Source organism: Anser cygnoides, chromosome 16 (assembly GCF_040182565.1).
Source record: "Anser cygnoides isolate HZ-2024a breed goose chromosome 16, Taihu_goose_T2T_genome, whole genome shotgun sequence".
Classification (NCBI taxonomy): domain Eukaryota; kingdom Metazoa; phylum Chordata; class Aves; order Anseriformes; family Anatidae; genus Anser; species Anser cygnoides.
Genome location: NC_089888.1, coordinates 1,337,539 through 1,881,829, shown reverse-complemented (window position 1 = coordinate 1,881,829; position 544,291 = coordinate 1,337,539). Strand labels below are relative to the sequence as shown.

General features: G+C 55.3%; 29 protein-coding genes, 3 long non-coding RNA genes and 1 other non-coding gene across 116 annotated transcripts; 15 read left to right on the top strand and 18 right to left on the bottom strand.

Annotated features, from left to right (window-relative positions):
* The first annotated feature begins 4,205 nt into the window (after positions 1 to 4,205).
* Positions 4,206 to 38,227, top strand: ZNF512B (zinc finger protein 512B). Of its 9 annotated transcripts, none has more exons than XM_066978603.1 (17): positions 4,206 to 4,480; positions 9,006 to 9,128; positions 12,646 to 12,725; positions 13,493 to 13,621; positions 13,946 to 14,118; positions 14,291 to 14,544; positions 15,206 to 15,283; positions 16,676 to 16,810; positions 18,089 to 18,213; positions 20,812 to 20,904; positions 21,780 to 21,878; positions 22,598 to 22,768; positions 23,515 to 23,706; positions 29,215 to 29,316; positions 30,386 to 30,448; positions 32,469 to 32,567; positions 32,925 to 38,227. In XM_066978603.1, the coding sequence occupies exons 2-17, from the start codon at positions 9,008 to 9,010 to the stop codon at positions 33,219 to 33,221; spliced, it is 2,211 nt and encodes a 736-aa protein (XP_066834704.1). In that variant the 5' UTR covers positions 4,206 to 4,480; positions 9,006 to 9,007; the 3' UTR covers positions 33,222 to 38,227. The 9 variants fall into 9 exon arrangements, with proteins under 9 accessions (XP_066834704.1, XP_066834705.1, XP_066834700.1 ...); XM_066978599.1 differs by having other exon boundaries at positions 4,207 to 4,480; positions 22,598 to 22,885; XM_066978606.1 differs by having other exon boundaries at positions 4,208 to 4,480; positions 15,212 to 15,283.
* LOC136786525 (uncharacterized) lies at positions 20,898 to 43,399 on the bottom strand. Its single transcript, XR_010825422.1, has 3 exons — positions 43,257 to 43,399; positions 21,493 to 23,098; positions 20,898 to 21,157 (listed from the first exon to the last, which is right to left on the bottom strand). It is a non-coding gene; the product is annotated as an uncharacterized lncRNA (long non-coding RNA).
* On the top strand, positions 39,803 to 59,762 carry UCKL1 (uridine-cytidine kinase 1 like 1). 5 transcript variants are annotated; one of them, XM_066978607.1, is made up of 15 exons: positions 39,803 to 39,925; positions 46,651 to 46,844; positions 47,411 to 47,517; positions 47,696 to 47,866; positions 48,220 to 48,291; positions 49,330 to 49,519; positions 49,958 to 50,019; positions 54,570 to 54,589; positions 56,618 to 56,716; positions 57,121 to 57,214; positions 57,366 to 57,428; positions 57,778 to 57,900; positions 58,301 to 58,408; positions 58,635 to 58,791; positions 59,387 to 59,762. In XM_066978607.1, exons 1-15 carry the CDS (start codon positions 39,876 to 39,878, stop codon positions 59,461 to 59,463), a joined length of 1,587 nt encoding a protein of 528 aa, XP_066834708.1. In that variant the 5' UTR covers positions 39,803 to 39,875; the 3' UTR covers positions 59,464 to 59,762. The 5 variants fall into 5 exon arrangements, 4 of the variants coding, with proteins under 4 accessions (XP_066834708.1, XP_047930664.2, XP_047930665.2 ...); XM_048074707.2 differs by lacking the exon at positions 39,803 to 39,925 and adding an exon at positions 43,472 to 43,726; XM_048074708.2 differs by lacking the exons at positions 39,803 to 39,925; positions 54,570 to 54,589 and adding exons at positions 43,473 to 43,726; positions 51,254 to 51,270.
* An 11,808-nt stretch (positions 59,763 to 71,570) lies between these two features.
* On the top strand, positions 71,571 to 72,893 carry LOC125184079 (corticoliberin-like). The gene is made up of 2 exons (XM_066978120.1): positions 71,571 to 71,681; positions 72,280 to 72,893. Exon 2 carries the CDS (start codon positions 72,318 to 72,320, stop codon positions 72,705 to 72,707), a length of 390 nt encoding a protein of 129 aa, XP_066834221.1. The 5' UTR covers positions 71,571 to 71,681; positions 72,280 to 72,317; the 3' UTR covers positions 72,708 to 72,893.
* A 2,049-nt stretch (positions 72,894 to 74,942) lies between these two features.
* On the bottom strand, positions 74,943 to 106,164 carry DNAJC5 (DnaJ heat shock protein family (Hsp40) member C5). 2 transcript variants are annotated; one of them, XM_066978119.1, is made up of 6 exons: positions 106,004 to 106,164; positions 90,932 to 90,999; positions 87,050 to 87,185; positions 84,563 to 84,776; positions 83,328 to 83,499; positions 74,943 to 81,988 (listed from the first exon to the last, which is right to left on the bottom strand). In XM_066978119.1, exons 3-6 carry the CDS (start codon positions 87,154 to 87,156, stop codon positions 81,885 to 81,887), a joined length of 597 nt encoding a protein of 198 aa, XP_066834220.1. In that variant the 5' UTR covers positions 87,157 to 87,185; positions 90,932 to 90,999; positions 106,004 to 106,164; the 3' UTR covers positions 74,943 to 81,884. The 2 variants fall into 2 exon arrangements, with proteins under 2 accessions (XP_066834220.1, XP_013044381.1); XM_013188927.3 differs by lacking the exon at positions 106,004 to 106,164 and adding an exon at positions 100,717 to 100,921.
* Positions 106,165 to 106,453: 289 nt separating this feature from the next.
* Positions 106,454 to 106,525, bottom strand: TRNAE-CUC (transfer RNA glutamic acid (anticodon CUC)). The gene has a single exon. It is a non-coding gene; the product is annotated as a tRNA-Glu (tRNA).
* A 2,459-nt stretch (positions 106,526 to 108,984) lies between these two features.
* Positions 108,985 to 125,543, bottom strand: TPD52L2 (TPD52 like 2). 11 transcript variants are annotated; one of them, XM_066978178.1, is made up of 10 exons: positions 125,288 to 125,543; positions 124,641 to 124,786; positions 123,375 to 123,523; positions 122,388 to 122,447; positions 120,830 to 120,889; positions 117,137 to 117,238; positions 113,178 to 113,204; positions 112,281 to 112,322; positions 111,030 to 111,078; positions 108,985 to 110,815 (listed from the first exon to the last, which is right to left on the bottom strand). In XM_066978178.1, exons 1-10 carry the CDS (start codon positions 125,526 to 125,528, stop codon positions 110,720 to 110,722), a joined length of 972 nt encoding a protein of 323 aa, XP_066834279.1. In that variant the 5' UTR covers positions 125,529 to 125,543; the 3' UTR covers positions 108,985 to 110,719. The 11 variants fall into 11 exon arrangements, with proteins under 11 accessions (XP_066834279.1, XP_066834281.1, XP_066834280.1 ...); XM_066978180.1 differs by having other exon boundaries at positions 124,641 to 124,759; XM_066978179.1 differs by lacking the exon at positions 113,178 to 113,204.
* A 20,335-nt stretch (positions 125,544 to 145,878) lies between these two features.
* On the bottom strand, positions 145,879 to 148,444 carry LOC106040756 (uncharacterized). The gene is made up of 2 exons (XR_001210062.3): positions 146,791 to 148,444; positions 145,879 to 146,696 (listed from the first exon to the last, which is right to left on the bottom strand). It is a non-coding gene; the product is annotated as an uncharacterized lncRNA (long non-coding RNA).
* A 125-nt stretch (positions 148,445 to 148,569) lies between these two features.
* Positions 148,570 to 205,453, top strand: ZBTB46 (zinc finger and BTB domain containing 46). 6 transcript variants are annotated; one of them, XR_010825371.1, is made up of 13 exons: positions 148,570 to 148,586; positions 149,954 to 150,013; positions 155,852 to 155,979; positions 157,776 to 157,914; positions 159,843 to 159,999; positions 165,596 to 166,565; positions 182,071 to 182,352; positions 188,323 to 188,495; positions 189,624 to 189,675; positions 189,769 to 190,080; positions 196,730 to 196,905; positions 197,085 to 197,210; positions 202,176 to 202,314. XR_010825371.1 is itself a non-coding variant. In XM_066978421.1 (12 exons), exons 5-12 carry the CDS (start codon positions 159,940 to 159,942, stop codon positions 202,560 to 202,562), a joined length of 2,355 nt encoding a protein of 784 aa, XP_066834522.1. In that variant the 5' UTR covers positions 148,570 to 148,586; positions 149,954 to 150,013; positions 155,852 to 155,979; positions 157,776 to 157,914; positions 159,843 to 159,939; the 3' UTR covers positions 202,563 to 205,453. The 6 variants fall into 6 exon arrangements, 5 of the variants coding, with proteins under 5 accessions (XP_066834522.1, XP_066834519.1, XP_066834521.1 ...); XM_066978421.1 differs by lacking the exon at positions 197,085 to 197,210 and having other exon boundaries at positions 189,826 to 190,080; positions 202,176 to 205,453; XM_066978418.1 differs by lacking the exon at positions 197,085 to 197,210 and having other exon boundaries at positions 202,176 to 205,453.
* A 3,444-nt stretch (positions 205,454 to 208,897) lies between these two features.
* On the bottom strand, positions 208,898 to 212,694 carry SLC2A4RG (SLC2A4 regulator). The gene is given in 9 exon segments (XM_066978425.1): positions 208,898 to 209,110; positions 209,237 to 209,313; positions 209,315 to 209,359; positions 209,451 to 209,706; positions 209,822 to 209,922; positions 210,125 to 210,372; positions 210,459 to 210,568; positions 211,359 to 211,519; positions 212,487 to 212,694. Coding segments are annotated over 9 exon segments (1,233 nt in total). The 5' UTR covers positions 212,610 to 212,694; the 3' UTR covers positions 208,898 to 208,998.
* A 4,506-nt stretch (positions 212,695 to 217,200) lies between these two features.
* On the bottom strand, positions 217,201 to 224,577 carry LIME1 (Lck interacting transmembrane adaptor 1). 2 transcript variants are annotated; one of them, XM_066978426.1, is made up of 6 exons: positions 223,692 to 224,577; positions 219,376 to 219,530; positions 218,939 to 218,990; positions 218,763 to 218,850; positions 218,174 to 218,589; positions 217,201 to 217,804 (listed from the first exon to the last, which is right to left on the bottom strand). In XM_066978426.1, exons 2-6 carry the CDS (start codon positions 219,492 to 219,494, stop codon positions 217,409 to 217,411), a joined length of 1,071 nt encoding a protein of 356 aa, XP_066834527.1. In that variant the 5' UTR covers positions 219,495 to 219,530; positions 223,692 to 224,577; the 3' UTR covers positions 217,201 to 217,408. The 2 variants fall into 2 exon arrangements, with proteins under 2 accessions (XP_066834527.1, XP_066834528.1); XM_066978427.1 differs by lacking the exon at positions 223,692 to 224,577 and adding an exon at positions 220,894 to 223,685.
* A 146-nt stretch (positions 224,578 to 224,723) lies between these two features.
* Positions 224,724 to 232,184, bottom strand: ZGPAT (zinc finger CCCH-type and G-patch domain containing). Its single transcript, XM_066978424.1, has 6 exons — positions 231,290 to 232,184; positions 230,207 to 230,340; positions 229,264 to 229,422; positions 228,118 to 228,249; positions 226,875 to 227,292; positions 224,724 to 226,424 (listed from the first exon to the last, which is right to left on the bottom strand). The coding sequence occupies exons 1-6, from the start codon at positions 231,937 to 231,939 to the stop codon at positions 226,286 to 226,288; spliced, it is 1,632 nt and encodes a 543-aa protein (XP_066834525.1). The 5' UTR covers positions 231,940 to 232,184; the 3' UTR covers positions 224,724 to 226,285.
* A 126-nt stretch (positions 232,185 to 232,310) lies between these two features.
* On the top strand, positions 232,311 to 250,890 carry ARFRP1 (ADP ribosylation factor related protein 1). 5 transcript variants are annotated; one of them, XM_066978435.1, is made up of 9 exons: positions 232,311 to 232,467; positions 233,382 to 233,481; positions 233,878 to 233,965; positions 234,463 to 234,545; positions 235,021 to 235,102; positions 235,553 to 235,623; positions 240,746 to 240,846; positions 242,178 to 242,261; positions 250,636 to 250,890. In XM_066978435.1, the coding sequence occupies exons 2-9, from the start codon at positions 233,389 to 233,391 to the stop codon at positions 250,637 to 250,639; spliced, it is 606 nt and encodes a 201-aa protein (XP_066834536.1). In that variant the 5' UTR covers positions 232,311 to 232,467; positions 233,382 to 233,388; the 3' UTR covers positions 250,640 to 250,890. The 5 variants fall into 5 exon arrangements, with proteins under 5 accessions (XP_066834536.1, XP_066834534.1, XP_066834535.1 ...); XM_066978433.1 differs by lacking the exon at positions 250,636 to 250,890 and adding an exon at positions 247,943 to 247,976; XM_066978434.1 differs by lacking the exon at positions 250,636 to 250,890 and adding an exon at positions 246,602 to 246,632.
* Positions 250,891 to 255,456: 4,566 nt separating this feature from the next.
* TNFRSF6B (TNF receptor superfamily member 6b) lies at positions 255,457 to 264,787 on the bottom strand. 4 transcript variants are annotated; one of them, XM_066978428.1, is made up of 5 exons: positions 264,747 to 264,787; positions 261,315 to 261,477; positions 260,436 to 260,814; positions 258,146 to 258,343; positions 255,457 to 256,242 (listed from the first exon to the last, which is right to left on the bottom strand). In XM_066978428.1, exons 1-5 carry the CDS (start codon positions 264,770 to 264,772, stop codon positions 255,950 to 255,952), a joined length of 1,059 nt encoding a protein of 352 aa, XP_066834529.1. In that variant the 5' UTR covers positions 264,773 to 264,787; the 3' UTR covers positions 255,457 to 255,949. The 4 variants fall into 4 exon arrangements, with proteins under 4 accessions (XP_066834529.1, XP_066834531.1, XP_066834530.1 ...); XM_066978430.1 differs by lacking the exon at positions 264,747 to 264,787 and adding an exon at positions 262,557 to 262,775; XM_066978429.1 differs by lacking the exon at positions 264,747 to 264,787 and adding an exon at positions 261,899 to 262,025.
* Positions 264,788 to 268,066: 3,279 nt separating this feature from the next.
* Positions 268,067 to 312,289, bottom strand: RTEL1 (regulator of telomere elongation helicase 1). Of its 6 annotated transcripts, none has more exons than XM_048074579.2 (36): positions 311,864 to 312,289; positions 311,478 to 311,596; positions 310,344 to 310,542; positions 309,881 to 309,974; positions 308,926 to 309,007; positions 308,229 to 308,289; positions 307,696 to 307,771; positions 306,892 to 306,976; positions 306,467 to 306,532; positions 305,534 to 305,687; positions 305,177 to 305,215; positions 304,417 to 304,495; positions 303,527 to 303,624; positions 303,009 to 303,064; positions 301,108 to 301,182; positions 300,021 to 300,099; positions 296,393 to 296,525; positions 296,123 to 296,236; positions 293,808 to 293,848; positions 293,289 to 293,374; positions 292,522 to 292,599; positions 291,100 to 291,177; positions 289,149 to 289,292; positions 288,315 to 288,430; positions 287,521 to 287,644; positions 286,251 to 286,404; positions 285,107 to 285,270; positions 282,163 to 282,258; positions 280,300 to 280,510; positions 277,841 to 277,978; positions 277,244 to 277,363; positions 275,087 to 275,329; positions 273,963 to 274,139; positions 273,397 to 273,585; positions 272,757 to 272,860; positions 268,067 to 269,013 (listed from the first exon to the last, which is right to left on the bottom strand). In XM_048074579.2, exons 2-36 carry the CDS (start codon positions 311,577 to 311,579, stop codon positions 268,942 to 268,944), a joined length of 3,927 nt encoding a protein of 1,308 aa, XP_047930536.2. In that variant the 5' UTR covers positions 311,580 to 311,596; positions 311,864 to 312,289; the 3' UTR covers positions 268,067 to 268,941. The 6 variants fall into 6 exon arrangements, with proteins under 6 accessions (XP_047930536.2, XP_047930538.2, XP_066834517.1 ...); XM_048074581.2 differs by lacking the exon at positions 311,864 to 312,289 and adding an exon at positions 311,045 to 311,141; XM_066978416.1 differs by lacking the exon at positions 272,757 to 272,860 and having other exon boundaries at positions 268,067 to 269,038; positions 311,864 to 312,010.
* Positions 312,290 to 317,069: 4,780 nt separating this feature from the next.
* STMN3 (stathmin 3) lies at positions 317,070 to 331,940 on the top strand. Of its 3 annotated transcripts, none has more exons than XM_048074783.2 (5): positions 317,070 to 317,304; positions 324,460 to 324,555; positions 325,042 to 325,217; positions 326,174 to 326,365; positions 326,727 to 331,940. In XM_048074783.2, exons 1-5 carry the CDS (start codon positions 317,286 to 317,288, stop codon positions 326,784 to 326,786), a joined length of 543 nt encoding a protein of 180 aa, XP_047930740.1. In that variant the 5' UTR covers positions 317,070 to 317,285; the 3' UTR covers positions 326,787 to 331,940. The 3 variants fall into 3 exon arrangements, with proteins under 3 accessions (XP_047930740.1, XP_047930741.1, XP_047930742.1); XM_048074784.2 differs by lacking the exon at positions 317,070 to 317,304 and adding an exon at positions 317,502 to 317,526; XM_048074785.2 differs by lacking the exon at positions 317,070 to 317,304 and adding an exon at positions 319,540 to 319,690.
* Positions 331,941 to 336,037: 4,097 nt separating this feature from the next.
* GMEB2 (glucocorticoid modulatory element binding protein 2) lies at positions 336,038 to 353,644 on the top strand. Of its 6 annotated transcripts, none has more exons than XM_066978116.1 (11): positions 336,038 to 336,188; positions 339,090 to 339,270; positions 343,367 to 343,464; positions 344,227 to 344,357; positions 345,318 to 345,421; positions 347,978 to 348,135; positions 349,808 to 349,879; positions 350,641 to 350,778; positions 351,323 to 351,365; positions 351,438 to 351,580; positions 351,749 to 353,644. In XM_066978116.1, the coding sequence occupies exons 2-11, from the start codon at positions 339,140 to 339,142 to the stop codon at positions 352,384 to 352,386; spliced, it is 1,656 nt and encodes a 551-aa protein (XP_066834217.1). In that variant the 5' UTR covers positions 336,038 to 336,188; positions 339,090 to 339,139; the 3' UTR covers positions 352,387 to 353,644. The 6 variants fall into 6 exon arrangements, with proteins under 6 accessions (XP_066834217.1, XP_066834218.1, XP_066834216.1 ...); XM_066978117.1 differs by lacking the exon at positions 336,038 to 336,188 and adding an exon at positions 337,604 to 337,626; XM_066978115.1 differs by lacking the exon at positions 336,038 to 336,188 and having other exon boundaries at positions 344,230 to 344,357.
* On the bottom strand, positions 339,089 to 340,301 carry LOC136786473 (uncharacterized). The gene is made up of 2 exons (XR_010825215.1): positions 339,564 to 340,301; positions 339,089 to 339,308 (listed from the first exon to the last, which is right to left on the bottom strand). It is a non-coding gene; the product is annotated as an uncharacterized lncRNA (long non-coding RNA).
* Positions 353,645 to 357,625: 3,981 nt separating the features above from the next.
* On the top strand, positions 357,626 to 385,324 carry HELZ2 (helicase with zinc finger 2). Of its 2 annotated transcripts, none has more exons than XM_066978113.1 (20): positions 357,626 to 358,479; positions 364,227 to 365,364; positions 365,447 to 365,630; positions 366,091 to 366,198; positions 366,724 to 367,253; positions 367,625 to 368,257; positions 369,274 to 370,057; positions 370,499 to 370,574; positions 371,876 to 375,386; positions 376,203 to 376,288; positions 376,682 to 376,816; positions 377,052 to 377,219; positions 377,493 to 377,634; positions 378,110 to 378,226; positions 378,795 to 378,987; positions 379,738 to 379,872; positions 380,135 to 380,353; positions 380,655 to 380,811; positions 381,211 to 381,378; positions 381,889 to 385,324. In XM_066978113.1, exons 2-20 carry the CDS (start codon positions 364,364 to 364,366, stop codon positions 382,011 to 382,013), a joined length of 8,472 nt encoding a protein of 2,823 aa, XP_066834214.1. In that variant the 5' UTR covers positions 357,626 to 358,479; positions 364,227 to 364,363; the 3' UTR covers positions 382,014 to 385,324. The 2 variants fall into 2 exon arrangements, with proteins under 2 accessions (XP_066834214.1, XP_066834215.1); XM_066978114.1 differs by lacking the exon at positions 357,626 to 358,479 and adding an exon at positions 359,173 to 359,298.
* A 703-nt stretch (positions 385,325 to 386,027) lies between these two features.
* Positions 386,028 to 389,168, bottom strand: FNDC11 (fibronectin type III domain containing 11). The gene is made up of 3 exons (XM_013188855.3): positions 389,031 to 389,168; positions 387,548 to 387,689; positions 386,028 to 387,064 (listed from the first exon to the last, which is right to left on the bottom strand). The coding sequence occupies exon 3, from the start codon at positions 387,033 to 387,035 to the stop codon at positions 386,118 to 386,120; it is 918 nt and encodes a 305-aa protein (XP_013044309.3). The 5' UTR covers positions 387,036 to 387,064; positions 387,548 to 387,689; positions 389,031 to 389,168; the 3' UTR covers positions 386,028 to 386,117.
* Positions 389,169 to 406,895: 17,727 nt separating this feature from the next.
* On the bottom strand, positions 406,896 to 412,296 carry STK35 (serine/threonine kinase 35). The gene is made up of 2 exons (XM_066978308.1): positions 411,822 to 412,296; positions 406,896 to 407,643 (listed from the first exon to the last, which is right to left on the bottom strand). Exons 1-2 carry the CDS (start codon positions 412,279 to 412,281, stop codon positions 406,931 to 406,933), a joined length of 1,173 nt encoding a protein of 390 aa, XP_066834409.1. The 5' UTR covers positions 412,282 to 412,296; the 3' UTR covers positions 406,896 to 406,930.
* A 4,989-nt stretch (positions 412,297 to 417,285) lies between these two features.
* PDYN (prodynorphin) lies at positions 417,286 to 421,534 on the top strand. 2 transcript variants are annotated; one of them, XM_048074663.2, is made up of 4 exons: positions 417,372 to 417,424; positions 418,623 to 418,701; positions 420,272 to 420,419; positions 420,731 to 421,534. In XM_048074663.2, the coding sequence occupies exons 3-4, from the start codon at positions 420,291 to 420,293 to the stop codon at positions 421,292 to 421,294; spliced, it is 693 nt and encodes a 230-aa protein (XP_047930620.2). In that variant the 5' UTR covers positions 417,372 to 417,424; positions 418,623 to 418,701; positions 420,272 to 420,290; the 3' UTR covers positions 421,295 to 421,534. The 2 variants fall into 2 exon arrangements, with proteins under 2 accessions (XP_047930619.2, XP_047930620.2); XM_048074662.2 differs by lacking the exon at positions 418,623 to 418,701 and having other exon boundaries at positions 417,286 to 417,424.
* Positions 421,535 to 422,767: 1,233 nt separating this feature from the next.
* Positions 422,768 to 437,559, bottom strand: LOC106040831 (tyrosine-protein phosphatase non-receptor type substrate 1-like). 2 transcript variants are annotated; one of them, XM_048074660.2, is made up of 9 exons: positions 437,496 to 437,559; positions 433,611 to 433,696; positions 427,317 to 427,670; positions 426,820 to 427,134; positions 426,372 to 426,713; positions 426,005 to 426,106; positions 425,559 to 425,580; positions 425,022 to 425,061; positions 422,768 to 424,274 (listed from the first exon to the last, which is right to left on the bottom strand). In XM_048074660.2, exons 2-9 carry the CDS (start codon positions 433,681 to 433,683, stop codon positions 424,020 to 424,022), a joined length of 1,503 nt encoding a protein of 500 aa, XP_047930617.2. In that variant the 5' UTR covers positions 433,684 to 433,696; positions 437,496 to 437,559; the 3' UTR covers positions 422,768 to 424,019. The 2 variants fall into 2 exon arrangements, with proteins under 2 accessions (XP_047930617.2, XP_066834616.1); XM_066978515.1 differs by lacking the exon at positions 437,496 to 437,559 and adding an exon at positions 433,993 to 434,132.
* A 7,933-nt stretch (positions 437,560 to 445,492) lies between these two features.
* Positions 445,493 to 449,065, bottom strand: LOC106040832 (uncharacterized). Its single transcript, XM_066978568.1, has 7 exons — positions 449,033 to 449,065; positions 448,744 to 448,933; positions 448,190 to 448,313; positions 447,115 to 447,224; positions 446,789 to 446,984; positions 446,346 to 446,388; positions 445,493 to 446,072 (listed from the first exon to the last, which is right to left on the bottom strand). Exons 1-7 carry the CDS (start codon positions 449,063 to 449,065, stop codon positions 445,944 to 445,946), a joined length of 825 nt encoding a protein of 274 aa, XP_066834669.1. The 3' UTR covers positions 445,493 to 445,943.
* LOC136786513 (signal-regulatory protein beta-1-like) lies at positions 448,907 to 451,573 on the top strand. Its single transcript, XM_066978518.1, is given in 6 exon segments — positions 448,907 to 449,130; positions 449,492 to 449,670; positions 449,672 to 449,843; positions 450,028 to 450,342; positions 450,450 to 450,745; positions 450,783 to 451,573. Coding segments are annotated over 6 exon segments (1,206 nt in total). The 5' UTR covers positions 448,907 to 449,063; the 3' UTR covers positions 450,960 to 451,573.
* A 115-nt stretch (positions 451,574 to 451,688) lies between these two features.
* NSFL1C (NSFL1 cofactor) lies at positions 451,689 to 458,702 on the top strand. The gene is made up of 9 exons (XM_048074683.2): positions 451,689 to 451,849; positions 452,298 to 452,395; positions 453,366 to 453,440; positions 454,595 to 454,760; positions 455,124 to 455,216; positions 455,895 to 456,004; positions 456,458 to 456,595; positions 457,105 to 457,269; positions 458,306 to 458,702. Exons 1-9 carry the CDS (start codon positions 451,748 to 451,750, stop codon positions 458,466 to 458,468), a joined length of 1,110 nt encoding a protein of 369 aa, XP_047930640.1. The 5' UTR covers positions 451,689 to 451,747; the 3' UTR covers positions 458,469 to 458,702.
* A 2,505-nt stretch (positions 458,703 to 461,207) lies between these two features.
* Positions 461,208 to 475,355, top strand: LOC106049374 (sodium-dependent lysophosphatidylcholine symporter 1-like). 22 transcript variants are annotated; one of them, XM_066978509.1, is made up of 15 exons: positions 464,488 to 466,633; positions 468,423 to 468,542; positions 468,854 to 468,978; positions 469,633 to 469,798; positions 470,135 to 470,213; positions 470,645 to 470,802; positions 470,891 to 470,981; positions 471,275 to 471,396; positions 471,499 to 471,582; positions 471,741 to 471,824; positions 472,631 to 472,743; positions 472,925 to 473,068; positions 473,320 to 473,496; positions 473,693 to 473,740; positions 474,967 to 475,107. In XM_066978509.1, exons 1-14 carry the CDS (start codon positions 466,547 to 466,549, stop codon positions 473,733 to 473,735), a joined length of 1,593 nt encoding a protein of 530 aa, XP_066834610.1. In that variant the 5' UTR covers positions 464,488 to 466,546; the 3' UTR covers positions 473,736 to 473,740; positions 474,967 to 475,107. The 22 variants fall into 22 exon arrangements, 20 of the variants coding, with proteins under 20 accessions (XP_066834603.1, XP_066834608.1, XP_066834606.1 ...); XM_066978502.1 differs by lacking the exons at positions 464,488 to 466,633; positions 472,925 to 473,068 and adding an exon at positions 461,208 to 462,440 and having other exon boundaries at positions 469,633 to 469,765; positions 470,896 to 470,981; positions 474,974 to 475,355; XM_066978499.1 differs by lacking the exon at positions 472,925 to 473,068 and having other exon boundaries at positions 468,519 to 468,542; positions 469,633 to 469,765; positions 470,896 to 470,981; positions 474,974 to 475,355.
* Positions 475,356 to 476,343: 988 nt separating this feature from the next.
* FKBP1A (FKBP prolyl isomerase 1A) lies at positions 476,344 to 486,030 on the top strand. Its single transcript, XM_066978517.1, has 5 exons — positions 476,344 to 476,516; positions 476,644 to 476,691; positions 483,436 to 483,548; positions 484,317 to 484,469; positions 484,963 to 486,030. Exons 1-4 carry the CDS (start codon positions 476,480 to 476,482, stop codon positions 484,443 to 484,445), a joined length of 327 nt encoding a protein of 108 aa, XP_066834618.1. The 5' UTR covers positions 476,344 to 476,479; the 3' UTR covers positions 484,446 to 484,469; positions 484,963 to 486,030.
* Positions 486,031 to 488,736: 2,706 nt separating this feature from the next.
* Positions 488,737 to 492,333, top strand: SDCBP2 (syndecan binding protein 2). The gene is made up of 9 exons (XM_048074703.2): positions 488,737 to 488,791; positions 489,466 to 489,540; positions 489,635 to 489,710; positions 490,013 to 490,116; positions 490,335 to 490,496; positions 490,879 to 491,054; positions 491,123 to 491,294; positions 491,632 to 491,723; positions 491,844 to 492,333. Exons 2-9 carry the CDS (start codon positions 489,487 to 489,489, stop codon positions 491,896 to 491,898), a joined length of 891 nt encoding a protein of 296 aa, XP_047930660.1. The 5' UTR covers positions 488,737 to 488,791; positions 489,466 to 489,486; the 3' UTR covers positions 491,899 to 492,333.
* A 552-nt stretch (positions 492,334 to 492,885) lies between these two features.
* SNPH (syntaphilin) lies at positions 492,886 to 506,958 on the bottom strand. Of its 7 annotated transcripts, none has more exons than XM_048074725.2 (6): positions 506,900 to 506,958; positions 506,264 to 506,321; positions 498,230 to 498,307; positions 497,208 to 497,408; positions 495,706 to 495,855; positions 492,886 to 495,034 (listed from the first exon to the last, which is right to left on the bottom strand). In XM_048074725.2, the coding sequence occupies exons 3-6, from the start codon at positions 498,271 to 498,273 to the stop codon at positions 493,903 to 493,905; spliced, it is 1,527 nt and encodes a 508-aa protein (XP_047930682.2). In that variant the 5' UTR covers positions 498,274 to 498,307; positions 506,264 to 506,321; positions 506,900 to 506,958; the 3' UTR covers positions 492,886 to 493,902. The 7 variants fall into 7 exon arrangements, with proteins under 7 accessions (XP_047930682.2, XP_047930681.2, XP_047930685.2 ...); XM_048074724.2 differs by lacking the exon at positions 506,900 to 506,958 and adding an exon at positions 506,447 to 506,529; XM_048074728.2 differs by lacking the exon at positions 506,900 to 506,958 and adding an exon at positions 506,447 to 506,529 and having other exon boundaries at positions 497,208 to 497,309.
* A 2,034-nt stretch (positions 506,959 to 508,992) lies between these two features.
* RAD21L1 (RAD21 cohesin complex component like 1) lies at positions 508,993 to 527,669 on the bottom strand. 6 transcript variants are annotated; one of them, XM_066978510.1, is made up of 15 exons: positions 527,531 to 527,669; positions 525,875 to 526,198; positions 522,290 to 522,660; positions 520,620 to 520,749; positions 519,170 to 519,269; positions 518,611 to 518,717; positions 518,034 to 518,219; positions 517,325 to 517,426; positions 516,401 to 516,505; positions 514,891 to 515,120; positions 513,435 to 513,537; positions 512,979 to 513,118; positions 512,210 to 512,296; positions 511,390 to 511,467; positions 508,993 to 510,117 (listed from the first exon to the last, which is right to left on the bottom strand). In XM_066978510.1, the coding sequence occupies exons 3-15, from the start codon at positions 522,431 to 522,433 to the stop codon at positions 509,929 to 509,931; spliced, it is 1,701 nt and encodes a 566-aa protein (XP_066834611.1). In that variant the 5' UTR covers positions 522,434 to 522,660; positions 525,875 to 526,198; positions 527,531 to 527,669; the 3' UTR covers positions 508,993 to 509,928. The 6 variants fall into 6 exon arrangements, with proteins under 6 accessions (XP_066834611.1, XP_066834613.1, XP_066834614.1 ...); XM_066978512.1 differs by having other exon boundaries at positions 512,210 to 512,293; XM_066978513.1 differs by lacking the exon at positions 518,034 to 518,219.
* TMEM74B (transmembrane protein 74B) lies at positions 526,812 to 528,886 on the top strand. The gene is made up of 2 exons (XM_066978516.1): positions 526,812 to 526,911; positions 527,545 to 528,886. The coding sequence occupies exon 2, from the start codon at positions 527,557 to 527,559 to the stop codon at positions 528,064 to 528,066; it is 510 nt and encodes a 169-aa protein (XP_066834617.1). The 5' UTR covers positions 526,812 to 526,911; positions 527,545 to 527,556; the 3' UTR covers positions 528,067 to 528,886.
* Positions 528,887 to 531,912: 3,026 nt separating this feature from the next.
* PSMF1 (proteasome inhibitor subunit 1) lies at positions 531,913 to 538,942 on the bottom strand. Its single transcript, XM_048074718.2, has 7 exons — positions 538,688 to 538,942; positions 537,770 to 537,922; positions 536,931 to 537,013; positions 536,213 to 536,395; positions 534,985 to 535,038; positions 533,114 to 533,272; positions 531,913 to 532,978 (listed from the first exon to the last, which is right to left on the bottom strand). Exons 1-7 carry the CDS (start codon positions 538,814 to 538,816, stop codon positions 532,927 to 532,929), a joined length of 813 nt encoding a protein of 270 aa, XP_047930675.2. The 5' UTR covers positions 538,817 to 538,942; the 3' UTR covers positions 531,913 to 532,926.
* Positions 538,943 to 544,291: the final 5,349 nt, after the last annotated feature.

Sequence of the window (544,291 nt, the reverse complement as noted above, 5' to 3'; positions counted from 1 at the left end):
CCGGATTTTCTCTCGCTCTTTTTTTTTTTTTTTTTTTTTCCTCTCTCTCCTTTTGCTTATATTTGCTGGATGTATTCAAGCACGGGAGGAGAAAAAAAAAAAAAAAAAAGCTATCAGCATAATTCATAGCTCGCGCAGCCATCTCGGCTCGGGCTCCCGTTTCCAATCAGAGGCCCACGCTGCGCAGCCAGCGCCTTGCAGAAGGAGGCTGGGGATGGCCCGGATGCTGCCTCGCGAGCCACCAGCGATCCTCCCTTTGTTCTGGGATCGCTCTGCTCCAGCCAAAAACCGGCCACGGCACAGCCCGGCCTCTGCTGCGGGTAGCGGAGGGCAGAGAGGAGCTGTGGGGCTTTGCTCCCCCCGGCGAGGAGAGCGGGGAGGGGGGGTTTGCACGCGCTGTGCCCGGCAGCACCAGCCTGGGGACAGCTCTGGCAGACGTGGGTGTCCCCAAAATGCATCCGGACACCGTGGTCGTGCCCTTCCCCTCGCCTGGTCCTGCCCTGCTGCAGCACGCACGGGCAAAATCCAGGCTCCCAGTCCCTCCCAGTCCCTCCCAGTCCCATCCCCGCGCATCCCAGTGCCCCGTCGGAGCTGAGGCTGGTGCGGGCTGGCGGCGTGGGCGCACATCCTGGCACCAGGCTCTTCTCCCCGTGCTGGCAGCTTTCCGCATGCGTTTCGGCCATGCCCCAAGAGCGGCGGCGGATGAAAGCGGCTCCGTAAATCCAGTGCCAACTTCATTCCGCAGATTTAATGGTCTGAAGGGCGCTGCTGCAGCCTGCTGGGTGTCACCAGCCAGCCCCATTGGGGCGCAGGGACAAACAGGTGGCTTCAGGGACAAACAGCGCCCGGTCCCCAACTGCCTCAATGCCCATCTGCGCCTGGGGAGGACCCGCATCCAAAAACCACCGATTACTGGGCTGTTTCCTGCCTTTAATCTGAGAGGGGGGGGGTTGCACATTTTAATCTGCTGGCCAGGTGTCGTTCGGGTCAGATCGGCCCCTGCTGAGCCCCAGGATGGGATTTTTTTGGGGGGGGCCACCCTGCTTGTTGTTTGTTCCCTGCCAGCCACGGGCGGCTCTGGGGACATCCGCCCTGTGCTCCCGGCCCGGCCAGGCGAGCAGTGTGGGAAGTACACGAAGGATGGCAGCAGCTCGCTGCACCGCTGCTCCTGCTGCAGGGCTCGGGAGCCGCCACCGTGCCGGGACCGGGGCTGCTCCAGGGGCATCCGAGCCCCGTGGATTTGTCCCGACGAGGATGCGGCCTCTCGTCGGCGACGTGTGGATGAAATGCGTCGCTGTTCTGGTGTCCCTGCAGCCGTCCCAAGCTGGTGACAGCCGGCCGAGGTCACCGAGCCACGGGGTCACCGGTGGCAGGGGGGCTGTCCTCGTGTCCTGCGCCCCACCGCCTCGTCCAGCCCTGGCTGAGATGTAGAAAATGGAGAGAGGAGGGGACCCACACGTGTCTGAACAAATCCTGCCTCTGAACAAATCCTGCCTCTGACAGAGGATGAGGCCGTGCCCAGCCCCAGCAGGAGCTGCCTGGAGCTTCCCCTGCCCTCCGGAGGGGGCAGAGCCCCCCCAGCCCACCCCGGTGCTGCCGCCCTCACCCTCAGCCCAGCCCCACCAACGGAGCATCCCCACCGGAGCAAGACCTGAAATGAAAAGGCCTCCGCACAAATATTTATCTGATCCTTGCTCTATAATTGCTTTTCCCCCCTCTCCTCTTCCTGGGGTCCGTATCAATTTAATTTCCATGCTTGCCGGCTTTGACTGCTTCATCCCCCACCGCCAAACACCTTCACGGCCGCGGCGCGCACCGGGTGGCCTCTCCTCTGCCTCCTCCTGCCCTGTGGGGTGGAAAAGGAGGCCTGCAGGGCAGAGCACTGGGGAGCTGCAGGTCCCCACGGGTGTCCCCCCCACGCCCCCACACCGTCGGCTGGTCTGTGTGGGTGAGCTCCCCTCCACAAACCACCCCTTTGGCAGCGCCGTAACACAGGAGGAAGCACGGTGCTTTCCCTCCAGCATGCCAAGGATGGCAGTGCTCGTCCTCCTCTCCCGGTCCTCCTGCTCTTCCTCGTCCCCCTCCTCCTTCTCCTTCCCCTCCTCTTCCTCCTCCTCGCCACCCCTGCCCTTCCCAGCCGGGCTCTCCCACACCGCCGCAACCCTGTGCGTGGAAAACAACAACACAAAGCACTTCTCCGCATCTGTTCCGCGTTTGCTGCTCTTTTCAAGTTCATTCCTTGGCCCCCTCCCCTCCTCTCAGCGGGGCCTGAAAATAGTAACTGCGGTCGCCTTTATGCTGCATTATTCAGGAGTTTCTGTACCTCGACCAGCCGCAGCTGGCCGCTCTCCAAGCCCATCCACAACCTCCGAGGCCGCCGGGCTCCCCAGCCTCTCCCTCTCACCCCCACCCCGCACCTTGTGCTGTAAAACCGCGCTTTGCAAACGCAGAAAACGAGCGCAGCCTTCAGCGGGAGCGCCGTGGCAGGACGGGGACAGGACGAGGAGCCCCTTCCAAGCTCACTTCTGATGTCTTTGGGCTCTGGGGCCGCGGCTCTGCACGCTCTCGGCAGGACCACGTGCGGGATGCGCGGGGGCGTTCAAGGGCATCCAGGCACACTTTGAAGCCATACAATAAGGAGATGCTGAACGTGTTCAGGATGCTCCCGGGTCCCCCCGGGCACGTGAAGGCGCTTGCCAGCCCCGCTGCAGGTTAATAGCTCTGCTCGCGGGCAGGCCGCTGGGAAGCGGAGCTCCCTCGGATGTGCCGCGTTTTGTACAAAGGAGGTGGGCTGTGCCTTTCCCTCCCACCCCGCTGCTCACCCTCTGCTCCACTGATAATAATACCTAGCAATTACACAAAGCTTTACATGCTCTCCGCAGACATTAATTAAGCTCTTTCCCCTCAACGGAGACAAAGAGGGGAACCGTGGGGGAACTCCCAGCTTGCGTTTTATTGCTGCGATGGCGCAGCGCGGCCGGACCCCGCTCGCAAAGGCTGTGGCGGTGGCACCGAGGAGCCGCACAGCCGACCCTGGTGGGGCACAGATCCCCTGCAGGACCACGCCACGGTGCCTGCGAGCTGCCAGAGACAGCGGGAGAGTCGTGCTTGGGAGAGGAGCTCAGCTGCAAGACGCTCATCGCCCTCCCCACGCGCTGGCGATGGCATCGTGGGGTCCCCGCTCGGCGCGAGCGGCACTGGGAAATCCCCGTCCCACCGAGCAGAGCGGTGTTCCGCAGCCTTTTTAACCCGGAGACTGCGGCTGCTCGCCCACGTGGCCTTGGGGACAGGGGAAATGGAGCAGGAATGGAGCCAGGAGCCTCGTCATGTGCTGCCGGTTCGTGCCCAGAGCTGTCTCAGTGATGTGTGACGCTCAGAGCGGAGCCACCAGCCGTGAGCGGACAGGCACGGGACGGCTCGGGGCAGCCCTGGAAATGACGGACACTCTGGGCTTCGATCCCACGTGGCGAAATTTGTCGGATTTCCCCTGATTTCTGGGCAGACACTGAGACGGCAGCACTGCCGCAGCGAAGCCTGGATCCTGGCACGTCCAGCTCAAATAACCGGGGACGGCTCCGCCTGTCACACCCGTCCCAGTGCCACCAGCCCTGTGGGGTGACACGGGGGCTGGGGAAAGCAGCAGGAGAGCTTTGTGTGCAGGGGCAGAGCCGTGGCTCGGAGGGGGGAGCCCTGAGGAGCCGGGGGCTGTGTGGGGTGGGCGGTTAAAGCCTCGGGCAGCGGTGACGGTCAGCAGCACCGCTCCCAGAGCCTCAGCCCCGGTTTCTGACTGCCACCAACCCTGCGCTGGGTGCGAGGGCGACGACTCGTCTCGGGCCACCAGCACCGACCTCAGCCAGGGAACCAGGGCCGGGGGAGGCCGTGTCCTCCCGACGGGTCGGTGCCGGAGCTGCTCCCTTCGCCCTCCGCTGCCAGCACCCACCACGGGGCTCGAGGCGCTCCCTCGGGCGCACCCCCGCCACCAACCCCGGGGCACCCGGGGAGGCCTCGGCGGGCCCCGAGGGCGACTTTTACGAGGGACTCTTCCGCCCCGAGGCGACACGGACGGCACCGGGGCCTCCTCCCTGCCCCAACCCCGCTGCCCCGCGTCCCGGGGCCGCTCCCCGGGCCCGCCCTACCGGGGCGGCGCCGCCACCCGCCCGCCCCGCGGCCGCGGCCCGGCAGCGGAGCCACGCGAGAACCGGGCGGCGCTGGGGCCGGTGCGGCCGGCGGCGGCGGGCACGGGGCCGGGCTGGGCCGGGCCGGGCCGGGCTGGGAAGCGCGCATGAGCCGCGGCGGAGCGGCGAGGGGCGGCGGCGGCGGCGGCGGGCGGGGAGCTCGGCAGCGGAGCTCGGCGCCGCGGGTGTCGGCTCGCCGGGGAGCCCCGCACGGCGGCCCGCAGCCGAGGGGGCGGCGGGAGGCAGCGCCTCGCCGCTCGGCGGCCACCCGGCCCTAGCGCCCCGCACGGCGGCCAGCCGCCGAGGTAAGCACCGGGCTCGCTACGGCCCGGCCCGGCCCCCGGCTCGGCCCCGGCGCGGGGACCCCCCGCGCTCCCGCTCCTCCCGCCGCAGCCCGCGTCGCCATTTTGCCTCTCGCTTCCCCTCCCGGGGAGCGCGGCCCGGCGGCGGGACGGGCCCCGGGAGCGGCCCGGCCTCGGGGTCCCCCGCTGCCCCGAGGCCTCGCCGCGGTCCCCGCGGTGGCCCCGCGGGTGGCAGTGGCCCCGGGGGGACGGGGGACAAGGGGGGGGGGGTGTCCGGGCCCGGAGGGTTGGGGGGGGGGTGACGGGGAGGTGGCAGGGCGCGGGGACGTGGTGGGGACACGGGTTGGTGGCGGTGGTGGGGTGGGGACAGGGCTTGAGGTGCCGAGGGGTGACAGGTGTGGAGGTGACGGGACGGCGGGGCGGCCAGGTGGCAGGAGGACGGGGGACAAGGGCCGGTTAGGGGACTGGAGGGTGGCACCGGCCGTGGAGGTGACAGACGGCGGCCCGGAGAGGTGACAGGCGACGGGGCGGCCCAGCGAGGTGACAGCGCCTGTGTCCGCTCACTCCGAGGATGCCCAGAGCACGGGGACGTCCTGGTCACCGCCACGGCCACCCGCCGCCACTCGGTCACCGTGTCCCCACGTCCCCGCTTGTCACCGGTGGCCACAGCGGGGCAGGGTGATGGCTCTGTCCAGGCTCCGAGGCCAAGCAGGATTGGGGACGGGGCCGCTGCCGCTCATTGTCTGCTGTTTTTTTTTTGCGTGTGTGTGTGTGTGCGCTTTCCCCATTTGCTTTTGTGCCTGAGGATGGGCGAGGGGGAGGGACTTGCTAATGTGTTTCAAACAGAAACTTTAAACCATCAAAAAGCTTCACCCACGCCCAGAAATAGTCACTCGGCTGAAATGCGGACGGCTTTCTGCCGTTTTTCCTTGATGGGAGTTCTTTCCTGGAGAAGAGCCCCGCTGGGGGCGTTCGTGGGGGAACCACCGGCCCTTGGGTGCCGCTCGCTGTGGGTGACGGCGCTCCTGCGGTGCAGCAGCTGGGGCTGAAGGACCTCGAGAGGGACGTCCCCCGTAGCTGCTGGGTCCCCAGCTGGGGACGGAGGTCTGTGGAGGCGTCGGGGAGGCAGGGACGTGCGTGGCTCTGTCCCGGGAGCGCCGTTGGCCCCGCGAGGAGCAGGGCGCTGTGCGGCTGTCCTGTCCCGCTGGGGTTTTGTCACCCACGGGGCACCTCCCTCTTGGAAAACCTCTCGTGGTGGTGATTCCCCTCCCTCCCAAGGAAGTGTCTCCCAGCACTTCCTCGTCTTTTCCCCCAGAAAGTTTCTTCAGCTGCAGCTGAAGGTGCAGCCTGGGGTCAGCGAGCTCCCTTTGCTGACCGTCACCTGCGGTGGCCTCTTTGCCTGCCCTGGCGCACCTCTTGCAGCGGGGCACTGCAGGGGCGGGCAGTGCTCTCGCTTTTTTGGCAGGACCTACATCACGCCGGGCCATCCGAAGCCGTCGATAAATTATTCACGATAAGTGGAGCGTATCGACCGGTGACTTCTCCCCCTCGGAGGGGGACGGATGCGCTGGGGCTGGGGGCATCGCAGCGTTCCTCGCTGCGTGTGTGTCCCACTGGCCTGGCCCCAGGTGATGGGCAGGTGTTTTTGCGTGGAGTTACTTCCTCGTCTCCGGTTTGTGCCAAATTTCCCGGCGGCTGGGCTGTGCTCAGCCCGCAAAGCCCAACACCTCTGCGGGAGGAGTCTTAACAGAGGGGAAGCAGCCTGCCAGGGCGGCGAGTGGCGGTGACGCTGCTGGTGGCAGGTTGCTGGCGGCGCAGGACCAGCGCCTCTCGTGGGACAGGTTCCCAAACTTCACTCCTCACCCTCCACAACCACGGGCTTCCTCCCCGTTAGCTCACGAGGCTCTGCAGGTTTGCTCCCTGCGCATCCCGTGCTGGCTCTCGTGTTGGCACTGGCTTTTTTTTCCGGAGCTGGAGTGGGATGCTTAAAAAACGCCGCTGCTGACTTCTGCGCCAGGTACCAAGAGCTGGGAGCTTGATCTGCAGAGGTGCTGCAGCGGCCAGGCCGGTGGCCAGGGTGTCCTCGGCTGTCGTGGGGCCAGCCCCGGCCTTCCCCGTGCGCCCTCGCAGTCAGACCTGCCGGTATCTGTTCTCCCGTCACCAGCTCCCAAAAACCAGAAGGGTTTTCACCAAAACGCAGCGAAAGCGTGGCAAGGCGCACGGCGCAGGCTGTTGTCTGGTTTCAGCGTGGGTTGCTCAAAACCAAGTGAGAAGTTTGGACATCGTAGGAAACAATGGGCTGATTTCTGCTCTCCGGCTCTGGGGCAATTCCTCTGGGATCCCTGGGGTTGTGTCGGTGGCCAGGGAGTGGAGTTTGGCTCTCGCTGAGTGGTTTATTTGCTTTTATTTTTCGTGTAGTCAAAAATAAGAGGGGGGGGGGGTGGAAATCAAAGTAGCATTTGGTGCGGAAAACAAAGAAGTTTAAAACCCCCGAAGCTGGCCAGAAAGGACCTCTTTGAGGGGACAGATGTGCTACAGGGAGGGAGGATCGATCAGCTGTGGGAGCAGGGCACGCAGCGGTAGCTCCTGGAAGGGATGCTCAGCTCCAGCCCCGGCTCCTGGCGCTCGGTGCACGCCGCTGCTGGGTGTTAGCGAGCAGGACGTCAGTGCCCCGGATCACAGCGGGGTCTTCCCCGAGATTTGGACTTCTTCAGCTTCCAGTTAGCTGGGTTCTCTCAAGTCTTTTATTTCTGTGAGCAGCTCGACCGCAGGGATCGCTCGGGGGAGCGGAGGTGTTAGGAGGTGGCAGGGGAGGACGGGGACTGGCACGTTTGTCCCCGGGGAGCGGGCACGGTGGCGGCGCGCACGTGGAGGAGCTGTTTTGGGGAGGGAGCCGCAGCTCCTACCCAGCCCTCCTACCGCCGGGTCCAAATGAGCTGAATAAACGATTCCTGTGCTCAGCACCAAGTGCCAGAGAACCTGTTGCCAAGGCTAGAACTTCTCATTTGATCTGCTTAACCTTTGCGTCCGTGCAAACAACCAAATATTTGTCGCCGGCTGCGCACGTGCCGGGAGGGTTTGGCAGCTCCTCTCGGAGCATCTGGTCCGCACGCGACGCGCGGTTCCCCTTTCCAGAACAGCAGGTCCCCAGGGCGGCCTCTGAAAGGGCGACTGGACCTCAAAAGGACGTCCTGGTGTCCCACACCTGGTGGCAGGGCAGGTGGGGCTTGGGGGTCTGCGAAGCCCTGCCGCACCCGTGCCTTTTCCCCGGGGTGCCGTGGTGCCGCCGGGTGCGCCGGGCGCCTCGGGGCTGCTCGGGCAGGCAGCACGAGGTGGGATGCTCGGAGCGGCCTCTTCGGCTCCGGCTGAGTTAAACGATGCGAGCGGGGCTTTGTGGGAGGGACTGGGGGTGACAAGCCGAACGCGTGTGTTAAAAAACCGTGTGCGCGCGGGGGAGAGAAGCGTTAAGGGAAGGTGAAGAAGGCAGCAGTTGGCGCTCCCCTCGGTCACGCTGCGGCTGTCTGGCTGAGCGCCGGCGTCGGTTCCTCGGCACGTCCCCTCCGGGGTCTCAGGGATGGACGCGGCCTCGGTGGTCAGCGGGGCTCGCTCCGGAGGGCCTGACGCCCTCGTTGCAGAGGTCTGGGGCACTTTTTTCCCCCGTGGCCCAGGGGATGGTCCCCGGAGCGGTGCTGCTCCTCGGCAGCAGGGATCTGTAGACGTCTGGCAGGGAGGAAGCACCGCGGCAGCCGGCACCCATGGGGTGGTGGGCTCAGGGGTGTGAAGATGGGCCCGGGCACTAAAAAACAAGAATGAATGAAGCGGTGTGGGACCGGCGTCTGTCCTTGCTCCGGCTGGAGCCGCGTTGTGCCTTGGGCTCGGCGTCTGGGGGTGCTTGAGATGAGCTCGGGCGAGAAGCGGCCACTCCACGGCCTTCGTCCTGGCACGGCTGGAGCTGAGGGGTGTCCTGCCGTCTGCTGCCGTTGGGAGCAAGATGGGGCCTTCCGCGATAATTTCTGATGTTCATTATTTATAGAGAAGCCAAATTGAATTATTAATACGGAAAATTTAGATAACACGAACAATTCTCGGTTTATAACAGTTTCCCATTAATAAGGAAAATTGGAAATTTATCACTACATCTGCTCATTAAAACTCGCTATTTTTTTTTTCCTTTTGGTGTCTTAAATGAAAGCATAGAAATAAACGAGGAGGAAAAGCCATTTACTCGTTACTTCTCTGGACGGAGCCAGCCCATCATTTTTAATAAAGTCTTTGCCGTTGCATGTGGAGCGGAAACCAGCCGATAACGAAAGCAGGTTTTCATCCATGCCTGTGGCATTGCTCAGCCGTAGGACAAATACTCAGAAACCTGCCCCGCGTCTCCCCTTTGTGGGAACACTTCAGCTGTCGGACGCTTTTCTAATTTCCCTCCCTCCCTCCCAGCAGCTCTGCTCGCTTTCAGCATGTGTCGTCCGCGGCGCGCCGGGGGGCCGCGCGTGAATTCTAACGCATCCCCTGCCTGTTGCAGAGATGGCGGATTCCTATGCCTGTAAAGGTGGAAGGAAAACTGCAGGCTCCAACAAACCCGCTGCCAGCAAAGAAAGCAGGACAGACGCGAGGATAAACCCCCCGGCGGAGCTCCCCAAGCTCGGTAAGGAACCGGCCTTTCTTTCTCCGGAGGCGGTCGGGGCGGAGGGGACGGGCTCTCCCTTTAGAGGTCTCTCCCTTTAGAGGTCTCTCCCTTCAGAGGAACATGTGTCTGCCTAACGAGCTGGGTGTCTCGCCGTCTATTTGTCACATCGGTAGCTAAGTGTTACATGAAAGGCTTTAAACGAGCGCAGACCATCTGCTGCCTCCCGTGTCGCGCCCCCCCAGGATGGAGCTCGCCAGCGCACGAGCCCTGGGGGACCCGCGTGCTGTCGGCGCTGATGGATGGCTGATTTCTCTATCCAGGAATCTCTGAGCCCGAGGAGATTTTTCTCCTGTCTGTTTCTGCTGGGTAAATCTGCTCTGGGACGCAGCGAGGCTCTCGGTGCCTCTGCCGGAGCTCCCGAACGTCGCGGGGTGCCTGCACCCATGGGTCCGGGCAGCCGGGACAGGAGTCGGGGCATTGCCAGAGCCTGGCAATGTGTCTCAGACCAGGCACCCAAACTCAGTGGCCTTGTGGGGAAATGTGCGCCCGAAACGTTTCCCAAATGTTTTTTCTTTGTGCTGGTTGAAGCTGTGACCGCCAGCGGAGGAGCACAACTTATTTATCGCTAAGGGGAGTGAGCTGCAGCGGTCTGTGTTACGAACGTACCTGCCTTTGGGGCATGGTTTTCGCCGGCACCACGTCTTATCAACGCCTTGCGAGGCAGAGCAGCCCTTGTTTCAGCCTTTCCCTCTCGTTTACATGGGCTGAAAGTGCTGCCGTGGGGTGAAGGGCTCTCCGTGGTGAAGACACTCCTTTGCTCTACCTGCGAAGGTGCCGGGGGTGCAACCATCTTCGGGGGTCCCTGTGCCAGGGCGAATTTGGCTCAACGCAGGCTGGGGAGGAAGGAGCCTCTCCTGCGGTTGCTGTGTTGACCCCATGGATGCAGCATGGCCGGGGCAGGGCAGGGGGGACACTTCCCATGCTGTGCTTTCGGTCTTGGTCCAAAGAAACCCTAAATCTCTTGGTGAGCCATCCCCAGTCCCCGTTTTTACAGAGCACGCCGTTCCCACCTTGCTGACACAGCACAGCCCGCTGCACGGGGACACGGCCGCGGTGCCAGCCCTGAAAACACCCGAGGGCAGGTTTGTGCCTCGGACAAGGGCCTGTAAAGGCTGGGGTTCAGCAGCGAGCATGCCGTGGTGCCTGCTGCATGCCGGCACGGCACACCACGGCTCACCGCGGCTCACCACACCGACCGCAGACATCGTGCTGCGAGAGGAGAAGCGTTTTCTGTTCCTCCTGCTTGCTCTCCGTGCCTGTCCTTGCTGACCCCAGCCAGCAGCTGATCGCTGAGGGCATTGGGAGGTGCCTTGACTGGAAGCTCTCCTGCACTTGTCGGACTCGAAGCATCCCCAAAAGTTTTGAAACTTGCGGAAGCTGTAAAGAGGAGAGGAGAGCTGTCGCTAGAGCCTGAGCGAGCTGTGGCCCCAGGCGTGCCAAGCCCCAGGATGGGGATGTGCTCTTCCTGCTGCTCTGGGATCTTTTGAATTCAGGATAGTTTGAAGCATTTAAGAGAGAAAGCGGAAAAAAAAGGGGAGGAATAGCAGGTAGCGGCAGTGTCGTGAGCCGCCTCTTGCAGGCCTTCTGGGCTAGCGGAGTTCCCAGCGGATGCAGGATCTCCAAACGACGCCTTCGTGGCTATCAAAGTGAGGCAAACCAGCTGGCCTGACTTCACAGGGCTGGAAATAAATGAGGAAATTGTCTTGCTTTGCTATTTTACCCCTGGCTGCCGGGGCAGGAGGCGTGAAAAAGGAGAGAGTGTATGTTTTTGGCAGTGCTTCTTTAGGTAACTGGATGGCTTTGTGCTCAATCTCTCTCACTTGTGCAGAAATCCTGCGTTGGCTTCTGAGTGCGGCCAGCGAGAGGCTTGGAGCTGAGCGGCGGTTTCTCGGGAGCTGGGGGGATTGCCGGCTCAGCTTCCAGCCCCTTTTATCTGATTCTCGCCAGGAAAGCCCTCCCAGATCTCGGTCTGAATATTCCGCATGACTCCCAGCATCGCTCAGAGTTCTGGGTTAGCCCTCAACACTCAGCCTGAGGAGCTCTGCAGCAGCTCCTCCGCCGCCGGCTGCCCTCTCCTACGGCCACGCTGCTGCTGTGCGCGCTCGCTGCTTGCACCCAGAGGAGCTGTTCGCAGCGCTTTGATCGCCTGGCAGTTTTCATTCTGCTCGGTTTTTGCTTTTGCTCCCCCCTTTCGAGCTGTGCCAACAAGTGCTTGTGCAGGCGGATTTGTGCGTGCCCGGCACGGACCAGGGTTAACAACGTGGCCCAGGAACCTGTGCCTTTCCCTTGGCCAGGGTGTTGGCTTTGGCACGGCTGCAGCCAAGCTACGAACCAAGCCAAAATGCATGGCAGAAAACTGCCGTTTCTATTCCCTGCGCTCCCATCACCTCAGCTCTGCCGCCTGACCTGTATTTTCAGAAACTGCCCTGATTTGGAGTGTTTCTCCTAGCAATTGTTAGGCTCAAAAACCAGAGCACAGCAGAGGGACCGCGCGGCGCGGAGCACCCACGGTGCCGGCACCACGAGCGCCACCAGGTCCCAAGGGCTGCAAGCAGCACGATGAAAATAACGAAGGCAGCAGATTGCTGAGGGTGGCAGCCCTCTGCAAGCCTCCGGGGAAGGCTGCTTGTGGCCAAGCTGGGCCAGCGGGGACCCGGCGCGGTGGCCGTGATGGCCGGGTGTGCTCGCCGCCCCCAGCACGCCCCGGCGTGGGGCTGCGCCCAAGGGAGCGGATGAAAAACCTGCAAAGCCCAGGCGGCCAGCAGAGCGAGAGCTGCAGGTGAGGCAGGAAGCATTCGGCACCTGCCAGAGCTCTCCTGAGCCTGGTGGGGGTTGTGAGCAGGCTGCCAGGCCTCTGGTGACGGAGACGAACCCGAGCATGTCTCCGGTGTGCCTGGAAATCTTCCCAGCAAACAGATCCCGTGCCCGAAAGCGCTTTCATGCAAAAGCAGCGTGAGTGAACGCAGCGAAAAGGCCCAGCTGCTGCCTCCGAGCAGGCTGTGCCGGGTTCTGCGGGGCCACGTTTCCATCTGTGGGATGCTCCTGCCCTTTGCTGGGGCAGATGGTGCTGGGCGAAGGGAACGGGGTCTCACTGAGGTCTCCAGCCGGCCGGGCAAAAGGGGCTGGGGGGATTTCTGTGCTCAGCAGCTGCCCTGGCGCGCCTGCCCCGCACGGATTTCTTGTGCTAAGGAAGGGTTTCTTCCGACCCGAGTGGAAGCGCGGTTTTCCAAAGCAAGCCCCAGCTGTGCTGAAACTGCTCCGCTTTGCTTCTGCGCACGAAAGGAGAGGGGTCAAAAAAAAAACCACAGGAGAAGCTGGGCGGCGCGCAGCCATCTCCCGTACGGGTGTCCGCAGGTACTCGGGCTGCGCACCGAGCTGTGGGAAGCTGCAATCCCCTTCCCGAAGGGAATCTCCACCCCTGGCAGGGCAGCCTGGGGCCGGGGCAGCGGGTGACGTGCGCTGCGTCTGTTTGCAGGAAATGCGACCAGTGACAAAACCGAGGGCAAGAAGAAAGGACGGCCCAAGGCGGAGAACCAGGCGCTGAAAGACATCCCGGTGAGACCTCGCGCTCCCTGATTCTGGATGCGGCCCCGGCCCCTGCCCTGCTCCCCGCAGCTTGCTGCACCGCTCACCCCAGGCAGCCCCGCTCTGTTAAACCTGCCCTTCGGGTGGTTTAGTCTTCAGAGCAGCATTTTCTTCGGCTCAGCAAGATCTTGGCCCCTGTATCCCCCCCGTGTGGGTGCACAGCATCACTAAGCACCCTACAAAACCCTGGTGGGGATCAGGACCCTCCACAAACCTCCCCTTCCCCGTGTTGCTCCCAGATAAGCTCTTGCAGCCGCGTCAGGTTTGGCTGATGATTAGAGAGCACAAGGGGCTGGTTGATTTATTCCCCCTAGAATTGTGCAGTTTAATTCCAGCGTGCCAGCGTGGACAACACGCAGAGCAGTTTGTCATGAGAGCGTGGGCATGGGGGGTGATTTACCGACCGGCTGAAATGTGGGGTGGTTAAATCACCCAGGCGGCTTCTGGCCTGATTTATTCCCCGGCCTGGCTGGGAGCAGGCTGTACGCCTCGGGAGGCACGGCAAGGTAAAGTCTCCGGAGGAACTAACAGCCTGCAGAGCCCGCGGCGTACAGCTCCGTCCCAGGTCCTGTCGCCAGCCTGCTGAAACGCAGCTCTGGGTGGTGGGGAGGGGGCTGCGGGTGGGCGGGGGTGGGCGGAGGTCCCGCATCCCCCCCCCAGCCCTCAGGACACACCGGTGCCCAGCCAGGGAACGGGACGCTTTTCAGTCAGCCGCGTCTCTCTTCTCTCCTTCCCAGCTCCCCCTGATGAACCAGTGGAAGGACGAATTCAAAGCCCACTCCAGGGTGAAATGCCCCAACTCCGGCTGCTGGCTGGAGTTCCCCAGCATTTATGGCTTGAAGTACCACTATCAGCGCTGCCAAGGGGTAAGGAGACCTGAGGGCTGCGTGTCCCTCCTGGCGGCCAGCTTTTACGTTACTGCCTACAGGTAAAGCTCCTCTCGGGCTGCAAACCCCAGGAGAAACCTGAGATGAAGATGGGGAGGGCACAGACGGGCCGGGGACAGTGCGAGGTGCTTACAGGGGGGACCAAGGTCCCTGCAGCACAGCGGGACCTGTAGGCTGGAGGCAGTGTGGGCCCCTGGGAAGAGTTGGGAGGAGCAGGGTGTTGCACACCACCTGCGTCAGAAACAGCCTGGCCCTTTTGGGGCCTAACATCTCCGCCTGCCTGTCTCTCCTTGCCCTGCCCAGGGTGCGATCTCGGAGAAGCTGACGTACTCGTGCTCGTACTGCGAAGCTGCCTTCACCTCCAAAACCCAGCTAGAAAAGCATCGTCTCTGGAATCACTTGGACCGGCCGGTGCCAACCAGCAAAGCAGAAAACAAAGTGCAGAAGGCCATTGGGAAGAGCGGCGGCAAGAAAAGGTACCAGGCTGCGGCCGGGCTGCGTGGTGGTGGCACACGGCCGGCTGGGAGCCGGGAGGAGGGCAGCGTCCCCACCTCCATTCCCACGATCTGGGCCAGGGAGTGGGGAGAGGTGTCAGGACATCTTGTCTTTCAACCCCTCTTTAAACAAGCCCTCTGTGCTTTGCCCTAGAGCTGCTGAGAGTTCAGCTTGCCCCACCATCCATCCCAAACAGGCAAAGACGGAAAAAGCCGTGGCCCAGGACCATGCCGAGAACGGCGAGTGCCTGGCGGAGAGCCGCGAGAGCAAGGAGTTTCAGATCGCGGCGGCCGAGGCGATCGCGGCTGCGACCCCCACGGCCAAGTCCTCGAGCGGCAAGGACGCCGGGCAGCAGGGGGGCAGCCAGGCCTCGCTGCAGGAGGAAGACCCCGAGAGGATGAAGCACAGTAAGATTAGAGCCTGGGGCTGTGCTGGGTCAGGAGCCCGGGGTGGGGTGTCCCCCGGGAAGGGTTGGGGCTCTGCTCCAGTGAACGCTGCTGAACCTTTCTCTCTGGATGTGCCTGAGCCTTTTTTCCACGTCCTGAGAATTTGCCCCCACGGGTTCTTGCAGCAGTGAGTTCCACTGGGAGTTAAAAAAGGGTTGCAGCTGTGGCAGAGGTATTTCCGTAGGACCCATCAGCTGGAAATGTCTCCGTTAGCACTGCCTGGCCACATTTTCGTTGCCTATGGTTATCCCCGTCACAGCATGGGTTTACACTGCTTGCACCTCCAAAGGGAACCAGCAACAAATACCTTAGCTCGTGAGGCTGGGGAAACCACGAGGCTCTTGGCACTGGGCAGAGCCATGACTACAGTCACTGAATTGGCCGTGGATACCGTTATTTCTTCTAGTTTTGTGGTGTGGGAAGCAGCACCCTGTCAGTGGCTGCTGGGCTGCTTGTTTCGTTCAGCACCCCCTTTATTTCATCGTGGTGAAGGCCGCCTTGGGGCAGTCCCTCTGCCCGTTGCTGACACTGAATGTGCGCGCACCCCTGGCCCCGGGACTGCTGAAATGCACCCGGCAGTATGGGTATTTAACCAAATCTCTCTCTCTGTTTCTCTCTTTTGAGTCAGGAAGGAAACAGAAAACTCCTAAGAAGTTTACGGGGGAGCAGCCATCCATCTCGGGGACGTTTGGACTGAAAGGTAATACGGGATGGCCACGGGCAGCTGTAGGGTTGTAACTTCTCCCTGCCATGCTTCAGGCAAGTCCCTTCCCCAAGAGCCCTCCCTGTGGTGGAGATAACGTGGGGGCCACCTGGGCCACAGGAACATCTCTCTGGAGGATTTGGTGCCTTTGACCATAAAGGTGTCGGAGGGGAACTGCAGGGCAGTAGCACTGCTGGCACTGATCACAACCGCGTCTGCTCTGCTCGGGAGCCCGGTCCTGGAGAACGAGGGAGGAGGGGGAAGGACCTGGTTAAGGCCATAAAACAAAAATAATGAGCTGCTGACACCAGCGAGCCATGAGACAGGCAAACGCTGGCCTGAGATGTCACAGTATTTCCTGTGGAGCTGAGAAGGATTTCTGCTGCTTAGGGAGGCTGGGTGACGCATCCATCCCTCAGACTGCCTCAGTGCCGGTCGCCCACATAACAGAAAATGAATTCAAGGGGGGAGAGACGTGTTCCCGGGATGTTTGCTGAGAGGAGACTCGGGAGCTGGCTGCTTCAGCCTGACGGAGCTGTGTGGGACCGTGGTCATGCTCCATCACTACACCCAGCGGGGTATGGAGGGAGAAAACCTGCAGCACCCCTAGCATGAGAGCAACTGGATTTGTACTGCCTCTGAAATTTGTTCACCTGGGGAAATTAAACGTGGGCTTCCAGGCACTGGAGGAGGCAGCACCTTCCAGTACAAGTCCTGGGGGAGAGGCACTAATGGCTCTGAAGGAATTAAACACGCTCACCAGAGAGCAGACAGGATGTGGGCGCTGCGATCTCCTGTCCTCTGGCTCCTGGGAAGTCTGGGGTCGTTTCCCGTAATTCCCCACAGGGGCACCGCTACGGACTGAAATGTCTGCCGCGGGTTCCTCGTGAATAAGCTGGTCCCCCCGCGACCCGCTGCCTCGAACGGAGTGAGATAGAGCTGGCGTTTGCCTGCGCCCCCTGGTTCAACGTGCAACTCGTAACACCACGAGGCAGTCGCCCCCTGAAGACAAGGGTGCCGCCGGCGTCACGGGATGCTGCCTCTGTGTGCACGGAGAGCCCTGCCTTCAAGTCCCTCTCCCAGCCCGTCACTTCCTAACCGCTCTGCTTTGCAGGCGGCTTGGGAATGGTTGCCAGCAGCCCAGGGGTTTCCTCTTCCCTGGTCGCCTTCCCTCTCCTTCGGTCCTTCCTCACCTTCCCAGCAGCCGGCAGGACGGGGAGAGGCCTGCGTCCGTCGTGACGGCTGTGTACAGAGCCCGGGATGAGACCTCGTGGGATCTAGTGTCTGGGATCCCAGTTTGCCCAGTTTTCTAAGAGGGATCCCTGCTGAATGCAGATTGGTCTGACGGTATTAAATCAAGTGCTGAATAAGCGTCCCTTCTTTCCTCAGGTCTTGTCAAAGCAGAGGACAAGGCAAAAGCCCACCGAGCCAAGAAGCTGGAGGGGAACACCAACATGGAGGAGCTGAAAAAGAAAACTCCAGGAGCGGGTGTGAAGAAGGAAACGGCTGCACATCTCCCAGCAGGTAGGGCTGGAGATGGGAGGCAGCAGCTCTGGGCGCAGCCTCGCTGCTTACTGCCTCGGTCCTGTTCTCTGTGCTGAGCCTGCCCAAGCCCCACTTCCACAGTTTGTGGAAGCAGGAGCCAAAAACAGCAGGCGACAGGGAATAGATGCAAGCAGCTCCTTCCCTTTTGAGGTGCAGCATGCTGACCATAAAACATTGCTGCAGTCACAGCCGACATCCTGAAAGGGGTATCCTAGCTCTGCTTCACCATCAGGACAGATCAGCTTACTGCAAGTGCTGGGAGCTGGCAGCCAAATCCTGGTTCCACCTGGCTTCGGTGTGACCACAGTTTGGACCAGCCTCTGGGATGATGGCATTTTCCTAATGTCATCTCCACAAATGACACTGGTGTGTAATTCTAGCTGACTGTCTCTTTGTGGAGCCTCCGGGGCGCAGCCTACATCCTAGCACAGGTTGCTGACTTTCCCTGGGAGTTCTGACAGCAGGAGGAGCGCAGGATGTACAAGATAAACACAGCTGCAATGCCTTGCACTGGTTTCAAATTCAAATAAATGACTCTCTGATCTCACAGCCATGCAAACGCTTCCAAATAAACAGACTTGGCGGATTTCATTCAGACCGGGCTTCCCTTGCTGGAAACCTAGCGTTGTTCTGCTGAGAACGCGGCATGAACTCTGGACCTGGGAACACGTTTTGGTCACGTGTATCTTTTTTATTTTGGGTGTTTTTTAAGCCGGTCACAGCCATTCAAATAAACACATGCCTGGAAGCCAACGCTCCCCTAGCTGACTGTGTGTCTGCTGGGAAGAGGAATGCCAAGGAAGCTTTCCAGGCACGCGTCCGGATGGAGCCGAGACGCTCACCTTTGTTTCGCTCCCACTAACTGTTTTGTTTGGTGGGGGGGAGTTGTTCCAAGCAGGGCAAGTTCAGGTGGCCGGGGGCATCATAATATTTTAACTATGCAGGATACCAGCAGGGGCTGGAACGGTGAAACACCATGAAATACCATCAGGCCAGGTAACCCCACATAAGTGGCCCAGTGACCATTTGCTCAGGCTGCTGCAGGAACTGTGGGGCAGGCGTGGTTTGTACCAGCATGGTTTGGGTGCAGTTTCGGCTTGGCACATGCCTGTGAGTTTCTCTCTATTTTATAACACTGGGAACTTCCCTGCTTAAAGGACTTTCAGCATAACAAAGGGCTGTTCTCTGCTGAGCAGTCCAGGCGGGTGCTTGTTTCTGACTGGGTGTCATACCTCCCCTCTTCTCTCCTCTCCCCAGCAAATCCCGAGGACCAGTGGCAGCGGGAGATCAGCGAGAAGGGAGAAGTTGCCTGTCCAACCTGCAGCGTGATAACCAGGAAAACTGTCGTTGGGCTCAAAAAGCACATGGACGTCTGCCAGAAAGTAAGGGCTCGCCGTATTCAATCACACACGTTTGGATTTTGGAAGGCAATGGCCACGTGCATGCGCTGCTCATAAATGCATATTGGTACTCCTAAAAGCAGTTCTGGGCTGTGGCTGATAGAGCACTTGCTAGTCGTCTTCAGAGAGCTGCTGCCTCACTTTATTTCAAATATAGAGAGGAATTCGGATACCTAATTCTCATCAATTCTGAATCCCTTTGTGGTCTGGGCCCTTTGTCCCCGTATAACCAGCAGAGTCAGTTATTTCTAGTAGCTAAATGAATACTTTTAAGGCTGGAGAGGTTGTTGGGGTTGTCTCTAATCTGGCCTCCTCCAGAGACCTGGCTGTGGGATTTCATTGCGTGCCATGCCTTGCATCAGGCCAGATAAATTGTGTTTGAATGAGAGCACGTCTCAGAGACACCAAGCTTGGATGTGCTCCGGCAGACTGTCACGATGCAGGAGTTCAGTAATGGCACAGTGAAAAATTGTCCCTCTGCCACACCGCCATCCATCAGAGCACAGGATTACATCTTCATCTGTCACCTGGCATGGTGCAGAGCCATTGCCACAGAAAGCCAACGTGGGATCAATGCCTCCCACTTTGAAAATACATGGCTCAGCTTTGATTCCACATTCATTTTCTGTAAATGCCTCCTCAGCCTTTGCCTCACTATTTATACAGCAGTGAGAGGCTCTTTATCCCTTCCAAACCCGCTATTACATCGATGCCGGGCAGAATCCTGCCTCCGCTAGCGTCCTGGCTTCAGTGGAGTGGAGATCTTGGCCATCAGCTCCCCTATCTCCTGTGCTTTCCGAACGGCTCCCCAGCCAGGCAGGCTCCGCGTGGGCTGCGAGGCCAGCCAGCCCCCCGAGTGCAAATCTGTGAGAGCCGTCAGGCCTGTCTTCCCCTCTATAAATAGGCCTGTGGGTGTTCAGCCAAGCAATCGGGGCTCGCAGAGCCTGCCAAGCTCGCGACAAAGCGGAGTTACCATGGCCTCGAGTCACGCCTGCCCAAGAGGACGTGCCTGCCTCTCCGTCTGCAACAGCAGAGTGCTGGTCCCAGTGGGCACGCAGGCTCCAGCTGTAGGAGCAGGTGTGTTCTTCCCTTTCCCGTGAGGCACAGTCCCTCCCGGGTGGCCGTGCCACTTCGGGAGCTAAAGTGCTTCGCAGAGCAGCCTGTGGCCTGGCAAGGACAGTCCTCAGACTCTGGGTGTGTGACTGCAGGTCCACCCCTCAGCAGCATCTCTGCAGGGAGCCTGCAGGACGGTCTTACCCTCGGGATACTCCCATCAGAAGTGACCCTGGAGCGCAGGCACCCTTAGCTTGCCCTCTGCTTTAATGATTGAAGTATTCCTTAGCTGGACAATGGGAAAAGGAGGTGCAGACTCCAGAAACTCTTGTGAAACGACTGAAGTTGGTTCCTGCTTTCCTTGCTCACGCCTGTTGTCACTGAGCAGTCTGCCCTGTTTCCGTAGGCTGCAGAAAGGAAATAAGGGTTAGGGACGGTTGCAACATGCTTGAGCCCAAAGGAGATGAGGGCAGGTGTATGCTCCCAGCATCCCGGCTGGAAGAGCTTGTCAGGATATGAACGTTTGATGTTCTTCGGTGTTAACCAGAGTAGTAAACCCCACGTTGTCCAGCACTGGCATCTGGTGAGTCGAGGAGCTTTCAGCACCCGCCTTATTAGGACTGGTGCTGGGGTATGGAACAAGATTAACCCATCAGAGCACAGGTACAAGGGGGTCATTCCCAATTAGCTGCTGTGAGTTTATTCTTTGTTTTCCAAGAGCTCCAGTACGAGGAGGGATTCACAGCTCCATCTGCATCCCCTCTCCAGCTTCTAGTCCAGACTTGAGGGAACGGGCAGTGGTGAAAGTGGAGGATCACCCAGGCAGGAAGAGCAGGAACGGCCATGGCCATCCCGGCACCAGCTTTCTGTCGAGACATCCTGTCTCCTGGTGCTCGGAGCATTCACCTCCTGAGTCAATAAATCCTTGCACCAACCCCAACAAAAGCCATCGTCTGCTTGCTCACTTTGCAAGTTCCCCTGGTGCATCGGTGTGTGCATCTCTGCAGTCATGCAAGAGACCGAGCTGGAGGTGGGTCAGACAGCAGAGTAGAGCGAGGCGGGAAGTATTCTGCATGACTGTGTCCAGCAGCATCTCCATTCCAAGCAGTCCAGATGCCCATAAAGCACGTCGTATTCCGGCGTCTGTCCTGGCTAACAGGGCACAGAGCACAGTCTGCTGACAGGTCGGTAGATCAAAGCTGCCTCTCTGTCCTAACCCTCTAACAGGAAGACTAAGACACCAGCTCCAGATGTTTCCAGCCAGTGGGGCTTTAAATCTACATCCAAAATGGAATGTTTTCCAGAAACTGGGGCACGTGGGTTTGATAACGGTATCCAGGCCAATACAGAGAGAACCGGGCGGCAGGCTCAGATGGGGTCGGGGGGACAGGGGTGCTGAGTTGCCTGCTGAGTCCCACCACGGGGCACTGACGCAGCAACAGCTGCCCCTGGGGCTCGCTGACGAGCAGCCCTTGGAAACCTAAAGGTGCAGCAGCCTCCGTGATGACTTGCTTCTGATTCCTCCAGCTGCAGGATGCCTTGAAGTGTCAACACTGCAAAAAGCAGTTCAAGTCCAAAGCTGGGCTGAATTACCACACCATGGCTGAGCACGTCAGCAAGGTAAGAGAGCTGCGAAGCTCTCACCTCACACCTTGTTCCTCCTCTCTCCCCAAAGACGCAGATGCAGAAGACGAAGCAATCGACAGTTCGCTTTCCTTTGTCTTTTCAAAGGAGGGATTCCCACGACCGTCTTTGCAGCGTCTCGCATACTGCTGAGTGCGGGCGGTAGCCTTCCCCTTCCTTGCCGAGCAAAGCCGTGCATCCCCAGGCAGCTAGTTAGCTTTGTGCTCGTCCCTGAGCGTAGAGCAGGGAACTGGAAAAACGAAACAGGATTTCAAATCCCAGAATGGGGGAAGGTTCAGTGAGTGTGGTGAGGCGGCTTTTGAGGGGCAAAGCTCTGTTTCCAAACCTGCGCCCACAAATCCGGGACGGATGGGTGCTGCTTTGCACAAATCTCAAAATCCCACGTGTTGCTCTCCACCACCCACGTGAGAAGTAGCCGCAAAATTTGCCCCGAACAAAATCTGGCAGGCAGCGATTTAGGTGCTGCTCTTAAAAAGCCAGTTGCATATGCCTCTGAGATAGCAGGGCAAGGCATAACCCTATTTCTACATGTCCCGTGTTTACCAGTTGTGACTTGTCTTTTACCTGTGCGTTGATCCTCCCGCTCTTTAGCCTGGCTGGTGAATTCTCTGTGCAGGAGCTGCTCATGGATTTCTCTGTTAGCCCTTTGAGTGCAGACACGGGAAATGCGTGAGCAAAGCTGGCGTTTAGCAGCGAAGCCACCAAGCAGTGGGAGACCCAGCTTGTCTAACGCGAGGTTTGCCGCCCGGCCAGGGCAGCTGCTGCGAGGCAGGGCTTGACCACCCACTCCTGGCACAGAGGACATGAGTAAATGGTTGACTCTGTCGCTTCTGTTACTTCCTTGTTTCCAGCCTGTTCCTGTGGAAACCGCTGGACTTGGTGAACAGGAAGAGCGGGAAAGGCTGAGGAAAGTGCTAAAGCAGATGGGAAAACTGAAATGCCCCAATGAGGTACAAGAACGATTCCTGTTTCTTGTTCTGTGAAAAGGTGGAAGGAGCGAGCCCTGACAGAGGGGATGCGTGCTCTCCAGGCACCCCTCGGTGCGCCCTCGACTTCTCACACCACTCCGCCCTAGCTCAGCACTCCGTGTCCCCGTCCCGCTAACTCTAAGGCCGTCCCAGCAGCAGGGTGGCAGCAGGGCAGGGTGAGGAGGGCCGAAGGCCGAGCTCAGCCTCTCGAACCCAAAAAGGGGCACGGCGCTGCTGGCGGCGCCCCGAGCACAGCGTAAACTAAACCGAACCGCACCGAGACGGTGCCCAGCCGGTTGCAGACAAGTCACGAACAGGTAACGGGGGCGTGTGGCTGAGGTTTGTCTCTGCAGGTGGTTTGCTCGCTGCGTAGTGCGCATGGCAGCGCGTGCCCGCCACTCTCGCTGCTCCCTGCCTGCCGTCTGTCCGTCCGGGGAGCCCTGGCCGTGTGTCAGAGCAGGGCAGGTAGCTCAGGGGGACCAGGGCTGCTCGCTCTGCCTCTCCGTGTCACCGCCGTGGGCACCTGGAAGCCAGGGGGAGTGGGGCTGGCCGGCTGCCTGGCGGTCCCCTGTGTGCCGGAGGGGTTTGCAGAGCAGGATGTGTTCCTGCCGTGCCCGGAGCAACGGCACCGGGACCATTTCAGCACGGGCGCCCGAAACCACAGCCCTCCCTCACCCCTCTCTTCCCCCCTTTCTCCCCAGGGCTGCGCAGCCAACTTCTCCAGCTTGATGGGCTACCAGTACCACCAGAAGCGCTGCGGCAAGCAGCTCGCCGAGGCCGACAAGCCCGTCTTCAGCTGTCCACACTGCGGGAAGAAGTACAAATCCAAGGCTGGCCACGACTACCATGTGCGGTCAGAACACCCGGCCTCGGTGAGCCCCCCGGACACCTCCGCAGCCCGAGGAGCGGGGCCATCCCTCCCTGTGGGGGACTGCAGAGCTGCAGAGCCTGTGGGCAGGACCGAGCCGGGCAGGGCCGGGCCGGGCAAGGCAGGTGCAGACGTCGGACTGATGTTGTTTTCTCCCTTCTCATCACCGCACGCGTGCGTTGTACCTTGCAGCGTAGGTGGGGAGCGGGCGACAGCCCCCTTAGCTCATTCCGAAAAGCAGGGAGCTGTATTTAAGCGAGGGGAGTGGCAGGCGGTGTTCCCCAGCACCCACGGGGCTGCAGGGCTGTGCTCCAGCCGGCCCTGCAGCCGTGGTCTGCAAAAAAAAAAAAAAAATAGAGATCAGATCACTCCCTCGGCAGCCAGCAAGCGCCGGCTGCTTGCCGCTGCTGGGGTGGCAGGATGCGTCCCTGGGGAGCATCCTTTTCTGTGCTGTTGATCCCTCCTGACGGTGCATCTGACTCTAATAACCCCGTAACTCTAATAAACAGGCGTTTATACGCGTGGGAAGTCCGGGAGTACGAAAGGACACGATCAGCCCAACGCTTGGGCTGTGTGGCTGTGGGAGGAGGTGGGTGTGTGCCTGGGGTCCCCGTGCTGCGGTGCTGGTGCCCCTGCAGCCCCACACGTGCACGCAGCAGGTCTGCAAACAGCCCAAACCTGAGTGTCCCCATCCCAGGGCTGGAGAGCTCTCCTCTTCTCCCCTAGTCGTAACTCTTGTCTCTTTTGCAGCCGCCAGAGGAGCCAGAGGTGAAGCCAGAGGCCAGCCCCGTAGAAGATTTTGAAAGGACCCCAAGCGGCCGCATCCGTCGCACGTCGGCTCAGGTGGCCGTCTTCCACCTGCAGGAGATAGCAGAGGATGAGCTCGCCAAGGACTGGACCAAGCGGAGGATGAAGGACGACCTGGTACCCGAAACGAAGCGGGTAAGAGGCTTTTATTCCTCCTCGCTTTGAGCTAGCTGTGCACAGACGTCCTGGCATGGCAGCGAGGCCCCAGCTGGCCGAGGCCTCACGTTCTCATGTTCGGTGCGTGCAGCGAATTAGCGGGAGATGGCAAATTTCTTGCTCAGCGGCCCGCTCAGCGCAGGCTGAGCCCCGGAGCTGCCTCCGTGATCTGGAGGCTCCATAAAAGCAGTGGAGAGATCGGGGTCTGGCCCCGAGGATGTCATGGAGGAAGGTCCGTTGTCTGTGGCAAGGTGCAGGCTGACAAGCGAGGAGCACGTGGAGAGAGAGCAGGTCAGGTCTAAAGCAGTCACCTTGACGGAGAGCAAGGACTCCCCAGGCAGAATTTCGTCCCTTCCATCTCTCCTGCTTAATTTCTGGGAGACTCTTCCCAGGAGGAGAGGTGTTGCGCTCTCTTCTCCCCCTCGGTGTTTTCGTTCCTCTTTTCCTCCTTGTTCTTAACTTCGGGTATTTTGTGTCTGAGCTGAGGGAGGGGCCCGGACAGCAGGCCCATGTGCAAGCCGGCGTACAAAGAGCTCGTAAAGGTTTCAGCCCCTGGCGTAGCAGCTCCATGAACTTCTCTTTGTGTTTTTTATGAGGCGTTTCTTGTGTTCGTGGTCTGGTTGTTTCAGTTCCATGCGTGAGCTCCATCCCAGCGCTAAGAAAACAGAATTGCTGTGAGGTCGGTGGGAGCAGATTGGCCATGAAGATGAGAAGGGGGGAGTTAGCCCGGGTCCCAGGTGGCAGATGAGGCTCTCGGGCTGGAGAACAGGGACCTCGAGCCCTGCGCTGGCCCCAGCTGCACCGGGCTTTGCTGCACAGAGGAATTCAGAGGAGGTCAGAGCGTGGCGAGCGAACGCGTGCGGAGCTGCGAGCGTTTTATCTGTGGGCGCGTCTCGCAGCGGCTGTCACGTTCCCTTGACGACACCCTGAAATCTGCTCGGTCCGTGACGTTTTCTCTCTCGAGGCGAGGCGCTGGCAGGAGGCAGGTTCTGCCCGGGGAGGCAGGGGGAGCACGCTGACTTCAGCACGCCCTGCTGGGCCCCCGCGCTGCTCTGCAGGGTAACGTCTGCATCCCCCGGGACTGCTCCGCAGTTAGGAGCTGCTTCGGTTAAGGATACGGAAAAAACGTCCCAGCTCCGAGGGACTCAAACACGCTGGCAAATACCCGGCTATGAAAATAGCCCCCCAAAATGGCCCTTTCCTCAGAGTCTCAGCCGTGCTGGCAGGACCGCTCCGCGCATCCCTGCGCATCGCCTGGCGCTCCTGCTGAGCACCCACGGTGCTCATCCTTCCGAGGGAGCTGGCAACCCACGGACGCTGGGGCTGCAAAAAGACAAATCCTGCTTAACCGTGACCAGGGCGGGAGGGCGGATGGTTCCCGGAAAAGCTGCCCCCCCCCCAGCACCTTTTCTTCCCACGAAGAAGAAGTTTCCAGACGCTTGGAGCGTGCTGCCGGGCCCGCAGACCCCCTCACTGGCTTGGGCCTCGGGAGAGGTGAGATGTCGGGGGTCAGTGGCAGGTTGCAGCCGCACCTCGCAGCAAGCCCTGGGGATTTGCAGGGCCCCAGAGGGTACCGATGCTTCCAGCTCCGGCCAGTACCGCACTGGGAGCACCCACACCGCTCACCGTTTGCTTCGGAGCAGGACCTGCTCTGTCCCCGAGCTCTCCGGTGACACGCCACCGTCCTAGCAGCCAGCGGGGACGCTGAGGGAGGCGATGAAGAAAGCCACCCCCTGCTCCATCCTTCTCCAAGCACCAAAGCTCTTCCTCGGGGGAGGGCGTGGAGCCCCTCAGCAGCCGGTGGGACGCGGGGGTTGGCAGCATCCTGCCTCTCCCCCATCTCCTCTGGGTGCCCCCCGGCAGGCGCAGCCCCCCTGCGGCCCCCACCACCACCACATTCTGCCCACCGTGGCCGTGCCGCAGCCGGCCCTGGCCGGGCTGGGATGCTGGCTTGGGATCCCGTTGGTGGCCCGTGGTGGGACACGTTCGCCTTCCCCCGGGAGGATGGATTCCTTCTCACCAAAGCAATGGCATCAGAATAAACGATTGCTGCTCAGATCCCAGGCCTTGCAATGCCTCCATTCTGCGCTAACCAAATCCAGCACTTCTAAATATACACTGGAGTCTTATTTTCTCGCTCCGATCTTTATTTGCCTCTGGATAAGCTGAACCAGATGAGGTATTTCACAACGGCCGCTTGCTGAGGATGTCAGATGGGGAAGGGCACACCCCTGCTGCTTTTCTGGGAAAAATCTCCTTTCCAGAAGCTCCGCGAAGATGGTGCCAATCCTCCGACCCTCCTCTGGCCTTTGCTGGAGCCATCCCCTACCTGCAGTAAGGCCCAGCTCTGCCTCCGTGCCTTCAGCCTTTGGGCAGGGGAGTGAGAGGCTGGCAGGTAGGGGGACCCCGTGGTGGAGGTGGCGGTGGGCTCCCGGCTCTGCACGGGGGTGCCCTGACCCATTTTTGGAGGCCGGCGTGGGAGAAACAGCCTCCTAGAGTGGAGGGAAGAGGTGAGCAGGGAGAAAACACCTTGGAAATCCGGCTGTTTGACGGGTTGGTGCCTTCGGTGCTCCCCCGTGGAGCAGCTTGTGCTCCCGGAGGTTTTAGGGAAGGATGTCTCGTGGTGTCACAAACCCAGCTCCAGCGGGCTCTGGCCGGGTACCACGGTCCTTCCTGCTCTCTCCATGACTTTTTAGGGAACGGTTTGCTTTCCTGCCTGCTCCTGGAGAGCGCTGCCTGCCTGCTCCGCTCACGGCGCTTTGGACTGCTGGGCATTTGATTTACGGCAGCTGGAGGCACGCACCCTGTCCCCCATCCCCTGGGGGTCCGCACGGTGCTGGGGGCCCGGCCGCTCTCCTGCAGGAGCAGGGGCAGAGGTGCTGAGCCCGGCAGGGTCGGAGTCGCCCGGCGGGACGGAAGGGGAGCTCGCAGCGAAGCGCTGGCGCGGGCCAGTCAGCAAGCTCGAGGGCAAAAGTCATCCGCGGGCTTGAGTTTTTTTAAGAAAACCCCAGGCTGGAAGCGGAACGCATTCCTAGACCAGAAAAATCTGGCTCGGGTCTGTCCCCCGCCACAATGGCCCTGCGATCCGGGCAGAAGCCGGCGAGTCCTGGAGCCGGGCTGAGCCCCGAGGGCTCGGCTCCGCGGTGGCCGAGCTGGCTCCTAGCAGGGGGCTAAGGTGAGGGCCCCTCGGGGGCCGTTCCTCCTGCCCTGCCCTCGCTCAGGAGCCCTGCCTGGGCCGCAGCTCCCGGCCGTGCTCCGGCTTTGCCTCCCAGGTGAAATCAGCCGCGGTTTGCACGGGGCAGGACCACGGAGAGGTCGCAGCTCCGTGCCCCGCGCTAGGGCCCTCCGTGGTGCAGCGGTTTGGCTCGGACGGGAGGTGTTGGCGTGCGTGGTTCTCGTTTGCTGCGGTGTGTTTTGGGGAAGGGGAGAGCCGTCTAGGGAGCGGAGAGGACTGAAATCGGAAAGTTAAGGAAATAAAAGTGCCAGTCACAGAAAAGAAGCCTTCCCACCCCAGCATCCTTCGACTGTTCCGAGGGGATGGGCCGCGGCCAAAACCAGTTGTAGCTGTTTAATGATTTGGCCCCGAAGATTTTCACTTACAGGCTGTTTGAGGGAAATAAATGGAAGAAAATAAAATATTCCATGCCTGGGGCTCCTTCTTAATAGAGACATAAAGATGGCTTTGACATTCCCAGAACCGCAGCGCCCCAGGAAGACATGGGATTTGCATGTTATTGTGCAGTGCCTGTTGGAGCAGAGCGGGGAGGGATTTTTTTTTATTTTTTTTTCTCCGGAGTGGGAAGCCGGAGCAGCAGAATCCGCATCTCTGAACATCCCCCCCCCCCCCGCCTCCTCCCCGGGGACACGCAGGGGGAGAGGTTGTTGCCGGGGCTGCGTGCGGTTACCATTAATGTTTGCTCATTCATGGGATTGATTGGCTTTTAATTAAGGAGGCCGCTTGGCATCCCAGCTCTCAGTGTCAGTGACAAAAAGAGCCTCCTGTGTTCTCCCCTGGAGGTGGCATTGCCTTCCCGGGGCAGGGGACCGGGGGGGGGCGGTTGGTGGATGCCCCATCCCAGCGCTTCAAAGGGCTCTGCTGGCATCTTGGCAGCCGCAGAGCATGACAGAGCAGCAGCACGCCGGGGCTTGGGGGATTTTTCCACATCCGTCCTCACCGGCGTCCGTTTTGCAAGTCCCTTCGCCCCTGCCCTTCGCGTGGAGCCTCTCCCCTCTCCTCCCTTCTCCGGCTGCGTGCTGGGGGGCGCGGGGGGGGGACCCTCCCTGCTTGGCACGAAAATGAGCGGAGGGTCCGAGGCCAGCCCGCCCCGGCACAAGCCCTGCAGCCTCCGTGGGAGCTCCCCTGGCAGGGAGCAGGAGGTTTGGGAGCAGCCTGCCGGGGGGGGGGAGCCACGTTACCCCGACCCAGCCGGACGAAGGCAAATCCGCAGCTTATCAGCACGTTGGAGAAAAATCACAGCTGGGAAAGAAACGCAGCCAGCGGCCTCCCCGCGGCCTCCGAAGGGCGAGCGCTGAGCCCTCGGGGCACGTTTTGAAGGAACAGCCTGGTTTTCGCACCTCGCCGCGAGTGTGGTTTGAGCCTCCTTCCTCTGCGACGAGCAGGGTTACATCGGTGAGCCGGAGGAGCCCCGGCCCAAAAACCGCCCGGGTCCCTGCACCCACCGAGCGAGCGAGGGCTTGGGGACGCGAGCGGCATCCCCTGGTCCTTGCCAAGCTCCTGCTCGCACGATCGCACGGCCAAGGGCGGCTCCAGCGGAAGGAGGAGCAGCCCCGTGTGCCCTGCGGGACTCGCTGCAGCTGCGCTGGCCCTGCAGGTAGGGCCACGCGCCCCGGCGCCGGGCAGGAGGTGCCCACGGACGCGCTTGCGTGTGCTGAACACGCAGAAACGGAGCTGGAAGGGCCCAGCCCGCTATGCTAACCCTCCAAGTCGCTAATAAAGCGGTAATTAAAAGCACTTGGAAGGCGCGGCGCTGCCAGAAGGAGAGGCAGAGACACAAGAGCCTTGCATTGTTCGATGGGCCGTCCCCGTTAACCGGCGGAAGGCAGCCACGGGGGCTCTTCGGGCTTGGCTCTGTCCCCTCTGCCCAGCGTGCGGGTTACGAAATGCGGCCGAGGGGCTGCTCCGACACGAGGCCTGGCCCCGAGCGGCCGTGGGGAGCGTGCCCCAGGAGCGGGAGCCTTCTCTCGTGTCGCTGCCTGGAGGTGGCCGCGGTTCCTGCCCTGCTCTGCCATCCCCACCGCCCCCCATCCCCGCTGCCCCCTGGCTGGTGGCAGGAGAGCCACCTCCGTGCTGCACAGTGCCCCAGGGGGGGACATCCCTGGGGGAAGCTTCCCAGCTCGTTTTCGGCCCCAATTCACTTCTCCAGGGGGGACGGGAGGGAGTCAAAACCCCGTTTGGAGACCAGGGGCTCCCCCACGGGCAGGACCCCGCCATGCGCCGCTCTGCTAACGGCTTCCCGTTGTTCGCAGCTCAATTACACCCGGCCGGGACTTCCGAAGCTCAACCCGAGGCTGTTGGAAAACTGGAAGAACGAAGTGAAGGAGAAGGGCCACATCAACTGTCCCAACAACGTAAGGACCGCTTCTCCTCCCCGCGCCGGGCTGCTTTCACCCCGCAGGAGGCGGGGGGGGGAATTTCGGGGGCAGAAACCCCCGGTTCTTCTCGGCCCCGGGCACCGAGGCCGCGGCAGTTTTGTTGCTGCTCAGCCCCGGGTTTCAGCTGCTCTCCCCACGCAGCGCGGGCTGGAAGCACGTCCCCTTTCAGTGCTCTCGAGCACGCGGGGGGCTCGGGCATCGCCCCCCCCCCCTGCGCTGGGTGCTGGGGGAAGGCAGGTCAGCTCGCGCCGCCTGCAGCGGGCTCTGGGGCTGCTTTTGGGGAGCTCCCAGCACCAGCGCAGGGCGCAGGCTGCGTGGTCTGTGCCTAAGAGCCCCTTTATGCACAGAACCTGCTTTTCCCAGAGTAAAGCTGGGGCCGGTTTTAAGTCGTTTCGGTTTTTTTTTCTTTTTTTTTTTTTAATCCGTGGTTTTTTTTTAATTTTTAAGCGCTGGGATAGGCAAAGGCCTCCGGGACATGGTGTGTGTGTGCTTCATCTCGCTGTAAAACACAGCCTTGGCCTGAGCTCGCAGGGAGGTGAACTCCACCCTCGTGCTGGGCCATTGATTTATAATGTGAAACAAAGCCTTAGCAATGGGAATTTTGAGCGGGGCTGTTACCGCAAGGCCGGGGGAGACGCACTGGCTAATTAATGTCATACCCAGGCACTTTGAAAAGACGTTGCTCAGAAACTGGTCATGCTGCTGCCCTGGTGATTTCTCTTCTCCGTTAAGCGTCTGCTGTGGCTCCAAGAACTCCTGTAGCCCAGCAGGGCCTCCTGACTGCTCGCAAATGTACGTTTTCCACGGAGACGTTTAGGGGAGACGTTTTTCAGCCCGTTGCAGAGGGATGCGGCCACATGACTCCCATTAGCGCTAATAGGAAACGTGTGACCAGAGCCCTCGGCGTCTCGCACAGCATTAACCTCCTGCTGCTCAGCCTGGACCGGTGGCCTCGCTGGCACAGCAGGCTCCTGGCCACGGGACGGAGGAAGGCCCGGAGGCGAGGGGGGAATGGTGGCCAACCCTCCTCTGTTTCTTTCCGCAGTGCTGCGAAGCCATTTACTCCAGCGTCTCGGGGCTGAAAGCTCACCTGGCCAACTGCACCAAGGTAGGTCCCGCCTGCTGCACCTTCGGCTTGGAGGCAGGTTGTTCTCGTCCTTCTCTCCCCGCGGCTCGTTTGGAAGAAGCAGGCCAAGGGGCAAAAAGGACGTGGGCTAAAGGATCGCGACCGCGTTCCTGTGGCCGCCGTTCGGCGCTGAGAGGAGGCGGAAGGTGCTGCGGCCGCTCCCCGGATCCTGCCCGCGGGGCTCGGCGGCCGCGCACCGGCCTGCGGCGCCCCGGCTGGAGGCAGTGGGGGGAGGCCCGCTGCGAGGGCTGGCCAGGCCATGCCACTGCCACCGAGTTGTCACCGCTCCGCCTGTTGCTCTGGTCCAGCCGCTCGCCCTCGGCACCGTCCTCCTGGGCAGGATCAAACCCCCAGCCCCGGGGCAGCCGAAGGTGGCGAGGCTGCAGCCCAGCGGACGTCGTGGAGAGCTTTTATCTCTCGGAGCTGAGCCCTCGCCTGTACCAACATCTGACCCAAGGACGACCCACAGCAGCCCCTGCACGGCTCCTGCATCCCCTGATTTATCCGCGGCTGTGGCCAGCACCTCTCCCAGCCAGGTGCTGAGCACCGCCGAGAGCCGAGGGCGGCCCGTGCAGAGACCGCAGGGCCGCGGGCAGGCAGAGCGGTGGCACTGCCGAGCGCCGGGGGCTCCGGTGGCCCGCAGCCGCCGCAGGAGGAGGGATCGGGAGCTCGGCGTAGGTCCCTCGCCTTGGAACGGAGTGAGCTCGTAAAGCTTTATGCCCTGAAAGGTTTCCAGCTGCGGCTTCCATTGAATGTAGCTTCCAGGAGGCAGCTCCAACACATACCCCGTGGTTATTAAAAACACAAACTCCCGCACTCCTCCAACACGAGCTGGAACATCAACCCCGTAATGAGATCGTTTAGAAAATGGGCTGCAGAGATCCGGCAGAAGAAGCAGAATTTATACAGGATAAAAGCGCAAACGCAGGAGGCTCCAGCAGTTCCTTTGCTAGCGCGCAGAACCGGGCACCCAACAGCAAATGGTTTCTGAGAGAGAACCAGACGTTTTTCTGGCTGGTTCTGCTGTCACTGCTCTGGTGCCTGTGCACAGAAGGTAGCCAGGGCTTGTAGGATCATTTTCTTTAAATGTGCAGCTGCGTTGCCCAGGAGAGGCAAGCCTGGCATAGCCCACGCTAGAGCAAGGTGCTGGGGGTTGGCTTCGGGGGCTGCAGGTCCCAGACCCGCTGGGTCTGCCCACCCCAGCTGCAGACCGTGCTGGTGGCCTCTGCTGCATCGTGTCCCCCGTGTGCTGCCACCACCAGTTCTGCCCTGATTGAGTTTTGCAACGGGTACAAGCACCGCCAAATCCGGCGTAACCCACAGAGTCCCTCCGTAGCTGGCCTCAGCGATCCCTCAAAGAAAACCCTACAGAGCTGGTTAAAACGCATCGGGCGCTACCAAGGGTGGAAGAGGCTCCCGGGCAGTGCCCCGTCCTCGGTGGGGATCGATGAGCTGAGCTGATTTTCGCACGGGTGTTTACGGAGAGCCAGGCCCGCCCGCGTCCTGCCCGTCTCCAAAACGCAAGAGCTCTCTTACTGCAGATTTACAGCCCAGAGCCAGCCACGGGGAAATTCCCACGGCGCTATGTATGTATTGCCTGAGGGGGCCATCCATAAACCCCTCGTCAATAGAGAACACGTTATCTCCCCCGGGCCGTGCACTGCGGCAGAGCCGGGCCGTCAGTCATCCCCACGGGGGCTCTAATGACAGGAATCCAGCGGGTAGCTGCGGCTCTTTGACAGCGTGAAAGGGAAACGAGGTGAGTGTGTGGGACGTAAATTAGACGAGGGCTCGGTCCCGGTAGATCACAGCTCTGCTGACAGCGAGGGAACGGGGTGTTTGGACACGCGCGGTGCCAGTGCAGTGTGGCAGCCGGTGTGGGTGGTGCGCAGGCACCAAAATTTGGCACTCGCTGCCCTCCGAGCCTGCAGGAGCCGGCACTCGGATGCCTGGGGAGCTTCGGGCTCTGCCCGGGGCTGCCCGCCGATGCTCTGTCTTGCAGGGGGACCACTCGGTGGGCAAGTACCGCTGCCTCCTCTGCCAGAAGGAGTTCAGCTCCGAGAGCGGCGTCAAGTACCACATCATCAAGGCTCACTCGGAGGTAAGAAAGCAGCTGGGGCTGCTCCGGGGCCCTGCTGCCACGCGCCCGCGCTCGGTCTGCCCGTCTCCAGCCACTCTGATCTGCCGGGAGCAGGGCACGGCAGCTCAGCAGTGTGGTGACAGCCTCCGGGCAAGGCGCGGACCTGATGTGCCGGCCTGGCGGGGCCTCACTGCTCCCCTTTGGGTTCCCAAAACCTCCAGGCTGTGTGTCCTGGGGGGGCCATGCCAGCAGGGCATGGGGCAGCTGGGGCTTGGGAAAAGGGGGCGAGAGAGCCCTGGGCTGGTGCGTGCCGTGCCGTGGGGCTGCCCGGGCCGAGGCGGGTCCCTAACCAGCCCCGTTATCACCCCGTGGATGCAGAACTGGTTCCGAACCGCCGCCGAGGCCAGCCGGAAAAAGAAAAGCAGGGACCAGCTTTCTTCCAGCAAGGAGGAGAAAAAGAAAAGCACAAACGGGAAGAAAAGGGGGAGAAAACCCAAGGAGAGGCCTCCGGAAATATCCCCCAAAGGCAGAGAGAGCGTGGCAGCAAAGACTAATCACAAGAAAAGCCCCGAGCGCTGGGAGGGCTCCCGCTGCAGCCCCGCTGGGGACGAGCGCGTCCCCAAGCCCCCGAGCCACCACCGCAAGGGGGGAGCCAGTAAGGTGCCCGAGAAGTGAGAGCTCAGAGACTCGTCTGCGAGGATTCGTTTACAGCCCAGGGTAACAGGGTGGTGGGGAGGGGGGGGGGGGGGCGCTCCCGGTTTTCTGTCCCCCCTCCTTTCCCTTCCTCTCCCCCCACCCTCTGCTCACTCCCCCCTTTTTACAAAAAAAAAAAAAAAGGAAAAAAAAAAAAGGAAAAGAAAACAAAACAAAACAAAAAAAAAAAAAGACCGAAAATACCAATTAACCACTTTAAGCAAATCATGGACCTTGTTTCACACTGGAAAACCAACAGGACCGAGCAAGCTGGACCGTTCTCGCCCCCCCCCCGCCCATGTACATACCCCCCCCCCCCCCGGCCCGACGGGGCCCTGCTGCCGTCCCCCCCCGTCCCCCTGCCTCCCCTTCTAACCCCGTGTGTGAAACTGGTGACGCTTGAGTGAAAGAAAAGTGCAATAGCAGCAGGGCCCCGGTGGCCTCACCCCGAGCCCCCCCTGCCCTTGCTGAAGCCTTTCCGTGGCCGCAGCCCCCCCCAGGGGGGACGTTCCCAAAGACGCTGGACCCAGGGGAGCAGCCGGGGGGGGTGGGAAGGGACGGGGCGGTGGGGGGGACCTGGTGGCACTTTGCCCGCAGCCGGGGGGCCCCGCTCCGTGGTGCCTCAGCTTCGTGGCCGGCTCCGATGGAGCGGTGCAAGGGGTTTTTTTTGTTGTTTTTTTTTGGTTTTTTTTTGTCCCGGCGTGGGGGAAGGAGCAGGGAGGTGGCACGGAGCCGGGAGCCCCTGGGTGCTGCCGTTCCCCACGTCGGGTGCAGGGGGGGGGGCTCCGGAGGTGCTGAGCACGCGCAGACCCCCCGGGTGGCGGCGGGCAGCGGGGTCGCCGGAGGGGTCGTGGGTTTAAGAGAAAGTCGCGGGAGCGCTGCCAGCAGCAAGGGAAGGGCCCAAAGGTGCCCAGCCACGGCGTCGTGTCCCTGCGGGGAGCCGGCACCGGGCGTCTCCAAAGGACTCGCGCGCCGGGCGGCGCGAGCTGCGAACCTCGGGGGGGCCCCATCCTGCCCCCGTCCCGAAGGTGCTGATGGCCCGGGAGAGGGGAGCAGCTGCTGGGGCACCCGGCTCCTTGGCTGGGCCGCGCGGGCGGCCGCAATGGGGACACAGGGTCAGCGTGGAGTGACAATCACGGGTCCTGCCTTCGGGCGAGGCCCAGGCGCGTTGCACCGAGCCCGGCCACGGGGACGGGGAGCGGGAGCCGCCGCGAGGCGCCTCTTCCCCTTCCCTTGCTTTTCTTTTCGTGTCTGTGTTTTCCCGCACCGGTCTCGTCCCAACGCCTCGCTCTGGCCTGGAGGAAAGGGCCCCCGGAGCAAGCGGTGTCCGTCCGCAGACAAAAACCAGGCTACCTCCGTCCTTGGGACACGGGCACGTCCCGCTGCCGCCCCCCAGGGCGCCCGCAGCGCTTTTCTCTTGGCAGTGGGACGGAAAACCTCGGTTCGGGTTTTCCTCCGTTCTCTTCCCCTGCCCGGGACTCGGGAAGGTGGTGGCTGGGGAGGAGAGGTTCTGCTTTTTTTTTTTTTTTTTCTTTTTTTGGTCAGTGAAAATCTCAGCCCTCGGGTTCCTGTGCCGCTCGTCGCAGCCCGGCCTCCACCCGCCACCGTCTCAGCGCCGTTCCCCCCCCACCAGCTCCGAGGAAGCGTTCGGTAATTAACATCCTTCTCTGCTGATGAATCCTTAGAGCCCCGGGGGGATGACGGGGACAGACATCGATGGCCGAGGCCGGGGCGGCTTCTCTGGGAGCCGGCAGCTGGATGCCAACGCCTGCCTGGCCCCGCGGCGCTGCGGCCGTCCCACGGTGAGGGAACCCTGCCGTTGCCTCAGGCTTCGAAGCAATTAGTGAGAAAGCTTAATTAGTCACGGGGGCTCATCCTGTTTGCTGCTTGCGCTTCGTCCCGTCTCTGTTTTGATGGCATCGCCGGTGCAAATCTGATCTCCGCGGGGCTTGCGAGGAGCTGCAGGACCCGGGGTGTCCGAGGCTCGGTCGGCGGGGACGCGGGGACGTGGGGACGTGGGGACGCGGGGACGCGGGGACATGGGGACGCGGGGACGTGGGGACGCTGTCCCACTGTCCCGCGGGTTTTCTCTGCGTTTCAGAGCCTGGTGGGGCTGGGGTTGGGTTTAGCAGTGGCAGGAAAGGGAGAGAGGGCAGAGCTGGGGAGCACACGAGGCTGGCAGGAGCTGGCAGCTCGAGGCACGGAGTTCTGCACCGAGACCCCCGCGTAGGTGCTTCGGGGGGGGGCTCTTCGGGGGGTGTGTGGCTCCAGAAGGGCTGGGAAGCTGGCAGCTTGTGCCGACGTCAGAGCGAGCTGCTGGATCCGAAGATCAGGGCGCTTACTTGGGAGCTAAGCGTGGTTTCCACTTGGCCTGCGACCGTGGGGCCGCTGCGCACCTCGAGGCAGGACGTGCCAAAGCGCGCTCGGGAGCCCAACAAAACCGGAGGGCAGCGCGCGTCCCTGTCCGGGCCCTGCTGAGCCTCGCTTCGGGCAGCCCGTCCCTCCCGGGGGGACTCGGGTGATGCTTTTCCTCCTCGCCCAGGTCACGGCAAAAAGCAAGCAAGCTCCAAACCTTCTCTGGGAGGGCCGTAAAGCGCCGGCGGTGCCGCCTGCTAGCGGTGGGGGCGATGCCTAGGAAAGTCCAAAGACTTCCTCCAGGAGGGATTAATCCCTTCTCGTCAGAAATCCGCCTTCCCCGGAGGGACGCGGCTAAAATTGCTGGGAATTTCTTCAGGTCCCTGCAACTCTCAGGCCGGGAGGTGGCATCGGGACGCTGGAGGAGGCTCCTCCGTGTCCTGGCCAGGGCGGGGGCACCCGCACGGCCCCGGCCGCGCCGGTTCCAGGTTCCCCTTGCAATCCCCACCACCTGCCCCGGGGAATCTCCCCGGGCTCGCCTTCATTAACACGCGATTCATTTGATTCCCATTGATTAAATCGGCACGCGGCGCTTTGCCCAAAGCGAGCCACAGCCCGCAGAGCCTGGGCAGGGGCTGGGCAGGGGGCTGCACTGCGGGGCCGTGCAGGATCCGGCCCGAAGCCTGCCCGGAGGGGGGACAGGAGCTGGGCAGGGGGCTGCAGCCCCCACCGCTGGCCCTGCCCCACCACTTCGGGAAGGAAAACCACCTCCAGAGGTGCAGCTTAGCTTGGCTTGGCGTGCTGGCCACGAGGGATGTTTACGCCTTTCCCCGCACTGCTCCTGCGAGGTGCAGAGGGGAGCCGGGGGATGTAAGACGAGCACTCGGCCAGCCCCGAAATTTGGGGCCGTGGGAGGCGAGCAGGGACAGCATCGGGATGCCAGCATCCCAGCCAGGGACCTGGGGATCTCGGGGCACGCGAGGGGTGCCGCGTGGTGGGGACGGAGGTCCCGGTCCCGGGCTGGCCTCTGCCAGCCTCCGAGCTGGTGGGGAAACTCCTCAAAGCCCCGCATCCGCGTGAAAGCAGCTCCCCGGTCAGAAGGAAATTTTGATGAGGAATTGAACTCTTCAGGGTTGTTGTTTTTTTTTTCCCTTAGAAGGTTTGGTGGTTTTTTCCCCCCACTAGTCATTACTCGGTGAGGAATACGTTCTCCCACTGCTTTCTTCTCCATAAAGAGCTGCGAAAAGCGTTAACAGCCATAAAAGCATAGGGATATATTTCTTCTCAAGCGTGGCCGCGCCGATGCAGCCGGCGGTGAGGACACAACCCGGCCCGGCACCGGGAGCTCCCGGCTGGGGCTCGGACCCCGAGCGAGATGGGGCTGAAGTGGGAGGCGAGGGGCAGAGCATCCGTGGAAGGAGACGGGTTTGTGCGGCAGCCCCCAGCCTGCTGTGTCCAAGTCTTCAAAGCCAAGTGAGCGCACGTCCCTCGTGTCCCGGGTCCCCCGTGTCCCGGGTCCCTCGTGTCCCGGGTCCCTCGTGTCCCGGGTCCACCCGAGCGCCGTCCTCCCACGAGGGCAGAGAGGGCATTTTGCTTTGCTTCGCCGTGGGCGTTTTTCTTTCCCTCCCTGCCCGGGGGAGGCTCCTCGCCCCTCGCTGCCCACCTCCAAAGCAATAACAGGAATCGCGGCACCTGCCTGCCCCAGGGCGCGCGGTGCCGCCGCTTTGTGCTTGCTGGGTGCCTGAAACCGAACGGGTGGGGGGCAGCAGGGCGGTGGGGCGAGGCTGGCGCAGCGCTGAGCTCGGCCTCGGCCATTTCATCCCCTTTCCTGCTGGGATTTGGAGACGTGGTCGGGCCGGGGAGGTGGCCGACCCGCTGCCCTGGTTGCGCACGGTGTCAGTTTGGGGCTGGGGTGGCACCGGCTGCCCAAATTCATCTTCACGCCGCCCGCACCCGCACATCACCAAGGCAAGGGCTAAACCCTCCACGTGCTTGGGGCCGGGCGGGCTCTGACCCATCCCTCGCACGGAGCCGGCCCCAAAAACGGCTCCGGCAGCATCCGGCGCCAGAATTTGCCGTGAAACAAACACGGCGCACCGGCAAGGTCGGCTCCGCACCGGCACGCGCGCCCAGCGCTGCGGGTCCCGGGGTCCCGCCGGGCACCGAGCATCCCCCGGGGCCAGGCCGCCAGCGCACGTGAACGCCGGGACCGTTTTGTTCTTTTCTTTCTCTCCTCGTGACACCCATCCCACGGCATATCCGAATGTTTCTCGTCGATGCCAGTTATTAGTGCATAAGTGTATTTTGGGGAAAAAAGCAAAACGGAAAAAAAAAAAAAAAAAAAAAAGAATTTTCAATTTATCACTTGTAACCATATATATAAATATATAAATATATATATTAAAAAGTGTTTATTTGCAAAAAATAAAATTGTTTTAACAGTAAACTATCTTATAATAAACTCCCGATTTGTGACGATCTGTTCTTTTGTTAATCATTGACAAATCCTCAGTTTGAGAGTACTGTAACAAGCAGCTATTAACCACAGCGCCGCTGAGCACCGAGGAGGGATAACTCTATGTACTGTATGTATTAAAAACAGCTGTATCGAATAAATGTTTATTGATTTTTTATTCTTATTATCATCATCGTTATTTCGCAGTTTGGCGTGAGGGTCTGCTGGAAGCGGGCAAGGCGAGCGCTGCCGTTCCCCTCCTGGGTGATGAAATCCCTAACGGGCACGGAGGTTTGCTTCTGTGAAGGGGCTCCCTTGGTTGAGTTTCCTCTGCGTCCAACACCTTAAAATCACCTTAAAACGTTTGCCCCAGCACCCCAAGCCCCGCAGGAGGGGAATGCCCTGCGCCCAATGCTCCCGGAGCCGCCTCTGGAGCTGCGAGGGGCTGCCATGGGGCAGCTCGGACCCCGCGGGGCAGTGCCAGGACTTGCTGCCCCTGCTCTGAGCCGTGTAGGTGGGGATGCGGCGGGCGATCTCCGAGCTCAGCTCCTGCTTTTCCCCCAGGAGCTTTGTGCTGGTGCTTGGAAGCAGAACGCGTCCAGCTGCGACGTTCCCAGCGGCGCGCTGAGGATCGGCTCCATTTTGTCCTTCCTTCGCGCACGGCCGGCCGAGGAAACCCCCAGGGACAGACGGGTTTTGTGCCACTGGCTCAAGCCCTCTGTGTGGCAGAGCAGGGGCCCAGCGGTGCCCCCCCAAAACCAGGCCGGGGGCGAGGAGCGGCCCCGCAACCGTCACCCCACCACCGTTCCCGGCGTGGGAACAAATCCCCTGCGCTTCCTCATGTCTCTTTTGGCAGCCTCCCAAAGGAACATCAGGAACATCAGACGCAGCCCCTGATTGCTGACCGCTAACCCCGCGTTTCCCAGAGCCCGAGGGACCACCCTGAAGCGTGACGGGGGGGGGAGGGGGGCGCGGGTCCTGAGCTTCCCCTGCGCCCCCCAGGCACCCTAACGTGCACCCCAGGGTGCGGGAATCGCCTGCTGCGCCCCTCGGCTGCGTTCCTGTGCCCCACCGCACCCAACGGAGTCCAACGGCACCCAGGTCTGCCCACAGCACCCACCCGTGCCCAAAGCACCCACACATGCCCTCAGCACCCCCCCGGGCTCCACAGCATTCACTGGAGCCCCACGGCACCCACCTGTGCCCACAGCGCCCATACCAACCTTACAGCACCCACCTGAGTCCCAAAAGCACCCACACGTGCCCTCAGCACCCAGCAGAGCCCCACAGCACCCACCCGTGCCCACAGCACCCACACAAGTCCCACGGAACCCCCCCCCCTCAGCCCTCAGCACCCCCTCGAGCCCCACAGCACCCACTGGAGCCCCTCAGCACCCACACGCCTCCCTCAGCACCCAAAGGAGCCCCACAGCACCCACCAGAGCCTCACAGCACCCCCCCCTTCGAGCCCCTCAGCACCCCTCCAAGCCCCTCAGCACCCACTGGATCCCCACAGCACCCACAGGAGCCCCACAGCACCCCCGAGCCCCTCAGCACCCCCCTCCGAGCCCCTCAGCACCCACAGGAGCCCCACAGCACCCCCAATGGAGCCCACCCGGGAGCTCCCGGGCCCCACAGCACGCACCCGCCCGTGCCCTCGGCACCCATCGCAACCCCTCAGCCCCCCCCGAGCCCCCCGGCACCCCAAGGCCCCTCACGGCCCCGCTCCCCCCGCACTACAAGTCCCGGGGAGCCCCGCGGCAGCTCCGCCCCGCCCGGCCCCGGCCGCGGCCCCGCTCCCGGCCCTGCCTCTCCCCGGTAGCGCCATGGCCGCGGCCCCGGCGGCCGAGGGGGCCCCGGCGGCACCGGACGGCAGGTACCGGGGGGGGGGGGGGGGTTACCGGGGGCCTGGGGAGGGGGGGGGGGGGGGCAGCCCGGGGGCTGGGGGCGGCGGGGAGCGGAGCCGAGGCAGCCCCAGCCCCGCCGGGGCCTCCCGGGGCAGAGCAGCGCCGGGGAACCGGGCACGGGGGGGGGGGGGAGCGGGGGGCTCCGGCCCTAAACCGGGCTCCGGGGGGCTCCGTTCCCGTCCCGGGGGTGTCGAGGGGGCTGCGGGGGGGAGGCCGCGGCCTCGGCAGCGTGCGGGAGGTGCCCGCGGCATGCGGTGCCCCCGGGCCGGGGCGCGGGTGCGGAGCCGTCCGTCCTGCGGGGGTCCCGAATTTATTTTTTTTTTGGGGGGGGGGGGGGTCCAAAGTTTTTGGGGGGCTTCTCCCGGCATCGCTACGGCTGGCCCCGGCCCCATGGCTGGGGAAGAGCGAGGGGTCAGCGCGTGTCGGGGTACGAGTGGTTGCCTGGGTGCGGGGCCGAAGGTGGGGGTGGCGGCGGTGCCCTTCTGGGGGACGGGGTGGGATGGGATGGGGACAGGGATAGGATGGGATGGGATGGATGGAACGGGACGGGATGGGATGGGATGGGATGGGATGGGGACAGAGATGGGGACAGGGATGGGATGGGATGGGATGGATGGAACAGGACGGGACGGGATGGGATGGATGGGATGGACAAGATAGGATGGGATGGATGGGATGGGATGGGGTGGGATGGGGACAGGGATGGGGACAGGGATAGGATGGGATGGGATGGGATAGATGGAACAGGACGGGACGGGATGGGATGGATGGGATGGACGAGATGGGATGGGATGGATGGGATGGGATGGGGTGGAACAGGACAGGATAGGATGGGATGGGATGGGATGGGATGGGACGGGATGTGCGGCACAGGGCACCGCGGGGTTGTGTAAGCCACCAGCACTGACCGCCGGGCTGCGGTGGAGCTGCCTGCACCGGGTGTAAATAGCGGCGAGCTAATGGGATTGGAAGAGGAAGGTGTTCCCCCTGCCCCGCTGGGTAATTGAGGTCCTCCGCGAAGCGCGGGGGGCTGCGTCCGTCCCTGTGCGAGACGTGGGGTGAGGTGGGGGCACCAACTTCGGTGCTGCTCGGGTTTGCAGGGGCACCCCGTGCCCCTGGGGCTGTCTCCGTTCCTCAGCTGCCTCCATCTCCACGCTGCCACCTCTGTCCCGGCACTTTGGGCTTCCCAGCGCCTTTCTTTGCGTGCTCCCTCCAAGAGGTTTGCTCCCCAGCCTGGCAGGCAGGCGGGACCCAGCCCCGCTCAGCGCTCAGACGAGGGGGCCCTGGGGCAGCGCAGCCCCGCGGGGCGCAGGCGAGCGTCCTTGCCGTGTGCCAGGCTGTAGCGACGCCCTGAGGCCGGCACGGCTCCCTGTGGGAAGGATTGGACCCGTCTCAGTCGTCTCAGTGCTTTGCCGTGGCCCTTCCCCAAATCCCAAGGAGCCTCGGAGCCACCCCGTGCCGGCAGGCAGAGCCCAGCAAACTGCACCCAGGGGTGGCACCGGAGCCGATCCATCCTCCCGCGAGCACCGCTCGTCTTCGGCTTGGGCATCCCCTGAGCTCTCCCGGGGACCCGATGGCGACGTTTGGGTTGCGGTGAGCAGCAGGGGAAGAGCCGCCGGCGGCTCTGCTTCATCCCGGCACCCCGGGAGAGGCGAGGTCCCGAGGTCTGCGCCGCCTCTCGTGGAGAACGTCCTCATCTCTGCCCCCCGCAGCAACCTTTACGCATTTGGACCGGCTCGCGCTTGCTCTTTTATTTAAGGTATTTGGTTTTTAGGCTGAACACTTCCTTCAGCCTTCTGTTCCTTCAGCCCTCCCTCGCGGGGCGAAGGGAGCTGGAGTGGCCGCCCCAGCACACCTTCATCCACCATCGCCACGTTGCCTTTTTCTTGCGATGTTAAGTCCAGCTCCCTGAGCCCTGCGATTACAGACTGGATTTGCGCTTGAAAAAATCTTCTAGAAGGAAGGAAAAAGTCCGAAAACATTCGCCCTGCGTGAGAGCTCAGGAACCAGGAAGCGAAGGAGCACGCCCAGGGCCCAGCCCGCAGCGCCCTCGCCGTGCCGGCAGCCGTGGCAGCGCCCGGTGCCCGCGGTCGGACGCCGAGCCCCGGGGGCTTTTGTTTGCTGCTGGGATTAAAAATCGGCGCGGGTAATTCCCCTCCTACCTGGGAGCTGGGCTGGGACGTCGAGTGAGCCGCTGGAAGCATCGGTGCCGCCGCTCGGAGGTTTTAAACAAAGGCAGGAAAAAAAAAAAGGCACCAGGGAGCATGCGATAAGGAGCAGTGACACACGGGCAAGGGCTCCTTCGGTTCCAATTTCTGGTCCCTTTTTTTTTTTTTTTTTTCCTTCTTTTTGAGAAAGAGCAGAAATCGCTGCGGAAGAGGATTTTATTTTTAAACTCCTGAAAGCGCTTTTCCAGAGAAAGGGGAGCTCGCGCTAAAATCGCGGGACGGGAAAGGCTCCTTTGATCCTCGGTCGTTTAATTGGCTTCGTTCGGGGCAGCGGCCGGGGCCGCATCGCCTCTCGTTCCCCTGGGTCAAATCCCGCTCTTTGGGGGCCAGCTCGGTGTTGTAGGGCGAGGAGGCAGCCGCTGAGACCCGGTTCGGGGTCCGGCTCTCCTGTGGCGGTCCCGTTGCCGGCTGGGGAGCACAGGACGCACGGACACCGGCGTCCCCCGCACCTCCGGAGCGCGCCCCCCGGTGCTTCGGGGCCAGAGGAAGGTCCTGGCCCAGCTCCGCGCCTCCCCCTGCTTGGTGCCGGGCGAGCATCGCCCCCGCTGCCCCCGGTCCCCCAAAAAATGTGCCGGCTGCGTGCTGGGCACAGAGGCAGCCGTGACTTTGTGGGCGATTTCTCAGGCGCCGCAGGAAAACGAATCCGCGGGCTGCTGGTGGAGGGGGGGGGACGAAGGGGGGCAGCGGGACGGCTGCGAGTGCAGGCGGCCAGGCCCCCGAGCGGCGGCGGCGGCGGCGTTATTCTTAGCCACCCCGGGGTGTTGAGTTTCGAGGGCTTGTTTACTGCGGTGCTGCCGAGCTCGCGGGGACGGCCAGGGGCAGCTCCCCCCCCTCCACAGCCGGGCACCGCAAAGGGGGGGTCAGATTCAGCCGGCCCCCACCTTGGCGGCTACAGGAGGGTGGCAAACCCGCACCGACAGCCCCGGTACGGGCAGCACCGAGCCTCGTGCAGCCCCGTGGGTGCCTGCTCCATCCCCCGGTGCCCCCCCCAGGGACCTCCCTCGCTGCCCACCGCCCCCCCCCACACACACACCCTGGTGCCCCCCCCCGCCGCCGCCGGCCGCACGCTCACCACCGAGCTGCCGCTGCCCCGGGGCCGCGCGCTGAGTGTCAGAAGCAGCTGAAGGAGCCCCGGACCCAAAGCGAGGACGTTCGTCCGCCGCCGGGGCGGTTCGAGGAGGTGTCACCTCGCCCCCCGCCCCCCCTTCCCCCCCCCCCCCCCCCCCCCAGGCTTTTTCTTTAATCAAGCCAGTGCTATTAATATCAGGTAATGAACGTAATCTCTGGGTTAAGCTATCCTCTTATGCACGCCGACCGCTCCGCGGCTCCCAGCAGAACACCTCCACTCCGGCCCCTTTGCCCCCCCCGGGGTCCTGCTGGGGTCGGCGCCCCCCCCCCAGCCACGCGGGGACGCTCCCTGCATGGCTCGTCCCGAAGCCTCCGAGCCGAAATTCACCCCTCGAGGCTCGCGGCCATGAGCAGCCCCCCGGCTTACGCCAGCGTCCGCATATCGGGCTGCTGGGCCCTGGGGCCCGAAGGCAGGTGAGAGCTCCTCCTCTGCCCCTTTTTGGGGGGGGTTTGGGGTTTTCTTTCTTTTTTTTTTTTTTTCCTGGAGCTGTCCTGGCGAAATCACACGAGGCAGCTGGGGGAAAGATCGGCTTCCCCGGGGGGAGGATTTGGAAGGCCGAAGCTGGCGCCGTGTCTGCAGGGCATGGGACCAAGGAGGAGCTCCCCCCGCGCCGCGGCAAGGTCAGGTTTGGGGTTTTTCCTCGCTGGCTGCAGCAGGGGTGCCGGGACCTGGGCGTACTGCCCTCACCCGTGGGGGGGAGTGGGCACGGGGGGGGTGTCTCCGACCCAGTTGGGCTTCTGGCAAAGCAGCGCCGGTGACGCTGGGGAGGATTCACCTGCAGCGGGGAAGGGAAACGTCCCCGAACCTGGGGCAGGCGGGGGTGGCTGCCCCCAGAAGGGCGCTGCGGGAGGGGGCTCCCGAGCCCGGGAGAGGTTTCTGGCTGTACCTGCCTTGTTCTAGCACAGGGACGTGCTCTCCTCGCACGGCGGGGCTGCAGAGGACGAGGATGAGGACAAGGACGAGGGCTGTGCTCGGCTCCAGCCGTCCTGGCGAGGTCTGGCCGTGCTCGCCGCCGGGCGCACGAAGCAGCCCAGGGGCTCTGGCTATAAATAAGTCGCCTTCCTCCGGGCGCTTCCCTCGTCAGTAGGTGCAGCGAGCGGGCTTTGGCCCCGCTGCGGGGAGCTGTACAAAGCAAAAGAACCGAGCAGGGGAACGAGGGAGCTGAGAGGCGGCCGGGGGCCGCTTGGCCTTCGGAGGGGAGAGCCCTGGCCTGGCAAAGGCAGCCCTGGGGGCCGCGGAGCGAGGACAGAGCTTGAAGTTGGCATTAGGAGAAAAATTGTGACCTTTGCGGGAGTCCGGAGCGGTCACTGCCCCCAGAGCCGTGTTTATCTGAGATAAATCGTGGGGGACGTCGGTTTAAGAGGTGGGGCACGGTTTACGTAAAGGTCCAGAAGCGCTTGGAGGAGAAGAGGTGAAGCGGGCGAGTGCCGGGAACGGGATTAAAGCGCTCCTTGCATCGGGGAGAGCGAGGGCCCCTCTGTTTGTGCCCCCGGTGCCAGCAGCCTGGGTGCACTGCGGGCACCTCGGGGAGAGGAAAACCTTGGCCGCTGCCCGAAATTCTGGGCACGGCCGAAGCCACGGGGGCAGAGCCTCCTCGTCGCCGCCAGGAGCTGAGCTACGCCGATCCGAGGCAGTGCGCCTTGCGGAGCCCGGCCTGCCGCTCTCCGCTCCGCGCGGGCTCCCAAACCAGGAACCTCTTCGGAGGCTGGGTCGAGTCGGTGGCCGCGCCTGGCCTGGGGCTCGTGCTTTCAGCCACAGCATCCTCAGGCTGGGCTTGGTGCTGCGTTACGCCGGGGACGGGAGCCGGCACCTCGCGCCCCTGAGACGCCTGCAGCCCCGGAGGAAAACGGGAGAGGGAAGCGGCCCCCCCGGCGGCACCGCCGCGGCACGGCCCGCGAGCACCCGCGGTCCCGGGAGAGGGGCAGGGATGCGGATGAAAGGAGCGGTTTTATTTTCCGGTAGACAGCCGTGCCTCTGTCACCTCTGCCTTCAGCGAGCCCAAACGATTTTGTTTCTGCGCCAGGTCCTCTGGGGGCTGCTGCAGCGGGTGGGGAGAGCGGGGAGAGGAGAGCGAAGCGCCCCAGCTCCGGGGATGGATGGAGCCCTCTCACCTCGCGCAGAGGGTGATTCCCCCCCAGCAGGTCCCACCCCGGGACCTTGCTTTTATAACGTGACCTCTCCGACGTGCGCGGCTTCTGGGCGAGCTGGAGGCCGGGGGCTCCTACGAGCGGTGGGGGCGACGAGCGAGGCTCCGGAGGTGCTGAGCGAGGCTCCGGAGGTGCTGAGCGAGGCTCCGGATGCGATTTTCACAGCCCTGGCACTTCTGTGGGAGCTCCCGGTGCTGGGGAAGGCGCTGCACGTTGCTGGGAGGATCGCACAGGGCCCCACCACGGCCGTCCCCCCCCCCCGCGAGGTGCCGGCGGCACGCCGGGCGGCTTTGCGCACAGATGGCCGGTCTCAAATTTTGGTCATTATCAGGAATTATCCTAAAAAGGGCTGCGGGAGAGGAGGGGACTGATCTTCGTACCGAAACGGCTTAAAACCGAGCAAAAAAAAAAAAAAAATCTATAAAGCCCTGCGGTTTAAGCCCTTCTGGCCGTTCGGTGCCGGGGCTTCCCGAGCTGGCGGAGTTTTTATCCCCACCCGGCGATTCCTCGAGGCGCCTTGCGGTCGTGCCGGGGGGGGTGGCGTTGGAGGGCAGCCCTCGGCCTCACAGAGCCCCGAGTGTCAGGGGGAAAAAAGCCCCGTTTCCCAGCCGGGATCCGTCCTGCAGCGCTTGCCCGGCTGTGCAGAACTTGGTGCCCCCGGGGGAGCCGCAGCGGGTGGAAATCGTCCTCCCGCTGCGGCTGCAGCTTTATCTCCTGGCCGGCCGCCGCTTTATCGCCTCGCGGCCGCCGCATCCCGCTGCCAAGCGCAGAGCCCCCGGGCTCCCCCCGCTCCCGGCCCTCCCCGCCGCGGGAGGACAGATCGGGGAGAGGCTTTTTACCAGCTCCAGGGCTCCAGCCCTGCCCTGCCCACGCGGCACAGCAGGCACAAAGAGCTTTGCAGCCCCGGGAAGGGTTTTCCTCCCTGCAGCCCCAGTCTGGCTTTGGCGAGCTCGCAGGCCGGTCCCAAGGGGGCTCAGCCCTAAAGGGTGGGAGCTGGGGTGAGGCTGGAGAGCTCCAAGCGGGGAGGAAGAGGGTTTGTGCACGGGGGGTGCGTGGCAGAAGCCGGCTGAGCTCTAGCTCGTGTTTGGCCTCCGTGAAGGGACACCTCGCTGCCCTCTGTAATGGCACTCGGCGCTTTGGAGAGCTCGCGGTGTTTGTTTAACCCCCTTGCTCCCTGTTCCCGTCCCCAGCAACAGCAGCGCCGAGTCCTTGGACCGTCTGTACCCGGCGGTGGGGTCCTCCAAGCCGCCCCGAAAGCGGACCACGAGCCAGTGCAAGTCGGAGCCGCCCCTGCTGCGGACCAGCAAGAGGACCATCTACACGGCGGGCCGGCCGCCCTGGTACAACGAGCACGGCACCCAGTCCAAGGAGGCCTTCGTCATAGGTAGGCAGGGGCAGCGCCTGGCCCGGCACCGTCCCACCTCTGTGCCTCAGCACCCTCGTGTTAGCTTTGGAGCTCAAATTGCTCTGGCAGCGTCGGTGCTGCCCTCCTGGAGACCTTGGGGGGGGGTTTCTGCTTCCCTCCACGCTCCCACAACCTGCTCGGAAGCTGGAGGCTGGCTCCGTCCTGAGCTGCTCAGCCTCAGGGAGAGTCCTCGCGGTTATTCCCAGAGCTTGCAGGTGGGGGGGGGGGTGGATTAGAGCTGGGCAGACCGCAGCCCCTCCTGGCTGTTCTCACAGCTCCCGTACTCGTTGCCTGAGTCGTCACGAGTTCCCAGGGATTTACCCTTGGCTGGGTCTCGTGCCAGCTCTCCCCTTGTTACACAAGCATCACGTGAACGATGCACGTGGCTGGCAGTTACAGCACGCCGGGCGTTTCAAGGATAACCTCTCGTGGCGTCTCCCTCTTGACGTGGCCCCAACCCGGTGCATCAGAGCGGCCCCTGGGCCCTGCCTGGGGTCGGAAGGGAGGTCGTGGCTTCGTTGGCTTCCTCCCTTTCTCTCTGGCAGGCCTGGGAGGAGGCAGCGCCTCTGGGAAGACCACGGTGGCCACCATGATCATCGAGGCTCTCGACGTCCCCTGGGTGGTGCTGCTCTCCATGGACTCCTTCTACAAGGTGAGGCTGCCGGGTTCCTCGGAGCTGCCGTGGCGTTGACCCCCCCCGGTGGGGAAACGCGGCGTGGGTTCAGCGACAGCCTCCTGCTTCCCCTGGCCCCGGGGTGTTTGGGGCAGGAGGAGTAAAGGCTGCCCCAGGGGGGGACGGCCACGCGCCCTGACCTCGTCTCTGGGGACAGGTATTGACCAAGCAGCAGCAGGAGCAGGCGGCCAGCAACGACTTCAACTTCGACCACCCCGACGCCTTCGACTTCGACCTCATCATCGCCACCCTGAAGAAGCTGAAGCAAGGCAAGAGCGTGAAGATCCCCATCTACGACTTCACCACCCACAGCCGGAAGAAGGAATGGGTATGGGACACCGAGGGGCGTGGGACGGGGTTGGGGGGGGGACTGCCAGGGCGAGAGCAGGGTGCTCTTGGCACCCCTGCACCCCACTGCGTGTCCTCGTGGGTCCCTACAGCCTGCTGGCAGAAGCTGGCACGTTGCAAGGGCAGCGGGCTGCGTGGAAGAGGACAGCTGCAGGGATCCTGCCTGCGGCATGTGCAGTATCCCACCAGCAGCTTTTTGGGTACTCCTAGTCACCCCAAAGCCTTGGAAATAGAGAAGGAGCTGGGCGTTCTTCTGTTTTTTTTTTGGTTTTTTGGTTTTTTTTTCTGGAATGGGGTATCTGAACTCTAACCGCGTCAATTCTGCCTCCGCAGAAAACCCTGTACGGCGCCAACGTGATTATTTTTGAAGGCATCATGGCGTTCGCGGACAAGGAGCTCCTGAAGGTGAGCCGTGTTATCACCGCACGTGGCAGGCAGTCCCAGCACCCTGTGTGCTGCTGGGGGGCTCCTGTCCTCCCACGGCTCCTGTCCTCCCTAATGCTGAGCCTCCTGAGGCTCAGCGGCACGGAGGTGGCCTTCTCATCCAGGTGAGCCCAGCTGCCACGTCTTCAGCATGCAGGAGAAATAGGCCTGGGCTCTGGTAGCAGCAGGGAAAGGGCCCCAGGGTTTAAGCAGAGGCCTTGGTCTCTGCCATTCGTGTCCAGGAACGCGGAGCCAAGCGGTGACCTGGTCCCTGGCAGCGACGGCGCGTAAATACGACCCGAAATAGCACACCTCCGCGCCGCACGTCTCAGCTTGCACAGCCAGAAGCAAAGCTGGCTGAGCTTCTGCTCCGCACAGGCTTGTGTTCCCAGGGCGGACTCATCCAGCACTTCAGGCATTCCTGGGAAGTGTTTGGATACATGAAAAATGCTATAGGGGGGGAGTGAGCCGCGCACAAGCTCAGCCAAGCTCAGTCTAGGAAGTTTCCTCCCCTGCCAAGTGAGCGTTTGCGCTGCGCTTTCCTGGAGCAACGATGACCTCCAGTGGACAGCTGGGTAAATCCCCGAGGAGCGTTTCCTCCGAATATCCCTCAGCTCTGTCTCTGGAGGCTCGGGGCAGTGTCACGGATCCCGGCCCCAGAGCTGACCTGCTGTGCCTGGCTCCCTTCCAGCCGCGGCGAGCCCGCGGCTCCCGGGTTAACCCGTTGGTCTCCGTCCTTCCATCCCCTCCTCGCTCTTAAATACCATCCCGCCAAAGCGCTGGGGGTGCTTAGAGACATGCTCTGGAGCAGGACAGGTCCCTGGGGGCAGGCGGCAGTGTCTGCACTGGCAGCGTTCGCAGAGGCAAAGCTCGCTGCAGCCCGGAGCCGTGCAGGGCAGAGCCCAGCTCGGTCGGAGCCATGCTGTGCCTTGGGCTCAGCCTCCTGGCCGTGCCTGCTGGAGGTCAGCTCCTGTTACATGCTCAGCCCGGTGGGATTTCTTCCCTCCCCTCTCGTTCCAGCTCCTGGACCTGAAAATATTCGTCGACACGGACTCGGACATCCGCTTGGTGCGCCGCCTGCGCAGGGACATCAGCGAGCGCGGCCGTGACATCGAGGGCGTCATCAAGCAGTACAACAAGTTCGTCAAGCCCGCCTTCGACCAGTACATCCAGCCCACCATGCGCCTGGCCGACATCGTCGTGCCCCGAGGTACTGCCACGTGCCTGGGTCCTGAGCGGGACCTGGGAGACGCCGTCCCCCTGCCCTCAGCTCTGCCACTGGCGGGCGAGGACAGGAGGGTGGCTGTCCCATGGCAAAGCGAAGGTTTTTGCAGGCGAGCGTCCCCAGACACTGGCCAAAAGCAGGTTCCTGGGGAATTCGTGCTACTTTTCCCTCAACTAGTCCTGCCCTACAAGCACCTGTAGCTTAGCAATTTAAAAAATAGAGGTGACTTCTAGATGTTCAGTAATAGATTACCAAACAGCAATGTAGTAACAGCAGGATTGTCTCCTGCTGGATGATGCTTTGCTAGGGAAATGGGTAGGGTGTGACTTTGAACATAGCGGGGAACTTGGGGAAGAAGCTTGTTTGAGGCACGGTTAGCACTGTGGACCTCACCAGGCCTTCTCTGTTCTGCTTTTGCTTCAGGGAGTGGAAACACAGTGGCCATCGACCTGATCGTCCAGCACGTCCACAGCCAGCTGGAAGAGGTAAGAGCAGCCTGCTGCCCGTGCGGTAGTGCTGGGGCGACCCTCGCTGCGCAGCGGGGCGCTGGGTGCCGAGGTGGGGAACGGGCTGGCTTCCCTCCGTGCTCCTGGGCTGTCCCCATGAACTCCTCTGAGCCCTGCTCCTCCAGGCCGGAGGAGTCTGCCTCGTCCCGGTGCTCTGGTGAGCACAAAGCCACTCTGCACGCTGCGGTCCCGCAGCAGCCTCCATCTCCCCAGGACAGCAAGTCGTCCACGGACAAAGCAGCCATCCTCGAGTGACCCGAGGGATGCGCCCTCCTGCGTCCAGCATCACGCCAAGCCCTGCAGCACTCCTGCTCTCTGGCTCTGGCTTCTCCTCTTGGCCCCCTGCAGCCACCGCTGCACTCTTTCCAATCCACAGCCCGGTTTCCCACTCGTTGGGTGCATCCCATGGGTAGCAAAACCCGAAGTCTTGTCCTGTTTCACCCCCAGCCTGAGCCATGCCCTTCCCCGTCGCTGGCTTTAGCAAGTCATCTTTTCCGTGTCCTGGGCTGGTCCTGACCGGGGGGTTTGAGGCCGGGACCCTCCCATCAAAGGACACTGCTGTGTTGCCATTCCCCGGGCAGCGCAGCCCCCTCCTGCCCCACGGTGCCAGGCTGCTTTGTAGCTTTCATGTTCAAGCTGTGAAGATGCTCGGGGCGATGCTCCGGGAGGTGGAAGCAGCGCAGCCTGGGGACGGAGGCACTCGAAAGCCAAGGGCTCGGTTCCTGCAGGAGCTGTGCAGCCTCTGGTGCCTGTGACAGCACCGTGCCTCCTGTGCCTGCCCAGGGGAGGCTGCTCCGGCACAAAACCACGGTGGAAGGTTCCCCTGGGGACACCCCAGGGCTGAACTCTGGCAGCTCAAGAAGCTGCTTTCTTGCTAAACCCTGCTCCTAGGGCACAGGAGCAAAGCCCAGAGCCCTGGCATCATCGCTGGCGGCAGGTTGAGGGGGGCGTCAGGCCAGGCAGGGGGAACGGAAGTTTTCTTCCAGCCCCCGAGACGTGGCAGGGAGAGCTCCGTAGCCAGCAAATGCTGTCAGCCAGGTGAGGGGTTGGATGGGGGGCTTACGTTTAGCTGGGGAGGGGAAGAAGGGGGAAAAAGCTACATGGGAATGCAGGAAAATATTCCTATTTTTCCTTTTCTTTTGTCTTGAAACGACCGTGTGGTGTTGACAATGCTTAATACCGGTTGCGTTGTGTCTTTGTGTTGCTGCCGCAGCGTGAACTCAGTGTCAGGTAAGAGCCCCTCACTCTGTCCTGTCTGTGCAGCCCGAGGCATTTCCAATGCCAGGCACTGCTTGGCCTAACCCCGACCCGCTGGCGAGACCGACAGCTCACGAAACGCATGGCAAAAGGCCGCCGGTCCCTGCCTTTGGGACCAGCAGGGACGGGGCCGGTCCTCGGGGACGTGTCCGTGCTGCGGGGGTGCCGCCGGCCTGAGCAAACTGGGGCAGGGCAGGTCTGTAGCCGGGACCCTGCAGGAAGGGGGGCTCCGCGTCCCGGCTTTTGCTCTCATTTCCCTTCCTCCTCCAAGACGAGCGGTTTTAGAGCCGCTCTCCCTCCCCAGCCCTGGGGACGAAGCCACGGGAGGGAGGTGACAGCCCCGGGTCCCTCATCGGGTGCGGGCTCTGAGCCCGCCGCAGCCCTCACCGGGGGACTAGGCGGCCAGTTCAGCCGCAGTCCAGCAGGATTGCTCATTTCCCAGTATCAGCAGGTGGATGCCGGAGAGTATAAAGCGATTTACTTAGCCTCTTCAGCGTCTGGATCCAGGTGGGACTGAGGCTCTCTTACTTCCATTAGGCAGCCGGCTAAATTTACGGGTATTTCTGTAGGAAGCGGAGGGGATGCGGTTCTGCAGATGGGTTTCCATTTAGATCTCCATCGTTTTATGGAGACACTTAGCGCAAGTAACCCCAAGATTTACATGTGGCATACAAAAAGCTTTTAAAATACCTTAGATGAACAGGAAAAGGCTCTCCGCTTTACTTATTTCTGCTTAAGCCATTCATTTCCTGGACTAAGCGACTGGACGTTTTATTTTCTCTCTCGTTGTTTGCTTGTTTAACACCACGGGGCCTGACATTTCCATACAAACGCTGCCGTTCCCTGCGTAAGCTTCCCTGGGTGTCTGGAAGTTCAGGTGGGAAGTTGCTCTTTAGCACAGAGAGAAGTCCGTTGCTTAAAAACTTGCAGAGATGACATCAGAGAGCAGGCTAGCGTGTGTGTATATATGCCCATATGTGTATGTGTATATATATATATATAGGATTTCCTTTCTCTCCAGTGATTTTCCTTTTTATCAAATTGGCACTCAGCAGAGGTGATCTCTGAACTTTTTGTGCACCCTATAAACCAAGTATTCAGCAATAGTTGAGGCGATGTGAGGAGTGTAACGATAGCAAATTTGGAAGGATGACTCTGCCCTCTGTGGTAATCAAGGCTGCAGAGATGCGTATGCTCCGTTTCAGGCTCCCGGTTTCCATTTATGCCTTTGCCAGAGGGTCTGGAAGAAAATTCCTGCAAAAAATCAGTTTCTGCTCCCGGCGTCCCGGTGCTTTCGAAGCCGGTGCAGCTCCCGGCGGCCCCGCACAGCCCTGCGCTGGCGAGGGGAGCGAGGTGGATTTAGGGATGGGCACCGGGCTCCGTGCTCTTGGGGTGCCATCGAAAACAATTCCCCGTCCTGAGTGGCTTCGTCCAAATGTCACGCTTGTCGTTCCGATGCCACCGCCCTTTGGTGGCCCTGGGGACGCAGCCGGGCCTTTGTGGCCGGTGGGATAAAAGCTGGGTGCTCCGACCTGGCCTCAGCTCGAGGTGCTGTCCTGGTCCTGAGGGTGGCTGGGCGGGCAGGGGGTGCCTCTCCCTGACCCCAGCAGGTCGAATCCTTCCCTCTGAGCGCGGCGAGGCCCCGGCCCAGGCTGCCCGGAGGAGTTGGGGGTGCCGGGAGGGGTCGTGCCCACGGCAGGGGCAGGAGCTGGGTGGGCTCTAAGGGCCCTGCCAGCCCAAACCGACCTGTGGCTCTGTGAAATGAGTGAATTCTGAGGAGACGAAGAGGATGGTGCAGCCTGCAGGCCTTCCTCGGCCACTGCTGGCTGCCAGGAGCGCCTCCGCCTCCCCGCGCAGCCCCTCAGGGAGCAGGCCGGCTCTTGGTGGCTCTGCAGTCGGGATGCCTCCCGTCTGGCTTCCCTCACGTTTAACCACGGCGGCGCAGGAGGCGCGATTACCTTCACGTGCCCCCTTTCCGCCCACGCCCGGGCGTTTCTCCTCGTGCCCAGCAGCAGCAGCGGGACCCGTGGGTCCCTCGGCCCTGTTTTCTGTCCCTCCTGCCCTACCATTTTAGCAACAAACCCGGCTCTCGGGGCCGGGCGCCGCTCTTTTCAGCTGCCTTTCCCTCGCCGATCGATCCTTCTTCCGCTCCAGGTCTCGATCAGCTTGGCGTGCCCTTTGCCAATTGTTTCTTTAAATATCAGCCCGTGGTGCAGTTTTAATAGCCCTTGTTTGAAATGTCAGCCGTGAAAGCCAGCTGCTGTACGTGTTTGAAATGCCTTGACTGCATCAGCTCCTTTGTAGCTGGATGTCTCTTGTCTGCTTCCTGTTTGATAGCGTGCTCGACAAAGAGCTGATGTTCCCTGAAGCCTTCCTGGGCGATGGTCACCCCCTTTCTCTCTTTCTCTTCGTCTTCTTTTCTTTTTTTTTTTTTTTTTACCTTCAAACCTTTTGTTCTGGGGGGGAAAAAAAAAAAATTAAGTTTCCAAACTGAGACGTTTTCTTGACGTGCTCATGGGCTGCCTGTCTGAATTTTCCGTCGCCGTCCTGCCCCAACGTGGGGGGGGGGCAGGAAGCTCGCAGGCAGGCTGCGGGTGCCGGCTGCGGGGACCGGCCGCCTCCAGCCCCCCCGGGCAGGGCTGAGACCCCCCCAGCAGCCCTGCCCGCGAGCCCCTCTGCGAGGATGGCAGGTCCGGGTGAAGGTCCCGAAGGTCTTCCCGCTGCTGGTGGTGGGTTCAGGGCTGCCTTTCTCCAGTGCTCCCAGTGCTCTCGGCTCTCCGAGGCTGGGGCAGAGCCCCCCGCAGCGTGCTAGGAGCGGGGCAGCCCTGCTGGCGTGCGGGGCGGGTGGGACGAGGCTTGGTTTTATGCACTTGCTTTGGGATTGCGGCGGTTCGAGGAGCCCTGGAGGCGTCGCCCCACAGCTCCAGGAGCTGCGGTACCGGCTGGGACAGGGATGTGGCAGTCCCTGCGGTGGCACGGGGATGGTGACATGGGACAGGGCCGTATCACTTGGAGCCGGGGCGTGGAGAGCGGCGATGACGTGACCTGGCCAGCGAGGAAGGGGCGTTGGAGGCTGTATGGTGCCGGCCCGGGCACTGGGCAGCTCCAAGAGATCACTTAGGGCTTTTTTTTTTTTTTTTTTTTTTTTTTCCCCCCCTTTGACTAATGCCGGTGCTTTCTCCTTTGTTCCATGTCGTGTCTGTCCCTCTCCCCTTAAAACTCTGGTGTTTCCCGTCTTGTCTCCCCGAACGTCCCTCCCACCCGGTGACCAGAGGAAGCTGCGCTGGGATATGTGAGGAGACAAAACCGCTCACGGCGGTGTTCGGGGTGTGCCACTAACCGCGGGGAGCGGGGCGAGGGCTGCGCAGTGGGAGCCGTGGCACTAACCCGGGCGGGGGTCTCCGGCCGGGCTGCACACGGGGTCCCGCTTCGCTGGGGGGCTTCGCGGGCCAAACCGGGGCTTGGTGGGGGGGGGGTGGCGGGGGGGGGTCCCAAGAGTTTTGTTTTTTTTTTTTTCTAACCCCATAAATGAGCCCTGCCGCTCAGCAGCACCGCAGGGAACGGGGTTGCGCGCAGACCTCGTGGCACCCGCACCGAGCACCAGCACCGCGCGGGTGTCGCAGGATGGGTGCGGGAGGCTCGGTGAGAAGCCGCCGACGGCGCTTCCTCGGGCGCAAGCCCCCCCAGCACGGGCTGCGGTGGGCGGCTGCGACCCCAGCACCGGGGCCGCTCCGGTTTGGGGGACGGCGGTTTCCAGCCCAGCAAACCCCGCTGGGGCTGGGAGAGGAGGGTGCGGGTGCCGTGCCGGGGGCTGATCTCTGCCCCCCGCCCCGGGAGCAGGCAGCAGCGCTCACCCCTTGCATCGGTGGCTCACGCCGCGTGGGTCAGCGTTTTTGGGGGCCAGGAGGGGGTCCGGCAGGGCTGGGTGGTGGCCGTGTCCCCAGGACCTGTCCCTGGGCCGGGTCCCGCAGGAGGAAGGGAGGGGGCAGAGCTGCACGGTGCTGCTGGCAGCGCGGTCCCGGCGTGGGGCGTATCCCCGAGAGCGGCTAACCTGAATTTTGGGGACTAACGGAGTGAGCTCGCTTCGCTGACGGCTGGTGTGGGGCCTTGAGGGCTGCTGGTCCCAGAGGGGCGGGGGGGGGGCTCGAGGCAGCGTGCTGGGCTGGGAGCCCCCCGAGCCGGGCTCTCCGGACCCGCAGCGGGGGCACAGCCTGCCCCGTGTGCTCCGCGGTGGCCGCGAGCTGCCTCAGCTCTCAGGAGCGTGCCCCGCGTGGGGGCTCTTGGCTGGCAAAAGCAAGAAGGAGCCCTTAAGTTCCCCCAGGCCTTGGGAATGTCTCGTTTGGCACCGACCGGGAGATGGCTCTGTGGATGGAGGCCTCAAGCCATCGAGCCCTGCCCTCCTCCATTCCTACCCAGTCATCTTCTCTGCCTTCTTCTCCGCTTGTGTGCCTCTGTGTGCGTGTGTGGGCAATTAATCCAGGTTTCTGCTTGATTGGAAATCTTAAATCACCCGGTGCTTTTGTCTGTTTGCTCTCTTCTCCTCCTCCCCGACATCTCTCTGACCGGACGCGGCCGCTGGCACGTTTGTGGTGTGACGTGTGGCTTTGTGACCCCCAGCCCTCCTCCCAGACAAAGTCTCGCTTGCCCATCCCGCCCGGCCTCCTGGAAGCCAAATGGCTGTGACCTTCAGCTCGTTACTGCCGCTCTCAAACCGAGAGGTGACTAATGGGGCTCCATTGTGCGCTTCCCCGTGAATGGTGTTCCCTTGATCCCAGAATAGCTCCCGGCCCTATTCGTTATGTGGAGATGAGTCACACGCAGCCGGCTCCTGGCCGGCGGCAGAGCCTTGAAGCTGTTCCCAATTCGGTATCAGCCCGAGCAGCCCTTAGCAGCAGGCCGGATGCGCTCGGAAGCTCCCGGTGCAGCCGGCGCTGCGGCACGGCCCCGAGCGAGCCGGGGCACGGCCCCGCGGGGCTCGCCTGGCCCGCATCCGATGCTTGGCGCTTGTTTTGGTGGGACAGGGACCGCTGCGATGGCTCCTCCTCACCCCGTGGGTCGAGGATCCACCGCCGGGTCCGGCTCCCGAGCAGGAGGGCGTTCGGATTTTGTTTTCTTGGTAAACTCCGAGCACCCAACCCCTGCCCCTCCGCCACCCTGGGGTCCCGGGCAGGGCTGGCCGCTCGTTCGGCTCGGCCAGATGGCCTCGGTGTGCGTTTGCAGGAGATTTGACATCTGGGAGGATGGCTCCGGCCGTGTGCTGTGCACCAGCCCTCGGGCAGCCTCGCCCAGAGCCCTTCTGAACCGGGTGTTTGGTTTTCAGGGCCGCCCTGGCCTCTGCCCACCAGTGCCACCCTCTTCCGCAGACCCTCAGCGTGCTGAAGAGCACCCCTCAGGTGAGGGGCATGCACACCATCATCAGGTAAAGCCCCCCCCCGGGGCAGGATGGGGCTCGGCTGGGGTGGGCTTGGCTCGGTTTGGGCTCCCGAACCCCCAGAGCTCAACCTGTGCCCTGCCCCGGGGCTTGGGGACATGGGACGGGGGAGCTGGGAGGGGGGCCTGGGTGCAGGAGCGTTGCTGGGGGTGCTCTCAGAAGCACTCGCTGGCCGGAAGGCGCTCCCTCATCTTGCCAGCGATTTTTCTGCTTTTTACCTTAGAACTTTTTACCTTAAAATGCCTTAAAACTCAGCCTGCGGGCCCCGTGCAAACAAGAAGCCGACAGCCAGGCGGGGCAGGGGCTGCCCTCCTGCACACAGCCCCTGCCATGTGCTGGGGGGGGGAACGCGTTTCGGTCCCCAGCTTACGTTTCTTTTCCTTCCCCTCCAGAAACAAGGAGACCAGCAGGGACGAGTTCATTTTCTACTCCAAGAGGCTGATGCGGTTGCTGATTGAGCACGCGCTCTCATTTCTCCCTTTCCAGGTGGGCTCAGGGCTGTACCTGGGTGACGATGCCTTGTCCAGTCTTGCTTTCCGAGGGGCCAGACCAGCCCCTGGCTGTCCCCCTGGCACCAGAGCTCCTCTGAGAGCCGCGTCAGTGCCTGTGGTAACACTTTTTGTGTGTTTTTTTGTAGAGTTGCACGGTCCAGACCCCTCAGGGACAGGACTACGAAGGGAGGACATACAGTGGGAAGCAAGTAAGTGGGAGCAAAAGGTACTGTGTACTCGAAGTGCCAGGTGGGGCTACGCTGAAAGCCCTCTGCCCGCAGGGGAAGGACAGGCCTTCCCCTCTCAGCCCGGCCTCTCAGGGCTTCCACCAGGTCTGGGGTTGGTGCCTGCTGCCACGAGTACAGTACCGTGTATCAGCAGTGTCACCGTGCCACCGCTGCCGTCGCGTTTTGGGAGGCAGCCCGAGCCAGGAGCAGCACAGCCCTCTCCGGGAGCGCTTTGGGGTTGCCCGTGAGAGGTCCCCAGTGTCGAGGCCCAGTGGCACACCGTGTGTACCTACAGCATCGCGCCTTCCCGTTCGTCTTTCCCGTGCTGCAGATCACCGGGGTGTCCATCCTGCGGGCGGGCGAGACGATGGAGCCAGCGCTGCGAGCTGTCTGCAAGGACGTGCGCATCGGGACCATTCTCATCCAGACCAACTGCAACACGGGCGAGCCGGAGGTAAGCCCCGGGGGCCTGGGCTGCCGAGACGTCTCCTGTCCGCTGGGGTGCACGCAGGGGCTGGCTTGGGTATTTTCTGAGAGCTCTTCGGGGATCTGAGAGTCGGTCTGCATTGGGGGTGAGCGCTTAGGGAGCGAGTGCTTTGAATGCTGCCCAAGTGGGCTTTGCCAGCACGTTTGTGCACCAAGGGGCTGGTTTGCTGCCCACGTGTCTGCACCAGCACCTGGCCCAAAGCTGGCAGCTTGGGTCCCAGGGACGGAGAGGCACGAAAGATCCTCCCCTCCCCTAAAAGAAGGGCTGGGGTTGCTGCGTTTGCTCCACTCTGCACATCAGGAGAGACCCCTGCGTGAAGCCTGCAGCCCTCCGGAGCTGATCTCGTCTCTCTCTCCCCCCTGCCCAGCTCCACTACCTGCGGCTGCCGAAGGACATCAGCGAAGACCACGTCATCCTGATGGACTGCACGGTCTCCACAGGCGCAGCAGCCATGATGGCAGTGCGGGTGCTGCTGGTACGGGGGGTATCAGGCGGGTGCGGGGCCGGAGGTGGGCTTTGCCCCCAAACAAAGTTCGAAGGGCCAGCTGCAGCCCCTCCGAGGGGTCTTTCACTGAAGCTGTTCCATCCTCGCAAAGGAGGCTGTTGTGGGTTACAGCAAGAGCTGGAGTGACTCTGAAAGCGCCCTGACCCTGGCTCCTCGTCCCACACACCTCTGTGCTCTCTCTGTGCCTCTCCTGTAGGATCACGATGTCCCAGAAGACAAGATCTTCCTCCTCTCCCTGCTTATGGCAGAGATGGGTGTCCACTCAGTCGCCTACGCTTTCCCCCGGGTGAAGATCATCACCACAGCTGTGGACAAGAAGGTGAATGACCTTTTCCGGATAATCCCTGGCATTGGTGAGTACCTGGGGGTAGAAATGAGCAGTTTCAGAGGAACTTTCGGTGTTTCTGGCCCACTCCCCAAAGAGGTGAAGCCCTGCTTGCCAGCAGCAGCTTAGCCTTGCTTTAGTCTGGCCTTGTTTTATTGAGGGCCTCTCCCAGGTCCTGCTGCCGTGCGGGTGGTGGGATCAACGTGCACGCTGAGCACTGTCAGGCAGCCGTAGCCTCGTGAGCAGAGGGAGCTGTTCCACGTGCCACGAGCCTCATCCTGCCCGAGATGGAGAAGCAAGGCTGGGGCAGCTGGGGCAGACCTGTGCCCACCTCGTTTCCTAAGCTGCCACCTGAAACAAGCTTGTCCTGAACAAGCTCACCGTGTTCTGTCTCACCTCTGCTGTGCCAGGAAACAACCCTGCTAAAACAGCCTCTGGGGTGCTAAAACAGCCTCCAGGCTGCTCCAGTTTTGCTGCTGCACAAATTTTAGTGCCATTCAAGCTGTCGGGTAAACCTGCTTTTGTTTCCTCGCCTGCTGGGCGGCCAGCAGCTTGGAGGGGGTTGGTCCAAGGCTCCCCGCAGAGCTGCACCGTGGTTGCAATCTTTCCTCTTCTCCCCACAGGGAATTTTGGCGATCGGTACTTCGGAACGGACGCTCCTCCTGACTGGAGCGATGATGAAGATGCTCTTAGCACTTAGCTGGATGTGGAGGTGCCTCTGGTGACAGGCAGCTTCAGCACCGCACCTTAACCCCTTCTGTCCATTGCAAAGATTTCTCCTTTCTCCTCAGCAAGCATAGATATTTTTTTCAAATCTTACATTGGAGATCTAGGGCATATTTTTTCAAAGATACACAAATCCTAGTTTGACTTTGTGGACAGTTGCGTGTCCCAGCATAGAGTGGAGTTAATTTATTTTAATTTAAATATTTGCCTATATAACTTATTGGAGATATTTTATAAAGAAAAATAATAAATTTTTTCTCTGGTTTTCTTGAACGGAGCCATTGCTTGTCACAGCCCGGGGCCAACAAGAAGTCGTAACCCTTCAGGACTGCCACCCTGGGAGGGGAGATGCTGCAAGTGGCGGTGGATGCTGCTGAGGGACGCTGACCCTGCAGCCATAGAGAGGTTCTTGCAGCTGTGTCTTTTGGCTGTGCTATTTACAGCAGGCTGCTCATTGCATCCCTTCAGCAAGCACGGAAGTCCTTACACCCCTGCAGCCCTGTGGAGCACGTGCCCTCAGTCCTGCTTGCTCTGAGCCTCCTCAGAGCCGGTAGGGACAGAGAGCATTTTGTGGCCTTGCTGCAAGGGTAGGATAACCCCCCTCAAACCAAGGCCTTCCTCCTGAAGCAGAGCTGGGGCGGGAGGAGAACCCACCACCCCCATTCCCCAGCTCCCTCTTCTTGCTGCCTTGCTCCAGGGAAGAAATACTGTGCTCCAGATCCAGGTGAAGGGCTGGTACCAGAGGAACAGCCGTTCCTCCTTTCTGCAAGGAAGCTGAAGTTCAGCTTAGATCACGTCACACTTCAGCTTAAAAGGCACCAAGCCCTTGTTTCAGTTCAGCAGCCAAACTGAAACACAGCTCACGCAAGCACCAGGCTGCTCTTGCTGAATCAGAGCTGCTCGAGATGCGGTGCGGCATGGGTCTCGTAACGGTCTCCAGGAAGCTGTTAGCAGGCCAGAGTAACCTCAGCGGAAGGGAGACAGCCAGCCCCAAGAGGTGGATTTAGTCAGAGCAGGCTGTGACCCTTGTGGCTGAACGCAGAGTATTTTCCCTTCCTGCCTGATTCAAAGTACCAGCGCGACATCCTTGTGCTGGAGGTAAAGGGGCCAAGAGGAGCCAGCCCACCCCTCGTCTGGGCACCCCCAGCTCGGAGCCGGCCCCTCGGGGCTAGGGCAAGGCAAGCAGCCAGGGCAATGGGACCAGGAGGGGGATGATCTGCTGAAACAGAGCCTCCTGGTGCCAGCTCAGTGTGGGCTCAGGTGTGAGGAGCCCAAAATAACTGCCACCGCTCTGTGGCACGTTGTATAAATTCTCAACTAAATTTAAAAGAAAGCACACGCCCAAGTTCCTGCAAGCACTCAGTGAAAGCATGAGCCCTCTTCTTGAAAGCCACGCTCAGAGCCAGCACTGACACTTGATTAGTGCCTGCTAAAAATAGCTCTTTGCGTAGGTGGAAGGAGAGCTCATAAGCACAAACACAGGAGGACAGGCAGACACAGGGCTTTTGGGCTGGGGCACCAGGTGAGCGATGGCACGAGGTGTGGGACAAGGGACTGCAGCTTCACCAGGCCCGTGGAGGAGCGTGGCTGCACCAGCCGTCCTGCCTCCAGGCTGCGCAGGGCCGTGCTGGAGGAGCCCAGTGTCTGCTTGCCACACCATGTGCAACCCCATGAATGAACGCCCCGTCATTCTTCATGCATAAAGCTCCAGCAGAGCTTTGAGCACTGCCCTTGGCCTCCTTGAGGGCGACAAGGCCACGTGTGGGTCCTGAGCAGGGTCTGTTCCCAGGGTCCATCATGGGGGGTGAAGAGCCCGCAACAATTCCCTGCTGGGGAGCAAAGCACCCTTTCTCACTCAGCATCTTTCATCCCAGCTTCCTCAAAACCTCACGGGTGCTGTGGCTCTGGGTCTCTCATCACAGCCCCGAACGAGCAGCACGCAGGAAGCAGCCCATAGAGCTGTGACTGGAGAAGAACTGGGTGCAGTGGGGCTGTGACCCACCATGGGGAGCACCGAAGGGATTCCTGTACCAACGGTCTGGCCCGTGACCTCAGGGAGCCTGTGATGAGCACAGCCAGCACCTGTAGGATGTTCCGCCATGGGAGGGGAAAACAAACCTGGGGTGGAGGGGAGGAGGCATCACCAGAGCCTCGGGCTGCCACATCTTGTTTTGCAGCACTTCCAGGCTGCTGCGTGCCACCCACGCACCCAGGCAGCCCCAGCACCCATGGACGGCAGCTGGCACACCCAAAACAGCACAGCAGAGCACGGCGTGGCGCCCTATGGCCTCAGGGCCAAGCACCCACACCCTGTGTCACAGTCATGGCCACGGGGATCACGCAGACCAAAGGTCCTGGAGACCTTTGCCCCCGGGCAGCTCTCACTTTTATTGCAGTACATCCATAATTTTGTTCTGCACATCTACATTTGTCCTCAGAAGATCCATATTTTTCCTCACCCGATCTGTTTTACCTCACTGGATCCACGTTTTTCCTCAGCACACCCACATTTAGCCCCGTAAACCTGTGTTTTGCCACCACAGAGCTGACTTTTACCTCAGCAAACTGGCGGTGCACCCATGCCACCGCTTCCCCTTTGGGCAGACTGCTCCTGCCACTTGAGAACATGGCGCCTTCCCTCCCCGTCCCTGCCTGTCTTAACCCTGCCCTGCTTGTGGTGGCAATGGTGAATTTAGCAAAAAAAACGCCGTGGCGGGAGGCCTCGATGCCTGGCAGCCCCATCCCTGCTGCCATTGCCCTCGCCACCAGGTTGCGGCGCCATCTTGGATCCCCTCAGCCGCCCACAGCCGCCATCTGGCGAGGCCGCTGGGCCCCCCTCTCCCCGCCTCGCCATTGCCAGCACTTTGAGATTGACTTTCTTCTGTTTGTGACAAACTGCCGGCGGCAAACACACCGCCTCGGAAACACTGCGTGGGCGGCGGCCTGCTCCCCTCCCCACTTCTGCCTTTCTGTCCGCCCGGCCGGCAGGCATGCGCGCTCACCAGGGCGGCCGTGATGGCCGCTCGTGGGCCTGGGCAGTGAGAGCAAGAACAAAACCACCTTTTTTTTTGCCAAGATACTGATCTAACGCTTCTTTAGACAGCCCCAGCCACGAGGCTGCACCTCACTGGGGCGGCTGGTGCTGCCCGCACTGCTGCTGCAGCCCTCAGCAGCGCTGCCCTCCTCGACAGCCCAAAAAGCGCTGCGAAGGTCACAACACCCTTTTATTTTTTTTAGTGGAAGAAAGAGTAAACGTGCTGGTTTGTGCTCTTGGGAGCAATGAGAGGCCCTGAGATGCGGTGTGGTGTCCAGCTGCCATGGCCAAGTGCTCCCCAGACCCTGAAGGCGACAAGCAAGGGCTGTGCTCATGCACGGCTCCAGCTCCAGCTTGCTGCCTCTGTTAGCCAGCCTGGCTGCAGCCATGCAGCACAGGGGGACGCTTTGCAGGGCAGCCACAACCCCTTGGCCTCCTCCTGAAGCATGGAGGTACTGGAGAAAAGGGGGAAAAAATAAACACCACTTTTTTTTCTCATTACACATCACGACAATGCCACACTTCCAGCTCTTCCGTGTGCTAATTAGAGCAGCCAACAAATCTCCTGAAGGAATTTGCTCTGTTGCCACCTCCTGCTGTCTCAAGGTGCTTGGGGAGCCCCCCAGCACTGGATCCCACCCCACCATGGACCCCAGCTCTCTGCAGCGCCTGCAGACCCCCGCGCAGCCCCAGGGGCTGGTTTGGCTTCCGGCCCTGCTCTGGGAGCAACCCAAACGACAGGCGACATGACCAGCAGCAGAGGCTCTTCAACGCTATCCCCTAGGCACTAAAAATAGACCAGAGCGGTTAAAAAAAAAAACAAAAAAACAAAAAAAACAACCACACAAAACCAGAGAACAATAAAAAAAAAAAAAAAGGTCTGCTTGACCATCAAAGAGAAAGCACTCATTTTGAGGCACGAGCGCCTGCAAGGAGAACTTTCAGGTTATATTTCTCTCTTTCTGCAGCAGGCAGGCCTGGGTTTTTCTGAAAGAGGTGGAAATGCTTCACGGCTGCCAGCCTTGGGCTGAGGCATCGCCACAACTGCCCCATTTGCGGGCTTGGTGGGGCTGGAAAGCCAGCAGTGCTCTCTCAGGTCAGAAGAAACGACTAATTTTCCTTTCGAGCTGTCTACCCGTTGGTTTCCTATTTGTACAGAAAGAGGCAGCACTTGTGGGCTGAAGCCCGCGCGCTCCCCCCCGCCGCCCATCCGAAAACTCAGCAGCTCATCGCGTGGCTCCTGCCCGGCGCTGGGGTCCAGCAGCGTGCCGGGGCTCCAGGCCTCAAACCTCATCCAGAAGCAGGGCAGAGCCCCAGCCAATTGCAAAAAAAAAAAAAAAAAGCTCAATTTCTGTGTATTCTAAATGAGGACATTTGTCGCGAACAGCCTCTGGTAGTGCATTAAAAACACCGCTCTGCTCACAGAGGCGTTTTTTCAGACGTCAGCATCAAAACGGCAGTGGAAAATGGGGTGTATTTTGAAGCTGTTGTATGAGGAATGTTTGAGCACAGCGATCAGACAACGTATGTGATACATGATGCAGGAACATCTTTAGCTGGTGCCGATGCAGAGAATCATTGGAAACTTTTCAGTTACACCTTAAGCTGAATTAACGCTGTCTGCCACTGAAAGCAACCCTTGGTCATGTTCACTCACCGCAGAGACATTTATAACAATCAACGACATTTAAAATACTTTATTCAACGTCAACAAACATACGCTGAAGATGCATTTGACCCCAAAGGCCAAAAAAAAAAAAAAAAAAAGAATTGCAGTAAGAAGAAAAAGGGTTGGGCAAGAGTGCAATAAAATGATCCGAAGCTTAAGCAAAACCTGGAGTCCCCCCCAGTGCCCAGGACACAAGCTTTGATCGTTTGGGATTTTACGGTGCTGCATGTTGGGAAGCTTCTCCTTGTTTTGGGACTTCTTCACGATCCCCACAGAAAGTTTCCCAGTCCCGTTTGGAGGAGGGCTGTCCAACTGCCTTGCCGTTATCGGCACGGCCGCGGCGGTCCGGGAGGTGCAGCGTTTAGTTAAAGGCTGCCACGGGGGTCTTGCACACACGCTTTTGGTAGCTTTTAGCAGCTGGTCCAAGCTAATCTGCTTTTTCTTCCAAACCTTATCCTGCAGTGTTTTATGTGGTTCATTAGCCAGTAAAATTGCAATGTGCCTTGAAACGCAGTACAGCATCCCCAAAATGTGGCAGGACTTTTTCAGCTGCTGTTTCGTTTCACCGTGCCGTGTCATCCGTCTTCCTTGCTGCTACAATTGTTTTAATATTAATTATGGAGAAATTATATTTTTACGTTACTGCTAACTAGCAGAGTCTTATGGCTTGAAAACCGTAGCCAGGAAGGCAGGTAGCTCTTGAGAGAGCCGGATAGTTTAGCTGAGGGTTATTTTCCCCTGCAGCACCACAAGCCGTGCCGGGAGGGCAGGTTTAGCGCAGAGCCCCCATCCCTGCAGGCTGCGGCCGTGGGGTTCCCTGTGGGCAGCAGCGAAGGGCACGAGGCTCCTCCTGCACCCCGGATCCGTGGGGTGCATGGCACCAAAGCCAAAACCAGGGCACCGCTTGGAGAAAAAGCATGGGTGTTAACCTGCACACGTTCAGAGCAGAGGAAGAAACCTTGGATCTGGAGCGTTCCTTCTCTGCTTTTTGGGAATGGGAAGAAAAAGCAAAAAAAAACATGCAAATTCCTCCCCCTCCCATCCTTTCTCGTGCCGACAATAGCCGTGATAAGAGAAGACGGGAGCAGCTCGCTGAGCCGCGCCAAGCAGGCCATGCAACCACACGGCCCCTGAGCAGCCCGGGCTGGGGCAACTCGCGCCTCTGCCCCGAAAGGAGACCAAACCCCACGGCCCCTGAAAGGGGGGGCTGCAGGGGCAGGGCGGGCGGGATGCAGCAGGGTGGCGGCCGTGCTACGGGCACTGCAGGTGGTGCCGCAGCGAGTTCCCGGACCTCCAGCGTTGCCCCAGGGCAGCGTGGCATCGCCCCCCCCCCCACCCCGAGCTCGGGGCCCCAGCACCCTGCTGCGGGGTGTCCCGCACGGGGGTGCCGAGGAAACCACGGCCTGTCCAGCGCGGGTCCCTCAGCCCCCGGGGGCCTTCCTGCACCAGTAACGCCGCTCACCATTCAGCCCCGTTGCAGAAAGCAGCGTGGGGGGGGGGGTTTACGTGCTCTAAGGCAGGGCTCAGCGCAGAGCCGGGAGCCAGCTGGGGGCCAAGGGAGAAAGAGGGGCTGGAGCAGACCCGGAGCTATCAGAGTGCAGCAGCCGAGGGGTCGCGGCCCTTTGCAGAGGTGGCAGGACCCCAGCTGCCCGCAGCACTGTGCCCCCCGCATGGCCACGGTGCTGCAGCCCCGCAGGAACCACACCGTGCCCCTCCGGCCAAGGGCTGCTGCTTCGCGGCTGGGGATCTTTGGCGAGCACCGGCGCTTGCACGGCAGGTGGTTTTCCACCTTCCCCTTCGTTTTCCATCCACGGGACGTAAGTTCTACAGCCAAAACTGCTCTTCTGGGCCTGCCGGCGAGCGACGACAGAGAAAAATAAGTCGCTCCCCTTCGTATCTGCACTCGTAAAGCCGCGAGACGCAGGGGCTGCTCCTCGCTCCAGTTTTGGCCCTGTGGAGGAGCTGCTGGCGGAGGGGATGCGGGCGTGTGCCGCAGCCCTCGGTCGGGACGGAGCCTCCCATTGTGCTCTGGCTCCACTCAGAGAGGTGGCAATTAGGACACGCACTTTTTTTTTGGCGGTGGGGATGGAAATGAAGGTCTCCTGCTTGTTGAACCAGGCCCCTCCGCGCCCCCAGGGTCAGGGAGGGGAGCACGGAGCGGCTCTGTGCCCAGGCTGAGCGCGGGCACCGGAGGATGCTCGGCGGCTCCCACAGCTGGGGACCCCCGGGCATCCTCCTCCCCTCCTCGCCGGCAGCGGCTGCGTGCTTTCTCGTTTTCGGGCGAGTCGAGAGAACCACCGAAACACAGGGGCTGCATTTTTTTTTTTATATATATATCTATTTTTTTTTTTCTTCACTTCTCTTTGCCGCCCTGTCTGTCCAGTGTGTGTAATGGAAATTTTACCACAGACGCTTGCGATGAACAAACAGGAAGCCAGCAGAAAGTGTGGCAATTCGCTGTAGCCCGGCTCAACTCCTCCGAGCGGCGAGGAAGGCCATAAAAGCCGGCGTGGGGGCGGCCGGGGGGGGGGGGAAAGCACGCGCGGAGGGGCCGGGAGCCGCAGGCTGGCAGGTAAGGCAGCGCTGCCCGCGCCTTCTTCTCCTGCCTCCTGCCGCGGGGATTTCTCCTCGTTCCTGGGAGCCCTCGCTGCCTTTCTGCTCGGCTCCTTCTTGCGATGGGGGAGGCTGATGGGGGGGTGGGGGGGCGGGGGGCTCTGCTGCTCCGTCGTCGCTCTGTCCCGCAGGATCCCCAGCTTAACCGTGCTGCTGGAAATGAATTCCATTTGGCTTTTTTTTTTTTTTTTTTTTTCCCAAACCCGTAGTGCAAAGCTTAGAAAAGCCCCAAACGTCCGATCACGGGTTTGAAATGGAGTTAATCGGGAAGATAAAGCTGCGCTGTGGCTCTGCAGTCCCCTCAGCTCCCCGCCCGAAAGGTTTTCCTTCCCCTGAGCCCGGGCAAACCCGGAGTCACGCCGCTGCAGTAGCGGGTCCTGGCGTGCGGGGTGCTGGAGGTTCAGCCGGCCCAATCCATACCAGAGAGCACGGGAACGTGTTGGGGCCCAAAGGGAGCGAGAAATCCAGAAAGGGACCAGAACTGGAGCAGTAATTCCTCCGTGCCTTTCCTGACAGCTTCCTAGCCCCTGCTCAGGTTTTACGTGAAGGTTGTCGGTGCCGAAACTTGAAAAATGCTTCCCTTTGATTTTGCTGTTAGCTCATTTTTTTTAATTGTCGGACTTTTAACATTCGTTTGTCCGGTGTCGTGGCAAACCGCTCTGTTGTGAGGCTGCCAGAACAGGCAGCCCCAGATCCCCTTCCCCCAGAGGAGCGGTTTGAAGCACCCCGTTGCGTTAGGAAGCCGAAGTAGAGCTCCCCATTACCCGGCGGAGGCCCTGCGGGGCATCTCCGCGGAGCTGGGACGTGGATTTGGGGGTCACCGAACAGCAGCGAGGCCCGGGGCAGGCCCTGCAGAAGGTCACTGGGACGCTCCCGATGCTCCCTCGGGCGCTGCCGCCTGCACGCCCGGAGCCGCCGCGGCGGGGGAAGGCAACCCGCTGCTCCCCGCCTCGGGAGGGCACGGGCCAAGGGACGGCAGCGAGGGACGATGATTAAACACGAAGGCGATTTTAGGCTAATGAAGCGCTGGAGGGACTTCTTGGGGCGCTCACAAACGCAGCTAAGGCAGCGCCCTGTGCCGGTGCCCTCGCTCAGCACCGCTCCGGGTGATGGCAGCCCCTGCGGGCTCGTGGAGCCGCGGTGCTCAGCACCACCCAGCCGGGCGCAGAGCTCTGCCCGAGCGGGCCCGTGCTCATGCGGTTCCCCTTCCTCCCTGCTCCTGCGGAGGCAAACGCAAATTTTTCCGCCAGCGCCGAGGGCAGGATGAGCCCAGCCCAGGCTGCTCGGAGCACAGAGCGCGGCCCCTGCCGGAGCTGCAGCCCCCCCCCCACACACACCATTTTTTTTGGCCCTGAGCACCCCTGCGGCTCCTTCCCCACCTTCAGTCCATGCAGGCGGCCCCGCTGGAGGCACTTTGGTGCTGGGACCGTCCCTCGTATTCCCCCCCCGGGGCTGCAGAGGGAGCAGCCTCAAAGCCGGGCGCAATCCCTCGCCTCCTGCCTGCACCTTGCAGCTGCGAAAGCCGCGGGGCCACGGCTCCCTGCGGCGGCGGAGGGGCAGCTCCCTGCAGGATTGGACCCTTGGGCAGCGAGCTCGGGATCCGAAGGCGCTGCCCGCGCACTGCAGCGGTTTGGGTTGAGCGGGGGTTTCAGTCCCCGAGAGCTGAGCCAGGACCTGGGCCTGGGCACCGCCACGAGCCAGCCCCGCGGCGTGCAGGGGAGGGAAATTTTGGGCAGCACCGTGGGCACGTGGGCCTTCGGGAAGGGGACGATTTTCCACGGGGCCTGGGGCCAGGCACAGACAGAGGGGAGCTGTGGCAGGGCAGAGCCGAGGGGGCCGCTTCTCTGCTTTCTGCCCCCAATTCCCCCAAAGGCTCGGCGGGTCCGGGCAGGTGCGGGACACGGGGCCGCGGCTGCCCAAGCGGGGGGCACCTCGAGGACTGTCTAACCTGAGAATGGTGAAAGATGAGGGTCAATCTCAGGTTCGTCAGCCCATGAGACGCCTTCTCCAGAGCGGGACGGGCAGCGCCGGCCCCGCGGCCGCCCCTCGTGCTGGGGGGGGACGCGTGGCGGGGAGGGGAACTGCGCCGGGGTTATTCTCACCCCAAAAAAATAAAAATAAAAAAATAATGCACAAGCTCTTTGTGGAGCGGGGACGGGGACGGAGCGGGGCGGGTGCCAGGAGCAAGGCGCAGCAAAATCCCACCCGCGCCTTGGGAGAAGCTGCTGGAAGCTCGGCCACGCTTTAATGCCGCCGCTGTCCCGGTTGGCGAGGCAGGGCCGCCGCTCGCGGCCCCGTGCTCGTCCCGCTGGCGGCTCCGGGTGCCGGCAGCGCCTAATTGGGACCCCCCCTGACCCCCCATCGCTGGCTGCGTGCCGCTGAGCGGAGCTGACGGGCGGATTTGGCGGCCCTAAAAGCATCACCACCACGTCGTTCCCCGCAGTCCTGACGAGAGGAAGACAGCGCCGTCCCTCCCGGCGACGGTAACGAGTCCCCAGGCGCCGCTCAGGGCTGAGCGTGTCGGTAATTTATGATGGGAGCAGAAAAAAGAAAAAAAAAAAGGTGTTGTTTTGGTTTTTTGTTTTTAAATTTTCCAAGTTGAGTCGCTAAATACAACAACCAAGCACAAGATGCACTCACGGTCTCGCTGTCTTTCCCGAAATTAAGCGACTAATCCTAAAGCAAACGGGCAGAAGCAAAACGGCCCCGTGCGTTACCAGCCCAGCGCTGGCCACGGGGAGCCGGTGACGGACGAGCCGAGCCGCCTGTCCCCGTTGGCCGTGCAGCCTCAGCTCTCGTGCCTGAGCCATGGGATCAATCCCCACGGGCAGAGCAGCCCCAAAAGTGCCGAAAAACCCCCCAAAACAGCAGCGCCCCGGTGCCCGTGCGAGGCCGGAGCTGCGGCTGCTCCAGCAGGGAGGGCAGCTGGGCTGTCGGTGCCCAGCTCTGCCCCTCTGATCCCGCACCCTCCGGTGTTTTTGGGTCTAGGGGGTGCCCCGGGAGCAGCAGAGGGACCGGGACGGCCGCGGGCAGCGCCGCCAGGATGGGTCCCGAGGCGCGAGGCAGCCACGGCTGCGCCCAGCCCAACCTTGGTGCGGGGGAAAGGCGAGAACCAAAAATTTCGGCGTTTGTTGGCGATTCGGGGAGGGCACTCGCACGATGCTCCACGCACAAAGCAGGCGGGAGGCGGGTGCCCCCCCCCCCCAGCCCATCAGGCCCCTCTGCTCTGAGCTGTTCTGCAGCTGTGGGGTGCGGGGACCCCCCCCTGCTGCCCCCCAAGCCCCTTTCGCCCTTTTTGGTGCCCCCCCCCCCCGAACCCAGCAGCGTCCCCATTTCTTGCTGGCCCCGCACAGAGTGTGACGGAGGGGGGGGCATCACCATTCGCTCCAGTCCTATTTAACTTTGTTTTTTTTTCTTTCCTCCTCTTGAAACGTTCATTCCTCACGAGGGAATTTTAATTTTAAAGACAGCACCTGTGCGAGGCGCGGTGATGGCTGAGCTCCACGTGCCGAGCGACGGCAGCTGCAGCGGGGAGGGGGGAACAGGGAACGGTGCTGAACCCCCTCAAATGGTGCTGAACCCCCTCAAATGGTGCTGAACGGTGCTGAACCCCTCAAACCCCACCGTGCGCCCCGCGCCTGCGGCTGGCCCGGGAGAAGGAGGCAGCTCCGAACCCCCCCCCCCCCCAGGGCTGGGAGGCTGCTCCCGGGGGCTCTGCGAGCCTCAGAAGGAAACTTTTATCGGGGTGCCAGGCGATGAATCCCTCGCGGAGCCGGGGCGGGCGCTGGGCACTCCCTTCGCCGGGCGATGCCCGAAGGAGCCGCGGGTGCTGCTGCGGAGCCCGGGGGGGGCAGCGGGCACAGGGGGGGGCCTGGTGGAGGCAGCGGGGCCTTGGGGCTCTCGGTGGGAGCCGCGATGGGGAACTGAGCGTGGCGGGGGACAGGGCAGGACGGGGGGGATCGGGGGGTGCTCCCCTCACACCCCCCCCCGTGCCACGTCGCACTCGGCTGTGCTCACACCCGTGTGCACACACACACACACACCCCCCCCGTGTACCCCCCCCCCCACACACACACAGGTGTGCACACCCCAGCACCGCCCACCTCTCCACCCCCCCCCCCATGCACTCCCCCCCCCCCCAGGGACCCCCCCCCAGGGACCCTCACCCCCCCCTTTTGTCCCCATGGACCACCCCCAGGCACCCCTATGTGCCCCCCTTTACCTCCCCAAGTACCCCAACACCCCCATAAGCCCCCCTTTGCCCCCCCCAGTCCCCCCAACACCCCCCACACCCCTTCCCCCCCAACACCCCCCCACACTCCCCTATTCCCTCCCAACACCCCCAACACCCCCATACACCCCCCAACCCCTCTCTTTGCCCCCCCAACACCCCCACACTCCCCTCTTCACCCCCCCCAGCCCCCCCAAGACCCCCCCTCCCCTATTCCCTCCCAAAACCCCCATACACCCCCCCTTTTCCCCCCCCCAGGCACCCCCCACTCCCCCCCCACCCCTTTTCCCCCCCCAACCCCCCCATGTACCCCCCTGCCCCCCCCCCCGGGCCACCCCATGTCCCCACGGTGTCCCCATGCCCCCCCCCAGCCCCCCCAGCCCCCCCAAGAGCCCCCCCGGTCCCATCCCCGTGCCCCCCCCCGGCCGTTCAGCACCGCGGACAGCTCCCCCCCCCCCCGGCTCTCCCCCCCCCCCCAGGCTCCCCCCGCCCCTCCCCGTCACGTGTTTTGGGGGGGGGGGGGGGGGCACCGCCCGGTTATAGCGCGGTCACGCGGCGGCCGCCGCCGCCCCTATATAGCGCGGGGCGGGGGGCGCGGCACCGGCACCGGCACCGGGAGCGGGTCCGGGAGCGGCGGAGGCAGCGGTGAGCGCGGGGAGCGGCCGGCACCGGGCACCGGGACCGGCACCGGGAACCGGTAACCGGGCACCGGGACCGGCACCGGGCACCGGGACCGGGACCGGGACCGGGCACCCGACAGCCTCCGTTAGCGGCTGCCCCGGGAGGAGAGGGGACGGGAAGGGGGGGGGGGGGTGGTCCCAAGCCCCGGAGCGCGGGGGTGGTCCCGGGGGGGTTGTTCCGGGGGTGCCCCGGTCCCGTGTCCCGGCTGGGGGCGTCCCGTGTCCCGTGGGGGTCCCGTGTCCCGTGGGGGTCCCGTGCTGCTGGTCCCGGGTGTCCCGTCTGCAGAGGAAGGGGTCCCGTTTAGGGCGGGCTCGGTCCCGGTCCCCGGGGGGGGAACCGGGGGGGCTCCATCCCCACGAGGGCGCTGCCCCAAGTCCGGGGGGGTCCCACCTGCAGGGCTTTTTTGGGGGGGGGGGTGTCCTCGTGGCGGGGACCCCATCCCCGGGGGTGTCACCCTGAGGGGCAGGGGTCCCCACCCCCCGTGGTGCGGAGCCCGTCGGGTGCCCCCTGACGTTGGGGGGACGCGGGGGGTCTGGGGGAGGGGGGGGGGTCCTTTTTGCAGGCATCCGGCCCCCGCCCCCCCCCCCCGGAGCGGCTGCCATGCGGCTCAGGATGATTTCGGCTGCCTCCGTCCTCGTCCTGCTCTTCCTGCTCTCGGAGACCTGCTCGCCCCTGCAGTGGCCCCGCAGGCTGCCCGTAGCCCCCCAGCCCAGCTGGGAGCCGTGGCCGGGAGCCCCGCGACCCCCGGTGCCCGCCGGCAGCCCCCAGCCCCACGGACAGCCCCGGCTCTGCCAGCCCCGGGGGGCAGCGCCCGCCACGGCCCCCCGAGTCCCCCGGGCGCTGCAGGCGGGCAAGAGGCGAGAGGGGAAACCCAACTCGCTGGACCTCACCTTCCACCTCCTGCGCGAGTTCCTGGAGATGTCCCGCGAGGAGAGACTGGCCCAGAAGGCGCTGAGCAATAAGCTGCTGCTGCAGAGTATAGGGAAGTGACGGGGGGGGGGCTGAAGGGCACCGACCCCATAGCGGGCACCTGAGGGTGGCTGCGGTGGAGCAGAGCGGGGAAGCTGCTGCCCGGCTGGGGGCTGGACCTCCCCCCACCCATGGGACCCCCCCCCCAACGGCCGCGTCCCGCGTGCTGCCCTCGCGGTTGTGCATTAAAGTCGCCCTCGCACTTGCCCCGCTGCCGTGCTCTCGCGTTCCCCCGGCCCTGACGCCTCCCCGTGCTGCGGGGGGGTCCCTGGGTCCGAGCCCTCCCCCGGCGCAGGGGGCTGGCGAGGGGCAGGAGGCGAGGTTGGGACGGGGTTGAAGCATCCCGTCTGTCTGCACACAGGTCCTGAGCTGGGGGGGGGACCAGGAACCCCCTCAAGATGCCCCCCCACGCCCCTCCAGCCACTTTGCAGACAGGGTTTGGGGGGCCGCGACGCCGCACCAGCTGCGGGTACCGGGCGTTTGCCCCCCTCCCAGATCTGCTCCGTCCCTGCAGCCCCCAACCAGGTGCTCCCGGACCCGGTGTGCGCTTTCCGCAGCTCGGTGCTGTCAGCGGAGCTCCCAAATTCCACCCAGAAAGATGAGAAAAAAGAAGAGAAAAAAAAAAAAAAGCGCTGGCACCTTGCAGGTGTTGGAGGAGGGCTCTGGGGATGGAAACGGGAGCGCGGCCCCACGCGCGTTGGTGGCCAGACCCAGTTCCCGGGTGGAAGGCAGCGGGGCCGGGGGCCGCGTCCTCCTGCCGTGTGCCCTGCTGCTGCGATCAATCCCATGGGAGGAGGAGGGGGGGGCCCGGGTGGCAGAGGGGCTGCGGCAGGGTCGGGGCTGCCCCTGGGTGCACCCCGAGGCCGGGTCCTGCCCCAGGCAGATTTGGGGAGCTGACGCTGACCCTGGCTCGCAGTGGCGGCGATGCTCAGCGCGCGCGTCCTCCGGCCGGCGAGCCCAGGGGGTGGTGGGGTGACGGGGGCAGCCCAGAGCTGCAGCGTGGGGGGGACACACGCGGACACACGCAGACACATGCAGACACACGTGTGAACCCCTGCGTGCACACGGAAAGCTGCCGTCAGCACGCCGCGAGGAGCGTGCTCAGGCTGGAGGCTGCGCTCACACGGGATGCTTTGCCTCGCTCTGCTAATGCGCCCCGAGCTGCTAATGCGCCCCGAGCGCGCCGTGGGCTGCTTTTTTTTTTTCCCCGTAAAAATACATTTTCTCCCATTAAAAGGAAAAAGTAAGGAATCCATAAAAGCAGTAATTACCTCAAGGAGAGGGAGGAACAGGTCGTTAAAACAGAGGCAATGACGCAGCCTGAGGCGGGCGGCGCAGCTCGGGAGCGCTGTTAACCCACTCCAGAAAACTTGGGGGGGTCCCGGCTGCAGGTGCGGGGGGGGGGGGAATCGTGCGCCCTCGATGATGCCCCATTCCCTGCCCTGGCAGTGCCTCCAAGGCGCCCTGTTACCGTAGCCTGACGGGTGCACGGCTGCTCTGGGGGCTCCCCAAGGGGTGCAGCGCCGGGGGCAGCAGCTCTGCAGGTGCTTTTCCTTCTCAGGGCGCAGAAGGGCTGCGCCGTTCAGCATCACGCTCCGGTGGGTTGGGGGTGCGCTGCTGCACCGGGGCTGAGCACGGGGACAGGGGGGACCTCTGGGGTCCCGGAGACAAGGAGGGAGTGTGAAATGAGGGCAGAAATCACGGTGAAAGCACAGATACAGGAGGGCACAGAGCATGTGCTGTGCCGGGAGGTGCTCCGAGGAGGAACGTCCTTAACTGCAGCCGCTCTGCTCAGCTTTATTGTGACCCCAGCCCCACCGGGGAGGGGGCACCGAGGTTCTCACGCATCCCCTGGGAGCGGGAGAGGTCTGAGCACCAGCGCACCGCTCACCACCCACGCGCCTTAGGACAGCGAAACCCCAACTTCCGATCCTCAGTAGGACAAACCCTTACCTGAGGCGCTTGTTGGCCCCGCTGCAGCACAACCGGGCCGAGAGCCGAGCAGAGCCGGTAGAAAAGGGGAAACCCGGCACTTCACCACCACGGGGGACAGCGGAACTGATGGCGATCGAAGGGCACCACGGGCAGTGTTAACGTGCAGGAGACCACACACAGGGAACTCACTGAGAACATTTACGGCCCCACGCAGCCGGGCTGTGCTACCTCCTCCTGACTTCGGGAGTCACAGAAGCCTCCCGGTAGCTCTTGGTGACGGATTCGAGCACGCGGGTAAGGAAAGAAGCAGCCCAGACGTAGTTCTGCATTGAAAACATTTATTTTACAACAGTGGTTTCAGATAACTTAGCAATCTTTATTTTAGTTTATATTCAGACGTACGATACACAAATTTACCATGCTAGAACATAAAATAATTCCTTCTGCTGTAACTGCGGGTATGTACAGGAGCTCAGTAGTATCGAGTGTTACAATCCACAAGGTTCGGACAGCCACATCTACTTACATACAATTCAAAGTATGGTCCTTTAGTAACATAACAAAATATATATATGTCTATATTATAATCGCTTCTCAGATGCATTCATACTTCGATTGTGTTTTTTTCTTTTTTTTTTTACACCTTTTTTTTTGTTTTTAAAGACGGGCTCCCCCCACCCCGCCCCGCCCGAGTTGAAGTACAGTGCAAATGCAGAACGCATTCCCTCCTTCCGTCCTCAGCTCCCTCAGGCTTCAGAAAGAGGCCAGTACAACAAAACCCCGTGATGAATTACTTAGCTCAGGGCCCTGCTCACACGCAAAATTAATATAAACCGCCTTGGATGTCAGTGATAACGCAAACCAAACAACCCACGCCCAGCCCAAAAAAGCGGGAGAAGGTGGGGACGAGCAGAGGGAGGAACGACAGCAACTGGCTTAACGTGGCACGCGCCCGAACGAGGACACAGCGAGGGCTTGGGACTTGGCAAGAGTCAGAGTTCCTCTGCCGTGTGGGACACGGACAGACCGACAAACGTGGACGCGATGGGAGGAACCCCCCCGTCTCCGCTGACCGCTGTGCAGTGGGAACCCCCCGCGTCCTGCATCAGCTTCTGGAAGCGCAGGCGCAGCCGCGCGCTCTGCCCAGCACGACCAGCGGTAACTCGGTGGTGCTCCCACGAGCGCTGGCCACAAGCTGCGTGTCCTTACACAGGCCGCCGTCTAACTTCACTTTCGTGACTCGCAATAGCTCCGAGTCTCACGGGTCCAACCCGTGAGCCCTGCAAACTGAACAGCTGGAGCAGGCTGTGCGAAAACACCGTTCAAGTTTAAATTCACTCTAGCAAGGAGGGAAGGCTTTGGGAGTAAAGATTGTTTTCCCCTTTCCGAGCACCACAGCTCTCTGCTTCGTACGCCACCTATTTATTTATACAACAGGATCCTTCTGCTGGTTCCCCAGTCACTCGAGCCAACAGTTGTTGTTTTTCCTGCAGCTGCAAGGAGAAAGCACGATTCTGGCCACACAAAACTCGCACCGTCCACTTGTCTGAGAGTTCACAGCAGCACTTTGAGCCAAATTTCACGTTTTACCACCAAAGAAAAAACAGCAGCAAGTACGAGGTGCACACCTGTTGTATAAATATATACATATGTGCATATATACACACACACGCACACGGTGCTGCAATGCAAAACCTACAGCGCGGGTTTGGACCTCGCTTTGTGAGCTCAGAGACCCACTTGGTAGAGTGCACCGTGCTGAAAACCAGTATAGGGGAAAAACCAACGCTGTGTTCTGTTCACCTCCGGAGATGAGCGTGTCGACCACGTTTAAACCAGCCCCACCTACCAGCCCACGCAAGCCAAACCTATTCCCTTGCCCTCCTTGCGGCTGCTGGGTTTCGTTTTGTTCCCTAAAGCAAGGCCGGAGCAGCAAAGCCCAGCGCCAGCCGAGCGGGCTGAGGCCAAGGGGCACAGGGGGAATTGAAGCAGATCGCCACACTCGGCGGAAGCCATCGCGGCACACAGAGCACGACCACGGGAATACACCCACAGCGCTGGCCCTGGGGGAAAGGGAGCAGAGAAGACGACAGCACTGGAGAATGAACGGCCGTTTTATATACGCGCTTCCTCTATACACATACATACATATATATATAGCCACCAGCACTTCCCAGCATCTACCCTTTGAACAACAAAACGAGCTGTGCACGTAACATTGGCGTCTGATTTCCAAACGAAGGTTTGTCTTCCAGATTTACGGCATTTGGCTTGTGCAGACAGAAAAAAGACCGACAGCTTCCCTCATGCAGTTTCTTCGTGTACAGAGAGCAGCCTCTCGGACTGACACAGGGATTTCCGTCTTGCAGAGTCCCGGACAGCGCTTACACCTCCCAACGCAGGACGTGGAGCAGACCAGAGTTCTTGCAGGACTTGAACACTGACAAATTTCCTGCCACCGAGTTAGCTATCAGTCAGACTTTCCAGATATTTTAAGCAGTTGTTGGTGCAATGGTACGCTACAAACTAGATGATTTCCACAATAACACAGAGAAGCAGCATCAAATGATTAAGCAAGTTAAGTTTATACCAACCTTACACTATAAACACTTGCGTTGGGGGGTTACGATTCAGTGCTCTGATTCTAAGATTAATGCATATTTAAACAGCATCCAGAATTATTAACACGAGGCAGGGGCCGCCAAGTGGCGGTAGCCTCCCTGACTACCTTGCGAGAATCTCCTGTTAAACATTACGCCAATATCCAGTTGCATTGGGCAGGGAAAACTGCAGCACAAAGACGTTTCCTACACTGTCTGGAAACGTCAAGAACACTGAGGGGCACCAGACAGACAAAGGGCACAAACTACTCGGGAGAACGGGGTACCCCTCTGCAGTGCACGCGGTGCAGATGCTCTGAGACGTGCCCCCCGCACAAAAAAAAAAAAAAAAAGCACGCCAGGGTCCCTCTACACCACATAACTGCCTTAATAAACGGGGCAGGAACGTATTTCCTGTCGGGTTCCTGCCCGGGTTATACCTGTAGTGTTTGTAGGCTCTGAGACGAGGGGTTTTTAAAACCGCACTCCCCCCTCGCACGGCACCGCCGCGAGCCCCGGCGTTCCTCAGCTGGGTGCCAACGCCGCCCTCCTGCGCAGGTGCCTCCGGTCAGACCGCGGGCTGCGCGCAGCCCGGCTTCCAAGAGCATCCCGTTTGTAATACCACTATAGGAGCGCTAATATCTAAAGCAGTTTAAAAATATTACAGATCTAAAAATAAAAGACTGAAAAGGTAACATGGCTCTAAAACATCACCGCGTGGGATCGGCAGAAATGTACACCACATCGGACGCCACGGGGGTTTACAAAACCAAAGTTATATACAGATAAATATTTAAGAACTTCCTACATACATCACCAACAAAGCGATACACATCTCACTGGCGCAATGCCCCTTCGTCGGCTTCGAGCGGGGGTACAGCCCTCGTACCCCACCATCTGCAGGGAGCGTAGGGAGTTGGGCACCGCGAGCCCCGCGCCGCCGACAGCCCCCGGCCGCTGCGACGCGCCCAGGGCTCCCCTGACTTACCCGAAGCTACGAAGGGCGCTGTGCACAACGAAACTCGGAGCGAAGCCAGCAGCCGGCCCTCGACACCCGCGGAGTCGGGCTCCGGACGCGCTCCTCCCCGCGAGGAGGAGCCACAAAAGCGCTCAGAGATCGGCCGCTGAGCGGGGACCCAGGAGCTGGGCGGAGGCGGCCACGCTCCTGGAACAGAGGTCTCAGGCAAATCATAAAACAAAAGGCTGCGATGCAACTTTTAAAACCCCCCAAAAAAAAAAATCCGAGCTCAAGTTTTCGTTCTGGCAGGAGGCCGAACAGAGAGAACAGCGCTCAGGCTCAGTTCTGGAAGGAAACATTCTGCACGCAAGCCGGGGACAGGCTCCAGTGCCCGCGAAGCTGCTGCTTCAGCTCCGGCAGGGACAACGCAGCTCCAGCGACTTGAGCTCAGAATTGTGCCAGCCACATTTGTTAACTACTATTTCCAACACGACTTTGCATTTCCTAGGATTAAATTTGGCCATTTTGAAGTGCAACTCCTGTTCGACATTGGGATGCTCTTGTACCTCACAGCAACAGAAAAAAGAAGCGGGCATTGCCCTACCTATCTTCTGATTACACGATTTTAGCTTTTAAAGCAGCAACGTTTAAATAACTTTTTTGTACAGTTCAGGAAGAAAGACATTAACATACAATAATCTTAAATTCAGAGATTACAGAGGAACACGGGCAAACTAAGACTGTTTCAAAAAATAGGAATATTCACCTAAAAAGGCTTTTTCTCCTCATTCCCTGTGACTGGGATCTCAACGTAGCTCCCCTCGGAGCATCTAGCATCTCCTACGGGCATCTAACAGCACACGGACTGATTCACTACTCACACGCCACCCACAGAAAGAGCTGGAAGGAAAGCAGAGCAGCATCTCTCAGACTCACGCCTCGCTAAAAGAGGAACCAAACCAGGCGGTTCCCCTGGATGTCACCTCTCCCAAGCAGCGCAGAACACAGACGAAGGCATCGCCTCTATCCTCCCTTTGCCCCGCACCTCAGACCTGCTGTCACCTCGCCCGCGGGGCTTCCCCGCGCTGCCGCTGCCTCCTCGCCCGACGCCAGCCCCGGCGCGCTCGCTCGCTCTCCCGGCCCCTCGCTGCCTCCCGACAGCTTTTTTTTGGGGTCAGCAGAGATGCCTGGGGGTTAAGGAACAGAACCACAGTCAAAGCTTTTTGCTACCAGTCCCGACGAACGCGTGGAGATGGGAGTGACACACACACAGCGCACGGGGAAACAGCCTTCATCTCGCTCTACCCAGTCAGTCGTATCAACTACGCTCATTTAAAAAGCCAAAAAATCCCCAAGGGCGGTTTTGTTTGTTTAAGCTGACAACATCGACGGATCTGCACGGAGTACAGGGGCCACTCTAACCAGCAAGTTCTCAGGGAAGGGAGCCTGTAGAGAAATTCAAGCATAATCCAGGGTGCAATTCAACATCAAGGACCAGCATCGGGCAAAACCTACAAGGACAGCCAACGTGATGTCATTTTTTTAAGCTTTAAAATTGCTTTTCTTTCCAAAGGGTCAAGCAAAGACTTAATTAATCGAAGACCTTGAGCCAAATCACACACAACGGTCCTCGAGCCCACCCAAGAAAGTTTTTGCTGACATAAATCAGAAGGTTCTTTCACTCACCCACAACATTTCAGGTGTGAAGGGCTATCTACAAGGCAGAAGTTACTTAACAAATGTGCTCCTTACATCTAGTCAGAGGGTTTTTTTAATTTTTGGAACCCGACGTGGTAACAAAAGCATGCTTATTTGCAACAGGCTCACATGCGAGCAATAAACATGTGTTTGTACCAAGAGCGACAGTAAAATCCCATTTTGGACGCGTTCCTCCCTCGGTATTTAGGCTGTGTTGATAACATTTTCTTCTACCCGCTACGTTTAACGTGGTTTCCCGTCAGATTTTATGTGCTCTATCATATTCAGCTCGTGCACAGATGGAGTGAAAATAAATTCAGAAAGATTCCCTGGCAGGAGGGTACCCTTCACTCGCTGGCAGTTCCCACCGCCTGACAGTGCCTTTTTTTTTTTTTTTTTTTAACCCCATTCGTAACGCCTGGACCTCGTAAAAGAGCAGCGTGAGAGACCTCCAAAGCCCACACCGGACGGAAGGCTGTAAACAGCCTCGGGACAGAAATAGGTGACAAATGAAAAGGGGAAGATGGGGGGTACAAAGGACAGGAGAGGCATTGTGATATAAAACCATGAAGAGCAGAATTAACGAGGCTGTAATTAACCGCTAGAAGCGCCGCAGGTAGGCTTACTGGTAGCTGCTCTAGATCCCGGCTCTGTATCACCTAAACCAAGAGGATTAACAACAAAATACACCAGCGATTCAGCAGCGGACTAAAATGCCTCTTTAACAGTTAAACAAATCTCAAATCGACCACAGTTTCAAGAGAAGTATTCAAACATAATTGGCTTCAAAACAGCACAGGAAACCTTTCAATGGTTTCCCCACAGTTGTTCTGAGGAAAAGAAAAACTGGTGTAAACAAGTCTAAACGCAAGACAATGTGCAAATTATACAATATAAATATAAAGTAAGGTGTTTTGTTCTTAAAAAGCCATTTAAGTACTCCACAAAGATGCTCATGAGAAAATTAAAGGGCTAATGGATTATAAAAAGTTTTAAAAAACACGTAATACCCCATTTGTCTATTAGTATCTCCGAATATTAGAGAAAAAGTTAAAAGCCAATTATTATTATTTTTAACATTTACGCTGTTGCCTGCTGTCTGTATTTTATCCACTTGCTCAGTGCAAACCAATGAACCAGTTTCACTTTAAGATTCTCATGCATTCAGAAAAGCTGCACTATTTGGTCTTTAGCATTTCAGGAAAAGTCAAACCAGAGCAGAATTGTGCTCGCAGTTAAAATCCCACCGCCACCACCAAAGAAACCCATTCACAGTTGGATTTGTGACAAACTACAGCTTGTGATTACATTGACACTGAGGATAACCCTTACGCATTAGGAGGTGTTCATCAATTTAACTGTTCAAAGATTGGAAACTCTCCCTTTTTATTTTTCAAGGTAGATTTATTTAAGCTGAAAACCAGCATTAAAGAGAATTCCAGCTCTGCAGGACTGGCATTTTTTTGGCTCTTGGCTTTGTAAACTTGCTGAGACAACAATGCAGGAATAGGAGGAATAAGAGAATTGGCTTGCTGCACCCAAATGAAATTCATGAACTTTTAAAGGTCTTTGACAGCTTGGCTGTGTGAAAAAGTGGTGGCTTTATGAAACTTTTTTCTATTTAAATCTCATTTTTAGGCCAGTACTACTGCTTAAAATGCAGAATGTCTCCCTCACACATATTGTGACAACTCAATACATTACACCACAGACATTTAACATAACTCCATACATGCTATAAAAAAAAAGAGAAAGAAAACATAAAACCGTAGCTAAACTGCTTTAAATACTGCATGCTACAGCACTTCACGTATCATCAAGATACGACACTGAAAGGTGACAAAAGGCTGAAGGGATTACAAAATATTCTCGGCAGGTTGGAAAGCTGCCTTCTTACTCTGGCAGAATTTTTTCCCCCTCCCCATTCTCTACTTCTAATGTTCATGATTCTAGTGTTGAGTTGGCCATGTAATTTTTTATCCATTCTAATTACAGTGTTTCCTTAACTTAATTAAATCCATCAGTGTGGTAGCTGGGGTGAGAGTCAGCTGTGAGCTGGGTCGTCTCTGTGGCTGATGCTGGCTGTATCACAATAGGTGCGTCTGAGGCCTCTGAAAAGCAAAGACAAAAGGTTTAGCACACCAAGCGAAGCAAAAGCAGTGTTCTGTGTTCTGGTAAGCATAACGTACGTCTCCCTGCAACACTCTGATAACACAATTTTACACTCCTCTAGAGCACGATGAGGATTTATTGTCTTTCAGTCTGCACACGCTACCATTAGCCTCGCAATAAATGTTCCATATGTAGGTTTATTTCTCTCTTCATTTAAGAGCAGCTGCTACTCTCCCACCGTTCAGCAGTACCAGTTAAAAACACAATCAGAGCACACACAAGACTCTACACTCTTTTAAAAGTGATCAGTTTAATTACAGAAAAATAGCATTAGAACTTCATAAATTGTATTGCTACGGTTTGTAGGGTAGCATCCTGTTTCCTTTACACCTGATGCAGTCTGCAAACTGCCTCTGCGCTCCCCATCCTCTGGGGCAAAGATTCCCTTCTGGAATCACAAGAGTCTGGCTGGTCCATTGATCCAGTGACATAGAAAAGAAGCTAAATGTTGGTCACCATCCTGGTTTTTGCTGGGATGGAGTTAATTTTCTTCACAGCGGCTGCCATGGTGCTGTGCTTTGCATTTGGGATGAGAATAACGCTGACAACACAACGGTGTTTTAGCTGTTACTGAGCAGTGCTTACACCAAGTCAAGGAGCTTTCAGCTCCTCACAGCTCCTCCTGCCAGTGAGGAGCCTGGGGGTGCCCGAGGAGCTGGGAAGGGACGGAACCAGGGCAGCTGACCCCAACTGGCCAAGGGACGTCCCATCCCACGTGGCGTCATGCAGAACAGTAAAGCTGGGGGGACTTGGCTGGGGGTGGGGGCTGCTGTTGCTCGGGGCACTGGTCAGCAGGTGGTGAGCAATTGCCTCGTGCACTTTGTGCATCACTTGCTTTGACTGTTCTTTTTGTTGTTGTTATTTTCATTTCTTTCACATTTTTTCCCCCTTTCTTATTAAGCTGTCCTTATCTCAACCCACGAGTTTTTACTTTTCTTTTAATTCTCTCCCCCATCCCACTGGGCGGGGAGCGAGCGGATGGCTCCCTGCTCAGCTGCCCGCTAGGTTAAACCACAGCAGACACCCATTTCTCCGAAGCTCAACCCTAGTTCAGCGAAGACCCACGGGGACTTTTCAGCAGCTCTATTCCTGGTGGTGGTGTTACCCGTGTAACCCTTTAAACTCTGGTGCTTCTTCTCCCCCAGAGACCTGTGCTGATCTCTCTACAAAGCAAGCACTGCTCCTTAAATAGCCCACTGAGCACGAGGTCAGAGACCGATACTCTCTGAACATCAAGTCCTCCTAGACTTGTAGAAATCTCACAGCTTTTTTACCTACCCCTTTCATCTGACTGCAACTGTGCCTCCAAGTCCTCTGGAGAGACGTAGTATTCCTGTTCTTCGCCTTCAGGAGGTTTAGGTTTACACTTCCCACAGCAACAATTACAGCAGCAGCACAGACAGCAACAGCAATAGCAGCCTGTGATGAGCCCACAGAACACAAACAAGGCCTGCAGAGGACAGAAGATAAAGAAATGTTCATAATCTATGCCTACCACGCTGTGATCACTGAGTTTGTGAGACTCTGATACGGAAACTAGACACAAAAAAAAATACAGTGATGTAGAGACATAACATATCGGCTACGTTTTTATATTTAACCACCATGATGTATTTAAAATATGTGCAAAACTGGTGACAGCTATGAACATTTTATACTGAGCTGAACACTGTCAGCCTGGTTTACTTGAATAAATTCCTAGAAATTAGGTTTAAGCGGTCTATGTTTCCTGCTACATCTGCAAGATGACACCGAGGTATATCTGTAGTGAAATCCAGAGGCACAATAGTTTAGGACAGACTGTAGTTTGCATAATATCCCTGGAACAGATTTACACTAGCTAGCCGACGTACAGATTGTCATGTACCTACAGCAGGGACTTACCCAAGGCCGTAGGCATGGCTGCAAAGCTCATCACACCGAAGTTAGGAGATTAGATCCCACCACTACCTGAGCAACCCAACACAAAGCCAGCTGAGTCTGTCTGGGCGCCCATCACAGTGAGTCGCAATGAGCAAAATGAAAGTTTTCAGAGAGGTCACTGCCTAACTGTTTGAAAAAATAATTGTACAAGGTAGCAAACCACCACGATTTGGTGACTTCGCTTCCTGCAAGGGAACTGAGATGGAGACAATGCTGGCAACAGGATAAAAATAACCACGCATATTATGCTTAAAAATAATGAGTCCAGTAAAATAACTCCTTGGTGCTGACAGAAGACGGCTATACAATAATTATTTCACCTTTTAAAAAAACCTTTAAAAGTATTGTGAAGAAACATGAGCTTGCTGTGCAATTTGGCATACTGTGAAACTCTTTTCTACCGCACAAGAAACAAAGACGGGCAAGCGAACAAATGATCTGGAGTCTGTGAAGTCACCGTTAAGAGAAGGTTAAATTACAAGGTGTCAGAGATTCAACAAGTTCCAGAAGTAAAAGCAAGCACCATTTTCAAATGGAGTCCTTTAAAGATTTTAAGTGTCAATCCCGAATAACTTTGCACTTTTATTTACCTTTGCCCACCAGCTGGATAGGACGAAATACGTGTTCACATTTTCTTCACCAAACTGCTCTGCTACATACAGACCCAGAGAACCATACTTGTCATAAATGTTTCGCTTTGTCGCATCGGTCAATATTGCATGTGCATTATTGATCTCTTTAAACTTTTCTGCTGCCTCTGGGTTATCAGGGTTTTTATCAGGATGATATTTCAATGCAAGTTTCCTGCAGAAAGCAAAAAGAGTATAGATTAACAAAATGGGATTTGTGTTCCTCATCCCCCCCACCCCATTCCGTAGCCTGCCACTCAAGAGAGATTTTCCAGTTCCCATTGAAAGTATCTAAGCAGCTCCGGTTTCCTTCATTTCTGATTCACTTCCCTGTTGACAACAAAACACTACAGCGCTGTCTAGCTTAATTTGCAGGATTGATTTCAGACTGCTGGATTGGATCCTCAGAAATCCAATGGAAAAAAAATGGGACACTGAAGAAAAGAAGAAAGCACTTTTTACCCCTCAGCCCCAGCAATTTCCACCAGTAGGTTTTCCTCCTGCTGAAGCAAAAACCAAGCTAACAGAAGAGAGACACCACACGTTTATCATATAGTATCAAAGAGTAAATATAAGCAAGCTGCCACAACTCATCTACAGTGGTGGAACACAAAAATAGAACAAACAATCACTTGTGGTTAATTCACCAGTTCCTGTGCAGGTACAAAATACTTTTCAGTTCAAGTCTTGCTAGAATAGAACTGGCTTTCGAGTTTCGAAATATCAGGAAATGATAACGTACCTCCCCATATCATCCTAGATCTTACAACTAAATGACAGCAGTTTACCGCACCCAGAGGTCACTACAGATAGCACAAAATATCCAAAACTTTAAGCACTGATGAATTTGCAGGTTCAGACACAGCCCAAGCAGTGAAAGAAATCAGTACTGGCCAAACACCTCTTTAATGAGCACAGAAAAAACACTGTTTGGCCGTTTGAGCCATTTGTGCTCCAAAACAGAAAGTGATTTGGAATTCTATGCCAATAGCTCACCACCACCAAAAAGGTACTTGTCCTCTGTAGAAAATGACCACAAGAGCCTTGTTACCTAACAAACACATAGAAGCCTGCAGACATTTACACATCACAACTTTGAAGCTGGGCAACATTCAGATAAAAGATTTGTGCAAGAACAGGTTTGGATGCACATACACAACATCAGAGTTCAAATAATAGATCAAGTGTGCGCTTGAAGCATTTTTATACTATGATGGTGTTGCATGGGAAGGTAACACCCAGGGCTGCCAGTAATGCCATAGGCTCGGTGAGGACTGAAACAATCACAGTTTTTATAATTAGAGGGAAGTTATGTAAACTTGAAGAGGACTTAGCTACTATCAGGTTGCAATAGATAAATATTTTTCATTTCCCATGTGTACACAGATTCCATAGCCCACAGGCCAGCAAAGGACATTCCAGATCAAATGGAACGAAAACAAGAGGTGGCCAGTAAAAGGAAAAAAAGTTTGCAGTTTTTACCTCCACGAGCAAAGTCGTTTTCTGGTCACTGAGGCTAGAGGATTACTGCCTCAAACTTCCAGTTAGGTTTTAGAAAGCCATAGCTAATTGTTGATAGTTTGTCTGCCCAATTTATTCATGGATTTCACTCTGCAAGTGCTATCAGTATTAGAAAGTGACTTTGAAAGGGAAAACGGTTTTGGTAAATGTTGAAGACTAAAAGAAAACTTATGAAGCGTATTCTCAAGTAAAGATTTCTACTGACCCCTAGTGTAATGTTAAACACACTGCCACTTGGCAAATAATTAACAAGACCGTATTTAGTTCATGCTTCAGGTAAAAAAGCAATTGCACATAAGCAGGTCTGGGGGGAATGTGGGAAGATAAAGTCCCGTAACCATCCTAAGTTTTCACTTGGTCAACGTGAAGCCATTTCACATGTCCAACTTTAAGAAAAAAAAGTTGGAAAAAATTCTCTTTTAAAAATAACTCCACATAAAGTAAGAAATTTTGAATGTAATTTTAGAAAGAAGTAATTGTCAGCCTCCATCCTTATTTACACCTTCAGTCTGTACCTCGCTGTGTCAGAACTAGGAATGATGGGTGAAGGTGCAGGATTGCCCAGCTGTGTTCTCTAAGCCGGGCACAAAGCTACGTAACGTAAATGAGGAGTTAAACTCTGATCCCACCCTTAAAACTTGGTTCAACTTTTAGATAAAGAACGTTCATAATGATACTGCATATTTGAGAGTTTAACTTGCTATAAATAAAATTTAAGGATCTAACAACACTGGCGCACACAGTCTAGGCACGATTTCCGCACAATTTTTAAAAGAAACCACGTGTTTTCACCTGGTGTCCTCGCAGATTTTTCTTGCAAAGGTTTTAAATAAACCAGCTTGAGCCTATACATAAATACCACATCTGTCAAACACTTAAAAAGCTATTCGTGTTATCGGGCAACAGGTATGAGACTCAAAACTTTACCTGTATGACTTTTTAATATCATCAGAAGTAGCATTCTTGTCCAGTCCTAGCACATGGTATAACGATTCTCCAGAGGTAGACAGCGAACGTTGCCTCTGGTCTGCCATCTTAACCAACCTGAACAGAGGAGTGGTCCCTGGAAAAAAAAAAAAAAAAGATTAAGAAATGTTTAAACTAAAAAGAACAAAGACCTTATTAGACAAATCAGCCTTGAAAAGAGAGGCTTCAGGGTATGGGAACTGTATGTGAAAATTCACCTTCTAGGTTTTAACTGGCATTGAAGAGAAAAAGCTCTTAATAAACGTGTAAGTTTAAAAGTTTCAAAGAACCCAACAGTGAATTATCAGTGAAAACTGCTACATCTCCAGCGCAGCACCAGGTACTGTAGAATCACCGGTGTATATACTCAATTCCACTCTTTAAAAAAATAAAATAAAAATCAACGGCTGAAGCGTAGCTACAGGTATGTACTACATGCACATCCCTAATGCTAGTTTATCTTTTTTCTTAGTCTTAATATTACTTACTCATGACGACGCCTAGAAAAATAACTGGACAACAGCTAGGCTGCTGTTACGCCGAGGCTGCCTTTTTGCACCACAGGTGCACGGGGTAAGCACAAAGCTCCACGTCCATCTCCCCTGTAATAACCAAATCAACCATTTAACTGGTACGCTAGATCGGTCACGCTACTGGAAAGCGACAGCCTCCTGCTCTAAATTCAGATGTGCAGACCCTGGAGGTCTCCCCGGTGACACGCCGCGGACAGATCTGGATACGTCCTCTAACATCCTTAGGAGATTAGCATCTGCCACTCTTTAGCTGCAGAACTGCAGCAAGGATGAGCATCGAAGAGAAGACTATTGGCTATTTTTGGATTATGTCATTACAGCTAGCCCACACCAGATTATGTAGACTTTGAAAAAGATATTTAAAGCACCAGACTTCTCAAATTTAACCCTTTGTCTTATATAACAAAGTTAATAACTTCAGCTTTTAAAATGCTACCTGAAAGAAACACGCTAAGATCTTTCACTGCTTGGGTCTTGATAGGATCTCGTGGTGCTGATACACTTCACAAAACACACCAGGTCTGTTTCCAATGCACAGGTATCGTCATCCTGGCACAAAGGTGACTAAGTGGCATGGATACGGATACAGACATCAGACCTTCCCTGTCTGTCTCAGAGCCTACCTGATAACTGCTCTTCTGCGTTTGGCCTCCCCAGCTTTAACTTAGTTTAACACTGGTAACTGCAGTGCACCTGCTGAACTGGTAAACTCTCATCTAATTTCCTTCAAGAAATCATTGGCAGCTCTGGTGAGTTTAATTAAATGCTACCTAATAAGGACGCGATAAATTAATAATGATGATGATTATAACGGTAGTAATAATAGCAGCAGCTCTAAATTCATAGGCCAAGAATCCAAAATACACTCCAAGTCAGGAAGGAGGATATGTATGTAGGAAGAAAAAAATCTTTTTTTTCTTTTTCCTTTTAAAAAGATAGCGATAAGCTACTGAACCGTTTCCACAGGAGAGTATCAAGGAGGGGAAAAATATCAAGGAGAGGAAAAACCATCAAGAACCACCCCGTCCAAGAGCACAGGAGACAAAACCCTCTCCAGGACGGGCTTTCCACGCCTGCCACCACCAGCCTGCCCCCCCAGCAGTCCCACTGCTGAGGTCAAAGACCGGTGATCCTGCCGCGGAGCCGGTAATCTAGCTAATCGCACAGGCTGCTCCGATGGCTGCGCAGGCTCCTGCGCTCCATTCTCATCAACTGAGACCACCACCTCTTCCTCACGGCCTTCCTGGGAAATTCTCTTGCACTTTCTATCACGCCCACCGGCTGTGAGCAGCATCCTGCCCAGGGACGCTTCTCTGTCACTCCACTACCTGTGTTTAGCAGTCTGTAGCTCCACTTAGGCAAAACGAGCTCCCTTCCAAATCAATCCAACACGCCCCTGGCGCACGGATGCTGCAGATCACAGGTACACACCATGTTCTGCTTAATGAAATCTCTGCTGTTAAACGAGGGCCAATTGGTTTAGTAGAAACAAATTCAATTTGATCCAGGCTGCGTCTATCAGTCTGTAGGCTGATGTCAAGAATAAAGACAGACATAGGAAGAAAATTTCATACTGCTACAATTTGTAATCATTTTCATCTGACAAGTTCAGGGTAGCGGGGTGCTTGCATTTACTTTTTAATACCAGTACAAAGAGGACACGTAGGTACCGGCAGAAGAATGGAGGCCAAGGGGGTAACAGGAATTCACCTGGGAAACTTGTTATTTAAAGGATCAGAGCAGCCTTATGACTATGAATGTAACCTTTGGCTTTTCAAATATGGAACAGAATTACAAATACAATAAAGATGCGAGTTATTTAAGTTTACAGGACTTCATAAAGCAGGGTATTACCTACCCTACTGTTTTTACAAGTGGCTCTAACTCACAGCACTGAAAGCTGCTCTGTTTTTGAAGTGTTGTACCCAGCAGTAACAAGCCATCTGCTGCGTATCCTAAGCAAGCAGGATTCCCTGAAGAGGTTTCGCTCAGAAGGTCCTGAAGAAAGGTAATCCCCTGGATTAAACAGCACAGTTTTTAACCATCTGTGTACCAGAACGTCCTGCATTAGTCAGCTTTAATAGAACAGGCAATTGTTTTCAGCGTGGCCAGATCAGTGTAATTGGTACCAGCTTAACAAAAAGAATTAGATTAAACCTGGACAGTTACATGAAAACTGGTCTTAACATCTTATATACATCAACGGCAAATTGGGTCTTGGACTAATTTTCTTTTTAACTTCCCAAAAGAATCCTATCAAGCTTCATGAAACTGTTGATATGTTATTTTCTGCCAGGTTTGCCGCTTCTTAGACCCTTTTATAACCTGAATTTAACCCATCAAAATGGCAGACTACAATTACAACAAAGAAAAAAGGACAGTTCCCTGCCATTTTTTAGGGACATCCCAGAGAGGATCAGCACCAAGAAGGATGACAGCAGGTCAGGCGGTCGGAAGCAAGGAGGGCTGAAACTTCTCCCTTCTAAACCTTCCCAGCCTCCAAACCCTTCAGCCTGAGGCCTCCTGAGCTAACAGCTAGCTGCCGGCAGCAGGGGCCCTGCCTCCTCCTCTCCCAGCCCCAGCCATGAACTTCCACCACTCCTCCGGCTCTGGCAGCCAGCTGACCCCGCAGCAAGAAGGTGCAGAGACCTGAACTGGAAGAGGGCAGCGAGCGGGGCAGCACCTTTTCCAAGAAACCGCGCTTATTTGTGTGGTAGGAAGGAGGGTGGAGGTTACCTCGGCTATTCACGCAGTCAGCAGGCGCTTTTAACAGCACCGAATCACAGGAGTCACATCTCTGCTGGCAAGAACCACAACCTGGAGCAGCACAGCGCTGGAGGGCTAATTCATCAGACAGTGCCGGCATTATTTCAGTGCCGCCAGCATCCACGAGCTGCCTAACAACAGTAGCTTTCCACTTCACTCCAAGGCTGGGGCATTAAATATTTAGGTGTTAACAAACCTTTGGAAACTATAGCACCAAGTTGCCTAAGATATCACTTTCCACATTTCAAATTATTTTTTTTTTCCATGTAAGCCACAAAGGCACAGCTGCTCACTCAGAACTCCTCACTGGGGGGAAGGCTCAGGGAAAGGCTGCTTGCTAAAGGAGCTGTGGATGTTCAGCACCACCAACAAGTCTGGGAGGGGCAGAGGAAACCAAATAACTTTTAAAATCCTACCACAGAAGAACACTAGGTAAAATATGAGAAAATGAAATGCAAAGCCATGCTGGAAGTGCGGGGCAGGAACCGAAGAGACAGGCTGCCATCCCGCACAGCTGCAAGAAACCACAAAACCCAGCACTCACCTGGAATCTCGTTCGACTATTCTGAGGTAAGCGGTAACTGCTCGCAGGCACCTCTAGAACTGAATCTCCTAAAGAGAAAACAAAAGCAGTAAGTTTTTCACTGACTTACGCTGAGGACTTGTCATCCCATTATTTTGTTGGAACAATCCTTTGCAATGTGCTAAAGATGAGAAGGAAGGGAAATAGAAAAAGTTAACCGTTATCTAATTACGCAGAATTTTCACTTGAAGTAGATAAATATTGAAGCCATCGGGAACACGGAGGCATCCTGCAGCCAGGACACAGTTAACATACACCTTCCTACCGCGTGGCCAGCTGGCATCAGGGAACGTATTTTGAAGGCTGCATCTCAGTATTCCCACCATGCTTTCACTCACACGCTGCCTTGCTGTTAACATCCAAAATAAAACAAGAGTATTTTTATTGCCCAAAATATCCTACACTACAGCAAATCTCCACAATGTAAAATATTATCTTCAGAAACGCTTAGCTGTCAAATGAAGTTAGAAATACTTGAATCTATACTTAAAGGGCTCTGGGCTTCTATCTGCAACTTCAGCCTCTTCTCCCAAGCCTCCTACACGAAGAGGAACACGCAACCAAAATAAGATACCAGGCACACAAATAGCTCTGGGCACACACAAACCATAACAACACTTATCAGTAAGACTTCAGACTTTTTCTTCTTAGGCATTTGTGAAAGATCTGGACTTACAACAAGGGAAGCGTGTTTTTTAAGTCCTGAGAACCTGTAATGTTGTTAGAGAGAGACTGCTAAAGAAGCTTAGCTACCAGGAGGGCTGCAGGAGCAGCAGGCACGCAGCCTCTCCTGCCTCCCTCGCCAGGGAGCAGCCGGCTGCAGGTCCAGGCAAGGCTAACCACAGCTCCGCAACTCCTGCACAGCACAGAGGGTTTAGCAGTGTTCACATCTCAGGTGCCTTCCTGACAAACATGTATATTTCTTTTTATTTTCAATGGAAACAACAGCGCTGTCTGTACTGCACCTTTCTTCACCGTTAGTAGCTGCACTGCCACTCCGATGGCCGAGGCGTGCGAGGAGACGGAGCGGCTGCGCTGCACTCTGCCAATTTCAATGTCATTTTACACCACATCCAGACTGCTCCGTGTGTTTCAGTTGCACAGCAGCATCAGCTCATTTTGCCAGGGCAAATTTCCACCAAGAAAACCTCACTTTTAACCTAAAGGATGGCTCTTACGCCCTTAATAATATGCTTTAACTTCTGGTTAGCCCTGAAGTGGTCGGGCAGTTGGACTTGATGGTCTTTGAAGGCCCCTTCCGACAGAGCTATTCTATTATAATTCCCATTCCCGTGCTCTGAAGCAGATTGCACAAAGGAGAAACAAGTCTCACTTCAGCGTACGAGGAGGAAGAGAACCTGAGGTGATGCAGCAACAGAAAATACTCCTTTTGGTGGTCAAGACAAAGTTACACCGACTGCTGCGGACCATGAAAACAAGAGAACATGAACAAGAGGGACCTTCAGAAAGCTACGTGGTGCTGCGGGAAACCCTAGGGAAAAGCCATCACTGCAATAAATTGGAATTTATTTCTGATTAAGCAGGTACAGAACAAACCTACTCCACGCCAGGAGTCACAAAGTCACTTCTGGTTAGATCAGAGCACAGTCAGCTTCGTCTCCTCCTTCCTATTGCCGCCAGCGGGGCACCAGCCGCAGGGCGCCCTGGGCTCTCCTGCACCGCGGCCGGCAGCTCCCCGGCTCCGTGTCACACCCTGCCTGGAGTTACCCCCGGGTATCTCACTGCACGGCGTTCAGAACAGAACCAAAGGGAGAGAAAACGAAAGGACAAAAATCTGAAAAGAAAAAGGAAGTGTTTTAAAAAAAAAATCAAGATTAATGGATGTCACCTGGTTCCAAACAGCTCAGCAGTATCACAACTACGGCACGAAGGTTTGTAGCGCAGCTGAAGAAACACGCTCGGGACGTCTGCCTGCTCTTTCAACTATTTTGCTCATACCAACACCAGTTCTTCTAGCTTCATTTGTTCTGCAAATCTGCATCCAGTTTATCTAAAATGTACTACATTTTCCACGTACACTGGCTGTAGGTACTGTTCAGCACCTTTTCTTCCTCCAGCCAAGAGATATAAGCCAACTTTTCCTTATAGAAATCAGACGTTCCCAGACCTACCCTTTTTGATAAAACCGTATTTTTCTCCTCCTGTCTGCCCTAACCTCTTCTGACGCGTGCCGGAGAACCATCATTATTCAACAACTGCACAAACAGAACTGTCATCGTCCTGCTCCAGAGGTTGTCAGCAGAAAGCGAAGCATCTTCAGGATGCCTTGCTTCAAAAGCTACGTCACGTACACGAGCTATGCCACACCTACCAAATATTTAAAGAATTAATGCTGCAATTAAGGCAAAAAATACAATTAGTAAACAGAATAGAAACTCCCAGGTTTTTTTATTCTCACGTCCTTATTTGCTCACATCACTTCCAAGATGAACCAGTATCAGAAAGATGATGTGAAAGGCTGAAGGTAAACCACACTGGCGAGTAACTGCGCTCTGACAAGTCCTATTACCTGTTATACTCTTCGTAAACGTTCTCCCAGCTGCCTTGAAATACTGGAGTTTTAGCTAAGACATCTACCCATGAAAACCTTGTTCCAAGAGGCTTTTAAACTACAGAAACTGAGGACACATCCTACAAATCCTATATCCCAGAAGAATCGTTTCTCCTTCATTGTACCACAGAAACAAAACCCTACGTTGAAGCGTTGCACCATAACTCACGCATGCCTTCTACTAAAGTTTGAATCAAAAGTTGGTAAAGTGTAATTGCAGAAAGCTGTTAACAGACCTTTCTGACCTTAATCCTGAAGAGCATGTTGACTCCAGACAGTTTTAACACATAAATACCCATGTAAGGCTGACCTAAGAGCCACGGAATTAATTCCAAACGCACACATCTTTCTCCCACAAAGAAGGCCAAATTCATTTCCCTTTGGAACAGAAGATAGGCGTCCAGCAGTGAAAGTTTTAATAAAATCTCCACTGGATTATCTGAAGTACGCGCTAAAAAACAGTTTTAAAATAAATGAAGTCCCAGGCAACCCAACTTCCCTGTTAATTCAGGTCTAGCCTGAGATAAGGCCCGTCATTACGGCCTGAGCTTGCACTGAAACTTGGAGCAAACTTAACTACAGCGCCGCGAGTGTTGTTGCTCTAACAAGCTTAGCAGATTAAAATGTAGCCATTTAAGTCTGATTGACCAACCTGTTATAAAAACTTGTGACCTTGGACCTTATACTAGAGTAAGATTCAAACCTACTAAAGAATGGCTTCTATATCATGAAAAAAATTAACTATTAGATTTACATTTTCTATCCCCTCAACTAGAAAAATTATTCTTTAAAAGCCTGTTTTAGGATAGATTCCCTACTTAGGATTTCATTTCTCCTACTTAATCCTTTAGCAAAATTAAACTATTGCTTATGGCATTACAGTAGTTTATATGGCAGAGTGCAAATGTCACAAATTATATATGGCTATGGAAATAACTGCATTTGCTCACTCAGCCATTTAAAAATTTAAGAAAAAACAGCAGTTCTGTTGGTTGCCTCATTATTACTCTTAAACGTTTCTCCATAAACATCTACGCGGTGTTTGGATCGCTGACCGCTCATAGCATGAAAGTGCACTAAAACCAATCAGAGAAAACATTCAGTGCTGTGCGTGAGTGATGCTAACGTCACTTATTTCTGCTAAAGAATGAGATCGTGCACTTTTTTAAAAGCGTCTATTCAGAGGTGCAGCTCCTTCCATGCTAGGCGAGTTAAACTATATTATTAAAAAGTCCTACTGCTACTAACTACACCAACGTAGCCAAAGCATTACACTTCAAATACAGACGTGTTAAAGAAACACATGGGTTTACTCGCATAAAAATACAGCTGACACTGCTAAGCCACACTTGTGGGTAAGACGACTGAAGGTGGTGTATTAAATGTCCAAACCCAGGCACCCATGGGGCAGAAGGTTCATCAAACTGGATCGTGCTGTCAAAACAGGAGCACCAAACCTTCACGGACTGCTCCAAGCACCTTGCTGCTTTGGGGGGTCAGGCCGAGCCCCGTGTAGCTGCAGACAAGCCGTGCAGGAAAGCCAGGCAGCTCCAGGTGGGTCACGGAGGCCCGGCCGCCCAGCAGCACCTTCTTGCAGCACAGGCGGTTTTTGGCGAGCCAAAAAGAAGGAACAAAGAAAGGTTACGCAGTACATCTCAGAAAAGCCACGTAAGCAGTCTGAGACACAAAAAAAAAAAGACGGCGTGACATTCCCAAACACGAACCCATCTTTCAAATTACAAACTGTCCACCAAAGGGAAAGAGATTTATTAGAAATTAACTGGGAAGGGCAGGGCGAGATTGCCCCGCGCTCATCTACAGCAGCAAGAGAGGGAGAAAAAAAATCCATCTATCTTCTCTTGCTACCAGCCATGGAGGCAGACAAAAGGTAAGTTCTTCCCCCCCACACCAGAACAGGAATATAGGAGTATGGTTTTACGCAGTGCAAATGGTAGACCTGAATTATTTCACAACTAATCAATTATTGCAATTGTCTGTCATTAAATAAACTCTTGGCCATTTCAATCATGAAGTTTTTGTTAATGACTTAATAGTTTAACGCATAAAAAAGCAAAAACGACCAGGCTGTACCAACAACGGAAGGTACTTTGCACGCGTTCAACCTGATCTAAAACGATCGAGTGGAACGTTTTATTTTGAAAACCTTTACCTCTCTTTTCAGGTCATTAATCTCTGCCATTCAGCTGTCTGTTAATTATCTCTTCCCCAGGCCAGCACACAGATCTCCCTCTTCAAAAGTCAGGAACAAAAACGCAAAAGAAGCAGAACACCAGCAGAATTTCGAAAGCCAAGCTCCCAGACACAGCCACCCACCACTCCAAGCAGGTCAGGAAAAAAAAAGGGCTTAAGTGCCTCTGTCCGACACCAGGAACCAACGTAACTGTCTCTGTTAAGCCACGTCCTCTCTTCCTATTTCACAGGGTAAGTAGGTATTAAAAATCTACAAAATTTCACCTTTTTTTTCCCTTAACCGATCAAGACAGAAAAGAAGAAGCTTCTCTTCTCTGACGTACTTTTACCTCAGGTATCCGATTGGGTCTCCCCAGCCTAGGACGACACGCAAGGATTCGAGCAGCGCTTGTATCCTTCAGCTGTGAAGACTTTCATTCCAAAGACCTGGCCTTTTGCACAGTTTAAAAATTAAGCATCTCTAAAAATCCCTTCTCCTCCTACTTACTCAACTGCATTTCCCCGGTTTTTGTGGAGCGGGGAGGAGACTTCACTGTTTCATCATTTCACTTCCTCACAGAAACTGCCAGAGAAAAGAACATTTTAATTTCCTCCCGTACGAAACAGAAAACCCAAGCTTCTAGCAGGCATTCAAAGGCTTCTTTATCAGACCAGAAAGAAACAAAGGCAAAAAAAAGGCACAACGGATTTGTTTTCTTTTCAGACAAGATTAGACACTAAGAAGGTACGTTTGAAAACAACAACAACAAACTACCAGGCTGTTTTTCCCTTCCTATTCTCCAGGTTGCACCCACACAAGAAGTGAAGCGTCCAAAGGAGTCACCAGGAAGAAGCGGGCCCTAAGCAGGTGGGAGAAACCCCTCCAAACCCTGGTGCTGGGCTGCTGTGAGGGGGAGCGGGCACGAGCAGAGCACCTCCAGGCCCAGGTAAGGATCTGTGAGGACTGAGACCACCTACGGGTGGCTTTTGTGCGGCCAGCGTCACCTCAGCTCCGGACGACGCTGCCCCAGCAAGCGCAGGACCCCAAGGCACACCCCTCACCTCCGCAAGCAGGAGGCAGCTTGAAAAGCCCCACGAGCCCAGAGCAGCAGAACAGAAACAAACAATAACCAGGTGAAAGTCATAACCATGGATTTACTGAGCCAGCTGATACAAACGAGAAAAGGTGGAGATGCGAAACGTTCTTCGGTCGCCTTCATGCTACCGATTCCGTCCCCCTGGGCAGCGCCAAACGCTGCCGAAATCACCTCCACGGGCACGAGGAGCTTCGTAGCTGCCCGTTCAGCTACCCAGCACGCTGGTACCCTGAGCAGAAAAGGAGTTATATTTCCACAACACAATCTGAACCGACCTGCACAGTTTATACAGCTCGGACTGTAGTTTTCTGCAGTTTCCTAAAAGTACCTTGGGGCTGATGACACACATTTGGCGCCTAGCAATTAAAAACGGCTTTCACAGCACCGAATAAAGTCTCTGTGAATGATTTGCTAACGTAACTCTCTCCTTATTACACCCCAACACGTGAAGCAGCATACGATCCCCGTGGTGGAGTCAGTCGGGACTGCGACGTGCTCCGGACCCAAGCCCTCGCTCGTTGTCTCTGCCGGGCTCATTTTGGCTGGAAACATCCAAAATAAAGCCCAGGGGTTGGTAAAGCGTGGCTTCCATTTGAGCTGCCGTTTGCTCACAGGGGATAAACTCCTCGGTATTTCCTAACTACACGGCGTGGTCTCACCAAGCCGAGGTTTACGTTACCCTGCCCTCCCTCCTGCCCTCAGCGTACCGATAGTTATTCCCACTCTTCTCTCTCCCTGCCCACATTTCACCCGCAAGCCGTGCGTTTGTCTCCAGTTCCACCGCTCGCTCTGGCACCACTGTTTCCTGGCTATTTCCAAAAGAAGCAAGCCCGTAATTTAGACATCCTAAGGTAACGGAACGGAGCTGATTTTCCCACTCCTCACCGGTGATTAACAACAAGACACAGCGGGAATTTGAGACCGCGGACCTGGTTTGCAAACCTGGCACTCAGGGAAAAAGGCGCCTTTTAGACTGACTGTAACTGAGTGATTTCAACACGTATGTTTTTTATAAGGTAAGTTTTCTGACTGCAATCACACTTCAGAGGAATCAGGACAAAACCACCGCTATTATACTACCTCGTAATTTAATCGCTGCCATTCCTACTACACGTGGCTTTTAGTTTTGGTGTAAAGCGTAACATTAGCACTTTTAGTCTTTTTTTTTCCACCCAAACAGCTGAGAACGAAGCCAGAAAACCCTATGGTTTTTGTGACTGCTGTTTTCATTCCTCCCTCTGATCCTAACTAACACCAGAGTAAAACATCTCCTTGCTCTGCCCGTGCCCGCGGTGTGATGGTGTGAACGTGAAGCTAAAGCACCGGTATCCTCACGATCTGGGAGTACCTCCTCCTGAAGACCCCCAGAGGACCAGAATTTGTTGCAAAATACCGCTGTTCCCTTACTCAGGGTTACTTTTAAGCAAGTTTATATATCTATATAAGCAGCTTCGTAACGGCAAGGAAGGAAGAGTGGAAGCCACCGCTGAAAGATAATTTTTGACACGCAAGAGGCTTTATGCAGAAGATGTCAGCAGAACAAGTCACGGGAAGAAACGTGGTTTTAAGATAAGATGCAGGAAACCGGGCTCCGAAGTTGCACCTGAGAGGACAGCTACGGGAGACGCTGGGATTTCGTCACGCAAGGTATTTCATCCAACACGTCCCGTTTCAGGGCTGGTAACAAAAAATAAAGTCATGCGGATCGTTGTTCCTGTTATCTGAACCGCTCAGGGAAATGACGACGTGTGCTTGGGAAGCTACAGCCACGCAGCTCCCAAACAACTTCTGATTAATTCAGCTTGCCTGGTTTTCCTAAGCTAATTGTCAACAGCAAACGTTGTGGCAAAGCAACTTTTGTAAGGGCCATGAGGATGAATTAAGTGAGCATGGAAATAAAGAACTAGGTAAGGAAAGGAAAAAACACTGAGGGAGAGAGTCATTAACAAAGAGGAATATTTTCACTGTCATCCAGGTCAAATATTTCTGTTCAACATCCATTTATTTTGCATATTTATTATATAACATGCATTTATTTTGCAATTGATCTATTTAAAGCTCAGTACGGTATTTCCTGGCACTAACTTCAGGACCTCCAAGAAGAACCACCAGCCTGCTTGCCGAACCGAACCCCTGTGATAAGGAAAGCAGCTTTCTAAAGAGCAGACGTGGTTCATCGCCTGCTTTTCTTCCCCCGCTCAGCCCCGTAACGGGAGGCACACGCTGCAGTCACACTCGGTGGAGAAACAGCTTCGCCGTGCGACTGATGGAGTTGGGTGGTTATCACGTGGAAAGCGCTCCTAAAGCTCACGAAGAACGGGAACTCGAAGCGAACCTGGAACTTGAATCAATTCAGTGTTTTTAATAGTCACTGAATGGGGTTTTTCGACTCAATTTAGAGCTGAAAATATCACCAAATATTGCCGGTTACTGCCCATGAGAAACCTCGGCTGTAACTGAGGCACCAAGCAATGCCGTGCTCCCTTCCCTCCCCAGCAATGAGCAGAACAGGAGATGCCAAACGGGGCAAGAAGGAAAAGAAACCCCTGAGGAGGAAAAGAAACAGACAGCTGCCCCACCGACGTCCCCGAGCAGCGAGGTCCCCCGCCTGAAACGCAAGCCCGTCGTGGAGGGTGAGGCGAATCGAGATGGCGCACGGGTGCTCGCTCTGACCTGGCGCCATGTCAGGACAGCACCAGCCCCTGCTGGATCCGAACTAGAGCAAAACTTAAAAAAAAAAATAAAAAAAAAAATAGTAGTTTCAATTCCCTGTGCAAGACAGCGGCTGATTTCACAAGGACCCCGCGTGCCCTTCCCAAGCACATGAACACACGGTGATTTTATTTCACGCCCCTTCTGCCCGCTGCTATCGCAGCCGTCACGTGTCGGAGACGTGCAGCGCGACCCGATCGAGATCTCCACCGCGTCCCGTTCCGCTTCTCATCCCACTTCTCGCATCTCTTAGCAGCAGCAGCAAGAACACCAACTTCCACGCTGCCCTCGTGACTTCAGAGAAGCAAGATTAAGACATTTCTTAGCGTGTTTGTTAAATCCTTTAGCTGCCCGCCAAGCAAGAACAGCTGAAACCTGAAATTATAAATATCTCACGCGGTGCAACCTTGCCTCAGTGGAAGGCATTTCCCACACCTGGCACGTCCCGGATGACTGCAGCCATCATCGCAAGCGACCGCCCACCAAAGCAGCTGGAGTTCGGCCTCCCAAGTCCCCCTTCTCCCAACGTGCAGCTTTAAACCTCCTTATGTTTCTCCGGGAAATGTTCCTAAATCCCCACGCTGTGAAAAGCAGATTCCTAAGGAAATCTCTTTAATGTCTGGCCCAGCCTAGGCCAAGGCCCACACGGCTGTTACACACCCCGCGCTGGAATTGTGGCACAAAAACTGCAAAATATTTCCAAGCATAAATAAGATTGCTAAGGTATTGCCATCACAGGAACAGAAAATCCTGGTAAGACATCAAATAAGCAATGACAGATGGAAAGAAAAAGAATATTTTCCTTTGAAATACAGCCAGAATGTAAAGACTTAAAAGGAGAAAAGCAAACAGACCTGTGCAAGTTTCTCCTTTTTGTAACTTCCTATTTGGCTCCTGTAACATCAGTAAACTCTGGGCTCTTCCTACCCTCACAGCGAAGTATTACCATGCTATAGGTCCGACACGTTCCCCTTTCCTATCCTGGCTGTATTTCTGGCCACGAACGTGCCAGAACATCACCGCTACCAGGTAACGCAGCTGCAGGAAGACCCAGGCGAAGCCAAGTGAGGAAGGCGTGACAAAAGCAAAAGCAGGATGCTGCACATCAGCGTTCCTGGATTGAGCAGTTAGCCACTGCTTCTTCCTATATCCTTCACAGACGTGGAAATACTCACCGTGTGCCGCCTGGAACCAACCTCCTCACGCCTCAATCACCCACCGGGCTTGGTGCAGCGGATAAGGCAAGGCAGGGGCACGCTCTGCTCGGAGGGAGGGGAAGAGCTGAGCCGAGGGCTGCAGCGGGGAAGCACCCGGGTCTGGCTGCGGCTCTTCGGCCAGCTCCTGCCCAGCGCCAGGGCGCCCAGCTGGGTGCAGAGCCCGACCTTCAGAGCCGTCGGGCAGCCGCAGCAGCGCCAGCCCGTGAAAGCAGGCTCAGGACAGCTCACCTCATGTCGCTGCGCTGAGTTTTTAGAACAGAATGACGTATCATGACATAAAACAATGAGCCGGCGAGCAGCGCTTCGGGAAGAGGCGACTAAATGCCACTGGGGTTTTTACTTGCTCCATCATTCACCCAACAGCATGCAGTCGCAGCGCTGAGTTAAGAAGAAATCTTTCATCAAAAACCTGTATTCTCATCACAACAGATTTGAGCGGGTGATGAAAGGGAAGGAAGGGAACAGCTGCTAATTTAGGCTGACCTGGGCTGAGAAGCCTCGCGCTGTTCGCGTGGGTACCGCCATGCCGCTGCACCTCCAGGTCACAAGAAAAACCTGCAGCTTGAAGAAAAAGGCACGGAATTTTAATGCTGCCCTTACAGCGTGCTGGCATTCGAAGTGTTTCGGCCATCTCCGAAGAAGGCAGAGAAGGATTTTAAACAGGCACGTTTTAGTGCAATGCAGATAAAAGTTCAGTGCAATCAGGAGAAGTTGCCAGGACACGAGAAATCTGAACGCGTCCTAAGGCAGGCCCACTCACCCCAGCCCAGGAAAAACCTGCACAGCACCAGTGCACTAAAACCCCGCTACCTAACATCAGGAATTATTATTTAGCTACTGGATGCAGAGAAGAAAATCGTTACTCTTTTTGGTAGCTGTTATCACCTCATTAAAATATTTCAGCGATGTTTTGAAGAATTTACCTTCTGGAATGTAATTCTTTGCTATCAGCTTACGCTGTCTGCGCTAGGAAACAGAGCGCCTCTCGAGCTAAAATGTGTACTTTTGAATAAAAACAGACGAAGCCCAGTTGTGAAGATAACAGTCCGACTGAACTTCCGAGTTAATCTTAAAATATACCACTATTCAAATGCCTGCCTTCCAATAACAAACCCAGTCGCTGGTTAGCAGACCAGCAGCACACGGCGGCCGAGGCAGTAGCAAACCCCTCACAGAAAACACATTAAAATAACAGCAAGAACTCCCATGCAGCTCCCGAGCGGCTGCGAGCATCGGCAACCCGCTGACAGCCACGCACCAACATCGTTCCGCCACTTCCTTTCTACTTCAAGCCTTTTCTTTTGCAAACACCCAGGCACCAAATCTTCCCGAAATCGGAGAAGAGCTTTGTTGGCCAGCGCAGGCAGAGAGTTAAACAGGCAAAGCATTTACAGGGACGCTTCTAAACCCATATTGCTTAATTCACCTGATTTAAGTTACCGGAGCACAAGGGAAACACTTTTTCTATGTTAAAGTAAAGAAGCGCTCCGTTCTGCTCCGGTCCTCAGCATTCGGCGCGCCCCTCGTACCTCCGCCCAGACTTTGCCACGACCCCTCCGCGTCCTGCAGCGCAGGCGGTCACACAACTAATTCCCGAGGCTGCCGCGCGGTCCGCTGCGCTGCTCCGCGCCGTCTGCTTCCAGGTTAGGGGTCCCATGCCAAAGGTGAGGCCACCTGCTGAACAGAGCGCAAACCCGGCTTTGGAAGCGCCTCTTCTTTGGGTGAGGCCTCCCAGGAACGGGTGGCCCTGCTCCTGTGCTGCCCGATTCCCACCCGCTCGGTGGCAAAGAGCTGCAAAGGGGTGCTGGGCTCAGCAGGGGAGCTCAGCTACGAGCGGCGAGGCCAGCCTCCTGGCTGCCCAAACACACCGAAAACACGTTTTGATCCGGATGTCCACGTTATAGAGACTTAAATAAGAGAAAACACCAGGAAACCGAGGGAAGCACAGCATTTATCGCAGGCCGGTGACAGTATTGCTGCATGTTAAGGTATTTAGGTGGACAGAAGGGGTTTGCAGAACCACCTGCCATGCTCAAAGCATGCCCACCTTCCCAGAGAGGACTCTCAGGGAACTGAATTCATAAATTAAAAAAAAAAAAAAAAGCCATATCAGCAACTTTTACATCTGACCTAAACCAAGATGTAAGTAACCCAGCGAGGCTCCCACTAACGTTCACCACCCAAGTCCCCGAATGCAGACAGATCATTTCTTGAAGCTCACAAAGAAGAAATACGAGGATGAACAACGCCCTCACTGACAGCGACCACCCAACACCACAGCTTGCAAGCCCAGCCAAGAGGCTCAGACCCGACCTGCGCAGCACCAGGCCCCCACACCACCTTCTGCGGCCGCTCCGTCCTTCCGAAACACGCGTGTCCAGCCTCACCGCTGCCACGACGGGCGCCTGCCCTCGGCCCCACAGAAAAGCTTACCCGTGGAGCGGAGAAATCTCCCCCGCCGCTCTGATCAGCTGCAAAGCCGGCATCTGCAGGCTCCAACCACCTCGGGTAGCTTCGCAACTGACATTACTGACGGCTTTGCCACCTCGACCACAAACTGCGCCGGCTTGCTCACGCCGTGCTAGGGAAGGAGGCTCACCATCTTGGTGAGGTTTCTTGGCTTTTAGGGCAGCCCGAAAGGGCGTTTATGCTTGTGGGGAGCAATTAATGTGGATGTAAGGGCTACGTGGATACAAAACACACTACAAAGACGCTGCTTTGTGCAGCCATTCCCTGATAAAGGCTGGTTAAATATAGCGGCAGCCGCCCCGTGAAGTTAGGAAGTCTCCACCTGGGTTTTACCACCGCTTCGGTCCTGCAGTTCATCGATAAAACACAACAGAAATCAGGAGGAAAAAGGACGGGCTTGCAGCACCTCCCCTTCATTTAAATGCCACGGACAATCCCCAAGACGAAGTAACGGATGGAGGGAAGAGACATTTATTTATGCTTGCAAACAGCTGTGTGAGTCAAAGCCTCACCTCCAAGCTCGGGGTTACCCACAGCGCAGGCTGCTCAGCCAACATCACGACACGTTTCTCTGAAGTCCTCAGAGCACCACGAGAAAACCGCAGAAAGCTGCTCAATAAAATTAAACTTCTTCGCATTCTGTACTCCGTCAAAATCAATTTCTCTTTCACTCCAGCTTCCGTCGCCCCTCTTTTCCCCCTCCCAAAGCAGGGCGTACTTAAATTATTAGAACTAATTCATTAATGCAAATTAATTTGGTGCCTGTTTCTCAGAACCTCTTAGATTAGGACTCCACCATTTTCTACCAGAGGTAAACAAAAAAGTAAACAGCGATGCTAAGCAGCCTGAAACCGACGGATGCCTTAAAACTTTAAAACACCTCTAATGAAATTGTTGTGAGCGTAATAATTTCCACTTAAACGTGGCTGACACTACGTAAGAAGCTAAATAGGTACAGTCTTGATGTGTTTCAAAAGGAAAATCTCTTGGCTCCGTTCACATCTGGCTACTTGTGAGAGCTTCACCTGCCCAACGAAGCGGGTGAACCACCACCAGGTGAACGTGGCCTGCAAGTTTTTGCCTCGGTAGCAGCAAACTCATACGGTATTTAAACACACAGACAAGGTTTTTATTTCCTAAAGATAAACCAGCACGGGAACATTTGACAGACATTAGCTAGGAGAATTATTTTATACTGCCGCATGATTATGTACCCAATGTACGCAGTTTTCTTCAGCTTTACCGCATGAGAACGGCTGTTAAGCACAGCCAGCTCTACAGCAACGTCTCTCAGCACTCATTACCCCAAAATTAATACCTCCATAAAAACAAACCTTAAAAAAACCATAGCGCCGGCTAGCTTTCCCTTCCGTGTCACCCAGCGACAGGCAGGCACGGAGGGTTTTCGCCTTGCTCTCCAAGGAGGGAAGGGCTCCCCCAGCAATAAAGCCCACGGCAGCGAGGTATCGATAATCAGAAAGGCAGGAGCGTGGCGTTACCAGCGAACTCCCTGTCTCTGCTTCGTCCCGTTACGTTCGACATCACCGGGATTTCCTGCCTGGAATTCTTAATGCGAGAGCCACAAGACGCCGCGCAAATAATTAGAATAATGCTGCCTTCGCAAGTTTCCTATTTTAAAGCTGGATTTACTTCCTGGTAATACGCCGCTCGTTAAGCACGGCATAACCTGAGCACTTCCGAATCATTTTTAAAAAAAATTAAGTAGAACAACGTAAGGAAGGGAAAGCAAAAACCCTCCGAGATCCCTCCAGCGAAAGCCAGTCATGGTGAATCACAGTCCCCGCGGCGCACAAACGGCTTTCATTTAGGATTCACCTTTGCAGGGCCTTTGCTTTGTCTCTTTCTCAATCGTTACAGCCCCGGAGCCTGAGGATCCAAGCCCCTAAAACGCTGTGGGGCGGCGGAGGAATGCGCATGTGGGTGGCAGACGAGGAGGAGGAGGAGGAGGAGGAAGAGGAGAAGGAGGAGGAGGAAGAAGGGGTTCCCACCCCCCCAAGCAGGAGCTTCCCAGGGAAGGCGCCGCAGTGCTTCCCAGCGCCGCAGCACGCAGGGATGGATGCTGGCTCCGAACCCCCCCCCCCCCCCGGGCTCGCCCCGTGCCCCCAGCCCCAGCCGCATGCCCCCAGCCCCTGGTGCCTCCCCCGAGCCCCTCCCGCTGCTCGCCCCCACACCCCCCATGGCCCCCCGGCCCTGCGGCCTCCATTTGGGCCTCGGGGTCCCTCAGGGCCCCTCAGGGCTCAGCCCCCCCCCCCCCCTCACCCCCGCAGCCTCCCAACCTCCCCTCAGCCCCCCTTGAGCCCCCTCAGCCCCCCACCTCCTCCCAGCCCTCTCAGAGCCCCCTCAGCCCCCAACCTCCCCTCGGAGCCCCCTCCGGCCCAGCCTCGCCTCCGTCTCCAACCTCCCCTCAGCCTCCATCCCCCTCAGAGCCTCCGCAGTCCCCTCAGAGCCTCCTCAGCCCCCAACCTTCCCTCAGGCCCTGTCTCCTCAGCCCCCAGCCTCCATCCGCCTCAGAGCCCCCTCAGCGCCTCCTCAGGCCCCTCAGAGCCCCCCTCAGAGCCTCCTCAGCCCCCGTCCCCTCAGCCCCCAGCCTCCATCCGCCTCAGAGCCTCCCCATCCCCCTCAGAGCCTCCTCAGCTCCCCGCATCCCCTCAGCCCCGTCCCCCCTCAGGCCCCTCACGTCCCCCCCACGGCGGGGCCGAGGACCGGGCCCTGCGCTACGAACGAGGCCCAGAGGTTGAGGCCGTGCCGGGCTCACCTGCACCCCGCGGCCGGGGTCGGGGCCGGAGCCGGAGCCGGAGCCGGAGCCGGGCAGCCCCGGGCGGGGCGGGGCGAGGCGGGGGCGGCTCCGGGCGGCGGCGGCGCCCCCTGACCGCTCCTGACGGGACCCGGCGACGCCGACCGCGGGCGGGCGGGCGGGGGAGGGGCCGGCGCCGCGCGCAGCACGCACCGCGCATGCGCCGCTCCCGGTCCTCCGCGCGGGCGCGTGCACGCAGCGCGCCGCCCACGGCGGGGGCGCGCATGTGGGGGGTAGGAGGGGGGGGAGGAGAGGAGGGGGGCGCGTGCGCAGTGCGGGCGTGGAAGGGACGGGAGGGAGCGAATCACGCAGTCACGCGTGGGGGGTGTGGGCGCGTGGGGAGTGTGGGCACGGGGGGGGGGTGGATAAACGCGTGGAGGCCGCGGGCGAAAAGCGGCAGCAAAATGGAACTTCCCTGACCGGGAATCGAACCCGGGCCGCGGCGGTGAGAGCGCCGAATCCTAACCACTAGACCACCAGGGAGGGCTGGGGGCAGCTCCCGCGCGCCGCGCCTCGAGCTCAGCGTCGCCACCGGGGCTGTGGTGACCGAGGCCCGGCTCCCTCAGGGCCCGGCTCCCGCAGGGCCCGGCTCCCGCAGGCCCCTCCCTCAGGGGGGGGGTGCAGCGGCGGTCCCGGGCCTCCTCAGGAGGTGCTCGCCCCCGGCACCGGCCGGGCTCCGTCACCACTACGTAACCCCTCCTCAGCGCCCTCCCCGCACGCCCTTTCCTCCAGGCACCACCTCAGTACCCAGCCTGCGCCCCCCGGGGCTGCCGGCTCTGGCCTGCCCCAGGAGCCAGGTCCTGAGCCAGTTCCTTTTAATGAACGACCCAGGGCTCACAATTAAAAGCGGGTTGTTATCGGAGCTCAGGGTCGGAGCGTTTTTCCCGGTTGCCCAAGTCGCTCCCACCTGCTCCCCGGGGGAACGCTGTGGCTTCCCACCGGCGGGTGAGATCCCGACAGTGCCCTGGGTGGGGGGTCCCGGAGGGGGGTGACCCCGGTGCCGGTGCGGGGACACAGCCGCCGGTTGCTTGCCCCGGCTTCAGCAGGGCCCTGCCAGCTCCTGCCCTCCCCGTGCGGCTCCACCAGCCCTTCCCGGCTGCGCCGCTGACTCACGTTTCAAAGGAACGAACGGAGCCGAATCCCCTCTGCCAAGGGAGCCCCAGCCGCTAATTAAACACCCACCGCGTGCCCTCCTCGCTCCGTGCCCAGCTCCCCACCAGGCTGGCACCGACCCTCCCGGGGAGGCCTGGTCCCTCTCACCACCCCCCCCCAAAATGCAGCATGTCGCACCCTGGGACCCCCAGGCGCAAGCCCACGAGACGGAGAGATGTTGCGGGCGAGCGCTGCGCTCCCCCCGCTGCTCCCCCCCCAGCCCACCGCCAGCAGGACCCAGGGGATCGCGGCCGCTGGAGCCGTCGTGCAACCCCTCCTGCCAGAATAAACATCCCAGCCCTTGAAAACACGCTCGCCTCGCTTTTCGCCGGGAGCGGGAACATTGTGCCTGCAGGGAAGAGGGCTTCCTTTATCTTTTTGCAATCGGTTTGCAGCTTTGCCGTTTATCTGCTTAATCCGGCTTCACGGGAAAGCGATGCAGCCTCGACGAAGCCTCTGCACCTCGTGCTCCTCCCGGAGCCCTCCCATTTTCAGGTGTGGGTGTTCACCGCCTCCTGTGAAGTGACACAAGTTTCCTTCTGAAACCACCTCGGTGTGGTTTTAGCGCCCTGCACCAGACTTTCCCAAATTCTGTCCTTTCCAGCACATGAAGCGAGGGCACAGGACCCACGTCACCTCGTGCTCTGAGGCTCAGGAAGCCCCCAGCAACACAAGACATCCAGGGACAAGGACGCAGGAGCTGCTCTGTCCCGCTGGGGCTGCCACCAGAAGGGACCTCCCCAGTCGGAGCCTCCTCCCCAGTCACAGCAGGGGCTGCCAGGGCCTGGCCCCAAAGGGAAAACGTGGGTTTTTTTCCCCTCAGTGCTGCCAGGAGCGCTCCTAGAAACCAAGAGGTGACAAAAACACCGCCAAGCCCGTAGGCAGGATGCTAGGTGAGGTTTAATTAGCCTTCCTTCCTCCAACCCACACGAGGTCCCTTGCCGGCAGGTCCCTCGCTGCCGCGTCTCCTCCACAAATTGCTCTGCGCCCAGGTGCGACACCAGCCCTTCTGCCCTTAGACCCAGTGGCAGAGATGGAGTTTTACATGCAAAAGTCAAGTGGGAAAAGAAAAAAAAAAAACACATCAAAACAAACCAACAAAACCCCAAACCCCACAAAAACAAAACCCTCGCCACGGAGCGGACGGTTCTGACTTAGCCAAGCAACCTCTCCCTCTGCAAGCACAGCACCACGAGCAGCTAGCGGCTCTGCTGTCCTGCTGCCCCTCTCAACCTGAGAGCAGCTCCCACCCCAAGTCATCCACTCGCTGCTTCCCCTCCACGGCGCTGCTTCACTCGGTAGTGACTGCCAGAGCTTCCAAGAAGCTGATTCCCGGAGGTATCGCGCTGTAAATCTGAGCCAGCACCGCAGCTGCTGCTTTTCCACGTTAGAAGTTTCTCCAGCCTCAGCCCCGAGCGCCAAGGTTACTGACTACAGCCCCACGCCCCAAGCTCGGGAAAGCGGCGCGAGGAAGCCCGAGGCACGTCGGGTCCACCTGCGGCACCAGCGGCGAAGGAGCAACGCGCATCGCCTGGAGGAAACGCACGGGCTTGCCCCTGGCTGAGCACAGCTACGTTTCGGAAACCAGCCGGCGCTCAGCTTCTTGAAAAGGAAAAAATCAGACCACAAACACTACTTAACGTGTCACTTTATGAGAAAGCACCCAGTGACCGATGCACAAACAAGTCAGAGGGACCACTGCAGGTGGCTGGGATTCACCTGACACGCTCGTAACGCACACCTCGGAGCAGAGTTCGGTGCCATGAGACAGAAGGAGTCAGACACATTCACCCGGTTTTCTCCCAAAGGAATGCTTTATTGACAGGTTTCCTCGGTATTTATCTGTAAAGAGAAACAGTTCAAGACCCGCGCCCCAGCAGTCCCCGTTTCACTGGCTCTGCTCCTCGCACGGAGGCCAGTTTTAGTCAAACGAGGAGAGCTGGTAAATGACACACTACACTCCACCTACTGCCTAGCGCATCTGCCTTCTACTGCCTCATCGTGTGTCCCCGGATCAGCAGAGGGAAGGGAGTGGGGATGGGGGAAATGGAGATTAATCAGCAGACAAGTGTCAAAACTTGCTTCTCTAAAGAAGGGTCAAAGATGGTCCAGTCCCTCCAGGGCGATAAACTACTAAAACTACCCAGATATGTACACAGGCAAGTCTAAAGACCTGAGCAAGTCCCACTTGGCCTCTAAGGCACAGAAACACTCACTGCAGGTGTATTTATTTGGAGGCATCTTGCCTAGAAGAAGATCAGGCCTCTGTAAGAAAACTTACAATGTTTCAGCTCCTGAGCAATGAGATCGGACATCGGAAGAGCAAAACATCTATCCGCTTTGGGAACTGGTCGAGCTCTGTGACTCTGCCGGGTTTGTACACCACGATTACAGCCGGGGCTTTCAACTGAACAACCCACGCAGTCCCAGTCAGATGTACCAGACAGAGGAGCCCACAGAGAGCAGAGCAGAGTCCCTCCAGCACAGCGTCCCTGTCGCTAGCAACAGCTTTGTCCTCGTTAAACCTGGCCCTGCTGCTAGCAGCCTTCAGGATTTCTTCCTCCAAGAACGAAGGCATGAGCTGAGAAGGGAGAAGCAAGTTTTATACACTCAGGCAACAGAGTGCACCACTGAAAGTTAACACAAGAACTGGCTTATAAGCATGCTGCTACTACTGAACGATGCAAAACTCCAGTGCTCAATATCCAGCTTTATAACCCTTACAGTCCTCTCTATAGAAAAAAATCATGAACGAGTAAAGCATAAGGTGATGTAAGGCTTGCAATTCAGTTTCAAAGTCCAAGGGAGCATTTCCCTAATATGATGCCGAAGCTTTTTTTTTTTTTTAAGCTTTATTTCTTTAAAGTTCGTTGCATTTAAAAATAAAGATTTTAGTTTTGTTAAAGCTAGAGCATTAGTGTAACAACGAGGCAGCTGCTAAGTGAAGTTTCCCTTTTAGGAGCCCAGAAAAAAAAAAAAAACAACATGTAACTATTTACCCCTTTTAACAGATTTCTCCAAGGAGAGCCAGAGGAAACAGTAACGGGAGAAGCCTGGGAGACCGCTGAGTTGCTACATGGCATGCCCTGAACAGAGAACACAGCCAGAAGCTGAAGCTAAAATGCCCATGCACTCGGCTTCTCCTGTAACTGCCCTCCTCACGCTGCACAGGGCAATTTCTCTGCTCCCAGTTTATGACAGACGTGGGAAAAACTGCTTTTTCTATGCCAGCGGCATTTCTGAGCTACTTTAAGGAAACTCCATCTTAAGTGCTCTCCCAAAAGGACAGCACAGTGATACATTTCATCTACAAAGTTTAGTGTAAAATATTATTTGTGTACAAAACTTTGCATTCTCTTTATTTGACTTAGATCCAGCAGCAGTGTCTATGAATGGATTATGGATCTCTCCAGACTGGTTCTCAGCCCCTTCATGGATTCGCATGTCGTTGCTGTTGTGAAGATTTGGGAGGGAGGAGGCTTGCTCTTGGAGTTGTGCACAGCTGTGCAAAGCCACATCGCAGGTCTAGAAAGGAGCGTTGTCTTGTGGAGGCTTCTCTCCAGCTCCCGAGGGGGAGTGGAGGCCATCAGTGCTGTTTTCCCTGCTGCCCACCACTCTGGACTGAAAGGAGAGAAGCGAGTTAGGATAACAAGAAAGCAGCACTGAGAACACCAAGGCAATTCTCCCTCGTCAAGGTCACCTGCTGTAGCGAAGACTTTGCGTATCTGAGAGGCCATTTGCCCAAATACTAGTCCACAAGAAAAACATCTCAGAAATCAAAGTTTCTGCTTAAAGGCTTCACAATGCGTGTTTCCAAGACAAAGCAGACACTTACCTTTATGGTCCCAACTCTATCTTCAAATGACTTGAAGGTTGCGGAATTCCTTGAAGGATGGGAAGAAGAGAAAAAAAGACAAAAAAATCAAGACAAGTTAGCTCTTAACTGAACCAAACCACACCGTGTGACTGGTCTCCCTCGTCATTCCCATGCAATGCCAGCAGCACTCAGAGCACTTGCAGCTCCTCACCACTCTGGCCTTTGGCATGAATATCTCAGGCACACCAGACAAAACACCACGTACAAAAACTCTGAAGGAAAACATTTCTACCATGTGCAATTGCTCAATTGCTCAAGCTGAAAAGTTGAGGAAAAAAAGTCCTAGTTCACTAGGGAATCAGTGCACGATACGGAGAGAAGAAACCAGTCCTCAGCTTTACAAGGCCTCCAACTAAAAGCATGCTTTCTTAAATAATGGAAAATAAAAGATGAAAAAGGATTAAAAACAAGGCTTCAGTTTCCCATACTGCATCCTGCTGGCAGGAAGGGGAAGGGCCATGTCCCTGAACCTATGGGCAGTTCTGTTACTAGAGCAATGGCCATTTAAGTCAGGAAATGCCCATAAAAACCCTGATGTAATGAATTAGTCAGAGGACTTTGTGTTTGTGGCAAAGAAAGCCAGGTCAGTTGTAAGCACGGGGCTGCTCTCCCTGGGCAACGCTGCCTAAGCACCAGGAGCTGGGCGACGACGAGCCTCATCTCGGTTATCGCTGCGCAGAAAATCACTTTATACCCGCGCCCACAAAATAATCTCTGTCAATCTGGAGTGAGGATGAGCAGAGAGGGGGCATCTGTGGGCCTCGTCCAGCTCTGGCAACCGTTTCTCCTACAAGATCCCCATCTAACGCACCGCAAGGGCATGCCGAGAAGGGCACTTAGCTTCCAAGCTGGAGGCAGAAGGTTCAAGTTAGGATTCCTCTCGGTACGAGCAACGGCTGTGCTGTAAATTGCCAGAGGAGGACTGTAATCCCTCCCCTCCAGGGACCTCTGAAAGCTGCGAATTTCAATTAGACTTTGGTACAGTTGCAACACTGCACTTAGCCTGAAAACAACACAGGTGCTAATGGCCATAAAGAGAGATTGGGTAAAAAAAAAGCCCCAAATTGCTCAAACTGCGGGACTCAATTACCCCACCGCTCCCTGCCGGAGCGAAGCACTTGCACAAATCAGAACCCAAGCCCCGATGGATGACAGTCAGCCACACTTTCCCACCGCACCCCCCAAGGAAGCAGGTCTCTGTGACGTTACCTCATCGCAGGCATACTTATCGAGTGGCGAATGGAGTAACTGCTACTCGGAAGCATTCAGGAGGAGGAGGAAAAAGGTAAGTGGCAATTTTAAACAGACACCACGCAAGAGCAGCGCGCCCCTAGTCCCACACGCTTACTGTCCATACACGGGCAGCTGTGGACTACTGCAGTGATAAAAGCTAGATTTCTTCCCTTATTTAAAAGCCGCAGCCCAGAACCAGTTTTCCAGTCACGGGACTGTAAACACGAGTATTTATTTAACTGCTATTATTTGGAAAATGCAAACAAAACAAGCCACACATCTCATTTAAAAACTTTCCTAAAAACTGGGTGCAGACAGGTTTGCTCCTGTCAGCACACGGAAATCAGTCCCCCCAGTGAGATATTTAGAAAAGGGTTTTCAGCTACACAGGAGGTATCTCACCCGTTATCAAGGACGACATTTAAAAGAAGCAGAGACAACTACAGGGGACAAAAAACGCGCACAACTGGCTTGTCTGTATCGAGTTACACAAACGAGTAAGTTTTACTGGTAAAGGTTTCCTCCAAGCAGTAGTCCCAGAACAAGGCTGACAAGGACACAAAAGGCATGCAGCGAGTGCTCCCAGAAGGTGTGCTGAATTTGTACTTTGAGCTTGGCAAACTGTTAGAAGTACTCAGAGCCACACTGCCCTGCAGTTAAGACTCTTCTAGCTGCAGCTGTATCGTACGTCAAGCTGCGCTGCAAACTGCAGCTGTGATACAGAAGTGAATCCCCGGGCACTGCGCTGAGCTAGGTTTCCCAATCCGTGCCGGAGATGGAGGCATGGCTTAACTAATCAGCTTCCCCTTTAACACCTACGAGGGCCTGGCACAGAAACATCTGCTCTTCGAGCAACCTTGAAGAGTATCTTACCTAAAGGAATGCGAGAAGGGGTGAGCCCTGCGAGCAGCCACGGACAGCAGAGAGAAAAGGGAAGCAACAGTCAGACACTTGTGCACATCCCAACAGCAAGCGCAGGGCAGCTGAGCACGGTCATAGGATCACGGGACAGTAAAGTCACCTAACCATGAGGAAGCCTCTTAAAATAAATTAGAGAAGCAGGCAAAAAAAAAACCAATTGCTTTTCATTAAATCAAATAACCCAAGCTAAGAGGTTTTTCAGAGGACCATACCAGCACCTACTCACCCTTACACATTGCTGTCATTCAATTTTTTTTAGAGCTTGTTTTCCTAAACTGAGATTTTTACCAAGTGCTAGCTAATTTGGCACAAAGACTTCCTTCTCCCCAAGCTCTGACATGAGGACAGCCCTGCCAGGCTTTCTGCTTGAGAACTTCTGTAACAGTAACCTGCAATGGATGCCCGCGCGTTATCTTGCCAAGTGTGCAGATCTCAAAGTCACCGCTCAGAGCAAACATACCTCAGCATAATAAAGATAAGAGTCTCTGTATAAAAGGTGTCGCGCATACCCAACAACCTGGTTGCCCATTTTTTAAGTTTCAAGGCAAATTATCCCCCACCAGGTTGCCAATTTCCGCACCCAATTCTGCAGTGCATCTCAGGGGTCTGAAATGTCGGAAATACCAGCCCAAGCTTTCCTTCTTGCACTAGCGGGATTACCAGGGCGTTCTAACAGGGCTTCTCCTACCAGAAGCAGTGTTTTATTCCACTTAGACACCATTTTTGTCTTGGCAGCAGAGAAGCAGTCATGGCAAGTCGGATCTGAAGTACTTGGCAAGGAGCACAAGGGCTTTTCCTTAGAGCCAGAGCAACAACGTTAGACTTTGTGATTTCATTTCCCCACGCATCCAAGTCAGCTCTTTGGCAAGGCAGACTCCTTGAAACGCTGTCTTTGCCTGTGAAATAAATTAACTTCCTACTGCTTTTTGCTAAAGAACGCAGACAGACATGCCCATGCACCATGCTGTCCTGCATGCAACACCACAAGCACCGACAGACTCATTCAGCACCTTGGCCTGGACCTAGCAGCGACCCTTCTCCTCCAGTCATGAGGATTTAAAGTCGCTATAAATCCCTGAGTTTGCAGCCACCTTCGGGGCTCAGGCTCGCATTTCATAATGAATTTGCTCGTAGTATGATACGCAGCAGCAAACTCCATCAGACAACACAAAATGTATTGGGCTAGAGACAAAACCACAAAGCAAGCGGTCAACTGCCAAAAAGAAAACTCTTTCAATTTGCAGTTTACTGGGGTCAGTAAAATGCAGGAACAGAACGTCTGCAAGCCAACTTGTTTTCTAACTGTAAGTGGAGATAACAGTAAGAGCTTAATTGGCCAAGATTCGCAAAAATCCCACCCATTAATTAAGCTACATTTTCTCTCCTCATGGCAACCTAATAGAGTAACAGCATTAATACACTTAGCGTACGGTTATTGCATTAACTTCACAATCTCTCTTTAAAACACTCCTAAATGTTGAAGCTGTGGATTGCGACCAAAATGCAGCAACCCCGAAGATTTAACCCAGGGACACGTTACTGGTATTACACACCATTTCAGTCCAAGCATTTCTGATGAAATTACGACTACGCCCTCTGTGTGTCCGAGGCGTTTGTCCCATTCATCACGCCTTCCTTGCATTTATCAACCGGTGAAGGCTGACTAAACAAGGAAATCCCTTCTGTTATCTCAACACTTCCAGTACTGGAAAATAAACCTCCGTTACAAGTGAATTTGGAGCGTAAGAGGAAAAAGCAAGTACAGTAACTGAGGTTGCAGCATAGGCCGTGAGGCCTGGAACAGAGATTCTCTAAGGACAGAGATCATCCCCATGCATTCAGGGAAGTGATCACAACAATAAACCAGATTCACTCCTTGTAAGCTCTGATCACATATCAGAACACCATTTACACTTTCACCTGGCAGGGGTAGCAAATGGGATGGTCCCTGCAGAAGCTTATGCTCAAAGCTAAACTTAATTCAGAATCAGAAATATCAAGACTTGAATGCAGCACGGGAGACAGAATTCTGTTTATATATGCACAGAAAAACTAAAAGTTTTCTACAAAAAATAATTATCATTACTGCGTTCCCCCACACAGGGCCACAAATTCAAAGCGAATTCTTCTGAAATAAATTTGGCAGGGATTCCCTCAATTTATAAGACAGAAGCTGCCTCTGTTTTGTGGTATAACCCCCAAGGTATTATCTGTAAGAACGAATACAGGCTTTTAAATTGGTGATTAATGCTGAGCAATACCACTGCTGCAGAGGTCTGACGTGTACGCAGTCAGCCAGGCCAGCATCCACAGCCAGCATTTGCACCAGGACTATGTCGGGCCAGCTCTGCCACCAGGAGTAGCCGTTCAAATTTCGCTTGGCCGTGCATCCCCTCCCTCCATCGGGTGCTCCTGGGATGGCACAAACATTTGTGTAGCCTCGTGGTGAAATGGATTTTGCCAGCAAAGAGAGGACGGGCAGAACCAAGGCTGTCAGAACAGCTGCTTCTGGTGGCGATGCTGGTTCAGGAGGTCCCCACGCGGTCTGAGGAGGACAGCTCCCATCCCTCTGTCACAACAGCCTGAGCAGACTGCAGAATTTAGAGATTTACCACGTTTACTTCAACATTATCAGTTTAGGGAAATCTATTACCACCACATCTTGCGCCAGTGTCTGTCTGCTGTGTCTCAAGTGATTACACATAAGTCTCTTCTTCCAACAGACAATGTCGTTTCCAGGAAAGAAAAATTAAGACTTGAATACTGGAAGGGGTAGGAAGCCAACTAGTCCTCTGCCAAATTCAGAGAAGTGAGCTACTGAAAACACTCACCAATGACTACCCTCCAGAAACACAGCAAATAACTCGATGAGGAGGGATCTAGAATAAATCAGCACTATGTGATCAGAGGCCAACAAGTTCTTACCACTTGGGTACTCCCAGCCACAGCGGAATAGGAAATTCCCTACAAAGAATGACAGCTACCCATTCAATCCAAGATCTGGCACGTTATATTAAATACAAGCTCTAAGGATACTTCCTTAATAATCCAGATAGCTCGTTTATTCAGAATTAGCTCCCAATTCCAAGAAAAGCATAGGCAACGTATTTCGCATGAAAACCTTGCACACCACCATTAATGGGGAAGCAACCTTCAGCTTTCATTTCTAAAGATCAGGAAAATCCCAGTGCTAACCTTCAGCTCTGTACAGATGAAGAACTCCCAGAGCAAGAACCTCAGCCAGCAACTGAGGAACCAGCCCCCGACTTTTCAACTGAGAAAAGTTTAAACTTGCAACTATTTCAGCTGCCATCTAAAGGAATCTAGATAATCACCAACACAAGAAGAAATTTCTGATGTTATCACGATCTGAGCAATTGATGATTCAAGCTATATGACGTAACTGTGCTCAGAAGGCATGTTGTCCTTCATGGAAAACTGACACACAGCGGCTTGGAATTGCATGACAGGCAGCATCCAGACTTTGTCACATTTTGAAGTGTAAGAGAGCACAGCGATGACGACCTCCTTCTAACCTTAACCCATAACACTGAGAAACCACACCTCTGTAACACAACAGTGAACAGAAACGGTGAACTTTAATTCTACTTTCTTATATGTGGTGCAAAAGCTGCAGCGAAACCGTGACGGTAAAAGGGGGAAGGGATGTTCTGTCAGTTCTGCTAAGCTGAATTCAACGCCTTGGAACGGGTTTTACCCATCCACCCGTCTTTAACAAGTGTTTAACCTGTCCTGAACTACGATGGACAAGGTCACACTGAAGGTAGTCCACCAGCTGCAAAGCGCTGCCAACTGAGCAGAAAAATGGAAAAAAGCCTAGTTATTGTCTCAAGTCTCGTTACCGTTTGAAACCGAGATCAAAGCACCACAGCACAAAGCAGAAATCTTACCTCATGTCACCAAGTTTCCTGCTGATAACAGAACCTACATTGGAAAGGGCTGCTGAAGTCTTCTGTCCTGCCTGGGAAAGGGTTTCCTGGGTCTTCTTATAACTAAGTGGGGAAAAAAACAACAACCAATAAGCTGGACTAACAGGGTTAGGGTTGAAAGCAAGAAGCATCCCCCCATTTTGAAAAAGGAACCCAAAGTAAGGAAAGAAGCAGGATTAGTGAGCTGCACTGACCTCACTGAAAGAGCCCCTTCCAGTCTTGCATATATCAAAGACTTGAAGTTTTACGAAGGCAGCAAGTGCAGGACTAACCTTTCCATACACTCACTTGGGTTCTTTTACTATTTTGACTATCCATTCTTAAATCTAACAAACATTTGCCAAAAAAAAGCCAATTTTCCATGTGGAAGCTCTAATACCACACCATTATACCCCACCTGCTCTACGAATCTCTTTTGGAATCTTTGAGAAAACAAGCTTAGGAATTTATTCCATTACACGCCTGTAGTCCTGAAGAAGTTAATAGCGTTTGTTGTAGCGTTAGGGTATGGAGGAAAGAAGCGAGTCTACCATCATTACATAGAAACAGAAACACAAGAAGCAGCACCACCTCTACAATGCAGTTTAGAATGAAATTGATAGAGAAGTTTCCTATCAGTTACCATTAACCACTTCAGTGTTTAAGTCGGTCTGACAGCTTGCATTTGTCAGCTGCTTACATCTGAGTTTATGCAAGAGCTGGCAAAGACAGACACTTGAAGCCTTCTCATTTGACGGAAACCAAAGTTCTAGGTACAAAGACTCTTCAAGCCGTTTTCTTTAACTAAGCTATTCCACAGCTGGTGATTAACATCTAGATTTGTGGCGTTCTTCAAACTGTAAAAAAGACTCGGGATGGAAAACAATTCTAATAATTTAAGCCAAGTTTTCGTATTCCAAATATATAAGCTTACTTTTTTGCTCAACTGTAAAATTTAGAAGGACGTTTATAAACAGAGTAGAATATCCCGAGTTGGAAGGGACCCACAAGGATCCTGGAGTCCAGCTCCTGGACTAACGTTAACAGTCCGTTCTCACCTCTGAGCTCCCGAGGCTACCAGTACCACGATCCGCCCCTGGTGCTGAGCCCTCTCACGGGTCTGGATTTACTGCTGTCTACCAGAGACATCGAAGACCTCGCGCTCACTAAAACGTGTTGTGCTTACTCCACTTCTGCCTGGCACTCAGCTCTCTCAGCTTAGCACTGAGCACCAGAGCAGCGACAAGGAACAGTTTACAGAATCAAACGACACCATCCCACCATGCACGCCCTGAACACTCTGAGCTATGAAGTTGAGCTTCAGGAGATAAGAGACTTTCCAACCGTTTTTTCCCCACGTGACAGCAGTATTCTTCAAACAACTGAAATTTAGCACTCAAGCGCTACTCCTTTTGCCTCAGCGTGCTCCTTCGTGATGCCAGCACAACTGCATGCTGACAGTGATTTAAACAGGGAAACAATCCGGCTGAAATAGAAGCTTGGAATGAAAAATAAATTTAAAAAAAAAAAAAAGATAGCAGCCAGATCGGTTTGCCAGTCTAGTCCTGCATCCACAGCTCCCACACGTACACACGCACCTCCACCACTGCAGCACAGGAGGCAGAGCCAGGAAAGCGCCGCTGAGATGAGAAGCTCGTTAACCCAGAACTGCCATCGACACAGATGTGGAGCTGCATCTGTGACAAGCAGGGACCAGGTTCTACAAGCCTTCAGTGCAACTTACCTACACCCAGCTCCGACCCAGAAGCCACAACTACTCTCCTGCAAGCAACACAGCTAGGTTCACCACCGCCATAAATTCACAGTCACCCGCTTTCCTCCCTTAATGCCAGCGTAAAGCACACTGGAATAATCCAAATCTGGGAGTAATAAATATGAGCTGTCATTAATACCTTGCTTTACGAACAGGCAAGTGGCTGCAGAAGTGATCTCTGCCCTGCGGTACTCAAACCCTTCGCTGCATCCCTCTCCCATAAACCCTGCCAGGGAGGGGCCAGGCCTGCATCCTCAAATCCTTCTTTATCCACTAATGCCAGCCTCCGCTCGCTCTGATCCAGCAGTCCCCGCTCGTACCGTCTAAGTCACCTTGCGTCCTGGTTACAACAAAACTGGAGCAAGAGAGAGAGAGGAGCGGCACCTACTAGGAAATTCAGCAGAGCCCCAAAATGCCATAAAGCAAACTGGGTGCTTCTTAGCTATTATGTAGAGAAGCTCCAAGAAAACAGGAGAGAGGAGGCATTTGCATAACAAGCCCAAAACAACCAACTAAAACCTTATCTTCAGTTTTCTTGAACTCGGCTCCTAGCACTTACTGAGCAATGGAATTGCTGGAAATTGCTGGAAATGAAATTTACTGACAATGGAAACAGAAATTTTGCTCATTTTCTGAAGTGCTGCCGGAATCGTACCCTTAACCCCCCTCGCCTCTCCATTTTAATTGGCACCTACCTCGTTAGCATGAATTGTCACTCTGCCTAGTGCCAAAGCAAGCAGGAAAACTAGCGTGCCACAGCTAGCCAGGCCCTGAGCACTCTACAGAAGAACGTTTCCGCCAGATCCTTCTGGCGCTTGTTAAGCACAAGGAAACAGATATAATGAGAATTCTTCTATTCTAGCAGGCACACCCAGGGAGGAACTCTGATTAACCACCACTGCAGTCAGTCCCAGTGTTGGCAAGCATAAACATAAAGGTCACTCTACTTAGCAAGTGAAATAGTGCGAATTTACATCTTCTTAATCTAGAAAACATCCACAGAACACAGCAAGTAGAACCTGCATACCTGATTTTTTTTTCGATACTCCTACTTTTTATCTACTCTCATATTTCACCCATCTTATGAAGAAGACTTATCCACAAACACTGACAACAAGAAGCCAGCTCGAAGGACTCAATTTCATACATACTCCAGAGAACAGGAAAACCTGGCCTACCCAAGACCTACCTCATCATGGTTGAAATCAATTCAGAAAGCAACGACACGATCTATCTGCTTCCACTGCATTACTGCAAAGGATTCCCCTACGAGCTGTGGAAAACATGCAGCGAGAAGGACAAAGGCCAACTTTCATAATATGCTTCCATAACTTAGTCCAGATGCGAATTTAATTCCAGACACTTAATAAAAACCTGGCTGAGAGACTTTTGCAGCCAGCAAATGGAGTACAACAGCAGTGAGCTTTAAGCTGTTTGCAACCATTTGGAGCCCCAGAATGACAGAACAGCTGCCTTGGACGCTAAAGCTCTATTTGTTCTCATCAGGTACCACAGCAAAAAGAAAGGCTCTTGCTCCCCAAAGAGCACGTTAAGTGGTAAGAAGAGAGCAGCCTGTCTATTCCACAGCTTGTCAGCTGAAGTTATGAAACCTGGCATGCAGCTCTCGGGCAACCAGTGGCTTCAGCCAGTTCTCCTCTGAGAGCAGGCGGGTGGCTGAAGATTATCACTTGGACCGCAGTGAAACCGTTCAGATACTGACCTGAGGAAAAGCTCCCTCTCCCAGAAGAGACAGTTATCAGGTTAAAAAAGTGAAAGCTAGAAAAAAAGAAATGCTTAAATAGATCTAGGCGAAGCAGAGGACTGCGAGCAGGGGCACAGAACATTAGAGGCAGCAGACTGTCATGAAAGCATTTGTTAATGCTGAAGGTTAAGACACTCACGCTTCTGATTGAGTTAATTTTTCATTCCAGTCCTCCAGTGTGCTGCTGGCTGAAAGATATCTACAAACACAACGGAGGTTAGATACAGTGCCAAGATTCATGACAGATGCTTCTTTCGACACTTTCCACATTATTAGTGTCTCTTTCCACTTACAGTATCTTAGGTTTTATTTCTCTGACGATGCCTTTCCACCTTCTCTGTTACAGGAAGGGAGCTGCTGTTTGAGAGGCAGGAAGACACCCAAGCTCTGCTTTCTTTCTTATTTAAGCACCTTCAAACACTTTGCACAAAGAAAGCCTGCAGTTTAGGTGTCAGGAATTGAGAGACTTCAGATCTTCTGTTCCCTTCCTAAATACTGCATGGCAGCTACCTACTAAAAGCTAAAAGCACAGAGCAGTGAATTAAGCAGAGAGCCAAAAAATCTGACTGCTGCACCAAAAGCTGTATTTTATCAATATAGTGTGACCTTGACAAACTGCTAAACTGCACTTCATTTTCTCATCTTTAGAAATCATGCTTTCCTACACCTAAAACAGTATCTTGGGAGTTGCGAGAATAAATACTGCATGTACAGAACAAATAGAAGTACTACAAAGCGTCTGCTAGCTCAGACAACACATAGAAGTGTTCAGAGGACGTAGCATATTGCAGGCAGTTCCTGTCACCCCAGAAATAAAACTATCCCCAATTAGATCAGAACTGTCTTTGCCTACTGATGGGAAACTTCCAACTCACATTTCTGCTTAGCTAAACAACCACCTCCTTAAACACAACATGCCGAAGGGAGAGAATCTTCAGTGTAGAAAACATTCAAGGTCTCCCTTATGTTCAGCTAAAAAACAAGAATCAAAGCGATTCGTGTCTAACGAAAACAGAGGTCTAATACGCTACAGAATATATTCTAGGGTCAAAAATAGCCAGCTGCATTTGTCACCTGCTTGTATGTACTGCCAGACTAAAACCCACTGCTTTCTAGCGTTTGACTGCAGCAGAAAGGTTCACGTGCACCAATCCCCCCAGTCATGGCGTTACAGCTTGCAAAAGCTAATATATTTATATTGGCACAGCCCCTATTTTCAGCTACAGGTTAATGCCTTCAAGCATCTTCTCTCCCCTGTGGCCATACAGAAAGTCAGTAAGCAAACTGATTCCACATCTGACGAGAAGAGAAATAGTTTCATAGCAAATACAGAGGTTTGCTAATAAGACGTCTGATTACAATAAATTAACCTAACAGTGATCAGCTAAACTGAAACTGTGGTTGATTTGTCACGTCATTCTTTAATGAAGTGTGGTCTGGTAACTGATTGGAATTTTTCTTCTGCAATGGCAAGACTAAGAGAGAGATGACAGCAGTAACTTTCACTCATCTCCTCTGCAACTGAGGGATGCTTAGAGCTGGAAGTCAGGCATGCTGCTGCCAACAGTCCTGACTGCAGCTTTACCACGCCTCCAGCTCCCTATCAACCCCTGACGCCTGTGAGAACAAGGAGCAGCACAAATTGGGGAACGCAGCAAGGAGCAAGAAGGTGTTGCTGAGGAGCCCGAGGCACTCACAAGTCAGACTGTGTCACTTTGTCATTCCACTCTCCAAGTTTCTCAGATGTTTTCACATAACTAGAAACAGAAAGTGTTAATGAATATAACTTTTAATATTCATTTTTAGAAGACAATGACGCATTTCAGTTACAAAGGAGTAACAGAAATCGAGTGGGGGGGGGGGTAGGAGGGAAGACGAGGAAGAAAAGAACAAACAGAGATTAACAGCTCAAAGATCTGCCCTGCAGTAGCACTGTCAGTAACTCCAAATTCTAGCTAAGTTACACGTGACTTTTTAGACCAAATGATATCCCTGGGGGTACGAAGGGCCCCTTATACCTGGGCATAACTGCAGGGTTAAACTTACCCCTTTGCCTCTCCTTTTGGCACTGTGACTGTACCTTTAGTACCTGTTGAGGAGCAGTCAGCCTGATTTCAAACGTTCTTTAGGCAGAGATGCCTCTGCATACAGCATTGATGGCACAGTAATACAGATTTTTTTTCTTAGAATACACAGACTTTTTAAATTCGAGCTCTATGGCCCAGAAACCAGATTTCTAAACTAACACACCGTAACACTTTTAAGCTACCTAACCTCAGGAAGTTAGCTCAGTGAACTTTAGCACTTTTTGCACTTCTCTTTGAGCTTGAGTTCAGAACGAGGTAGCAGCAGTCTATGCCTCACAGAAACGGGCAGAAGTACGCAAACCGAACTGTTAAGTGGTGATCTAGGTTTCTAACGTTATACAAAAAAGCACCCAGCAACAATTTATCCAGATCACAGATATTAAAGTTCCATTTGCACTGACACGAGATCAATTAAATTAATATTTTAAAATAAATTAATAATTGAAATTAAATTTTGTTTGTTTTTTAAATGCTCTTTACATATTCATCACAGCAAAAGCCTTCAGACACTTGGAGAAGCCCTGGAACATGCTGCAGGGGAATAATTGCTACAGAGCAACATTTAAATGCGAAACGTGCATCACAAGCAACACTTACGCGTTGGAGACTTGTACATCGTGCCAGCTTTTAGACAGGTTTTGCTTCAACCCATCCAAGGGAGTCAAACCCAGCTTCCTCTTCAACTCTCCACAGTGCCTCTCTTTAGCAGCCAGAACTTGTCTAAGAGTACCAATTTCTTCCTCAACCTTAGAAAGAGATAGACACAGATCTCAATATCACAGTTTAATAAGATTTTGAAAATTAAGTCAGCTTTCCACCTCCCTCAAAACTATTACAGTTTTACCAACGTGAACACAGAGAATTGGTAGAAGCTTCACGTGCACACAAAAAAATTCGATTAAACATGAATGGTGTTGGAGCGGCAGGCCTGTGGCTCAGACTTCAGTTGGAAAAACATCCATAGAAGCCGCCAAACTGGTGACTTAATGGTAGCAAGATTAACAGAACAGCATCATAATTTCAACAGAAAATACCATTTAAAAGAAAAGATCAGTTGCCAAATACTTGCTAACTATGGTTTCAAATTTATGATTCTCTTCCCCTGCTGCCATTAGAACAAAGAGCTTCCCCCTCAGAGATATTTCTTACAAGATTTTCAGAATACTCTGGAGTTGTTTCAGGGCAGAGAGGGTTCATTTCTACTTTTAATTAACTGCAGTTTACCAGCAGCTGCATGACCATGCAAAACAGCGAAGTCCTCCCTTGCTAGAACATATGAATCAGGGAACCACCGTGAGATTCTTAAATGGAAGAACAGACTACATAAGAACAACCAAAATTACCTTCAGCTATATTTCAGATACAAATTATAAGCTGACCTTTAAAACTCAGAAGGTGCCTACGATTTGGGACATTACATTACAAGCTCTCAGCTTTTCAAAAGCATATGGGCACCAAAAACAACTGCCTGTAACGTGTAATAAATATTTAAGAGAAAAGACAGAAGAAGAAAGCACATTAAGTATGCCATTGTCTCGGTTTCATAAGAGAGTTTCATTTGCATACCGCTTGCCTAAAGTGTTTTCTTGCTTCAAGTACAGCTACAAGTCTGGATGAATTTCACTGCATCAAAGGCCCCTCACTTCCTGAGAGCTCTAAATTAAGATGTTCTGGGAAAAAGCGTGCAACATCACGCACTGTTTGAAGTGGCTGCCAGCTTTGTCGATTTTAACAAAGCGCTGGGAGACGCACGGGTAACGCCGCCATAAGAAGCGAAATAAAACCCCCGAGCCCCGCTCCTGTGGCACCCCAAGTTCTTGCCCTTTCCCCCCCCCAGCAGGACGTGGCTGCGGCTCTCCCTACCTTGGCGATCTCGGCTCTCAGCTCCTCTTCCTCGGCGGCCGTCAGCCCCTCAGGTGCCGCGGTCCTGGCGGCGGCCGCGCCGTCCACGGGCACGTCGGTCATGGCGTCGGCCAGCAGACCTTTGTTGGGAGAGTTAAGGTTGATATCTGCCGCAGACGAGAAGCACACACGGTGAGCGGGCGGCAAGCGAGGACGCGTCCCCCAAACCCGCCCGGGGAAGGCCAAGGACGGGAAGAGGAAGGGAAACCGCGCCCGGCCGGCCCCGCGCCGGCTGTCGGACAGCCCGGGGCAGCGGGGAGAACCGGCAGGGCACCGGGACCCCTCCCCTCAGGGCACCGGGGACCCCCCCTCACGGCACCGGGACCCCCATTCACGGGGCTGGGGGGACCCCCCCTCACGGCACCCGGACGCCCCCTCAGGGCACCGGGGACCCCATTCACGGGGCTGGGGGGACCCCCAAACGCCCCGGGGGACCCCTTCACGGCACCGGGGGGACTCCCCTCACGGCACCGGGGCCTGCCTCACGGCCGCCTCTCCCCTCACGGAGCTCCCCCGGGGTTCTCCCCGTTTCTCCCCCAACCCAGGCCGAGGGGTTTAGCCCCGGGGGGATCCGAGCGCAGGCCCCGTCCCGCCGCGGCCGCCCCTACCCTGGCTCGCGCCCTCCATGGCGGCGCCCAGGCCCAGGCCCCGGCCCCGTCCAGCCGCCGCCGCCGCCCCCGTGACGCGCTCAGCGCCGCGCCGCCCGCCCGCTTCCGGGGGGCGCGGGGAGAGCGCGTCACCCGCCGCGTCGCCATGGCAACGGCGCCACCTTCCCCCCCGCCCTCCCTCACGCGTTTGGATGACGTCATAGCGTTGATATGACGTCATATGTGGCTGGGGTTGCGTCATATGGGGTTGGGGTGACGTCATAGGGCTGCCACCCCCCCCCAGTTACCCCCAGAGCCCCCCCCTCAAGCCCATGGTGGCTTCTTTGTCTGCTCCCATCGTTGCCGGCCCCCGTTCAGCCCAGAGCCGCTGCAGGGAGGCCAAAAGGGGAGGGCTCGGCCTCCCCTGGGCCTCCCCCATGGCCTCGCTCCCCAGCGCCCTGCAGCGGCTCCGGGTGCCCCTTCCCCAAACGCGGGGGCTGCGGCAGGGCACCCACCGGCTGCCTGCACCCTCACTGAGACGAGGAGGCGATGGCGGGGCCGAGGAGCTCACCCCGCAGCCGGCGGCGGCACCTCATGGCACCTCACGGCACCTCACGGCACCTCATGGCACCTCACGGCACCTCACGGCAGCTCACGGCAGCTCACGGCACCTCACGGCACCTCATGGCACCTCATGGCACCTCACGGCACCTCATGGCACCTCACGGCACCTCATGGTACCTCACGACACCTCATGCCACCTCACGGCACCTCACAGCACCTCACGGCACCTCATGGCACCTCACAGCACCTCATGGCAGCTCATGGCACCTCACGGCACCTCACGGCACCTCACGGCACCTCACGGCACCTCACAGCATCTCACAGCACCTCACGGCACTCATCATGGCACCTCACGGCACCTCACGGCAGCTCACGGCAGCTCACGGCACCTCACGGCACCTCATGGCAGCTCATGGCACCTCACGGCACCTCATGGCACCTCACGGCACCTCATGGTACCACCTCACGACACCTCATGCCACCTCACGGCACCTCACGGCACCTCACGGCACCTCATGGCACCTCACAGCACCTCATGGCAGCTCATCATGGCACCTCATGCCACCTCACAGCACCTCACAGGCACCTCATGGCAGCTCACGGCTCCTCATGGCACCTCATGGCACCTCACGGCACCTCATGGCACTCTCACAGGCACCTCACACCCTCCTGCCTCTTCTCCTCCATCTCTGGGCAGCCCCAGCGGTTCCCGGGGGATGCTCGCAGCCCTGGTGCTGAGCCTCGGCCAAACCCCCCCCGGCTGTGACGCCCCGGCTCCTGCCACGTTTCTGGGAAGCGCTCGGCAGCCATCACAAGGGCACCGGGGAAGCCCTGGGCAGCTGATGGAGAACGTGCAACCCGTCCCGCTGAAAGCCCCGCGGCGCGGTTACACCGTCGTTGCCAGCCACTTTCATTTTCAGGGCCGTTTCCACCTGGTCTATTTTCATTGCCCAAGACGAGCCTGAAAAGGGAAGCGAATATAAATGGGGAAATGTGCATTAATTTTTCAGAGCCGTTTTCCAGCGGCGCTCGGTGGGCACTGAGCAGAGGGGCCGCGCCCGGGGCTCGCGAGAAAATAAAAAGCTGCTGGAAAAAATAAAAGCTGCTGGAAATACCCTGCCAGGAGCTGCGCATGTCGCCTCGGAGGAGGGCCCCGTCTTCCCGAGGTCACACAGCCGCACTGCCCGTCCTGGATGTTCCCTTTTGAAAAAGACGGGGAGCATTTTAAGAGCTCGACTTTTTATTATTGGTTTTATCGGGGGCGGGGGTTGTTTTGAAGTTCGGGCCCTTGGCACAAGGTTGGGCTCAGTGGAAAGCCAGGGAGCAGCCGAGAGCTGAGCCCGAGGGGAGATGCAGGCAGGGCCTGGGCTCCCGGCAGCCCCGGCCCCGAGAGATGGAGGCAGCAGGAGGCGCTGGGAGGTTCTGGCTCGCAGGGAGCCGCCGCGGCCTCCGACAGCTCCGCCAGGCACAAAAACCCGATTCAGCGTCCAGCAGCGCCGGGCTGCCAGCGAGCAGGGTGTGCCTCGTCGGCAGGCGGAGGATCGCCCTCCGAACGCCTGCTGCTCCCACCGCCGATTTTGCCGCACCTTCGAGCACTGGGTTTTAATTAAACATATCCCAGCGCCCGCTCGCATATTCCCTCTCTCAGCCCATGGATGTGCGTTGGGTCGGGGAAGTGGCAATGCTGCATTTGGGGCGGAGAAATATCCTCCATGTGCCAGGATGGTGCTGCTGCTCGGAACGGTTCTGGCTCTGCCGGGGCCGGGCAAGTACCGGGGGCAGAGGAGGCGGCCGGGGCAGGGGCAGCACGCCGGGCTTCCCGCAGCACCCCCGGGCCGCCCCCTCCGCCTCCGCCAAGGCTTTCGGCCACAGCTCCGTGCCCTTCACGCTGCCCCCCAGTTCTCCTTTTGCTGCTGCCGGGCTTTTCGCTGCGATGGGGCTTTTCTGGTGAAATGTCAGGCCCGGGGTCGGTTCCCGTCGCTGGTGCCCTCCCAGGTGCTTCGTCACCCACACGGAGGTGGGAGGGGAGGGATGGGGACAGCTCTGATGTCCCTGGGGGGGGGGCAGCAGCATCTCCCCTGTGCTGGGCATCTCTCCGTGCCCCCAGCGATGACACGTCCCCGGGCAGAGTTACAAAACGTGGCTGTTTCCCAGCAAAGCCAGGAATTGCGTGAGCAGCCCTGCCGTGGGGACCGGTGTCCCGAGGCACCATCTGCTCCCGCTCGCTCTGATCCCAGCTCCCCCCGGCACTGGCGGCTCCGGGCCGGGGATGCTTCAGGAGGGCCGGGACATTTCCCGGCTGCCGTTCCCTGCCCGGCAAGGCGCTGCGGCGGCTCTGCTGCTTCACTTGGAAGCCGACACAAGCTGGGCTCCGTGCCCCTTTTAAAGAAAGCCCTGACCTAGATTTCGCTGCCCGCTGCAAAGCCGCCCGGCTCTGCTCTCCTCGTCACTCCTTCCTGCAGCTGGAAAGGGCCCAGCAGAGGAGTCCTGGCTCCTGCCCGTTAACCCGGTGGCTGTTAGCACCACCGGGAGCCTGCGCAGGCTGATGGGCCCCTATTTTGCCCACTGTTACCCGGGCACAAGGCGCTACCGGACCACCCCTGCAGGTGGGGGCCCTGACGCACCACCGATTGCCCACGGCCAGCCCTCGGCCCCACCTGCTCTCCCCACAGCCACATCCCCGTCGCCAATGGGCCCCTGAAATATCCCACCCCTCGACACCGATGGGCAGAGCTTCTGCACCAGGCCCTGTGAAACACCTCTGCATCCGTCCATCCTTCCATCCACCCATCCCTCCACCCATCCATCCATCCATCCCCCCACCCATCCCCCATCCCACATCCATCCATCCACCCTTCCACCCATCCATCCCTCCACCCACCCACCAACCCACCCACCCACCCACATGTCCATCTGCCCACCCACTGATGTGTTCACCACCCCTCCATCTACCTGCACGCCAGCAGCTGGTGCAGCCCCCCCGTGTCCCCGTGCCACCCCTGCTGTCCCCGCCACCCCCCCCCCCAGCTCCCTGGCTCGCCGTCCCGCTCAGCCCCCAGCACTTCCTCGGGCAGCAGGCTGCCGGGCAGGGCGGCGTTTACACGGGCTGCGGTGGCGAAAACCACCCTAACGAGTGAAAAGTCACCGAGAACTGCTTGCATCAATGCTGCCCCCGCTCTGTGCCCCGCGGTCTCCGGACACCAGCGGGCGGGAAGGCGGCGGGTGGGCGCAGGGAGCGTCGGGGTGTCCCTGCGCAGGCGCCACTTCCCCAGCATCGCCCCGCCGCAGCGGCGGGGCTGCCCGAGCCGCCCCCGTGCACCCCAAAAAACCCCGCTGTGCTTCAGGTGGGACGGATCCGCTTTCTTCAGCCCTGTGACCGGGCGGGAGCGGGGGGGGGGGTGTGGGCTGGTGGTGACGGCGATGTTCCTCTTTTCCAGCCCGCCTGCCACCCCCTGCGTGCTGCGGGGCTTTGCCCACCCGCCTGCCAGCCCTGCTGTCACCTCAGGCAGCCTTCCTCTTTTCTCAAAACCCAAAATAAGCCCCAGGCTGCAGCTGGGGGGGACGGGGGGACGACAGAGGTGATGCTTCCTCTTTCTGAGACATCTCTGGGAAGGGACGGGGAGTCTCAAACGGGGCCACGGGGGATGAGGGCGCAGCTGCTGGGGCCAGGGGACAGACGTCAAGCATGGGGCCTGGGGGCTGCGTCCTGAGCAGCCCCTGCGGGATGCCCAGCTGGTCCCCAGCAGGATCCCGCTGCAACCCAACACCCCCCCGTGGTGCCACCCCGCAGCAGGACAGACAGCTGGCTCCGGACACACGGCGCAGGTGGCACCGAGACATCAAACAGCCTGGGTGGGCTGGGGTCCCCCGAGGGGTCCCCGTACCCACGGCGGGGCTTGAGCCAGCTTGTAGCTTCTCTCTCTTCCTTCGGGGCCACTTACAGTCTTTGCACGCCTCTGCCTGGAAATGGGGCCCTCATTTCTGCCCCATTATCTCACCTCATTCGACCGCTCTCAGCCCTAAACAGCCCCCGGGGCTTCTCGGGGATTGCCTGAGCGCAGTGTCCCCGCCGGGGGTTTTCTCTCTCATCCCCACCATGTCACGTCTCAACCAGTTTGCATCATTCATCCCCACCCCGGGCGCCGGGAATTCCCCCAGCAGACTTTGGGGTGATGTTGATGTTGCAGCGGGGGCAGCGGGGATGCGAGAGCTGTGGGGGGGGGGGGGGGATTGCCCCGCTCCAGCCCCACGCAGCCATTTCTGTGCCCCCCGTGGTCCCCGCGCACTCGCGGGTCGATGTGCGCACCTGGCACCATGCGCACCCACGGGGCAGCGTGCGCCCAGGGGCACGGGGACGTGCACCCAAAGGACCAAACGTGCTCCTGCAGCCGCATTGCACGCCCAGGACCCTGATCTGCGGGGGGAGCACAGGGCTGGGGCTCTGCAGCCCAGCTCGGGCATGAGAGCTGCGTCCCCAGGGGGTGCCAGGAGCCCCTCGGCCATGGGCGTCTGCGCGGGGCGCCCTGCCTGGCACCCGGCATCGTCGGAGCCAAAGTGAGGGTGCGGCCGCGGCCCTCCTGGTGCCTCCTATCCAGAAACGGGCTGGCCGAAAATCCACCTCCTCCCCATTTCTGCCTGATTTCCCCTGCTCTGCCTGGGGCTGCGCGCAGGCCTGCTTCCCATCCTGCTAACCTCGCCCTGGGACCCATCCAGCACCATCTGCTGCCTGCAAAACCCCCGCTCCCTAAGCCGCCCTAATCCCCCCGAATCCCATCCGTGTCCCGGCGCGAGCTGGCGGCTGCGGGCATCTCCCCCGGGTTTTAGGGGCAAGCTCCCCGGGGCCGTGGGGCTTGGTGGGGCTCAGCGGGGCTCAGCGGGGCTTGCCATGGCTCCGCGGTGTCTCCCTGCTGATGGGGACATGGAGCCCGCAGCGGGCCTGGTGCTGTGCCAGGGCCTGGCCTCGGCTGCAGGAAAATGCAAAACGCAGAATTGATGCAGTGGTTCCTCGGGGTATTTTGAGAGAAGAGGGGAAAAAAAGCAATAAAATGCGTCCGACGCTTCCACCTCCATGCCCCGCTCTCCGCCCGGGGACTGGGGCGAGCTCCGTGGCTACGGCAAGCAGCGGGGCCAGGGGCTGGCTTGCAGGGTCCGGCCCCGCAACCCCCTGGAACAGGGCAGGACGGCTTGGCGAGAGAAGAAAGGGGCTGGGGGAGAGGTGTGGGGGGGCTGCCCCGCTGGGGGGATCTTCCTGGAGGGCGCGGGGCGAGAGGAAGCGCGGCAGACGGCTGCACAACATCTGGCAGCGGCGCGGCCCCCCCGGGACCCCGAGGCCGCCGAGCGCAGGGGTCCGAGCCAGCGATCCGCTTCCTGCCACCCCCCCATCCCCGCGGCCAGATGTGCCCCCCGCTGCCCCCCGCTGTCCCCCCCCGGGCCACCCGCGGGTCCCACCCTTCCCTCCGGGCCGTGCCCAACACCTGCTTCCAGCTCAGCCCGGTTCTCCCAGGCCCCCGTGGCCCCACAACGCCCAGGGGAAAGGCGGCCCCGTCACCTCTGGCATCCCCATCCTCTGCCGGCTGCCGGCCGGGCTGGATGCAGGCTGTCAGCTCTTGGCCCTCGGCAGCCCGGAAAATCCACCCAAAAGGGGCACGGCCCCCCCCCCCGCGGCACCGCGGCGCCGGTTACGGCCAAAGGGTTTGGCCATCGCCCCACGCCAGAGCTGCCTGGGGTCGGGGGAGCACCGAGAACCCCCACACACCACCACCAGCAGCAGCACCCCAAATCCTGGTGGGTGCCACCCACCGCGCCCGGGCACGTCGCTGGGTGAGCTCGCAAGGAAAGGATTTAGCCCCAGGCAACAAAAATAGGCTCCCTCCTTAAAAATAGCTTCCTGGGGTTTAAAAATAGACAGAGTTCCCAAAGGCGATGCTCAAGGAGACTGGGCCACCCGCCGCCTCCCTGCCCGGGGACCGTTCCGGGGGGCTTTGGGCTCCTCGGAGCCACCTGGCCACGGGCAGAGCCCCTCGGTGCCACCCTCGGGAGGCTGCTGCGGGATCAGGCCCCCCCAGATGGGGGTAACCCCGTTACTCCTTTTCCCCCGGCGGAGTTTTGCCCGTGTTCAGGATCAGGCCCCGGCGCGGTGGAGCCCAGCCTGGCGTGTTTGTGGGTTTCCACGGCCAGGCGCTGCGGCGGGGCGAGCTCCCGGGTGCTTCCCTACAGTTCGGGGCCGTCCCCGGTGCCGGCACCCCACGGAAAACCCCGGCACGGGGGCGACGCTTGGGCGGGGGGCACGGCGCCGGGGTCACGCAGGAGCTCCCAGCGCTGCCTCGCGGCCCCCGGCTGTGCCCCCGGGAGCTCGGGGAGCCTTGCCAGCAAGAGAGAAAAGAAAAAGAGGCAGGAAGAGAGTTTGGGCTGAGCCAGAGCAAAACTCGGCGGTAAACAATTAAAACCGGAGGAGAAAGCACCTCCAGTCCCCGGGATGCAGCAGGGGGAGAAGAAAAGCTCCGTGGCCGCGCGTCTCCCCAGGCGCGATCCCCGCAGGATTTGTCTGCGGACAAATTGCGCCTCGTGCTCGCTGTCAGTGCCGGGCTGAGCTGTTAATCCAGGCAGAGGGGAGAGGGGAAGGGGCAGCGGGCGCGGGGCTTTCTCCACGCCCCAAACCTGCCTCCGGGTCCCTCCGGCCACGGAGCTCCACGTGCCCCAGCCCCCGGCACCCCAGCTCGTCCCCGCTCTCACTGAACCCCCCCCCTCGCTGCTCCCCGCTGCCCTCACTCCGGCCCCGTAGGGGTGACGGGGTCTGGGTCACGGCGCTGAGCCTCGGGGACAGAGGGGGACAGCAGGGAGGACAGCACGTGGCCGGGAGAGGCCTCAGCAGCGGGGTCAGGGGCGAGCGAGCAGACGTGGCCGCAGCAGAGGGGCTCAGCTGGAGCCGTGACGGGCTGGGACACCCTGGGGATGTGCCCCCCCTCCCCGTGCCCCCCCCTCCCCGGGGCCACGCTCCCGGCGCCCTGGGACCGGCGCAGGGGCTCGCTCCCACGGCCGGGAAGCGGCGGCGGCTCGGCCTCCGGAGGCAGGAAATCAGCACGCGGGGGCTGCGGGGACATGGGGACACGGGGACATGGGGACACGGGGACAGCGGGGCGCCCCAGTGAGCCGCAGGGATGCTGCTTGCACCTCCCAGGGGGTCCGGCGGGACGTGGGGCAAACCCGGAGGGCTCACGGGCAGGGTTTGTGCCCCCAGGGGGCTGCAGTTGGTGGGCGCTGTGGGCCCCCCGCCCGTGCCAGGACCCCTCCCAGCAGGATTCGTCCCCGTTTCCACCTTGCCCCCGCTGGGGCGAGGAGCGCGGCTCCTCCCAGCGCCGCAGGAAAGCGGCATCAAAGGCTGCTGGCGGGGCTGGGAACGTGGGGCTCGTGTTTTCCCAGCAGCTCCAACACCGGTGCGGGTGCCAACAGCCGGCAGCGGCTCCGTTTTGGAAGCGGGTGCTGGGGGTGACGGCAGCCTTGGCGACAAGGGGACAGGGCCGGTGTCCCCAGCACAGCACAGGGGGGGCGGCAGCGGGGCCGCGGCGCTGCTGGGTTTGACATTTCCACCTCCTGCTCTCCGCTCCCCTCCCACTCAGTGCTCGGGAGCAGCTTTTCTTTCCCTCCCCGCTTTTCTCCCCGCATTGCCATTCGTCACGGCAGCAGCACCGGGCTTTGCGCAAGGGCTGCGAGCAGGGCGAGGAGACCTCTGCCTCCTCCTCCTCCTCCTCCTCTCGCTGCCTCTCCTCCTCCTCGTCCTCCTCGTCCTCCTCGTCCTCCTCCTCCTCCTCGTCCTCCTCCTCCTCCTCATCCTCCTTGTCCTCCTCCTCCTGCTGTGCGGGGACAGGAGGCCCAGCAGGCGACAACATTTTAGCAGCACCCTTGCGAAGGACAAAACTTGGCTTCTCCCCTAAACCCCCAGCTCCTGGAGTCGTGTCGGGGTGCGAGGTGCCCCCATCAAATTACCTCCACACCCATCCTGCGCTCAGCACCCCCCAGCCCCAAATACGAGGCCCCCGTGTCCCGGCCGCCATGTCAGGGACTTGCATCCAACGCGCACGTGTGCCACCCACCCTGGCAGCCTCACGAACCCCCCCCTCCCCACGGGAGCCTTGCACACGTGTGTGCACGGACACGGTGCCGCCCGGCCCACCCCACGTGCACCCGCGAGCGCGCACGCAGCACAGGCGTGCACGCAGCACGTGCCACACGTGTGCCAGCTCCCCGCTGCCGGGGGACACCGTGGCACCGAGCGGGGACAGCCAGACTGGGGGGGGGGACCTCTCCGTGCCTCCCGTTATCAGCGGCTCCATCCCGGCCCCCCCCCTGCCCCGGCCGGGCATTACCCAGCTGATCCCGCTCGCAGCCTCCCTAAATCCCTTCGAGGGGTTAAAGGCGGCGCCTGTCCCAGCCCTGACCCCAGGGGACCTCTCAGCACCGTCCCCAGCTCCCCCAGGGAGCTCAGGGGGTGCACGGATCGGGGGGCTCCGTCCCCCCGCCGTACAAAGCAGGGTGAAACCGCAGCCCCCCCCCCCGCGCCCCCCGCACCAGCACCCCCTGCTCGCCCCTCTCTGCCTTCCCCGAGCCCCCCGGCCGAGGGCAGGGAGATGAAAGCGGGGCTGGCGGCCTCCCACATCCTTCCCCGCGAATTCCTCTCCCTCCTTCATCTCTCCGGGGGTGCCCGGCTGCACTTAGCGCCGCAGCGGAGCGGGCCGGAGGAGACCTTCGCGTTTTCCCCTCCGTTAAAAATAGCACGAGATTTATTTTCTGGCAGCGCGGAAAGCCCCCGGGGGCGTAAGAGAGGAAGCAGACGGGCTTCTGCAGGCCGAGGGAGGGTGGTGGGGGGCGGGCAGCGGGGGGAGAGCGAAAAGGGCAGGAAATAACCCCCCGGCAGCGGCAGCAGCAGCCCTGTGGAGGGGGAAAATGCTCAAATGCAAACAGTGTGTGGTTAATGTGGAAACTCCCAGGGCAGAGACAGGCTGCCCTGTGTCCCGCTGTCCGGCCAAACAGCCTCTTCCTGCTGCCAGCGGCCAGGCTCCCGCAGCACGGCCCCCCCCCTGCCCGAGATTCCCCCCCCCGCACCCCTCTTGGCCACCCTCAGCCCCTCGCCCCCAGCCCTGGCACCCCCCCCCCCCCAATCCTCCACCTGGGGGTGACGGAGGAGGACGGGCACCCCTGGCCCTGCTTCGTGGAGGGGGAGATGGGGATGCACACAGGGCCCCCCCCGCCCCAAGGCTGGGACCTTCCAGGCTGGGCAGTCCCTGGGTTTTGTCCCCGTCCCCCTCGCGACGGCCGAGCGGGGCTGGCAGCTGCCAGGGCGTAAATCACCGCTGCCCGGCTCCCCCGCCGGGGGTTTTCTCCTCCGCTCAGCCTCCTGCTGTCCCAAAACAGAGCTGGAAGGGGTTGGGGCTGCCGGCGTCCCCGTGCCACCCCCAGCACCCCCCTGCCCCTCACGGGGGGCACCCGGTGCCCTGGGGAACAGGCGGCCCCGGGTCCCCCCCCCCCCGTGCGTCCCCTGTGCCACCAGCCAGCCCCGGTGACCTTCCTCTGCCGCCGGGGGGGGGGTTTGTTCCTATTTCCTGGGGACATTTTGTTGCTTTTCCTCGCGGCAGACTTTCCCCCCTTCTCCAGCCCCCTACGTTATCAGTCTCGCGATTATTTCCTCCCTGTCCACCCACCTGCTTATTTTAGCCGCTTCTTCCTTCCTCCCAGCTGCTCCCGGCCTCCAGCCCCGCTCCCCCTCCCGCAGCCCCGTGCCCCCCGGCCCCTCCACGTCCCCGTCCCCGTCCCCGTCCCCCCGTGGCCCTCAGCCCCCCGGGATCCGCCGGGTGCCACGCCGCTGCCCGCCGTGCCCTGCCCGCGCGGCGGCCGGGAGCGGAGGCTCTATTTAGGGCAGGATCCTCGGGCTAATTGAAGCCTGCGGCTGCCGTTTCGAGCCTCCTTGGCTCGCCGTCCCGCTCCTCTCCTCCGTGCCGAGCCTCCCTCCCGGGCTGCCTGTCCTCTGCCTGAACCCTGCCGCCTGCCGCGGCTGCCTGCGCCCCTGCCCGTGCCCCCCACGTCCCCCCATGTCCCCCCCATGTCCCCCCACAAATTCCTCGCTCGCCTCTCGGAGGCTCGGTGCCGTGAGGCCCCTTCCCGCGGGGACGGCCCCGTGCCCCTCATCCCCTGCTGCCAGCGCGGGGAGGGAGGGTGGCCGGGGGGGGGGCCGCCAAGCAGAGCCGGGAGATGCCGGCCTCGGGTGATTTATGGAAAGCAGCATCCCCGTGTCCTTCAGGAGCGCGTTTGGAGCCGCCGCCGCCTCCCACGGCCCTTCCTTTCCCCCTCCATCTCCCCCCCCCGGTGCTGGGCTCTGCGATGTCCCCATCCCCATGAGGCGGGGGGGACACAGCCCCCACTGCGGCCACCTCTCGCCCTCTCCGTGACATTGGCCATGGCACGGGGCCTGGGGGGGGGACATGCTTCCCGGCGTCCTCCCCACGTCCCCGGTGGTACGCAGGGGACACCGTTGGTGTCACCACCCAGGGAGCGCCACGGGGCTGGGCTCGGGGTGCCTCGCGCGTGGTGGCCGGGCCGTGTGGCAGGGCCGTGTGGCAGGGCCGTGTGGCTCGGGCGCAGTTTCCAAGGTAACCCCGGCTGAGCGCGGCCTCCGCATCCCTCCGTGCCCCCGCGCACGTGGACGAGCCTCCGGGGGCCTCGCTGCCGCGGGGGCTCGGTGGGGGCAGCGGCAGGTTGAGGCAGGGACGGGGACAGGGAGAGGGACAGGGAGAGGACGGGGACGGGGACGGGGACGGGGACGGGGACGGGGACGGGGACGGGGACGGGGACGGGGACGGGGACGGGGACGGGGACGGGGACGGGGACGGGGACGGGGACGGGGACGGGGAGGGGACAGGGACAGGAAAAGAGATGGGAACAGAAATGGAGATGGGGACAGGGACAGGGACAGGGAGAGGACAGGGACAGGGACAGGGACAGGGACAGAGATTGGCATGGGGATGGGAATGGGGAAGGAGATGGGGAAGGGGATGGAGAAGGGGGACAGGAATGTGCTATGGGGACAGGAATGGGGACGGGGACAGGGACGGGGACAGGGACAGGGACAGGGACAGGGACAGGGACAGGGACAGGGAGGGGACAGGGACGGGGACAGAGATGGGGACAGAAATGGGGATGGGGACAGGGACAGGGACAGGGATGGGGACGGGGACAGGGATGGGGACGGGGATGGCGATGGAGATGGGGTTGGGGATGGAGATGGGGATGGGGAAGGTGACAGGAATGTGTTACGGGGACAGGAATGGAGACGGGGACAGGGATGTGGAAAGGAATGGGGTCGGTACTGAGCCTGGGGAGGAGGGATGGGGACGGGGAGCGGTGCAGGACATCCCTGCCCCCCTCCCCGGTTCCCAGCACAGCCGTCCCCCGGGCACGGGTGTGTGCGGCACGTCCCGGAGATGGGACCTCGGGGACCTCGGGGAGCGGGTCAGGGTGTTCCCGTCCTCCCCAGGGCCGGAGCCTGCGGCACCTCCCATGGAGAGCACCAGAAATAGGAGCTGTGGGTCCCCACCCAGCCGCGGGCACGGGGCCAGGGCCGCGGGTGGGAGCGCGGGGAACGAGCCCGTGGGGAGCGTCCCCGAGGCCCAGGTTTGGGCCGTTTGCCCCGGGGGACGCCCTCGTTGGAGCCCGTCCCCGAGCCTCCTGTGTCCTGCGGGACGGGACGAGCCGTGCCAGCGGCACCAGGCCTGGCCCCAGCACGGAGCCGTGGGGCCGGCTCCAACGCTGCCGCCCAGCCCCGGGTTCCCCGGGGTTGGAGCAGACCGGGGCAGGGCAGGGCAGGATGCTCGGCCCAGCACCGGTTTGTCCCCAGGGCAAAGAGGAAACTGGTCCCAGTATGAGCATCGCAGCGCTCCCGTCCCCTCCGTCCCATCCCCGTGCCCTCCCGCGCCGGGGAGAGCCCGCGGCCCGCTGGCAGCAGCTCTGTCTTATTACGATATGTTCCGCTCTGCCGCCTCCAAGATCTGCATCCCTGGGACCCGTGTGACTAGGAATTAGATTCCTCCCCGCTAACGAGTTTACGCCAGGAAAGGGCTCTGAAGATGTAAAGCCCCGCCTGGGAGCCGAGCGTTATCTTGGCCGTTGATTCCATTGCACGGCCCCGGGGATGGGGTGACGCTGCCTGGGGACTCCTGTCCCCGGGGTGAAACCTTCCGAGCCCCGGGCAGGTAGCGGGGAGGGATGCAGAGAGCAAGAGGTCCCCGCTGGGAGGACGCACGGCTCCTTAATGCGCCAGGTCCTCATGCTTCCAGGAGCAAAACAGCTCCGCGGGCAGCTCGCCGGGAGGGCAGGCTCCCCGTGAACCTGGCCGCCACTGGAAGAGGAGGACGGGGCCGCATCCTGCAGCCAGAACTGCCCCAGCTCCACGCCGCCAGGGGAGCTGGGTGGGAGCCACGTGCCCACGAGCCTTTACTTTAACCGCCCAGCGCCGTCCTCTCTTCACTAAATCTTGTCTGGGTCGGTACCTGTGCGCTCTGAGGAGCTGCTCGTGACAAAAACCCGCCTCGAGGGCCAGGGGAGCGAACGGCTCAGCTCCCAGCAAACAGAGCTCTCACCCCGGCAAACAGCGAGCGCTTAATGACAGCATCCGCCGGCAGGCGACGTTGGGGTAAAATCGCTCCAGGCTTATTGTACGTGGCCAATTCCTCCTTTCGGCAAATAATTGCTGTACTCTAACAGGGCTCCTTTTATTAATTGGATTAATTTATTCCTGGCCTTCTGTAAGACTTCAGAGCCTTCTTTTCTTGAGGAGGGAGTTAACAGCCCCGTGCCGTGCAGGGCACGCTGGGCAGCGCCGGGAGGTGAAGCCACGGCTTTCGATGAAAGCCGGCCCTTCCGTCCTCCTCAGGGTGCTGCGGCCGTGGCTCGCCGTGCTCGGGCTGCCTGCCCTGGGGAATTGGCACCAGCAGAGCGGGGAGCTCCCTGAGCCGCGGAGATCCCCAAATTGTAGAGGTCTCTGAGCCACGGAGGTCTCTGAGCCCTGAAGATCCCCAAATCGTGCAGGCCCCTGAGCCGTGGAGGTCCCCAAATTGTGGAGGTCCCTGAGCCACAGAGGTCCCCCAAATGTGGAGGTCCCCGAGACATGGAGGTCGCCAAATCGTGCAGGTCCCTGAGCCGTGGAGGTCCCCAAATCATGGAGGTCCCTGAGCCACAGAGGTCCCCAAATTGTGGAGGCCCCTAAGCCCTGGAGGTCCCCAAATCATGGAGGCCCTTGAGCCATGGAGGTCCCTGAGCCCTGGAGGTCCCTGAACCACGGAGGTCCCCAAATCGTGGAGGCCCCTGAACCCTGGAGGTCCCCAAGCCACAGAGGACGGGGCCAGGGTGGTGCCGCAGGCCTGGCCGCCATCCCCTCGCCCGGGAGCCGCAGGAAGGGCGGCCGGAGCCTTTTGTTCCCCTCCGCTGGCGGCGGCTGCGGAGCGTCCTTGAGGGGCTCCGTGCCCGTGCCCCGGCCCCGCGTTGGCGGCAGACCCCAACCCGCCCTGGCCTGGTGCCGGCTGCGCCGCCTCGTTCGCCCACGCTGCGCCAGCCTGGGGGGGATTTGGGGGATTTTCTGCCTGTGAAGGGCACCGCTGCCCCTCGGCACGACCCCTCCCGACCCCACATTTTCGGGAAACACCTCCCCGATCCCACCCCGGTTTCCGGCACCGGGATCTTCCCCCCCGCCGCCCCCCGAGCAGCGCCGGAGGCACGGCACGGCCGAGGGCTGAGCAGGACGGGGCCTGGCCGGCGAGCGGCTGGGAAGGAAATCGGGAGGGAGGGAGATGCTGGGCCGGGGCCGGAGGGTGGGGAGAGGAACTGTGCAATTCCCAGCCCGCGGCTGACTCAGCCCTGGGAACGGCCACCCCAGCCCCTCGCCGCCAAAGGCGCCCACCGTGCGCGCCCCCCGGCCCCGCTGCCCCCCGCCTGAAGCCGGTGTTCACCCCAGCTGAGCCAGCACCGGGTGCTCAGCACTGCTTTGTACCTCCCCGATGTCCTCGTGGGGAGGAAACGGCGTTGTTTTCCCCAAACTCAGCCCTTGCCTCGCCTGCTCCCAGTAATGGGAGGAATCCGGCGGGGCCGTATCCTGATCAGCACGGCGCTGCTGCGAGGGCGGCACGTTCCCTCCAAGCTTTACTCTGCGCCTTCCCCCAGAGCTCCAAGGGCTGGGGCTGGTGGGGGTCAGGATGAGGCCCCAGGCCACGAGCAGGGCTCTGAGCCAGCCCCAGCACCGCTGCGTGCAGTGGGGGACCGGGGAGGGGGGGCTCAGCAGCCGCCTCCTTCTGCTCTGCCCCCGGTTCCCGCAGCGGGGCACCAGCTCTGCCAGCCGGGTGCCCACGGCGTGCCAGGGCAGTGGCCGCAGACCCGACGCCCTCCCAGTAAACCACTGGTTTTCCCGCTGTGCTCTGACCCTCAGCATCCGTCCCCAGGGGGCTGCAGAGCCCCAGCGGCCGTGGGAAGGGGGGGCGCGGGGTGGGACGGGGCGAGCGTGGCAACCTGGCAGCCGCTTCAGGAAACGGCTAAAAAATGCAGGTTAAAAAAAAAAAAAAAAAAAAACAGAAAAACACGCCAAAGCCCCGTTTTTGGTTCCTGTTTCAGGGTCTCCAGCAGCCCCAGCCCCGAGCCTGAAGGATTCGGCTTGGCGCGAGAGGCGAGCGGCCCTCGGTGCCGGGGGTGCTGCCGTGCGCGCGGCGGTCGGGACGGGGCTGCCCGCTGTTTGCTCGGCGTCCGGGGGATTTTCGGCGGGCCTCCCACGGGTCCTTTCTCACGGGTTCGCCGCCGCGGCACGGGAGGAGCCCTGCTGGCCCCTGCACGGCGTGAGGCAGGAAGGGGCACCGGGAAAGAAGGGGCACGGGTCGAGGCCGGGGCGCTGCGCTCCCCACGCGGCCCTTCCCCACCGCTGCCCTGCTCTGAGCCGTTTATCAAGGTCGCGGCGCTGGGCAGCGCGCAGCAGAGGTGCTGAGGCTATTTCTGTGTGCTAGGGGAACTTCACTGGCCTGATTCCCATAAATAAAGCACGCAGGGAACAGCCCCTGCTCTGTCCTAGTAATTCTGGACCCCAGGGGCCCTGCCGGGAGTGCACTCAGCAGAGCGGCGGCGCCTGCTCCGCTCCTCTCCGCCGCGCCTGGCCGTGCTCAGAGAGGCTTGAAAGGCCTCGGTTTCCGTAAAATGCCAAGTGCGAGTGTTTCGAGGGCGTTTTAGTGAAAATTCATCGGTTTTTGGAGACGCAGGGCCGGCTGGGGAGGCTGGTCGTGTGCTGGGTCGGGGCAGAGCCCGGGGGGCTCAGAGCAAGGCAGGAGCCCGGCTGGCTGCAGCCCCAGCCCCAGCCCCAGCCCCGATCTCCATTTTTTGGACCCGGAGCTGCTCCCACCCCTCACCCTTCCCCACCCCGGTGCCCCCAGCGCTTCCCGGCTCCTTTCGGAGGCAGATGAGCCCAAGCAGGTCGGCTCCTGCAGCCCATCCCCAAGGCGTGAGCAGGGCACGGCGGTGTAATTATCTGGGTTTTCTTCCAGGAGGGCATGGACCTGGCTCTCTGTTGGATTTATCTGTTGCCGCCAGGCTTCATCTCATGCTTTCAATTCTTCTGTGATGGTGTTTGCTGCACCCGGGGCACCGTGTCCGCGTCCCCCTGCGCTCCCGATGGACGCAGGCACCAGACGGCTCCTGCGCCGCCTCCGGCTGGGGGTCCTGTCCATCCCCGCTGCCATCCCGCCCTCGTCCCGCACCACCCTGGGTGCTCGCCTTGGATTTGCGTCCATTAATGACCGCGGTGCCAATTAACAGCCAGCGCGTCCCCGTGGCTGTGGAGCAAGAGCTGGGGAGCAGCCAGCAGCGGGGGCACGTCCCTTGCGCACGTCCGTGGCCCCACCAGCCTTACCCAGAGAAGAAGGGCCCCCATTTTCAAGTGACTCAGACTCACCCTTCCTTCCTCAGGAAAACCTGCGATCAGATAAAGCCATCAAACTATCTGGTAAGAATAAACAAGCTCGCATCTGCACGGATGCAGGCCATACCCCTTCTAACCCCTAGCAGAGAGGAGGCAGCCTGCCTTCACCCTGCCCTTATCAGCGGTGGCTCCGGCCCCGGGCAGACACGTGTTTGCTCGCGCTTGTGCAAGGCTGTGCACTGCGCTCCCGCTGCGTCTGCCCTTGCTGGAGGTCGGCCGAGTCAAATCCCGGCTGGCACCGACGCCGGCACCGGCACCGCATCTCTGCATCCTGCCCTGTGCCCGTGTCGGTGCTGCGCCCGCGGTAAACGCCCGGAGAAATGCAAGGTGCCCCTTAGGGTCAGCAGAGGGGGAGCAGAGGCGGCTGCGCAGGCACTTGGAGGAGGAGGAGGAGGAGGGAGGGAGGAAAATGTTTAAAAACTGCAACTGCTGACAGATGGGCACCTGCCCCCACGGAGGTGACGCGCTGCCAGGCTGCCGAGGAAAAGAGCAAAGGAGGGTGTGAAGATTTCCCTGCAGATTAAACCGAAAACACATGGCGTGTGCTGCTCTCCAGCCCAGGCTTGGGTGTGGGGGGGAAGGCAGAGAGGGTTTGGGGGGGTTCACAGCAGCGGCTCCACGCCGAGTGGCTCCGGGCACCCTCGGGCACCCCTGGCACCCATCACCAGGGCTCCCCGGGTGCGGTGACCCCCGGGTACCACCTGCGGGGACGGTCGGCATCAACCTGCTCCGTGCGGGGCTGTGCCCCGCTCCTTCCCCAGCCCCTGCCTGCAGAGGAGATTTTTCTTCTTTCCCCTCTTCTCTTGCAGCGTGGCGGCTCTGATGCTGCTTTCACCGGGGAAAGAAAAGATGAAGCGCGGTCTCGGCCGGGTGCGCAGCGATCCAGCGGGAACAGAGAGCAGAGGCTCTGCGGGGCTGTTTGAACCGGTGTCAGATGCAACAATCGAGGGCAGGAATTAAAGCTCGGGAAGGGTCGGGCGCTGGAGGGGCTCGTGCAGGGATGCTTTGTGCTGAGAGTAGTTAATGCAGCACCGAGTCCTCCAGAGCAGACTCACCAGAGGAGTAATGAGAGCAAGTAGGTTAGGCTCAGAGAGCAGCGGAGAAGAGAGCGTGGACATTTTTTAAGGGGGGGTGGGACAACTGAATCCGGGGGGAAAGAAAATGAAGACGTCCCCAGCACAGCCCCTCTGCTGCTGTGATTGCCTGCGGCCTCTGTGCTGTGTCCCTGGTGATTGCAGGAGTGGCTTTTGTCCCCCTGCTTGTCCCTGTCCCTGTCCCCATCCCTGCCCCCGTCTCCACCAGCACAGATCCTGCTCGGGACTTACCAAGGTGGTGGCTGTTTTCCCACGTGATGGTGTAAATCGGGTCAGACCCCGTTTTGTTGCAGGGTGTTCACCCTCCAGAGACCCGAATCTAGGGTCCAGAGACCCGAATCTATCACTCGCAGCGTGACCGGTGAACGCTGAACACCAACTGCCTTCAAACAGCCTCTGATACGAACGAGTTTATCGACAGCCACATCGCTGCTCTTGACAAGCAATTGAATAATTCAGATATCATGCAGAACGCTTCTTATTTACTTAATAACAGTTCGGGATGTCTTGCCAGGGTTCTCATTTATTGGGTTTCAAATTGGGAAGCAGCCACATCGAGCTGCTGCTACCCCGCGGCTCCGTTCCAGGCACCGCCGGCCCCCGGGGCCCCGAACAAATCCGGGACCGTGGGGATGAAACACGGAGCTGGGGCTGAGCCCCGGCTGCTCGGGCAGGGCACAGAGGGGCTGCGGGAGGGAGATGGCTCCAGCCCCTCGGAGCATCTCCCATCTCCCATCTCCCTTCTCCCCATCTCCCTTCTCCCTTCTCCCATCTCCCATCTCCCATCTCCCTTCTCCCTTCTCCCATCTCCCTTCTCCCATCTCCCCTTCACCGGTCCTGCCCGTCAGGGGCAGCCAGGGCTCTGCGCAAACGAGAGCGAAATCTGGCTTACCGTATTTAACCTAGATAAACTTCAAATGTGGCCTAAATTGTTAGGCGAGCTACCAGTTGTCGGACTGAACCCAAAACCACACTCGCCAGCCTTCGGCAGTTATATATATTTCAACTGTTGCTTCTGCGTTTTTCAAGCGTGGCTCCATCACGCACTATTTATATAGCCTGCATCAAACAGCGGGCACGGACACAGGCCTGCAATTCGTTTGGGTTCTAGGGAAAACAAAATCTTTGCGAGCAGAAGAATAAACTTCGGCTGAACCTCTCTTAACCATCAAGTAGTTTGAGATACTGCAGCAAAAGGAGAACCAAGGCAGGCTTGTAAGGACGAGCGCATCGTCAGGGGTCCGTCCCCGGCCGGGGCTCGAGATGGGTCCCCTGGAAGAAGGGGATGTGCCCACTTCCAAAGGGGCTGCAGCACGAGGGGAGCTGGAGGAGGAAGAATCCAGCTTTACTCCAAACCCGCCTGCGTGGCACCTGGGGCAGTGGCACGCCACCAGCACCGGGTTCCTCTGGGTGCGCGGAGGCGAAGCTGAGCAGGACCCGTGGAAGGAAAAGCTCTGGCTAAGGAGCGCACTGCCTGTCCGCCCGGCAATTCCATCAGTAGCTGGCAAAGGAAGGAGCCTGCTAAAGGAACAAACACGGCTCAGGTGTAAAATGCAGCGGGGAGAAACCCTGGTGGAGGTGGGCGGCATCCACGGGGCAGAGCACCGCCTGCTTGGGCTTGGCCCCCGGGGGACGAGGGGTGGCTCTGGTGGGAGCCGAAATGGCCCCGGGGTAGCCCCAGGCTCCCCGATGGGACCGGAGGATCCAAACGCTGCTCTGGGCGCCCCTGCGCACCCTGTCCCCGTGCCACCCGCAGCAGGACCCGGACCCGCGATGCTCCACCAGCCCCGGGGAGCCGTGCTCGGCCCTGCCTGGACGCTTCCCCGCTGCGGGGCTGGAAGGGGAGGGCGTTTCTGGAGCATTAAAGATCAACTGTTTGCGAGTCCGGCCAATCCCCGTCGTCGTGAGCAGCACCAAAGGAGGTCAGCGGGATGCGGCTGGTCAAATGCTTTGCGCATGAACATCATCTCTCACCCCCTCGAGTATTTGCAGACCTGGGAGCGTTTCCTGCTGCTCCCCGGTGCCGCCGCCCGCGCGGGATCCCCGCACCCTTCGGGGCAGGGCACAAGCCCCCAGCAGCGCGGCGCGCTCGGCCGTGCAAACGGGAATGGATTCGTCCGGCCAGCAGTCAAAGAGCGGCGCGAGATAATGAGAAAGCGCAGGCGGGGGTGGTGGTGGTGGGGAGCTGGGTGGGAAGGGGGACTTTTATTCTCCAGGGTTTGTTGGTTGTTGGTTTTTTTTTTTGCAGTCTCCATTCACCATATTTAGTAGGCTTGTGACTTGCCCTCGCTAGCTCATGGAGAATTCCCCCAAGTGTTTACTCCCACAACCTAGCAAATGCCTCAATACACATCATGGAAAAAATACAATCGACATGCTCACTCCCACTAGAGCAGGAATTCCAACTCGCCAAGCACCGGCTGGGAGTATGAGCATGCGAGAGAGAGAGACAAACACAGCTTCATTAGCTCGCCTCAGATGTGGTTCACTCCTAAAATGACCTGGTCAGGGTTGCACACCACCTCCCTCCCTTCCTTCGTGGTAAAAAAAAACCCGCTGACCTTTGGTCCTGAGCAATAGGGACAGGAATGTGGGTCCTTTAACCCTTTCTTTCAGCCGCCGGGAGCTGCCCCGGGCTTGGCTGATGGTCCTCGGGCGTTCAGGGCTCGGGGGCTGAAGCGCGGGGCAGGAGCAGAGCCCTGCGAAATCGCTTCCTTCCTGCACGGGTTAGAAAAGAGCAGGCTTTGGAGATGGAGATTCACATCTCCAGCACGCAGGGCAGCCACGTGGAAACAAAAAGGGGATCTTTGCAAGCAAAGCTTGCAGACCACTGATCTCTCAGGATTTTTTTGCACCTCTGTTTCCTCTAGAAAATTTGGTAGGGAGACCAAAGAAAAAACAAAACAAAAACAAATTAGGCAAGTTGGCTTTTTCAGCACGCTTCCAAACCAACCACATGAAAAAGACACAAGTAATCATCTTTATTTATTAAATGCAAAATCTCCTACAACCGAGACCAGGGTAAGACAGAGCAGTGCCGAACAGAGGACCTGCAATCAGAGCCCTGCGGCGCAGCGCGCGGCGTGTGAGCGGGATGCAGCTCTCCCCCAGCACCGCTCCCGACCCCAGGGAGCGCGCCTGGGCTGTCTGTGACCACTGCTGCGTTCCTTGGGGTTTTCTCCTGAAAGATCCCAGCCACGGGCACACAGCAGCCGGCAGAATCCACCAACACGCGTGCGTGCCCCTGCGCGCTTACTTTGCGCGGCCGATTCCCGTGATCAGCCACCAAGCATTCGCATGCGGCTTCGCCTTGGCTGTAGCTTGCAGCATTCACATGCTCCTTGTAAAGCAACGGAAATGTGCTGGGGCCATTCCAGGATCTCTTGTGCTACGGGAACATGATTTCTACCTGCTGCCCCTGGGGCTAGAAGCTGGGGCAGCACAAGGAAAGTCCTTGAGGAGATTGGTGACATGGTGGCTTGGGAAGGGTGGCACATAAAGGGCCTCGATTCAGCCCGGACACGCGGAGTCTGCAGTCTCTGACACTCCTCCGAAGGGCTGCATCGCTGTGCTCCTCGCCTCTCCTCTCACATCTTGTTTATGGCGATTTGCACACCAAAACCACATGAACCACGCTGATTTTTCCTCCAGCCTCTCTTTTTTCCTTTTCTCTTCTTTTTTTTTTTTTTTTTTTTCCTCCCCCATGTGCATTCTTTCCTTCTTAATGAGGAGAAACCACCTCTCTTCTAAGGACAGGCTGAGTAATTGCGGTATTTACCTAAAACACAATACACACTTCTCATTAAGGAGGGGAGGGAGCTACACGCGGCGGCAAAAGAATATGAAACCTTCACGGCAAAAGAATACGAAACCTTCCCAAGCTGTTTGAAGCCCGTGGGGAGAGCGGCCCCAGGGGAGAGTGGCTCCGGGCACAACACCACCCTGCCCTCCGGGAGGGTTCCCAGCGCCATGTCCCAGCTGCTGCTGGATAACACAGTGAGATCCATCGGCACTTTCTGCCAGCAAAGATCCGAGGAAGAAACACGGGGCAGGAAGAGAACCGAGGGGACACGGGCAGAGCCCCGTCGGTTCTGGGGCAGCGGGGTGGGCTCGGGCTCACACTGCGGGGCAGGGGCTGGAAGGGAGCTTATAGCAGCAACCACGTGTGACAGATTTTATGCGTAAAAGATAAATTTGCCTAAAGGTGTAGCTCTGATTTCCATCAGTCCCTGTATCGGTACTTCACGTTTCGGTGCGGAGCCTTGAAGAGGCATACGAGGATCCGACACCTGCAGGGCGCAGAGGGCCCGTTTTGCGTGGAAACCGGCGCGAGCATTTCAAGTGAAACAGGGATTTTGGTCGTTCGGCTTGGTGCTTTTCAGCCGCTGGTTACAGGACTGGAAAATGCGTGTGGGGTGACGTGAACGCTCGAGGCTTGGGCGCGCAGAGAGGGCGGGTGGCCGCGGGGAACTCCAGGGGCGAGCCTGCGAAGCTGCGCGGTGCAACGGCTGCGGGGCGCCCGCTGCGCTGCGCCGGGACTCTTTCGAGGAAGGCGCTGGTCGGGCTCCGCGGCAATATGAACCAAAAAGGTAATTAAAAACTTGCTGGAGTTACGAGGCGTTTCGTTTTCATCGATCGGGCCCGTTCGCGTTCTCTTCTAGATTCAAGGTATTTAGGGTACGTGGGAGGAAACGGCGAGGAAAGCACGTGACGGAACGTCTGTTTATTTAAGTCGCAGATAAAAAAAAGTGGAAAACACGCTCCGTGCGAGGGGGCATCCTCGAGATAAGAAGCACCTCGTGGAGGCGGATCGAAATAGAAGAGCACTTCCCACGGCGGCACCGGGGCTCGCTCGGGATGAGGGGAGGGAAACCATGAGGGGAACCGCGAGCCCCGGGGCAGTTTTTTGAGCCGGGGCTGATTTCACACGCTCGGCCAGCCCTCGGGCGTTTATTTCCACGCTTTTGGGGCACGCTCGTGACCGGCAACCGTTGGTAAAGCAGCCTGGAGGCCCAGCAGCTTCCTGACCGCCTCCTGCTTCGGCAGGACCACAGGGGCGACGGGCGCAGGCCCCTCGCTTGCCCACAGCCACGGCGGGGCCCGGGGCGACCGGGGCCGGAGGCGGACCGGGGGGGGGGGGACCCTTGGAGGACCCGGCCCCCCCGCTCCCCTCAGGCCCCGGCCCCGCGCCGTCCCGTCGTGCCCCGCGCGGCGCAGCCCCGGGCGCGCGCCCCCCCCCCCCCCGTCTCCTCTGCTCTCTCCCTCACTTCCGGTGTCCGGCAGTGCCACAGCCGGCGGCGGCGCCCCCGCTCCCCCGGCGCAAGGGTGGGAGGGGGGAGGAGGAGAGGGGGGCGGAGCCAAGGGCGGGGCTTCTCGGCGTCCCGCGCCCCGCGCCAGCCAATCAGCGCCCGCCCTCGGGGCACGAGGGGGCGGGGAAGGCGGCGGCACGCGCCGGGCGGCCCCGCCCCCTTGCCCGCCGCGGGCCCGCGCCCCGCGCGCCCGAGGGAGCGGCGGGAGCGCGCCCGGGTGCCCCCCCCCTCCCCCTTTCTTCCCCCCCCCCCCTCCCTCCCTCCCCATCCGCCGCTCCCCCCCCCCCCCCCCCTCCCGCCCCCTCCCGCCCCCGGTGACCGACGGCGCCCGCGCGCTCCGGCCGCTCCGCGGGGCCCAGGTAAGCGGGGCCGCCCCGGGGGCCGCGCCCCCCCCCCTCCCCGTTACCACCTCCTCCCCCCGTTACCCCCCCCCCTCCCCCGTTAACCCCCCCCCCCCCCTCCCCTCGCCGTGCCCGCACCCCGCCCACGTCGCCGCCCCGTTGGTTACCGCGGCCGTGATCGCCGGCGGCGGCGGGGGTATTGTCACCGGGCGGGCGGCGCTCCGCCCGAGGGGGGGGCACGGGGCGTGTGTAGCCCCCCCCCCCCCCGACCCCCCTCCTCCCCGGTGTGCGTGACCCCTCCGGTGTGTACGATCCCCCCCCCCGGTGTGTGTCCCGGTACCCCCCCGGTGTACCCCCCCCCCCCCCCGGTCCATCCCCCCCCGGTGTCGTCCCGTGTCCCCCCCCCCCCCCCCGTGTGTGTGTGTTTGTGTCCCCGTGTGCCCCCCCCCCGGTGTCCCTTTCCCGGTGCCTGTCCCCTCCTCCGGTGTCCCCCCCCCCCCCCCCCGGTGAACCCCCCCGGTGTGTTGCCCCCCCCCCCATCCCCGGTGTGTGTCCCCTTGTCCCTCCCCGCCCCCCCCCCCCCCCGCACTGTTTGTGCCCCCCCCCCGGTGTGTGTCCCCCCCCCCCGTGCGTCTGTGTCACCCCGTTTGTGCCCCCCCCCCCCCCCCCCGGTGCCTGCCCCAGGGCTCGTGGGGGGGGGTTGGAAGAAGAAGAAGAAGAAGAAGCGGAGGAGGAGGAGGAGGAGGAGGAGGGGGGGGGCGGCCCCCCCCCCGGCAGGGTTTAACCCCCCCCGGTCCCTCCCCTCCGCCCGCCCCCCCCCCCCCAGGCCCCGTATCCCCCCCCCCCCCCCCCGGCCCCTCCGAAAGGGGAATTTTCCAGCCGGTAATTTCTGCTGCGTCAACACCCGGGCGGCCGCCGGAGCTCCGCGACCGCCCCGAGCCCCCCCCCCCCCCCCCAGCTGCGAGACCCCGGGGGGGGGGGGCTCCGGAGCCGCCTCTTCCCCGGCCCCCACCCCGCAACTCGCGGCGGGACCTCGCGGGGAGCCCGGCCCCGGGGCTGCGGGAGGGGGGCGGGGGGGGGGGGGAGCCCGGCCGGGCCATGGCACTGGTGAGGCGCGCCGCGATCCGCTGCCTTCCCTTCCCTTCTTTCCCCTCTTTATTTTTATTTATTTAATTTTTTTTTTTTTAATTTTTTTTTATTTTTTATTTTTTTTTTCCCCTTTCGAGCCAGGCCTGTTTTGGGTTATTGTCTCCCCCTAAAGCCAGCCGCAGCCCGCCCGGCCTCGCCTCCATTTTAATTGCGGGCTGAGATGGGGGAAGTGACCCTCTGATTATTTAATTTATTATTAATTTTTTTTTTTTAATTTTTTTTTTTTTTTTAAACAGCGAGGAAAAAAAAAAAAAAACCCTCGGAAAAACCGGCGCAGCTCCTCCGGGCGGATGGAGGTGGGTTCGGGGGGGGGGCCGTGACAAGTGCACGGGTGCCCGGGGGGGACGCTCGGTGCCTTACGGGGCGGGGGGCACCCGCTGAGCCCCGGTGTTGGCGGCGGGGGGCTCGGGGCTGCGGGGTCCCGCCGCCGCGGTGCCCCCACGGGTGACCGTGGCGCCTCCCCGAGCCCCTCCGCCAAGTGCCCGGGAAGTGAGCGCTGGGTGCCGGGCGGCGGACGGGAGCCGCTTTCGGGACGGGGGCGCTGGGAGGGCGCCGAGCACCCCTCGCCGCCCCGCTGTGATTTATTTCTGCACCTGAGCGGGTGAGGATAAACAAAGGGGACCCGGAGCGGTTCTTTAATGAATCCTTCCCCCCCCCCCAACACGCACACGCTCCGCTTTCGCTTTTTGCGATCTCAATGATTCGCTCGGCCCAGCCGTGGTGCGGGGAGCGGGCTCGTTAGGGGCACCGTTGGGAGCTTTGCTAATTGGGCAGCGCGGTCCGCGGCCAGCGGCGGTGCAGGCACCTGTACCCAAGTTCTCGCGTGCGCTTTGGCGCCGGCATCGCTTCCAGCGTTCGGGCGCCGTAACCCAGGGCTGGGTCCCGGCTCTTGAACTCGATAAAGTATTTATCGCGAGCGAGCGCAGCTCCTCTGCGTACCCAGGTTTAACGCCTCGGCAGCGGAGCTGCTCTATTTTCTGGGCGAGGAGAGGATTTTTCCCTTTTCTTTCTTTTTTTTTTTTTAATGTTTTTTTTTTTTTTCCTCGGGGATTGAAAGGAAAAGCTCAGGTTACCCCCAGAAGAGTGAGAAAAAGGTAATTGCGAGGAAGAAGCTTGCTGCGCCTGGGTAGCTCTCCCACTTCTGCCCGTACCTTGCTCACGTTTTTATTTTTTTACAGCACTTTTTAATTGGAAGTAGGATCTGCCTTCGCTGCTCTAAATTCTGCCTGTCTCGCTGCTCGTCAAGTTTTGTATTTTGAAATCCTCGGTGATGGGGGGAAAAAAAAAAATGGGTGGAGTGTATTATTAGTCACAATATTTTCGGCGTGTGGCAAGGAATTGTTGCTTTAAGGTGGTTTTTTTTTTTTGGGGGGGGGGGGGGAAGTGGCAAGAAACGGGCACGGGGCTGGCAGCGAGCTGCGGCAGCGTGGGGGCGCCGAGCGCGGTGCTCCCGTGGGATTTTGTGGGGTTTGGTGCACGGGTGGGATGGGGTGGGATGGGATGGGGTGGGGTGGGGTGGGGTGGGATTGCTGCGACCGAAACAGGAAAAAAAAAAAACCAGCTTAGGGTTTGATACGGCTTGTCCAGGAGGGGGAAACGCGCTTGCAGCTAAACTCGCAGCTGTAATCGAGGCGGTTTTAGGTACCGGAGAAACGGGATCTTGTACCCATTGTAATGATTCCCACGTCGAGCAGTCGTTTGTAGGCTTTAATCGCTGCTGCGTTCGCAAGCGTGCGCGGCCGAGCCTTCGGAAACCTGACCTGGACGCGGGGTTCTGGGAGGCTGAGGAAAATGGGCCACTTTCTCCCCGTGGTCTTTGTTTTCTGGGACAGTTGTACAACAGTGGATACGTTCTTCGCCAGAGGTTTTCTTTTTTTTTTTTCTTTATAACTGGAAGTGCTTAGAGGGAAACCAGTTTAGCAACACCCCCCCCCCCTGCCCCCCCCCCCCGGGTCCTCTGCTGGGAGGAAAAATGAAGGATCTGTTATTTGCTGCTAATACGCCTCCTCCTCCTCCGGTGCCGTGTTGGGTTGCTGCGAGGCTGGGCATATTCTTAACATGAATCTTTTCGCCTTCCCTATCCACTTGCGTGGACTTTTTTTTTTTTTTTTTTAAGATTCGTGTTTTTGAAGTCTCTCAGCGGAGTTTCCTGTCCTCCCAGCAGCGCGGCAGCAGGCTGACACCCAATCCAAACTGTTCCTGCCTGCTTTCAGGGCAGAATTATTTCATAAACAGCTCAGCCTTCCCCGGGACTTTTTCCCCTGGATGTTCCTGCCGGCTCTGCTGGCTGCTCTAGAGCTCTGTCGCGCTCTCTGGGCTCCCCCAAAATCGGTAAAAAAAAAAAAAACATTCCTGTTTTTTTTTTCTTGCTCCTGCAGTTGCCGTGGGTATCCCGTACACGCGTTACAATTCCCAGAGCCGGCAGCTTGTGTCCGTAACTGGCTGGGGGCATTGCACTAGGAAATTCTGGCACTTAGCGCAGAAGGATTAATACCGCGTTTCTATTTTGCTTTCGCCTTGCTACCGCCTGGGATATTTTTAAGCACGTGGCTTACCTGTGTTTTGCGCCTGTGATATTTGAACCTCGCAGTGCTGAGGAGCCGGGGGAGGCGTCCCGGGGGGAGCCGGGGGCGCGCTGGGCGAGGGCGAAGAGGGAGGCGCTCTGCCTGCCCGCAGCACTGCGGCCGGGGGGCTTCCACCAGCTTTTTCCCGGTGTTCGGCCAAGGACAGCGGCGCTGTCAGAGCTCCGTGTTCAAATCTCGCTTTGTCGCCTCAAAACTTGCATTTATTCCTTCCCCTTTGCTTCTCTAGGCGATACGTTTGTGCTGCAGCCCCCTTACCCTAGAAGACCGCTGGGGGCTGTGGGTTTTTCTCGCCTCCCACCAGACCCTTGGTGGATGGGGAATACAAGCACACGTATTTCTCGTTGCAGGGTTTCTTAGGCTCGAGCTGCAAGAGGCCAGCATCTCGCCTTCCCTGACACCTTTCCGTGCCCTGCCTCGGTGCGCTTGGATGCACAGCAGCGCCCGGCTTGCAGGACAGCTGCTCGGGATTCGGTTCCCGTCCTGCGTCCGTCGCTGGGACGTGCCGGGGCCACGCTGCTCCCCGTCAGATTCCCCTGCACGGGTGCCAGCGTTTAGTCACCTCTTCTAAATAGTCACCTCTGTACTGGACAGCGTAGCGGTGAAACGTCAGAGCTGTGCTCAGCGTGCTCGCTCTTAGTAAACGCGAGCTGGCCCCCGGTCCTCCCCGAATTTCCCACGAGATTTTTGGGGGTTTTCTGTCCCTGCAGAGAGAGCCGCCTGCAGTTATTTCCCGAACAGTTGCTTGAGATTTCCTTCACGCCCGTATATTTAAGAAGCATCGGTTTTTTGTTTCGGCTGGTACCGAGGCGCTGGGTTTGAACGCCTTCCGAGTGCTTTGCAGGCACAGGGTGAGCTCCGTGGCCGTAACTCCGGCCAGCTGCAGCCGTGCTCCCCGTCGCTGCATTCCCTCGCGCGCAGGTACGGGCGCACCCGTGCGTTATTTCGAGCGGTGTGGCTGCAGGGGGTGCAGCGGCTTTGCGGGTACCTAACAGGTCCCGAACCCGACCTTTTTTGCCCGGCTTTTTGGCATGTGGCTGGCTTTCCTTCCAGCCCAGGCGGCTGTGATCCTTCCTGTCCCGTTGCTTTGGGTGCGCGTGCATACAGGAAGGAAAACATTCTGCAAATGCTGGAAGCTGCCTCGTGTTGGCTCTGTAGGAGACCCCAACTCCGTTTTTCTATAACGAGGCACCGAGGCCTCAGAAATATTCTACAAACGCAGCTACCAGCTTGTGTATGGATTAAAATAAACTTAGTAACAAGAATGTCGGAGCGTGTGCCAAGAACTTGGCTGCTTAAGAACCCTACTTAGAAAAGTGAGTAGGGTTTTACATATTAAGGAATATGTTTATACCTGTGAGCACTTAAATTCCTGGTTACGTTTCATATTTTTTTTCCTCTTCGTGTATTGAACAAACTGCTTATTCCATCTGAGCTACTTTTCTTCCTGGTATTTCCCTACGTGTGCGGAAGATTTCTGCTGAAAGCGAGCTGATATTCCAGGCCGTTAGCTGGCCCTTTGACGAAAGGATCGCCAAAACCTGCACCTTTTGCACTAATACACCCTTGGAGGAAATACCTTTCTGCCTAGCACTCAGATCACGCTCTGCAGCAGGGGGATCGATGGTCTGTGTTAGCCATTAGGCGCTTAAAATACCCAGACCTGACACCGACTAATTTAAGTACTGATAAACGAAGTCATCAGGATGCAGCGCTCCTAAAAGTCCTGTAGCGGAGAATGAGGTGGTGGCTAAAGGCAAAATTAGCCGATTGACTTCCTTCTTACTACCTGTGTATCCTCCTTGGCTTCCTTCTGCTTCTCGGTTTGGTCGACTATGACAGGGAAGGGAAAAAAAGAAAAGATTGATACTAAAAAGTACGAAGGGGATGCTCACCCAGGGCACGAAGTGCTTGCAGTAGGAATTACGGAAACAAATACAGATTGCTCACAGAGCCCCTTGACCGTCGTCTTCGGTTTTGCCCTGCTTGATTTTACTCTTGGGTCATTCCTGATGCCTTAGGTCCCTCTTCTGCCTTTAGGTGCCCTTCTCGGCTCCTCCTGGCACGGTACTTCTCTTTCAAAATTACGTCTCGATGCTTCCTCCTTCTTAGACTCCCGCTGTTTTTACACCCCGGGCTTGGGAACTTCACCAAAGATCCCCTAGCGAAAAAGCCGACGAGAGCGTTATTTTGGGGGAAGCGCTCTTCAGGGCAATTCCCAGCGCGGCGTGCCTGCTGTTCACTTGCTTTTCCTAAGGTGCTTTTGAAGTTGGTTTTTGGCTGACAGATACGCAAGTGTGAGGTCTTTTGCATGGGTTATTTTTGTGGCTCCTTTCTTTTAAGTGGCAGCTGAGACCTCACGGGCGTTAGCATCGCTCGGACAGGTAAGCTTCGTGCTGGCCACAGGCAGCCGGCGTTTTTCAGGGTGCCTTTAATCCCTGCTGCTAGCGTAGCAGATAGGCGTGTAGCTGCGTTCTTCTATTTTTTGCTATCACCGGATTTAAACCTCATACCCTGGAAGAAGCTTGGCTTTTAAACTTTAGTGGGCTTTTCCACCTTCCTGCTCCGCTCGGCGGTGCTGGGTCTGTTCCTCCCCTGCTGCGCCAGGCTGGGGATGGATGGGGAGAGCAGGGCTCAGACCCCGGGCAGCGAAACCAGCGGCTGTGGTGGAGGGATGGGCACGTGGACGGGGCTGGAAGTTACGGGGAAATGAATCGGTGAAAAGCAGAGGGGGGCGCAGGGTGCGAATACGGCACACGGGAGCGTTGAGGACTGGCGGTGCGCGCGTGGCGCCCCGCGGGGAAGGTGCCTCCTGCTCTGTCGCCGTCACGGCGTGGCACGTAGAAGTCCTGCCTTCTCCTGGGCGCTCGTGGCTTTTCGTACGTCTTGGTGGGTTTTCTTTAGAATTCATAAATATTCACAAAGAGGAACGAGCGGCACGCACGCAGGTACGGCGAACGGCTGCGCTTTAAAGCGAGCACGGCTCCGGCTTTGCAGGCGGTGATTTGGTAGAGTTGGAGGGGGATGGAGCTAAAATTTGTTAGTTCTGTACAGTGCAGACACTTGGTTTTTCTGTAACCTTGGGCAAATGCTTTGTTTTTTTGCGGTGGCGGTGGGGATCATCGTAACCGCGAGGTTAGGTTAATGTTAACCCCATGTGAAGTGTGCGGATTGCAGGTGTCATGTAAACATTAATGAGGTCTTTGTGATGCTAATTAGAACGTACACCATTGTTATAATATATCTTCACGCAATTTTAACAAGTACTGTTTATTGCCGAGACTTCCTCAGAGCACTGTGGTTTGGGTGCATAGTTTTTTCATTGTGCTAAATTTTCGTGTTAAACTCTTCCTTCAACTTACTACAAGGTCTAAGTCCCTTTCTGTTTGCTCAGTTACAGAAGTATTTCAGAATATGTACTGTTTGGGATGGGAAACAGTATTGTAAACGTTCAGTTATTTGAACTGTTGCTTCTCATTAAGTGACAATGAAGTTTTTGTATGAGTGTAGATTTTCATTTTTCCCCCCTGTTCTTTCTGTTCCCAAACACAGGGCATCTGAAGAAACTCTTGGAGCTTGTTACCAGAGACCATGTTCCTCTGATCACTAAATCATGCGCTGTTCAGCTGTGAAACATCGTGGCATGTCTTTTTGCTAACAGAAAACGTTGTCAAATATTGGTAAGTTCTGAGCACCTAAAGATATTTTTCTGAAGTGGTAATGGTAAGAGAGAGAGTCGCTAGCGATTACATTGTCATTAAGGCTTCCAGTTTTTTAATACAATTTGACTTACCATTGATTACAAAGGCTTGTTTAGAAATGTTACCCCACTGTAAAAGTTGAAGAAATGCCTGTGGGCTATTCTCCTGCTCCTACCTTATGGCAAGGGTGCCTCCGTTAATGACAATCACTTGGTTTTTGTCCATTTGATGAGACACAGGGAAAGAAGGTGCAGAACTCAGAGCAGGAAAAATTGAAGAGCGGTACAAAATAGGGTAGGTCTCAACTTTCCTGGTCTCACCAGGCTGTTCTGGCTTATTCTGCGACTCTGGGACAAGGGTGTAAATGAGAGTCTTAACAGTAACAGTTCCAAGACTGTATGAAAGTACATATTAATTTTACACTTTTCTAACCAAATAATTTCCCATGTATTTGTGTTGGTCATGCCCCTCCGACCCCCCTTCCTTTTATTTTTTTTTAAACTGTCTAAATAATAGGACTAAAAAGAGCTAGCCAACACAATCACTATAGAGAAGCAATCAGAATTAGAGAAAGGCAAGACTTGGCAGTCTGAAATAGAAATTGAGAACAAAGTCGATGTTATTTGCTTGAATTGGGTTGTATTTGTTTTCAAGATTTTCACAGTTAAGCTTGTTGCCATAAAAACCCTTGGATTTTCATTTTTACTTCATTTGTTTATTAGATATGCTATTTCACCATTTATAATGATATTAGTTTATATTGGAAAAGCTTCCTAATTTGTATCTTTTGATGTTTTCTTTCACAATCTGTTATTACAGGGGGTCAGTCATGAAGTCAACACTATTGATTTATAACATATTTTCACTAAAAGAGCCAGGCTGTATCTATTGAAGATACATCTAAAATACAGAGATGGAAAATACTTTGCTCTAATAGCTAACAGTATATAAGCAGTATAAAGTTTGGAATAAACCAGAGTCAAAAGTTTTAGCTGAAGTTAAATGCTGCAGGTGTAGTGAGTGTATTCTGCAGCCGATCCAGTCTCTTTTGTGTAAGAAAAAAGGTGTGTAAGAACATACAGTGGGTGCATCCTCACCAGACAAAGCCTTTGTGTAGGTGAATTATTCCTGGTTCCTTTGCCTTGTAATCACAAATGTTAATGTTTCATTTCAGAAGTCTCTGAATGTGCCTCAGTACACCTACACTCATATTTTACACAGGAAAAAATCTTGGGATTGTGTAGTCTCTTAACCTATTATGGCATTGGCCAGTAGAAACTGGCAATTTAATGCCTCAAGAGGAAATTCTCTTGAATATTCCGTTGCAAATGTAATTTTTCTAAAGAAATTGTACCGGTAGTTTTTTAGCCTCAGTGTTATATAGGTCAGATAAGGTGAATTAGTGTCCTTCAGGCCACAAATGTCTCTTTAAAAAGTCATTAAAGCGAGAATGTTTTGAAAAGCTACCAAACAGGAAACACTGTTGTTTCAAGGATCTGTTTGAAGTTTTTGTATCCAAAATTAGACTTTTTTTTTTTTTTGCTGTACTTTGAAGAAGTAACTCTTGATGATGCTCTTATAAAAAGGTAATCTGGCTTTAATTACCTGTAGTGTATTGATATGCCTTGAGTCTACATCTTTTTTGTTCGTTAGGTCATAAATAGATGTGTTATATCTGTGAGTTGGGAGGGAAGGGACTTCATAACGTATTGTTCTGCTGTTCAGAAATCTTGTTGTTTAATGTTAATAACTTCTGTTTTTGTCTCTTATCGTAGTTCTGCCTTTCTCCTACAAGAGTTTCTACCAGTGCTGTCAGAAGGTCAAGAAAAGTGCACTACCTGTGCTGCCCTAGGACTGTTGATGTCCTCAGCTGTTGTAGGAAAAGCACCAGACCTGGAACCCAGTTTGTTACTGGTAAGAAGTAATCGTCTTTTTTCTTTTTTTGTTTTTTAAATTGAAGTTTGCATGTTTTCTGTAACAAGATCACTACAAATCTTAGTCACATGGTCTAAACTTTTGGGCAGACCTGTGCAGTGCCAGGAGTTGGACTTGATGATCCTTATGGGTCCCTTCGAACTCGGGATATTCTATGATTCTATGATTCTATGAAATCTTTTCACTAATTATTACTCTAAGAATACTCCAGCAAAAACTGCATTTCTGGTGCTTTCGTTCGTTCGTTTTTCTCTACTAATTCTGATTTCTAATTGTTCTCCTTCCAAACTGTGGAGGCTAACAGTTTTCCCCTAGATTTCACTTTCAGACCTGGTTTTCTTGTGAAATTCTTCATGCGCTGCCAGTTAATGATGATTAATATCTGAATTTTTCTAAAATACCTTCAGAAGAAGTCCCGTCATCTTGCTACGTTTTTGTAGTTTGCAGCTTCAGCAGGCTGTATCTGGCCCAGTAGCTTCAGGTGGATGGTTCAGCAGCCCAAAGCCAAGTCACTGGCTGAAAGTTGTGAAGCAGCGTGCGAAATGCTTAATGATAGCTCTGTTATTTTACGTTCTGCTTATGGGCATTAGGTTTTGCTTGTGGTCCTGGTTTAGGTTGCAGAAGCAAAGCTTTAGCAGCAGGGTGAAAGACTGGAAGCATGCAGGCTTTTGAGTGTCCTTATTCTTCTTGCTGAAATTGCCCTTCCTTTAGTTCCTAATTGCATTTTGATCTATGTATTTTCACGGTGGAAGCAATTACAACCTGATAATATGGTCGTAGACTTACTGTATTTCCTGACTAAATCTGATCGGGACCGATGGGGGTGAAATCCCTTTCACCCTGCCGATAATCAGCGTTGAAGTGAGCTCTGCCAGCGTTACGACTACTGGAGGTGTAATGCTTCCCTGCTGCTGCTTCCTGGAGAGTAACTGCTACAGGGATGCTGAGTGGAAACGCTGTTGTGCTGTTGTCGGTGGGTGGCGTGGCATTGGCTTGAAATTAGAGACATTTTAGTGAACCCCCTTCAGGCAGATGTTAATTAAATATTGGTAGGAAGGTGGTTTATTTTTTTTAATTATTTTTTTTTTGGTCCTACAGTCAATGAGAATTGAGGGTCCCTCTCAAATCTGTTAATAAAAATGCAGCTAGGTGCGTGGGGTGTGTTTTTGGTTTTTGTTTTTAAGTTCACTGAAAACCGTATGCCTCAAATTCTTGCATTTGCTCTAATTCTGCAGTATTTCTCAAACTGAATGATGGGACTTATTTTCTTCATGTGATTCCTAACCCGTAAGGATGAACGTTCACTGCTTGGCTATAATTAAATGTTGTTAACCCCATTCATAAGGGAAAAGTGATACGCTCTTTTCATGAAGCCAGGAGTTGTGAGTAACCTCTTTGGGCCAGCGGCCTGGTTTGGTCTGTGTACAAACATCTGTCTATTTCTCTTTGAATTCAGAGTTGTGGCTCCAACGACCAACTTAAACAATGAAAGACTGGCTTCTTGAATTGAAATAGAGTAGGAGAATTTGTTTTGTGGCAACTGTTCATAAGCTGTTAATACTTGGAATAAAACACAAATGCAGTTTTGGGGTATCCAGCGTAAAGAAATTAACACTCCTCCAGAATTGTGTGCCCTTCTTCCACAAATCCACTGGTGAGAAAACAGTTTAGTTGTGGAGATATGTATTTGAAAAGCCTCGTGAGTGGCGTCTTTGCGGGGAGTTGACATCCATTAATATCCCGATTCTTCTGCTTTCTCTCTCATTTAGGAGAATAATCTAAGTATAGGTACTGTCCTTTTCAGTTGCTAAGGTTACGTTGTGGTTTTCTTCTTTTTTCTTTTTTCCCCTCCAGCACAGGGCACATACAGAGGAGGAATCCTTCCTATTTCTGTTGTCTTTAACTAGGTAAAAGTGAAACCCGTACACGTTCTGTGCCTTGTGGAAGGAGGAGCTCCAAGCCCAATCTCACCTTACAGAGCGCCTTTGTAGAGGAATTTAAAAAATGCTGGAATGTCTTGGGAGTGGAGACATGGAAAGGACATGGGGGAAGCAGAGAAATGGGGTGTGTTTGTGTTTTGTTTGTTTTCTTTTTTGGTATAATGAACTGTTGGAGTGAATTTAAGTTCTTCCTTAATCTGTTTTTCCTTTTCTCTGGAGGGAGATGGGGGAGGAAGCAACACATTTTTGGTTAAATTCCAGTTGGCCTCTTTTCTCCAGGGAGCGCAGCGTGGCTGATGGAGCAGCACACTGCTGGGAGTGCTGGTGCTGGCTCGCGGGAGGCCTTAGCATTAAGTGCACCAACTTAAGCTTAGAAGATTACGACAAAATAAGCGTCACGTAGTTTAGTTTTTCGGTTAGCTTATGCTTTGCGAGAGAGCAAAAAGTGTTTTTCTCTTGTACAGGACTTCCAATTGATGAGAAAAACTGTAGTCCAGTTTTTGCAGTTGCAGCTTTCTTTCTGAGCGAAGGGAATGAAGCACTTTGGAGTTTATTTTTGTCCCCACGATTTCCCAAGGGGCGGTACGGCAGAGGCTTACATCTGTGTACTGCATTTCTTGGCTGTGGCTTTTTGTCAGAATTCAAATAATTTACTGAGTTTAGGTGCAACTGATTTGAACCCCTTAATTTTACTGGTGTTGAGATTTTGGCCAGAGGACTTATTATGGGTATGCGTGCTGAGAAATTGGCTCTGTAAGTATTACTGGTTCTTCTTTGCTCCATAGGCGGAATTCACATTAGGTGAATATCTTGTTTATTTAGACTGCTATGATGCCATCAGGTGATATTTTCACGTTCAAACAACTGCACTGATAGTGTAAAATAAACAGTTTTCATAAATGATATATTTGTAGAGCTAGGTTCGTTCTAGCTGGGGTTAAAGTTTATATAAATTATTAATGCTTACTTTAAGACCACGGTTTTGACAGCACGGAAAAACAAAAAGCTGCACTGTAGCTTGACACAAGTTTGCATGAAGGTGATGATTAAATCTGCTCATGTTTTGTTCTTTTTTTTTTTTGCTGTTGTGTGCACATGTTGTTTGTTTAGGGATTTTTTTTTTGAAGTAATGAAATTACTGTACTATCTATGAACTAATTTATGGAGAAAACCTGGTGTCCTACAGTTTGTGGAAAATCTACAGATGAGCTTTTATGGTTCATTGACTTCTTGGAGAACTGTGTTGTGGCCATGTGCTGTCATCAGAGGCCAAGGCCAAAAGAATTTTAGTAGGTGTTCAGCTTTGAAATCCTTCAGAGTATGGAAAAGACCTCAGTGATAAATATTGTTAACAGGAAAAAGGGGACGGGGGCGGGGGGGGGAACAACACCTGACAACAGGCCACAAAACAGCATGTAAAACTGGAACACAAGAGCACAGGGTTTTGAAGCTTCCTGAATTTTTAACTACTAGCAAATTGCCTTAAATTTAACTTGGATTAGTTCCCTAGAGATCTTTGACATTAAACGGGTGTTCTGGTTTGACATGGGTAGACAGAAAACTAATTAATTCCTCTGAATTTGAGGCATATTTAATTTTCTCCCCCAAAGACCTCTCATTTAAAGGGTACAACGCAGTGACAAATGTCGAATGTGGAACGATGTGTATAAGGTGGCAGACCTTTAGGCGGGGGAAGATCAAGACATCTGCAGTAACGATTGCTGGCTTGGTAGATGTTAACTTATTGATTAGCTTGGAGACACGAGTATCCCTTTCTTTGCACGCTGGAAAATGCTGTGACGTGGCCACCTGTCAGGGGAAGGGATGCTGCTCTTTGTAGTGGCCGTCTTTGTTCACCTCCCTCTCTCTTTTTATACTTACATTTTACGTCCTTTTGAAGGAAGATAAGTTGTCTTCCCTTTGGAAGAAGGATAAGTTGCCTTCCCTTTGCACAGAGGAACGTACGCTCTCATTATTTTTACTTCTTTTATTATATTCATTCTATTTTAGAATGTCGGGTGGTTTTGCTTTCTTGTCCAGAAGGCACCGACCCACCTTCTGCGCCTGTCCCCCGTGCCCTTGGAAGCGTGGGCAGGTAGGGCACGGGGTCTGTGCGATGCTGCCGCAGTGACACGCTTCTGTCTGCTCCTGGCGTGCCTGGAGGGTGTCTTCTGTCAAGAGCCCGGTGGGCGGGAGGGAAGCCAGTAAGGAATCTTGCACAGATTTAAAAACCTCTTGATAGGAAATTAAGTCAGAGAGAAGCGATTTCATAAACAGCCTAGCAAGTGCTTCGTCCATAAGAAGCACCGGGTTAGTCTCTGTCTGCTTCTCAGACTGGTCCAGTATGAACCAAAGGTAGAAAGAGACGAATACTGTAATCCAGATTTTTGGCATAGGCATCCTAAACAAAGAGTGAGGTGTATCTAGAGTAGGCTGTTATCAACACTAAGGGGAACCCAACCATGCACTGAACTAAGCTGAATAAATATACAAAATAGTAAATAAATGAAGTCTCAAGGACTCAACGTAATTTCTAGCTGAAAGACATTTGAGAAGGAATCCAGGAAAAGCTGCTGTTGCATAAACGCACAAAAGCAGATGACCACATTGACGAATACTCCTGACGCTAATCTGTATTAAATTGAGGAAGGGAAAATCATCCTTGCAGGAAACAATTCTTTTTTTCAACCAATTCCAGGGAGATGCTGCCTCGGAGCATGGATTTTGATACCTGTAAAGGAAGAGCAGAAGGAACTGCCAGATCTGAAATCTTCCGATCATTTCTTAATTGTATGCTGTGAGATTTCTTGTATCTTCCCCTGAATCGTGTGGATACAGCAGCTGTTGAAGACAGAACTGATGATGGACAACTCACTTTATCCTGTGTGGCAATTCGTGTTTCCTGAGGGGACGAAGCTGACTCTTCAGCTCCTAAAAGTAGATGCAGTAGTGGTTTCTGGAATAAGGACAAAACTGAACTGTCACTCGGCCTTAATAGGTGGTTCTCTCAAAACTAAAGATGCTGGGAGGCGGTGGCAGCCACCTTCAGAGCGTGGATTAGGGAGTTTCTGTTCTGGCTGGGTCTAAGAGGATCTTTTCAGGCCTTTCCAAAGGCCATTTCAAATATCAATTCTGGTTCTTGCTCCCCAACTGTTTCTTGCTTGGCTATTTTTATTTATTGAGGTGGAGGTGGCTTCTGTGTGAGACCTTGACTGAGGTCCCCAGATGGATTTCAGCATTACATGGGTAGTGTTACTCAGCGTAGAGCTGCGCTGCTATTGACCTCTTCCCCTTCAAATAAAAAGGGTAAGCTTCTTTGTGCCTTTTGTGCTTAATCCTGTAGAAAAGCTGCACAGAACTGAAATACATAAACACCAGCTCAGCCTGTTTGCGTTGCAGGAAGGAAGATGGTCCTTCCTCTTTGGGGGAAGCGAATGTTTTTCAATGGTTAGGGCCCAGCTGCTATGGCAGATCAGCATTTCTGACACTGCCGAGGAGACAGCTCGGTTCGTGCAGGCCGAGGAAGCCTGTGCAGGCAGTAGTTGTGTAATCATCAGGTGGGTCCTCTGGAGGAGAGGTCCTGGGTGCCGTATGTTCTGTGGGCCGAGGGGCGGCTCTCCAGCCAACGGTGTCGGCGAAGCTGTAGCTGTTCCGCTTCTGCGGGGGGTATTAATAGCGCAGAGTAGGGAAGGGGGCACGGGCGTTACGTATCTGTGCCCCACGGCACTGGGAACCCGCTTGCACGTGTCAGGAAGCTCGGAGTCGCGGCTGTCCTAGGACGGCCCTCTGCTGCGAGGCGACTCGAACAGATGGGCCCGAACGTGTGTCTGAACTCGATGCATGCTCAGAAGTTGCTTCGAGCTAACAGCAGCCTCCTTACTGACAGTGCTTATATTTAACCGTGTGCGCTTATATTTAACCGTGTGCGCTTATATTTAACCGTGTGCGCTTTAAGCCTGTAAGACCTCAGCGTTTTGTTCTCACAGTGATTTTGTTTTTATCAGTAACCACCAGGGTCCTGAATCCAGGCCTCTGATGCGTGTGCCTGCCCATAATTGCACTCCAAATCTGGTCTTGTCAGCACATACCGATTTTACCGTTGTATCTTGAGATGTAGACCCCCGTATCAACTTTACAGTTGGAACTCCTTTTGTTGGAACAAATTTAAGCTTTTGAAAGGAAGAAGTAGTTATAGTTATCCTTCACGCCGTATGGCAGCTTGGCACTCTTAATTAGTTGGACAGTTAAAACCACTGTGACGTGGGTTATAAATCTTGACGACAAGCTCCAAGGAGCTGGTATAAGCGAGGTGAAATGCCAGAAATCAGGCAAAGGAATTTGTGAAGTTGTGGCAGGAAAGGCGAGCATGGCATTGGTGCGGTGGGGACTTGATGAGGTTGTTTGGCGCTGGCAGCCTCCTCCCTTGGCCAACGCGTGGATGCTGTGAGCCGGGGGGCTGCGCTGGCACGCTGGGTGTCAGCCGAGCACTACCCTGGGAGAAGAAGGACGAGGAGCCCCTGAGAGATGCTGAACGGGGAACCGACCAAACTGCATCATAGGAGACGTAAAGCTGTGCCAAACACCCGTGCGCACTAGTCCGTGTTGATGTATCGCTTCTCTTACTTCTGCTTTGCAGGGAGAATAAAATTCAGTCTGAAAATACAGTGCTATTGATCACTGTTAACGTATCCAGATTTAAGACCTCTTTTTTTCCCTGGTTTGAAATATCAAAGGTAGATAACTTTGGATGTAACTTACACGACACAAATGTCTGTCATGCTGCTAGCACTAACTAGTCATTTTTTCGGAGCACGCTGTCAAACGTTATGGAAGGTGATCAAAAGTCCTAAGAATTCTTATCAGCGTGATGGATGCCTTGTTATTCTGGGCATAAAAGCATCCTTGCTAAAAATGACCGTTTAGGTGATTTATTAGAATTCTTTACCCAGTGCTTTAGGGTGGCTGTGGGGTAAACTTGGAGATAAAAAGCCAAGGAAATAACATGTTTTATTGCAAAGTTAAAAATGTTGTGCCTATAAGTAGTTAAGCTTCAAATAACATTAATTTCGTAGTTCTGATCCGTTGCCAGTTAGTTTGGGTGGGGACTTGAAATTTTGTGATCTGTGGTCTTGGATTTGTCTATTGCTCTTCTGACTTGAAAACAGTATTTATAGCCCCTCAACGGCAATATAGCAAGGGAAATAGCTGGTTTCAATTGGCTTCTGCTGTTTGAGGATTTCAGCTATTCAGTGTGCTACGCATAATGCTTTTTCCCTTGAGGAAATTGTGTTTCAGAGTGCTCTTCAATAGTTTGTATCCATCAGCGTGGTTTCAAGTGTAGTACTTCTATCAAAACCAAACTTTACTGAACCCAAACAGTAAAAACTGGCAGCTGTTTTACCCGAGCAACTCCAGACAGGTTTTCTTACAAGTCTGCGGCGATTTAAAGAAACATTTCTCTGGGATGCTATGAGATGCTGGAGGACTGAGCTTCAAATCTAGTCTCTCTTAATGTAAATTATTCGAATTCAGGTAAAAATATGCTGCGTTGTGTAATAAATGTAGAGTCTTTCTAGGCAGTTGTATTTCGTGGGATTCTTTCAAGAGGAACCTGTTATTTAATTTGGTACAATTTGGGGGTGGTCTCATTGAGTCTTAGAAAAGCAAGTCTGTGAGTTTGTTTCGGGTGTTGTAATACAGTCGTTTCCTTCCCCATACAGGACTTGTGGAAGAGGAAACACAAAGATTTCCAAATGAATAACCGAAAGGAAGATATGGAGATTGCTTCCCACTACCGGCATCTGCTTCGTGAGCTCAATGAGCAGAGACAGCACGGCATCCTCTGTGATGTTTGCATTATAGTGGAGGGGAAGATATTTAAGGCTCACAAAAACGTTCTGCTCGGGAGTAGTCGCTACTTCAAAACGCTGTACTGCCAGGTACAGAAAACCTCCGACCAGGCCACGGTCACCCACTTAGACATTGTAACTGCACAGGGCTTTAAAGCAATCATTGACTTCATGTACTCGGCACACCTCGCGCTGACCAGCAGGAACGTCATCGAGGTGATGTCAGCTGCCAGCTATCTGCAGATGACGGATATCGTACAAGCCTGTCACAACTTCATCAAAGCAGCTCTTGACATAAGCATAAAGTCCGATGCCTCGGACGACCTCATCGATTACGAACTCGGAGCCCCTTCCAGCAGCAGCACGGATGCTTTGATTTCGGCGGTGGCGGCTGGCAGGAGTATATCGCCCTGGTTAGCCCGACGAACGAGTCCAGCCAACTCTTCTGGAGACTCAGCTATCGCCAGCTGCCACGAAGGAGGGAGTAGTTACGGAAAAGAGGATCAAGAACCAAAAACAGACAGCCATGAAGACATTTCATCCCAGTCCCTTTGGTCTAGTGACATGGGCTATGGGTCTTTACGTATCAAAGAGGAACAGGTTTCGCCGTCACATTACGGAGGGAGCGAACTCCATTCTGCCAAGGATAGTGCAATACAGAACACTTTCTCGGAACAAGGAGTAGGGGATGGCTGGCAGCCCACTGGGCGCAGAAAGAACAGGAAAAATAAAGAAACTGTGCGTCACATTACGCAGCAAGTGGAGGATGACAGCAGGGCGAGTTCCCCAATGCCGTCTTTTTTACCTGCCTCAGGATGGCCGTACAGCAGTCGAGACCCAAGTAAGTCATTCTTCCGCTTCCGTTGCTGACATGGGAAATGTCGAGTTAATTATATCTGTTTATGGTATGATCTTATCAGTCTCTGAGATATATTAGCTTATCGGAGTGTGAGAAATGCAGAAACCTGCGTTGCCAGCAATTCTCAGGCACCGCGCGCTGTGCAGCTCAGCTGGGAGCCCGTGTTGCAGCAGTGCTGGTCCTTCTGTGAAAGGAGGTGGTAATTCTTTTTTGGTCTTGAACGTAGATCGGCCTACATCGCCCCAAGAACCCCATTGTAATCATGGGAATTAATGAGATGGAAGGGTAGAATTTATTTTGGCAGGTCTGTAAAGCTCATCACTTCATGTCGACGTTGAGGAATTTTCCTTGCAGATATATTGATGTTGTAATTAGCCGCACGGAGGTGTGATTTAGTGAGTCTTAATGGCACGAGTTTCAGTACTCTTTGATACTCAGGTGTCACTCTGATGTGTAGGGAAGCCACCAGAGCTTGTTGCTGTAGTAGCAGGACAGGTGGCTGGTAACTTTCAGGATACTGTTTTTTGAGGTATTTCCAAAGCTTAAAAATGTATTTTGATGTGTGATTATTTGTAGTCTGAGTGGCTGCTTTTTAAAAAATTATAGCCAGGGAGGAAAATGTTTTCTTGACTTCTTCTGAACCTTTGGTAGTTATTTTTGTCTCCAAATGAAGATGACTGTGCTTTTTGATTCACTAATCATGTGCAATAAATAGATCCAGGAACGCTGGTGATGTAGGGGGGTTTGGTGTGTATTTTTTTTTCCTAAGGACTTGAAGAGAGCGTGGTGTGGTACTCCCTCAGGCTGACTTGAAGAATTTAGTCTGATGTGAGTTAGCCTCCTTCATTGCATACCAGAATCCGAGCCAGCCAGGAGAAGGGTGTGTGAGATTCTGTTGTCAGATTCAGATGAAATAAGTGTATAAGCAATACTGAAAGTCTGAGGAGTCTTTATGGGCTGAAAAAGGATGTTTAAGTTGCTTGCAGACTGACGTTTAAATGTGGCTTTCATTGGTATTTAAATGGATGGGTAACTCGACAAATATCTTTAGATGCATTACATTTTACAGTTATCTACTGCAGTCGGCTTGCGTGTAATTATTCTAATTGGCTGATGATAAAATCTAAACAACTTCAGTTAGAAGAAAAAATGTGAGATAACTTAAGATAATAGTGATTTATGATGAATCTTGGCTTTACAGTGCTTGTGCTCTAGAATTGCTTTGAGTGAAGACTCACCATGGGCTGCTTAGGATGCTATTGGCACACGTTTTTCATAACATCCCATAAAAACAACTCAAACGCTTGTGCTGTCTACGAGGTGTGCGGGTTTTGGACAGGTATATGAGGCAAACCACACGTGTTGCAGTGACTACAGAGGCAGAAATGCAGCACTGATCTTAGCCAACTGCCTATAAATAGAAGGTCTTTATGCTTTTGAAAAGAGTGCCAAATGTAAGAGATTGTATTACGGGAGGCTGAATGGTGGCTACATCTCTTAATTCCTAAGTGTTAAGGAATTAAGTAGAGGTGGCCCTTTTCTTTACAACTGCTTGCAGATGAGAAGATGGCTTCTGGTGTCGACTCAGTGCGGCAGATGCAATCACGTTATTTATTGCAAATCTTGTCTTAAACACAGTTCCCAATAAAAGAGGTGTTCCTAATGAATGGTGGAGGCTGGGTGAGGTGTTTTCGTATTCCACCGCTCCTAGCAGAGCAAAAAGAAGAACTGAACAGCAGCGCTTGTGGTGCTCCGACACCCCTGCGGTGCAGGGGGAGCCTTGTGTGTGGCTCGGGTTGATTTCCCTGATTTTGGGGGGGAGACTTACGGGGTGTGATGTAGGTGGATCTCAGATCCGTGCACGTTCAGTTTTAGTTTGCACTTGGAGGTTGGGAGCAGCGAGCCTTGTGTGCTTGTGTCCCTAGGTGTGTGGTTTTGTGAGGTCACGGTGGGCCGCGCAGGTGGGGTCGCTTCTCTTCCAGTGCACAGAGAAGAAGAGAAGCATCCCTGCTGCCCCAGACCATCGGTCTCTCTCCACAAGCAGTGGGGTCTTTTGGTCTCGCATTAATGTTTCCCATCTCCAGCAGGTGGAAGCAACCCTCTTGCGAAGTGCTCGCCCTCCAGCTGTGAAGCTGCAGGGTTCTGCTTGGGTTACGTAGGGGTGCCCCAGGTGCTTCCCTTTCCTGATGGAGGTCAGGAGGAGTCGGGGGGTACCGCAAACTTAGCTCCAACACACGAAGAAGAAACGTTGATTCTCTTGCGTAAAAGAGAATGCATTTTGTAGTGAGTTTTTGGGATGTGGTTGAGCGCTCCTTACGTTTCAGCTTAAAGTTGTCTTTGAATTGGGTAGTGTCAGGCTTTGTTCTTTAAAACAAACTTCATGGTCTGGGCTTTTTGTTCCTCCCCTCATGTAGAAGTGTCCCTAGCCGTATGTTCGTGGCCGAGATGAAAAGGTGCCCTCTGAGGAAATGGCTGAATGTTCCTTCATGAATATGCTGAGAGGAAAAAAAGTTACCTAGAACTCTGTTCTTTGAAACTCATTAACTTTTCTGATCTAATCGGTTATTTTAAGATGCTGCTTGCGAAGTCTGAAAGCCCTGATTATGGGATAGTTTGGGTACCGTTGGCAAATGCTTCTATTCACCCGATACAAAGCTGATTTAGGAGAGCCCATCCTAAAACTTCAGCGTTAGTGTCCTCCTGAAACTGCTGCAGGTAATCATTTGGCCTTTTTTGCATGCAGCGTTTTGGAAGGCGTATCTTGAAATAACTGTGGCATCAACTTCTTAATTCAATGATTCTTTGAGGAAAGGCAGTTACATGGGAACACTTAATCCGTTGTATTTCAAGGAAGCTCACTGGTCATTGGACCGAAACAACTGACAGCTCGTTTTCACCTTGTGGTCGTGCTTCTTTCAGTGGGAAACTCTTGGTTCAAGAAGGGTGCGTTGGGCTGTGCGCATGACATGGTGCAGCGGGGCCTAAAACAGGCACAAATTTTCTTTTTTTAACTAAAAGGACAGTAAAATTCTTTTCAAATCAGGTGATTCTCTTCCAGTTGCTGGTGGGATGATGCTTAAAGGCTTTGGATTTGATTACACTAAAGATTAACAGAAAAAGGAGTGCCTGGAGTAATCCCATAAACGGTAATCTAGCATCATGGAAGGAGCTACTGAAGCAAGATTCCTGATGTCTGTCACGAAGAGCGTATCTTCTTTCTCCGCGACAGAACGATCAAACAAGATTTGCAAAAGAATCCAAACTAAGTCAGGATGCTGGATGGAGAATGTGATTTAAGCTTTCGGTTTCTGCCGGGTGGTGTCAGTCAGTCACGCAGCTTGATGAGGGCCATCTTTTCACGCTCCTGCCAATTTGGTAATTTGGGTTCTCTGTTGAGTCACAGAGCACATTAGGCTTTTTCTTTCTCATCCTGTTTGGGTTGTTCAGGATGTCGCTCTGTCATTCCTTATACGAAACATTCAGATGTATGTCTTCCTCGCCAAGCCGCATTAACTTGGAACAGCAGTTCTCCAAAGTAAACGCGAGGATGGGCTTTTATAAATAATAACTTTCTTCATAACTGAGCCAAGAAGAATTTCCTCCGCAGACTTGCGAAAATAACAGGTCTGCATTTTATTCTAACCTTTTTTTTCTGGACCTTCGTAGAGCTTCTAAAGAAACCTATTGCTATTTATTAGTTGTAATACCAAAGGTTTTAATGAAATTCTGAAGTAGTCTCGTGTCTTGAGCACCTTCATTTTCCCTGGGTTGCTGTTCAGTTAACGCTTGTGGATGAAGCTCGTGCAGGATTGTAGATCTTGAGGGCCTTGCCTGCAGGATGGGGTGATATTTTAAAGGCTCTCGCCAAAGAGGGTGATTATCTTCACTGCAAGAGCTGTTACGCTAGCAAAATATTGCTGGTTTTGCTTCTCCATATAATGGAGAACCCTGTCACATGGGGGGTGTCTTTTGAAGAATTTATTGATGGTTTTATTAATGCGTTAGTTCAAGCATAGTAGTCGTGATTCAGGAATTTATTTCTAAGGAAATACTCCCACACGTCTTCTGAGTGTTTGCACCCGAAAGCTGCAAGCAATCTTTTTTTTTTTTTTTGATGCCAATTGACTGTGAAATGAAGCTAATTATTTTCAAAACAGAACAGTCATTTATAAAGACATTATAGTTTAGGATCTTTTGCCTTTACTTTGGTGACACGTAGTGAAATTGTTGTATTCTGCAAGAAGAGCTTCAGGATTTACGTTAGCCCGGAGTAGTAATCCTCACGGGAAGGACGGACAGGACTGCACTGTGTCCTCCTTTGCAGAGTTCCAAGTTACCTCAATATTTCCCTTCAAAACCTTTTGCTTTGCACAGGTTTCCTCCCTCTTGGTGAGGAGAATTTCAGGCTTGTTTTTGGATGACGCAGTCTGATTGCAGCGCCGTGAGTCGTGCTACTGGCTCTCCGCGCAGATTGGAGACAGCTGGTGGCGTAAGCTTTTTCCCATCCCTTTTTCCTGTCTTGGTTCCTTGGGAGTGAGTTACGATTGCGGGAGCTGTTGGCGAGCCCAGATGCTGAGCGGTCGGATCGTGTACATCGGAAGCGTTTCGGAAAGCTTCGGAGAGAGGAGAAAGAGCCCCGTGCAGGTGGGCTCAGCCAACTTGGTGCAGGTGAGGCCTCAGCACCTGTCTGAATGCGTAGGGGGTCTCCTATGGAATTATTTATGCTTGCCAAAAAAATATCTTTTTCTCAGCAAGCTGCTGGGTAACTAATCTTTTCCGTGCAAATCTTCAAATCCTGATCTTGTCACGTCATCTTCAGAGATGAAACACAGATTTTTGTCAACATCAGTGGAAGACGTCTGCTGTAGCGAGGACCAGGAATTCCTTCTATTGCTTTAGGACATCAGGGGATACTCAAACAAGACAGGAAGCTGTTTGCCTGCCAAAAATGTGTAGACATGCTAATGGGGCAGTGATGACAGCCGAAGCAGAACTGGGTAATTATTTTTGCTTTTGCTGTATTCAGAATGACGCTGCGCTTCGAGTCCTGGCTACAGGTTTGTGTGCATTGTAAGCATCTGTGTATTTATCACATTCTTTTCATGATCCAAACACTTTAAAAAAAAAAAAAAAACACAAAAAAACCCAAACCAAAACAAAAAAAAACAAACACAAAAACTCCACCAAATCACTTTCTTGAGCTGGGGTGTTGGTTGTGGGTTGGTGTGCGGTACGTATGTTTGCAAGCCTCTTCCTGGAGAGAGAAGGGCAGACCTCTGTAGGAGAGGACAGTGGTGACTAGAGCATGCAAACTGCTTGGTGATGACTGCCAAATGTGAGAGACAAGCCGTGTGTACGTAGCCGTATAGCCAGCAGATGCAGCCAGTCCAGCGTTTGGGGAATCATCAGCTGTTTGGTGGTTTCTGTAGATGCAGCTACTGCACAGTAAAATCTGGTTTCAATAGATACTGTTCAGGAAACTTAAGTTGCTGCAAATCCATTTCTTAACCCCAGTCTCCTCGTTTTCTTGCTTTTTATTTATTTATTTTTAAAACATTGGAAATTGCATTGTTTTTATTGTGGTATTTGGCAAGCGTTTTAGTCCATGTGGTGGAATAAAGGTCTTAAATATTGAGAAGAGGAGGAAAAAACTGAACATAGTGTTTGTATTCAGGATTTGGATGTTTAAGGAACTCTTAAGGTTTTTGTTTTGCAAAAACGGAATAGTTGTGGCTTTACGTGTTACTTTATAAATAATCAAATCGCTGTCCTCAAGAGCTGGTATTAGAAGGAGGAAGAAAGAAGATGCACAGGCTAGCACTGAATGTTAATGAAGACATAAGGGAAAAAATATGAATTCAGACAGATGGGGGCTTTGCAGTCTGGGACAGAGCTCTTTGGCATGAAGGAGTGTGCTGACACAGAACGGAGATAGAGAAGGGGAAGGAGCGGTAGCATTTGTATGAGAAGAAGGAATAAGGAGCAGGAAGAAGGGGCAACAGAGGATGGAGAACAAGTTCTGAGAAGGAAAAGCTTGCATTTGGTGTAGTAAGGGACAACCCAGCGAACATCCGTGGTAGCATCTGAGAGCGGCTGAAGTGACGAGGGAGCAAGATTAGACGAGACCATGTCTGTGTCGGGAATACCTGCTGAACGTTGAGGCACAGTGCATGAATTTATTTCCAATTTCCTACCCTACTATTTCTGCTAGAGATCGATAAACCTTACGTAACTGAACTCCCTCCTGTCCAGGCATTCGCCATTCTTACCTTTCGCAGACTGACATTAGAAAGCAATGCCCCGCTCACATCCGTAACGTTTCTTGAGATCCTTTAGATCTTACCTAAAACAAGATTTTATTGGTGAGTTGTAGATTTTTTGGGGGGACAAAAGCAAATACATTGTTACAGCAATGAATGACAACTAGGGTGGTTAACGTTTCAGTTGTCAAATTAATATGTTTAAAAATGGGCTTGAACTTTAATAGGTTCCTTCTGTTAGTTCATTATTTAGATCATTGTTTGGTGCTCGGTTTTGGAAAGATTGCCTTCCAGTTTGGATAGGTGTTTTGAGTCAAAATGTTCAGATTATTGTAGAAGCGTTGAGTATTTTTGAGGATAAGCACGAGTAAATTCCAAATATCTTGCCACCTTGGAAAACAAAGTTACTGCATTTTTCCACCTGCTTTACAAGAAGTTGTAGTTACGGTGCAAGATATTCTACCTTGCTGCTCTTGAGAGGGTTTTAATGATGTTCGTAATCACGGAGCAATTCCGCGCCGTACGCCGTGGCAGTCGGTGATGCCAGGCTCCCTGTCGCAGCCAGGCCTGCAGGGGTTACGGATTTCTGCCCTAATTTCTGCCACCCCCAGAATTCCTTCTTAGTGCCGAAATCAGCTTAGCCCCTGTTCTGCATTCCGCTGCCTTACGGAGCTGCCCAGGTTTCCAGACTGTCTTCGGTGCCGTCTGCCGGCACGTAAAGCCAGCAGTTTGCCTTCTGGAAGCAGCTGCTGGTTGCAGCAAAATGCAGAAACAAAGCAACCAAACCTCCGTGCCCGTGTGCTGGGTTTTGCAGAAGGGTCGTGGAGGGTGCTCCGTGAAGAATTCAGGTTATCCGTATCACCGCAGTAACAGGCTAATGAAATTATTAGGATGCAGTCTTCGCAGGAATAACTATATTGAGTTCCTGTTATTAAAGGGTTAGGTCAGGTTATTTTCGAGGCTGGAAACGAAAATCATTGCTTTTAAACCCAGACACTTAGCCATGGCTACACCCTGGCTTTAAAACGGTTCCACCCTAACCCAGCTTTAGCTCAAAGCTCTGTGTCCGTTTCCTTTCCCCCCCCTGCATTCCGTTTTCCCCAGGCTCCAAAGCCGCCCTCCTCCTCCTCCTCCTCTTCCTCCTCCCTATGGTAACGGCCCCAGCTCTGCTAATCTGCTTTAACCCTGGAGATCAGAGGCACTTCCCCTCTCTGCAGTGCCCTTCTCCCCATGTTTTGTGCCTTGTGCCAGGCACAGCTTGATAGATGCAGGCTCAGCTTGATAGACATCTCTTATCCAAAAAAAAAATTTTTTTTTTTTTACTCTTGTTTCTTTACTGAAATTGAAAGCAGTAAGAAATCAAGCTTTTAGGATTTTAGCACTTTGTAATCATCTCTGTTCAGGACTTTCACTTTCGCATTTGAAGCGATGCTTTTGCATTCGCACACAGTAGGAATTCGTTGTTTGGATGCAGTGTCAGAACGAAACGAAAACTTACTTTGCTGTATTGATCTCAGATTTTACTTTTTTTTTTTTGACATTTCATGGATACTACCATTCATGTTTAATGTGGCACTTGAGTGTTGTACTTCTGTCTCTTCAAGTCTGTGTTGTCAGGCAGAGACTGCGCTTCACTACTTCTCTGTACTGAAGAGCAACAGAAAATAGTATCAGACGTACTAAGTTCTGACTCTTGAAAAAAGAGGTTAAGCTTGCAGTCAGGCATAGTAGTTTTGAAGTGATAGTCTGTGTGAAGTTAGCGCACAATTCTCCGCATATTTTGGGGAAACAACAGTAGTTCAAGATATTTCTGCGTTGGCCATTCCCTCCTGCTCAGACCACTTTAATATTACAACAGTTTCAAAAAGAAGTGACTCGTCCAATTTAACCATTTCTGTCATCTTTGGGGGTGGGTGTTCTGTCGTGTCTTGGTGCTTCGGTCAGTTCACCGGCCAGGCTGACCTCGCGGCCCTACAGACAGTTGAGTCGAGGTCACCTGCAGGCGGTGACAGCGACACCAAGCAGCTGCCTTTGGGGCCAGGAGCTCCTTTTGTTGACACAGCCCACAGAAAAAAAAAAAATCTGCGGAATTTGATTTGGTGATAGGAAAAGTGAATATTGCAGGAACAAAATTTAAAAAAAATAATAAATTTCAGATACCTGGAGGAGTAGAGAGAATTTTCCAGTTGACCTTTGTACGCTGCCTATTGTTCTGAGGAAAACAACGATGCTTCTGCTTTTGGTATACCACTGTGGAAATATCAGTATAAAAACAGGTTGTACCCATGTAGAAATAAAACATCTTGTTTTATTTCTTCTAGACGTATTGGGGGAAGTTTCCATTGCTATTGATACACGGTGAATCCCTGATGGTTGTAGGCTAAGACCTGTAGGTTAAGGTTTGCCTGCGGGGGTCACAGGGCCGGCCCGTCGAACCCCACGGTTTCCCCCAGGTCTTCCAGAAGCAGCTAACAGCACCCGAAACCTGCTGCTTTATGCAGGAGGTGCTCCTCAGTGCCTCAAATCCAACAACACACGACAACGTCCCGGGTCCCAGGTTTGTATCACGGTCGAGGAGCTGAAGGAGGGCACGAAGCTGGAGGAAGAGGAAGGTGAGGGAGCGCGGCCCGAAGCAGATTTCATTTTCGGCTCCACGACGATCTACTTAAGGCGTCTGTTGTTAACCTAAAGGCGGTTTGTAATGATCGTGTATGTCGCGGCTAAACATCCATAGTCTCCTGAATTTGGGGTTTGGAACTTACTTTGAATGTGCCGCGGATTATATCCATGTGTACGCCATCATGTTAGTAAAAACGTTGCTAATCAAAACCACTGTAGTTCATGGCTTCGATTCTCTGTGTAAATACTACAGTGTGTGAGAATGCTGGGTTTTGTTTGACAAATATTAAGTTTTGAAACACTTTTTCGTAGAAACGGGGTATCTAAAATACAAACTTCAGGGATGTTTTTGGCAGCTGGTAAAAGAAGTCATTTTGTCTATCAACCTGGGTACCCCTTTTTTCTTTACTGACAAGAGAAAACGCTAGGAAATGAAAGCTTTTCCTTCCCGTTGGTTTACTTTAAGCCTTTTGCACGTAAGGACATCTAGCTGAATCTTCCTAAGTTTATAGAAGAAACATCATACGTGATGTTTTAGATGAAATCCACTCATGGAGATCTGTGTGGGTACTCCGCACAAACAGTTAGAAGAACCTCAGAAAACTGTCTTTGATTTTACCCGTTCCACCCAAAACAGTTCGGTTCAGGTCAGAATTGGGCACTGTCCTTGAAAGAAAAGCGTAGTTGAAGTGGCTCCCACTTTCCCCTGGTACTTTATTTCCACCCCCACGCTCTATTCAGTTGTTCCGGTGACAATGTTTGTGCAACCCTGTCGTGAATCAGATTGGGGAACTGATCTGGGTTTAAAAATAAACTTTTTTTTTTTTTAATAACCTAGTTTATTTTTAACATATATTAGTTCCTGTCTCAGTTTCACTTCACAACTACGCAAACAGCTGGATGCAACTGAGGGGGGCTGCAGGAATGAGCATTTGGGGCGGCAGCAGAAGTTGGTATCGTTGGTACCTCTTCCCTCGCATCTCTCTGCCCTTTCTGCTTGTCGGGTTGTATACAAGAAAGTTCAATTTGCCACCATGCTGGAAGTTGTCCAGCTAGCGTGTTGGAGGCCCTAAAGAGCTACCCTGGTGGCTGTTACTGCAGCCAGTGAGCGAGAAAGCAGCTCTGCAGAAAATGCACTGTGGTGAGCAGGGGGCTGTGCCCTGGCCCCGGGGGGGGCTGGATGTGCCCGGGCTGTGTTGCAAAGAGCACGTAAGGGAAGCGAGACCACGGCTGGAGTATGAGATCCAGGTTGGTAATCTCAGTACAAGAAGGAGTTTGAGCTTGAGCAAGCCCAGCAGAGACTGACAGGATGGGCTAGAGGGTGCTGCATACGAGGAGGGGCTCAGCTTGGTTTAGCTGTGAAGAATAGAAAGGGGATGGGAGGTTGTCCAGAGCCAGACCCTGCCCAGATGTGTACAGCGAAAGGATACGAAGAAATGGATGTGAGTTACAGGAAGGGAAATTCTCACGGGATAAAGGGAGGAAATTCTTTACAGAGTGGTCATATGATGGAGCAAAGTCCCCGAGAAGTTGTGGTGTCTCTCTCCCTGCAAATATTCGAAACTTGACTGTACAAAGCCATGAGCAACCGGATGAACTCTAAAAGCATCCCTGAAGTCACCTCCAACCTAAGTGATTCTCTGATTCTTAAAAATGGAGCCGTATAAGAATACAGCAGTCACACAGCCACAAGTCAGGACTGCTGCTCGCTGCTGACACCGCTGGAGTTGTAACATCAGTCGCTTGCCTTGATGCTTGCCTTTCTGCTTCCGACAGTGGGACTCGTGTGCGTGAAAGCTTGTCTTTACTTCTCTTCATCTTCCCACCCTAATTTATATATTGAGAGAATGTTCTCTCCCTTGCAAACTATTTATTTGCAGTATTCATACTCAATATAAAGAATTGGACAACTTGTATTGTTGTAGCTGAAATACTCTGTATAAAAGATTCTTGCATAGTATTTTTTTTTCTGAGTGCTGTTTCACCTTGAACAACCTTTATTTCACTTTAAGAGAAGATGGCTTAGAACGTTGCATGCAGTGACCTTGGCCAGAGAAGCCACGTGCACCGTTTGGTTCGTGTAGCTCAGAGGCTATACTAAGCTGCACTTGCTGGAAGGTATCACTTAACTGGTTTGTTGTTAGCAGTAGCAAAAGTCTGTTACCTATACGTTGTCCAAATGCAGTGATAATAAATACATAGGTGGATTATTCTACCTCTTCATTGAGTAAACTGCGTCAGCTTCTGAAGAATAAAAGCCATAATTTTGGGGGCGTGGGGGTGTCCGCCTGTTCATGATTGTAAAGTGTGCTTTCTGAGTTAGTGGAATGTAAGATTAGCCGGTGTTTCTTTAATTAGCTCCAGATAGTTGCTGTTACCCCTACCTTTGGCAAGTGTCCACAAAACACAAGCGTCCAGAGGCTGGCTGGGTTTAGCAGATGGCGTTACTGATGTTGGGGAAGCCAGCGGGACGATGCTGATAAAGGTTTAACTCTGCCAAAGCAGGTAGCGGAGCTGTGCAAGCGGGTGAGCTGTGCAGAATGGGTAAAGGGTGTGTTTTATGGTCAGGAGGTGCTGTGAATTGCTGCTGTCTGGGGAGGTTGGAGGGATGGAGGGCGGCTTGTGGGGCTGCGGTGTGTTCCCCAGGTGCCACACGGCGATAACCTTCGGCTCACGGCGTGGTCCTGGAGGGAGGGCTCGCTCTGCGTGACGAAGCACTGGCGGCGAGGAGAGCTGAGGACGGGTTGGAAGGCATCCTAAAAGCTTCCTGATGTTTGCCAGGGTGATAAAGAAAGCTTTGAGAAACTGGCTGAAGGCTTTGGCTGCGAACGATAAGCTAAATGCTGCTGTCCTCGTCTCACGGAGCGCTGCATTTGCGGCTGGGCGGCCGATGGGCCGTGCAGCCAGCGGGCCGGGAGCTCAGCGGGAGGCTGGGGCCCTGAAGGAGGAGAGGGCAGCCTCGTGGGATCCCCTCTTACCTGGAGATGGGGATGAAAAGAAGAATATTTAGGAATAGCAATCTGGCAAAATGCTCGCTTGAGCGCCTGGGGAGCTGCTTCTTCCAGCAGGAGATGTGATCTTGTATGGCTTTCATTCGCACCTCTCTTCCATGCGATAAATGGGGTTGGACATCTAAGTGCAGACTTCCAGAAGATATTCATCTATGTACGTGAGAGAGCAAGAGTAAAAGTTGGAAGAAGAGATGACTGCAAAGCAAATAATAAAAGAGAAGGATAGCACCGGGAGTCTGGGAAACAGCAGAAGGTGCCGGGGACGTGCTGAGAAGGTAAAACCACTACAGCCAGGAAACGAGCGGTGAGGGGGAGCTGGCTGAGGAGCGGGTCCGCAGCGAGTAAACGGCGGAGGTCGGCTGCAACAAGGGAAAATGAGCGAAGCAGGGAGAAGACTTACAGCAAAAAAATCTTTGTGCATCAAATAGTAATTAAGGTACTCAAATGGGTTACTCCTTTAATGTGGAGAAGCTTTTCCTTGGTCTTTCTGAGGCAGCACATGTATTTTTCAGTTGTTGGACCAGATACAATGCTTCTTGCTGTCGGTTTTGCTGTCACTTTTCTCCCAGATGTAGAAAAACAGTTCGTTGCGTTAATGTTTTGTTTGGATGCTTCGGTAAGTTGCATCACCTTCATTTCTGCTATAGCCCTTCCCAAGGAGCTGGCAGGCACGGGTAGTGCCGCTTCGTCTTTGAATAGTGCTGTCTGAGCTAAAAAGTGCCTAGGGCTGTATTTCTTACCGGTGACAACCTCGATGCTGATACCCTGCAGCAGGTAGCTTCCTGCCTTTGTTTTGGGTTCCCGATGCCTGGATTCGTGACAAGATCTGAGCTTATTCGACTTTGACATAAAACCTTTTCTTTTTCAAGTGTTAGCAGTGGCAAGCCTGCCGATGAATGGGATTTCTGGTCTGGGTTTGCCCTTCTCACGCTGTAGCCACGTCGCTGCCTCCCGTCACGGAGCAGGCGCCCGCTCGGTTTGTTGTGCCGAGGGGATGCGTGGTCCGTGCAGGTAGCCAGGCTCTCAGCGCTCCTCTGTGTCGGGCTTCTGTGTACAGATAAGAAATTTCCTGGCCAGTCTTTGCTTTCGGACTTTCAGGGATGCATCATTGCAGAAACTATAAAAAAAAAAATAGGCCCTGCGTTTCGTTTCTAAACGCAACTGAATGCAAAGTGCTTGTCCAAGTCAACAAGCTAATAAAGCGTTCCTAAGGCTTCCGCGTTTTGGAAAGTAGCCTTGGTGTAATAGAATAACTGCAAAATAATTAATTGTTGAGGAGACTAATGAGCTCAGTTTTTGGAGCGGCGCTAATCCCGTGTTTAACTTGCTGCACTGAGCGGGATTTCCTGCTCGTGGCTCCCGCAACCCCTGCACCAGAGGGGCGGCGCACACAGCGCGTGGCGTAGGAGCCGGCCGGGGATCCGGGGCTGCCCGTGACCCGTTGTCTTAAGTCATTACAAAACAGAAGCTCATCTAGTAAAGCTTGGTTTACGTACTTCTGAAGAACTTCAGTAAACAGTTTAGATTACTGGGCAGTGACGGATGCTTCCGATTCGTGTAGTTCTTTGGCTAAATCTCGTTAAATGAAGCTGTGTCCTGGAGAGAAGAGAGAAGTGGTTTTGGAGGCTCCGTGAAGAGGATCTTCGTGCATTTTTGGGTTTTGGTGTACTGAGAGTATTTTAGTACTTACGTGACTAAGTGGATATTTATTTTGCCTTAATGTGTATTTGATTAGCTATAAATACTCGACGCTCTAAAGCCTCTATTTCACTGTCTGTCTCTAATCTTGGCTTTTGAGGAACGTTTAATGTGTCGTTGTGGTTACAATTAATCTGCGTGTGTTTTAGCAATTAGCGTTTATGTGCGGCAGGCAGTAGCAGACTCTGGCAACTGTCAATCAGCGTCTGCAATGGGCCATGGAAAGGGAAGGGAGAAGACGGCAGGTGAGTTACTGCCCAGGGACTTGGCAGCAGGGCCTTGGTGGCGGGCACCCCTTGTGGCCCGAGGGGTTTCTGCCGCTTGCGGTGGCGAGGAGCACAGGAACAGCAGGATTATCGTTATCGTGGTGTCTGATAAAGCCGGCTGGTAAGTTCCCGTGTTAATGGGGCAGAATTTACTGTTTTCACCATCTCTTGTAACAGCTGTTGATTTTTAAGTTCTTGTAACCTCTCTTTATGCGGAAATTGTTTGCTTTAAAAACAAACTACGTGATCTTCCAGGGAAAATGCATATACCTGTTACCTGAGGCAACAGTGTACCAACGGTTAACACAACAGTTAACCTTAAATACATAAATAAAAATCAAAGCAACGAGTTCTTCAGCCTGGCTAGGGGTTAATCTCGCTTTATCTGTTCTATTGTACAGACAGCAGCAGATGGAGGAGGAAAACAATTTCTTTAAAGAGAGAGCACCTCTGGCAGCGTGCGGGGTTGCTCCGTTCGGAGGCCCCAGCCCTGAGCACTCCTCACACCGCCCGAGCGCAGGATTGCTCTGCTAAAGATTGCTTTTCCCTCGTTGTTTGCTTTGAGGCTTTCTGCTTTTTAAAGGAGATGGAAAAAGTTAACAGCGAGAGGGAGTGGCGGCATAGTGAAGTGAATCGGGACCAGGGGAGGATCTGACGTGCCCGGGGCTGCCGCTGGCTCCTTGAGCAAGGCGCTGCGTCCCCCGGCCGCTGCCACCTGAATGCAGATGGGAGCGATGGTCCCTGCCGTGCCGGAGGTTACGGGAGGAAGGCGTTGTGCTGGGGTCCCCGTCGGCGTGCTTTAATAAGGCCGTGCAAATGGACGTCTTGGCCTGGTGCTGGAGCAGAGCATTGGCACGCTGCTCCTCCTCCTGCCCCGTAAGCCCTGTGCTGCCCTGCAGCCCTCTGCAGGAACAGGACTTACCACCGCGCTCTGTGGGGACAGCGCCCGAATGCCCCATTTACCTGGATTTGCCTTTTTACAACCTTTTCGTTTTCGTTTGGGTTTAGTAACTGATGTTTTTGTTAATAGTCCGTTGTGACTTTATACAGTTCCTTGGTAGCTAGCCCTCCTAAGGCAGCTGGCTGATCTGTTTTGTGGCTTTGTGTTTTGTTTTGTTGACTGCTTCACTTCTGTGTGAAACCTACCCTGTGATATAAGCTGGAAACCACTGATCACTGTTTATTTTTCAAGTCAATGACCCCTTGGAATTTATATTAATTAGCACTCCTCTGTTATAGGCTGTTTATCCCTTTCAAAACCTTCGCCGTGGGGAGCGGAATGAAGGAAGGACGGAGGCTAGCAGGGCTGGGTGCCATCGGGCTCCTGGGCAGGGGGACAGGGCCCACAGGGACCTCTGTGGCGTGTGGGGCGACTCGCTAGTGTACCTGTGGGGACGGGGATGGCTGCAGGCAGAAGGCTTGAAGTCCCCTGGCCATGGGGGCCTGTGGGCGGCCAAGTTCATCTTTGGGCTCTTGGAAGAGGAGAGGGGAGAACGGCGCTCTCATCTGAAAGGCGAAAACGGGCCATGAGCTGGCTCTCGGTAGTTCAGACCCACGCCCGCCACGCACGCACGCCTTGTCACGTCTCGCCTCAGGAATCAGTGGCTCTCTGACGGTGTCTTTCTTCCCACAGGTGCCGACGTGGCCGTGACGGAGCCCAGCAGCTCCGACAGCCGAGTGGAGCGCTCGGACCCCTACGCCAACGTGGACGAGGCGCTGGTGGGCGGCGAGGCCAGCTACCTGTCGCAGCCCCTGACGCCGGACAAGGAGGACGCGCTTCAGGCCGCCACCGTCGCCAACCTGCGGGCCGCCCTGATGAGTAAGAACAGCTTGCTGTCCCTGAAAGCCGACATGCTGGGAGAGGACAGTTCGCTGCTGTTCGAGTACTTACCCAAAGGCACGCACTCTCTCTCTCGTAAGTTTGTGTTTTCGTATTTTTTTTGTTTGTTTGTTTACTGGTGCTTTAAGTGGAGTCGTTAGTGAGGAGAGAAGAAAACGCAGGTCGCTGTCTCGTTTAGTACTGCCGATGTGTTTGCATCCGGTTGTAAGTTCTGCTCAGTCACGCTTGCCATGAAATTTGGAAACGTGTTTCTGGTGCCGATCCAACTTAGTTAGCTGGATCTAACAACTAGTTAGCAGCGCTAACTGCTGAAGCTGTGGAAGGAAAGCGCGTGGTGTGTGCGCGTAGCTCTTGGTGTCAAACGCCTGGTTTACATGTTTGCAAAAGGAATTTACAAACGGAATACAAGTGTTTGAGTCCTTCTGTAGCCACAAATGTTTTGAATCCAAAACTGACTGATGTTGAAACTGAAAAGGGGGAAACTTGAACGTTCATAGAAACAGTTATGATGTTGTAGATGGTGCGATCTTTACTTTCTGCTGTTCCTGGCAGGATCTCTAAGTAACAGGCAGCTATTAAATTGTTTTCTTACGCTTGTGCATGGAAATGAGTGTTTCTCCGTGGGTGATCTGTCGGATGCAGCTGATTCGCACCAGCCTGTGTGGACAGCCTCTCTCTCAGCACATTTTCTTCATTGCTGTTGTAAAATACTTGGATTCTCTAGCACACAAAGAAAGAAAAATTATTAATGCTGCATTTTAGTAATACTCTCAAAAGATGGGGATATCTTCTGTGACATAGTATAGAGCAAGCAGTGAGTTGTAGTACTGTGTGTTCGTTTTCAGCAGAAAAATAGTATTTTCATTTATACTGAGAAAATTGACCAATTAAATAGAATGAAAGTTCACTTAAGATATCTATTACATTTTTATTTTCCTCAATGGCAAAAAAGAGAACTTGTAATGGTCACCTGGGTTGCATGAAAAAGGGAAATAACTGTACGACATAATGTCAGTCTTGGAGCCTCTTTTCCCTTTACATGTCTGAACAGAAGAATTTATATTTATTTATTTTAATCTGTCTACATTTAGAGAGAAAATAAAGGTTTTGTGTCTTATTCTGCAGCTTATAGGTCTGGGTGGAATTGCTAATGCAACATTCTTGTTATTCCCACAGTAGTTCACTTACTGAATGATCTCCAATTAAATCAGATTTAGAAGGTTCCAGCTAGGCTGCTGTGTTGAAAATCCCTTCGTTGCGGTGATCCAGCAAAGGTCCTCTGCAGCAGGCGGCGTGCAGTGAGAAGAGTGCCCTCAGCTGGCACCGGGGTGGGGTGGGAGCACAGATCACTGTACGGCTGCGAGAGAGATTTATGCACTGTGTGTTAGAATCTGTGATTCATGACGGATGAAATCAGTGGTTTTGTCTCTGTCATGATAAAGTGGAACAATGATGGGACTGCACTCCATCCATCATCTCCTTGGTTGGAGGATTTTAGATTTTCCTTAAAAGCTGATGGACCACTTGGCTTAAAGACAAATGAGTATAAAGCAGCCATAAATTTGGGCTGGAAACTACAGATTGCCTACCCAGCTGAGAAGTGGAGTTCCCAAACAGGCATGGTATAGGCAGAAGTCCAGCTGGGTCTGAAATAAAGCCGGAGAGACTGAGAAGTCGGGGTAAGCGTTTGATGGATGCGGTGACTCGGGAGGTGCCCTCCAGTCTATATTTGAGGTACCTGTTTTCCAGCCTTTTTCCTATTACTCGGATTTCATTCAGCTAAGCTTTAATTAGCTCATCTTTCTGGAAGAGAATTGCTTAAGACAAAAAGATAAACTGCTCACTTTGTGTCTAGCTCTCAACAGTAAGTCGATGTGGCTGTGGCTTGTTAAGAGAATTTTTACAGAAGCAGGGAATTAAGGGATGTATTTTTTCTTTTACGTTATTCAGATCACAGCTATCTATTTATTTTAATCACTTGAAGAAGATGTTCTGATATGACTCGCTTGTTTTTAAGTGGTCATTATTGAATACAATAGGACATCAAGTTTAATGAGAATTTTCAGCATAAAAATGACAGCGAAGCAAGTGATGAGAAGAATAAGGAGCTCTGAAAACACAGCCTAGGTTGGTGCTTGCTTTGTTAGGTGTTCTTCACATTTTTCTTCAAACACAATTTGAGGATATTGAGTCATTTTAAGTCCTGGGTTGTACCCAAAAAAAAGGGGGTGGTGGGGAGGGCAGGAACACGGCGAACGAGATCCTTTTTTTAAATACAAAAACCAGCACAGTGTGTGGCAATTCTCACCTGCCCGATTTGAAAAGGAAACCTACCGATCTCAAGAATTTTAAGTGATAAATCTCTGGAGTTTAAAAAATGTAAAATGTATTTCGGATCTTAACTGCTGTCTCTAGATTGTCTGCGTTTTCTTAGGCGCTAATACAGTGAGTAACTGACTCAAGCAGTGGGTTTAACATCTATTTTTCTTTTCTGGAGGAAAAGACTTAGTTGAAGTGGAGAGATCAGAAGAGTATATTATGCATGTTTAGAAACGGCTCATCAGGATTGTAAAGGGGCCATAAATCTCAAAGTTACCACATACATTACAAGTTTTAATTTTTCTTCCACATAGTTCATACTGTTATAAAAGTTAATAGAGGATACCCCAAGGTTTTCATTTTACCTCATGTTCTTTTTTTCCTAATTCAGTATGTATTGTAACGATATATGAGCTGTGAAATTACTTAACACTCAGTTAATGGAAAAGGAAGCACAGGATGTGGGGAGTTGTTGTCTTCTTTTAGAGGAGCATCGCTGCATCACTGCAATACAGTCAAACTTAAATACAGTATTTCTAACGTTAACCGCTTCAAACTAATTTAAAAACTGAGGAGCAAAGTATCTTGCCATCCCGGTGATAGGATTGCCAGATAACCTGCAGCTGAATGGCTTTGAGAATTCATGAAGCTCATGGCATATGGTCAAGATTGACTTTATTACCATGCTAGTCAGAAACCTAAAGAAACTTTTGCAGGAAAAAGTAAGTATCAGATGTTCACGGGTAACACTGATGTCTTCTTGGGTACTGTTAGTTAATGAACCTGCGTAGCTTCTTTTTGGGGATGTCTTCTTTTCAGATGAGACAATGTTGTTGTTCAGTTTTCCTCATCTTTACATGTTTTTATGGGCTGTCTGCTAAAGGTTATTCTTCGCCGATTCCAGCGCCAGCAGTGCCGTTGTACTCCGCTCCTTTGTCTAAGAACGTCTGTTTTATTTCACTGATGGTACTGAACTTTGGTGGCATTGTTATGTGCGGTTCCACCACATCTACAAAACTCTCAAAGGCTTTAGTTGAATGTTCTCAGAAGTTTTTGCCAAGTGTAATCAAGAGGATGAGGATTTTAATACTTACTAGAAAGTGAGTTGGTTACTTTACATCCTTGTGTTCTCATTTAAGAAAAGAAAAGAAGCCTTTCAGATTTTGGGGTGATTGAGTCTGACTGCCATAAAGAGCAACTCTTCCACATTTTCGGAACAGTACATTGCACACTTCTTTATATGTCTAACTTTGGCTTTTCCTGTTTACCCTATTGCAACTGAAACTGTTTATAGAAGCAATTCCTATGGAGCGTGTTGTCCAAGTGATTACATGGTACACAGAGCCCTTTTCTTTTGGGCAGACCAGCTAATACTTTATTTTTAGTTAGCGGTTCATCGGAGCCAATAATTTATCCTCGCGCTAGATGTTAAAGGAATACATTTTACGCAGTGGTCAGCTCTCCCAAGTGGGAGTTAAAGGTATTCACTTTGGCATGAAAATTTTGTACATGGTAAACCAAGATTTAGGGGAGAATGGATGTAATTTTAAATGAGATATAATAACCTTTGCCTTTGTTTGCCACAATAGCTTACTGTCCAGCTGCCAGAGAATACTGTATTCATGTAAATGCTGCTAAACCAGCGCATCATCTTCCATACGCAAAGCTGACTGAAGGAAAGCACTTGTAATTTCTGGTTTAGAAGTTAAATTGCTTTTCAAAATTTGCATTCATTGGATTTTAATGGAGGGAAAAAGGTTTCTCACAGTTCTGGCCAGAGCGGGACAAAACGTGAATTCGGGTGCTGCTCGCGTTCCTGTGTGCGAAGTACGGGTCGCCTTTGTGGGGTTGTCTTCTTGTGTTACTTGCACTAGTCAAAACCAAATAAATATTAATGATTGTTTTAAAAACCACATTTGTACCTTTTTGCTGTGTTGTACGTGTCTGTGGCTCGTTTTGGATGACTGGGTTTGTTTCTCCTTGCTCTGTTTCATTGCTCATTCATTAACTCGCGCTTTGAGAAGTGTGCAGTTTCTTAGGGACCTGTGTAACTCCAAAGGTGCTAATAAGGAATGAATCAAGTCGCCCCCCCCCAGCTAACCTCACTGCATGCCAGGGCACTGCTTTTGAGGGAAGCACAACCCAGCGCCGCCTGTAAGCAGCCTGAAGTCCCGGTGTGCAGCTGCAGCGCAGTCGGGACGGTCTGACTCGGTTTGGGACCTCCACACCCAGGGAAAAATGTGGATGGCTGGGCAGGAATTCTGTGGCCAGCCTGGGGACATATTCCTGGTAATGGTTTCTGGCAGGAGATACTGATAAATTCACTTCCCCCCCCATTTTTTCCCCTATCTTCCCTTTATGGGGTTTTGGCACTCTGGTACCCTGCCCTTAAACTAAAACAGCAACAGATGAGCCCCACCAGAACAAAAACTTGAAGTATTGTTATCACACTTAAACAGAGTTATCTAAGTTGTGAAAGATTTCAATCTGCGATCAAAGCAGAGGAAGGCAAATCAAACATCCAGTTTGTGGCGCTAGAGGAGAATTTCCTTTGATAGCTGATTTAAAAAAAAAATAAAACAAAAGGTTAGGTTTGGGATTGTTCGGATTTAAAAACCTTTGTGCAGTTTCACTTGAATGCTTTATTGGGACCCTGATCGCAGTGTATTGTATTCAGGCAAAGTATAAACTTTGACTTGTTATTCATAGCTGCATTAAAGAGTGTGGGTTTTTATGTGCATAAAAATTTTAGTCATACTCTTTTGTATTACAGATAAAAAGACTTTAGGCCACAGTTTGCTTTAAATATGAATTTGCTTATTTTTTATGAATTTGCTTATTTTTGTGCAATATTTGCTTCTGATTTAGCTCGCGTGCTTTTCAAAAAAAAAACACCCCAACCGGCTCAATACATCATTGCAACACACAGTCAAGGTGTTTGTTAATGTTTGTTCACCTATTTGTGATGTACACCGGTCATGATTATACGGTCTCCGTTTCTATATGGATTTGTCATTGATCGTCAACGTAGTTTTGGGGATAGTATGTACTGTTTGGCTATTGGTACAGTACGGGTGAGCAGGTATGACTGCTTCCATCAGACAAATGATACGTTTTCCTTTAACTACAGCAGGATTTTAGGATGTAACAACTGTTGGGTAGCATTCAATAGCTTTGTACAACTATTTGAACGTCCGTGCTTGCTAGGTACAGAGTCAAAGCAATACATATGTATACTTCTCATCTTTTGTAAAGCACTTTGAGATCAAGGATGAACAGACTGTGTTAAATAAAACACCGAGGTCAAATCTTGAGATCTGAAGCTAAATTTTCAAGGAAGTTGAGTAGCAGAACGTTTGTCGTGTGTACGTTATTCAAAGATTTATATGTACACGTTTGAAGTGGTGCTTCTCGAAGAAGTGTCTTTCAGAAATGTGATTGCTCTGGATATTTGTGCCACACCGTGCTCCTTTCTCCCACCGGACTCCTTAGTGGCCATGCCATGGGATAACTCCACCGCATGCATCTCACGCAGACGAGACGTTTTGGGTGGGGAGGCTGGGTTTAAAAAAAAAAAAAAAGCCTGGCATCACTGTACTGCTGCATTCCCTCCCACTGCCAGAAGATAAGCTGCGAGTGCTCATTCACTGCCTTTTCAAGGCCTTTTTAAAAACCACCAGCTGGTGCTAGTTCACGTGGGTGAGATTCGTTTCCTGTGTTCCCCAGGGCCTGGCACCAACTTGAATCGTTCAAGGGGCGAATGTGATGGCAAAGTGGAAGCACCATCTCCCCCGCTGCCTTCATCACACCTTGCCACTCAGAGCCCCCCTGCGATCTGCTGTTCTGGTGACATGTCACCAGAAGCCATGGCAAAAGGAGAGATGCCTTCCTCAACTCAGGTAAGATCGTGGGGTAAAAAATCCAAAGATACCTGTGTAGTTGAACTATCCCCAGTTAGGAGTACTTCGAAAGGCTGTATTATCTTTTATTTGATCTATTAGCTGTTTTTTAAAAAGATAAGGTAATTTTAAAACTAGAAATCCATTGAGGTTGGGGCTGGCGTAGTCCTTATTTTCCCCTTTCAGCCTTACCTCAACAGAACGTGCACTCAAAAGACTGTATTTATTTTTTTAAAGAAAAGAATGTTTAAGAATATTAATAATGGCATAAAGGTAGCCAAGTGCCCAGCTCTCCACTGCCCATTTCTGGTGTTTTGAATTTTAGTTTCTTGTAACGATCTAGATAAGGTTAGAAGCAGACTGTATTTATTAGGAGTTAGGAGTTTGACATAAAATCCATACCTTTCTGTAGCTTTTCTCAGTTTTCATGTTTTTCAGCGAGACTTTAGTCCCATTAAGCACGTGACGGAAGCACATAATTTCCTTCGCAGTCACAGTAGTGCAAAGCGGGTTGGTGAGATCGGCTGGCAGCCGCCTCCCCGGCCTGCAGCAGACCTGCCCGGGCTGCATCACACAGGGTTGCCATCTGCCGCACGCTGGCATATTGCAAATGGGTTAGGGAAGGAAAAAAAAAAAAATCAGCTTTTATTTATAATGTGGATTAGCAATGCCAGGGAGCGTTGCGTAAAGGGAACCAAGCAGAACGTGTTTGTTTTGCGTGGGCTTTTCTGTGTGGACAGAGAGATTAGCTGCGTGGGGCTAGGGGAAGATTTTCTGCTCCTTTTTATCTGCTAGAAATCTTCTGTCCTTGGCTCTTACTGGCCTGAGTGGGAGCTACAGATGCTATGGGGCACTGGAAACTGAGTAGTGACTCAGTTACTGACTTCAATAGGCATGTTGATTACTGCCTTTAAGCACCAAGTCTTGCAGAATATGGTCTGGTTAATTTAGCTGCTTTGACAAAGCTTTGTAAAGGTGAAAGCTTTGTAAAGGTAAAGCTTTGTAGTGTTGTCAAGCCCCCCTTAAACAAGGGATGAGGGGACTGATAAGATGGGAGGCCAAGCACTTGCTACGAAGATGCCCTCCTGTAAATGCTTGCCTTAACCTCGGTATGCTTTTCGTTTGCAGGCCGCTTACGATGGATTTCTAGCACTTTGGCAGTTTAATAACTCTGACACAGGTAAGTAGAGAGTAAAAGTACTTATTTTTAATTACCATTATTTTACGCCAGAAGACAGTGATTTGTACATGTGTGTGTGTATTTCTGTTTTAGATCCATGTTTTTTGAGGTCCGAAGACATGGACTTAACTAACGATGGCCTGTTCCTAGATTCAGCCCTCTCCAAGAGACTGACCTGTGGCTTCTGCAGGAGGGTTTTTGAGTGTGCCGAGAAGCTGAAGGAGCACATCCACGAGCACGCTTTCTCCATGATCTTCCCGTTCGACTTGGCTGCCTGCGCCTGGCCTGGCCTCGCCGACGGGGTGCCTGCTGGCCAGCTCGCCCGCTTCCAGTGCTCCAAGTGCCCCGCGAGCTTCACGCTGAAGTCGAACATGGATCGGCACGAGAAGACGATCCACTTCAACTGTAAGAAGATGCAGTGTCCTAAGTGTGCCAAGCTGTTTCGCGACAAGACAGACTTGAACAGGCATCTCATGTCTGTGCACTCGAATGAGCGTACCTTTGTGTGTCTCTTTTGTGGCAAGGGCTTTGGTACACAGAAGAACCTCACTAACCACGTGAAGGTGTGCTACCTGGCCTCTGCCCGGCTGGGCGGCCTGGGGCTTTTGGACAGCGTAGAGCAAAATGAGGAGCCTGAGGAGGTGTAGCTGCTGTCGCATATACTAGATGTTTCTTTTAAACTAGGAAAAGCAAACTGTTTCCTCGTTTTCTTGCTGCAAATAAACTTACCGCAGGTGTAACGTAAGAGTAATTCCCCAAAACTGATCAGGTCGATAACGTGCTGGTTCCGGATACTGTGTAACTGCAGCCATGGTGCAATTTTTCTGCAAAGATAACTTTTGTCAGTCTGTACAATGGCACTTTGGATATTTTATTGGTATGATAATATGGTGCACTTAGTATCTTAAACTTTATTTATCAGTAGATCTCAAAGTGCTTTATAAAAGAAATGGTTCTATTTTTTTCTTACATTCCCTACGAAAATAACGTACCTAAACTTGTGAGCATGTGTTAGCAGTAGAATTAATAATAGAATTCAGTCTTCAGTGTTCTGCTCTGGTGCTCTGTCCATTAGAGAATTCAGGCATTTCAGGGTTTTTCAGCTCGTGATGAGCTGTGAAAGCACAGGGTTGCTTAGCACTGTAAGTTGTTTATGAAATCTGTGTTTCTGTCTCATTTAAAAGAGAGGGTGGAAAGCATGCTGCTTGTTCACATGTGCAACAGGGTGTGTCATTTGGGCTTGAAAATTGTCACAAGGTTCGTATAGCTTAGTACTTGATACGTCTGAGCATCTTAGGAGTTCTCAAAAATATAATGAAGTAGGGCTGGGGCTTTCTGGAGTTCTGTAATTTTTTTTGACTAATTTGTTTAATATAGTTACGTTAGCCAAGCTGAATCCACGTTTATGAACTTGAGGATTTTTATAGAAGATCTAACTGTAAGGTATGGTGTACGTACAAAATCAGGAGTGGTTGTTACTGGAAGGTAGAAATCTTACTGTAATTCATATTTTGTTACATGAAATTCATTTATTTTTTAAAAAAGTTAAATATTTACATCTCTTGCTATATATTTACATGCAAAACCAGATTATAGTAACAATTAAATGAAAGTAGCATAATTAAGTGTAGTGCTCTCCAGCTGCACTGTGCAAAGCACAGCTTGTCAGCAGTTTGAGCTTTAGCGTTGCATGTCTTGTAGCCTTGCTTTCCTCAGTGTGCAAGGCATACAACGAAGGAGACTAAAGCAGTTTCTTTAGAGGTCTTCAGAAAAGTTAGTTCTCTCAATACAGTTGCATCTCAGGGAGACAAAAATGCAAAATGGTTGTGCTCAAAGTGGACTGGAGCAGCCTGGAGGTCTCCGGTGGGGAATTTCTTGCAAGGCGTTTTCCTGTGGAGTGGTGGACGAGAAAGACCTGCTGTTCCCTTCTGCCCCATCCCCGCAGAGAGCGGATGGGTTACGCTGGTGTAGGGCTGCTCTGCCTATTCCTGCTGGAAGCCACAGCTTTAGGGATGCAGGTCCATGCTGCACAAAGGCTGGGCTTCTGACAGCTGGGAAGCCAGAGTTTCCCAGCTTGCCTTAGCTCTTACTCTTCATTTAGGAAGGGTGTAGTCAGAGCTGAGAATCCTTTCATGCGTAATCATTGCGATACACTGTACTTTTTTCTTTTTTTTTTTTTGGTCAGCATCTCATTCATTTTTCTTGTGGTTGTTCCCATCAACTTCTTCGGCATCGTGTCTAGTTCATAGTGTGTTAGCTGTTCTTGTTACAGTTGTCATCTTGTTAATTGCCTCGTAATTTACTTTGCTCTTAAGTGATCAGCAAAGCGAGATAGGAGAAAGGTGAGTGGGAAGAGAAAGTTGTTACCAAAATGAGTTTTACCTGGTAATTTGGGAGCAGCATGGTGGGATTTGTCTGAATCAGAAAAGCGAGGAGTCAGCGAAAGTAATTTCAGCAAGTTTTAAAAGGTTTTGTTCATACCGTAAGAGTTTCAAAGACATTTCAAGTTGGTTCACTTTTCTGTGCTGCAAATTTTTATGCCATTATAATATCAGTCAGAAGACTGACTTCTGTAATGTATTCACGGGACAAAAGGGATGGTGTTGGAAACCCAGTCACAGGCATCATCACAGATGCGATGCGACCCGTATGTCCAGCATCGGCACGTGTGCTCGCCCAGTCACATCTCACCATTCTTAATTAAAAATTATGGCAGAATCAACTATTTCAAGGTTGTGACTTATGAACCTCGAACTGTATATGAAAGTGCTCATAGAACTTTTTCGAGAACTTCAATTCAACATGGAATTATTTTCCTGCAGTCAGGCCAACTCATTATCTCTGGCGGAAATAGAGGTTTTCCAGTGTTTACCCTCAGGTTCAGGAGCAGATTTTTTGTTTTTTTAGTAGAATCTTAGGGTATGACCAACAGTGTTTGCATAAAAAGCTTTTTAAAAGGAGGATTTTTGTGTTAGAAAACAGGAAGACGATGGGAATCGAAAATTTGATAAATTGCATATTTCTGTTTAATCTTAGATGTTAGGAGGATTAAGTGAGCAAGAATGGTCTTAAAGTTTTTGAGTTCTTCATAACGCACAAATGAGTGTAGTATTTCAGTGTTTATTAACTTCTTATTGGTTTACACAAAGTAACTCCATCAGGCAGTAAATCATCAGTGCATCGGGGCTACTTCATTTGACAGCCCCGGTGAAATAATTTTTCGAGATGACAATACCAAAGACGTGTGGGTTTTTTTTTTCAAGCACTATTGTGTTGCTTTTACAAATGCGCATCTTCTGTAAACATTCCAGTGAAGTTAAGTACATACACTGTGATCCTATTTGTATTTCCTTCCCTGGTTTGGGTGCTGTTTTTCAGACAGTAGCACCCGGTAGCTCGTCACCTATGGCGCTGCTGTTCATGGTCTCAGTGATCTTGTTAAAGATTAGTTCCTAGGACCTTAATGCTGCTATGAAATACTGTCATTTAGACAAAAGATTATACATATACCAAAGCTGGTATGTTGTTCCTTAAATATATGTGCTTGTAGGTACATATATTTAGCGATACTGTGAAAGTTACAGTTATTTTTCTAACAATGCTGTTATTTTTCAGGTGTTTACTTTTGTAGATACAAAAGCTAAATACATGGCTACTTGGTGAAAAATAGTTTTCAATAAAACTGTAGCTGCAACAAATGTTTGTGACTGTTTTTAAATATAAGCATACTGGAAGCTAAAAACGTTATCCTGTAGTGATTTCAGACGGTACAGGCGAAAGTAAGCATGAGGGATAATGGCATCAGAGCGTTACTAGCGTGATGTTGGGAACACGTTTGGATTCTGACCTAAAGACTGACTTCTCCCACTTGATAAATGGAAGTAAATTGGTACGATGAGTTTGTAATCCTTGTCTGAAAGCGTATGGTTTTGTTGTTCGGGGCAGGTGTGCAATTACGCGTCCTACCGGTGTGAACCCGCTCTGATTGTGCAACCCAAGTGGGGTACACGCGGCGGCGTCTGGGTGGCTCGTCGTGCGCCGAAGTAGCGTGTCAGCGCTGCTGCTGTGCGCCCGAAGGTTTGCAGTTGCCTTTTCAGCTGCTGTAGGAGCTCAGGCATAAACTGAAGAGAGAGATTTGGACAGTAAGGGGCAGAAGGCAGCCAGGCTTCTAGGAAACGACAGGATCAGGTGCATCTGGTGGTGTAGGAAGTGGAGGATTTTGCTGCGTTCCCTTCTCGTAAGCACTTTTCCTTTGTAATCGTGGGCCCTGGTGGTCTCCTTGTCATTATTTTCTGAAGTGAGGGGGTTAGACGTGGTGTGCAGAGCAGCTCCTCTCTGCTAGCTGTCTGCCAGGGGCACTGGGGTGGCCGTGGAGCAGAGGAAGGGGCGTTACGTGACCTCTGTTGGCTTGGCTTGATCAGCTTACAGCTTGCTTACCTCGTCTAGACTGCACGGTAATAGGTTTACAGTGATCCTGGGGAATATAAGTGCTTGTGTGGCCTATCGCTAATGCTCAAGCAGTTACAAGATCAAACTGGAAACATGTTTATCATAAGTAGCTCTGTATCATAAACCTGAAACTTGCTTATGACTTCCAGGTGGGCTCCTTGCCTCTGAACGTGTAGATGAGGGGTGTCAAATCCAAAGGAGAAGACGCAACAGAAAATGTTTTTCCTGTAATTTAAGTTTTCCCAGGAAGGGAGCAAATAAAATTTCATATTCTAGTTGTTTCCAAAAAACAGTCTTGTAAATAGGAAGGCAGGTTTGTGGCAGGAGAAAGGACTGTGTGGGCCAGCTGAGTTGGTGCAGTATCAGCAAGAGCTTGCACAGGGCTCTGGGCATTAGTCGTGTTCATGCGGCTCTTCTCGGAGGTTCCCAAGGCAGCGCAAGTGCATGTGCGTAGGATCACCCGAAACCAGCCTTGTAAAATTCTGCCTGGCTGCAGTGAGTAATCCTTAGTGACAGGTGAATGAAATATTCTTGGCTTTCGCTGTCCCTGTCATCGTCTGTACTGCAGCCATGGCCAGGTGAGTGGCAGGTAGGCTTTTCTTCTTCCTTGGGCTAGAAAGTTCTCGACAGCTTTACAGATGTGCTGTTAGAAAGAAAGGCATCTGTGGGACGGAGAGAAGGAGTTGCTGAGCAGCCTGGCACAGCGAGTGAGGAGCGTAAAAGCGTTGGGTCGAGTTGGGAGCGTTGTTACACAGCGGTGCAGTGCGTGCGTTTTCTTCCAAGCAGTCAAACGCTAGGACAAAACTCGTATCGTGGCAGGCTTCAAGAGCTCGAAGCTTGCGTGTCGTCTGCATTAGAACAACAACAAAAAAATCATGTTGGAATGCTTTTCTAGGATGAGCTTGTGTTGAAGTGTTCGTTTTGATGGCGAAAGGTGGTGGCAGCTTGCTCAGGGATGTCCGAATGTCAGGAGCATCATCCTGTAGTTTTCACTAGTTCTACATGAGCAGGACATGTAGTTAATTACAGTATTGTTTTATCTGTGTTGGAAATACAAGGCAAAGTAAACTGTAAAAAAAAAATAATTTTTTTTTAAAGCCCACAAATTTGGCACTAAAGTAAATAACGCCGAGCACACAGGCCTGCTGAGTTCCTTAAAACAGGCCCTCTCTGTTTCTCAGCACACACTTCAACTCCCTGGGCATTATTTGCGGTATGCCAAGAGCATGCAGTGGACTTTCAGCTAGTAGGGTGTTTGTAGGGGATAACCTTTCAAGAAGCATCCAAAAATATTGCAAAGTACTCAGTATGTTAGAAGCCTGTACAGTAGGTACGGTGTTTCCCTCATTCCCTTAGCTTTCCTGCACAGACTTTCATTTACAAAAGCCCATTAGCATACATGCTAGCGTACTTAAGATGATTAACTAGAATTTGCTTTCTTTTTTTTCTCCTTGTTATGTAAACAATATACTGCTTTGGGAAATTATGATAATTAGGACAAAAGTGGGTGAAAATTAACATATTAATGGAAAGCAATAGAATTATTAGAAGGTAGAGATTAAAAGTCACATCCACGTGGACAGTCATTTCCAAATTCCTGGTGGGTGGATGGCCTCGGGGGATAGCAAATATTCTGTTTTCACCTGCTGTATTTTGCACATTGCGCTCTCGTTTTGTTTGGAGGAGGAAATACCAACACAGCTGCTATGTGCATTCTTCTGACAAATTAGACCCTTGGGCTGTCAGTACTGTGTGTATCCCCCGAGCCTGCTTTCCCCGCGCTTCTAAGGAGATGACAAGAAGAAAAGAACCAACAATGTCAGAATAGCTTAAAAAAAAAAAATCATCATTTTCTAGCTCAGCAAAATACGATTTGGGGAAAAGGAAAAAAAAAAAAAAGACCATCAAAGCCTGTGCAGTTGGCTTGTAAGGAGGCTTACAGGGGTCATGCTGTAATTCAACATGATGCATTCTTCTGTATTTCTGTATCCGTGCCACAGTAGTAATACTAGCGGGAGGTCGGATGATGCAGCATACGTGTGTCATAGCTTCCTGTTTGCTCTGGGTGAAGCTCAGTCTTTGCACCTTCACTGAACTGCTCCTGGAGCACGTGGGGGAGCACTTAATAAATTGAAAAAAAAAAAAAAAGGGCAAATTAAAGCAAAGCGTGCGGCGCTGTCAGGGTGTTGTATCTGGGGTCTGCTGTTCGTGGCTGGCTATTTCTTCCACAAATAAGCGTTGGAATTTCAGATGTTGATATTTACGATGATGATTGCATATATGATGATTGCGTATAGTAAATCAGACTTGCAGCAGGTTGCCAGCCCTCTTTATTTGCTCTTTAACGAGCTTTAGGCAGCGTGGGTCAGGCTGTTGCTAAATGCTTGTGCACTGGCTCGTTCAGAAGCTGCTCAGATGAAGGCACTTGAAGTTCTCAGCTTTAATAGGAGCGTATAAGTACACGGGTTTAGGAGACTGCAGGTGGCGAAGAGGTGAGGATGTGATTTCACAGCGAACTAACCTAACAGTGAAATACTAAGCCAGAAGACTGACCGTTTGGAGACGCCCCGAAAGTAATCCCTCTGTTCTGCTTGCTCTCTTGCAGTCAACGAGTTCACCGTGATCAGGAAGAAATTCAAGTGCCCGTACTGCAGTTTCTCCGCCATGCACCAGTGCATCCTGAAGAGACACATGCGATCCCACACGGGAGAAAGACCTTACCCCTGCGAGATCTGCGGGAAGAAGTTCACGCGCCGGGAGCACATGAAGCGGCACACCTTGGTAAGGAGGCCCCCCCCTGAGGCAGCTCGGGTGGGTGTTGGCTGGAAACGGAGGTGGCTTGCTCAGATTAAAAGATAAGAGGAGCTTCGTCTGATCTAGGTTTGTGTTTTGTTTTCCCCTCTGGGGCTCCTCGAGCCTCTGAAGACTTCTCTAGTATCTTTTCTCCCCACCTTTCGAAGGCCCAGTGTTTTGCTGACTGTTCATCCAGAGCTAACCAACACCTGCTCTCCTAACTCAGCCCGAGGGGTTCCTGAAGAGCAACCCGAAGTAGTCTGCACTTCCCGCTTAGTGCTGCTAGCCCGCAGGTGAGGGATTGAACTAGCATCTCAAACGCGGCCTCGCTTTCTGGTGTGATTTTCTCCTTTCCTCGTGCGCCGCCGACTGCCGCGGAGAGCCTGTGCGTTAGGGCCTGGAGGTAAAGTAGCTCGTGCTGTCGTCTTCAGGATTAAAAGGGAAGTTCCCCCGTGATTCGGTACAGAAAGTTTTTTAAAATATGTCACTCGGCAAGAAAAATTCAAGCCAGCGCCACCGTAGTCTGGCAGTAATTAATTATATAAAAAAAAAAATGCAATGCTTTATTCAGGGCTGCTACTCAAAACCGTCTAGGAGGCTGTTGGCTTTTCACAGCTTCTTCATAAATAAAAATTACAAGCCTTTCTTTTTTTACAGGGAACAATTAATTTGCCATCCAAAAATGGTTTGTCAAAGCTTAGCATAAAGATGATGCTGTGGAAGAGCAAACCCTTTCAGTGTAATTATTCCAGTAATGCACGCCAGCAAGTTCTGTTGGCCCTCTAATTAGGCTTGCAGAGAAATTTTGATATATTTTTTAAATACTGGAGATTGTAGCTGTGAGGCTCTCCTACAATGAGAGATTTAAGAAAAAAAAAATACACGGGATTGACAGTTTTCACTGACTCTGAATTAATTTGCTGAAGTCACTTAAATGACTATTTTTCAATTTTTACATTACCTATTGAATTTTTAATGTAAAGAATATCTTACTAGAGGATGTATGCTTAGGCCAATTAGCATTTTTCTGCTTGGAATTTTCAAAGCCACAAAGAAAGTCATTGCCCTCATCCCAGTCCTGCAAGCACGTGCGTACCCTTGCGTACTTTCTTTCAAAGGCAATTTAATAGTAGTGATGCAGCTTGGTTCAGGTGTAAAAAAAATAAAATAAAATAATAATTTAAATTCCTCTCCAGCTCTACAAAGTAGTTCTATGCTCGTGAAAATCAGCATATCGTTACATACTGTGGCAAAGGCAGGAGAATGCACTATATCCTTCAGGAGTGAAATCGAGGTGATCCACAAATTAATTTTAGTTGTTGGATTTTGCTACTGGAATCATTCTAGGTCACTGATTTGGTGCATTGAGCTCGCAGTTCAACTTCTTTTATTATACACACGGGGAAATGAAGCCAGATATGAATAGATGTGAATAAATGTATGAGAGGATATCGTATCTGAATCTCTCTCGGACTACTTTTGTGTCAGGAGTTAAGCTAGTTGAGAAAATACCAGCTGGATTACCAATTTTTCGTGCCGGGAGAAATTCCTGGAAAAAAAAAAGTGCAGTGCTGATAATACCAATTCATTTCCATTTCAAAGACCACAGATGACTCAGAGGTGTCTTGTAAGAGAGAAAGTAAGGAAAAGTTTCTTGTTTTGTTGTTGTTGGGGAGGGAGGTGTTCCTACAGCTGAAGGAAACTTAATTTTGTTTGGATTTGGCTTTGAAATATTTCCTTGTGAAAGAAGACAGGACGCGGTCCTGCTCCTGGTGGTGGGATCACTTCGGGAACCTGGGAGCCTTGCGTGGGTCGGTGTAAATGAGACCCCGGAAAAACGACAGCTTTGTCATTCAGCTGAAGTTTCTTTTGAAATGAAGCTATGAAAAGGGGCGTTTTGTTATCCCCAAGTGGCGCTGCGGTCTTCGTTTACAGAAGAGGCAGTGCAAGCTTTCTGGGGTGCTCGTGGCGCGATTAACTTCTGAGTTCGTACGCGCTGCTTCTCTGGTAATCTTATTTCCGTTATGCGTAACATTGTAAGGCTTAATTGTCAATCTCGGGTAAATCTGCAGAGATGAATGCTGATACGCATCAAGTGAAAATACGTTACAAAAATAACATGTAGAAAAAGGAAATAGGTTTAGCACAAACAAAAATACATTTTTTTTCTTTCAGTTCCTCAATTGAGAACCAAAGACAAGAGGGACTGTTTTAGTTTTATGTTCAGCTCAAATTAAAAAGAAATTTTTTTTTAGTCTTTACATAAATTTAAATTAAATATAAATGCCTTTTTTTAATTGGGATGTTGAAGTAAATACAGGATTTCGGAGGTGCAAAGACTTCGGGACGAATGATACTTCTGTGTGGTTTTAGAGCACAAACCGAGGTTTCTGGACCCGTTGCAGTGATCAGGTTGTGCCCAAAAGGAAGTCCGTCCCCTCCTGTGATACCTGCAAGGTTTTTGGCTAAAATCCATCAGCACTTTCTCAGTTCTGGTTCGAAGCGACTTGTCTCCGTGTGTACAGGACTTCGTAACTTGGCCTGCTGGCTGCTCAGAGCAGTGAGCCTGGTTCTTATTGCAGGTATTTCGCGGCGTGCCCGGCCTTACTTTTCCCCTGTCCAAAGAAATATTAGCGTTCAGTTAGAATGTGTTTTTCCTAATGACACCTTAAAATACCCAGTGCCAAACGCTGTTTTTGTGTTTAATACTTAATAATTCAGTGACGCAGGAAATGGGCTGCTTTCTGATCAGCACCCGGCACTGTCGTTCACTTTGAACACGATGACTTTACTGTCGGCACTGGAAAAGAGGGAGGGAGATGATCAGGCTTTTTAATAGATGTTTCGATTACGCATCATTATAGCGTCAGTTTTGTAAATTTTTTTTCTGGCTCTTCTAGCCCCTCTTCTGCCCTTTTTCCTGCCTTTTGTAATAGCATTCAGCTTCTGGTTCCTGGAAACCATTCTGCCCTCCGTTAAAAATGAGTGAGCTGTACTGAGCCTGTTAAATGGCTTTGACCAGCCTTACCCAGCTGCTTTTGAAAAAGCCTACGTGTAGGTAAAAAAAATAAAATAATGACTTAGCTTGAAATGGTTGAAGAACGCGACACGGAGACCAGCTCAGAGCAAGGAGAGCCTGAGGTGGGAGAGCATCAGAGGAGCGCCGAGGCTTTGAGCACAGCCGGGGCTGGGGAAGCACAAAGGTTGAGCGAGTGTTCGGCAGCGGTAGGTGCTTGGGGGGGTGAGATCGGTCGATTTGTCTTCTTGCCAGAGATCTCCAGCTCAGCTGGGTTTGCCGTGTGAAGGGCGAGTGCGGGGTTATGTGGGAGCCGGCGGGGAGAGCAGATTATCCTGTACGCGGGGTGGGAGCGAGGAGCCGGCCTCGCTGTCGATTCCCACGTGCTCAGGCCAGAGCTGTGCACGTTTTCCTCTCATCGGCTGCATTTTGCTTAAACAGCCCCCTGCTGAGCCGGGGTCCAGGCAGCCTCACGCTGAGGACAAGTGACAGAGAACAAGGCAGCGGAGCCATCGATGTGCAGACTGGTAAAATCTTACCAGGCGGCTGATTTAAAATAAAAAGGAAGCGCTTTTTTTTTTTTTTTTTCGCACGAGGCATATTTAACCGGCAAAACCTTTCATAGAGGCAATTGTGAGGATAAAAAGAGTAAATGAGTTGAAAAAAGGATTAGACACAGGCGATACGTGCCCAGAGGCTCCGATAGCTGATGGTCTGCACGTAGCAGCTTGCTCGGGATGACCCTAAATCGTGGGCTGCTGAAACTTTGTAGAAGATGGATCGTTCCCTGCTTTTATGCTGTTTCCTCGGGTGCTGAGCACTGGCAGTGGTAGGACTCTAGGCAGTGTGGTGCCTCTAAATGAAGCTTCACCCTGCTCTGGGAGCCTCCACAAGGGCCTGCTACCTGGCCCCTGCTCCCTGCTTTTATTTTTATATATTATATGTATGTGTGTATGTCTAATATATATATACACCTCCATACACGTGTATACTACATATATATAGCTTGCGTATGTGCGTATATATATGAAATTCAGGCATTCTCGCTGTGCCGGTTGGCCATTCCCTCCAAGAGAGGCGCAGGTGAACATTTTGAGCCAATTTCTTGGCTTCCACCCATGGCAAAAGCAGCCAGAGACAGAGTTCACCTTTGATCAGGCGTTCCCGTGCTTCTCAAGGTATGCAGTCTTGCCCGTTGTGCAGCGCTGTTTGGATCTTTAAGCGATTCCTCTTATCCCGCGCAGCGTTTTGCCGCTCACAGCTTACCCTGTAAGTGTGATGGCTCCATATGCCTGTTACTCTCAGAGGTAAAACACAGCATGGTTTTGTGGAGCAGACGTTTGTGACGAACCATTTCTCAGCCAGCAAAGCAGTCAGAAGTAGGATTAAAAGCGTATTCGGCAGCTTTTTTAAGAGACGGGGTGCACTGACAGTGCTGCTGGTCTCTGCTTCTTGGCAGCAGTGGGCTCGGGAGACAGACACCATTAAATTAACGCGGCATTAATACCAGTTCGATCTTAATACCAGTCCGATCGCGCGTTGCTCTGCTCTTGCCTGCAGAGGACCGATGCTTGGGGTGGTGTGGGGTTTTGTTGCTGGGTTTGATTTTTATTTTTTTTTTTTTTTTAAAGATTTTCCTCGTGTTGCTGTAAGGCAGCTGAAATTGCATCCACGTAGTGTTGGTCCACGCAGCGCTGTGCCTCGCCACAGCAAGCCCTGCCGGGCACGGTGCAGCTCCCCCTCCTTACGGTCCCTGGGCGTAGCTGTGCCTCGTAGCCTCGTGGATGAGAAACTCACAGAGGGAGCTACTGCCTCTGGCAGGCCGGCAGAAAACTTCGCGTTTTGGTCTCATTGGTGTAACTTGCAGGCGCGTTTCCTGGCGGCTTGTAACCCTCGCATCGTCGAGGTTATTTTAAATTAGTTTGCCAAAGCTGTACTTGGTGAAATGATTGCACCCCAGGTTTGAAAAGAAATAAAAAAAAGAAAACCGGGGGGATTGGAAGTTCCTCTCAAAACTGCCAGTTTGATCGGAAGGCCTTCTCAGAAGGGTTTCCCGCCGTATCGCAGCATTCGAGTCGAATTAATTGTGATGGGTTGAGGTTCAGCGATGAAGGCTCGCGGGGATCTCGGTTCGCAGCCAGGGGCTGCGGCGTCGTGCCTCGCAGAAAGGGAGCGTGCCCTCCTTGCAGCTCTCGGTCTGTCCTCGTTGGCATTACATCTTCTGATCGTTCTCCTTTCCTAGGTCCACAGCAAGGATAAAAAATACGTCTGCAAAGTGTGCAACCGGGTGTTCATGTCCGCAGCCAGCGTGGGGATCAAGCACGGCTCTCGCCGCCACGGGGTTTGCGCCGATTGCTCGGGCCGGGGCATCGCGGGTCACCTGGACCACAACGGCGGAGAAGGCTCCCCGGACGAGCTGTACCCCGGCGAAGGGCAGTACATGGAAGACCCAGACGACATCAAAGTGGAGGGAGACGAGGAGATGGGAGACGACGACGACATCAAGTGGAAAGACGACGTAGGAATGCCGCAAGATGACGTGATTTTAGATGATGACAAAGACGTCGACTCTCCGCAGGAGCAGGAGAACTCTGGGGAGAACGACAAGGATTTTACCTGGATTTCTTAGGGATTTTTTTTTTTTTCATTTCGTTCTGTTGTTTGTAGGGGGAGGGAGGGCGGGGGAGGAAGGAGTATGTTGGAAAAACTGCGTAGCCTTGTTGTCGTCCATGTGTGCAAAATAATTTCTGTGTTTTCTAAACGAGTCCTTCTCTGTTCCACTCAGATACTGTGTTAGCGGTGTCGCTTCCAGTGACATGACCGACTTCACCTTCCCCCTTCTCCCTTCACGAAGAAACCCGACCGTGTCCGCCTCCCCGGCGGAGCGAGCCAGGCTCGTGCAAGTGACTTACGGTGTCCGCAGGTGTGAGCGCTGAGCGGGGAGGAGCGGGCGGCTCGCAGGCTGCGTGAAGCTTGTTTCCCCTGGACCTCTCCCACCCCGAACCCAACACCGGGGAGATCTTGTGTCCGAAGCAGGTTTTTTGGTGGTGGTTGTTTTGTTTTTTTTTGTTAACACCTTTTCTGTGTTACGAAATCCTAGCGGCGGCGGAATTGCGAACTAACGTTGCGGAAACGAATCGATGTACGTGTTTGAGGGCTTTCCCTGACGATGCGGGCCTTTTTTTGCAAAGTTATTTAAAGAGTTTTTATTATTTTTTACGGAGCCAAATAGATCAAAAGGCAAGTCAGATTGCAGCCTTACGAGTTCTCGTCATACAAGTAGATTCGTAGCTTCCAAAAGAATCACCGTCAGAAAAGATCATGGCATTTCTTGGACCTCCTGGCACCTTACCCGTGTCCCGTCTTCCAGCCTTGCTTGCCGCATTCACCGAAATGAGTGCTGGTGTTTCCACAGAACTCTTTGCTATAAAGGGCACGGGTAATTGTCTACCTGTCATCGTCTCCCACAGATATTTTCACTTTTCTCCCTTTGCTCAGCTGCCTTTTTCACGAATATATGCAAACTGTAGTAAAAAAAAAAAAAACAAAAACGAGGCATTTAGCAAAGTGCAGGACGGACTGTGAAACATAGGAAGCCAAGGTGAGGAAATCCTAGGGCGGTGGAAATCCTGCTGCTCCTGCCCAGCAGGCTTCAGCGGGGCCAGGGTTTCACCTGGGTGCGTTGCTCTTCCTTGCCAAGCTGAAAACTTCGATTCATCCTTGGTAGGCGTAAGGCCTATCAAATTCATAAAGGAAACCTTCAGTTTCAGCTGCACTGGTTTGATGTAAATTTGCAAATAAATTTTATTCTTAACGAGAACCAGGTTTCTCTCCTAGCACGTCTCCTAAAAGGATTTGTGGGTCTGCTCCAGGTAGTTGGATTCTCCTTGTCCATATCGGCCGCTGTTGCCTTCTTCCAACTACAAGGAAATGACAACAACTAAGTGCATTGGAAGTGTCTTGTTCCTGCGAGAAAGCTTTTACCTTTCACCTCTTTGCTTCTGGTGCTTTTTTTTAACAAAAGAAAAGAAAAGAAAAAAAAAAAAGCTGAAGACCTCACTATTTCCTTGCCGTGGAGCAATTTTATACAATGTCTGTGATGACGGTATCTTGAAACCTGCCACAAAAGACAACCTGTTGCCAGAAAGCCAAATGACTAAAAGGTGCTATTTTTTTTTTTCCAGTGCTGGGAAAGGCAATCTCTGTGGGGAGGGAAAAAGTTCTCGCAGGCGTGTTGTTCCTTAATGAAAAGCGTGGTTCCCCCCAGCAAAGAAAATAGAGTTTATTGTACAATAAACCCCGGGAAAGCAAACGGTCTTTCAGGATTTAAGCTGCTGAGCACCAGGGCTTGTTTTTGGGGAGCGTGGCAAGGTGGGAGCCTTGCTTCTGGCCCTGCAGTAGCTGCTTCTCCACTCGTCCCCGCGGCACGAGCCGCGTCCGGGGGTCGTGAGGTTTTTTTTTGAGTCCCTTTCTCCGCAGCCATCTCCCGTTCCCCGCAGAAGCTCGCTGCCTTCAATCTGCGTTTCTTCCCCCTTCGTGCTGACGGTCGCCGTCACGGAGGAGCCTCCAGCACCTCCTGGCTGCCGCCTTTGCAACCCTCTTCTCGAAATATTTAAAGCGTAGAGCGGTAGGGGCACGTAGAAACGTTTTTATTGAACTGTACAAACCTAGTTTTGCATTTTAGCTTCTTGTAAAGCCCTGTTGCTGTATTTAAAAGACGTGAACAGAACCGGTATTTTACGATTGGACCTTTGTATGCTTTTTTTTTTTTTTTCTAAGTACAAAACCATCAGTGGTTGTCTGTTGGGGGGGGTCCCGGGGCGTTACCTTGCACGGGCTCTGTATTTATTGTACCTGTACCTGCGGAGGGGCGGGCTGGGGGTGGCCGACGGCCTCGCAGCCCTCACTTGTTACGTGTAGACAAATACATACAGTACTTAAAAGATATCTGTAGCTTTGCTTTTTATACGTAAGATCTATTTTATTTTATTTTTTTAACCCAAACTGTTCAACCCCCCTGTTTCTGTGACATTCCATCTTGCTCATCTGTTCTGATTCCAGAGTAAGAGTTCGCTACCTTGCCTTCGGAGGAGAGCCAGAAGCGTTGACCCCAGGTTTTCCTTCTCCTCCCTCTCCCTGCCCTAGCACTTAGGTGACTCGATTTCCGTGATCACTTGCGGGGTGCTTAGCTTTACTTCGCTTGGCATTGGGAAATATTTCCTTTTTTTTTTTTTTTTCCCTTCCTTTCCATTTTTTTAAATGGTGGACAGTAAGCCACGCGGCTTTCAGAGACGTTTCCTAGTAGTGCCACTTTGAAGCTCTTTGAGCTGAGAATGCAAAAAAAAAAAAAAAAAAGAAAAAAAAAGAAAAAAAAAAGAGAAAAATCCACAGAAAAGCTAACTTGTTATAATGTTACCATTATAATATAGCACATGCTTCTATATTACTAACATACACTATATATACCAAATAAAATCGTTCTAATATGTGATGTATATTTTAAGTGCTTTGTTTCGCTGGAGGTGTGCAGACGTGGAAACGCAGGTCTTCAAGAACTGGTCCTGACACTTCCGTGCTCCGGAGGGCTCTTCTCGAGGCTCGGTAGTTAAAAAAAGGGCAGTTGGGGTTTTTTTTAATGCTGAAACTTTATACGACGCCACCGGTTGCTGCGAGCGGCCGGTGCTGGGGGCTTCGGGCGCGGGACCTGGGGTGGGATAAGGGGGGATAACGGCTGCAGCCCCCAGCCTGTGGGGTTGTGCCGTGTGCCCGGACACTGCCTATGCAAACTCTGCTGGTCTGGCTGTGCAGAACGCTCGCCCTGCCCTGCCCACCCTACCCACCTAGCTCGGGTGGCCTTCGGCACCGCGTCCTTGTACGTCCCCTCCGGGCTTCGTACGCCTTGCCGGGGTTCCCTTTTTTTAATTTTTTCTAACTGTATATACGTCTGTGTGTGTGCATGTGTGTATATATCAGTATATACGCACATACAGGTCTAGTTTCAAGAAATATCTCCCTTATAGATGAAAAATTGATGCACGTAGTCCGGTGACAATTTTTTTTTTTAAGTATTCATACATACTTGTAAATGTTGCTCCCTGAATTTCTTTATTATTCTCTTTTTTTTTTTTTAAATATAAAAGCGTGCCAGGAATTGGAAGAGCATTTCAAGCAGTACTTTGCGAGCTTCTCGTGCAAGACAGCACCAGGGTGTGTAAGCATCCGTGCGCTGTCCTTGCCTTCAGCAAACGGAGCCGAGGAGCAGAGACATCGCGCGCTAGGCAGGCTTGGTGCAATGTTTAAGGGAATTCTGTAGCGATTAAGGCAAATTACCTTCTTGCATCTCCTCCTATCAATTTATTTCAAAAATAGATTTATTATAAATTTATTTCATAAATTATCTGTTCTCGCGTAGGTTTTTCCCTTGGCCATGAGGCGTGAGGTCACCCTCAGACCTCTCAGCTCGGGGACGGTTCGGTGGGGAGGTGACAAATGGGGTGTGTCTAAGGAAGGATCGCAAAGTGACTCTCTTTTTTTAATCAAAAGTCAGTGTTTTGGACTACAAAAGGAATATTTTTCGTACGAAAGGAAGCCCGCTCTGGCGTTAGGTCCCGTTTTCTTTTGTATCTCGACTTATGCCTTTAACTACTCCGCTTTTCCAAAGTGCAAGCTGCATTCGTTTGGCGTTTTGTACGGATGTTTGGGGACTTAAGGACTGCTGTCAGCCGCTGGCTCCCAGGACGCCGCGATCCCGCGGGGGGCCGAGGGCGCGGGGCCAGGCCCTGCAGCCCCTCTCCCCCCGCTGCTTCCCGTTTTGCACATCGCCCCTTAGGAAAGAAACTCCATGAAAAAAAAAAATGCAAAAACTGGAATTTTTTGCAATATTATGAAAGATAATCTTATTTTAGCTCATTCTGTGACATGTGCGACTCCTAAGAAAGCCATACTTAATGGTTCTTTTTATTTTTAGTTCCTATATTGTGTTTTGAATTTCTGCCTTTTTTTTTTTAGTCCTGCATAGTAAGAGTGCTGTGTGTATGCTTTCATATATATTTATTTTTCAACGTGCTTTAAACCTGTCTACAAAAAGAAAGCTAAACAAACAAACAAAAAAAAAAAAGGACAGCGTTTGAAGATTGTTATTTTTTTTGCTGGGAATATTCTATATTATACTGACTTTATATTAATTATTATAAACCTGTGTTTGTATTGAAGATGTGTTTAATATTTTGGGGGAGGTGAGGCGATTTTAGTAACCAGAAGTCAGTGGGAGAACATGGCTGTGTTGTACTGATTTTCTGTAAATGTAGTTCAGGTAAATATGACCTTATTTTCTAGTTGATCTCACAGTTTCTTGTCTGCCTGGGCACGCCAGAGGTGTGCCTCTTGATTATAATTACTTTGTGATGGGATTTAGCTTAGACATACTTGCAAAAATCAATCAGTTTCAATAAATTGGGAAATTGCTGCTAAAGTTTTGCTCTGGCTCTTTTTTTTATATATCTTTTTTTTCTTTCCTTTTTTAACCCTCCCTCCCGCCCCCGGCCGTGCCGGCGGGGTGCTGCTGCCTTGCCCACCCTGGGCCCACCTAAGTCCCGGTGGCTCAGTCCCGACCCGGCACCAATTTCTTCATCCCTGGGGGCTTCACCTGAAATGAAAACGGTGCCTCGGGCCCTGCTCCCGGCTCTCAGGAGGACAGGGGTGGATCCGTGCAGTCCCCTTGGTGATGGGGAGGTTGCAGGATTGGGGCGAGGGCTGCACCAGGACCCCCCCCTCCCCGTCCTCCCTTACACCGCTCCCTGACAGCAGACCCCCAAAAGCAAGCAGGTAAATGGAATCATTAAAAAAGAGGGGAAAAAAAAGAAAAAAAAAAAGAATCCAAATTTTTTATTTTTCTTCCGGATCTGACACATCCCACGTCGGCGCCACAGCCGGACACGAGCGAGGGCTGAGCCTGGCACGGGCCCGTCCCAGCCCACGGGGCCAAAGCAGCCGGACCCCCTGCTGGGGGAGGGGGCGGGGGGGGCACCCTGCAATGGGAACCCCCCCCACATACAAGGGGGAGCAGCCCTGGAGCGGGACGGAGGGGATGGGGTGGGGGAGAGAGGGGCAAAGGCCATAAAGCCCTGTACAGCCCCAGGCTGGAGACAGCACGACACCACGGCCGGCACGCTCTCGGGCCCGGGGAGGGAGTAGTTTAAAAAATAGGCATTTTTATATATTTTATTTAAAAAATAAAAACACACGAAGGAGGAAAAAAAAAAAAGGAAAAAAAAAAAAAAAAAGAAACGTCTTTGTGCAGTTTGGCTTAGTGCAAATGGGCGCGTTCCTGCAGGCACTTCCCGGAGCACGGCCCCCGGCGGGAGCGTCTGCTCCCCAGTTACAAAAAATAGAGAGAAACGACGATACAAAGAGTAAAAACCCCCCGGGGGGGGGGGGGGGGGAGGAGGGGGGGGGGGGGGGGCACCCACGTCCACCTCGGGCACCCCAGGGTGCCCAGTCTGCCCCAGGTTAGGGCAGGGACACGCGGGTCGGGGGCAGGAACAGGCACCCCGATGAGGCCCCCCCCCGGCCCCAGGCACAGCTTATTTGAGCAGCGGGCAGCCCCCCTGCCCCGGGGGGGGCACCCCATGGGACCCCCAACCCCACACAGGGATGGGGGCTGGGAGCAGCCGGCCGCCCCCCCCCCCGGCCAGCCCCCACCGCTGTGCCAGAAAGGGGGGGGGGGGGTACAGAGAAAGGTTTAGCTTATTTTCAAAGGAAAAGAGAGGGAAAAGCTCTGTGGTGGTGATCGGGGCGGGGGGGGGCTGTGTGCATAAAGCTTCTTTTTGGGGGGGGGGGGGGGGGGGGAGCGCTGGTGGGTCAGGGTCAGGCCCTGGTGCACATGGCCCCCCCCCGAGCCCCACGGGGCCCCCCCATGGCCGCGGCAGCGCGGGGCCGTTCCCTGAGTCCGGCGGGGGGCCCCGGGGTTTGAGAGGGGGGGGGGCGCAAAGGCACCTCAAGTGCAAAATGTGCAAGAAGGGGGGGGGGGGGAAAGGCTGGGGGCGGGGGGAGAGCGGTCGGCGGGCTCAGTCGAGGAAGCGCTGGCAGGCCTTCTTCCAGCGGCACGCCGTGCACCACATCTCCCGGTTCTCCATGCCGTACACCTTGCGGCACTTCTTGGCCTCCCCCCGCGGCTTCCTGAGGGAAGGGGACCGAGACGGGGGGGGGGGGTCACGGAGACGTCACGGGGGTGTGGGGTGGGTGTGGGGTGGGGGGGGGCCACCCATGGGTGCCAAGCACGGGGCCTCGGCGGTGACAACTCACCTGGGGACAGCGGGCGGCTTGGGCAGCACCGGGGCGGGCACCGCCGGCGTCATCGCCACCGGCGGGGGGGGGCACCGGCGGCCGCTTCTCCCCCGCCGTGAGCCGCGGGGGGGCCGGGCAGCCCTGCGGGGAGAGGACAGGACACCCCCCCCAAGTCAGAGCAGCACCCACGGGTGCAGCACCGCGGCCCGGCGGGGGAAGGGGGAGGCCTCACCTGGTACGCGTGGTCGGTGTGGACGTGGCAGAGGCCGCCGGGGGGGGCCGCCGGGGGGCTGAGGGGGGAGGCCAGCGGCAGCTCGGGGCTCAGCAGCGCCGGCGCCTCCGTGCCGGGGAAGGCGGGCGGCACGGAGGAGGTGGGCGAGACGGGCGTGAGGCTGGAGAGCCCGTCCGTCAGCGAGTCCACGTCGACGTCCAGCTCCGTGTAGTAGAAGTCCTCCTCGCCGTCGCTCTGCTCGAGGTCGGCTTTCCGGCTGGAGGGACGGCGGGGTTGGGATAAGGGGGGGGGGGGGCCTAACCCCCTGGTGGGACCCCCCCCACCCAAGGGTGGCCGGGGAGCCCCGGGGTGAGGGGAGCCCCCGCGCTTACCCAAGGTGCACGGTTCGGATGTGCTTCTGCATCCCTGAGGAGCTGCTGAGGACTTTGCCGCAGCTCTTCCACAAGCACTTGAACATCACCTTGGTGGAGTTCTGCAGGCAACAGGGGTCAGCCCCGTCCCCCCAAACTCAGCCCCACCATCGTTCCCGTCCCTATCATCATCCCAAATTTCATCCTACCACCACCTCCAGCCCCCAAGCCCACCCCAAGACCTCAACCCCAACACCAGCCCCATCTCCGCCACCATCCCCAACCTCATCCCCGTCCTCGGCCCCGTCCCTGTCCCCGTCCCACCTTCCTCTTCCGCGGGATGGGCTCTCCGAAGACGAAGTGGGTGCCGTCGGGCTCGTCGGGGCCCTCGTCCGGCGGCGGGGCGGGCAGGAAGGCGCCGGGGACGTGGCTGGAGAGCGGGGGCGAAGGGGTGGAGGGGGTGGAGCGGTCGCTGGGGGGGTCCCAGCTCCAGTCCCCGCTGGTGTTGCTGCTGCTGCTGCAGCTGGAGGACATGGCGGGCGCCTCCAGCCAGGGCTCGCCACCAGGATCTGCTGCAGAGGAGGAGGAGGAAGAGGAGGGTGAGGTCCCACCGTGCCACACGCCCAGGGGGCACGGTGTCCCCAGGGTGTGCTCTTACCTGGGGCGGGGGGCGCCGGCGGGTGGCCGAGCACCAGGGGGCTGGTGGAGAGGCTGGTGAGCACCGCGGCCGCCATCACCTCGTCGATGCCCGCCTTGCCCGGGAGCTTTCTGCCAGCGAGAGCAAACGGGGGCTGCGGTGAGCACGGCCGGGACCCCAGCACCGCAGCGCATCCCCCTCCCTCCCCGTGCCCCCCATCTCCCACCCGCGGTGTCGGGGTGATCCCCCCACCCCCCCCGCCCCGGGCTGAGGCGGCACCGCGAGCCGGGGGCACCGGCACCTGCATCCTGCGCTGCGCGCAGCTGAGAAACGTGGGTTTGCTCAGCTGGGGCCAAACAACTTCCTGAAGTGGAAAAAAAAAAAATTTTTAAAAAAAAAATAGAAAATTTAGAAAAAAAAAAAAAAAAACATGAGCGAGAGGTCAGGAGCGGCAGGAGCCATTTTGCAAGCGCGTCCCAAAGCTCCGGCCCCGCAGGAAGGAGCGGGACGGCCCCGGGGGGGGGGGGGGGGCTGGATGCTGGGGGGGCTCCCGGACGGACAGACGGACGCACGGACGGACAGACACACGGCTCCGCTGTGCCCCCGCGGAAAGCGAATCAGCGAGCGATGAGCAAGCAAAGCGAGATTTATTTTTTTTTTTTCTTTCCCCTTTCCCACCACCCCGAGCGCTTCAAATTCGCGCCTCGCCGCAGCCGCACGGCGCCCGCGCGGCCCCGAGAGCGGGACCCGGGGCTGGGGCGGGGGTGGAACCCGGTGCCCGGTGCCAAGCAGCTGCCGCCGCCGGCTCCGGTTTCAACCCTGGGCACCGGGCCACTGCCGGGCCTCCGGGTCCCCGTGGCGGGTGGGGAAGCCCCCGGGGGGTGTGTGTGGGGGGGGTCCCCGTTGTCCTCGTCCTCCTACCTGTGCCGGGGCAGCGGGAGGCAGGCGGCGTGCAGCGCCAGGCACCGCTCCAGCCCCGCGTCCAGCACCCGCAGCATCGCCTCCTGCTCGGGGGGGTCCAGCCCCAGGGGCTCCCCCAGGCGCCGCAGCCAGCCCCGCGCCCCCCGGCGGGGCAGCGCAGCCTGCGGGGAGAGGGCGGCCGTCAGCTGGGGGGGGGGGGGGGGGGCTCGATCCCGGGAGCCCCCCCCGTTGAGTCGATCCCGCCGCTGATCGGTTCCCCATGGGGGTGTAGGGGGGGGGATATGGGGGGGTATGGGGGGGGGGGGGGGTGGGGGGGATGGGGGGGGGATCTGATGGATCTGGGGTGGGACGGGGGGGCGAGGAGGCAGCGCTGTGCGTGGGGACTGCGGGATCCCACTGGTGTGCCCTGAGTGGATCCCAAGTAGATCCCCCCCCCCTTACAGCTGGGATCTGTCGGGGATCCCCCCGAGCCCCGCAGCGCTCACAGCACCCCCCCCCCCCCGCGGGGCTGCTCCCCACGCCCCCCCCCCCCCCGGTGGATCCCGCACCCAGCGGATCCCCCCGCGGGGCTGCGGGGGGGGGGGGATCCGTCAGGGATCGGGCCCGGCACCCCCCCCCGCTCCGTGGGGCTGCTCCGCCGGCTTGGCACTGCCCCGCTCACCGGGGGGGGCACCCCCGCACCGGGCACCGACGGATCCCGGCCGCTCCCCCCCCGGCGGGGCCGGTGGATCCCCGGTAGATCCCGCGCGGGCGGGGGGGGGGGGGGGGGGGGGGGGCGTGGCCGCCGGGCCGGCCGCCAGCGGATCCCTCCCGGGGGGCGGGGCCCACCGGCAGCGCGCGCTTCCCGGGGGCGGCACCGGCGAACGGGACGGGACCGGGGCTCGGCGGGGCGGGGGGGCCGCGGGGGGGGGCCCGGAGGGTTACCGGGGGGGTACCGGGGGGGGGTCCGCTCCCCCTCCCGCCGCCCCCCGGTCCCCCCCCCCCGGCGCCATCTTAGCGGCGGGGAAAGTTTGGGGCGGGCGCGGCGGAGCCGCTGTCAGCTGCCACCGGTCCCCCGGCCCGGCCCTCCCGGCCCTCCCCCCGCCGCCTCCGCCTCCGCCGCTCTCGCCGCCGCCGCCGCCCCGGTACCTGCGGGGCCCCGTCGGGCTCGGGAGGGAGGCGGCGGCGAGCGCGGCGGCGGCGGGCGGCGGCGGCGGCGGCGGGCGGCGGCAGCAGCAGGGCGCAGGCGGCGGGGGGGCGCTCGGGCTCCATGCGGGGCGGCGGCGGCGGCCGCGGCCGGGGGCCCGGCGGGGAGCGCTCCGCCGCGCGGCCCGGTGTCGGCGGCGGCCACGCCCCCCCCGCCCCGCCGCCTCTCGCGATTGGCTCCGGCGCGCCGGGATGGAACGCGGCCGCCGCCTCCTCGGCTTCCCATTGGCTGCGGCGCGCTGCCACTTGGCCCGCCGCGCCCCGCCCCGCCCCGCCGCGCCCCGCCCCGCCGCCCCGGCCCCGCCGCCGCCATCTTCTCGCCGCCCCGCCCCGGCCCCGCCGCCCGCCGGCACCCCGCGGGTCCCCCCCCCCCCCGCCCCGCCCCCGGCCCCGAAAGTTGACGGAGTGCCCCCAAAAGTACCGTTCCCCCCCCAAATGAGGCGTCTTCCCCCCCCCCCAGAGCTATGGGGCGCCCCCACATTGTGCCCCCCCCAAACCACGGGGTGCCCCCAAGTGATTGCCCCCCCCCCCAAAGTGCCCCGTAACCTAAAATGCTCCCCAAAAAGTTGTGCCCCCCCCAATAAAGCTTCTGCAGACTCAGAGGGAAACCTGCAGGGCCCCCTAAAGGCCAAAGCCCCCCCCCAGAGTTGTAGCTGCCCCCCAAAGTCAAAGCGCTCCCCATAAGCTATAGCATTCCCCAAAAACCTATGCCCCCCCCCCCCAATTATGGGGCTTCCACGAAGTTAGACCCCCCCAAAAAACTCTTTAAGAGTCCCTTCATAGCCGTAGGGCTCCCCCATCAGCTATAGGGCTCCCCATAATTTACAGGGCTCCCCCTGAAGCTATGCCACCCCACACTGTGTTTGTCCAAAGTTACGGGGCTCCCCCCAAATTACACCCCCCCCCAGTTAAGGGGGTTCCCCCAAATTTGTAGGGTTCCCCAAAATCCTGGTAGCCCCCTCAGAAAAGTGATACGGTCCCCCAAAAGTTACGGGGGTGCCCCACTGGCTGCTGGGCTCCCCTGGGAGTTACGGTGCCCTTCGGGGGAGACGCTCGCCTCGAGGGGGAGACGCTGCCAAAAAGCCCCCAGCCCCACCGGGTCCTGGGCTGCCCCCATTGTTGGGGTGCAGGGGTTGCCCCAGGAGCACGGGGTGTTTTGGGGCGCCTCAGCTGTGTGGGGTGTACGGGGTACGGGGGGTGCCTGGGTCCCCAACGCTCTTGGGGTGCTGGGGCTGGCCCCCGCCCGCTCTCTGCTCCTCTCCTGCCCCAAAACCCGCGGGGCCGCGAGCAGGTGCCGGCGCGGGGCTGTTTGATTTTCCGACCCGCAGCCTGAAGGCCGGGACAGAGTCCGTGCGGTCATCCCTGCGTGGCCCCCGCCCGTCCCCCCCCCTTCTCTGCCTGTCCCCCCCCCGGCAGCCCCCTGTGCCCTGTCCAGCTGTCCCCTTGCTGCTGCGGGGCAGGGGCAGGAGCCTGGGGTGCTCGGCCACCCCTCTCCCCCCACATTGTCCCCTATATGTATTTTTGGGGGGGGGCTGAGGCAGGGGTGTCCCCTCTGCCCCACGCTGCGCCTCCTGCTCCCATGGGAACCCGGCCCAGGTGCTTTCACGAGCTTAAAACCAAAAACCAAACCAGGACCCCCCCAGCGTGCCCGGCCAGCTCAGGACCACCCCACAGTGTCACCCCCACGGGGACAGAGGGGGCAGAGCAGCGAAGACAGAGGCCGGCAACCCCACGGCACCCGCGGCGCCCCACGTTGCAGATGGGGGGTGAGCAGCATCCGGGGGGGCTCGGGGACGAGGAGCATCCCCAGCCTGTGGGACCAGCCCGGCCCCACAGACCCCAGAGCCCTCGTTAGCACTTGGGAGTTAACGACCAAGCACCCACCGAGTTATGACAGGATGAGAAGCGCAGGGTTTATGGCAGCGGCAGCGGGGCGGGGGCTCCCGCCGGCCGCCCCCCCGGCCTGGTTTAATCGTTAACGCCGCCGCCGCGCTGCTCCCGCCGCCGACCCCGCGTTGCACAACTCCCGGCGGCGCCTCGGGCACGGCTCCTTGCACAAGGGCCCCGCGTGCCGCGGCCTCGCACACCGGGCTCGGCCCCCTCTGCACGCCGCGGCACCCCCTGCCACGGGGCGTGCGGCTGTATGGGATGTGGGGGGTGTATGGGATGTGGGGGTGTATGGGCACAGACCGTATGGGATAGGGGGCTCTATGGGATATGGGGATGTATGGGATACAGGGCTGTATAGGATATGGGGATGTACGGGATATGGGGCTGTATGGGCACGGTGTATGGGAAATGGGGCTGTATGGGCACAGGCTGTATGGGATATGGGGCTGTATGGGATATGGGGGTGTATGGGCACGAGCCGTATGGGATACAGGGCTGTATTGGAGAGGGCTAAATGGGGTATGGAGCCCTACGGGCTGCGGTGCTGTATGTGGGGTACGGAGCCACTCGGCGGGCACAGCTCCGGGTGTGGGGCTGTTGTGGGTGCAGAGCCCCGGGGCTGCCTGCACCATACAGTCTGTGAAGCCATACGGGCTGCATGGGGCGTGGAGGCACACGGCGTGCCGGGCCATATAGCGTGCGCACCGTGCAGCATGGTGTACAGCACCACAAGATGGATGCACCGTGCAGCGGTGTGCAGCAAAGCGTGCAGCGCTGTGCAGCCCGCAGGGCAGCGTGCAGCACCCTACGGCGTGCAGCTCAGCACCCTACAGCGTGCAGGGCAGCGTGCAACACCCTACAGTGTGCAACACCCCACAGCGTGCAGCACGGCACTGTACAGCGCGCCCCACAGCACCATAAAGCATGCAGCACAGCACCAAACAGCAGGCAGGGCAGCGTGCAACACCCTGCGGTGTGCAGCACAGCACCCTACAGCGTGGAGCGCAGCACCCTACTTCGTGCAGGGCAGCGTGCAGCACCGTCCAGCTCGCTGGGCTCCTGCTCGCTCCCCCTTGTGGGAACAGCACCGACCAGCACCGTCCCCTTGCAGCGGGATGGGGACCCCCAGGCCCAGCAGGGGCTGGAGCAGAGGGGTGGGAGCCTGCAGCCTGCAGGGCCCGGCTGTGCCCGGGCAGGGAGGGTGCTCGGTGCTGCCAGCCCTGCCCGATCCCCCTGACGCCACCCTGGGGACCCCGTCTGTAAGACCCCCAAGGTGATGTTTCAGGATTCTTCATTTGCCACCCCGCTTTGTGAGGCACAATTCCATCGCCCCAAGGACTGGGAAGCTGCTCTTGTATTTCACTGGGAGCACGCCAGGCGGAATGGGACTTACAGGTGACAGCACCCCTGCGAACGGGGCTTTTTTGGCTGCCGTGGTGCTGCTGGGGCAGGGCTGGGAGATGCTTCAGCCCCTGAGCTCATCAGGAGAAATCGAAAACTGTCCTTGGTGTGGTGTATGGAGCCTGCCTCTCCTGGGGAGGCAGCGCAGCGACTCCCATGTCCCAACCACCCCAAACTCGTGGCTCCCATCTTTGCCTGGGAGCAAAGCAGCCCTGGTCCTACTAGGACATGATGCCCGTGTGTGGGGCTGGTGCAGCCCAAACACAGCTCCCAGGGGATTTGGCTGATGTGGAAGAGCTGCGGGATGGGGAAACGGGGATGGAGAAAAAGGGACGGAAAAAAAGGGGACAGGGAAATGACGCAGCCGGCGGGTGAGCCCACGTGTGGCAGCATCGCCACGAGCCATCCTGTGCCCTGTTCTATCGGGGCCCCCATCTCGCAGGGGGATGGGAGCAGCTGCCGGGGCCAACTGCGCTATCTCACAGGCCTGTGGTTTGGCATCTAGCGCAGCCCCAGCACGAACACCCCGCTGCCTCCCCGCCTGCCGCGGGTTTAACGTCCCCAGCCTGCGGCGGGCCTTTTGCTGAGCGCCGTGTTTTCGCTTTTCATCTCCTCGTCTGCTTCAATCGAGGGCAAAGCCGGCGGAGGCGGGCGCACGGCTTCCTTCCTTCCTCCTGTGCCGCGGCGCCCGGCCGGGCATCCCGCCCCGTGCCAGGACCGCAGCCCTCAGGCCGCCGAGGCGCTGCCACCGCGGTGGCAAAAGGAGCGGGCAGAGCCTTGGAGCCGTGGCTTTGGCACGGCCAGGGCAGGATCCGGCCCCGTAGCCATGGGAGCGTTGGTGCAGGATGGGCGCAGCGCTGTGATCCTGGCACCACCGCGGCGCCCGCAGCACCAGCACCGGCCCCACGAGCCAGGGCTTCCGATGGAGTTTTAGGGGTGTTTTCTCCTGAGCAGGATGAACGCAGCCCGGGAGTGACGTGGGGGCAGGATGGTGCTCGGGGAGGCAACATCGTGCGTGTCCGACAGGCAGCGAGGGTGGGTGGAAGGGAGGGTGCCGGGGGCGTGCAGCATCCCGGAGCAGAGCCCGCGGCCACCTCTGCCTCGTACCGCGGTCACGGCCGGAGGCGCCGCGCCTGCCTCCACGAACAGCTCTGGGGGCACCGAGGGATGGAGCAAAGCATCCCGTCCTCACTCACGGCATCGCCCTGCCGCTGCGTGGCCTGATCCTGCAGCCCAGGTCCACCACGGGGCTGGCTCGGAGCCCTGCCAGCACCAGCCCCAAAAGACATCCCCTGCAAATTCCCTGTCGGGGGCATCCCGACATCAACCCGCAGGCACAGGGTGGGACGGGACGAGGACGCTTGAAGAAAAGTAATGTAAAATATATACAGAGAGAGCGTGCAGGGATGCGGCCACCCGCCCGGCACCGCGTTGGTGTGTGCCCGTGCCCACCGAGCCACCGCCGGCCCCGAGCGGGGCTGAGCCCCGCAGAGCCCAGCCTGGGGGACCTGTGCCACGATGGCATCCGTCCGTCCGTCCATCCGTCTGCCCGTCTGTCCATCCGTCTGCCCGCACTATAGGTTGGTGATGTACACCTCCAGCCCGTTGGCAGCCGGCCTGCCGGAGGCTCGCCGGGATTCCCCTGCCCAAATTTCGCCGACGCTTTCGTAGAGGTTCTCGTGGGGACTGGGCTTCCCGGCCTTGTCCCGCTTCGCCGGCTTCTTCCAGGTCACGTCCACGGCCTCGTAGTCCGGGTCGGGGCCGCGGGCGCGGGCAGTCCAGGCCCTCTCGTTGATGGACTCGTAGCAGGGCTCGGGGGGGGCCGCGGACCAGCAGCCAGCCGGGGAGGGCTCCTCTTGGGCTGGGGGCAACTGCCCGGCCCCCCCCTGCCCCGCAGCCCTCGGGGCCGCAGCGGGGCCCTGGCTCTTCTTCTTGGTGGCTTTGCACACCGTCGAGTACATGTCTTCCACCTGCGGAGGGAAGGGGACGGTTTGGGGGGGATGACCCCAGGGTCCCCCCCAGGGCATTCCCATACCCGGCCCCCCCCAGTGCCTGGCACAGCCCCCAGCGGGGTGACGGCACCCATGGGTCCCCCGCTTTGTGCACCACCTGGGAACCTTTTGCAGGGCACGGAGCAGCACCCGGGCATTGCCCCCCTGCATCCCAGCTCCATCCTGCCCCCCCCCGCCCCGGCTCCACCCTGTGCCCCCCACCCCCCAAAAAAGCTGCTGTTAAAACGGAGCAGCCTTTGGCTACCCTTCTCCAGACAGGGGCGTTATGGGGACGGTGTTCTGCGCCCCACCCGCCCCCCACCCAGCGAGCCCCTCACAGCACCGTACCTTCAGCTGGGGGGGGGCATTGCCCGTGCCCTCCCAGCACCGGGGGGCTGCGGCAGGCCCCGCCACGGCCCCCTCCTGCTCCTCGCCGGGCGCCGTCTTCTTCACCTTGCGGACGCAGGCGTAGTCACCAGCCCCGCGCCTGGCCTGCGGTGGGGACACCCGGGTCCCCGTGGGAGCAGGGGGTGCGGGGGCATCGTCCCCCCCCACCGCCAGGCACTCGTAGACCGTGTCCTGTGCCGGGCGTCGCGGCGGGGCGAAGAGCAGGTTGGAGTAGGTCTGGTCGGGGGCCGGGGGCTCGGGGACGGGGATCTGGGGCAGCTCGCGGTGCAGGAGGACGCTGACGCCGGAGCTGTGCAGGGAGTCGGGGCCCGGGGGGGCCGAGGCTGGGGGGAAATCGAGGCTGGCCGGTCGCTGGTCTGCGGGGAGAGCAGAGATGGGGGCACGGGGAACGGAGCAGGCACCGCGGGGTGTGTGCGCCATGCACGGGGTGGCGCGCTCACCGGGATGCACGGGGGCCACGGTTGCCCGAAAAGGGTGGTTCCCCCCCCCGGCCCCTCACCCCAGCACCCTCAGCTCCGGGGGCACTCACTGTCGTCCCTGGCCTTCACCCGGTACAGCTCGTGCAGCTTGGTGTCCGACTTGCTGAGCGAGCGCAGCTGCGTCTGTCTGAGCAGGGACTGCAGGGCGGGGGGGACACGCACGGATCAGGCTGGGGCCGGGATGCCCGGAGCTCCCCGTTCCGAGCCTGCCCCCCCCCCAACTTACCTCGTCCACCAGCTTCACCCCGTCCGGAGGGACCTTCTTCCTCCTGCCCTGGCTGCGGGAGAAGCAGGACTGAGCTGGGGCAGGAGGCTGAGCAGCAGACACCCAGGGCCCCAGCCTGGCATCGCCGTGTGCCCCTCCCCGCAGCAGCACCCCCAAAACCACCCCCCACCCCGCTCCACCTCCAGCCTCCACATCCATCCCAAACCCCGCTGGGCGTGCAGCTCCGGCGCCCCGGGACCCCCAAGCATCGCCCCCAACATCACCTCCCCGTGGGCAGCTCAGCCTCGTAGGCTCCTGTGAGGCCACAGCCTCACCCCCGGACCGGCTCCTTTGGGTGCAGGACCCCCCCCTCATCGGGCAGCCAGAGCCACAGCAGGGTCCAGGGGGGAGGAAGCAGCCCCAAAAAGCACCCCCAGCGCCGGGGGAGAAGCGCGTACCGGCGGCAGGCGGCGCACAGGGCACCCACGTAGACCAGGAGGCCGAGCAGGGCCAGGGCGGCGAGCAGGGCCGGCAGGAGCGGGGGGCCCGGCAGCCCCTCGCCACGGGCTGCAGCCATGGGGGAGCCGCTTCCGAAAGCGCCGTGGGTCAAGCTCTGGGGAGAGAAAACACGAGTGGGGGCCGTGTGGCTGCTCTGTGGCAGGGACACCGCTCCCGCTGCCCTGCCAGCCGGTTCTTGCAGGTCCCCACGGAGCAGCCGGCCCCCCGGAGGCTTCCCGTAATATCTGGGGGGGTCCGGGGGGAGCAGGCACTGGGGACTCCATTTTCCGGCCAGCTGCTGCCTTCCCAGAGGCTCCAGCTCTGCCCAGCATGGTGTAAACACCCCACAGCGGGTGCTCAGCTTCTGGAAAGCAAAGCTCTAGATTTTGGTTCTTTCTAAAAAAGAACCAACGCAGAATTCAAGCTCCCAAGTTGCTCCCGAGATCTTAATTTGGAGACTCGCAGGAGACGCCCCGGAAGCATCACCGGGCTTTCTGCAGACACCAGGGCCGGGCGCTGCCCGTGGCGCTGGGTCAGAAAAGTGGGGAAATATTTGGCAAGGTCACCAAGACACAGGGGACAGCAAGGGCCACCGAGGCTGACTGCGATGGCGTGGGGTGGCCCAGGGGACATGCACAAGGAGAGGACTCGGCTTCCCGGAATGGGGGAGAGCTTCAGCCCTAGGGCTGCCCCCCAAGTCCTACGTCCTGGCAGGGGGGCAAAAAATGGGGAACCCCCTGCTGCAGTGGCTCCGCGCCCACGCCAGCTCCCCGCCATGGGCGCGCGGCAGCGCGGCACGCACGGACCCCGTGCATCCTCCTGCACCAGCACCCTGGTTTGCAGCTGCGGCTGCAAAGGAGCAGAAAACACCCAAGAACAGGAGGTGGGGAGGTGTCGGGGAGCCCGGCACGCAGAGCAGAGGCTCCCCAGCCCTCCGGGAGCCCCCGCCCGTCCCAGCGGGGCTCTCGACCCAGCAGTCACCGCTCACCGAGCACCAGCAACACCCAACGTCCCCGTCCCGGCTCGGCGGTTGGTGTGCTGCAAAAGCCCAGAGCAAAAGCTGCCACCACGTCACCCGCGCCAACGTCACAGCAGGCAGCAGTGGCTGCTTCTTGATCCCTGTGTCCCCAAAGGGCTGGTGAGCTCCTAGGGATGCGCGTGCCGGCATCGGGAAACGCACGGTGCGGAGAGACACGCAGGCAGCTCCCCAGCACTGCGACCACCGCAGAAAGACGTGGTGCAAAGACGATGCCATCAGCGAGGCGGGCGGCACGGTCCCCACAGGGCACCTCCAGGCCTCTTACCTTCTTCCCTTTCTTAATCCTGCCCCCAGCGATCAGAGGAAGCCCCACGAGAAGCCCGGGCCCCCTTTGCAGGAATCCCCAACGCTGATCCAGGCCCAGCCACTCCCCTCAGCCCCGGTCCTGCTCGCTGAGCCCAGCCCACGTGTCCGGCGCCGAGGCGCATCCGCAACGCACCCACAGCTCGGGCTCCTCTCCCCCAGCTGTGCCCCTCGTCCCCCGAGAGCATCACGGGCCAGGGAAGGACCTCGGGAGCCGAGGTTTGCCCCCACCGAGGGGCACATCTCTCCCCCCACGCTCCTGGTGCCACACACGAGCACGTTTGGCGCGTCTTTACCCAGATAAATGGGCAAGTCTTGGCCCTTTTTATCTGAGAACTTCCCACACCTTTGGAAACTTCGCCGGCTGCAGCCTTAACCCCTGGAGAGCAATTATTTCAATGCAGAAACGGAGACAGAGACGTGGAAGGGACTAACCGGGCTGGACAGACTGGCTTAGATCAGAGCTGGGAAGGAAACCCTGCTCCCTCCTCAACGACGTTTTAATTAGACAACACGGCTTTTCTGTCTGAGCATACATTATACGGATTACCTGCAACAGAGGCAGGCGCTTTAGACAATCCTGGCTGAACTCGTTTGGCTTATTACAGCGACAGGATCACAGGCTGTGAGAGCAACTGCACCCAGGGCAGGAGGGAAGAGCAGGCTCTGAAGTTGGGCAGACAAAAATTACAACGAGGCGCGAGGGCCGGAGGCTGCCGGTAAATCGGAATCGAAGCGTGAACTTTTAATGCCGAGGAAAGCACAGGCGGGGACAGCTGATCCCGCAGCGGCTGGGTTTTCCAGCCTTGAATTTTGAAGGTTCAAACGCGAGGATGTTTCCTGAGCTGGAGTTAACGCAGAGAAATTCTTCTGACCTACTTTGCCAATCCTCTCCTTCGTGCAGGAGAGTCCGTGGTTGCTCTTGAGCTGTCGACCTACGAAAACGTCTTTGGCACATTCAGGTTCAGCAGTCACTGGGAGAAGGCACTTCGGGGACAACAGGTCGGTTCCCCCAGGATTAAAAATCGGAGACCCGACGCTGGAAAACCCAGTGCCTGGCTGAGGCTGCTCAGACGAGACCGAGCAGGTCTGCAAGACGAGGATTTCAACAGACCTTCTGAAACGTGCAACTTAATTTCCTGCCAATAAAGTCATGGATCTCCACGTCCCGGGGCCATTCTTTGAGGCAAGAGACTCGGCAGACGGCATTTCGTAACGCGCTGGCTCCACAAGCCAAGATGGCTTTGATGGCAGCAGGTACGTGGGTGCGACGCACACCCGCAGCGCTCCGAGGAGGAACAGCTCCGTTTCACGACACCCGAGCACCGGCACGAAGTCGCTTTGTTACTGCAGGATGTGCGAGTTTTTTTGTCTCCAAAAAAGCCCCTGCTACAAACGGGTCAAGTTTCTTAGCCGGGCTTCGTGACAAAGAAATTAAATTTCCTGTAAAATTAAGTTCTGCTGCTGACAGCGATCCATCCAGCCAGATAAGAGTGCGTGCAATGCTCGGCGCGGCGTCATGGGAGGGAAGTCCATGAAACTACTGCGAGCATATTTGCAGGGAAGCAGGACAAACATTCGGAGCTGATTTCCACCTGTGATGGTGGCCAAGGCTGCAGCTGACACAGCCTTGGTACCCTGGGGACTTGCACTGAAAAAAGGCTCGAGAAGCAGAAGTAGACTTTAGGTGGGTTGTTTTTTTTTTTCCAATTACGAAGTGAAAGCCTCGTAGCAGTTACTCAACGATGCTTAACCTGCCCGAGACCATGGGATGCAATCAGTAAATCCCACGAATATTTCAAAGGAGGAGCAGGCACAAAGTCTCGCTCCCTTCGCTCACGTTTCTGCAGAAGAGGCAGGCTCCGAGGAAGAGATTTCACAGCCGAGCGCCTGCTGAGAAATTTCATTCAGAAAGGGCCGACGGTATTTCTGAACGCCGGACCCAAACATCACAGAACTTGGACGAACTCTTCTAAGTCCCGATCGCTGCCGATACGCTGGACTGGCTTTCGAGAAAACAAAAATAACCTTAAAGCCTTCAGGCAAGTGACCCTTCTGTCCACGCCATGTGGCTTGGGTTGAGGCTGAAATCGTTTCAGCATTCTTCTTCCTTCCCACCCTCGTGCGACTGCTGGAAGGACGCTCGGGCAGAGGAACGGCTTCCGAGCAGCAGCCGGGAGCCGGCCAGACGGATTTTCTGCAGAGCTGAGCCACGGCAGGACTCTGCTCGGCCGCGACCTCGGTGCTGCAGTGGGAGGAAGCCAGGTTCCCGAAGGCAGTACGAGGGCAGGCAGGAGAGGCACGTTTTTTTTTCCAGAATCGCCTGCCTACCTCTGTGGTTTTCTTGCCACAAATTCGGTACAGTTTGACATAATTTCAGATTAACAAAAGGCAGCGTTTCAGTGGCTGCACTCTCTCAAGCCTCTGTAGATCCCCACCTGCAGCCAGGAGCTCAGCATTTCCCCCAAGAGCTCTTCCGGACGCAAGCAAAAGCTCTAAGCCTCCCCCCCTACAAGGTAACTGATTTTTCTTTTCCTTGAAAAAAAATAAAAAAAGCATCCCATAACTTCTGAACTAAACAATTCGTTCAGCATGGAAGTGCTCTGCTCCCCCTCAGCCCCCAGATTCAGGCCCTGGGATCCCAGCAGCACGGCCACGTTCAGGGACCTTTGCTTCCTTTCCGAGCCCAGATGCTACCAGAGCGACAAACCATTACGCTGCACCAAGCCTGCAGAACTCCCTGCAGCTGGCTGAAAGTTTTACCCGGCCAACGCTTCGACTCCGAAGCGTTACAAATACGAAGCCTGCCTGTCCAGTCTAGCTAGCCCCAACAGCACCTCTGCCGAGGCTGCAGCGTGGATTAAAGAGATTTCCAACCCCTGGTTTGGATGCAGGCACCCAAGTTTGCCAGGCGAGAAAGTAACCACCACTTACTTGCAGAAACTCAAAAGCCGGTGAGCGAGAAGAACAGAAATCCAGTCATGTTCTCTTCCTTGCCGGTCAACCCGGAGAACTTCGCTCCCTTTATTCCTCAGAGTTAGTCCCAATTAGCGGCTCCCAAAGATTTCGAGCATCTCGATGCCAGCTCTCCCGCTCCTCTTCAGCTCGCTCTCGAGCAGGCAGCTCTGTGCAGACACCATGCAGCACAATACCACAGCTCGCTTCCTGGCCTGCAGAGGTTGTTGCTTCACCCAGTGGTAGGCTGGGTTTCTCCCCGCCTTGGCTCTGCGAGAGCAGCGCTGCAAACGGGCTCTGCAGGCACCCAGCACGCACGAGCACCCTCTGCCGCTCCCCTGCTCCCACGGAGCTGGTTTTGGAGGCGGCCGTCTATCCCCAGGTGAATATAAGGAAAGAAAGGCTCGCCACACGTGATCGTTACCTTGCAAATGAGCAGCGCCTAACAAGGACAGAGGGAAAAAAAAAAAAAACAACCACACACAAAACTTTATTCACCAGGGACGTGAACTGTCCCGGGCGGGAGGCAGCAGCCACTTGAATGGAAGTCTGACAAGTGAAGCTGCGGGAAATCCGAGGAAGGATGAAAATACAAGGCAGCTGAGCCGCGGGGCTGATGCACCCAGCTGTTACGGAGATGATACCAAACAGTGTTGGAGCACAAAACAAACCCAAGAAATTTCTCCGCCCGGCTCAGCTCATCGGTCACGGGCCACTTCCGCAAGAACCCGTGCCGAGCTGGGCGCGCTGATCCTTGTCACCACTCGAGTGTGGGAAACGAACAGGCACGGGGGAGGGAAGGGCACCGAGCAGCCATTGTTAAACCCCGAGTTAAACCCAGAGCGTGGAGAGCACGAATTCAGAACAATGAAGAGACCACAGCCAATTCGGCCAGAAACCAGTGGATGCCGCTGTGCCCGAGGCGCTCCACGCCACCCTTCGCGTCTGCACGGTGCCCATCACAACAGGACCCGAGATCGTCGAGAGGAAAAGAGACGCTGACAGGCTTCCTGAAGACATTCACCTTGTTTATTTTTGCTGTCGCTCTGTGTTTTCCGAGGTGTGTCTGCAGTAATGCTAAATCACACATGACTTGTGCAGCTCTGATCGTATCTCCTCCAGCCTTAGATTTTCTGGTTAGCTTGGCAGGGAATCAGACAGGTCTGGCCCTACAAGGCGGCGCAGCCCTGCCCAGGCTGACAGCTTCATCATTTTCTTAGAAACAGATTAAAAAGAGGTGGCGTTAAGGGAGCAGAACTTTTTGTGAGAAAAATGACTCACAGAATGAAAGGAAATTGATTTTTTTTTTAATTAAGAAAAAAAAAAGTGTCCTTAAGATACTGAGATACTGGCATGAAATTGCTAACAAGTTTTCTTTTTTTTTTTTTAAAAAAAACACAACACAACTACAATGCACAAGTCCCACCAGAAAGAGAGTCTGAGGAAACCACCATCTCCCCCCGTGGGGAGGGCTGGCTGCTGCTAACCCTGAATACAGCCCTGGGGAGAAGACATCCTCCGTGTCCGAGGACTGTCCGTGGTGCGGGGAAGGGCACTTGGCTTGCGTCCTGCTTCCAGCACAGCCCGAGGCTCTCCCCAGCCCCAGGCAGAGCCGTGCGCTCGGCACACGCAGACCTGATCTTTGTGCTCGTCCAGGGCCCGGTCTGAGCTGGGAGTGGGTCCTGAGGGGCGTTTAATAAAAGGACCCGTGTTCAGAGAGCCACCTGGGACAGAAAAACTCAAGTAACAGCGGCAGAAGCGCAAGGTTCCCCATAGAGGTGTTCCTAACTCAGAGGTCTGAGAACCTGTTGCTCTGCTGCCTTACTCTCCCATCTTTGGCACTCTGCTTGTGGAACCACGCAGCTTTCCAAGCCAAGTCGATGAGCTAGGCTACAGCACGTCCCAGGGATGCTCCTACAGTCAAACCGGAGAAATACGATACGCGAGGCCTCCGGTACCACCTCCGAGCTGCCACTCCTCTGTCTAGGCATTACACCAGGTTTACAAGAAACTGCTCTTAAAAAACAGAGTTCTCAGATAAATCCCACAGCAAAGAACAGGAGGCAGAGCGCAGCTGAAGCAGTTTGCCATCGCTGTTTCGCACCCAGCACGCGCCTTTTCTGCCCTGCCAGAACGTGCCTGGGACCCTGCCTCCACTTGTCTTCATCAGTTGGCTGCAAACACAAGCTGCAGCTGATGGCAGGATGTGGGGCTTTCAAAGCCCCTCCTCGGCTGGCTCGCTGCCGGCAGCGTTATCACCCGAGCAGCTACGCACCCTGGATGGAGGTGCTGCTGCAGTGATAACAGGAAAGAAGTGTGCAAGATAGCAGAGAATCGTGTTCCTTGTAGCTGGTCCTTATACAAGGCTCAGGGCTGGACAGACGCGTGCTTCTCGCCCTCCCAGCAGAGCTCAGAAGCAGCTAGTTTTGGAAACCGCTGCTTTTCAGCCCAATTTTCGGGCTGGGCAGGCAGACCAAGACCCAGAAGAGCAGGGTGGCTCACCCAGGCTCTAAGGCCATGAGCACAGGGGCTGGCCAGAACGATTCACTGCAGTCAACCGCCTTCCTCGGAGACTAGAACTCAGTCATCTTCTTATGAGTGTCTGCTTTCTTCTGCTCCCGCTGCAGACTGGCTTCCTGCGCCTGCAGCTGCCCCAGCTGTTTGTGAGCGTTAGCCAGCTTCTCCTCCAGCTGAGCAGTTGCAATGCTGTGCCTGAAAGCAAAAAGCATTACCGCAACGTCACCCTGCACGGTAAAGTCAGAGGCTCGTCCCCGTCCCAGGAGGGTTTTCCCTTTCCTGTGGGATTAGCCCAAGGAAGAGAGGAAGGCCCCGACGCTCAGCACAACCTGGGCTGGAACGCGTCCTCCTGTGGTGCTCAGCAGCAGCTCCGAAGAGCTGGGCACGGGGAGGAAAAGACTCAGTCCCATCCCTCAGAGAGCTCCTCTTTTCCCCACAGCCTGAATTCCAGGCAAAGGACCCCAGCCACGTCTGTCAGTGCCCAAGCTGGGCTGAAACGCACGTTAAAGGCTCTCCTCTCTGCTTCCCCTCAGCTCTCTTCTAGACATTTGTTCCCCCCTGTGCCTCATTTCGAGCCCATCCCTTCTCGGACACACCAAGAGCCCTCACTTTACCCTGCAGCCCCAACGAGAATTTTTTTCCTACCGTCCAACATTGCGCGCCAGGGCCTGCTGGATTCCTCTGATGTCCTTCTGCGTTTGCTCAATCTTCTCCATTGTCTGGAAGAGGCGGACACTCAGGGCCTTCTTGGTGCTCTTGCTAGCGTGGTAGATCTCCTTGCTGTTCCTCTCGGGCAGCGCCGCACCCCCAGCCTTCTCCCCAGTGCTCTTCCCTCTCAGTTTCTCATTCAAAAAGTCAAACACGTTGCGGGGTGGCTTGCGGCTGCCTGCAGAGGCCCGGCCAGTGTTATTTCCCTTTGCCCGGCATTTCTTCGAGTTGCCGGGGTCCAGCCTCCCCTGCTTCTTCTTCTGAAGCACCTCGGCACACTGGTCGAGGGATTTCCCTCGAGGAAGGACCACGGCCTGCACCGGCTCCACTCGGCCCTCGGAATTCTTCCCCAGCCCTGAAAAGCAAAAGGCCGCGAGGCACCAAGTTAATACCCAAGGAAGGACGTCCCTTCTCCAAGCCACTTCCCACCACAAACCTCACACTGACAAGCTTAGCACAAAACAGGCTTTTGGGGTACAAAATGCTGTAACCACCGTCAGAGGGGGAGCAGCACAAACCGCGGCACGTCGGTGGATGTGACGGCAGGAGCCGTCTCCTGCAGGGGATACACAATAAAAAGCCCGAGGCCATCCATCAGGCCAGTTTCTGTGAAACAAGGTTCAGCCTTACATTCTCAGCTTCTCAAGCCAGGTTCTTTTTGAAACTGGTTTGGTTCCTCCAGGAGAACTGGAGACAAACGCAAGCAGCAGACTGGCCTCCTAAAGCCCCCAAGGCTCAATACCGTTTGTGTAGTAAGAAGCGAGTTCAGCAGGCTTTGAAGTCTGTGTCTAGGGCCGGGAGATGCTTTAACACAGACATCAGAAGCTTCGTAGATCAGTTCCCTTCTTCCTAAAGCCTTTGAACATCTCACACAACAGTTCTCACGGCTTTAATCATGAACTTGACCATGGCTCTAAACGCCTCCAATTTCTGCTATTACCATACAGGCGCACGCATGTGCCTGTACTTTGATTAACTACTTATCCCTCCTCGCCTGCTAACACTTCCACCCGGGGTGATTCATCGCAGAGCTTGAGCCTTATCTAACAGGCAACAGCAAAGAATAGTTGTAGCCTTGTCTAAAATCTTGTTCTTTTTCACTAGCTTTAGGTTCCATCACGAGACCGAGACAGAGAGGCAGCAGGGCCCTCGCGCCACCCCGACCGCCGCCTTCTCTTACCTTTTCCAAACTCATATCCCATCTGAGCAAGCAGTTTGGAGCCAATGCCGCGAGTGTGGGCTTCCCAGCCACCAAAAGAGGAGCTGCACGCAGGAGCCCATTCCCCATTCTCCGGGACCCCCGAATCTATCACTGTGGCACAGAAGAGGCAAACAAGTGAAAAACAGAAACAAAGCTGCTATGCAAAACCTTTACGAGCATGAAACCACCTCGCAGGGCATTACGAGGTACTTCTCCCACCACAGAGTCATTCGGCAGCTCCTCCAGCCTTACCTGGCTCCTACTGAGCCGCCACCTTTACAGACACTGCCTCGCGAGTTACCCAAATGAGAGATCTCACTTGATTTAACGCACGCACCATCTCACAGTTCCAGGCAGAATCATCCTTCTGTTTGTTTCCTTCCTCCTGGGATGGTCACACCAACATATGCCATCCCAGGAAATTTGGCACTGTCGCATGCAATAGTTACTCGTGCCTCCAGCTCACGTCTCCGGTATGAGACTCCTCTAGGCAGCACGCTGGCGACGCGTTATTAGGATCCAATAATCTCTATTAGGCTACATTTAAAGAGCTCTAGGACACGGGTTTGTCCCTGGGACACAACTGGGACCCCAGCACGGGCACGCAGCTGTTTGTGGAAGCTCAGAGGAGCCACCTGGGCTCTGTCAGCTTTCAGCAGTCAAACAGGACACGGCTGTTGCTTGTTGAGGCACTGGAAGGTTCAAACACCCCTGATGACTGCAGCCTTGCACTCCTGTGTCATGCAGCTACACGAAGGTCCCAGAGAGACTTAAAAGTCTCGTTACACTTATTAGCTCAGCCGCCCACATGAAAAAGAGACTCAGAGCTTGAACTCTGCTCTAAAACACGGCGCCCTCTACTTCCACGTGCTGGGAGTTCCCACGGAAACGTCCAACCCTCGTTAAGACACTTAATGGGCAGAAAACAAAGGTTTGGGTTTGCAACTGTAACACAGCAGATACTTAATGGTCTCCATCTTTCAGCAACAGAGAGAAGAGATTCCCACCCTTTCATCAGAAGTCAGACACTTGTAATGAAAGCTTCAGGAGAGCAACTCCAGGTCCCAGGCAGGAAGGCAGACCGAGATCACAGGGCGCTTCTGCTCCCCCCCTCACCGCCCTCACCTTTAGCGTAACCAGAATCATCGACGCTGTCTTCATCGGATTCAGCAGACGAGGCACCGTCGTCACTTCGCAGGGGGGGAATGATGCTGTCCCCTTCCACAACAGCCTCCTTTAGCAGCAGGGAATCGAACTTCACAGTGTAATAACCACTGTCGATATCTGCAGGAGGAAAAGCAAGGAACAAGCGCTCAGGTACATCTCCAACACACACGTGGCAGAGGGCTAAGTTAGCTTCAGGGAACGACAGGAGATGAGGAAGGCCCAAGGAACACACGTTCAGGAAAAAAAAAGAATCTGGTCTTTCCTTTTGCTTCAGATTTCTGCCTAGAAGGGAGACAAAAGCAATGAGAAGCTATTTTCACAATGTCTGCGTTGATACTTTAAGCATTTTTTTTTTAATCAGGATGAAGATAGGCTGCTGACAAACAGCACTAAAGAGAAGCTTGACTTACTCCCTCTGTCCCAACAACAGCCAAAGAAAGGAAGGAAAGACACGGTAAACCCTCACCCTTCCCATCTCAGGACAGAGGGGAGCCTGCATCAACAGCTGATGGGCAACACCAGCTCCTTGCGCCTTTTTTTTTTTTTTAAGCAAGAACAGATTACTGCAATTCTAACCTAATAAGCATGCAAGTTCCTGCAATACCTCTTTCCTTTCAGTGCACTACACGGCTACGTAATCATTTCTGCACATTTCCACACATTCCTGCTCTTTACGTCATGTTTTTGTCCAACACTCTCCTGTTTCCTCCCCTGTTCCCTTCCCAAGCTTTACATAGCTCAGAACTTCTTCTCAGCCACCTCAAGATTCCCAGTTTCGGGCTGGAACCACATAGTCAACTTTTTTCTACTATCAACCAAAATAGCCCGGTTTTACTGACATAAGCATGGGCATTCGTTTTCCACACAGAATCCTGGCAGAACGCATTCACACACGACTCACCAGTTATTTTTGCAGTGTACCATATTCCGTCGCTGTGCTTCGCCAGGCAGGCCGAGCCCACCTCCAGAGCGCTCAGATTGGGCTCCTGAAAGGGCTGAAGCTCCTCCACGGACACCACCTGCCCGTGCGAAAACCTGCCGGAGAGGGCAAAGAGGAATTAGATCTACCTCGTCTGAGCTGGCTTTAAATTCATTGGAACAGGTTGCCCAAGGAGGCGGTGGTGGAATCGCTGTCCCTGGAGGTGTTTAGGGGCAGATGTGGCGCTTAGGGACACACTTAGGGGGTGATAGCGGTGGCGGGGGACGGTTGGACTACAAGACCTTAGAGGTTTTTTTTTCCAACCTCGATGATTCTGTAAATAAAAACGTCTCCTCCCCCCCTTAAAGGGAAGGCAAACAAGTTGTCAGCAGGGGTGAATCTGCGCCAGGAGGTACAGGTTTGTCATGCGTTATTTCAGTGACACAAGTTACTCATTTTTCATCTTAAACATATCGTTTACACCACGTAAAAAAGGAGGTATCCTACCCCAGAGAATTAAGTGTTCTTTGCTAGTGAGAAATCCATTAAAAAAATAAAAATCATGGACCCTTTGAGATGAACAGGATCAGACAGAAATGCGGGTCTCTGGCCCAGCCCCCCGCTCAAAGCATAGCCAGCTTCAGAGGCTGACCGGGTGACTCAAGGCCTCATCGAGTTCAGCTCTGAGGACCTCCAAAGACGGAGCCTCCACAACTTCTCCATGCAACTGGGGCAACTTACGCACCATCGACAACCAGTCTTCGGTGGTTCTGTTTAACCAATTAATACGTTATTAATTTCGCTATTCAAATGATTGGGTAAAACCTCCGCAACCTGCCCATGGGGTTTTCCCTTTCATCTCCGCGTTCGCTGAGGAAAGCAGCCGAATGGTTCGATGCCGCTGCTCACCGCATGCACCACGCTATAAAAACGTGACCAACAAGACAAAATTCCAAGGGTTACAAAACCCAAACGCGGAGCATTCAGAGGAGGCTCCTCCCTTAGAACAAGGCCCTTAGCAACAGCAAGGCCACAAGCCCCCTCCCGCTCCTTCTGCTTCTTTACCGACAGTTCTCTTTAAATCTGCATTTGTCATCCAAGAAGAACGGACACGGCTTCAAAGACTTGTGGGTTGGGTAGAGGTACAGCACTCTGACTCCTGCGCTGCCATCTTCCAGGTATTCTGTCCCCACAATCATGGCGTTATGGTACTCCAGCGTCCCCCAGGAGCTGTAGTACGGGGCTTTAACCTTCATCCCACTCAACTCCTCCTCCTCCTCCTCCTCCCTGTCAGACTCCTCCTCCTCTTCACCGCCCTTCGATTGCCTTTTGTCCTTGCTCTCATCTCCCTTTGAAGGTATCTCGCTGCTTTCCGCTGCGGACTTGTCGTCGGTTCCAAGCTCAGCGATGGCTTCCTTGAAGGCGGCGTACTCCTCATCCTGGGCAGAGCTTTCTGGGTCGGCGCCGTGCTCCAGCAGACCTCCCGGTGACGAGGAAGATGAGGACGCGTTTGTGTCTAGCGTGGCCAGCAGCTTGCTCTTCCTCACGGCCACCAGGCTGGACTCGGTCAGCTCTATCAGCTGCTTCAAATCCTCCCGCAGCTGAACCAGGTCCGACTGCTGCGACGGGTCCAGGCCGGCGCCCAGCGCCAGCTCCACCTGCCTCAGCTGCGCGTTGTAGGCGCAGATCGCGGCCTCCAGGCTCTCCTCGTCCATCCCCGGCACCGTGACGGGGCCTTCGGCCGCCTCCCGCCCGGGCACGCCGGGGGGCAGCGGCTGACTCCCGCTCCCTCCCCCGGCGGCAGCCTGACGGCCCTCTCGGACGCCTCGGAGCCACCGGGGAGCTGCCGCAGCCCGGGTCCGGCGCTCCCCGGTCCCCTCCCGGCCTCCCCGCCCGGCCCGGCCCGGCCCCGCACAGCCCCCGCCGCCCTACGGAGCCGCCGCCATGACACCCCGCCGCCTTCCGCCCTCCCGCACACGTCACTTCCGGCTTATTTTCACCCAGAACCCTGCGCCACTTCACCGGCCAACCCCTCCCTCTGCGCTTGCGCGCTCGGTGTGTGCTGAGGGTGCGCGTGGCGCTGAGCATCCCGGGAGTTGTAGTCCGCCCGGCCTTCTCATCACAGCCCCCGCCGCCCCGTTAGAACTACGTTTCCCAGAGTGCCCCGCGAGGGATGGCGGCGGCGGCCGGTGCCGAGGGGGAGCGAGGTGGCGGCGGGTGACGGGAGGCGGCCTCGGCACCCGGTGAGGGGCCGCGGGCACGGGGACGCCGCTGGGCACGGGGGCGGGGGCTGGGCCCTGAGCCCTGAGGGGTGGCGGGGCCGGGCTGGGCCGGTGGCGGCGGGCAGGGCCCCCCCCCCCCCCGCTCCGGTCTGAAGCTTTATTTTTATTTTGGAGCGTTTATTTTTGTTTTGGCCTCTGGGCGCCTCCGGTAACCGGTTGCAGAGGCCCAGAGCCGGCGTCGAGGCGGGTTCCCGCTGGTGCCTTCCAGCGAGCCTCTGACCCGTGCAAACCCAACAGCAACGCGGTGCCTGCCGGCGTAGGCGTCGCCTTGATTTGTGCTGCGCTTTCGGCGGTGTGAATTAAAGGTCCTTATGGCGCTGTGAGATAACAGCGGTGGGGGTACGGTAACAGGAGGCTGCTAAATCTGAGATACGTGGGGTTTCACAGGCCGCCGAGCCCGGTTTGACTGTTGAGATCCCGCACTGCTGTCGTAGGGGTGAGGAGCAAGGCGTGAGGGCGCTGACCTGCTCCTTCCTGCCCAAAACACTCCTGTCTGCCTGCCTGCCATCGCCTTCCTTCTTTCTGCAGGTCTTTAATGTCCCGTAAACGGCTTTCAGGCTGCCTTTAGCTCTCCTTTAAGCCCCAAAGCAAACAGGGGAGTGTTGAACTGAGAAGGGAGTTCACAGAGGATGCTGTGTGGTGAAACAGAGGTTGAGCTGCCTGGAAAATCATCCCTCACTTGCATGCGTTTGCAAATACGATCTCTCCTGGGTCTGTGATTTTCCAGAGGTTGCCATAAATATAAGATTTACTGGTAAAAAAATAGCATAATTTATTTATTTTGTGTTGGGGAGAAATTAGGTTGTGAAATGAAAGGTTTCTGGAAATGACCTTAATGATCATGTTTGTTAACGATTTCCTGGCATTTGTTGCAGGAGCAGGATGTATACTTTGCTGTCTGGGCTCTATAAATACATGTTCCAGAGGGATGAGTACTGCATCTTGATCCTTGGCTTGGACAATGCTGGTAAAACAGTAAGTGTTTATTACCAATTGCATGGAGATCGCATGCAATTCTAAACATCCCCGTCCTCCAAAGATAAAACTTCCAACAGGCAGGTCGGTCTTTCTTCACCTGGAATGTGAGTTATTTTAGTGACGTTAACCCCAAAGAATCAACTTTTCCCTTGTATTTAAATTCAGCATAAGCTTTCGGGGGGGTGGAGCTCAGGCTTTGATAATCCTGTAATCACTTGTGATCCGTTCTTTCTTTGCTAAAATAGGGAGCAAGAACAGTGGTTTGTTCCAAGGTTAGGTGGGGCAGGATCCCTTGGAATAGGACTATGCAGTAATGAAAAGGTAGGGTTGGGGTAGAATTATCCAAGCTAGTAAAATATTTGAGAGTAAGTACTTTTTCACGTTCCTTTTCAGACATTTCTTGAACAAACTAAAACTCGATTTAACAAGAACTACAAAGGGATGAGTTTATCCAAAATCACAACCACTGTAGGCTTAAACAGTAAGTAAATCTGTCTGGATTTTTTTTCAGCTTTTTCACAGTTAGACAACAGCTGGTTCTTAGATGTTTGAGGTATTTAAAGGTTGACAAGATCAAAATAGTTCCTGGAAATGGAGGTCTTGTCTCCCAGCTTCCCGTGTCTTTTTGTGAGAGAATAAAATTGGCTTGCTTAGCTTCTGAGAAAGAAAACTCAAAGCTTTACAAAAATAAAATAAAAACACGTATCCCACTTGAGTACTAGGCTCAGAGGTTAAGTTAAATTTTGCTGGAGTTCTTTGGCCTGATTCTGATATAATTTGCACCGACACAGTTCCGTCTGATATTAATGGTCATTTTTTGCTAAGGTATTGTTCTGTTGTTGGAAGTAGCACTGTATGTGATTTGTTCCTCAAGAAGACTGTCCCGTGCCAGCACTCTTAGGGGGATGTGCGAGTGTTGGTGCTTTAGAGAACACCTTCAGATTTCATTGGATTGCTTTTTTTCTTCTTTCCCTCTAGTTGGTACTATTGATGTTGGCAAAACTCGGCTAATGTTTTGGGATCTGGGAGGCCAGGAGGAGCTACAGTCTCTTTGGGACAAGGTTGGGATGTGTTTTTTCTTTTATAAACGTTTTTGACTCTTTCTGAATTGCAGAGCTATGATCGTTCAATAATCATACAGGCTTACTGGTAACCTGAGTCTTCAGCATTAACACCTTTTTCGGAGATTCAAGTGTATCTATGCAAGATTAGCAAATTTTGCTTAGTATTTGCATTATCGCTTACAGACAGCAATTACCGACCTGTATATGAGGGTTGTGGTGGCAGAGAGGAGCTTTTCAGTGGTGGGGGGCCAGGTGTGTTTTTTCCCCGTTTCATTCAGTAGGGCTTCAAACAGAACAGGCGATGCGTTTTGTGTGCCACCATTTTCCTCTCCAGACACACGTGATGAAAACAGCTGGCTCTGACTGGTTGATCTCTTCCATGCATATCAAAATTTCACCAGATAAAAAAAAATCTGGAAGAGGAACAAACGGTCCTAGCTGCTACATACACTAATACCTGTTATCCTTTCAGTATTACGCCGAATCTCATGGAGTGATCTATGTCATTGACTCCACTGATGAGGAGAGGCTCTCAGAATCTAAAAGAGCTTTCGGTGAGTACGCCGTATTTCAGCTGTACTGCGATTTCATCATGCGTTGTGGCACAGTTCTCATCGCTATTTTGTCTGCTCCTTGTCCTTGAAGTAAGCTGTGTGGCCTGTTGATGACACGTTGGTAGGACTTCTGTACCTTTGCATAATAAATGATTTTGTTTCTGAGGCAAAAATGTTGGAAATCTGTCTTGTCTGTAACACAAGACTTAGTTTCATCACCTGTAGTGACCTTGAATCACTTTTTGTGCTCATGTTAATTATTTTGGAATTTTTCCTTATTTTGTATTTATCACCTGTTTAATTCTCATTAACATGCTTTGAACATTATGAATGAAACTATAAGACAAGGAGGAGCCACTTGCTTCTTCACGCAAGAGATGTCTTACATTTTTGCAACTTTGTCTTCCAAAACTGGCTGAATGTCTCTGGTTTGGTTTCTGTGCTTTACAGAGAAGATGATTACTAGTGAAGCTCTGGAAGGAGTTCCCATTCTGGTGTTGGCTAACAAGCAGGATGTAGAGGTAAGATTATTGCAGACATACTTCTTAAATGAGTAAATGGGCCTTGAGAAGTTGGGCTCTGTGTTTGTGTTAAGTGTACATGACATTCCTGGACTGATACCTATAGAACTTTCCTGCTGCTGGAAATAATTGCTTTGAGTTTAGTTTTCAGTTGTTCCTTTCTCTTCCAACGCTTTCCAAGTGGCACAGGTAAGCTTGCTACAGAGACATCCATCTCAGCTGCTTTCAGCCTTTTATGAGCAGATGATATAGCCACGGGAGGGCTTTCATGTGCTGTGACTTGGCATCTTGATACGATTTTTCCTGTTTATTCAGCAAAACAATATTTAGTGAACTTTGTTTATGCTGCTCTGCTATTACCTAGTAACAGCATAGCAAATGTATGTGAAGAAATATCGTCCTTGATCAGATAACATCTGCTCAGTGAAACCTTCTCTTTGTTGTAGAGCGTTCCGTCACAGACAGCAGTAAATGGCAATGAATGCTTTTTTCTTGAATATATATATATTTTTTTTTCTAGCATATCCAGAACTGTAAAACTGTACTTGACGAATTTGTGGGTGCTGTGGTGTGACCAGTTAGGTGATGCACCCAGGGCAGTCCCTGTCTTTCCCAGCACTGGGAAAGAGAATTGGGAAAGAGAAAGAGAAGAGAGAGCCTAAAGTGGTCGTGGGATCTCCCATATTTTACTTCCTTTTCCTTCCATGCATTGTACCTGAAATTCCAGTGCTGCAGTTTGAGAGATCAGTCTCTAGGTGGAGCTAGAAACTTTCTGTAGAATTTGGAGCGCCAGCCTTTAGGGCTGGGATCAGTTTCTGTTTCAAAGTATGCCAGTGCTTCCCAGCTTCTTCCCCTGGACTTTACACCTATCTCAGGGAGTGTACTTGTAGGAAGTACTTGAGACTTCCACAGAAATCACTTTGGCTATAAAGGAGGATTTCATTATATTTCAGTTGTACAACACAATAGATCTTTTGGATGATCATAAGGTTATCTAGCCGTAGAAATAAAATAAATGTAATTCCACTTAAGAGACAGCATGAGATTAAGAGCCAGGCCTCCTGATTTATGCTCCTGACGTTGCTGTGAACTCTGGTATCTGGGGAAATTAACGATCTTTTCTGTGTGGAACCTAGAATATTAACTCATGTTTCCACGCAACACTACAGCTTTATAGCAGTGAGCAGCACTCTTACCTTTAGCTTTTGAGAATTAAATTACATGCAGTGACTTGGAAAGCTGTTCAGTTTTCCTTACGGCTGTGTATACATTTCTTGTTATGGGCATTGTACAAGGGTCAGCTCTTCTGGCACCCTAGCTGGGCTAAATGAACAAATGGACTTCTTTACATGACTAGAAAGCGGTATTTGGAACAGGCTCTCAAGATAAAAACCGTGAATGACTCCTTGCCCCCTCTAGAGGCTCCGAGACCAGCGCACGGATTCACTGCCTTTATTCGGTCACAGACCTATGATGAGATCAGCAAAGCTATACTGACTGGAGGTAGATCTGTTTCCAAGAAATACCTAAATCCCATATTTAGGGGTGTACTCCTGAGAATGATCACGTGAACGCAGAGCAAAGGGACACCGATGCTCGTAACAAATATTAAATGGGCTATAGTGTATTATTCCCGAATAATTATTTGGGCTCTCTTAAGCAACGTTTAGAAAACTGGAAGGTCTGTTTCTCTTCCACTGACCTAGCAGAAGTGAAGACCCCTGGAAGGAAATCGCCCATTGCAGGATTATCATTGGCAGAGATTTTTCTGCTCTGGATCTCCAGATGTGTAATTGTGGTAGAGGATTCTCCCCACGATTCCTCTGTTTTAACAGGGATCATAGCGAGGGAAGATAAATGATGTCTTAACCTCACTGGTATTTGTCGATGCAAGATAATTTACGTTGATTGCATCTTTAAAGGCCAGAAGAATACTTGTGGTGAAATGTATCAGAATTCTAACAGAGATTTACATTCCTGACAACAAGCTAAAAAAATTCGGACTCAGTGCCTGAAATCACATAAAGCGTAAGATTTTTTTTGGCTCAGAAGCTAAATTCCTTGTAGAGAAAAATTCCTCTGTTAATAGTCACTATTAGAGTAGATTGCATCCGCGCAGCGCTGCCTGAGTGGTGTTTGGCAGTATCAGTGTTAGAAAAAACTCATATCCTGATAATAACATAGATTAATCTTCTTGTACGAGAAATGTGCTCTGTGTTTAGCAGAGGCTGCAATACTAGATCATTTTGTAATTCATTAAAATACTGAGTCAGATGTGTGTTGTGGGAGGGTTTTGTTTGTTGTATTCTAAGAGAGCTAGAGCTTTGTTGGGGACTCAGATGGCTAATATTTCATGTGGGCTCTCAAGTCAGAACGCCACTTTTGAAAATATTAGGCAGTTTTGCTCTACCTACTATTTACTGCAGAGAAAGCTGCAAAATAAGATTTTTTTTGTTGCCGTTTTGATGTGAATACAGCTGCTTAAAGGTTTTCACAAGCTCTGTATTTCTGAGCTGTGAAATGAACAGTTAAAACTTGGGGACAGAATGGCCAATTTTGGAATACTGTTAAAAATAGTAGGAAAAGTGGGCTAAAAAATAGTCTACGGAAAGAATTAAGTGTTGCATGATGTCTTTGGCAGGAAGCATTGCCTTCCTACTTGTAAGATAAATTTTGGAAATGTAATCTGAAATCCCCACAGTGATGGAAAGACTTGTGTCTTTGGAAAACTGAAGGAGTCATGGTGACTGGCAGCATCTCTCTGAAGTCTCACAGTGTTATCTTCGTGATACAGATGTTAGAAAATAAGCCTTCTGCACGATGGCCATTCTAAATTCCAACTGATGAAATACTACAGCTTCCCTGATAAATTAGTCTTAATTTCAAATAAGCTTGTAAAAAAAAAACACATAGCACAGACAATAGGTCAGGCTAGATAGACTATGCCTTGAAGAGCCTTTGAACTCTAAGTCATCACATCTTTCCACATTCTTTAGGGGAAGTTGAGATGGAAGTGTGACTCTTCGAGTTGTGAGTTTTCCCTGGTGTGGTAGATAACATTGCTCCAGAAAGGTCATCTGTGGATTTTATTATTGTAATCTTATGCTGTTTACGTTATCACAAATCCAGTTTGCCTAGTTTGCTCTTGATTCATGTGGTTTCAGTTGGGAAATGAAACACATCTGTAAACAAATACATTGTAATGGAGATAGGGAGGAGGAGAAGAGGGGAACTTAGAAGCCACAGATGACATTTTCTCCTAAGCACGAGAAGCTCAAATGCTCCTCGTTGAAATGATGGGCAAGCTGTCTCCTCCTCTGCTGTAAGACAAGATTCCAGCCCATGGCTTCCCCTTGAACAGTAACACAAGGCTTCTCTGAATCAGTAGCTCGGTGGCCTTGTCCTCTCTGCTGTGCTGCCGTACTTCATCCCACAGGAAAGAAGATGTGCCTTAGAACACGTGTAGTGTCATGATGCAGTGACATCCTACTACAACAAAAGTAAGTGGTGTCAAGTCTCCAGCAAAACCCTTCCTGAAGGAAATTTCTGTAGAGATCAATGGCTGGACAGCTTCGTGGAGGTTAGAGCAGGCCACCATTGCACCAGGGAGCGAGAAAGGGAAGTGACTGGAATGGATTAAGGTGGAAAGAAAATGGGTACAGCAGCTGTAAGCTACACGTGGACGTCTTAAAGGTGACAAGGCGAAGGAGACAGGTTCGCTGTGCTGCTGGACATGTACAGGTTTCCTGGTGATTTTTGGGAAGTTCATTGCCCGAATGTTTTGCAAACAGAAGTAAAGAACAGTGTTGCAATGTTCTGCACCATTCTTTTCAACCTTTCCTATGCTTTTTCTCAGATTTCCTTTCTAAAAGTTCTGAAATGTATTGTCATCCAGACAAGGAAAAATTACTATGCTATGGCACTAAACTGATACATTAAAGTATATTTCAGGAAATGTTTGTTCAGTTTCAGCTCCCTTGGGGTTTAACCTTCCTGCTGCCAAGTGTCATTTACTGAAAAAAAAAAACAACAAACAACTCCTCCCCAGTTATTGGGTAATTGATTTGTCTGCAACTCTGGCTTTCATCAAGAAGAAGTTTCTTATTTGGCAGTGAATATCGTGTCAAAAGTAAATAGCATCTTTTAGAAACTTGCAGAGAATGATCATTTGTTAGTAATCTCTTGCCCATCTTCCAGACATACCGGTATGAATTCCAGCTCCCAAGTCCAGTCTGACTCCTGAGAAGTCAGTATTTGATATATATCAATCTTTACATTTATTTATAACTATTTATCCTGTGGATGACAGGTCATGTTTTGAATGTCACACTTTTCATTTGGCAGAAGTCTTGAAATAAGTTGTTATGGCTCTGGTGTAAGAAATACATAGTGTTTCTGGATACGGTGTCGAGCTTATTAATTGAAACTGCCAGTTTGAAATGTAACTTAGGTCATAAGAAAGTACAGTCATCAAAAATTGCACAACTAATGGATTCTTCACGAAGGAAAGTCACAAGTCTGGATTGAAGGGCACTGGGTGAATTGGGTGTCATTAAACTCCTCTCAAGCCATTTCTTAAGAACCACTCTTAGTTAAAAGCTCTGAAACGTGCTTGTTTATCACACGGGTCAGCCTCGCAGTAGTTTCCTGTATCTAATTTCTCCAGAACCAGTATTTTGCAAAATGGCAAAATGAATAATTGCTATCATTAATTTCCATCATTCTGCTGAGTTAAGGCCCAGGCTTAGAGCAGACTGAATTTCTGTTTGTATGTAATCTGTACTTCCAAAGCATGCTTCCACGTGGTCTAATCCTTAAGACTCACAAGGATCTGATGTGGCATTTGAGTAAAACGTGTTTGAGCCTCACAGGAATGCCAAAATCTCTTTGCGAAGAGAGGAAGAAAGCTGGGCTCATGGCTAGCTAAAATGCTTAAGTGGCTTGTCCAAGGCTTCTGAGAGCAAGCAAGCCCTGAGATCAGAAAAGGATTTTCTATGTTAGTGCCTAAGGGGGTTTAATACATTGTGCCATCTTGACTGAAGCCGAACTGTGGACGTAGTAGGATTCATTTTGGAAGGTCACTGTCTCTTGTAACGTCGCTCTTCTTTGATTCCCTTTGCAGACTTGTCTGTCAATACCTGACATCAAGACAGCATTTAGCGACTGCATTAACAAAATTGGGAAGAGAGACTGCCTGACACAAGCCTGTTCTGCTCTTACTGGGTGAGTATGAGAATGGATGGTGTTCTGGTTGACTGAACAGCTGCAGGGTGTCATACAAGCAGAACGGTATTACAGGATAATATCCACTGAAAGGGAGCTGCGCTTCCTTTCGAGCAGCAACAGACATTTGGTTGTGAACATTGGATTTGCATCAGGTCAGCAACTTCACGTATAGATTCCTTCTGTTAAACACGATGAAATGTACTAGCCTGGTCTACTCATTGGCTCAGAGCAATGGGACTTGGAGGCATTTGGAGCTGTTGGTTCTTCTCCTTTGTCGTCCCCTCTCCCTACAAAATAATCCTTGCAGTGGTTGGTTTGCAGTTTAAGATGCAGTGACTAGAAAAGACCAAAATTTGGGAGATTGGGATTCTTCATGCCTACACAGCTGCCTACCATGACCTTGACCAAGCCACTAAATTCTCAACACCTTAGCATCGCTATTGCACATTGTGTCTTGCACTACCTTGGTGGTGTTTTTAGTTCTTTGAGTGAAAAATGCTTCTTTGCATTACGTCTAAAGTACTGTTGCAGATGGCTAGAAATACTCCTCTCTGAATTGCTGCCTGTACTGAATCCAGAGCTTTGAGGTTTCTTTTTTTTTAATGTAAAAGCAAAGCTGTAATATAATACAAGCTACTGCAAAGGGGTAAGTAAAGCCTTTTAAACTGTGAGAAAAATCTCTTGTTGTCTGCATTGCTGAGAATCAAATGTCATTAAGCAGATGATGACCACAACAAGAGCAATGGTTAGGCACTGGCTAGAAGAGAAGTAATAGATAATAATCTTATGAAATGTAACCTTTACTATTCTCATGGTTTTTGTACAAACACTTCTAGTTTTGATTGGTGTGGAATTTCCTTTCAAAATTTCATTTTGAGTTTGCAGTAATAAAAAAACTTGCAGAAGTCCTGGCTGGGAAGCTGTACAGGCCAGTGAGTTGCTTGGCAGCCCTGCGCAGCTGATTATAGAAGTTTGGAGCCAGGATCGGAATATGTGATAAAAGTAGCCTGGGACTTGCAGCAAAATAACCTCAAACCAGCTGACTGTCAAGTGGTTTGATGCTTGTTCATCTCAACATTTTCACAGAGTTGATGACTAACTAAACTGGATGTAGACTTGTAGAAACATCTGAAAAATAAAAGATGAAGTTTAAATACCAAATGAAAAAATTAGTTCCCCCTTGTTTGGGTGTATGAGAAACTATTGTAGTAATGACAGTGCATAAGTGCAGGGCAGAACCCTTCGCTTGTTCTTTTAAGTGGTCAGTTAGGGACTACGTGAGCCATGTTTTTGTGTTTTAATCTTGCCTGTGTATCTTATTTCCTTAGCAAAGGAGTGAACGAAGGAATTGAATGGATGGTGAAGTGTGTGGTGAGGAACATTCACCGACCTCCAAGAAAGAAGGATATAACGTAAGAAATTCCACGTCAGCCAAGAAATGGACAGTCTCTTTCCACACAGTTTAGTGTTCTCTTCAAAGAAGGTGGTCCACCAGATTTCTATTACACCTGATTCTTTCCTAAGTTTGGAGACAAACATTCTCTTTCTGTGTCTAAAAAACTTGAGCAAAGAATTCCAACTGGGGTGGAGGGCGAATCTCCTACATCAAATATTAAGTCATTGGCCTAAGATCATAGACTGTGTGGCAATCCACACTTTATTGCAGATGCAAAGGACTTAATTTACTACTGTATTACTTCGTGATTCATGGTTTATTAGTCTAATGGGCTAGAGGCCAGTGACACGGAACTCTCCTCCTTTGAAGGAACTGGGCAGGTGAATATGAAAGGGGAGGGAGCCTAGGGAATGCCTGTCCCTCCTGCCTGAGAAGACACCTTGCTGCTCCAGCCCCATGGTTACTAAAGGTGGTGTTACTGTCCCTGTTATGCTGTTGTTTGTATAATGGGGAGAGACAGTGTTGATTATAACTCAATTTTCAGTTGGCACGTTGATTCCTGACTTTTACCTGTGGTAAATGGAAGCCAGCAACAGCACAGTGGTACACTGTTTAAAAAGGGTGTTCTTAACAGTACGGGAACTCCAGAAGCACTGCCTTGCTTTGACTGCCAGTCTCTCTGCTGTGCGTTCTCTTTAATTGTAAGAATAATTGATCATCTTCTGTAACTGGAACGAATTGAGGCCCTCTTTGTGTAATTTCTAGGCCGAAAGCTGAACCTCTAGGCAGGGAGAAATCAGTATGCAATAAAGTTTCCTGCTCCTTTAAACTTGTCTTTCTGAAACAGCTGATGAGTCTTTTAAGTTCGGAAACAGTAGTACTTAGCCCTCTAGGTGTTTTTTTTGTTTTTTTTAAAGGAAGAAAGAACAGGAAGGCAGCTCTCAAAGTCAGCTGGTGCTCACTTTTCATATAGCCTATTTAGCTGGTAATTCTGCAGACAAATCACTAACGTTTTTCCAAGTACCTCTTTGGAAATATTTGGATGCCTTTTGTGGTGGTTTGGCAGCGGGCATTGCTCTTCGTGTGTTTCCTGGCACTGGTGGCCATTCAAGTGCCATTTGCGCATATGACTAAGGGTACGTTATTCAAGCTCTGAGCAAGTTAGATAGTGGTATTTGTTTAGAGATATGGTATTGGGCATCTGTCAAAGAACTTTGTGCTAAATTTACCACATGAAACTTAGTGCTGTTTTTTTCCGCAAGAGAGCATTAATTCCCTCACATTTAGGTCATAATGTGAAGGGAGCTACAGTACGTCATTAAGCACATGAATCCAGGGGGAGTAACTTCATACTGAAAAACAGAATCTTACTTCTTCATAACATTAAGATAGTAGAAGGCTAGGCAAACTATCAGATGAGATTTTAGTGAAAAGAAAATTGGTACAGAATTGAAGTGATTCCAGTATCTGGTTCAAATTACTTGCAGTTACTTGCTCTTGTTAGAACAGCAGGTACAACACAATACGTGAGTTTGAATTTGTGTGGTGTAAGTGTCACTACCGCATTCCAGAAGAGTTAAACCACAGCAGATCCAACTAGAAACTAAATGAAAATGAAAAGATTTCATTAGGCTTCTGTAGATCCAGTAACCCATCTCAGGTTTCTTACGCACTCTGTGAACATAGAGGATGACTTGAAGATGACTCACCTACTGGAAGAAGTGGCACTTTTTCTAGGCACTGCATGTGTTACAAGGCTGAAAGCTTCAGGTGTACAAGAGAATATTACTCAGTGGCTATTAACTGTAAGGGAAATCTCTCACTCGGCTGTCTCTGAAAGCCCGAGGATTTTCAAGGTACCTGGCTATTGTTTCAGTTGGCAGGGTTGATGCTAACAATTAAACTGAAGATGTGAAACAGTGGCAGGTGGAGAAAAGTGCCTTGCTAAGAGACAAAATGCTTCAGTCAAGTAACAAGCAATGTCTGTTTAATGGGACATCAGGCATTTCCCAAGCTATCCCCATACTCTTCTCATATCTCTTCCTTTCCCTAGGGGACGAGGGAGGAAAAACAGTTCTGAGCTCAAGGACACGGCTGTTCTCACAAGTGTCTAGACACAAAGACTGCTTTGTGGCACCTATCAGTGGGACCTCTTCAAGTAAAGCAAACATTCTGACTTAAAATTACAAAGTTACCATGTGGGAGTGTCTTTCATCCCGAAAGGTGAATGAGCTCTGATGCATAAGTAGGAGCATGGACTGATGCCCACAAAAGTCAGGAAGGATTTCTCCAAAAGTGGTAGTGGAAGCCTCTGTGTCATTCACAGTTAACTTCTAGTGCGGTAACAGCGATTATTTCATAGGGCGCACACACAGCTGCTTGGCTCCGAGGTCTGTTTTAGGAAAGAGCTTAGCCGTCAGGTTTTTCCAGCATTACAGATAAAGTACACCTACCTGATACTGTCAGACAATTTCCTGAGCGCCTGGTGAGCTCAGCAGGCAAGCATGGTCAAACCTATTGTTGAATTGCTTTGGTGTGTCCTCTGTGCTGCAGCATGACTGCATTGGAAGAATTCAGCTTGATCAGCTGACAGGTGCAAGATAAATATCTTGTTGTGCAAGCATGACCTGGACTTGTATCTCCCTGATCGCATACCGTATGCAGTTCCTTTACGTGAAGAGCAAAAGAAATAGAACGCTGCAAAGTCAGCTGGGGTTTTTTGGTCCCATCTGCTCTGTATGGTCATAAATGGCTGCATAAGGACCCTGATGACTTCCTCCTTCAGCTGACTTTATTGCTGCTTTAGGCTGTATAAGCAGGTCTGTACTGCTAGTGATGCATCAGTACAGACCTATGGAATAGGAACAGATTAATTTGAAGAAAGCGTTCTGAAAAGGAGTGGTACTCAATGTATAAGCACTGCTAAAAAAAAATCCCCTTGAGGTAGTCAAGGATGGTGTGCTGATACCAATTTTGTATTCCGATCAGTAATTTAAACAGTAATTCATCGTATTTTAGAATAACGCCTTATTTAAGTCCTTAATGAAGCACAGACTTTTATTTAAAATACTTTTGCATTACAAGTCCCCTCCAAAACCTCCAAGCAATGCCAAGATATTTCTAAGCAGATCGGTTTTTGTAAACAGTTTGTCAGATTTTGGATACTTTTGAGATGGGCCTGATTTGACCATGCCAATTACCAGCAATTTATTTCTCTGAAGAGTTGTTTTATACTCTGAAGGTGAAACAGATTCATCTCAGCAGTCACTTTTTCCTCTAACATGCTTTGTTAAAGGAAATACATACACTGAGATAAAGCTAAGTGGCTAATTACAGTGGTAGTTACTCCACTTGCCTTATTTGAACACTGCAGGAAGGTTAATTTTCTCTCACCCCTCTGGAATTTCCCTACTAAGCAAATATTTACTAGCTGTTAGCAGCAGGACGCAAAAATGTTCCTTTAAAACAAAGAGCAACAAAAAAACCCACAACACTTAATGTTTTTGAGAACTCTGTGAATCATAGCGCTACCCGTGTGGTGACAATTCCATCTCCATTTGGAACTGATGAAAGGTGAGGAATAACGTGAGTTAGAGCTCCTTCTTGCTGGTCCTGTCTAATCCCATCCCAGTGCAAGGCAGCAGCAGCGTGTTAGCCTTGTTTCAGTGGCCTGATGTGTGGTTTACTTCTGGGTTGTGCAGATGTCCGGTCTCACCCCGCTTGCCCTGTCATCCCGTCCTGCAGAACCGGCAGACATACCAGGACGAAGCAGACATAGCTTCAAGCTAAATCCATCATTTTCTTTAAGGCTCTGGCCAGTACCAGCTATTACAGAGCACATTGCAGAAGCAACACAAAGACATTTATGGGGGGTACGTGCCTGGCTATATTTGCTACTCTTTGCTAAGCTGAAATCAGCCTATAATACTGGAGTGGACTTAATATCCTTCCGAGTGCTTCAGAGCTGTTTTATTTCTAATCTAGCTATTGTCTTTTCTTCCTAATGATCTGCTTCTGTACTGCTGACATGTTCTATAACATCACTTGTACATGTCTAGCACGTCCACCAGTTCAGCTAAGGTAAGGATCAGCCTTTACGCATTACAGACAGTGATCTCAAACAAAAGGATTTTTTTTATGAGTCTGGAAGTTTGCTTTTCCTTGGCAATGATGTTTTAGATGGACATGAGACTGCTGGGTTAGTCCTGAGTCCTAGTTAGTTCCAGAGGAATGTGCTTGTAAATAACTATGAGGTTTGTGTAGTTGTTTATAACCCCCCATTGTGGGTTTACAGTTAAAACAGTCCTTGGCGAAAATCCTGGATCAAAGTTCCTAAAAGGTTCTGACTTTGTTTAGGCATTTCACTTGCTGAATCAGGATCATGGGACTTCGCTGCTGGGAAGCATTATTCAAGGAGGGAACTTCTAAAGGGATCTGCTAAGAAAAAGAAAAGAGTGGTACTGTCACTGGTCTTCATCATTGTCCCTTCAAATAATCAGTTAAATAAAAAATCCGATTAATACAGATGGCGTCTGATGGGCAGCCACAGGCAGCAGTGCCCAGGCGTAGAGGGGAACGGGTTCTGCCTCTGCCTGCAGCTGTCCTGTCCAGCTTTTCTCAAAAAAAGCACGGTTTGCCTTCAGTCTTGGGCCCATTTTGAGAGACTGAAAGAAGTGACCCCCGAGTATTTGTCTGCGGGTTTCCCCAAAACAACCTGGAGAAGTGACAATCAAAAAAAATTGGCTGAACTGACCCTGCCACGGAGGCAGGGTGTAGACTGGATGCCCTCCCTAAATCCTTCCTGGCACTGTTTGCTATTAAAATCTGGCTCAAGCCTGTTTCCAGGGAGGTAAGAGGCAGTGGAGAGCTAAAGATAAGAATAAAGGACAAAGAATGCCAGAGAAAATACAGCAGGTGCTTTTTCACACTGGAAACTCGTAATTAACTTACTTGAAGTTGGAAATCCCAAGCGAGGCATTCCTGGTATATAACATCCATGTTGCTTTGTTTGCGGGACCGCAGGCATTTCCTGCAGCATCGCCCCTCAGTTTTGCTTCTTGTGCTTCTCAAATACGTCAGAGTTGTTTCACTGCTCCTCTGGCAAAACCAGCTTCCGTGACAGCTACTGGGGGCTTTCCATTAGTTTCTGTAGACATTCTTAGGCTTTTTTTTTTTTTTTTTTGTATCCAAAACAAGTTCACAAGAACGTAGCCCCAGCTGTCAGTAATGCCTGCTTTCATACCATTTCGTCTGCACAGCTTAAATCTAATTACGAGAGCCTTCACCCATGACACTCCTTACCTCAGAAGCGAATGCAAATTATATTTTCTGATGCAAGCAACTCGATACTAAAGTAACTGGAACCTCATGTAGGAAAATGACTGAGGACTGGCGCACTGAACTTGGACAGACAGCGCAGTTTGCAACGTCACTGGGGAAAAAGTGACCCGCATTTCTTCCGTAAGCTAGGTTCTTATCAGACAAAAATGAGGAGGATTTGCAGTGACTTACTCAATTGTGGAATTCTGCCTGACATTTATTTTGCCTGACATTTATTTTTAAACAAAAAAAAAAACACAAAACACTTTCTGCGCTTAGAAGGAATCTCCTCATTCCTAGTCAGTTATGCTGTCTTTCCTCAAAGCTGAAGGCTGCTGATTGTGAACAAACCCCGCGTTTCCCACATCTTTTTTCAAGGATGTCAGGAGCGCAGTAGGAACCGGCGCCTTTGCAGCAGTCTCCCCTTTCCCACGACCGAGTCTGCACATGCTACCAACAAGTAAGCGTGAAGATGAGGCAGCAGACGTATCTGCTTCAGAAGTCACAGGTCGGAAAAATCCTTTCCTTAAAACAAAATCCTTGCTGGAAGCACATTGTGACCTTACCAACACGCCTAGCTCGTGAGTAATGCCACCGCTTGGTGCATGGCCATAGATGGCACTGGCTTTCCAAAGCCATTCAGGAGCGTAGGGCTTGCACATCTCCCTCCAGCCCCCTCCTGCTGCTTCCTGCGGTTCCTGCAGTTCCTTACAGGCTCGTCTGGTGTCTGATTTTCGGGCAAAGCAAGCAGCTACACGGGTGCTGCAGCGCTGCTGCTCTGCCAGGGGACGTCCCAGCGCTGTGAGCGGAAGCTCCGGCGCGCCAAGCATGCCTCCTTCACCCGGGGGGATGGCAGGCTACATGTTTTACAGAGCCACAGATCGGTTTGGGCTGGCAGGGCCCTTAGAGCCCACCCAGCTCCTGCCCCTGCCGTGGGCACAGCTCCTCGGGGCAGCCTGGGCCGGGGCCTTGCCATCCTCAGAGGGAAGAATCTCTTCCTTGCACCTCATCCAAAGCTGCCCTCTTGGTTTAAAACTGCTACCCCTTGTCGTATCATTACACTCCCCGACAAAAAGCCTTCTCCCAGCCCTCCTGCAGCCCCTTCAGGCCCTGGCAGGCCGCTGTCAGGTCAGCCCGGAGCCTTGCTGCAGAGGGCTCCAGCCCTTTGACCATTTTTTGTGGCCTGCCTTTTGTTTGGAGGCACTAATTCCACTTTGTTCCGGCGTAGCCTTAAGAAGCCTGTTTCAGTATATACTGTAAGGACTGCTCCAAGGACAAACTGCAGTCACCGTAAGTTTCAGTGGGTCCTTCAGCATTTTCCTGAAGCAGAAACCTGCAGCGTTCCCTGTGCTCCGGTTCAGTTCCCGGCCAAGAACTCCTCCAAGTCCTCAGAAGTCAGCTATCCCGGCACTGCTGCTTCTGCAGCTTTCCTTACGCAATATTTTTTGTGTCACACGCTCCCCAAAAAAATGGGTGCTATAAAGGGGAATAAGGAATTTGTCGCCAGGAACAAGAGTTACAAGGAGCACCTCCTTGCTGCCTCCCCGTTTAAGCAGTAGCATTCAGAGGAGCACACCAGCAGCCCCTGTATTTCCCTCTGGGATTTATGAGGTGCCCCTATTTCACGACCGAAGCCCATTGCTCATTGAGATGTGCTTTTGTGCCCGGGGAACAGCCAGGGGTTATCCTGCCCTGGTGAAGGACCGTGCTCCTCCGACACTGAACAAGGCTCGGTTTTAGGTCTCGTATTTGAGGTTGCGTGCAACACCCACGTCCAACAGACATCACGCGTTTGTCAGCAAGCCTTTGCACTGGATTTCACCTCCTGCAGAGGGAGCAAAGGCAGCTGGGCACCTGTGGCAGGGGGAGGACAACAACTGGGCTGAAAGCACCGGGCGCCCACAGCCTCGTCCGCAGCAGGATGAAGCGCTCCCAAGTCCACACCCACCTTGTCAGAGCAGTGGAAATTTTGACAGCTCATCTCTGTGCCATGAGAAGAGGCAGGATGACAAGATATTCCATGCCCCGGCCTGGGAAAGACTTAATAAGTGGATGAGTGCTGCCGCTGTATCAGAGGGCAGGGGATCTCGGAGAAGAGGTGCTGAGTCACGGGCTCGGAGGCTGGTGCGTTGGTGTCGCTCTCAGGGCCCGACGTGAAACCGAGGGGAGGAAGAATTTGTTTTTGGTCTCGTCAGGTCGGCTCTGTTCCTTGAGGCTCAGAGTTGCGAAGTGGGGGATGCACACGGGCTGTTCTTATCTGCTGAGTTCCCCAACTAAACGCTCCTCGGTTTGCTTCTGGGAAGGCCAAGCAAAGTCCAATAACACCTACAAACCTCCCGCGTTGCGGAAGGAAGTAGGGACAGAAATAGAAACCAGCATCGGGGAATCTGCTCGATTCCCTGCTCGCATCACATCAAAGCGTGTCGCTGAGGCTGGGCTGACCTCGCCGAACCTTAACCTACGCTTTGGAGTTGAGAACACCCCGCAGCCCGCGAGCCTGAGAGCAGCAGCACGCCGGCCACCCAGCGCACGTCCCGCTGACCTCATGTGCCTGTAGAGATAGCTGGGAAGTCATCGTTCCCTGCGCTTCCATAGAAAAATGACCAAGTCTCCCGGCTCCGCTCCCCTGGCTCACAGCTAAGTCACAGCACAGCTGGAGCTCCGCTATGGCCACAGCAACTGGAAAAGCCCCAAAGCGAGCCGGGGTCGCGGCTGGCACGGGGTGGGCGCGAGGGCCGGCACCCAGCGGTGCAAGGGACGGCAGCGGGGCGATGCCAGCTCGCTGGCTCGTGGTACCGCTTAGTCATTTAGCAGTGGGCTCCCTGGTGTGGTGTAAGCTGGAAAATGCGAATGTTTTTAAAGGCTAAGCAAATAAATGCTTTGGGAAGACCCCTGTTTTGTGTTGACCTGGAATGTAGTGTATGAAGCGCTTGTGGTTCTAAGCAGCGAGGGTGTTGTGTAAGGATGTTATAGCTGTAGTCATTCCAAGCTTTCTGACCGTGTTTCCCAGAAAACTGATGTAAGCTAAAGGGCATCAGAAGGCTTACTAATGTATTCTGGTTTTATTCAAGCTAAGAGGAGACTGTGCCCAGACCAAGACCTGAGCGTTACGAGCTAAGTACCTTGGGAACAAACAGGGGATCCAAACAACGGCTGAACAAACAAGGAATCTGCTTCAGATGTGACCCTGCTTGCTGGACAAATTCCTGTAAGTGACCTCCTACAAAGCAAGAGGCTCTGTAAAGGACAATTGTCCTCCCAGCACCTGCTTGGAAGCTCGCTGGAAATGAGTGAGAGCTGCAGCACTGCACTCTGTAACCGCTGCAAGAAACCAGACCCAAGGTTTCTTAAAAAAAAAATAAATGTTATGCAAGTATTTCTTTAGCTCCCTTTTTAGCTATTGACTCACTGCTGCAGCACTGTCTGACCAAGTCTGCTGGGTACTAAATACTGAATCCACCTAGGGAGAGCATGGATGAAGCCTGTCACCTGCTCTTGATTTACATGGCAGCAGGCAGCAAAAATTTGCTTTTTGGAACATTTCCTGCAAAGATCCCCAAACAGCTTCAAAATGTGGAAGCTGGGAAGCTTGGTGCATTCTCTAGTGGGGAAAGACGGGGCCTTTGGGGGTGAAGGCAGGTGGCTGGGGGGCGAGGGGAGGTGCTGGGGGAGCGAGCCCCTGATCCCCAGGCCAGACACAGATCCAAAGTGGGGACCCTTCGGCAACACCTGTGAAGTCCTCAGGCTGCCCAAGTGCCTGAGCTTCTTTTTAGGGAGTAATATCAACATACCAAACCGTTTCCTTTTCATTAACTGCTTTCACATTCTCATAAAAAGGATTCCTCAGACGGGTTTCGGTTTTGGTCAACACGAGGCAAAAATTCTCGTTTCATTAAATGAAATATGAGGAAAAGCGAATAGGTGGCGGGGTTCAACCCGGCTCTGGCTGGCTGGGGCTCAGCAGGTATGGGGCTGGCTCCTGCCCTTAACTGGGGGGGCCATAGGGCCTGCTTGGTTCCGTGTGTCCAACCAGCCCAGGCTGGGACCAGCTCACAGCTGCCTTGCCACCTCTCATTCAGTCTTTGAGCCATCCCACTTTCAGGAAGCTCCTTGAACACAGAAAGGAACAGAAATTATACACTGAGAAGGGAACAAAACTGGGGCAGAGGGATGAAGGGCGACCATGTGTGCCCGAGGCTGGCGGCACCGTGACCAAGGTGCTCACCAGTGACATAGGAGGGTTGGTACAAGCAGGGATGATTCTTCTGTCTCTCCTGCTTATTTTGAGACCACCAGCTGAAAGCCTTGGGGGGCTCAGACAGAAGCACGTGCGGGAAGATCTGCACCCATGTCGTGGTCCTCAGGGTCATGTTCTTTGGCACCTCGGTCCAGGTACCCCTGAGGAGCATGGGCTGGTTGGCACTGCAGCCTCCTCTCTCTCTGCTCCTGCTCTTCGACACGGCCAATTCCTCCCCCCGACACACCTGCAGAGCTCGGTCCCACCATCAGGACATGGCTCCGCAGAACCACCAGGCACAGCGAGGGACGGGGCTCGGCAGGGAGAGCGTAGGCGTGCGGCGGGTGATTACCATCAGGAGAAAAAAACCCTACGATCAAAAGAAAAAAAAAAAAAGATGCATACTTTTAATAGAGATAAAATCAGTGCCTCTTTGGAATCGCAGTGGGCAGATTCAGAGGAGCGTGGTATGTGTTCACATTCCTCACGTCCTCTCCCACGGGATCTGGGGGGGCTCAGCGCACCGGACAGAGGCTCCAAGGGCTGAGCACATCCAGCAGGAGGGGATGCAGGGAGCAAGAAGCCACCTCCATCAGAAGCAGAATGTGGGGAAATTGGCAGGCAGGAGAGTGAGGCTTTAACCAACCTGTGATTTGGTTGCAACCCCAGGGCCGGGGCCGGTTGGTGTCTGTTTTGACAAGCAGGATTACGAGATCGCCCCGCTCCCGTTCCAGCTGCACACCTCCAGAAACCGCCCCCGGGTTTCCGCTCGCGCTCCCGGCCACCCTCCCCGCCGATGTCAGGATGGAGGCCAGCAGCGTGTGACCTCACTAGAAAAACTCCCACCGACTCCTTAAGCTAACGTTAATCATTCACCCGGCCCCGTTCCAACCCCCCCGAGCGCCAGGCCGGCACACACAGGGTGCTCCTCTTGCGTTGGAGCCGAGACGTGTTCGAGCCGCTCCTGCGGCGAGCAAGTAGGTTCCTGCAGCGGGGCTGCGGGCTCTGGGCCCCTGAGTCAGTGCCATACCTGCCTGCAGCGGGACCACGAGCCTCAGCACCGTCCCGCGGGACGCGTTGTTTTGTGGTTTTTTTCCCCGTTTTAAGTATTTAACAGTATCGGGGGATAGGGAAGCCCTGCTCAGAGAATGGCACGGCCTCGGGGTTTTTATGGAGTGCTCACGGTGTTGGGGGAAATTGTCTTCTGTGTGCTAAATAGCTGAATTATCGCGGGGGGAGAGCTACGTCCACATTTAAATGTTACCATGTACTCATCCTTGGCCACAGCTTATGAGGAAAACAGTCATTTAAATTACCAGGAAGAAGAGCGCGTGCGCTGCCGACTGTTCCTCTTCTCTCTCTGGGCTTTGGAAACTTCAGTGAAAACCGAAGGGGGGTTTTATCCTCTGCGTTGTTTCACCTTTGTGAGTAATTACATTTAAGGCTAGCACCTGATGGGGTCTGTGCCCGGTGGTGGGCAGCAGGGAGCTGGTGTTACCCGGGCGTGCAGGGAGCGCTGCCCGCTGTGGCACCGCAAAACTCGTGCAGGATCTTACAACAAAACAGATTTCCTGGAAACCGGCCCGCATGCACGTGCTGGTGTGTTTGGACACTGTAGTAAAGGTCAAGATTTACCAGAAAAATCCCACGCCATCACATTATCTGCGAGCCCACACGAGGAGACACTTCATCATGCAGCAGTTCTGACTAAATCAGCATGAGGCTCAGCAGGGAGGGCTCGTGCTTCCCATAAACAGCCTGGAAACGGCCCCGGTGCCTCACACACACTGCCTGCCTGGAAAATATGCGAAGAGACGCTGCAGCCTCCCTGTGCTGGGCTGGCACAGCACCAGCCAGGTCAGGGCACCCCAACGGGGCAAGATCTACAACACCGGGGTGTTCGGAAGGTGGCTGGGACGAACAGGCACCACACTCATGAGCTGCTGCGTGGTGCAGGGCATCCCCTGCCTCTCCCAGCCCCTGGAGCGGGGAGGTGGGAATGGAAGCGTGGATCTCATTTGATGCAGGTGGAGTTGGCACCTGGTGGCTCATCGTCCTCGGCCTGCAGCGACGGAACAGCAGGGAACAGTCCATGGTCTGGGGCCGTGGGGGCCATAGGGGTGAGAGGGATAGCTCTCCTCGTGCACCTGCACACGGGATTTTTGCAAGGTTCCTGAGGTCTTGCAGCCCTCGGGGTGACAGCAAGGCTACATAAGCAACTGCTGCATTTGCTCTATTGGAAAGGACAAAGGGTTTGTGCAGACAGAACAGTCCCGGTGTCCAAAAAAAAAAAACAAACAAAAAACAAAAACCAGACAACCCAGAAAAAAAGCCCAACTCTGCACCAGCATCCAGCAGGAGGGAGCTTCCCTGGGCTCTGCTCCAGCCCAGCGCCGTGCAGCCTGCATGCACCAGGCCCGCTGCTCTCGCATCGCTCCCCGTGTTTCCGCGGGGAGGTGAGGGCCCGGGGCTGGACGCGGCTGGGGCTGAACGCGGCTGGGGCTGAACAGCTCGGCCTTCAAGCTGCTGGCGCCTGCTCCGACCTGGCCTCGCACGGAGCCACGTCACGGCTCTGAGAAGCAGGAGCCCGGGGCCCAAACTGGATGCCCTCTGCGTGGCCGTGCAGCTGATGGAGGCCAGATAACCCTTACCAGCTTATTTTCCCTCAGACGTCAAACGCACGTTTCAGGAGGCCGGGGCGGTGAGGCCAGCACAGGGAGGCAGGGAGGCCGTTCCCTGCCACCTCTGGGTGCTCTGACCTGCCACAAGACCTCCACGCCCCCGCACGGGGAGCCCTGGGTGCCGCCGCGGCCTCCTCGCCTCTCTGCCCAGCGCCTCGACCAAACGCCCGCTGCCAGGGGCTCGGCAGAAGTCACACTTGGTTTCTGCACAGCAGAAGAGCCGCGGCCGTGGGCAGCAGCAGGGAGGCCAAAATCCCCTCCCCATCCCTTAGGGCAGCCTTCCCCTCGTGTGGGAAGCGTGGGGGCAGTTCCTCCCAGCACATGTTTCAGGGCGCTTTGAACTGCTACGGGATGGGGGAAGGATTTTCTGCTTTTGAACCACAAACTACTCGTGGCAAGCACTCAGCTAAAAAGAGCCATGAAAAAGCCAAACTTCTTGGAGGTGGAAGACGAAGGCTCTGCATCATCACCGCTACGGGGTGAGTAGTGCCTGACAGGGTCACCCTTGGTGACTTCCCTAAGTGACATCCCCGAGGCTGAAGGAAGAGCCCTGTGGGCAGCAGGCACGCAGCGAGGCACACATGGGGCACCGTGGGGACAGACCCGGCTGTGTGGTGACACGGCTGCGGTGACCTGAGAGGTGCGCCTGGTCCCGGCCCCGCTGGAGGTGCGAATCCTATTGCAGATGGCCCCGCTGTTCTGTGTGCAGGGTCACTGCCTTTGCATTGCTGTTTTGCATGCAGCGCTGCTTTGCGCACGCGGCTGTTTTATGCGCACAGCTGCTCTGCGGGCAATGCCACGCTGCGTGCAGTGCCTTTTTGTGTACACGGGCACTTTTTGTTAGCTGCTGGTGGTGCATGACCAGGGCGTGAGGCACGGGCAGAGCAAAGCAGAGGCAGAAGGCAGCGGGTGGGCCTCCCAGCACCGCCTCTCCCCTCCAACCGAGGCCAGAAAAGGACTCTGGTGACAGAGAGTCATGTAATAAAATAACTTCTTTGGCTTGTTTCTTTAGAAAACATCTCACATACAGTATAAAACCAGGTAGTTCAGAAATAAATTCAAAGCCAGCTGTACCACAGGCTTCAGGAGTCTCTTCCACCCCCTGCGCCTCAAGCAGCCAACTGCTTTCTCAGAGCGTGACGAAAGCGAGTCCTCTGTGGGAAATACTGTTAAATAATTACATCACAAAACCAAAACCACACACTTTAAAGCTAAGCCAGAGAGTAGCCTAAAAGAGAGGACCAGGCTTCTCCCTCCAGAAACATGACCCTGGTGGCGTTTGTCCTCGGATGAGCTGGGACCCCCCAGGGCACCTCGCAGGGCTGCGGGGCCGCGCTGTGCTCGCCCCTCACTCAGCTCTGTGCTGCATTTCAAGTTAGTTTTTTGAAAGAGTAATAAATTAATGAAGCCACAGTAAAAAAACAACAACAAAAAGGAAGAAATTTTTAAAAAAACCACCCTCAGAGTTCAGTCTGTGTTCTCACTAGGAGAGAGGAAGCGCTTCCGCACCTCCCTCTCTATCGTGTGCAGCTTGGTGGCCCGCAGCGCCTCGAGCAGCTCCTTGGTGACCGCGGGGTTCCCCTCCTTCAGGTGGGTGAGGAAGGCCCTGAACTTCTCCTGGATGAGCGCCTTTTTCTCCGACACCTGCTTCCTAAGCGAGCCCTCCAGGATGTGCTGCAGGCGCTTCAGCTTTTTTGGGGAAATGTTCTGGTACGCCACGAAGTCGATCATGGCTTGCTCGCAGTCCTCGTCTCCTGGAGCTGGGGGGAGAAAACCGCCTGCAGGTTAGGGGGAAGGTCGCCGTGGGGCACCAGGAGAGCTGGTCACAGAGTCCCAGCACGGCTGAGGTGGGAAGGGACCTCTGGGGGTGCTTCTGCTCCCATCCCTGCCCAAGCCAGGCCACCGGGAGCAGGGCACCCAGCACCACGTCCAGGCGGCTGTTGAAGATCTCCGAGCAGGGAGACTCCACAACCTCTCTGGGCAGCCTGTGCCAGGGCTCTGTCACCAGGTCGGAGCAAGGGACAAGCTGGCAGTGCCACCGAGCCTCTCCACGGGTGGCCATCCTGACCTGGGCACCGCTCTGCAGCCCAGAGCCCGGCCAGGGGACCCACTCACGGCCCCATTCCCAGCCCCAGGAGGCTGCTCCAGCAAATGCCCACAGCAGCTGTGCAGGGAGAGCATGACCCAGTTCTGTGCCAGTGCAAACTGGGCACGCTGTCACTGGTTATAGTGGGGCAGGCTGCTCTGCTCAGACACTCCTCCGAACTTGGAAGCTGCGTTTCATTATCCCAGCAACTGCCTTGCAGCAGAGACACGCAAGTGCTCGCATGCCTTCCCTGCCGGGTGAACTCACCCATGGAACGGGAGCTGGAGGCACCACCCCGCTCCCACTGCTCACGACTCTCCTTGCCCTATAAATAGCTCCAAGCCCGGTCCAGACGTGGGTGCCGTTGCTCGAGGCGAGGCAGCGCACGTGCTGCTCACGCAGCTCTCACCTGGCTGCCCCCCTCCCTCCTTCCCTCGCTCGGTGCTCACGCCGATGGTGGAGATTTCCCCTCACTTGCTCCGGCACAAGCCCAGGCACAAGCCCAGGCACTTGCGAGGGTGGCCAGGCGAGAGCTGTGCCAGCTGCCGGGAGGGAGAGAGCTGGAAGAGAGGAGCTCCCCTCCCACGCCGCCCGGGGAACGGCCGCCCTGGCACAGCAGGAGCAGCTCTCGTACCATGGGAAAGGCTCACCGGCACCCGCCTCGACCTCGTCTCCTTGTACGTCAGCTGGGTGTTTGGGATGGGGCGGGTGGGTGGGTGGAAATGGCATCCTGCCACCCCCCACCCACAGTTCCAGACCCCCGAGATAGCTTGCATGTGAAAGGTCACTTAAATGAGGGTGCTCGCTCCCTGTACCCATGGGGTACGTGTTACGGAGCAGCCCCCAAGAGCCAGCCCATCGCTCTCTCCCGCTCCTTTGCTATAACTGAAGGCTCCTGCCCCACCATCAGCCTCCGCTGAGGTTCAGCACCACATCGTGTTATCACCATGACCCAGCCCACACGTGCCTCTCCTCTTTCATGTAACAGGCCAAAATCCAAGCCACGCGGCGGCTCTGCTGAGCCTTGTACGCTTGCTCCGCTCGATACGCACGAGACAAGGGTCAGGCTGCAATAACAGCTTCCTGGAAGCGGCCCGAAAGCCTGGCAGGAGGGCAGGGAGGTCACAGCGGCTCCACCGGCGCACCCTTTGTCCCGTGCCTGCCAACACGGCTGCCAGCAGCCACCGCCAGGCAAATGACCGCCGCAGCTGCCCACGCGCTGCCATCCCCGGGTAGCAAAGTCGCCGTCGGAGCCCAGAGGGTTTCGCTGCCAACCCTTTGTTCCCGGGGAAGAGGAGCCTGCACGTGCGCCAGCTGAGCCGCGGCTGTTGCCTAAGCCCCACGCTCCGTCCTCGCCTGAACCTGACCCGCGGCTCACCCCGACCGGGAGGGAGGACGGGCTGCGTTTCGCGCCCTGCACTTGAATCACAGATCACTCTGTACTTTTACAAAAGGTACTTGGCCTCTACTTTGCACCTGTGTAGGAAAAGAAGCCAGGAAGTTCGCTCCCACCCTGTTCCTGGCATCTCCCCCTCCACCCGCAGAGAACCGGCGCCAGCTCGGCCGGCCGCACTCACCTGGCGCCTGGGTGCTGTTGCTCCTCCCGTGCACCCTGCAGGAGGTGCAGAGGGTGTCGTGGTACTCGTTTCCCTGCACGTTGGTCACCTTCCCCTGCTGCGCGCAGTCCTGGTGCGGCTGGCACGGCTCGGTGCTGGAGCTGGAGGAGAAGAAGCCGCGGGGGCACTTGCGGCACTGGGTGTCCTCGAAGGGGGTACCTGCGGGGGGACACGGGGACGTCAGGAGGCGCCTCCAGACCGCGCATCAGGGCGTGAGATGGAGCAGGCAGAAGCACCTGAAAGCGTGCAGCCAGCTGCAGGGCAAAGAGCAATCAGTGCTCGTCCCAACCATCCCCAGGCAGCGATGCCAAAAGGGTTCGGCAGGTGCTGGGAGGAGACGTTGTCCCGTCCGCCGCTGGAAGGAGCCGCCGGCCTCGTGGGCCACCGCCGCCAGCTGTGGCGGCCGGGAGCTGGCTGCCAAAGCAGCCCTTTGATTCACTGCAGGCTGGGAGGCCGCCGGCCAAGTGAAAGTAAAACTTGCTGAGAGCTCAAAGGCTCCGCTTGGTTTTGCAGCGCTGCAGTTTCCCAGCAAGAGCTCGGGGCCAGAGCCAGCGCCGCATCCCAAGGGTGGCGCCGTGCTCATGGGATTGCGCCCAGGCTGCCTTCGTGCTGCTGGAGGGAACTGCCCGAATGGGGGCAACGTCGGTCCCCGTTTGCACCTCCAATCCATACAGCTAGTCAAGAGCAAGGCTTCTGTCATGTCCCAACCCCTGCTTTGGCTGTTAGAGATGTCCCGGCCAGCTCAGGTGATCCCAGCACGTCAGTCACAATTTGCAAATGGGAAATCCAAGAGAAGCAATGTCCCCAGAGGAACCCTGCCTGGACCACAGAACTCGTCCAGCCCGAAGGCCAGCAAGGTCTGCCCACAGCTCTGGAGCCACCGCTCCGAAGTTGCAGGGTCCACGCTGACGTCCCCCTGCCCTGGGATCCCCGGCCAGGCAGGAGCACTCGCAGCCCCAGCTCTCGGCCTCCCCACGCTGGATGCTCTGTCCTTCCTTCAGAGCCATAACTCCCTCCACAGGAGGCCATTTGCAAACAAATTAATAGTAAATCATTAAAAATATTGCTTCTCCTCGAATGTCCCAGCTTGCTCACATAACTCCTCAGACCCACAGCCGGCCCTCCAGCCCAATTTGATGCATAAGGCAAAGGATTTTCCAGCGTTGTTTGGAGACCTAGGTCATCTTTGCTGAGTCACCGCATTTTGTAACGCTGACGTCCTACAGGGAAAACTGAACCACGAAACTCAACCTTAATCATCGTCAGAAGACCACAGGTATTCCTCATCTAGCAGCTGAGCCCGCAGCTCTCCTGTGTCACACATGGAAGGACTCCAAAAGCCTCAGCTTCGAAGCATGAAGTAAGGCTCCTGCTTTTGCTGATCTTATTATGCTCAGTTGTGGTTTCCAGAGACCAGACACTGGTGACTCATGGGAGAGTGAGAGGAAAACATATGCCTGCACGTAAGTTGTATTTTTAGAAGGCATATACACAAGCAAATTAAGGCAACCAGGGGACCAGACAAACAATGGAAAAATAACTCCCCTGAAACGCTGTGACTCACACCTTGTCAGGGGATAGAATCGGAGACTTGCAAATCTCCCCTAGAAAGAATCGCAGTAAGACTCATGTAAGTGTCCTGGCACCTTTCCCATTTATCTGTTTTGTGTTTTAAATGGAGCCCATCCAAATTACTCAATAAAAACCACAAAGCCCAGCTCCAGAACTACATACGTCCACCAGCCCTGCCATTATATCATAAACAGCCCTTTTTAGTCCAGGTAATTAGCATTTCCAGCTCCTTGGCTGCCCTCCAGCACAGGCCCAGCGATGACAAACCAGCAGCAGCCACCAAAAGCTTTCCACCTGCTCGGAGCCCATGCGCCCGGGCAAGCTGCTGCGAGAGGAACCGTGAATCACTTCCCAGAGCTGGCCGGGTCTGCCTGCGGCGGCAGGTGAATCCGGCAGCTCGGAATCACCACATCCCTCCTAAATATGCTGCTGGGGTGCGCGGAGGCAGCAAGGGAGAGCGGGGTAAAGCCAAGCAAATCTCTCCCCAGAGCTGGCCATGAGCGGTTTCATGCACCTGCAAGGACAGCGCTGCGCTGCTAAGCAAAAGGGGAGTGAGACAGACTGCAGGGAATCACTGGCCGCTGGTTTTCTCCTTGTTTTTTAGCTCCAGCAGCGATCTGGGGATGCGATAGGAGCCCCGCAAGCACGCGCACCGCTGCAGTCATGCGAGGATACGTACCCGGCTTCACGATGCCGGAGCCCGGAGGGCACTCGGAGTGCCTGATGCAGAACTCCATCTCCGAATAGTAGCCCTCCTGGCACTGGCACACTCTGTTGTGGGTGGCGTTGCACTGCTGCACCTCCACCTGCTTCTCCTCGCAGATGACGTTGCAGTACCGGCACTTCTCCAGGTAGTTCCAGTACTGCGTGTAGTGCAGCTCCGGGCAGGGCTCGCACACCGTCTGCCTGTCCCTGGCGCAGTGCTGTGCCACGAAGGTCCCCGGCGGGCACTGCTGGCAGGTGAGCTTCTCGTTCGTCTCAGCATCCCTCCACTGGTAGGTGGGTTGCAAGCCGGCGCCCAGCTCAGCCAGCAGAAGGAGGAGAGGGGCAAGCACCCACTGCAACACAGCGAGGAGCTGTTGGCCTCTGCCCGTCCTCCCGCAGAGGCAGAAGCCGCAGAGGCGCCCGCTGCGTCCCCGCTGCCGCTACCAGCGCCGAAGCGGGGCTCTGCTCTCCCACCTGCCGCTCTCCCCAGCCCCGACGGAAAGCAGCGGCGGGACCCGGAGCCCCCCCCCCACGTACCTGAGCATCCTCCCCAGACACCTCCCGTCCCTCGCCAGCCCCTTGCTGCCTTTCAGCGCCGCCGGCAGCCGCAGCCCTCCCTCCTCCTCCGTTCCCTCCAGGAGGCTCCCACTGCACGGGGCGAGGTCCCGGCTTTCCTCGGCACGTCGGGAAGCAGCGGGGAGCTTCCCCAAACCCCCCTGCGTGCTCCTCGCAAGCCGGGAGCCTTCCCCCAGACCCGGCTCCGAGGGGGAGCACCCGGAGCCCCGCTCGCCCCCCGTCCCCTCCCAAATCCTGTGTCCCCCCCCCCCCCCCCAGTCCCCCGGGGGCGCCTTACCCGGACCGGCCGCCTCAGCCTCGGCGGGTGGGGGGCCAGCATGGCACCGGGGGCTTCCGAGCACCGCGACGAGAAACGGGGCCGTCGGAGGGGCGGGGGGTGGGGGGGGGTCAGCGGCTGCCCGGGGGCTCCTCGGCTCTGCGGCACCGGCCCCGCCGCCCGCCTTTAAAGAGAGAAGAGGCTCGGCTGCGGGCTGCGGGCTGCCGGGACGCCCCCACGCCCCCCGGTCCCCCTCCCACCCCGGTCCTCCCCCGGCTGCGGGCGGGGGGGGGGCCGGCACCGCCCCGGTCCCGTCTCCACCGCCCCCCGGTCCCGGTGCCGGCCCCATCCCTACCGCCCCGCCCGGCTCCGCTGCGGGTGGCGGGCGGCCCCTTGTAGCCGCCCCGCCGGGGAAGACCCCTCTTGGCGCAACGGGAACGGCTGCACGGCCCCTCCGCCCTGCCGGGATCCCGGCACCGGCACCGGTACCGACACCTCCACCGGCACCTGCCTGCCCCCGCTCCCGCTCCCGGTCCCGGTCCCGGTCCGTCCGGCGGCTCTGCGGGTGCCAGCAGCGTCCCCCAGGAGCCCCCAGCCCTATTTACCTGCCCGAGCGAGGAAGCAGGTGGGGTTTGCTCAGCTGCAAAGCTCTCGGCGATAAGTGCAGGCTTTGTTCTGGGTTTGCCGGGGGAACGGCAGGGAATTCCCCCGGGGACGCTCTGTTCCCTAGATGTAAATGCGGGGACGACTTCCCCCCCCCCGCCGCCAGCGCCTCGGCTGCCGCTCCGCTGCGGGCACGGCTCGGTCCCCGCCGGGCTCCGGGTCCCCTCCGGGCTCCGGGTCCCCTCCGGGCTCCGGGTCCCCTCCGGGCTCCGGGTCCCCACCGGGCTCCGGGACCCACCGGGCTCCGGGTCCCCTCCGGGCTCCGGGTCCCCTCCGGGCTCCGGGACCCCACCGGGCTCCGGGTCCCCTCCGGGCTCCGGGTCCCCACCCTCCGGGACCCCACCGGGCTCCGGGTCCCACCGGGCTCCGGGACCCACCGGGCTCCGGGACCCCACCGGGCTCCGGGTCCCCTCCGGGCTCCGGGTCCCCTCCGGGCCCCGGGTCCCCGCCGGGCTCCGGGTCCCCACGGGGCTCCGGGTCCCCACCGGGCTCCGGGACCCCTCCGGGCTCCGGGACCCCACCGGGCTCCGGGTCCCCTCGGGGCTCCGGGTCCCCTCCGGGCTGAGCCCGCTGCCAGCCCCGCTCCGAGCCCGCACTTGCCTGCAGCGGGCTCACAGCTCGGGCTTTCCCCTCCCGGAGCGCTGCGGGTGACAATCCAGCTCCCGGTGCGATGCCCAAACCCAGGCCCTTGCAGGACTGCAGCCCCCAGCAGGAGAGCGGGGCAGCATCTCGGTGTCTCGGGGGTGGCACACCGCCCTAAGTCCCCGACCCCAAGGAGTTGGTGGCTGGCTGAGCGCAGCCTTAGCGGTGCACGGCTCAGCAGAGCCACACACACGGCAGTGCCTTTGCCGGTGCCTGCTGGGCGCTGCTGCTGCTGGAAAACAGCAGAAGCGGTGGACTTTGTCCTCCTGCCCTGCCCGGGAGGCGAGAGCACACCACCACGAGTGCTCCAGGCGCTGACACCGTGGAGAAGAAGCTCCCGGTCCCCCCATTGCTCGAGTCCCCCCGCGCAACAAGCACAGGGGGGAAGCAAAGCGTGGCCTTCGCCTTCTCGGTGCTGTGCACCAAGGGTGCCCCTCGCTGCACCCCCGGAAAGCACAGCACGCTCCGTCCTGGAAGCCTGCCTTCCCCTTTCCCCTCAGACACGTTCTCTCCTACCAGGAAAGGCTGCGAAGAGGAAGGGCAAAGCTGCCAGCGATCGCAGATAGCTGCTTCAGAAAAAGATGAGCTTTTTTCCTCATTTTTAAACTTTGCACCCAATGGAAGCAAACACCCCCCCCTCCCCCCCCAACAAAGCACATCCTAAGGCACAGAGACTCACTGGGAAGTCTGACTTTTCTGCGTTACACCCCTTGCAGTGGCACAGTTGCCCCCTGGCCTGCTCCCCTGGCTGCTGCCTGCTCCCCTGGCTGCCCCTCAGGCCCCTGGCTCTCAGTCGGGACCCCCCAGCCTCCCTGTGGGTGCTGCGGGACCCCCACCTGCAGCCCCCCTGTCCTTCAGGCCGCTGGGGGCTCAGCGGCTTTAACAAACCCCGGGTGGCTCCGAGAGGGGCCCAGCACCGCCCGTACCACCTCCGTGACAGTAACAGGGAGAGCCTCGAGCCACCGGCTGTCTCTCGCTCAAAAGCGTGTACGTAGCGTCTTAAAACACTAAGCAGTCCACAAACACAGTTGCTTAATGCTCAACCATCTCCATGGGGAGACAACGAAGGGGCTAAAACATCCTCCCGGCAGCCGTTTTCTGTGGAATTCCTGTTTACAGACTCGTTGCTCCCAGGTCAGGGCTGAGAGGCCTCGAGCCTCCTCTGCAGCGCTCGGTACCGCGCCTGCCCCACGCTGGGGCTCTGAACCCATTTCCCACCATTGTCTCAGCTGCTGTAAGGAATTCCACTCAGGAATACAGCTTGTTTACAGAAGCAGCCCAAAGTTCTCAAAATAGGCTTCTCCAACATCTGTCACAATCTGTATTTTTCTCAAGCACCTCCCGTTTCCATAGATATCCTCTGCGGTGTCACATAGCCAACGCCACTAAGCATTTCTGAGCGTCGAACACCAGACGTTCCACAGAATTGCAGAAAAAAATAGTTTGGAAAATTTTGTCCTCTGCCTTGTGCTGGGAGGTCCAACGCCACCACGAACGGTGTTCCTTACAGCTTTAGAGTTGCGTTACCCAAATGACGCATACAGGTCTGAAATGCAACCCTACAGAGGAGCATCTGCTTCTTCTGCAAGAACTGGGATCCTTCTGTCCCCGCCTGGACACGTATTTACACACAGACACGTCCGGAAGGTGCACTAAAGAGTCGCTTGTGCTGCATCTAAACCAGGTGCACACGGTTAGAGGAGGGGAGCCAAGAGCTCCTGCCCCAGTCCGCCCCATAACGCCCTCCTCCCCCACCAGTAGCCCAAAGAAAGAAGCAGAATTTGACCCTCAGAGGCTCTCCAAGCAGGCATTCAGCAGTAGTCAAAACCGCATCACGTACGCTGCCCCCCCCAAAAAGCAAACGCGAAGTTGCTGAAACACACCGGGGAGTTAAGGGGTTACAGTGCGGAAGTCGGAGGATGTGGGGGTTTTGTTCCTCAGGAGCCAGCAGCCAAATGCGTTTGCAACCCCATAATTAATGTTTGAGAGAGAGGCAAAAGCTGTCACCGACCTAGCTCTCAGCTCCTGCACTCCTCTCCTGGGTGGGGAAGCCGCTTGGGTTTTGTTCCTAATGCCGCAACAGATCAAACCTACAAGGGCTAACCCACAATCTACGAAGCAAACCAAAACAAACTAGTATTTTATTACCTGGAAAGAGAAGCAAACTCCAACATTCAGAAGGAATCGAAAGCTCCTTCCAGCAGGATCAGCTTCTACCCAGCCCGGCTGCAGGAAAACCCGTGGCCAAGCTTCTAGCCTAACTCTTGCGAGAGTCAGAGGGCTCAAAATTTGGGTCAGGAAGCGCCGTTCAGTGAGAGCACCACGTGCCGTGGGCTGTGCTCGTGTGCAGTCTGCCCAGAACAGCGATGTCCCTGTCATGGGACGTGCTACAGCTGGGTTTGATTTTACTGCGGGTTTATCTCAGGCACGTGTAGTGCCCCAAAGGAATCCCAGTGATTTCTAATGCCATTTGACATAATCTCCGAGCCAAGGGCTATGGGGGCTTTGCTTCATTAGTGTGTACCGTCTCAGCAATGACCTGTATCAATTAATTGCAGATTTCACTAGTTTGGATCAAGCACGGAGTCCCACATTACAGGTTAGCCAGCAGGAGAAGCGAGACCTCCATCTGAGAACAGCCTGGTGTTTCAAAGCGCAGCAGCATTTCCCTCGCGTTCCCTTTTCTGGTGGCCAGAAAGCTGAGCTCGATTTTCCTGCCATGGATTTCGCGCGGTTCCTTGGCTTGCCATCTGCCCTCTTGCTGACACATCTGGACTTTTCCAAGAAACTGCAACAGAAATCAGACCACTTGGACTTTTGCAAACTTATGAGCTGGTTGAAATGATGAACAGTCACACCGCAGCACTGGTAGAAGGATTACTCAAAATAGTTTGAACGGCTTTGTTTCTCATGCTGCCTCCCTCAGCATCCTGCCCAGATTAGAAAACGCCACGTTAACACCCTTTGCCGTGCCCCGGATGATGCAGCAGCGTGATAACCTGCTCGCAGCTGTTATTCGGATGTGAGTGAGTCGCTGGAGGTGGGAGGTCTGGGATGGCACGCTACGGGAGTCCCCGTGTGCCGTGTGATGGATGCAGCACGCCCACAAGCAGCAAGTAAGCCGCTTCTCACCGTACCACGAGGCGGCACTACCAATTCTTTCTGTTCGGAATTTAATAATGGCAAAAACGTGTCAGATTGATTTTCTTAGAGAGGGGAATACCATGTCCAGGGGGCAGAAATGGCTTCTCCAGGCAATCTCTTCCTGCCAGGGGGACGAGAGTTCGGTGAAACAAGGACCTCCAGTTGCTCGTTCTCTGTCCCTTCTTTTGCTTGACCAAGGAACCTCTGAGAAGGGCTCTGTGGGATCACTGCCTGCTCAGGGGAAAGCTCAGCTCTGCTCACCACTGCCTTCCTGACCTGAGGAGGTATTTTAGAAAAGGAATACAGCATCATATTCTCATGGGTTTGGCTTCCATCAGTTGTCACACACGTTTGAGAGCTTCAGGACACACAGAAGCATTGGTTTTTGTAACCACTCTTGCAAAATTGGGTTTCTTGCTAATATTCAGAGAAAAGCCTGAAAAGCAAGGAAATGCCTCACTCTATATAAGCAGCCACTTACTAAAGCAAAAATACAATTCATCTCTTTCCTGATGAGCTGGTTGTTTTGTTTCTGTTCTGAATTCTTTCAGCTTTATTTAGGAAAAAGTGTCTGTGAGGCGGGGGGTTTCAGTGACACACCACTAAAATTGAGGCCAGCTAAACAGTCATAGCGCTGCAAGGCAGGCGCAATAAAGAAATAAATATCTACTTCCTTCGTGATGTGTAACTCTTGTGTCACTTGCTTCCCAAAACCAGAAAGGAGTGCCCAGCATAGGTTTTCCTTTCCACGAACAGTCAGTAGTTCGCATCAGTTCCTCTCACCATATATTAACACGGATATTTTAGTAACCAGTCCTGTTTTCACTTTCTGGACGTTATAAAATAAGGTACTAGCTCTGTCTCTTCTCGTAATTTCAACTTGTTTCAAGATGACAAAGGACTGCTCTCTGCCTCTCGCAGCACATCCTGACAGCTGGTTCCTGGAGACCCTGCTCTACACGGAGTCGGGGGAAGCAGGGATCTCGGGGGAGGAAACGGCACTAAACACGTGTAGGAGGACCACAGTGGGGTCATGGAAGATTCAAACTGACAGAATTGTTAAATTCTGTTGTTAAAACATTAAATAGTGAGCAGATAAACTGCAGGCGAGGACAAGCTTGTGAGGGAGGGCTGCTCTCACATCACCGTTACGCGTGTTACGTTCACCTGTCCTGCTCGCAAGGAGGCAGCGGCACAGAACCAGAGTTCAGAAGCTGGTGCAATGCAATTCCCATGACACAAGAAAGCAGCTGAGTTTCATAGCTCTGGTCTCCACTGAACACTTGCATGCTCTCCTGCGCTGTGGTTTCCCTCCAGTGGCATAAGCAGTAAGTTGCAGTTCTCCCGGAGGTCTTTGTAGAGTAGACAAAGCTCTGAACTATCTTATTTAATAATTTCATACTGGTTGCAGCTCCCAGGCTTCACTCACCTTTTAGACTTCCTAGTCCACTGTTTGCCCAGGCCTAGAGCACATACTGAGACGGGAATCCAAAAAGAAGTTGCCGAGACCTGCTCAGAAGCAGCTGACAGGGTTGCACTGCGTGGAAAAAATCAGATGGCCCCAAAGCTGCTGGGAGCAAAACATTAGCATTGGCCCAGTCTGCTTTTCCTGAGAGCCTTTAACAAAAAACAACACACACACACACACACACACAAAAAACAACAAAAAAACCACCCACACACTTCTGTAATACAATAGTTATTGCTACACTTGTTAAAAACTCTGAGTCTTTTTTAAAGGACAAGAGTTTAACATTAATTATGCCTTCCACCGTATCTCCAAATCTTTTTCTGTTCATTTTTACCACATTATATATGAACACATAGAAATCCTGCAGGTTAATATTTGCTATAATTTTTCCCACTTATATTTGGAGTATCTAGGGCTTTCTCTGCATTATTTGTTCTTGTTTTCAGAGTTTAAAACAGTATAAATAGTGCACTGAAATAATAAACTAAATAAAAGTATTTTGATCATCAAGAGAATGTGATTGTTAAAATTCTTTTATTTTATTTTTAAATAGAGGTAAGTTTAGAAATTTCTCCATGAGGATCAACAGCTCCACAACTGTAGGATTTGAAGTGTCACTGGTTTTGAATTCTATAACTGCAGGAAATAAGAATCTTTGAAATTTTTGTTAAAATATGGCTCACCTTTCAGTTTTAAGATATCAAATATTTATACTAGGTTTCCAAAATTCCACTGGTATGAAATCTGCCTACAGGCTTAGAAAAACTTACTTACAGGGGCCCTGGGACTCTGCTGCCATTGTTCTTCTATGTGGTTAAACAAATTAAAAAAAAAAACAAACAAAACCAACCAAGACATAAAAATGGTTTTATTTATAGTTTAATTAAAAAAAAGCATCAGTATCTTCTTTAAAAGTTAACTACTTATTCCCACTACTCACAGAGAGTGGATGTATCAAGGATTTTTTTTCTCATCCAACTTACTTTGAAGATTAAAGTCAATTAGCTCATTTTTCTTCTTGGAAGGTAAAGATCAAATAACACAGGCACAACATGAGTACCAGTACTAAGCGTAAAACAAAACCTCCATAGAAGGAAGTTCCAAGAATTCCAGCACTATGGAAGGAAGTTGGTCTTTGGGATGCACAGCAGGCACAGGGGAGCATCTCTGTTCACTATCTAACCACTGGAATTTGTTTTAAAACAAAATCTTCCTTTCTGTATTTTCTGCTGTTGGGAGACAGCAGCTGCCGATGAACACCAACAGAATGTGAATCACTTCTTCTAGGAACACCACTGTGGTAAGTCTTGGTAGTCTGGCCTCTGGCCTGGTAATGGAGCCAGCTCAATTCCACTGTAGTACTCTTGTAGGCTTTTTCCAGGAACTGGTATTACCTGAAGGGGCCAACTGATGACAGCCTCCTCCAGGATATAAAATTTGATCTAAGAGAAGACAATAGAATTTACAGGCTAAAATAAGATATTCACCGTTTTCATTCTAGCACAGGACGATACTGCTTTGTCTTCTGCCAGTGGTAAGAGAGACGGAGACCTTCCAGACTTGATCAGATTGTAGGAAAATATTACTCGTTTTGGTGCACAGCCTGTAATCCAGACTCTAGGATCAAACATATTTAAAAGAACCTTCATCCAGCTTGCTTTCAGCTTGAGACTCAGAGTCCAGTCATTTATTTCTGCTGAGAAGTACTTGCCCTTTCTGCTGGTGAGATTATAACCAGAAGAAAGCTTGGGTTAATCGCTTCTTCTTCACATCACTGAAGCATTGCGGGCACCTCTTCATCTATAAAAGTAAATGAACAAAACGCCTAGATTATATATTAACTTTCTCTGTCAAGTTTGCAATTGCCCAATATGAAATACAAGCCATGCTAGTCATCTGATAGTCCTTAAGATACTGTATCTACTATTTTTAAATGCAGTATTACCACTCAGCCACTTATTTAATTGCTAGTAATAAATGGAGGAAAACAAAAAAGCTGCTCAGTGAAGTAGCAACAAATTTTAAAGCAGTTGTCTCAGATTAATTATAGCTGCAATATACCTGGAAAACTGAGATACAGGAATAAGGAAATAGAGAACCTGCAAGAGCTGTTGTGAAGTACTTGTTGCCAGTAAATCCTGTAAGATCGTGCACAAGTTCCTTGAACTCCTGCTTCCTCTGGCACAGATGAAAAGGAAGTGGGCATACTAGGACATCAGTGATACATGGGGTCAAGATTTTTGCAGGCAAACGAAATACATTTATTTCTTCATCCCACCACACACCTTTCTCGTTGAACAGCAGAAGACTGGGTATGTGGCCAACCATTTCTTCACCCAGGTTTCAGTTTCCTTCTACACTAATCTTAAAATTAAAAGTGCCTGGCCTTTAGCCATTTGGCCCATGTTTAAACACGTCGTTTATTTATCGAAACACAGCAATAGGCCTCTGCACAGAAATCTAAAACCAAACGAAGCGTGTACTAGCGCACTTCATGCGATGCTTTCCCTAACACGCTGAAAATGACCTACCTCGCACCAGCACTAATCTCTTAATGCCCCTCCAGCTGTCGTGACTTCTGTCTGCTCATCCAAAAGTTTCGGATATATTCCAAAACTTATTCACTGCACTAAACTGTTTCAGTAACATAAATTGGAAAACAAATTTGCAAAACCCAAGTCATTGCATTTTGAATGACAGCCTGTTAGTCACTTCCTCGCTCAGGCACTGAAGTGAATTTGACCTGAAGAAATATAGTGAGTAACTTGTATAAGATGAGTTTGTAAATCCAGCCCAGTCAGTGTTGACAAACCTCTGATACCATCGGATGAGAGTTCAGACTACAAACACAACCTGTCACAGAACCCAGCCATTGCCATGAATGAAGTCAATTGTCTGTACAATGAACCAGCGTGTGGAAAGAAATGAGGAGGGAAGTATTATGAGAAGGTTCCTCTGTGTTCGGTTTCAGGGGAACATGGACCAGTCTTCCTGTTTGCAACCCTGTGTTCTCCACTGAGCCATCTTTCTCTTTCTTCTACACAACTAGCAGAGAATACACTTTTGCCTGATCACAGTAGAAATATCTGCCTGCGTTGGTCTTAAGGTAATACCCAAGGATATTTGGCTTTTCAGTAACCAAACTACACTTGCGTCATATGAGAAACAAGCTAACATTACTTATACTGGTATATACCACTAAATTATCACTAGAATATTTCATGAGTAACATGAGAAAAAGTGACAAGACCATATAGTTTCACGATTTATACAACAAAGACAACAGATTGTCACTCATGCTGAGCCTTGAGGGGTGCTTGAACTGTAGAACAAAAGGCCTCAGCTGGTGAGAAGATGCTTCTTACATCCCCCCCCCCCGTAACAGTTTGTTGTTCAGAGCAAGAAAAACATTATCAGAAATGCAGATTTTGATTTATGTTGTCTACAGAGGAGGCAGGTGGATCCAACTACTGGTGTATTTAGAGAGACAAAAATTCCCAACGTGCACTTACGAAGGATGGGATATCCACGACGAGTTTTCTTGAGAACTGGAAGAACACTGTGTTTGTCCCTTTTAAACAAGCGGAGCATTAAATTGAACTGACAAGAAGAGGTTCAAAACGACAGTGAAGAAAGGAGATGGTTCTTCACATAACACTTCACTAAGCTGTGGAAGTGTCTGCCATAGGATATGGATGACAGATGTTCATTTGTCTTAAAAAGGAATTGGACACAGTGATAGAAATCCATCAGAAGCTTTTTAATATACAGAAGCTACCTTTGGTTCAGGGAGCTCTTGTGCTGCAAATAGTTTCAGGGCTGAGAGATTACTTGCAAGAATCATCAGCCATGCCATGGTTCTTATATCCTCTCCTAGCCATCCTTTTTTGGCTGCTATCACAGGCAGGATGCCGGGTTGGATGTACCTTTATTCTGACTCAGTATGTCTGCTATTACGCTCTTATGATTTGCTCTAAACTGTCTCTCTTCCTTCTCATCTTCACAAACTCTAAGACTCTATCACTCCAAAGGGCTGTGGTATGCTACCACAAAGCAAAACTCTGATTCATCTTGATAAGGAAAACACAGACGTATTCTTGCCCTGCCACCATCTACTACAAACGTGGGAAGAAGTTTCACTGTAAATAGCAAGACTGTTCAGGTAAATTGCAAATGTGGTAGTCGTAATGAATGACCCATGGGGAATGACTCATTTCCCCTAACAGTTTTGTACTGAATACCTGAAATACAGTTTAATCTAGCAGGTCAGACCGTTTTAATCCCCAGCCTAAGAGGTAATCACAAAAGGGGCGATTAAAAAAACTGAGGCTGAGCAAGTCCTGTGATTTATCTATGAGCTATGAAAATGCGCATCACTTTGGGGATTAAGGAGAAAGCCAGACCTCAGAATTACCAACTTTCTCAAGATGAAAATCATAGTACAGCAGTACAATTGCTTAATATAAAATAGCTCTAGTTCTGTGATTTCTTAAGCTGACAAAATCACAGCTACATCTTACTGGCAGAAGGAGTGAGTTCTTCCAGAGGCGTTTACAAGATAGATTTTTATGGGCTGAGACAGCACAGCAACCTCCCTTCTTATTTCTAAGAATGGGATTATAAACGCTTGCCTAACCTACAAACTCCCCAGGGGTCTCATTCTGCTCCTCCGCCAGCTTGAGTCTTGAGCAGCAGAGATTATAAACACACGCTAGTAAAATCCTTGGCATGACTCTTTCTACAGTTGAAATCTTTTCTGAAGGACAGTATGTTGTTCATGAAGCAGCAGATGCTGATAGTCTTTCTCAGAAAACTGCCATTAGAACATCAATGTACAGTTAGCAAAACCTAGAGAAAGAAAGAAGGGCCAATACTAGAAGTAGTGCTAGCTGTAGAAGTGCCATTAATTGTGAGAAGGGCAGACATAATTTAGGAATTAAAGTAAGCTCATTTCAAAGATTAAGTGCCCTAAGGATGCAGAACTGACACAGCAAACAAAGACCCCTTCTATTCAAATCAAGAAAGAATATGTGAATGCTTCTGAGATCCAAGACAGCGTGGCAGCCCTATTATATGTTGGCAGAAAAGGAACAATTAAACTAAAGGATAACACAGGAGATATTTAAGCATGAATTTGCATCATCTCACAGTAGCGTCTTACAGGAGGTTTTTAGATTGCAAAAAAATATGAAACTAAGCAATAAAATAAAATAATGGTTCAAATGTCAAAAAAAAAAAGTTGACTCCACAGCCTGTTGCCTGCATAACTCTGGAGGGGAAAACATTTGAAGGGAGCTCAGAAGGAGCTGCATCTGTGTCAAAACCACAGCGTAAGGATGAGGTTTGCCTCCACTCACACTGCAGAACATGGAAAAGGAAGATGACAGAGGAAATGCTCAAGTGGTAAAACTTCCATCAGGATTTGGGTGTCCTCTCTGTAAACAGAGGAATTCCGTTTCCACAGCTGTCCATACAGTTCTCTTGAAAAGCGCAAGATTCCCTAGCAGCTTCGGGAAAAAAGTGAAACTAATAAACAAGATAACCTTTAAGAACTGCTCCCAGCATGTTTTGCAGCGAGTGAAGGCACAGAATGGACATTTAAAAGGCACATCATCCTCAGATTTGCAGGCAGAGCACTGGTATCTTCCTAGAGCACAGAGAGACAGAGAGAGAAAGAGAGAGAGAAAAAGAGAGGGGAGAAATGACTAAATTTCAGTAAGCACCTGTGAAATTCTCATGCATGTGTGCTTCCAGTGCGGTCCAGAAGCCAATGACCATGAGTTTTATGAAGAGGTTCCTGAATGTTAATAACGCAATACATGGCCCTATTGCATTATTTCTTTCATATGACCTCATTCTATCTCTCAGTGCCTCAGAACCCCGTTTAGAAACTGAGGTTACATCCTTGCTTTACAAGGAAGTTGTTGAGAAAAATCTCTAAGTTCTCGAGAAACTATTACATCACTGTGATAAAGACAGCAAAGTACTTTGATATAGCAGATGCAAGTAGCAGAAAGTACAAATTCTTCTCAGTAAACCATACAAAACATTATTGCACCTGTGCAAATACAGGCATGAAACAATCCTCATTTAACAGAACATCAACATAATTCTCAGTCCTATAACTTACCCTAATTCCTGAGAATTAGGGAGCTGCGTCTAGGAAATCTCATCTATACTTACCACACTCTGGTTCCATCTCTAGGGGAAAGAGAGGTACAACTCCAGAGCATGTGGGTGCTCTCATGTTACTGGTTTCTTCTGAATCTTCTTCAGTCTTTGGCAATTCAAGTTTATTTTCCTGGTTAAAGCAGAAGGAGGAAATCTCTCTCTGAGTTTTCTCTGGCACCTCACTCTTAGGAACAGCTGCATCTGATCATAAAACAACGGCATACAATACAGTGTAACGCAGAACACAACATACAGACTCTACAAAAACACAATTAGCAGTAAGTTCAGTAAGTTCTCATTGTAGAAGAACAACTTTTTTTTTTCTTGGCTAAACTGATATGCAACAGAAGTTTCTGGTATTACACAACATTACTGAAAAAGACTCTTTACACTGAAATAGTTCTGTGGTAAATTATTCCTAGACACAGTAGATCTTGATTTGGACATGGCCAATTGCTTTGATCTTCCTTTAGATACCTACTGTGAGAAGGCCCGAGCCCATGACTAAGGTTGCTGGACGCTACCCATCATAGTAAGTAAATAAGAATCTAAACTTCAGAGAAATGTTCATGCCCTACCTTGTACATGGCTGTTTTCTGCCTTCGTGCACCAGCTCTCCAAACTCAGAGGGCTCCTTTCACCTTGCACTGTGTGTTGCAATTGCTTCTCTTTCCCACCACAGACCGTTCCAGTCAAATCTTTACACATCTGATTGAACTGCTCTTTGTGATGGGGGCGCACAAACATGTAAAACCCTGTCCAAAAGAAAATACAGTTAACATAAATGCCTGACCGTGGAAGACTTGTTGTTTTGGAGGCAATTCTTTGGAAGCTGAACAATATCATCCATATTCCTCAGAGTATCTTCAGGTTTGTGAAAAACTTCATCTTTTTGATTTTTATTTTTTTTTTAAATAATTTCAGGGTTTTCCTTGCCAGTAGACAGATGAGTATTTGGTATCAAATACAATCTCAACTGACCCAGAAATTTTTCCATTCTCTACAGCTAACCATAAACATCTGATCCAGTCCTTCAGCTGACAACTGATCTAGCAAAAATCAAGCATATGCACGATATCTGAAAAACCTTTCTCAGAAAGGAAATTTCTCATTACTGTTTGGTTGACAAGGATTCAAAACCCACATATAAAAATTCTAAAAAAATCCCAGATATAATTTACTGCCAAGCACACAATTCCACCATAAAGCCCTCTCCAGTCAAAACATCTGTTCAGTAAGGACACTGACTCTCTGTTTGTAAGAATGCTCAGGGGGAGATTATGACTCACAGTGCCACACAGTTCATTTCCCTCTTGCTCTTCACTATGTCAGGAGTGATCTGATTAGTTAACACAACAGAAAAACTTGGTTTTCTAAAAATTTTGAGAGATTAAGACAACAATATCCCACTGACCCTGACGAGAGATTTTGTACAAACAAATTAAACTCTATTAGTGTTTCCCAGAATATGCTGTGTGCTCTATTTCCCACAGAGAAGTTCACAGCAGAGACAGGGAAGAAGGTGAAACTGAGGTGTTACATAGCACAGCAAGAGAGGCCCCCATCAAAGCAATCAAGGCCAGCATACAGTCTATTGTTTGCAAACTAGCTAACGAACAGTGAAAGGTTATTGCTCACATAAGATCACAGCACCTACATGTTATTTTCAACTAAATAATAATGGCTTTAAAATAACCCTTACTTCGTAGGAGATGAAAGTCTTCTGGCCGCTCAGTGGTGAGGGCTGCTATCACTGGTATCATAGCATCGTAGTTATCTGTCTTCTTGTAAGTTAACAGCGCTTCATAGAAATGGCTGAAAGTGCTTTTGTCCAAAGCCTTTTTCACGTCATTGAGATAGGTAGTCCTGAGGACCTGGTGGTGATCTTTCCTAGAGCCTGAAGCTTTCTCAGTGTCTTTACTTGGAGCTTGACCAGCATTATCCCCTGAGAAACAAAGAACACGAGATGAGTAGGGCTTGGGGGAGGAACAGAGGCAAGCAGGTGAGCCTTGATTTCTCTTGTATCAATTTCTCTTTTCATTCCAAGGGGTTTCCTGAATTACTTCAATGTAGTAAAGTCAACACCGCTTGCATAGTCAAATGCCCCCCTCTGACCTGACCTTAGGCAGAGCCAAGACCTGTTCCTGACAACAGCAACTGGGCAAATTAATTCTTGGGAACCCTTTTGGTGTATTTGGGAGTTTCTGGATCTTTGAGATGGAGAAATATGCCAGATAGTCACTTTGGAAGAGAAAAAGGAGACACAGAGGATACTGTGCTTGGAGGTCAGCAACAAACCAGGTTTTGTGCTACACTTCAAAGGAGTAGAAGCATTTTCAACAGATGGCCTGGCACAAGGGCAAGTAAACTTGACAGCAGCTTTAAAGAATAGATTTCTCACCTCCTATTACTAAAAGGAGAAAAGACGTCCTTCCCCCCCCCCCCCCAAACAGGAAAGCATAATGTCAAAATAGAATAATCAATCTAAAATTATAATAAAAGAGATAGCACATAGCAATGTAGGAGTACAAGAGAAGATACGTGCAGCTAAGAACACCCTCCTAAACTCCAAGTGGACTTCTGTTCAAAGTGTCAGTCTTTGGATTCTGATATGTCTTAGTTTTGAAAAAGTTGTGTTTCACATATATACACATGTGTAAAGGCATGTCTTTACAAGGTATGTAAAGACATGTACGTGCCTTACATGTACTTGCCTTACATATAAAGGCATGTACATAGGGATAAAATGTATTATAAGAAACTGATTTAAATTAACCAATCACATCTTCTGGTATTTAGATATTTATTCTTCTCAACAGATAATGAACTTTTAAAAGAACATTTCTGAAAAGGGGAAAAACACGGGTGTGAATTTTATAATCTGTAGCTTCTCACAGGAACATACCCCACTTAGGGAGCAAATCACAGAAATAGGACATACATTTATTACTGTTATTTTCTCAATTACATTTGTGAACACAAATTTCTGGGAAAAATCAATCTCACAGACCTCAGGAAAAAAAAAACACAAAGGCCCTGTTTCATGCAAGTGTTCTTAAAATTCAAAAGCAAAACAAGGAAATAAATCAGAAGAAAAACATGGCTTCATAGATGAAAAGCTTTTAAAGCCTGCCGGGAAACATTGGCTTTTTATTTACTTATTTATTCTAAAAAGAAAGGATTAGACTGATTATTCTTTATTCTCTAAAGACAGACATCTAAGCTGTCCAGCTATCCTACTCATTTCCTCATGAGAAATACAAAAAATTCCCAGCTGTTCTCAGGAAGATCTATAATCAAATCAAAATTGAGCCTTTGACTTCAAAGGTAAATACTGAACAGTACAAGATTAGAGGGATGCATGCAGAGATTATGTGCAATTGTGAGAATATATTTGCTAATCTCCATTTCTGCAGAAAAAAACTGTCCATATGAGGAGTGTACGCATTACTGATAACAAAGCAGGAACTGTTTCTTTCTTCATACCTGGATTCACATTGACCTCATCTAAAATTACATTCCTTAAATGACTATCATTCACAAACTCCGGACAAACAGGAAACCCCCAGCAGTCTCATGCTCAACGCGCCCTTTCCCTCACTCAGGTCAGTCTCTAGTGCAAGCTTCTGGTTTTAGTTGGTTTCTTTCATATTCACCTTAAATTATTAGCTTTTGTGTTTGTTTTGCACAATCCTTGCTGAAAACTCTCAATTACCATCACTTCTACCTACAGACTGAGAGCCACTATACTATGTGAACACAGGAAACATTGGTTCCCAACAGAATTTAAGGTCAATGACAATATAAAACATAAAAATACGACACCAAGGTAATGCATGTTATTTAACATGAAGCATACCTGCACTACTAGTCAGTCCTGTTGTCAAGTGAAATCCTCCCTGGTTCAAGTGCAGTCCAGGGTTCAGCTGTGTGTATGAGTCCTTTGAGGATGTTGTTTTCTGCTGACTCTTTTTTCCTTCTGTTAAATCAAGCGAGTCCGTTAACATGGAATTTAGGGAAGAATGAAAATAGAACAATGTATTTCAAAGAATGTTGCTTTTTGCTGAAAACACTAGGGGATGTTGACGCATTTCTTTGCTAAGAGGAGATGAGCCAACACCCTGCTTTTTTAGCACCTTCATGTTCCAGGATTTCAAAAATTTCACAAAGTTTTGAAACCCACGGACTAGATTCAAGATCTAAACAGATCTGTAAAAAGCCCTTTTGAAATAAGATGGCATTGTTACTAACTATGCAGTAACTAAAGCTCAGGCATCTGCAAATGCTCACAGGAAGGTGGGCAAGAGGATCTTGCAGAGCAGACTTGAGCTCAAATTTTGATTCACCAAAATTGCTTTCCACCCTTGCATATCTACATAGTAGATGCATCTTGCTCTGTAATTGGACAAGGCCCATCAAAGGATACAACTGCACAACACTGAATCAAGCTCCTCACCTATTTTCTTTGCCAGTATCTCTCTCTCTTCCTGCAAGAGGCTGTGTTCAGGTTTGTAGCCACAGCCCGCTCCAGTCAGACTGCAACATGCTTCATGAAACTGTTTTTTATGTTGAGGTCGAACAAACTGGTAAAATTCTTCCATTAGAGAGAGGGAGGGGAAGAAAAAAAAATAAATCCACAACAGGTAACAAATGCTCCAGAAATTGATGACAGTAGGACTTCTGAGTTAGGTACCAAGAAAATAAAGTGTAACTAAATAACTTAAAATCTAAATGCTGTTCTTCAGTGCTTATACAATCAGCACACTTAAAAAGTGCGTAGAGGTCAATTACAGTTCAATCATCTAACAAACTGGTAGGTAATTACTTTTTCCAATGTAAAATGGAAGTAGGTTATTTTTCAATGAAACAGGTAATTGCTGTAAAAGGTTGTGAGCTACCTCATAAGCTGTGGGGTCAAAGCGTCTGCTAGGCAGGTAACAAAGAACAGTTGACATACTGTTCATTTACACGTCACCTTGCTCCACTGTAGAATGCTTACTAGCCAAAAGCTTAAACCTCACTGCAAGTCAAATGAACTTTAGATTTCACGTGCCTAAAACTTTTGAAAGCTTGACTAGTAAGACAGGCAAATTATGAAACAGACTGTGGCCACTATTAGTACTAAGAGCTCGTATTTAGCTTCTCAGTCCTTAACCTTAAAAGTTAGCCTTAAACAATTTACAAGATAAGTAACTAAAGATGAACAAAGTCACAGAAAAACCTGTCCATTTGCTTCTATGCACAGCAAACAATCAATGACACTTTCAGATCTCTCCTCATCGTCCTCTCCTGCTTCCTTGCTAATTACAAGATGAGTAAATAATTTACACTCAAATCTTACTGTGCTGTTATAAGGAAACTTTCTGTAAAGTAGAAGCAGAAGAGCTGGAATCAGATGTTTTATTTTAAAATATTTTTGAAAAACCAAACAAAAAAAGTCCCTACCAACCAAAACAAAACCACAGAAACAAATGCATGAGGGAAAATTCAGGAAAGTTTTGTCAGACTCATTAAGCAAGAGAATGTACAGCAAACTTCCATTATTCCTTTTGACTTTCACAGAGCTGCCTCCATTTCTTTCTGCATTTCCACAGATCGAAATTATTTCTAATGTACTAGCAGAAGAATTCAAATAAGCCAGATAGCTAAATTATCCTGAACATAGCAGAATGACAGATTTCATCACTTATTTTAGGACATAAGCAACACTCAAAGGTGATCCTCAATAAATATGCTAATCTTGTACGGTTGCTAAGACATTGCAGGCCACTAGAAGTAAAGCCTCCTTCAGCTTTTCACTTTCCTATTGCAATATATGCACTATTTTTATGAAGCATCATCTACTGAAAAAGAAACATTAACGGGGTAATTGACTTTCAGTCAATAAAAGCATTGAGTTTCCAGCTTTACTCCATAAAGACTTTCCGTCTCATTTTCTCACAACCTGAACAGCCATGCTCCAGTTCCCTCCTCTATTCAAAAGCTGATCATACTCGCAATTTGATAAAATTGAGAGGGAAAGGAAAATTCACAGAGAAAACATTCTGTTAAACTAGAAGAAATGTTGGTGGAAGTCTAGTTCCTGTCAATGCAGTCATCACGGAAAAGTTCGGGTTGGAAGGGACCTTAAAGATCACCTAATTCCAACCCCCCTACCAAGGACAAGGTCACCTCCCAGATCTGGTTGCTCAAAGCCCCATCCAACCTAGCCTTGAACACTTCCAGAGATGGGGCATCCACATCTGGGCAACTTGTTCCAATACCTCAATGCCCTTGGAGTAAATAATTTCATCCTTATACCTAATCTAAACCTACCCTCTTTTAGTTTAAAGCCATTACTCCTTGTCCTATCACTATAGTCCCTGATAAAGAGCCCCTCCCCAGCTTTCCTGTAAGCCCCCCTTAGGTATTGGAAGGCCAGACATTAAAAGCCAGGAAGATACCAGGTAAACCTGTAAACTATCCGTGCTTGTCCAGATCACTTATACTCGTCATTATTTAATAGAAGATTTCTCTAGATATCCTGACTACTTAATTACTGCTTTAACACTGAACCCTTCTGAATGCGTACAGCCAACTCCTGACAACCTTCAAGACAACACTCTTCATCTTACCTCCTCCTCTTCTAAATCACAGGGATTAAACTATTCTTCTTTTAGGCAAAGTTCAAAATAGCATAAGCTTCCATAGAATATATTTTTTTTATTTCAAGTCTCTCAGTATGCAAACTAAGGTATAATAATTAGATCGAGAACGTATTTTTTGTTTGTTCTGAGAATATAAAGTGATGAATGCTAATGGTTATTGCCCTGATTGATGTGTACTTCAAATGTAAAATGGTTACTCATGAAATGCACAAGTCTATTTGAAAGACAAAGGTCGCGTCATATAAATTTACTAGGTAACTTGTCATACCTCGTAACAAGATATGGTTTTTTTCATCCTCGACAAAAAGGGAACTCATTTGAGCTAACATAGCATTGAAGTCATCTGTCTTCTTGTAGTGCTGAAGAGCCTTAGAGAAGAGATCATAGCTTTGTTGACTTAGGGTCTGCTTCACTGTTGCAATGTACAACATAGCTCTGGCCTTCTTTGGCTCAGTTGGGTCTGCTATCTTATCAGCTTCCTGCAAAGACAGGAAGATTTTTCAATAGACATGATGACAAGAGAAACTACTCTCACACGAATTTAGACAGAAGCAACAGATTTACATTCCACAAGATTCTTTAAACATTTGATACTTTAGGGAGGCACAAGACATCTTAAACATGAAGTAATAACTGTGTGCCTTGGACTACACATAGAACAATGCAATGCTTTCAACTAACATACTACGGTGTCTCATGAAATAATTGTAGTCACCCAAAAAAGCACCTATCCATGTGTCATTTCCTGAAAAAAAAAATATATATAGCTTCAGTGCCACAGAAGAAACATAAATCTAACGGGGCCTGCCTCCTCAAAGAACAGAATTAACCAAAAACCATAAATCTCTCGCTATACAAAGCACGAGATTCAAAGAATGGAAGGTGTTTACTTATTTCTGTTCCTCTAAAAATTTCTTTAAGACACTATAAACACATGCAAGCTAGATTGCTGTCTAGTATTGGGAAACATTTTTGTTCTATAATAACAAGCAGCAGGGACTTGAAAGAGATTCAAAACAAACCCTTCTTTATGAAAGAGACTGCATTATAATATGCTTACGCAGTTTGAACATATACACCCATGACCCTTGACACACATCAGGCCAAAAGAAATGTCACTGGGGCAATCCTCCAAGGCATGAGTGTATTATTTTTCCCAGATGATTACCCTACCTATTTGTAAAACATTAGTCCCTCTAACAATTGTGAACATTCATTCCCTCATGGAAGAAAAGGAATGCTGCTATACACCTACTCCACTGACAAAACTGACTGCTTCAGAGGAATGTTTCCTAGAGAAGGCAGCCAAGACTCATTTCACAATTCTATTCTTAGGAGAAGCCTTATAAAGAGAAACGAGATGTACTGCAACCTTGAGGGCTAGGCTGATTCATCATGACATAGCAACAAACTGCAAACACAATCTTCTGCAAAGGTGTTTCCTTTCTCACACCTTGGATACCATCAGCCTCACGATCTGTGACTACTTTTATGAGTGTTGGATGCCAGGTGACTGATAGCCTCTTTGACAGAGAGAGTGCACCTGGCTAGGACAATACCTTGGACAACTACCAGCATCCACATCACCCACAGGGAATCCTCACGAATTTATCACGACTCTCAGGCAACAAGATGCATAATGAGTTTACTACGGTGTCTCAATCCTCTTTGGAGACAATGCACAATAGTGCACAACTGCAAGCATAATGCACAACAATGACCCACCACAGGTGGTGTTACATTGTTACTTACCCAAACAAAACTGGACAGTTACACTATTTGAAGTTCTACCATCAATCAAAAAGAACAAACTACCCACCACACTGGGTCAATGGGAGGTGACGTTTGCAAGGTAGTCACAGAGCAATTCTTTTCACCTACTAACCCTACCTGAACCTGTGCTTGATTGGACCTGTGACGTCCGGATTTGAGAAAGAGCATGACAGAAACATATTTCAGATGTGTGCTAATGAATATTTACAATTTGGAGAAAAAACGTAATTGTTTTTGCATCAGTGTCAGTCTACATCAGTCATCTGTCTGCCTGGAAATTTGCAGTTCAAATTACAGCATTCTGCAGATCAAAGGGATGGCACAGACACGGATGGCACAGACACGTGAAAATACATACTGGATTGCTGACTAGCTTTATTTTCTTCCTTCCTCCTTTTTGCTCATCTGTTAACCTCTTCTCATACTGTAGGGAGAGTGTTGACAGACGTTGGGCCTGCAAAGATTAAAAGAGAAGAAAGAAAATCCATAAAATTTCTTTTCAAAGTTATTACCCACTTAATTTAGCCATTTCCAGAACTAAAGCTTGTTAACCCAAGTGAAACAAATCAACCTAAATTATTGCAACAGAGCCTGGGGCACTTACCTCTTTCTAGAAAGCAATCAGACACTGGACGCTTCAGAAAGAGGGACCAAAAGAGAGTAAATTAAAAACAAAGTTGGTCTTGAGGGTGCAGATTCCTGATGAAGCAAAGCTGGACTCAGGGCTAGCTGTTTCAGGGTGGGCCTGGCAGTGTACACATAGCTGTGTGTTCCTGATGCCTCACACGCCCCTCCACTTTCCTGCCTGGAAGTACTTCTCTTCTGAAGAAACCCTACGTCAGGGTTCTTGGGATACTAAGAAAAGAAGCCTAAGCAGTCTTGTAGAAAATATCAGGGCAGATGGGATAAGGTAGTATTAGAAACACTTGTGGTTTGACCAATTCTTAGTGCTCCCCATTCCCAGTAACAAATAATTGCACTTGTACTGCAGTGACAAGGAATATTGGTATATACCAAGCTCTAAAAGCTAAGTGAGTGGGCATAAGCAAGAGGAATGGAATTGCTTAATGGCAGTCTCCCCAACACTAGCACAAGCTTGTATCAACCACATTAAAAGCATTCATCTGAGCAACAGATAAAGCTGTGGGATAGCCCCTTACAGCCAGCTGATTTCTACATACCTGTTGAGAAAGCAGGTAATGTCAAGTGATTTATTTCTTTGCTCTTGCCCCACAAAACAATTTCTTAGTGAGTACGTGACTATCAGTGCAGTTACAGAATAGTGTTTGTTGTTCATTTGCGAGAGAAACCAGTGAAACACAACAGTATTCCTATACAACAGTATTCCTGTACTCCACTGCGGCTTCTAAATGTCTATTCAGATCATAAAGCTTTGGAGATAAACTAAATTAAACACACCTAAAACAACGAAAACAAACAAAGCCCCAAGTCAGCCAGCAATCTCAGATTTGACAGTTCGTAGAGCAAGTTGCTGATACTCAGAAATACAGACTTCAGTGCACTCATAATACTGCAAGGATAGTGAATTCCAGACAAATCTGACCAGGGTATGCTCACGTTTAAATATATTTGAAGTGTCATGTAACGGAATGAAGAAGTGGAATGCAAGTTGCAAGTCAACCATGCATGATACATGCAGTAAGTCACAAAAAGCCCCAGAGACATCTTTTTAGTCTCAGACTGCACACAAGCTGCATTGTTAGTAGCATGATGCAGAAGAAATACTGCTTCCACGAAGCATATCTCAGAAGGAAAACTGGTCAAGGGAAATTGTTAAATCATTCTTTGAATGGAGTCAGAGACTATTTCTCGTATTTTGATTTGAGATGACAAAGGCTTGTTTTCTTAGAGGGCGTTTTTCCCCTCCAGGAAATTGTTTCAGAATGACAGCAGCTTGATTTCCATACTTAAGGATACAGGATAACCATTTTTTTCCTTTATCAAGGTAATACAGACCCAACGATGGGCGGTGAATAAAGATATGAAAGAACACCAACCATGTTATCAGTCCAAATCCAGTGGTTAGTAAAATCAGCTCAACACAAGACTTGTAGAATGAAATCTGGCTCCCTCAGAGGCACTGCGTGTCTCAGCACCACACACCCCAGATCTCTGGTGCCAGCGGTCATCAATTTAGGTGCAGCACAGGATGACCCCCCCAGCCTTCTGCAAGTCACAGGTGAGTAGCAATGCAGTATCAGAAAGCAGACACGAGCTGACTCACTGCCAAGCCGTTAGCACCACCAATTTATGTGACTTGAGGAAATCCTGAACTAGACCAAAAGCAGTACAGCAGTGTTAATTTTACATTGTACCTCAGTGACCCTAGATATGTGTCAGGCTTTCCAAAGAATAAGTTCAGGTGTCCATACCTTGTGACGCCTAGGCTGCCCATGGGCGATGGATCTGATTTCTCATCAGCTGCACACAAGTAAATGTTCTCTGTTCCTGTTTGTTTCTCAAAGCTTGTACATTCCCCCTCTGTTTTGAACACATCCCTTAGGGCTTTTTAGATATTCCTTACACCCTACACCTTCCCTTAAGCAAACTGCTTATGTATGCTGTTCTAGACATTTCTGGAGTCTAAAACCAGTCATCAGCCAAACCAAGTGTACAAGGCAGCAATTAACTACCCCTGCTGACAGTAGTCAGGCAATATAGAACTACCACAACAGCTGCAAACAGGGACTTTTGAGAAAGCAAGAACACAGCTCAGTCGGTGATGTATCAGAAACCCCAATCCAAGAGGAAAAAAATTGAACAGTGCAGACGTTTTCTTCATCTTACTTCAGTAATAGATTTCTCATTTTGAAAAGAAACTCCACAAGTCTGCAATACTCATTTTCTGACACAAATAAAAGATCGTCATCTGAAAGTACAAGTACTCGTTCATAAACACACACCCCCTTTTTTTTTTTTCAGTTCAGTATCTGGTCACACACCAAGTACTGACACAGATTTCACCCAGGTGGAACTGCATATTTACCAACCTCTTCTTTGAGGGCTCTTTGCTCTCCAGAGAGCATGGTTAACTTCCAGGAATCTACACGGTCAGCAGTTATGGAGCACAGTACAAGTGTGTACTTGTTGGTCCTTCAGTTGAATGTGGCAAGGAAACTGATTAAGCTTAATTATAAGAACTTACAGCTTCTAGTGCTGATTATATTGAATTTTTCTTAAAAGTGGGTTGAACTGGTACTTACATTAATACCAAATTCATTTTGCTTTAGAGCCCACAATTTTTACTTATAATTATTTTGTTACAGCAGCATGGTCATTACCTCTTCCTCTCCTGGCAAGCCACTTTCCTCCTCTGCAGCTTCACTGCTCTTCTCATGGCACTCCAAGGCATCCAAGAGCCCAAGACGTTGCTTTCTAGGTGAGAACAATTTTTCTTCATATTCCATGCACAGGCTAGATGCTCCATCTCCACTTACTGGCATTACTGCATAACACGGATGACAAATAAACTTTTTCACGTTCTCTCTGACATTTTCTTTGATATAACAATGCCTCAAAATCTTATGTAGCAATTCACAGTTTGGTGTTACAGCTAATCGGTGCAACTGAAAACCCATACTGAAAGAAGGAAAGCAGCTTTTTTCCCCCTTTAACTACAATCACATATTCCAGCTTATATTTTGAGATGGGTCTACCAGTTGTGCGGATGACAGGTAAATTGTTCAGCAAGCTCATCTGACTTGCTCTGCAATTGCACAACAGATGGATTCAACTTAAGGGAAGAAGCATAGGTGCAGTGTTGGATATTGAGGGAGAAAAAAGTGGTGGCCAAGGTGATTCCTTTTCAATGACAATCTGCAGTCATATTTGGCTTGGATGTAATGTGAAATCTCACACTCAATCTCACAGTCATAACTGTTTTGAAACCACAGGTTTAAACACAACTTCATTGTTCTATTCAGAAACAGGGAGCAAAACAGAGTGGAACATTCTGAACGAATATCTGATGTGAGAAAGACTTTATTATTTTTGCATTAGCTTACCACGAATTTTGAAATACTGTTTTCCTTCAAGGCCAACATCCTCTTTCTATTTTCTTAGCCAGATCACTGTGTAAGAGTCATTTAAACAACAGGTTGGAAGGTCATATGAAACTCACTGTTAGTCAGAACAGTTCTCCAGTTTTTATTTTTAAAAGTATCTATGATACTCCAATAAACTCCTTCTCTTCTGCACGATGCCTACTCAGGGCACACCAGCCTCTCTGCTCTGTAGTTGCAATTGGTTCCCCTTTTTCCTAATGCCAAGCTATATCCCTTCTGATCAGATTTATACATTGGTCTTTGAGCCCTCCTTGCTTTGTCTCCCATTCCAGTTTCTAGTCCCTTGCTCCTCCTCTTCTTTTTTCTTCTGTTTGTCTTAAAACAACAACAAAAAAGTGCATTTGTGAGGACCCAAACCTACCTATTCTTTTCCTCTTCAAACTGGGAACATGGTCATCCAAGTTTTTGGCTTTTTCCAGGGAGAGGATCTGCTCTGATGAAGTAGATGGTGCCAGATCATTTTCACTCTGAGCACCAGCAGAGCCAGAAACGCATTGTGGCAGGGGTGGGGGCATCTGCAAGCAGTTTACAAAATGTTACAATAGGCAAAAGCTACTCTTCCACTCCACTTCCTTTGCAACCAAAAATCCCAGCAACAACCTGAAGGCATCCCATTTTTCCCAACAATCTTGCTGTCAAGACTTTTTAAGCATTCTGGTTTTATGTTTTTGATGACAGGATCAAATAACTACAAGGTGATGCACACAGATGAAGTATAGTAAGCAGGCTTAGTGCTAAGTGACTTGTAACAGAAAAGGGGTTGTGCCACTGCTGAAGAACAATTGCTTCTTAACACTACTCCTGTAACACGGCCCCTTCTGGCAACACACATTGGGTTGTAGTTTTTACATACCACGAGACTCCTGTTTATGATTGGAGAAGATCAACTCATCCAAAATCCTTAATCTGTAATTTATTATTTTGAACAACATTTCATTTGCCTAAAGCATCTTCCAGGAAATCATCCAAGTCTGTTGTGAAAATTTAAATGTTTATTTTAGTCTTAGTCTCCATTTGGGGAACAAAGAATTCCCTGTTCCGGCTTCCAGCCCATTTCTGGCTATGCCTTTCTCCAGTGCACTAGAAAGCCTTTTTACAAGGATCACTATTTATGTCAAGGAACTACTACTGAGAAGGAGAGCTTCTTAATGCTAAGAGAGAAATCATAATAGTTAAGATGACCCAATGATGAAGTGTAATAACTGCTGAGTTTGTCTCACTCTTTACACCAGTCAGCTTAGATCTAAATTTAAGGGTTGTCAGACCCTTAATTCTTTCACATATATGCCTTCTCCCAGTAGGTGAGAATTTTTTTTTATGCTAAAATCAGTTTTGGTATTTGTATGCCATTCAGTGAAGGCACTGTTTATTCAGGAGGGACTGGAAAAGGGAGGGTTTTTTTGTGATCTAACTTGATGAGTTGTGCAGCATGACCACATATCCTGTCACAGCTCATTCTTGGAGGAAGATAAGCCATACCTCCTTTCCCGTAAAGCTTCCAATGCAAGATGATGCCCCAAAGAAAGGTTGTTTAGCAGTAACAAGTGACTCCTTCACATATCTCATGTCTTAGAATTCCCAGTTTCCAACAGTAAAAAAAAAATAATGGATTTTTTGGTAAAGATACTTGCAATTTCTTGAGCAACACGGAAGAACATGGAGACACTTCTGACTGCATGCCCAAAGTTGTCATAAACATTCACATAAGGGCGGACCCATGAAGGCAGCTTGCTTCTTACATCGCTGGTTGTGAACCTGTGTAGGATTAGAAAAGGAGAGAATTATTTGCCAGATGGCCTAAATGAATTAAACAAATTCTAGATCATGGTCCAAAAGGACAAGAGAAGAGCAGTTCATATCTTTTGCCCATTAAGTCCTTAACCGTGCAACAGTAGTGCTGAACTGTGACATGCTCAGTATTCCCCGTCAGGCCTCAACATTGAAGGCTATCAATTGAAGAATTGTTGTTTCAGCAATATAATCTTTCCATATTTTCCTCCTCCTCCTCTCCAAAACTGTACTTCTGGTATCTGCCTTCTCAAATGAGAGATGGAGAAAACGTAAAACTTAAGTTGCAATCACATGATTTCCAGTAGCATGGGGTGAAATTCTAACTCTTGCCGTGAGAATTTTGTTTTTTCTTTCAAAAGACTTACAAACATAAATTCAGCAAGTTAGCTTGTTTTGCAGTAATACCATTAAGCTTTCTGCAGCTCCAAGACAGTATATTTTGTGAGCAGAAGATAACAAATAACTGAACTACTTTAAGAAAATAATCATCTTACCCATTAAATAAAATCATTTAATTACTTATGAACTGTAGCCTTCTCCGAAGAGTAACGTCAACACATTTACATACAATATACAAACACAAATTGGGATATAAAGATATTGATGTGTTTATGTTCCAGAGCCAAGATTTCACCTGTGGTCACACAGAAAAATAGCACCATAGTCCTGGCGATGTCTGATGACCCTGCCGATAGCCTGATTAACAGCCCGGGAAGCTTGCTGATTGTACCACTCACGCCCAGATAAATACTGCAATTGGTGGGAAAAAGAATTAACATTATTTACCAGGTGAAACATTCTCCATGATGTACAGTCATTATTTCTTTCTAAATCACTAAAAAAAAATATCAGTAAGATCTTCCCAGCAATCTCTAAAAGCCTAGGAAAGCCAAATACTTTGCCTCAAACATCACACCTGGCTTATGGGACACAGAAGACTCAACTAGTAATATACAACTCAAGGAGCTATTTAGAATATGATGCACTGAGAGCTTTTATACTACAACAGACTGACCATATTATTTAATACTTAAGAGCTATCTTGCAGGATAATATACTAGATTTATAATGCCATTCATTCTTATGCCTGAAGCAATACCAAAAAAATTAACCCACAAACAAACCAGCCAGCACAAGCAATTTTTCTTGCCCATCCTCTTTCTAGGTGAAACAATTCCCTCAGAAAGCTACACGGATGACGTACACGCAAAGACTTCAACTGAAATTTTAATTACACCGTTCTTTGGAGCCTCTGTTTGATTGCAACCGTGTCGGTGGAGACAGAATTTGAAACCCTTATCAGAAAAATGTGAATATGCTTGTGACAGACTCCCAGGGTTGTCTGACTGTTTTGATATTCATGGTTCCACAAGGCTGGGAGTATAAGAAAAGCCAAGTTCCACAGAGGGAGAAAGAAAGACACAACAAACCTACAAGTAGCCAACAGTTAAGAACTGCCCATTATTACCTGTGCACCCACACAGCTTCTTTTCATTTCATCCAGGAACTGCATCTTTAAAACAACTCTGGGCTCCATACAAGGAGGAAATGGAAGCCCAGTAATGATGACTCCTCGCCCATTTATGTCTGCGAAGTCCAAGCCTTCACTGGCCTGAAAAGAGTGTTTTTAATTACCAACGTGATTTGAATTGACATTTCAGAGATGTTCAGCAGTTACAGGCCCTTTCTCTCCATTACATTAAACTCCTAGCCAAGTGCAATGCATTAAGAATAGTTCAACCAGACGTTTTGCTTTTATTACCAGGACTTTAAACTTGGCTTTTTCCTCTAGGAAGCCCTGACAAATTATACCTCAGCCAATACCATTAAGGAATATGTCTTATTCCTGGATAAGCAGAACAGCTATATTCAGAAGATGTCTGAAATGTCACTCAATACATCTATTTAAACATTCCATACCCTGAATTGTTAACAAGATGGAATAAGAACATGGCTAACCTTCTTTGACATTAAAAATGAACAGAATCATTTCAAAGCAGAAATGGAAAGTTACCAGAAATCTGCTCAGAAACCAGCATATTCTAACTTCATATTCACCAGATGTGCTGCTTACATCTGTACAAGAAGTTGTCGTCACTCACGGCCTTGTGCATGCTTATGTCCCATGCTATGCTGGCAAACCAGTGAACAAAATCAGAGAATTGAACAGACAAAAATAATTTTTTGGGAAAAAAAAAGTTTTTTCTTCAGCTGAATCATTTTCCCATCTCATTTACCATGCTGCATAAACAGCTGTAGTAGAGTATAGTATCATGGATGGATGGGGTAGAACGACCAACTCTAGTCTGCTTAAACCAGCACAATCAACAAGAAGAGAAAGCACAGCTCCAGACGGATGACAGTGCATGCTATCAGTTTTACCACATTCCCTAAACTAGTAAAAGAACTAGAGCAACTGTCCTAGAATCTCCTCTTTATAAAAAGGACTGGTTTTCTAGGTTTCTTTCAGGAAAGCGAGAACAGAAAAAGTTAGCTAAAACATACTGTCAACATAGAATCTGAGCAATAACATCAAAGGGAATCTTGAAGCAATGGCTGAGAAGGGAGCTAGTTTTAGGTAGCTTTTGACAACATGGCTCTTTTGGTTTATCTTCTCTGATATTTCCAAGTTTGAAGTCATACTATTAACTCTTTGTCTACAATAAACAAAATAGCCTATCCTTCAATTGTGCACTACTGAAAAGCATGATCTCTCCAAAGACTCCATTCCTCTGAGGGTGACATAGTATTGTTGGAAGGACAACAGAGTCCATTTACTAGAGTCTCAGCCAAAAAGAACAATAGTTTTTCTTAACTGATCCAACAGCTACTTTGACGAAAAGGACTGAAGGTTCAAAAGATGTTGAGTCAAGTTTCTTTTGGTAGACAGCAGGCAGCAGCAAAAAGACTCTGGGAGTAATTTGTGACTTGGCAAATATTTCCACTCGTATCACAGATCAACTTACCAACACTGTTAAATGTAAATGAAAGGTCACCAAATATTCCCTGGGGACCTGAACATACTAAAAATCCCATCTTTAAAATTGAGCAATGCTTTTTAGTTGTCAGCAGTGTTGTTATAACATGATTGACTGCAGTTGTTTCTTCTAATCCTCCTCCTAAACTCCTGTTCTCATCTGATGAGTCAAGTTTTGCTGTGAGCAGCCAACAGGAAGCGTGTCGTGATGCTCATCCCCCTTAAAGAACTCAGAGGTGTATCCCTTTGATAAGAACAGGAAATAAAACATACATATACTTGACAAATTTGGAAAGGCTTCAGGGCATCCCATTTCCCTTCTTTTTTTTTCCCCCACATATAACTACAGTCACATAACGCAAATGTTCTTCTTAAATCCCAAATGATGTCCTGTCCACTACATAATCTGATCTCAGATAAAATAAATTCTCGATTACATTACCTTCCCCCGACATACTGCAAAAAAAGCAGCTCCGTTGGACTTAGGACAGACAATTTTATCATAGTACGCATCCATTACCTAAAAGATAAAGTAGTTTAAGTAAAAATGGTATTAACATTTGCATCTGCATAAATAGAAATCTGTACTAGGTAAACTTGACTTGTCCACCAAGATGTAAAATATGATTAATTTGGCTTAGTACCATTTTGTTTACTTTTACTAATTGCAAATATGAGAAGCCATTTGGTCATCAAAACCTTTATGTTACAGTCAAATCTAGACTACAGATAGGGATGCATAAAAGACTGGTATCGGATACTTCTGATGGGAAGGTAGACTATGGACTGCCCTGTGCTTCTACAAATCCCTGAATAAAATTGGCAGACAACAAATACAATTCAAGGATATTACTTACTCTTAGAGCCAAACAGAGCAGCTATCAATAAACAAGAATAAAGCAGGAAAAGCGTGGAATTTTCAATAATTTAGAAAGTTAGGACAGGATCTCAAATAATATTCAACAGAACATGATTCACTAGCAAGCAGAGACCACAAAAGCAGATAAACATTTTTTCCCTATGAAGAAACTGCATTTTAATAAAGTCAGCCTATAAAATTAATGTTGACCCTGAGGTTAGAGAGGTAAAATCCATAAACTACAGCAATCTAGGTCGAGAATCTCCTTTAACAGTTCACTAACAGGACAAAATACATGAGGTACCCTCAATACTGGTTCAGAGAAAAATCAGAACAAATCCTACCTACCATCTTCTGGTGCTACTCCTATTTTTGCATTATGCTACATTGTTTAGTTGTGTGTCCATCTTTTTAGCAAAGGAAGTTGTCCAGAATGTTTTGTATTCTAGTGTTTCCAAACTAAACCACTTTTATTAAAAATTGTTTCTAAAGGTAAGAATTCAAAGTTAATTTTATGGAGCAAAGAAAATTCTCAGAAATTTGTCCCAACAGTAATAAATATCTGGTCTCTTTCTGTCTTTCTCTGGGGAGAGAGCCCTTGCACAAACATTAGTACCAATCTGGTACTTAAAAGCATCTTTAATCACACAGGTACTGCACAATTCGATAAACATCCAAATCATGACAAGGTGGGAGGAAATGGTCCACAAACCAACGATGCCAGCTACTGAAGTGACAGCTTTCTACTATGTCAATTACTCAATACATGTGCATGTTAGCTGCTGTTACACATCACTGGATTTCAAAGGAAGCCTGTACCCTGCACAATTAGGTGAAAGAGTAAAGGAAAGATGAATAGAAAAATTATAGTCCAAAGAAGCACTTGGAGCATTTTAATTTTATCCTAGGAACATGCAGTTAGCACCTAAGCACATGTTAGAGAAGGTATTTAAATATCATAATAGCTTGTGGAAACGTTACAGGTATGTAATGCAAATTACCAACCTCTGCAAAGCTTCCTTTATGCTTGGGTTCCACAAATATTGGCTTCACTTCCTCTATTCTTTTAGCAAAATCATGCTTCTGTTAAACAGATAATGAACATATTAGAAATGCTCATGTGAAAGGAGACATATACCAGAAACGACCATGGGAAAGGAAATGGTCAGGGGCAGTCATCACAGATGTCTCTCACCATCTGTTCTGCTCTTGCCAAACATATGAGGAGATGGGTGCAGAAACACACAATTCTAATTCCAACTTGCAAGTTCCTAACACTGACTTCTCAGAGACCCACCCTGCGTTATGAATAAAACAATTCACTTTAAAAAAAATTGTTATTATGATACCTTTGTCCCAGCATTCACTTTTAAGGAGAAGGAGCATATAAAGCAGAACTTTTCTGTCAAATCTCACTAGAGACACTCAAGTCATGAACAAAGCTGTTACAAAAATCACAGTTGCAATGGCTACAAATTAAAAATAAAGAAAAAGATTCATCCTGGGATTTTGTTTTTCCTCTCAAAAGCTGAAACACTTGAACAAACTATAATTTGGAGGTTTAGTAAAAAGTAGCGTGGTGAAATTAAATGAACTCTGAGACCAGATCAGACAATGTACTAATGTATTACTCCTCCTTACTCGGACTTTTTACTTTCTGGATTTCATAATTACTTATTAACAAAGAATTTTTAATGAGCATAGTTAGCGTAAATACAAATGGTCTGAAGTGTGCAACTAAGTCACCTATAAACGGACAACAATTAACATACTCTCCAATATTCCAAGCTCTTATCCATGACAGGATATGATGGAAAGAACACCAACAGTCCATGAGGTACAACTCGCACAAGATTACCTGCAACAAGATAGGGAAACGTAGAGTTCAGAGCAGTTTTCTCCTGGAACAGAGAGCATAGGCTGTGCAAGAAAATTAGATCAACAACATGGCTTCTCTCCAAAATCTTTTCTGCTTTCTTGACATTAAATTTGGTGTATTAGAAGTTAATTTAAAAAAAATAATTTCAATAACCTTGTTGTCAAGGTATAAACTTCAGACTTTGTTGTTGCAAAAGTTAGTGTTACAGATTTTCTAAAGTGTAGCGTTAACGGGATAAAACATGTTATGAGTACAACAAAAGCCTAGACAAAGAGATACAACATTCCCTGCTGTATTTTCAAATGCGACAGCAGGACCTATTTTCAGATCTTTAACATTTCAGATACCCTCCAATAATTTTCTAAAAATGCTGTACAACAGTCTGTTTCTGAAATCTACACACCTCACTTACCAATTGTTTTCCCCAGAGAAGATAAATAGTCCTCTGAAAACCTACAAACAAGAATAGTCAAGTACCATCATTGTATTTCCTCCTCTCCATTTTTTTATGCAAATTAACCTCCTGATATTCATCTAAAATAGCACATCCATACTCCCAGTCACCCGTGCCAAACACACAGTATTAGTAATACCAGCTACATGACGCTATTACTATAAATCTTATCATTGGCACTGAAGATGATCTAAGCTTCAATATTATCAACATGTAACAAGCAGAAACATGCAGCCATATGAGTTTTATGATTAATACTAACGTTAGGAGTGAAAGTTCTGCCAGAAAAGTCTGTAGACGCTCTGAAGCCTGACTAACATTACAACTATTAAAAACAATTATTGGTGAACTAGGCGTGGTGAGGCTTGGGGGGCAAAAAGAGTGAATTTGGTTGCTATGGTTGTTGTTTACTGAGTGAATCACTTAATTTGATTGAAAATGTACTGCTCTACAATGAGTAGGATTTATCTGTTTCTTCCAGCGCTGACTAAAATGTCACCTGTTCCCTCATGCCTTTACGTTTCTTTCTTTTTAGTTCCATGTAGATCCGCATACTTTTTTTTTCCCAGGAAACTTAAATATGCAAGGAAAAAAACCCACAGATTTATGTTTGCAAGAGCTGTAAATACCAATAGCACTAGCTGTCAAGACACACCTAACACTGTGCATTCCCCAGCCATTCCTACTCAAGAGACAGTATCTTCAGCAAATTAAATGAAACGTTATGCTAAGATTCTGAAAATGAAAAGGACAGTCTGAGGGTTTTCCAGACTGCTGCTGCTTCTCTGTGAAAATCAGTTACAGTTGTTGAGTCCCTTTCCAATTCTGCGGAACGTTTGGGATTTTTCCCTTTTTTGCAGTAAAAACTTTTTTTAGATTCATTTTTGGATCTCTCTATACTGCTGAAAAAGAGCAAGTCAGGCCTGCAGCTGGCAAAATCACAGAATTCTCAGGCAGAGCTTTAGATATAATGTCGAAACTGAAAGAGATTTAAGAATGTGACAACTTAAAAAAAATAGGAAGAAAATTAAATGATAGAACACGTATATCATATGGAAGGAGCTATCCTCATTTCAAAGTACTATAGAAGGGTGACAACCCTAAACACAGTACTGGCTCAAAGGCCATGCCGCTCTTTAGTAACGTCAGAGCACAGAACCATCTGCTATGTACAACAAAGCACGAAACTACATCTTAAAATGATATGCTGAGATGCCAATGAGATCATCACATTATGGAAGAGAAGTCAATATACAATGAACTTATATGCTCTGGCATTCCTCGCTGGCAGCATTTTTATTTCTTTTATGGAAAAAGCAAAAGCTGCAGAAGAAGAAGCAGTTTATTATGAAGAAAAGAAAGACATGGACAAAGTGATGAAAGACCAGAGAAAAGAAAGAAAAAATGATGAAAAGCTTGACAACGATTTGGATATGTTTTTCTTAAGAAGGCACTGCAGAGGTGGAGACTGATCATGACAACAAACTTTAAATACAAAAATAGCTGTTGCAAAGGCCAGCCATTTTTCAAGTCAATTAAGCTTTCAGCAAATAAATTTAGCATGGGGCTCCATGTCAGCGAGTGTGGGCTGCTCCGCAACAGGAATGAAGGTGGTACCTGAGCATGATACGTAGGCATGCAGGGCAGGGGCCCTGCCAAACTAACAGAGCAAGGCAAGCAGGAAAGACTCAGATGGAGTAGTCAGGCTCAAGTCCAGATCATCAGGCAAAGTCACGGTGATGGGGAAGGTCCAAGGTCAAGCCAGGAATGGAAGTCCGTAAACCAGGATCAGGTCCAATGACATTAAGTGTCACAGTCCAGTGGTGGTGAGGAAGGTCCACAGTGACAAGGACAAGGTCAGGAAGTCGATCAGCAAGTCAGGGTCAGATCAATGGGGCTGACAGCCAGGTGTGGTTATGACAGAGCTGGAGACATACTTCTACAGCAGTGTGGGCATGGACCGAAGGCCTTGGCCTGAACTTAAGTGGAACTCCTGAGCCCACGCTCCACTCCTGATCTGTGGGCGGAGGCCCCTCAAGGCTGAGCAGGGCCATTAAGGACTCTTAGTGCACTCTGTGCCCTGACACTCAATCCCTTCAAGCCTTCCACTTCTAAACTTGCTACAGTAGTGATTAAATGGTGTTGTTATTCAGCACAGTGCTTATCCAAGAAAACAACTACAGAGATCACTAATTTCACTAGAGTCTTCCTTCAAGGACCCAAAATGTAAGAACCATGACCCCAGTGAACTTGTATGTGGAATCCTGCTTTACCTCCTTTCATAAGTAGAAGTGAGCACGGCTCCATCAGGTCCTTTGGGAATGATTCCAACCCAGAGCTGGTGTTTATCAATAACATGAGGATTCTCCAAGCTAACAGGAAAAGGGCTGAAGAAACAGGAGAACAAGACCCAAGTCATACTCACTCTATGATTCCCTACTAGCTACCAGTCCAGAACACTCAGAAATCCTGAGATACAACAAAAAATGAGTTCAAATGATACATTTTCAGTACGGTAACTGTTTACACACCTAGGTACTTACATTTGCATTTCCATTGTAAATGAGGAGAGTGGGGAAAGAGTCCCACTGGTAAGGATAATCGTCCTGACTCCTTGTCGAACAAGATCATGCATGCTATATCCAGGACTGAAACACCAATAGCTTAAGGTCTTTCCTGTATCAAATAAAGAGAAAACACTAAGAAGCAAGCCTGTATAGAGGAAAAATCATGAATATGAATTAGTCATATTATAATTCATGACTAATTCTTAGGATATAGCACACAGCAGCATTTAAACTTCTAAAACTAAAGAGACCAGCATATGAAGCTAAAATTCCAGATGTATGTGTGCTTTGCTTTTGTCTTTTCAAATTTAATTATTATGGCAATTCAAAACAGTTTAAAAGGTCACTGCTCATTCACACCTTAAGTAGATTACATTTTAGTCAGAAGGTTGTTATAGAAAAGACAGAGCATCAGAACTTTCTGTCAGGAAATAACAGGCAGATTGAGTAGATAAAACTACTTCGTCCTCCATCCACTGATCCATTTTCTGCTGTCACTGACAACTGGAAGCAGAAGCATGGTAGAAGAACTGCAGAATACTGGGATAAAGGACAAATGACTGAAGTTACTCAAAAATACTTCCACCCTTGCACTTGGTTGAAAAGAAATCTTTCTCCGTCAGGAATTTCCAAAGGCTAAGAAGTTTTCACACAGTCTTTCCATTTTCTCACACCCAACTGCCAAACCCTTCAACTTTTGCCCAAATCTTTTGTGGGATACGGATATAGAAATATGTGTCACACTGAAAATCTGGCATACTATAAATTATCAACACAAAGGATATAAAGAAAAGCAGGTTAACCACACTACTGATTTCTCTCATTGCTCAGCTTACAGCTGTACAATTGGTGGCCTCGCTGAAAACTTAGCATCAGCTTTTCAGAGACATCCAAAAGAACCAGAAAAGGAAATGATCGCCTATGTCAAGAACAAGAGCAGACAAATGAAACATTAATCACGCAAAACAGAATCCAAAAGCTTAATTCAGTAAGAAATCTAGCATCCACATATCATGTGTGTGTCATTTAGATGTATACATGCTTCATCCAAAGACTCTCTTTCCAACAAGGGGCCGACAGTTTCAGGAAATCCCCAGTAATATGTCCCCAGTGAGTCACTTACTGCTTAGATTTACAAGGGAGAACATTTATTTTAAGCTAAAGCTTTATCCTTCCACCTCATTTGGGCAAATCCAGACAGATGTCTCCTCATTTCCAACCTGAACTTCCCCTGGTGCAACTTGAGGTCATTCCCTCTAGTCCTATCACTGGTTATCTTCCTTTCAGGTAGATGTAGAGAGCAATAAGGTCTCCCCTGAGCCTCCTCTTCTCCAAGCCAAACAACCCCAGTTCCCTCAGCTGCTTCTCCTAAGTCTTGTGTTCCAGACCCTTCACCAGCTTCCTACCTCTTCTCTGGACACGCTCCAGGGCAGGAGCCAGGACAGGCCAGTAAGTATCTACACACAACAGGGTCACTCATGTCAGAAGCATAAGAAATTCCAGCATAAAAGCAACTGGTATGGGATGGCCTAGAAGTGGCACCAACCACTCACATTTGCCTCACCAGCACTCGATTTGAAATATACTTCTCTGCAGCCCTGCACGATGACTGCCAGGCATCAATTCCCCAGTTCTTGGAGAAGCTGGAATTGTAGTACATTTTTCAGCCTGGTGCTCTACTATTATGTCTTCAAGGTTAACAACGTTAAACTGTTTTTAGAAGTCCCAATCACTAGCAGGAAGCTTGGGTGCTACACAAGGTAGATCTCTGCAGCAGCTTGTTCCATTCCTGGTACAAGGACAGTTAATCCAGGGATAAATGGTTTGCTAGTAGTTTACGACATGATGATTTATAGCAAACCAAAAGTAAAAGCATTTTATTTTAACGTACATGCAGCAGTTCAGTGGCATCTATACGCAGGATGGGTAGCTAGGGAAGAAATGTTACCAGCTATCCCAAGCTATGTCGTTTCCCCTCATCAGTCACAATTTATAGAGAATTATGACCAAGTGAATCATTTCTATAAAATCCTTTAAAAAGAGCTGTTCTAAAGAGTTTTGCAGCATTCCTATAGAGTCTGCTACACCACTACAGGGAAACTGGAGATCTGATCAGTCCTCAATGGCCTCTGTACATAATGCAAGTCTCAACACAGCGCTAGCCTGTTGCATATGTATTTGTGAATATTGTTTGGATTTGAAAAGCAGACATATCCATATGTGCTTGCTAGATTACAGAAGAACTGTGTCACTGCTTTGTATCATTTCTGATCGAAAATCCTCCAGATTATGCATTAAGCCTAGTGTTTCTGTTAGCCCTTCCCTGCACACATACTTAGAAAAATCTACTTAAAATTATTCCTGTAACTTGAAACTCTGATTGAGCAATACCTCAGGAAAACAGTATCTGCAGATTACCAAACACCACGTTTCTCTGTTCAGAACAGTGAAGGGAGCACTTACGTTGTGGAAACACTTATGGGGACATTATGTGGAAGAAAAAAAAATCTGGAAAATCATTCTTTGAAAAAAGTCACTTTTGCCCTTAAGAAAGGACTTCTGTGAAATAAATACATACGTTCTCAAGAGCATTTCATTGAATAATTAAGTAGATAGTTATGAGGCAAGGTATTTACAAAGGTCTTTGGAGAGTATTCTGTTAAAGAAGGCTTAGGCAAAAAGATCTGTGTCTCTCTTCTTTAATCAGAAAATATTTATGAAATGGTTTATGAATGTTTTCCAGCCAACTATCTATTAACAAAAAATAAAAATAAATAAATAAATAAATAAACACAAAACAAAACACAAAGCTCTTTGCTACAGAGCTTCAGAATAAGCCAACCAACTATAGCTCTTCCACTATATTTGATCAATTTCAACAGAGAACTTTCAACAATTAAGAACTTTCAGTGAATTTACTCGTATAAAACCTTTGGCACACATTTTCAGTACCATATCTATACATCAATCTTCTTGTAAAAAGGTAGTTACAGCCTTAGCAATACTAATTTTGCATTTAACACAACACAGTAATAGAGAGAAATATAGCTCATATGAGGGTCTCAGAACGTTTCCTAAACTTCAATGTCAATCCTCAAGGATTTCCTATTCTTACGATGGTCTGAAGACCTTCTTTACACCCATACAATCAGCTGTTCTATAATGAAGATGATTTTCTTTCATTGGAATAACTGTACTAGAAGAACTCCAACGCAAAGTGCACACAGCAGCACTGGTAAAAGCATATTTTATATTGAGATTGCTTATGTCACCTTGCCTTTAGAAGTAACCACACAAGTGAAAAGCGCCTCCTAGAGTCATCATATCCACCGCGGAGCTGTACTTAGAAAACTGGAAAGAAACATGCTGAAGCAATTCTAAAACTCTTTAAACTTATCAAAGTCTCAAAGCCTTAAAAATCTACCCTGCTCTAGAGAGAGCTCCAGGACAACACGAATGCCCCATGCCTCCTTCTATTACAGCAAATGACTAAAATGCAGATCGGGATGTCATCAATTGCTTTCCCTTATTTGAATCAAAAGGAGCAGTTGAGTAGAATTCAATGCAGCTTTTGTGTAAGCCTGCCAGAGTACGAGTCCTATACCTTGTTTTTTTGCAGCTGACGAATCCCAGACATTTGTCTTCTGCTTCTTCTGATTACCGTTATCCAGATGAATGTGTACCTGAAGGAAAATAACAGTGACGCTCCTAGAGACTGCTGCAAAAACGAACTTGCACTTCATCCCTCAAAAAAGCTAGGTTACGTTAAGGTAAGGTTAAGTTAAGGTTAGTTAATGTAATTAATGTCATTTTATACTAATAATAAGGTTATATAACTTCCTATCCATCTTTCACGTTTTGTTTCTAGTCTGTCATAATGCACCTTACAAGGAGCAAAGAAGCCTATCACCACTTAAACAGCCATTTTCAGTCAGTTTATGGAAGCAGTATGTCATGGGCTGCCCTGAACAAAAATAAACACCACAATTACTTGGGTATTGTCTACCAGATTGTAACTTGTAAGCTAGAAAAAGTATTATTGCACTAGAAAGACTTCCTTTATCCGACAACAAGAACAGCCTTAAGTCTTCAACTTAATATGAAATTTACTTTTGACTTAAAACAAGATCTGTTCCTAAAACTCATTATAGCACCACAGTTGATGAGTCCCAAACTTTATCTAAATAAGGACTTTGGGTTTGGTTTTTCTGAATGGCTGTACTGTACTTGGTTGGTATTAGGTTAAAGTAAAATAATTTTTCAAACTCTGATTATTTTTATTGAGAGAAGAGGAGGAAATTTCACTCAAGCCTTATGAAGAACTCCTTCACAAATGGTACTGCAAAATATGAGTCAGCCAAGAGATCAGTTTGCTGGCAGAATACACTAATTCTTGCATAATACGCAGAATCAACATTTTAATAATTCACATTTTCTGCACTTTTCTTATTTCATTTTAGATAAAACAAAAAAGTTTATTTAAAAATTGCTGTGTAGATCCCCTTTTTCCATAGGGCCTAAACTAACCACATTTCCTTTGTTGTTTTTTTTTCTGGAAGAACTTGCATATCCCCCTTATAGCCAACACCATAATTTGCAATACTATCCGCATCCTTCTCAGTTTGAATACACTAAGCACAAGCATGAAATGCCACTATGGAAAAATGCAGGAGTCACAAAGCTTTCCATACCTTATAGTATTTGGATATCGACTGAGGTGGCACAAAACTTGTTGTGCCTTCTGGAGGACTGATGTTGAATACTGTCTGGAAAATGGACATAAAGAAACAGAAGTTTTAACAACGGTTGCCAACAAAATCCCTAACATATTTTTGTACCGAGAAGTATCTCCAGAAAAATCACTGTAGGGATAACTGTAACTATATCTCCTTGCTTCTGTTACTTAATAAAAGTGGAAAATGTTGAATACATTTTTACAGGCAATTTCTGCTAACCACTTAACTTTCTCATTACCACAAAAAATACAAGCCAGTATCTAAATATATTCAAACCATACAAATGACAGTATTATTATTCACACTGTACTTGAGTTCTGGCTGTTGATGAACATAACCACATTGCATACTCAAGAGATTACAGAGTCACAACCATGTGTAAAAGAACTTTTAGAATCCCCTCAGTTGAAAATTTCAGTCATGATACCCTACGTTAATCATACTCTGCCTAGAGAAAAATCAAGTTGTAAGCATATTTATTTGTCCATATTTTAAATGAAAAAAAGTCTAACAGAACAGAATTATGCTTGTTATCTTTTCCTGTACATGATGTCTTATGACTAAGGATGATGATCTTTCAAACATACGGCATTTCATGAAAACAGCTGTGTTTCTCAAATATTTATAACTTCTGTTAATTTTTCTAAACAAAATTTCTTCAGACATCTAAAAGGAATTATCCAAGCTCACAAAAATATTAGCTAGTTACAATAAGAATGATGTTTTCCACTAGTCAGAAAAAAAAAAAAAAACAGAATTCCTGGAAAAATAAGCTTCTAAAATATAGCCAAAGACAGTATTTACAATAACAATTTTAGTAAGTATTCTTTTAAAAGAAAAATCATTTTTAAATAAATAAAAAAATAATAATTTTTTAAAAAGCTGGTACTAAGTTAACTGTTGAAGTCAGAGCTCTGTAAGAAGAAAGTGCTGTTTTACCAAGCAAGACACTGACTGTAACCTAGTCATATTTGGTAATTTGTTATCCTGAGATATTTTTATGTGGCAGATAATTTGCAGTAACTGTCCATGTGCATGTTCTCAGCAGTAGATGAAAAGAGATCTTAGCTTTCATCGAAAGACCTCCAGTGACTCAGGCAGCGACAGATTTCAGGCTCTAGAATTACCGAATTGCAGGAATACAGTGAACTGTATCCCAAATGTCAGCAGATTTTCTAATATGTAACGGTATAGCTAAAATGCTATTTGAACATTAAGTTCTTTAAACTTTATTATTCAAGAATGACTCAGAAACATCAGAGCTTTGATCAACTTCAGAGGAAAGCTAGAAATTGAACGTCAGGCCACTGGTCCATTGCACCTTCTCATTTTATGTGAAAAACTGGGCCCATAATTGATATTTTGTAACTGCACAATAGTGAGAGTATTGACAGCACCAGACGTGTACCCGCACGCTTCGAACATTCAGTTCCTGTGGCACTGAAAGGAGTTTTATTTTACTGATCCTTTAATTTAATAATTAAGTGGGAGAAAAAAAAACAATTTTTGTTTGCTTTTTTACCTTAGCCTGTCTTGATCTTTTACAAGATCTCACATTCCCAAACACTGCTGCTCAAGCGTGCGCTGCTCAATAATAGAGCTCCACCTGGTGGTGGCTAAAACCAGATAAATTTAACAACTCCAAAATGGGACATCAAAACTACAAAAAAAAAAAACTGGGTAAAAATCAAAGTAGATCATCTCATTAGGCAGCAACTAAAAACCTGTACACTTCCATCAATGCTCAAGTATATGCATAATCACGAATAAGATTGATCCCTTTAATGGTATCGCACATTTTTTAAACCAACTCCTCCATCTTTCAGGCTTATGTAGCTGCAACGTTAGTTATTTACCTGGATAATATCTGAAAGCTTATGCAGTCCAGATGTATTGACAAATACCCCAGTACCTACAGAGAAGAACACCATGATCACTTTTAACACATAAATATACGGTACGGATATATACAAATGCGTGCATCTAAACAGCACAGCACCCTGTGAACACAACTTGAAAATACTATCTGAAGCAAATAAATTATTTCAAGTTTTTCATCATTATTCCAGATGCAAGAAGAAACATAAAACTGGCATTCCAAAGTAAGTTTCATGTTTCTTCCACATTAGGAAGCTAAACTCGGTTTCTTAAAATTCTGTTGAGTGAACGGACTTAAATTTCCCAAAAAAAAAGGACCTAGCAGCCAAACTTAATAAAATGACAGAGGTCCTCAGAGTCAGATTTTAGTTTTTAAGAGTTTTATAATTTAAATACAATGATGACTTTATCCTCTTCCCCCCAAACAATACAAGCTTCCAATTACTTAAATTAGAGAGAAAAGTCCAAGTGAAATGACTAACAAATTTACACTTACGGCTTGAAAGAAACTGTAAAATCTGCTCTAGTGACTCCAGGAGTGAGGATTTGGTCTGGAATGTTATTTGGGCCTTCGCAAACAGATCAAAGATGTAGCTGCAATTTAGAAAGAAAAAAAGCTCAAATCAGTAAACATCGTAAATAATCACACGGACACAATTACTATTCTTTTACAGCAAGAACAATTTCACCATCTAGTAGCAAAACATGTTCTTGTCTCTCTGTAAAAATGAAAAAAATATGGGAATGTAAATAAGTATTTGGTCATAAAGATAGCAGATAACATGGACGTGACAGAAGGCATACTGATCACATCCTTTACATTTTTCATGATTTATTTACAACACGCGTATTAATTATCTAATTAATTAACTACAATACATTAAATTAGAAAAAGTTTTACATGCAATCTCTATGGTTTCTTTACAGTGTACAACATGCATTAGTTTAGAAGCAGACTTACAGAGCTCTGGGATACCTCAAATTAAACGACTGCAGCATTAGTACCTCAGCTTAAATTATAATGTCAAATTTGAAAGAAACAGTGAGAAGCTTCTTCCAGTTCAGAATACCTAGGGGCACACTCAGCATAGAATTTTCCACTCTTAGAGAAGGGAGTTCCATCACAAACAACTGCTGCAGAAAGATGATTTAAGAAAACCCAGACCCTTAAATATACATTATTCCCAGAAATTAGAATATTACTACCAATCCTAACACCTGCTGATAGACTATTCATATACTCACTGTTTGTCCCATTGCAGGTTTGCCATGTAAATACAAAGAACTAATTTCACAGGCTAGAAGCTCACACTAGACTCAAGTTTCATCTGTGTTTAGAATTTATTGTTCTTTTAACATGCAAACATATTACTGAGATGAAATTACCTTCCATCTTTGGTGACTCCATTTTTATTTGGTGGCAACTCCACTTCATCAATAGCACTTTCCAGCTGAAGAAGAATTTCTTTGAAGGAACCAAAAGAGAAAAAATTTAGGGTTCATAAACTCACTTTGGGGACTCATCTGAACCCCGTTTTTCAATCAGACTTTATTACATAAGTTAGTGGCTCCCTCTACTGAAACAAGTGAGAACTGCCTTAAAGACAGCAATCTAGCTGATTTCTTGATCCTGTAAACAAATCAAGATGATTAAGAACAATTTCCTAGATATCAGGTCTAAATATTTTATAAAACTTTAACAAGTTCCTATGACCTCAACTCTCGGATTGCCTGTGATACTCAGATACAGTTGTAAGCTACATTTTAAATTCTTCTCCATAGATGGGGAAAGTTGTTCGTGGAAATGCTTTGCAAACATTAGATATCTCAAGCCCTCACTATGATTGCTACGTAGCATCACATTCTTACAGCAGAAGAATGCAACTAATATATTGCCAGCACATTGACAAGATTAGAAAATAAGGGAACTTCCGGCAAAGAACGGAGTGATGCCTTCATCTGGCAATGCTCTCACCTTCAAAATGCTCAGAAAAAGAGAGACAACTTAAAACTTACATGAATTTCCCAGTTATGTGCAGACGTCAACAGAAATGCTACATGAACCTGATTTATAGTTGTTGGCCAAATCGCCTTTTGAAATTGTTTCAACAGTTTTTAACAACACACACACAAAAAAGAAACTTACTTTTTATCTTTGCTAGATCTTCAAGTTCCATGTTCAGCCCTGGTGAAGAAATGAAAGATTTCAAAAAGGATGTTTCATGCCTGTTTCAGTCCTAGTTTCTTTTAGCCTTTTCAAAAATGATGGATATGAAGTCTAGGTCTGTGCATACAGAAAGACATCTTCTGTATTCCACTCACTGCTCTCTTTCTCATGAAAGACCCCTTACATCACATTGGTTTAGCCAAAGCTTTACATGTTTTTCTGACATTAGTAATGAACAATAATTTATCTACTACTGAGAGTCAGTTTTCCAGAAAGTTCTAGTTATTTTCTAGTTCTACTTCCCAGTGAAACAGTGTTTTGTTGTTGTCAACACACCTGAATTGTCCACCTCCATACTGAACTCGGCATTTACTTCTTTCTGCTGAATTGCTTTGGCTTGTTCTTCCAGTAGTATATTTAAAGTATCAATTGCTGAAGCCAAATCGTAGGCTGTCAAGTCAAAAGAAGATGACTCTTCACACAACTTCTCCTAAAATATCAAGGAATGGAAGCATTATTTGGAGTGCACAATGTGCTATTTGCTCAGGCAATTTCAAAGATAAATAGATCATAGATGACCAGACTTGACTTCCTTTCTGATCTCCAGCTCAGGCCAGAGGACATTTTCAAAAACCTGAAGACTTTGATTACTACTAGGCATCCTTTTTGCCAAACACTTTTCCCTTTTCTGCATTACCGGTAGTTGGACATCTTCCATCTAGCAGCAAATCAGTGCCATCAAAATCACTTTTAGTTTTAATAGGCCTTTGTGTCCTTAATGTTGCTGCTTATAGATTTTTCTTGACATCCTTTAATGTCAAGTTTTGAGCCAACAAAGAGGAAGGTCTCATAAGGCAGCACTTTTTTTTTTTTGTCTTCAGGACTGAAGACTTGGCAATATGACAAGAGTCATGTTTGTCATCTACTGCACTTGGACAACTGATGTGGTTGAGCTTTAAGAACGAGCTTCCATGTTTTCTTACACCGTCAAGAACTCTTTAAACAAGAAAATGAGCACCCGTATAAATTGGGAGATCTACCCTTCAGGAAAACACTACCACCTTGTAGAAAATCACAGTAGTGTCAAAAGACTGCTAATTAAACTAGAAAGCTGTAACTGTAATGGAAACAAAAAATATTCAAGATAATTGGCGTTAACAACAGAAATAGCTGGGTACGGATTTTACAGACTATTTGTAATACAGCAGTGGTCTGTTTTTCTTTTTTGGATGAAGCTTGAAAAATGGTAACAGAGCAGAAACAACTTACCACATTGTGAGCTTCATCAAGTATTACCACGGTCCCCTTCAGGTCTAAGTTGTGCGCTCTTCGGCTCTGAAGATAAGAAAGAGAATGAAGGAATGGAAATAAAGGCCACAGAGAAATACAGATTTGATCAACTGAGAAAATAGCTCAAGGTATAGATTTGTTTTTTGTTTTGTTTGAGAAAACAGCAAATAATTGCTGTGGCTACCTATTATATAAACCACAGAACCGCTTAATACAGAAATTAAGGTGATAAAATGCATCACAAAAGTTCACAGAGGTTAAAACTGAGATTGTAATAAAGAACAAAACATTTGTGCAATACACTTGCTTGCTATGCATCCATTCTTCACAGTTTATCCACTAAAAGCCAATGTGAAATAAATATATGAAAAAAAATCACATTTTAATACAAAGATATATGTTACCTTTGAGTCTAGTAAATAGTTGTAAGGCATAAAAATAATATCCGCCTGCTGCTTCAGGCTTCGAGAGAGATAATAAGGACAAGCTCTGTTTAAAAAAAAAAAAAAGGAAAAAAAAAGTAGCACAAGTTATTGGGTAATACTTCCAGAAATATTAAAGTGCATCCAACATTCCTGTACTATGTTTCATGCTCTCAGTGATTTCTAATCAGCTTCTACAGGAACTGAAACTGGCATGTTTGATTTTAGGGCACATGATTAGCTCTACTCATACAACATAAGTAAAAAGAAGCATAGAAAATAATGCCTAGTTGTGCATACAGAACTACAAACTCGGAAAAACAAAGAGAATAAAAAGAAATTAAAGGAGAAAGAGTGGCATTCATTACTCCATTATCCTTTCAACCCTTAAAGCTAAAAGTAAATGCTGGACTGGATTATTTTATCTCAACAAGTCAGTCACCCCATCCTCTTAAATCTGAAAGACAATTGCAATATTCATCATATCAGATAATATTGGCAGCCTCTACTCAAACAAGAATTAAAATACTGGTGAGCCTGATGCTGATCTGACTCAGTCTTTACAGAAGTAAGAATTGAAATAAACTGCTGTGTGATGAAAACCGCTCTGATGTAGATAGGATTTTGTTGGAAGCTGTCTCTGTGCAACGTATTTATCCGCTTCACTTTGCTCTTATTGTTGCTCTGCTACTTTAGTGTATGTCCAATTAATACCAAGGTATTTATAAAACTAAGCTGATGAATAGTTTTCACCAATGAGGAGGAAAATCAGAGGGGAACATTTACCTATGCTTGTTTCCATTTTTAATCAAGTCTTCAATATCCATGATCGAATTGACCAGTTCTTTCTCTGTACTCTTTTCTGTGAAAAGTTGTAACATTACGACCACAAACTTCAGTAAAGATCATAGAATATCCTGAGTTGGAAGGGACCCACAAGGATCCACGCAGGCCCACCCAATAAAATAAATAAATAAATAAATAATCATGCCTGAGTGTCCAAACACTTCTTGAACTCCAATAGTCTTGCTGCCATGACCACTTCCCTGGGGAGCCTGTTCCAGTGCCCAACCACCCTCTCAGCGAAGAACCTTTTTCTTTACATGACAATATCACGCAAATATTTGTTGTTACCTGTCACCACACTCATCCGCTTCTTACTATTTGGTTCTGGAAAGACATCAACGCAGAGCAAAACTCACACACATATGCATATCACACACAAATGCAGACTATGCCAGCTCTTTCAAACTTCTCTACCTGTCTAGCAAATAAATCCCTCCCAAAGAATAGCGCTTTATCTCCACACCCAAACTTACCTTCTACATTGTTATAAAAATGACAAGAACGAGTCATCACTTTCATTCGGCACATATAGATCTGTAAAAAATCGCATATTTTATACAACAGTAGCACAGCTTGCCAAGTGTTGAAAAGCAAGTTAAGGGGTGAAGAGTTATTGGTTTTCTGTAATGCCAGCTAATAAATATATGCTAATCACAATTCTTTAGTTTTAAAAACATGAATCCCTCTGTTCCCCTTAAAAGTTACACTCTTTTTTTATGTGGCACAGAACACTCACATGCTTGCATGGAGTTTGGTTATATTTTGCCGCAAATATTTTTCAAGAGAGTAGTTTTTGATATTACTCATAAAAATAACAAGCAAACCAATCACTGAAGAATTATTTTGAAATTGTTATTGCCACTGAAAAACACTTATGTGGTAGACCAGACAGTAAATTGCAAACTATTAATCATCTCTCGTGTTCTATACAATCACATCCTCCTCTGGATGGAAAATGTTACCAAAAATGCAGAATTAAATTTTGCACTAATTAAAATAGATATGGCAAGTTCCTCCAAATACATGAAAAACAACTAGTACCTTTCACTACAGCCTAATAATAAAAATAATGTAATAAAAGAATGTCAAAGTTGTGAATTACACACTTTATGTCAATAAATAAATTAAAAAAGAAAAAATATTGCGTGTTCTTATTATGCTTATTTTCACCTGCACGTGGTTGCTCTCTTGTCGTTTCACTTCACTATTGATGCAAAGCTGCTCTCTGGAACCCAAAACACATATCTTTGGCCTGTTCAAACAGAATACACAAAACTGATGTTAAAAATAAAGCAAGAAAGAAGAACACAGTTGTACATGCCTAGGCTGGGTTTAATATCTCAAATGTGAAAAGTTCACGAGAAATAGATGAGCAATAAAACAAGGGTCAGAATCAGAATCAATAAGAGCATGTTTGTAACAGCTATATATATATTTTTGACTTTATGGTACTATATTTCTCCTGGTAACAGTGGGAGGTAATGAGTAGCAGCTTACATCATCCACTGTAGAATCTGGGTTCTGTTATGACAGTTCAGCCAAACAAGCTGGGGCTGTCACCTATTACAAGCCATTCAAGAGGCAGCAGTCACTGTTATGAAAAGATTATCGCAGGAATTAATGCTCTGTAATCATTCATAACACTTTTTTTTCCTCCTTATTACAAGGTTGTATCTTCACAAGAAGCATATAAACCAATTATTTCTGCAGATCCAAAAGGCTCAGTTGCACGCTGTCACTCATGCCAACAGCTGAATGCTGTGACAGACATCGGTACAACAAAACAAAGTTCTTTGTGGATTTACTTCATTCTTAAGGAGTTCAACTTTGTAATAGCTTCCCACTATCTTAAAAGGGGAAAAAAAAAAAGGAATATTAGAAGCAAATGTGTGAAGAACCGAAACCAGACTGAATTCAGGAAATTCTAGGATTGAATGAGAAAAAAAAAAAAACATATCAAAGAACTCCAGGTTGTACACATGCACATTAAGAGAACTACATTTCAGTGAGTATCTTTTTTTTTAAACATTCATAAATTTATATGCACATAAATTCAACAACAATTAAAACAGGGATTTTCTCCACCTTCTCTTTGAAAAGGAGCATTATCCTAAATTGTAATTACCTGTAGACTGTGTTCTTCAATTCATTAATGACCTGTGTAAGTTGTGAGTGCGTTCTGGATGCATAAATTATTTTAGGAATGTCAGTGTAATAAGCTGCCAAACAGAAGGAAAACAAATCAGAAAAACATTATTAACACACCAAGAAGAACACAAGATACTGTTAGTCTCCTTTCCCAGCCGGTGCTGTGGTAACAATTTGCCTTGTAGAGACAGCAAGAACTTTTGTCATACAACTATCCATACACAGAAAATGAGCTAAATGGATTTCTAGTGCTCTAAGAAAATTAAAAATACACAGAACACCTTTGAAATCTGTAAAACAGTGTGAATCTGCGCGGCAGCTGCTAAACAATGCCTCCATGGCTTTTATAATTCCATACTTTCTAGGAGCGATAGATAAAAGCAAGCGTTCACTAACATTCCTGCATCATTCCCGCTGAGCATAAAAGTCAAAGTACGTACTTGGGACATCAGCATCCGTGGCAGCATTACCCCAGGATGACATGGGTCTGTCAGGAAAGAGCTCGACTCCATTCATACGCTGTGCAATTTTGCGGGCTGAGATAGTGTCTTTAAAGTGCTCCCGCCAGGCCAGGGTGGAACACAGCAGGCAGAGCGTCTTTCCTGTACCTGTAGGGCTCTCCAGAATGCCATTTACCTTCTTTATTGAAGAGAAATAAAATAAAAAAGGAAAAAAAAAAAAAGAAGAGTAACTAGCAACGAGATTCAACTAGAACAGGTCATTGTGCTGAACTACATTTTCCTCAGTAAAAGCGCAATCAGTATCTGGTAAACTATACCACACAGACAAACAATACGTACTTCACACAGAGCTTTTATAAATGCCCGACCTGCAGGGCACTCTAATCAACTTAGTAAAGCCCAACCTATTAACCTCTATTTAGCAGAAGAACTCCCCACTCCTAGAGTAACTAGAACGAATTCTATTTGAGCTAAAAATACATGAAGATATTAGATGTTATTGCAAGACCCCAAAATGGCTCAGATTGCAGACTGCTTATTTCCTTTAGAACGAAGACTACGCCCCACGTCACAGCTTTGGCAGAACTTTTTGCAAGCAGGTCCACTTTTAAACACCTAATCTTACTGAACCTTACAATTTTAAAGCACAAAGCAATCTTACAGTTTACAATACTACTCACTTAGTATTCCTTTATTGTTCCAGGCTAGGCAGAAATATCCTAGCTACGATTACAGTGACCATCATCTGCACATTTCTGAGTATTTAATAACCGCATACTAAAATAAAAGTAGAAGTAAAATAGATTTTAAAAAGGTGGCATGCAGTAGAAGTAAAATAGTCAGAGAGGGCTTTAAAAAGGCAGCATACAGACAACAAAAAGGAAACCTGAATAGTGATGGTTTCTTAGCAGATGAACCAAAGTGCATGAAGGAAGCAAAGTGCCACGGAGCTGCCCTGCGCCACGGGCAGGACCCGAGGCTTGTCACATGGCCTGAATTTTTGGGTTGACCTGCGCGGTGCCAGAAGCTGGGCTCGATGACCCTTGTGGGTCCCTTCCAACTCGGGATATTCTATGGTTCTGTGACTCTATGATTCCTGGGGGGAGAACTCACCTTCTGCAGGCACTCGAGCACCTTGGCCATGTACACCTCCTGGCACTTGTACGGCTGGAAGGGGAAATCCACCGGGACGCCGTTCAGCGTGATCCTGGGCATCCTCACCGAAGGGGGGCCTGCAGCGGAGCGCAGCCTCGTCACTCGCCCCGCCGACGGGCCGCGTACCGCCTCGGGCCCGGCCCCGAGCCCCGGTCCCGCCGCCAGCAGCCGCCGCCGCCTGGCCCGGGGGAGCGCGGGCACACGGGGCCGGGCCGAGCCGGTGCAGCCAACAGCCCCGGGACCCCCCCCCTCTCCCGGCTCCCAGCCCCCATTCCCGGTCCCGGTCCCGGCCCCATCGCTGTTGCCATGATAACGCCCCCGGAAGCGCGGCGCCCGCTGCTCACCCTCCGCTCCGCCGTTCGGAATCCCCGCGCCCGTCTCACGTCCCCGCTTCCGCCCCGTGCGTCTTGCGACACTTCCGGCGGGGCGCCGCCGCCAGGCCTGCGCCGTTGCCAAGGGAACGGGGCCCTGGGAGGGGGGGGGGGCGCCGGCTGGGCCCTGAGGGACCCGGGCCGGGGCCGGCGGCGCTGGGGGCTCGGGGCCTGCCCGTCACCGGGGCCTTCCCGTCCCGCCGGGCTCCGCTCCGGGCCCCTCGGCCTCAGAGAGGCCGTCGAAGGGGTTTCTGTGTGCGTAGGGTGCCAGCAAACCGCGCAGTGTGGGAATAAACGTTGAGGGCGCGGTTCGTCTGTTTCCCCAGGTGTCACAAAAGCACGGTTTTGGGAGGGGGGAGGTGGGAGGCCGATATCCCATGCCCGTCTGTGTTCCTGCAGCTCCCCACACCGTGAGGTGGACACTGCACATGCAGAACGGGAGGCGGCTTGTTGCACTGTAATTTTCCCTATTAAAAAAAAAAAAAAAAAAAAAAAACTATTCCCTGCTAGGGGTAGTGTTTGTATGCAGAAGTGTTCAAATATTTAACCATTAAAGGGAGCAGACCTTAAATGCGAGTGTTATATAATCTGATCTCAAGTTTCTGGTCTATTCTGTGTCTTCCCTGTGTTCAGTTATGGGTTTGCTGGTGTGTTTTGTTTGCCAGCCTTTAAATTCCTTGAGTTGAACTTGCCTGGCTTGTAAATTGTCTTTAATTATGGCTAATGGGCTACAGAGTTCAGAGTTATTCCTTCAGTACTTCTCAGTGCTCCATGCTAAATGTAACAACTGATTTTGTTCATGCTTCTGACTGTGTGAACTCTTTAACTCGACACCCATCGTGCAAGATTAAGCTGCAAATGAAATGACTTCATAAAAACTGTAAAATGCCATGAGAGTGAGTGAGATTTATAATGGGGAATAAAGGCATAAAACTGATCGCAAATATATGGAATATTGTCATTATTTCATTTAAACATAGCTTTACTACGCTGAAGAATAATATCAGTACTGCATAAAATCCGATTATTTTAACTGCTATTTAAGTAATGTTGATTTAAGCAATGTTACCTTTAGAGAGAAGAGCTGGAAGGCTACCAAACCCAAAAAGGAGCGTGAGTCAGCAGATGCGCCAGTGTCCAGGGGCAAATGAGTCAGCACTGGCTAAGTGCTCCTTATCCTTCTGGAGGGTTGTTTCTCTGCACCATTTACCTTACTTGACCAAGTCTGCAGTGCCGGCATCGGCAAGCCTGCCTGTCAGCGCTGCACCCAACCATTCTGAAAACTACGAGCAGAGAAAACAAAACCTTGTAAGCTCAGAGAGAGACCTTTTTTTCTCAATTAAGTTTGCCGAAGAATTGTGAAGGTTTACCAAAACTAGAACATAAAAAAACTAGTTTACTTTGTGACACAGACAGGACAAGTAAAGGCATTGGTTTTATGCCTGGACTGTCACGCTGGTGTCTGGCTCCCTAGGACAAAATCCAAAGCAAGAGTTTGGAGGAGGAGGAAGAGAGAGAAAAGGAAGTTTTTTAAGTAAAAAGAAAGGTCAGAACAGTGATTATATGGCAGGCCTGTCCCAACACCTTTAGCAGTCTCTACATGCTAAGACGAGGAAATACAGGCTTACTGCGGTTCCTCCCTGCTTGCTCAAATTAGTGGATGGTGATCTTGGATGAACTTTTTTTTTCATTTGAAGTTGTGCCTTCAAGGAAAGAAATGTGCAGAAGAAAAACCTTGAAAAAGGTGATCCTCTGTAGGGGAGCGGGTGTATGAGTGACTGAACTGCAGAGAGTCCTGCAGGCTTGTACAGTGGAGGAGTACAAAGTGGATAATCCTCATTTTTGTTCAGAGGCCACCTATGCAGGATTTCCCTTCCCAGACAAGCAAGAATCTTGAGGAATGGGGTAAGAGAGTTTGAAGAGCAGCAGCAACTGACCATAAAACTGCTGCTCTTGGTGGGAAGGATATTTTTCTCCTTTCAGATAGGAGAGGATTGAGTTGCCATGCCTTGTCCTTCTGGGGATATGTGATGGTTCCCGTAGCAACCATCTAAAACTTTAGTTTGGCCACATAATTGTTGGGTTCTTTTGAGTCCAGATAATCGAGAGCCTTGCTGTCTCTCCACTGTTGGAAAACAACAAAACTGCTTTCCTCTTTGACGCTCAAATTTTCACACAATCATCCCGTCATTAGGAAAGTAAGTAAATGCCCGTTTCGCAGATGAAGAAGCTGAAGCAGGTGGGATTAGTGACCTGGTGGAAGCTGTATGGCAATCACTGGGCCAGAGCTCACAGCTTCATGTTTTCAAAATTTCTTCTTTACCATTCGTAGTTGCTCAGCCATCTGCCCTTGCCCTCCTAACTTTTGTACACGCGCTGCCAGTTGTAGCTGAGCGCCCCGGGGTGACCTGAATTCATGGCTTGCTTTACACCTTTATGTGACTGAATTAGCACAACTCTTCTTCCCCGTCCAGACCCTTTGTGTGACTTGGCCTCATTTCTCAAGTGCACACGATAGATACTAAAGAGGAAACTTCAGACTAACCCTGTTGTTTCCCTTGCCTTCAGGGAAACGTTTTCCTGATTTAGTGCTGGTGTTGTCACGGGTTTCTCTCTCTCAATTCTTTTTCTCCTTGTATTATTTAACAGTTTTGGGGGGTTTACTGCTGCCCTATTTGGAATTTTTATTATTTCTTGCCAACTAAGGCAGCTTCTCCCAGCTTGAGGCTGGAAATGGTGCTGGAAGGTCTCATGACTATGGTATTGCCCAGTAAGGTGTTAGTCTCCCGTACTGCAGCCCATGTTCTTCCTTTTAGACCAGTAACTTCCCAAGTGGCTTCATTATTCACTAGGTAAAATTACTCTCCAAATATTTCTCATTGCAAGCCACACTTCTGCCAGGCTGGCAGCCACAAAGAGCAACGTAAAGTGTGCTAGGCCTGTGACCCTCTTGGTGACAACCACAACTTGCAAATCTTCCTCTGAGCCGCCCTAGATGATGGTGTCCTGTAATGAAACAGGAAGGTTGCTACGGGTCCCTCTTTTGGGGGTATTGAAGAGAGATTTTTTTTCTATCAGATTGGAAATTTTTCTTTCCTTTTTTTTTTTTTTTTTCCTTTCTTCAAAGGGCATTCCAGTGCTTCAGAGCTAACAGAAGAGCTTCCTTTAGTGGTTTGCAAAGCTACACTGTTGTAGACTTGCATTTTTTCAGCATTTTTGACAGTGTGAGTTATTGGCAGAAGCCCCTCCTATGTTAAAAAACATCCAGGAAAGTTTGATCGCTTAAAATGCTGAAAACATTCACAATGGAGTAGTGAAAGAAGTACATGCTATAAAATTAACTTCTTTGCTGATTCCCCTTGAAAATCTCTTTTTTCCTGAGAGCCTGCCTGGTTACATGTCAGGTGTGCTGAAGGCAGAGGACGCTTTAGCCAAATAGTCACTAATTTTCCCTAATCCTCATCTTGAAGAACACCCAATGCCTTCAGAAGCTCCCTGGTGAAAACCAGAGGGAACTCAAAAAGACAGTTACCTTTAAAACAAGGAAGAAATATCTCCTGATGTTATAGGTGGATCCAGAATTAATTATATTGAAATTATTTATATGACAGGTTATCTAGAAAGTATGAACAACACCGGACCTGAAGTGTGTGATGTGTTGCATAGCCACATAAATCTAGTTTGCTCACCAGTTCTTGTGTAGCGTACTCCGCTGGGACACATGCCCTGGTACCTTGAAAGTGTTCCTTTTTCTAAATAAAAGGAAGAAAACACCTGTGATCGATGCCTGGAAGCTCCAGGATGTTGCAAAGGGCAGACAGACCCTATCCGATCTCCTAGGTGAATAAAAACCAAAGCTCGTATTGAATAGTGGGAGAATTATTCCAGCGTTCACATGCCTGGGAGAGCTGTCTTCACCTACTGATGGTGAAGCGCGTTTATTGGAACATAGGAAACTTCAGCCTGCTGGCTTCAGGATAGCCTATAAAGTCCTAGAAATTCAGCCCAAAGAGAAAACAGAGGGATTTGCAAAAACAAAATGAGCCTTGTATAGAGCAGGAAGCTGTTAACCGTCCAGTCAGGATTAAAAACAAACAAATAAAAAAAACCTCCTGATCCAAATACATGGTGAAAATGTGTGGATACTGCTAATATTATTCCGATTAGACTTATTTTATATATATATTTTTATTATTATTATTATTTTATATATATATATTTTTCTGTGACAAGGCTTTTCATTTTGCACGCAGTGCTGAGGGAACAGGACACTTAGAGATTAGGGAAAAAAATAGGAAAAAAGGGAGACCTCTGACTTCTTAAGTGAACGTGGTAGGCATAGCAGAGTGCTTCCATCCCTGTCTAAGCCAGAGCGCCTGCAGCTCCTTGAAGAGCCCATGGCTCCCTGCAGCTGCTGGAAGGGTTTGGCAGCGTCTGCATTGCAGCGCGCTGGGAAACTCGGGGTTTGTCAGCCGGGGGGGATGCTGGTGGCTGGGGGATTGCACGGGAGCCTCATGCAAAGGGTGTCCGATGAGAAACGAGGTGGGCTTTGTGGTCGGCGGGGTGACACCGGGGTGCTGCTGCTGCTGTCAGCAGGAAATGGGGGGGCTTCCCTGGTCCTGGAGGTGCTGCCATACGTACTTCAAAAGCACAGAGGTACCGGCCTCTAGCAGCCGCCACAGATGGTGAAATGACAGAGAATGGGACATAAAAGAAAAAGAAAAGATGTCCTGATGCTCAGGTGGAAAAAAATAAATACAGAAAAGTGCCACTGAATCCAGCAGGCTGTGTTCTGCTCTTCCCCATCTACCGTCTCAGCACCATCACCCCCTGCCTGCAGCCCCTGTTGTGCCCCAAAGGACGGAGCCCAAAAGCACCCAGGCTGCCGGGCCCCCTCCTCCCTGCGCCGCCGGGCTGAAAATGCGGCAAGATTTGGGTCTGGGGGCTGCAGCCCTGCCTCGCCGAGCCACAGCCCACCCGCAGCCCCCCGGCCGGCTCCGCCTGGGGAAGCCTTGCTTAAAACAACGATAAAACCCAGAGAACCGGCTCCTTTCTGCTTTCAAGGGACAAGGAAGGAGAAGCAGCCGAGCCCGTCTCGAGCAGACAAGAAAGGGAGGAAGAGGAGGAAAAGCCATCTTCTGCTGGCGTGCGGCTGGGTGTGTCTGCTCGCTCCCCCCCCCCCAGTGGGGCTGCATTTCTGGCAGGCAGTCCGACTGGGAGGGACCGGGCGTCAAAGCCACCCAGGAAAGGAGGCCTGATCCGCTCATTGCCATTCCCAGCCGGTGACCCCTTCCTTCTCCTTCCACCTGCTCCGTGCTGCGGGCGCTCCGACCTCCCCGCCGCGGGTGCCGAGCCCGCTCCCCATCGCCACCGCAGCCCCGCGCCCCACGGCAGCATGGCCAGCACCGTCTCAGGTAGGGCAGGACCTGGTCAGCCCCACGCTGCCTGGATTGATTTTTTTTTTTTCTCCTTATTCTGATTTATATATATTTTTTTTTTCCTCGAGCTTTTTCTTTTCTTTCTTTTTTTTTTTCTCCTTGCGTTTCGGGGGAGTTCTCCGATGAGGCGGCAGCTGCCATGGCAGCATTGTTCCCCTTCCTCCCCCAGGCACACACCCCTCTGATGCAAGATAGCAGGTGGGCTTTTTATTTTAATACGAATACACATGCGATAAACTTGCCGGTTTAAAATATTGCTGTCATTACGTTGCACCATCGGAAGATGCTGCTGCATGCCAATTAATAATTATTTTTGTAGCGTGATGCAGCTTTTTTTTTTTTTTTCTCCTAAGAAAAACGTGCTTGTTGTGTAGCCGGATGCAGAGAAATTAGAAATTGCATTTTGTTGTGTGAAGATGATAGATTGCCTAAATGGATATCGGGAAAAAAAAAAAAGATGCAGACAAGATGCTGATGGTAATGCCCTAAAATATCCCCCCCCACGCCCAACCAGAAAAACCTGGGTGGGTTTCTGTGCATTCTCAGAGCTCCCCAGCCCTGCATTTCTTTCACAGCTCGCTTTTCTCCATTAGGAGATGCTTCAGGGGAGCGGTCCTCTGATGGCGTTGAGTGAAACCAAATGCTGCAAGGGAAGCCCTTCCTCCCCCCTGCAGTAATAATGGGAATAATAGCGTAGCCCGGGGAGCCTGCTGCTGAGGGTCGGCTTTGGCTGCAGCATCCCGGGCTGCAGTGAGGGTGCTTCTCGTGCCAGACTGCTTCCTAAAGACGAGTTTTGCCCCTTTTAGCTGGAGAGTGGGAATTTGAAGGAGTGGGAATTCGAAGGGCTGGGACTGGGAACTCGGGTGAAGGAGAAGAAAATCCCGAAATGATACAATGAGCAGGGGGTGGGGCTGAAGGGTCTTCTTTTCCTTAGAAATAAAATAAGTTTTATCCTGAAACTGCTCTTAATTTTTCAGTGCACAAAGAGGGGCTTGGGTGGGTGAGGCTGAATCCTAGACGTAGGTCTGGATGTAAAGAAAAGACAAAAAGAAGTGGGTAGTGCTTTGTGCCCCCTCCCAGCCGGAGAACCAGCCAGAAGGAGACCAGGCAGCATCCCTTGCTTCTTTCACTGGCCTTTGCCCGTGTCTCCTCCGTGCATTTTCCGTCCCTTTCTCCTTTTAAAAAGCAGCGGAGAAAGGGACAGAAAGATGGGAGGTGCCGCGGCGCGGGTAAGGGTGCAGCTGATCCTGGGGGGGGGGGGGGCTTTGCATTAACTAAAAATGGTGAAGCAGCGCTGTGAAAATGCCTCTTGGTGACAGGCGGCGGTCGTACGAGCGTCGCCGTGCGGGTGGGTGTGCACGCGTGGGGCAGGGCCCATCCTGCTGCCCCCTGTCCCCGCTGGGGGGACGGAGCGGGGCTCCCAGCCACCGAAACCACGGCTGCTTCGGACGTGACGGGGGGCGAGGTGGTGGGATGAGGGACGCGGGGGCGCAAAACGTGGCTCCTTTTGGTGCATCCTCGCCCTCCCAGCCCGCTGGGATGTTCCACCTGCGGGAAGACGCTGCTTTAACGTCAAAGGGGATGGCGAAGCGTGCGCTTCGGAGGCGCCGCGCTTCCCCCTGGCTCCCTCCACGCAGGGAGGCGATGTGAAGGGGGAGGGTGTGAGGGGAGAGGAGGGCTGTGGCAGGGGGAGGCAGAACAGGGCGCTGGGTGCGCGGCGCGGGAGCGATGCTGAGCCTCGCCCAGCTCTGCAGGGAGCTGCCGCCCCTCAGCCGCTGCCTTCAGCCAGGGGCACAGCCTGGAAAGGCAGGAGGAAAAGGCAAGCAGGTGCTTAAATTAACGGAAAAAGCCATGTGTTCTTTATTTTCTTCCTTATCCCCAGCAAAGGCCAATCCGTGCTGAAGGGAGAGCCGCTGTAATTTGCCTGCAGCTGCCGCCCAGGGGCCAATCCCCCCCCCCTTGGGAAGATCTCCCTGGCTTCATTTAACCCGACAGGATCCCCGGGATGAAAAGAGCCGGGGCTTGCATCCCCCCAGCCCAGCAGCCATCGCTGGCTCCCACCTGCCTCCGCAGAGCGTTTCCCCCCCCCCCAGCCTTGGCCGTGGCTGTTTTGTGCGGCGGCACATGCTCAGTGCAGGCTCAGCTGCGGTGCTGGCCGCGCTGCGCGGGCACAGCACGCAGGGCAGAGCCCTCGCGCCTCCTCCCCGCGCCCGCCGGACGAAGCCACGCGTCGTCGGACACCCCGGAAAGGGGAGGCAGCCCAAGGCCCGCAGCCCCAGGGGGCTTCCCCCACCACCCGCGGGTGTCGGGGGCTGAACGCAGAGACGCGAGCGGCGGTTCACCGAGGTTACGAAACGATGCGGTACGGGGAGAGCCTCGTGGGGTTTGCTCGGATGCTGGCGTGGCTGGGAAGGTGGAGGCGGGAGGGAACCCGGGCTGGTGGTTCCCGGCCTCACAGCAGGGGATGGTAGATGTGTCCGGATGGATCCTGGGGTTTTCCCCTCCTGCACTGAGCTGCAGGGGCAGGATGGCTTTCTGTGGGTCAGGGTTACCCCTGCCTCCCTTTTCCGGATGGCTCCGGGGGACACCGCTCAGCGCTGTCCCACACCACTCCTATGGCTGGTGCTGGGCAGAGTCAGACTCCTTTCCACCTAACCTCTCCATCGCCTTGTTCTCAAGAAATCACTATTAATATTCCTTCTCTTCAGTTGTTGATAGAGTACATATGGCCTGACTTAGTCCCTTTATTGGGACTTCAGCTGTACAAGCCAAGAGAACCTGTTTTAGGTATTTTTGTATTCCTACCAACGTATCCAAACAAGGCATCTAAATCCTTGGATTTTTTTTTTTATTATTATTTTCTAAAACATAAACCATATCTTCCTTGATGGCACCGTGTAGATACTGTGATGATCCCTCAGATATCTCAGAAGAGCCCTTTCTTGAAGTACATCGCTGTCGGTTCAGAGCTGGTGGACGCTTTGTTTGTCAGATGAGTGTGTTCTCCTTCTGCAAAGGAAAAACCGAGATTTAGTGCTCTGATGTGGTAATCAGAAGGTTTGCAGGCGAGGCCTTTGGGACAGCAGTGTGGGCAGCAGCGTGGACTGCAACTTCTTGCTGTATTGGGGTGAACGGGGCTGGTGGCTCTTGATGGCAATACATGGAGGGACCTGAAGCTCGCTAAAACTTCTATACCATGTTCTGCTAATTGATTGGCAGCAACAATCCTGCCTCATCCCTTCTCTCCAAGCCTCTTCCTCCCTGCTGCCCTGGTGACATGGGCCTCACTCTTCCAGGCATAAGCCTAAGATAAAAAAAAAAATTAAAAAAAAAATATATATATGATTTAGAAATGCAAAAGAGCTAGATCAAAGACCATGTGTATGCGCTGTAGCACTTAGGCGCACCTCAGATGGTGAAGAGCTGCTCAGCATATTTTCAAACAGTCCTTTTATTCTTTTGAGGTACCTCTACACGTTCAGTGCCGTAATGGAGAATTTTGCATCCTCTGAGGGGTACAAAAATACCTCTGCATAATGGACAAGCGCAATAACCCTCAGTAAACGAAAATGAAACCAAGATCCAAAGAGACCAAATGTCTGCCTGGTGTCACACAGCGTGGCTGTACCTGACGCAGCATGGCACTGATGAACTTCTGCCTTATCCTGTTCCCAGCTCCTTGGCAGCTCTTTGTCTCATCCCAACCTGACCGCACAGATCTGCATTTGCCCCAAACCCACCAACACGCTGGGACAGCCACCTCCGTTTTGGCTCCTTCCTCTGCTTTATCAAGCACCCCAGTCCGTGCTTCTCCCTCCTGGTTACCCATCACCGACCCAGCCCAGGCTGCTGGCTCTCTGCGGCACAGCTCGGCCCCCGCGCTCCTGCTGAGACAGGAGGGGGGAGATTTCCTTGGTTATTTTCCTGCAGGCGCTCCACATGTTCCAGCCCCAGAGCCCGAGCGATTTGCTGATCTATTGGCTGCCTGTAATGTGGGTTGATGGTGCAAATGAAGCCTAGGAGGGCATGAGCCAGGTGGTTGGAAACCCCTGCTGGGGGGTTGGTTCAGCAGATGTCCGGCAGAAGGCAAAGTGAGCCTCACATCTGCCTGTCCTCGTGGACAGCTCCAAAAACGGGCCCACGTTCACTTCTGAGCCTCGCATCTCTGAGACGCTGCCTGGCATCAGCGTGGGGCGCGACCTCTGATCTGCACAACCCCTCCAGTGACTTGCCGGGCTTTGTTTTCCTTTTTCAACACCAGCGGAGCTGCATCGCTCCCATTTTCCCGGATCCCGCTGGTTTCACTGCTTCCCCTTCCTCTTCTGGTTGTGTGAGCTCTTGTGCTGTCCTGGTGGTGGATGTTGTGTGGCAGGAAGGTGGACGCGAGTTGGTCTGAGACAAAGGTCTGGCCGTTATCTTCACGGCAGCGTTCTTACCGGGTGAGAACACCTGCACCCTGTTGTACTCCGAAGGCTCCTCGGGGATTGCGGTTGCATTTATTGTGTATGTGGCACGGCAGGATTTGTGCTGAAGGGCCCCGTTCCCCATCTCTCTAGTTCCTTTACCTTCGGTTTGTGTTTTGGCTACATTTATAATCGGACTTTTCTCATCTTTTCGTGGTATAATATTCTTTATGGAAGCACTTTTTGCTTCTCCAAAGCTATCTTTGCGAAACCAGCGATTTTCTCGTAACAACCTTCCTTTGACCTTGCTACCAGATGTAGCACACTCATTCCCATCCCTTTAATTATCTGGATTCACACAAATGAGCCTCGCTGCGCCTCTGGTTCCTTAGGAATCACCCTGCGTTGGTGTGGTGCCTTACCAGCCCATGTTTTGCCGGGCATCATTAAACAACTACCAAAAAGACGTCTGCTCAGCTTGATTTATCTGGTTAGGAAGCGGAGAACCCAACTTTTTGGGCGGTGATGGGCTGGAGCTGGCAAGCCCTGCTGTCTCACCACCCCACGGGAGGTGGTTCCCTTTGCTCAGCACCGCTCCCATCCCCAGCCGCTGCTCCTTGCCCTGCTCCCAGTCTGTACAGCGCCAGACAGACCCAAACGCAGACAGCCAGGACCCTCCTCTCCTTGCAGGACGCCTGCGCTTATTTAGCCTGCTAACGGTGTGTCGGCCACCTCTTTTTTGTCACTGAAGGTGTCAGATCAAAAAGTGCACGAGGATGGGGGCATCGGGGTGGCAGCTGCTGGCTCTCAGTGCTGGGGGTCGTTCCGGGCTGTCCCTCATGGGCGATTTATTTTTTGGGGTGGGGATCGGGGTCGGTTGTTTCCATGGGGTCAGTTGCTTTTCCCAGGGGTCAGATGTTTTCCCAGGGGTCGGCTCTTTTCCCAGGGGTCATCTCTTTTCCAAGGGGTTGGTGATTTTCCTAGGGTCGGTTATTTTCCAGGGGACAGTTTTTTTTTTTCCCAGGGGCTGGGCTCAGTTTTATCCCAGGGGTTGGGGTCAGGTTTTTTCCCAGGGGTTGGGGTAATTTTTTTTCCCAGGGCTGGGTCCTTTCCACCCCTTGGTCCCCAAGTCCCCGCCATGGCACCAGGCAGGGCTGGGGGCAGTGGTGCTGAAGGGACAGCTCTGCACCGCTGGGACAGGGCCGGATCCTGCCCAGGGCCCTCGCCCTGCTGCCGCTGCCGCCGCCGTTGGGCAGGGAAGGTCCCGGTGGGATTAAGGCAGCCGCTACCAAGTGCAATCCCTACAACAGACCTCCTGGAAGGCAGGGCTGCAGCGTGCACCCATCTGCACAGGGAACCATGAAACCGGCACCAGGGATAGCTGCTGAAGTTCAAGGACTGAAACCCAAAGCGCCGGGGTTTGTAGCAAGTGCTAGGAGACAAACCGGTGGGTCAGGGATGTGGCACATCTGCTTGATGTCTCAGTTCCACCCAGGACCATCTGTAATGGTAAAGAAAGGACCTTGGTGCTTTAGGTTAAGTGCTGATGTCTCCCATTTCAGCCAGGGGACCCCGCTCTGGGCTCCGGCAGCACAGCACCAGGCATCAGCTTCCTGCCGCGCGCCACCAGCCCAGCACAACGCGGCGCTCCCAGAGGCTTTCCAAAGTCCTCGTCACTAGGAACAAAATCGAAATGTCCTGCCCTGTGGCTTGCATCGCTGATTAAACTGCCCCTGTCGGGTACACACATAACCACGGAACTGGGCAGGGCACTGAAACGGGACTGTGGAGCAAACTGAGAAATGCTCAATAAAAATCTGAGCTGCAGGGACCGCTGGTTGGCCGAAGGAGGGTGTTAATTGGGATGAAGTTCTGTGCCTAGGAGGAAAAATAAGTGCAAGGATGAAGCAGGCGCATGGAAACGCTTCTCTTCTGGCAGAGTAGCTAAGGGAAGGCAGAGGAGAAGATCGGAAAGATGTCTCTCAGAAGCTGTGCTACACAGATTTGTACTGCCTCAAAATTGTTCTGCCTCTGATGCTTCTTCACATCGCAAAGGTTTGGGGGGCTCCCTTTCCTGGCCTGCTGGAGGGTCTTGCCGTTGGGGTGGTGTGGTCACTGAGGGTGCTGCAGAGCATCCCCTGGTCACAGGGACGCTGAGCAAACCTGAGGGCTCACAGCAGCAGAGCTCGAAGGGATCGTGCATCTCCCTGCCCTTTGCAGAAGCAGCTGGGGACTGCAGAGCAGCACCAAGCCCTGCCTGCACGATCCCACCACGTCCTCCCTTGCCTGCTTCGGCGGTGAATTGTGAAATACTGGGAACTTGCCGAGGGCTGAGAAGTGCTTCTGGGTGTCCGTGGGCATCCTTTACCTCCCAGTCTGGAGGTGGGACGCAGAAAGTGTCTGGGCAGCAATGGCTGTGGGGTTAATTTCGAGGGCTGAAGCGCGTCAGCTCCATTGGAGGGAAAATCTGAGGAACTCACGCCTCCAGACATGGTAAAATCCTACTGTCTTCCCATGATGTTGCTACGCTGGTCACTAATTTAGTCTACTCTAGAGCAGATCCCCCTTGGTGAACTTCTGGCGACCTGTGGCAGCCTGGAAAAGCCTCCGCAGAGCCTGGTAGCTACAAACAGACCTCCTGGTGCCCACTTGCTTCTTTTCTCCATGAAAAAAAAAGAGCTACCATTGCCATTAGACTCCCTCCTCATTGCTGTTTCTTATTTTTCAGCCTACAAGGAGAAAATGAAGGAGCTGTCCCTGCTCTCCCTCATCTGCTCCTGCTTTCACACCCAGCCGCACCCTAACACCATCTACCAGTATGGAGGTACGTAACCTGCTCGCGTGCAGGCTGCAGAATTGTCTCCAAACGCCCCTGCCGGCACTTCGGTCGATGTGGGAGCTCGCCAGCACCCCCCAGTCCCCTCCTGGGGCAGCAATCCACATCTCGGCCCAGGCCCCTCAGTTCGGTCTCCTTCCCAGCTGATTTTATTAAGACACGGCTCGCATCTTCCAATATCTTTCTGCAGAAGGCTCGCAGAAGCTGCTGGCGGGGCTGTCTGGTTTGTGCTGGGGCGACGCACTGCATTAATGGCAGTGTGGCCTTTCTGCAACCGTACTGGGAATTTAAAATAATTGTATTGGCCTGGGGGGGATGAAGCTGACTCATTAGGAAATTCTGGAGATAGAGCAAAATCGCCCAGGTCAAGACAGGGGGATTAACACATTATTCCCACGTGAAGAGCTCAGTGCCCTCAGGCCAACGCTCTCCCGGGTGTCGCAGTCCACAGAGCTCTTGTTTTCTCCCCCCAAGATATGGAGGTGAAGCAGCTGGACAAGAGGGCATCAGGTCAGAGCTTCGAGGTGATCCTGAAGTCGCCTTCAGATTTATCTCCCGAGAGCCCCATCCTTTCCTCCCCCCCCAAGAAGAAGGACCTGTCCCTGGAGGAGCTGCAGAGGAGGCTGGAGGCTGCAGAGGAGAGGAGGAAGGTAACGAGACGTGGCCTTTCGGTGGCGGGTACCAATCGCGCCAAACCCTAAAGCGGGCTTCTCAGGAGCAATCTAAACCGACCAGCGTTAGTGTTCTTACCCTTAGCGTTACTCAGCTGTAAACAGTCAGGCAAGACGTGGGGATGATGAAGGTTTGCAGCCTGTTTTGGGCAGGAAATCGGGCTCGATGGCCACGGTTGTCCTGTTCCTACAACTGCAGAGCTGTTCGGAGCCCTCTCTGGCCTCGTGGGCATGACCAGGCTATGGCAGAGCTCTTGCTCACCGAGTTCAGCTTCAAACCTCGCTTTTCTAACAGCTGCCTGTGCTACTTCCCAGCTTTTATCGTGAAATATCTTCCAGTGAAAAATACAGAAAAGGAGAAAAACTGCAGAGTAAGGCACAGGATAATTGTTAGGACAAGAGGGAATGGCCTCAAGCCATGCCAGGGGAGGTTTAGGTTGGATATTAGGAAAACATTCTTCACTGAAAGGGTTGGGAGGCATCGGAAGAGGCTGCCTAGGGAAGAGTCACCGTCCCTGGAGGTCTTCAGACGTGTAGGTGGGGTGCTCGGGGACGTGGCTCAGTGCGGGGCTTGGTGCTGGGTTGGACCTGCTGGTTTTTGATGTCTTTTCCACCCTAATGATTTTAGAATGGGTGGTGGGAAGGAGGAGAGAGGTGAAATAATTCAAAGACCGAGGAGGACCCTGGCAGGGGGCTTCTGCGCCCCCCGTGCCTGCCCCCGTGGTGCTGCTGGGCACCTGCCCCCGGCACCCGGCTGAGCCAACGCTGCCCCATCACAGGGAGGAGGCGACCGGTCCAAGCGCCTTCCCGGCGGAATATTATGGGCTGGAGGGAGGTGGAGAGGGGGCTGTTCACCAAACCTCTCGGGGGAGGCTGCGGGGAGGCTGAAAGAGGCTCTCCCACCGGCTCACGCGCCTTTCCCGGCGCCTCGCCAGACCCAGGAGGCGCAGGTGCTGAAGCAGCTGGCGGAGAAGCGGGAGCACGAGCGGGAGGTGCTGCACAAGGCGCTGGAGGAGAACAACAACTTCAGCCGCCTGGCCGAGGAGAAGCTCAACTACAAGATGGAGCTGAGCAGGGAGATCCGCGAGGCGCACCTGGCCGCCTTGAGGGAGCGGCTCCGCGAGAAGGTAAATGCACGGGGCTCCAGGGGAATGTGTGGGGCTCCAGAGAAATATGTGGGGCTCCAGGGAAATGCCTGGGGCTCCAGGTAAATGCACGGGGCTCCAGAGAAATGCACAGGGCTCCAGGTAAATGCCTGGGGCTCCAGCACCCATGGGTGCTGCAGGCTCCAGACCCCGGGGCTGCAATGGGTGTGAAACTGCTCTGATAGCTTTTCTTCTGGCTGGTGCAAACCCTGCGTGCAGGACAGGAGGAAAATAGAGCTTGCAAGAGCAGAAAGTGTCAGCCTGTAGCTGTCGAGAGACACCCTCCGCTCTAGGCTTGCCCTAAAGATTTACCTGCGTGCTGTCCCCTCTCCTGTCTTTGCAGGAACTGCACGCAGCCGAAGTTCGCAGGAACAAGGAACAGCGGGAGGAGATCTCTGGATAAAGGGCTTTTCTACACATCTAGCACCTGATTCCTGTTAACAAACCAACCAACCAACACATTTTATTTTGTTTGTCTAGATGCAGCGTTTGGTTCTCCATCCCCCCCATCCCCTGGTGTTCGTCCCCCAGCTACACGCTTCTCTATCTCTGCATCCTAAATCGTTGGGTACTTGTGGGGATTCACAGATCATAGGGACCTCTAAGCAGAATAGCAACTAGCTCACACGAAATAGAGAATCAGTGGATCAGTCGATCAATCAGCTTCTTTGGAGGGTTTGTCCTTTTTTAAAAAAATATTTCTTAAACTAATGTAAAAATGAAGATACTAATAAATTCAACCAGCAGTGTCACAGAGATACGGATTTCTTATCCGGGGCTTTTAGTACTCTCGGTGTTTGCTCTGAGCCAAATCTCAGTCTCAGAATAACGGGAAGGAAGTGATGATTTCTGTGTGTGTAGTGGAGTAACGAGTAGAGCCGTGTTTGCCAGCGGTAGGAGAGGCGTGGGAGAGGCAGGGGCTGGCTGTGGCAGCGGGGGCGTGCAGCCCCTCGGCTCTTGGCCATTACCCGAGGCCAGCCCAGGCAGGCAGCGACCCAAAAATCCTCGTCTTCTGGTGGTTCTTTGGTAGCCCGTGTGGAAACAGCTGGGGGGCTCTCCCAGAGCTCAGCACCACGTCCGCACCGTCCCCATCCCCGTGGGCGCTGGCTGCTGCCCTGGCAGAAGCCTCGGCCGGGCAGCACGGGAGCGGTGTGGTGATGGGCTCCGTCGTGGGGAGGGGACGCAGGGTCTGCAGCTGCCCGGTGCTCCCGAGACCTCCCTCCGTAGGAAGGCAGCTCCAGCAGGGACAGGGCAGGGTGGTGAGATGGCCTTTTAGCGACCGCGATAACCACCCTGCCCTCTTCCCAGTGACGGATGTGGTTCCTCGGTGCCATCGCAGGATGGATGCTGAGGCCAGGGAGCACCGGGCAGAGCCCCAGCGTGCGGCAGGGACGGGACGTGCCGCCCTTCTGCGTGGTCCTCCCTGCCCGGCTGCTTCGGGTGAGGCAGAGCTGAGCGGGAGCAGCTCTGCAGGAAGGGGGAAGGGATGTTCCCATGCTCGTTTCTTGTCTATCTTTAGCTTTTCGAGGCCTATTTTTAAGCCAACTTCGTCTCTCCGTGGAGGTAGAGATGAGCAGGGAATACGCAAGCGTGGCGTTAGCGGCTGACGGTAACGTCACCTGGCTAGGTGACTGTCACAGCCTTCCTGAGCTGCAATGTCACGGCTACGTGCACCACGGGGGCTGCCGCCCGCAGCGCTGCCCACCTTGCGCCCGCTCCGCTTTTGGCTTGAAAGACTGAAAAAGAGGCAATGTTGCGTCTGACGCCGGTGGGGAATCGCCACCCGATCGCTGTGGGGCCTCGTAGGGTGCGGTGCTGGGCAGTCGGCCCTCGTGTGAGCACGGTCTCGGGGCAGGATTTGGCAGAGGAGATGGACGGTGGAGGCTGCGTTCGTTTGGGGCAGAGGGCGGTGAGAACCCCCCTCTGAGCAGAGCTTAGAAATCGCTGTGGTGGCGCGCTTTGGATAGAGCAGAGCGGCGGTTTTGGGGCACGGCACCGGTGGCATCCCTCCCCTCCTCCCCGGCTGCTGTCTCAGCACAAGGAAAGGGGCGCGCGAGGGCTGGAGACATTTAATTCAGGGCCGTGGTGCCCTCTGCACGGCGTGTGGCCGACGTGTTGTGCCGGGAGGGGGGGAGATGAGAGATGCCTGCGCTGGGTTTTGAGTCCTTGGGGAAGTCGCTGGGGGAGTGGGCACAGGGGCTGGGGCGAGGAATGGCAGCGGGTGAGGATGGCACACCGGGAGCCGCCTCACCCGCCTCTCCCCCCGCTCTTGAAAACCGCGGCCGAGTCTGCTCAGAAGCTGACCTTTTCTGCCTACCCTGTGCTTTACTCGCGCAAAGAATTTGTTACGGCCTGGAGTAAGCATCGGGCAGCCACAGAAACCCAACAGAAAGCCAAAGAGCAGCTGCTGGAAATCAGATCCCTGGGCTCTTTGCTGATCCCCCAGAAGTCCCGGCCAGATTTGGGAGCGACCCCTCTGTGGCCGCAGCACGTTTCGATGTCCGGGGAAGGCTCTGCCCCTGGAAGGAAGGGCTGCCTCCCACCCAGCCCCTTTTCCCCGGGGTTATCGGTGAGCCCCAGCCCCGGCCAGTGACAAAACGTGATTTTGGGCAGAGAGGGAAAAGGAGCGGAAGCTGAGGGTTGAATTTCTTAACCAGTAGCTAACGATCAGTTTATAGTAGCAGCTGTCTTAGATGAGCATCTGTGTAGAGCGCGGCGTCACCGCCAGCATCACCTCATTCATATAGTGACGAGAAATTTTAAAAAGTTTAAAAAAAAAAAAATTTAAAAAGTAATTTAAGCGAAATGTTTGTGTGTAAGAAATGGTTGAAACTGTCTAATGTCTGTGTCCCGCGTTGGCGGGATCTGAGAAGGTATCTGCAAGATATTAACCCTGTCCTGCTCTCTGTGGTGCTGAGTGTTTGCTTGGTGTGTAATTCTGACCTGGAGCTTGTTGTAAATACTGTTTTTAGTACTATGATTATTATGATTATTATTATTATCAGAAATGTACTCATGAGCAGGAGTCTAGAAGGAGAGAAACGACCGTTTTCCCTCTGTCAGCGGGGCGCACAAGCGGCTGGAGGCGGGCAGCAGGGATGGGGGCAGCCGCCCGCACCCAGCCCCGGGGCTGGGGAGCCGGGGGCAGCGCGTCCTGCGGGCGGGCAGCGGGGCCGGGTGCTGCGGGTACCGGGAGGAGAAGGACAGAGGGATGGAACGAAGGTGATGCTTGGGATGCGTGCTGCGTTTCGGTACGGTTAACATAGCGTGAGCTCATGCGCAAGGGTGAGACTTGGGGTACAAAAGCCCCAAGCCCCCGGTGCCGGCCGTGCTGGGTCAGAGCCACCCTCGCCGCGGTGCCTGAGCCTCAGGCTCGGTCCCTGCCCGGGTCTTGCAGCTCGGTCCTTCGTGCCTGCCCTCCTCCACGTAAGGCCAGCCTTGTCCTCGGGTGGAGGCTTGTTCTTGCAGTAGGTTTGCCTGGCGGTCAGTCCCACAGGGAGCTCAGAGGAGAACGACCCAGCAAGGGGGGGAGCCCGGCACGTGGTGCCCACGCAGGTGTGAGCCCTGGGAAACCCATTTTTCTCGCCGTTGTTGGGTTCGTGCCGTGAGGTTCAGTGGATGTGGCCGGAAGATGCGTTGCTGCGGGGGGAAACTCAAGCACCAGAGAAGCAGGGATGCGTTGGGCTGAGCTCTGTGCCGGTGACATCGGGGGACTGGTGCTGTCACCGTTGTGCGATGTCACACAGGGCTGGATGCGCTCGGTGCCACGGAGGTGACTGCGTGAGGGACACGAGGGGACCCGATCCTCACCCCGTGCCATGGGCACTATCGGGGGAACGCGCACAGCGAGCATGGGATCTTCCTGCTCCTGGGGCTGCCGGTGGTTGTGTGCTGCAGCGTCCTTCCTGCCTCAGCTGCGACTAATTAAGTGTCCTCATTAACAGCCTCACAGTCCCATCCTCTGTCAGTCCGGCTGTGATTTCACCGCCATTCCCACACCCCGTGGTCGCAGTCCCCAGGGTGACGGTGCAGGTGGCGGGGCCGGGTTCCTCCCTGCTGCCCGTAGCTGCTCCGTAGCCGGGCTCTGCAGAGGCAAACGCGAGACTTCGTGCTCGGTAGGAGCCTTTCCTCGGGGCGCCCCGCAGCGCTCCTGAGCTGACGGAGGACCCGTGGCTGTGCGAGGGAGGAAAATGAGGCGGTGACAACGTATTGGTGTGCACGCACCTTGCACAGAGCTCTCCTGAAGGGCCTCTGATTCAAGCAAGGCAGGAAAGCTGAAGCTAAATTAGTTCCCGGGTGATCAGTGGGTCTGTGCGGGAGCTGCAACAAAGGGCCTGAAAGCCCCAGTTCCAGCTCTGCTCACAGTCATCCTTCGTGGCAAAGTGCTCAGCTCAGGGTGCATACGGGGGCTTTCAAGGATGCTTGCCACTCAGACTGCTTCTGGGCCGTGCCTTTTCCTTGTCTTGTCAATCGTGAGCCGTGAACCAACCTTGCTGTAAGCGAATGCGGGGTTTCCTCCGAGGTAACCTTTTGGGGACAGCGGCAGTTCATGTAGGCATCCTGCACTGGGGGCAGGCGGTGTCGCTGCCCCTCTTACCAGGCGAACTTCAGCTGGCTTTAGCTTAGCCCAGCTGGCTCCCCGGCCCTGAGCCTGGCCGGTGTGGCTCGTTTCACCCCGTCGGGCTGGGCGCACCACACCAAAACGCAGAGGTGGAGACCATATGTGCACAGACACTCCTCCTACCCCTTGAAATGAGTCAGGGAACGGCTGTTCATGGTGCTAGAGCTTTCTCACCACCCATGCTAGGGACGAGACGACGCAGTAAGGCCAGTAACCTCCACCGCCGCAGGCAGCTGTCTCCTGAGTAGAGCAGAAGTGCGAAGTGCTCCGAGAATGGGAAGCACCAAAGCACGGAGCCGTGTCTCACCCCAGGGAAGGTCGAGGTGGCACGGCGCCATCGGGTGAGCTGTCACCTCCCAGCCATGCTCCTGTCCCCCGGCAGCTGCTGGGGGCTGAGCATCGCCGCCCGCCACGGCTCTGGTGGGACGGGGCTGCGGGGTGGCGAAGGGCTCCCCATCGCTAGCAGAGCCCGGTCTGGTTCCCGTGGCTCTACCGCGTGCATTTCATTGTCAGCTTGAGGTTGTCGTTGTGCAAAAAGAAGTGATTATGAAAAACGAGTTAAAAAAAAAAAAAAAAGAAAAAAACTTGGTATGAAACCATGTGTGTCCATCTCTCCATAAATAGATTGTTTGAGTTCTAAGGCTCCTGTTTGTATTGTGAGAATACCAATAAAATGCATTAAATTGACCTAAAGATTTAACAAAGCAGAATTTAAGCCTCTGTATGTTAAATAAGTACTTTGCACCCAATACAAAAGATGCAGAAACCCATTGTTTATCACTATTCTCAGAGGAAAAAAAAATAATAAAACGCTTGAATGAAGGCACCACTACCAAGCCTTGTGGTTAGAAAGGCGAGGGCATGCAACGTCTTTACAGAGGAGGATCAAAAAAGATATAAGACAACTGCAAATACAATAAATCCAGTTCTGGAAAACTTGTGAGCTTCTTCTTTTTCTTTTAATAGAAACCCAGTGCCTGTGTTCCTGATTTCCCAGCAGCCTTCCCCCTGGGCCGGGTGAGGGTGAGCAGGGTTGGGTTCCCCAGGCACGGCCCCAAGAGGACACTGCCCTGGCCTTGGCCAACGTTTCCCTAGGCCTTGATGCACAAAAACTCCCCAAAAGCTGCAGCGGGAAGGTTTGTGACCCCCACAGACACCTGAAGGGAAGGTGCGTGGCCATTTCCATAGTGGCTGCAGCAGTCGGCCCTACCTGCCTGTGCCCCCAGCCCCGCCGTCCTTGTAGGAATATTTAAAAAGCAGCATCCTTATGGACTGAGGTGCATTTTGTGACCCTACACGGCAGCGCAGGAGAAGCTGACCCACGGGGAGGGCAGGTGGGGTTTTACCCAGCAGGGCCCTTGTCCTGGGCAGGTTTTTGTAGGAGCAGGGAGGGCGATGCTGCGCAGGCACCGCACCGGCACCGATGCTCTTCCCTTGTGCGTGCAGGATGCCGCTGCCTACACAAACAGGAATTCTATTTTTGCAGCATGACCTTCATGGTTTTTAAGATAAGATCCTTTCTGGGAACACAGCATTGCTCGGTTTTCTTCAGAGGTTCGCCATCTGCTGACCCAGGCTTGGGAACTCTTAACAAAGTGATCCTGGTAACCCGAGCCTCTGCATTTGCCTCGCAGCCACAAAAAAACAATTTATATCAGAAAGACCAAGCGTGGCCATCCTCTCCAAGCCAGATCCTTCATCCCGGTGAGATCTGAAGGAGCAAACAGCAGAGGGGTGGGGTGTGATGGTGTGGGGCTGGTGGGGTGCTCCCACTGCACCCACACGCAGCACCAGCACCGTGGCTGCTCACAGGCACGATCCTGAGGTACTGGGCCAGACACATCTCTTGTCCGAACGCTTCTGTAAAGACCAAAACCTGGCCAGTGAATAAAATGCGAGCAACTCTTTGGAGGATCCCTACAAAACGCTCGAGTCGTGCCTGAGCAGGGGGAAGGGAAGAGAACAGCAGCTCTGGCAGATGAATGTAAAACACACCTGGGCAGGCAAGAAAAGAGTTTGCAGAGTTTTGCTACAGGTTTGAAAAGCAGCTGTAGGTGCTGCGGCAGCAGCCTTGTGGGCGCTGATGCGAGCCCAGCGGCTGGGGAAGGAGGCAGAGAGCGGCACCGAGCGAGCCCTTGTGGCCACCGTGGAGGAGCCGGGGGGTTCCTGGTGCCCAGCTCTGGCAAAAAAAGAAAGATTTTGCTTCCTGAGAGGCCACAGAGTGCCGGGAACACTCACGCAGGGAAGCGCTGCTGTGGGTTTGCCCTCTTTTACTGTCTTCGTTACACCTCTGCCATCGGCCACCACAGGGGACTGATAAGGTGGCAGAGGGAGTTTTTATCTGCCCCGGCCAGCCACGCTCAGGTCCCCGTGGTGCAGCTGCCGGAGCAGCAACCTGGGGTGCTGCTGTCCGTGGGTTGGTAGAAATACAGGCAGGATCCTGTGGAAAAGGGATTTGCGATTTCTAGTGAGTGAATTAACATCGCTGGTTGGTTACATTTGGTTATCCGGGAGAAGCAAAAGAAAGATATCTCCTTGTGCAACATCGCCTTAATGAGAATTAGCTTCAGGAAACTGGAAAGCGAGAAGGGACGCGAGGGAAACAGCATTTTGGCAGCCAGTTATCTGGCAGCACTGGTCTGGATGGGGAGGACGGAAAAAGGAAGAGCTTTGGACAAAATAAGCACTAAATAAACCACCACGGAGCTATCAGAGGGGTTCATCAGAAATTCATGTGAAAAACACAGCTCACCAGGCCAAACACGAACGGACAGACAGCCACGCCACCTGAACGCGACAGGGACCGGGAGGCAGAAAATGCCATTTGCCAAGCAGCTGGGAAGAGCTGACAATGAAAACGCACCAAGACCACTTGAAGAAGCGGTTTGTGACTTTTACAGCCTCTGGCGTGGCTTTTTCAGAACACGTCACCCACCCACTAGCAGAAAAACCGAGATGGAGCGAGACTGCAAAAGAGCCCTCCCCGGAAAATCCCTGACTGCTTCTGCAGACCCCCGGCTGTCACATGCCAGGGAGGCCCAGAAATAGCAGAAGTCGCACCAAAACCCTGCGAGCGGCTCAGGGACGGCTCCTGGGCTCTGCCCGTGCCCCGGGCTCGGGGTGGGACGCGACGTGCGGTGCCATCGGGCCCATCAGCCACCACACAGCTCCTGGCACCACGGGCCGCCTCCAGCGAGGCAAACAGCAGAACACTGCCCTGCATCAAGCCCCCCCCGAGCACCATGCAAGCCCCCAGGCCCCCAGGGACCCCCCGGCACAGACATCTTCGAGGGAGGTGTCCCCCGTGGCTGAGGAAAGGCTCAGCTGTGCACAGCGCTCCTGGGCGGCGTGAAAACGGCCATCGAGTCTTAGCACGTCCACAGACACGGCCCCTTTCTCCTCCAGCTGCAAAACACACTTTTCTATCTCCCCTTTTATAATTCGTTGCTGATAAGGACAGTAAAAGCGTCCTCAGAGAACTTCTTTATCTCTTTCAGCTTTCATTGGGCCTTTGAATCGGTGGCACAGCAGCACTGCAGGGCTCTTGCAGGGCTGCTGCGTGCACTGCGAACATCGGTGAAGGAAATTTTGGCCACCAGCTGCCTGCAGCGGGGCCAGCCCCAGCACCCGGACCCTGGGAGGTCACCCATGGCACCTCGGGGACAGCCTCTGGCCCTGTGCAGCAGTGAGGGCAGCAGGCACGGCCTGGCAAAGGGGGGACGCGTGTGCGCCAGGCACAAACACCTCAGGCCGTGCATCGCGTGGGACACCCCGAAATGTGGAGAGGAAAGATGTGGTGTGCCCCCACGGCCAAGGCAGGTGCAGAAAGCCCCCCAAAAATGCAGTGGGGACTGATGTGTCCCAATGCCAAAGCCAGGTGCAGAAAGCCCCACAGAAATGCGGAGGGGACTGCTGTGGTGTGTCCCCATGGCCACGGCAGGTGCAGAAAGCCCCCCAAAAATGTGGAGGGGAATGATGTGATGTGTCCCCATGGCCAAGGCAGGTGCAGAAAGCCCCCCAAAAATGTGATGTGATGTGTCCCAATGCCAAAGCCAGGTGCAGAAAGCCTCCCAGAAATGTGGAGGGGACTGATGTAGTGTGTCCCCATGGCCAAGGCAGGTGCAGAAAGCCCCCCAGAAATGTGGAGGGGACTGATGTGGTGTGTCCCCATGGCCAAGGCAGGTGCAGAAAGCCCCCCGGCCCCGTACCGAATACACGCACAAGCCCCGCAGTGCTGACACGCACACACTGCCCACCCCTGCACAAGCACCCGCATGCGGTGGGGAGGGTCCACACCCCCAGCACCCCGCTGTGCTCGGCTTGCACACTCAGCCCTGGGCGCAGGGGGCTGCAACCCACCCCCAGCACAGTGCCCTGGGGGGGGGGGTCACACAGGAGCTCTGGGTGCACCTGGGGGCCCGTGGGGCACGCACAGCCGGGGTGTGTGTAAGGACCGGCTGTCAAGCGTGGGCCCCCCCGGGTCATGCACAGCCTGGGGGGGGGGCTGCGGGACCCCCCCCGGGAATTGTGGTGTGCCTGGTGTGGGTGTGTGCGTGGGGGGGGACACGAGGGGGCACGGAGGGACACGAGAGGGCATGGAGGGACACAGGGGGGGCACGGAGTGATACGGAAAGGCATAAAAGACAGGGGGGGGCACACGGGGGCCGTACAAAGCCCGTAGGGACCCCCACGAACACGCAGGGCCCTGTGCCGGCACCCGCTCTCCCCCCCCCCCGCCTCACACGCCCCCCCCCGCCTCCTCTCTCCCCCCCCTCCCTTCCCGCCCGCCGCGCATGCGCACTGCCGCAACCCCGGCACCTATTTCACGGGCGGCTCGGGCCCGGCTTCTCCCTCGCGAAATAAGTCCCGGCCGCCCCCCCCACCCCCCCCCCACCCCCCCCCCCACCCCAACCCCCACCCCCACCCCCTCACCGCGCTTGCGCGGAGCCGCCAAAGGGTGGAGGGGAGGGGGGGGCAGAGGGGGGGGCCCGAGAGCCGCGCGCGCGGCGGAGCCCCGCTCTGCCCCCCCTCCCCCCTCCCCACCCCCCCCCTCCCGCACCCACCCGGCGCCCACCCGCACCCAGCGCCCAGCCGCAGCGCCCGGAGCCCGGAGCGGGGCCTCGGGGGGGGGGGGCTCCCCCCGCTCTTCCCCCCCCCCCCCCCTCCCCTCCACGCCGGCGTGAGGTAAGCGGCGAGCCCGGCGCCGCGGGGCCTCCCCTCCCTCCCCTCCCGTACGCGCCGCCCGGCGGGGCCCCGCGGAGCGTCAGGACGTTACGGCGGCGGGGGGGGGGGGGGACGGGACGACGACGGCGGAGGCGCCCGGCCGCTCCCCCCCTCCCCCGGCCTTCCTCCTCCTCCTCCTCCCCCCCCCCCTTCCTCCCCCTCCTGTCCGGCGCTGCCAGCGTGAGAGCGCCCACGCGCCCCCCCCCCCCCCTTTTACCTCAGCGCCCCCCCCCCCCTTCACGTCATTGCGGTGCCCCCCCCCCCGGAGCGGGGGTCCTGTCACAGCCGTGCGCCCCCTGCTCAGAGCGCCGCTTTCTTCATCCTCACCCCCCCCCCGGGCACCCCCTCCTCATCCTCACCCCCCCCCCGGGCACCCCCTCCTCATCCTCACCCCCCCCCCCGGGTACCCCCTCTTCATCCTCACCCCCCCCCGGGCACCCCCTCCTCATCCTCACCCCCCCCCCCCTCACCTCAGCACCCCCCTCACGTCATGGCGGTGCCCCCCTCCTCCCCCCCCCCCCGCAGCAGGGGTCCTGTCACAGCCCCCGTGCTCAGAAAAAGCCCCCTTTTTCGTGTCGTGTGTCCCCCCCCGGTATAATTCTCTCCTCACCCTCAACCCCCCACCCCTCTGGTACCCCCTCCTCATCCTCAGCCCCCTCCCCCGGCACCCCCTTCTCGTCCTCCCCCCCCCCCACCCCGGGCACCCTTTCCTTATCCTCACTCCCCTTCCTCATCCTCACTTGCACCCCCTCATCCCCCCCACCTCTGCAACCCCCCTTTGCTCTGCCCCTGGCTGTGTGACCCCCCCCCCTCAACAGCCCCCTGTCCGCGCCCCCCCCCCGCTGCCATGCCCCCCTCTGTGCCCCCCCCTTTGCTTTCTCCCCCCCATGCTGTGCAAAAGGGCCCCCCAAAACCTCTCCCTCCTCTTCTCCAAGTGGTGCGGTGCCCCCCCCGGCCCTCCCCCCAGACCCTCGCTCTGCTCTGGGGGTGCCGGCTTGTGCCCCCCCCCCCCAGCACTGCCCTGTCCCACCAGGGCCGCCCTGGGGGCGGGGGGGGGGGCACCCAAGGGCCTGCACTGCTGCAGCTGCCCCAAATCCGTGGGTGGCAGGAGAGCAGCCGAGGTCGTGCTGGTGGTCTGGGGGAGAAAACGCACCGAAAAAAAAATAATAATAATTAAAAAATAAATAAATAAACCAGAGGTGGCGTGTGATGGCTGCTGGCATGTTGTGCCCGGCTTCCCCCCCAGCCCACCTCGCCCCCCTGAACCCCCCACCCCCAGACTGCGGGCGGGGGCAGCTGGAGGCTGTGAAGTTGGCGCTGCTCCCTGGGGGTGCAGGGGGGGGTTCACCCCAAAAGGATGGGGCCTAGGGAGAGAGGTCAACCGAAAAAATTGCGGCAGGTAACCGAGGGCTCCGGGAATCCGCGCCGTGCCTTTGCTCCCGGGGGGGGGCACGCGGTGGGGTTTTGATAACAGCTCCCCTTCCCCTCATCCTGCCCGCTGTCCGCTCAGCCCCGCGCGCCCCCGTACCTCGCTGCTGCAAAAATTAATTTCCTTTATTAATTAATTAATCCAACAGAGGCGTTGCGCGGGGCGGCTCTCGTGCGCGGAGCGGGGTAAGGAAGGGCTCTGCGGGGCAGCAGCGGGGTTTCTACTCCTGCTCAAGTCGCACCGAAAGCAAAAAACCCCGGAGCGCAGCGGGAGCTTTGGCTGGGGCTCGCCTCGAGCCCGGGCTGCGGCGCGCTTGGACAAACCCTGGTGGAGGGACGCGGTGCCTGATGCTGCTCCCGGTGCCGGGGGTCGCCAGCAGCGTGGTGACTGGCGCTGGCTGTTGCCCACCGCGAGCCGCCTGGGCGCCCGCGCTGCTCGCGGCCCGGTGGGAGCGCGGGGCCGGAGGTGTGCTCAGAGGCTGATGCGCAGCAGCTCCGGGGCTCCGCGTGCCAACGGTACCGCGCTGTCGCCGGTGATAACGCCGACGGAGGGTGCTTGGGTGTTGCTGAAGGCCGCCTGTGCTTCCATCGCTCGCCTCGCCTCTCCTCTCCTCTCGCACCAGTGCTGTGGGCAGCGAGGGTCGCTCTGCGCTGCGGGTGCGTGGCACCTCCACGGCTTTCCTGTTTATCTGGGGGTTGTCTCCGGGCCGCTTCTCACACCCGTGCAGCGTCGCACGGGGTTTTGGGACGTTCCCAGTGATGCCTCTGGCGAGGCCGGGCGCCAGGGGCTCCTGGGGAGGTCCCTGCCCGTGGCCCGATGGGGACAGCAGCTCCGCGGAGAGGTGCCGGCGCTGAAGCCAGTTGTAAACGCGGTCTTAAATCTATTGCTGGTTTATGAGAAACAGGCGCCTCAAAGAGCTTTCAGATGTCGCTGCGTTTCTGCAGGCTCCAAGGGCGGGTTTGGTTTGCTGTGGTGCTTGTGCGTGACGCCGGGGGCAGCAGCCCTCGTCCCGCTGCCTGCGTGCCCGCAGGGAGGCCCGGCTGGCGGGGCGACGGTGTGGGTGAAGCAGGGGGGAGCTTCCAGGAGCTCCTGGCCTTCTAGCGGATGGTGTGGAATACGTTGGGAAGCACGCCTTCACGTCGCGTCTCTTCACAGAGCCTTTTGATGAACGCCGGGCCAATTGTTTTTTTTTTTTTTTTAATTTATTTTATTTTTATTTTTTTCCTTCCCCTCTGAAGACGCCGCTCTTGCTGCCCGTACCCCGATCCCACCCCACCTCCTCCCGCGCCCTTGGTGGGTTTGCGAAGTTCGTTTGGGCTGGGTGCCGGGGGGGTGCCGCTCCTCTCCTCGCAGCGGGATTTCCTGCAGCCCCTTTGCTCCTGCCCGTAGTGGGAATCGCTCCTCACCTCTCCTTCCCTGCCGTTCCTCCGCAGACCGCCGGTCCCCGAGGGTCCCTGCGCCGCCGGCCGGCCCCGTCCCCGCGATGGCAACGCCGGACGTCAGCGTCCACATGGAGGAGGTGGTGGTGGTGACGACGCCGGACAACGCCGTGGACGGCAGCGGGGTGGAAGAGGTGAAGACGGTGCTGGTGACCACCAACCTGTCCCAGCACGGGTAAGAGACGGGTCCAGCGCACATGCGGCGGAGCCAACCTGTCGGAACAGACACGACTGGGGTCCCAGCAGGACACCAGTAACTAAACCAGTGGGGTTTTTTTCCACGGTTTCTTTCACGGCTGATTCACTGAGCTCCGAGCAGGCTCGGTGCAGTGAGGTTTGGGCTTTGGGGTCAGGCTCATGTGTGCATAAATGGCAGAGATTCCCCTCAAACGCCATGGTGTTGGATGGACGCTGCCAAAAGCAGCGAGCCCGTGTGATTTTTAAAGCGTGCCCATGCCCAGTTCCTACCCTGCTTGTTGGCGTTTGGGCCTGCCCCTTGTTTCAGCCTGCTCTATTCGGAGCAGCTCAGTGAGGTCTGGGGTCCCAGGAAAGCCCACGCAGCAGCGGGCCCTTTGCTTTATGTCTCTCCCATCCTTCTCTGGTCTGTCCCCAGGCGCAGCTTAGTGCTCTGAGAGCTCTTCCAGCAGGTACAAAATCCGAACTCGCCCTTGGAGCTGGCTCTGGGCAGGTTCGCCTCCTTCAGGTGTTCCCAGGCTTGAAAGAAGCAGGCGGCGAGTGGCTCTGTTTTGCTCTCCGCAAAACACGTTTGTGTCCTTTCCTCAAATACGTCCTGCTATTTCTGTGTCACGGCTCCGGGGAGGGGCGTCATGTTTCAGCTTTTAGAACGCAAAACGGCCGCTGCGCTGCGACGGGCGTAAAACTTGAGCAGGCTCAGCTCTGGTGGCAGCGGGGCCGACGCCACGCGCGCCTCCTCTCCGCCACGTCCCTGCTCGGAGAGCCCCTTCCCTCCCTGCTGGGGCCGTGGGGAAGGATGGCTCGGCCCCTCCTGCTTCCCGGCCGCTCCTGCCAGCGGTGACTCTCAGTTTCCCTGGCAGAGCAGCAGCCAGACGTGAAATTTGGGCTGTGGCTCTCTGTGGAGGCAGCGCGGCTGCAGTTTGTCATGTGGCTATGAGTCTTTGCAGCACGACGCTGCCTGCAGCACGAGCCGTGGCAGGGACTGGCTTGGTTGGTTTGGTTTCCTTTCGTTCTTTTTTTTTTTTTTTTTTTTTCCTCCTCCTCCTGTTTTTCTTTAGAAGCCTCTCCTCGCCCCGCAGTGTTCCCTGTGCGGTCGGAGCAGAGGAGCGCTGTACAGCAGGAGGTGATGGCTCTTGTAGCCGTGCCTCCGAGCTCAGCGCATCTCTGCAGGCACCAAGAGATTCCTTGGGGGCTTTTTGAAGCATCCCGAACCCTGGCTCTGTTGTACCCACACCGGGGCGTCGCTGCGGGGCTGTGGGACAGGTTTGGACCTCAGGCTCACACAGCCCAACCCCTGAGCCTCGTGCTGTGTTGGTGGCCAGGCTGTGGTACAGCAGGAGCCGCCCCCGGGCTCCTCGCAGTCAGAGGATTGCCTTTGCTGGGCTCCCGCTCCTCCTGGGGCAGCTCTGCAGCCGGCTTTGGCTTCCTCGCCCTCTTGTTTTCCCTCTCCAGCCCCAGCTGGCGCAGGGAGAGCGGCTGGGGGTTCCTCCACGCCTCTCGGTCGTGGCTGGGGCGCGAGGGAGGCTTTGAGCTGGGCTTTTTGCTCCTCGTTCCTCTTATGTGGTGCTGGGAAGCCCCGAGGCTGCAGGAGCGGCCGAGCCCAGCCCGGCAGAGCTGGGGCTTGCTGCGCTTCTCTAGCGCTCTTCTGGGCCTGCTTTCGCTGCTTGAAAAAGGAGCATGGCCAAGGCTCGGGAGCTTAATTAGCTCCAGCGTTTTAGCATTGACTGGAAAAGGCAGAGGGGGAAACAGAGAAACTAATAATCAGCGGGAAGCTTTGCTTTCAGAGCTGCTCGGAAGAGGTCTGGGCTCCCGTGCCCTGATGCGTTGCTTCTGTTTCTGGTGAGTGTTCCTGCTGCGGCGTTTTGGTGGAGACCTCTCTCTTTCTTTCCCAAGTTTCCAGGGGAGGCAGGAGCAGAGGAGAAAGGGGAGAGGCAAGGCCGTTGCTTATCCCTGCACTTATTCTGCCTTCTCCCCTCTGGTTTATGGATCCTCCCGGGGAGAAGAGGAGCGGAGCCTCCCCGTGGCACGTGAGCGTGGCTGCATCCCACGGCTTCGCCATGGTGACCGGTGTGGTGGGATGCACCGCGGGGGTGCCTCGGGTCTCCTGCTCCTCCTGCGTCTGCCTGAGGCTCTCCAGAACAGGATGGGGGAAGGCAGGGTGGAGAAACTGCCCTGTTCTGTCTTGCTTTTCTCCTTTTTTTTCCCCCGGCTACATCTCCCTAGCTGACACAGGCTCACGTAGTTGCTTGGATTTTTCTTCCAAGCTGCTGAAGTTGGTGGTTTTGTCTCTGAAGGATGGGACTGAGGGTGCGGGCTGGGTTATTTCTCCCAACCAAATAACGCCTTGCGGTCGCTTAGTGGTGTGAGAGCAGTGAAGCCCTGGCGGACGCTCTGTGTTTCAGAAGCTGACTTTCTGCCAGGGTGATTCTGGTGGATAAGGCGGCGGATAAGGCAGTTTTCTACCTGGTTGCAGGCAGAGGAAGGTCAGGATCAGGACTGGGCAGCGCTGGTTTTTGTGTGTCCGGAGTGGCTGCTGCCCTTCTTGCTGCCCCCGAGTGCTGTCGAAGTGCTATTTCTGGCTTTTCCCTGAAGGAGCCTGAAGAAATGCAAAAACCAAGTAGCAAACTGACAAGAAAACAGGTTAAAACTCTTCTCTTTCCTGTGTCAAACTGCTGCTTCTGTAACATTAAGCTGTGTGCAGGCGTGGTAGCTCAGAATTTACCCTTCAGTGCCCTTTTGTGTTATCCGTCACTTCCCAGCGCTCAGAGCCTCGGGTCCCCGTGTGCTGCAGAGGCAGCGGGACCATCCCTGCAGCGCCTCACTTCCTGAACTAGCTCCGTCTCCCACTCCTGATCTCCTACGTGGGCTCCTTATCTCCTGTGCCCCGCTCGCCCCGAGGCTGGAGCGGGGAGCGATGATGCTTTGAAGCCGCAGTCCCGCCCTGAAGCCCTGCACTGGGAGGCCGGGACGGAAAAACCAGTTGCTCTTGAACTGGTCCCCGTGGCACCGCGGGTGGGAAGCGCAGCTGCCGATGAGTCACCGGGGCTATTGTTTTAATTCACCCCAAAGAGGACAGATTTCAGGCTTAGGTTCTCCAGACCGTTTTTCTTGGGAAGTTAACACATGGAAGCATGTGGCAAGAAGCGTTTTTTTTCCACCCTTCTCCCTCCTGCAGGACCCCAGAGACCCAGCGAGCTTCCTGCGGCCATCAGACATCTCCGCTAACAAACGTACCCGTTAAACCCCTCCAGGAGCGCTCCGACGCACGCCGTGCCTGCAGACGTGACCCGTTGGGAAGCCTTGGTGGCGAGGAGCGCGTCCCGTGGCGGGTCCGGGGCTTTTGGCTGTGCTCTGCAGCTGAGTCAGGCGCGTAGGAAGGATGTGGTGTGGTGCGGAACCGGCTTTGAGTCCACCAGCAGAGCTCCGAGTGAAGTCTGAGGGCTCCAGCGTAGGGAAGATGAAAGCGGTCTTCATTGCCGGAAGCAGATCCGGTTTAATTAATATTATATGTATACGGGGTTGTAAGAGGAGAAGAGAGTGGAGCGGTGGGTCTGTAGCTTGCGTTGTGTTATCTCTGTTCGTGGATCTGCTGTCGAGGCTTGATGAGCTCTGGCACGGCGCTCGTGCTGCTCCCTGAGGTCCCGCTCCAGGGAAGCAGCCCGCGCACAGCGGGAGCGCACCTCACACGGGTTTTTCTGGGGAGTTTTCTTAGGCGAAGCTGGCAGAGACTCGTAAGGGAGGGTCTGACCCAAACCCCAGTAGTGGCAGCAGCAGCTCTTTGTCTCCTTCCTTTGCACCCACAGGACTGCGTGGTGTGGGCTGTGTTGGTGTCAGTGCCGTGGGGCCGGGATCACAGAGCTGAGACGGGTGGCTGGGTCCTGGCGGGTGCCGCTCCCGGACTGGTGGCAGCTTCTCGTCCTTGTAAAGGAAAACAGCCGAGCCTCTCAAAACCAGCACCAAGTTTTGTGGGAGAACATAGCAGGAAGGACTTCTGGAGCAGCATCCCCTTGAAACATCAGAATGGAGGTCGCGGTTCCACGTTGCTTAATTTTGCGTATTTTTCTCTTTCTTACCAGCGGTGACATAAACGAAGACACGCTGGAGACGGAAAATGCGGCTGCTGCAGCCGCCGCTGCCTTTACAGCATCTACGCACCTGAAGGAAGCGGTCTTAGGTAGGTTCAGCCCGAGCTGCAGCCCCCTGGCAGCATGGCCAGCCCTGCTCGCTGCAGCGCAGGGCTCAGGGGGGGGGACTGGTGAGAGCAGGGGGGGATCCTGTGGGCACACCTGCATCGCTGCCCTGCGCCTGAGGTGTTCTCCGGGCTGCCCCCCAGCAGGGATGCTCGCCTGGGCTTGGGAAGGAGCCCGGGGCTGGGTGATGGGCAGGGAGCGGGCGCCGCTTGCTGGAGCGTTGCTGCCCTCTCCTGGTGCAGGATGAGACCCGTGTGCCTGGTGTCTGCCCTCACCAGCGCTTGCTTTCGCACCCAGCGCAAGCAGGGATGTTGGTTTCCCGCCTGCTTTGGCTACAAGCAATTAATGAGTTCAGTGAGCAGGGGCTGTAACCCAGGTAGGGCTGGAAGTGCCTTAAAATCAGCTGCATTCTGAAAGCGTGGGTGAATGTGTAATTGCCATACCTACACCATTCCTTTCATTGTTAGCAGGAACTGGATTTTCAGCCCTGGTCACTGATTTCCGTGCATTCGGCTGTGGCTGGATTGCTGTAAATTTTTCTGCACTAATTCACAGGGTAGCTGGGTGCTGTAGGAGAAATGTGCAAGTGAGCTGTGGCCACAAAACCCCATTCCCACCCGTGCCCCACGTGCATTATCAGATGTTTTTTGATGCTGAGCTTTAGCACCGTGTGTACTGCGAGGTGGTTTGTCGGGGCTGCGGCTCACGTTTCTTTTTGATCTGTCCCTTCCTCTGTTCCCTGTGAGAAGTGAAGATGGCTGAAGATGAGGACACTCTGGAGGCAGAGATTGTGTACCCCATCACCTGCGGAGACAGCAAAGCCAACCTCATCTGGAGGAAATTTGTGTGCCCTGGGATCAATGTGAAGTGCGTGCAGGTGAGGGCGATGGGCTGTGACACTGGCACCGTGAGGGGGAACGTCCCTGATGTGCTCCCAGATGGGAGGGACTTGAGCTCTCCTGTGCCAGCATGGCAGCCTTGCATGCCTTGTTCTGGGTTTGGTCTCTCTCAGTAAGCTTTGGTAAGCTTTTTTTGCATCACAACGATGTCATGGTGGGAGAGAGAGAAATTCTGAGTTGATGCCTGGTATGTGTTGGCTTGACCAAACCGAGCAGACCTAGCTGGAGAGATCAGACCTGGCTGGAGAGATGCGGTCTCAATTTAACTGCATTACTGGGGAGTTTGGGTACTTCCCTGTCCGTTCAGTTTGAGAGAAACTGAGGGTTTGTTGAGAAGTTAATAAAACATTAAATGGTTGCCTCTCTCTCCTGGAGGATTCATGGTTAAAACCTGCATGGATCTGGGGAGGAGAGCCAAAGCTTCTCTTCCAGGAACGTGCTGCGTGTGATGCTGTAGTAAGGCATCCGTGGCATTTACACGCTGACTACACAGCACCCTGCTGAGGTAGCATCTGCGCTGGGCTCGGCTGCACGAGGGCTTTCCAGAAGATGTTCCTCCTCCTTCATGGGGGAGATGGTCTCTTCCATCTCCGAAGAAGAGAACATTTACTGGTGCAGATGATTGCTTCTGCTGCTGCCTGAAATCAGCCTTCTCTTTGGGCTGAAGCCCATGCGCTTGCTAAAGAGAAGCAATTTCTTGTGCAGGAATTGTGAATGAGAGTGCTCACGCCAGCATTGATTAACGTGGGCATGGAGAAGAGACCTGCACTTGGGAAACCCTTTCTAAGACTGGTCATAAAGCAATTCTTCAGAGAGCTTCCTGATGCTGGAGGCTGCTTTTAGTTTAGCTCATGGGTTCAGTTCGACCTGGGTGTGTAGGGCAATAAAAAAAAAAAGAGGGACGATTCCCACTGACGTTGCGTTTCTCCCTCCTGCAGTTCAACGATCGCCTCATTAGTCCCAAGGAGTTTGTCCACTTGGCGGGCAAGTCGACCCTGAAGGACTGGAAGCGGGCAATCCGGATGAACGGGATCATGCTCCGGTCAGTCTCTCCATTTGTATGTGCGCAGCAACAGCTGCGATTTCTCTTTTCTGGGGGAGAACGGGGGGGTGGGACAAGAGCCTTCAACGCTTGTTCTGCTGCGGAGAGCGCGAGCGTGCTGCTGAACGCTTGTCTTAACAGCCTGGCCCTGGTGTTATCCATCCCATGGATTTGTGTGTCCTTGTGTGCAGGGAATAATTTGGGGCAGCACGTGTTTCCCTGGGTTCTTAGGACTCAAACCGAGCTGGGTTCCCAGCTGGCGTAAGGTCAGTGAAAATTTTAGTGGCCACTGGTGGTCCAGCTGTGCTGGAGAAGTTCTCGGTGTGAGCTACTCGGTGTCAGTCACCGAACCAACACTCCCATTGCATTATGTCTGCTTTATATCTTTTTTTCCCCTACAGCTTATTTAAAGCTTATTTATGCAAGCATTTATCCCCTCTGCACTTCTACAGCTACTGAATTCTTCTGTGGTTGTCTTTAACACCAGCCTGATGCTGGTTCAATTAAAATCCCTCTCTCAGCCTGTAGGCAGCGCTTCTTTCCCTAGGAATTGTCAGTGTTTTCCTGGTCTCTTCACAGGGTGACGCTGCATTTGCCCGGTTTCTTCTGCTTCAGTGCAGGCGTCCCTCATATTCCTCCTAAGCAGCTTTTGCTCCACGTAGGTTTTTGCATAATAGGCTTATGCCTCGGCAAGGCAGGTCTTTCAAGGGACAAAAAACAATCTTCACGAGGAATGTCTGAAGGCAAGCCAGGCAGCCCGTGGAGACGAATCTCAGGAAGCTCAGGTTGTGCTTGGCCAGCAACTTGCTTCGACTCAGGGCAGTCTAAGGGGAGATGAATGCCAGCAGTGCCGCTTCCTTTGCTTAAACTGAGACATCTAATTTTAGTTTATAAATAGGGTTATGACCCATCTCTTTTTATGTGGTCTCGAGTGAAAAAGGGGAAGGAGCAGGCTTCCTGCTATCTCTGCTCCGAGCTGAGACTTCCTTTCCGCTGGAGGCTGCGGGCGTGCATGCGGTGGGTGCTCACGGGACTGGGCTGGGACCTCTCTTCTCTGTCCTCCCAGTGTGAACCAGGCGTCCGTCAGACCGGCGAGGGTCCCTGGCTAAAACCGCAGATCCCGTGCTGAAAAAATCTGCTCAGAGACGTGGGACCAGCTCCCGGGCAAGCTTGTCTGGAGGCCAAGTGCTGCCCTGCTCCTGGCACGTGGAGGAGCAGTGGGACGGGCGGCTCTGCTTCCCACGGGGGCATGCTCAGGGGTGCGGGTGGGTGCGCTTGGTGAGCTCGTCTGGAGGTGGGGATGTCCTCAGAGCACGGCAGCAGAGCCCGTGGAGCTCTGCGGGGAGGAGGAGGATGCTCAGCATCACAGAGGGATCAAAACTGCTGCGCCAGAGCATTGTCCGGGGAGGCAGGGAAAAGTCTGTCCTTGCTTCACAGCTGTTAGGGGAACGGCAGGGTTTGGGCTCCAAATGTTGTACCCGAAAGCTTCTACAAAGCAGAAGGTCTGCTGGGAGCAGATTTGTCCCGATTCTTCTAAGGGTGGTTTGAGGTTTACAGGAATATATCCTTAGGAAAGAGCTCATGTGCATCTTCAGGCTCTCAGCCCAAGCTGAGTGCTTTATTGGTGAAGAAAATGCTTCCTTGTAGGAGGACACCAGAAATTCGCCCGGCTTTGTCTTCCTGATTTCCTCTTCTGCACGTGAATCTCTGTGTGCAGCTGTGAAAAAGAGGAAGGCCGAGTGGTGTTCTTCTGGGAGGAGTGATTACTTTTTTGGTCTGTCTTCCTCTTTCCTCACTCTAGCTGTTGAGTAAAATTTTCTTTGAAAGTCATCAGCCTGCCAGCAAGCACGTTCCCTTCGCTTTCAGAAGGTCGTGTTTCGCTGAAGCGGTTAATGACCTCCCTGCACGTGCCCCGGTCTTGCTGTTGCTGTAGTCTCTGGGAGGAGCAGCCCCGTGCTCGTCACTCCTCGGGTCTCTTTGTGTCAAAGAAGCTCTGGTGGCAGTTTGGTTGGGCAGGAGGCTCTGAGATGTGGCAGAGGAGGGCTCAGAAACCAAATCGGTGCCGTCTCTGCACCTGAGCTGCGGCATGATGCGTTTGGTGGGGATTTTCCTCACCACCCTGGCCTCCTGAAGGCTTCCCCACCGCCGGAGCACTGAGAAGTAGTTGGATTTGTGCGTGTGACCAGTACGGTGCAGGCTGTAGATGCTGTTGTAAATAACTGTTAATGCTGCCTGTGAGGACAGGGAAACTTGGCAAGGGGCCTCCAGCCCGTTGCCTCTGCCTGCTCCAGCTCGTGCTGGCGTGCCGAGCAAAGCCCCGGAGGTCACTCATCGAGCTGAGTGTCCCCAGGGTAACGCTCCTCCCTGCTTCTCCATCCCGCTGGCAGGCATCGTGTTGGAGGAAGGCAGAAGCCGAGCGGTAGAGCACGGCTGCTGCACCGCCCCGGGGTGCTGAGATGTCTGGGGGGATGCTCCGCGGGCTGCCCCCGGCCAGGAGCTGCTCCTCCAGCTCCTGCTGACGTGAGCGTGTCCCCGTTGCTTGCTCCTCTCTTGCAGGAAGATCATGGACTCGGGGGAGCTGGACTTCTACCAGCACACTAAGGTCTGCTCCAACACGTGCCGGAGCACCAAAATCGACCTGACTGGAGCCAGGGTGTCTTTGACCAGCCAGACCTCAACAGAGTACATTCCTCTCACTCCCGCTTCTGCAGATGGTATGTGCAGCGACCCGAGCACCCTTGCAGCAGGGGCTTTGAAGAATTAAAGCCTAACTAATGCCGCATACCGAACGCCCCTTACGTTGCTTCTGTATTTTTATTTTTTTTTCGCTTTGTGGGTTGTTTTTATTCTCTGCTCTGTCTCCCTGCTCCGTCGCAGGATTCCCCATAGCAGAGCTAGGCAGAGTCGTTGTTAGCGCACCCTTGGCAGAGATGTAAGAACTCACCTGGTTGCTCTGTAACACTGCATGACCCGAAGAGCCGCCCTTCTGCCATCCTGTCTTGCCCCAAACTGTGTAGCTGAAGCAGAAGGCCGCAATTAATCTGTAAGAACACAATAGTCGTTGCTTGACGAAGTCACCCCAGCCGCTGGTTGGCGCCGTGTCCTGCTCGTTGCAGGAGCCGGGGTCGGCGCGGCCCCCGGCTGCACGGTGTGCTGGGGCAGGAGTCCTCCTGCGCCTCTCCCAGCTGTAAGCTGACTTCGGCCTGAATAATTCATGGGCTTTCATTTAACGCTCCCTGGCTGAATTATTTATTGATTTTTGTCTGCTGAAAGATTAAAGAGAAGCAGGGAATACAACAGATTTTTATCTGCCCTTGTGCATGTAGTCTATAAACACGGATGTAAATGATTTTGCGGCTGCGTAGCTTTAGCCCTGAATTTAAGTTGACCTATAGTTACAGGTAACTGTTATGTTGGAAACTTTTCTAATTTCAACCTACTTTTTTGTTTTTTCCTGAACTCTTTTGGCTATCGAGAGTTGAGAAATGCCCCCCCCCAAGGGCTCCTGATGGTGCCCATGGGGCAGGGTGCTGACAGCAGAGAGCCCGTGCCCTGCAGGGAGCCTGCCGTGGCCGAGCCCCGCGCTTTGGTGGCGGCAGCTGGGGAAGCCGATGCTGATTTCAGTGCACGGCGCGGCCCGCCAGGGCTCCAGAGCTGTGGCTTTCTCTGAGCCTTCCTGATATCCAGCGCCATGATTAACAGCTGGCTAACGAGGGGGTGCTTCCTGCGCTGCTGGTCTTGGGTGTGCTGGAATAAACAGAGCCCTGCAGGCTGCGGAGGAAAGGGAGAGTAATTGGATTTGGTGTCAGCAGCTGAGCGCTGCCAGGGCGCCCACGGCCACGTCTCTGGCCCAGATCCCCAATGTCCTGCTCCCGTGCATCGAACGATGCCGGCTGCCAGGCTCCGGGGACACACAGCCCCCGAGGTCTGGTGGGCAGCGAGGGGGGAGCCGGTCCCTGCAAGGCTCTGGAAACCCCACGGGCATGCGGGTCTGGCAGGCGGTGAGCCGCCCGAAAGGGATGCAGAGAAATCGGGCTCGAAATCTGCCTTTCGCTCTAAGCAATAACAGCATGCGGGCAGGGGGGGGAATGGGAGGAGAGCGCGTTTCGTCTTGCGCAAGGATTGCAGAAGTAATCTCTGTGGCATTACGCTCAGGGTGGAAAAATGAGTCCTGCAGGCACAGCTAGCCCCTTGGGCGTCCCTCTCTGCTCGGCTTGGAGAGCAAGGATCGGACGAAAGTGTCCCTGCTGCAATAAAAACGGAGCAGTCGCAGCAGCGCAGCGAGGGAGCGCATCCCTCAGCCAGCCCCTGAGAAGCGCAGAGAGAAATCAGGACTTGTTTTTTTTTTTTTTTTTTTTCCCTTTTCTTTTTTGCTATTGGTTGCAGTCAACGGGTCCCCAGCCACGATCACCATAGAAACGTGCGAGGATGCCAGCGATTGGAGCACCAGCATCGGAGGTACGGCGCGGCTCGGGGCGGCCGGGCGCAGCGCATCCGGGGCAGAGGTCGGAGGCGATGCCGGGAGGAGAGGGGAACGGCAGGGACCAGGAGCTGGAAGCCTCTGGCCGGAGCAGCCCTTGCTCGAACCTCCCCTGGGGTTATTTGTTTGCTGCCCAGCGTGTGGCAGCCTGCCTGCGCGCGGTCTGACCGCGGCGTCAGCTGGAGATGAAATTGTTTCTGAGCGTTAAAATGTCCAAACGTGGTGTGGCTCCAGGGAAGAAAAGGTCAGAGCGGTTGTAAAACGTCTCTTGTGCTCCTCTGGTGTAACGTGAGCCGAGGAAGCAGATGTGGCACCCAGGCAGGAGGGGCTCCTGCTGCGCTGAGAAGGGGCTCCCGAAGGAGCGCTGCCTCTGTCTCTTGCTTGCCCCTACACCCAGGCTGAATCCTGAGCTGGAGGAGGAGCTGGGCTTCGCAGCACCTCTGTCCTGGTTGGCAGAGTTGGCTCTGTGTGCTGCAGAGGGTGGGGAAATGTCCTTTTGAGATGCCACAAGCTTTCTCCTTCCAGCTGCTTTGGGTACATGCTCCAGCTGGGCTTTGTCCCAGCACTGTGTACCTATAGAGCAGGAGGGCTTCACCCTTGTAGGGGACAGAACCCAGAGAGCAAATAGCCCTCACTTGGGGGCTTGTGACGTGCAGCCCCTTTTTCTGAGAGAGCCATTAAAACCCCCATTCCCATCCCTGAGGGTTTTGTGGGTCTCCCTTGCTTTGTCTTTCTCCAGATGACACGTTTGCTTTCTGGCAAGGCCTGAAGGACGTGGGTCTTCTGGACGAGATTATCCATGAGTTCCACCAGGAGCTAGTGGAGACCATGAAGGGCTTGCAGCAGCGAGCGCAGGATCCCCCGCTGCAGCTCGGTGGTAAGGAGCGGGTCTTGGGCTCTTGGCTGTGCCAGGACGAGACATCTGAGCAGAGGGGCTTGTGGATGCTCTCCTTAGAGATACCTGGATGACACTAGAGGGAGGTAGTTTGTCATAATTTAATCAGATTGCGTAGAAATCAAAAGTGAAATAAAAAGGAAATGCGTTTCTTTACCTCTAGCTCATCACCCTCATAAATGCGCGTTGGGAGGGCCTCCTCAGCTCGCTGCAGGTGCAGGAGGGGAGAGCGAGGCTGCCAGCTGCATGGCTCCTGCCACAGCTGCTCGCGTCTGGTGGCTGCGGGCAGGCTCTGAGCCTCGTGGTCAGAATTCCCCCGGCACTCTGGGCCTGGGGTTTCCTATCCGCTGGCTTGAGGTCTCCAGACAAACGTTTGGCTCAGGAACTGAAGTGGGAATTGAGGCCATTGGAATAATAATGCAGCAAGCAGCTACCGTGCCAGATTTCTTATCAATCCCTGCTAAGTAGGAGAGGGCTGCTTATCTGCTCGTGACCTTTCTCGTGTCTTCTGTCATCTCCTCCCCAGCCTCCTGCATTACCCTCACGCAGACGTTGGCTGGCTCCGCTGAGTGCGTTTGCTTTCATTTGGCTTCTTACAAACCCATAAACACTCGGCACTGGGAATTTTGCATTCCTCAAAGACCTGTGTGTTCTTTTCAAGATGCCGTCTTACTCAACAACGTCGTGCAGAACTTTGGCATGCTGGATCTGGTCAAGAAGGTCCTGGCCAGCCACAAGTGCCAGATGGATCGCTCGAGGGAGCAGTACGCACGGGATTTGGCAGGTATATCCCGGGGACGTGCTGGTGCTCCTGAACTTGTTATCTGACCGGGTGTTTTCTTTCTGTGTAAGGAAGTGGGCTTTGTGTTAAAGCTGATGCGCGGGAAGCTGGTGGCGGAGCCCTGGGGCAGCTCGCCCAGGGCGTGCGCCGCTGATCCTCGTCTCCTTGCAGCTTTGGAGCAGCAGTGCGACGAGCACCGCAAGCGGGCGAAGGAGCTGAAGCACAAATCGCAGCACCTCAACAACGTGCTGATGACTCTCACTCCCGTCTCCGTCCCCACGCCTTTAAAACGCCCCCGGCTCACCAGGGCCACCTCCGGACCAGCCGCCATCACCTCTCAGGTCCTGTCCCAGCCGGCGCAGATCGCCGTCGCCCCGGCCGTGCCCGTGTCCCAGCTCGCCAGCCTCCCTCTCGGCAAAGTGGTCTCCACCCTCACGCCCTCAGTGCTGGGGAAGAGCCCGTCCCAGCCGCCCGCCGCCAGCTCCCCGGCCTCCCCCCTGCTGGGCGGCTACACGGTGCTGGCCTCTGCCGGCGCCTCCTTCCCCAGCGCGGTGGAAATCCACCCGGACGCTCCCAACCTGACGGTGCTGAGCACGGCGGCGGCTCAGGACGGCAGCACGGTGGTGAAGGTGGTCAGCCCCTTCCAGCTGCTCACGCTGCCGGGGCTCGGCACCGCCATCCAGAACGTGACGCACGTGGCCGCCGGCGGCAGCGCGGTGCTGACCGTGCCCCCCGAGGGCCCCGGGGCCGAGCACGCCGCTGCCACCATCGAGGTGACGGCGCTGGCCGACGAGGCGGAGCAGAAGTGAAAGGGGGACCTGCCTGGAGGGACGTTTCGTCGCGGCGCTCTGGGTGGAACTGCCTTTTCTCTGTCTGCGCTGCAGGGAGAGGAGCGGTGTAACGAGCGGCACGGGTTAACGAGACTCAGAGCGGCTGGAGCTGGGAACGAGGAGGTGCAGGTCAGGCAGGGGGAGGAAGGGTGCCCGAGGAAGGGAGGCAAAATGCTCTGCCCTGTTTGGAGGAAGGAGGGGAAAAAAAAAAAGGCTTAAGTTTTTTATAAAGCTTTCCTCCCTGCTCTCTTGGAATAGTTATTCCACGCTCGTCAGCCCGGCCACGGCTGGAGCAGCTGTGTCGGAGGAGCAGGGGTGCAGGGCGAGGAGGCGAAGGCGGTAGGAGCAAGATTAAGGAAACACAGAAGTGCTGAGCAGGCACGAATCTGGCTGCCGAGGGCCTGGCGGGAAGCGGTGGGATGAGCAGGGAGCCGGCTGCTTTCCCTGTCCCACCCCTGCGGGAGGGGAGCACGGGCGGGTTTGTCCGTGGGTCACCTGCAGCCGTGAGTTCAGAGCGGGGCCGCCCTCGGTGTGTGGCCGTGAGCCCCAGCCAGACCCTGGCTTCTGCGCGGGACACGGGGTGCGGGCGCTGTGAACAACCGTGCGCCCACAGCGGGCTTCCCAGGGCCTGAGCGGGGAAGGAGAGGGGAGGGACCTGTCCCAGGTTGTGATTCCCCAAGGAAGGGAGAAAAGCAGAGGGCTGGGAAGAGCTGTAGCTTCTGAGGATTTAGGGTCTCTTTCTATTTTTCTTCAAGAAAAGGAAAAAACCCGTTGTTTGGGATTTTTTTTTTTTTTTTTAAACTCGGTGATTTTTAAGCACAGCCCTTCTGGCTGTGAACACGGCACCGCGTTAAGGCAGGAGGGGTGGGGGGGGCGTGCGTCAGAGGAGTTCAGCGACGGCGCTGAGCGGGCTGCAGCCTGGTGCCCAGACCCCGGCATTATCCCCCCGGGTGTCTCTGCCGCCGCTGTCGTTGTGTCCCCCCCCTGCTGGAAGAAGATGCTCTGGGGGCTGCGGGAATGGGGTGTTCGGCTCAGCTCCGCCTTTGAGGGTTCGACTTGCTGCGGGTCTCCCAACTGCTCCCGTGTGCAGGCGTGCGCCGGCTGCGTGCGGCCGTGTTTACACCGTCTCCGGCTGGGAGGAGCTGGGCGCTTGAAGCGCGGGTTTTCTATGAACTCGATCTGGCAGCAGCGATGACAGGTCACTTCAAGGAGCCAATAAATATTTTTTTTGAAAGAGTCTCGCTGGTTTATTGCGTCTGTGTCTGGCTGTCGCAGCTAGGGTTGCAAAGCGGGGCAGCAGCACGGTGAATAAAGTGAAAACCAATACCCCCGTGCGTTTGCTGTGTGCTCACCTGTGCAAAGAGCTGCTCCGGATCCTTTGAGCGTTGCGGGCGCGGGGAGATGTCTGAGGGTTGAAGTGGCTGGCCGGGGTTGTGCTGTGGTTTTCCTCTGGGCATTGAGGGGCTGTGATGCTGGGACAGATGAGGGCTGTGTGGTGTGAGTCTGGCTGTATTTGGTAAAACGCTGAGAGGTGTGAAGCTCGAGGAAAAACCTCAGGGTTCGTTAAAGGAAGGCACGAACAGGGGCTTGGAGCGGGAGAGGGGCTCCTGGTGCTGGGGGGAGGAGAAGCCACCAGTGCGGGCACCCAAGCGGTTGCAGCGGGGTGCTTTCCTGGGGCGTTCGTTTGCACCTCCCGAGTCCCCAACCCAACGTTTGCCGCTGCCCTTTCTGATTCCAGCAGCAAACCTGGCACCGGGCGCCTGCCGCCGCGACAGGAGCCATGCTGCTGCACCAGCAGTGCCCTGCCTGAAGCACCAGCCTTAATTTACAGCAGGCGATAACGCAGCAGGCAGCTGTTACGTTGCTGGGCCGAGCCCATTCTGGTTTCGTTGACCTCGGCGTGTCACGCTGGGACGGGCCACGTCCCACACCGTGCGTGGCACGGCTCCAGCCCTGCTCGGCCCCGCTGCGCCCTGCGTGCTCTCTGCCCGACAGCAGCGAGCTCCGAGCTGTTCGCAGGGGTTAGGGCAGGCGAACGTGAGGAGGAGTTACTCAAGGAGGAGTTACTCATCCCTCCGAGGCATTAGCTTTTGTTTACTTTCAGCTGAGCCTGAAGCCCGGGGCCACAGCTCCAGGAGCTGCTGTTTTTTCACTCCTAATCAGAGGCTTTTCCCTCCCAAGGCTGCCTGTCATTAAGATAGGGCAGTAATTGCCTTCTTGCTATCTTTGTACTTGGGACAGCGTCAGCACGTCACACCGGAGGGAAACGAAGAGGTGCAATAACCCTCGGCTCCTCCTGCCCCTGCGGCACGGGGCCGGGATGAGGGCCCCGCAGCCACTGCTGCCTCGTGCGAGCCCGTGGGTTTTGGGACATGGTTTGGAGGGGCCGGCTGGGGGTGTCAGAGAGGGGACACCTGAGGGGGCAGCGGGCCTTGGGCATCATCCCCCAGCTGAGCCCCTGCAGCGAGAGCAGCCCAGGCCCCGGGGAGCTGCTGGGGGCAGCGGCTCCTTCTCCTGCCCTGGAGGCCTCAGATCTCCGCACCAGCAAAGCGTTCCCGGGGCGGGTGCTTTGACCACAAAGCTGTGCTTCCCGGGGATGTAAGCGGCTCTACCAGCAATAAAACCTCCGCAGGCAGATTTCGGCTGCTGCAATCCCCCGTCCCTTTGCAGCAGCTCCTGGGGTGGCCGGGCAGCTGCCGGGGGGGCTGTGCAGCTGGGCAGGAGAGCAGTCCAAGTCCTTGTTGTCCTCAGCGAGCTGTGTGCCCGTCCTCCAGCAGCAGAGCCCCTTCCCCGAGAGGTCTCACAGCCAGGAGCCCCCCTTGGCATCTCCCTTCCCTGCCAAGAGAGGGGCCGCAGGCATCCAGGAGCTTTGTGCAGCTGAAGCTCGAAACACCGCCTGGGCAGGGCCCTGGTGAGCTGCGACAGGGCCGGGTTTGGGACTTGAGAAGTAGAAGCAAGGGTGCGTCGTCTGTAGCAGTGCACGTAAACACGTAAATAGAAATCGTTGCAGCGTGCGGGTCGTTGGCCTTGGGCTGGCTGCACCGAGGATGCAGCCACTGGGACTTGAGCAGTGCACCCTGGCAGTGGGGAAAACACGGGGGGGGTCTGTTCCTCTCCTGGTTCTTCAGCCCCGTTTGCAGCAGCAGGAGCAAACCGTCGCCCGTGGGAGCGTGTCTTGGGGGCAAGCTACTGCCATTGCACCGCGGGTGCCACCGAGGTCGCCTCCTCCACTGCAGTCCCTGCCTCCTGCCCTCGCCTTTGGGCTCCTTGTCACAGCCAAGTGCAGCTGGGGGGGCTCTGGGGCTGCTCCAGGGGCCTGTGCCCCATAAGCACAGCATGGGGGTGAATGCCGGGGGGGCAGACCGCCCACCCGCTCTGCCAGCCCCATGCTGCCGGTGCTGCGCTCCCCGTCCCTGCGTGGGTGCTCGGTCACGTCCCCTTCCCTGCCTGGGTGGGTCGGGGGGAGCCAGCCCGGGGGCTGCGCTGCTGCAGGAGCGCGGGACTCGCCTCCAGGGCCGACCTCCCCAAGGGCTGCGGGTGACCCACGCACGGTCCCTGTTTCTTTTTCTCCTCCTGGCAGGGATGTGAGCGTGCGGAGCTGAGCCCGCTCCTGCCCAGCTGCTGCAGGGACCCGCGAGCCCCTCCGCAGTCCCCGGGGACCTCCGTGCTCCTGCGGGCGCTGCCAGCGCAGGAGATGCTCCAGCCCCTCAGAAGCCCCCCCAGGGCCAGAGCTTGGCCCCCAGCAGCCACGATGAGCACAAAAGCAGCGAGCCCGGGGCGGGCAGGGGGCTCCCGGCCGAGGGGGGCTGTGGACGGGCCCCTTCCCCCCCCCCCCAGCAGCTTCCCCTGGAAGCGCTGCGGAGCTGCTGAGAAGAACGGAAAGCGAAACTTGGATCTTGCGGCTGGGTTCGTGGGCAGAACGAGAAGCGAAACTCGGATCTTACGGCTGGGTTTGTTTGTCTGAAATGAGCAAACGCTTGGTTTCGCTCTCCCCTCGCCCTCTCCCTGCTGATGCGATGACGCAGCTTCGCCTCCTCCCCGCTCCTGCTCGGAGCCGGGCAGCGCTCCCTCCCCTCCGCCGGGCTGATGTTAGGTAACAGCCGGCGCTGGCTGCTCGTCTGGGGGCTCTGCTGCTTTTCTGGCACCTCTTAATGCACGCCAGGCAGGACCAGAAGCTTTGTCTGAGGCAGCGAAAGCTGCTTTCTCCTTGCCGTGGCTCCCGGAGCTGCGGCTCTGTGGATCTCACCTGTAAAACAAGGTCAAGCGAAAGCTCCGAAGAGCCCACCTGTAACAGAAAGAGCCCTCAGTGCGCAGCCAGCCCTGCCCGGGTGAGCCTGCCACCGTCCGCCCTGGCCGCGGCATCTTGCAGGGGAGGAGTTGTTTGGGTTTTGTTGTGTTTCCTCGCTGGCGATAACGCCTGGGGCAGCACCCGGAGCTCGCCGTGGCTGGGCAGTGACGGCCAAGAGCTGCGGGGAGGCAGCAGGAGTCGTGCCCCACGAGCAAGGCAGCGCCCCTGGGACGGGGACCGATGCTGTCCTCAGCTCCCAGGGCTCTCTGCCGCTGCCACCTGAGCCCTGCTCTTTGCTCAGGATGCACAAACCGCAGCCTGGCCCCGTAGCTGTGGCCCCGCTGCCGGCAGCAATTGCGCCGTGGTCCGGTGGTGACCGGGTTTTGGCACACGGATGAGGCAGCTCCGCTGCCCGCGGGTGGCCAGCTGACCCCAGGACCCGCTGCTTGGGTCAGGATCTGTCCGTTGCCCCCTCCCCGGTGTGAGAGCCTCTTTCCCTCCAGGATCGGGGTGCTGTGGGGTCGGGGCTCCTGGCCAGGCTGGGGCTCCCTCCAAGGCACCCGGGGTGTGATCACACAAGGCCAGAAGGCAGAAAGCACCATTCCTCCTCCTCCTGCTCCTCCTTCTCCTCCTCCTCCTTCCCGTGTTGACAAACACTCTAGAAAACAGCCTCTGCCCCTCCTTCTCCATCTGCTCTGCCGCAAGTGCAGCGGGCTGGCTGTGGGCTCCTTTGCATTTCCAGCTCCTGCTCGTTCTGAGGATGCTCCTCTCTTCCCCTCGCCACGTGAGCTTGCATCTGGGCACCTGCGTGGCATCGGCTGCAGTGCAGGCGCCAGGCACGATGCACAGCCCATGACGGCCGGCGTTAACACCACCGAGCCTCGGCCTCCCGTGCCTGCAATCTTTTGCAGCCCCTCGCATCCGGGGCATGCAAGTTCTGCCCAGCTGCTTTCCAGAACTTGCAGGATGGTGGCATGGAGATCATTTTATTAGGTGGGGAAGCCGAGGCTGGGGCTCGGCCACGTTGTCCTGCGTGCAACAGCCGCTGCGCGTGCCGGTGCTCCCTGAAGCCTCTTGTCCAGGCTGGTGAGGCCGGGGGCTGCCTGTCTCCGGGGCAGCCTCCTGGGGGACCCTCCTTGGCCTTTCCATTGGGTCTGGGTGGTTTTTGGGTGTCAGCAGGGCCAGCAGGGCAGGCTGTGCTCGCCAGCTACCCGTGCACGCTGCTGTTGACTGATGGCAGCACCCAGTGGTGCAGCGGGAGGATGCTGCCCCAGCTGGGTTGGGGCTGTCCTGAACTGCTTTGGCTCGGCTTGGCGAGCTGCGAGGGAGCTGGGAAGGGACAAAGCTGGGACGGGGAAGGCTGGGAGGCCGAGCAGCCCTCACGCTAGGGGTGCTGAGGTCCAGGTGATGGTGCTTGTGCAGCGGCACGGGCTCTTGCTGCCCAGGGTTATCAGACGGAGCCAACGCGCCCGTGCTCAGCTCCGAGCGCTCCAAGCGTGCTCGCTTCTGGGGGTGGCTTCTTTTTTGGCTCGCGTTTGAACTTCCTGTAGCTGGCTGCACCTCTCCAGGCAGGGAAAGGAATGGAAAATGAAACTGCCCTGATGATGAACAGAAAGGAAACGAGCGAGCCCTGCCCCTCCCGGAAGCCCTTTAAAAACAGAGGCCGTCGGGCTCCCTCCTGGCAGCCTTCGCCGGGCTGGGGACCGGGGCCACCCCTGCACGACCCCAGCCTTTCCCCCGCTGTTTGCCGGAGCCGCCGGGGCGCGGAGCGGCTGCTGGCCCCGGTGAGCAGCGGCCGGGGCAGCCGGGGGGGGGGGGGGGGGCGCTGGCGGCAGGGAGCAGCCCCCGGGGTGCGGGAGGAGGGACGGGGGCTTTGACAGGGGGACGGGGACCGGGACCGGGACCGGGACACACAGACGGACAGACACGCAGACACACTAGCAGCCCGGTTCCCGGGGGTGCGGAGGGAGCGGGGCCGGGCCGGGCGCTCCCCTCCTGTTCGCTGCCCCGTGCGGGCAGCGCCTTGCGGTACCCCCCCGGTGCCGGTGCATCCCCCCCCCGGTGCCGGTGCATCCCCCCCCCGGTGCTTGTGCATCCCCCCCCCGGTGCTTGTGCATCCCCCCCCGGTGCCGGTGCATCCCCCCCCGGTGCTTGTGCATCCCCCCCCGGTGCTTGTGCATCCCCCCCCGGTGCTTGTGCATCCCCCCCCGGTGCCGGTGCATCCCCCCCCGGTGCTTGTGCATCCTCCCCCCGGTGCTTGTGCATCCCCCCCGGTGCCGGTGCCGACGCCAGCAGCCCAGCCCAGCCCAACCCAGCCCAGCCCAGCCCCGGTGCCGGCGCATCCCCCCCCCCGGTGCCGCCGGTTCCCCGCGCCCCGCTGCCTCCGGGCGCCGCCGGCTCCCCCCGCGCCGGTGCCGGTGCCGGCTCCCCCCCGGTGCCGGCGGGAGGGGCGGGGCGGGGCGGCCGTGATGCAATTTCCGCGAAGTCCGGCCCCTCTTTGAATGCGGGGAGGCCCCAGAAACGAAACCACCGGCGGCGGCGGGGAGCCCCGAGCGCAGGGCGGCCGCCCCGGGCTCCCCCCACCTTCCCCGGCCTCGGCAGCGGTGAGAGCGACGCTGGGCCGGGGGGAGCGGGGGCTCTGCGGGGCTCCCCGGGGTGCTGCGGGGTGCTGGGGGGCGCCCCGGGGTGCTGGAGGGCGCCCCGGGGTGCTGGGGGTGCCGGGGGGAGTGGGGGGCACGGGGTGCGCTGGGTGCTGCGGGATCCCTCCGGCACGCAGCGCGGGGCTGGGGGCGCGCTGGGGAGATGCCGGGCACGGGGGGGGCCCTGGGGTGCTCTGGGGGTGCTCGGGGGGGGGCGATGCAGGGGGCGCAGCCCCCGCCCCCCCCCCCCGACGGCTCCCCGAGCTCGTAGCATCATCTCCCTGCCCGTGCGGGAGCCCCGAGGGAGAGGAAGGGCTGGCGGTCAAGGTGCGGCTCTTGGGGTGCAAAGTCCTGGCCGGGTGGCAGGGAGCAGCGGGGCTGCCAGGGGCGCGCTGCGTCCCCCCCCACCCCCCCCGGCAGCAGCCCCCGGCTCCTCTCCGCTGGCCCTTCTGAGCTCCGGGGATGTGGTCTGCGGCTCGTGGTGAACTTTTTCCTGTTTGGGTAAGGCAAACGCAGTGGCTGTGGCTGCAGGTGCCCGCGGGCTCCGTGCAGCCGTGTCCCGGCGTGCGAGGGGGCTGTGCACACCCCCGGGGGCTCCCCGCTGCCGCTTGGCAGCAGCACGCCTGGGAGAAGCGTGCCGGCTTTTTGGGATATGGAGAGAATTGGCTTGGTGAAAGCGGCCGGGAAAAGGAGATTGGCAGCTACAGAAGTTGGTTTTGCTCAGGAGGGAAATACAGGGGCGGGGGCACCCCGGTGTCGCTGCGAGGGTAACCGCAGGTGGATGGGGCGGCGGGGGAGCGAGCGGCACGGAGCAGCACCCGTGGGGCAGCACCAGTGCAAGCCCTTCCCGGCGGCCCGGCTGTGCCACCCACTCGTGGGGTGCTCGGGGATGCTGCACCAATCTCGCCCTGCTCCTCGGAGCACCCGCAGCCGTGAGAAGACAAAGTCCTGGGGTGCCCAGACCTGGTGCTTGGCCGGGGCGGAATGACCGGGGTGCGGGACCAGAGTCCCCCGAGGCGCGCACGTCCCTGGGCACGCCACTGGCGGTGGGAAGATGCAGGGGGCAGTCCTGGCACTCTGACCCACCGCGCTTGCTGTGACCGAGGGGCACTTGGCTCACGCCAGTGTGATGCGTTGCCTAATTTCCTGTCAATAATTAATTGAGGCGAGATCTGACAAAAAAGCCGCCCTCCTCCCCAAGCTCCTCTGCAGCGCGGCGGGCTCCGGGTGCGAGCAGGACCAGCGCCGCGGGTACGCTGAGCCTTCCTCCGCTGCAGCCACGCAGGCGGCCGCGCTTCTGCTCGCCATGCCCAGGGAAATGTGATTACCCCGCGCGTCAGCACAGCCCTGCGAGGGAGATGATGCTCAGGCGCAGTGAGCCCCAGCTCGAGGAAATGCTGTTAGCGAGGCGTGCTTCGCTTTGGTTTTCAGAGGTCAGACCAGTGCCGGGCAGAGGGTGCTCGTGGAGCCGAGGGTGCAAGGAATTGGGAGAGAGGCAGATGCTCCCGGTGGAGCCGGGCCCCAGAGCAGGTGTGTACCAGTCCACGCAACACGAGTGGCTCGTTTCGCCCGTCAGCGGGTCGCAAGTGGCTTTAAACCCCAGTTTGTGCTTTTCAGGGCTCATGCGAAGAAGGGGTGTGTGGAAAAAATACAAAATCTGACTTGCAAATTGAGGTCTGTGGCTCGCAGGTATATGTTCCTCCTGATCAGCTGCCACCATCCTCGAGGCCACGTGGATTTTGCCCTGTTGACATCAGAGCTTTATTGTCAGTAGGAAGGCTGGTTTGTGGGGCAGCTTCCTTGAACTTCCTTGTGCCACACATCTCTCCTCCACCTGTGTTTAGATTTCAAAAGCTCCTGTTGCTGTTTTTTTCTTTTCTCCTCCCTGTTCTGCTGTAAGGTGGTTGTGGAGATGAAAAAGCTTTAAATTGGCTTTAATGCTGGTGATCCACGGAGACTTTAAGAGGGGGATGCGCTTCCCTTTCCTCTTCCCTCCTACTTACAGACCCGGACAGGGAGCTTGTTCCGAGAGCTTGCTGAAAATCAAACGCTTTCTTAAAAAAAAAAAACAAACAGCAGCAGAATTGACCCTTTAAAGCCAGAATACTCCCTCGTGGCTTTTTTAAGCTGGGATGTCCTGCCTTTGGCATGAATTCCAGTAACACCCCGGCTGCCCCGTGCGCTCTTTATTAGTAGTTCCTAAACCGCTTCACGGAGCGGGTCGGTGTCGGAGTTGTTGCAGCGCTGCAGGACCTCATCCTGCTCTCTGCTGGGCTCAGCTCCTCCTGCGCTGCCCTGACCGAGCCGAGTGCCAGCGATCGGGTTTCAGCCCCTCGATTTTGTGTTACTGAGCTCTTTGGGAGTTCTCGCCTGCCCGTGACTGAGTCTCCTCCATGCCAGATGTTGCACAAAGCCTGGACGTGAGCGCTTCTCCCCAGAGGACTTGCTCTAAGGAAGAGGCTTCCAGAGGAAGGAAGGTGAAACTGCTATCAGAGGGAAACCAAAGTGTGCCAAAAGCCACGGATGTTAGCCCTGATCCCGACAGGCTCAGGACTGTGCTCCTGACCGCCGGCTTCACAGGAGCTGAAGCTTTCTGACCACGGCACGGGGCTGCCGTGAGCGCGGCGCTCCTGGGTCCCGTTGTGGGGCTTTCGTCTGGCAGTGCAGCAGTGGAAGCCTGGCCCCGTGGACCCGCTCGCTGCTGCTGCTGCTGCCGCTGCCTCTGTCCGCCCCTTGCCCTGCTGGCTGCCAGCTCCCGTGCTCGCCAGACCCTCTGCAAAGTTCCTGCAGTGAGCGGAGCCCGCAGCGGTTGGCTCAGCACCTGCAGCCCCGTGGCAGCGCTGCCCTCGCTGTCTTATTGGGGTTCAGCATCGCTTTGTGCCCCTGGGCAGGACACACAGCTGCCCCACTCAGCCTCCTGCCCCTTTATTGCTTATAGGTGCTCTCCTGTATGTTTATTGTTTCCCAGCTTATTTCATTTCAGTGTGAAACATTTCCTCTGCGTCCCTCAGCAGTCAGGCGGCACCAAAACTTCTGCTGTGGCCTCAACCTTTCTGTGGCAGAAACCAGAGCGAAGAAAGAGCTCTTGAACCCTTCAGTCTTGGGGACTGGGTATCCGCAGGACGCAGTGCACAGGTGGTGCTGTGTGAGCAGGTCCCGTGTGCTCCTTACGGACTCTGCAGGTTTGGTGCGGAGATGAGGCCAGGCAGAGCCGGGGCAGGGCCACGCTGTGGGTCCTGCTGTAAGCTCCCACAGCCTTCTAGGTGGGGGCTCCCAGCCTGCACGGAGCGCTGTCGGTAAAGGCTTTGAAACAACCCGGCAACGATGAGCTGGGAGGGATTTAGCTCCCGGTACAGGGAACTGGTGGCATGACACAGCGAACCAGTCCGTGGGGGGACACAGCCGGTGCTGCCAGGGGGGTCTCTGCTGTGGAGCTTCGCAGCTTAGGGAAGCAGCAAGTGGCAGCGGTGCATGGAGCCAGGCTTGCTGCCAGACCTGGGGAGATAAACAGTGCTCGTGTGTATCCGCCAAGTGTGTGCCCAGCCCGATGCGTGGCGGAGAGGTAGGAGGAGGTGATTTATTCCTGCTGGCATGGGGATGCGATGCCGCTTGCTCCCTGCTGGTGCACGGTGATGCTCCGGCCGCTGCCGTCCCTGCTTGGTGTTTTGCTGCCTGCGGTCCCAGCCCGAGCGGCAGCGCCAGCACCCAGCCGGCTGCGCCTCGGCGTCCCACGTCCCCTTCACCCACAGGGGGGCAAAGAAATCTCAGTGAAAAGGATTTAAGCAGAAGCAGCGCAAAGTTTGAGCCCTGCTTTGCAGTTTGTCGGACCTCGGCCGTAAATACCGTTCTCCCCCTGCTCCTTTGTGGCTGCGGGTCGGGAGCCCGAGGCAGACGCTCAGCATGATGCTGGTGGCTCTGCTCGGCAGCACACCCTGCCCGCGGCGTGCTCCCTGCGCCCCGAGCGTCGCAACCCAGCCAGCCCCAGCGCCTGCACACACCCCAAAACCCCGCAGCAGCATTTCCAGGGATGCTCCCTGCCCCTGGTTACCCAGGAAACTGCTCACGGATGCTCTCACCCATGGCACGGGGATGGCTCGGAGCAGTGAGTCACCGTCCCCACATCTGGAGCCGGAGCGCTCCGAGCCGGATGTTTACGGGACGAGATGCCGGCGGGCTCCCTGCTCCAGCGTGCCCAGCTCCTGGCCTTGGCTGCTGGAGCCGGGGAGGAAGGAGGGCGGTTGCTGTGTTGATTAATCCCAATTAATCTCATGCGCCACGGGGAGGTGGGCTGGGGGCTAGGCCGGGGGTTCTGCCGCTCGGCACGGTGGTGGGGCTGCCCTGCCGTGCCCCAGCACGACCCAGGGGGGAGAGAGCAGGCGAAAAGAAAGAGAAAGCTGGCGGGAGCGAGCGGAGATGGGGGAGGTGCTGGGAGCGGGAAGAGGAAGTCGGATCGCTGGGCTCTGCTCTGGGAGGTCAGTGGCCGCTGCAGGGACCCTTCTCAAGCCGAGCCCTGCCGTGCCGTGCTGTACTGTGCCATCCACCCTCTTGGACAGCCTCTGCCACAGGTGGCTCCCCTGCCCTGGGCAGGACAGGACGAAGGTCTGCAGCCCGCAGCACGCTGAGGATTGTGCTCAGCCTCCTGGTGCCCCACAGCTCGGCAGCGTCCCCTTACAGGACGTGGTCCTCCGGGACCCACTCAGCTGCTGAGCACGTCGGGAGCAGACCCCAAGTGCTTGGGTGCTGAGGACAAGCATGGCTCCGGCTGAGTTTCGCTGCAGGCTGAGGCTCCTGGCTAGTCGCAGGAGGCTTTGTTTTGGTGTCGGAGAACGCGTGCAGCAAAGAGGCCAGCTAATGCTCCCTGCTAAGTCACTCGTTGCTTGTTTCTTTGTCAGGCTCAGGGAACTCGCACCGATGGCCGGCAGGTACGTAGCGAGCTAGGACACAGCGGCTCCATGGCACCTCCTCCGCCCCGCACCGCTCTTTAGAAACTTCCCTGGGGTCACCTCACTCTGCACGGCCACCGCTGACGATGCCCACAGCAAACGGCCCCACGGTGCCGCTGGGCACCCTCCAGCGGCATGTGGAGCTGCTCCTGGTGTGCTCCAAGTGCAGCGTGAAGGAGGACGAGATCACCTACCAGCTGCGGCAGGTGGAGCACAAGTGCATGTACGAGATCCTCCTGGCCCGCTGCCGAAGCCGGCGCAGCACAGCATGGAGGAAGGTGTCGAGGCGGCCGGGCTTCCCCAACCCAGCCCGCTACGCCGTCTGCAGGTACTACGTGGTGGGCTTGGGCTGCAGCAAGCACGGGAACCAGTGCACGTTCGCCTGGAGCCCGGAGGAGGCCATGGTGTGGAACTTCGAGAGGGAGCAGCAGCTGGAGCGGCGGCAGCTGAAGGCGGCGGTGCTGCAGGCGCAGCTGGGGGGCTGCTCCGCCGCTCACCCCCCCGCCACGGCCACAGCCGCCGGCGAGATCCTGAGCGAGTTTGGGGGGCAGTTCCAGGAGATCTGCAAGCGCTGCTTCTTCGGCTGCCCGCAGCGCATCTCGGCAGGCGGCCAGGCGCGGCTCTGCGAGTCCCACCACAGCTGGGACCCGCTGCTGGTGCACGTGGTGTCCGACAGCCGGCTGAAGAAGCAGTACATCGCCATCCGCCCCTGCCCCGAGTTCATGCCGACCCTCAGCTACTGCTGCTTCGTCTCCAAGGGGCAGCCCTGCCGGCACAGCATACAGCGGTGCCAGTACGCGCACAGCGACGTAGAGATGGCCATCTGGCAGGCCGAGAGGGAGCAGGGCCTGCTTCGCTCCGACCTGCTGCCGGCAGCGGGGCTGTGCGCCGAGAACGGCAAGCCGGCGGCGCCCGCGCCGGTGCACTTCTACTGCCGGGTCTGCCTGGTGACCTTCAGCTCGCAGGAGAGCTTCGAGGACCACTGCTCCTCCGCCGAGCACGTGCAGATGCTCTCGGTCGACACCTCCGTCCAGTGGGTCCACCGCGCGCCGCCGCTCGGGCTGAGCGCCTTCACGCTGTGCAGCAGGTAAGGTGCCGCGCTGGCACCAGGGCAGGGCGGCCGCGGGCACCAGGCGCGGGCGGCACCTGGGACGCCTCTCTCCCGACAGAGCGGAGGTGTGCGAAATGGGGAGCAGCTGCACCAAGGCGCACTCCACCGAGGAGCTGCAGGAGTGGATCCAGAGGGTGAAGGTTGCCGTCAAGAAAAAGAAGCAGGCCATGAAGGAAGGGCTTTTGTCCTACCAGGACCGGCTCATCGCTGAGTATCAGAAGTGCTCCAACGAGGTGTTGATTGTAAGTCGTGGGCGGCAGGGTGGGAGCGTTAGTTTGTGGTATCCTGGTGTGTTTTCTGAGCTTGGGAAGGGAGCCCACGGCTTCCAACAGTCTCATCGCCAGAGGTGGGCGAGATGCAGAAAGGGATCATAAAATCATTCAGGTTGGAAAAGACCTCTAGGATCAAGTCCAACCGTTGTAGCATCCCTGCTTCTTCTCCCCTTTTGAGATAGCCGGAGCACCAGGAGCTTGCTCCAGGTACCCGACCGTGCTGCTCTGCCCCGGGACATTTTATTTCCCAAGGGTGCTGCATGGGAACACTGAGCAGCAACGCTGGGGGCTGAGCTGAGGATTTATGGATGGTCCTGCCTGGGGTGCAGGTAGCAGAATGGCAAAGGATGGAGATGGCAACGTGGTGGGCTCTGGAGCCTGTCCCTGAGTTATTGCCTTCATCCCCCCCCTTCTTGTGCCTCTCCTGCAGATGTCTGAGTACGTCGAGGGCGTTACGGTTGTGTGTCAGCAGCCCCTGCATGTGCAGTCGGAGGACAAGCGGTTGAAATACCAGTGGAAGTTCAGGGTCCACTCCCAGGTAAGCCCACCTCTGTGTAATGGGAGGCTGAGAGCCTGCCCGCCCCTGCAGGATGCTCTTGGCTCCAGGACAGGGATCTGGGGGTGTCCAAGAGGGGACACGTGTCTGGTATTTGGCAGTGGCCGTGTGGGGGTGCAGCCACCGTGTCTGCTGCCTTGTCTCATGCAGCGGGGCTGGTGTGCACCTGGCTGCTCTCAGCACCTCCTGCTTATCATCACAAATAACGACCTTCAGTCACGTTCCTGCCCAGAATTTTGTGTGGGCATTGGGAGCAGGAGGCCAGGTCTAATTCCCCTCTGCCAAGCTTACAGCAGACACTCTATAAAACTGCGACCTGAGGTTCTTAAAAGCTTAAAGAAATTGCTGTGGGGTTGCACGAGGAATAAGCTCCTTTCAGGAGAATTTCAGGAACACTGGGTCCAGGGTGGCACTCAGCTCCTGCAGCAGCTTTCGGTAGGAAACGCTGCCGGGAGCACCTTGGGCTCATGCCTTGGGTCGCCCTCACCGTGTCTCCTCACCTGGCAGATGCCCCTGCAGCACGTGGCGCTGCTGAAGCGGGATCCAGGGGCCACCTTCTACCTCTCGGGGAACGGGCTGTCACGGGGCCTCCACTACCTCCGCGGGGAGCACGTGGCCACGCTGCCCACCTCGCCGCCCGTGGCGCTGGTGGAGGTCTCCATGGAGTGCTGCACGCTGGGCGTCTTCGAGCAGTGGGTGGTGTTCGACTTCGGCAGCCGCCCCGTCCTCCTGCAGAAGATCAAGGTGAAGGTGGGCCGGCGGGAGGCCCCCCAGCACGTCCCCGCCACCACCAGCAGGGAGGACGGCCGCGCCGTCAACTTCATGCGGTGGGACCGAGGCAACCGGATCATCGTTCCCAGCGTGCCGAGGACCAGTGAGGACATGGATCTGCTGGCCAAATACAAGCCTGCGGCGCTCTCGCTGGACTACCGGCGCGAGGGCAGTGTGAACGCTGCCATCACCCGGCTCAACTACCGCGAGAGGATGCACAGCTTCCTCTTCTGCGAGGAAGAAGCCGAACAGGCTCTGATTGCCAAGTAAGCGCCCGGTGTGGATGCAAACGGGTTCCTCCTAGCTGTGGACCGTGCACCCATTGCTAGCCCCGTCCTTGGGGCCATGCTGCTGGTGAAGTCTCTGTCTTTTCTGGGTTGGGTCCTCGGGCTCCTGTGAAACCCTCCAAAAAAAAATGGAAAGCAAGAGGGCTTGCTGGGCAGTGTTACGAGGGGAAGGGCTGTGTCATGTCGCGTGGCTGTGGATCGGCTCGAAGCACGGTTCCTGTCCCTGTGCTCAGGTGGCCAGCAGCCCCTCTGGGTGTAGGTGACGATCCCCCCTTTGCGGAGGGGAGGGCAGGTGCTGATGAACTGACGAGTTGGTTCTCTGTGTTAATTCGGGTCTTTCCTCCTTTCAGACTCAACCTGCGGGTCCGCATCTCGCTGAGCAACATGATCGAAAGCCTCTCCATGGGGATGAAGTTTGCCCCGCCTGGTGAGCTGTTTGCTAAAGTGCCTACCCCGTATAACCTCTCGCCGGACACAGATGAGGGGTATCTGCTGAACAGGTCCGTGCCCACCGCTTTCCTGGCACTTGACCCACCTGTAGACAATCGGGTTTACGAGGTTGGCGTGGAGAATAAAGCCACCACAGAGAACACTATCTGGCTACAGATACCAAACAGATGCTGCTCAGAGCTGAACTTGAAGCCAAATACCTCCCTCAACGTGGAGATCCAGTTCCAAATTGACCAGCTGCTGTTCCGGCAGTGGCATCAGGCTGTCGACCGCCTGTTGGATGAGAGGCTGGTCCTACCTGATGTTGCCAGTTGCACTATCCCCTACTGCCTCAGACAACCACAGGAAGGGAACAGCAAACAGAAACTGGCCATCTCCTTCATCACTGGCCAGGTAACCAGCAGCCGGCAGGTCCCACCTCTTCTCATCTACGGGCCTTTCGGCACGGGGAAGACGTTCACGTTGGCCATGGCCACCCTGGAGATCATCAGGCAGCCCAACGCGCGGGTGCTGATCTGCACCCACACCAACAGGTTAGCAGGGGACGAGGGAAAAGGCAGCCGGAGTCGTGGGCCAGGCTCCTGCACTGGGCCAGTGCTTGCCTCGTGTGATGAGAGGGAGCCAGAGTCCACGAGAGGGAGCTGAGCTGGCCTTTTTTGAGTATGCGTTTCAATTACTTGTTTAAATAAATAATTCATTTGCGTTTAATATGTCTTAAACTGCTCTGGCACTCCTGTTAGGAAGAAGCCTGGCACGGGTGGAAGTGTTGGCAGAAGAGGTAGCATATTCCTGCTCCGTTATAAAGTGGGGATGGAGAGAGCGTTATTTCTTTCTAGCCTTGAACGTGTACTGGAAGAAATGGAGTGGAGCCCTTGAAGGCTCTATGCATATGTCATTGTTTTGACTTTTCCATGGGGAGTTTGGGGAAAGGGAAATGCAGATCTGGTCTGACTGCTGTTGAGTCTGCCTCGAGAGAATCCAGGCCAAGCTTGTTAAAATTAGCGCAGTTATGCTGAGAAGTGTCCACGTCCAATCCTGCAGGCTGTTACTGCCGTAGTTTGCAATGTATAATAAATGTATGACTTCTAATCTTAGCCTGTTTCAGGCTGCCTGCTCACACTGAAGCTACTTTTGTGCAGATCTTGCATCATCCGCTTGGGCTGGGGATGCCGGGAGGTCAGCAGAGGAGAGGTGTGCCAGCTCACGGCTGTGTGATTTGGTTCCAGGGAGAAGCAGGGCCACAGATTTAGCTGGGCACGTTGCATTTAAAATGATTTCTCCATACGAGCATGGATTGATGCCCCGGTCTCGAGTATCAAATCATACTTTAAACCATATTCTCAAAATATGCTTGGACTTGGTGGCTGAGTAAACACCGTCTTCTCTGCACGTACATGATTATCTCTTGTGAAGGGTGTGTTGTCAGCCACAACTTGGGGAGGGTTTGGCTGCTGGTGGGTGGATGATAAGAGAAGACTGGGATAATGGCCACAGCACTGGGAGCACCACTTACAGTCCCTTGATAGTTTCCACCTTTGTTCCACTCCAGCGCTGCTGACATCTACATCCGGGAGTATTTCCACAACTACGTGACCGACGGGCATCCGTGGGCTGTTCCCTTGAGGATTATATCCACTGACCGTCCCGTCAGCCTGACCGACCCCACCACTCAGATGTACTGCTGCCTCTCTGAAGACCAGCGCTCCTTCCGGCACCCCACGCAGACAGAGATCAACAGGCACCGCATCATTATTACCACCTCCATGTTATCCAAGAACCTGAAGGTCGCCCCAGGTTACTTCACCCACATCATGATCGACGAGGCCGCTCAGATGCTGGAGTGTGAAGCTTTGATTCCACTCTCGTATGCCACTCTCGAGACCCGGATCGTCCTCGCTGGGGACCACATGCAGATAACCCCAAAGCTGTTCTGTGTTGGGGAGGGGCAGTCCGCAGATCACACCCTCTTGAACCGACTCTTTCAGTTTTACCAGAAAGAGAAGCATGAAGTGGCCAAGAAGAGCAGGATCATCTTCAATGAGAATTATCGTTCTACCGCAGGCATAATTGAGTTCGTCTCCAAGCACTTCTACGTTGGCAAAGGCAATGCTATCCATGCCAGTGGGAACATCCCCCCCCACCCCGAAATCCACCCGCTCATGTTCTGCCATGTGCCTGGTGTGGCTGAAAGGGATATGTCCTTGATTTCGTGGCACAATGCTTCCGAGATAATACAAGTGATTGAGAAAGTGGAGGAGATTTTTCAGAGGTGGCCAGACGAGTGGGGTGTCCGAGATCTGAGGAGGATCTGCGTGGTCTCCCACGGCGTACAGGTATGTAGGAGAACCACGCCTTCCCTAGCTGGAGGGGTGTGTGTGCACTGCTGACTACTCCCTAAACCCTTCCTAATAAATGCTGGGCTCTGTTTACGATAAACCCATCTCTTGTGTTAGCAAAGAGGAGGAACCTGGGGTCTTGCATGCCACCGTTTTTTTCTCGAGGTGCTCTCTGTGTAAAGCAGTATGCAGTGGGTGGCTGCACCAGAGATGCCTCGCGGTGGGGTGCTTTAGTCAAAGATGTCTTTCAGCTTCCTCTAAGCTGGATAACTGTAGGGCAGAGTGGGAGCACTGACTGGAGTCAGCCCAGGACGTGAGATTGCTGTTGAGTAACTTTGTTGGGGAACTGGCAGCTGAGAAGGGTGAGGGACCTTGAAGTTGGGGGGGGCATTCCTGAGCTGAAACTGCGCTCAGTTAGGCCTCTTTCTTCCTTACCAGGTTTCTGCAATACGGCAAGAGCTGAGGAAGAAGCAGCTACCAGAAGTGGTGGTGGAAAACTATGAAAACTTGCCAGGTTCGTGTCCTTCACAATAATTAGTAATGCGTGGTTGTGTTTTGAGGTCTCCTGCGCGCTAGGGAGGACTCTTCCAGTCACATCTGTGGACAGGAGAGTTGATCGCAGCTACTGCCCCTGGGTAATGGGCAGGGAGAAGAGACGCTGGGTGGTCAGAAGAACATCTTAACATTGTCCTCCTTGCTAAAATGCCCAGGGCTGAGCTGATGTAGCAAGTGGTTTTTATGGGCACTTACCCATGGCTGGCGGGCAGGGTGGTTTGCGTTTCCTCGCTGTGCCTGCTGTACAGCATTTGTGTGCATCTCTTACGCCAGATACCCAGGCTCTCTAAAGCTCACTCAGTGAGTGCCCATACATGCATTTCCCTGCAAGATACCCAGGGTGGTCTCACGGCAAAATACCTCTCTGGGAGAGTGCCCGGGGTGCTTTCAGGCAGAGCTCCCTGCTCTTCCCCGTGCGGCCCACATGGCGCTGAGTAGGAGGGAGCGCCTGGAAATCCTCTGGCTGATTGCCATCCCCGTCTGGTTGGTAATTCTTGGAGTTCACCCTTGCCTTCATGAATACGATTTCGCACTGAATTAAATCTGCACCCAACTGTCAAGTCGTTCCAAACATACGGATGTTGCTTGGTGGGAGGGTGGAGACCCTGGAAGTGCAATCTTGGAGACGTCAGCACGTGTGAATTGTGTGAAGGAAGCCCCACGTACCAGCAGGGGAGGCCAGGAGTAGAAGGGAATTGAACGTAACGTGCCCTGTGGGTACCCACTGCAGCAAAAACTGCAGAGCAGTTTGCTGAAGGAGGAGTCCGCTGCCCTGGCTGATGAGAGAGGGATAGGGCTGTTTTTGTTCTCCAGGACTTAGCTTATGACTCATCCATGTTTTTAATATTATTATTTTTTTTACTGTACAGCTGGGACTCCTCGTGGTGAGAATTAACCGACCCCTGGGGTGTGTTTCTGCTCTCCACACCCTTTCTTTACAGTCTCTTCCCAGCTCTGAAATCACCAGGGTGCCTCTCGCTGTTTGTTATTTGCTGTGCCATCAGCCGGCAGCGCTGTCCTTGAGGGTAGAGGGACACTTGTGAAGGGTCACTGTCCTCGTCCCCGCCAGGCCCGCGGGGCTGCTCGGTGGGCACTCGCTGTTTCTGTGCCCTGCCGTTCTCCTGTCTCCCCACTGCCCTTCCCTCCCCGGTATGTGGGTGGCGGTGACTGGCGGCGTCCGTCCCAGCTCGTGCCTGGAGGCCGTCGCGATCCCCGAGAGCGTTCCCACGAGTGACTTGTGCCTTGTCCCCTCCGGTGCAGGGCGGGAGTTCCGGGTCATCATCATCAGCACCGTCCACACCAGCGAGAGCCTGCGCATCTCGGCCTCCCACAACCTCGAGTTCTTCAACGAAGCCCGAGTGCTCAACACCATCATGACCAGGGCCCAGTCGCAGGTCATTGCGGTGGGGGATGCAGTGGCCTTGTGCTCCCACGGCCAGTGCAGCAAGGTGTGGAAGCGCTTCATCCAGGAGTGCATCGAGAAGGGGAGCGCCTCCCCGGAGAACCTGACGATGGCGCAGATCAAGCAGGCCGCGTGTGACAAGGAGAGCTGGAGAAGGAGGAGCCCGCAGCGGAACGACGAGGACAGCGACTCGGATTCCTGGAGCTCTGAGGCCGACAGCCTGAATCCCGACGATCCCATCCTCCAGGAGCTCTTAGACGAGAGCAAGAACATGCTGGTGACGGTGTCCGAAGAAGGGCTGCTGAATGTGAAGCCTGAGACTTCAAACCGGTGGGAAGACAGGCAGGAATACGTCAGCTTCTCCTCTCAGGTGATGCAGGAATATCTGCGTATGCACCCCAAAATGTACAAGAGGTGCGAGCTGGTCAAAGAAAGGTTTGACAGGGCTTCTGCCATCACCCTCAATGACTCTCCTGCCATGAACATTCAGATCAAAGGCAGGGTTCACTGCGGGACGGCCTTTACCGGCGACGAAGTGCTCGTGGAAATCCTGAAGAACAGCACGGATGACAGCAGCGGCCTCCGCCCACAGGGGAAGGTGGTGGGCATCCTGAAGCGTGCGGAGAGGGAACGGACCTTCATCTGCATGATGGACGAGTTTGACCCCCGGGTGATGATACCCATCGATCCCACTGTCACCAAAATATTTGTCCCAGGCCTGAAAGAGAAACCCAACGTCATTCCCATCCGCAGGCTTGTTAATGGGAAGTACAGGGTGGTCAGCTGCGAGAAGATCAGCCAGGACACAAGGAGATGCCAAATCTTCTGTGTCCAGGTTATCTCCTGGCGGGACGGTTTTTACTACCCTTTGGGGATAATAACTGAGATTTTGCGTGTGGCCTTGACTTTGGAAGAAAGCTTAAAGATCCTCAACTTGGAGTATGCCTTAGAGAGGAAATACCCAGCTGCTGTTACCAGGGAGCTTGCCAAATACACCTCCAGCAAACCAAACCTCACCAAGGAGAATCTGAGGGACTGTCAGAGTTACCCAACCTTCACTGTTGACCCTGAAGGTGCCAAGGATTTGGACGATGCTGTCAGCGTCAGGGATCTTGGGCGTCACTACGAGATTGGGATCCACATCGCGGATGTGGCTGGCATCATTCCCAAAGGCAGCGCCTTGGACCTGGAAGCAAAGAGGCGTGGTGTCACCTACTACCCCCCTGAGCAGGAGCCCGTGTGCATGTTCCCACCCCGCATTAGTGAAGACATCTGCAGCCTCCTGCCACAGAAAGAGCGCCGTGCGATCTCCTTGTTCGTCACCATAGAAAAGGAGACTGACATGGTGATAAAGGGAATCTTCACCCTCTCTGTGGTCCAGTCAGACAGGCAGCTGACCTACAGCGAGGCAGAGCTCTGCATTCAGAACTACTACAAGGGAGGCGGGGACGCCCTTTGTTTCGATACCCTGGAGGACTGCATAGCTGTGGCTTATCACTTCTCCAGGATCCACCGAAAGTTTCGGCTGCAGGAGGATTGCTTCTATGACCAGCTGGATGAGGAAAGCTCCCCAGGTAACAGGGGGTCCCATCAGATGATAGAGGAGTTGATGATCATGTTCAATAGTTTCGTGGCTGAGTTCCTCACCAACCAGGAGAACACCAGAAATGTCACTCCTCTCCGGTGTCAGAGCGAGCCAAGCCCTCAGCAGCTTTTAGCCATGAAAGACAAGTACAGCCATATCATCCCTTTGTCCCTCCATCTCTCACACCACCTGGGAGATGTGTCTCCTAATCAAGAGTCCCCTAAAAATGTGGAGTTCAGCCTCCTGGCCCCCATCTGGGAGCATTTACAGTCAGCTGCACATCTCTGTGATCTCCATAAGATGCTAGACCTTATCGTTACTGATGACATCCACCCGAAGCTGGCCCCTGTGGTCCTGGAGTTCAGGAGACTGCTCAGCCGCTCCTATTTCAGTCGCTCCAACTCCACTGTCCTGTCGAAAGTGGGCCACTACTCCCTGCACGTTGACTCGTACACCTGGGCTTCCTCTCCCATCCGCCGGTACATGGATGTCGTGGTGCAGCGGCACCTTCATTCTGTGCTCCGCAAGAAGCCCATCATCTATTCTTCCGATGACATCGAGTTTCTCTGTCATGACTTCAACAAGAAGAATTCCAAGGTGGTGATTTACGAGAAGAGAGCCCGCTCCATGCAGTTGGCCACCCAGCTGAAGAGCCAAGTCCTGCAGAAGATCGCCTTCGTGGTGGATATCGAAGGGATGGAGAGGTACTTTAAAGCCCTGTTTCCACTGAGTAGAGAGAGTCTTCCAGATCCACAGGTAATTAATTACAGGGCCCTTCAGCTGATAGAGCAGCCCATGTTCATCCAGAAGCAGAAGAGCGTTAGGCTGACGTGGAAGAGGAGGATGTATTCTGTGGAGATGATGAAGGAACACAGACTGAAGGCAGGAGCTCTCCACGACCACAGCATCACCCTCTTCCAGACCCAGATATGGCAGGACATGCTCGCGGCCATCAGAAGTGAGAATTTTGAGAGCCTGGCCGCTTTGCTGCAGAAGAGCAAGGAGCTCTACAAGCGGCAGGTGGGCTGGGTAAGGAAGAGCGAGTGCTTGCACTATGTGGAGATCACCCTGGAGCTGAGCGCCGGCGACACGCTGCAGTTCCAGCTCACCACGGACGTCTCCCGGGGCTTCCTGGTGCCCTTCGTGCAGCTGTGGTGCGTGACGCCAGGTTTCGACGTCTGTCTGCAGCACACGGAAAAGCCTATCGACTGCTTCTCTGCGTACGCCACCCTGCCGTCCAAAGACAAGTACAAGCACGCGGCGGAGTATAGCAAGGTGTGGATGCCGATGAGCGCCATGGAGTCTGCTTCGTGTGCAGTGGCTGAGAATGACTCTATTGTCCTCCACGATGTCAAAATCACCTGGGCAAAGCAGAGGACGAGCAAAGGGCAGCTGCAAGGGACTTTCTGCCTAAAGAAAAGCTTTTTGGAGGAGTGCTCCATTGAGGTGGAGTTTAACCACTGTTACCTGTGCATTCGCCTAAGTGGGCTGAAGGTTAGGAGCCTTGAAAGCAACGAGGAATGCCTTAGCCATGGCCTCCAGAACCTGTCTTTGAATAACAAGGACAAATCAGAAAACAAACTTGTGGTCGATCCAGACACATACACCTGGGTGGCTCATGGGATCACCGAGGAGTTCAGCGACGACCAGAAGTCAGACAGGAGTAGTCAGCAGACTTTGAATTTTTACATCAACTATATGTCTATGGAGAACATCCCCGTGGAAATCTCACAGCCTTCTGCCAGCTTCACAGTGGAGCTCATACCCAAGATGCTGCCAGACATGTAAGTGTGCTTCGTGCTCATGCTCTAGTTAGCCTACCAGTGCAGCGTAATGGCTTCCTGAGGGACCCCCTGCTAGACCCAGACAGGCTTTGCTTTGCCCCAAAATCTGTCGTTGCTCAGCTCCGGCTGTGCCCTTGGGCCGTTGCCGTTTGTTGGGGGTGGTGTCATTTCTCCCACCTGTCCTCCAGGTGGTTTCTTGCTGGTGGACCTCGAGGATGGGGCTGGGGAGGTAGAGGAAGGTGCCATGGTGAGGTTTCACTGGACATCTGTTTCTTACGTTCCTGAATTGCTGCAATATGTGTCATAAAAGGCAGCGTGAAGCACTGGATCAGGGTTTGTTGAGCAAACATGTGCTCCCTGATGTTCCAGTCATCCTCCTGTGTTGCTGTGAAGCATGACCTGCACTTACCAAAGCACAGCTGATGTCCCGTTTGCCCTTCTCTGTTCGCAGTGCAGACTGCAAATCGCATCCGTGACTGCTGTAGTTTTTCCAGGGCAGAATGTGCTTCCTTGTTTGTTGTAAATTTTAGGAAAAAATGAAATGCTAATCCAATAAAATGGAGTTGGGAGGTAATAAAATCGAGTTGGGACGGAAGTTGTGCTCCTTGCTCTCAACATCTTTGCAGGCTCAGCTCTTCAGAGAGGCACAAAGAGCAGAATAGGACTTGAATGCAAATTTTTTTAAGTTCTTTGTGAAAGGAGTTAATGCAACACCAAAGGAGAAAGAATAAACGAGACAGTTGTACAAAGCTGTGTTACTGTCTTTGCTACTTTATGCTACACTTCATTCACCCTTTATTTTTCCTTGTCTGACAGACGGAAAGAAAATGCAATTCGGAGACTCCAGCATGCCTCCGAACTTGCTAAAAGCATCGCTTTAGGCCACGAACCTCCAAAAAAAGGTAGGTGCAAATATTCACCTTTGACTACGTGCTTCTGGCCAGGCAGGTGACCTGGCAGCCTCTGTGGGCCCCTTCCATGGGGATTCTGCCGCCGAAGCAGGAGGTTTCCCTGCCAAGGGGAGGGAAGAGCTGCTAGCCCGGTGGTGTGCAGGTGGCGTTGGTACAGGCTGTCCTGCTGGAGCGGGTGCAGCCCAGGTTTTATCCCCAGGACTTGCAGAGAAGCCTCAGGGGCAGAGCCTCTTGGCACAGGACAAGGGTTATGTTTGGGTGGTCTTGTCTCTGGGCTGTAATTGCTTGGTAGTTGCCGCAGTCACTTGGTACCTCCTGTTGAATTGCTTGTGTGCTCTCTTTGGTAACCTTCTCTAAACTTGTTCTCTTGTCTCTTTGCTGTAGCAGTGACAAAGTCCAAAATCCTGCAGCAAAAATCCTTTGATCTCCCTGGCAGCCAGAGGAAGCTCAACGAGAGTCAGAGACAGGCTATTCTAAATGCTTTAAAAAAATCCTTCACGCTCATCCAAGGCCCACCAGGTAGGGCAGTGGGGACAGCACGTGTACACGTGCACCTTGGCGTTGGGACCTTGTCTGTCACTTTCCGTGGGGCCCACAGTGAGACAGGCGAAGGTCGCACAGGTTGGCAGCGCCTAGGGCTGTTCAGGGCAGTCCCCTTGGTCCTTGAATTTTTTCATGGCTGGTCATTTGGATACTGATCTAGAGCAAGGGTGTCCTGGTTAAAGCGTTCTGAGCAGCATTCTTGCCTCTCTAGGTACAGGGAAAACCGTTGTTGGAACTCACATTGTCTACTGGTTCCATAAGCTGAATGAGGAGACCAGCAAGAATGAGCAATTGCCTTCCTCTGATGAAGACGAGCCTGAAAAGAGAAAGTGCATCTTGTACTGTGGCCCATCCAACAAGTCCGTTGATGTTGTTGCTGGTAATTATCTGCTCTAAGCCCTTGAAGTATCTCATACCGGCGGAAGGGAAGGGCTGTGAGCAGGAGGCTAGGAGACAGGAGAGGCAGAAAGTGGGGTCTGGTCCTCACAGAAGACTCCTCACTGCAGGGTGAGGACCAGTGACGATGGGGTTGATGAGCGACGGGTGGGGAGAAGGAAGGGGCTCTGCATGGCGAACGCCGGGCACCGCGCAAGCCACCGGGTTTCTCAGCATCACCTGGCGCTGCCTGAGCAGGCTTGTTCTCCTTCCCCAGAGATGCTGCTGAAGATGAAGGACCTGAAACCACTGAGGGTTTATGGGGAGGCCATAGAGACGCTGGAATACCCGTACCCAGGGAGCAACCGGCACCTCTCCCGCAAAGCCTTGCGGGACGCAAAACCAAAGCCTGAGCTCAGGTAGGACGACATGGCCACCCGGGCTGTGCGAGTGCTGGGGCGTGGTGCTTGCTGCGCCCATAAAGCTGAACAAGCCAGAGCAAACGTGGATTCCACTACACTGCTGCAGAGCAGCACTAATGACCTGCTTTGTACTTATATTTTTTTTTTCAACTAAGGGTTTATAGTCTAACATAGCACCTAATCGAGAAACCCCGGTGATTGAAAACATCCTAGATTTTTCATCTCTCTTTTTTTTTTTGAACAGCCCTAAACGTCTCAGACGTCATTCCTGCTTGCAGCTGTTAACAGGCGGTTGCTATATTTTGTGTCCTCAAGGGTGAACTAAGTGTCAGGTCTATAAAGATGGAGAAGTCTGGCTTTGACTTCTTTAGCTGATGTGGTTTCTCCATGTAGACGTGTGGTGTGCTGCACTGGAGAAGAAATTGCTTGGGTCTCTGTGGGGGAGATATTTATGTATTGTCTCTTTATTCAGCAAGATAATCCTGCATCATCGAATCCGAAGGCGACCCAACCCTTTCTGGCAGTTTATCTGTAACTTTGACACTCGAGTGAAGGAAAGAGAGGAGATAACAGAAGCCGAAGTAAAGAAGTGAGTAGAAAGAGACCTTGGTGAGAGATGTCTGAGTCTGGCCATGTGCCACCACCACCTGAAGTATCACAGTGCAGAAAGCTCTTTCCCTGTGAGAAGAGGTTTGGGCTGTAGTTTCGAGGCCTCAGCTGATGCAAGCTGGTAGAGCTCTGTGAAAGTCAGCAATTTTGTCCTGGCTCATGCAAACTGAGAACAGGTGAAAACATTAAAAAAGGTGAATAAGCTGTGCATTTAGAATGATAATAAAAAGTGATTAGCTCAGGGTTAGTGCTACAGTGCAGAGCCTCAGCATCACTTCTGCTCAGTGCTGTAGGCCTCCTGGTCCGAACGTCACAGTATGTCTGCGACACTTGCGTCCTACACCCTGAGCCTCTGCCCTGTTGAATTCAGAACAAAATGCATTTCCTGCTGTCTGTCCCAAGCCCTTTTCAGGGAACACGAGCTCTTTCTGGGGAGGAAAGTAGAGCCAGAAGCATTTAGGAAAGTATAGACTCTGCCTGGTTCCTGCTTGGGAACCTGGAGATGTTTCTCCTGTACATCACCTGGTATCTTCTGCATTGACCATCAGGTACAAACACATCTTGACAGAAGCTCGTACATACGAACTGAAGCGCCACGATGTCATCCTGTGTACGTGCTCTGCCGCGTCTGCCAACTCCCTGGAGAACCTCAACGTCAAGCAGATACTCATCGACGAGTGTGCCATGTCCACAGAGCCCGAGACCCTCATCCCCTTGGTCAGCCATCCGCATGCCGAGAAGGTAAGTCCCTTCCAAAGAACTGTCTCTAGGACGGCTGCTCAGAGCTCTTGAGTCTCTACACACCTTCCACCTCTTACCACAGTGCTCTTCCAAGTTTGACCAGTTTTTACGGTTGTTCTTGGTAGTATCTGTGGTGGCATACCAGTGTTTCAGCCTTGGGGCAGTCTTTTCCTCTGATGTGCAACTCTGCTAGCTATAATTAAAATCTTGAGGCACAAAGAGGTACATAAAGTACATGAGTATGCTCAGCAGGCACGTGAGCTACGTTATCTGTGTCGCTTAAAGCAGACTCATTAAGACCTGAAAGTTACAGTGGAGAACTATTGCATCTACTTGCTGCTTCTCTGGATCAGCTCAGCTCCCTGTCTTCAGTTACACCCATAAGGTCTCCTCTGAACTTGCACTTGGCTTTCTGTAGGGGAAAATACGTGGTGTGGATGTGGTTTTGGTGCTTCATTGCAGAGTGGGCATCGCTGCCACCAAAATACGTGCTGGCCTGGGTACAAAGTGTCAGTGTGACAAGAAGCATGGAGCAGACTTGCTATGTGACAACTTTCTCCTGCCAGATGGGAACTAGGCTCTGCGGTATCTGGGTCAGGATCGTTATATAACACCCAGCACAGTCCCTGATCGAGGTTGCTGTAACTCTAACATAAATAAATAGCAAGAGATGTCTGAATACAAATAGCCTTACACAGAGCTGATGGCCTTCACCACCCTCCCAGCTGAGGTGTCCGTTCTTTGTTCCAGGTTGTTTTGCTTGGGGATCACAAACAGCTGCGGCCTGTAGTCAACAACGACTTCTGCAAGTCTCTTGGCATGGAGACATCGCTTTTTGAGCGCTACCAGAAACAGGCGTGGATGCTGGATACGCAGTACCGCATGGTGAGCTTTTCCTCAGGTTGACTGTCTTTTTTCAGTAACAGAAAATGTTGCTGTCGGGGTCTGTCTCGAGCCACCGGGAAACATATTCCCCACTTCCCTTCCTAGTAACAAGTAAGGTACTCGCCCAGCGCCAGCTCTAGCACGTTGGCATCACAGATGAAACCTGCCTAAAATGATGCTGCTGGTCGAGAATTTCTTTGTTGTTCTTTGTTTTAATTTGTTCATCTCAGCTTCTCCTTCTTTTTTTTTTTTTTCCTGCCAGCACAAAAACATCTGTGAGTTCCCATCCCAGGAGTTTTATGAACATCGGCTGAAAACATGCCCCCAGCTTCAACACAAACGCAGCGTTTTCTACCACAAAGACAACCACTGCTGCCCGATCATCTTCGGGCACGTAGAGGGGAAGGAGCAGAGCCTCATGATTTCTACCGAGGAAGGAAACGAGAACTCCAAAGCTAACCCAGAAGAAGTGGAGCAGGCGGTGAGCAGGGTGCTGGGGAACTGCTGGAGACGCAGAAGGGAGGATGTTGCGTCGGGGGGAATACGGGGACTGTGGAAGGAAGGTTACATTGAGCGGTGAGACGGGACGGAGATCAGCGGGGTGCAGTTTCTCTTCGGGTCTACGGCGTGCTGGCCGTGCTGCTCCTGGCTGGAGGCAGTTGTGTGGGACCGTGACCCAAGAGCAGGCACGGCCAGGCACCATCGCTGCCCGTGGGACAGCCTCCTGGAGGCCCGCTGCCTCCGGCCGCCTTCCCAGGTGAGCAGGACCCCGTTCTCCCCAGGTGAGGACGGCGAAGCAGCTGACACTAGATGGCACCGTCCTGCCGGAGAGCATCGCCATCCTGAGCCCCTACAACGCCCAGGTGTCCGAGATCAACAAGCGCCTCCTGAAAGAGGGCGTCCGCGGCGTGACCGTCTGCACCATCATGAAGAGCCAAGGTGAGGCTCGGAGGCCGGGTCGCTCCTTTTCTCTCCTGAGGCCCAAAGCAACTTCTCAGAGACAAATCTTACAGCGGGGTCGTTTCGGCCCTGTGGGAAGCATCCCTGGGCCGGGATTCAGAGTGATTTGGGATTACGATAGACCCTGCGGAGTGCCCAGGCAGGGTGAGGCTGATGAAGATGGGAAGGGTTCATGTGGAGGATGCCTGAAGGGGGTGTCAAAGAACTGCCCTAGCAAGTGCTCCGTAGCAAGCAACAGCTGGGAATTGGATGGCCTCCAAAGCTGGAGAAACCCAGACTGTGGCTGACGGTTTTGTGGGTCTTGCTGTAGAGAAATGATTGTCTTATGGGGTGGCCAGATGCTTCCTTCTAAACAGTGTGGTCGTTCGTGCTTTCTAGGAAGCGAATGGAGGTACGTGATCCTGTCGACTGTACGCTCCTGCCCTCGATCTGAGATTGACAGGAAGCCCACGAAGAGCTGGCAGAAGAAGTACCTGGGGTTCGTTACCGACCCAAACCAGGTCAATGTCGGCATCACCCGAGCTCAGGAAGGACTCTGCATTATAGGTGGGTAAGCTGGGAGCGTGCGCCGGCCTGCAGGAGAACGGGGTGCTTTGCAGAAAGGGATGGGGGTCTGCGCTAGTACAACCGATGGGCTTGCTTTATTCTTCTGCCCTTTAGACTGTGATTTTGAAACTGGGGCTATCTGGGCAATCTGCACAAAGCAGAGAGCGTGTGTGGGTCATGCGCAGCATGTATATTCTCTCTTTAGTTTGGACCATGTTGTTGCCATCACTTGCATCCTAGAGCTCTCTCCTGGCAGAATTTTGCTTCTCAGTTTCCTGCTACTTGTGCAGATGTAGGCTGTGATGTATAGGAAAGCTGCTCACTAATGTGGCAGCACTGAAAAGGGAGCTGTGGTTTCACAGAGCTCTGGCTGAACAGAACATCCCTGCAAGTTACCCAGCAACATCAGGCTAGAAATATTAGGCCAAAGTGTCTCTGACCGGTCTGTGATGGTGTCATATGAGCCTCTTCTAGCCGCTAACCTGCTGCCTCCCGCCCCTGTGCCAACAGGGAACCGGTACCTCCTGGAGTGCAACCCTTTGTGGAGGAGACTGCTTCAGCATTACATGCAGCATAACTGCTATACCACAGCCCAGGAGATTGCTGTCAGGAAGACTTCAGCCTCCCGCCGATGAAGATGGGTTTTGTCTTAATACACTCGTCCGTCTCCACCAAAACCGTGCTACGTGTGCCTTGGGAAGGACGCAAATCTTTCCATTATTTGAACATGAACCATTGAGCCAAATGCACTGGGAGAGCCAGCATCTTCCCCTGCACGTTGACAGCTCAGCCTCAGTATGAGCTTCGGTGTCTTTCTTTTTATATTACTGCAACGTTGGACAGGAATTTTCATCTCTAGCAAACCAAAAAGCATTTGGAAGTGGGTAGGTGGGCATGTGACTTTATTGATGATATTTTTTTAGATGAAAGATGCTCAGTGGAGCCACCATCCTATCTGTCAGTGCAGCTGTGCTTTGGGGACCAAATACACGGCCCATTCATTGCAGGTGGAATAACTGCACGCGGCAGATCTGCACAGCCAACTGTGATTTGCCATATGGGACCAAAGCTTCTGAGTAGTATCATTCATTGTAAAATGAAGGCCAGGGAATTTTTAAGGCTTCTTTTTTTTTCTTTTTTTTTCTTCAAAGCAGAAAAACAATATTTTGTTTGTTTTTGTTTTTAAGCGAAGAAAGAAAGCAAAAAGAGAACCATGTACTATGCTGTCTAGCCAAAATGCTGTTCTCTGAGCTTGTAAATACCACAGAGCCAAGGCCAAGGTGATTTTGTAAATAGATTTTACTTATTCTTTGTACAAAGGAGGTTGTCCTCACCTGTATAAAGTTAACGAAAACCAAGGACTGCTCCTACCAGGAAATGTTGGAATTTTTAAACGTATTTTAAACCGTTCTGAGTTTTATTTGAAATCTCCTCCTGTAAAAGTCCCCCCCCCCTTTCCTACTCTCTATTTTTTAAAGCTGCTTCTAATTTATTAACTTCTAAATCTGTGAATTTGTTTCACAGTCTATGGCCTGAGTTTTTAAGAGCAGTGATGGAAACTTGGTAAATGTATCACAACATATATGTGTATGATGTATTTTTTTATTTTAAGTAGCCAAACTGCTGTGAACTGGAAGTTGTAATTTTCCTAGAGAAGGTCGATTTTGCACAGTAACTTATGGCTGATATGGATATATAGTGGTGAAGTGGTGCTCTCTACTGAATCATGGAGCTGCTTTTGAAGCACGTTAGTTTTGAAGGAGAATGTCTTTACTTCATTTCAGTTCTGAATGTATGAAGTGCCTGCCTCAGCTCTCCCTGAGACCACATGCTTGGTTGTCTCTGGATGTTCACATGGGATGGAGCCAAGATGCAATCACAGTGTTTTTGCACCACGTATATATTGTGCTGGGACTCAAATTGTCCTGACGTATGCGAAGGGTCCCCATGACTTCACAGCACGATGGCAGGGATGAATTTTGTCCTGTGATTGCAATTGAAAGCACTGCGTGGCTCTTCCCAGTGTGAAGGAATGTGCAATAAGAAAGCTTTGTGTCTGGCAGTCCTTACTTGGCACTGTGTTACTTCTCATGCTCTGACTCTGTCAGACTTGACTCAAGAACTTACGGAGCAATTCCGTTCCTCTCTTCCTTGTTTTAAACTACCTTCCTGCACTTCCCCATTCTATGGGTTTGATCTGTACATTAGAGACCACCCAGGCTTGCTGTTGTATTCCTGAAGCATAATAACTGACCTGTGGCTGCCAATTGCACCAGGGACAAAAGTCGTAAGGAAGTAACTCCTGCTGGTTCTAAAGATGCTTGATAAAAATTGGTAAGATGTGAAGTCCCATTCCTCAAAGTCATTCCACCCTGGATCTTAATGATTCCACGCCAGCCTGATTTTGCAAATATTGCAATTCCAAAATAAGCTTGTATAGGAACAACTTTGTCAGCTACTGAAATGCATTCGTCTATCTCAAAGATGATTTGGAGAGTTGCAAAAGATGCTGGAACTGTTTGGTGCCAGTATCATTCTAACAAATTCATCTTGGTCGCTTTAGAACCAGTGGGCCTTGTTGTTGTTATCTGATGTAACTGAAGAGTCTCTCCCCTGTTATTTCTGCTGGTTATTTCATTACATCTAACACAAATGAGGAGACTCTCCAAGTGTAGTAGCTTAGTCCAATGCTCTTGTGTGGGGTTTGGCCATGTATTTGTATAGACCAAGAAAATGAAAATGAAATGAAAATGAAATGAAATGAAAATGAAATGAAAACTTCCCTTTGCTCTCACCAGGAGAAAAAAAAAATGGTTTACTGCTACACCTTGGAGGGTAAAGCCTAGACTGAAATGTTTTGTTTAGTCACCTCTGTGTTGCAAGACAATACATAGATTTATTTTATTTTTTTTTCTCTGAAGATGTATTTTGTAACTGGTGTTTAGAAAATGCTCCTGTAAATCACCCAAGCAGCAGTAACAGCCGGCCCAGATGCTTTGGCTGTTTGTGCTGTGAGCAGGTACCTGTAGAGTTGGTCATGTAGCTGTAATAGTCAGGGCTAGCAGAAAGTGCAATTAATCAAACTTTTTGTAGACTGTTAGGTTTAGCTGAATATCATGTTCTTGTCCTTATGCTCATGAATAGAAGGAATCATAGAAATTAGCATAGAAAAAAAGTTCAAAGTGGTCTGGTTTCATTTGCATACAGAGCTTTTAATTTACTTTTGAATTAATTCTATATTCAAGCAAATATTCTTAAAATACTTTTAAAAAAAAAATGAACAAAAACCAAAACAACCCACCTTGCTAATTCCGGTAGGAAACAACTGGCAGCACGGTGCACAGGGTATTTGCTGGATCGCAGGCTCTATATTTTCCATAGCTCCCAGACACAAGAACATTGTTTCAGGACACACGTCCAGCAGGATGACTTAATTTCCCCTGCACTAACTGGGGCTAGAGCCTGATTTCAACAACGGGAACCAGCACACGCAGTAAGCGCTGTGCTGCGAGCGGTCTGTGCGGTTACCGCAATCACCTTGCGTCCTGCTCCAACTGGCAGTGAAATTGCAGATGTGCAGAGCTAGGAAACCTCTCCTTGGCCCCCGCTGGCAAAGGAGAAGCCCCATGGACTGTTTCTGAGGATTTGGACAGATCTGTGTAGAACGGTCAATTTACTGCAATAATTTTATTTTTTTTTAAATAGAAATGAAATGTTAAGTGTCATGAAGTGTAAATTAATGAACTTTAAATGTGGCAGGTTTTTATTTTTTGTATGTCTGTAACTTGCAGAAGATCTCAAATGACTCTTTGGATACAAATATTTTTACCTGCTTATAATGTTTGTAAGAATGAACCTCAACATTCCTTTTTTTTTTGATATTTAAGCCATAATTGTAAAAGTGATTTGAACTTATTTAAATAATAAATTTTATTACTGAAAGGTCTGTTTATGTGACAGTTTGAATAGAATCTGTGTGGGAACACCTATATTTGGACTGAGCCAAATGTTAAAAAAAGAAAACTAGCATTGACTGTGGTGCATGGCAGAAAAGATTGTCTTCTAGATATTGGTCTAGTGGATGTATTACCCTTTCCTGTTTGTTTTATTTGTTAATTTTAAAAATCAGACTGAACTTTTCACGCTCTGTAGGGGGTGAACATGAAATCATGATTAGGTAATTACAAGGCACAGGGGGGAAAGGAGCCAGTGACGGTGACACGGTGCGGAGAGTGATTTGAAGAGCTTGAGATTCAGTTCAGGTATTCTGGAGGAAGGATGCTGGGAAAAATAAATTGGGGAAAACAAACAAACAAATGAACAAGAAAACAACTAAAAAAACCAAAAACACAGCACTGCGAGAAGCCAGCACAGGGCATCTTCAGAGGAAGGCAAGCACTGGATGATAGAGATGTTTCTACCTCCTGTGCTTTGCATCCAAGGTGGCGTGCAAGGCTGCCTATCGGCTTCTAGCTACGTCCACCTGGGAGTTGTGGGCAGTAGGAAGTGAGCATTGAGCACTGAATGGTATTTATGTTATTTTTTCTGAGAAATTTGGAATTGCTTACTGTTAACCTGGAAGGATTTGTGGAAGGCACTTACAAAGTTGCTGATGAAAACAGAAAAAAAAAAATCAGATTTACGCAGTGTTTTATTTTTTTTTTCCTTTATTTATTTTTCTCATTTACCTTTTTCAAGTGGAAAAAATGAGAACTTTTTCTGCTGCCTTATTCTTCTGGTTAACAGGTCCTGCTGTCTTCAGCTGAGTTCACTGTCGTCAGTGTAATGGTGTCATGCCATGTTTCATAGACAAGTGTGTAAGTCTCTGCTCTTCTAATTGTGAATTCGTATGATCTGTCAGGCAGCAGGTCGCAGACTACACATGTGTCGGAGACGACTTCCAGAATCCCCCTTTGTTCCACTTCTGTCTCAGTTCCGTGCGTCAGTAACCTAAAATGCAGCTCATACTGCTCAAAGGGTGACTCCTGATTTTCAGTAAACCATTTGAGATGGGCCCAGTTCTTGTGAGCAACTGATTCTTTTCGATCAAACATCACTGGCATCTTTGTACTGAGAAAAAGCTTAATGTCTGGGATTCTGGTACCTTTGATGTCCGCATGTGACACCAAACGGTGCTTGGCGTGGAGCTTTCCTGGGACTTGCAGGGAAAGGAATTTGTTCATCAGCTCAGAGAGATCTGACAGCTTCTGCACAGCTAATTCCCACTTGGAGAGGAAAGTTACCACGTCGCTTGTCTCTACGTAGCAGGCCAGCTCCTCCCGACCTCGTTGCAGCTGTTCTAACAGGTCAGTTAAAAGTACCAGCTGGATTTCAGTCTGGGTTCTTGCGACCTTCTTCATCCTCTGCAATCTCCAGGGGTCAATTATTTGGAAGATGTCAGTGGAAACCAATACATGGTTCTGGTCTCTCAGGATTACGCGTGAGGGCAGAACCTCAATATAGTAGTAAGACTTCTTCAGAAGCTCAACTTTCTTGTGATGATGCTCAAGGAGCTGGGGGCTCAGGTGAGATTGCAGGAATTGTAGAACATGGCTTTTTCTCTCCATGTACATGTTCAAGATAGCATTGTCTTGTTCCTCTCTGCTGCACACAGTGCTTTCCAAACTGGTTCCAAATTCATTTGGATTCACATTCATGATTCCAAAATTTGCTGTGTAAAAAGTACCTATAAGAAAATTAAGAACCAAAGGAGAAGCGACTGTGAAGGGAGCGTAATCATGGCTGTGACTCTTCTCTCTTAATTAAAGCTTAGCTTATAAATTTATAGATGAGAAAGAACTATTAGACTAGATGTAGTTTTACAGGAATTTTCCTTTATAGTTGTATGGTTTCTAATGTTTTGTACAGCCTACATTTATATATTCTAATCAATTTATCTCCTGCTACCCACCCCTGGAGAGGTTATACCTCTGTATAATAGATTAACTGTCAGGAATTATTCTCCAGTATACTCTACCAAATTGGTTTTCTATCTTTTTATCTTCCCTTTCATTTTAATTAGATGTGTTTGTACTCCTGTAAGCAATTTCTCTCCATTCTTCTACATCTCTGGAGATGTCTATTTTTCTCTTGTAATCTGCTGGGTTATTGAGGTTTGAGAGCCTCTAAACCACATTTTCTAAGCCAGTTCCTAAAGCTACATAATCACCTTGGCGAGTCCTCCACGCGAGCAGGTATGCAGCAAGCAGAACCAGGCAATGCTCTGAGCGCAGCCTCACAACAGCTTTCGAGAGGTAAGCCTGCACTTTTCCTTGCGCCTCGGCTTTAAGCAGCTGCTGGACAGTCGTAACCTGGCAACGTGCACAGTGATGTATTGCTTCCCCTTTCTTTGGTTATAGTTTACATCATCACCCCAGCCCCTCATAGCAACTTGACTTCCCTTGCCTCTAGAGCCACGGTGTTAGTAGTCCACAAGCGATTTATGATAAAAGGACGAAATTTCATGTAAAGCACCTTTGAACAGATAATGGTTCGCCAGTAAGGTGTTTCAGTAGTGGTCTTTTAAAACTCTGTATCTGCTCCCTTAGTCTTAGCAGTTTCATTTACTGACAAAGATGTGTCCTTGGTGGTGCCAGCTGAGTCGAGGTGGGAAGTGTTTCTCTAGTGTGTCTTAGCTGAGGAATCTCTGGCTCATGTATCATAGGCAGAAATTAGCTAAATTCTTATGTTCCCATTGCCACTGATATTGCAATGAGAACCCAACTTGATACCGAGAATGTGGTTTTCCCAAACTGAACATGCTTGATTTGTAAGAGAAATAAATGTGAGAGTCTGAAAGCAAGTTTTTGTGGCCCCAGTCATACTGCAATGATGTGATCTAGCAACTTGCTCTACGTAACTGTCTAGTTTTATATAAATTATTGTAGTACCTAACTGTGATATTTTAATACCTACATGTCTTGTAGAAGCTAGATGGTGTTATCTAGTTGACAAATAGTTTTTTCTTAGCCTCCCTTTCCCTAAATAGATAATGGAACTAATAATACTTCCTCACAACAATTTCAGGAGTTAGTAAACCTTTCAGATGACTGCATTTTATACTAATTCACTCATCCACAGCAACTTTTTTTTTTTTCCAAGAAAGCTGTCAACTTAAAAAACAAGCTGTATTTTCTTTTCACTTTTTCTTTCCACAAAAATACCCTAAACCAAAGCAGTGACAGTTCTTGGCAGCCCAGTATGGAGTGGAACAGGGACAGCAAATGCAACAGGTTACACCACCCCGCTTTCAGAGCAATTTGGCTGTCTAGAGCAGTTTGTTTGCCCACAGACAGAGATGTGATTGTGGTTGTTTTCCTTTCTGTTTTCGTATCCTTTTTTTCTTGCCAGAAATGTCTCTCTTTCAGTAGCACCGCTATGCTTGCAAGCACGGAGGCTGCAGACGCACCAGCCTGGGGCTGTGTGGCCCTGGGCACCCCAAGGAAAAGGCTGGGGGTGGAAAGGGTGAAACAAAGGAAGGTAGAGCCACCCCAACACCTTCCCCACGGCTGAAACCCAGCCCTGGAGAAGCCCTGACCCCTTCAGCAAGGACCAAGGCCCCCTCACCAGCCCAGGAAGGCTGCAGCAGCGGGAGGCTCTTGCTCAGGACAACCCCAAATCACATCGCCCAGCCCGGGGCAGCCCTGGCCCACCTTGCCCAATCTCAGGGATATCCACTCTACCTTGACCAGTCCCAGGGAGTCTCGTCCCACTTCAGCAGCCCCCAGTGCCGCCGTCCCAGCCTGGCCTGCACCCGCGGCCTGGCTGCCCGCAGCAGGCTGTGGCGGTTGCCATGGTGGCGCATTGTGGCATACGGGGGCTGTTCCGGGGCCGAGGCCTGTTCCAGGCCCATGGCTAGGGTTGCGGGGTGAGGATGAGGATTGCAATGGGAGAAGGTTGTTGGCTGTACAGACGTGGCAATAAACAGGGCATGCTCCCAGAGCACTGCTCCGTGCGCTGTCCCCAGGCTGCGGGAAGAGCAATGTCCGCGGCAGGGAACCCACTGGCTGGGTGCAGGAGTTGTGCCCATTCCCTACAGTCGAGTAGCAGCTGGTTTCCGTCTCCAATCTGTGCTGGTGGGGCCAAGTGCATGTGGTCCTGCTACTTCTCTCCCAAGCATCCCCTTTTTACAGAGGTGCTTTTCCTAGCACACGCGCTGGGTTGTGGGTCACACCCTGGCTGTCTCAAGGGATGAAGCATTAGGGATTCCTCTCCTAATCGTCTGAGTCTCTCCTTGTTCAATCAGCAGTGTTTATTTTTACTTTGGAAGCAGTGTCTCAGATTGCTTTAACAAGCCAGGTGCTCAATGGCTGGCTGTGATGGTGTCGCGGTGCACCAGACCTGGGGCTGAGGGACTTGGAGCCAGCTTTGGCTGGGTTTTGCGTGCTTCCTCACCACCGCCAAGGGCTGTGCCAAGGAGTCCTGGGCTGCCAGCGTGGTTTCCTGGAGTGCACTGAAGAAAAGAGCGTGAGAGTGAGGGCAGATCCCTCTGCCCTGCCCCGTAACAAGCAAGTTCTGTTTCCCTACCATTTTGTGCCCTTGCTGTGGGCTATGGGAGTGCTCAGCTGATGGCAGGACTGTGTTCTGAGGAGTCCGGCTGTCGTGGTTTAACCTGGCAGGCAGCTAAGTGCCGCACAGCCTTTCACTCCCTCCCTCCTGCCCCCAGTGGGGGAGAGAATCAGGGAAAAAAAAAAGTAAAACACATGGATTTAGATAAACACAGTTTAATAAGGTAGAAAAGGAAAGAAAAATTATTATTATAAAGGAATATACAAAGCAAATGATGCACAATGCAATTGCACCTGCAATTGCCACCCTCCCCAGCCAACTCCCCCAGCTTTATTGTTCCAGATGACGCCACGTGGGATGGGACATCCCTTTGGCCAGCTGGGGTCAGCTGTCCTCATTCTGTCCCCTCCCAGCTCCTCGGGCACCCCCAGGCTCCTCACTGGCAGGAGGAGCTGTGAGGAGCTGAAAGGTCCTTGACGTGGTGTAAGCACTGCTCAGCAACAGCTAAAACATTGGTGCGTTACCGACGTTATCCTCATCCTAAATCCAAAACACAGCACCGTGGCAGCTATTAGGAAGAAAAATAAGTCTATGCCAGCCGAAACTAGGACACGGCAGCTCAGAGCAGGGTGTAGTACACGCAACGCTGAGCAGAAAAGCTGGCTCCATCCTGGGAAGCCCTAGCTGCTGCCTCCCTGCACCCTGCACGGTGGCCTTGGTGAAGTGCCATGCTGACACACTTGCACTGCAGGCACCTTTCTGGGGCTGTGAATTGCCAAATGGAGGTACATCTTTGTCTGCCTGTGTCTGGTGAATCCTCTCAGCCCCAGCTGCGTGGGCTGGTCCAAAGAACTGCACGTTTCTGGGAGGTTGATTGCGAATGACCGTGCCCTGAATTCCTGAATGTTGGAACACCATCCGCCAGCACCCCACTGCCGCTCTGCTTAACACCTGCTCTGAGCCCAGAGTGGGATTTGGGATACCCACAGACAGGCTTCAGGTCTGCTCTTTGCTGCTCTGTAGATGTTACCGCTCCCCAGGAAAGCACAGGTGATTCGGGGTAACAGTGGGATCCGCTGGGCTTTCTGACACGCTGCGGGGCGGGGCGGTGGGTATTTTCACCTTCCAGTGGTGAATCTGGCAGTTTTACAGCTGTGGCCAAAGATACTGCAGTGTTTTGCTCTCAGCAGGGAGACTGAGGCTGTTCCACAAAGTGTCTAGGAGTTTTGTTAACTTAAACACACAATCCTTATTAGAAAGAGGTGTTGAAATAGGATATAAACCGCTCCATTAAGCAATACAAGCTACCTTTTGGGTAGAAAGGGATTTTCCTGTTCTGCTTTGCTGAGGGACCCGTCTGGCCAGTCACCTCTGTTTTATTGCAGAGGAGAGACAGGCTCGTCTGGTTCATGGCAGTAAGCTCGATACCACGACCGGTGCTTTCATCAGCAAACTGGACAGGCGTCCTGCGTCTGAAGGTGCTTTCATACTCCCCGTGATTAAGTCTTTGGGTCAGGGCTTAGCCTTAATGCTGTCTTGGATGCTTAGCTGGTGCATCTCTGCTAAGCTTTTTTAATTGAATGATAGCCAGGATCCATAACCCCGGCCCTGAGCTTCTGCTCAAGCATTGAGCGAGGACACGATCTGTCATTTTAAGAAATCAATGCATCTTCTCAAGGCAGCCGGAGCTTACCATTTCATTTCACAGCTGCCAAGAGATTAACCATACAATTGTCAGGTGTGATTCTGTAACAGACATGGACGATAACAAATGTAAGTGAAAGAAGGTTGATATCCGTGCTTGGAAGAGGTTAACAGAAATCGCTTCTGTAAAAAGTATGCCAAGTTCCTGCAGGGAATGAATGCGCTGAGCTGCTCATGTCATCGATCCGAAACCTGCCATTTGGGCAACGTGTGCTCAGAACTGGACCCCGGCCTGGGCTGTCTGGGGCCTTGAAGACGTATGAAGAGTTGCACAGGGTCCATCTCACCTCGCCTCCTGCTCTAGGTGCCTGGGGAAGAGTTGAGGACAGGGCTTACGCTTTGTGTGCAATTCCCTCGGCACCCCCCCCCCCCCCGATCCAGTGATTTCTGAATATGTGAGGTTATCTTTGTATTTATGGCTCCCTGGGGACAGCACGCCTGCCTTTGAGGTGAGGGGGTCTATGGTGGGGTCGTACCTCAGAAGTGACCTGAAAAATACGGAGGTATAAGATGAAAGTATAGCACAACTGAGCCAAATGAAGTAGCTGAGCTTTTCAAACAGCAAAGGTGAAGTCCTGGGCTTAGCCAGGACTCTTCCTTTAGGCAGGGGTAGATGCCATCTGAGCACTTCCTATGAGCATGGTATGGTGCGAGATTGAAACTGGGTTTATTGCTGACGTCGTGCAGAGACTTCTACACTCAGTTTGCTTGTGATTCTCATAGTAACAAATGCTAACCTTCATCCCAAATTAGCATGGAGAAATGGAACTCTTTTGGTTGCTCCTATCCTAAACAGCTGGCCAGGTTTCTGTCTTGATGTTAGGAATATGAGCATAAACCTGCCAATAGTCTTCAAGCTGTAATTTTAATATTTTCAGTACCTTTACAGCAGGGATCAATTCAGCTGTAGGATTTTTTAGCACTCCATGAATTTATTTGAATTAATACAAATACAAATGTGTTTGAAGCAATCCCCCTTCTCATCAGCTGAGCTGTCACTGTAGAGGAGCTGACAGCTGTTGTCTGTCACGTTTGTCATTCTGCCCTGTCCTCCTGCCCACAGCATCAAAATAAAGAACTTGTTAGTCCTGTCTTTGAGATCAAGATATGAGCAGACAATTGATTTTCCTCCCTCTTCTCATTAGTGACTTCTGACACTTAATAAAACATATATTTCCACTCTCGGAGCAAGCAAAACACCCAGATAATGCCTGTCAGAGAGACCTGGGAGCTGGAATTCATCTTTATGGAAAATCAATAGCTGGAACAGAGAAATTGGCAGAATCCAAATTAAAAGTCGCCGGCAATTTCTGTCTTCATATTTCACATCTATTGCATTATGAAATAGTAATCTGCTGCAAAGGAAACCTCCGCAGGGACAGAGGGGACGGTGGGCTTCGTGACGAGGAGGTGCACGGTCTTCCTCTCTGCTTTCACACAGGGGTGGCCAGGTCTTGCTGGGTGAAGGTGGATGCCGGGGGCTGCCGGCGGCAATTTGGGCAGCACCTGCTGCGACGTGGCCCCTGTCCTGGGGACAGAGCTCCGATGCCAAGAGCCAAGAGCGTGTCTTTCAGAGCAGAGCTGCCTGCCAGCCGGCTGCTCCCAGCTTCTTCGAATCCCCTTATCACAAGGGTGTGACTGATTTACTCACTGCTCCCCCCCTAGTTTCGCTGGTGCCTCATATACCTGAAATAAATTATACATTCCAGCTATATTATGTCCCCAAATCGAAATCATCACCACGCACCAGCGAACGTGGTTTGCTCATCAGGTGATTCAGAAGGCTCACGGTGAGGAGGAGGAGAGCTGGAACCTGGGGGGAGAACCGCTCCTCGGGGATACAGGAGCCCCAGCTGGGCCAGGCCAGGAAGGAGCTAATTGTGCCCTCGAGGCACCAATTAGCTCCAGCTAATTGCACCCTCTGACAGCCCCTGGGAGGGAGCCCACAGATGTGGGGGAGGCCAATGGCCATGGCCTGTGCTGGAGCTGCGGGGAGCTGCTTGGTGGGTCTGGAGGCTGGTTTGGGGCAAAAATTTCCCTGGTCTGGACCAGCCCCGGCTCAGCGCTCAGCCATGAGATCTGCTGCAGGTAGGGCTGAGAGCCTGGGATTTCCTCGGGTAAGGAAGCCTTTGTCTCCTTGCTCTCATTTCCTCACTTAGTGGGTGGTGGTTGGGCAGGCTGGGCAGCTGTTCAGCTCCGAAGGGGAGTCCAGGGGCACGCAGACCCTCCTTTCTCCAGTTGTTCACTGATTAATGTTTTCTCATTAATCTAAGACCTCAGACACTTGTGGTGGACGTGAGGGATGAATGCTGGTCTGAGCTTCAGGCTACAGCGGAGGGTGGTTTGCAGATGATCTAGCTCGGGGCGATGGAGCGGGGTCATGGAGGCTCATTTGTCTTGCTGGAAGTTCATCAAAACCCCCTTTGGACATCCTTGCGCTGTGCTGCAGCTTGCAGAACAGCCATCCCTGAGCACGAGCTCGAGGCAGGCTGTCGTGTCCCAGATCCCACGGGATGGCCGGCGCTGGCAGGCTCGTGTGAGCCAAGAAGCATGCGTGCCCCTTTTTCCATGAAAATTTCACAAAGAAGCAGGACGTGGTTCTTCTGGAGAGGTGGCGTCCACGGCCCCGTGGAAAGTCCCTGCTTTCCCCAGGGCACGAAGCAGCCCTGCACTCGTCCTGCTGGGAACACGGTGCCCAGCACCTTTAATCCCAGCGGGCAAAGCACGGCGGGCAGAGCTGGAGCCCGTGTCATGAGATTTATCACCTGCCCAGCTTCCCGGGGCTCCCTTCCATCTCTCAGGGCTGGCACGTTAATCTGCAGCCCCGAAGTGCTGCGTAAATCAACCTAAAGCCTCCGCTCCCACAGAGTCCTTCAGGCTTCGCCCAGGGATGCTCACCCCGGGGGCTCATCCAGCCCTGCCGCTGGGCACGGGGACACGGCAGCTGCTTGGCAGCGGCACCGCGCAGCCGGGTCCTTGTGGCCGATCCACGGGGCCGGGGCGTTGCTCTGGGAATGCTGCAGGGCTCCGGCGGCAGGACGGCGGAGGTGAAGTCATGCCCATGTCAGCTCATCCATCTCCGCTGCTCACACGCTGGTCCCTGGGGAAGCGCGGGCTTTGGCAGCTCTAAGTGGGGTTGGAGGCGGATGTAATTCTGGAGAACAAGATTCCCTTGCAAAACCTTAACGACAAAAAAAAAATAAAAAAAATTAAAGTTCTCGGCTGAAAAGCTTGTTTAAAGATCCCTCTCTGGCAGAGGAAATAATGTCTTAATTCGCTCCCTCACTGCTCGCCTCCCAGCGCGTCTCTTTGCGAGTGCTTGGTCCTCAGGGGAGTGCAGGCCATTAATTCTGCCAGGAAACAAACTGCGGATGAGAAGTGGCTTTGTTTGTGGAGCTGAGACCAACCTGAAGTGGCTGCGTGCGAAGTGAAGTTGCTGCATGCAGTGAAGTCGGTGGTGTGGGGACGGGCAGGTGGGGCGGGGGCACCCTGCGCACCTCCACGAGTGTGCAGTGGGATGGGTGCCGGGCAGAAAATGCATTTGGTTTCCTGACCTGGCCATCTTTCTTTTCTGAAGCCTTGGCTTCGATCAGGAGGTGGTTTGGGCGATGTGCTCCCTCCCTGGGGCTGCCACGAGGGGTTTGTGCGGGAGGAAGGATGGGGGGGACGGGGTGGCTGTGGCCATCCCACTCACATCTGGGGCTTTGCTGCTCTTGTCCAAGCTGGTGCTGGGGAAGTGCTGCGGCTGATGGGACCAGAGGTACCTAACGAGGGCTGGTTAATTGCCATCCACAGCCCACCGGGGCTGCTCTGGCCCCGTGCTGAGCCTCCTGCACTTGTCCCGCAGCGGCACCGGAGGGTGCAGGACGAGGAGGCCCCAGCTCCGGGCGAGCTCAGCCATCCTCCTGCCAGAGTGCCCTCGCGTGTCATTGTCACCTCCTCCTGCGTGAAGAGCTCGGCGTGAGTCATCTCCCAGCTAAATGGAGTGTGTGGGCTCGCTGTAGCTTCAGGCTGTTCATCCTCTGCTTCCTGGAGCCTGACACGGGGTAAAGCAGCGATTCATCAGCGCGGGGACGTGGCGAGATGAATGTCCTGTGCCGCAGCACGGGCCTTGCTCCCCTCCTACCCGCGGGGCCAGCTGCTGGCTCTCGCGGCGGAGTGCTCCAGCGAGGAGCGCTGAAGTGCTCGCTGCTGGGGAGCTCAAGAGATCTTGAAAGAAATATGGACCTGTGCTTTGCGCGGCGTGACTTCACGCTCCAGCTCTAAAACAGCGCCAGAGCCTCTGCCGAGAGCAGGCTCTCGGAAAATGTTTCCAGCGCACGTGTCAAAGCGGGTCCGGGGAGAGGGGGAATGGTGGGGGCAGCATCTCGTGGATGAAATCCCTCGGGGGTGAGGTTGGTGCTTGCACAGACAGCATCAGGGGCTGCTGGTGGCCGTGGGGCCGTGGTGGCCGTAGGTTTTTTTACAGGTGCTTGTCCCACCCTGGCCCTGCTGCCTTCCTCCTGGCCGTGACCTTGGCCACGTGCGGCTCCTGCAGACGCACGTGTGCCCGCAGGGGATGGCTGGGGGCCGGGAGCTGCCAGGGTATTTTTTTTTTGTGTGCTATCAAGCAATTGAAGTGTCTTTGTGGAGTTTAGCAGCCCTCTTTTGCATATGAAATAGGTCTCCAGAGAGCAAATCCAGAGTGAAACATCTCTCCTGGTGACTGACACCAAACTCTGCTAATGATGTTAAAAGCTTTTTGGCTGTCGGCGGCGCGGTCGCCTGCTCCTGCAGCGCGGGGGCACACGTGCGGGCTGAGCCGGGCTCCCATCCCCGAGCTCCTGGGGACTTAAAACTTCGTCGCATTCGCAGGGGCTGAGGCATCAGCACCAGGGTGTGCAGGGGCCGTAGGGGACGCCACGGCTCCAGCCCCCAGGCGAGCGCATTGTGCCATGAGCCCCTGCCTGGAGGCTGGCACCATGGAGGGGCGCGGGGGCTGCCCTGCAGCGCTGGTGTCTCCTGGGACCAAAAGTCCCCCATGTGGGGGGCTCTTCTGGTGGGAAATGGGCCAGGTCCTCACTGCGCGAGGGGGGCTGCTTTGCTTAGAGACCGCTTTCACCTGGCACGTGCGGCAGAGAGGCAGAGCGGGCTTTTGTTTCCGATGAACTATTGTTCCAGGAAACAAAACAGCACAAAGCGGGGCCTTTTTGAGAGCTGCGCTCTGAAAGCAGCTGCTGAAGCTGCGCCCCTGGAAGGCCTCGTGCTCCTCGCCCAGCAGAGCTGCCCTTTGCTGCATGTGCACTTTTGTATAAGCAGCTCGCCCAGCGGCACCGGTGCTGTAGGTGGTAACCACTGCCAATGCTCCAGCCCCTTCCCCACGGGCAGGAAGGATGCTCTGGGGCAGGACCGGGGGGGCTCTGAGCACCCAGGGCTGTGCTCGTGGTGGGTGCCACGTGCAGACTGTGTCCTTCAGCCCCACGATTCCCCAGCTCCAGCCCCCCCAGCATCGCTCGGGCTGGGACCAACCAGCCCCACGACGGCCCCGCCAGGCTGAAAGCTTCCATTTTAGGTCCCTGTCGGTAGCAATTACAGAGCACAATGGTGATGGGCGAATGCAGGGAGCCTGTGGCCATGCTGCTGGCAGTGTTTAGGGGGAGCAGGAGGGGAGGACCGGCCCCAAGCACGTCTGGGCTCTGCAGCTGCCCTGGGTCATGCGGGGCCGTTACACAAGGGCTGGCAGGCGATGCTGCGTTGGCCCCGTGTGCTGGGGCACCCTGTGTCCCACATGGGCTCGGGGGTGGCCCCATGTCCTTGGCACTCAGGAAATCGCTGGCTGCCTTCCTCTGCACGAAGGCAGGTTTCTCGTCACCGCAGGACATGGCTCATCCTCCCTGCATCTCAAGTGGCTTGTGCATCTCAAGTGTTTGCACAAAGAGAGGCAGTACCTGTGGCTACTAAACCTCAGTTCTGTGGGGTGTTTTCCCTGTTGGGTTTGGGAGCCCCTTCTGGAGCTGGAGGCAGGCCGGGCAAGCGGCTGCTTGTCCTTTTTGGCTCCTGAGCTGCAGGGAAGCAGAGGGACAGGGGAAGATTTCTGCAGGCAGCGTGCAAGGAGTGGCCGAGCTCACCTGTCCAGCTGATCGCTGTGATGCTCGGTCACTTGGCCTAGTGGTGCCTGCAGTGAGAGCAGAGCTGCTCCCAACGTGGGGGTGAGGATAAATGGCCACAGCTGCCTTGGTTTAGTGCCCTAATCCCCCAGCTGGGACCGCTGGCTGAGCCCTTTGGGATGGAGCCCGTGACACTTCACAGTCCGAGGTGTCACCGTGCCAGGCCCAGCTGGCTTGGAAGGAGTCACCACGGCATCAAGGGGGATGTGTGATGGTGCCTCTGACAGTGCAAATGTTTTTTATACCTTCATGGACACAAGACACACAGGGATTTATTAAAGATCAGGCAGAGAAATGTTAATCCTGCTCTAGAAAAGGGAGAGGAGCACTAAACCTTAACCACTCGCTGTTGTCTTTTCATAGGGCATCAGAAAGCCTGGCTGCTGGCTCAGGAGGTCTCGGTGATCTGGCTAAAGGCACAGGAGATGTGTGCTGTTGTCTCCATACTCGGTTTCTATGCCATGGCGAGAATGCGAGGGGCTAGCTTGACACAGACGAGGACCTTAAAGCACGCTGCTCAGGGACTGAGGACAAACACACAAAACTCGTGTTTCAAGTTGTGTGTGGCTTTTCAACCCCATCAAATAGCTTTATTCACACAAACGTCTCTTAATTTACAAAGCCTCTGCCACTCATACACATCAGGGCATCCACAGTGTTCAAAGAACTTAAATAGAACATCTCATACCAACCCGAGTAAACCAAGTACAAAAAATATTTATATAAAGTTGTTCACACGTAGGTCCTAGATTACCAGCTTCTGTGCAAAAAAAAAAAAAAAAAATACAGATTCATTTGCTAACATCATTATCTTTAGTTGGGAGTCTGGGTTTAAGCCTTGTGCTCTCACCACCTCGGTGCAGGTCTGCAGGGGTCCCAGGGCAGGGCTAGGGCAGGCAGCCCCCACGCCCCCGGTGCACACAGCGCTGCTGGGGCCCCAGCACCTCCCTGGTGTGCCCAGGACCCGACTGCTGCAGAGCAGCTGGGTTCTGCTGGAGGAAGGAGCAGGAGACCCAGGGAGCTGCTGGGGAGGGGGCAGGCACCAGGACGGGGACACCAGGAGCCCCCGTACAGCCCCTGCGTGCTCCCGCGGCAGCTCAGCCTGAAAATCACCCTCGGAGTTCAAAGCCCCGGGGCAGACGGCAGAGAAACGGGCAAATCCGGCAAAATCTGCTTCGTTTCAACGCCAAGGCTGAAGCTGGCTGAAAGGAGGGGAGGCTGCTGGAGCTCTGAGGGGGGGGCTCCAGCAGGACCGGGCACAGCGCTCGCCCCAGACAGCCGCAGCACCAGGCTTTGGCACCGCGTGCCCCGGGTACCGAAGCAGAGCAGCAGCGTGCTTCCCGGCTCTCGCCACCCGTGGAAAGCCCAGGGAGAGGCGGCCCGGCGTGCCCCGTAAGCAACTGCCCCACGGGTTTGGCAGGCTTAAACCCAGACTCGGTACTGCATACAGAGAAGACACACAACGCGCGCGACGGAGGATTTCCACAAGGATGGTAACGCTTGTTTTAAGTCTTATTGCTCCAGAAAGGCTCCGGGAGCCTCTGATATGTGAAGGAGCTGGGTCCTGAGGAGTAAAGGAAGACCACAGGGGTAACTCTTATCTGTCACTAGCACCGCTGAACCTCGAACACAGCAGCACGGGGACAAGGGGGAGCTAATCTAACCCCTCTAGGCTAGAGCCACCGCTGCTCTCTCCTCCCCATGGACCGCAGCTGCCTGGGAGGTCCCACAACACCGGCGCCGTCGGCCTTGCTGCAGGCTGGTGCAGATAACGCGTTTCCCAATCCTCCTGAGGCTTGGCTTATCCCCCCCACCCACCCCTCTTGTAAACAGCAGTCAGAAGTAAACAGTTTCATACAATCACCCCCAGCACGGCTCCGGCTGGGCTCCACAAGCCTTGAGGGTGGTAAAGTTTGGGGAGAGGGCACTCGGCTCCCCCCCCGCCCCCCAAAAAAAGCAGCCCCCCCCCCCCCCCGGATGCTTGAAAGAGATGGAGATGGCCTGGCCCCGAGCTGGGCAACGTGCTGCAGGCTTAGTGTTGCTTTCCTTAGCTTGAGTTTTCCCAGCAGCGCAACCCGGTGCCAAAAGCATCCGCTGCAGGGGGAGCTCAGCCCGCAGGAGCCAGGCAGGAGGCGCCCGCCAGACCCGGCTAGGAAGGGCCGCCTCGACACCCCTCCGGCAGCACGCGCAGGTTTCAGCTGCTCCCAGCACAACCCTTGCTCTGGAGAACAAGAATTCGGTGTGGGCCGACGTACCTGGGAGGAGAGATGCTAGGAGCTGTAAACACAAGGCAGCTTCGTCTATCGTCTGGGGAGTCGAGCACGAACAGCAGCAAAATCATCAGGGAGAAACGCTTTTAGAAGGACAAACTAAACAGGGAAAACAGCCACGTTGGCCAAAGGCTAGCAGCCCTAGGACTCGTCCTCGGAAGTGTTTGCTAAATCCTAAGTAAGGCACTACGGTCTAGCTCACTAATGTCAAGCTGCTTTAAAAACACATCTGCAATGCAAAAGCTGAGGTGGAGACGTGTGGTTGGAAGGTGGCTTGAAGCTGCGAGGGCCAGGAGGGGCGACCTTCCAGAGGCTGCTCCGGGGCCCGCCAGGCCCCCCAGGGAGGAGCAGGGTGCTTGCACCCGGCTCGCAGCAGTGCTCCTGCAGGGCAGCCCCTCGCCTTCCGCCTCCTCCCCCTGCATTTCAGGCTTGCTCCCTGCACACGAGCCTCCTGCTGGGAAGCTCCCTTCTCCCGGCACGTAACGCCCAGCGAAGGGCCCTTCCAGCAGGGAAAAACCAAGACCTGTGAGCAGGGCGAGAGCTGAAGCCCCCCCCATGTCCACCAGCTCAAGCCAGGGTCAGGTTGTAACAGTCAGTAAGGAGCAAAAGCTCTGCTGGGTGGAGGAACGATGGGCCAGCGGGCAGGGCACTAACGCTGTACCTGCGAGCTAGGGGCTTCGGCTCTCGGCGTGGCTGCTGCAGGGTCTGCTGCTGGAGAACCAGGGCACACGGGGCTGGAGCCTGCCGGCGTCGCTTCCCTAAGGAGTTGGCCTCCCCGCAGCAATAGCCTCAGTGCTACGCCCAGTAACAGAGAGATGGAGGAAAAAAACCAGCCCTGTCCTCCTCCTTCCCTACTTAGCTCTGCCTTAGCCCACAGGGAACCGGTTCCTTTTCCGTTTGTTCCCAGGAGGTCAGTAAAACACACCGGTCGCTACACGGAGGTGCCCGCTCCCCAGACGGGTGCCGGCTGATTTAGGCTGCTAGGAAGCATTTTTAGTTGGCTCTGACCCTGCAGGATGGAGAAGAGGTGGTAGAGCTGGTGCTGTACATTGCATTTACAGTGAGCAAAGTCTAAAGACCATCGAGACGGGGTCAGCCCCGGAACGTTATTAGTGTCGCTCTAAACACAGGCAGGGAGATGGAGTGCTGACTGCTCAGCCTGAGGTTCCCATCTCCCTGAGCTGTACTGAACTGTAACCAAGTGACCAGAACTAAACAGCAGCATTGCCTTTACTTTCTGGAGATAGTTACCTCGCATGAAGAAGTGTTCTGCAGGAGGCTAGAATCCAGCCCGCGAGCCATTTAGGCCAAACCTCTTCTCCCAAGCGTTGTTCCTCACAACCGAAGTTTGGCAGTAAATGGTTCAGAGCAGTGGATTGCTTTCTGTTTCTCTCGTAGGCAGACAATGTCCGCCTGAAAACGTACCCGGGGGCTCCCCGTTACCCTCTGTCTAGAAGGACTGTCCACACCAAACGCCAGTGGTGAAATCCAGCTGGAGGAGAACAGGCAGGGCCAGACCTCCCTTCCCGAGCAACTCTCCAGCTCGTTTATGCTACTCTATCCTAACGTCAACTGCCTACAGCCCGAGCAGCGTGAAGCCGCGTGGCTATGACCTCATTTTACTGCTTGCAATACCCAGCTCAAGAGACTCACCTTTCCTAAAGCATTGCAGTCCCAGTGCAAACCCAGCGATTGCCTCACTCCTGCTTCCCGAGGAGGAAGCGAGAGCTTTAAACCCCAAACCGTGCCCAGCTGGGCTCAGTGCTCGTGCCTGGCAGCACGCCTCGCTGCTGGGCTGCTGATTGCCACGTCCTTACGGCACCAGATCTCGATTAACATCTACTGAGTCAAACTGCAGCACGGGGGAACATGGGGAGGGCTGGGCAGGGGCAGCTCTGCTCTCTGGGTCTCGTTCAGGAGTAGTGAGCACGGTAATTGCCCAGCCCGTGCTCTTCTGCAGGCCCCTGCAGCCCTCCCCGCAGCCCCGAAACACCTCTTCCCAACAAAAAGTAACACCCGAAAAATTCACATTGCCAGAGATCCTGCAGACCAGGGATCTTCCGCGTCGTCTTCTTCCCTTATCTTTGACATCCCTCGTTGCACGTAAATAATGGAGATTACGGGTCCCTGGTAAACAAACCTGCAAGAAAAAACAAGAAAGGAGAAAGAGTGACCAGGTGTGTCAGTTTTGGTGACCAGGTACGTCAGCGGTTCTGTCCCAGTCACCGTGTTGTGGCTGAGCACGACGCCCTGCAGCCTGACCCAGGCAGGGACAGGGAGCAGAATCACCAGGAACCAATGACTTTAACAACAAAGCTGCACTGGAGGAAGGTGATGGGATAACTGGGCTGCTGCTGGAGTCACCCAGCTGGGTGGAAGGGCAGAGGGCATCGCTGCTGAGAGCTCCGTGTCTCTTTACCTTGCAGAGCTTTTGTTACTGGTCCAGCCCTGCTGCTGGGGTCAAGCCTCAGTTTGTGGTCATTTTTTCCTCGTTTTTTTTTCTTAGAAGTGACTCAGACAGCCCCGCATGGAGCAGGCATCCCGCTGCCCCGAGATTGGGGGCCAGCACGGCCCCATCCCGTGGGGCTGGTGGTGACAGCCCTGCTGCCACGAGGCCGGGCACTCGGGGTGACAGCGCCCGTCCTTGAGGGCCCACGTGGGGTGCTGCTGAGAAAGGCGGAACACGCCGTGACTTCGGAGCTGCTCTGAGCCTCTCGCCCTGTGCGTCAGCAGCAGCTCGGGCTCTCAAGTGGCTCTGCAAGAGGCCGTCGAAATCCGTTTCAGCGCGACCGAGAGCCGAGCAGGACGGGCACGCAGCGCTGCCCGCCAGGATGCTCGCTGCCTGGGTCTGGGGGAAGCAGCAGGGGACAGAGGGCAGCAGCCGCCTTCCCCCAGTTTAACCCCACAAACCTCAGACCAAGGGGAGCGCAGTGCTTTGCACCACGTGCCGCACACGGGGGTGATTTTCCTGCAGTTCAGGTCCCCGTCCCGTGGGGGACACCAGCGCGGGGGGCACGGCCAGGTCCCCGCCGGCACTGGGACAAACGGAGCAGCAGGAGGGGGCTGCCGAAACAAAACCGCTGCTGCCCAGCAAACTGCTCAAATCCCTCAGTCCTGGGAAATCTGAAAGAAACCCACACCTCAGGGCAGGTTTGTTTTAAAGGACGAGGCTGCCTCCACCGCTCGGAGCAGGGACCAGGGCCATGTGCGCGCTGCTTTTCGGGGGAGGCTGCCTGAAAACGCCACCTCTGTGGGCTGCGGTGAGAAAAAAGCCTTTTCTGCCTAACAAGGCAGGCTTGCGAGCGGCACCGGGACGTCAGGGCAGGGGCGATCGTGCGAGGAATTTTCTGGAAGGTTCCTCCCGGGGTACAGCTTCATCAGCAAGCAGGGCAGCGCTGCTGTTCGTGTTCCCCGGAGCAGCTTCAGGAAGCTCCTTGTCTGAGCAGCCCCGAGCTCGCAGCTCGGCGGCAGGAGAGCTCACCACATTGACGCACGTTGTTTCTGGGGCTTGCTGGAGAGCTTTTAATCCCTCCACTGACGCCACTTGCGGTTTTAATCAGCTCGAACGTTCACCCGGCATCAGCAGGATGTGACCAACAGCCCGGAGTCCTCACCCAGCACCTGACGAGGACGACACTGACCCGCAGATCACGGCGGGCAGGAGGTGGCAACGCGGTCCTCGTGGGAGCGGAGGGCCTCAGCCAAGGGAGAAGAGAGCCCAGCACCTGCAGACGAGACCTCCCCACCGACAGCTCACGGCCGGAGACGTTTGTGGTCTGCCCCACATCCCTGCCCTGCAGACACGGAGCCCTGCAGACGTGCTCAGTGGGGAGAGGAGGCACCGCACGCGGCAGCCTGTTCAGTACCAGCCCAGCTGCACTTTGAAACGTGAATGGGAGAAAAACCACGAGTGCCAACAGTTGCTTCGGCTGACGCTGGAGCGATAAAGGAGGTGGCAGCGGAGCGGGGCAGTTTTGGCTGCCCTTTCCTGCACCTTCCTGCTGAGCACAGCACCTCTGAACCACTCCGCACGCACAGATCCCTGCCTCCCGCCCCAAAATCAGACCTATTTCACCCACGGCGCAAACACCATGCAGTCTGATTTACCACGAGATGCTGCCTCCCACACTGAGCAATGCCACCGCGGCTGGACATCTTATGGGAAGGGAGGGTGGCCAGGGGGCCGTGGGGCCCGAGGAAGGCAACAGAGCCACCAGGCAGAGCAGGACAAGCCGAGATCCGGCTGCTTTACAACTTTCTGACTTAGGGGAAGCCTTCCCGTATCAGCAAGGAGGGTGAAATACTGCTTAAACTGCGCTGGGGCTGGGCTATCACACAGCAATCAAGAGACCATCAGCAGGTACCCAACACAATCCAACCGCTAATTGCACTAGATCGGCACCCTTTGCCCCAAAGGCATGTTTTTGGAACAGCAAAGTCTGGCTTTTACATAACCCCCTGCCGCAGGGGATGGGGAAGCAGTTTGGGTAAGGGAAGAACCGCTTTTCCCCAGGGGATGCTGCCCACCTCTGCAGGACCCGCTGCTCCGGGGCCACGGGGAATTGCTGGCGAGGATGGCACGGTGATAAGCAGGTGATAAGCAGGCTCGTCTCCACCCTGGCATTCAGCTGAAACCACGCCAGAAACACTTTTCCTGGCCGGGAACTGAATTTAATGCCTGCGTTTTGGAAGGGTACCAGAGTACAGAGCCTGCTGACTGGCAGCACCTGTACCAGAAGGAAAAGCAGAGCTGCCGGGACGTGAAGCACAAAGAGGTCAGCGGCATAGCACAGGATAAGCGAAAATCTGATTGCCAGGATCAGGGTTACAGTTTTCCAGGTTATGACGTGAACCGAGCCTGAGCAGGGTCCCGGGGAAGGGGAACTGACTGCACGTCCCTACGCCCCGCGCCCAAGTGTCACAGCCTAGCGGGAGGAGGTTACTTGAGTTTCCCGGTCAGCTTAAATTACCTGGGAGCAGAATTCAGGCCCTGCCCTAAATCCCGATTTTAAGCTTCTCAAGCGGGCTTCCGATTTGAGATTTTGCATGAAATAAAAGCTCCGCGCGGCCAGAGCTAGCCTGCTTCGAGCACACCCGGACACGACGCGTTAAAAAAAGTCCTCCGGGAGAGCACGCTGACTGCTCTGCCGCCCCATGAACGAAGCAGGGGGACGCTCCCCGCCGTGCCGCGTGAGGCCGTGGGTGCGCAGGGCCATACGGCCGGGCCCCTATCTGGGCCACGCTGCGTTGTATAAGCGCGGCATCTCCACTGCAGCTGCGTCACCGGCAGACAATCGGTGCAGGCTCACGGCGGATGGAGGGAGGCGGCGGCGGGGGGGGGGGGGGAGGTTGGATGGCTGGGAAAGCAGCTGGGTTTTATGCAAACAGCCCCGGGGTAGGACTGTCCCCTGCGTGTTTGTTATCCCTGCGTGTCCTATTCTGCAGATAGGCGCAGGATGAGCTCTCCCCGGAGGGCACGGGCTGGTTGCATAACTCAGCATCGTGTCAGCAACGCGCGCGGCGCGCGAGCAGATGGCAGCGGCGAGCCCCAGCCCTGGCCACGCAGCAGCGGCTCCCAGCAGCAAGGAGAAATGCCTCCTCCCTCGCTCCGGGGCACGAGGTGGGGAGCTCTGCCCTGGCCCCGGGGGGTTCTTTACGCCCTCCTGAAGGGCTCACGTTTCCGCAGACTCGCTCCCCAGCCCTGACCCGCAGCCCATGCTCGCCCCAGGACCAGCGCCGAGCCCCAGCCCCTGGCAGAAGTTGTCAGGTCACATCAATTATTTGCGCAGGAGAGCTTAAGGGAGCCAAAGTATTTTGTGCCAGGAATGCGGAGGAGACGGTTCGTGGATCGGTTTGGACAAACCAGCAGTGACAGCACCAGACCTACCCAGTGGGGTTTTCCACTGCTGCGTTCCTGCCTCTTTGGGGGGGGGCGCATCAAACACTTGCTCTGCGCACACAGAGAGTTTGGGAGCCCCCCAGGGTGCCAGGAGCTGGGTAAGTCCCAGGAGCCCCTGTCCCCAAGGGGTACATCCATGAGGCTGGCTTCTGGAGCCCCGCAGGGAGGGCAGGGAGCCACCGAGGGACGCTGGAGACAGCACAGAACCTCTCTGGTCCCTCTGCAGGGCGGTGTGAGCAGGCAGGGCACGACTGGCACAGTGTCCTACATGAGCTGGGGAGCGCTCAGGTGAGCTGCAAGGAGGTTTTTGAGCAGCACCTGCCCAAGGGTCCTTCCCTTCCCCGTTGCACCCCGCAGCGAACGGCACGCGGCCATCGATCTCAAGGCTGCCAGCCAGGGGTTCGCTGGCTACAGCGGCGGTGTTGGCTCTTTGCTCTCTCGTATTTGGGGCTTACTTTGATCCAGTGGGATCTGCTTGGTGTCCGGGTAAGGGCTGGGGAGGTGCCGTGCCAGCACCTGACGCAGGCGGGCTCTTCACAAGTGAGCAGCACTACGCAGCTCCACAGCAGCTCGTGAGAGACCAGGGCTGGAAAAACGTCATCCTCGCCCCTTGTGATCTGTGATTTTTTTTTGATTTCATCGAAGCGTTTGGCCTGGAGAACCCCTAACAACAGCACGTACCCAAAGCTGGTGTCAGGGGGTGCTCACGCGTCTCCCCACCACAAACCTGGCCAGGCCCCATGGAGCAGGGCTCCTGGCAGCCCCCGGGGCTTCGGGCTGCACCGGGACATGCAGCTGCTAATTCTGCTTCCCACCTCTGCTTTATTTCTGCAATAGAATAGGTGGAAAAAGAGCCCTCAGAAACAGCGCTCTGATGAGTCACTGCAGAAATAGCTTTGGGAACATAAAAAGACTCCATTGTGTCACTACAAAGTGCGTTAGCGGGCTGGTACAGCGGACGGAATAACATAAAAACGGCCGATCACTTACCCAGCTGCACAGCACAGCGGTGCCCTGCCCTGAATTTAAGCAGCACACGTAACCTGGTCCATCCTGGTTTCAAGCTCAAAGGCATCAGGTCGATCCTGCGGGTTAGCAGCCAACATGTCTTTCAGGAGCTGCTTGATCCCCTCAGACATGGAAGTCCTGCGTTTCTGAGGGATGTGCAGCTCCATCTTTGGGTTTTCTAGCAGCGCTTCCCCAACGGGCACGATCTCAGTCCCCTGCTTGACGTAGGTCCCCAGCAGCTCCTTCTTGGTCTCAGCATCGATGAAAGTTATCCTCTCGATCATGGCCCAGATGATGATGCCGAGGGCAAAGATGTCAGCCTTGGCCGTGTAGTGTCCCTCCCAGACCTCGGGGGCCATGTAGAAGTCGGAGCCGCAAGCCGAGGACAGCCAGTACTTGTTCACATTCACGTTTTTGTTCTCGTTGCCGCCCTTCTTGCCCCGAGCCGTGAGACCGGCGCACACCTTGCTGAGCCCGAAGTCGGCCACCTTGAGAACCGGGGCGCCGGATTTCTCGGTGATGAGGATGTTGTCCGGCTTCAGGTCCCGATGGACGATGTGGTTCTTGTGCAGGAAGGCGATGGCGCTGGTCAGCTGCAGCATGAAGCTCCTGTTCGTGGCCGGGTCGGGCCGTCGCGACAGCACGTACTGGTTGAGGTCTCCCCCCTCGCAGAACTCCATCACGAACCAGAGGTAGCACGGCTCCTCCGCGTAGCCCAGGATCCTCTCACCTTACCGAAAGGGGAAAAAAAATAAATAAATAAACAAGAGTTGGTTTTTCAGGAACATTACAAAGCACCCAGGCCAGCTCAGCAAGGCACAGGCACGGTTCACGCAGTCAGGGCGCCAGGAACTTGCCATGGGGCGATTCCCTCCGGGCTCCGAAAGCCGAAGCAGCCCAGGAGGAAAGGCACAAGGGGGGGGGGGGGGTTCAGTGGTGAGTCTACGGGAAAACCAGCTCCAGGTGGACGCCAGCTCCACCACCGAGCCCTGCAGCAGCAGGCAGAGGCTGCCCATAGCCTTAAGCTTTATTGGTGAGACTGCCACGGGGCAGTAAATCACCCCCGAGCGCTGCCAGCCAAGCTGTGCTACGCGGAGGCACGCCGGTGTCACGGCCCTGCTGGCAGCTCTCGGGCTGGAAGGGTGACTGGGAGCACTGGGTTTGTGCTCGGGGAGCTCGGCCACCTTATCTGGTGCTGGTTAAGTGTCAGCGAGGCTTTACAGAGGAAACCGGAGGCTCAAGCAGACAACAGTGCTTAAGTGCCATCTCAGCCATGCTTACGGGTACGCCCGCTGCCCTGCTGATCGGTGCCACCACTATTTAGCGCGGCCCCACCAGCTTCTTCCTTCACCAGACCTCTCTCTGAGCCAGCCAGCTGCTGGCGCTGCCATTTCAGATGCAGCCACGGCCTCGCTTTGCTCCAGGAATTGGTTTTCCCTCGAGGACCACGGGGAGAAGCAGGAGGACGCCGCTCGCCTCTGCCACAGCGAGCACAGCCCGGACAAACGTGTCCAGAAGCCAGTTAGCTAACCCCACCCGCCTGACAAAGTGGTGTTGTGGGTTTTTTTCCCTTTTTTTTTTTTTAAGCAAAGCCCTAGAGACGATTTGGGAAAGCCACCTTCCGGCAGCAGGTAAAGCCAAGGACTACCAGGGCCACCAGCCCCGGGCTCTCCGGCACCCGGGCGCGCAGCGGTCAGTGGTGGGAGCGGGTGGGAATCGGGGTTATTTGCACAAACAGTCTGTAGCCATGGCTACTGCCATGGAGATGAAACACGGCACAACACGAGGGGTTGGCTGCACCTCCCTGCCCCTCGGCAGGGCCCAGGGGTAGGGCTGGGGGAGCATCGGGGGGGTGGGGGCGCGGCGCTGGGGCACCTGCAGGCGGTGGGTGAGGAGGCCTGCATGGTGAGGAGCAGCAAAGGACAGCTCGGATGTGCAGGACAGAAATCTGCAGCTCCTCCGGAGCGAGGACATGCCAGCAGGGAGCCGAGGCAGAAGCTGCTCAGCCCAGCTCACGCCCGGGGGCTGCCGAACCCCAGCAGCGGGGCACGGAGCTCAGCCTCCCAGGGGACGAGGCTCCATCACCAGCTCACCAACAGCGGGGGCCCCCCCGGCGCCAACAAGCTGAGGCTTGGCGTTAGAACGAAGGCTCCGAGTTAAAACCTGGCCCCCGACCCTCTGCAGGCGCAGGGAGGACGCCGCTGACCCGGTGGTAGCTGCGAGCACGGCGCGCTTCGCTTTGGGTGGAGCGCTGCTGGGAGAGGCTAAAGCCAAGAGCAATATTTCCTCGTTTTCTTCCTATAATCTGAAAGTGTTTTAGCTGTTAAATCATCTTCCTGCCTTCAAAACAAACAGCCTTAAACGTAAAGAGCCGGCAAGGCGCTTCCGAAAGATGAGATTTTTTTTTTTTTTTTAAGCCACTCAGGCTGCCAAGAGCTAAAGGGATGCAGGAGAGGCCAGACCCGGTCCTCCGAGCACCTCCTCACCAGGCCCTGCGCTGCCGGCCCCAGTCGTGTGCCAACCCCTCCATCCCCGCAGCCCGCCCGGGGAGCTCGTTACCGGCTCGCTGACTTGCCCGGCATCGCCGGGAGCAGCCTAAGGACAGCAGAAGCAGCATCCCACTGCCTCCGAGTCCCCTCTGAGCAAAGAGGCTGCGCTGGGGAGAAGTATCAGCGGCGCGAAGCCGGGTGCTTGGACCCACGGGTGATGCCCGGGCACCCACGAGCACGGCGCTGGGTTGGTGGCTCGGAAAAAAGGGGCGCTAGGAAGCAACCCCCTGCCCCTGCTCCCCGAGAGGGGCAGCTCTGCCCGTCACCACCGTGGGTCAGGAGCGACAAGAGGGGCACGCAGCCACGCACAAGCCCCGGAGGCGCGCACACGTCGGGGCACCGAGCACACCGCTCACGTACACGCCTCCCCTCGAGGCTTCCTTGTGCATCCTGCCCAAAAGGAGATGCAGAATAATAAATTTGAAACGACGACGCCCTGGCACAGCCCGGCGTCCTGGCAGTTATGCTCCCGATTCAGAGTAATCCCCCCCCCCCCCACCTCTCCCCGCGCCTGGCACGGCATCTGTGCAGCCCGTAAATAGCCGCGCTGCGGTCGTGCCGAGCGGCACGGCCACGCGCCGGCACCTCAGGGACGGAGCTCAGCGGCCCACCTAAGCTCTGGTGTTAAAAAAATAAATAAAAAAATAAAAATATTTATCAGCACGGCATCGAACCCGGGGCTGGGGGAGGCAGCAGGGCCAGGGCGGGCAGAGATCTCCGCATGGGAGATCCCTGCGTGGAGCTTTCCCCGCTGCAGCTTGGGCACCCCAAACGCAGGGGGCTGCTCGGCGACGTGGAAAATCAGAAAAATCAGTCCCTGCCCTTCTGCAGGCCGCTGCCTCGAGTGGTTGAGCACAGGGGGGGGAAGGAGGGAGGCCAGCATCGGGGCCGCGTGGGGATGGCCACACAGGTCCAGGCATGTCCCCGTGGGTTCGGGAGCTGCCGATCTGCTCGGGGAACGGCCCTGCAGCCTTCCACAGGGGTCTGGAGGAGAAAGTCTGCGTGGGTGCGGGGCAGGCACGGGGAGACCCAGCTCCCCGAGGGGCGCGGGGCGGGGGGGTCCCGGCACCTCGCGGACCTTTGGGGAGGTGTCGGGGGGAGCTGGCTGTGGCCGGGGGGTGCTCGGAGGAGCCGGAGCTCTGGTGTTTTTCCACATCTCCAGCTCACGTTGGCCAAGCCGGGCCTGACAGGCAGCCAAGGGAGCAGAGGGAGGGAGCGTCTGGGGGATGTCACCAGCACAGCAGCCGTCGGCTGCGGCAGGAGGGGACCCCGACAGCTCCGTGGTGCTGGGAGGGACCCCGGGGGAAGGTGGGGGTGCCAGCCCAGGTCACGGGCACACCTCTGCCCCCGTACTTGCTGGTGGGGGGGGGGAACTGGGGACAGGGGAGCACAAAAAATAGCCTCAAAACTGTAAGAGCCCAAACGGAGCACCCAGAGGGGCTGCAGCCTTGGGGTGCTCGGGGATGGGACCATGCGTAGGGAAGGTCCCCAAGGGTGCGTACAGGCTGTGGGGGGTGTCAGCGCTGCGGGGGGGGCGCAGAGGGCACAGCAGCTGGAGGTGGGGGTGTGATGGAGAAGGCACGCGCAGGACAGGGGCACAGGGAAGGGCTGAGGGCAGCACACGGGGACGTCCCCAGGGTGCACCCGAGCCTGGGGGTAACAACAAGGGGTCCCCTGGGAGGGGGGCACAGGGCTGGGGGGGCTGCAGGGGGAGGGAGAGGGGTCCCTGGGTGCTGCACAAGGAGGAAGGGGGCAGAGGGGAGGGGACAGGGGGGGCAGCAGAGGGGCCAGGAGAGGTGACAGAGGGCTGGGTGCGTGCTGGGTCCCATGGGGGTGATCGGGGAGGGTGTCAGCGGGGGGGGGGGCACAGCTTTTGGGGGGGACTGAGACAAGCAGGGGTGCGCTGGGGTGAGCTGGGGTTATATGGGAAGGGCAGCGAGGTGAATAAAGAGGAGGGGAGCTAAGGGGGGGGGGTTGGGCTGCTCCCTGAGGGGAGAGGGCACGGGGTGGGGGGGATCAGAGCAAGGTCTGGGGCCTCCATGGAGGGGACTGGGGGTCTGGGGGGGGTCCAGGGAGCTCAGAGGTAGGGGGGGCAGGAAGGAAGGAGGCCGGGGGGGGCTGGGGGGACTCGGGGGTGCCCCGGGGGGGCCATGACGGTACCGGGAGTGTGGTGCCGGTACCGGGGTGGTCCGAGGGTGCAGTGTCGGTACCGGGGGTGCCCCGGGGCTGGGGTGCTGCTACCGGGGGGGCCCTGGGGGGGCCGTGCAGGTACCGGGGAGGCCCAGGGGGTGCCGTGCCTGTACCGGGGGGGCCGTGCCGGTACCGGGGGGGGGTCGTGGGGGTCCGGAGCCGGGTGTACCTTTGAGGGAGGTCTCGACGAGGCGCAGGTAGAGCTGGCTGCGCTTGTTGCCGTGGCTCATGCGCTGCCCCAGGCCGTGCCGCTGCAGCACGCACTCCTCGAAGCGCACCACGTTGGGGTGCTGCCGCCGCAGGCTGGTGAGCGCCCAGAACTCGGCCAGCGCCAGCTCCACGTTCTCGGGGGCGTCGCAGCGGATCCGCTTCACGGCCAACCGGGCGCCGCCGCGGCCCGACACCGCCTCGTACACCACGCCGTACGCCCCGCGGCCGATCTCGGCCAGCAGCCGGTACCGCGGGGCCCCACCGCCACCGGCACCACCACCGCCACCGGTACCGGCCCCGGCACCTCCCGGCCCCGGCCCCGCCGCCGTCGCCGCCGCCGCCATGGCCCCGCGCCGAGCCGCCCGCCGCCGCCGCGCCGCCCTTTGTGTCCCTCGGCGGCCACCGTCCGCCGTCTCCATGGCGACGCCGCCGGGTGGGAGGGGGGCGGTGGGGGGGGGGTGCCGCGCGCTCGCCCCCCGCCCGCCCGGGGAGCGCCGCGCGCGCGCTCGGGCGAGGGGGGCACGCGCCGCCGCCGCCGCCGCCGCGACGGAGGGCGGAAAAGCGCGCCCTGCCTGCCCCTTTAAGCGGGCGGCCAATCGGCGCGCCGCGGGGCGAACCACTGCCGGGCCGCGGGGGGGGGCGGGGGGGGAGAGGCTTGGAGAGGGGTCCCCGCCGTAACCGGGAGGGGATCGGTGGGGGAGGTCGGGGTTTGTGGAGGCGGTTAAGGACCGGACGATGTCCCGACGGGGGGGTTTAGGGCGGTGGGAGGGGCAGGGTGGGGGCAGGCCCGCTCGTCCCCCCCCCCCGGAGGGTTGGTACGGGCCGGGCCGGTGTAAACAGAGAGGGAGGGGGCGGGGCTTGGCTGCGGGGAGGGGCGGGGCTGCGCGCCGTGACGTCACCGGCGCGTGCCGCCGGGAGGGGCGGGGCCGGGCACCGGGCACCGGGCACCGGGCACCGGGCACCGGGCACCGGGCACCGGGCACCGGGCACCGGGCACCGGGCACGGCGGCTCCCGGAGCGGCTCCCCCCGGCCCCAGCCCCGGTCCCAGCCCGTTAAGGTCCCTCAGCCGCCGCCCCCCCCCCGTCCCGGTTAACGGAGACCCCCCCCCGGGGCTCCCGGTGCTGCCTCACGGCCCCGCTGCGGCCGGGTCCCCGCTGCGGCCCCCGGTGCGGCCGTGAGGGCGGCTGGGGGGGGGGGCAGCGCCGGGGACCCCCCCCCCCCGGTACCGGGGGGGGGAGGCGGGGAGGGGGCACCGGGGGGGCCCTCACGGTGGGTCCGGTGTGGGCAGCCCGAGAGCGAGCGGCTCCGGTGAGCGGCGTGAGCTCCGGTCGCTGGGAGAGGGGCACGTGGGGTCACCGGGTGCTACGGGACCCCCGGGCTCAACCTCACCGGGCTCCACGGGACCCCCCCGTGCTCACCGGGTGCTACGGGACCTGCCGCCGCCCCCGGCCCCTGCTCTGCTCCCCCCGACGGAACCGTGCCGACACCGGAGCCGTTTGCCCCCGGAGCCTTCGTAGGGGCCCGGAGGCCGCGGGGCTGTGGCGGGGTTTGGGGAGAAGCGGCCGGCCCTCGCCGCAGTGTGGGGCCGCTGGGACGGGCACCGGTGGCCCCTGGGGGGGGGGACGGGGGCTGAGACACGGAGCAGGGGGTGCAGGAGGCGGCAGCCGGTTACCGGCAAGGGCTGGCCCGGTCCCGGTACCGGTCCTGGTTCCTGTCCCGGTTCCTGGCCTGCTCTGGCCTCGTGCACGGGACACGAAGCGGGGCCCCAAACGCCACTCAGTGCCACCCTCCGTCCCCACCCGCCTCCTTGGCCACCACTGCCAACTGGTCCCAACTGGGATGTCACCTCCGCCACTGCCAACTGGTCCCAACTGGGATGTCACCTCCACTACTGCCAACTGGTCCCAAAATTGGGATGTCACCTCCACCACTGCCAACTGGTCCCAACTGGGATGTCACCTCCACCACTGCTAACTGGTCCCAACTGGGATGTCACCTCCAGCACTGCTAACTGGTCCCAACTGGGATGTCACCTCCGCCACTGCCAACTGGTCCCAACTGGGATGTCACCTCCACCACTGCCAACTGGTCCCAACTGGGATGTCACCTCCACCACTGCTAACTGGTCCCAACTGGGATGTCACCTCCACTACTGCCAACTGGTCCCAAAACTGGGATGTCACCTCCACCACTGCTAACTGGTCCCAACTGGGATGTCACCTCTGCCACTGCCAACTGGTCCCAAAATTGGGATGTCACCTCCACTACTGCCAACTGGTCCCAAAATTGGGATGTCACCTCCATCACTGCTAACTGGTCCCAACTGGGATGTCACCTCCGCCACTGCCAACTGGTCCCAAAATCAGGATGTCACCTCCGCCAGTGCCAACTGGTCCCAACTGGGATGTCACCTCCACCACTGCCAACTGGTCCCAAAATTGGGATGTCACCTCCATCACTGCTAACTGGTCCCAACTGGGATATCACCTCCAGCACTGCCAACTGGTCCCAACTGGGATGTCACCTCCACCATGGTCCCAAAGCTGCCATCGCCCCCCGCCACCGTCACCGGCTGCTGTGCGAGGCTGGGCCAGGGGGCTCAGCGGGGCAGGACCCCCGGGGACAGGGGCAGGGGGGAGCAGGCGCCCGGGCAGAGCCCCCCGGTGCCCCGCAGGCGCCGGCTGACGTTATCTGCCAGTGTTATCTGCCACCGCCTCCTCCCACGTGCCGCGAGCGGCGCTGCGCACGCTCGTCCCCCTCCTCTCCGAAGCCGCTTTTAACGGAGGGAGTTGAGAAAACTTCCCTCTTACGGCACATCTCTCACCCAGGTGCTTAATTACCGTTGTCCCAGGGAAACGTCAGCGTGACTCAGAGACGCTTTCCCATTAGGAAGCGACAGATGAATATTAATTAAAGGCGCTGGCGGGTGGGCTCGCAGGCAGCGCCTTTCCCGAGAGGACCCCCGTCGCCCCCCACGCCCGCCCGGGCTGCGACCAGCCCTGGGACCAACCTCTCGCACCCGCGGTGCACGTGGGCGATAACGCGGCCGGGGACGGGAGAAACCCAACGGGGTTGGGTTGCCCAACGGGGCACCTCGCTACCACCCCTCCCGTCTCCGTGCTCGGGGGGCTCCCCAAGCGCCTCTCCCCGCGGTGCAATTACCCCGCCGGCTGCGGTGCTGCAAGCGAGGCGGCTGCACCCCGGTGCCAGCAACGGGGGCGTCGGCGGGGCCAGGGCGGCTCCGTTCCCCTCCTGGGGCTCGGCGGACACCGGGGCTGTGGCGGGGGGCTGCCGCCGGCCAGGGCCGTGATGCGGTGCTGAGCAATAGGCGCTGGGGTCCTGCGCTGGGCTTGCGTCGCTGCAGCCCCCCCGGGTGCTGCTTTTGGTGCTCGCTTTGAGCCCGTTTGGCTCCCAGCGTGTGCCGAGAGCCGGCCCGGCTGCGGGCAGGTCGGATTTTGGGGTGCGGCCGTGGCCGCACCGTTCCCCTCCCCGGTCCCCAGGCGGGCGGTAGCCCTCGGGGCGCTGCTGCTCCCACCCAGAGGGGCTCCGAGCGAGCCGTTTGCCTGCGCGGCAGCGGGGGCGAAGCAGGGAGGCTGGCTTTCGGAGCCGTGCTTGGTGAGTTTGGGAGGGCGAGCCGACAGACGTGGTGGTTTTGGCGTGAGAAAACCCTCCCCGCGGCCGCTGCGGAGCCTCGCGGTGCCCGCAGGGCTGCTCGCTCTGGCGGCGGGGGGTTAAACCTCCCGGGGGCGACCCGCAGCAGCCGCAGGGCTGAGGGTGCCGGCTGCGGTTTGCAGCTGCTTTTTGTTCTCGGCTTTGTTCTCTCCTTCCGTGCCTGCACAGCCCAGCCAACGTGAGCGGCGGGGATGGAGGGGGGCGAGGAAGCCTCTGCCTGTGCCCTCTGGGGACTGAGATGTGTCCCCCCCCTCCCCGCAGAGCTGCTGCCACTTCCCAGCACGGGTCCTGCACGGGATGTCCCCTCCAGTCCCCTCCAGTCCCCTCCAATCCCCTCCAGTCCCCTCCAATCCCCTCCAGTCCCCTCCAGTCCCCTCCGCCAGCCCCGGGGAGAAGCAGGGTGCTCTACCCTTGCTTCCCCTCCTTTTCCCTGCTCCCTCGGTCCCCCCACGCAGGTTCAGCCCCAGCTTGGCTGAGCCAAAACCCACCCCACGAGACCCCATGAGCTTCTGGGTTCAGCGCAGTGCCCCAAACGTGGAGGCCGGTGAGGGTGGCACTGGCGGGACTGGGAACGGCCGGCGCCCGCTGCCTCCTTGCCTGGCTCCGGAGGGTCCCGGCGGTGCCGATGGCCCCCGCGCCCCTCACCGGCACCGGGAGGGCTGAGCACAGGCACCGGGTCCGGCAGCCGGTGCTGAAGCCGGGGAGAAAGTCGGGTTGCTGGGAAACATCCCTCTTGAGCGCCGATAAAAATAGCTCCGTCTTCAAGGCGAGCATGGGCTGCGCTGCGGCCCCTGGAGCTGCTGGGGACGGGGCGGCCGGGCCCTGGGGGGGGGTTTGGTGTTCGGGGGGGGCGTCAGGATGTGGTGCTGGTGGTACGTGGCCTTATGGGGGGTGTCCCAGCGCTGCCCAGCCCCAAAACGGGCTTGGAAATGTGTGAGCAGGGCTCAGAGCCAAGCAGGGGGTGCCGGGGGGGGGGCTCTGCCTTCCCTCAGCCCGCTCCCTCAGCCCCTTCAGGGTTTTTCAGGGTTCCTTTTGGGTTTGTTCCCGGGAGGAGGAGGGCACGAGGGGAGGGCGGTGGGGGAAGCCCGGTGGGTCTGGGCCCTCCCGCAGCGTTGGGGGGGGGGGTCTCTGCAAGGTCTTTGCTGCCTGATTGCAGCCGAGCTGGGTGGGGGGAGCAAGCCCCAAGCGGCTCCTCGGCCTCTCCCGGGGCGCAAAGCCACCCCCTCGCCCTCCCCGGTGCCTTTCGGGTGGGCTCCTTCCTCTCCCCGGCACCGCCACGAGGACGGGGCTTCTCCGGAGCCTGGATAACGGGGCGCAGCGCCGAGGGCTCCCCTAGCCCCCCTGCGTCTCGGGCACGGTTCGCATTAACACCCTGGAGGGATTCACACCCGTGCAGCTGACAGAGACCCCCGCCCGCCGCCCGCCGCGCTGGGGACCCGCATTCCCGTCCCGTCGGGGGTCCCCGGGGTGGGGAAGCAGGGGCTGCGGGACAGGCTGGGGGGGGGGGGGGCTCGCACCCGGTCCCCAGGGCTCTTGGCGAGGCCGTGGCGAGGCGGGAGAGCCTGCTCGGGAGGTGGCGGGGATGCTGCGGGGCTGATTATTCACAGCTTCCCTCACCCCGATTGGCTCCGCGGCGCTGAGCGGAGCCGGGCCCCGCAGCAGGAGGAGACTCGGTGGCCATAAAAGCGGGCTTGGGAGCCGACGGGGCGGCGAGTCCAGCGGGCACCCGCGCGCTCCACGGCCTCCGGCCCAGCCTCGCCGCCGATGCCCGGCTCAGCCTGAGGCGGGAGCGCCGCCAGCGACCCCGGGCGAGGGGGGCTCCGCGTGCCCCCCAGCTCCGCAGGGTTTGGCCAAGGGGGAGAGCTCGGCGGGACGGGGAGCGCCAGCAGGTAGGGCCGGGGCGCACGGCCGCGGATTCGGGGTTCCGGATTCGGGGTTCGGGTCGCCGCCTCGCTCCCCTTCCCTCGCGCCTCGCGCCTCGCCGTCGTCCCCTCGCTGCAGCTGGGCATCGCTCCTGCTCGCCGGAGCGTGGCTCAGGTTGTTTAAAAACATCTCCCCAGCTGCTGCGCCGGGGGCACCTCGCGCTCCTCGCGTTATTGAGGCTCGGAAGCGCGGCTGGGGCTCCCGCCTGGGCGCAGGTGCTCCGCTCGCCCCTCGCTTCGCTGGGGGTTCGTTTCGATGCTGGTGCCGCGGCCACCTGCCCACGCGGAGAGCTCGCAGGGACAGAGCCGAGGGCAGCGAGACGGCACGGGGAGCTGGGGAAATGCCAGCAGGGTGCCTCCAGCTGCGCGCCCTCGGCCAGACCCCGCCGTGCGGCGGCGTTGCTGGGTTTTGCCGCGATTCTGGTCAAAAAGTCATTGGCTTTTTTTTTTGAGAAACGTTGGCCTGAACTTGTCGTCGGGTCATTTTTAAAACGGAGAGGAAAGGAGCTGCTGGAAGGTGGTTCTGCTTCTCCACCACACATCTGTAGGGTCCCAAACTCTCCGGGTTAGACTTCCCTAGGAGAAAGCTGCAAGCCTGGGCGCCCGGAGCGTGCCGGCGCTGCGTGAGGGCTGGGGACGTCTCTGTGCTAGAAATGCTCACAGTTACGGGGGGGGGGGGTGTGGCTGGGAGCAAAGCCTCCCCCTGGCCGTGCTGCCGATCTCTGTCACCTGCTGCCTGCCTGGTGCCGGTTCCCCGTCCCTCCGGTGCCGGTACAGCCGAGGTCGTAATCCAGCCCCGTGGTACATGGGTGCACTCGGGGCTTTTCCGCGTGAGCAAAGCCTGGGTGGGCATCAAAACCCCGAGCAGAAAAGGGGCAGGAACGGAGGGGCCGTGCACGTGGGACACAGGTTGGGTGTGCTGAGGGCAGACGCAGGAGCCCAGAGCCACCAGGGGCACTTCCAGCGGTGGCTGAGGTCGTGTGGACGGGACGTGGCTCCAGGACACGAGCCCGAGCAGACATGCCCAGCCTCGGGGTGCCCCCAGGTACCCCAGCGTCACGCTCTAACCCCGCTGTTCTTCCTCCCTTTGTCTCTGCCCGTTGCGTGTTCCTTCTTTTCACTTTTGCCTTAAGCTCTGCGTTTTCCCCCCCTTTCCCTGCCCCGGTACTGCCAGCCTCTCCTCCCTCCCGCAGCAGGAGCACAGCAGAGCGCCGTGGGGACCTTGGTGGCAGTGCGGGGACAAGGTAGGTTCACGGCGGGCTGGCCGCGGTGCCGGGGGGGGGCTGCAGCTTGTTCCCTGCTGCCGGACAGCCGTGGGGCGATCTCCTTGGGCTGCGCAGGGAGTGATGATGAGCAGGGTCCCAGCAGCAGCGCTGCCGTGCAGCCGACGGGTGTAATTAGTGAGCTTCGTTTCCCTCGGTATCGCAGCTCGCGCTTACCTTGGTGGCTGGGGACTCCTCTCTCAGTGCCGTCTCGGTGGCAGGGAGGTGAGAAGGGACTGCCCGTGGGGTCTCGGCGGTGTGGGGCAGGGCAGCCCGTCCTGCCGTGCCCCTGTCCGTGCCCGTGCCCACCTTGGGGGCCGCCTGCCCCGTGCCCACCGCTCTGCCGGGGCGAGTCGTGGCGGTGCTCGGGGCCGCGCGGAGCCAGCGTGCGGTGGGTGCAGCCGAGGAATGCAGCTAGCTTGACACACGATGGTGCAGATAATTCAAATTAAAATTTAATTTAGCATGAATTAATACCGTGGCATTAACATTTCTTCATCAGTGCCAATTACAGTACATTAGCAGACGCTGCCAGAGAATACAATAGTCTCTGACATGCGTCATTAACGTGTAACAGATCCCTCTGGGTCATGCCTTTCCACCCCAGATAAAAGCAGCCGTGGAGGCAGGAGGGTGCTTGCTGCCAGCACGCCCCTTTGGGGTCAGCTCTCCCTCCCAGGGCCGTTGTGGGCCCAGAGTCACCACCGTTCCCAGGTGCTGCCACCGGTGCTGGCCACCGGCCCCTCCAGCATCTCCGGGGGGTTCAGGGGTGGCACCAGGCGCTGCCACCGGCACAGCCCCTCTCCGAGCCGTAGCACGGCACGTCCAGCCCTCCTGGGCACATCCACGGAGGCAAGATGCCCCGGCAGGGCTCTCAGTAGGCCGGCGGATGGCAATCGTGGCTGGCAGGTAGGATTCATCCCGAAATAAGCTTTTTTCCCCTCCCTCCCTCCCACTGTACTCCCCATACAGAAGCAGCGCGGCAGGGAGGGGAGCGGGGGAAGCAGCCGGGGCATAGCAGTGGGCTGAGGCCGTACCGACAGCCCAGCACCCAGTCCTGCCCACGTCGCCCCCAGCCCCTTCGGCTGGTGGCTCTGCAGCTCGGCGTTGTGCTTCCCCAAGGCCAAGGGGAGAGCCGCTGATTCATCCCCTCCACGCCGCGCAAACGCGCGCTCGCAATGTTGCAGAGAAATGCGACGCTAAAAGAAAAAGGGACTGTCCTTGCGGACAACACACAAGAGGTGATGGGGGGCTCGGGATGGGGCTTTGGTCCTCGAGGCTTGTGCAAAGGGCCAGGCTGCAGGCGGGGTCCGCGTCCTGCGGTGTCCCCGCGGGTCACTCCTGTCCCCCTTGGTGCCCAGGAGCAGCTCCCAGAGGTGAGTGGTAATGGTGCCGGCACGGGTCCTGGCACGCGTCCCCAGGAGCGGGTGGAAGCAGTAGGTGGCCTGCTCCACCCCACGGGGTGGCGAGGGGCTCCGGGCACGGTGGGGTGAGGGCTCTGGGTGCTGGACACGGGTAGGTGACGGTCCCTGTGCTGTCTCGCCCTCCCCAGGCAGCGGCTGCAGGGCAGGATGGCGCGGCGGGCGCTGGTGCTGGTGCTCTGCCTCTCCCTGGCTGCGGCAGCCTCCGCCGACTGCGCGACCCAGTGCTCCCTGTGCGCCAGCCAGGGACGGGGCACCGAGAGCAGCGTGCGGCCCCTGGTGAGTGCTGGTCCCGAGCAGCCCCTGGAATTTAGCGAGGAGGTAAAATAGCGAGGGTTGGGGGGTTGCGGGGACACGCTTGGGGACGTCGCAGGGTGACGGCGTGTGGTCGGCAGAGCTGGGCGCTCGCGGGCTCGTATGGGTGGTCGCAGGCACCCAAGGGTGCTGGGGGTGCACAAGCTTTGGCTCCTTGCTGAGCTTGGCAGCGTGGCAGGCGCGGATCCAGGGGCTGGGGTGGTGGCACCCCCTGGCAGGGTGAGCGCCCCGCGTGCCAGGTGATGCCAGCGGGCGCCGCGGCTGCTGTCTTGCAGATGTGCCTGCGGGAGTGCCAGGGCTCCTCGCCGCCTGGTGCCGAGTGGGAGACCTGCAGGAAGGCGCTGGCGCTGCTGGCCCCGCTGGTGGCCCTGGCCGAAGGGACGGACCCGTCCCCTTCGGATGCAGAGGACGAGGAAGAGCCGGAGCAGGATCCCAACCCCGGGGAGCTGCCGCTGGCACCGGCCAAGCGCTACGGGGGCTTCATGAAGAAGCTGGCCAAGGGGAAGCTGCTGTCCCTGCTGCGCGAGAACGCCCACAGCAAGGGCAGCCTCAGCAAGAAGTTCGGGGGCTTCGGCCGCAAACCGGGGGAGCGGGCGGCCCCCGAGGACTACCCGGGGCCGGGGGACGTGGGCAGCGAGGAGCCCGCGGGGACGGGGGCCGAGGGGCAGGAGCTGGCGGAGCTGCACAAGCGCTACGGCGGCTTCATGCGCCGGATCCGGCCCAAGCTCAAGTGGGACAATCAGAAGCGCTACGGGGGCTTCCTGCGGCGGCAGTTCAAGGTGACCACGCGGTCGGACGAGGACCCCAGTGCCTACTCAGCGGAGGTCTTAGACCTATAGAGCCCAGCATGGGACAGGCGGCCCCGCAGGTCCCCACGCCGACAGCCCAGATGATGCCGTCGCCCCTAACCCTGTCCCCTGCCCAGCCCTGCGTGGCTGGCATCGTCCCCACCTCGTCCCCACCACGGGGCACGGGCTGGGCTCTGCCACCCCCAGCCTCAGCCCAGCACACCCTACGGAGGCGGCCCCGGCTCTGCCCCCAGTTGTTCCTCTCCTGCTCACCCGCCCACCCCTCCAGGACCCCGTGCACCCAGGGGACGTTGTCACTCCTCCGGCTGCTGGTGGCGCAGCTGCTGGGCCAGCCCCCGTGCTCCCCAGGTAGTGTGGGGGCAAATCCATTGGGGATGCATCCCCTGCCCTCCCGTGGCTGCAGAAGCGCAGCAGGGTCTGGAAACCATCACAGCTGACGCATAAGGCAACAGCTCCTGAGGCCTGGGAAGGATGAGCCGGAGCAGGATCAGGCCCTGCAGGCTGGGATACGGCCCGTGCAACCAGCAGGTCCCGTGGGGGCTTCCGCCAGCCATGGGGAGAGGCAGCTGGGCAGGGCTCACACCACATCCCTGCCATCGGGGCAGGCTGCTGTGCTTGGCCGAGCACCCCGTCCCCTCCTGGAGCTGCTCGTTGTGTCCCGCTCATCCCAGCACCCACCCAGCCCCACCACCTTCCCCGTTCCGAGAACACCCTCGCGGTTTGCTCACCCGGGAGCGGGGTCGGACCTGCTTCCCCGGCCCCCTGCTCCCCCCCGCAGCCAATAAAAGGCAGATGCCAACGAAGTCGTGCCTGGTGCCGAGCGTCTGCTTCCTCCACGTGGATCCGGCCCTTGGCACGAGGCGATCGTGCACCCCAAACCTGGGGGGCTACGAGTGCCAGCTTTGATGCCTGGCGTACTCCACGCACTGTGGGTGCCCCCAAACCCCGCTGCTTCTGCCCCTGGAGCCGTGCCCTGCCTGGGAAGCCCAGCAGCTGCCCAGGCTGTGCCAAGCCCTCCCCTTGCTGCTTGTGCTTCCAGGACAGCATGACCCCGCTGGCAGCAGCTCCGTGCCAGGAAAGCCAAAGTCAGGCAGCAAACACCCTTTCGAACGTCTCCAAAGCCTCAGCCCCCGTTCCAAGCAAGACACACCAGCACCAGCCAAGCCCCCAAGTTCCAGGGGGGGGGGAAGGCCCTGGGGCAGCAGCTCACCCACAGCACAGAAACACCCCACACCCAGCTGGGGCTGCTCCATGTCCATGTCTCCTCCTGGGGCTGCAGAGCACCTAAAGATATCGGGGGGCCACATGCAGGGCTGACCCCTCCTCACGGTGCCCAGGGCTCAGCCTCACCTCCAGGCTCCTCTCCTCTTCCCCTCATGGGGCTGGATGAGGCCTCTCCCCCCATGGCAGGCCCGCTGGCCCCCAGCCCACCATGTACCCCCCCCAGCATGGGACATGGTGACCCCCCCCCCCAAGCACAGAGGCCTGCTGCTACGCAGGAGCGGCGCAGGACTTTTCACTTTTATTATAAAAATATCTCGCAAGCAAAAAGAAAAACAAGTCGTGGTCAGTACAAGCAGTCACACAGATCCCGAAGCAGCGCCGAGGCTCCCCAAGGCCCCACATGGGCCCCGTGCTGGGAGGCCACGGGGGTACCGTGGGGGCCAACGTGGGGGGGTGGCCCCATGTGTCCTGGGGTGGGGGGACACAAAGACATGTGTCCCCCCATCCCTGGCTGCAGGGAGCTGGCTGGCCCCCCAGCCAAGCTTGGGGGTGGAAGGGGGCAGGTGAGACGCTCAAGCTCTACAGGGTTTAGGGTGTTTTGTTTTTTTTACGTAGGCCTCGTTCTTAATTTTGCACATCTTATTCTAGTGCTACATACACAGCAGTACACCCACGTACAACACAAGAAACATTGGGTTTTAAGCTCTAAAAATTAAGAGTTACATGTCAAACAGTCAAAACATGTTAAACATCGCCTGGGGGAACTGTGCCCGGGGGAGCGGGGCCTTGCTGCGGCCCCGAAGCCCGGCCGGGGCTGCGCGGCTGCGGAGGGAGCTGCACGCTTTGTACAGGCCCGGGGGAGCACGGCTCGGGTCCTGGAGCACGGCAAGGCTGTGCCGAGGAAGAGGAGGAGGAGGAGGAAGATGCTCGGTGCCGGGGAACTGCACTGCCCCAGCGGCTGTGCCCTGGACAGCACAATATGGGAAAGCCAGCACAGCCATGGCTCGCCTCACACACCTCGCACACCTCCCCAGCCTCGGTGGCCGTGGTGTGAGAGCCCGCAGAAGAGACACTTGGGAAGAGAGAGGCTCACGTCCTTCCTTTAAAGCCAGAGTTTTTCCAGGCAGGAGAGCCCCCAAAGGCAGCGTGGGGGCCCCAGCTGCGGGAAGCTGTGGCAGCAGCATCCCCACAGCACTTGGCTCAGAGGCACTGTCCTGGTCCCCCCCAGCCCGGCCAGGGTTTCCTGACGAGCTGCAGCGCTCTCCAGCAATGCATCCTCGGGTTTTGCAAGCAAATCCAACGCGCCACAGCTCAGGGGCCCTCTCGGCCAAGGGGGAGTCCCACAGGCAAGGAGTCCCCACGCTGCCCCAAAAATCAAGTCTCTGCGGACAGAAGTCAGCCCCCAGGAGCAGCCACAGGACCAAAGGCTGCACTTCCATCCCAAACCGCAGGTACCGTAGCAATCGGTGCTGCCGAGGAAGCCCCCCAGGGAGGACCTGGACCCCGCGAGCCCCAGCCGGTGCAGCCCCGCTCACTGCTGCTGGATCTGGACGCTGGCGTACTCGGAGGTGGTCTCCTCGGGGCACGGGGCGGGCCGCCGGGGCGCCTTGCTGAGGTGCACCATGTCCAGGTCTGCATAGGTGAGGTTGTCGTTGCTGGCGGGTGCCTGGCTGCTCTGGATGCAGGCGTACTCCGACTGCTGGCTCACCTCGATGATCCGCTGGATGTTCTTCTTCTCTTTGGTGAAGTTCAGGTCAGCGTAGGTCAGGTTGTTGGGGTCGGACTCCTGCGTGAGATACCAAAAGGTTTTCTTCTGGGCACAAGCAAGGACCCCCCGTGCCCACCCCACACGCCAACGAGTCAGTCCCACTGCTGCTTGCCCCAGGACAGCTCGGCCTCTGCTCATGCAGCAGGAGCTACGCCAGCAGCCGGGTGGGACGATCTTGCAGCATTTACACTTCACACCGTGTCTTCAAACTAGTGGCCACTGACACGGCTCAGAGCCAGCAGGAGCCGAGAGCCACCACCGGGCCTTGCAGAGGTGTCTCCCGGGGGGTCCCCTGCTGCTGCCATCCCCATCTCCTCCATCCTGATCCGGGCTGCACGCAGCAGCCCCCAACCCGTCCAGTGTCACCAGCTGCACGCTGCCCACATGGGAGCCAGCACAGGCTGGGTGGGACGGACAGATTGCTGCTGATCACGACATCGCACCCAACCGCGTCACCAAACGCAGAACTCCTCCACAAAGAGCCTCTGCTACCGCACAGCTGGTTCCAGTCATCATAACCCAAACCTTCCTGGGAGGAGGACGAGAGGAGGCAAAGGCAGAAGAGATGCTGGGAAGTGAGTATCCATCTCCAGGGCAGCTTCTCCTCCCTCCCCCTCTTTGGCCACAGTGTGGAGACACTGAGGTGCTTCACATGGGAGACACTGAGGTGCTTCACGCAGGAGCCACCACCACCACCCTACACTCCCACATCTGCTGGCTCCTGGCTGTTGGCCCTTCCCCGGGTCCCACAGGTACAGGACACACCTGGGTGGTTGTTCCGCTGCTCTTCTCTGGCTCATGTAACCTGAAAGGGGAAAAGGAGACAGGTCAGACCGACCGAGCACCCCGTTGCCTCTTCTCTAGTGATGGAGCAGATGCAAAACAAGGTCCTCGCAGCAGCGCCCGTCAGGATGCGTTCTCACCGGCGAGCATTTGCTCACATGCTGGTCACCTTCATGCCAGCTACACCTCTGCAGGCTGCCGACCTGGCCCCCATCAGCTTGTTCAGCCTCACCAAGAGCCAAGCATTTGGGTACCAGATCACCACGTGAGCAGCGGTGGCAGAACAGCACCCAGAGCGGCCAGTGGCAGCGGCGACCTTCCCTTTCACTCTGAGCTTTTGTGGGCACCTGTCTGTCCCCCCAACCCTTGCCCCAGCACACGGTGTGCCCCCAGCACCTGCAGAGGTGCCAGGGAAGCACCACTGGGGGCTGTCCTGAACCCAGCGCATCCCGTCTGCGGCTGGAGGCATCCAGCTCAGCGCGCCTGCAGGTGACTCAGTGAGGGGAGATCTGCACTTACCTAGCAGATGGCGAGCTTTTACCTGCCAGAAGAGAAATAGGTTAGGAAAGAAATAGTTCAGGAAACAAAGTAACCCCCACTTCCCAAAGAATGCTAGCCCACATGCACAAAAAAAAAAATCAAGAACAGATGCACATTTTCCTAGAGACAAGCAGCCGCATTTCTCAGAAGTTTGACTTCATCTGGTGCAGGACTTTTCCTGGTGGAGAGCAGGAGATGCGGGGTGGCATCAGGTGTTTTGGGCACAAGGAGTAATGAGCACATTTGATTCTGCACCACGCAGAGGTTTCCCTGCGGCCTGCAAACACCCTGAGAGTTCTGCTCTGTCCTCCCCTTTCTGCAGGAGCTGCAGCCCTGCAGCTGTGAATTTCAGCATCAAAGCTCTGATGCTCGAGAAGAAGGGGCTGGAGGCAGCTGCTTCCCTGCCACGCACTTGGTTTCCTTACCCTTGCTCTGCTTTGCCCGGATGAGGAAGAGAATTGCAACCACCAGCAGTGCCAGCACAGTGCAGACCACTCCCACCGCAACGTAGATGAAGAGCGAACTGCCTAAAACGTGAACCACAGGTCAAAAATATCACCATGGGCCCAAGGGCAATGGTAGCAACACCAGCCCCTGCAGCCTTGCAGCTGGGGTCAGTGCAGAGACGCTCTAAGCAGTAAGGACAACATTTGGGTTCCCAGCAGCATCCCCCCAGGGACACCAAGACCTCACGTCCTTGGAGTGTATTCTGGTGGGACCTCGAGCTCTCCCAGGGGGGTGACATCCCACACCCTTCCCCTCAGGGGCCACATCGCACTGGCTCTCACGCACCGTTTGTGTTGGGGGAGTTGGATTCCTTCTGGTCTAAGGCAGCGACACGCAGCGTGGCCCTGCCGCTGATGGGGTCCCGGCCCTCGTGCACCACCCGGCAGCTGAACACGGAGCCGTTCTTCTCCTGCACGGCTTGCACTGCCACCGTGCTCCTCAGCTCGAAGAAGCCCTCGGGGGTCTCCGTCGGCCGGGGGGGGCTCCCCGTGTTCATCTCCGTCCCGTTCTCCAGCCAGGTCACGGTCACGCTTCCCGGGTAGAACCCCTGCACGTCGCAGGTGAAGTTCACCGTCTTGTTCAGCCCCACGGGGTCCGGAAACTGAGCCACGAGCACGCTGGGGGGAACTGGGAAGAGAAGCAGCGGCTGGAGCCGGCGTCCCCCAGCCCCGTGCCCGCGGGGGCCCTGTCCCAGCCCCGGGGCCGTGAGCACCGGTCCCCACCGAGCCCTCACCTCGCAGGATCTGGCTCAGATGGTAACTCCTGTTCAGCGGGGCCGTCAGCGTGGCGTGCTGCACCTCGCAGGTGAGCTCTGAGCGGATGTCGTCCTTCTGCAGCGTCACCGTCACGGTGCTGGACATGTTGTAGGTGAAGTTCGATGGCCCAGGGGTGATGCGGATCGGCTGAGCCTGAATTGGGGCCCTGTCCTTGAACCACTTCACACGGATGTCACTGGGGAAGAACCCCCCGGTCTTGCAGGTGAAGGACGCCGTCTTCCCCGGCTCCGCTCGGTGGCTGGGCCCGGACACAGTCGGGTTGGAGGGTCTGGCTGTGGGAGAAGCGCGGGTCCATCAGCCAGGCTCTGCCCCCCTGACCCCGGACCCTCTCCTTGGGCCGGCTCCTGAGCCCCTGCCCCAGCCCCGCTCGCCCCAGAGCAGAGCCCACGGGACGGGACGGGGCTGACCCGGCAGGGCTGGCTCCTGCTGGGAGCCGCACCAGAGCCCCACTCACCCCGCACCGACACCACCGTGCCCTCGCCATGCCGATACAACTCATCACCGGTGTGCGTTTTGCGAAACTTCACACAGTAATAGGTGCCGGCATCCTCGGGGCGAACGTCCCTGATGAGGATGGTGAAGTCTGTGTTGGAGCCATTCACTGCCCTCATCCCACGGTGTGAGGAGTGTTCTTTTTGGTCATAAATGGTCTCATTGCCACTGCCCCAGCCCTTCAGCCACCTCACGGGGCCAATGGGACCCCCTTCAGTCACGGTGCAGGTCAGGGTCAGCGTCTCCCCTGCGATCACCGACATCTCCTTCTCGGGCTGTCGCAGCTCAAAGCCCTGACCCGCCTGGGCATCCGCACCTGGGGACAAACCAAACTCCGTTAGGTCCCTCCGAACTGCAGAAATGGCCCCGTGGCTCCCAGCCCAGTCCCTGTCCCCCGTCAGCAGCTGGCAGCCCAGTGCTGCCCAGGCTCTGTGCCTGTCCCCACGGCACAGGACTCACGGGCAGCTCTGCATCAGCACCCCAAGGCTGCGGGGCAGCGGGCCCGGAGCAGGCACCGTGCAGATCTCAGCTGAGGAGCCGACCAGAGCCCAGCTGCACGAACGCACATCGCGCTCTGCAGAGCCCAAACGCCGAGCTGAGCCCCGCTGCCTCCCCCTCCTGGCGCGCCTCGCTGCCATCAGCCAAGAGGAGACAAGGGCACGCAATGCCAAACGCCGAGCAGCCATCTCCCCTCGCCGATGGGGATCTACCACCACATTCTGCACTGAACACCTCCTCCGTGTGCACTGAATTCCAGCCCCGACTCGCCCCAGCAGAGCCCAGCTATTAGCTGAAGCCCGTGCCCCTGGGGCAGACGCTGTTCCTCCTCGTCACCGGCAGAGGAAACCCGTCGCCTTCGAAGCGGCTCCGCACCGCGGCGCCCTGACGCAGCGGACCCCGCACAGTGCCGCCGTGCCCGGCCGCGTGCCCCTTCCCGCACGCACCCTCGGCAGGGCAAAATCCCCCAGGTCTCCAGAGGAAGGGCAGAAGCTCTGCTCTCCCCGCTGCCAGGCAGTAACCGCAGCAGGCACGGCTCAGCCCCGCAGGAGCCGGCCATGCCCCTGCTCCCCGCGGGGCGAAGGAGCCGCAGCACCGCAGGCAGAGCCCCCGGAGCTCCTCCACATATTAATTTCGGCAACGCTTGCCGTACTGCTATAGTTACTGCAGCTGAACGAGTGCCTGAAGGAAGGTTTTTAAGCAGCGCAGAGGTGGGAGCACTGCCTGAATTCCCCTGCCGATAAGTGACGGCCGGGATGCTGCTGACCACGCCGTAACCCCGGGGCTGGTGAGCGGCGCGCAGGAGCGGTGCCACGGCTGCGCGAAGGCTGCCGGGCTTGGGCAGGTAGCTCCTGCTGCAGCTGCCAGCACTGGGAGCACAGGGATGAAGGCCACGGGCCTCCGGAAAGGACTTTGTACGAGCTGTGGTGCAACCAGCCCAGCCTGCTCGTCAGCTCCGTTGGGGCGCAGCCGCAACCCAAACTCTCTCGAACCAGAAAATCCCTGGGCAGGGGCTCCCAACGAGGCTGCCCACGCACCCCACAGCCCCACGCACCCCGCTCCCACTCGGGGGCAGCTCCATGCCAAGCCACAGGAAGAGACAAAAGCCCTGGAGAAGAACCACTGAGGAAAGAGCTGCTCTGACCCCTCCAGGCCACAGCCGCTCCCACGCCGCGAGGGGACGGGGTTTCGGCAGCTGCCGATCCCTCCTGACCTCCGGCCCCGCTGATGCAGCCACGGATGTTCTCACTCTCTGCACCATCGCTCTGTCTGGCCGGAGGTGCCAAGACCGCGGGCTCTACAGGCACGGAGATCTCAGCTTTGAGGCTTTCTGGCCAGGGCAGCAGCTTGCTGCGGCCCTACACGGGCTGATGCTCGCAGCCAAAAGCTTCAGGCCTCAGCGTTTCCCTTTGGAGCCACAGCAAGGCTAGCGTGGTAGCAGCACGCGATGCCAAAACAAGCTTGTGCCAAAAGACAAACGTGGAAAGGTGGAAAACAGGTTTGCGTCACACCTGAGCGCGCCGTTCAGGCTGAGCCTCCATTTCCTGCCTGGGCACAACGGTCTGGGCTTCTGCAAGCAGAGCCTGAGATTTTGGGGTGATGCGTGGCTGGGGGGGGGAGCAGCACCGGAGCAGAGATCCTGCCCCCAGGGAGGGCCAATACACGGCACAGCTGCCTGTCCTGGTGGAGCTTCTCCTGAGCTTCTCCCAAGAGCAGCTGAGCAATGCACAGAAGTTGGAAAGCGTCACCTGCCTCACGTGGAGCGGGGACGGAGCACAGACAGGGACAGGGACCGCCACCCCCAGCACAAACCCCCGGCCCCTTTGCAGACCCAGGGCAGCCGCCTCGCTCCAGAACGCGTGCTGCTATCTGCTCCCTGCCCGATCTGGCCAACGACGCCCACGTTGCCCCATGGCTCATCAGCACGGGGCGCTGCAACGCAGCGAGGGCCGGGCACCCGTGGGCGGCTGTGGGAAGCGGGGACCGGAGCTGGGGCCCCTCCGTGCCGCGTGACAAACGCTTCGCTCACTGCTCCCCGCTGCAATCCTGCCTAAAAGCAGCTGAGCAGTGGGGCAGGGCTTCCCCATCCTCATCCCCATCGGCGCCCGGAGGGCCCCGTGCGCTGCAGGAGCTGCCCAGCTCTAGGGGACCAGCACAGCCCGCGCGGAGCCACGCGCTCCCTCTGCATCCTCCCTCTCTCCATCTGTCGAGCTCTCGGCGAGGCACGCGCCGTGCCCGGAGGGGAGGAAGGCGGCGGGGGAAGAACGCCCGCTTTGGGGTCTGAGAGGGGTTTCAGAGCGGGGTCAGGGCACAGGCATGGCTCAGCTGCAGAGCGCATTGCTCGGTTCTGCCTCCTCGCTGGGCAGCGAGGCGAGGGGCTGCTGCTGGCCCTGGCACCCGAGAGCAGCCAGGGAGCACGGAGCTCTGCGCTGCCTCGGGTGCTGGCAGCTTTCGGTCTTGGTCGTTACATAAAACGTTTCACGGCTCCAAATAGCCCCTCCGGTAGGACTGAGATGAGGCTTTTCGGCTATTTTTCCCCCATGAGTTCTGTTGTAAGGCACTATGCTAATTTAGAGATTTTCACGCAGCTCCGCTCGGCTGGCGCTGCTCGGATCGCCACATTCGGGATTCGCAGGAGATTTATTATACATGAGCTTCAGCCATGATACGTCGTGTTAACACCACGCCGCCCTAACGAGACGCTGGGAGCCCCCGGCAGCCCCTCGAGGCGCCATGCAGGCTTCCCCACATCCCCTGCCCCCCGCCCCACAGCCCCTGGCCAGGCACCAACAGCTCCCAACATCGGCAGCACCCCGCAAAGCCATGCCCCCACCCCCCTGTGATGGGAAATCACAAAGGGGAAGTTGATTGAAAACCCCAGAACATGCAAGTTTGAAAATGCAAAGTTTCCACCGAGGCTCCTTCTCTCCCTCCCCCTGAGGGCAGCTTCCCCTCGCACCACGGACGAGATTTCAGATTTTCAGATCTCTCCTTCCTCGTTCCGGAGCCGAGCTCAGCCCTCTCCCAGCAGGTACCCGCTCGCAGCACGTGCCACCCCGTGCCCTTACTTCTTCCCACCACGTTTTGCTCCACAACGAGCAGCAGCTCAGCACAGCCTGCTTCCTACCCGCCACATCCCGCAGCGCCACCCGATAAAGCCCTTTTCTTAGAAGACAGACAAGCCGGATCCCAAACCTCCTGGAGAGGGAGCGCAGCCCTCCCCTCTTGCCACCAAGGTCGAGGGGAGTTCAGGTGCTCTGCCCTTGTCACCTGCTCCGTCCTAAACTCCTGAATTACCAAAGGGTTTTTGCAGGCCCAAGGAGAGGGGCAGAAGCACAGGCACCGTGCTGCCTGGGCTCCTGGAGCCCTCGTCCTTTATTTGATTTCAGTCGAGAGGACAACAATCCCTCGCTCTCCCGCTGCGGTAAAAGTTTTCCATCTCGGTGACACATTTTCCTCTAACTCCACCTTTTGAAGTATTTGATACCGAACAGATTGTAAGAGGCCAGGGTTTAATTCAAGCGAGAGCGCTCGAATGAGTCCTGGTAAAAATAGATTTTCTTCAGAAGGCGCCGGGTAAGGAGTTTTGGGATGGCGAGGGGAGGGCCACGCGCCGAGAGGCACCGTGCAGCTGGCCGCCGGCATCCGGGCGCCGCGCACTGATGGGCAGAGGCACCCCCAAAATAATCCTCCTGGAATTTCACCTGCAGCAGGGAGGCTGCCGGGGAAAATAACAGGTGCCGGCTATAAAAAGAGCCTGGAAGCTGCAGTTTGGGGGAAGACAAGAAAAGAGACCGAGATAGTCACCCAGCACCGCGCAGATCCCAGACGGGCTCGGGGAGGGCTGTAGTAGGGCTATATTTTACATAATGACATCAGAGGAAGCCTCGGATCACGCACAGCCGTCATTTGTGAGCCTCCCTCCTACAGCGTTAACAGAAATTCAGATTTCAAGCCAGAGCCCCGCGACCGAACAGATTTCCTCTCCTTGGAGGAGCCTCCAGGAAGCGCCGCCGAAGCCCTTCGTTGAGCACAGCCTGCACAGAAGGGTTGCGCGCAGCTGAGGTTTCGCAAGGGGGCTTTGCAGTTGGGCTTTCCAGCATTTTGCTCCCCTCTGCCCTACAGAAAGGCATCCTGCAGCACCATCCCTTTTCCCCTTTGCTCGGCGATGGCTTCCTGCAGCAGCAGGAGCCGGTGCCAGCTCCTCGAGTTCAGGCTCGGTTTGACCACGGGGGCAGGACAGTTCCCTGCAGCGTCTCCACCGAACCCACGTGGAAAGAGATTTGCATGCCTGCACCCCAAACCATTCACACAAACCACCGCTCTCACCAGCTGGCAACCCAGCACTTTTTGCCCCGTCGGGAGGCCAGGGCAGGTTTTTTTCCTACCACTGCCTTGGAAAAAGGGGTTCTCCCTCCGGGTTAACATTTGATTAAGCTCGACAGCTTTGCTTGAGCCATTCATTTGTGGCAGGAAATCGCAGCGGTTCACTGGAGCGGAGCTCACAGCCAAAAGCCTCGCCGGCTTTCAGCAACCAGGAGTTTCCAGCTTAGGGCCAACACTCCTCAGTTGCGATCAGGCAATTGAGAAAACAAGCAGTGCTGTGTCAAAAGCATTTGCTTTCCGTTCAAGTTTGCACTCAACTCTCTGCCGAAGCGAAGCTCCGACAGCAAACGTCTCCGACGGGCCCTGGGGAGCTCCCCCCGCACAGCACCGAGGCGTTTCAGCCGAGCTGGGGGTGGGCAATTCACAGGGGGCTCCAGCTGAGGGGTGCAAAATTTGGACGGAGCAGGCAAAACGCCCACTGGGGAGATGCTCCTGAACACGGCGCGCTGCTTTCGCCCCACGAGGTTCGCATAAAACTCCCTGTTCCTCCCCAGAGGTGCAGAAAACCCCAGGCCAGGAGAGCGATTCCTCAGCAGTGTCGCTCGAGATGAACGGCACCGAAGTTAAATATTCTAGAAATGAAACATCCTTGAAAGCAGCATCCACCACAGGGCTTCCTTCTGGCAGGACGAGAAACTTCCCACCCGTGTGAGGGAAGGGAAACAGCGAGGGAGCGGTGCAAGCTCTGCTCCGCTGGCCCTTCCCATGCTGCAACCCCGAGCTTCTCCCAGGGACCGGCGGAGCCGCGAGCCCTGGGGAGGGCAGAGGCACCCCCGGCAGGCGGCAGGAGCCCGAAGGCACCCGGAGGTGGCCCAGGCAGGAGGGCTGGGAGGTGTGGGGTGCCCGGCATGGTGCAAACCTGCCGCCCCGGTGCTCAACACTCGGGCAGAGCGCACGCTGTCACGGGGGGGGGGGGAGCACGGGGGGCAGCAGGGGAAACGAGCTCCTCGTAGGGCGAGCCGGCAGCCCCCAGCGGAGCCTCCCCATCACCTCCTCTGCCGCTCGGGGCGGCCTGGGAGCAGCAGCGCCGGCTGCTCGCCGAGATTTGCTCGCCGAGATTTGCCTCTCCCACGGCTGGCAGCGGGTGCTGGCAAACGGGTGGGAACGACGTGCCCCTTCCCGGCCCTGCCTGCTCCCCGCATCTGCCCGGGAAGGGGAACCAAGCACCGTCTCCCCCCGCACGCCTGCTCGCGGAGGAGCCATCGGCGCGCTCTAGGTCACCCAACGGAAAGGTCAAAGCCGGCGCGGGGAGCGCGTGGCGGGGCCGCGGACGGAGAGGCCGAGGACCGAGGGGATGGGAGCAGGCGGCGCGGTGCGGCAGCACCCGGGAGGACGCCGGGGAAGGCAGCGGGGCGCAGGCCGAGCACCTTACCTGGCCACGCGCGCAGGCTGAGCAGCACCAGGCAGGTCAGCGGCCAGGCGGGGCGGCGGGGCAGGAGCTCCATGGCCGGGCTCTTCCTGGGGGAACAGACACCAGAAGGCTTCAGAGAGCGCCCCGGGGCTTGGCTTTGTTGGTTTTTTTTTTTTTTTTGGTTTTTTTTTTTCTTCCCTTTTTTTTTTTCCCCCCTCCCTTTAAAACGCAGAATTGCAGATGGAGAAGGAAATTGCACTTCTCAGCCCCAAAATGAGGAAGGATGGCCGTGCGCCCCCCCCCCCTCCCCCCTTGCTGCAGGCGCACGGCCGGCTCGCACCCACGCAGCCCCCCCCCCCCCGGTACCCCCCCCCCCCCCCCCCCCCAAGCCCCGGGCACCGACCTGGCCGAGCCCCCTCCCCTCTCCCCCCCCCCGGGCGCGGGGCGGCCCCGGGCCGTGCCGTTCCGTGCCGAGCCGCTCCGAGCCGCGCCGAGCCCGTTCCGCCCCTGCCCCGCCGCGGCGCCGCCTCCGTTGCTTGGCACCGGGACTGGGGCCGGCCCCGGTGGCGGGGGGGGGGGGGCTCCGAGCAGCCCGGCCCCGCCTGGCTCCCGGAGAAGTTGCGGGGGGCAGCCCGGCCGCACGCCGCCCTCTTAAGGTGGGCTGCGGAAGGATCCGGCCCCCCCCCCGGAGCCCCCGGGCTTGTCCGGAGCCCCCCCCCCGGCCAGGGTGCACGGGCAGCACCGGGGGTGCTCGTCCAGGACCAGGGGTGGGTGGCTGGAGCCCACCCCCCAACGCGCAGCCCCCAGCAGAATCGGGGGGCAAGCCCGTGGGGGCTGCGCGAGGGGTCTGGGGGCTCCCAAGGGGGCTGCACAGGACCCGCTGCAGGTGCCCGAGTGGGTGTCCGGAGGTGCCACGCGGAGCTCGGCGCATTGGGGTCGGGATGGGGACCCTGCTGGAGATGCCTGCACCCATCCCCGCTTCAGGGCTCCTGGGAACAGCGGGACAGCCCCCCCACGTGCCCTCGGCGGGGCAAGGGGCTGAGCAGGATGAGCGCAGCTGATGGGGAGGGGATGGGAGCCTGAGGACGGAGCGGCAGCGATGGGAAAAATGGAGACAAGGGAGGGAGCAAAGGAAGAGGGCGCCTGGACGTGAGCGTCCCCAGGATGCGTGTCCCCGCACCGCCCTGCAGCTCCCTGCTTCTCCCAGACACAGAATCCCTCCCAGGGGAGGCACAAGGACACGTCCTCCACAGCCTGCTCCTGCCGCAGCTTCTCCCAGCACCCGTGGGCGCTTCGGCAAGGCCGGGGACCAGCTCGGTCCCCAGCACCCTGGGCGGCCACACACGACACTGGCAGCTCCAAGCAGGAGCCGCAGCAGGTCCTGAAACCACCTTGGTCCCCGCGGGACAGGTAGGAGCTCTGCAGACAGGAGCTGAGCAGCAGCACCCAGCCCCAGCACCGCAGCAGCACCCACCCACACCGCGGCACCGCCAGCGGCACCCATCACAGCCAAGGGCTCTCCCACACCAGGCTCGACCCGAGGGCAGGAGCCGGGGCTGTGCCGGGACCACTACAGGCACCAGCTCCTGCCTCCTTCCCCGGCAGCCGCTGGGGCTGTCAGCTTTATTTAGAGCTTCACATAAACAAACAGCAAAGACAGCTTAAGCGACTTGGCACCGTCAATCTGCGCACGTCTCAGCCCAGGCGCGTTCTCGTCCCTGTCGCTGCGAGCCTCCCCGTCGGCCCTGCCGGGTACAGCTACGCCCACATGTTGCATCCAGCCCTAATTTAACTCACTCGATTGGGAGCCTGGACAGACCCCAGGGTGGCTGCGCTGCACCCCCAGGGACACCCCCCCCGCCCCCTGGAGCAGCTGGGGGCTGCGCTCCTTTGCTCTGGCCACTGCAATTCCCAGGGAGCCCAGGAGAAATAACACGTGGCCACACTGCTGTCCCCAGGAGCCCAGGGCAGCTGCTGCTTTTATTTCCCCTTCCCACATCTGGCGAGCACGTGAGCGAGCAGCAAGGGCCCGGAGGAGCCATTTGGTTTGGCCTTTTGGCTTGCTGCACAGGCAGCGAGGCGTGGGGATAAATAATTGCTTTGCACGGGGAGAGGACACGGGGTTAGCTGCGGTTTGTGGAAACCCAGCGGCACCACGCATCCCTCCCGGCCCGCGCCTGGGAGCGGGCACCCTTGGGCGAGCGGGCACCCAGCGAGGGGGAAGGTGCTGGCGGGACACACCGCGGCCCTTTTGTGCTTCCCTGGTTATTTTTAAGCAGCAGCCCAGCTCCTGGAGGCCTGGTGGGTTTCAGCCCGGCTGGGCTGTTCTCCCGCTCAGCGCCGAGGGTTCAGACAACCTGCCGGGAGGCGACTGCAGGGCGCAGACAGCCCGCGCGCAGGCAGCCGCCGCCACGGAGCGCTGGGGAAGGAAAGTTAGGGCTTAAAAAAAGCTCTGCGAGAAGAAGGTACCGAGGCAGAGCAGATGGCGCAGCGCGAGCTTCCCGGGAAGAGCTGCTAGTGCTCCCCATTAGGGAGCATATGGGCAGGCTGCGCTGCCCCCCTCCTCCTGCCCACGGCCCCTCCGCTCGGTGCTGGGGGGCCTGGAAGGAGCCGCCCCGGGGCGAGCAGCCCCCGCCCCGCAGCGAGGGGAGAGAAGCGGGAGCGCGGCGTTTCGGAGGCACGACGCCGTCACGCGCGGCTCCGTCTGCTCCAGCACCCACGCGAGCACCCGCAGCGCCTGCGTGCCTCCAGGCAAAGCCCCTGCTCCGGCATCCCATCTCGGAGCTGGGTGGAGGGCTGGGGAAGGGTTTCAGCAGGGCTTTTGGGGGATCGGTGCTCTTCTGGGGGCTTCGAGGCACCGGGCGGCAGCACCTCGCGGGGAGGGTTTGGGGCAGATCCGTGAATCAGAGCCCAGCAGCACCCAACAGGGCAGTCCCAGCCTCACTGGGGCAGTCCCAGACAGAGGTCTCGCAGCACTGGTTTTGCCCAGGCTCTTTCATCCCCTCATCGGCAGCCTCTCTGATCCCCTCTGCCCTGTCTGCACCGCAGCAGCTCGCCTGGCTGGAGGGGAATTCAAAGGTGACCGGGATGGGAGAGGTTTTAGTTCCCACCCTCCAGTGGGAAACACGGGCTGGTAGAGAGCCTCGCTTCACTGACGATGGAGGTGGCAGCAGACCATTAGAAACACCTCGAGCAAACATCCAGCAGCAGGGTGTGGGCTCACAGCTGTCCCCAGGCAGGTGACAACCACCGATAACGCACACACGGCTCCCCCCAGCAAGGCGCTCAGGTTTGCAGGGACCCCCTGCCCCATCACATCCCTGCCCACGCCAGCCCTACGACCACCCGACCACGTCACGACACTGCCTCATGCTCCTGCAGCAGAGCGAGGCGCTCAGCCACCCCGCAGCACGCTCAGCCCCGCTGTCCTCCAGCTCCAGCCCCAAAAGTCGAGCCCCTTCCAGCCCACAAGGTGGGGGCGCACGTCCTGCAGACCCCCTGCCTCCCCCCACCACCCCCTGAGCTTCGGATCCAGCACCCTCCCAGGGCTTCCAGCTCAGAGAAAAACACACAAATGGCTTCTAAAGTAGGTAGCTCCAATTACACCGCTGATATTTAGGGCTTCCAGCACAACAAATGGAGCTTCAGCTTCATTAGGTACCATGCCAACTTAGTCCAAGACATCCAGTACAGAAAGAGCTTAAATTAGTTTATCTGATGTTAACTTCTAACGAGCAATATGCTAACACAGGGGTGGAAAGAAGCGACCTTCAGCCTGCTTGCAGGGAGCAGCACGGACACAGACCCAGCTGAGCTGGACCACGGGGAAGGGACAAAGGCAGCAGAAGCGGTAGGGGAGCACCCCGGCCCCGCAAACATCATATAAGGGACGAGGGGGCACCGTACCTGCCTGCTCACCGCATGCTCCTGCCGCAGCACCCACCACCAGCACCACACCGCTGCGAAAAGGGAGAGGAGAGCCCCCAGGCACCCCCTTTATGCCGGGGGCAATGAGCTGCAGGTGCCTCGTCAGGGCCCCGGGAGCAGCTGCGGTGGCCGGAGGACGGCAGGCCAGGGGTGGCTTCCTCCCGACACGGTGCCGAGAGTCCAGCTGTGCCCAAAAAGCAGCTCGGGGGCCTCGCAGGAGCTGCTATGGCTTTGGTCAGGCTTTTACGGCGTGATTTAGGGCTCGGCTGGGACGTCGCAGCCGCTCGCCCGAGCTCCCTGCGCCGAGGGGCCGTGGCGGTGCCGGTGGTGCCGGGGGCGAGCGCCCTCGCAGCCCAGCGGGGCCGGGGCACGTTTCTCATCACAGCCCACTTAATTGTAGTGGTGCTCGAGCGCTTTGCCAGGATCAGGTGGTGCCCTTGAAGCCCAGAAAATGACATTTATGGACCAGTTTAACTCTGATTGATTCGTGCTGCTCTCTGCGCGGGGAGAAAGAGGGAGGGAGGGATGGCGGCGCTGGGAGCGATGCTCTGAGAGCGTTTGTGGGATTTATTCACCCTCACCCCATGCGGAGTGGCTGCGAGCAGGGGGAGCAGTGCTCCCGTGCCCCAGCGCCGTGCCGTGGCTCACCCACTCCAAGGCAATGCAGTCCCCGTGGGATGCTCTGGCTCTGCAGCAGCACCCAGTGGGTGCTAGAGCAGGGTAACTCCGCCGGGCGTCCTTAACGCAGCCCTGCACGTTTCCTACGGGGAATTCCTGCCAGGCTGTGTCACAGCAGGAAAGGTGGTTTTATATCCTGTGCCTGGCCTGGCAGCCCGCCCCGGCCGGACCTGGAGGCGATAGGGCTGGGAGCTGGACAGAGGGACACAGGGTTCGGGGTGGAAATGCTGACACGGTGGGAAAAACAGGCTGCAGGCGGCGGGGAGGGACCTGGCAGGGCCGGCACTCGCTGCCTGGTTGGCTGCCGTGAGCCCTCGGCCGTGCTCGGTTGCGGGCAGGATCCTGCCCCTTGCTCTGGAGGAAGTTTTGCTCGCCGGCTGTGGGTGCTGCGATCCCACGGAGCCCTGCCTGCACCCCGTGAAGCCAGGGCAGCTCACCGGGAGGGCACAGGGGGGGCCCAATCCTTCACCCCTCGGCTGCAAAGCTCAGGGGTGGTGGGGGACACCCACGGTGGGCATGGAAAGATGGTGGGGGGGTTGTCTGCATCCAGGGCTGCTCGGCCCTGCGACCCCCTGGGGATGGCAGAGGGGGGCAGCCCTGAGGCCGAAGGCTCCTGGGTGCTGCGGGTGGGAGGACGGGGTGCAGATGGGGTGCCCGTGGGGACATTGGGGGTCCTTGAGCCCACTGCCCCTTGGAGCGATGCTGGAGAAGACCTCGGTCGCCCTTTGGCATCACAATATCTGCGACAGGGTGAGGATCCGGCCAAGGGAGGAGCATTATTATCTTGATTTTCTTCTGCCTTTTTTGTTTCTGTATCCTCTCAAAGTTCTTTGTTGATTGCAAATGGTTATCATGAAAGCGCATCCAGGGCTGCAATAGCAGATAATGCTCAGCGCGCTCCCAGGCACGGCTGCTGTAACTCGTTGCTGGCCGGGCTGCCCGACAAAGTCCCGCAGCAGCTGCAGATGAAAATAAAAATGCTAACGCCGGGGGATTTATCACATTAGGCTATCTCAGCCCATCGCTTCCTGCTCGTCAGAGCTCTCACTGGAGGTGCCGGGACTGCTGCAGGACTTGAAACTGGGCTTGGTGGCGGATTTGTGCTGGTGGAGGTTTAGGGGAGCAGCTCCGGCCCCATGGCAGGCCATGATGGGGAGCTGGTGGGGGCTGGAGGCCCGCTGTGACCCCCCGGCGTGTTACCGGGTGCTGTTAGAAGGGTGCCAAGAGATAACGGAGCTTGCTCGGAGGTTATTTGTGAGCCCGCCACATCCACCGCATCGCGGTGGAGATGGAAACCGCTCCGCAGCCGGGATGGATGGCGTTGTGCCTGCCCGAAACGGCTGGGCCCAGCCCTGAGCGGGGCTGCCCCTGCTTGCACCCCCCGCTGGTGCTCGACCAGCCCCTGGCACTGCCAGCGCCGCCACCAGCCCTGGCACCGGTGGCCCCGTGGTCGATGTCCCCACGGTCAACGTCCCCGCGGTCGCTGCCCCCGCAGCAGCCTCGCAGCTCGGGGGCCGTGTGCCGGAGCTTGGGGCTGTTTGCTTTGGCCCCAGAGAGATCGGGCACATCCGTGCTGCTGCAAGCATTTTGGATTGTTTTGTCTCCTTTTTTTTTCTTCTTCTTTTTTTTTTTCTTTTTTTTTCTTTTTTTTCTTTTTTTTTTTTTTTTCTTTTTTTTTTTTTTTTTTTCTTTTTTTTCTTTTTTTTTTTCTTTTTAACTTTTTGTTGTTGTTGTTTCGAAGCCAAAGGGCAACCAAAAGCACCGGGATCAATTCCAGCTCTGCAAGGCCCACCCGTGCTCCTGGTGCCTGCGCTGGTCCTGTGGGTCCGAGGCAGGAGCTGCCAGTGGGAGCTGCACAGCACCGCCATCCTGCCCAGAGCTCAGCACCGAGGCACACGACAGGGCAGCTGAGGGCTGAGGGCAGGAGCACGTGCGTTGCACGTGAGGGTGTGAGGGCTGTGCGTGTGTGAAGCGTGTGTGCACAGGCAGCCATGACAGCTGCAGGACAGGGCTGTGGATGCAAACCCTGGCCCGGTGCTAATGCAGGGTCTGGGCCTTGCGTGGTCTGGCCTGCTCAGCACCTTTGGGCCCTCACCCCACTCAGCATCTTTGGGCCCTCGCTCCGCTCAGCACCATTGGGCCCTCGCTCCGCTCAGCACCTTTGGGCCCTCACCCTGCCGTGGGGGCAGGAGGGACCTCACCAGCACCAGGGCACCGAGCTCAGTCCTGGGGAGCGAAATCCGCTTGCGTCCGGCACCAACGAAACGCTCCAGCGCTTATCGCAGCGCAGCCCTTCAGCAGCCGCTCCTGACCGCGAGCGTTAATGACATCCACCCAATTAGCCGCTGTGAGCTCCGGGTAGCCCGAAGGATTAGCAAATGAAATCATCACCAAGAGGCGTAAGCAGTTAACACCGTTAATTAGTCAGCGAGTGAATCCTCACCCAAACACTGAACCTGTCCCAGCAGCCGGGCGCTGGGGTGAAGGCGGAGGGAGGCCGGGTGCTGGTGTGGCCGGAGCAGGGCCGCGAGCACCGGTGGGCCCCGGGGTGCTGCCACCCATGGGAGCACGGTGGTGGTGGTGGTGGTGGCGGCCAGGCGAGGCTGTGCCAGCCCCAGGGCCAGGAGTCCCCCGTCCGCGCTCCCCTTGCTCCTGGAAACGGGCGATGTTTACGGGGAATTCGCCTTGCTCGGGGAGACGTTATTTTTACACGTTGCCATGGTTACTGATACCATTATAAAATTAAGCCCGAGCCTCGTGGAAGAAACGGATCTGTCAGAAGCAATTATTTTACGGGGTGCGTTGCTTTTACCCTGCCGCGCCGCCCGCCCCGCGCCCCCAGCCCCAGCAGGGCCGCGCTCCCCACCGAGGGCCCTGCGGGGCCGCATCCTGCCCACGGGGCTCCGGGTGCATCCCTGGGCCCAGGCGCCGCCGGGCTCGTCTCGTCCACCCGCACCGTGCCAGGAGCTGCCGGCGCCGGCACGGCCCCTGGGGGCTGGCAGCACCCCCGGGCACATCCACGGCCAAGAGCAGCCGGGCCAGGGTGGCCGCTGCCACTGAGAAAGCGCTTTCAGCCTGTGCCTTGGCTGCCTCCCGCAGCTCTCCTGCCTCCCTAAATATTTTTTTCTTCCCCTTGCACTTCTCCTGAGAGGGGCACTTGTGCTGGGCTCGGGGCGCTGCCAGCACCGCGGCCGTGGCCAAGCACGGCCGAGCTTTAAGGTCGCTCTGTGCCGGGAGGAGCCGGAGCCTGGGGTCCCCCCCTCACCCTGCCCTCACCGTGGGTGACCCAAAAGCATCTCCCCAGTCTAAGCAGCAGCCCCGGGATCTTTTCCTTGCATAAATCCTCTTCACAGTGCTGCAGCCCCACCAGAGCATCCCCAAGAGGCTGAGCTGAGCCGAGCCCCTGTGCGCGGCTCCTTTGGGGCACGATGCATGTGGGGGTGCTGGGGGGGGGCAAGGAGCACCACGGTGTGCCACCTTCACCTGATCTGACACGAGGGGCACCACCGGAGCCGGTGGGACGCCCCCTGCCCACCCTGCCGCCCTCATGGGCGCCGGCCCCATGCAGGGGCTGCGCTCCCCGTGCCGGCTCTGGCTGGCAGCGGTCCCTGAGCAGCGGCCCGTCAGATGCCGAGAGCACAAAGCGAGTCTTCCTTCAGCACTGGATGTTCCTGTTCGTCCCACGGCCCTGGAAATCCCTCCGTAATCCTTGCCAGCTTCGTGGCCTCAACGACATCCTACGGTGAAGCAGCACCAGGCTAAATGAGCGCTGGGTGTGAAGGATTTCCTTCCATCGCTGGATTTAAATGGGTTTGACAGCTTTCGTTTTCACTCTCTGTCCCCTTGTGCCTGTGGCAGGAAAGATGGAGAACGGCCGGAAGGGCAGTCCCCAGCCTGCCCCTTGCTGTCCCCAGGGATGTCACAAAACTGCGACCAGGTAGGGCAGGGAGGTTCCCAGCAGCGATAGCTGCAATGGCACAGCCTCCTATCAGACACCGGAGAATCCACAGGGACGAGCAGCATCCTCAGGACACCCACTTCGCTTCTGCTCAGCTCGCAGCCCTGGGGTCCCGCTGATGTCCCCACGGCCGAGGCTGAGCTTAGGGGCTGGGAAAATATCCGGTGTGCCGGAGAGAGCCAAGCCCCCACCGCATCAGGAAATTGGGGGGAAGGATGAAGCTGGCACTGAGGCTGCGGCACGGAAGCGGTTCCTATGACAACCCCAAATCCCAGCCCTGTTTATCCCCTTTAATAAAAATCCACAATAACCATGAAACTGGGGAATAAGATTCAATAAGTAAGACACGAAATAAATCAGGAACAGCATAAAGCGTGTCACTGCTTTGCTTCTGCTTCAATCCTCGCTTTCCAATTAAAATGCTGCCCTGATAAATGGAGAGCTGGTGGGTTTTGAATTGCTCTGCCCCCCGAGACGGCAGGAACAGAGCCCGGCGGGTGCGTGGGGACAGGCAGCGGCGTCACACGAAGGCACGCCTGGGCAGCCTGCGCTGGGGCATCGTCGGCGCTGAGCCCGGGGCTGGATCCCAGCCCTGCACTCAGCATCGTTCCCACCTGCCTGCTTTCAGCCTGGCCCCGAAAGGGAGCTAAGGCTAAATACGTCCCGGTGGGGTGCTGCAGGGGCAGCCAGCTCCTGCTCCCCAGCAAGTGCTGGCACCCCAAAACACCCCGTGGACACCGGTGTGCGCAGGGCCCTGGCCATGCAGCATCCCCGTGCTTCTCCCTGCTGGGCCCTCTCCCGGCAGCAGCATGGCCCCAGAGAGGCAGCAGGCAGCGGTGAGACCCGCGTGGTTTTTCTTGGGGACCTTTGAAGTGTCCCTGAGATCCTTTTGCCCTTTCCAAAGCCCCCTCAGAGTACCCCAGGCATTCCTCCAGCTCCTGGCGCTGCTCCCCATCGGTGTCCTGGCACAGCAATCCCAGAGCACCGCAGGGTCCCCATGGCACCGCAGGGTCCCCCGAGACAGCACTGGGACCCCAAGACATCTCTGGGACCCGATGGCAGGGCACCCTGCGGCTTTGGATGCTGGGCCGTCCTCGTTCGTCAGCACTCCCCCAGCCTAATCGCTGTCTTTGCGCGCTTGCTGCCGCAGGCCCGCGCTCCCCGCTGGTTTCGGCACAGCCCGCTCCTCCCACGCTGGCTCCGGCGCAGCCGCCCGGCAGCCTCAGGAGCCGCGTCCCTGCTCCCAGGGCTGGGAGCGGAGCAGATGCTGGGGCAGCCCCTGAGCACCCCCCGGCCCTTCCCTGACTGCTGCTTTCTGCCTCTGCTCCAAGCTGGGGGGGGGGGGGGGCTCTGCAGACCCCTCCTCACGGCGCAGCCTCTCCCCAGCCCCTCTGCTGGGCTCTGCCTCCCTGCAGGCAGCCCCGCGCTGCGCTCCCATGCTCACCGACCTCAGCTGAAGCACACGCATGTGGCACGGCCGTGGCCAGCCCCCCCCCCCCCCCGACCTCCCCTGCACCCTTGCCCCAGCGTGGCACAGCACAAGCCCGGGCTGGGGCTGGGGGAGCTGCTCCCCACCCTGCACCCAGCCAGCATTTCTGCTCTGCCTCCCGGCCACCCGCCTCCTCTCGGCCCCGGCACCAGCCCTCCGGCACCCGCCTGCACCCGCCGAGCTGCTTCAGCCCCTGCAGCTCTCAGGCCGGCTCCGGCACCTGCGTTTCTCACCCCAGCGCCCAGCGTGCGACCTAGCAGGACGTGACACCTGGCGGCACCACGAACCGCGGCGGAGGAAGGATGAGCAATAAGTCCCACGTCCCGGCACCGCCGGCATCGCCGGACCCCCCCCCCCCCCCCCCCCCACCTCCCCGAGGCGCTGCCCGGAGCGGTCCTACCTTGGGTCCCCGCTCGGGTGCTTGTTTGTGCTTTCACTGCCGGCACACCCCAGGCTGATGGCTTAAAGGATTTTCCTATAATAACCACCAAATCCCTCTCCTGGGCTGTAAGCCGCAGACCTGGGCCTTTCCTAGGTGCACAGCGCTCCGCGGTGCTGTGCTCCTTGCTGCCTTACATATGCTCGAGTCAAACTGGATTTCCCCCCTCCCGGCCCAGCCCAGTGCTTCAAAAGCCCTAAGTGCCCTCAGATTTCATTTCCCCTTGTCTGCGAGGTCTCTCCCCGGTTTCAGTCTCACCCACACGTTTTACATACTCCTGCTCGCAATCATTTTCGTGACTCTCAGCACCGTCCCCGCGCAGAGGCCGCAGGTTCTCCCCGAGCATGGGACCGTGCAGCTCTTGCAGCCCTGGCTGCTGCCTTGTTGTGAGCTCCACTTGACCGCAGAGCTTTGTCCCTGCTCCCCACTCACCCGGTGCCACGGCCCCGAGTGCCCCTGGGGCTTGGGCAGAGGGGTCTGTGCTGGGCACCGGCACTCGGGAGGCGGTGGCGGACCCCTGCCCTGTGCCAGCCCTGGCAAAATCCCCCCGCCGTGCCCAGGGTGCTAGGTGCTGAGTGCCTCCGGCAGTGCTCCTGAAAGAAATGTCCTCAAACTGCCCCCGGGGCATGTCCCCTGGTGCACGGGATGCTGCCTCAGCCATGCAAATTAATTTCACAAGCGGCTTCTCTCCCCCCACAACAATTTGCCCCTTGATAGGATCTCTGCGCGCAGATAAGGCTCCCCTGCGCACACAGGCTCGCAGACACTTCGCACTGTCCTCTTTCGGTTCTCTTTTTTTTTGATTTCACAGAGAACAACAGATAAAGAGAGTTGGAAGCTGGCAACTGCAAACAGATCTCAAGGCCAGAGGCAGGAACAATGATTTCTCTGCGGGAGGAGTGTGTTTAGCCCCTAACCAACGCGTCTGAGGCGGGGTGCCTGTGCGTGGGGGATCCGTGCCAGGGCACACCCGGCTGCCGCAGCTGCACCATGGAGCGCTCGCCACGCGGCTTCCTGCCTCGCTTCACCCTGTCCTCCTTCTCCTGGCGCGTGGTCAGAAGCAGGAGGTTAAAAATGACTGAGAAATGGGAAGGAGTGGGTTGAGGAATGAGTGTCACAAGCGCTGGGGGTGCGGGGTTGGGGTGGCCAGCCTGCCCCTCGCCCAGCAGCCGGGCACTTGGGGCGCAGGTCGGAGCAGAGCTGCGGTTCTGCTCTTCGCCCCCAGCCTGCTCTGTTTCGTCCCGACCCTCCTGGGCTTGTGCTGGGCTTGGGAGCTGCCCATGGGGAGGCTTCGGGTGGTGGCAGCTCGGCACAAAGCCGGCAGCGGTGAGCGGGCACGGGGCTGCGGAAGCCCTGGGTCTCCCGGGACCCCGCAGGCCAGGAGCGTTGCTCTCACTCTCACACAGCAGGACTGGGCAGCACGGCTCTTAGCAGGCTTTAATGAGGACAGGCTCGGCGCGATGATGACCTAAGACAAATCATGGATCTGCTGAGCCAAGAAAGTTCCAGTGGCCTGTTCTGGCAGAGAAGGGTGTGCATGAAGTCCTCGCGGAGCTGTCGGCACCACACGGCTCACACACGGCAGAGATGCTCAGCCCGGAGCCCTGGTCCTGCACTCAAGGTGGCCGCTGGCCCCCGGGGTGGCCGCTGCGAGCCTGGGCAGGGCAGCTCGGGCACTGAGCCTGCCCCCGCCTGGCACAGCCACCGAGATGGGAATGAGTTAGGAGAGCTTTGAGGCTCGGATGCCAAGCTCGGGCCAGCTGCGCTGCGCAGACAGATACACTTCTTCTTTCTGGTGCCCTTCAGGAAAGTCTCTGCTTCCTCCCCTGGTGCTGGCTCCTCAGCCCCCGGCGGGGCTGTGCGTCACTTGGCAGCTCCCCTGATGCTGGCGTACTCGGAGCGATCCGCGCCGGGGCTCCGGCTGCGCTGCGGCGCCTCGGGCAGGGGCTGCAGGTCGGCGTAGTGGATGTCCTTGTCCTGCTCGCTGCTCTGCTGTGTAAAGGGTTAGTGCCATCAGTAGAGAAGCTTGCAAAAATCACCCTCACGGCAGCTTCCTACTGGGACGGCCATGCCACAGCCGCACGGATGCCCCTCACCACGATGCGCAGCCCCCCTGCAGCAGCTGCTGCTCGCCCAGCGCCTGCCCTGGCCCCGGGGCCGCGGCATCCCCAGGGCTCCTGCCCAAATGTTCACGTGCCCAGCAGCTCGCCCACGTCGGGGCATCGCGGCTGGGTGCTCTGCCCTGTACCCACACCTCGCTCCTACCTGGTGGGGCAGCCTCGGGGTCTCTGCATCCCGGACTTCGCTGCTGGGGGAAAGGAGGGCTGTTAGAGCGAGGGCCGGCCAGCCGCCCTCCCCACCGCGCCCACGGCAGACAGCACACGGGGACAGTACAGAAGGGCACGATTTCTCCCCCGAATTTCAGCTGGACTCCGCAGCACACAGCTGCGTGGCACCCATAGGGACGTGTAGGAGAGGGCCAGCACGCTCTGAGTGCCCGGGCTGGCCTCAGACCCTGCGGGGACTGGGCGCAAAACACCAGCCGGCCACGGACACACGGGATGCAATGCAGCGCAGCGAGGCACCAGTGAATGAAGGATCTTTTCTGGGCAAAATTAGTGCTCTGGGGGCAGCAGAAAGCAGGAGGCAGGGGGGTGAGGCCGTTTGCTCGCCTTCGGGGTGCAGACGAAGGAGGTGGGGGTACCGACCTGGGGGTCCCGGGGCTCCCTGCACAGCACGGGACACGGATGGGTGAGCAGCCGCCTGCGGGTGCCCCGGCTGCACCCTGGCTCTGCCCGTCAGCCCGCCGCTTCTTGTGGTACACGCAGAAGGTGAGGATGAAGATAAGGAGGAGGAAGAAGAGCACGGCAGCTGCAACCTCCACGCTGCGAAATGGAGAAGTCTCTGTGAAGACACAAGGCGGAGCGGGGAGAGGGTGCTGGGCGCGGGGCAGCGTGGGCCTGGCCGCAGGCAGGGCTGGGGCCAAGCTGGGGTGCTCGCAGTGGGGTCGTGCTGGGCTGGGAGCCCCACTTACTGTGTACCGACACCACCGTGCCCTCGCCACGCCGATACAACTCATCACCGGTGTGCGTTTTGCGAAACTTCACACAGTAATAGGTGCCGGCATCCTCGGGGCGAACGTCCCTGATGAGGATGGTGAAGTCTGTGTTGGAGCCATTCACTGTCCTTACCACACGGGATGAGGAGGGTTCTTTTTGGTCATAAATGGTCTCATTGCCACTGCCCCAGTCCTTCAGCCACTTCACGGGGCCAACGGGATGCCCTTCAGTCACGGTGCAGGTCAGGGTCAGCGTCTCCCCCACCATCACCGACATCTCCTTCTGGGGCTGTCGCAGCTGGAAGCTCGGATCTGCCTGGGCACCCGCACCTGGGGACAGTGACAGCACAGCAGGGCCTGAGCTCCCGAAGGAGGCGAGAGCTCGCTCTGATCCCCCTGCCCGGCACAGGCACAGCGCCCACAGCTTGCTCAGCGCTTTAGCTGAGAAATAGTGCGGGATGGGGGGGAGAAAGCAGCACTAAACGGGAGTGGTGGAAGCCAGCTTCAAAACGGGCAAGGGGAGAGATTCCTTCCCACGGTGCCATTGGTGCCAGGCGCCAGAGCTGCAGCGGGAGACGGGGGAATTCCAGGCAGGAAAAACTCTCAAGTGCTGCGAAACTTGTGCACCAGGAGCCCGGCTCCCGCCCCTTGCTCCCTCCTGCCCGAAGCCTCCGGCTCCCTTTCCACAGGGGCTCCCCCGGGGCACCAAAGCACAGCGCCCGGCTCCTTGCACACCCACACCGTCGGGCACGTCCCCGGGGCCGAGCGCCACGTCCCAGCGCTGGGGGAAATGGGCGAGGAGCTCCGGAACAGGCGGCGGGCACGTCAGGACACCACCGTGCCCCAGGCAGCCGCTCCACACGAGCCCAGAGGTGTTCGGAGGAGGAAAGCCCCCGCACGGGGATCGTTTCCGCAGGCGTGCACGTGGCAGCGATTTGCTGTGGTGGCCGGGTCACCCGCCCCGGCCCCCCGAGAGGCAGCAACCAGCGAGCGGGGCCGGGAAGCGGGACGCCCGTCCGTGGCCCCCGCCGCGGCGCTGCCCCGTACTCACCCGAGAGCCACGCTGGGACGAGGCTGAGCTGCCCCAGCAGGAGCCGAGCCAGCAGCGCGGCGCAGAGCGGAGCCATCGGCGCTGCCGAAAATTTGGGCTCTAACTCCAGAAGGAAAACGAGAAGCTGCACAGGAAATGGAAACGGGCGCGTGCTGTTAACGCTTTTGGTGCCTGCCCCTCTGCCGGACGGGGCAGGCAGCAGGAGGCCGAGCTGGGCAGGAGCACAGCACGACTTAACCCCTGAAACGCGTCCGGAGTTGAAGCCCCCCCGCGCTCGCCCTGACGCCTGCACAGAGCCAGGGGCCGGAGGGGCTGCGGTGGGCACGGGGTGCCCCCGGTTTCGGCAGGACAGCCCCGGCTGCAGGGAGGCTCCGACGAAGCCCTGCGTGAGGGGCAGAGCGGCCGTCTGCGCCCGGGCTGCGTGCGGCTTTGGGCCCCCTCTCTCCCGCTGCCCCGTGCCGGGGGATGTGGCAGTGCCACCCATCTGTGGGCTGGCATCGCTGGGGAGGAACAATCCCGTGACGGAGATATTCAAGGCACGTCTGGACGCCTACCTGGGCAGCCTGCTCTAAGGAGCCTGCTTTGGCAGGGGGGTTGTACCCCATGATCTTTCGAGGTCCCTTCCAACCCCTTCGATTCTCTGATTCTGTGATTCTGTGATTCTGTGATTCTGTGATTCTGTGATTCTGTGATTCTGTATGGCACAAACACCAGGGAGTGGGAACCCTCTGGGCTTGCGCAGGGCTACGTAGAGGAGCACGGCCAGAGGCAAACCCCAAACCGTTTCCTTCCCCTTTGGCACGAAGGGTTTCCAGGGCCCCACCAAGTTGAGCCACACCGAGCCGCAGCTTGGAGGGGGACGAAGCCACTCGCCATGGCTGCGGTGACACAGGCGCTGCCTCTTGCCTGCCCGATGCTGCTCCTGCTCTGCAGTGCCCCGGGTGAGTGCACAGCCCCGCACAGCCCCAGCGCCTTTGCCAGGGCATGCTCCCCCCTGCTGCTGGCAGAGCGACCCTTCCCTAACCCACAGGTATCTGGGGCTCTTCCCTCCCCTCTTCCAGCTTGCTTTTATCCCCAGCTCAAAACTTTGCTTTTTTTGAGCATGTCCAGGCCCCCTGCCCTCTGCATCCCGCGGTGCAGCCGGGGGCAGGCACTGGCTCACAGTGCCGTCGGCCCTGGGGGGCACGGGACAGGGATGTCACTCTGCCCCCAGCTTTGTGCTGGGGGTCGGGTGAGGCCCCATGCTGCGCCCTGGCTCCAGGGCCCCTCACCAGCCCCAAACCCTCCGCTCGCTGTCCCCAGGTGCGGGTGCCCAGGCGGGTCAGGGCTTTCAGCTGCGACAGCCCCAGAAGGAGATGTCGGTGATGGTGGGGGAGACGCTGACCCTGACCTGCACCGTGACTGAAGGGTTTCCCATTGGCCCCGTGAAGTGGCTGAAGGACTGGGGCAGTGGCAATGAGACCATTTATGATCAAAAAAACCCCTCATCACCGTGGGATGAGGGCAGTGGATGGATCCAGCACAGACCACACCATCCTCATCAGGGACGTTCGCCCCGAGGATGCCGGCACCTATTACTGTGTGAAGTTTCGCAAAACGGACACCGGTGATGAGTTGTATCGGCGTGGCGAGGGCACGGTGGTGTCGGTGCAGGGTGAGTGGGGCTCTGGTGCGGCTCCCAGCAGGAGCCAGCCCTGCCGGGTCAGCCCCGTCCCGTCCCGTGGGCTCTGCTCTGGGGCGAGCGGGGCTGGGGCAGGGGCTCAGGAGCCGGCCCAAGGAGACGGTCCCGGGGCCAGGGGGGGCAGAGCCTGGCTGATGGACCCGCGCTTCTCCCACAGCCAGACCCTCCAACCCGACTGTGTCCGGGCCCAGCCACCGAGCGGAGCCGGGGAAGACGGCGTCCTTCACCTGCAAGACCGGGGGGTTCTTCCCCAGTGACATCCGTGTGAAGTGGTTCAAGGACAGGGCCCCGATTCAGGCTCAGCCGATCCGCATCACCCCTGGGCCATCGAACTTCACCTACAACATGTCCAGCACCGTGACGGTGACGCTGCAGAAGGACGACATCCGCTCAGAGCTCACCTGCGAGGTGCAGCACGCCACGCTGACGGCCCCGCTGACGAGGAGATACCGGCTGGGCCAGATCCTGCGAGGTGAGGGCTCGGTGGGGACCCCATGCTCACGGCTCTGGGGCTGGGACAGGGCCCCCGCGGGCACGGGGCCGGGGGACGCCGGCTCCAGCCGCTGCTTCTCTTCCCAGTTCCCCCCAACGTGCTCGTGGCTCAGCTCCCGGACCCCGTGGGGCTGAACAAGACGGTGAACTTCACCTGCGACGTGCAGGGGTTCTACCCGGGAAGCGTGAGCGTGACCTGGCTGGAGAACGGGACGGAGATGAACACGGGGAGCCCCCCCCGGCCGACGGAGACCCCCGAGGGCTTCTTCGAGCTGAGGAGCACGGTGGCAGTGCAAGCCGTGCAGGAGAAGAACGGCTCCGTGTTCAGCTGCCGGGTGGTGCACGAGGGCCGGGACCCCATCATTGGCAGGGCCGTGCTGTGGGTCGCTGCCTCAGACCAGCAGGGACCCAGCTCGGAAGGTAACGGCACCCGGGGGCTGTGGGGCTGGGGGCTGCGTTCCCCACGCCCCGCGCTCACTCCTTGCTCCTGCAGGTGCCCATCTCCTGTCCAGCCCCGGCCTGTGGCTCGGCATGCTGCTTGAGAAGGCGATCCTCAGCCTCGTCCTCTTCTTCCTCTTCAAGCGCTGGCAGGCCTGAGGAGGGGCCAGCGCGGCACAGCGAGGCCGCCGAGACGGGAGCGACGCAGGAGAGCGCCGTCAGAGCTCCGTCACCTCCGAGCTGAGCGCGCCGAGCTTGGGCTGGCGGTGCTGCACAAGCAGACCCGCTGCTTCTTTTGGGGGCCCTGCACCACCGCCCCTGCTGCCTCCCCACGCTGCCTCCTCGGCCCCCAGAGAGGCTGCATCCCTTGGCATCTCCCTGGGCCGAGGGTCTCGGTCTCCCCTGGCTGTCCCCCCCCCACCTGTCCCCGTTCCCCCCCGGCCGTCCCCATCCCCTCGCTGTGCTGCTCCACACGTGGTTATTGCCATCAATACAAATCCTTGCAAAAATCACCCTCACGGCACCTTCCTCCGGGACGGCACTTCCCAGACAGGGCCAGTTCCCGGCTGGGACCCCCCTGACCCCCACAGGCCCCCCTGGGCTCCTCGGCCTCGGCCTCCTTGTCCTCCCCGGGGGAAGGGGCCGCGCTGCGCCGCCTGCGTGGGGAACGTGGGCACGGCTCGGCACGGGGCGGCACAGCATGGCACAGGGCAGCATGGCACGGCTTGGTTCGGCACGGAACGGGGAAGCAGAGCCCGGCCCGGCCCGGCCCGGCCCGGCCCGGCCCGGCCCGGCTCGGCTCGGCTCGGCTCGGCTCGGCGCTCCGCCGGTCCGCCGGGGGGCTGCTGTTGTCGGGGCGGGGCGCTCGGCTCCGTTTCCCAGCCGGAGCGCTTTGCGAGCCGTGCCGGGCCGGGCCGTGCCGGGGCGGGTCCCGGCAGCGCGGTAAGATGGCGGCCAGGGAGGAGGCGCTGCGGGAGTTCGTGGCCGTGACGGGCGCCGAGGAGGAGCGGGCGCGGTTCTTCCTCGAGTCGGCCGGCTGGGATCTGCAGGTAGCCCCGGCGGCTCGGGCTTCGCCTCACGCCGAGCCCCGGGCCCGCAGAGGCGGCGGGCCGCGGCCCGCTCACCTCGGGGCTCGCTGAAGGGTCCCCGCTGAAGGGAGGGCTCGGCCCCCGCTCCCCGACCCCCTGGTGGCTTCCCAGCCTCTCCCCCCCCGGCCCCACGGAGCCCCAGTCCGCACCCATGGGTGCTGCGAGGCCGCCGTTTCGGGACAGGAGCGTGCCGTGGTGGTGGCTGCCCTCACGTTAACAAAGCCAAAGGGGAGCCGGCTCTGCCAGGACTTCCAAAGGCACGAATCCCATAAAATGGCTTCAGCGTCGATGTCCCTCGAGAGATCCAACGTGACAGAAGCTTCGGCCGTGGTGTGTGTGTGTGTGTTTGAGGTACCGCTCTGGGCGGGTTGCTGTCGTCCTGGAAAACTCCCGTGGTGTTTCTCTGCAGATCGCGCTCGCCAGTTTCTACGAGGACGGGGGCGATGAGGACATTCTGACCCTTCCCCAGCCGACACCCAGCTCCGTATCCAGAGGCACTGCAGCCAGGTGAGGGGAGAGCTTCAGCTCGTGTTTACCGAGGCCTCGTAAACCTCACAGTGAACATTAATCCCATCAAAACCCACGCTCTGTCTAAAGCACGGGTGCTAGCTATTTATTCAGAAAATCTGCAGTGCTTTTAGATTTGGTTCACTTCGTATGACTCGAGGAATTGTGAAAATAGCCACATTTGTACATCACAAGCACAGGTATTATTCCACAACTGATGTATAGACCAGTCAGAATAATTCGCTTCATCGCTCAGGAAAAGCTTGATTTGTGTTTTGAGGTTAGAAGACAATCGGGCGGTTGGTAACACTTGCATTTAAGCAGGTTGTATATCCACAGGAAAAATGTTTTCTAATTTTGTGTTGTACCTTATCTAACCAGGTTAAGCATTTTATAAAATCAGTTAAATAATTTGCCCTTACCAAATTCCTGAGCTAGGAATTCTCAGACTGAATTTCTCAGTCTCTCAGGGGAACGCTACTTTTAAAGAGAAGGAGTTACTGACTGTATTGTGAAGACAAAGCGCTCTTATTTCAGACTTTGACTAAATTCCATGTTGCCGAAGAACCATTATTTCGCTTTCGACCACAGGAGCGTTGTTGGAGGCTGGCCCTTATTGGGGCCTGGCAGAGCAACCTGTGTTTGTACAGGTTTGGAAATGACTGCTCTCTGAAAGAGGCAACCAAATCCATTACGTGACAGGGAAGATGACAGAGGAGTTACCTCATCTGCTGGGCCTGCAGCCACCTTCCGAGCCTCCTCCAGTGCGCTCGCTGTTGTTTTCGGTTGCTGTGATTGGTACAGATGCCCAAGAACTTTGTTCACCACACGGTTACACCAGCGCTGACCTGTGATCTCATTCAGACCTTAAAAGTAGAGCAGAGTCAACCTAATGCGCTGTGTTCACCAGTTTTTGCGCACGTGGTTGAGCTGTGTCATGAGGCTGACGTACTTTGATTGACTTTTGCAGTGACCATCGAGTAACGTCGTTTAGAGACCTTGTTCATGCACAGGAGGATGATGACGAAGAGGAAGAGGGACAGCGGTAAGTTTTCAGTTAAAGAATTAAAACCCTGCCTTTTTCTGATGGCTTGCTATATGCGTACAGATTCTTTTTCAAAAGCAGACTTAAGCAGGTACGTCATTCCTGTGCAGAAAAATCTCAGGTCTGACACAAAGTTTGATCAGTGCAAATTCTGCATGCGAGCATCTGCTCAGTATAAACACCTGTTTTCATCTCTGACTTGTGCTGTTGAGAGAAAGTCTGAGGTAGGATGTGGGAGCCCTTGCTTCAGAATGGGGAAAAGCCCAAATCATCCTTTGTGTCCCTGGAGAACAGAAATGTGGGAATAATGCAGGGACTGGTTTTTGTTTTGCTTGCCTGTGTTGCTTTGAAGTGCTATTTAAGGAGAATGTAACGGAATGTGGAGGTGGAAAGGAAGAATGTAGGTCCCTTTTTTCAGTGGGGACGTGGCCCACTAGCAGAGAAATCTTCCCCTGTGTCAGCTGCAAGTAGTTGAAAACACTTGAGGTTAACAGGCAAGGTAAATTGAATGGAACTGATGTAACTAAAAGTGGCTCGGTATAGGCAGGCCACCTGGTCTTCTGCACTCAGCTGTGAGCTGTGTATGTGCTGAAAGCCAGCTGGAATCTAATCAACCCAATCTTCCAGAAGTGTTTAATTGCACTTCACTGAGTGTGCGTTCGTTGCTTTCTGCTCAGTCCTGTCCCGTGTGCGCTAAACTTTCAGCACAGAATTAATGCATGCCTTCCCTCAAAATACCAGTTATTTCTTCGGTGAGTAAGGCCGTTTCCTGTAGTCATTGCCTGCCTTCTTCCATCTGAGAGGTCAGAGACTCGCTAAAAGTCTTGTGTGAAGTTAGTAGCCTAGCTGGTACTAGCACTGGGAAGAGCTTTGTCAGTCTAGACTGTATCTCTTTCTAGGTCTGAGAGTTGGTATCATTTCATTACTGCTGATCAGTGGATAACTTTACAATATCCTGTGGCGCAGAGACTTTTTTTTTTTATTTACATCAGTTACTGTAAGTGGCAGATACGCTGGTCATAACTAATATTTGTAGATTCAAACTGTTTCTTTAAGCTGTACAAAAGTGAGCAGCTAAGTCCCGGTATAAAACCGCTGTCTCCTGGAGAAGCAGTGGTCCAGTCTTACCCAGCAGCGGTGTGCTTTCTGTCTAGGTTTTATGCTGGTGGCTCAGAGAGAAGCGGACAGCAGATCGTCGGTCCTCCAAGGAAGAAGAGTCCCAACGAGCTGGTGGAAGATCTCTTCAAAGGAGCGAAGGAGCACGGTGCTGTGGCGGTTGATCGGACAGCCAAAAGCAGCGGCGAGACTAGCAAGCCTAAAGTGAGGAGTGATGAGTTTCTTTTTTTCCCCTCTTTCAGTTGTTTTTTATTGTAATCATCTGTGTGTGGCTCCCGCCGTGACAGCTGTTGGGTACTGTGGAGTCCTCAAACTATCTAAAAAGAGCAGTGAAGCCTGGACTCTGCTGTTAGTGCAGCTCTAGTTCATGTGTCACAGTGGCAAGAAAAGTCACTTTGTTGAGCCATATTTCTGACTGTTCCAAGCTGGTCACTGTGCCCGCAGGATAGCAGATGTTGCTGCTACCCCGAAGCCCTCCCTGTTCCCTCAGAATGGTGTTGGGGAAAGAGAAGCGAGCTGTACTGGGTCTGTGTCACCCTGTAACCTCTTTGCCTGTCTCTCTTACAGCCTTTTGCAGGGGGAGGGTATCGCCTTGGGGCTACTCCAGAGGAAGAGTCTGCCTACGTGGCAGGGGAGAGGAGACAGAGCTCTGTTCAGGATGTGAGTAGCTCTCTGTTCTGTTTTGTAGATGTCACCGGGGGGATTTCTTTGCTATAGCTACAAAGCTTGCGAGCCAGAGGATTATAAAGCTTAACAGTAATTCAGGAGGATGGTAAACCCCACTTCTTGTGGGATTTCTGATTGGGGAAAAAAATAGCTGATACTTGAGACTTGGGTGAGCAGTTTTCTGGTGAACTTCTGGTTAAGAATTTGAGTGTCCTTTAGAAGGATGGGGATCTTTTCTCATTCTCTGTAGTGTGATTATATGGATTGTGAAAAGTACTGTGCAAAGAGCACTGTGCAGTAAAGCTGCTTTATTCATTGAAGAGATGCAGAGCTAACAGCATCAGCACAAGATCCTCCTGTGCTTGGTTTGTGAGCAAATATCCTTGGTGTGAGCTTGGTTTGGGCTCCTTGCCTAACACATGTTTGGTTCTTCAGCCATATTCATCAAAAAAGGGATCTGTGTTGTCACCTTCTAGGAACTGATGCATGACCATTACGTAGCCAGCGCTTCAGGTTTTTTCCTCACTGCTGAATGTAATGATCAAGATGAACCTTGCTGGAATGTTTTCTGCAGCTTGAAATTCCCTGCCAGTCAGCAGCTTTTCTCTTTGTGTCCAGTTATTCTCAGTAAGATGTTTAGTGAGGCTGATTATTGTTTGGGGACTGCTGCAGGTGCATGTTGTACTGAAGCTCTGGAAAAGTGGATTCAGTCTGGACAGCGGAGAACTGAGGAGCTACCAGGATCCATCCAATGCCCAGTTTCTTGATGATATCCGCAGAGGGTAAGTAGCAAGAGGGCAGTGAAAGAATAGCTATGTTTTGAAACACAGGTGTTTGTGGAGTCCAGGTTGCTGAATCAATGGTGCATTTGTCCTGAGCTTTCTTACAAGGGCTAGATTCTAAATGTGTAAACTAAGGGAGGGCAGACTTGAAGACCTACTTTAAATGAATTGGGAAGTGGCGCTGGTTTGTATGGGGCCTTGAGGTTTTGAAGTGAATGAACAGGCTTTCATATTTGGGCAGAGATTTGCTGATATGTCGTGTCACTCCTGGTAAGGGCCAGGGAAAAGTAACCTTTAGCTTGTGTCTGTCAGCGGGGAGGTGTGCACCTGCTTTGTTAGTTAGCAGGAGCGCACAGTAATTCCTGAAATTCCTGTGGCTGTATTGGGTTCTGTGGCAGGTGCTGTCCCTGACTTGCTTTTTCAGGACGGTTCTGTTGGACACTGTCATTGCAGGGAAGTCCCAGCAGAGCTGCGCAGGTTAGCACGAGGCGGACAAGTGAACCTGGATATGGAGGATCACCGTGATGAGGAGTATGTGAAACCTAAAAGTGTCTTCAAAGCTTTTACTGGAGAAGGACAAAAGCTGGGCAGGTGAGAAAACAGCAGCACTGCTCTGCTCTGTGTGCGTGTGTGATGTGGGAAAGTCACTTCAGATTTTTTGTGGGGTGAGCCTACTGACTCCTCTTTCTGAAGAGGAGATACTCGGTGCCTGTGGTATGTGAGGTGTTCCTGTAACAGAGAAAATGGGGCTTGGCTGTGTGTACTGTGGACTCACTCTTTTAGTGGCAGGAAGCAGTTCTCCAGTTTGGAACCACTACAGTGTGCTGGTTGTAATGGTGCTGTTCCTGTGTGGCTGTGCAGAACCAAGATGCGGTGCTATGAGAGGTGATGGTAGGGGTGAAGTTACAGCCAAGTGCTCGCTGACTTGCCAGCTAGCTCGCTGACTTCTGAATTCTCATTTCCAACTTACGCTGGCATCTCTTAGGAGCCCTGGTAGTTGGGCCCAGCGGGCAAGAAGCTCACTGCCTGATTCCTGGCACCCTGCAGCCAGGTGAGTGGTTTGGTTTTTAACAGCTCTCTTTGTGTCTTCCTGTTCTCAGCACTGCACCTCAGGTGTTGGGCACCAGCTCGCCAGCCCAGCAGGCAGAGAATGAAGCCAAAGCCAGTTCTGCCATCACTATTGATGAGTCGGAGCCCGTCACCAACATCCAAATCCGGCTCGCTGATGGTGGGCGACTGGTCCAGAAATTTAATCATAATCACAGGTACAAAGGCAACAGGAAACACAGGTTACTAACTGGGAAGGCCTGAATGACACTGCGAACTGTGCACAGATGGAGCAGATGTTAGAATCCTGACTAGCCTGCTAAAGGGAGCTCTGGGGATCCTTCTGTATAGGTGAATAGGAATAAAATTATTGTGGGGTTTTAAGGCAGATCTTGACTGTCGGAAGGATAGGATTTGCTTTCCAAATAGTGATGGATTGTAGTTAATGATGCTATGTCTGGGAGCTTCAGTATTAACAGCAGAACTTTTGGTAATGTCAGCTATAAGAAAAACTAAAACCAAAACTATTCAAAGGGCATTAGAATCTATCAGATAATTAGGAATTGTTTTGTTATTCTGACTGTCAGCTCATACTTCTGCTGGGCTTTCCCCAGTATTGACTGTAGCACAGAGGCGTGCTCTTAAACGGTTCGGTTCGCTTGGACAAGCTGGCTTACATACCCTACTGATTCATTAGAGTTCTGTCTTAAAGTTCTTCTCACCTACCTTGTCTTGGAGAACGTGGCTATTTGTCCATACTTGTACTTGATTCTCTTATGGAGATAAGAAGAACACTTCAGAAAGTTACAAAAACCTTCCTCTGGGATCAGATGCAGGAAATAGATCCAGTGTCACTGTTGAGACTGCTCTTGGGAGCTGAAATCATCTAGGTTATGCTGTGTGTGGTGGGCACAGCTGCTTATAGCAGCTTAGCATCAAGCAGTTTATTAATCTGTTCGTCTTGAGGGGCTCGAACCCTTCAGTTTCAAAACCACAGAAGCTGGGCAGTGTAAAAGAACACTTTGCTGAGATCCTTTAACCTGTAAAGCAGCTTATTTCATTAAACAGGAGCCTATAGAGAAGTATCGTAAATCACAGAATTGCCTGGCTGGGGTCTCTATTGTTACCTGGAAAGCAAGTGCCACGAGTGCAGGGTTGCAGACTCTGGAAAGGGTGAATTTAGGCTTTTGTTTTGCAATTCTCCGGGATGCTCAATAACAGGATTGCCCTTGTGTGTTTGATCCCTTCGGACAGGATCCGTGACATCCGGCTCTTCATAGTCGATGCCCGGCCAGCAATGGCTGCGACCAGCTTCGTCCTGATGACCACCTTCCCAAATAAAGAGCTGACTGATGAGAACCAAACCCTGAAGGAAGCCAACCTGCTCAACGCTGTCATTGTTCAGCGGTTAACATAAAGGAACCCACCTCTCGCCACACGCCTGCTTGCAGTGCGCATGCGTCGTCTCGTCCTGTGCGTGCACCTGCACCGTGCAAACGCAGGCTCACATCTACTCATAGCTCTGGGTTCTTAGGTCTTGGTTGGACTCTTTTCTCTTTAGTTGCGTTTCCCGTTTTGTTTTGTTTTTTTTTTTTGGTGATGATCAGTGGACTTTAAAATAAATAAATGAAACGAACCCGTTTTGAAAGGAGCTGCAGCCTGTTGTGCCACAAATTCTCCCAGGAGAGTTGAGTTACCTTTGTGGGTTGCATTTCTGTGCTCTTTAGAGGGGAGGAAGGTACAGGGGGAAGGGGGCTCTCAGGGAGCAGTTTCCTTCCATGCCAATCAACTGCTCATCGCAATCTGTTACTCTCCTCCAGGGACTGCTGCAAAGCACTCCCTTTATTTTTGCACATTAAATATAAACTGTACAGGAATGGGTGATCTTATTGGCAGGATGATGGTTACGCTGCTGTAAAAAAAAAAAAAAAAAAACAGCATTGTGGGGGAAATGTTTGTGAAACAGTTATTGCTCGACGTGGAGAAAGCTCTGCATGTGTGCAGGTGCAAAGGTTAGCACTATTCCTGGCCTTTTCTGGAGAGAAAGTCCTGACTTTCCTTTCCTCAGCAGAACTCAGGGGTGTTCGCTGCAGCACCCACCTGCTCTGCCTGCACTTCCTCCAGCAGTCCAGACCGACTGCAGTTTTAATTTGCTGTATTGCATTTCTTTGAGAAATCCAACTTGCTGCTGATTTTTTTTTTTTATTTCAGAGAAGGCACAAAGCTGAATCAGCTTGAACTGACTGAAAGTACAAGGCAAACAGTCTGTCTTACTGGAAAGCAAATTTTATCCTAAGATGAATTATCATTGTGTTGGAAACAGTTCAGGTGAAAAGCTCAAGGCTGTAGTACCCTTTGATTTATTTCCTTTCATCTGCTGAGGACCACATAGCTGAACACCTGGAATTTTCCAGCTTTAGTCTGTCCACTGGTTGTGTTTTGGGCTCAGGTCCCCATTTTTTTTCTTTTCTTTGAACAGAATCCTGCGGGTCAATTCATTGCTCTTAGACTTGAGGGGCTGGTAGCTCTGGCATAGACAGCATCACACGTGCGAGTTGCCATCTAGCGTCATGCCACGGCGCTCTTCCAAAACATGCTTACTGTCCTAGCCCCAGGCTTTGGAGCCGAGCTCGAGAGCTGAGCTGAACCATAGGTATCCAGACGTCAGCCGACTGGGAGCTGCGCTGACACCAGCGGTATCGTATGAAAGGGGCTGGACTGCAGCCGTGCCAAGTGTTACAGCGTGCAGTCCCTCCTGGCTTAGTCACCCTGGAGCCCTGCAGCTCCATCCCCTTCATGCTCTGAACTTCCAGGTCCTCGCCTTGGAGCGAGCGGAGGACAAACTGGGTACGTGCAGTCTGGGGGAGGGCCGGCGGGTTGGGCAGGTTCAGCACGAGAAACTCGCTTGGCTGGATGTATTAATGCAAAACTGCAGGAGCGGGTACCAGACCTTAGCAAGGGCACTTTTATAGCAGTTTCTCAACTGAGAGTTGAATTAACTTACATTTTTCATTACCAAGTGGATATATAACGTGCGAAACAGCATATTTGTAAATTGTGAGAATGATCATTAAAGCCCGCAAAATAGGAAAACGTCGTTTGACCCTTTCTAATAACGGCTACCATCTGTTCTCGTATTTTGGATGATGTGTATGCTGATGTCTACTCTTACTGCTTTGGGTTGCCCTGCTAGCAGGCTTCCCAGTGCTGAGACGTCTCCAGTTAAATGAGATAAAAGGTCTGGGCAGCACTTCTCAAGGTCTTTCCCGACGGGTGAACTCGGGGTTTGCCCACCTGCATCACTCGGCGCTCTGTGTTGTGACCGCTCAGCCATCTGTGTGAGCCAGCACAAGAGAATTCAGGGTGTTTCCCTCACAGCTAAATATAGTCATAATTGCCTCGTGGCAAGACACTCATCTTTAATTGCCTGTCGTCAGAGTTGTCCTGATCCCCATGAGGGCCCTTTTGGGGACATGGGTCAAGGCCTTCGAGTCCTGGACGCGGTGCGCCCCTAGAGCCAGGAGGGAAGCGAGTACGAATCGCTCGACTCCTGTGTCTGCCTCCGTTAGCCGGTGCCATCGGAGGGCTGGGGTGGTGGCGAGCTGGCCTTTGGGGTCTTGGGCTGGACGAGCTGGCCGTGTTGGCACCCCCGAATTAAAGGGGGGTTGGCAGCCGGGCAGCAGCTCAGGTCCCACTGAAGATTTCGTCGCACGGCTTCTGCTCCACGCTGGGGAGGGAGGTTCGCGGCCAGGTTTCCTCTCGCTTCTCTCTGCCAGTGGGCTAAAGCGGTAAATTCGGAGGGACTGCGGGCTTGTCAGCCGCTTCTCTGCCTAGAAAAGCGAATTTCACCCCCGGAGCCGGAGGGTGGCAGTGCTGCAGAGAAGCCGCTCTTCCCCAGCACGGCTCCTGCTGAGAACCTGGCTGCGAGCACCCCGCTGCCTGCGGGGTTGGGGTTAGGGTTAGTGTTGGGGTTAGGGTTAGTGTTGGGGTTAGGGTTAGGGTTAGTGTTGGGGTTAGGGTTAGTGTTGGGGTTAGGGTTAGTGTTGGGGTTAGGGTTAGGGTTAGTGTTGGGGTTAGGGTTAGGGTTAGTGTTAGTGTTGGGGTTAGGGTTAGGGTTAGGGTTAGTGTTGGGGTTAGGGTTAGGGTTCAGCCCCTGGCGCTCCTGGGCCCCCACGAGCCCGGCGGGGATGCTGCTGCCGCCGCCTTCCTCTGGTTCTTGGGTTTTGTTTTGGTAAGCGATGAGCTGCCCTTATCTGCTGGCGAGCAGGGCCAGCTTCGTCCAGCCGAAGTGGTATCAGCAGCCCCGATAGGGCTGTCCGCTCCCAGAGCGGTCGGAGAGCCTGTGGAAACAGCAGGAAGCATCGTGCGTGGGCCCTGCCGCGTTAAACGGGCTCCTAGGAACGTGTTTCAGTACAAAATAAGCTCTAAAGGAAAAAGACGGCTGGGCTTCCCAATGGGGAAGAGGCGCGAGAAGAGGAAAAAAGGGGATGGTGGAACAGGACGCCCTGGTTTTGTGAAGAAGGGCACGAGCAGGGTCGGTTGTCGCTTGTACGTACTCCAGGAAGGTGGATGCTCCCTTCTCACACTCCTGTACTTCGTCATACTGACAGTGAGATGATTTTACTTTCTCTTTAGTAAAATCTCCTTCATAACATTTTTTTTCTTTATTTTAACAGTCATTGGCTGAGATTTGGCTCTTCTAAAACTGACGTTTGCGCCTGTGAAGAAGTGATTTTTTTGTCCTTTGCACCAAGAACTTTTTCACTTCTGGATTTTTTTTTTCTCTAATTATTCCCTCCACGAGGGAGTTTTGCCTGTCTTCCTGGTCTTTCTCACACACACAAAGCAGAGCTCTGCGTCTCATGAAAAATTTCTTTTCAATTTCTGTGCAAGAGGCAGCCCGGTTTTATAATCGTGCTGTCCTGACTGCGGCTGATGCCTTTCCCTGTGCCTGCGGTTTTTGCAGAGTGCTGTACTGGAACAGTTTTCCCTTTCTCAGACTGGTAGCTGTAGGATTTCCTCGTTGTTTTGTTTTCCTTCATACCCAGCTCATTGTTTCCTCCTCTTCCTTTTCACGTCTGTGTTGCTAAGATTTAGTTCCTGTGTTTTCTGATAGCGTTTCCTCTCCGAAGCCTGCTTTGCACAATTTCCTGGGAACGTTGCCTGCTCTCTGTAACGCTGCTTTCGCTGTCGGATGTTTCCTGCTCCGTGTTTCCTGCGTGGTCAGCGGCCCGCCTGCCTCGGAGCTTCTGGCCCAGCGCCTCTGGCCGAGCAGTGCTCAGAGATCTTGGTGTAGCTGCACCCGCTTCTAGGTACAGCTGTGCCTTCAGCTGCTTGTTTGGGTGAAAACACGAACATCACGGCACAACCCAGCTGGCTCGGCTGGCAGGTAAAAGGCAGCAGCAACGAGATAGGGAGCAAGAAATTGCGGTGGGAGCGCCTGCAGCTGGAAGAGGATGGCTGTAAATTTTGGCCTATCTTTTGCTGCTGGTGGTGGTCGTTATAATCTTCGTTTAAGCTTTGCTCCCCATTGCTGGACAACGCTAAATGTTTCCAGGGGGAGGGAGTGACCTGCATTCAATGCCCTGTTCCTGGGTGGGTCCTCAGCTCCCCGACGTGTTTGTTTGGAGGAGCGATTAAAAGGATCTCGGTCTGCTCCCAGGATGTTTTCGGACGTTTGGTCGGGAGCGTTTTCTTCCGAAAGCAGCACTGCCCTGCACGTCCTTTGTTGTCAGGAAAAACAACCTTGCGGTGACGTTTCTTTTGCCTCTGTACTTACAGTGGAAAACTGGCTTGGGGGATTGGTGTCATTGTCACATAAAACGAGACACATGTGGCTTTCTGCAAAGCTCGCCACCGCGGGGGGAGGCTGCGATGGCTCCGTTAGGTCCCTGGGCAGGAGCTGGTGTTCCAGTTCGCTGCTCCAGGCAGACCTGTGCCAAGAACTGCTTTGGGGAGCAGGAGAGCGCTGTCCCCTCGCAGCCTCTGAACGGTCTCGTTTCTGTTCCTGAACCAGAACACTGACGGATGGAGACTGGTAATTTTAAGCGACAGGTCTCATTAGGCAGCGAGGTTATTTTTCTTACCAGGCCGTGGGCTTCCACCGGTGCTCGTACCGTAAGCACCCAAGCAGGCGCTGCCAGCCGTGCCCGTGGTGTGGTTCCCTGCCGTCCCGGCCGTGTCCCCAGAGGACAGGGACAGCCCTTCATCTCCTCTCGTGCTTTACGCCTCGATCCAGGCTTCTCGGAGCCTCGCACTTCGTTACCCGTCCTGCAGGCACAGCAGCAATGAACGCGTGCGTGTGCTCTCGGTGGGGGCGAACCGTTGCACGCACTTGCTGAATGGTGCGGAGCAGGGTGCTCATGTTAATGAGGCGAGGCCGTCCTGCTGGCTTCGGGGTTTTTTGGGGCACATTCATTTTACTTCAGGAAGGAGAAAAGCCTGAGGTTAGTTGGCTTTAGGTGAGGGTTCGGCTGCAGCTCCTGTTCTTGCTCCGGTAACTCAGGTGTGTGCTGCTCTGCAGGGCAAAACGGCTCCGGGAGCGTCTCGTGGGGTGCCCGGCTGGGGGCTTCTGTGCCCGCGGGGCTCCTGCCGCCGTGCCAGCTGCAGGAGGAATCAAACACGAGCTGCCCAAAGCAAGGGAGCTGCCTTGGGGTGGTCGGGTTGGCAGCAGGAGCCCGTGGAGCTGAGCGGAGCTGGGAAGGGAGACCCGTCCTCAGTACCTACCGGCGGAAGGTTTTCCAAATGAAGCCCACGTTTCCCAATTACGCACTTACACAGAGAGTGGAGTATTGCTAATCGTGCAGTAGGCCCACGTCTTTGGCAGCTGAACAGCTCCTGTGTCAAGCACCTCTCAATTTACTGATTTATCCTTTTTTTTTTCTGACTTATTTACCGCGTTCCTAAATACTTACCTTACTCGCCGTTCTGTCTTGCCTGCGCTGAGCCTGCCTCGCAGTGCAGGGAGCTCCTGAATAGGTTCCAGATGGAACTGGCTTCAGCCTTTTTCTTTTTTTTTTTTTTTCTTCAATGGAGCTGCCTTGCCTGAGCGGCCCCTCTCCAGGTCATAGCACCCTGCAAAAAGCTGTTTAACCAGCAGAGCTTGGCTTGGGGTTGTCTGAATCATGCATTCCTGGGCCCTGGGATGCCGTCAGAGATAAGATCTCATGCTTCTGCAGTGGGGATCGTGGTGCTGGGGAAGGGACCTTTCCCTTGCAGCGAGTAACTTCCAGCACGACCCCGTTCCTTCAGCCGCAGAGCTCTGGCTTCTCTCGGCACAGGGCTCCGAGTTTTTGCGCAACGCAAAAAGGGTGCAGCTGCAGCACTGCTGACTTCTCTCCCTACTCCCTCCAAGCCTATTCCTAAGCAAAAGATCGGTGTAGAGATGGGAAAGGCATCGTCCTTTTGCTCCAGGACCCTTGGTGCGCACGGTGAGCTCGCTGGGTCGGGTTTTGGGCTTTGGTGCACGGCGTTGTCGGAGAGCTTACTGCCTGCAGCAGCCCGTTAACGGCCGGGGAGGTGGGTGCTGTGCTCTGAAATCTGCCTCTCCGGCACAAAGCTGAGCCACGCTCTTAACGCAGAGGCAGGATGAGAGCTCCCCGTGCTGCACCAGCCATCAGGACGTGCTGTCTAGACGAGATGGGTAACGCCGTCTTGCACAAGGCACCGAGCAACAGGAAAAAGGGCTTTGGGAGGATCTGAGCAGAGCAAAAATAAAGCTTTCCTGTGCCGAAGAGAATTGTGCTCTGAAACAGCCAGGGAGCAATAGACACAGCTACTCTGGGAGGTGGCTTGGTCAGCCGCTGGCTTTCTGGTGCGTGTGCAGAAAATGCAGCTATTTGCACCTGGGGAGTAAATGAGTGCCAAAGAGCCAGAGGATTAAGTGCCGAGTACAATTGCAAAAGGTTCCTTGTCTCTGTCCAAATGTAGGTTTGCATACCGAGCGGGTACAAAATGGCCTAGAAAAAAAAATAATAAAATCCAGGCTTTTATGTTTCCTTCTGAGTTTCCCCTTTCCTCTTGGGTGGGTAGAGATGTATTTTGCTTTCTTATGGAGATGTGTGCTCAGATATGCTGGTGGGAGACAGCGATTTGGCTCCCACTGTACTGGCTGTGGTCCAGCGCCAGTGATATTTGTTATCTGAGATGTCAGTAAAATAGCAGTGAAAAGAGATGCCGCTGACTCAGTTGTGCTGCGGCTTATTAACCAAGTTCTGACTCAGCCTGCAAAATTCATATTTTATTTTTTTTAGAAACCCCCGCTGGACAAGGCAAGGCTGAGCTGGAGATGATGCTTTTTAATGTATTTATTTTTTTAACAGCGTGTTGATGAGCCTCGCAGAAGGGGTGCTTGCGTTCACCTTGGGAAGGGCTCTTGGTGCCCTGGGCAGGAGCAGGGAGAGGATCCTGCGACCGATCCGGAGCAGCATTTGTAAAGAGCTGACTGCTGAGAGCGGGTGGCCGAGCACAAGGCTAGGGGGTGGCGTGTGGTGGGACCCCCCCCCCGTCCTGCCCGCCCGCTGCTGCCCGCCTCCTCGAGCTGATTTCTGCCTTCTCCTGCCAGGCTGTGCGCTGCGAGCGCTCCCACGCAGCCCCCGGGCTCCTGCCGCTCCTAATGCAGGAGTAATTTTTGGCTGTAGCACCGAGGCTGCTGGGCTCCGCGGGCTGCGAAGGGGGCTGTGAAAGGTGCCGAAGAAAAAGCAAATTTCTCCTCGCTGGGCTCAAATTATGCTGTGTGGGGTGTGCATTGCCGTGGGAGATCTCCCAGGAGCTCAGACTGAAAGAGGCTGATAATTACTGATCTCGCTTGGTAGAGAAAGGAAAACGCATCCCACGCCGCCTGCTCTGCGGCATTGTCCTGGGCTAGGGCAGTGCCAACATCTTGCACCTGTTAAGGAGAGGGCAAAGAGAGGGGATGAGGGTGGTGCAGCCCTGGATAAGAAGCCAGAGCTGGGCTCCTGCTCTTGCTGGAGCCCCCGGGGGAAAGGAGCTTTGCTGGGGAGCAACTTGGGGCAAGAACCTCCCCGGTCCTGCTGCGCTCTCCCCGCTTTCCTTGCCCGTGCTGGGCTTTGCGTGCTGGTGCTTGCTGCTGCTGTGGTTGGAGCAGCTCCTGGGATGGATTGGAGCTTGGGCAAGTGCCTCTTCCTCCATACCCCGAGATCTCGGTGTGGCAGCAGCCCTGGGACAGGGAGAAGGTGCCAGACCCTGTCTGACGGTTGAAGAGCACCAGATTTCTCCATATGGCTGCGGAAATCCTGGGAGCTACTGTCCCGCCGCCGCATGGGCAGGCTCCGGCCACGCTCCTCCCTCGGTGCCTCTCGCTTCTCCTCCATCGGCCCCCCCCGGGGGCCTCTCAGATGTTGCATCTTCCCTTGCCAAACCTCCATCGCGCTCTGATCAGTGCCTGCGGTGCGCTCCTCGCCGCCTTCTTCCTCTCCCCGCGCGAGGAAGCCTCTGCGCCGCCGCTGCCGCCACGCGCGGGCGAAGGACGGGGTCATGCTTCCCGGCGCTCGCGGAGATGCTGAGGTGCCCGGGCCGGACCGGGAGGGAGCAGTCCCTCAGGGGAGAGCGTCCCACGGCGAGGTAGGAGCGGTGGCCCTGGGGTGTTGTGGCCTCACGCGCGGGAACGCGTCTCACACGTGCACGCCAACCCTCGCGAGCGCAGGCACCCACGCAGCGCCGCACGGCTCGAGCAGCCGCGGGCTGCGGGGGTGTTTCGGAGCGTTTTATGACTCAAGCTTGGGGAGGTGTTGTTAGAGCAAGGCTCTGCCTGGCGCTGCTGCTGCTGCTGCTGCTGCTGGCTTTCCAGAGAAACGGGCAGAGACGTGCGGGGCGCCCCCCGACCTGCGGAGAGCGTCAAGGGAACAAAAGCTGCCGCGGAACCGAGAGAAATGCCTTTGTGGTTTTAGACGCTGAGCTGCTGCGGAAATGGTGTGGTGGAGGAACAAGTGCTGCTCGGCAGTGGTGCAAGCCTCGTGCTGCAGCCGTCCCCGCGGGATGAGGCTGGAGCCTGGCAGGGAGCAGGGGCCGTGGGGGCCAGCGGGTGCAGGAAGGGGCCGGTACCCCCGGCAGGCACAGCGGTGTCAGTGCTTTTTTCCACGGCACGAGCTGCAGAGGACCTGCTGGTAACTGCTGCACGAGGGGAAGGCGCTTGGGGCCTCCTGGAATGCTGCTCCTGGGGTCTAGGCTGTGTTTTTGGGGGCTGCCCCCGAGCACCGCTGCGCGGAGCTCCGTCGCCCCATGGGGACAGCGGTCAGTGCACTGCTGTCAGCATCGCAGCGAGCCCGCGTGGGCTGGGGAGCTGCAGCTGCCCTCTCACCCCGCGGGGACCGAGGGCACGTGGGAACGAAGCGATCCCTGGCTTCATTCCCCTCTGACCCCGCCGCTGGCGTGACCCCGCGGTCTGCAGTTCCATCCAGCCTCGTCCAGCTGCCTCCGAGCCAAGCTCTGGTCCCTTGTCACGCTCAGCTCCTGCTGCAGGAGCCCGCGGCCTTTTGTAGCCACGGCTGGACAAGGCCAGCACCGCCCTGATGGCACTGGAGCTGCTCGGTGCCTTGGGAGAGCCTGAAACGTGCTGTCAGCCGGGAACCTGAGGCCCCAATGAGTGTGCTCACCCCAAGACAGCCTGCGGTGGGGCTGGATGTCAGCTCAGGCGCCTGCGCTGCACCCCAACGCTGCTCCCCTGGGCACAATGGGATGGCCACTGGCAGCGGTTCGCTCATGAGCGCTGAGCAGAAAGCCGAGCCCGGGCCGGCTGCCCGCTCCCCATGGTGTCGCCCCATATCCCGCTGCGTGCTCCTGCTCCGTGCCGTGTCACCCCACGTCCCGCTACGTGCTCCTTGTGGTGTCGCCCCGTGTCCCGCTGCGTGCTCCTGCTCCCCGCGGTGCAGAGCGCGCGGCGCCGGGCAGCAGCTCCACGTCGGGGCTGGAGGCTGCCGCTGGGAGCTTGCCAGGTCCTTGAGGCTTGGTGCGGTATTTACTAACGCTAAGCACGTCCAAATAAAATAGAGGCTTTGCCATCTGCCCTTTTGCCGCGCACTGAAACGTTCCCCGTGCTTCCCCTGCTGACCCATGGGGATCCCCGGATCCTGGCCCTTGCAGCCGGTCTCTGCGTGGATGGCCTCTGCCACAGCCGCTGGCAGCGTGGTACCATTTCTACTTCTTCATACTGAAGAATTCAAACCACTGAATTGTGGCTCAACGGGAGAGGAAAGGACAGTGTCAGGCTAGGAAGGGTGGTCTGGGGGCTAGGACATGGCGCGGGGTCTCAGCTGGCCTCGGGGGGCCCAGCGGGTGGGGTGAGCAGCGATAAGCGTCACCCAGGGACGCGTCGTGCCTCGGGTGGGCTCCTTCCCCCGTGTCTCGGTCGCAGGAGAAGCCAGGACTGCCGCTGTGCAGGAAGCTCTGCTATGCCATCGGGGGCATCCCCTACCAGATGACAGGCAACGCCCTGGGGTTTTTCCTCCAGATCTTCCTGCTGGACGTCGTGCAGGTGAGCGCAGCGTGCGACGGGGTGATCTGCGAAGGGGCTTAGCGTAAACCCAGCAGGCTGGCGCAAGGGTAGAGTTCGGTAGGTGTCCAAAGCCCCTGGAAATGCTCTTCAGAATTGGGCGTTCAAAACGAATCGCGATTTCTTGATGCAAATACCGTTGGTGGGCACGCGGGAGGTGTTTCCAGGCCATTCCAGCGCTTGAAGCGGTCTCCAGGGGATGCTGGCTGGAGCGAGCTGCGTCGTGCTGACTGCTCACAGCTTTCCACCACGACTTTTTTCTCTTTTGAGCGTTTGTTTCCCCCCCCCCCCAGCTGGAGCCCTTCCACGCCTCTCTGATCCTTTTCCTCGGAAGAGCCTGGGACGCGGTTACTGACCCTGCTGTTGGCTTCCTGGTCAGCAAGAGCCCGAGGAGAAAATACGGCAAGCTGATCCCGTGGTGAGCGTCCGTGCGGCGCCTCAGGGGGGATTTGGGGCTCAAAATCCTCCCAGGGAGGCAGCTGGGATGCTGCTCTGAGAGTTTAACGCGGCTGGGGCTTAGGGAGAACTACAGAAGCCGAACATCCCCAGGCGCTGAAGATAACGCACCTCGCGGTGGGTCCGTGTGTCGCCGCAGTGACAGGAGGAGCGCGCTGCACACTTGTGTGCTCGCTGATGCCCCGAGGCCTGACGTGTTTCAGGCTGTGGTGTTTGGTGCCCCGGGAGCCCTGCGGGGGCACACGCAGGTTTTGGCAGTCGGGCTGTGCCAGGAGCTCCCCACCAGGCGCTATCCACGAGCAGATCTTGCCCACAGAAGGGTTCTGCTGCAGGGCGAGCGAGGACTTCAGGTGTTTCAGCAGGAGAATAAGAAGCTGTGAACAACTCGGGCATCGCTCTTTCTGGCAGTGTTTTTGTTTTCCCCTCTCTCCTCCTCCCAGCCCGAGTGACGGAGGTGCCCTCGAGCAGAGCTGCCCCTCGCAGGTCCCCATCCCGCAGCAGCCGGGCTGCGGCTTGGAAGCTGGGGGCAAGGCTGGGCTGCGCAGCTCCGCTTGTGCAATGGGAAGTCTGCCCGCTTATCTGGAGGCACATCTGACCAGCTCTGCTTCCTCCCCAGGATTGCGTGCTCCATGCCGTTCGGGGTGCTCTGCTACTGCATGATGTGGTCCACCCTCGCGGACGGCGCCCCCGTCTCCCTGAAATTCCTGTGGTACCTGTTCACGTACAACTTCTTCCAGATTTGCATGACCGTAAGGAACACGGTTCCTTCCTGGGGCTGTCGCGTACATCATCCTCTGCTGCGGGGAGTGGGCACGGTCAGCTGGGGTGTCCCGGCCCCAGCCTCTGCCGCAAGGGACCTGGAGCTGGGCATGGGAGAGCGTTAGTTGGGGAGCAGGCGAGAGATGGGGAAACGGAGCGGTGCATTTTAATGCTGGGACTTCAGCTGGGCCGCCTGCCTACGGTGATACAAACCCCTCCATCGCTGCTTTGTTGGAAAAGCAAGTCACAGAAGACGAGGGTGAAAAGCCACCCGAGAGCGGGGGCGTGTGGACGGGGCGGGTTATGGCTGTGAAGCAGGGAAGCAGCAGCCGGAGCTGAGTGCACGGTGCTCTCCCTAGTGCTACCACGTGCCCTACTCTTCCCTGACAATGTTCCTGGGAGGAACCCAGAGAGACCGAGACTCGGCCACCGCCTACAGTAAGTGTCCGTGTCCCCACAGCCCGGGCTGCCTGCGCTCCTGGGAGACCCTACCAGGAGCAGAGGGGAAGGAGTTCCTCTGGCTTTGAACAAGCTACACAGTAGGTGGGGTGAACCAGGGATGCGATGAGACCAGCGTGGTCTTCTGCAAAGGATTTACCTGCAGAAGCCTTTCCTAGGTGTGTGTCATCCCTAGGGGGCCCAGGACCCAGATCTATTGATGCGTTATTAGGAATCATAATAATGCCGGAGCCAAGGGGGGGGGGGGGAAAAAATCAGAGCAGGTAGAAACAGCAGGTCTCTTCTCCTCCTGGGACAGCTGTGGATGTTGGTGCCTCCAATTCCATCCCCAAAGCTGGTCTGTGGTCCTGAGGGCTGTGTCCCAGCAGCCAGGGCGTGGGGCTGAGGTCCCTCTCCTGGCCGCCCGGCAGGAATGGGGATGGAGGTGTTCAGCACGCTGCTCGGCTCAGGAATCCAGGGGCAGATGGTGGGCGCTTACCACGGCCGCATGACGAACGGCTGCTCCTTCGGGAACGGGACCCTGCCCAACAGCAGCACCCCCGGCCTCGCGGGCTCGCTGGAGGGCACGGTAAGGCCGGTCCCGGCGCGGGGCAGGCGCCGCTGGCTGCGCCGCGTGCGGTACCCGCGGTGCCACCGCGCTGCCTCCCGCTTTCCAGCGCAGAGCCTACGTGTCTGCCTCCCTGGTCCTGGGCTCGATCTACTGCCTCTCCTGTCTGATTCTCGTCTTCGGGGTCAGGGAGCAGCCGGGTGAGTCCGCGCGGGTGCGGTTGGGAGGGCGCCCACGGCAGCAGGTGGCGAGGGTGGATTGCAGAGGTTCTGGGTCCCTGCGGGGGGGAGCAGGGCCAGGCTGAGTGCAGACTGCAGAGAAGCAAAATCCTGCATGCAGCTGACACCTCTGTGGTCGTCTCCGCACCGAGATGTCAGACTCCAGCTCCTCGCCCAGCTGAGCTGCACCCAGACACGGGGGCATGCTCCCCCTGTGCCTCCCATCCCCATGCGTGTCACGACAGCCCCCGTGCAACCCCACTGTCTCTCCCCAGGGCCCCTCAGCCCCCTGGGGAAGGCTGGGCTGCCTTTCATGAGCTGCCTGAGGACGATCGTGGGACACAAGCCCTACACCCAGCTGCTCTGTGGCTTCCTCTTCGCGTCCCTGGCCTTCCAGGTGCGAGAGCTGCCTCGGCAGGAGGAGAGCTCGGGGGTGAGATGTCCGCGCACGCTATCACGGCAGCAGGACCCTACGAATGTCCCCGTGTCGCCTTCCCAGGTCATGCAGGGGATTTTTGCTTTCTTCTGTACTCACGCCGCGGGGCTGGCCGGGAAGTTCCAGCACTTGGTGCTCATCATGCTGGTAAGCGGGAGCCAGCCCTTCCCGGTGGGGGGGCTGATCCCTGCGTCGCCCCACGGCCCTCAGCACCGCTGCTCCTGCCCGTCTGCGAGGATGTCGCCAGGACAGAGACCGGCGGTCCTCGGGGACATTGCTGAGTCTCCCCTTTGGTTCCTCCTTAGGTCACAGCTTCCCTCTCTATCCCCTTCTGGCAGTGGTTTTTGGGGAGATTTGGGAAGAAGACGGCAGTGACCTTGGGCCTGGCGGTGAGTTTGCCCCCGGTCGTGGCTGTGGATTGAGGAGCCGTGTCCTGGCTGCTCGCGCTGCCTGGGGAGCGGGGCTGGCTGCCCGTGGCGGGGGGACAAAAGGGGGCCCAAACGCAGCTGCCTCTGCACGGGGCGCAGGCCAGCAGCCGGCTGCAGCTCTGCCTTTCCTCGTTGCCGCGTGCAGGGAGGCTGAGGGACCGTCCCTGGGACACTGGGGAGATTTTTTAGTGTGTGTAATCACCCAACCAAGAGCTCAGGCTCTGAGCTGTGGATCTGGCGAGCAGCGTGTGCTCGGGTGCTGTCCTGATGGGTGCTGCGTGCACCCAAACAGCAGCCCCGGGGCCCGTTCCCAGGACCTCACATGCCTGCCACAAGCAACGCGAGCCCTGCGGGGCGATGCAGGGCAGGGGGGCTGCGCACCGGGCACAGCAGAGGCAGGGAGGCATCCTGCTCGTCGGGCACGTCCCAGCTGCTGCCTGGCTCTGCAAGCCAGCAAGAAATCCCATTTGGCTTTTTTTCAACATCAAGCGCCCAAATCCCGTATCCCCAGACGCCTTCCTTGCAGGCACTTGGTTCAACCACAGCACATCCAGCACCAGCGCAGCAGCCCCGTTGCCCTCTCTCAGACCCCCTCTGTACCCACGAGGACAGCTTTGCTGCTGCTTTTGCAGCCTGCCCGGGGCCTTCAGCAGCTCCCATCACAAAATGCATGGGGCAGGGGCAGCGTGGCTCGAGGTTCGGCAGGGCCGTGAGCAGCAGAAAGCGCTCACGTGCTTTTGTTTCTCCTCTTCCTCTCGCTTCCCCAGCTGATCATCCCGGCCCTGGTGGCCATCACCCAGGTGAGCCACAACTTCCCGGCCTTCGTCCTCCTGATGGTGGTGGCAGGCTGCAGCTCGGCCGTGCTCTACCTCCTGCCCTGGTGAGCGGGGGCACCTCCGGGCTCGGCTGGGGGGCTGTTGGGAATCAGCTGTTGGTTTCCAGAGTGCCTTCTGCAAGGGATTTCCCTCTCTGCTGCCTGGAGAGCTCTGGGAGAGGCGGCGGCCGAGCTCTGGCAGTGCCGTGGGTCTCACCGACACGTCCGCGGGGCTGTCTGCACCCAGGTCCATGCTGCCCGATGCAGTGGATGACTTCATGCTGAGGAACCCCAACTGCCTCAACCTGGAGGCTCTCTTCTACTCCTTCTACGTCTTCTTCAACAAGTTTGCAGGCGGCCTCGCCGTGGGGATATCGACGCTGGGTTTACAGTAAGCCCCCACCAAGCACCACCTCCCCCCGGTTTTGTCAGCCCAGCGGAGTTTTCTGGAATATCCGAGAGGAGATGCTGGGCTAGGAATTGCAGGGGTACCCAAATTTGCCTTCCCAACATAGGAAAGGAGCAGAAAGGAGAGGGAATTCCCCCAAACTGGCCCTTCAATAGAGCCTCTAGAGGAGAGCACCAGAGGTGCACGCTTGCCTTTGTGCAGGGGCCTGGTGGGGAAGGAAAAATGTTCTTTAGTTTTGCAGGTTACCGCACCGGAGACTGCACGTACAACCCCACCGTCGCCCTCGCCCTGAAGCTTCTCATGGCCCCGGTCCCAATCATCCTGCTGCTCATCGCCATAACCATCTTCTGCCTCCATCCCATCAACGAGGAGCGGAGGAAGCAGATGAGGATGGAGCTGGAGGCGATGGGGTAAGTTCGAGCTCCCTGAAGGAGCCGGGGCACGGGGCGTTAGGCTGGGTGCCTGCGTCGGTCCCAGCCCCGCAGAAGTTGGGTGCAGGGGAAGGACCGCGCGTGTCCAGCTCGCTGGGGGTGTCTTCCCAAGGGTTTTAGGGTTATTTCGGGGGCCGCTTCCAGGTTTCACGAGCGCTCGTGTTCCTTTTAACAGGCGTCAGGCGCGGCGTGGCAGCTCAGACCACCACCAGGGCTGAATCGGGTGAGCTCACCGGGACGGACGTGGGTTTGCTGTGCTGTCAGGATGTGCTGGTGTCGGGGATTTGCTGTGCTGTCAGGATGTGCTGGTGTCGGGGAAAGCCGTCGTTTCCTGTTGTTTCCCATTTCCACGTCCCAAAGGCCAGGCTGGCAGGGGTCCTGCTGCAGCCCCAGCCCTGCCACCGTGCGTGCTCCGGCGCTCGGCCTCGCCGGTCTTCCTGCAGGTCCCAACAGATCTGGGCAAGATCCGTGCTCTGATCCGCGCTCTCCTTCTGCTGTGCGGGGGAGAAGGGGGCCCCGCCAGCCTCACCACGATGCTCAAACGCGCTGCATTGAGGAGGTGGCGCCTAAATATGTGGGAAAGCCTGCAGAAAGACCACGGGGGTTGTTTTTGAGGGGAAACTCAATTTTTAGGGAAAATACCACCTGGATAGTGCGTCTCTTTGTGCTTAGGCTGCCCTTTTATGGGGAAAGGTTTACAATTTCTGTGAACGTGGGTGAAGTTCAAGCCAGGAGTATAAAGCTCGTGCAGGAGCGATGATATTGGGTGGAAGGCAGCCGTGCCTGCCCGAGCCTCGACAGCTGAGTCACCGCCGGGAAACGGGGAGCTGCTCGGTGCGGGAGGCTGCAGCAGCGGGCTGTGAAGCCTCGGGTCTGGCAGCTGTGGGGGCTCCTGGCAGCCTGTCCCCCCTCGTCCCACGTCGGGAGGTTATGGCAGAAGTGTCGAACGGGTGTCAGGAGCAGCTGAGCGGCTTTTAAATCGGAGCCCACAGCCACATCTCCCCCAGCAGCATCTCGCGAGCGCTTCTCGGCACCCCCACGTCTCTCCTGGCAACAGTGAGGGGGCAGCAGGGGGAGAGCAGGATCGGCCCTCCCGCTGCCGGCACCAGAGCTCGGCTCAGCATCGCGCCGAGGCAGCGGGAGAGGCCGGTTATTTTTAGGGCTAGAGCTGCGTCTGACCGCTGGTTGACCTTGCAGCTCTCCGGTCTGGTGCACACTGGCAGGATCCGAGCAAATTACTCCCCAGTTGGGCGCTGAATTAATTTGAAGCCTCGAGCCTCGCGGCACAGCTTCGCGATGGGTGGGGGAGATCGTGTTTTAGAGATGCGTCAGGGCATCTGCAGGATCACCACGGCGGTCCAGATTCAGAGTAATTTCTCAGAAGCACAAAGTGCTTCCTTTTTTGCCTTTTTTTTTTTAACTTTTTTGTTTTTTGTTTTTTTTTTGGAGTGTGAAGGTTGCTTCTTGCGAGTGCCCGAGTCCATGGTCGGGTGCTGGAATGTGCTGCCCTCTGCCACCACGTTGCTTTCAGCCTCGCTGCCTGCAGATTGACGAACGAGCAAGAGCCTTTGAACAACGAGGCAACACTCCGCTTGCTGGGGTTTTAAAGTCCCGCAGCAGGCATGAATTACGTTCAAATTACGTTCCTTGGGCCAGAGGCGTGGGCTGATGGGGGGCTCCCACCCTGCAGCACGTGCCGGCAGCGGGCTCCAGGCTCCTGCAGCACCGGACCCAACGCGGTGCGGAGCTGGGAGCGGCTGCTGGCCTCTGTGGTGCTTGTTGTATGTATACCAAAAAACGTCTTTTATTTTTTATGCTATTAAATCTGAGTGATCACGCTTTTCCCTCCTGGTCTTTATTCCTCTGATTCCAGCTGATCCAAAGGGCAGGGAGAGCTTAGAGCAGAATTTATTTATTTTTTTGGGGGGGGCTGTTGTGCTTTTCCCCAGAGTTCAAACACCAGAATCTGACCTGAGCCTTCCCTTGCTCTGGACCAGCTGGGCCCTGAACAGCAAGGGCAGGTCGGACCCAGGGGCTGCGGTCTGCCCCTTCTCCTCCTCGTTTATTTTCTTCCACCCTCGTTTATTTTCTGCCCTGTTGCTGGGGGTGTTCAAGGAAAGTCACAGACCACAGGCAGGCGCTGCACCTTACGCGTTTAATGCAAAATAATAACGCTACAGCTTAAAGCAGGGGAAGAAACACACATACAGTTTGGTATTTCAGTATTTAGAAGAATGCAGGCAAGGAATAGAAGCAATTAAAACCTGCTTCATCCCATTATCTGTTACTCTAAGTGTCTCCTCGTGTCCCATTTTCATGCACTTGCAGAAAACCCTGGGTTTTTATTTGTCTCCTGGCTGTCCTTGGCACTTCTCTTCCCTCGGGGCTGCTCAAAGTGAGAAAATAGGCCGCTTTGAGGCAAAACCTGTGCCTGGACAGATTATTTTTATGAGCAAAAAAAAAATCAAAAAAAAAAAAATCATGCGGTTTCTGTTCCCGTTAGAAATGCCCCTTTGAATTGCCCAAACCTGCCCTTTTTAACGTGGAATTGCCCAAACCGCTGACCCTGGGGGCACCCAAAGCCCCGAGGGGCCGCGGCAGGGCGCAGAGGGGAGGCGGGCGAGGAACGGGGGGGACACCGGGAGGCTGCGGGGGGGCTGCACCGGGCCCGGGGCCGGCTCCGTGCGGGGATCCCCGGGGGAAGGCCGCGGCCGGGCCCCCGCCGCTGCCCCCGGTTTCCCCGGCAACCGCTCGGTGCCAAGATGGCGGCCGGGGCCGGGCAGGAAGGAGGCGGGAGGGGGGGGGCGGGAGCGGGCAAGATGGCGGCGGGGCGGGGCGGGCGGCGGGCGGGCTCCATGGCGGCGGCGGCGGCGGCGGCTGCGCAGGCGGGGCCCCTCCTCCCTCGGGCTGCGGCCGCTGCGGGTGCGCGAGGACCGGCACCGGCGGCACCGGCGGCACCGGCATGGGCGTGCACGTGGAGACCATCGCCCCCGGCGACGGTGAGCCGCGCCCCGCGCTCTCTGTCTCTTTTCTCCCTTTTCTTCCCCCGTTCGGCCCGAACTGCCGGTGCCGGTGCCGGTACCGGGCCCGGTGCCGGTTCGCTGACGGTGCCGTGTCTCCCCGCAGGGCGGACGTTCCCCAAGCGCGGCCAGACCTGCGTGGTGCACTACACGGGTGAGTGCCCCGGGGGCTGCAGGGTGGGGCTGCCCCGCCGCCGGTACCGGGAGGGAGCGGGGGGGGGGGGCGGGTCGTGGTGCTGTGAGTCGGCCCGGCGACAAAGAGTCGCGATACGGGAGAACGGCCCCAACCGGGATGTGCCTCCCCCCGCATCCCGGGAGCCCGCGGGGACCCCCGGGCCCGTGTGGGCGGCGGGGCTGGGCCGCGGCGCTCCCCGAGGGAACGGGGCGGGGGGGGCCCCGGGGCGGCCCGTGTGGGGGCGAGGGGCGGCCCCCGGCGGGGGTGGGGGGCCCCAGGGTGCCCCCGGTTGGCCCCGGGGCGGGGGGCGCCCGGTTGCCCCTGTGGGAGCTGCTTTGAGTATGGGGGGGCTCTCCCCGTGGCACCGTGGGGGTCCTGGGGCAGGAGACCCCCCCCCCCCGTGGGCTGTGAGCGGTCGGGCTGAGACCCCCAGTGCTCGGTGTCCCTTTGGGACCCTCTTGCTACCGGGGGGGGGTCCCTGGGCAGCAGGGGAGCGGTGCTGTCCCCGTGTCCCCCTCCCCAACATTGCCCCCGGTGCCCCTGGGGGCAGCTCGTGGGGTACAACCGGGCACCCGCAGCCCAGCCCGGGCTGGTTTTGGGATGGGGGGCGCGATGCTCCCCGGGTGTCCCCGGCTCTGCGGGACCCCCCCCCCCCGAGGGTTCTCCCGCAGGGTTTTGGCGGAGGGCAGCCCGACAGCCAAGGTGGGTGACGTTACACACGCTGCGCTCCCAACGGCTTGCACGGACCTCGCGAGGAAACCGACGTCGCCAGCCTGGAAAACGCCTCGGAGGGGGGTCTCGCCTCTCCGTCGGCAGCTCCGGCTCAGCGTGTCGGCTGCTGAGCTCCGGGATGAAAAGGGGTCGGCCCATCTGTCTCTGCTAATTACGGCCGCTTGCCCCCCCCCCCGCCCCGTGCTTTCAGCTCCCCCAGCAGCGTGGAGCTGCCGTGCCCTGCAGGAGGAGGACGAGGGTGCCGGGCTCTGCACAGCGGAGCCCTGCAGAGGGGCAGGAGGGCTTTGCGGGCCCCTAAAGCTCCCGCGGAGCTGTCTGAGCTCGCCGTCCAGCCCGTCTGCTTCTCCTCCTTCTCCTCCCCGTTGTTCTAATTCCCTGGTCGGGAGGAGAGGAAGCGGCTCGGTCTCTCCCGGCCGCCTCCTCTGCCGGCAGCCCCGTTTCCTCTGCCGGTGGAAGAACAAAGGGACGCTGGCAGGCAGTCAAGTGGCTCCCGGTGGGCCAGCCCTGCCGCCTGCCAGCCCTCGCGGCTCCCAGCACCGGCTCCTCTCCTGCCAGCCTCCTGCGGCCTTGCGGGAGCACGGCCGCGCTCCCCGGCTCCCTCCCTCGCCCCGGTGGAGCTGCTGGTGGGTCGCCGGTGCTGGGTTTCCACCCCTGCATCCCATCTGGATGGAGGGCTGTGCGGGGACCTGCCTCCTGCCAGACCCTTCCCAGCAGCAGCAAGTGATAAGCTGGGCTTGGGAGTGGTTCTCTGATTTATTTTTATATATATTTTTTTTGTTATCGTTGTCTCCTTTTGGCCTTTTTGCCCCCAGCAGACAGCTCCCTGACTCACCCGCCTGGGCAGGCAGCCGAAATCGAAAGCCCCCAGTCTGCGCGTGGTACCCACAGGCCACCGTGCCCTGCTTTTGCTGGATGCTCCCTGCATCCCTGAGAGCAGAGAAGGGAATTTAGCTTTCCGTAAATATGGGAAACGGTTGAATTCCCCAGCCCTGTGGCTCACTATGACGTTTGTTGAGCCTGGAGCAGCTCAGGGGCAGCAGTAGAGGCACAGTGCGTTGGGTGCTGTGCTCAGGGGCCTCGTGAAGAGCCCCGGCAGTGGCTGTCTCTGTGCAGAAACCCAGCCCGAGCCCTAATGGGCGTGCGGCGCCTCGGCTCTCCCCGAGCTCCGCCGAGTTATAGATTTGCAGTCACTTGATTAAAATCCATTTTGGAAAAAAGCCGGGGAGCTGAGGGAGGGGGATTACGGGGAGCCAGCTCGTTTGGCCGTCCCCGCTGCTGCAGGAGGTGCCTGCTCGCTGTGGGTCCGTCTGAGGCACGAGCAAACCACGGCATCTGCTGCTCTCTCTCTGTGGCTGTCGTCTCGGCGCATCCGCTCCCGAGCACGATGCGATGGGTGAGCTGGGTGTTACGTTTCCCAGCCCGCAGTGGAACCGGGGCATCAGGCCGAGCTGCTGCTGGGTGAGCAGGGGGCCAGGCTCCCTGCCCTGCAGCACCCCGGGTGCTGTTCCTCCTGTCCTTTGCTCCCCAAGTGCTCCGTGTCTGCTCGCTTAATTTACAGCGGGCACATTTAGGCAGGGCAGGCACTGGACCACTGTCCCCTCGCCCCAGAGCCCAGGTTTCCTGCCCCTCAGCAGCTCCTCTGCTCTACAGCACCGGTAAGAGCAGCCATTTCATCCCGGGGCTGTGAGGGATGGACAGACAGACGGACGGCCCTGCTGCGGGAGCACAAGGAGAGCCACGCTCGGGGAAGGAGGTGCAGAGCACAGCATCCTCCTGCCTGCCGGCTCAGGAGACGCCAATCCCTCATGCTGGGGTTGTCCCAGCGGCAGCAGAGGCGTGTGGGGGGATCTGGGGCAGCCGAACCTTGTCCCCTTCCTCTGGTCCCAGCTCAGGCAGGGAGAAAAACCTCTCCAGCACGGCTGGGCTGAGGGCACCGGGGATTTGGGAGGTCCCCGCAGCCCCGTGGGGTGGGCAGCGGGGAGCCAGCTCTGGCTCTCAGTCGGAGTCGAGCCTGCGGGGGAATAGAGGAGCGGAGGAGCTGCCGGGGAGCTGGCGCAGCGGGGCTTTCGAAAGAGCCTTTGATGTGAGATCTGCTACAAAAGGCAGTTAAGGAAACTAAATCAAGGGTAAAGTCCTCTGATGTATTCAGGAGTGATGGCAGCGGGATGGGAGGGTTGCTTCGGAGCACAGGAGTGCGGTGATCGTGGGGAGCGCGTGGCTGGTGGTTGCAGCCCTGATTCTGCCTGGATCGGGCCCCTCGGGCTGCGGGGGGCTTTGCTGGCGTGGTGGGGGCACTCCTCAGCACCACAGAGCGCAGCCGGGCCTCGGGGTTCATCCCTCCCGGTGCTGGGAGCAGGGTGGCAGAGAAGAGAGGACATGGGGGAGCAGTGGCCGTGCTGGGGAGCACCGGGACTGGACCAGGTGAACTGGGTGGGCAAAGCACCGCCTTGGAGGGAGGTGGGCTCAGAGCAGGGAGAGAGGCTGGAGAAAACTGACTTTCCTTGGCAGGATGGGCGCAGAGGGAGCAGGATCCGTCCCCAGCACCCGCTGTGTTGCTGCGCGGGCCGAGCACAGCCTGGCCACCGGCTCAGCAGGGCGCAGGCTCTTCCTGTTCGCACAGCACCTTGCACGTCGGTGCTCCCTGCGCTGCTTCTGCGCGCTGCCACGCTCGCACGGCAGCAGCCTGCGGTCGCGAGACGTTTCCTCCCGGGGTGCGCAGCCGCCGAGTGGTCGCGGGAGCTCAGCGCCTCCTCCTAAAGTGCTTGTCCCCAAGCTGTGCGTGGGGGTCCCATCCTGCTGGGCCGCAGCGAGCGGTCGGCAGAGCCTCTTCCACCTCCAGCTGGTGACGGGCCGGGCTGGGCCGTGGCTTTGAAGCAGCCGTGAGCAGCTGAAACGCTGGAGCTCAAAATCTGAAGCACTGTGCGGAGCAGAGGCGGGCTTTAACCTCCTGACACGGGGCTGGAGCGGGTCCTGGTCACTCCCCGGGTGTCCCAGGGCCCTCAGTGGGAAGAGTTTCCCGTGCTGTCCCTTCCTCCAGCTGGAGCGGAGGGGCCAAGCCGTGCATTGCAGCCGGCGTCTCCCGGCCGCAGCGTGCCAAGTGTGGCAGAGACCTGGCAGCACCACGGCCGCTCCCCAGAGCCGCCGGTGTGACGGCACCATCCCGTCTCGGCCACAAGCTCCGTGCTCTCCTCTTTGCTTCGTCGTCTCCGAGACCCCCTGGTGTAACTCTGGGGAAGCTCCGTGGTGGCCGTGCTGTGGGGTCACCCGAGGCATCACCTCCGCGATGCCCCGCTCGGAGCCGAGGCGAGCCAGGATGCGGCCTGGGCCGGCTGCTGCTGCTGGCCGCTGGCTGTCCGCGGCGGCTGGGGCTCTGCCTCCAGCCGGAGGATGCTTTGCCTTACTAATGGCTTTGAGATCTCATTATCGCCTCGCTTGGGGACGGCAGGGATGAGGAAATGGTTGCTCATACTTCTCGAAGGCTGGAGGAAGAAATCTCCTGGGAGCCTCTCTGGCGGAGGATGTGCCAGAGATGAGGATGCCATCTCCAAAGCGTTGGAGCCTTTTTGTTTCGCCGCTGCCGTGGCAGGGGGCAGCGCGGCGCGGTGGGCATCCCCCAGCCCCATAACACAGAGCAGGGCAAGCCCCACGTGCGACCAGCACCTTCCTGGCTCGGGGGATGGATCCTCTGGGCTGGCACAAGCAGCTCCATGGGGTAACCCCTCGGTCCCGTGGCCAGGGAGCTGCCCACTTGGTAATTCTCCCCGAGGCCAGGTTTGGGAAGGTGAGGTCTGCGCCTGGGGCAGGCGGCCTCTGTGCCGTGGGCTTTGCAGCGACTCCAGCGGCACCGGCGGTGCTTTTGGGTTCGCTCTGAGCTGGCTTTCTCAATGCTGCCGTGGGAAGCAGGTGCCCCAAGGGTTTCCCATACGAGAAGGTTGTTGGCTGCTGCCTGGTCCCGGGGGGCTCTGGGTGCGGAACCGAAGCGTGGAGGGGGTGAGGGGAGAGCGTGGCCTCTGGTTTCCGCAGGCAGGGGGAAGGCAGTAGCCGGCTGTGCTCGTTTTCATCACCCGACTGCGGGGTGGGGAAACTGCGGCCGCAGCCTCTTCCCTTTCCCTGCAGCAGGGAGGGGAGAAGGGGTGGGCGCGAGGTGCCCCCTGCCTCATCCTGCACCTCCCCGGCTCCCCGTGACGCCAGAGGGCACGGAGCTGAGCTCGGGGCAGCATGGTGCTGCCTGCGCCAGCCGTCCTGGCCTTCCTCACGTCCCTGCTGCCAGCGTCCCCGGCACGGGAGCGGTGCCAGGCGGGGCTGGGAGCAGGCTCAGCGCCTGAGAGGTTTGTCCTGGAAGGAGGAAACGAGAAAAGGCCAGATTTGCTGTTCCAAAGTCCAGGTGCCGCGGGGTGACCGGCTGAGCTGGTGCTGATGCTCGGAGCCTGGGGCCCCGGCGGGGAGCTTTTTGCTTTCCGTGAAGTTCAAAGCTTACCTCCCCTCCCCGAAAGAAACGGGGCAGCAGGGTCCCCCGCGCTGTGGCGCGATGCTGAATGGGGGGCAGGCCGCTGTGGTGGGCGAAGGGGGACGTGCAGCAGCCTGCCGTGAGGAGCTGCTGGAGAAAATCCTGCCCTGGGTGGGCTCAGGGGGTGCTGGCCCCATCCCCAGGGACTGCCGGGGTCCCGCGCCCATCCCACCGCAGCACGAGCCCGGGCTGCCGTGTCCTGCCCTCCGTGCAGATGCCGTGGGTTCGCTCGCCCGTGGGCAGTGACTCAGTGGTTCGGGGAAATCACCGCGGCCCATGCGCTGCTGGACAAGGCAACAGGTTTGTTTCTCGAGACTGGAGCGGTTTTCAGCCAGAAAAACAGGTTCTCGGGCTTCTTGGGGAAGTCAAGAAGCGAGAAACGTTTGCGGCAGTTGATCTTACATTTCAAACCCTTCGGTGCTGTTAATTAGCAGCTGCCGCTCTGCTGCCACGGGCAATGGCTCTGTCTTTTTATGGCCGCAGCAGCCGCAGGAGGGGGGCCGTGGCTGTTCCGGGGCGCTGGCGGCAGCCTCAGGACCCCGCAGCCCCCAGACCTGGCTCTGCAGGCTCCATCCTAGCGCTGCTGCGGCGACGGCAGAGCCCTCAGCATCCTGCACGCTGCCCCCGGAGCTGCTGCGGCCGGGGTCCGCGAGCCCTCGGCTCTGGTTCTGGTGCCTGCAGCCCTCTCCCAGCTCTGTGTGCCAGCGGTGGGAACGCCCCAGGTACAAAGCCGGCCTCTCCGGGCTCTTCGTGGCCGTGCACGGCTCCCGGCGTGGCTGTCGTCTGTCCAGCAGCCAAGTTCTTCCAGCAAAGCCGCCGCTCCTATAAGGCAGCTCCGGCTGCGAGATTCCCCAAGAAGGTCACGCAGGGAGCAAGGGAGGGACCGCGGGGAAGGGAGGAAATTCCTCCCCTTGCTCGTGCCGGGGGAGTTATATTTAGCCCTGGGGTATCTATCGGTGCCGTGGAGCCTGCGCTACGTGGTGTGTGCTGCGGGACAGGGGCTGCCCCGGGGCAGGTGCGGCCGGCGCTTGGCACCGTCTCTTCCCCGTCGCTCCCGGGCACGGTTTGGCTCCTGCCCAGCGGGCCGTGGCTGGGCACGGGCAGGGCTTTGGGCCAGCAGCGTGTGAGGATGGAAACCTGCCCTGGCTCCTGCCCCGCCGTGCGGAGCAGCCGGTGCTGGGAGGACCCATCCTGCCCGCCCCAGGGCTGCTCCCACCGGGCCGGAGGCAGCCCCGGTCTGCAACAGGAGGTGCCGGTGGGGGGGGGGGCTCTCCCCCCAGGCTGGGAAAGGAGGCTGCTGCAAAACCCCTTTGACTCAGGGCCACGTGAGCTCTGTCGGTGACCGTCACGCCCGTCGGCAGCCTCAGTGCCAGGTGACAACCTGACCCGGCCCACGTGGCCGTCCGGCTCTGCCCGGGGGCCGTTTGCGTGGCTCCGTTCCTGATCACGAGCTGCATCCCTCCCTCCCTCCTTTCTCTCCCCAGGTATGCTGGAGGATGGGAAGAAGTTTGATTCCTCCCGCGACAGGAACAAGCCGTTCAAGTTCGTGATGGGCAAGCAGGAGGTGATCCGGGGCTGGGAGGAAGGCGTCGCCCAGGTACCCGCTGCCTCTCCGAGCGCGGTCGCGCTCGCGGGGCTGCGCGGAGCCGCAGCGTGGGCACGGATCGCTGCGTGCCGCTCTTTATCTTTCCACCCCGTTCTGTGTTTTCCACCCCTCCGCGATGGGAGGCGTGGGCGTGAATATCACCTTCTGCACCGCCACCTGCCAGATGGCAGGAACGGAGCAGGGCCGGGCCTGAGAAACACCTACGGCACGCCGGTGACTCAGCGGTGACATTTCTCTACTGAGTCAGCTCCGAGCGAGCTCCGCGGGGAGCACTCGGGGGGCCCCCCCCCCCGTTCCCAGCAGCGACAGCTCCCGGGCGGCGAAGCCCACGCGGAGGCAGGGAGGGATGGAGGGAGGCAGTGGGGGGAAGGAGGGAGGCTGCTCAGCACGGTTCGGCCCCAGCGTGCGTGACTGCGGCGGGCTCTGCGCGGCTGGGAGCCGGCGCCCACGCTGCGTGCAGCACGGGGATGCTGCCGTCTGCAGGGAGCGGTCTGGCAGTCCCTGCCCGCCCCCGAAAACACGTGCGGGAAGGACATCGCTAGCCCTGCTCCATCTGTGGCAGCCCTGCTCCTTTTGCAGCCCGTGCTGCCTGCCTTTCCCTTCTGATGGTCTGCTCGTTCCTCTCCTGTCCCCTCTGCCCCTGTCCTTGCTCCTTCCCAGCACAGGGAAAGGAGCAGAGGCAGGTCCGTGTCCCTCTTGCTGCCCCTCAGGCAGTGTTTGCACATCCCCTGACGTCCTTGTCTCTTTCCCTGCTCCCAGATGAGCGTTGGTCAGAGGGCGAAGATGACCATCTCCCCAGATTACGCCTACGGCTCTACTGGCCACCCAGGGATCATCCCACCAAACGCCACTCTAATTTTCGACGTGGAGCTCATGAAATTGGAATGACCTACCCCAACACCCTGTCCTCGGGTAAGGAGGGGGCAGCTGGGGCTGGGGGAAGGCTCGAGGCCCCCGTCTTCTGCCTTGGGGAAGGGGGACGGAGGTGGTGGGGGGCTGTGAGGAGGATGGGGCGGGTTTCTGGCTGTGGGCGGAGGCTGCTGTCGGGAGGCTCGGTGATTTGGGGATCGCTCTGGTGACACAAGCAGGGTTTCCAGCAGGCGCATGCCTCAGGGATGTTCTGGTGCTGGCTGAAGGTGCCTCAGTCCCTTCATGTTGTGTCCCTGCCGCCCCTTGCACCTCTTCACCACCGCTGCGTGGGTCCCTGCGGTGCGGGCAGGATGGGGCCGTGCGCCCGGGTGCCTCGCTCAGAGCCAGCTCCCCCCCCGCCCCCCGCCATCGGGGCTCGACTTCTGCTTTGAGCAAACCCTGCGGTTTGCAGCGGGACCTCGATGAGCGTGCTCCTTCCCCCGCCGCGCTCCCCTGCAGGGCTTTGTCACGGTGCCTCCTCTCTTCCCCCAAACAGGTTTGGCACATGGAGGAATCCAGAATCTCAGCTTCAAGAAGAGTGCACATGACTTTGTACGGAGCTTTTCCCGATAGTCCACTACACTCATTGTATAACCTTACACCTTGATTGAATGCCTTTGGTCACTAAGCTTTGCGTCTGACTCTTCCTCCTTGTATCGTGTTTTTATGTCTTTTTAAACTATACGCCGTAAACCTCAACTCTTTTTTGGGTCAAGTTCTTAATCTTATTTTTGTTCCAGGTATAGACTACGTTTTACCGGTAGCACGCAGATGGGCTGACCTTAGATAGGAGTCATTTGAACAAAAGGAAACCCGTTAGTTACTTGTTTCGGTGCAGATCTCTATGGTGTTTTCAAACCAGAAATTGCTGCTGCTGCAAAAGCCATAGCAGAGTGAGGCTGGCGAGGCTGAACGGATGTGGAGAGCGAAGTAGTGCTAGGATTGTGTGTAGTTACCCTGCCTGGAACCGGGGCGCCGAGGAAGCAGCGTGTCCTTTCCCTGCTCTCCGGGGGAAGCGCAGCATCGCCGCGGGGCTGCTCTGCCCCTGCTTCCCCTCCCAGCTCCTCCTCACTTGGCCGGCTGGTGGCGGACCCGTCCCCCAGCCCGCTTTTGGGTTTGGGGAGACGGGTGTCCATCGGAGCTCCGCCACGCCCCAGAAATTCAATAATTTACATTGAGCCTTCTTTTTTTTTTAAAAAAAACACACAAAATCGGCAGACAAACGGAAGGTGCTGTCTACAGGGGAGGTGGCGGGGCTGGTGGGGTCAGCTCGCAAGAAAACACCCCCGTCCCTCCCTCTCCCCTCCGGAAAGGAAACATCAGACCCCGGTTGTCCCCGGTCTGAGCACGCCTGACCGTTCTCTCCTGACACCTGATGCTGGTCATCGCCGCTTGTCTGGTCTCATGCGATGCGTAGCTTCCCCCGCTGCTGTCCTTCTGCCCCTCCCTCTGCCCCGCGTAGTGATTTGGTAAGAGAAATTGCCGCCGTTCACTTCCTTCTCCACCGCATAAAGGTATCAAGTTTTATTATTGCAATAAAAACGCTTTATGCTGGCTTTTCTCAGCCCTGTGTCTCGGAGGTTTTTCCTGCTCGCGGGGCACTGGGGGGGGGGGGGGGAGCGGCCTCCTGCCCCGTCCCCTGGTGGCGCGGTGAGGCTGGGGCGCTCAGCTCTGGGTGCAGAGGGAGCAGCTTGGCCCCGCGGGGAGGCGGCGGCGCCCTGCCTGGCTTTGCATCATCGCCTTACCACAACCCCATTGAGCACTGCCCTCAGCATCCGGCCCCACGGCTGCGACTCGGCCCCACCGGGGAGCGCGAAGGGCAGGTGGCTGCACCCGGGGTGCCCCCCGCCCCAGGGAAGTGTTACCCTGTCGGGGTTTGGGTCACTCGTCTTTGGGGGCTGGAAGCAGCACCGCCTGACGCCGCACATCCCTCGCTCCGTGCGCACAAACCACGTCGCAGCGGAGGCTGAAACCCCCCCCTTGGGGTTTTCGTGGGTGCCCCTCGTAGCGATCCGGTCCTGAAGCTGCCTGGTTTAGCAGGGGCTTTGCTCAAGGGCGTGCCTGGGGCAATGCTGTGGTTTCTCAGCTGCAGGACGGGGCTCGCAGCCCGTCGCTTTCGGTCTTCTCTGCAGAAGCTTGCACGCTCGGTGCCGGGGGAACATCTTGGGGCTTGGGGCGCGGGCGCCGCTCGGGCACTGCTGCTCTCGCTGCCTGTGTCGGGGCCGGGGAGCCTGGTGCGGGTCCTGCCCGCAGCACACGGGCTGTTAAGGGCTCAAGGTCCCCAAGGCCGGTGCTCAGCTCCCTGCTGCCTCGTGCCAGCACCCAGCTCCCCCGCAGACGGCCTTTGCTCCGTTTGCCGCGATCGATAACGCGGCCGTGGCGAGTCCCCGAGCTGGAGCGGGGCCGGTGGGAGCCACGTTTGCGTTTCAAGGGGGATGCGGGGGGGGGGCTGGAAAAGGCGCTGGAGGGAGCTGGTGCCTTTGGAGAAGACGCGGCGTCTGCAGGCTGGGCTGCCACCCTCTGGGCTCCCGGCGCTCGCGGCACCCAGTTTGGGAACGGTTTTGCCTGGGTGCCTCGGGAGGGATGCTGCCGGGTGTCCTGGTGTGCGGGGCACACGCGAGGGCACAGGATTGGGGCCACCCCGTGCGAACACAAGCACTACCCTTAGCTGCTGCTCGTCGGCGTGAGCTCTGCCCACCCCAGGGTGCTGCTGCCTGGGCTCGGGAGCTCGAAAGGTGGGAGGTGGTCCCTGGGCTATGGCATTGCTCCAGGACCCCCAGCCCCAGCTCGCCAGCACGGGGTGGGGGGGTGAAGCGTGGGGGCCGCCCTCCCTCTGCTGGGACTGCACCTGGGTGGAAACTCCGGGCGAGCTTGGGTTTCTCTTCCTGCAGCCTTTTGCCTTAATTATTAACCGGTGCCAGGCTGTGCCGAGGCGCTGAGGCCAGAGATAAGGCAGCGCCCATGGCGGGGCTGGGAGGAGGAAAGGGGCTGGGGGGGCCAGGAGCTGCTTGGGGCTGTCCCTGTCCTCCTGTCCTTGCTGCTGCCGGCCGTTTGTCCAGGGGGCTGCGTGGCCAGGGCTGGTGGCTTCCAAGGAGGGGTGGCACTGTCCTGGGATGCTGCCTGCTGCAGATGGCACCGGGGGCATGGAGAGTGAGTGAGTGCGTGTGTGAGTGTGTGTGCAACGTGTGTGTGCCACCAGCAGCGTGTCCCTGGGCTCTCCCTGTGCCCCCTGCAGTTGCAGCCTGCACCAGGACCCTTCCAGCCCCGTCTCCGTGCGGTGTCCGGGGCAGGCGCGGCCGTCCTGCCTGCGGAGCCGTCCTTCCAGGTTTCCCGGTGGTGCTGGCAGCCTCCCTCCCCTGCTGCTTGCTCCTGGCCCCGTTTCTCAGCTGTGGGGCCGCTCCCGTCCTGGGCACGGCCGGGCTAAAAATACCTCCAGTAAATAAATAAAAAAAATACCGCCAGTAAATAAATCGCTTCCTCCTGGCCCGGCGGGCAGGGCTGGGACGTGCCCGGCTCCTGCTGGCCCCGTTCCCGGGCTGGTGCCACCAGCGCTGGGCACCTGCGGGACCCCGCTCCTGCTCCCCGAGGACCTGGGGACACGGTGGCATCGAGCGGGTCGGCGGCCACATGGATTGGGGGCCGGGGTGACGCAGCGACGTCCCACGGCAGCGGGACACCCTCCGCCCGCGCCCTGACTCACCGAGCGCGGCGCTGCCTCAGTTTTCCCAGCTGTGGCACGGGCCCACGGGGCCGTCACGCCTGGCCTGGTGGCTGCAAGGGTGCGGGATGGGGCACGTCAGCCCCACGCGCCCCAAACAGGGGTCACGGGAGGCGGCCACCCCTGCGGGGCTGCTGGCACGGGCACCCCCTGCGCCCACCCCGCACGCCGGGGGCGCGGAGCCGCGGTGGCCCCAGGCTGGGCACGAGGACCGTGGTGGCACCGAGCCGGGTGCTGGTGGCACTTGGGGATGGTGATGCCGGGAGGGGTGGGGGCCTCCGTGGTGGGTGCAAGGGTGCACAGCCCCAAATCTGCAGCACGCAGCATGGACAGACCCACGGAAAGCTGCCCCCATCCCTGTCCCCATCCCCGTCTCCGACCCTGTTCCCGTGTGCTTCTGGCTGGGGCTCAGCAACCCCCAATCCCCCATAGCATTGGTTCTCTGAGCTGCGTTGCCTTCACCTTCCTGTTCCTCCTCCTCACCTGTGCCCCACCTGGGGGTGGTGGCAGTCAGCTGAGGCCACCAGGCCCCTCCCCGGGCCAGGCACTGCTATAAAGCCCCGGGGCCAGGCACGGGGCAGTGCGCAGGAGCCGGAGCTGATCGCAGGTGAGGCCGGGGTGATCTGGGCTGGGGGGAGCTGGGTTGGGTCCGGGGGGGGGTTGGCCTCACCCTGGGGATGCCACCGCTGGGCAGGATCCTGCCCGGCTCCCACGGGGCTCAAGGTGCCGTGGGGTCGGAGCTGGGGCTGGGTTTGGCCCCCACGCACCGAGGTTTGGGTGATGGTTTTGGGGGCATCGCTGCGGGGACATTGGGGTGGAGGGGACTGGGGGGGGTAAGGGCAGCGAGAAGCAGCGACGGGAGGGCTTTGCCCATGGGGACACCGTCCGTGGAGACGTCTCCCTGCCACGTCTGGGGATGTTGGAACAGCCCCGATGGGTGCCTGGGGACAGCGGGACCTGTTCCCCACGGAGCAGCAGCCGCCGGGACGCTCGCGCCCGTGCTCGTGCCCGGCACGCAGCCGGCCGTGTCCCGGCTGCCGGGAGGTGACGGAGGCAGTGGCTGTGGTGACACAGCCCTGAGTCACGCCAGAGGCCGTGGGTGACAGCCAGGCATGGAGCCAGGCACGCCGGGAGCGGGGCGAGCCCCAGCTTTGTGGGGGCGGCAGCTGGGGCTGGGACCGGCTCCTGCCCTGGTGCCAGCCCCATGGGGCCGCGAGGGATGCTCGGGGAGAGGCGCCCCGTCCCCAAACTGCCCCAACCCCGTCCCCATTCCTGTCCCAGGACACGGGCGCAGCAGCAGCGATGGCAACGCTCTACCCCTCGCTGGAGGACATGAAAGGCCACCAGGTCTTGCAGGTCAGTGTCAGCTCAGCGTCCCTATGGGGTGGGGAGGGACCGACCCCGAGGGTGCCCGTGGGGCTCACCTCGAGCAAACCCCATCTCTCGCCAGGCGCAGGCAGCCGCCGGTGTCGGCACCCCCGCCACGACGGTGCTCACCGAGAAGCCGACGCTCACCTCCGGCACCGGTAACGTGGGCTGCGATCAGCCCTCGGTGTCGAGGGGCTCTCTGGGTTGGGGGGGGTCACCCACCACGGGGGGAGGCTCGGCTGAGACCGCCCCACACAGCTTGGCACATGGGTAGGGGATGGGGCTTGGGGGTTTCTCCCCCCCCCCCCGGCTCATCCCGAGGGGGCTCTCTCCATGTCCCTTGTGCCGGTTGCTGGCTCCTGGTCCCGGGGGGGCTCCCAGATATGTGTGTGTGTGTGTGGGGGGGGGTGGCTGTAAGCTGGGGACCCCACGCTGAGATCGCCCTCGCTGTGCCCCACAGCACCGCCCATGCTGTACCCCAACCTGGCGGAGCTGGAGGATTACATGGGACTCGCGCTCTCCAGCGAAGAGATCCAGAAAAAACTCTTCCCGGACAGCAGCACCGTAGGTGTCTGGGCTGGGGCTCCCACCTGCCCTGTGCCGGGACCCCCCTGGCCACAACATCACTGCTGGGGGGGTCCCCTCCTTGGGGGGGGTCCCCTCCCGCAGCCACATCCTGCCCGGGGCAGGGGCACGGCGTCCCCCGAGGGCTGATGCGAGGCCGGGAGCAATGCAGGGCCCCGTGCCCCCGCTGGCCCCGCTGAGACCTGGCTCCAATGCAGGCGCTGACCCCCGCCGGCCCCCTGCCAGGCCAGCTGGTCGCCCCCCTGAGCGGGAACAATGCGGGGCTGCGGCGGGCGGAGATCAAGCCGGGCGTGCGGGAGATCCACCTCTGCAAGGACGAGCGGGGCAAGACGGGGCTGCAGCTGAGAAACATCGACCAGGTGAGGGGCTGGGCTGGTATGGGGCTGGGCAGGGCACGGCACGGTGCTCCTTGGCATGGCACGGTGCTCCGTGGCATGGCACGGTGCTCCATGGCATGGCACAGCATGGTACGGCATGGCACGGCACGGCACGGTGCTCCATGGCATGGCACGGTGCTCCACGGCATAGCACGGCACGGTGTGGTGCTCCACGGCATGGCACGGCATAGTATGGCACGGCATGGCGCTCCATGGCATTGGAAAGCATGGTGGGGTGCACCATTGCACGGCACAGCATGACGTGGCACAGTGCACCGCTGCACAGCTTGGCACATCACAGCGTGGCACGGCCACCCGGGTCCCCGTGCCAGCCCTGTGCCATCGCTCCCACCCTTGCCCCCAGGGCATCTTCGTGCAGCTGGTGAAGGCCAACTCGCCGGCCTCGCTGGTGGGGCTGCGCTTCGGCGACCAGATCCTGCAGATCGACGGCAAGAACTGCACGGGCTGGAGCAGCGACAAGGCGCACCGGGCGCTGAAGAAGGCGTCCCCGGAGAAAATCGTCATGGTGGTGCGGGACAGGTGAGCGGCGGGCGGCCGGGCGCACGGTGCCACGCACAGGGATGGTGCTGAGCGCTCTGTCCCCGCAGGCCGTTCCAGCGCACTGTCACCGTGCACAAGGACAGCACCGGCCACGTGGGCGTCGTGGTCAAGAAGGGGAAGATCGTGTCGCTGGCCAAGGACAGCTCTGCCGCCCGCAACGGCCTCCTGACCCACCACTACATCTGCGAGGTCAACGGCCAGAACGTCATCGGCATGAAGGTAGGGACACAGCCCTGTCCCCACAGTGCGGCTGCCGGCTGTGAGGTGCTGCCCTGCGGCCTCTTGCAGGGTCTTTTTGGGTGCAAACTGCAGGATTTGAAGACTCAGAGCCATCAGGGTGCTGCCACCCTGGGGGAGGTGCGGGTTGGGGCGGCTGGGTTGTCACACCACCGCATTTCAGCCCTGTCACGAGTGGGTTTTGCACAACTGTGTGTGCGAAACACGCCTGGGGACGCCCTGTGCCAAGGATCTGGCCAGGGCAGGCGCTGCGTGGTGCCGGGCGAGCTGCTGCGCCACGGGGGGCACCGCTCGCCTCCCACCGCCCTCTCGCCTCCAGGATAAGCAGCTCATGGAGGTGCTGGCGGACGCGGGGAACGTCGTCACGCTGACCATCATCCCCGCCGTGATCTACGAGCACATGGTCAAACGGTGAGACCGCGGGGTGCCCGCGCCCCCCCCCGTCCCCCGTCCCCCGTCCCCAGCCGCAGCCCCAGGGTTACCCCCGCGGGGACCCGGGGGCTCGCCCCTGAGCACCTCCCCTGCGCCCAGGCTGTCGGCGGGGCTGGTGAAGTCGTCCATGGACCACTCCATCCCCGACCTCTGATGCGATCGCCGCTGTCCCGCCACCAGACACCGGCGTGGGCACCCCCCCGGCCAAGCCTGGAAGTGGGGGGGCTCGGAGGGGCCGCAGAAGGTACCCTGCAGCCCCCCCATAGAAGCCGTTTTAGCGCAGAAACCCATAAAGATCCTGGGGCTGCAGGGCAGCGCAGGGCACCGCGGCACCGACCTGCAACCCCCCGGCGCTCTCCTCGCTCTCAGCAGCAGGGATGGGGAACGTGCCCCCACCTCCACGCTGCCTCCCCTTGTCCCAGGGTCCCCGTGTCCCCCCCCCAGGTCCCCTCGTGTCCCCTGCGGCCGCTCGGGCCAGCCGCCCTCGGGGCAGACGCCAAAGGCTGGCTCCAGCGAAAGCAGACACAGACCCAGCGACGTTTATTACATCCACCACAGACAGCGAGTACAGGACAGTGGAAAACGAGAGAAGGGGGGGGGGGGAGGGGTTACAGCTTTTTTCACTTCTGTATTTAAAAAATATATTATATAGATTTGTCTTTCAAATATAGTCATTACATTTATTTCTCGGCAAAGCTTTGGATAGTCGAACAGACGCGTACACAGATCCACAAACACACTGCACAAGAGGCTGATATCCTGGCTGCGTTCCCACCGCTTCTCCCCGAATATTTTACACGGTGCCCCCCCCCCCCCTCGTCCCGCAGACGGGAGGCATGGGGAGGCTCGGGGCATGCAGGACACGGCGGGGGGGGGCCAAGGCGAGTGGGCAGCAGCCAGGGCCCCATGAGCGTCGCCAGCTCCTGCAGCACCCATGGGTGCTAGAGTGGAGCTGGGTGTGGCGGGGGGGGGTGGGGGAACACATCATTAATTCAAGTCATGAAGGAGCCGCAGACATTCGTGGTGGGGGCCGGGGCCCGCGCCCCTCGGCATACCCGGGAGGGAGCCTGAAGTCTGGTGCCTCGCCGGCCCCCGCTGACCAACCTTTGCTGTCTTTGCTTTTCAATTAAAAAAAAAAAAAAAAAAAGGCATTTTCTGGAGGCCGCCAGCAAAGCGGGGTCGTGGCCGGGTGGCGGTGGGCGAGGGTGCTTGGCTCTGCCCCCAGGCCCTGCCCGCGCCCCTCACGGCCTGCCCGAACCCGCGGCATCGCCGCTGCCCACACCGGGGGTGCCCAGTCCCACACCAGAACTGGTGCTGGGACCCCCCCTTCCCCCAGGTGCTGCGGGCTATGGGGACAGCCGGTCCTCACCCCCCCCCCCCCACCGCCTCGGCCCCCACCCCAGGGCTTTTGTCTTTACCAGAAGAAAAAAAAAGTGAATCTAGTGCAAAGCAAACGAACGAGCGGTACGGGACCGACGGCGCCGCGGGTGGCTCAGCCTTGCTCTAACGCGTGAGGTATATCCAATTGTATATCCGATTCCATCGAATTCCACCCGATTCCACCCAATTCCACCCAATTCCATCCCATTCCATCCGATTCCACCTCGGTTGTCCGGGGGCTCCCCGCTGTCCCCCCGCCTGCAGCCGCAATTTTGCTGTCACTGTGCGAAGCTGCACCCGGAGCAAGGAAGGTGCCAATGGGGGGGGGATCCACCACGGCCCCATGCTGGCACCCCCGGTGCCGGATGGCTCCTCGCCACCACCCGCCCGCAGAGAGCTGTCCCCTGGGCCGCGCAGGGACAGCCGGAAGGAAAACAAGTGCAATGAAGTGACCCCCCCGGCGGGGTGGCACCCCCACAGCCGCAGGAGCCGTGCCGGGATGGGGGGGCACAGGGCTCGGCCATCCCGCGTGTCACCGCTCCTCCAGAAACGGTCCTTGGCATCCTTTGGGACAGCGGTGTCAGAGCAGCAGCAGGTCCCCCCCCCCCCCAACCCCACCCCGCGCCCCTTTTTGCCCCCTCCTCGGGGTTGCATAAGGAGCCGGAGCAGACGAAGTGCCCCCCCCCCCGGGAGCGGGGACAACGCCGGCACGGGGCTTTACAATCAGCGGTCGGGTCCGTGGGGGCGAGCGGGGGGTGGTGGTGTGTGTGTGGGGGGGTCAGGGCTGGGCGCTGCCCCCAGGGGTGCCGACGGCGTGGCAGCCCATCCTGCGGATGGAGTGCAGGGCCACGGTGCAGCAGCCCCGCAGCAGCGAGCTGATGTTGTAGATGGGCTGGCCCTGCCGGCGCTGCGAGCGGCACAGCCAGGCCACCGTGGGCACCGCCGGCACCACCACGGCCAGCAGATCCACGAGGAAGTGGCGGCTCCAGTAGCTCTTGGCCGGGGCGGCGTCGCAGCTCGCCTCCGCCACCGCCTCCTCCTCCTCCGCCACCGCCGCCGCGCAGGTGATGGCCACGGAGGGGCCGGCGCCGTGGGGCTGCTGCACGGTGGGGTTGTTGTGGGGGGCCCCCGCCTCCGCCGGCACGGCCTCGGGGTCCGCGGCCACCAGGTCCATGGCCCCGGCAGGGTTGGGTTGCTCGCAGCCGGGCGCCGCGTCTTCCAACTCGGAGACCCAGGCGGAGGTGGGGCTGCCTAAGCTGCAAGCCTGGGACTTGATCACCTTCTCCAGGAGGGTGTCCAGGTCGGGCTGGCAGTGCGCAAAGTCCGTCTGGATGGCCCGCTCCTGCATGCAGCTGGCCTGCACGCCCGCCTCCACGCCGCCCCGCAGCCCCAGCAGCTTCTCGTAGGTGGAGCTGGGGGGCAGCCGGGCGCACGGCTCCCCTCCCTCCAGCAAGTCCGGGCGCCCGGGAGCCTCGTCCGCCCCCGCGAAGCCGCTGTCGGCCCCCTCGTCCACCGAGATGGTCTGCGAGCCCCCCACGTTGCGGTCCCCGGCCGCCTGGTCGCTCAGCTTGGTGTAGGTGGAGCTGCGGGTGAGGGAGCGGGCAGGGGACCCCCCCGCCGACTCGCCGGCCCCCTCCTCCTTCAGCGCCCCGTTCTGCGCGATCTCCATGCTGTGCAGCAGCGTCTCCAGCTTCTTGTTCTGGATGTTGATGTCCACGAAGTACTTCTGGAGCCCCTTGTCCTTCTCCATCAGGTTGTTCTTCACCGTGTCGATGACCTGCTTCAGCTGCTTGATCTCCTTGCGCGCCTCCTTCAGCGCCAGCTGGGCCTCCACGCGGTGGCACTCCTCCTCGATCCAGTCCTCCTGCATCCTCGACAGCTGCGTTTTCAGGTCCTCGATCTCAGCATCTCTGCAAGAGACAGGGGCGGGTGCACGGGCACGCAGACGGTCACCACAGTCCCTGCCGTGCCGGGTCAGGGCACCGCGACAGCGCTGGGGATGCCACGGAGCCGAGCGCTCGCGTGCCCTGCAATTACCGTGGGTGCTTAGGGCAGTGATTTAGGGTGAGACCACCCTGAAAAACCCACGGTTGGGACCCAGGGTCGGGTCCAGAGGCTCAGGGACCCTCGGGAGAGGTGCCCGGCCCCTTCCCGGAGGGGCTGCAGAGGGCTGCGTGGGACCAGGCAGGTGCCCAGGGCGGGCGCGCGGCAGCTGGCGAGGCAGCGAGGATGCGCCTAAGCCCCCGGAGGAGCAGATGGAGCTCAGCCACTCCGTCACGCTGCGATTCAGAAAAACCGTGGGAGAGAAAAACCGGCGGCGAAGGGAAGAGCACAGTCACCTCCGGTGAGATTTACAAGTTCTGCAGCCCCGAAATCTGCTCTCCGGGTTGGCAATGAATTCGGATTGCATGAAAAGAGAACGGGGAGAGCTGTTTGCCTGCGATGCCCGGCAGACCCGTGGTGCTCGGTGCCCCCCCAGCAGCAGGGCGGGCACGAACCAAGGACGAGGCGTCACCGAGGGGACACTGGCAGCCAGGACGCACGGTCCTGCACCGCGTCGGGGCGATGGCGCGGCGCTCACCTGTCCTGCAGCCGCTCCTGCGTGTCCTTCAGGCGAGCCTTGAGGTGCCGGATGCAGACCTCCTTCTGCTGGAGGGGCGTCAGGTACTGCTCTGGCGTCGGCGGCTTTATTCCGTGGTTGTCGCTGCAGAGGTTGTACTTGGCCGAGCGCCTGCGGGGACACGGCCGTCACCCAGCCGCCGGCGTGGGGTTCGGCGGCGGGGCCGACATCTCTTTTACAGGGTGCTGCCAGCCCCATAACGTGCCCCAAATGAGCCCCGTGGCCAGGAGGGGAAGGGCTGCGGGTGGCAGGGCGGCCGTGCCACCCTGGGCACCGCTCGCCAGTGGCTCTCCGAGGCCCTGCACGAGCGGAGCGGGGCGGTAGCGGTGCTGTGTGCCCAGAGCGAGCTTGCCGGGGAACGTACAACGAGGATGGAGACCCCAGGGCGGGATCAGGCCCGTCAGATGAGGGTCTGAAGGATGTGCAATGGGATGGCTCAGGACGGAGCAGGTCTGGAGAGCCCACGGAGAGCGAGCCGGGGCACCCAGCACGTGGCGCGGGCTGCAGCAGCACCTCGGGGCCCTCCTTGTGTTGCCACCGGGACAGATGAGGCTGGTAGCCATGGCTTGAAGCCCAGGGCAGCTGGGCAAGCAGGGGGGTGGCCAGGGGTAGGAGGGGATGGGGAGCGGCTGCAGCTCCGTGGCCGCACGCCTGGGCTGGGAGGGAGCAGGGGGAGGCGCAGGGACCCGCGGGCAGCACGAGGAGCTCTCGCAGTGCAGCAGGGTGGACCAAAGCCCCCACACATCACAGCGGGGTGGTCTGAGCCCTCTGCCCATCGCTGCAGGGCACCCAAAGCCCCCGTGCATCGCCACAGGGCAGCCCCAAATTGCTGGGCCTCGTGGGGGGCAGCCCCACAGCGCCGGCACACTCCGTTAGGGACAGCCAGGCAGAACGGGGCCCCGCGATGCCCGTGGCCACCCCTTCCCTGCTCTGGCACCGTCTCCGTTCACCAGGTTGCCCCCAGACCCATCATTTCCCCCCAGATTCGTTGCCACTTCTGGGAGATGGAACGTGGCTGGGGGCTGGCGGGGGCAGCCCCAGCTTGGGGACAAGCCTTGCTTGTGGTGCAATGCACGGGCAGCCCCAAATCCTGCCCCACAGAACGAAGGGGTTGAAACGAAACCCTGCTCCTGCACCTTCTGTCCCGAAGGAGCCGGGGCGCGGGGAGGGATGCGTGCAGCGCGCAAGCCACAGCCACGGGAAGGACGGGAGGGAAAGGAGACACAACGACAGCAGCGGCGGGGGGGTGCTGGGGGTCTCACAGCCCCACGGGCAGCTCGGCAGGCTGCAGCTCGCCCAGCCGCCACGGCAGCAGCACAGCCTCGCTCTGCGGCCCCTGCCCCGGGGGGCTCCGGCAGCACTGGGGCCAGAGCTGCTCCCCCTGCCTGGGGGCACCCGGCAGCCTCCCGAGGGCCCTGTTCCCCCCGCTGGGGGGGGGCGCGGGGCTCCGGGCGATGGGTTACCTTGGGGTGGGGCTGCTGTCGCTGCCCTTGCAGGAGCCAGAATTGCTGCTGCTGCTCAGCGAGGAGGTGCCGTAGGTGTCCCTCCCGGGGGGCGAGGGGCGCCTGGAGGCAGGGAGAAGAGGCTGTGTCTCAGGCCGAGTGGCTGAGGGCGCTGAAGACTTAAAGAAGGAGGCCAAGCCACTCCGTCCATAAAGCCCGCGACTGCCAACCACCACACCGAGAACACACAAGACAAAAGGACAAAACAAACAGCGGGGATCAAAATGGCACGGACACGGTGACGGGCGCAAAGGCAGGGCAGGGGGGGCTGCCCACCCGCTCCCCCCACACCCCCCCAGTGTGGCACCCCCTGGGCACCGGCACAGCATCCCCACACCCCAAGGACGGGCACCGGCAGCCCCCCGGGAGCAGAGCTTTGCTGCCCACCACCAGCAGCGTGGCCGTGGCACCTCCGCAGGCCCACGCTGCCTTTTTCTGCCGGCGCTGGCTGCAGCCCCTGACTCAAAAACTTCAGCCCAGGACATGGAAACATTCAGAGGGGAATAAACGCTTTTTTAAAATCTCTTTTTCCCTTTTGCTTTCTGTCACTGAAGCCCAAGGAGGGACCTTCCCGGGGGTGGTGCACCTCCCGGCGTCACCGCCTGCTCCCAGCGCCCTCATGCCACTGGCTGGGGACGGGGCCCCCACCGGCACCTGCCTTTGGCAGACGGGACCAAGAATTCGATCCCGGGCCCAAAGAGCTGATCCTGGGACCAGGGATTGATCCCAGGACCAAGTTATCGATGACAGCGGGGTCAGAGACACACAGAGAGGGACGGGGTGCGGTGCTGGGGGTGCTCCATGCGGAGACAGGGACGCGGTGCGGCGGTGACATGCGGCGCCCCAAATCCAGGCTGGGCGGCCGTGCCGTGGAGCAGCAGCCCTGGGCTGGGTGTGCGGGAGGACGGGGACGCTCCTGCCCTGCTGCTAACCGCGAGAAGTGCTGGCTGGGCTCCGGGGATGAGAGGCCGAAGCATATTCACCTTCGGGATCCGGTGGACGAGCGTCTGCTCCCCGGCAGAGACATGGCCGCGGCGCCGCGGGTCCTGGGCACGGGGGAACTGCGGGTTAAATGCAACAGAGAGAGGAGGTCAGGGTGGGGAAAGCACCCAGACAGAGTTTCAGCCCCAGCACGAGGGCATCGATTTAAGCCTTGGGGCCACCTTTGTGGGGACGGACGTGGATTGCATCCCATGCACGTCCCAGCTCTGCTCTCTGCCAGCCTCCCATGGCCCACAAACGCCGGGATGCTGCGTGCCCAGGGTCCTGCCCCGGCAGCACACCTGGGGTGAGGGCTTTCTTCGTTACAAGGCCAAGCAGAAGCAGCCCAGACACCCACCTGTGCGTTTCTGGGACAGGATGAGACCTCGGGGTCCTGACACCCAGCCCTGCACCTCGCCGTGTCCCACCCCACCGGTGACCGGGGCACGCCGTGTCCCTGCCTTGGGCTGGGACCTTTAATGCTTGTCATTAATTAATCCAGGATCACCCGTTCAGCAGGGAAAGCAGGGAAGGAAGATCCCTGTGTGATGCGGCAGCAGCCGCTAAGCCCATGAGAACCCCAGATCTTTGCCTGTAAATAAATAGGCCAGGCCCAGGGGTCCATAGCTGTCGGCTGGATCCCATGCTCGCGGGCTGCTGGGGACGGCCGGGGGCACCGCCTGGGCCCCCCCCATCCCCGGCACATTCAAGCCGCCGGCATCTGTCCCAGATTTTGGCAGCTTCGGCCCCGAGCAGCCCGAGCGATGGGACCTGATAATCAATGGGTTGGGAGCGCTGAGTGCTGCTTGGGCTCCGCTCCCGGGGAGGGAGAGAAGCAGGGTGAGGGGGGGGAGGCTGGAGGAAAGGAGGGCGCCCTGCCAGCTCGCGCCTGATGTGGCCTTTGGCGTTGGCAATCCCAGATTTTCTCTCCCAGGCTAATTCCTGTCCAAAACCGAGTTCCCCCCCCTCTCCCCAGGGTTTGCTGCTACCTGCTCCCCAAAGCAGGGCTCCGACGGGCTCAGGGAGCTGCAGCAGAGGGGCTGGCAGCGCGCAGCCGTGGTGAGCCCCCCGCTCAGCACCTGGGGGTCCAGCCCCGTGCGGCCTGGGGGTCCCGGATGGGCACAGGGGGAAGTCCTGGGGCAGGAGCAGCAGCGCTCAGCCCCTCTGGGTCACAGCTCCCGGACCGCCGGCGCGCGCGGCCGCGGGGCTGTGCTGCTGCAGCAGCGTGAATCAGCATCCAGCAGAGCCTGGCCCTCCGGCAGCGCCGCGCACTGCAGCACGGCACAGCCCGTCCCTGCTCCTATAATGTCACCGTGCTCCCGAGCAGCCCCCGGGCAGGGCTTTGCGGAGATTTGCAGCCGCACGGATTAACTCCTCGCCCTCTCGCAGCCCCGAGCAGCGTGCGCTGGCTCACGGCGGCCGAGCGGCACCCGGCATCGCTGCTGCCTCCCGCTCCACTGCAAAGGGCACCTGATGTGGCTCTGCTCAGGAGGGAGCCCTCTGTGTGGCACTCAGCCCACAGGATGAGTGCCAGGACCAGGGGCAGCCCCCTGCACCCTCACGGCATGGGCTGGGTCCGCAGTGGGGGCTCCGGCGAGCGCTCGGCGCTGCGCTCCAGCGCCTCCATCCAGCACCCACCGCGCTGCCGCGATTCCTCTGCCGCCTGCTCGGGTCCCTGCCACGGCGCATCCCCTCCCGGCCAGGGACCCGGGTCTGCCTTGCCGGGCTTCCTCCTGCCTCCAGAGGCTTGGTTTTAATCGTTGGGAATGCCCGGGTGCTGCCTTCGTTCTCGAGAAACCCACGGGCTGTTTCAGCCTCCCCAGAAGCCCGGCGGTGCCCGCGGGCTGCCGAGGTCAGGCAGGTTTGGCAGACTCGGGGCCAAAGCCACAACACCAATCCCACACGTTCGTGTTCATGCACTGCCTCTGAGGGCCAAGGTAATTATTGTCTGCAGGCGGAACTACCGCAACTGTGTGAACCAGGACGAGTACCTGCGGTGAGAAGCGAGCCTTGCCATGGCAGCATGGGGAACCCACGACAACCTCATCGCTTTGCATGCAAGAGAGGCACCAGCAGTGAGGACCTCTGCTTCCCGCGCGCCCAGCCGCAGCTCCCCACCGGCTCTGCAGCACGGCAAGAGCGCAGGGAGCTCTGCTGCAAACCCCAGCCGGGGCTTTCCGGGGGGAAAACTGACACAGGGACAGAGCCCGTCCGCTCTGTGCTCCGCTGGGCAGCTGCCCAGCGCCCAGGAGGGGATTTTCAGGGGCAGAGCCGTCGCCCCAGCCAGCCCGGAGCCGAAACGCCCCGCGCTGCTGGTGGCAGCCTGGGCGAGAGCTTTCCCAGCGCCGCCGTGGCATGCAGCCCGTGCACAGCGGCTCTGGCTCTCTGCGGCGGCTGCCCGTCCATTAGGCATTAGGAAAAATACACAGAGAGGAAATGGAAAGCGTTCAAAGATAAATGAGCGAGTCCCCGAGCGCGCTGTGCGCTCGCCAGCAAGGAAGACAATGGCAGCCGCGAGCGGCCGCGGGGAGGGCCAAGAAACGCAGAGGGGTAACCGAGAGCAGGTCACAGCAATCCGAAATCATCCAAGAAAGGAGGCTTCTGAAAGGAGTCAGAGCAAAGCTGCGAGGGTAAGCAGAAGAGAAGAAATCCCATAAAAACGTCGGGGTGGAAAGCAACCCGTGCTGGGGCAGAGGATGGGCGGGCTCATTTCTCCGTGTCAGAAGCGCAGGGGACAGAGCCAGCGGCCAGCCCTGCGCCACCAGGCAGCTCCAGCAGCGGCTCTGCACCCCCCAAAAAAAACAGAAATGAACATCAGGAGCCTGGGCAGTGGGAGGGGAGACCCAGGGCCTGGCAGGATGGCGTGCTATGGCCAGCAGTCCCGGCTGCACTGCCCGAGTCGTGCAAGGGGCGAACCCCGAGCGGGACCCTCGCCACACTCGGCTGCACGATGGAGCTCAAGATGTCCTGACCGAGAGCCACTGATCTCCTGATCTCCTCCACCTTATTCCGTCTTTTCTGCAGCGGGAGGAATAGGAAAAACCATGGGGGAATCCCTTGCTCGTGGGATGATGCTTGCAGAGCCGATGGCGGCGGATCGTGCCCCAGAAGAGACGTGTCTGCGGCACGGGCCCCGAGCAGCTCTAACCCGGCCTCACAAAGCTGCACCTGAGCCCCACAACAGAAATCATGCAAATGGTGCCCCCGGCAGCCAGTTTGTCTCTGCACAGCGACCCAGCTGGCGCTCACAGCCCCAGCTCCGTGCCGCAGACCGGGCTCGCAGCTAGGCGGGGATTTTAACACCCGCAGCCGGTGCGGGCACGCAGGCACCGGGAGCGGTGTCGGGGCGATTCGGGGAGCGCTGGCAAATCCTTGTGCGGAGGAGCTGAAGCTGCTGCCTGGGCCAAAACAAGGCTGGGGGGGGGAGCAGCAGGATGAGCGCTGCCTGCTGAAAGCTCTAACCCTGTCTCCCAGAGCCAACCAAGAGCAAAACTCCCCGTAAACCTCCCAGCCTGACCCCGTGAGCCTGGGCTGTGGCAGCACCACAAGAAACGGGTGCTGGTGGCCCCGCAGGGGCAGGGACCCAGCAGCACCCAGCGACCTCCTCCTGCTGCCCCGGTGCAGATGCTCGCAGCCTCTGTGCCCGTGGCACACGGCGGGGTTTGTTCCCTCCCCTGAGCACGGTCCTGCGCTCTGGTCCCCGCAAGCAGCGGCACGGGGCTGGTCCAGCGATGCGATGGGGGACAGAGAATTAGTGGGCCCGAAAGGCAGCTCTTTCAGAAACAACAGCACAAGACAGTGCTTGTGCTGTGCAACAGAATTAGCCGGGGAGCTCCTGCTGCATAAAAGAAACGGTCCCTGATATGGAAACATCCAGAGCTACGGCATGAGAAGCCGATACTGCATGCGCGGCGGGACAGAGCACGAGCTGGGCACAGGATTCGGACCAGGACTCTTACCAACGGGAGCTAACGGCCATCCTCCCCGGCTTCTGGCCGTAACCGCGTCGGTAGCGCTTCCCCGAACTGCTGCGGTCAGCAGCAGGCAGGGCTCAGAGGGCTGCTGGTGCTGACGCCTGCATCGGTATCGGTGCCAGGCACCAGCACCCCCGGACACCTCACATACCCCATCCCCACCAGCGCAGGGCGCCCACCTGAGCCCCCCATGGCTTCCCAGGGCCAAGGTCCCCCCCCGGGGGGCTCTGGGCACTGCTGGGACATCGCACAGGGATGCAGGGTCCCACCAGCGACCTGCAGACCAGGCAGTGATGACGACGCGAAGGGAGGAGGGTGGCAGAGTGCCGGGAAGGGCGAGCCGAAGCTCAGCCCCATCCCGTAGAGGATTTCCCCGGGATGAGTGGCTCAGCCTTCATTTTGGAGTTGCTGCCCTGCAGGGAAACCTCTTCGGCTTGCACGCTGCCACCTCGCCATGCCAAGCTGGTTCCCCGCTGAGCCAGCGATGGACAGACGGGGCTGGGCCAGCATCACTCTCCCTCCTATATTCCTTCCTGCATGGCAAACGGTGCCGAGGAACCCCGGTGAGAGCCTCGCCGTCAGTGCATGAGGCCTCTGAAGGCTCCTCAGCTCGTTCCCCCAGGGGTTTCGCTACCGCAGGCTCCCGAGTTCACTCCTGCGAGCTCCCGAGACGCCTCGCCTCTCTCCATTTCTGCATGCCTTCAGTAAGACCGGCTGCTGCCCTGCCCCGAGCTGCCCCACCAGCTCATCCTGTCCTCCCCGGGGAATGTGCAGCGGGCACGCAGAGGCAGGCGGGCTCGTTTCGCAGCCTTAATCCCGGCCCTGGCGCTGCAGCGACCACCTCTCGGTGCGGTGCCTTGCCAGCCGCCGCTCGGCTTTCCCCGGTTTTCTCGCCTGCTGCTGCTTTTGTCGGCGCTCCCCGGGCCCCCCCCCCCCCCCCTGGGGTGAATATGCTCCCTGCTCGCCTCGCTGCTCCCGGCAAACTGGGACAGACGTCGGATTTTCCTCCGCGCGGTGCTAACAGGCTGCCTCTGCTGCGTGCCACCCACGCAGGGCTCTAAATAGCTGCAAAAATGGCCTCAAACGGGGCTGGCCGAGCCCCAGACAGATGCAGCGAACGCACAGCACCCGGGCTGCCGGCGCAGAGCCGCGCTGCGGCGAGGCGAAGGGACACATTTGGGTTGGGGATGCTCAGACACCTCACCAGGCCTCTCCAAAGCCACACAGGAGAAGGGTTTGGTCTCTCTCCTCTGCTGCTTGAGCCGCGCATTTCCTTGTTTTCCTTGCCCTGCTCTGCCGCGGTGGCACCAAGCACACGTGTCCGAGCAGCAGCGCGAGCGGCCCTGCCGGCACCGCGCTGCCCCCGGGGCTGGGGGCTGCTGGGGCGTTTCCAGCCTCCCCGAGACAACCCCATCAAAAGCAGAGAGCCGAGAGGGAAGGCAAATCGCAGCTTCGGCTTCCCAAGGAACAACAAAAGCGTCGCGAGGAGCCCTCAATGGCTTTCCTGTGCTGGCTTTGCTTTTCCTTCACGCTACAAATAAACAAAGCACGAAGAGTGGTAAACAGCCACGAACTGCATTTGGGACAAAGCGGGTGCTGCGGCCCAGAAAACAGCAGTAGTGCCAGAATCCATTGGTGCACAAAAGGGGACCGGGACCTGTCTGGGCGGCTGTGGAGAGAAGCAGGATGAGGCCATCAGGGCCGACGAGGAGGCAGAAAGACATATGGGTGGGGAGGGGTCCCCAGGGGACCCTCAGACCCGCAGCTGCCGGCATCACACCCAGCCTGGCACACAGCCGGGACCGGGACCACGCTCCTGCTTCAGCCACAGGGGGCTTCTGGGGACACAGACACTGGTGGAAATTCACCGAGTAAATTGTAACAGCCGAGGCCACCCTGGTGCCCGCCTTGTGCCGCGCTCCCTCGCCACCTCCATCAGGGTTAGGGGCTGCTTCGCTCCTGCTTGGCAGCTTGCAGGGGGGCAGTGAGGTCCCTGGGGGCTTGGAAACCTGCTCCGGCAGGGACCTGGGTCCCAAAGCAGGCAGACCCTCACCTGCCGGCCGCGCAGGGCAGATGCTTGGGTTCACGCCAGAGCAGAGCGCTCGGGGCAAGAGCCGAGACAAAATGCACGGGAGGTTTATGCAACACCGCCAAAAAATCAATTCTGCTAAGAGTTGTTATAGCACGTCACGAAACATGGGAGTATTTCCTTTTATTCTCTTGTTTTGTTATAAAATGCTGAGTTTACACCCAGAGATTACAGGAAAATAGACACCATTAGAGACCGGGTCATGCAGCTCACCACTTTTCCAGCTGACCTGACCGGGGGGTGTCCCATCCCCTTCCCGTGCGCTCCCCTCCGCACCCCCTTTTCCCAGGCCCTCCAACCCGGCACGGCCACGGGGGCACTCGTGGCACCTCCTGGCTCCCCGAGGGAGCCCCACGGGGCCTGAGCCACGCCACCAGGCTGGTCCGGAGCTGCGGCCCCCAGAATTAAATAGAAAAGAGCCCAGTGACAAACCCCACAGTGGCAGCGACCGCACCGAGGGCAGGAGCAGGGTGCCTGGCACCCAGGCCCTCCGGTCTCCGCTCGGGCAGGCAGGACAGCAGGCGGGGGGGCGATTACACTGCTCAGCCCACCCTGTGCCTGGAGCCGAGCTGAGGACCAGCAAGCAGAGAGAAGAGAGCTCTCCTTCGGGGTACGAAGGCAGCGATATGGGAGAGAAACTGAGCTACTCCTCCCCTCCGCTCACACGCAGCCTCGGCGTGACGGAAGGACGTCTGCCCCAGCCACGATCCGCCTCGAATCGGGGCTGGGAAAGGCGGCGGTGGCGGAAGGCTAGCGCCGGGTCCCGGCCCATTTAACAGTATATTTAACGGCACATTTAATGGCACATTTAACAGCACATTTAATGGCACGCCGCTTGGACCGCCCCGGCAGGCTGCGACGCTTTCTGCTGCTGACACCCCAGTGCGGGCATTGCCCCCCTCCGAGCCCAGGTGGGGAAGCTCGCAGCCCAGGGACCTCCGAAGCCCTGCAAACCATCATTTTCGCCTTCTCGCACAAGGTCACGACACAACCCACACGTTTCCTAGAGGGGGTGGGCGCACTGACACTTCCCAGGCACAACAAACGCGCAGCAGCGGGTTCCCACGGGCGGGCGGGCAGCACTGACCTTGCGGGGAGGAGAGAAAAGGAGCGCAGGGCTCATCAATCAGCTCGTGCGTTCTCTGTTATCCCTTCGGAGATGGAGCTACAGGCCATTAAGTAATAAAATCGCAATCGCACAGCAGCTCCAGCTCCTGCAACGCCCCACAGAGCTGGGAGAAACGTTTGGGCTCTGTAGGGAGCAGATGTGGGGCTGGTGCACGCAGGGAGGGTCTGGTGCATGCAGGGTGTGTCCAGTGCGTGCGATGGGGGTCCGGAGCGTGCCGTATGGGGCTGGGGGATGCAGGGTGGGTCTGGTGCATGTGATGGGGGGCTGATGCATGCGATGGGGGTCTGATGCATGCGATGGGGGTCTGGTGCATGCCTTATGGGTCCGGTGCATGGAAGGTGGGTCTGGTGCATGCGATGGGGCTCCAGTGCAGGTGTGGTGACCGCGACGTGTGTCTGATGCATGCCGTGGGGGTCTGGTGCATGCCACACGGGTCCAGCGCTTGCGATGCGATGCCAGTGGCGTGCCGTGGGTGTGTGCAGCGTGTCTGCTGCATAGGATGTGGGTCCGGTGTCTGTGCTGTGGGTCCGGTGCGGCTCTGGTGCCCACCCCGGGGGGCTGGTGCAGGCAATGCAGGTCCAGTGCGTGTGCTGCGGGTCCGGCGAGCGTGACGTGTGTCCGGTGCGTGCCGCGGGGGTCTGCTGCATGCGATGCGGGTGTGCTGCGGGCCTGACGCGTGACCCGCCCCGAGCATCCTCTGCCCTTAACCCCCCCCCTCCGAACCCCCCGGATGCGGAGCTGGGCGCTGGCAGCCCCCGGGGTGCGGGTCCCCATCCCCATCCCCAATCCCGCAGCCAGGAGGGGGGGGAGCCCCCGGCCCCCCGGCGCCCCCCGCCCTGCTCACCTGCACGGAGCCCCCCCGGCGGTGCGGGGCGGCAGGGCCAGCCGGCGGCCTCAGCGACCTGGCGGGGAAGGGAGAGAGCGGGCGGTGAGCGGGGGCTGTGCGGGGAGGGGAGGAGAAGAGAGGGGACCCCCCCCACCACCACCACCACCCTCCCCGCCCCGCGCCCTCCCCAGCCTCCATCACCTGCGCCGGCCTCCATGGGTGCGGCGGGGCGGCGCGGCTCGGCTCGGCTCCTCGGCGGCGATGGAGGCAGGGATGGGGATGGAGGCAGGGATGGAGGCAGGGAGGGAGGCTGGGAGGGATGGAGGGAGGCAGGGATGGAGGCAGGGACGGGGCTGGAGGCAGGCAGGGAGGGAGGGATGAGCCTCGCAGCTGCGTAATTTGCCTCGCTCCTCTGCGCTCTTAAAGCGACGGCGGCGCCGGTGCCCCCCCGCGGGGTTTCCCCCCGTTTCTATGGCAACTCCCCAAAAAAGCCCGGCCCGGGGGGTCGCGCTCTTCCCTGCCAGCCGGGCCCCGTCCTTGCCCCCCCAGGTCCCCGGCTCTGCCCCCCTCCGCCCCAGCCCCGGATGCGCCCTGGGCTCGCTGAGGGCGCGCTGGGGCCAAGCAGCAGCGACCCCACCAAAATCTGCGCCTCACCGGAGCCGGGGCTGGAGCTGGGCGCTGGGGCGAGCAGCAGAAAGCAGCAGCAGGGCTGGGGAGCCGCCCCCGGTGAAGGAGGGCTCGCCTTGGGTGCAGGTTCCCCTGTGGTTCTCGGCGCGGTGGCAGAGGTGGGCGCACGCTGGTAGCCGCTGGCACGGAGCCGAAGCTCTCCGGCACGTTCCGGTTGCTCCTGGTACTGCCACCCGCTGCCTTCCAGAGCCAGCCAGATGAACCTCCCAAATTATTCAGAGAGTGATCGTCGAGGGTGAGGCTGCTCTGTGCCTCCCGGGACCCGGCGCAAGGCTTCCTGCGGCCGGCAGCGGGGCCTGGCCTGGCCTCCAGCTCTGCTCTGCGGCCCCACGAGTGCCCAGGGGTGGTTTCAGGGATCGGGAGAGCGGAGGGGGTGTCCCCGTGCCCCCACCGCTCTTACACACCTACATCTGACATCCCGCATGTGTGTGCACACGGACTTAGGGAGGGAAACCGTTGGCGTGCTGGCAAGGCCAGAGAACTGGGTCCTACACTGGGTCGGAGTCCAACACCTGAGCACGCTTGATCAAGGACAAAATCCGAGTCCCACGTCTCAGCCACGCACAAGCACGTAGAGCCAGCTGCTGATCAACACGTTGTGCTTCCTCTGCCTTTGCAGCCTCCATTTGTAAGTCCCAGCCGGTTGTTTTGGAATTCTGACAAACCTGTTTTGTAAATACACTCGAGTCTTTCTTCACGTACTGTTTCCAGCAAGGTTTGTACCTCGTTTATTCTGCTATACAGACTGTTTTCAATGTATATATGCCCTGACAACCTGTCTCTTGTTTATTCCTACTTGCCTTCTGCTCTCCCCCAACCTCCTTTTGTTTCCTTGCTTCCTGCTGAATCCAATGCACAGCCTGTCCCCCTGAAAGACAGAATTAATGAATTACCACATCTGCTGCCACTGGAGCTCCTCTCACTGTCGTGGCCATGGCAGCAGCTCCGGTGTGTAAGGTGCACGCTCATTTCAGATCCTTTCTTGGGGGGAAAAATGGTGCCTTCTTCTCTCCCTGCTCTGCTCTGCATTTTGTTCCCTTCCTGACCCCTCATGCAGTCGTTGTCTCTGCCCCAAGCGCACACGCAATGCCTCAGGCCGCTGCCGAGTCTCTGACGCTGCCTCACCGGTCCCCCTGCCCATCATGTCTGGGTGCAGAGAATTTGCGAATTATCACAAGACTGCTGCGGTGTTAACATGAGCGATTGTTTTTCCATGGCTACTGAGAGCTGGGAAGGATACCCAGGACACAAGGAGTAAGAGAATGGATACCCATTCCTTTCAGAGGTAGCTTGCACTGCTGGGAGCTCGCTGGGAAGAGGCAGAACCTCGCCTTTTACAAGGTGGCAATATTTTCAATCCTCCTTCTGCCGTGGGCTCACTCCCAAAACAATGAGCTCGAGACGTGGAGAGGCAAATCCTTGCCCCCAGACTGGGACTCAGACTCCTCAGTGAAACCTCCAGGCCTCAAAGAGAAGAGCAGAACTGGCCGCTTGATTACTGTTCAAGTCAGAAAAGGAAGATACTGTTTCTTTTGCAGAGGGTGGAAAAGTTTCCCCAAAGGGGGCCAGTTTTCCCTCCCTTACACCCAGAAAAGTAACCCATCACAGAACAGCAGTGAAGGTTTTTTACTGCTTATTTTGTCAAGTAGCCTAAAATAGAAAAAATAAAAGCTGAAACAACATCCCTCCATCAGCCAGCCAAACACCCCAACTCATCCATTCCTGCCCAGGGCAAAATCTTAAGTAATTTTAAAGCTTTTTTTTTTTTTTTTTTTTTTTAATTCCTGTAAATAGAGACATTGAAATCAGTGAGGGCTGCTCTTCCTCGTATTCCCTAAACCCTACATACATAAACAAATTAGCGCACAGCAGGGAACACCACATGTTAGCATGACTAGGCACACTGGGGTGTAACTGAAACGCACATCTGGAAAGCCAGGAAGACAATATCATCCGTCCGTTTAAATTTTAAGCAAATCACAGCGAACGCTAAGAAGGTGAACCCAAACAACAGCTAGGTGGCTGCCAGTTTTGATCCTTCAGAACAAACACCAGTGAGCTAAGGAAACATCTTTGTTTGATTTTTATTGATTTCGTATTAAGAGACGTCAACATACCCAAAGCGCTGTGACACTCTGTTTGGAGCAGCGAACGTACAAACCATTCCATGCTGAGCAGGCTCGGTTTACCTGCCTGCACCACATGAAAAGTATTATCTTTACAAAATGACAGTAAAGGTGTTAAAACTTTCCATAAATTAGATTAAAATGCCAAGGATTAATAATATTTCAGTTTAACATCTTTTTTTTTTTTTTTAAATAGGTCTATCTACACATAAATAAAACTGTTAGTCTTTATGTAAATATACTCCACAAAATCTAAAATTGCAGGATTTCTAGGAAGTAGGATTTCTTCCTGATGCTTACATGACTTCAGGGGTAACATAATTGTCTATCTCAAGACATGAAGATAATGCTGGAGACAGTAGCTTGTTAGACCTTAAAATACCAAAAAGTGAACATTCTTTGAAATAAATAATTTTAAATAGACTAAATTTTTTGATAAAGATAGCTTGACAGATTTCTTTTCTCGTACTGATGGAGTAAAATGATTCACATACATGAACCCTGCAAAAAATAATTTAGTTTCCAAAGCTGGACTCTAAGAAAGGCTTTAAAGAACTTTCACGAAGCCCTTCATAATGTAAATGTCTTATGTGGAATATGTATTTTTGCTATCTATTATCAACAGAGTAAGTAGCTGCTCATTTTGTAAACATATATGTGAGACTAAAGGTACGAGTGACCACCTTGGTACCCAGTGCTGCAGCAGCACACCTGCCCAAGCTAGTTACTTTGCAGTCCTGAGAGGTCACATAAATGAAGGGGAGCTCTGCTTAGTTCACCGTGGTTTGACAGGACTTTCATTTTTTCAAGAAAAACATTTTCTGAAAAATCAGAAACATTTTTATTAGCTTATCCGAATACTGTGTGATTTCAGTAAGCATCGAACATTCGGCCGACAGTGGCTGTAATGTCTGCAAACGGAGCGCTCTGAGCGAGCTCAATAACAAGCTGTTTCTTCAGAACAAGGAAGATGTAAAACTTGGCCGCAACTTCTTTCCGGTTATTTTTCCGACAGAGCTCCCGTAAGCTGAAGGAATTCACTCCTGATTTGTTCAGGTGCTGTGGAAGGAAAATAAATAAATAAATAAATAAATTCAGTTGGGTCAGTTTAACTGCCAAAAAAAACCAAATGGATCTCATCAAGTCTAAATTGAAGCGGGTTGCTCAGAGTGATTGTTTGCTGCTTGAAGGCCTTGAGTAGGATCTTACCTTGGCATTTACATTTACATAGTGACTCTTAACATTTTATTGCCATAATATTGCTAGCACCTACATATGTTACGAACATCTACATATGCCCACAGTGCTACTGAATTCAATGAAACAGCACCGAGGCATACGATGAAGCATGCTGTAATGGTTTCCATGATTCAAAACTATAAAAATCATTGCATACCCTGTTCTTCGGAATGCCATCTATACTCTAGACAATTTCAGTCACAGATAATTAACTGTTATTATTGCCTGTTTTTTTAAGGGCTGCACATATATACGTAAGTAGTTATTTATGGGTGTTGCACTCAACCTTTTAAAAATGTTCACATAAAATAATTAAAAGAACAAGAAGGCTGCTGAGTCAAACTCCAGCACTGGGGGAAAGCTGGGCTTGGAGCAAAGTTTGGTGGATTTTGCTTTGGCAGAAGCTCAGCATTGAGATGACAGGGCGAGGGTTTGAACATTCACCACCAGGACAGCCTGTGCTGCCTCCAAGGTGCCTGTTATGGTCTCGTTGATAGTGAATCATACCTTACAGCTTCACCACTTTCGAAATGATTTCTGCAGGAAAGGTAGAATAAGCTTTCCTGATGCAGACTACCCTCCCTGCTAATTTTGAAGCACTTTGAAAGCACTGGGGCATTAAAAGCTCTCTTAAAGAAGGGGTTACCAGCTTTCTTTGTAGGATAACTATCACTCATTTCCATAGCCTTAAACTCAGACACAGCTCAAGCAGATGAATAGCCAAATGAAGGCACCCTGCAGTGCATAGCTGAGATCTGGCAAACCTGTGGGCAGCTAGGAACTGGGCTTTGTAGCGATGCTCTAGAGCATCCTCATAGAAGGAAGAAAACAAGGGCTTAGCAGTACAGCAAACGCTGCTGTGAAAACAACAGTTTAGAAAATTCTAGTGATTCCAGCAGCTGCGGGAGAGTGGACATCATGTCAGGCACTCAGAATCCTGGTTTCCTACATAAACACCCAATAAAATCCAGCTACACACTGCACAGGACATGCAGCAATAATCTAAACAGTATAAGCAGGAGGTTTTCTGACATCATCCAACTGAAATCGATAGCTGTGTTTGGTATTGATTACAAAATCCACCACTGTTACCTGTAAAGTTTTTAAGAACTGAAGAGTTCTTTTGCTCTGCTTAATTTCTTCATTGTCTTTGTTTCTCGTCGCTAGCTCCTGTAGGAAATAAAACAGAAAGTTAGACAGCATGTGTAAAAAGACATACGCCGTGATGAAAAAAAGGACAAGGTTTCCAGCTCAATTGAAAATTCATCTGAAGCTGGGCACTCTGATGGCCATATATAGATTATCTGGTACTTCTGACACCTCTGCAGGCTTTGTGAAACAGAGAGAAAAGAATGTTAACCATGTTCTTTCTGCTACAGCTAGAGATATCAGGTGCAAAACCATATTATGCACTATGAAACTGGTCCCAGTGAGCCCCAGGTAGGCAGCTTCACAATAAGAGACCACTCCGTGTAACTGGGATTCTGACAGTATTTGTAGTGGTTAGGAGTCAAAAAGGACGTTCAAAAATTCAGCTTTAGGCTTTGGGCTTAGCCTCTGCAGTTGCCTGGAGACAACTCCAGAGTTTTCAGAGTGTCTGAGTATCCTCATAGTAAGTTCAGAAAGTGTTTCCTTTTTACATGGAAGCACAGTTTCTAAATAAGTTTCTAAATAAGGAGATGTTTTCCTCACTGACTCTGTAACCTTTAAAGATAAGAGTACATGTATCCCTGATAACCAAGCTATTAAAATGTTTGACCAGCAAAATATGTATTAAAGATTGTGAGCACACCAAAATTCCCTGTAAATTCATGAAATTATCTTTTTTCTTTTTTCCTTTTTTAATGTTTCTGTGAAATAATGTAGTTCTGTTCTGAAATAAGTGAGAACTACCAGCTTTGAGTGCACATACATTTAGCTCAGCTTGCTGTGCCGGAGCTTCCTGGCCCAGTGAATTATTCACAAATGAGGAGCTCTCAGAGAAAGCAGTTGCATCCTGCTGTTAGAACAGAAAGATCAATTGGCATTACAATTTTTGCATACAGTATCATTCTCTATTACACATTTCTTCTTAAAAAAATATATAATAAATGTTTTCCAAAATGATTTAATAGTTGATATTTCTACCACGTCTTTTCTCAAATAGGAAAGGTCTTTGCTACAGTATTTATCCTACAAATATGGACTTTGTTCAGGCACAGGCCTTAAATTTTCTGTTGCCATTGGGGCCAGTTTTGTCATTCCTTGTCAACTTTGGAGAGTCTCATATTCTCTAAAAACTCCCCCTTCACTTTAGCCTAAGAAAAGATGGCAGAAATAGATCATTTCTTATTGCTTTTTTCTCAATTTGAGACAAAAAAGAATAATCATCTTTAGAAATGATAAAATATATTTTCAATACAAACAGGTTATATTTTATATTAAAGTTCCAATTATACTCAGTGATTATATTGTAAACTATACCGATTAATAGATATTTTAATTCATTCATTGTGCGAGTCTGCCAAAGTGCTTATAAATAAAACTATCCTGACAAGCTAATTAATACTATACTGGCTGTCTCTGTAACAGGCTTTTCAAACATATATTAATAAATTCTTAACTTCTTTTAAATGGAATCCTAACATAAAATGAAAAAAATAAATACATTTAGGTCTGTAAAATTTATGGAAACTGCTCACTAGAGTTTTGCCAAAGTTATTATCAGTTTCGTTTCTGTTACTCTGTGATGTCATTACAAATGAATCATTTCTAATTTTTCTCTCGGTCTCTGAATGAGCTGACTCCTGCAGGTAACTTGGTTCTTCCATTATCAGCATCTCTGTATTAACAAAAAAAATAAAAAATAAAAAATAAAAATTAAAAATAAAAATAAAAAAGAAACAACTGTTAATCTCTGTCCTTAAAAAAAAAAAAAAAAAAGAAAGAAAAACAGAAAAGAATACCAAAGTACTTACACAACTTTCTCTTTTTATAATTAACATAGCCAATTTCATTAACATTTCAACTTATTTGGCCTATGATTTATAGAATACTGCACACAAAGTATGTGTGCACATCATGCATGTGTCTGAAACATATAAAATAGATAATATTTGTCAACAGATAATGCTGCAGCAGTAGAATTAAACTGTTACCTGAGGTATCTTGTTCTTTTCTTGTTTCTTCCATTTCAGACTCCACCTGCATTACGTTTCTTGCCATCTTAAATCCGCGACTCTCAAAGCATTTTGCAAACAACTGGAAACAATTATTTTTATTTTTTACTTTCAGACTATAATGTTAGATTATTTGTAAGCACCAAAACAAAGGTATGAATATGAACTGTATATAAATTACTGCAACTGAGAATTTAGAGATTTGAATTAGGTCATTTTGAATCTGCATTTTTTACAAGTATTAGCGTTTTTCAGCTTCAACTTTGGCAGTGAAATCCATGAAGAAGTCTTAGGAACAGCTAGGATCATTTTTCCCTGAACCTAGGCAGTAAGGAGGGGAGAAAGAAGGAAATATCCACATTTATCTGAGTTTTGATTTCTCTCCTCATGTACTGGTGTGAGAGTATTTTTCCTCCTCGTGAAGAACAAGCTGTAATTCTGCATCTCGACTCTAAGAGGTGAAGCTGCTCTGCTCTAATGAACCTGCAGAACTGTTCGCCTGGAGACCCTGCCTCTGAGCTCTCTCAGAGCTATACAACAGAAGAAACACAGTGCGATTAACACCAGGCTGCTGCACATGGGTTATAGCATATCCTTCTGTATCACCTTGTGTACAAGTTGATCTCTCTTTTCTTTGTCTTATCATTACCCCTAAACATAACTTCTTTGGATGATCTGTCAGATAATATGTGGGGACATGAAAGGCTTGATAGATCATATTTCTATGAAACAAATCTATCTTTCTTGCACAAAAAGAGCACTAAGATCTACAACCACAGGTAAGGGTGTTCTGGCCCACCCTTCTATCCCAAGGGATACAGTAATCAGGAACCCCTTGGCCTTCTGAAAGGCAAAGTCTCCTGACTGCTGTCCAGCTGGAAGCTTAATCTCCAGTTGGGAAAGTACAAAACAGATTGGCATACCTTTTTTCTAAAGTAATTAAAGATAAAATAATAATGTTTAAGCCTTATGTACCTTTAAAGTAAATGCCGAAGAAAGATATGATGCCATACTGATCACAGAGCAGAAATAAAAAATAAAATAAGAACAATTTAAAAAGGAACAAAATTGACAGAAATCATTAAAAAAGGTATGTTAGTGTGCAGTCAGTCAGGTGCTGGTATGTGAAATGAAGTATCAATTCTCAAGTTTCTTTGTCATTTTCTACTTGATGTTGGAGCACTGAAGACTGGAGCCAGGAGCTCTGCAGGTGGACTTTCTGCTGAAGTAATTAATGATGAGGACACAAATAATCATTAGGTATCCAACCGAACTGTACTGCAAAACGATACTTACAATGATGATATGCACCTGCAGTTTCCTTGGACTTCCCATAAAACCAAGACTGCAAAATCTCTCACAGTTAGATCTTAGAAGTGCAACAGTCCTATAATCTACACAGTGGAATAAAAACCTACAAGGAATAAAACTTTACCATTTGTAGCTTGGCATGAACCACAGGCTGTGTAGGGTTGGACAGGAGTGTATCCACTCCTCCTGATTCTTTCCATGCCATTGTTTTTTTTGTTGGGGGTGCAAGGTCTAACGTAACAAGGATGTCTACGCAGTTGTTAAGTTGGTTGTATATAGCACTGCAGCTGAGCTCCTTGTCTTCATCCACAAGCAACTTCCTCTTTCTTTTATTTTTTTTCCTCTGGTTGAAAGCTAAATAGAGCAAGCATTTATTTAAAAAAAAAAAAAAAGGTATTGACCTCAATATATCCATGATCCCTGTGACCTCGTTCACTGACATACCTGTCTGTAGTGTATTTCAGCACTGAAGGGACTACCTAGCAGAAAAGGGTATTGCTGAAGAAAGTTGCAGAATTCTCCCCTCTAGCCATATATTTATTGTTTGGAATTACAATATTCAAAATTCAGAAGAAATGTTTCAGCCTCCCATTTCTGATCTAGGCCTGTTTTTCACTGATAGCTGTTACACAGCGAATATACATAAATAAGGTCTAATCCACAGAAAACTTGAGCATGAAAATACCCACTGTGAGTCTAATAGACAGGTTGCAGACCTCCCGAATAGCTGCACAGGCTTTAAAATTAAACTACAAGTGGATGGAACATTTCTCCAAAAGTTTCCATAAAGTTTACCCTTTGTATTCTTGTACAGGAAATTGCCATATGTTTAATTACAGAAGGCATGAATATTGTACTAAAGAATCAGGAACACAATGACTTAATGAGAACACACGAGATACCAACAAGCCCAAGTGAGCTATCTTTAATCCATCAGGAAGTTAATTATTCCAACAATTGCTGACGCACTCAACAGGTTTCATTATCTCATAATTAATATCTGTATTTGTCAGCTTTATACTTTTGCAATAAAATTAAGATGCACATTGTAAACACAAAATAGAGACACTGATTGGTTGCATATTCATAGCTTCCTGAAAAAGTTTCCTTTACTGGAAAATTCCAGTATAGTATTCTAAAAACTATATCAATATGATCTTGTTTATTTGCTAACATCCACCAACACAATAGGTGAGGCTTAGGTTTACTCACAGAAGAAAAGAAACATTTTTCTTTTTGCATCTTAATAAAGTTAAAAGATCACGAAACAAAATTTTACAAAGGCCTGAAATTTTTAAGGTCATTATTTTACACCCAAAGGATCACTGACATGTCACTGGCAATAGAAGTTCTGAAATTTCAGTAGCACTCATGAATAGGCTGGGCTTGCACTACCAGCAGAACTGCAGAGCAGTAACACTTGATTTGGTATGTGGAAGGAACTGTGAGCAGAGATACGGGCAGATCAGATGATACTGATCAACCTGGTACTGTTTTTGTATAATAAATATCATAAGATAGAACTCTGACAGCAGATGAAAGTGAGAATAATCTGTTTTTCAAATATTTACACTAACAAGAAGAAAAACAAACCTAGTAGTGCAAACTGTCAGCAAAAAAAGTCAAGTTCTGACCTGTATCATCAACTGGCTCAAGCACAAATCCTTCGTCTTCTTTAGACAAAAGTATTGTTTCATTCATTTCTGTCTTAATCGCAGTGTCTTCGCAGTTGGATTCAACTATAAGAAAACACAGCAAATAGCCCAAATAAAAAAAGATGGAATAATTTCACAATCTCATGACATATAAGACTGATATCAGACAAAAAAGATCAGAATTAGAAAACTATGGTTGAGTCCATAATCTCACAATCACTTTAAGGAGTACTATCTGACACTGCTGCTGCTTGTGTCCTGCACTGCACACTTCCTTTTGCTGACACAAGAATCTGTATGATCAGGTAGTGAAACAGACTGAAGAACTAAACTGCTTCTCATTAAAGACATTCCAGATTACTCAGTTTTAAAGTCACTGTGTAATGGTGGTATAAGGATTTAAGATTTAAAGTTAAAAAATAAAATAAAAAAAATTAAAAAGATTTTTTCCAGAAGCACTTTTCAAAATTAATTTATATTTCAGCAGCTTCATTCACCAATACCCAATAAAAATAAGACTAAGAGCACCTATATGAACTACTAAAAAGTAATTTGTAGCTGAAATATGAAGTCAGACAAGCTGGTAGGTAATGTTCAAAATTCAACAAACCCTTATCCTGTTTCCTCTCCTCTACAAGAGTGATATCATACTGCCTAAGCAGCAGAGTGGATCTGAAGCGTATCCAACACAGGATAGCATATAAAAGTGTTTCTAAGCAATGTCACGTTACAAATCTAGAATTCCTAGGCCAAATTCAATTATACCTAAAATGGTGAAAAAAGTATATGAGGAAAAAAGGAAGAGAAATTAACAAAGGAAAAAGGCTGAATGTGAGTGACTTTACTTTATTGCAGGAACAGAGTGTTCACATGTGCAAGAAGGAGAAGAGACTGCAAACTCACTGGCTGTGGTGTTCTCCGGCAGATCTTGTGACGAAGGAAGTTCTTCCTCCATACCAAGAATGTCATTAATTAGGCCATTTTTCTCATCCCTCAGCAGGATTTCTTAAATATAAAACACACAGTTTTAAATCATGCTAAGTCTTAGTAGTCATGAAGTAGCCTGATACAGCCTAATGTTACTTATTCGTGGTTAATTCTGTGCAAACAAAAAAAGCTCAGCTTCCACAGACATCAACGTTACAGCTGTTTTCAACAGAACAAAAAGGAGGACATTTAGGGACATGGTTTAGTGGGTAATGTTGGTGGCAGGGAGACAGCTGGACTAGATAATCCTGGAAGTCTTTTCCAACCTTAATGATTCTACGATTAGTCTTAATTCTGAGATCTCCATCTTTTCTTTGAAAAGTATGGTATTGAAATTGTTTAAAAGGTATAAATCTATAACAGTTTACATAAATATCCTAAACCATAAACATGTAGAAGATACTTCATTGCCTTTGTTATTACAACAATCAGGATAAAAAATGATGCAGCGTTTCAGCCTTTAAAATATAAACTAAATCACTAAAAATTAAATATAAATCAAATGCTTTTAGTTCTAAAAAAAATATAATAAAATATCTTCTTTAATTCATTTTTACTTGGCAATGTCTAAATGATCATACAGTGATAAATAGCAAAAATTCTGTTAATCTGTGGCATACCCTACCAATCATATCTGCACCAGCCTCCTCATCTCCAAAACAATCCTGCTCAAAACAGTAAACATCTTCATGCAGTGCAGACTTGTCTCCATTTACACTCGCAGAGGTATGATCAGCCATGAGATTGTTGCTGCTCATTAAGAAGCTGCCATCAAAGCAGCTCTGTTTTCTTAGTGTTTCTGGTTCCTCATCTGAATAAATACAGAATTTCTGATGCTTCATCTGCATAAACTTATGTGAAACATATTTATCCGTTTCCTATTTTTTCAAATAATTTTCAAAAGATTGTAAGATTTCCCATACCTCAAATTAAATAAACAACAGTCAACTTTAGCTATCAGTAAAAACCACCAGATGTTGGGTTTGATGCTCAGTCTTCAGTATCGTACTATATTACTTAGGTAGAGTACTTACACAAAAATTTAAGCATGAGACCATATGATAGGCCAATCAGCACAAACATAAACAAACACTCTTTTAATAATAGCTTTTTCATGTAGGGGAATTATTCAGGCAGTACAACATTTTGCAAAAAACAGACTTTCCCTTACAGAATATTTCTAATTTCTCAACTTCTCTCACCAAAGTTTCTATCACAGAGAAGTATGTTGCTTTCGTAATCCTCTGTAAGTGTGATGTCTTCAGCTCTGCTCTGATTCAAGGTAAAATGTTCTGCAACATCAATGGCACTGATGGAAAAAAAATAGAATCAACAGAAAGCCACTATTTAAACTAGTATTTATACTAGAGCCACTATTTATACTATTTTTTGTATATTATACTATTTTTTTATATTATACTAATTTTTTTTTTATATTATGCTAATTTTTGTATGTAATTTTTTCCCAAGGTCAGTAAGTTGTTTGCAGGGCTCACTCAGACAATTTTAAATGAGAAAATCTTGCAGGATAAGTTCAAAATATTATGTTATTGTAAAGGTCTGTTGATTAAATGGACTTGGAGGAACTCTATGAAAGCACGGTTCTTGTGACTGTAGCCTTATAAAGTTTGACTCAGGATTTCGAAGAAATGAGTTATCAAATCAAAACAATTCAAAACAAATCTTGATCAGATAACTGTAAGGATATATTTTGCTTCTGGAAACACTAAAATAATGAATAAAAAGTAGGGAAGAATTTACTTTAAATCAGGTAGTGGAGTATCAAAATCATGAAATTCTTCAGGTAATGTAATGGACTGATAAGCAGCTTCAAAGCTCTGTTCTGGAAGGTCAACAAGTCCTAAAAGAAACAAAACAAAACACAATAAGTATCAATAAAATAAAAGTAACATTCTCCCAAGTAGATATAGTAAGACTATAAAGCTGTCAGGAGGGTATGCTGCCTTTATAAAGAACAGAAAGGTAAAGTTTAGGCAGGTTGTCAACAGGACCACAAAGTGAAATTAAAATTCTCAGTTTACGTATGTATTAGAAGCCACAGTTTTTTATAGACAGATAGAGAAGAGTATGCTGCTGTTAGAAACTGCCACAGGTGCTATAATGCTGTAAATACACTGGGTTTATGAACAGTTAATTAAAGTCACTGAAAGATTCTCAGCTGACATTCAGTCTGGAGTCTTTCATACCATTTTAAATTAATTACTGTTTTATTTTTCTACCCTGTGTCTATATTACACTATTCACCAGCATCAAATAATTACAAAATGAGGCTGCAAATACGTAGTAGTCAGAAAATCCTGGAACAATTCAGGTTAGAAGGGATTTCTGAAGGTCGCCTAATCCAACCTTTGGCTCAAAACAGAATTAATTTCTAAGCTAGATCACTTTTGACTATTTCTGATGCTGGAGTTTCCACAGCATCCCTGGACAACATGTTTCAGCATTTTACTATTTCAAGTGTGATTTTTTTTCCTGCTTACATCTAGTTGGAGTTTGCCTTGCTGCAGTTGTGACCATTGTCTTTTGTTCTTGTGCTATGTGGTCCTCTACCAGCTCCTACAGTAACTGTTAAAAATAGTACTATGTGCTTATTGCAAGTGTTTCTTCTAGCATTTTCCAAATGTTTACAAACATTAACTAACTAATCTCCATCATATCCCTGAAAATCATGTAGAGTAGGTATTTGCTATTCTGCACACAGGCTAGGTCACAAAGCACATTAAGGCTGGCAATAGATGCCAGTGTCCTGTTCGAAATCTTTTTTTAGACAACAGTGCCTCCCCATTTGTGCCTTAAAACAACAAACGTGCAGCCTGTTTGAAAAGGATTCAGTCATCTCAGTTTGTTTCTTGCTGGCTTTGTGGCTAGAGCTCAAATCACAGTCAGATCTGGCACTAACACATTGTTAGACATGTTGTTGGTGTCATTAGAAAGGAAAATTAATTATCTAGCAATGGGGGCTGAATTCAAGCTTCTTCTTGTATGACTGTTTAAGATACTGCTTCCTTTAAAGGTGTCAAAGACCTGAAATTGCATTGAAATAAACCAGACTAAACCTTGGCAGTAGGCACCAATAAATTCAATGTCCTTTGGGATCACTAAGGTGTATTTAACAGAAACTTCCAAAATTAAGTTTTAAGATAAGAGCAGAAAAAGACACAGATATAAAAATGCAGAATTCTGTACATACCTGGGCGAAAAGCTGTCTTCATTTTTGTCAAAGCTTCACTACAGTCTGCCAAGAGGTATTTTGTTTTCCTGTGGTAAATCCGCACCACTCCTAAGAGTAAGTGTCCTGAGGTGCGGAGAGCTATTGTAAACTTTGAAATTTACAACAGAAAAGTTGTTCAGGAGTTAATATTTTTAGCCAAAAAAGAAAAAAAATATATATATATATATATTACACAGCAGTAACAGAGTTATAGCAAAATACACCAGTAGAGAGCTCTAAGAAATTCAGCAGGGCTTTGTACTGTTATAGAGGATCACAGGCAAATGAATTTCCAGAGCTGGGAACTTCTAGTTGCTTCTGTCCCTAAGCATTGCCATGCTGAAGCCTAAGCCCTCAATCAATGCTCTTGTTTCATCGACAAGGTCTCAGCTGACTACCAGTGAACACTGTAACACATCTTGAGAAGCAAAGTAGCTGCACATATTCTAATATTTGCCACTTTGTTTATTCAAGTGAGAGGACGTTATACCAACTATGCTCTTATTTATGCAGTCTTCCTGCACCAAGAACGCTCTCCCCTTGGCCATTCCAATGCTAGACAGATCGGCGTGCGAGGGAAAGACTACAACCTCTTTGAAAACACTTCCAAATAATAATACCAAGATCATTCTGACAAAGTTCAATTAATCATAACCCATGCAAGACAGACAATGAAAATCAGACTGCCAATTATCAAGCAGGTATTTTCACAGGGAAAATAAAAAAAAAAAAACCTGCTTGCTCCAGCAGAAAGCCTTGGATCTCTTTAGGAATCGATTAGTGACGGTGCAAAATGTTCCTTACTGTTCCCTTGGAAGCAATTGCAACAGAGAGGCCAAGGACTGAGTCATGGATACTCAACTGCTTGCATCTGTGCTTGTTTGAATCATACCTTATCTGTGGTACACAGAGGATTAATACAGAATCTGTCATAAGCACTAATTATGCTTAATTATATATTTATCTGCCTATAATGGTGGGCCTGGAAGAATTCCACTGAAAGTTCAAGGATGGTTATGATATGTCAAAGGTTATTTATCATAAGATCGGAAAAAACGTTCTTCTTGAGTGGTCTGGGTACAATTTTATGGTAGTTTTCTCAGTCCCTTTACTTTGGTTAAGCAGCTGGCTTCTTTGTTGTTGTTTTTGAGAAAATTTCCTCAAATACTTGCAGTTCCCAAACTATGTTGCATAGCTGCAGCTAGTACTCAAAGTCTCTGAAGAAAGGCCAGTGCTACTACATGATATTGACAAGCTCGTCCCATTTCATGCAGTAGCTCAAACCCACTTACCACAATCCCTTGGCCAGCTGTGCCCACAGAGCACACTCCGGAGCTCCATCAGTATGTAGAAAAAATACATTTGAATGTGTTGTGGTAAAATTTTTCTTATACTGTAGATAAATATATTCCACGGATCTCCAAGGGCTAAATAGCAAGTAAAATATTTATATCACTTTAATTTAATGGAACAGAGATTTTATCTGAGTGAGAACTGAATAAAATCACAGTAGGAATCACGCTGGTTTTGAAACAGCCACAAATTTGTCTTACTAAGTCTTCACAACAGCAATAGTCCTCTTCCCTACAGAAGATTTACATCTCTACCCCAGAACTTACCAGAAGACACTTCCCCCTTTAATAACCTACCTTTGGTGAGATGATATTTTTAACGGTAGTCTCTAAATTACATTCAAATATATGAGCTTTGGTGAGCTTCTTCTCCCAGTGGGCGGCAAGCCATATTTTGGCCAACGGCCCACGCTTGTTCACGAGCAAATGCATGTAGAACATGGTGTCGGTGCTGAGGCTCGCAGGTCACCTGTGCTGCCACTTTCCCTGGGCTTTTCCTCTTCTTCCTTGTCTTGCAGGCAAAGCAGAGAAGGGTCCTGGGGTACGAGGGGAGAGCAGACGGGCAGAGGGTGTGAAGCTCAGGGGGAAAATGTCCGTCAGGGCCTCGGAGAGAGCTGGAGCTGTGGGTCGGAGCTGACAGAGCAAACACCGGCACAGGAGGAGCACACCTGCAGGCACAAGGACAGATGTCATGGGGGACAGACAGACAGCAAGGGGCTTTCAGGGGGGCACACAGGACGGGGTTTGGGGAGGGATGGGGGCTGCAACGAAGGGCGGGAGGTGGAGTGGGGCAAGCCCTGGGGAGTGGAGGGGATGGGGGGACTTAGTGGGACCCTGAGGGGATGGGGACGGGGTGGGCTAGCCTGGTGCTGAGGACATGGGGGGCTGTAGGGTGCTGAGGGGACGGGGGGGCTTCAAATGGCTGCCAGGGACTGGCGGGACTTAGCGTGGTGCTGAGGGGACGGGGATACCCAGCCTGGTCCTGAGGTGATGGACGCTGAGGAGAGCTGAGGAGAGGAGGGATTCCTGAGGGGACCGGCATACCCAGCCGGGCGCTGAGGGGATGGGGACGACTCGCCAGGGTCCCGAGGAGACGGCAGTGCCCAGCGGGACGCTGAGGGGACAGCGGGGACCTCGGCAGGGCGCTGAGGGGACGGCGGTGCCCCGCCGGGCGCTGAGGGCGGCCGCGGAGCCGGGGCCGAGGCCTGAGGGCGGCTCCCGCCAAAAGGGGAGGGCGGCGGGCGGCGGCCAGAGCCCGGCCCGGTCCCCGCAGCCCCCGCCCGGTCCCGGCACAACGGGGATGGTGCCGAGGGGACAAACGAGCCTCAGACCCCCTGCCCCGGGTCCCGGGGGCTTCGTTCTGCAGCCAGGGGCAGCCCCGGGAGTCCTGAGCCCGGTGTGCCAGCCGCAGCTGTATCATGAGGCGCCCGTGGCTTCCCTGTCACCTCGCTGTTAGCTGACGAAAATCAGACCTCAGTTGTCACCACAAAAAGTTTTCAGCCCCTTCCCAGCGTGGCTCAGTGGCTGGGAGGAAGGGCAGGAGAGGGTTTTCTGTCATAAAGCCCCCCTGGAGCTAGGCATCCCCCTGGGGACCTGGAGGAGCCCCAGTGGCACCCACTGCCCCAGCCAGGGCACCGATCCTGCCCGGGTGCCCAGCGCTGCCCATCCTGCGGCCGGTGCCAGGCCGCATCAGCTCCAGCCATCCCAGAGCCAAGGCTGATTACCAGCCCTGGGTCCAGAGCCAGCCCCGGCCATAAATCAGTCCCCCTAAATCACTGGGTGTCCCCACCTCTGTGGCAGCCAGCGGCTGGTGCCCGAATTGCCCAGCTGCTGCCCCTGTCCTCTGCGTCACCTTGAGCCGTGCTCTGCTGCGGGATGCTGTGAGCAGCGAGGAGGCAGGGACAGGAATTCTCCTCCACGGGGCCGGATTGAGGCCAGTGGGTGCCAGGAGCCTCAGGACCGCTGTCACCTGGGCTGTGCTGCAAGGGGATGTTCTGGAGGGGACCAAAGGGACACACCTGCATCCACAGCCCTCCTGGCTGTCCCCATCCTTCTCCCACTGTCCTCTGCCTGCTCGGGGCTCCAGCTTTCTGTCCCCTTCATCCCTATTTAATCATTTTGTCCGAGCAGCCTGTCCCTGTCGCCACAGCCCCATCCCACCCCCTCGCCCTGCTCCATCTCCCTGGCTCCCTCCTCCCCTCCCTCCTCTTCCTATTTATTTCCAGCTCTCTCGCAGATTCATTCTGCATTTTGGCAGTGCTGTCTCTGACCTTGGCTGTCTCCCTCCTCTCTGCGCTCCTGCGCTGGCAGCATCAATCTTGGCTGTCTCCCTCTCTCCTCCCCTTCCTGGTGCCAGCGCCCTGGGGATGCTGTGGCCCTGCCAGCCCCGGGCAGGCTCGGGGCAGTGTTTGGGGCTGCACATCTCGCTCCCACCAGCCCCGAAAAGGTCCGAGGCCAGCTCCCAGCACCCATCCAGTAAATGCAGCAGACCCAGGAGCAGCACAGCTAAAGCAGCAATGTGCGAGGGGCATCGCTCTGCCTCATCCATTAGCGGCGTCCTCGCGAGCACAGCCGTGGGTTTGGGGTGCGGCAGCACACGTTGACCCCCATTGGCAGAGTGGGTACAGACCCCAGCCCCACACCACTGCTCCAGCACTTGTGGGTTCATCCCCGCCCACATACAGACTGGGCACGTTCAGGTGCATCGGCACCGCAGGGCTTGGGGACCCCAAAACACAGGGCGTGACGGCGTGCATTGCTCCGCTCAGGAGCAGACCGGTGGCATTGCTGTTCCTCCTGAATTCGGCGATGTTCGAGGTGGCAGAGCTCAGTGCTGACGCGCTCTCCTCCCGTCCTCGCTCCCGTCTGCCCGTCTGGTGGCACAACGTGCCCACGTGCTCCAGATCCATCTTTTCCTGCTGATTCGGGACAATCTGTGTCCCGTGACCTACTTGTCTCTGAGCATCTTCTGCCTTCCCGCCGAGTGGGTTGGCACTAAAGCCTCTCTAAATGTGGTTAACGTGTCAGGATGCACTTACATTTATTTTTAATTCTGCCACTTTCTCAGCCCAGTTCTGGATGTGTCCCCGGGGACACTGTGCTGGGAAGCCTGTGCCTTTCGACACTGCGCTGGGAGAGGAGACAGGAGGAGCAAGCGGGTGGGTCGCAACGACACGGCACACACAGCCCTCGCTGCAAACAAAAATTAATAAAATTGTGTGTATCCACAGCCCCGACACAGCAAAAGGGGGTGAGCAGTCCCCCTTTTTTTCCCCTGTCAGAGCTCAGGTGTTGGAGCACCAGGTTCAATCCCTTTTTGGGTGGTGCAGGTCAGCAACAGCCACCCTGTGGGCACTTAGGGTCAGAGAGCTTGGGGGAGTTGCAAACCCATGTTGCGGAGCTAAACAAATAATTAAAGCAGGCAGAAAACCTTCCCAGGGCACCTTGGAGGAAAATAAAGGGGGGGAAAAAAAGGCAAGAAAAGAGGTAAAAAAATATCCAGGGTGTAATTTTTAACACAAACTTTAGAGTTTAATGCAGAAGATGCTCAAGGAAGGATAACGTTGTCACCCGTCATTAACCTGCCAAGCAGCGAGGGCAGGAGCCAAGCCTCCTCTTGCCTGGACGCGTGCAGTCAATGTGCTGGACCAAGCTCATCCTCTAAGCTCTTCAGACCTTTTTGATCAATTTTAAGTGAATTTCACAGACCAGAGAGAGTCCCTACCGGTTTCATGAAATGGGTGGTCGGAGTTCGCTGCCACCACAAAGGACGTTGCCCCAAGGGGTGCCTGGAGTCAAGCGTGGCCGCAGAACTTGTACGGGGGGGACAGGGCGCAGGGCATGGGGGGCTCGGGGCAGGGGGTGCCAGCCATGTGAGCTCACCCGGCGCTGGCAGTGGCATCCACACATCAACTGGTGCTATCGCACATGAGCTGCTGAAGACGCTGAAGGCATGTGAATGTGCTGAAGGGGATGGCAACGTGATGGACAAATCTTCCCGGCAGCTCTCAGCAGCCCACCCGCTATCACTCGGGATTTACGTCCACACCACCATCTCCAGGCACGGCTCCAAAAGCAGAAATAGCACACGTCTTATTAACAAACGGGCTGAAAGCGTGCTCCTGCCAGCAGGTCACTGCTGGGGCTCAGGCATGGATCCAGTTTCAGGTCAAAGAGAAGCGGAGCGTGTTCGGTAACACGAGCGCGCTGGGAAAAATGGGATAACGCGGTGAGAGACGGGGTGATGGGGAGCACGGCGCTGCAGGACTGCAGCCGCCTCTCCTGGCTGGCACCATCCGAGGCTGGAGCACCCCACACCAAAGCCTGGGTCAAGCCCTGAATGCTTCCCGGGGGTTTGGGGTCGGGCTTGACCCTAGAAGGGGCTCTCAGCAGGTGGCTGGGCTGGAGCCCTCCCTGCTGCAGCCCCTGTCCCCAGCCCACCTCTGTCCCATGTCCCCAGCAGGGCCAGCCAGTTGTGGGGTGCACAGCCAGCACCCCATGGGCACAGCCCCGGGACACATCCCATGCCCTTCCCGGTGCAGACACCTCTCCGCTGCTTTACCCCTTCCATCCACACCCCTCCCCACGCGGCCCACCCTGGGGTGCCCACGGGGGGGGGAGGTGGGGGGGGGGGGGTCCCGGTGCCTCCAGGGTGCGCACGGAGGGGTCCCCGCCGCAGGTGGGAGACGGTTGCGCAGACGGTGCCGGTGCACAACCGGGCTTGTGTGTGCACGTGTGTGCACGTGTGTGCCCGCGGGTCCCCCGGGGGCAGCGGCTCTACGTGTGCGGGCGTGTGTGTGTGTGTGCGGGCGGCGCCGGGAGCCCCGCGGGGCCGGCAGCTCGGGGCACCGCCGCCCTCCATCCCGAGCGGCACCGGCACCGCCACCGGCACCGGCACCGGCACCGGGCAGCCGGCGGGGGTAGGCGGCCGGGAGCCGGGGTTGGGGGGGGGGGGGGAAGACCGAGGCGGAACCGGGGAGGCAGCGGGGGGTGAGGGAGCGGGGCCGGCTGCGGGGACCGGGGGCTCCAGCGCGGTGCGGGGAGCGGGGGGAGGCGGCTCGGCACGGCACGGCTCGGCTCGGAGAACCGGGGAACCGGAGGGGACAGCTCGGCGCGGGGAGGCAGGTCCGGGGAGGGGACGGGGTGGGGGGGGGCGGCACAGCCCGGTTCGGGGAAATCAGCCCGGGTTTGGGGGTCACAGGGACACGGCTCCGCGGGGGGGGGGGAGGCACAACCCGGCTGGGGGGGACCCGGGTCCCGCGGGGAGGTGGGGGGGGGGGGGGAACCCCGGTTCGGGAGGCGGGTCCCGGGTGCGGGGACGGGGCAGGGGAGGGGGCAGAGCCCGGTGCGGGTGAGCGGGGCTCGGCGGGAGGGAGCAGCGCGGGGGGGGGGGGGGGGGGGGGGGGACGACACACTCAGCCTGCTCGGGGCGGCGGCGGGGAGGGAGGATTTGGGGTGGGGACCGGGGACGGGGACCGGGGACCGGGACCGGGAACCGGGAACGGGGACATCTCCTCCCGCTCCCTGCGCGCCGCTCACCTCTCTCCGCGCAGGGCGGCGGCTCCATGGCGGCCCCGCGGGCGGCGGAGCTGCGGAGCCCGGCCGAGACGGCGGCGACAACGGGGAGCGGCGGCGGCGGAGGCGGCGGGGGGGTGGGTCCGGGGGGGCTCGGCCCGGCCCCGGGCCCGGGGCTGGCTCTGGCTCTGGGCTGCGCGCTGAGCGGCGCGGCGCTGGTGGTGCTGGCGGGGGCCGTGCCGCGGGCGGCCCGCCCGGACCCGGCCGTGCCGGCGAGGCAGATGGAGCGGCTGGAGGCACGGGCGGCTCGGCTCCGAGCGCGCCTCGACCGCTGCACCGTGGCCGGCTTGGCCTTGCTGGCCCTGGGAGGGCTCCTGCTCGCCGCCCTCCTGCTGGCCGCCGCCGCAGCCCGCCGCCGAGCCCGGGCGGCCCGCCGCGCCGGGGGCACCTACGGCTCGGTGCGCCTGAGGATGCGCAGGGTGTCGGCCGAGGGGGGTCAGGCGCTGCTGGAGAGCCAGCTCAGCCCCCCCCCCCAGCCCCCCGAGGGGCCGGGCTCGTAGCCCCGAGCCGCCCCGGGGCCCCCCGCGCCGCCGGCGGAACCGGGGCTCCCCCCGCAGCGCCCCGGTAGCCGTGCCGTCGCAGCCCGGTGAGGCTCTGGGCACCCCCCTGGCCGCCCCGGCCCCTTCTGGGGTGGGGGGTCCCGGCCGGCAGCAGCGGGGTGACACGGCCCGGGGACGCGCTGCACGCCTCCGTGGCCAGCACAGGGACGATGGCACCACCGAGACACCCGTGGGACTCCCACGCCACGGTCGGTGGCGGCTGGGCACGGACACGAGGCCGAGCTCCCCGTGGCAGCGGCAGCCGGCTCCTTCCCGACAGCCGGGGCCCGGTGCCGGCTGCTCCTCGCTGGACGTAGCGCCGAATCTTCTGCCGGCAGCGACCCTTTTTTAGCAATAGTTTCTTGTAAAACTGTGGCGTAGAGTTGGCGCTCGCACCGCTCTGGACAGAAGGGGACGGCCGGCGCCACCGCCATCCGTGTGGCAGCAGCCAGCCCCCGGCGGCCCCCGGCCTCTGCGCTCCCCCAGCCCCGCTGCGGAGAGCGGGACGAAGGCTGGGACCCGCGCTCCCACCAGCAACCCCACAACGGCCTCAGAAACCATGGTGCTCTGTCCGGGGGAGAGAGGACAATTCACGGCGCCTCGAAGCAACGTGGTTCTTCCTTTCCTGTTTTAGAGAAGCAGCTGTGCCCCGCCGGGGTGCCCGAGCGCGAGCCTTTGTGCTGTTCGCAAGAGCCATTGTCTGCAGCGCGAAGGCAAAAATTGCATCTCGGGAATTAAACGTGAAGCATCATTAAAGCACAATGTTCTGTGGAAAGAGAAATCGGTACGAGCGGGATGCTGAGAAAGGGAAATAATTATCCCGTAGGAAAATGCAGCCCCACAAAAGGTGGTATTTGTCATGAGCTGCCACCAGTTTTTAATCCATCCCGTAAATTACTTGCTTCAAATGTTTCCACGTGGAGACAAATCTCTCCAGACAGCCCGACACGAGAGGAAAGTCGTTTTTACATGCGGTGCCATTGCCAGGGTCAGATTGTGTTCGGGGGCTTCCACAGCATCCCTCCGATGGCTGGGGGCAGCCCACAGCCCACGCCCCGCTTCTCATCCTCTGCCCAGCATTCGTCCTCCAGCCCTCACAGCCGCTTCCTCCTGTTGCTGTGTCCCCCTCCCCATCACCGCATCACCTGCCCATGCTCTGTATTTATTGTAGGGTCTCAGGAATTAACCTTGAATGGCCTCGTGCAGGTGCTACATGCCACACCAGTGCCCGGGCCCCTTTCCCTGGGCTCCAGCAGTGGCTGGGGCAGAACACGGCTGCCCTGAGCCGGGCATGACCGCACATCGCTCCCCGTGTGCCCTGGGGGGGAGCAAAACCTGCAGGGTCTGGGGCCACACAAAGGGCCAGGGGGCAGATGCCACCACGGCTGTCACCGAGGGCGTCACCGAGGGCTGGTCCCAGCACCCGGGCAGGGAGGTTCCCGTGGGTGCCCCAGGGTTGGGGGCTGCGAGGAGGCCCCTGGGGGAGGCTGGAGGAGCCCTCCCATGGCGCATGGTGCTGGGCGAGCCTGGCTCACGGGGAGGAGATCGCCCCCATCAGCTTGGGCACTCTAAATAAGGAATAAGGGGTCTTCAGGGGATGAGAGGCTGAACCTGCTGGAGGTGACATCTGCCGGACACCTGCTTTGTGTAAGCACAGAAAATACTCCTCAGTATTTCAGGGGGGGCTGCCCAAGAGGCTTGAATGGAAGGAGGCTGTCACTGCTGCGCAGCGCGGTACCGTGCGGACCCTTCATTAGGCCTGGAGGGTTGGGGGAAAACCCCCGTGATTGAAATACAAATATTTAAGGTGAACAAAGCGTGTCGGGGAAGGAATGCCGTTAAAGAGGCTCCCCCAGCGAGATCTCGAGGGCTGGAGAGTGATTTGGCACCGGGGCAGCGGTGGGACCCCATCGCGCCCGGCGGGAGGCCGGTAGCGGCGAGCTGCTGTAGCGGGAGCTGCTTTGTTTTCCCGTCTGTGCGACATCCACCGGTTCCTCCCTCGCACCATCCTCGGGGCACGCAGGATCCCGGGGACCGAGCATCGGCTGCAGGGTAATTAGCAGCGCCGAGGGCTCTGCGTTTGGAGCGTGCAGCGCAGGTGCCGCGGGCTGGGTGGGATGGCAGATGGCCTGAAGGGCTCTCCAGGGATGTCAAGCCGTCGCCAATAACCCAGCGTCTTTCTTCAAACGTGACGTGGAAGCACCTCCTCGGCGCCCGGGCGAGGAGGGAGGGCTGCGTCTGTGCCAGCATCGCACACTCCAGCCCCAGCCGCTCTTTGCAGCCCTCCGTAAAATTAACTCGAGGTGCGTTGCTGACCGTGCTGCCTTGCATGTTAACGCGCTGTCGCTAACGTTAGCTTGTTAGCTCTCGTGTTCGCAGCTGCTCGGTGCCGCCTCAGCCCCCAGGGGTGGCTGCATCTTGAGCCGTGCTTGGGGAGCGGGTTTGTGCCCGGCCACAAAGGGAGAGAGCGAGGAACGTGCCCGGGTCTGCTGCCCTGGGTGCCCAGCAGCCACCTCCGCCGGGCCCTGGGGCGGCTTTATGGTGCGAGCTGAGCTGAGCGGGCTGCAGGGTTGGTCTCCCGTCCCCACATTTCTCCGGCCTGCAGAGGAGGACCCCCACCTCCCCGCACCTCTCCTCTCTGGAGCACGGGCAGCAGAGCCCCCAGGAGCCCTGAGGCTCAGGCACGAGCCTGCAACCACCCCGGCTCGACGCAGGGCCCTCATCCTCTTCTCAAACCCTCTCCTCTCCCACATGCTCCCCCTCAGCTGCACGGCACCACGAACCCGCTGGGGTTAAGCGCTGCAGACAAAAGATTGTTTATCAGGACCCGACGCAGCCTCTCCCGGAGCTGGCTCGTTTTAATTAGCCTCATCAAAGCAGGCTGTGTCTCTCCCTCCTGAAAGGTTGCAGCGCATGATTAATGCAGGCGGCGGAAAGCAGCCGCCTCCCGCAGAGAGGAGCCCCTCTGATAAGGCCACAGCCGCTCCTTCTCCCCGCAGCACCCAGCATCTCAGCCCCACGCGATGAGGTCGGGGCTCCTTCTCCTGGGGGGAAGCTGTGGCCAGGCTCAGGCTGCCCCAGGAGCTAGGGAAACAGCAGGGACACAGCAGGAGCCTCACCCAGCTCCGGGTTGCTCTCCCCATCCCACCCGTGCTGTGAGAGCAGTCGCTGTCCGCTCCAGCCACCACCCATGGGCAGGTGGGACCGGCCACCAAAAGCCCTGGGGAGGTGCAGCACAGACCCTACGGGCCTGGGATCACACCAGCTCCTGCCAACGTGAGCCCTGGGGAGATGCAGGGGATGCTCCAGCTCCCCCAGTGCCAAATTTCTACAGTCGGTCCCTCCCTGCTCCCACCTGCACAGCCCGGGGTCGAACACGCTGCAACTCAGCTGTTATCAGCTGTGTTTGGAGGCAAAGGCAGTTTAAAAGGAAAAGCCTTTGGGGAAAAGGGAGAGACAGAGGGGAGCACTCCCCCGTTTTTATTTACGCCTTTGCAGCTGCACGCAGCGTAACAAGAGCGTTCAATACCCCGGAGAGCCAATTACCACGAGGAGAGCAGCCGGAACGAGGGCTGGGCCATTCTCCACTTAATTTTCTAAATACAGTCTACTCGTCTCGGAAACACGCTGCTGCTCAGGGGAAGAGACAAAGCGGGCTCCTAGCGTGAATCCAGCACCCCAGGGAGGGCAGGCACAGCCAGAGCAGAGCTCCCAGGGGCATCTTTGGGGCTCCCCTTCTCATAGGGGGAAAAGAGCGGAGGCCAGCTGGGACAGGGGGGTGACCCCCCAGCAAGTGCTAACGCAACATTGTTGTCAGGTTTTTATTTCAAACTCAAACGTCCTTCCAAGAAATCAAACCCCGAGAACAAAGCATGAACCCGGTGAGCTGCAGCCCCCAAACTACCTGGCACGGGGCGGGTTCCAGAAAGAGCAGCGGATCCCGAGCCGTGCAGATCTCACCCTTCCTCCCCGGGCTGTGTTTGGCGAGTGGCAGCAGAGTCCATCCAAGCAGAACCGCACCAGCCTCATGCCACGGGACTGACAGCAGGGAATCGTGTTCCTATACTGCCCTGCAGCAGAGCAAATCCCAAATCCTTCAGCTCCGCCAGGCCCAAACAGCCAGTGCTGGACCCGGCGGCCACGCTGGCACCAAGTCCCCTCCTTCCCACGGCAGCCCCACGCTGCCTGCCTGCAGGTTGGATGTGCAGCCCCGGGACTGAAGGACAGCGCGGCTGCAGGGGCCAGGCGAGGCCAGGAATTCCATCTCTCTCTTCTCATGCACATTAACGGCCTGGTGTTGGTGTTGTTACATCCAGCGGGCACGGCCATGCAAAGCTGATCTGAGCCGCTGCCAGGGGTCTGCCCACAGAGACCCCGTGGGACAGGCTTTAGGCCTTCACGATGATCAGCTCCTTGCTCAGATAAAAAGCACAAGAAAAAACACCTCCGCATGGGGAACCCGTTCCCTCCCTATCACCAACTGCACGTGTAACCCCAGCAGCGAAAGCGATGCCACCCCAAAGAAACAGAGGAGGGAACCTGAGAGCCCGGGGCCGCTCTCAGCACGCCACACCGCTCCCCACGCTGCACCCTCGGAGGAGCACAGAAAGAAACAGACCTACTGCCCCCTCTTCTGTTCTGCACATACGGACACCTTTATAGCCGGGCTGAAGCACGGGAACGTGGCCCCGAGTGAGGAGAGGAAAAACGCTGCTGAAAAGATCAAAGTCCACCAAAGAGGGAAACGAAGAGGGGAAAGTGCTCCTGCTCCCCGGGAGACTGCTCTGGCTGCAGCCAGCTGAGAAACCACTTGGTGAGTCCTCACATGAACATGTCGTCATAGCCCGGAGGGGGGAGGTGGTCAGGATCTGGCCTGGAAAGGAATTCGGAGCAGAGTCAGACCAGGAGCAAGAGCACAACCCTGGGAGGAGGAGGAGGAGAGCCTGGGGCAGACGGGAGAGCGTGCTGTGGTACCGCAGCAGCTGCCCAGGCGTGGCCAAACACCTACCTGCCCCTGCCAGCCCCTACGGGGCCAAAGGGGTCGAATCTGGCTCCTGGTGGAACTGCTCCCGGGGGAAGGCGGCTGGGCAGGCCTGTCGACGGGTCAATGCCCGGCTGCCGGTACCCGGACCGGAGAGGATCGAAGATCATTCCCCCGCTCCGACCTCTGGGGAGAGGAAAGGCAGAGAGGGAGATGAGACTGGCACCGAAGAGCAAAGCTCTCCTCCTGCAGCCCTGCCCGCGCTGTGCCACAAGCAGCGCTCGGGGGCAGGATGCGAACCGTAGCTCAGCATCGTGCCGAGGTGGGAGGCTGCCCGCAGCGCACACGCCCGAGCCGGAGCACCAGCAAGCATCCAGGTCCAAGGCACCGCTGTGCCAGCAACCCCTCACGGAAACGCGCAGAGGGAAGCACCAGTGTGTGCTCGCCTGCCAGAATAAACACTCGGGTTTCCCTGCGCGTCCCCCGGCTGCTGGGCGAGGGGGCTCGCTTCTGCTTCCCTCTTCCCCCAGCTCCTTCAAGGAGCATCAGGGCAGTGCCTGATGAATCCCCGAGGAGCTGCTGACCGTGCCGGGGGAAACACCAGAGCTGCTGGCCCTTGTGCAGCGCTGCAAGGGCTGGCAGCCCCGGCCGGGGCTCCCGCGAGCCTTTCCAGAGCGCTGCCTGGAAGTCATTTGCTGACCACGGCGGCTCCTCGGAGCTGCCCCACGCTGCGAGTGCCATTCCTCATAGTCGGCTTTGTGCAAACTCAGCTGGAGCCTCTGGACACCGCTGCCATCATACAAGTCATTAACAACTGCGCTAATGAGTTCCATTACGCCAGGCTGGCTGCCCAGAGCGCCCCGGGACAGCCAGGCCCCACGAGCATATGCCTGGGAGCCTGGGTCTCCAGCCCCAGCGCTGGCAGGTGTCAGCACACAAATCTGCTTCCATTTACCGTCTTTTTTGTCCTTTTTACAGAGAAACTTCTGATGAAGGGCTGGAGGCGGCGAGAGAACAGGGTCCCCCCCACAACCAAACCCCCTCTCCTCATGCTATCGGGTTTCCTTCCAGCCACCCAGGCTCCAGGCCTCTCCCTCCAGCAGGGCAGGACGTTTCTAGCTGGCCCTTTTCTAGCCAAACCCGCGGAGAACCAAGTCTTGCAAGAGGGGAAAAAATGCGATCCCCACAGGAGCATGGTTCCAAAGAGGACTCCCCTGGGCTGCAGGGCACTTTGCAACAATTCCAGGGACCGTTTTCTGTCTGAGTACGTGCTTTTAACTGGAATGGCAGATGACAGGTTCTCCTCGCCCACCCAAACCAAAGACCCAGCGACGGATCTGTGAAGATGAGTCCCCCACACAGCCTGGGTGGAAGCAGGGCTTCCTCCAGCATCCCTGCTCTCGAGCGCCTCAGAAGAGCCTGGAGGCTCCCAACCAGGACTCGGCAATCTGTGGATTTAAGCCTCCCCTTCTCCAGACTGCTGGGCTGTAGACGCAGCAGCTGGTAACATTTTGAATTAGAGGCTTACATTCACTTAACGACGTATTCAGCTTTGATTTACTGAAGGAATTAGTGCATGTTAAATGAATACAGGCTGATTATTAAACAGACGCAGATTGCAACCTATCATCTATGCAAGCGACGGGATCTTGTTACGGTATTAGAACCATATTGAGGTTTAGAAACCGTCAATCGGCCCCTCGCAATTTGCGCTGAGGAACTGTCCCGCTGCCGCCCGCACTCGGAGACACTTCGCGGGATGCCTGAGCCAGCCCCATGCTGGGGGACCCCAGCTGCCTGAGGAACGGCCCCAACCTCCCCCACCCTTCCCGAGGGCAAAGTGGGGGACGCTTCTCTTCCCAGGCACGCAAAGCACCGCTTCTCCCAGCCACACTCACCCGAAAGGGTCCAGGTCTTCCCCACCAACAGCAAAGGGGTTCAACGGACGAGGCCTGAAACGGAGCACACAGTGAGCGAGACTGTCGGTGAGGGGCTGACCGGCCCCACGGCGCCGCCAGGAGCGAGCACGCAGGCAGGGCAGCGCCGGCAGCGTGTCTGACGGTGCTGTGCTTACGGGTGCTTTCCCAACAGCAAGAGCAGCGGCTCTGCACAGCAGGACCCAAAGGTCCTTGGGACCCGTGGGACCGAGCGGGCGCTGGGAGCCCGGACACAGCAATCCCTGCCCCGCGGTGCAGGCGGGTGTGGATGTCGGTGCGCACGGCAGGCTCGCAGGAAGCTTGCTGAGATGAAGGGAGCCCTGCTGCTCCCACCGCTCCGGGCTGCGGCTGCCTGTGGATGCTGGCAGTTTCCATGCCGAGCAGTGCCGGGCTAGGCCAGGCTCTCCAGCGTGTCCCAGCCAGCCACACAATGACAGTCCCGCTTCCAGGAGCATGGAGACTTTGGGGTTGGCGAGCCTGCAGCCAGCTGTCACAACTCCTTGCCAGCAGTATGTGCCAATAACATGGTTTCGGAGCCATGCCCAGCTCCAGCCTGTCTGCCCACGGGCGTGCGGGGCCTCCCCAGGGAGCATCTTGCACCCTGAGCACCAGCAGACAGCAGCGGGGCTGAAGAAACAAGAGGTGCCATACAAGGCAGAAGCCACAGCCGGTTCCCGAGGGACAGTGGAGCCACCGCAGCGTCTCTGACTTGCGGCCAAAAGGGATTACAGCTTGTGAGGGAAGAGAGGGGGGAACCTGCCCGTCACATATGAGGCACGGCCGGGCACAAAGGGGCCAAGGAGGGATGATGGAGTGGGTGCTACGTGTCCCCTTTCCTCGGCTTTGCCAGAGGAAAGAGGCACTCCCTCCCAGAGGCGGCCTGGCCCCCCGACAGCCCCACTGCTGTCCCCAGTCCACCAGTCCCTGAGCCCCGATGGTCCCTCAACCCGCACGGACAAGGGCCTCCCTCCTTCCACCCCACACCTTCCCAAGGGAGGGCAAAGCCAGCTCCTGAACTGGCCATCCCTCAGCGGGCAGCTTAAATCAAAGCAAAGCTGGCCGGCAAGCCTGAGACCGGCTGGGGAGGGTTTGGGGTGGGGAACGAAGGGGGATCCATCTGGGCGAGATGGGAACTGGAGGTGAAGTTTGTGCCGCGATCATCAGTGGCCACGTTCTTTTCCTGACTTACCAGGACGGTGCTCTCGTGCCTGCAGGCTGCCGGGGAGGAGCCCTGAGGGGGTCGTAATCCTTGGGCAAGACAGGGTCCTTCTCTGCCTCGGGCTCCTTCTTGTCCTTTTCCGCAGGGCCTCCGAGGGGAGCGATGATACCCGAAGCAATCTTTGTCCTCAGCTCCTCCATGTTCTTGTACACCCTGCGGGGACGAGAGGCGAGGCAGTGGGATGGGGAGGCCACAGCACCCGGGTGTGAGGGTGCTGGACGGGCTGCGGCAGGGGTGGTGAGGGGATGGCCGTGCCCAAAGCGTCCCTGGCACAAAACGTGCCCCCAGCTGGCAGCGTGGAGGGGATGGGAAGGGGCAACAGCACACAGCAGCTCTGAGGCCCCAGCCCCATCTGAGAGGGCGGAGGTGCCTGCACCCAGCGCAGACAGGCAGTCAGTGCTCTGGAAATAAAAGCACCGGGCTGGCCACAGCCCGTTCACAGGTGGCGTGGCTGTCCCCTGGGCTATGACCCAGGACCCCACTGCCTCCTAAATCTCTTTTGCTTGCCAGCAGCTCACAGGGAGCGAGCTCCGGCTGCATTTCAGGGCAGGCTGCTCTGCCTCTGGATTTGTACAGGACAGAAAAGTCCTCCAGACTCCTCGTAGCCTGGTCTCTGATTTCATCTGCCCCCCTCCCTACGCTGGTGGGACTTTTTCTCCTGCAGAAAATGCCAGGGAACTGCGATTACTTGTGGAAATCATCCAGGTGCTCTGGGTTGACGTAGTCGGCCACCGCCAAGGTCACGTCCGCCACCTTCTGAGAAGTGCGATCCTGGCAAAAGACAGGGGAAGCAAAGAGTCAGCAGCCAGGCAAAGCTGGGCCTAAGGCAGGGAGCAGGCACAGCCACAGGCAGGGGCTCAGGACATGAGGAACGAGCTCGCCTTTTTCCTGCCCACGTCCCTGTGCAGTGCCTGAATCATAGAAGCAAACAAACTGCAGCGTACATCAAGGCTCTCCCTGCTTGCTCCCCCAGCCCGGAATGCAAAGATGAAAGACCAAAATCTCATGGCACAGCCAGAGACAAGAGGCTGTGACATAGGGCAAAAATATCCTGGGCATATGCTTGTTGGGAAGTGGTTCGCAAACACATCCCCAGCTGGAAAAGGGATGCAAAAAGGGCAACTCCCAGGCCAGAGTTGGTGTCCCTGCCCATGGCAGGAGAGTTGGAATTAGATGATCTTTAAGGTCCCTTCCAACCCAAAGCATTCTGTGACACTATTTTAAAAATAATAATAATAAATAAATAAAAAAAAAGAGCATGCAAGGCAAACCGCATTTGTGACCAATGCGATCGTGTTTGACCAGCTTCGCACTGGGCTACATCTGCTGTGGCAGCTCTGCAGCCCTACCAGCTCCTGATTCTACCCCATCCAAACATCCCCCAGGGACAAATGCCGCTCTAAGGCAGAACAAATAAGAGCAAAACATTTAAGAAATTGGCTCTGTATTTTTTCACGTATTTTGGACAGCAGCAGACACAACACCTGAAGGACGCCAATTCCCGCAACGACCAGCCCAGGTACTCACCATGACATTGACGATCATACTGTCCTCCACCATGATGGCCTTAAGCAGCAGCTCACGGGCATCATCTGTGGACTTGTAGCGCAGCGTGTACACCTCCTTGTTGGCTTCCCAGCCAGCGGGCAGCAGCTCCGACTTTCTTTCATCGGGACGTGGCTACAACAGGACAGACATGCTGCTGAGACCCAGCCCACCAGCTGGAACAGGAGGGGGCACAACCACCGCTTGTAGAATAGGAAGCAACAAAGACCCAGACCAGGGGATGATGCTGTTTGTCACCTGGCACCCTGCAGCTCCCCAGCATGGGGTGGCTGTCACCCTGTTTGTCCCAGCCCCGCAGCAAAGCAGCTAGAGGATGGCACTGCCCCAAAACGTCCCCTCCCCAGGTAGTGGGGGGCTTCTCTGCCAAACCACTGCCCTGCAGTCCACCACTGCCCCCCGTACCACATCAGGCACCCTCCTGGCAACCCCCACACCAGGCTCCTGACCCCCTATCCCCCACCTCAGCAACAGGACACCCACGGCAGCCATCTCCCCCCAACTACCCCCCTCCCTGGCATCCCACTGAGACCCCCCCAGCCCTGACCCAGCAGCGAACCCCTGCAGCCCCGTCCCCCCACCCCAACACTGCACCGAACCCCCAGCTTTGCCAGTGGGGTCCCCACCACCACCACCACCACCCCGACCCCTCGCTGTACCCCCCCACCACCGGGACACCCCCCAGCAACACCCCAGAGCCGCACCCCCCAGCCCCAGACCCCTCCGGTACCGACACAACCCCCAGCGCCCTCCCCGACCGCGGCCGCCGGGCAGGGCCGAGCGTCGGCGGCGAGCGGCGCTAGGAAAGACCGAGGCTCGGCGGGGCCTAGCGGGGCCTGCACAGCGGCCGGCCGGGGACGGGCGGCCCGGCCCTGCCCGTACCTGCTCCCCGGCGCCGAGGCAGCGGTAGCCGTGCCGGACCAGCTCCCAGTGGAGGCCGCAGAGCAGCGCATCCTGCGGCCGGGACACGGCGGCCCGGGCCGAGGCGTACAGCGCCTCCAGCCCCGCCATGGCCGCGCTGCACCGAGGAGGCGCGGCCGGGCCGGGCCCCCGCCCTCCGCCGGGCCGGGCCGGGGCTGCGAACCCCGGCTGAGCCCGAATCGGGCCGGGCCGGGCCGGGCCGACCCTCACTAGGGGGCCCCCGTCCCCTGCTTTAAGCCCCGGGGCTGATGTGAAATGGCAGCCGCAGGGAGCGAGGCGCGAGCAGCGCTGCTGGGCCGGCCCTTCCCCGGCCCCAGCTGTGATATCAGAGCGTGGTTTGGGCTGGAAGAGGGTGTAGAGACCTCCCAGTGCCACCCTGCCGTGATCAGGGGCATCTGCCCCTCTGTCGGGTGTGCAAAGCCTCCTACAACCCGACTGTGAGCGCTTCAGGGATCCACAGCTGCCCTGTTCCAGCATCTCACCACCCTCAGAGTGTAAAGCTTTTTCCATATGCTCAATCTGAATCTCCCCTCTTTCACCTCAAAACCATTTCCCCTTGCCCTGTCACAACTGGCCCTGGCAAAGTCTTGCTCCATCTTTCATACAAGCCCCCTCTATATATTGGAAGGCTGCAATAATGTCAGCTTGGAGACTTCTCATCTCCTGGCCAAACAACCCCAGCTCTCCTCAGTCTTTCTCCATGTTTGTGGCCTCCTCCGGACCCCCTCTATCAGGTCCGTGTCTCTCTTGGGCTGGGGCCCTGAGCTGGATGCAGTACGCCAGGTGGAGAGCGGAGCAGAAGGGGAGGATCACCTCCCTCGACCTGCTGGCCATGCTCCTTGTGCAGTCCGGGACACGGCTGGCTTTCTGGGCTGCAAGTGCACACTGCTGCCTCATAACCAATTTTTCACCCATCGGTAGCCCAAAGTTCCTCTTTGCAGGGCTGATCTTTGCAGGGAGGCTAGGGTTTTTATTCCCTGAGAAATTTAGCACTTCTGCATGCCGGGTCTGTGTCGTTGCTGCCTCTCGAGGCTGTGGATGTGGCAGGGCTCCGAGGGGTCTCCATGTGGTGGTACCAGCCTCACCGCCTGCTGTGAGCAGGAGGTGCCCGAAACAGCCTCACGGCTGGGAGATTTGCCTGGTTCCTGCTCGCAAACCCTGGTCTCTTCCTCACCAAGGATCAGCCTGTGACCAAAACATTTGCTGAACCAGTTATTAAAAATCTGGAAGAACCGGCGGCTGTGCTCACGTGCACGTCCCTATTGAGTATTTCCCTCAGCACCCGAAGGGACCAAAAGTGCGATCAGCTAATGACAGTGTTATTTTCATTCTTTCCACATCTCCTTTCCCTGTTTATAACACTTGAGTTCTCGTTAAAGTTGCCACTGAGCTGTAGTCAGGGGCTCTGTTTCCTGGCCCCGCTGTGGCCTGGGGCTGGAGCCGGTGTCTCTGGCGTGTCCTCGATGCGGGTGGCAGGAGGCTGGGGCTGGAGTGGTCCTGGATGAAGCAGCCTCATGCCAGGGAAAGGCATCATCTGCTGCTTTCCCAATCTGAGATCTAGCTCCTTTGGGGATGCTCTGATTCATCTTGACTTCATTATGCATCTATTAATTAACTCACACTGTCCGCTCTTTCCATTTCCCCCTCAAGAAGTCACTGAAGCTGAACAATTGACCACAGACCGTCCTCACTGCTCAGCGCTGCCCATTCCCGTGAATCATTTCCCTGGTGGCTGTGGAAACGTTGCACCTCTTGCTAATGCCCCCGTCAGTCCCGGCTCCGCAGAAGACACCCATAGCAGGGAAGCCAAGAGAGCCGAGCTGGCCAGGTGGGAATTGGCAGGAAATTAGCACTGATTTCCACAGAGCCAGGGCTTCGTTAGGGGAATGGGGGACTCAGCTCCTGCTTTGCTCATTTGTGAGATGATAGGGTGAGTGTGGGGAACAGGACGCATTTTGTAGGGCCGTCAGCCCCATACGGCCCTGGTGCCTGTATGAGCTGGGCAGGAGCTGCAGGAGCCCTGTCCTGAGCCCTGGAGAGCCTCGTGGGGTGATGGGCACAACGGACCGGGTGCCAAGCCAGCCATGGGGACATAGGGACACAGGGACACGGGCTCGGTGCAGCTGGACTTCTCTGCCCCTTGCTCTGGGAGCGGGCCCTGGAGGGTGGGCAGCTCCTGGGGGCTCGGAGCTCTCCTGGGCATGGGCAGGCTGAATCCCTCTGGGGGCAGCTTGAGAATCACAGAATCATCTAGGTTGGAAGAAACCTCCAAGATCACCGAGTCCAACCTCTGACCTAACAAGTCCTCCACTAAACCATATCACTAAGATATGAGCAATTATATCCCTAAGATATTGAGCAATGCAGTCCCACGGATGTGTCTGCTTCATCTGATCGGGATTCGATGAGAAGAGCAGGAAATGCTGGAGCTGGGACTTTTCCATTGCGGGGCCTGTGATTCACGGCCGCCGGCAGGATGGGGACCTGGTGCCAGTCCCCAGGTTGGTGCATCCATGCTGATGGAGGCTAGCCGGGCGCATGCAGACATTAAGCGACTTTCTGGCTCCATTTTGTCCGGCAGATCTTCTAGCGGGGATGAAGGCTGAGACCCTCTCCACCCTCACACCGACCTGGGGCATGGCCTCCTGCATCCCCATGGGTGGCAGCCCTGCTGGACCACACACGAGGGGTGACTGGGGATGTCCTGGGGAGCTGCAGGAGCAGGGCCAAGACCCCCAAGCAGCCCCCCGATGGGGTACAGCGGGATGCCCTCCGTGCATCCCCTCCCCAGGGCCGGATCCCCGCTGTGCCTGAGCCCATGCCCGGGGCTGGCTGCCACTAAATCAGAGCTGCCCCTGCTGAGCCCATGGTGCCCGGCCCCCTCGTTCCTCCTCTGCCCCAGAGTCTGGCTCACTGCAGCTCGCTGATGATGAAAACCGCTGGCCACATGAAAGTGGCTCCCCTAACGCAAGTCTCGCAGCCTGCAAGCTATGTGGGAGGCAGCGGACAGCACAGCCTCGGCTGGGATGCGGCAGCCAAGTCGTTAATGAGGTGACGAGGATTGCAGAGCCGGCTCATTAGTGCTGCAAGGCAAGCACGTCACGTTGGCTGCCGCAAATGCTGGGGCTGGCGTTGGAGCAGGAGAGGTGGCCGGCGGCTCCGCACCGCATCCTCTCTGTGGGCTGGTGGGGCAGAGCTGGGATCAAGAGCCATGTGAAGCCCCCGGAGCAGCCAGCACCCTGTGCACATCACACGTGTTCATCAGGACCCGTGCCTGGCTCTGGCAGCAGCCGGTACCAACTGCTCCTGGTGCTGGAAATGCAGAGGAGCCTCGTGTGGCCCTTCTCCTCCCTCTCTAACCCAGGAGCTGCAGCCACGGGGCCGTGCAGCCCGTGGAGAGCTGCTCTCGGCAGGACCTGGGCCTCGTGGCGGAGGGAGAGGAGGCAGGAGCCGGCCGGGCACCAGCAGGTGGAGGGATGCATCAGCCGGGGCTCACCTCCGTCACACAAACCACAGCCTCCCCTGACCTTCATACTTTCCCACTGCCTCACTGCTCCCGGTGGATGCGCCCACTGCAATGTCGTAACGAGGAGGAGAGGAAACCGATTTCCCAATCGCCTGCAGCCCATGAGCCCTCCGTGCTGGGAATGGCAGCCAGCACGGCCAGGGTGGCTGGCTCACCGGCGTGCCGTGCCGTGCCGTGCCGTGACGTGCTGCACTGCCCCACGCTGGGCCACGTGCACCAGCCGTGGCACGGGGCCTGGCAGGAGAAGGCAGCAAGGGGCCATGGCCAATTCCTGGCGGAGATTCCCGCGAACAGCCGCGGCGGCACCGCAGGCGTCGCGAGCTGCTGTCATTTGAGAGCTTCGGCCCGCCCTTGGGTCAGCGCGCTGTTTATCCGTTCTGTGGATGAGAAAACCACTGCACATCACCTGGCCGAGGCCGAGCAGGGCTGGGTGCTGGGGGATGGCTCCTGCCGGGTGCCCCCACGTGGCTCCGTGCGGACGGCGCCTCCCCGGCAAGCAGCCCAAGGGACGGGATCCCCGCTGCTGAGCCTGCAGCACTGAGCAGCCCTCCTCCAAGCGGCTGTGCTCAGCCACCCATCACCTACTGGCACGAAAGGAGCCACCAGAAGGTGGCCAAAATCGCCGTGCCAAAGAGCGTAGGATGGGACGGGGCACCGGTGGCTCACGCTCCTGGAATTAGTTTCGCCCTTCACTTTCTTCCTTCGTTTCCTTGAGAGGGGAGGTAGTCGCTCCATGAAAATTTGTCCTCCTCTCTATTTCCCCCAAATTCCAGGGAAAGATGACACCGAGGCAGGAGAAAGGAGGTTTTTCTCTGCGGAAGAAATTCAAACCACATGCGGGCGGGTTCGCCGCAGGAGCAGGAGGAGGGACCAGGCTGCGGGAGAGCAGGCTCTTGACAGCAATGTGAAACGTAAAGTCAATTAGCACTTTCAGGACTCTGAACACGCTTGAGTGCAGTGTTTCAAGCAGGCATAATCCCTGTCTGAGGGATGCTGCCAATAGGCTTTGAAAATAATTAGGAAGCCCAGAGCCCCAGTGCTTCCCAGAAAAGCCTGTTAGCTCTGCGGTGGAAACCTTGCTTGCAGGGAGCGCATCGCGCAAACACAGTCGTGACTCATCAGCTGGAACTGAACTCGATTTTTGGGAGGTTAACTTGCTGGAGTCCTAATGAGCGTTATCCCAGATGGGGCTCCTGTGCTCCCCGTGCCTGCCTTAATTCTAGGGATGCCCCACGCACCTGAGAGGAGCTGGGGCAGTTTTGTGGGACGCGTTTCATCCAGAGATACAAACACCCCTCCCGAGGGGCAGCAGGGATGGGGAAACTGAGGCACGGTGCTGTTCCAGCACCTGACCTGGCAGCCCGGAGGGCAGCAGCAACCTCAGCCCCCCGACGCCCCCGCCTGCAGCCCGGGCAGCCGCCACCATCCTCCTCCTGCTCTCGGGGGACCTCGACCATAGATCCGCACAGCTTGGGACAGGCTTTGGAGGAGGAAAACAAGGCCATCAATCACCCTTGCTTCACTGCAGCCCCAGCCCGCAGGCAGGGCCGGCTCCCATTGTGCACAGCCGGGACCCCCCGCATCAAAGCGGCCCCGGAGGGCAGCGCCCTGCCCGCCAGCTGCCGCCTGCGCTCCCCGCACCGCCTCTGCCCCGCGCGCTGCCCGCGGCCACGCCGGGCACCGGGGTGCGGAACCGGCGCCTGCTCGGCACGGCGGGGGATGCCCGAGGCCACCTCGCTTGGGGAGAGCATCGAAGGCAAGGGCAGAGGATGCTGCCGGGGAGCAGACCCCGCTATCTGCCCCTTCCCTCCGCGGGGCTGAGGAGGAGGAGGCTGCGGGCAGAGGTGCTGCCTGCGGGGGACGAGCCGGCCTCGGCCCCAGGCTGCCGTCGAGCTCGTCCCCGAGCGCTTTGGACGCCACGTGAAGGCCCCCGCTACCCTCACCAGAGCCTTCCCTTGGCAGTTTCTTCCATGACACACGGTGGTTGCTTCCCGCGGCTCTGCCCGGCGCTGCTGCAGACAGTACATTCGGTTTTGGAT

Bases quoted from the DNA above. Each gene is read 5' to 3' on its own strand.
- ARFRP1 (XM_048074584.2), top strand. From the start codon at position 233,389: ATGTATACTTTGCTGTCTGGGCTCTATAAATACATGTTCCAGAGGGAT. The intron at 233,482-233,877 runs GTAAGTGTTTAT...GTTCCTTTTCAG, and splicing joins TGGACAATGCTGGTAAAACA to ACATTTCTTGAACAAACTAA. The intron at 240,847-242,177 runs GTGAGTATGAGA...TTATTTCCTTAG, and splicing joins GCCTGTTCTGCTCTTACTGG to CAAAGGAGTGAACGAAGGAA.
- UCKL1 (XM_048074707.2), top strand. From the start codon at position 43,488: ATGCACGCCGACCGCTCCGCGGCTCCCAGCAGAACACCTCCACTCCGG. The intron at 46,845-47,410 runs GTAGGCAGGGGC...TCTCTCTGGCAG, and splicing joins CAAGGAGGCCTTCGTCATAG to GCCTGGGAGGAGGCAGCGCC. The intron at 57,429-57,777 runs GTAAGTGGGAGC...CCCGTGCTGCAG, and splicing joins GGACATACAGTGGGAAGCAA to ATCACCGGGGTGTCCATCCT.
- PDYN (XM_048074662.2), top strand. From the start codon at position 420,291: ATGGCGCGGCGGGCGCTGGTGCTGGTGCTCTGCCTCTCCCTGGCTGCG. The intron at 420,420-420,730 runs GTGAGTGCTGGT...GCTGTCTTGCAG, and splicing joins AGAGCAGCGTGCGGCCCCTG to ATGTGCCTGCGGGAGTGCCA.
- LOC106040831 (XM_048074660.2), bottom strand. From the start codon at position 433,683: ATGGAGCTCCTGCCCCGCCGCCCCGCCTGGCCGCTGACCTGCCTGGTG. The intron at 427,135-427,316 runs GTGAGTGGGGCT...CTTCTCCCACAG, and splicing joins CACGGTGGTGTCGGTGCGGG to CCAGACCCTCCAACCCGACT. The intron at 425,581-426,004 runs GTAAGGAAACCA...CTCTTCTGGCAG, and splicing joins CCGGGCAAAGCAGAGCAAGG to GTAAAAGCTCGCCATCTGCT.
- FNDC11 (XM_013188855.3), bottom strand. From the start codon at position 387,035: ATGAATGTGAATCCAAATGAATTTGGAACCAGTTTGGAAAGCACTGTG.
- LOC106049374 (XM_066978491.1), top strand. From the start codon at position 465,966: ATGAGGGTGGTGCAGCCCTGGATAAGAAGCCAGAGCTGGGCTCCTGCT. The intron at 469,766-470,134 runs GTAAGGAACACG...TGCTCTCCCTAG, and splicing joins TCTTCCAGATTTGCATGACC to TGCTACCACGTGCCCTACTC. The intron at 471,825-472,630 runs GTGAGTTTGCCC...TCGCTTCCCCAG, and splicing joins CAGTGACCTTGGGCCTGGCG to CTGATCATCCCGGCCCTGGT.
- RAD21L1 (XM_066978510.1), bottom strand. From the start codon at position 522,433: ATGTTCTACATGCATTTGCTCGTGAACAAGCGTGGGCCGTTGGCCAAA. The intron at 518,718-519,169 runs GTAAATTCTTCC...TTTTTCCATCAG, and splicing joins ACTCCACTACCTGATTTAAA to TGCCATTGATGTTGCAGAAC. The intron at 510,118-511,389 runs GTAACAGTGGTG...TTCCTTCCACAG, and splicing joins AGTTCTTAAAAACTTTACAG to CACCTGAACAAATCAGGAGT.
- PSMF1 (XM_048074718.2), bottom strand. From the start codon at position 538,816: ATGGCGGGGCTGGAGGCGCTGTACGCCTCGGCCCGGGCCGCCGTGTCC. The intron at 537,923-538,687 runs GTACGGGCAGGG...GTCCTGTTGTAG, and splicing joins GCCTCGGCGCCGGGGAGCAG to CCACGTCCCGATGAAAGAAA. The intron at 533,273-534,984 runs GTGAGTGTGGCT...TCCTCTCCCCAG, and splicing joins GAAGACCTGGACCCTTTCGG to AGGTCGGAGCGGGGGAATGA.
- ZBTB46 (XM_066978418.1), top strand. From the start codon at position 159,940: ATGCTGGAATGTCTTGGGAGTGGAGACATGGAAAGGACATGGGGGAAG. The intron at 166,566-182,070 runs GTAAGTCATTCT...TTCTTCCCACAG, and splicing joins GTACAGCAGTCGAGACCCAA to GTGCCGACGTGGCCGTGACG. The intron at 196,906-202,175 runs GTAAGGAGGCCC...CTCCTTTCCTAG, and splicing joins ACATGAAGCGGCACACCTTG to GTCCACAGCAAGGATAAAAA.
- SNPH (XM_048074725.2), bottom strand. From the start codon at position 498,273: ATGTCTCTGCCGGGGAGCAGACGCTCGTCCACCGGATCCCGAAG. The intron at 497,409-498,229 runs GTGAATATGCTT...GGTGGTTGGCAG, and splicing joins TCGTCCACCGGATCCCGAAG to TCGCGGGCTTTATGGACGGA. The intron at 495,856-497,207 runs GTAACCCATCGC...GTGTCCCCGCAG, and splicing joins GACAGCAGCCCCACCCCAAG to GCGCTCGGCCAAGTACAACC.
- DNAJC5 (XM_066978119.1), bottom strand. From the start codon at position 87,156: ATGGCAGACCAGAGGCAACGTTCGCTGTCTACCTCTGGAGAATCGTTA. The intron at 84,777-87,049 runs GTAAAGTTTTGA...TGCTTTCTGCAG, and splicing joins GATATTAAAAAGTCATACAG to GAAACTTGCATTGAAATATC. The intron at 83,500-84,562 runs GTAAATAAAAGT...TGTCCTCTGCAG, and splicing joins TATCCAGCTGGTGGGCAAAG to GCCTTGTTTGTGTTCTGTGG.
- ZGPAT (XM_066978424.1), bottom strand. From the start codon at position 231,939: ATGGACGAGGAGAGCCTGGAGGCCGCGATCTGCGCCTACAACGCGCAG. The intron at 230,341-231,289 runs GTAAAGAAGCAG...CCTCTCCGGCAG, and splicing joins AGATTTAAAGAGAACTGTCG to GTTTTCGCACGGGCAGGTGG. The intron at 226,425-226,874 runs GTAGGAAAAAAA...TTTTGCTTTCAG, and splicing joins CTGGCGCGCAATGTTGGACG to GCACAGCATTGCAACTGCTC.
- LOC125184079 (XM_066978120.1), top strand. From the start codon at position 72,318: ATGCGGCTCAGGATGATTTCGGCTGCCTCCGTCCTCGTCCTGCTCTTC.
- ZNF512B (XM_066978599.1), top strand. From the start codon at position 9,008: ATGGCGGATTCCTATGCCTGTAAAGGTGGAAGGAAAACTGCAGGCTCC. The intron at 14,545-15,205 runs GTAAGATTAGAG...TTCTCTCTTTTG, and splicing joins CCCCGAGAGGATGAAGCACA to AGTCAGGAAGGAAACAGAAA. The intron at 21,879-22,597 runs GTACAAGAACGA...CTTTCTCCCCAG, and splicing joins AACTGAAATGCCCCAATGAG to GGCTGCGCAGCCAACTTCTC.
- TNFRSF6B (XM_066978428.1), bottom strand. From the start codon at position 264,772: ATGTTGGAGTTTGCTTCTCTTTCCAG. The intron at 258,344-260,435 runs GTACGTATCCTC...GTCCCCCCGCAG, and splicing joins CTCCGGCATCGTGAAGCCGG to GTACCCCCTTCGAGGACACC. The intron at 256,243-258,145 runs GTGAGTGCGGCC...TTCTCCCCCCAG, and splicing joins CAACAGCACCCAGGCGCCAG to CTCCAGGAGACGAGGACTGC.
- STK35 (XM_066978308.1), bottom strand. From the start codon at position 412,281: ATGGAGACGGCGGACGGTGGCCGCCGAGGGACACAAAGGGCGGCGCGG. The intron at 407,644-411,821 runs GTACACCCGGCT...CCTTTCGGTAAG, and splicing joins CGTCGAGACCTCCCTCAAAG to GTGAGAGGATCCTGGGCTAC.
- LIME1 (XM_066978426.1), bottom strand. From the start codon at position 219,494: ATGGCTGCAGCCCGTGGCGAGGGGCTGCCGGGCCCCCCGCTCCTGCCG. The intron at 218,851-218,938 runs GTAAGTTGGGGG...CCCGCCCTGCAG, and splicing joins GGGTGAAGCTGGTGGACGAG to TCCCTGCTCAGACAGACGCA. The intron at 218,590-218,762 runs GTGAGTGCCCCC...CTCTCCCCGCAG, and splicing joins GGTGAAGGCCAGGGACGACA to ACCAGCGACCGGCCAGCCTC.
- FKBP1A (XM_066978517.1), top strand. From the start codon at position 476,480: ATGGGCGTGCACGTGGAGACCATCGCCCCCGGCGACG. The intron at 476,517-476,643 runs GTGAGCCGCGCC...GTCTCCCCGCAG, and splicing joins GACCATCGCCCCCGGCGACG to GGCGGACGTTCCCCAAGCGC. The intron at 483,549-484,316 runs GTACCCGCTGCC...CCCTGCTCCCAG, and splicing joins GGGAGGAAGGCGTCGCCCAG to ATGAGCGTTGGTCAGAGGGC.
- TPD52L2 (XM_066978178.1), bottom strand. From the start codon at position 125,528: ATGACGCAACCCCAGCCACATATGACGTCATATCAACGCTATGACGTC. The intron at 113,205-117,136 runs GTAAGATTTCTG...GGCTGCTCGCAG, and splicing joins AGGAAACTTGGTGACATGAG to GGCTCACCCCTTCTCGCATT. The intron at 112,323-113,177 runs GTAAGATACTCT...GCTTCCGAGTAG, and splicing joins CCCTTCTCGCATTCCTTTAG to CAGTTACTCCATTCGCCACT.
- LOC106040832 (XM_066978568.1), bottom strand. From the start codon at position 449,065: ATGGCGAGTGGCTTCGTCCCCCTCCAAGCTGCG. The intron at 446,389-446,788 runs GTCGGTACCCCC...CCTTTCCCCCAG, and splicing joins GGGAGCCCCGGGACCCCCAG to CAGCGAAGTCCGGGATGCAG. The intron at 446,073-446,345 runs GTAGGAGCGAGG...CCCTTTACACAG, and splicing joins CCCCGAGGCTGCCCCACCAG to CAGAGCAGCGAGCAGGACAA.
- HELZ2 (XM_066978113.1), top strand. From the start codon at position 364,364: ATGCCCACAGCAAACGGCCCCACGGTGCCGCTGGGCACCCTCCAGCGG. The intron at 365,365-365,446 runs GTAAGGTGCCGC...CTCTCCCGACAG, and splicing joins GCCTTCACGCTGTGCAGCAG to AGCGGAGGTGTGCGAAATGG. The intron at 379,873-380,134 runs GTGAGCTTTTCC...TTTTCCTGCCAG, and splicing joins TGGATACGCAGTACCGCATG to CACAAAAACATCTGTGAGTT.
- SDCBP2 (XM_048074703.2), top strand. From the start codon at position 489,487: ATGGCAACGCTCTACCCCTCGCTGGAGGACATGAAAGGCCACCAGGTC. The intron at 489,711-490,012 runs GTAACGTGGGCT...TGTGCCCCACAG, and splicing joins GACGCTCACCTCCGGCACCG to CACCGCCCATGCTGTACCCC. The intron at 490,117-490,334 runs GTAGGTGTCTGG...GCTCCAATGCAG, and splicing joins TCTTCCCGGACAGCAGCACC to GCGCTGACCCCCGCCGGCCC.
- GMEB2 (XM_066978116.1), top strand. From the start codon at position 339,140: ATGGCAACGCCGGACGTCAGCGTCCACATGGAGGAGGTGGTGGTGGTG. The intron at 348,136-349,807 runs GTATGTGCAGCG...TATTGGTTGCAG, and splicing joins CACTCCCGCTTCTGCAGATG to TCAACGGGTCCCCAGCCACG. The intron at 351,366-351,437 runs GTGCGTTTGCTT...CATTCCTCAAAG, and splicing joins ACGTTGGCTGGCTCCGCTGA to ACCTGTGTGTTCTTTTCAAG.
- STMN3 (XM_048074783.2), top strand. The intron at 325,218-326,173 runs GTAACGAGACGT...GCGCCTCGCCAG, and splicing joins CTGCAGAGGAGAGGAGGAAG to ACCCAGGAGGCGCAGGTGCT. The intron at 326,366-326,726 runs GTAAATGCACGG...CTGTCTTTGCAG, and splicing joins GGGAGCGGCTCCGCGAGAAG to GAACTGCACGCAGCCGAAGT.
- TMEM74B (XM_066978516.1), top strand. From the start codon at position 527,557: ATGGCGGCCCCGCGGGCGGCGGAGCTGCGGAGCCCGGCCGAGACGGCG.
- NSFL1C (XM_048074683.2), top strand. From the start codon at position 451,748: ATGGCGGCCAGGGAGGAGGCGCTGCGGGAGTTCGTGGCCGTGACGGGC. The intron at 451,850-452,297 runs GTAGCCCCGGCG...GTTTCTCTGCAG, and splicing joins CGGCCGGCTGGGATCTGCAG to ATCGCGCTCGCCAGTTTCTA. The intron at 452,396-453,365 runs GTGAGGGGAGAG...TGACTTTTGCAG, and splicing joins TCCAGAGGCACTGCAGCCAG to TGACCATCGAGTAACGTCGT.
- RTEL1 (XM_048074579.2), bottom strand. From the start codon at position 311,579: ATGCCCAGGATCACGCTGAACGGCGTCCCGGTGGATTTCCCCTTCCAG. The intron at 287,645-288,314 runs GTGAAATCTTGG...AATCCTACACAG, and splicing joins ATTTTTCTGTGTGACCACAG to GTTCACAACCAGCGATGTAA. The intron at 286,405-287,520 runs GCAAGTATCTTT...AACTGCTTGCAG, and splicing joins TCCGTGTTGCTCAAGAAATT to ATGCCCCCACCCCTGCCACA.